This window comes from Gopherus evgoodei, chromosome 5, assembly GCF_007399415.2.
Source record: "Gopherus evgoodei ecotype Sinaloan lineage chromosome 5, rGopEvg1_v1.p, whole genome shotgun sequence".
Classification (NCBI taxonomy): Eukaryota; Metazoa; Chordata; order Testudines; family Testudinidae; genus Gopherus; species Gopherus evgoodei.
This window is the reverse complement of record NC_044326.1, coordinates 88,491,613-89,068,328: the sequence shown is the minus strand read 5'-3', so window position 1 is coordinate 89,068,328 and position 576,716 is coordinate 88,491,613. Positions and strand designations below refer to the sequence as shown.

Here is a 576,716-nt window from a genome sequence, read left to right as displayed (position 1 = left end):
TTTCAAAACCTCATCCATCTACTTGAAACACTCCCCTCCTCCCCATGCATCTTCCCTCCTTACATACTCTCTTCATGGACCATCAGATAGGTGGGATTCAGCCTGCTAAGGTGTTTCACATTGGTGGCTTATATTTCATTCTGCCATTTATTAAACAAAACAAATATAATCCCTACGGGGCATGGCATCGTTTTTCACTGTAAGCTCCCAGCTGGAAAAATATGGTGAGGCCTTCAGGTAAAACGTCCAAGCCAAACTCCCTTTTTCCAGGGGGAAAAAAAAATGGCAAAAGCAGAACATATACTGAATCCTCCCTCCCTTTCCAACAGTTTTTTTTTTAAACTAGCCACCATTGTTTACAAAGCATATGCAAATAAAATACTTAGACATGTATATCTGGAATTCTTTGCCTTTTTTTTTTAAAACTATTTTAACCGGAAATTGAGATGAACATTTTAACTATTTTAACAGGAAATTGAGATGAAACATTTTTATCTTAAGTGATGTCCTGGGGCAGGACAAGAGAAAGCCAGGAATACATATCAACATTTCTTCAACATAGAAAATATGTTAAGAACAGCTTTATAGAGTGTTTTCTGTTCTTAAGGATATAAAATGGTAAATCCATGCAACTAAAGGCTGCAGTAAACACACTTGTCCATATACTACCTGCATGTGAACTTGTGGGACACCATTCTCTGCATAGTAAAGTATATTCACTCACACGCTGCAGTTCAACCTAAAATTTGTCTACTATGGGCTCCTAATTTACTCAGCAATATTAATATCAGGACTGTGTGCAGAGTAGGTTTATAACAGACTATAATCAATTATATGTGTATGATGCCTAAATAAGGAATCATTTCAAGGTGTTCACCTTGGAAAGAGGGATAGTAACTAAGCATACAACTGGCACATTGAACAAGAGTATTGAGGGGGAACATTTTTCACCAAGAATAACTAGATCAAACCCTTCCTTTGACCAAAAATAGTGCCTTGGGATGCTTAAGCATCCAGAGAAAGAGATCAAAACCTTTTTTTAAGGTCTCATCTGATAGTATGCTGTGCTTCAAACTACATGTGGCTAACCATGGAAGGATAAATGGCTGTCCTCCCTTGCTAAGATTTGAAACTATAGCTCTAAAAAGCATAGATATTTTATGCTTGATGAATAAAATAGAAATCCAGATTCCCTCCACCATGTGTCCTGTTTTGTTGCTGAGTTTTGCACTGCTGTGTAGCGTTTTGAAGTTCTGACAGAGATCAAGTTATCCCAAAGTTCTGTGTTTGTACAAAACCTAGCACAATGGGGTTCTGGTTCCATGACTAGGGATGTGTCTACACTGCAAAGAAAAGCCCACAGCACCAAGTCTCAGAGCCTGGTATATAGCAGTATGGCTGTTTGGCCTCGGGTTGGAGCCCAGACTCTGAAATCCAACAACGGGGGAGGGCCTCAGAGCTCAGACTCCAGCTATTATACTGCTATTTTTAGCCCCACAAACCAAATCCTGTGAGCTCAAGTTAATTGACTTGGGCTCTGAGACTTGGTGCCCATGTTTTTTTCTGCAGTGTCGTCATACCTTTGGGCTCCCAGGCACTAACTCAATATGAATAATAATAATACCTTAGTGTGATTTTCAAAGAAGTCTAAGGATAAGGAGACACCTGACTCCCACTGAATGTCAATAGGACTTGCGTGCCTAACCCCCTGAGGCTCTTTGACAACCCTAGGCTCTGTGTATCTGAATTTCTCAGCAGTGACTGTTCTGTGTATTCTAAACAGACCTGCTCCATTGCAGGCGATACCATGCTATCCATAAACACCCACAATGATATCCTAAGGCTACTGGTAGGCAATGTTTATGATGAATTTCACCTGTTCAGATCGAACACTGACATTTGTTGTTTCCAGAAAGGTTCAAGTGTCTTTGCAGCCAGTGATAACATTGATGGCAGCTGCCAGATCTCTTCTTTTGTGAACTTTTGCCCATTGAAACTTGTGGTGTCTTATTTCCTTTATGCATGAGTGTTTTTTTAGTAGCATCTCTTCTGTGGAGCCTTCTGTTGGCTAAATGTGCAATACAGCAATCTAGTGGACACCTGTTTGTTAGAGCTTCCTGCCAGATATGTTGGCAAGGAGGAGCCTCCAGCAATGATGTCAAACCTTGCAGTCCCCACCAAATCAGAATCATTGTGAGTGGGTGATCCCCAGAAAAACCTATGTGAAAAGGAAAGTTGGAGGGGTGAGAACAGGGCTAAACAGCTACTGACTTTTCAATTTTAATTTTCTATAAAGCACTATGGTGACCAGAGTTATATTGAGTAGACAAATGTATTAAATTATTTGAGCACTGATTCCCGCGCTAACCACAATTTTCTTGTAAATAAAATGAATTCTGAACAGCTGCGATCTGAATTCTTAGAGTTTTTTTCCAAGTCTTAAAATCTTTTTTACAGACCGAGTTTTACTGTCTGCATGTTGCTGGATACAGCTTCACTGCAAGGGCAGACAAAGAGGGAAATGAAGTGATCATCCTATACTGATACTCAGGATGTATTTGGCAAGGCTCCACACTGAAGATAATCATCTACATACAAATTCATAGAAGGAGAGGTGATCAGGAGCAGCGGATGGAAAATCATATACAAGTGCAAGAAAGAAAAAAAGGGAAGCTATACGCTACCATTGGGAACTGAAAGATCAGAGTCTTAATCCAGCTTTTGTTAACTTTAAATGTTGACTTTTAACATGATTTTTAAATGGGAAAGAGCTGTAAATAAGTAATAAAAGATATTGTGCATTTCTTTAGTGACTTCCATATGAGAATCTCTAAGAGTTTTCTGAAGTGATCATCCTATACTTGTACTCTTGGAATACATTTGCCATAGAGTGACTTAAGCAGCACAACTCATTGGTGAGTTTAAGAAGTATTTTTATATACATTTTAGAGCTAGAAGAAATGAAGTACAGACAAGTTAAAACATATGACTTGCCTAAAGATATTCAACTCATCTATGGACAAAGCAAAAATAAAATCCAGACCCACTGGCTCCTGGTCTGCCACACCACCTTACGGTAAATCACTTAGGCCGAAATATAACAAATCATGTTCAATAAGGTGTAAATGCAAAGGTAATCCCTGCTAAAAGATGAAATACTGCAGTATATTGATTAGCAAAGGGCAAAATCCCAAAGCTTTGGTAGTTATCCTTAGAATGGCATCTTGTGGCCAAATTTATCACTGGCTTGTATAGAATAATACTACAATGGATTTGGCCAAGAAAACTGCATTGAATCTTTGTGAAGTGTATAGTATTTGCAAAGTAATTGTGTGCAATAACTTTCTTGCTCGAATGGTTATGTGCCAAGGTAATTGAGCTGCTTCCAATTACACTTGTGTACAGTGTAATTCTTGTTTAGAGTGAACAAGTAAAATGGAAGTGGATAAATAAGTATGGAAATACACAAGATAAGCCTAAAAGACATTGCAATAAAAGGTACAGCAGACTACAATTGCCATTAAAATGGGATTTCTCAAAGATCTGAAACCAACAGCAATCTGCTCTGGAAATGGGGAGGCAATCAAACAAGAACAAACAGAACAGGCATGTTACAAATTTGTCCATTTGATATTCAGCGTATACTGAATAATAACTATCACTGTACAAGAAACAACTATCACAAGTACTAACACTTAGTGAGCACCCTGAAAGCTGCTCTAATCTCTACCAGCTGCCGGTGGCTGCCAAGGACCTCTGGGACTCATGGAAGCCTAACCATTCCCTCTGTGCTGGCAGCCATAGGAGACAGCTGCTACTGAATTACCTGAGCATTCTCCTGCGCAAAGAAGCTGCTCCAGGGGTATGGATTCACAAGGTTTAGAACCATTTTGCGTCTGTGGAGCAGTGCAAAATGGCTGACATGCACCCAGGGTTGGGGGAACTGTCTCTATGCTGGACTGGGGCTGAGGGGGACTTTGAAGATTGTAGCCCACAACTCCCTGAGCACCTGCAAACCCCATGTAAGTCAAAATGTGAGTTCCTCTCCCCATAAATATGAATCAGGAAAGAGTCTCAAATCATGCATCTGTGCTCTCTGATTTACACCTAGCAAAGTAAGGCTTAGCGGGGAGGCAGACTACGTGTGTAAGCAGTGGGTGGGCTGACCTCCATCTTCCTGTTCTCTTCCATTCTGGGAAACAATCGTGGGTGATCCCTCTCCCTTCCCTTCACCAGAAAAAATATTTCTGCTTGCTGGAGGATAGCAATACCAGCTGAAACACCTGTGTGCCAGACACTCAGATGTACAGTACTGAGCCATCTGCAGAGCACGCTGTTCACACCAGCTGGCTTGATTTAGGTAGAAGAACCCTGCCACACAGCTAAGGAGCCTTTGTTATTGTTCTTACTGCTTTTGCTCAGTCTGTTCTCTTCATGTTCATGAGGAATAGGGAAAGAAGTATGAGAAAATGCTTTGCACAGCCCAGAACATTATTTTTTCTGATACTAAACATTTAACTAATTATTCTAGGGCTGGGCTAAGGGCCAGTATAAAATAAGAGCCCCTCCTTTGAACAAAGAAACTCAACCTAAACCTTTATTAAGGCTAAAAACTAATCTGTTATATTCCCCTGCTTTCCCTCCATTCATCTTCACATACCTCCACATTCCCAAACTGCAGAACAAAAGGTGATTTCCTCACAGTGGTTCTAGGCCCACCAGTAGCAGAAAGTAAGACACAATTCCTAGAGAAAACCAGCTCTCTTGAAATTTCTAACCTTTTTTTGCAGGAACTGGATGGTTTGGAAAAGCTTCAAACCAATGTCTAGACTAAAATTCTGAACCCTAGGTATCTTAAGACAGACTCCTAAATAAAAAAGTCCAGGTTTTCAAAGATGCTAAGCACCTGTAGCTCCTATTGACTTCACTGGTTTATGTGGGCTTTTGGCACTTGTAGAAACTGGGCAATGTATACTTAGGCACCTAGAAATGGATTTAAAAGACTAATTTCAGATACCCAAGATTGAATTTTTTGATTCCACATAGTAAATAGCTTATTCAAAATCTATTAAGTTTCACCCAGTCCAATTTTCCACAAGCAGACAAATGACCAACTGATATGACCACCCTGGCATTGTCAGACGTTTAGTAATAATGAGACACATTTGTGAAGCATTGTGTGCATTTTTTAAAAGCTCTCACTAGATGCTTGGTGATATCTTAATTACACACATGGGGTCAATTTTGCCCTTATTTGTTAACCACACTGAAGTCACTGGGACTGCCTGGGAATTAAATGAGGAAAGAATTTGGCCCTTTAGCTTCAGGAACCATTTAGAAATAAGAGCAATGTTGCATTCTAGTTGTCTTATCACAAGATGTCCCAGGTATTTAAAGAAAACAACAAGAAACACTTCTCAGTAAGGAAATAAACAATACCAAAGTGTTTGTATTTCAGATAGATCTTGTCAAATTATCTTGATCTCTCTTTTGGATGAGATTACAAGTTTGGTTGGTAACGGTAGCAATGTTGACATAATATACTTAGATTTCTGGAAGGTGTTTGATTGGTACCTCAAGATATTTTGAGTAAAAACCTAGAATGTTATAAAATTAATATGCCATATATTAAATCAACTAAAAACTGGCTAACCCATTTTCCAAATGTAACTGTAAATGGGGAATCATCATCAAGCATGTGTGTTTCTAGTGGCCCTTCAGGGATCAGTTCTTGGCCCTATGATATTTAACATTTTTATTAGTGACCTTGATAGAATCCTCACTGACAAAAAGTTTGCAGATAACCAAAAAATTGGGGGAGTGGTAAATAATGAAGAAGACAGGTCACTGATAGAGAACAACCTGAATTGCTTGGTAAATTGGGTGCAAGCAAACAATATGTATTCCAGTATGGCTACATATAAATGTATGCATCTAGGAATAAATAATGTAGACCATAGTTATAGAATGGGGGATTCCATCCTGGGGAACAGTAACTTGGGAATCTCAAATAGGAGTAAAAAGGTGCAACTGCTGCTAGAATACCGTGTCCAGTACTGGTTCCCATATTTCAAGAAGGATTTTGATATATTTGAGAGAGTTCAGAGAAGAACCACAAGAATGATTAAAGGATTAGAAAATATTCCCTATAGTGATAGACTCAAGGAGCTCATACTGTTTAGCTTAACAAAGAGAAGGTTAAAGTATGACTTCATAACAGCCTACAAATATTTGATAATGGGCTCTTCGATCTAGCAAAGAAAGGCAACACAGGACCCGATGGCTGGAAGCTGAAGCTAGACAAAATTACTCTGGAAATAAAGCATAAATTTTGAATAATGAGGGTAATTAACTACTGGAACAATTTACCAACAGTTGTACTGGGTTCTCATAGTTGGCAATTTTAAAATCAAGATGGGATTTTTTTTTAAAGATATGCTGTAGAAATTATTTTGTATTGCAGTCCTATGGCCTGAATTATACAGGTCAGACAAACTCATCACAATGGTCTCTTCAGGCTTGGGAATTCATGAATCTATGAATTTTAGCAATATACCACTTGTTATTCTTCCTAGTGACATGAAAAATATTTGATACAGATACAGGATACAGAACTTAACTTTACAGAGAGAGCAATCTTTCAGTCCATAAATATTAGCAGTAATGCATCCTTAAGAATGAAAAAAAAAATGAAGTAAAACTAGTGGTAATCTTGCCATAATAAGGGGCCTGATCCTGTTTAGGAGTTTTTGCCCTTACCTTAAATAGGAACAGAAGCAGGTCCATTAATAAATAATCTGACTAGCAGTTCCATCCATTATATCAGAGATAACAGTGTTACTAGGATAGCTTCAAGCAAGAACATTTTTATTTTGTTAAAGCCAGCTTCCCTTTTATAGCTTTCAACATGCATAAAGAAAAACAATATTGTTAAGTCATGCTAACCTGAGGGAAAGTAGGGGATGGAAAAATATAAACACATAAACCTAATAAAACTCACAAACAAACTGCACATTTTGAACTACTCTTTGGTAACTGATGAAAAAAAAGTGTTATGAGGCAAATCCGTGACTGAGTAACTCACTAGAGAGGATGGTAAAAATAAATTGTACAGCTCTAATTTTCCTAGCAGCTTCCATGCTATTCTTTGAAATTGAGTAAGAAACCCTTGGCTTAATCCCAAGAGCCAATCTATAGTAAATAGTGCACACTTAATGCCTAAGTTCCTTTTTAGCACCATTCAGACAGTGACTTCAGCCACACAGTTTAGTCATAGCAGACATTTTTGTGGTGAAAGCATTAAACCCACATGCAGCTCTCTTTCTGTGGCCACTGGGGGTCATGCTCCTTTCCCATTAGCTGAATAAATCATAAAGTCTGCACGGACCACACAAGAAGCATGACTAGCAAGCCACAGGCAGTGCCTACAGCCTGTTATTTCTTTTCTGAAAGAAAGAAAGAAAGAAAGAAAGAAAGAAAGAAAGAAAGAAAGAAAGAAAGAAAGAAAGAAAGAAAGAAAGAAAGAAAGAAAGAAAACAAACTAGCTGTAGGAAATTATTTGATTTTTTAAAATTCAATCTCTTTAAGGTAACATTGAAACTCATTTGTGTGAGTTCTTTTTTTAACCCAGAAAGCCTTAGTTAAGAAGAAAAGCAGAGAAAGATTAAAAGGACACCTTTTTATTATGCTGTAATTTTAAGGGAAAAAACATTCCCTGTAGTTTTTTAAATAATAAAGACCACTATGTGTAGTAGGGCTCTTCAGGAACCTTGATAAGACACAATAAGGATTGAATTAAGAGACACTCACATCTTCCCTATCGGTAATATGGGATAACGGGATTGAACGAGGAAGCAAAAGTGTGTCTAATGTTTTTTCACATCGAATGAAAATGACAGTAACTGAGCAAAGTCTGTAAGTCTAGAGGTTGGTTCAAGTTCCCATCAATCAGGAAATAAGATAAGAAACAAGAATTTTAAACATTGCCATTAGCATGCAACTGTTATCACATGCAGGAGATATGCACAGCTCATTATGCTAAGCAGTCTTTCTTAAGCATTTCTTTAAAATGTACCAAAACCCCAAAATATTTTAAAAAGAGCATTGAACTTTAAACAGACTTTACATAACAGAGTGATTGGCAAGGAAAAAGTGCCCTATCTTTCAAAGAACCAGCTGGGGAAGGGGGGAGTGTGCGTGGGAGGGAAGCTTTTAAACTATGTTCTATTCCATGATCCTGTGTAGATCGTTTGGACATGCAGCATTTAGAAAATAAAATCTACATGCTATAGAGCCTTTCTGAGAAACTTTCTGAGGAAGTTAGTTAGTTAACCAAAGATTTCTGAGTCTATTTACACAGTGGCAGCTGCACCTTAGTTTTCTCTCTTGTTTTTTGTTTGGTATTTTTGGTGGAATATAGGGAATTTTAGTGCTTAAATAAACAAATAAATAAAAGCACTGGCTAAAGTCAGGCATCTCACAGACAGGCACTATGTAAGCTTTCTCACACAGCTATGCCAATGGATCTAAGTCTTTACCTGCAATATGTCCTCTGCCCAATTTATTTCAGTCCTCTTGAGCAAAGACAGATAACCACGCTGAATTGTGACAAATTATATAGTGGTTTTGTGAGGTGAACAAATACCCACTAGGGAATAGGGCAAGACCACTTAAATGCATTTAATTTGTGACTTAATATTGTGGGTTAAAACATGTGTGACCTTTGCCAAAGACATCTCATATATGAACAACAGAAACTCAAATCTCAAGTCTCAAAGAATTCTTAGTAACACGATACGTCTAGTGACAGGTAACCCAAGGTATAGCATGAATTTTATCCTGAAGTTCTTACTGATGGATTAAGTACCACTTTAACCAGAATAACAAAATATAAAAATCCCTCAGTGGTGAAATGCTGTACTGTATAAAGTCTAAGCTTTCACTCATTCCGGTGGAATGACTAGTATTTAACATTTTCATGCACATGTGTTTTCCACATCAGTACGCATATAAAACATTCTTAAGCAGAACATATAGAGCATCCTTCCTGAAACTAGCGTCCTCAGAAGATTTCCAAGGCCTTAGATTTAGACCTAATTTGCCTCACCCAATTTCCTTTTGTAACTCTTACATCTCACTTTTCCTATCAGTTATGCACCAAATCCTGAAGCCCTGATTGAGGCAAAACTTGCATTGAGTTCCATGAGAGATTTTGCTGAGTGAGGAGAGCAGGATTAGGCTCTGCTAGCAGTGAAATCCAAGGACACCACTTAATCAATATAAAATGAAAACCAGATACAAAATGCATATGGTGTCTATTGGCTATGTGTGAACATTGGCAATATATAGAATCCAGAGATGCTGTGCAATGGCCAGAGAGTTTTTGAACAAATGCCAGTAGCCAGCTTCAAAACAGCCTTAATTAAAAATGAGCTCACATACCGTTATTGCCTGAGGGCCAAATCCTTTCTCCAATGCCCAGCCTAAGTAGCTGGGCTTGGCACTGTAGCACTCCAAAAGGGCAAAGGGAGGGAGAAAACCTTCCCTCCAGGCCATGCAGTAGGAAGGGAACTGTTAGGCAGCTACTACTCAAGCCTGAGGGATATAGGTAGGAAAAAAAGGCCAGTTTGCTCCCGCCTCCCAAACTTCCCCAGTGTGAACACACTCAGGAAGCCTAAGGAGGGCTTGGCTCTTTGTCTCTCAGGGTTATACAAGTGTTCAAGTCCTGCCCACTCCCAGTGCAACAGAACTGTACTGCACAGAAGTGGGTGCATGATTTGCTCCTTCGTGAGGTTTCATCAGAATGTAGGGTTGGGCCATAGATCTTTGCTGTATTACTTGGGGGTAGGATACAAACTATAGATATTGTGAGCTATACAACATACTAGAATTTGAGTGATCTACCTGACCCCCTTCCTATGTTATTACTTACCTTGTTTCTGTATGAACATAAGATGCAAGAGACCTGACTGTAAGCATAGTACAAGACAATGTATTTCCAGTACACTTGTTTCTCCTGTGCAAATAGCAATAGCTCAACTCCACCAAGAGGAATCTCACAAGTAATAAATGTCACCAGCTAATAGAGCTGTATGAACACTCCTACCCCTACACAATGCAAACCTGACTATATCTGGTTGTTCAGGCCCCTAAAACAGAAACTGTTCTCAAAACAACTCTAAAATGTCCACATTTCATAGCTGAGTTTGTGAAATTAAATACTGGCTAGATTTTGCTCTGTAACTTTAAGAAACTCCATTTTTCAATTGTATTGCAAAACTATGACACAAAGCAAGCCAGAATTGTTTCTTAGCCCTACCAGCTGACACTTGAATCAGAGCCACTTATTAACTCTGCGTGTTTTTTGTATTTCTTTTTGAACAATACAAGAACTATGTATATTTTTATAAAATAATAGGAAAAACTAATCAACCCAACAGCAATAGATTCAGTGTCCTACATGAAAGAGAACATTAACTGCTTTGTAAATTCTAAAACGCTTTATTAATTGGAACAAGACAAACATAGAATTTCAAAAGAATTCTCAACTACTACTGCCTCATCGTTTTCAGAAATGCACACACACATACGTACATATTTCTCCTTCCATTCAACCTCCTGTAGGAGCAATAGGGCAACTCCAGGGTGGGGTTAAGATGAGATCATCACAACCGCTGCTGTATTAAAGACATTTACTACATATAGACCTCTCCCAGGAAGAATGATTATTTCATGATAACCAACATCCGTACTGAGTTATTGCTTAACTACTTTCCACCATCACACTGACAGATCTGGTGAAAAACTCCTTCTCTTCTCTCTCCTGCTAATTTCATGCTTGTTATTAACTAGTGAGCTGAAAAGTTTATCAAAGCACAGTTAACAGCATGATATCAGAACTAATATAGGTGTGTAATTGCATTTTTGTACAACCATTTAAAACCAATGGGCCCTATCCTTCAGTCACTGCACACCTTGTGTTCTCATAAACTTCACCAGAGCCTATGGGAACATAAGGTCTATAGGATCATACAGAATTATTGTGTATTATTCATTCTTATCATATCCCACCTGTGAGAGAGAACAGTTTGAGAGTTATTAAGATCTATTGTTATAATGAGAAATCATTTAATAACCCTTAATTTCAGTGCCACTAAAGGTTTTGCTCAATGCAGGGACATATAAATATTGGGCTGTTCAAGAGGCTGCATATGGCCTATGAAAGGGACACCAGGTTTCATTATCTGTTGGAACCATAACAGGTTTAACAAAGACAGCAAATTTTATTAAGGTATACTTTAAAAATCAAACAACAAACAACAGATTGATTCTGTCTGTAAACAGACCGTTCCAGACCAGATACTGCAACTTTTACTCAGATCGAGTAGTACTTACATGATACTTCCATTTTATGAGACTAGTCATGTGAATACTACTCATTGTAAGGATTGCAGAATCTGTTCTTCTAATAGTACAATTAAAATATTTTACCAATAAGTTGTATTTTTTTGCTATGGAAAAACACTTATCAACTGATCACTAGTTTGACATACAATGAGTCAATCCTCTGAAATTGTCTTTAGGAATCCTATCAATGTGAACTACACACACCTACTCTTTACTTACCAATAGTGGTATTAATACAAACACAGATATTTCTTAGTGATGGATTTTGCTGCGTCTTATCTGAATGGCTGCTGCTGTGCTATAACTCTCCCATTTAAAATCACTTTGCTAAGAGTGATGTATATTTTGGGCATTGCAGTATATTTGTAGAACTAGTAGTTGTGGTAACAAGACTAAGTTTACTCTGTCCACATCAGCACCATGTACTCAAGATGGATGTCAGCTGCCAAAAAGGTCAATCCAAACTGCTTGCACAAACCTGTCTTTATGCTCCTGTTTATTATGTTCCCATGTAGTAGATGTCTTATGCACTAAAACAGTGCAGCCATATGTCAACATCTCTCTGGTGGTTCCGAATGTTCTAAACAAGAGCGAGGGTGCACTGAACCTCCCATGTAAACTTTATACAACAGATTCAGCAGAACTGTAATTATTTACAAAATGATGGCATGAGAAATCTCTGGATTTATATCTTACGTTAAAGTAACAGGGATTGTGTCCACATAATTCTTGAGTTTATGATAGTTTTGTAATCTACTTTATTATTTTTAGTATGATTTGATACAACTCAGAACTTTAAAAAAATAATTTGGTAAGTTTAGAACTATACATTTCCTTCTAATTGTTTTATTGCAAGCTTCTACTAGATGGGCATTGTGACTGTAGGTGGGCCTATATGTTGATTCATTGCCACTACATAACATTTGTCTCTTGGACTACATATATTTTGGAAGATATTTTAAAATATTTCTGAGCAGAGGGTAAATTAAAATATAGGAAAAGCAGAAAGGATGAAAAGTAAATGTATGCAGAGGGCTAGCAAAAGCATATTTATTAGTTAAGTTCCACTTAAACTCTATATCAAGGGCTCCTCCAAAAGAAAGCATCTCTCAGTGCATCAGGCCCATTATAGAAATATCTTGAAGAATGAGTTTCTGCCTATGACATTTCCATTGTAAGAATTATTGTTTAACGAAATATTGCATTTGTAATTGGATAGGCAGTTGATTAATCATGCTTAGCTAAAAGTATCTGTGCTGGCAGACTAAGATCTAGGAGGGAGGGATTTCAGCTCTAACTTTGATACTCTTACACCAGTTTCACATGCTTGTAACACCACCATAGTTTCCAGTACATCAAGATCAAAATCAGGCCCTTTTATTCTCATCCTGTACTGGCAGATATTCCCTTAATTAATAGTGTCTTTCTTTCAGACTTCTTTCTCTCCAATAGTAAACAGTGTAAAATTAAGTGAACTTCATTTGTGACTTCAAACAAGAAGCTACAATATTAGGGCTTGACTTTGTGAGCTGCTGAGTGCCTTTAATTCCCATTCAAACTAATGGAAGTAGAAGCACTAATCATCTCACAGGATCAGACCCCTTATTGCCTGCCAAGCTAGCAAAAGGTCTAGCTGAAGCTGAACGCTTAGTTCCAATAGCCTTCATTTAGTTCTGCGTCATTTACAGATAACTCAGACACTTTGTTTATGAACAGCTGTTTTAATTGCTACAGCAAAATTGAATTGCCATTTCATTATCAACATTCATTTTTTAAATTATTTTAACAGTTTTGTATGTAACTAATATATGGGATTATGTTTATTGAAATCATTCCTGAATAATGCGCATTACAACAGCTTAATTCAGCATACGGAGGTTTCTGCTTTTTCTGTGTCATCATGTTAACAAATAATATCAAAATAATAACATAATGCTTCTCACCATACGATCTCAAATCATTTAATAAAAGTGGGTGTTTATTATCCCTAATGATTGATGAGAAAACCAGGGTACAGTGGCTTGTCCAAGGTCAGACAGTAAATCATGGGGCAAGAACAGAATCAAGATCTTAGTCTCTTGTTCTAGCCGCTAGACCACCTTGCCTCCCCTGGTAAGTATTAGGAAAATATTATAGTCATTTCTGAATGATGGTGGACTGCCTTAGTGACTATAAATCTCAGTTTCCAATATTAGAAAAGGTATCTTGACCTAAGTGGATGTAAAAGTGACAGCAGTTGGTGGATCTTCATTACGAAGCAGTGGGAAAAGCTACACAGCAGGAGTAGTTCACTGAGGAAGTCAGTAGGTAAAATGGGATTAAGCAAGGAAAAATGATATTATTTGTATATCTTGTTGAAGCAGATGTTTCCTTTCTAGATAGGTGGTGAATACAATATGCAAGTTCTAGAGCTGCAGTGAGAATTTGTGCTGGAGATCTCAAGTCTTTTGAAACATCCTGAATGGACTTGCTTAGAACTCTTTGTTAGTTAGGATTAGATAGAGGGAAGGAAGAGGAGAGAGAAAAAATCAGAGGTGTGCATATTCTAGTTACCATATGCGCTTTTAATCAAGTAATTACTATCTGACACTGAGCAGATACAGAGAGAGAGGGATACACGGATTTTTGTGAATCCTAAACAAAATTAGCACACTTACAACAGCGTTCCTCCAGCCTGGGAGATATGGCCATTTAATTAAAATAAATATTTATTTGTTAGTTTATTTATTGAAATAAGATTGCCCCCTTAGGTACATTTTTTCTCCAAGCTCTCACATCTTTAAACCACTGTGGTTGGTGTCTTTGCAGAACCAGTATTTTGCTTTACTACTTTCATTCCCCCTATCATAAACATTTACTGTTATTACAGACATCATGGTATCAAACTCCAGATAGTCTGAGGAAAAAAATTAGAGTATTTTAAGTGATTGTAACTTTCCACTTGATAGTTTACCATTCTACAATCATTACTGAGTCTGCAGGCACTGTTAACCTGTTCTGCTGAGACAAACATTTCTTTCCTAATGTTTACTGAGATGGTGTAAATTACTTAACATATAGCAGTGTACGTTTTTCCCAGCTAATCTAGATCAGATCCCTAAGGGGCTATTTATTACGCATGTATACAATCTGTCTTTAGAAGTGAAGTTAATATAATATGACACAAGTAGCACACACTGTTTAAATGTGTTCCAGAAACTTAGCAAATTTAGTTAAAAGAATACTTACATGCTCTTCTGCCTGGTTAGCAGCAAGGAAAAGGGTTCTAAATATTAAACACTTCTCACTGTAGGTGGCCAATTAATACACTGTATCCAAGCTGGAACAAATCCTTCAAATATATACATAAAGCATATAATCTCTTATCTGCTTAGGCATTATCAAATTTTTAACAAATCCTAGTAACTTCAAACACAACTTTAATGGGATGTGGTGCTAAAACATGCAAAGTAAAGAACCAAGTTTTTAAGAACATAATCTGTTTTAGAATGTTTCAAGAGAACTACTTTGAAATGTAATTATAATCTTATCCCATGAGGAAATGTGTGCCATTTTAAAGAATTATGGTACATTTATTAATATACTGAGAGAGAGATAGTCTTGCCTACCTAAAATTACATGCATATCTACCTCAATGGATAGCAGAGGTTAGACAGAAATATTTCATGATGGTCCTAAAAACCAGCTAAACTTGAAAATAGGAACAATATTTGTAGCTACCAGTCTTTGTCCCTGAAAATGCTTCATTCAATAATCTTTCTTTGAGAGGGAATTTTAACAAGTTGTTATAGCCATTTCAGCTGTGATTAACAGCTGGAACATGCTCTAATTGAAATTTGTATTTTGGGGGTTTTTAATCTCATTGGCAAACTGAAATTAATACAGTAAATCATTCTGTTAGTATACAAAACACATTGTCATCATGAACATTGCAGCTGTCTGGGACTTTATCAACTTTCACTCCCATTACACTCACAGACACATACTATTTTAAAATTGTGCCTATTTTCCAATGGCTCCAGTTTCAGTTTCTTATGCATAAGCAGAGGAATACCTCTAAGCTTTTTCATTCTTCTTTGGTTTGCATCCCTGGCTTCTAATTTCTATGAGCCTGCATGACTCGTGTAAATGAGAGACATCGTTTAAAACATGGTAAAACTAGGGTGACAATTTTACTATTTTTGATCAGAGACCAAACAATTTTTCAGAAAAATGCCTTATTCACAGGTAAATAGATGTACAATTCAAACTATATAGATCTGAAATGAAATCTATTACCTGGCAGGTTAATTCCCCCATATTTTCCAAAAAATCATTAAAAAAAGAAACTTACTACATGCAAGTGATGCAACATGGAGCCTTCTTGTAATTTCATACAATAAGCAAAGCTTCAGAGTATTTACAGACCACCCTGTTTAAGAATGTCAAGGAACTCAGTGAAGATGCTTAGTCTAGTGCTTTGATGTTAAAAAGAAAAATCAAAACTAATGGGCCTGTGGCCATATATAGTCGCTGTGCAAGGTGTGCCTTTGACCTTCCCAGGGGTAAACAGCCAATGTTTGTAAATTGCCAGTGTTTGTGTTTTATGACCTGGTTCATTTTTTTAACCATGGCTGATTCTGATTAGGTTTTGCAAGAGGAAAACTAGCTGCCTGCTTTCTCTTTCTTGGCTCCACTTAGAGCTTTATTTCCATTGAATAGGGGGTATGGAGAGAAGGCTAGAATAAGGCCAATTTTTTTCCTCTTCAAATTAGCACATGGATGAGCTGTTGTTGTTTTTTTTATTTCTGTTTGTAAGACTCCATTTTTTTGCCCCCCACTCTGTATTAAACAATATACTGAATTGCTCTACAAGCAGCCTGTTGTACACTTGTTACGAGCACAGGCTTCTACGCATACTGGAGCTCTTCTTCTGAAGATGAATTTGGAAATGGTGAATAACTAGTCATTGAGAATTCTTTTTGTAGTCATTGTAAGGAAGGAATCATAAAGAATTCTTTTCATGTTGATATGGTTGTCATGTGCTACCATAGGAGTCTACTTGTAATTCAGCATAAATCAATAGACTTCCATATAGGACCCCAAACCACATTAAGAGTTTGATCCAAAGCCCATGGATGTCGTCAATGAAAAGACTCCCATTGGATGAGGTCCTAATGCCTTTCCTATTACAGTGGTTTGGTTTATTGTCATCCATGTTACTTGAAAATGTTTCAAAACATTCCAGTGCAAAAATTGTTGGGGCCTCTCCTGCACCCACTAAAGTCACTGGGAGCTTTGCCAGCAAATTCCGCAGGAGGTTGAACAAACTTGAAGTAACTATTTCTCTGGTAAAAAAAGGGCTTATACTTACCATGGATATGCCTGGCATGGCAAGGTAACTAATTGTGACACTCTGTATCTTAAAGTAGCACCCTGGAACCTCCACATTCACCCTGGTGATATGATTATGATATGTTTTGTACAAAGTACGCTTTCTGGGGTATCATTTTAAAAGTCTTGATCTGTTGAACATTAATATCCTGTTGGAGTGTATGTGCTATCGTCATATGTGAAGTTATGAAACATTGCTATATGTGTTACTGAAATATGTTGAGAGATTGGGAGATGCCCAGAGCCAAACCTTTCAGTTGCAACAAAGGACCAGCCAGACATGTGCTAATGGCCCATTAAAGGGAATCCACTCTCCCAACAGCCATCCCAGGAACTTCTCAAAGAGAGCATGTGTACAATGGAGACTGCTTGACCAATGGGGACTGCCTGATCCCCACGTCACAGCAAAGCTGGAAGAAAATATAAAAAAGGGGACGTGACAACATCACTTGGCCTCTCCCCCCACCCCAACTCAATACCTGGAGGAACATCTGGAGGACAAAGGCCATGGCTACACTTACAGTTCTGCAGCGCTGGTAGTTACAGCTGTGTTCGTACAGCTGTGTAGGGCCAGCTCTGCAGTGTGGCCACACTGACAGCTACCAGCGCTGCAGTGTGGCCACATTTGCAGCATTTGCAGAGCTGTTGGGAGTGGTGCATTGTGGGCAGCTATCCCAGCATTCAATTGGCTGCAATGTGCTTTTCAAAAGAGGGGGGTGGGGTGGAATGTGACAGGGAGCATGGAGGAGACAGAGAGAATGGATTTTTGGAGTTGACACTGTTCTCAGCTCCCTGCCTTGCAAGTTCTAAGGACTGGAAGACACACAGTGCCTACCTTCAATCATTTTAAAAGTTCTGACCCCCTTTCCCCACCCCTCTCTCATTCACTAAATGCAAATTATGTACTCCTAAATAGCCGTCAGACCAGATAAGCAACTGCTCAACACGGACTTCCCCCTCCCCCTCTGCCGTGTGAGCGTGCTGTTTCTCTCTTCAAGCAAACAGCTGTGAACATTCCAAAGTAATTCCCCTGCCTGCCTCCACTCGCTCAGCAAACAGGAGCTGTGTTTGTTTTTTAAATAAGCAGTTTGGCTGAACTCCGAGCTCTCCCTTTCTTCTGGTTTGTTGTGGACAGGAATTCTGGGATACCTCCTTATACCCCGGAGGTCAATAAAAGCGCTGGTGGGGTCCACACTTGCTGACCAGCGCTGGATCACCAGCGCTGGAATCGCTACACCCGAGGCTCAACCGAGTGTACAGCCAGCGCTGCAACCAGGGAGTTGCAGCGCTGGCCGTGCTTTGCAAGTGTGGCCACATCCTAATTTTTGCAGCGCTGTAACCCCCTCACCAGCGCTGCAACTCTCTAGTGTAGCCATGGCCAAAGACTTTGAACTGGGGAAGGGTGGTCCCAGGCTGGAAGGGTGGTCCAGGATCTGTAACCTGCTTGTACCATCTGTCCGGGTGAGGCATTGATAGATTCAAATCTTGTTTAGTATGTAGAACCTTGACTACACATTTACTTTTATTTCTAAAGTAATCAACTTTTATCTTTACACTTGCTATCTGTAATCACTTAAAATCTCTCTTTCTATAGTTAATAAACCTGTTTTCTATTTTATTAAAAAAAGTGTTTTGGTTGAAGTGCTTGGGAAATCTCAGCGCAGTTTACAAAGGCTGGTGTGTATTCATTCCACACCGAGGGAGCGGCAAGCTGCTTAATGAACTTGCAGTGCCCAAGGAGGCCTTGAACAGTATAAAACGGTACAGCCCCGGGCTGGGGCTAGGGAGAATTGGCTAGAGCTTCTCTATTGATGGTGCATTCATTCATGTAACTCAGTTGGATGTGTCCCTGCCTGTAGATGTCTGTGTAAGTGCAGTGCCTGTCAGAGGTTTGTAGCTTGTCATCAGCATCATAGTGATGCAGTTTGGAGGGTTTAGCAGTCCCACAGTCCAGGCTGCACCCTGGGGATCCCCTCACAGTAATATGCCATTTCATAGTGAACAAGGACATTTAGTATATGATTTGTTACTGTAGCTCAGACATTTACAATTTGTGACTATATTCAAAATGTAGTTTTGTTTCTTTCCCCTTAGAATTATTTAATTGGATGGAAGCTTTTCTATCACGAACAGGGGGACCAGATGTCCTGATTTTATAGGGACAGTCCCGATTTGGGGGTCTTTTTCTTATATAGGGTCCTATTACCCTGCACCCCCTGTCCCGATTTTTCACACTTATTGTCTGGTCACCCTAATCATGAAACTTAAGGGAAATGCTTTCAGTATAAATGAAGAAGCCTTCTGGAAATCGGAGGTATGCTGCAGATTGGTATTTATGGGTCACATTCTGAGACTCTTATTCATATTGAATAGCACGTTAGTCCATGTGTAATCTGAGGTTTTTTTCAATGAACTTCTTTCAAAGTAAGGTACTTCTTGTCAAGTGTAAAGGTATCAGCATCTGACCCTGTTGATTGCCAACAACATGATGCAATCATCGTGGGCTATAAGTGCACATACACTTCAGTACATTTTAAAAATACATACTTTACATACTAGCATAGGCAGATGCTAACACAAGGGTATCACAAGTTTGAAAAACACGTGTTTGTGAAGCTGGATGTACAATTTCAGTCCTGGAACCACTTTTGTTTATGAGTTCTAGTTGTTTTAGAATGATGTGAGTGACTGATAAATCTTTAAATTGATTAATTATACCATATAGATTACTTTATTTAAATAATACCATATTGTGTTTATGTGGCTTTCATCTGAAGATCATGGAGTTCTTTAAAAATAAAAAGTTATTATCATTTCTATTTTACAAATGTAAAAACTAAGGCACAGAGAGGATGACTTGCCTAATATCATGCACTGAGCCAGTAGCAGATGGAGATACAGTCTTCAGACTGTCGGTGAGCTGCTCTAACCATAGTCGCTAGACACTCTCCCACAGATGTGGCTAAACAAAAGTTTTTCCAAGGCCACTCAAGAACCCATGTATTTTGAAAATGATATAGTGTGAATTATTATTTAAGTGCAGGACTAGTAAAATGTGGAAAACAAAATCATACATCTCTGCAGCAAATTAATTTAGGTTCTGGGTTGCATAAGCACTGAAGTAATCAGAAAAATAAGAATAAACAACAAATATCTTACCTCAGTTCCATTTGCCCACCCGCCTCTCCATCAACTCACTTTTAAAAAATTGTTGTCACATTTTAAAAAGTATTTCTGTAAAGGGATTTTTTTATTTTTAAATTAATCATTATTTGTTATTAGTACATAGAATACATATGTCTAACAACAAAGTAACAGGAAAGGGAAAAAATCCCTACCCATTACTCATGTGTTGCTATAGTTCTTTCCCACTGCCAATCAAATAGAGCATGTCCAGCTGACAAAGAGTGGGCTACTGACAGAGAGAAAGGATCTGGGGCCTCCATCAGGGGACTGAAAATGGGACACTGGCCCAGGCAGCATTCTATGGTTGACTTCCCCTCCTCGGCATAAGTAGTAACAGAGTGGTACTCACTAGTTCTTCAGTCTCCTCCCCTGTTCCTCATGATCAACTGTGAAATCCAGATTCATTTCCCATACTCTTTAGCTTCATGGGATGGAATCTGAGGAGTGATTACAGCTGATCTACTGCAGCAGTCAGCCACTACTAAAGCTGGACTGAGAAAGGTGAAGCTTGCCTATAGTATCTACGTAGGCATTTATACCATGCTCATCACTGGGCATTTATGTACCTGTTCATCACATGACATGTGAACTCATACATTCTTTTTGTCGCAGCCACAGAGGAGATGGCAAAGGGTGAAATGTCTCTGCTGCCAATCATGAATTTGAATGGGGGGAGTGAAATTGGAGAAGTAATGCAGTGATAGAGGGTTGAGAATATATGGGGCCATCAGGCGACTTCAAACCTACTGATACCTCTCCATAGGAAGAGGAACCTTGTAGGAAGAACTGAAAAATCCCAACCCCAATTAAAATATGGAAAGCTGAAGAATCCATCCATCATCTATCTAGCTATGAAGTTATGCCCAAATGTTGCCCTATCTATGTGGAACTGCCATTGACTTATGCAGTGAATATGTAGATTACGTATCCCCAACTATTCTGGAAACGGAGCCCCATATGACAACGGGCTTGCCTGTTCTTTAATAAATTACCCTTTGCAAATTTCCTACAGCCAGTAATGCAGAGATCCTTTGGTCAACAATTTTCTATTTAGAAAATTAGCAACCTTTTCACGGCAGTTGCTTTCAAGACCTAGACTTAAATGAAACAGCAGTTAGATGGAAAGTCCTGAGAAGTAAAACAACCTCTAAGAATACGAACTGAAAATTAAATCAACCAAATGAGGTTGGGGGGCTGAATGGATCAATAAATGAGTTAACACGCTAACCTTTGTCCTCAGGAAACTTGGCTTCAAATTTGCCTGTGATCATAAATGAAATGGAAAGTTTTGGGGTCTCTTCTAAGTCCTTAGGGAACATCTGTTCATATCAATAAACTACTACACAATATGACTCATCTGACAAATCCAGCTCAAGGGAAGTCCAAAACTTCAATCAAAGTCACCCTGAGCCATTAACAAGAAAAAGAAAATCTATATAACCTGAATAAAAGCCCATTTTCCTTCTCAAAGGAGATGATATGTAATAACAAGTATAAAGTAGTCTTTGATGACCTGCCAAATATACATTAATTGTAAACTATAATCAAATGTATAGTTTCTAAATTAATAATCACTATCATATATTAAGATATAGATGATCCAGTGTTTCAATGATTTACAAAAGGATGAGTTTTAACTGTAACATCAAAATCTAGCTCAGTTATAATTTATATGTCACATTGAGGAATAAATTAATAGAAGTAGGGCTAAACTTACATTTCTTCAATTTGTCTCCTTCCAACTCTACTGGTCTATATGATAGCAGGGTAATTTTGAGCGATTCAAACAATCTGATTGAATAATATACTAAGTATTAGCTGTCTGGAAATACCCTGCATGTATGAATTGATTGTAAACTCCACAACCTATAACAAATACCGAAGTAGTTATGGGTTTGTTTTTCTTCTTTTTCGTTTTCTAAAGCAATAAAGACCTTGGTGCAGGGCATTTCCTCTGGCTTAATGATCGGCTGGGGTTAATGGCCAAAGGCTGTTCTTCGGGCCATCAACTCCTCCCAGCCAGTCATTAATCCCCAGGAAATGCTCAGTGCCTCGATCATTATTGCTTAATTTCAGTGCAAACAAACTACTGTGGCAGAGACCATGCTATATGCTGTCCTTTAAACAGAGAGAACACAGATTCAGGGAGTTTAATCAGTTGTTTACACATTGGTCTCTTCTCTGTAATAGAAGGAAATTGTAGATCTTTGATTGTTATATGAAATCTTTTGATTGGTGTCATCTTGTTTTCATAGCATGGCAATTTCTGCCTCAGTTGTTGGTATTCTATGTCATCACACAAGGTTACTTTTTTGGTTTTAATTACAAACCGGAGTAAAACATGGTCTCTATTCCTTCTTTTATTTACTAGCAAGATTCAAATACAAGCCTTTTTAAAAATAGCTAATGTAGGCATTTTCTAATGGTATTTTTCTGATGACAATGTCATCCATGCATCCAATCTTCATCAAATTATTATTTTTGCATGATACATCATTCAACACATTCTGACATTTACTATGCAGTTTCCAGCATGCCATAGATTTATTAAATTATCAACAGTAAAATATAACATGAACTTTCCCCAGGCTTTTGCTACACAAATATTTACTAGAGTGCAGAACTTTGTTATATTTCTGTAGTCTACTTGATAATCCCCTGATTAGACATCTACATGGCTGGTGGAGCCAAAGAAAAATTGTAAATGGTCAAATGCAATACAGTGCGTGTATTTGTTTTTTAAACCTTAATTTTACAAGAGTTTGGATTTAACAGAATTATTTAGTTATCCTGGCTAACTTCATTGATTTCTCAGCTCCTGGAACCATAACAAATGCATCCAAAGACACAATTAGTGTTAGTGTAGCTGAAAGTCAGTTTTACTGCAGCATTAAAAACCTGGAAGCATCAGGAATGTTGCATACCTTTAACTAATTGGGGCACTTATCCAGTGACTTTTAAGTGAAAGCCAGGATTAAAACTTCAGAAGCAATGCAGGTAGAAGTTCATATTCAAATGTGATTTTATCTTTCTCCATGTCTCTACCATTAGTTTAAAATACTTGGATAAGAAAGATACTACACTGGAATACATCAGTGATCAATAGAACATAATGTATCATTTTAAAATACCCTTGGGCCACTGTATCCCCTAGATCTAGAGGCAGGGAGCACCCACCAAGCATGCGTCTCCCCTCTGCATGTGGAAGATGTACCCATGGCAGTAGTGTCATGGTTCCTCAGGACACAATCCTTGTGATCCTTTCTCAGGTTCCAGCGGAGAGAGGGGCAGTCAGTGAAGGAGATGATAGAGCAGGGATTGTGAGAATGCACGTACATTATCCTCACCTATGATCTGTGGAGCTCTGATCAGAAAGATAATACAAATATTTAAGTGGTATTGTCTTTCTGCACATACCCCTCTCCCCGACCTCACATTAGGGGTTCCTCTTTAAGGGTTCCCAAGTCAGGTGCCATCTGCAAGAAGCTTACTAATGTGGCTCCATTGTTGCTTCACTGCCAGGAGAGACCAGAGCTCAAGTGGTAGAGGACTGTGCTAGCCTTTTGAAGGTCTTGCATTCAAACCCTACTGATGACCCATATGGAGGCCATTATGATTGCATGTAATGGAATTTTGTGAAGGTTTCCAGCTTTCTTTTCTTGAAAACCTAGGAAATTCCTTTTTAAAAAAGCAACATTAAAATAATTTTCAGCTTGCAAAGTCAAGCACTCAAAAGTTAAGAAATACCAATTTGGTTGACTGTAACCAAAATGATAAACTGAACAAATTTAGTTTTCATCAACCCAAACCTTTTTTTTTTCATTTTCAATTTGATGTAAATTTTCAACAACAACAACAACAAAATAGATGAGGTTCAAATCAAACAGAACTTTTTAAGATGCTTTAGTTCATCCCCGAACCAAAAAAAATCATTTTCTCACTCAGTTCTACTCAGGTGAGTGCCTACATTATGTCTTTAATTACATGATCACATCATTCATGAATCTTTCAGTGCACAGCTTGAGAGTCAGAGCAGCAGGGGGAATGCAGGAAGAAAAAGTACACTCTTTTTGTTAAGAGAGACATCGCTAACCCAGGAGACTATGTCTATCTCTGATGTCACAGGTTTCCTATGTGAAGTTGGGCAAGTCATTCAAACCAAAGTTTTCAGACGTGGCCACTAGCCACATGTTCCTGATATTTTGGATACCCAGCTTGAGACACCTGCAGCCAGATTTTCAGAAGTCCTGAGCACTCACAACTGCCACTGAAGTCAATGGGAACTCTGTGTGTGTGTTCAGTAACTATTATGTCTCAAGTTGGGTACTCCATTATTGAGACAACCAAAATTAGTGGACATTTCTGAAAAAATTGGCTAGTGTGCAGTGCCACATGCTGGATGATGAGGATAAAAAGAAATATTAACTGGCTGCCTCGTTCACAGAAAGAGACTGAGGTCTCATGATCTTGTAATTAAATACTATAACATAATGCATATACACAGGGTGACAGATTTAAAGTTGCACAGGCAACCTAAATACTGATATTTCCTAACTTTTGAGTGTTTTGCTTTGCAATGTTTAAGTTCTTTTAATATAGTTCTTTTGTTTCAAACATTAATCTGTGCAGTGAGAAAAAGTCCCTTCTCATTAAGTATTACAGTATTTGTCTTCATTTAACAATAGGAACGCATTTCAGTTTTCTGCAGAAAATGTTTTTACACATAATATATTAAACAAAGCAATCTGAAAATGGGAGCAGCAACTGATAGAGCTCACAGCAAAAGTATTATCTTGCTTTGGATTGCAGAAAAAGCAAACAAGTACAGGCTAAAAACAATCCCTAAATATAAATCAGGTTCAACAATAACATTTTAATCTAAAAAATATGAACAACTGCTTAAGTACAGCCATTGAGATCATTCTTAACATACAGATAGATGGCGCTGAAAAACACTATTGAACTTTGACTCTTTGAACAAAAATGTCCAGTCTTTCCATGCACGCTTTTCCTTTCAAGTATAAGCAGACCACATTCATTAAAACCAGATGCCACTGTCTCTCTGCTCCATTTCAGTTATCAATATCTTGTTTGAAAGATCCAAACCATTTTAATAAAACTTGACTATGCCTGTGATCAGGTCAGGTTAGGATGAGTTGACATGCCAATTTCCATAGCTTTCTTTAGCAAGAAAAAAGAAAAGTCAAGATCATTCAAACGATGTTTGTCCCTGCCATTTCCTTTTTGAAAGCAGTTTAGAATTATTTGTTCATTCTAGAACAAGAAACACCCACACCAAAGAATCAGCTCTTGTATGAGCCTCTCAAAATTCAGGTGAAGAACAAAATCAACCCCTCTGTTTCAGTTTCTTTGAGAAACGTTCCTCCTGTGGAATGGCACAAAGGGGGCATGTGTCTACACCACGTGCTCTTGGCCTCTCCAGGTGTAGTGAGCATGTTGGTGCAGGAAAGAGTGGGAAGGTCATAGCTGGAGTGCACTTTGGAAATCTTAGCCTAGTGCGAGCACCCTTAGGGCACCATTCCAATCTGTGCATTATACAATGGTTCGAAGGTTGCTCTAAAATAGTACATGAACCAAACTGTCTCCTGACCGTCTTCAGGCTGAGGGAAGGGAGGAAAGAGTGAAACATGACCTAAAGCCCCTTTTGTCCCATCCTTAAGTGCACCCCCGTTTCTATCCAATAGGCCTGATTATGCTCCCATTTACATCAGTGAAAATCATCTGAAACTCAACTGAGGCCAATAGTATTACAGAAGTTCTAAATCTGATGTGAAAGACTCGGGCCCAATGTATTTATATAATACAAGAATTTCAATTATAGGGCAAACAAAACACTAAGACATTTATAGACTAAAAAGCCATTTTACTGGTTAGTTTGGAAATTTCACTCCACTGCTTTCTCCAATGACTATATCAGCTCAGTCACTTCCATTGTAAACCCAATTTGTGAATGAAGGTTTTTGTTGTTGCTTTTTTTTAATATGGAAAGGTAACAGTTTAAACTACTATGCTGTGATATGAACTGTCTTTTTGTAGCTCCAACAGTTCTGTATATTATATGAGGAGAGGGAGAATCTCATAGTTTCTGATTAACTTACAAGGAAAGTGAGTTTGTGATAATGGTAAGGCATAAAAGGAGAAACTTGACCCCTAATTATCCTCAAAGGCAGCACAACTCAGGGACTAAAGTAGTCACAAATTCAGGTTGTTTCCCTTTTTCTCCTGATCTTCTCTGCACTTGCTGTGAAATCAGTCTTGTCTTGGATTTAGAGCTGCTGATGTAGATTCTCCCTACTACGGCTGCCAATAAAGTCTAGGCTGAGCTAACAAATACATGTAAGTGGGACATACAAAAGTAACTCTGCTCCTGTAGAAGTCAATGGCAGTGGAGCAGATTTAGGTCAATGCTGAGGACTTTTGAAAAATCCCACCCAGACTCTATTATTAAAATCCACTACCATAATAAAGGGCAGCCAGAGTTGTATTTATCTTTAAAAAGATCCTGGAAGTGATTCAGGGAACTACAGACCAGTGAGCTTTACATTAGTATCAAGTAAAATTGAAACAATCATTAAAGATTTTATTTAAAAAGCCTACATGAGCAAGGGAGGATATGAAGAAACCAGCCTGGCTTTTGTAAAGGGAAATGGTCTCACCAAACTACAACGCTACCTTGATATAACACCACCTGATATAACACGAATTCAGATATAACGCAGTAAAGCAGTGCTCCGGAGGGCAGGGCTGCACACTCCGGTGGATCAAAGCAAGTTCAATATAACACAGTTTCACCTATAACACGGTAAGATTTTTTGGCTCCAAAGGACAGCATTATATCGAGGTAGAGGTGTATTAGAATTTTGTGAGGGTGTCAACAGAATAATGGTCAAAGCAGAGTAGACATATAATTTATTTGAACAAGGAGGAGTCCAGTGGCACCTTAAAGACTAACAGATTTATTTGGGCATAAGCTTTCATAGGTAAAAAACCCACTTTTTCAGGTGCATGGAGTGAAAATTACAGATACAGGCATAAATATAGGCACATGAAGAGAAGGGAGTTACCCTACAAATGAAGAACCAGTATTGACAAGGCCAATTCAGTCAGGTTGGATGTGGTCCACTCCCAATAAGTGATGAGGAGGTGTCAAGACAAGAGAGGGAAAATGGCTTCTGTAGTGAGCCAGCCATTCCCAGTCCCTATTCAGCTCCAAATTAATGGTGTTAAGTTTGCAAATGAATTGTAGCTCTGCAGTTTCTCTTTGAAGTCTGTTTTTGAAGTTTTTTGTTGTTGAAGGATGGCTACTTTTAAATCTGTTATAGAATGTCCAGGGAGATTGAAGTGTTCTCCTACGGGCTTTTGAATGTTACCATTCTTGATGTCTGATTTGTGTCCATTTATTCTTTTACATAGGAACTGTCCAGTTTGACCAATGTACATGGAAGAGGGGCATTGCTGGCACATGATGGCATATATCACATTAGTAGATGTACAAGTGAATGAGACCCTGATGGTGTGGCTGATGTGGTTGGATCCTCTGATGGTGTTGCTAGAGTAGATATGGGGACAGCGTAGGCAATGGGTTTGTTACAGAGATTGGTTCCTGGGTTAGTGTGTCTGTGGTGTGGTGTGTAGTTGCTGGTGAGTATTTGCTTCAGGTTGCGGGGCTCTCTGTAAGCGAGGACTGGCCTGCCTTCCAAGGTCTATGAGAGTGACGGATCATTTTCGAGGATAGGTTGTAGATCGTTGATGATGTGCTGGAGAGGTTTTAGCTAGTGGTTGTACTTGATGGCCACTGGTGTTCTGTTACTGTCCTTGCTGGGCTTGTCCTGGAGTAGGTGACTTCTGGGTACCTGTCTCACTCTGTCAATCTGTTTCCTCATTTCCTCAGGTGGCTACTGTAGTTTTAAGAATGCTTCATAAAGATCTTGTAGGTGTTTATCTGTGTCTGAGGTTTTGGAGCAAATATGGTTGTATCTTAGGGCTTGGCTGTAGACAATGGATCGTGTGATGTGTTCTGGTGAAAGCTGGAGACATGTAGGTATTAAACATTAAACAGTATTAAATAAGATCTTGTGCTTGGTTACATAGACCTCAGTCTGCTTAATACCATGGCAAACATGCCATTAAAATAATTCCAACATTTTATTAAAGATACTGAAAAGAAGGTATCATAACCTAGTCCCAGATTTGGACCTTAGCGTCCAAAATATGGGGGTTAGCATGAATACCTCCAAGCTTAGTTACCAGCTTGGACCTGGTAAAGCTGCCACCACCCAAAAAATTAGAGTGTTTTGGGGCACTCTGGTCCCCCCAAAAACCTTCCCTGGGGACCCCAAGACCCAAATCCCTTGAGTCTCACAACAAAGGGAAATAAACCTTTTCCCTTCCCCCCTCTAGGTGTTCCTGGAGAGATACACAGAAGCAAACTCCGTGAATCTAAACAGAGGGATTCCACCCTCTCTTTTTCCAGCCTTGGAAAACAGAAGTACCGACAGCTAATCTCTCTTCCCCCCTCACCCAGAGGGAATGCAAAGTCAGGCTAGTAAATCTAACACACACAGATTTCCCCCTGACTTCTTCCTCCCACCAATTCCCTGGTGAGTACAGACTCAATTCCCTGGAGTTCCCCACTAAAGAAAAACTCCAACAGGTCTTAAAAAGAAAGCTTTATATAAAAAGAAAGAAAAATACATAAAAATGGTCTCTCTGTATTAAGGTGACAAATACAGGGTCATTTGCTTAAAAGAATATTGAATAAACAGCCTTATTCAAAAAGAATACAATTCAAAGCACTCCAGCAACTATAGACATGTAAATACAAAAAAAACATATAAATCACTATCTGATCTTTTGTACTTACAACTGGGAAACAGAAGATTAGAAAGGCAGGAGACAGAAAAAATCACTTCTCATAGCCGAGAGAGTACAGGCAGAAGACAAAGGACTCACACACAAACTTCCCTCCACCCAGATCTGAAAAAGTCTGGTTTCCTGATTGGTCCTCTGGTCAGGTGTTTCAGATACTTCTTTCCAGATGTAAGAGACATTAACCCTTAGCTATCTGTTTATGACAGAAGGACAAACAGTTAAAGCACTTGAAATGTAAAGTATTAAGTAAGGCTTTCATTTTAACAACATCCATATTGTTCCCTTTTCCATTTAGCTGGAGAGAGCTTTTAGAAGGAACGTCCCCACTCCTGTTGTTTGAGAGTCTCTTAGATGGTATCAAAGATTATAACAACTGTCCTTTTGGGGGAAAAGAGAAGAAGAGCTGGAGCTGTGGTTGTTGAACTCCAATCCTGTTTCATCCTTGAAGGTGTTTGAGATTCAGCAAGAGCCAGTAGGGGTGGTGATGTCATCTGGGTCACTTTCTCTGGCCTGGCCTGGTCAGGACTTCTCTCAGGATCAGGCTGACGAAGGCCTGCAGTCCCAGGAGATGGTTGGGGTGGCAGCCATGAAGCTTGCTCCAGCAGTCAGTTTTTCTCCCAAAGTCTCTTTCCTTAAGGATCCACAAATGATGGGAAGAATAGCTGATTCCCTCATTATTTTGTCCACCAGCTAGGCCTAGTTTCCAACACACCAACTTTGGTTCACTGATGTCTGGTTCCACACTTTTCTTGTTTACCAGACATGAGCTTAACAGAGTCCTTGAGTTATATCAAGATGCCCTTTTGTTTGGGTGAATTCAGTCTCTGTCTTGTTTTTGTACCCTTTCCCATCAACATTTGTTGTTACAGGTTATTTTGACTTTTTATAAACTTTCACATACTTTTTACAGTGGAGCGCACAATTAGGATAATTTTGCAAGCCTAATTATTACAGCAGGTCACATGATAATGCCAGTGACATCACTTTGCACAGCCTGGAGGGCATGTTACAGAATGATGACAGCCTAAAGGACATCTATGCCATAAGCAGCCTCCAGGGATCTACCTCGGGTTAGCATGGACTATGTTCTGGCCATACTTCCTCCGCAGACTCTCCCCTTGGCAGGGGCTGAGGAGGGAAACACAGAACTCCCAGCAACTCATCCTCTTCTCCCTCGGGGGACTCCCCCACACTAGAGAGGGGATGCAGCCAATCTTTAATCTCTTCATGATTCAGCAGTGGCACAAGGACAGAGTAGCGGACCAGAGAATCTGGCCTTTCAAGTCTGGATATGAATTTTTGGGCTGGATCCCATCGCTACATTCTGGCATTCTTCTGAGATTACAGCTGCTCCAGATTTTGTGCCGAAGTTCTGATATCAATGTTGTTCATGCTTTAATTTGGTTGATTATGTTTACAGGATCTTTTAAAGGATTATTGTTTTATATTCTCCTTGTTCAAGCAGATATATGTTTCAAGGCATTTGGCATTGCTCTGAGTTGCTACATTCTAATCTTTATATTTCTCAGATTTCTGATGATCTACCAGGTAACAGCTACCATGATATTATTCTGACACATTCCACTGCTGGCAGCTGTTAGATTTGCCTCCATGGCTTGTTGTCTAAATTCCATAACCCTCAGATTTATTGACTTTTCCTCTTTTTGTTACTGCCTCTGTATTGTACAGATTTCTTCAGGTGTGTTATGGATTCCTATAATGGATTCCTTCCTTAACATTTTTCCTTTGTAAGCCATGATTCTCCTTTTATTAGGAAGCATTTTGCTTTGCTTTTTTTGTAGTATTCAGAAATATACAAGGGAATGTACAAAAAAAAAACCTTAATTTTCTGTGTGTGTAACGACATTCTTCAGTTTCCCTCACACTTTCGGACCTCTGCACCCTTCTATCAATTAGGTGTGGCATACTCAGCCAGTCCCAATTAATGCTTCTTAATTGGAGCTAGGCTAACAGAGGGCTGGCTCAGGACCTCCTGGCCAGCACCCTGTTACAGTGTGATATATGTAGAAATATTCACATTGTAAAACTACAGGGATGACATTGCTTTAGAGAATGCTAATGGTAAATTGGATATGTGAAACAAGCCCCTACCCTCTACAGACCTCCTCTGCAGACATCCTAACATAGCTACAGAATTTGGCAGTCTTGATTCAAAGAAGCCCATGGGTTGAAGCCTAACCTAACTCCCTTTGAGTTCAATAGGGTCAGGATTTCACCCCAGGACTAGAATAAGAAGTTGAAGAGTCACAGGACAGGATTGAGATATATTCCCTTTCAGAGAAAGTGCTAGCAGAACTAATACAGTGCTGTGGAGAAAATAAGTAACTAGGATATATGCTCTCCCTGGGACAAAGGAGTGTGGGGAAACCTACATATGTGTATGATGGTAGTGCTAGTTCTTTAAATTAACAAACACTTGTTTCACATATTACATTTTAAAATAACAGGTAACAGCCCTTACCATGTGTTTATGGGTATTCGGACTTCTCACTACAAGAGTCATCTGTTGCTGTTGGTTTTATTTTGCATTGGCTACTTACAGGGGTCAAAGTAAAATTGAACTCTTACCGGTACGGGGGCCAGCTCTGCCCCCACAAGGGACGGCACCTCTGGTGGAAGGGGCGGGACTGGGGTCAGTGTCCCCCAGCCAGCCCATCCGCACAACCTGGCCCACGCTGCCTGGGGCTTCAGCAGCAATTTAATGAGCTCAGGACTCCAGCCACCGCTGCAGTAGCGGCAGCAGCGGCTGGAGCCACGGGCCCTTTTAAAAAGATAAAATACTAGAAAATATGAAGCCTGATAGAACAATAGTTCTCAGGCTATGACGCATGGGCCAATGGTGTTTGACACTGCTGTGGCTGGTGGCTCACAAAGAAGTGGTGGTCATAGGATTCTAACTCTCATTGTTTTTATCTGCCATTTAATCACATTTAAATATAGCTAAAACCAGGAGACGTTGCCTGTCTATTTGCAAAGGGGACGTTGTCACTGTGACCAAGAATGTGAAGAGAAGCGGAATAGATGACCATCTCTATATAAATATGTGATCCCCACTCTGAAAACATTTGTGAACAGTGTTTTAGGATAATGTATTATACTAAATGGATGCACTTTCAAGCATGCCAAATCACAATATAATTCATAAGACAGCACAGTTACATAAACAGAATATCTGTACAAAAAATAGATCAGTTTAAAGAGGAAAATTTGTTTCTGTTGTTCTTCTATTTTGTAGTACAATGGCCACTACAGCATATATAAAAAAGGTTCTGATTTGAAGGTGGAGGGGTTGGCTTGTATTGTTTTTCCATGGTGAGAGAACTACAGTTAAGGCCTGTTGAATAAAAAATAAATAATAATAATAATAATAATTAATAATAAGCTTTGTTTATCAATTTGGTTTCCTAGCTTGGATCTGTGTGCATACCATTTCTGGATTAACATGAGCTGATATTTTGAATTATTTTACACTGAGTTATCCAACCTGTCTTCACAAAAAACAAACAACCAAACAAAACCACCACCACCACCTCTCTCCATCAAGAAAGAATAGATGGACAGAGGTAATAATGGTCCTAGAGTCCTTACTCATGCTAATATAAGTGTTGCCTAAGTGAGGATGGTAAAATCTGAATTTGTCTAATCTTTTCTTTGAGCACCTTCAGAGGTTTTCATTCCCTTTCAGAGAAAGTGCTAGCAGAACTAATACAGTGCTGTGCAGAAAATAAGTAACTAGGATATATGCTCTCCCTGGGACAAAGGGTATCTCCATAGCTAACCTGTGTCATAACATTTTTCCCAGATGCGGACCTTAGCGTCCAAAATATGGGTGTTAGCATGAAAACCTCCAAGCTTAGTTACCAGCTTGGACCTGGTAAAGCTGCCACCAGCCAGGAATCTATACAGTGCCTGGCGCACTGTGGTCTCCCCAAAACCTTCCTTGGGGGGACCCCCAACTCAGATTCCTTGAGTCTCACAACAAAGGGGAATAAACCATTTCCCTTTCCCCTCCAGGTGTTCCCTCCCTGGGTTCCTGGAGAGATATACAGCAGCAAGCTCCATGAATCTAAACAGAGGGACTCCACCCTCCCTATTTCCAGTTCTGGAAACACAAGTACTTCCCCCCCTCACTCAGAGGGTATGCAAAGTCAGGCTAGTAAATCTAACACAAAGAGATTTTCCCCCTGACTTCTTCCTCCCACCAATTCCCTGGTGAGCTGCAGACTCAATTCCCTGGAGTCCCCACTAAAGAAAAACTCCAACAGGTCTTAAAAAGAAAGCTTTATATAAAAAAGAAAGAAAAGGACATAAAAATGGTCTTTCTGTATTAAGGTGACAAATACAGGGTCATTTGCTTAAAAGAAAAAAATGAATAAACAGCATTATCCAAAAAGAATACAGTTTAACACATTCCAGCAACTACACCCATGTAAATACAAAAGAAAACAATATAAACCTATGGTCTTCCTATCTTTGTACTTACAACTTGAAAACAGAAGATTAGAAAGCCAGGAGACAGAAAGATCACTCTCAGAGCCAAGAGGGTCAGATACAAGACAAAGAACAAAGAACTCACACACAAACTTCCCTCCACCCAGATTTGAAAAAGTCTTGTTTCCTGATTGGTCCTCTGGTCAGGTGTTTCAGGTTACTGGTGTTACCCCTTTACAGGTAAAAGAACATTAACCCTTAGCTATCTGTTTATGACAACCTGGTATTGATGTTTCTTAGTTGACTGTGGACACAGAAGTGCCATCAGTCACTCTAGACCCACAGCTAGAAGGAAAAGAGGTCAGATTTCCATTTTTTCAGTGGCCCTTCATGATCAAGAGTGATTTCCCGAGAGATTTTCTCTGGATTCAAAGAGGGATTCCTAAAAAGGAAGGCTATCTGACAATCAGGGTGTGACTGGTATGACTTGGAAACCTCTACCTCTCATATTAACTCAGATGACTGATTTAGAACTGAAGACATAGTTGTCTAAATGAAAGAGAATACAACATTTATTGTAAGGCCCACCATGCTGGTTATAAGGGTGGCTGAATTCAAACAAACTCTCTCCTTATAAAGTTCTCCAGATTGCCAAGTAAAGCTTCAGAGTCTCACATATAGTCTACACCATAAGCATCTTTCTCAGGGCTTCCTTTTTTCTACAGCAACTTCACCTACAGACTCCTGGGGCATACTGAACTGTAGTTTGTATTTTCTTGGCACATATGCCTTGACAGTTGAATCTGTGTCTGAAATTTATTTCTTAACTGCACAGGCAATGTTACTACTCCCCTACTTTTTACTCTCTGTAACTGCTACTACAGTTTCTGTAGAGCCATCAAGCATATAGGCTACAAAGAAAGGAGTCACAACATTGAAGTACCTATGGATCATTAGAACATGAATAACTATGAAGTGGAAAAGAAGCTGACAATTATGTGAATCTTTATAGTTCTAAAATAAGTGTCTGGATGTCAGCGCCTACAATTGTCATGTCAGGTGTAATAAAAACATCAGAATTTACACTAGTAAGTTCAATTCTGATTTAAGGACAGATCAATTCCACCTGGAATCATGGGATGCTCAAAATTCAAGTGTTATACTGTATCTCACTTGATAATACTTCTTCAAATTTCATAAGTGGTCCAGTTCTACATAATGTTGTCACAGGCACATGGCTACAAATCCCCAAACATCAACAACGTGAGTCATTTAGATATGGGCCATGAATAATGAAAAACTTGATGCATACGGGTACCAACAAAACGCAAACGTTTGACTGAGTAACTTAGCCAGGGACCTGCTTCAGCTGGCATTGAAGTCAATATTTGAGTGCCAATGGGAGTAGTACCCAGGCCTTACTTACCAAAGTACCTAACAACATTTGGGTTGGATGTTCATTAATCAGCAGAAATTACATGAAAAATGATTAATTAAATAGGCTTTCAGTTTGAAACAACTGATATTGAATAGTGACTTGTGATTCCCTCAATAATGTGGTTAAATGCAGAGAAGTTTGTGTGTGACACTTGTTTGATGATATAAAATGGACAAGTCACCCCTCTGATGTGAATTGGATAGCTACACAAGTGAAGTGTGCAAAAGTTGGCCCTAACTTTGGAAACAGCACCATAGGCTCTGTGATAGCTCTGGGATGAACATGTCTTTAAAATGTCTGTATAATTCTAAAATAAGGTGTATAATTACAAATAATTCTTAGTCTTGGCCGTATTGTTTGAGTTTGAATACATATGGGTCATAAAGACATCAAGTTCTTTCAAAGTAAGCCAAAGCAACTGTTTCATCAACTTGCATGTTATAGTATTAAGTGAACTATGTTTCACTTTCATGAGTAGTAGGTTTATAACAATATCTCAGTCAGAGCAATAATAAACATGAATGGAAAGTGTTTTCTCTCTGTGTTATGGTAACATAACCTTTAACAGAATGTTGGATGTTGGATGAAGGTCCCTTAAAGTCAAAAGGAATGCAGTGTGTACTCTAAAACCAAAGATGCAATGCTTAGCAAATGCTTCGCAAAATGGAAAATTTTCATACAAAGTGGCCACAAGAGAGTGACTACAAAAATGATGAATCATCTGTCAAAGAAATCTCCGATTTTTCCAGAAGAATTTATGTCAACAAGTAGGACAATGCACTATCCAGCCACTCTAATTCAGACCATTCATTTATTGTAGTACTTCAAGTTTTGGAAGGCTACATGTAAAACGCTGATTAAAATCATCTCTCCGGAAGAGAATTTGTACAATCTTCATAGGAGTTATGCAATTCTTTAGGGAACACAGGATATATTTTTGTTTGTGTGTGGATGTTATAGGATGTATATATGTTTTCAATTGACCAGGGGAAAAAATTGGTTGGTTGAGATTTAACAGTGAAATCTTCTGGCACCACAAAAAATTAAATAGTAAGCGGGTACTCCATGAAATATCAAACCCAATATAGCAGGTCTCCACCATTCACCTCCTGGGGCCATGCAAAAGGAGTTATGGCTGGAATGCGATTGCACTTTGGCTATTCCCAGCTGTTAGAATGGCCGCTTGGGGCCATAGACAGCCAGGCACAATGTTACAGTTGAAACCTCTTAAGTGACCACTATAAAGACTAACAAAAATCCCTTGCTTGATGGAGGTGATTTTCCAATAAAGGTGGAGTGTGAAGACTCCTCCCATTTCCTCTCAAAGATAGCATTTGGGTCACTACACTACTTCAGAAAGACTGACAGTTTTGTAGTGCCAAAAGAGGGGAGCAGTTTGGGCATATTAAAGTTGTATCCCATAAATAAGCAATTCATTTCAATGAGGGAAAAACTGACTGGGATATGTCTATATCTACATGAAAAGGAGCAAATATTTACCACATAAGACCTGTGTACTAACCTTTCCAGATCACTGTACCCCTTTCAAGAGTTTGATTTGTCTTATATACCCCCAAGTTTCACCTCTCAAAAACTACTTGCTTACAAAATCAGACATAAAAATACAAAAGTATCACAGCACACTATTACTGAAAAATTGCTTACTTTCTCATGTTTACCATATAAAATAAATCAATTGGAATACAAATATTGTACTTACATTTCAGTGTATAGTATACAGAGCAGTATAAACACATCATTGTCTATATGAAATTTTAGTTTATACTGACTTTGATAGGACTTTTTATATAGCTTGTTGTAAAACTAGGCAACTATCTAGATGAGTTGATGTACACTGTGGAGGATCTCTGAGTACCCCTGGTTGAGAACCACTGTACTAAGGGACCTATCCTTCAAGGTACTGAGTCTCTTTGACCTCCATTGAAGTCTGTGGTAGTTAAGGATGCTTAACACCTTGCCAGATTGTACAGATCCTACACAGTTGCTTCATAAATGCAGCGAAGTGCTTCTTTTCTCTATCATTTAAAAAGTTTTTTATATCAGAACAAGCTTCTTTACATACTTAAGTACAAGTTAGGGGTACATGTTCGATTGTGTTTTAGCTGATAAGTTAAATGAAAGTCAGTATGTAAACTTACTTTTAAAAAATGTCTACAAGTGTGTTGTTTCAATTGCCCAGACTATTATCTATTGCCCAGATGATTGTTAATGGGCACGTGCCTTTGTATTATAAAACACTACTCTTAGCCACACTAACCTTTCTATAACTGTCTTATACTGTCTGCTTCTGTTTTTCTTTACACTGACAGAGCCCAGGGAATACAAAAGATATAACTATTAATGGGTTTACGATATTTATCCAGTGCAATAAAAGCCTGTTTTCTGACAATATAAGAAACCTGCATGGTATACAGAATCCAGTAAAAACAAACAAGAGTTAGCGCAGACTCATAGAGTACTAACCTGAGCAGGCAAAAAAGAAAATTGTCACATTTGGTATCATCTTAAGAGGAAAGGAGGAAGACACAGACTGCAACCCTATTTATGAGAACATTCTTAGAGTAAGATCAGAGCCTCTATTAAATGATTTTCAATATTTTGGTTATCGTACAGGAAACCATTAATGATCAAAGATGGGAAATTATAGTGAGTACTATAATGCTTCACTGCTCTTACTATATTGTTAAACAGAGTGACGGCCAGCTGAGACAAGCTTACCAGCTCCTTCTAGCACAGCTGAGAGGAGGCTCCCTTTGGCTCACTTAGTAGAGCTTCTACCAGGGCCCTGACAAAAATCTTACGTATGATAAGGTTGTGCAGTTTGTTTGCCTTTCTCTGATATTCTCCTAAATCCAGATGATGCCTAACTTAAAGGACAGGCATATTGCATGAACTACAGAGGAAAGTGCAATGGAATACATTTCTGTGACTAACCATATAGACCAACATTTTCAAACCTGAGTGCTTAAATTCCTAAATTTATATTTAGGCACTGAAATGAAAATGGCACGATTTTCACTGGTGCTGAACACCTGCTGCTACCATTGGCTTTAACACATCTGTACTACTGTGTTTGCGAACAGTGGTGAGATGTGACAGTGAACCAGTTGCAAAGGGTATACTCCTTGCAGATGGCATGTGTAATGATGGGCCACAATCAGTTACAAGATCATGATAGCTTATTATTTATCCAATTACAATTGTGATGTAGAGTACTTTCTGGGGATTAATGACTGACTAGGAGAGCTAGTGATCAGGCATGGCAATAATTTCAAGAAAATAACTTGCACCATGGTTATTATTTCTATCAACTTTTTGAAAGAAAAAAGAACAGAATTTTTACAGGTAATGCAGTATCTTTTGTGTTGTGTTCATTTGCTTGACTTAACTTTCAGCTCATAATACTACACTTGGCACAGGAAAGACAGCAGATAGCCTTGAGTGTACAACATTACATGATAGACTGATACGGAATCTGCATATCAGATGGGGAGGCCAGTTGAAGTATAATTGGAGGTTATCCATCTACCAACACTTTTATTCAATAATATGACTTTTCCACAGCTGATAGCTAGCAATGACACCATGCTAGTCTTCAAGAGGCCCATATCTTGCCACTATTGAGCAGAGCAGCAGCATGAGTTATTATCATGGACTCAGCACTTTAAAGACATGGAAGCAAACAGACCATACTCTGCCTCATTCTGCCATTTTTGGGGTTTCTGTTGCTTACTAAGGAAAGTTAGCTTGAATAATCAGAAATGAAATGAGTGACTATTGCACTTTACTGAAATTTCAAGCAAAACCAAGAAAATATACAACACTTTTTTTCCCTGTGTAATTTGGGCCAAATTCTGCTTTCATGTATGTGCAACTGCCACTGACAACCAATTATGCAAATACAGTTTATGTGCTAATATGTGAAAACATAGCCTGTACTTCAGTGTATCTAGTTGCAGGGATTTCTTTAAAACAAACCAAAAAAACAAAAAAACCCACTTTTGAACAGTTTATATTTTATGTTGTGCTTCCTTTTGTCCTCAGGCAACTCTCTTCAAAGTGCCAGCTATATGGAGCCTGTGGAAAAACGATGCTGCTTCTAAACGAAAGGAAACCTGAACTTAAACTAACTTCCTTCAGGACCAGCTCACATTTGAAATTCAAACTACATGACCCATCATTAATGAATAAGGGCTGTCTGGGTAGTCAAAAGCCCATTGTATTCAAAATTAGGCAGATACCACCATTATATTCAGAAGTATCTAGATTTTTTTTCCATAGTACATCTTTAGAATCAAGAACATGACAATAGATATAAGGCATTCTGGAAGATGGGACAATCCAGTCAACATAAGTACCCTGATATTAACAAGCCACTAAAACCAGCTGGACTGCCATTCATATAACCAATCAGAAAGCCGGATGCTGCTGATGGAAAGATTTATATTAGTGCTTGCCTTGGAAACGTGGTTCCATGGCTGCTGAGTGTGCTCTATGATGGGCTGCTGATGACTTCCCAAACATTTTGGAAGAAAAGGAGGAAGTGAAAGTAAAAAACAGGCTAAATTCAGAGGTATTAAGGTCTGATACTCTGCTATTATTAATTATTAATTATTATTATTATTATTATTTACTTTTATTACCATAGCACTAGGAGCCCCAGTCATGGACCAAGTTCCCACTGTGTTAGGCACAAACACAGAACCAAGATAGTCCCTGTCCTAAAGAGTTTATAATCTAAATTGCAGGGCATTCTCTCAGATAATCCTTTAACTTTGGAATTCACTCCCTAAACATGGTCTGAAATAGCCTAAATTTATTTACTACTAGGGCACACTGCATGGCTTATTTATTTGGCCATGTGGCTGGGGAATGTTGAGGCTTCAATGAAGTTCAGATTTTTATGGCTTGGATTAGGGTTAGTGGCAGCTCAGTTAGGGAAAGTTCCGTTTTGTGGTCTGGCCTCATTTGGATGTGGAAAGTTTCTTGTTTTTCTCCTGTTGAGCGAGGACTGCAAAGATTTGTCAAAGATACCTACAATCTGGGACCACGTAACTTTGGTGATCTGCAACAAATAAAAAGTAACCATAGAATTCAGCTCATAAACAATCAATTTGTCAACAAAATGTCAAAAAGCTAAAGGCAAGTTAGCTGAGTTGCCATCTGCTGAATCATTGAGTCATTGTGTCCGCTCCTGGAAAATTCCATGAAGAACGTCTGTAACGTTTCCAATTTGTCACAGTATTAACAATTTTCATGGATTTTAACACAAAAGGCAGACTTAAATAAAAGCCTTTATGGTGGCTGCAACAGTAATAAATTCTGATGAAATATCTCCCTGCAGACCATTTTAATCTTTTTCAGGCTCGTACTGGATAACCTACAGGAGGAGCAGCCATCCTTTGCAGGATGGGAAAGGAAGAACCAAAACTGTGGATTTTAGTTCAGCTGAGAAACAAAATTCACCAACATTTCAGAAAAAGGTCTTTGTACATAAACAAAATGAAAAATTCTTTTAATAGATTGATTGTCAAAGAGCCACTGAAAATAAACTTCAGCTTTCCGTGTAGTTGTGTGGTAAGATGCCCTAAGAAGTGCACCATCTGAGTGAACTATTTCATGCATGCTGCTTTAAGAGGATGAAAACATGAGTTTGTTTGAAGTGTGGCAGAAGACAGACAGCTTCTTCTAACTGAAAATAAGACAATTAAAAGCTCTTCTTTATTTTAATGCTACTAAATAACTGTTTTCTTTTTAGTGCTTTTCAGAATTATTCCAGCCCACAAAAGCCCTAATTGTCTTTTGGAATTTGATAAGGTAGCAGAGCTAAGCCACTTTGCGTTGGGAAATACTGCTCTGGTAGGAACCTCAAGCTGTCAACTTACATAAAGAAATGTTTCAAATTAGAAGCTTATTTTTGGTCCACATATCAGGGGTGGTCTCCTTTTGTAGCTTAAAAATCTGCACAGCACAGCAGCTAAACAGAAAGAAATGACTACTGCACTTTGTATTGTACATCTTGCCCTAATTACTGCAAATTCATATAAACTTGCAAAAATTAGAAGTTAGGAAGATAAACCTTACAATTAAAAAAAATGGAGTATAGCAATGAGGCCAAATGGGCCCATTGTGCAAGAGTCAAGGAAGGCCAGTCACGCTGTTAGCTTGGCAATTTGTATAGGGATTTGTCTACTTGGGAAAACTATTGCATAATAATCTCGGGTGTACATTTAAAGCATAATAGATATTCTGCACTAACTCCCTGTGTGGACACACTTATTCTGTTCCAGGGATATGTCCACATTGAAAATAAATTGTTTTCTTAATTCAGGTTAGCTAACCCATGTTAGCTAAAACAGCACTAAAAACAAGGCCACTCTACTTTTAACTCAGGGTATCTGCTCAAGTTAAAGCTTATAGGGAACCTGGGTTGAACTAGAGTTGCTAACTTGAGTTAAAAGAAGAGATGCCATGTCTTCCTTGCTATTTTAACCCAATTTAGCTTGTGCGGGTTAGTTAACCTGAGTTAAGAACACTCTTTCTTTCTTTTTTGCAGTGCAGACATACCCTCAGAGTGCCTTTTTGCATTTTAGCTTAATTCAGCACTTTTAATGAGGAAGAAGAGTGTCCCCAGAGAGAGCTAGTGTGGAATATGTATTGCAGAATAAGTATTCTGGTCTATTTCCATATGTAAACAAGCCTTAAGCTACCTCTGAATGGTAGAGCACTGCCCCTGCTACCAAAACATGTATCTTTTAGGTCTATAGTCACACTACCAGACAGTACTGACTGGCTGATACTATAATCTCATTGCCAACTGTTCCATCTTCCCCAACCTTAACCTGTAGGAGTTACATCAACCCTCACTGCTAGGTTTGAAGTACTTGCAGGTGAAGTAAATAGGATAATCTTGCCAATGCTAAATCTAGTCTTTGATATTTAAAATTCACCTCTTACAAAGCTTGAAACAAAGCCCACTGAAACCCACTGAAGTCCTTCCAGCAAAGTGCTGTGTTATGCCAGCTATATCTGTAGGGCTGTTAAATTGTCTTTCAAATAAACCCACAAGCTAAAGAAGTTCCATGAACCAGTTACAAATATAAAATCCAATAGAAGTGCTTTTATGCTGTTGCATTGATCATTTAAAGTTTCACAGACAGTTATAGGAAAACATTATTAGGAACTGACTAACTAGCTTGGAGAAAATAAAAATTTTCTGAACCTGGTGCAAGCCCCTTCACCCCAATACTGCATGGATGGGGATCTTTAAAAACTGTATAATAATTAGTGATAATAATAAAAAAAACATGAGTTGAGTTTAATCCAAATTGAGCAGTTTTTAATAGTTTAGTTAATGGAAACAAACAAAAAATTCACACTTCTTCACAGTATCTCATTTCAAGTGGAAGTGGAAGTATCAAATAACCGTCAGAGAAGCTATTCCCATGGTATTTCTGACAGAGCTGAAACCTGGAAGTACTAAAATTCTCATGAGAAAACTTGCTACAAGATTCCCAGACCAAAGAGGTTAGTAGAAGTTCAGATAAGTATCCATGTTCTTGGATATTTATCCCTAGCACTCAGAGGTTTGTTCAGCACTACAAGAATAACTAAAACCTTTTTGGTTGCTCACTGAGTATTTTAATGCTATGTCACTTTGCTCCAGATCATTTATCTCCATAGCAATCAAATAAGGAACTGGTTCCAGCAGTTGAGTATAACCAGAATGACAGTTCTGCTTTGAGCCATCTATACACAGTATCAAACAAAGGAATTCAGCAGCATCAGTTGACATATTAACATCATGGATTGTGATAAAAAACTTGTTTACTTTGGTATCTGTAAATAGCACTCTAGTTAGTGGGTATCTCTGATTATAAATAATTCTGAGTGGTTTGTAACTTGGTCACAAAAATCCTTTATGGCCTATAACTTGGCATGAAAAGTTTCCATCAATGATCAAATTGATTTGACTTTCTAATGTACAGTATCAGAGGGTAGCTGTGTTAGTCTGGATCTGTAAAAAGCAACAAAGAGCCTGTGGCACTTTACGGACTAACAGAAGTATTGGAGCATAAGCTTTCGTGGGTGAATACCTACTTCATCAGATGCATGTAGTGAAATTTCCAGAGGCAGGTAAAGTATGCAGGCAAGAATCAGTCTAGAGATAATGAGGTTAGTTTAATCAGAGAGGATGAGGCCCTCTTCTAGCAGTTGAGGGGTGAACATCAATGTACAATAGTGTACTTTAAATTACACCTGCATAGCTTCTCAATGACATTCTCCAATACATCAATAGAACATCACTGTACTTTAGTTGTGTATAACGATACCGCACATAAACTTACCTGGAAATAGAACTAATATAGAAAATCAGTTCCAAACATTTGGAAAGTTGCTAGTCTTTAATCTTTTCTGGTAGCTGCAGAAAAATGAAAATGGCCCAAATCTTTAAAGTTTAAAACTGCCCAGTAACCACAATACTGCAGTACTTTTCAGTATTCCTTTTACTATATATTCCAGCAGTTCTCAACTCACAGCCCAATTAGCACACAGCTGCAGCCCAGCTGTGTGCTAAAGGTCACCAGGCCACATGGGATCTGAATTCCCGGTTGCCTGACCAGCCAGTGCCACGGGGTCTGGAGCTGCCAGCCAGCCAGCCCTGCAGAAGGACTGGGATCCAGGGCGGCCAGTCAGCTAGCACTGCAGAGGGCCCAGGGGCTGCCCCACAGGGTCGGGGTATGGGGTCAGCATAGCGGCTGCAGGGTCAGGCAGGCATAGCAGCTGCCACGTGGTCGGGTCCAGTGTTGGGCTGCTGCCCAGCCCTGCAAAGCAAGGTCCAGGGTCCCTGCCATCCAGCTCCCTGCCAGGGCTCCACTCCTGGCCCCACTTTGTGGAGGGGTCTCTGGGCAGGAAGCACTGGGCATAAGGGTCTGTGGAGGGGGAATTTGGGAGGGGGAGGGGGGCATGCTGTGATTCTCAACCTGCAGCCCACAATGATAAACAGATTGAGAAACACTGACATATTCAATGCAATGGATCCATTATACACAAATCATACTGTTAATTCATAAAAGGTCAGAGGCTGTGGCAATATATTAATAATAATATGTAAAAGTCAGTTAAAATACATGATATCTAGTTTGCTGAGGGGAGAATCTTAGGAGGTTCAGTTAAGTATCCATAAATGTAGATGCCTATCTGAAACTCTGAGACAGGCCACATCCTGATAATAATGCTCCTTGCCATTACCTTGGTTGTGAAGAAGCTCTTCCCTTCCCTCTGAATGGTAGCAGTTATCTCTAGGGGAGAGGGCTCCGCACATCTTTCCCTCAGCAGCAGCAATAGAAAGTGACACAACTGTGGTGGTTGCAACTGCATCCTTTTAAATGTCATACCTCTGGAGTTCTCTGTAGAAACACCCCAGACTGCACAGCATTTCCAGGCAATCCCCAAGGCAGGGTTTTAGCACTAGAGTAGGAAGTTTCAATATGGACAGGTGGGGCCGATCCCTCCACTGAAACGGAGGCAGAAGAGAAAAGGGTAGGGGGAAAAAGGCTCAAGTTTGTTTAACTGGATGGGCAAAGATTTTGGTCAGCTGGAGCAAGCTAAAACTGCCTTGATCTTGATGGTCTCAATAGCACGTTATTTTCTTCTTGCATTCAGGGAGCATTCCTGCAGACCATGTGTTGGACTCAACAAGTTGGTTAAGGTTGCAGTTTCTTTCTACATTTTCTGGCTTTTATGGGTTTAATTGAGGCCATTAATGTTATCTGACTAAAGTATTTTTGTGACTATCTTTTATAGGTAGCACATTTCACGCCACCACCTGTTTTGGCTCTTTTGAAATTTGGTTGATCGAAACCACACAGATTTCTGAAATCTGTAGTCCAGTACCCACATCAAAGTGGCTAGAAATATCCTATTGGTGGCTTCTGGCCATACATCAAAGTCAGCCCTTCCTCACAATATCATTCCTAACAGAAAATGTAAATCTATTATATTTTCAGTAGCTTTGACTCCTAGCCTGTTAATCACTTATGATTTTGTCCTTCTGGAATTTCTGTTAAAGTTAAAGATTTCCTGAAGTCTTTTAATCCTAATCTTAAACTACTATTGACAGGCAATTTTACCATGATGACAAGAAGATTTTTTTTAAAGTTGATTAAAAATTCTGTAACCTCCCTCGCAGAAATCAATAGCCTCCATCTATTCTAATGGGCACTGGATTTGCTCTTTATTACTGTCAGACCTACCGACTAGCTTTTGTTTCTTCTTTTCTAATGTGGACTTTCAGATAAATCTTTGCCCATTTATTAAAACCAATACATTGATTAATATTCACAGAATAGAAGTAATCATGATGGCACCCAAATCACATTAATGGGGAAAGTCACTTCTTTAAGATGCCCAGAAGTCATTAGACAGATATGTGTCTGCATGTTCAGGGCATGCAACAGTCATCATTTAGGGCCTGGTACACATATTCCTTATGAGGTAGATAGAGCATTGCACCATACTTAACCTAAATTAGGGGTTTGTACTATGGCTGGCTGGAAAAAAAAAATTCCATCTTGTGAAAACCTTGTGATGTTGGCATTTAATTTTGTTCCACACTGAAATAAAACTGAGCCCTTTCAAAATTTTTAATGAAAAAAACAGAAAACAACCCACTCTAGAAAAGCCGGTAGCTCAGTGGTTAGGGCATATACCGGAGATGTGGGAGACCCAGATTCAATTCCCCCATATCCCAGGTAACTGCTCTGACTACTGGAAAACTGGTTATTCTAGGAATTGTCCCTCTCTGTCCGCTTTTGAAAAGAAATTTCATCCTGGACTTGGCAAGCCTTCCAATGAAATTTTTTTGAAATGGATAACATTCCTACAAAAAGTTTTTGTTTTGATGAATTGATATTTTCGAAAGAGGAAGTGCTGAGTCACTTAACATTGGTCACTCTCTGAGACAAGAGCTAGATGGGCGATTGATCAGCTCGAGCAGGGTACTTCCTAGGCCTTGATTCAGCAAAAAGCACTCAAGTTAGGGTGACCAAATACCAAGGGTGAAAAACTGGGAAAGGAGTGGGGAGTAATTGGCACCTAAATAAGAAAAGCCCCAAATATTGGGACTGTCCCTAGAAAAGTGGGGCATCTTGTCACCCTAACTTGAGTGCACCTGGAACATTAAACATGTGAATTGTCCGCTGACTACAATGCTTAAAGATAAGCATGTGAGTAAGTGTTCACAGGACTAGGGCCTTAGGCCTCCACTGCCTGTGTTTCTAGTCATCCTGTAATCAGAAGCTACCTCTAAGAGCAATTTTTCTTTCAAACTAGTAAGGTAAATTACCTACCTTGTATCCTTTAGGCCAAAGGAAAGGTTTTGGTTGTTTCTTGTGTGTTTGGGTGGGAATGTGCTTCCAAAAACTTGGATAGTCTATTGCTAATGTTTAAATAGTTTAACCACTTTATTGCAGCCTCTGCAGGGTTACTAATGAAACTAAAAAAGCAGAGGAGCTCTGCAGGAGCACTAAAGAGGCAGAGACAGACTCACAGACTTGGTGGTGGATGTTATGTGGCCACCAACATAAGACCACCAGAGCAGTACAAGACAACCAAACAGGGGGAACAGAGCAAAATAAAATAAAGAAACAACTCTGAACCAATGCAAACATTTGAAAAAGGCTTAGAATTGGTCTGCAAACACTTTAGAACAGCAGATTGGGTTTGTTTGTTTTTCTAAATCAGTTCACCCTTCCCTAATTCACTTAAGATAAAAATTTCTTTGAGGAGCTACCTCTGTAGTAATGTTTTATATACCGCATAACATATCAGACTGCAGTAGATGTTTGCTGTCTTTAGTAAATGGCTACTCATAACTCTCTGTTACTTTTCAATATCATTGGCCCTTTCCTTAAGTTACCAAAAGTGACTAACATACATACTAGCTTACATTTCATTTTTAAAAATTAATTATTTTTTAAATTAGAACAACAGAAGATGGCACTATCAGAAACTTTTTCTTTTTGTTACACAATGAAAATCTGGGTGAACTGATTTAACAACAGTACTCATCACTTTTCCAGTACAGAACTTTACAAAAAAAACAACTAAGTAGTCCTCCTAATAGCCCGGTGTGTATTATTATCATCGTGGTAGGAAAACTCAGACAAGAAGGTTAAAGATAAGTTAACTTTAGCTACTGAATGAATTGGGTGCCCAATCATACATACAAATCCCAGACCTCATCTATCTAATAAGTAATCAAAATAAAGTTAATTAAAAAAAGCTACATTTGCTCATGAATGTTAAATATGGACTGAAATTATAGAAAAGCATGGCCTTTGAAATTAATGGTTGAGAAATTTTCAACTAACTTCAACTTTTTCACAGGAACATGGCTTCCTCCATGAAGCTCAGAGTTATCCAGATCCACAGGAACATGGTAGAGCTCACACACATTTCTTTAATATTGGTTCATTTTAATTGGTAAACCAAAATAAAGCATTTATCCATCTATGCAACCTTTGACAGAAAAGCACTGATATGTTCCTTTAACAACACCTGTGTGAGAATACTTCATGGGTGGCCAAGCTCTCACTTAGGGACCACATCTGGCCTAGCTTTGTATACCATACTTCATTAGAAATGCTCACGTGCAGCCTCTCTTCAAGACAGCTAGGCCACAGTCACCTGCTTCTATTTGTTCCTGTCATTTTCACAAGTTACTTAGGACAGAGGCAGGAGGGTGAACCTATCACAAAAAAGAAATGGAGCATTTTGCACCAAAAGAAAATGTGGGATAAGAACTGTAATGGGACTGAAAGGCTAAGCAAAGACTCTGCAGCTTAAAGCAGTGCAATATGTCAGCGAGAGAGAACAGCAGCCTTGCTGGAACAGTTGCAGACCAGAGCTTTAATCTGTAAATCACTGTGCAGCCAGCATGTCAGAAAAGTTTGGCCACCCCGGGTGTACAGGCTTCAGGCAACAAAATAACCTACTGTGCTAACCTCCAGTGGATAACCCATGTGAGCATGCAAAACACCCAGCAGTCCAAGAAAGAGGAAAAGAAAAATTGCCAAAGATTAATTATGCTTAATCAAGAGGCCACAAATGATAAGAGTATGTCCTATAATCTTAAAGAAAAAATCCCAGGAACAGTAGTCTGTAAATTTCCTCATCTCCACTCAGAAAGGCACTCTAGAATTTCTGGCACCATGATGAAAAGTTTATAGTAATTTAACTGAAATGTAAAATGCTACTGCCCTGAATAGATAGCTATTTCAAGTTATAAATCCATGTTGACTGGACAGACTGATTTCCCACTTTCTTCCCCGCTATCACCATCACTCTTTTACAGAAAACAGGTAGCCATCCTAGAGAGGTACACAATTAAAATTACACATTTACCGGTACAAAAGTATTCTTTCCTCCTCTTCTGAAACCATGCCTAGCTGGCTTCTCTGAATCACCATTTCTGGAAGCACTGTACAAGATGGGGTGCAGACTCCCAGTAGGAATGGTGGCTCAGCATGATGAGGGACATGGCAGAGCTCCCTGGGCAGGAGCCCTAAATCAAAGATATGACTGATGAGGGGGAAACCATGATTGGATTGGCAGTAGAAAGGGCCTGATCCAGAGTCAGTTGAAAAGAATGAAATTTGGATCAGACCCATAGTCCCACAATAAAGGATACAGTAGAGACTAAGGGGAAAAATATACAATGGCATAAACGGCAGTTAGGGTGCTTGAAAGAGATCCTTATTATTCAGTGTCCAGTTTCAATGGCTTCTGCATAACAAAATGTGATTTCTGCAGCACCTCTCACTCAAATTTCCTGTCTGGAAAGCTAAGCCACTTAAAGATACAGTTTTACCACAACTAAATACTTACACCACTTCATTTATCTATCACAGCAGAGCACAGACAATCCAGGAAGTTTTTGGAGAGTGCTGGGGGCAACTTCCTAGTGCAACTACTGGAGGAACCAACTAGCAGCTGTTCTTCTCTTGACCTGCTCCTCACAAACGAGAGGCTGAGGGAACTGGGCTTGTTTAGTGTGCAGAAGAAAAGAGTGATGGGGGATTTGATAGCAGCCTTCAACTACCTAAAGGGTGGTTCCAAAGGGGATGGAGCTTGGCTGTTCTCAGTGGTGGCAGATGACAGAACAAGAAGCATTGGTCTCAAGTTGCAGTGCAGGAGGTCTAGGTTGGATATTAGGAAACACTATTTCACTAAGAGGGTGGTGAAGCATTGGAATGGGTTACCTAGGGAGGTGGTGGAATCTCCTTCCTTAGAGGTTTTTAAGGCCCAGCTTGACAAAGCCCTGGCTGGAATGATTTAGTTGGTGTTCATCCTGCTTTGAATAGGGGGTTGGACTAGATGACCTCCTGAGATCTCTTCCAATCCTAGTCCTCTATGATTCTATCACACAAATCCAAAACCTCGTAACCAGCCTACTAACTAAACTTACTAACAATGTTCAATTAACATCTAAGGTGCCTTGCACTGTCCCTTGGGCTTGCAGATCTCCCCCGAAATATCAGTACTGCTGTTCTTAGGAGCCAGTGAGTCCATAAGTTCTGGGAGTGTTATGTCCTGGGACTGAGTTGTCTTAACCTGTTGCCTTAGTTGACTAACTGAGACCTTCTCAAGCAAAACATCAAACTCAGTGCCTCTTATCTCTCTCCCTTCTGGAAGTTGGAGAAGGTGTCACCTATTCCTCCTCAGGTGATACAGCAGCAGGAGGCTCTTTGAAAATCATCCTCAAATTGGAGCAAAACCACAACTGAAATGTGCACATCATTGTTCTCCTGTGCGACTGCTAAATCACCAGAAGAAGCCAGAACCCCAATACATGAGTGCACTGTCTAAACTAAAGGAAGGCTGTTTCTGAAAAAGAATACGTGGAACAAGCCCCTTATCCATGTGAATCCTTTTGCAGAAATGGATATAAATGAGGAATTCAGTGATGCACAAGTTAACTGCATGACTTATGTCTTTATTCCTATTCTTTCCTCAGCATGAATCAGTGTCACTGAACAGTGGAAAATGTCACCTTTGTCTGCATTCTTTCTCTATGGAACTATAGTTAAAAACAAACAAACCTAGGTAACATGAATTTGGGCACATTGTGAATCCCAGCAGGCATTGCGATTCCAGCACTATCAGATGATCAGAGCTTTTTCATGGGAGAACAGGCTTCTGTAAGATCCAAATTAACTATTGATGCTGTAAAAGCAGCAAAGAGTCCTATGGCACCTTATATTGATGCTGAACTGCTCGCTTTGTGTTGAGGTCACTTCTTTATCAGGTCAGAACATCATCTCTTCAGTTAGACACCCTGGCACATGTGTCTACATTTTCTGAAATAAAACAGCGGACATTAGATAGTCATAACTCAGCTTCCCTGCCTTCAGAATCCTTGGATCTAGAGCATTATAAGTAAATGATCACCTTCCTCCTTTTCAGAATACTGGCCACTTTTTTCAGACTTAGGGGCCTAACACTGGGAACACAATTTGAGCCACAGTTTAGTGTATCGCTGCTAAATTAACATGAAATGAGACAGAACTAGTTATCATTTTTAAAATATCTTCACTAAAATTTTCTGTTTAGACGTAGGCTAAGAAGTGAACATACAAATAATAAGAAGTACATAAATTAGAAACCACTTTTCATTTAGTTTATTTGGTTAATAGTTGATTCTAGACAACTACATTGAAACCAGTACAAGAGACCACTCTTATTAGAAAATATTGTATCTTAAGAGACTGCCCCAAAATATCTGCAGATGTAATGGGATTTATTCTGCTCAGGCTTTATTAGATGACCACCTTTGTTAAGCAAACTACTTTTATTACCCCCTTGAGCAGCACTTAAGAAGGTTTTACTGCATTAAACCAAATGACACTGGAATCATCCAGATAAGTTTCCAGTACACACTAAACCTCTAGTTAATTTGTCTTTAACGGGTTAGTGTTTTAAAGATATTACAGCTTAATCATTTCCCTTTTATGAACTTAGAAAATATCCAACTATAAATGGTGAAGTGAGAACACACAAAAATAAAATAGGCATCCAAAAACAGGGGAATACGGAAAAGGTGCAGAGGGACACACAAAAGTAGACTGCTCACTCATGTTTAAATATAATAGAACCACCAGTTACAATGCTATGAAAACCTTGGTAGCCACAAAGATTAAAATTATCTCAATAGTTCATTTTCTACACACTGTTCCATGACAAAAATCTCTCCCAGCAATGGGATACCATGGCCAGAGGCATACATAAGATCCACATCTGAGACAGATTCATTTCACACAGGTCACCAGATGCATCAGGGAATCACTGACCCATATCACTGTATGGCTTTCAAGTCACTACTTGCCACATTGTCCCCTCCAAGAGGAAGGGTTGGGGGCAGAATGGAATGCTGAGGAGGGGCCTAGACATCTTTGTGAGATTGAGGATCTATGGGGGGAAATAAAACATGAGAACATCACAGCCATACTGGGTCAGACCAATGTTTTATCTAGCCCACTATCCTGACTCCCAACAGTGGCCAGTGCCAGATGCTTCACAGGGAATGAACAGTACAGGGCAATTATCGAGTGATCCATCTCCTATCATCTAGTCAAAGCTTCTGTCAGTCAGAGGTTTAGAGACACCCAGAGCATGGGGTTGCATCTCTCACCATCTTGGCTAATAGCCATTAATAGACCTAACCTTCGTGAACTTAACTAATTCTTTTTTTTTAATCTAGTTGTAGTTTTGGTCTTCACAATATCCCCTAGCAATAAGTTCCACAGTTGATTGTGCACTGTGTGAAGACATATTTCCTTATGTTTGTTTTAAATATGCTGCCTATTAATTTCATTGAGTGACCCCTGGGTTTTGTGGGACTCAGTACATGTCTTTCCCAAACTACACACACCAGAGATAGCATAGCAGTCTACCCTGCCACGCTGCCACTGGTTTTCTTTTCACCTGCTGCCCACAATACTTTCCCATAGTTTGTCAAGCCATAGAGATTGTTGTCTCTGCTCTGAGCTGCCCCGAGAAAAGAAAAACAACATAGAGGGACTTTTTCCTGACTACATCCTCTGTCTCCTAGTTAACACTTGACTCCATGGAGCTAAGATTCCAAGTAGCAGCCTTAAAGGAGTGGGTAGATGCCCATGCATTGGGATGCTACTGTATAGGCAATCTTCCCCTCTATACAGTACCCAATTATACCTTCCTCCAAATGTCCAGTGCTGTTCTCTATCACTTTCCTACCAAAGTGTTTCTTGTTTGTGTTGTTTACTTATAATTACAGCAGGTCAGAAAAATGCCAACAAAATATTTGTCAGAATTTGTTCGAATCAAAATATTTTGATTTTGATGGCGCTCAACAGAAGCCAGGCAGGGTTTCCTGCCAGCTCACCCACCTAGCTCCTTGGCAGCCCACCACACATACTACCCCAGGCCTGGGAATCCTGCACCTTCCAGACTGTAGTGTTCAATAATCACTATGGGTCAAAAATGCTTGAAAGACATCTTCTTTATTCAGTTATGCCATTCCAACTGCCTCTGCATAACTGAAAGGCCCCATGGGTCTCATACTCAGGTCCATGGGGGTCATCACACTCCAATCCTCCACCTGGAAATTCACAGACAGTAGCTGGCACTGGGGTCCATGAAGTCAAATTGGGGCATAAGTCCTGCCCCTATATTCTGATTGGTAGAGTTCCAAGGCTCCTGATTGGTCCGCAGCCCCTATTTAAGCCAGAGGAGGAAACAGGAAGTTCTTTGTATAACTGATCTTCATCCTGCCATAGGCCACTGGTCTGGTGTTTCCGGGTTCCTGCCTTCTGATTCTGACCTCCTGGTGTTCTGATTCATGATAAGTGACTCCTAATCCCTACCCTATCGTTTGTCACTCAACGCTGATCTCCTGGCATTCCAACGGACCTGATTCCTGGTAATAGGCACCTGTCCCCTTTTCCCTCAGCCGACGCCCAATGCTAACCCCTAAGCCAGGCTGCCCATGCCCTGGCCTTGACAATTACAGAACTTGGCTTCTGCGGAGCCTCTCTCCAGACTTTCTGTCTGGGATAATAAACCACTGAAAGGTACAGTTTCCCAATGATACATCTTCCTTTCCCAGCCAAAACCTAAACAATAATAATCTAACACAACCCCAAAAACTTATAACCCACCTCCTAACTAAATTTATTAATAATGTTAATCTCTGAGATGCTTGGCACTGCAACTTGGGCTTCTAGGTCTCTCTTAATCATTACTGCTGTTGTCAGGACACAGAGAGATCGTGTGTTCTGGCAGTGTTCTATCCTGGTGCTGGGTTGTCTTAACCTGTTGTGGTTGTTGCCTAACTGAGACCTTCTCAGGCAAAAAGGCAAACTCGATGTCCCTTATCTACCCATCTTGTGGAAGTTGGAGAAAGTGCCACCTTTTGCTCCTCAATATGTGCCTGTCTGGGGTGACAACCTCATACCACCCTCCAGCAACCTCATGCAACACCTCTGCCATTTGCAACCATTGATTTCAATCACAGATGTGCAATGTCATGTTCACAAAGTAATAGTAGCTCCAAGGACCCCAAATCACACTGCTTTTGTGTTTTTGTCTGGCTTCATCGGTCTCTTCATCTGTCTGAAAATCCCCAGTTCTATCATTACAGGCATTCTATAATTACAGGGATTCTGCTCCTTGGTTTTCTGAGAAACAAAGTATCTGCAGGTGATAAACCATGTTTCATGGTGCTATCCTTATAACTTAACAGTGCTAAGTATGGATCAGAGTCTGATTCTTCAGCCTTTTTCTACAGCAGCATTACTATTAACAACATTTCCCACCAACTAGTTGGACTGGGGATTTATGGGGACTTACTGGTTACAGGTCTAAATCCAAACATTGCTACAAACTACTTAAACTCATACCCGCTAAACTGCAGGCCATTGTCAGACACTATGATGTCAAGTATGCCATTTCTAGCAAAAATAGATTTGGCATGCATAATCACCTGTTTATCCGTCTCAGGGAAGTAAGAATAATAGTTTAGGACAAATTTATGGGTTTTTTTCCCCAGTCAGCAAACAAATTTATGCCTACTTTGCCCCAGGGAGGCAATTTTTCGTATGCCACCAATATGGGCTCTTTATCTTGACTTGGTCTATATTTTTAGCATCTATGAGAAGCTTTGACAACTTCCTCAATGTTAGTGTTCATTTGAGGCTAGAATGAAACCTCATTGGCCCTTCTTTAGGCATTTTCAGTCCCTAAAATATCTTCTTATATACTATTTAATACTTTTCAGTTACACATTAAGGATCACCATCCTGGTATCTTTAAACAAAATCCCACCCAGAACTGAGCTTCCTCCTGAATTTGTGATAAGGGCTGGGGATCATGCTATCCCAGCCACCATATGCTAACTGCAGAAAGTGATTAATACTAATTCTCATCCTGAACTGTTGCTCTGGCAATCACAGCCAAAGTTTTGTCTGAGACTGGACAAGATTTTTACTTGATTTGACATGTGCAATGTCTAGCTCTGGACTTTGCTTCACTGCACTTTTGTCAAATGCTCTAGAGAGCGTATCTGCAACTACCACATCACCCCCAGGTTTGTATTTTATCTGCAAATCATTCACTTGTAGATGAAAAAATAATGTTTATATTCTCAGAGGAGTAGTTGCCAGGCAATGGTAATTCATGGTTTTTGATGAGTTTAATATAACACAGGTGCCCCATAAATAAAGACATGAAGCTTTTTACACCCTGTACTAAAGCGAAAGCTGCCTCTTCTGTTTGAATCTGTGACACTCAGTTTTTGTTAGCACCCATGATACAGAAGCCATGGTTCTCCAGTTTTGACTATACTGTTGTAAGAGGCCTGCGCCAGTACCTTCCTTGGAGGTATCCATGGACAACTTAGTTTTGTGATTACTGTCATAATGCCTCTGCACCGGCGCCTCTTTAATTAATTCCCCCAGCTTATTAAACCTTTGTAAAGATTAGCATCCCATGTCCATTGGACATCTTTGCATAGTAGCACTCTCAGGTTGCTGATTTGGGAGCTAAATTAGGCACAAGTTTCCCTATAAAGTTCACCATTCCCAGAAATCCTTGTACCCCTTCCTTGTCTGTTGGGCTAGCATGTTGGTGATGTCCTCACCTTTCTGTGATCTGCCTGTTCTCTTTGCTATATTAAGTCTCGCCCATTGCACAGAATTTACCGTTTTTGTTTGTTTAGCTTTTGACTAGCAGTTCTTGATCTTTCTAGAGTTGCCCAGTCATGCTCTAGTTATGCTCTTCTAATGTTACTCCCCAAAAGAAAATAGCATTTGTAAACTTTAGCACCCTCCTTATCATCAAAAACATGTATTTTCTGGAGAAAGACTTTGGGTGCTGAACACAACCCAAACATTCTGTAGAAACACTGTCTCCCAAAACGGGTATTGAATGTACACAACTGTGTGCTCTGTTTTCCTAAGAGCACCTGTCAGAACCCCACTGATGCATCCAGCATTCAAAAATATTTGGCATCAACCATCTCTCCCCAGATTTCTCCCATTGTAAGGAGTGGCAAATATTCCCTTTTTAAAGATTTATTATAATTCTTCTTTAAATCTTAATTTTAATACATCAACAAAGAGTTCCACAGCATACTAGTACAGTATAGCCTCCAATCCAAATTCCTCAGAAGTGAGACTCAGACTCAGCAAAACTGAAAATTTTGGGGGGTGGCAGGTGGTTCTGTCATATCAGCTGCCTCTTCGTCTGGTTCTCCAAGATCTATATGCCATCAGGGCAACTGCAGGGGTTTCACATAATATTTATCTCCCAATAAACTCCCATTTTATTTCTAAAGTTCTTTTTAAAAAAAATTAATCGAAGAGCTCTGCATGAAGTGTTTGGGAGCCAACATATATTAATAATATTGAGTGACTCTAATTGCAATAGAACAGGCTTTTTTCCATGCCAACTGCCAAACATTTATTAAGTCAGGTTCATGCTGGCATGGAAAAAAATATTTTAAAACAATACAAAATAAATAATATTCTGAAATATTTTTGTAACACTCAGAGGCTTTGGCTGGCATACAAATATTCATAAACCAGCCAGATTTGTTTTTCATCTGAAGAGATCACTTTAACTGCAGTGAAAATTGCTGCCTAAATTTAGAAAAAAAATATGTAATCATCCTACATACTTAATGTAAATAAGAGAGATCTTCAATCAAAAAATTGAGGCCTAGTCTACACTGGGGGTGGGATCGATCTAAGTTACGCAACTTAGTAACTAAGTCGCCATACTTAGATCTCTCCGCAGTATCTTCACTGCAGTGAGTCGATGGCTGATACTCCCCCATAGACTCCACCTGTGCCTCTTGCTCCGGTGGAGTTGATGGAAGAGCACTCAGTGGTCAATTTATCATGTCTAGATGCGATAAATCAATCCTCGCTGGATCGATCACTGCCTATCTATCCTGCGGGTAATGTGGACAAGCCCTCAGTGTGAAACTCATTTTATACAGAATTGTTTTTCTAGTTTTTAAAGTTAATATAATTGTCAGAAAAGTGCTAGACTGAGAGTCCGGAGCTATTTCAGTTTAAGCACAGAATAGGTAAAGCATAGGAACAATAGTGCAAGTGGATCCCCTTATCCCTGGCTTAAATGGTCACTTCTAGCTATGAGGGAGTACTTTAGCATCACAGGCTTGTGTCCACCAGAGACCTAGACCATTAACTGGGGCTGGTTGAAAATTTTTGAAAAAAAAACAAAAACATTTCTTTTCAGAAAATGGGGTTTCCCTGGAAAATGTAAGCAGAATTTTCTACTGGGAAAACTGAAATGAAACTTTTCACTCTGAGTCAACCTGAAAGGAAATATTTCAGTTTGATTTGTCAGCCTGAAACATTTCAGGTCAGAATAACATTAATCTCTGCATCCACTTGAGCTGCCATGGTACATCATGGGATAAGGAGAGACTGTGGTGTATCATGGGAGATGTGGTTCAGCCAGGGAATTGGGCCCATACAGGAGAATAGGCACACAAGGGACCCAGAACTACAGCTCTCATGTGGAACCTTGTCTCTCAGGAAGACACAGATTGATATTGACCTGAAAAATGAAACAAAATAGTTTGACATTTCCGAGTTAAAAATTTTCAGATCTTTATGCTCTGTGAAAAGTCTATTTCAGGGGTAGGCAACCTACGGCACGTGTGCCGAAGGCGGCATGCCAGCTGATTTTCAGTGGCATTCACACTGCCCAGGTCCTGGCCACCAATAGTGTAGTTATATATTATAGACTTATAGAAAGAGACCTTCTAAAAACGTTAAAATGTATTACTGGCACTCAAAACCTTAAATTAGACTGAATAAATTAAGACTCGGCACACTACTTCTGAAAGGTTGTCGACCCCTGGTCTATTTCAACTGTTCATCACAATCCTGGATAAAAAAATATAGCAAAATAACAGAATTTCCCACAGGACACAAATTCTGCTCTACTATTAATTAATTAAACCTCAGCCACCTGTAGACAGCAGTGATGATTGCTCTCTGCTTACCTGGGTTTGGTTTGTAACCAGCAATCTTGAGGTGAAAGATTTATAATACAAAAGACCAATCCTCTGAATCTTCCAACTGGAAAAAATGCTAATATGAAGTATTGTGGGGAAATTCCTAAAAGAAATAATGCTGGCTATGTAGGTTTATGATCTAATCCAAATCTAGTCTTCCTCCAGAGGTATTCTTTAGTCTTCATTTTCTAAAATATAACATACTCACTCCTTTTACATATTCCAGGTTCAGATTAATTTGCCAATTGTTTTTATTCAGTCATTTTATCTACTTATTCATAATTAAAATACCCTTCACCATATTTTCCTTCTGCAACCTGAAAGTTGGATCAGACATTTTGTAACTGAATATTTACTCTGCAAAATCTTATACTATCTTAGATTTAGACTTGCTATCATATTTGTCAAGCATTCTATTCAGAAGGGCAATCTCAATTTTAACAGTGTGAGAAGCTATTCCTGGTTTATAGTAACTATAAAACATTCAGTATTTAAAAATAAATTTTTGATTAAAACAGAGTTTCTATCCTTGCCCTCATGACAGTCATCTCTGAAAAATTACATCCTTTGGGACACATTAGCAATATGGTAAGTTAAGAGATTGCAACCAATTTTTATCCTGCTTTAATCATGGTTTAACAATGAGAAGAAGAGGTAAGCTCCCACCTGGCTCCTGACTTATACCCCGTAAATATAACATGAACGTTTCCCTCCCTGGAGTTCACCTTTATCATTAACTAAAGCAACAGCAACAAAATGTAAATCTAAGCCTAAGCTAGTCTGCTCCTAGGATTTTTCATTGCAGGAACCCACTGCCTGTGTTTTTCTCTTTAGTTTCCGTTGCTATATAGAGACACTCAAGTTCTTTTATACTCTTGTGTTGAAACCAATAGGCCTGCTGATGATAGTGAGAGTCTGCAGAAAAGCCCTATACCTCTTTGCCAGGTCCTAGAGTTTGCTACCATCTTAAAGAGAGATATGCAAACTATTTAGTATTGTTCTAACTATATCCTTCTCCTATTGTTTGAATGATTGTGAAGAGATGATATTCAGTGTTTTATGACATATTGGGCTGAATGTCACAATGAAGTGGGCTGTAGCCCACAAAAGTTTATGCTCAAATAAATTTGTTAGTCTCTAAGGTGCCACAAGTACTCCTGTTCTTTTTGTCACAAGTCTGTTTCTAGTCAACAAGTTGGCCCACAGCAACAATAGTATGCCAAATGTTGAGGAATGAGAAATTTAATTATAAATTGTATTTTAAAAGGCATTCCATACTTTACCCCATCTTCTTACAAAAATGAATGGACCAGTGGTCTAAATAAAAGATAGGGAACCAGGAACATCTGAATTCTAACCCTACTTTAACTCTGAAACTGTGGCATTGAGGAAGTCACTTAAATCTCTACCACTATAATAACTTCTTTCTGAAATGATTAAAATTAGCTAGCTAATGTTTGTTAAGTGTATTGAAGATAAAGGCCTGTAGAATTGTTTAGTATTAGATGAATTTTCATATGGTTCTGATGAGCAAAGCAATCTCTTTAATGGGAATCAATTTAGGAATATGTCAGATGTAATTAATAATTCAGAATATGTCAAAATATAATATAAACAACAGATTACAGTGGTTTTGCTTCTCTGTTCAAACTGTCACATGATGATGTGTATATGTATACAAGCAGATATAATTTCTATTATATCATGACCATTAAGTACCTAATGTATACCATCCTTTCAGAAAGCTAAAATCAAAATTTACATCCAGTGTTTTCCACTATTTCATCAGCACCCAAATACTGTTGTTAACATATGTTTGCAGGGTGATACACTCAAACATTAGTGTTCTTTACAACAATTATGGAGCAGTGGTATTGTTCCATAGAAAAGGTTGAGAGTAGCTTCTATCCTTACTCCAGCTGCTGGGCTGGTCCAGACCAGAGTCACAGGACGTGATGGTGGAATCTGCTTGGCACAAAGAGTGGTCAATGACAGTTATTAATCACTCTCTTGTCACTCACCCAGCCATCTGTCCACCAGGTTTTGCTCTGCCAAGGCACCTGTGGTCATCTCGAAACCAGTTTTGAACAGCCTAGGGCAATCTCTTTAAATACGGTTTTTCTAATGACCCACAATGCATCTGCGGTCAACTTCAGACTATTGTCGAGTGCCCACTGACTTATTTTGATGTTAGGCTACTGGCTCTCCACCTGACTGATGACACCATTAAATGGCTGGGCACATTGAGCATACGCTGATGACTCTGGAACTGTGCTTTCTAGTCTCAGAATAGGAAAAGGTACTGAGGAGGCAGTAGGAGTTGGCAAATGCAAGGAACTCCAGAAGTATAAGGGTCTAGAGTCATGGAACCCAGGGAGAGACAAACAGTTGGTGACCAATGTACCTGGCAAGACCTGGGGTTGCAGGGAAAGGCAAAGTGCTTAAACTTTCCACGTGGATAAAAGTCTTCTCCATTCCTTGTCACCATCCACTATCCCCATTATCCCTGTAGCCTATGCAAGTGTAAGTCCTACTACACATGTTTGCATCAGTAGAAATGCATTTTGTTATGGAGGTAGGTTTAGTTAGTGGTAGAAATTCAACATACAGCTCAGAATTACCATTACGTAGTCAACATGTCTAAATGGTTAGCACAGCTTAATAGATATCACAATTCTGTTGCAGCAAGAAAGTATTGATATTGAACACAATAGTCCCAGAAGGCTGATCTTGCTCCCATTTAAATCAATGACAGGACCTTATGGACTTCAGTGGAAGCAGAATTGAGCCTTCAGATGCTTCATGAACTTTGCCTTTATAATTTTTCTCCTCCCTAGTCTATAACTAGTCCTTGAAACATTAGTTTATTCATTTGTCAATAGGAAGTTTGTGGCAGGTAAAGAGGAAGAAAGCATAAAGGAGTTAAACTTACAAGAAAAGCAATAAAACAAATTATTTCAGCCTTGAATCCTGTGGGAAATGTGTGCTAATTGCGTATCTTTTCTGCAAAAGTCACAGCAGAAACTGCTAAAGCTCATATAGGAGACTAATCTGCATTTTGCAGACTATACCAAGCTGGAAGAGGTTGCAAGTGTTTTGGAGGATAGGATTAAAATTCAAAATGATCTGGACAAACCAGAAAAATGGTCTGAAGTAAATAGGATGGAATTCAATAAGGGGAAATGGAAAGTATGCCATTTAGGAAGGAACAATCAGCTGCACACATACAAAATGGGAAATAACTGCCAAGGAAGCAGTACTGCGGAAAGGGATCTGGGGTCATAGTGGATCACAAGCTAAATATGAGTTAACAGTGTAACACTGTTGCAAAAAAAGCAAACACCATTCTGGGATGTGTTAGCAGGAGTGTTGTAAGCAAGACATGAGAAGTAATTCTTCCATGCTACTCCATGCTGATTAGGTCTCAACTGGATTATTGTGTCCAGTTCTGGGAGTCACATTTCAGGAAGGACATGGACAAATTGGGGAAAGTCCAGAGAAGAGCAACAAAAATGATTAAAGGTCTAGAAAACATGACCTATGAGGGAAGATCGAAAAAATTGGGTTTGATTAGTCTGGAAAAGAGAAGACTCAGAGGGGACATGATACCAGTTTTCAAGTACATAAAAGGCTGTTACAAGGAGGAGGTAGAAAAATTGTTCTTCTTAACCTCTGAGGATAGGACAAGAAGCAATGGGCTTAAATTGCAGCAAGAGAGGTTTAGGTTGGACATTAGGAAAAACTTCCTAACTATCAGGGTGGTTAAGCACTGGAATAAATTGCCTAGGGAGGTTGTGGAATCTCCATCATTAGAGATTTTCAAGAGCAGGTTAGACAAACACCTGTCAGGGATGGTCTAGATAATACTTAGTCCTGCCTTGAGTTCAGGGGACTGGACTAGATGGCCTCTTCCACATCTCTAGCAAGGTACCACCTCCTGGAGTGGTTTTCATAAAGCGGTTCAAGCTGTTTTCCAGAGACTAGGAGACAAAGAAAGGGCTTTTGGTATACAAGGATAAGCTTGATTTGACACAGGGGCTTTCTTTCTGATTCAGCAAACAGACAGGACCTTCTGTCCAAAGGAGGCCCAACCTTTAAGGAAGGATTGGAAAGACTTTGGACTACTAGGGCCCCACAAAACTGATGGGTGACTTCTAGTATGTTGAACGTGTATTTAAATCTGTTTATTGTTTTTTATGTTTTCTCTGTAATGCTCCCTGCACCATAAGTATAAACGTCTTTGCTTAGGAATAGCTGTGTGTTAACTTGTAACTGTTGGCAATACACTGGTCATAGCCCTTGGAGAGAGAAAGCAACACACCAGGTCTGACCTTTAAACGGACTGGTTTGCAGAGAATATTGCAGTGTAAGGCAGGGAGCTATGCATCTTTAAAACACCAAGTCAGAAGGGATACAGACATTGGTCTCTTCCCAAGAGAGGTGACAGCTGGGAACCAGAAACATTACAGAGATGCCCTTGAAGAACCATGGAAGGAGATTCCAGGTGCAATTACCTTGAAACTGTAACACTGGCCCTATATCAATACAGAGGATTCCAAACCAGATGCAGAATCCCTTCCTCCAAACTTTGGGAGCAGTTCAGATCTGGATGCAGAAAATAAACCAACATTCTAAACCATGAGGGCCACCTAAAGATAGGCACCTAAATACTTATGTATTCACCTAAATAAATGGCTTGATTTTCAGAGGTGCTTCATGCCCATAGCTCCCATGGAAATCAAAGCTAACTTATAAACACTGATGGGTTTTATAAATACAGTGCTATATTTATATGATGTTATTGAACCACCCAGTCTGCACAACATTCTGCAGCTAAGGACAACTCTGCCTAAGCAATAACATATGTAACTCTTTGAAGAAAGCATTCTGGGAAGGAAAGCCTCCAGCTGCAACTGTCCTTCCCTCTTTGGAAATCCCACCATTGCACGGCATTTTCCCTTTTCATGCTTTTGTGGCAACCCTAGACTCAAATATTTGTGTTGTAAAAATGTTGGCATGTCATAGACAATCTCATTTGTTGTGCCAATTCTATTTATTAGCCCATAGCAAAGAATCTTTTAAAATAGACATGAGAAAGATGCAACATATGTCTTGCAGCACTCCAAGAATTATAAGCATATAGTCGATAAAAATGGAATTCCTCAGGTCTATATTTCCATCCTGCAGATGACTTTGGATGCATTGTAATTCCACCCAGATGTCAGTATGGATCACAGGTTCCACTTTAGGTATCTCCAAAACTGGGAAAGTATTGGGAGACAGCAGGTGGCCAGGGGTGCAAACTGGATATTTTGAGTACTGAGGGCATGTTTATACTACAAAGTTAAGGTAACTTAATTTAAGTTGACATCCAGCCACCACTGTAATTAAGTCAGTCAGGCCTGTCCACACCATACTGCTAACAGGGAGTTTCGCAAGGGAGTTTGGAAGGGGAGTAGGAAGGGAGTGGGGATCCCTTGTCGGTCTCATCTGTGACCCATTGGTCCCCTGAACCTATAAACCAAGCCACATCCAAAACCTTTCTGTTTACAGCAGAGCAGAGAGGACAGGGAGCTGCAGACGGGAATTTGAGAGAGTTTGACAGAGGGAGGCTTACGATGGTTAGGAGGACCCGCAACACCTGTGGCAGCACTGCTTCTGTCTCTTCCACCTGCGCCTGTAGCCAGATAGAGCACCAAAGCATGGATGCTTTTACCCAGATTCTGGTGTGGGTTTGCAAAGACTGTAACTTGCAATTTCCACTTACTGATATCCAGGCTGGGGGTGGCATCCAATGTGAAATGTGCCTACTGGTGGAATCTCTCAGGCAGCAGGTGGGAGAGCTACAGGAGGAGGTGGCTAGGCTGAGGAACATCCATATCCATGAGCAATTCCTGGACAGTATCCATGTGGAGACAGCTGACGTAGCTGTCCCAGTTCACAGGACTACTGACACACCAGTGGAGGAGGAGATGGCTCAGGGTGGACACTGGCAGCTGGTTACTTCTGGCAGCAGGCAGTGCTCCACCCCTGCTGCGAACCCTCCTGCTGTGGTAATAGATAACCGTTACGCTCTTCTTGATACAGGAGAGAAGGAATCACCCCCAACAGTTAAGGAGGGGAAGCCTCGTACCCCTAAGGCTGGGAGGTCTGCTGCCACCACTGATAATAAGAAACGTAGGGTAGTGGTGGTTGGAGACTCTCTGCTGAGGGGGATGGAGACACCCATCTGTCGCCCTGACCGTTCATCCCGGGAGGTATGCTGCCTGCCAGGGGCCCGTATCCGAGATGTTACAGAGGCATTGTCGAGGATTATCCGGCCTTCTGACTACTACCCCATGCTACTCATCCATGTGGGCACAAATGATACTGCGAGGTGTGACACTGAGCAGATCAAGAGTGACTACAGGGCTCTGGGAGTACGGGTTAAGGAGTTTGGAGCGCAGGTGGTATTCTCTTCGATTCTTCCTGTCGAAGGTAGGGGCCCGGGCAGAGACAGATGCATTGTGGAGGTGAATGCCTGGCTGCGAAGATGGTGTCGCCAGGAGGGCTTTGGCTTCCTCGACCACAGGATGCTATTAGAGGAAGGACTGCTAGGCAGAGATGGCGTTCACCTTTCGAGGAGGGGAAAGACCTTATTTGCGCACAGACTGGCTAACCTAGTAAGGAGGGCTTTAAACTAGGTTCGACAGGGACAGGTGAGCAAACCCCACAGGTAAGTGGGGAACAAGACCTGGAAGATGGGTCGGAAACAGGAGGGAGCACAGGCTATAATGGCAGAGAGAAAGGAGGGTCAGGGCAAAGCTGGGAGGCAAGATCAAACCAGTATCTTAGATGCCTATATACAAATGCAAGAAGTATGGGTAATAAGCAGGAAGAACTGGAAGTGCTAATAAATAAATACAACTATGACATTGTTGGCATTACTGAAACTTGGTGGGATAATACACACAACTGGAATGTTGGTGTAGATGGGTATAGTTTGCTCAGGAAGGATAGACAGGGGAAAAAGGGAGGAAGTGTTGCCTTATATATTAAAAATGTACACACTTGGACTGAGGTGGAGTTGGACATAGGAGATGGAAGTGTTGAGAGTCTCTGGGTTAGGCTAAAAGGGGTAAAAAACATGGGTGATGTCATGCTGGGAATCTACTACAGGTCACCTAATCAGGCGGAAGAGGTGGATGAGGCTTTTTTCAAACAACTAACAAAATCATCCAAAGCCCAAGATTTGGTGGTGATGGGGGACTTCAACTATTCAGATATATGTTGGGAAAATAACACTGCGGGGCACAGACTATCCAATAAGTTCCTGGACTGCATTGCAGACAACTTTTTATTTCAGAAAGTTGAAAAAGCTACTGGGGGGAAGCTGTTCTAGACTTGATTTTAACAAATAGGGAGGAACTCGTTGAGAATTTGAAAGTAGAAGGAAGCTTGGGTGAAAGTGATAATGAAATCATAGAGTTTGCAATTCTAAGGAAGGGTAGAAGGGAGTACAGCAAAATAGAGACAATGGATTTCAGGAAGGCGGATTTTGGTAAGCTCAGAGACCTGATAGGTAAGGTCCCATAGGAATCAAGACTGAGGGGAAAAACAACTGAGGAGAGTTGGCAGTTTTTCAAAGGGACACTATTAAGGGCCCAAAAGCAAGCTATTCCGATGGTTAGGAAAGATAGAAAATGTGGCAAAAGACCACCTTGGCTTAACTACGAGATCTTGCGTGACCTACAAAATAAAAAGGCGTCATATAAAAAATGGAAACTAGGTCAGATTACAAAGGATGAATATAGGCAAATAACACAGGAATGCAGAGGCAAGATTAGAAAGGCAAAGGCACAAAATGAGCTCAAACTAGCTATGGGAATAAAGGGAAACAAGACAACTTTTTATCAATACATTAGAAGCAAGAGGAAGACCAAGGACAGAGTAGGCCCACTGCTCAGTGAGGAGGGGGAAACAGTAACGGGAGACTTGGAAATGGCAGAGATGCTTAATGACTTCTTTGTTTCGGTCTTCACTGAGAAGTCTGAAGGAATGTCTAATATAGTGAATGCTTACGGGAAGAGGGTAGGTTTAGAAGACAAAATAAAAAAAGAGCAAGTAAAAAATCACTTAGAAAAGTTAGATGCCTGCAAGTCACCAGGGCCTGATGAAATGCATCCTAGAATACTCAAGGAGTTAATAGAGGAGGTATCTGAGCCTCTAGCTATTATCTTTGGGAAATCATGGGAGACGGGGGAGATTCCAGAAGACTGGAAAAGGGCAAATATAGTGCCCATCTATAAAAAGGGAAATAAAAACAACCCAGGAAACTACAGACCAGTTAGTTTAACTTCTGTGCCAGGGAAGATAATGGAGCAAGTAATTAAAGAAATCATCTGCAAACACTTGGAAGGTGGTAAGGTGATAGGGAATAGCCAGCATGGATTTATAAAGAACAAATCGTGTCAAACTAATCTGATAGCATTCTTTGATAGAATAACGAGCCTTGTGGATAAGCGAGAAGCGGTGGATGTGATATACCTAGACTTTAGTAAGGCATTTGATACTGTCTCGCATGATATTTTTATAGATAAACTAGAAAAGTACAATTTAGATGGGGCTACTATAAGGTGGGTGCATAACTGGCTGGATAACCGTACTCAGAGAGTAGTTATTAATGGCTCCCAATCCTGCTGGAAAGGTATAACAAGTGGGGTTCCGCAGGGGTCTGTTTTGGGACCGACTCTGTTCAATATCTTCATCAACGATTTAGATGTTGGCATAGAAAGTATGCCTATTAAGTTTGCAGACGATACCAAACTGGGAGGGATTGCAACTGCTTTGGAGGACAGGGTCAAAATTCAAAATGATCTGGACAAATTGGAGAAATGGTCTGAGGTAAACCGGATGAAGTTCAATAAAGATAAATGCAAAGTGCTCCACTTAGGAAGGAACAATCAGTTTCACACATACAGAATAGGAAGAGACTGTCTAGGAAGGAGTATGGCAGAAAGAGATCTAGGGGTCATAGTAGACAACAACCTTAATATGAGTCAACAGTGTGATACTGTTGCAAAAAAAAGCAAACATGATTCTGGGATGCATTAACAGGTGTGTTGTAAACAAGACACGAGAAGTCATTCTTCTGCTTTATTCTGCACTGGTTAGGCCTCAACTGGAGTATTGTGTCCAGTTCTGGGCACCGCAATTCAAGAAAGATGTGGAAAAATTGGAGAGGGTCCAGAGAAGAGCAACGAGAATGATTAAAGGTCTTGAGAACATGACCTATGAAGGAAGGCTGAAACAATTGGGTTTGTTTAGTTTGGAAAAGAGAAGACTGAGAGGGGACATGATAGCAGTTTTCAGGTATGTAAAAGGGTGTCATCAGGAGGAGGGAGAAAACTTGTTCACCTTAGCCTCCAATGATAGAACAAGAAGCAATGGGCTTAAACTGCAGCAAGGGAGATTTAGGTTGGACATTAGGAAAAAGTTCCTAACTGTCAGGGTAGTTAAACATTGGAATAGATTGCCTAGGGAAGTTGTGGAATCTCCATCTCTGGAGATATTTAAGAGTAGATTAGATAAATGTCTATTAGGGATGGTCTAGACAGTATTTGGTCCTGCCATGAGGGCAGGGGACTGGACTCGATGACCTCTTGAGGTCCCTTTCAGTCCTAGAGTCTATGAGTCTATGAGTCTATGCTCATTGCGTCGTTGGAGTGTATCCTCATTAGCAAAGTTTGCATTGATGGACAGAGCAGTGCACCATGGGTAGCTATTCCACAGTGCAAGTAGCCACCAGGGGATTTGGGAAGAGCTTGCAATGAGTCATGAGACCAAAACATAGTTGCGGGGGAAATGGGAACATGGCTTTGACCTCCCCGATTCAGGTTCCTCCCTCCCTGCCCTGATATCAATGGCAAACAACCCATACTTTTTTGTGCCTTTTTTTGAAGCCTGGCTTAGCCATGCATACACCATAGCCCAAGAAGCATGGACCCCATCTGAGCAAATGCAGAATGGTGGTGGAATGTGCATCTGAATGTTTAAAGCGTCGCTGGCACAGTTTGCTTACTAGGTTAGAACTCAGTGAAAGCAATATTCCCACCGTCATCGCTGCATGTTGTGTGCTCCATAATATCTGTGAGGCAAAGGGAGAGAAGTTTCCTCAGGGATGGGGCATGAAGGCAGATAGCCTGGCAGCTAATCTGGAGCAGCCAGAAAGCAGGGCAATAAGAATAGCTGAGTGAGGAGCTCTGCATCTCCAGGAGGCTTTGAAAACCAGTTTCAGTAATGAGCCAGAGTAATGTGTGCTGCTTATCTGTGTTGTGCCTGTCCATACCATCCCCTCCACAGCATGAATTTCCCTGTACCTCCCCTTCCCCTATCCCCCACTCAAAGCCCTGTGCTTGGAATAGAGTATTTCATTTTTGAAACACTGACTTTCATTGCACAAAAGAAACTGAAAGAACAGAAAAATAATTTAACCTTGGGCAAACGGTGTGATAAAACTGGGAGGGAAGAAACCAAATCAGCTTGTCTATGAAAGCACAGATGCCTTCCCTGGCATCTCACTCAGCCACCATGCTGTCCTGTGACTGGCTGGACTGTTCCAGGGTTAAAAATAGCTCCTGGATCTCAGGAAGAATGGATCCCTGCTCTCCTGTGTCCCATCCTCCTCCTTATCCAGAATAAGCAGCAAAGAGTCCTGTAGCACCTTATAGACTAACAGACATATTGGAGCATGAGCTTTCATGGGTGAATACCCACTTCATCAGATACTTATCCAGAATGTCCTTCTCATTGTTGCCTGAGGTGGCCCAGGACTCATACTCCTGGCAAGTATCAACACTGTGTTTGGAGGTAGTGGTAGGGTCGCTGTCAAGAACTGCATGCAGGTCACTGTAGAAGCAGTATGCCTGTGGTGTAGAACAAGAACAACTGATTGGAACTGCATACTCACCAAAGGTGCCTTCCTGGGCATCACACTCGGCCATTATCCTGTCCTGCAACTGGCTGGACTGGTCCAGGGTTAAAATAGCTCTTGGCTGTCAGGGACAATGGATCCCCCACTCATCTGTCTCTCATTCTCCTTCTCTTCCTTGTCCAGAATGTCCCTCCAGCCCTGGCAGAGACTTCCCAAAAGTGGGGGGCCAGGAGCCAAGGACCACCCCCGTGGCAGAACCCCCACCTCACCCCTTCCACCCAAGGCCCTGCCCCCTGCCAAGCCAGAAGCTGGAGCTGTCTGGGAGACATGGACCCTCTACCTATCCAGGGTGGGGGGGCTGAGAGCAGCCCCTCGCCCATGTCCCCGCTCATGGGCCCCCACCCCAGTCAGGTGGGGGGGGTCTGTGGCTCCCCACAGATGCTTGTGTGTCTCTTGCTCTAGCCATGGGATGGGGCCTCAGTCTGGCCATGGTAAGAGCCATGTGGCCAGGCAGCTGTGAGGAGCCATGGATCCTCCACCTGCCCAGGGCAGGGACATGGGCTGGGGGCTGCTCTTGGGCTTCATATCCCAGGCAGGTGGAGGGTTCATGGCGGGGCACCCCCCCACTGCCCAGACTCCCCAGCTGGGCTCCAGCTGCTGGCCTGGGGTGGTACCTTGAGGGTGGGGAAAGGAGGGGTGGGGGGCCAATAGCAAAAAGTGGACAGGACAGGCCCATCCACTTTCAAAAAGTGGGAGGGCCATGGCCCCTTGGGTCCCCCTTATTCTGGTGCCAATGTGTCCTCCTTGTTGTTGCCTGAGGTGGCCTGGAACTCAGACTCCTGGGAGGTATCCCCACTGCATTTGGGGATAGTGGTGAGGTTGCCACCAACAATCACATGCAGTTCATTGTAGATTGGCATGTCTGTGGTGTGGAACTAGGACAGTTGTTTGCATCCCTTGTCTTCTGGTACGCCTGCCAAAGTTCTTTGATTTTCATGTGGCACTGCTGCATGTCCCTGCTGTAGCGATTCTCCCCCATGCTCTGCATGATCTTTTCATTGTTGTCATTTCTCCCCATAGACCAATAAGATCCACCACCTCCTATGTACTTCAGGCTGGAGTGTGTTTGGCACATTGAGTTGCCATGATCAGTTAGGCTGGCAAGCTCTCCACACTGATCAAACAGTTCCTGGGGCTTTAACAGTGGAGGGGTTGTTTCCTGTATATCTGGCTTCTGTGAAGCAGGGTTGAAAATTATCTCCAGAGCAGTCACAGCATAGCATTGTGGGACACCTTCTGGAGGCCAATTCAGTTGACTTACACAAGGCTGCATCTACACTGCCTCTCGGTCAACCTATCAACATTGAATTAAGCACTAAGCCTTTTATGGAGGTGGAGTAATTAAAGTCGACGTTACAGGCACTTAGGTTGACGGAAGGGACCTGGTAGTGTAGACACATATATTATTAGGTTGATGTAAGGTGCCTTCCATCGACCTAAGTTTGTAACGTAAACCAGGCCTCAAGCTACCCCTGGACAGCTGTGCATAGCCTCAGAGAACACTGATTATCACAGTTCAAGTACCTGAATAAAACAGAACTGTCACTCCAGGGAATCTAAAATCTCCAAACTGCAATCCTAAAAAAAGCAATGTAGCATTAAGCCCTGATTCTGCAAAGCATCTATGTACATGCTTGACTTTAATGGAACTACTCACATACTTATTTATGTGCTTTGCTGAATCAAGGCTTTAACCAATGCAGATGATTAAAGCTAGGATTTTTCTTCCAAAATTACTTGCTTTGATACTTTTGATATGAACTTCGATAAATTTGATTTAATGCCACAACATAGTAGCTTTTTGGTATTCTGCACACCAAGCATGTAACTGTAATAAAGAACAAGTACTCCAGTACTTCCTTAATAATAAATAAATAAATAAATAAATAATACTGCCTAGCTCTTATATAGCACTTTTTATTCGCAGATAAGAACAGTCATATTTTGTCAGACCAATGATTCATTTAGCCCAATCTCCTGTCTCTGATAGTGGCCAATATCAGAGGCTTCTGGCAGTTGGAGGCTTAGGGACATCTGAGGTTTGGGGTTTCATCCCTGACTATTATCAGGGATAATCATTATTCCCAAATATTTCATATAAGAGGATTGCCAATGAAAGTCCCAATTTGAGAAAAGGCCTTTGTGGGTACATTTGTTAATGCCTAAGATTTTTAATTTACCCATTAATTTTCTATTCTGATAGGAGTCCACACAAATTAATAGTGGTTAGAAGATTAGGAATAGTAACCTCAGACTTAGGTACAAATACTAAAGCATCATCTGCATTGAGCATAATTTTGTGCTCTGTTTGGCCCACCCTGATTCCGTGAATATGTTGATTTGTTCAGATGGCAATGGCAAAAGGTTCTAAAGCTAAATCAAACAGAAGAGGAGAAAGGGGGCAGCCCTGCCTTGTACCTATCTGTAATGGAAATAGAGCAGAAATTACAATACCATTGATAACTACCCTGGAAGTTGGGTTAGAGTAATAAATTGATTACCAAATCCAAATTTTGCTAACACGTGAAAAAGATAGTCCCATACTATGTGGTCAAAGGCCTCTTCGGCCTCTAAAAAAATGATGGCTAAGGGTTCTTTAGAATCTCTCAAAATACAATCATATCAACCAGTCGATGCAAATTACCTGAATCATGTCTATTGAAAAAGAAGCCTATCTGAATTATGTATATAACATGTGAGTGAACACTGTCTAATTGCATAGCAAGAGCTTTAATTAAAATCTTAGTATCACAATTGATTAAAGATATTGGTCTGTAATTATTACATAGTCCCTGTCTTTCCCAGGTTTAGGAATAACTAGAATTACAGCTTCTCTTATGGTAGGTGGTAGAGTTTGCTCATTCTTGGCCTCATTGAACATATTCAAGAATCTAGGTGTTAAAGTTTCAGAGCACTTTTTGTAAAATTCTTTTGAGAATCCATCTGAACCAAGAGACTTTCTGACTTTCATTTCTTTTATAGCCTGGTTCAGTTCTGCAATTTCTAGAGGGCCATCTAAAAACCTTGTCTGAGAGTCAGAGAATCCATTGGAAAAGTTATCTAGGGCATTTTTACTGATTCCTTCCAGGGCTAAAAATAGTTTTGAATAAAACTATTGAAACTGTTCATTAATATCTGTGTTGAATACAATTTATTGCTACTATTGTGAATAGCAGTAATCTTATTTTTGTTAGACTTTTGCTTAAGTCTATATGCCAACAGCTCTCTGTCCCTTTCCTAATTGTTCTGCTGCTGCAACCTGAGTAGATGTTTTCAGAGAACTATAAACGATGAGTCCAAGATCTCTGTCTTGAGTGGTAACAGCTAATTTAAACCCCAGCATTTTGTATGTGTAGTTTAGATTATGTTTTCCAATATGTATTATTTTACACTTATCAAAATTGAATTTCATCTTCCATTTTGTTGCCCAGTCACCCAGTTTAGTGAGATCCCTTTGTAGCCCTTCACAGTGAGCTTTGGCCTTAATTATCATGAGTAATTGTGTATTATCTGCAAATTTTGCCACCTCGCTCTTCACTCCCTTCTCCAGATCATTTATGAATATTGAACAGCACAGGTCCCAGTACAAACCAGAGGAGGACCCCACTTGTTTACTTCTCTCCATTGTGAAAACTGACCATTTATTCTTACCTGTTCTTTCCTATCTTTTGATCAGTTATTGATCCGTGAGAGGACTTTTCATCTATTCCTATGATTGCTTAGAACCTTTGGTGACGGACCTTGTCAAAGGCTTTTTGAAAGTCCAGGTACACTATATAAATTGGATCATTCTTGTCCCCTGAAAGTTGACTCCCTGAAAGAATTCTAGTAGATTGGCTCCTGAGTTCTAATCCCAGCTCTTCCCTTCATCACTCACTTGGTCAGTCTATAAAATGAAAATAACTATGCTCTGGACATAGCTAGAACTCTAGACACTTTAGAATATTTTAAGATAACTCTATCATATAAAATCCATCCTAAACTTGCTAATTAATCTGTCACCCATAATAATACTGCCCATCACAGTACTGAACACATCATCTCTATCAGTCCTTCTATGTACTTTCTTCCCATATGCCTGATGGTTAAAAAGGTAGGTTTTGGAGCATGCTCAGAAGATTAATACATTTGGTCTGTAGCAGATCAAATAATCTGGATCCAGAACCTCTTAAAATACCATTCAAGTCAACAGGAAAACTCCCATTGACTTGAATGGTGCAAAAACAAGCCGAAAGTGAGGAGGTTCTAGCTAAAGTGCCTCTACTAATTGCAACCATAAAAATATTGTAGAGCATCAAAAGTGTTCCACTAGATTAACCAAGGCCTACAGAATACAGAGTGTTATAAATCAAAACAAACATCTTAAAATCCACCTGGAAACCAACTGGTATGCAGCTCTTTCTGTGAATTAGCTGTCCCTTCTTGAGCTACAATACTCATGTCTAAGGGCATTAACTTCTTGTGCTACTCATGATCGTAAGTGCTACTCACTGTGAGTGAGGGTTTCAAAATTCTGCCCATAGGGAAAACCTACATATTAGATATTCACTCTCATTCTTCTCTTTCTTCTCTTCCAATGAGTGCAGGTTTTCCACTGATGTCGATGGGACAGCTACATGTGAAGAAAGGCCTAAACCCTGGTCTCAGTATCCACTATGTAGATATGATAGGAGAATTTTATTCCAAGTTTGCCATTTGAGATGGAGAAAGAAAGAGCTATAAAAAGAGATGTGAACTCGACATTCTGTGTCTCATAAGAAAATTGCTTTCCCAACACTCAGGCCAAGGGTCACTGGCATAGTGGTGAAGTAAAGTGGAATGGTGTTGGGACGAATGTTTCTTCCTATATAAAAACAGAAAGAAGATAAGCGATTGTAAAAGGCAAAGAAGGCCAGAGTGTGCTCTGAATGCAGAATTGGGAATATGATGTGTAACATATGTACAGTATAAAAATGGAAATTGGAAAACTCATCATTTATTTTCCTGAGTGCACTTCATGTTCGTTTTTAAAAATTTGATTTAGACAAACATTCACTTTCCAACTAAATCTTTGTCCATATCCATCAGCCTTATATGCTCTGATTCAACAAAGCAGTTAAACCCATGTTTAACTTTGAACACATGTTTAAGTCCATCCTTATTCGGTGACATTTATTAAAACAAATATTTAAGTAAATATAAAAAGAAGGCTCAGAAATAAATCATCATAAGCCTATGAGTGGAATAATGCATTGTCATCTTGACAAAGAGAAAATTATTAATCTGGTAATATAACAGTATATCAAAATTGACTGTTATCACATAAGGAAAATTCTGCAAGGCAATGACACTTTCATTAGTACCAGCGTCTGGTAGTACCACTGCAAAAGTTCATCCTTTTTCAACTGCAATAGCAGCATTAAAAGAATTATGGTTGGCAGATTGATATCTCCACAGTCAAAATAAAACAAAGTGATCCTTACGGGACCAACAGCAGCTGTCCAATCATAATAAACAAAATTCCTCAGTTGATTTCTTTTTCTGGATCTATGTTTTCTTCACCTTTTTCAAAAATTAAATGGAAAGAGCAGGGGCAAAGGGAAAAGACATTTTAGGCTGATTGTGTGTGTGTGTTGGATTATCTGAGATATGTAGATAAAACTGGGTGTTAGCCTGAAAACAGAGTATAGTGTCGATTTCAAAATAAATAATGTTAATGGTATTTTCAGGATCAGCTTTATTTCCACATTCAGTGCCAAGGCACTTAGAGCACCCTGTTTTACTCAAAACATAATGTGGGTGGTTTTAAAATTACCTCTACACATATTTGTTGTTTCTAGAAAGCCTATTACATGTCACTCAGGAACACAGAATGTAAAATTAATTTAGCTAACCTTGATGCTGTTATGATACCAAAACAAAATAGCACATTAGACAAGACACTTTTTCTATTTAAAATACAGAAAGAAAGAAAGAAAGAAAGAAAGAAAGAAAGAAAGAAAGAAAGAAAGAAAGAAAGAAAGAAAGAAAGAAAAGACTAGGTATAAAAATTCTTCAAGTAAGTGCCCAGAGAAATACTGTGGAAGGACAATACAAAGTAAGAATTTAATTAAGATACTCTATTTTGGGCCTGATCCTGATATTCTTAACAACCAAGTAGCACATTGCTTCATAGGTCCCATATACTTACTTGGTACTACCTGCAGAATAGGACCCTGATCCTTCAAAGAGTTTAACTTTAAGCACATCAGTTATGGAGTCATAGAACTGAAGACCAGAAGGGACTACCAGATCATCTGACCTCCTGTAGATCACAGGCCACCAACACTACCCAGCACCCACACAATAAACCCAATAACTGATATTAAACCAACGTATTACAGTGCCCAGGATATTAGACTATTAGATGCCACAGGCAGAAAATAGGAGGGATTGCAGTGCATCAGTGCCTCAGGCCTCCACCATGGCAGGGAAATGATTAAATGAGGTATAATCCTGGCAAGTGACTCACACACACATACTGCTGGGGAAGGCAGAAAAACCCCAAGATCACTGCCAATCTGACTTGGGAGAAAATTCCTTCCTGGCCCACATATGGCAATCAGTTAGACTCCATTGGGACCACTTACAGTGCATAAAGTTGAGCTTGTGTGCAGGTCTATGCAGGAACATGGTCTAATGCATAATACACATACATAATTTGAGTAAAAACATCAAAATCTGACTTTAGTTGTTAGATACTAACTTTGTGCTCAGCAGAGTACATACCACAAAATAAAAACTTTTTTTGTCTCTAAGGCCTCTTTCAGCAAAGCACTTTAAAGCATGTGCTTAACTATAAACATGAGTAAACCCATTAAAGTCATTATGCTACTCATGCCTTTAAAATTAAGCAGGCATGTAAATCTTTGCAGGAAGGGGACCTGAATAAGACAGACAGGACTGGAAAGCCCAGAGGAGTGAATAACTAGGATTTTTAGAACAGTTTATATTATGAACTCATTTCCTGTTGGCAATATGTTGTGTGTATATAAATATACATAATATTTGCTTATGTACAATATGTGGTCATGGGACTACATTATGGTGACAAAATTAGCAGCAGTGTAACTGGCCTTAATTTCCATATTCTCTGAAAATAATCCAATTTTAAAATGTTTTAAATACATTTGTTGTTTTGTAAAGAAAATATGTGCAGAGGAGTGTCCTAACTTTCCTGCAGAAAACAGCAGTCTCAAATTATTTGTGACCATATTGAAGTTTTGTTCTGAGTTATAACTTTTTGGGGAAGGTCTATGGCTTGTGTTATAGAGGAGGTCAGCCCAGATTATCACAATGGTCCATTCTGGCCTTGGAATCTATGAATAGTGCTATAAATAAAACTAGTTCCATTCACCAAGGGAGAGGAAAATATACCCCACACCCTACTCAGGGCTCTGCCTCAAAGACACAACAAAGCCCCGAGTTTGGAATGAGTTCACTCACTTTCACAGAATCATGGAAATGGAAAGGATCTCCCAGTAGAAAAAATGCAATATGTTTACTGCTTTTCTACGGTTCACACAGGAAGTTAGTGGCCAGTATAAACGCCACTTGTACTGTGCCAAGCACAAACTGTTAATTGTTTGCATGTCTATTACTTAAAGCCAGATCAACAGGTGTCCATAATATTTTTGAATGTAGCTAACTACATAGAAGTTCCAAATATTCATAGCCCTTAAATACTTATTCAAATTGGATAAGAACCAATGGGCAGTGCTGTTGAATAGTTTTTCCCTGCCACAGTAGCAAAGTTCCATGGATGCTCTCCAAGGGGGGGAGAGGAGGATGGGGCTTCTGTGAGACAACAGAATGAGGAGTTCTGGACTATGATCCACAGCCTTAATCTTTCTCTCCTGCAAAGTGAATGCCAGTGAATAATACTGAGTTTCTCAAAAGACTCTCTCTTCCTGCAAGCACAGAGGAATATTAAGCTTCCAGGTCTGTTTATAACGCAAGAAAGGGGAGAAATCTAATTTTTTGTTATAAAGTTTGTGATTCTGCAGATTATTATGCATCATTTCTTCTCTCCACCCAGCATTGTTTATCCTTCCCTTTAACAAAACCTTTTTTTTATTTAGATGTCATGTCTCTTCCCATGATTTGTGCAAGGTCCAGTTAGAACCATTTTAAGCAATACAGTATAGAAAAGACTATATTTACAACTGCTTGGGATTAAGTTGCCTTCAGCTGCTATCTGTTTTGAATATTGAAATAGGGAAGTATGGAGTCTGAGCAAGGTGAGTTCTTTAAAAGCAATTTTTTTATTTATCTTGAAACCCACCAATGAATTCTCATCAGACAATCGACAGCTTCCTGGCATCAAACAGGCAAATGCAACTGCTTCAAACTACAGTAAGGCCAAAATCTAAGCCTCAGATCTGGATCCACCAAAAGTTTGGAGAAGTTTAGATACAGCTCCTGATCCAAATTTTATTATTTATATTCCAATAGCTCCAAGAGGACCCAGTTAGGGAGTGGGGCTCCATTGTGCTAGAGACTGTCCAAGAGGTGAGAACCAACTTGATTTAAAATAACTAGAAACTGAGTATACACATACCCCTCTGTGTTCAGTTTACTTTGTTCCTTTTTGTTTCCTGTCTCTGTCTATTGCTCTTTACCCATCTATTCCCACTAGCTCTTAATTCTTTCAGCTCTTATCTTACCAATCCCTTTTTATATTCTCTTTTTTGTCTCTCATATTGACTTCTCTTTCTGTACAACACTTTAAACATTTTCTATACTTTCCTCTTCCTCTCTTAATTATAAAAGTATTTCTTCCTTTTGAAAGTCTTATCTCCATTCAGCACTGGAAGTCAAGCAACGTTTGGAGGGTGGCAATGTCTTGATAGAACTTTTCCAAAACTGAAAATGTTAAAGAAATCCTTTTGTGCTATTTTGTAGTGTTCGTTAAAAGTTTTTAGAGTTGTTAGAAAACTGAAGATCCAGCTAATGGTCCAAATTCTACCTCAATGAACATTAATTTCATCAGTGAATCCAAGATATAGCTGAGGGCAACTATACTTGAAAATGAATTCTTAAAAAGCACAGTACTTAAAAATTGGTAAAAATATAATTTTCTTATACTTTAAACATGTAACATTCTAAGTCTCTTATAAAAGTTGTCACTTTAAATATAATTTGTACTTCAGTAGTGCCTAGAGGCCCCATGCCCATTGTGCTAGGCATTATATGAACCTTACAATATACTTTTGGTGTTCTAAAACTATACTACTTTTTGAGCAGGAGACCAGAACTTTGGCAAAAATCACCAACTATCCTTCTCCAGAGACTCCTGAGTCCTGATGGGCTAAACAGTGCCTAGAGACCTGCAGGAAGTGCTTAGGCAAGTCGTAACAATGGAAAACTTAATCAAGCCACAACCTGAATCTTATCTCTTTGCCTTGTTTCGTGAAGAAATAGGGGCTGGAACACATCAGCGCTCACTACTATCTATCCAGTGCAGCTAACTCAAGGAAAGGTATGGAATTATAAATTCTGCTGGTGTATATCCTAGCAGAGGCCTCCATTGTGTTGAGAGTTGTAGTGCTAGACCCTACCCATGACCAAGGGGATAGTACGGGGACAAGTATAGCCCTAAAATAGGAGGGACTGTCCCTAAAGGTGGCAGTCCTGTGCAGCCTCAGCCATATCTTAAAGCAGCCCTTCCCCAGTGAAAATCCTTAGCGAGGGCAGGCACTGGTACATGGGATGCAGAGAGGTGTAGTTTAAACTCCATTAAATTTGGGGGGATTCAATTAAATTAACTTTTGGATGCTTTTAGATTACTTTTCCTTTAATATTCTGAAATCTCAATCGATTTCTCTGGTTAGGCCACTGATTGCTTAATACAGAATTTTCTATATTTTCAGGCATGCTGTTACACCAGGGAACATGAAACTAATTTCTGAAACGTTAAGAGCCTGCATTTCTAATTCTGTTTTGCATAGTAAATCCTAAGCAGAACAAGCTGTGGCTGACATGTGTAAACAGTCAAGAAGCAGTCATTTAAAAGAAATTTGTTTTTGTCACAAATAGAGAGAGAAACTGAGAGTATGGAGATTTTTCTCATGAGAAAACAAGGAGTCTTCCCTCAGGACAGGATGCTCATATGACCACAGTCAGATCAATAGCGCCTCAGTCTCAGACAATTACTTCATTTTGCTTCAGACCCAATCTGAGCAAAAAAATCCAGCAAATTTAAGAAAATTGTTCAAGGAACAATGGAGTAGAAGACTTCCTCTAGCCTCTCTCTCTTTGCTATTGCTCTTAGGCAATACAAACAGACATATAACAATACCTGTCAAACTACAGTGCTCTAAAGAAAATAAGAAATCAGTTCAACTGTGACAAATGAAAAAAAAAACCCAATGCACATCGCCGTGGAAGTCAATGCACAGAATAAATTAACTATTTCTCTTTGCTTTGCTTTGCTTACAATGAATCTCATCAAACCTCAGAGTAAAATGGTTATTTCACAATATCATAAATATCTGGATACAATCTTAAATTATGTAAACAAAGCAAGCAGTTTTTCCTTGTTTTTAAGTGTTCAGTTATTTCAGGTTCAGAAATGTGTCTCATCCCACTATTATTTACCCAAGTATCCAGATAACTGTACCAAACAATAAAATAAAACATTATAGTGCATTTGGAGACACAGTATGTTCCAGTGGAGTGGACACAGGACTGGAATTCAGGAGACTTAGGTTCTATTCCTGGCTCTATAACTGACTGGTGTTATGTGAGTTTAAATCATCACTTCACCCTTCTGTGCCTCCAGTTCCCCTCCAACCCACCCTTTGTTTGTCTTCCATATTTAGACTGTAAGTTCTTCAGGGCAGGGACTGGCTCTTACTATGTGTTTGTATGGTGCCTAGCACAATGGGACCCCAATTTCATTTGTAGGATCTAGGCACTATTGTAATACGTATAAGAATAAAATGTTAATATTTATTTAGCCTTCACTGTTGTTCCAAGTTTTCATTTTAGAGTGACACAATACAAACAGGTGACAGATGAAGTGGTACAAGCCACCATTATTGCAGAGGCAGTGATCCTTGAAGGAGGCAGGTGGTGTCACGACAGCCCTACTGTCTTGGAGCATCAGGCTTTCTAGGGCATGTGTACATTGAAGTTGGGAGTGAGACTCCCAGCCCAGGTAGACAGACTCATACTAGTGGGGCTCGAAACAGCAAGCTAAAAATAGCAGTGTGGATGGTGTGGCTAAGGCTCTCAAGCCTCAGAGTTCAGGTAGGCTTGAGTGCCTGGGCTGCAGGCTGAGCTGTAACAGCCACATCACTGCTTTTAGCGTGCTGACTCAAGCCCCGCTAGGACAAGTCTGTCCACCTAGGCTGGGAGGCTATTGCTGACTAAGGCAAAGGGAAACTGCTGACCACTCCCCCCTGCCCCTTCCCCCCCACACACACACACTGGAGAAAGCAAGGTCATCAAGGTGAGGTCATTCCATAGCTTTGATTAACCCAGTGGAAAAAGTGCTGCAGTAAATGTATTCCCCCATATATTCATCAAAGTCCACAAACGTAGTCTATTCAGGATTACGTAATGTCTAAGCCAATGGTTTTTAGTCATTGCAGATATGCAGCACACTTCTAATAAGCTGAAAATATGAAGGCACCACCTTCCTAACACAAAAAGCCTACCATCAGTGAATGTCTTATTTCAAAGCAACTATCTTCACTAATTGTCTAAGACACTGCAGGAAAAGCTATAAAAATACAAACAAGGCACATAGATTTATGTCTGTCAGTTTTCTCCATATAGAAGTCCCTTTTCAGTTTATAGTGACACATGAACTGTTCAAAAAGTTCACAATTTTGGTTTAATGAAATTATGCCCAGAGATTTTTGCTATTTAATTTCACACCATTTTAATACTCATATTTCACTCTCTTAAGTATAGTCAGTAAAAATAACTATTTTACACCAAAATATGAAAAATGTGCTTTAGATAAAGCCATCTTCATTAAAAATGACCCATATACTTTCAGAGAAACAGATCTATGTCACCAGAAATGTCACATACCCAAGCAAAATTTGTGGCAGAGATGCCTAAAGAAAGACAGTGAATCATAAATTTCTACTGTTTCTTCATAAGGAAAGAAATCAAGATTAGGTGATTCCATAGTCCTTCAGAAGGTTTCAGAAAAAATGAGTTGATCATAGGAAGCTTTTTGCAACACTGTTTTACTCTACAGCTGTAATTGAAAAGCACGTATTTGTACTGAAGAGAGAAGTTTTTGAAACTCTTAATGAACAAATTCTACAATTAAATCTTACTACTACTCCTGGCATAGTTTATCAGCTTGATTTACTCGTGCCTATTAAAATGTATTACTTAAAGAATGAGATTTTGTTTGTACTAACCACTATAATTGTGTTTGTGAAACAGTAACCTTCCTGGACTGGTAGAAGCTGAAGGCATTGTGGAGGTAATGCTAAATGTCTGGGATGGAAAAAAGCAGATTCCATTGCACTTGAGCATGACCTAGTGGCTGGATCATTGAGTGGCATTTATGGTAGGAACAGAAAAGGCTACTTGTCTACTCTCCAAGCACCAGGGTAATTAATGTGTATGCAGCTGTTCATTGAGGGGTGGATAAAGGGAATAAATAGTGCTCTGGAATGAAAGTGTGAAGATGAAAGACCCACATATACACACAAATTAGTTTGTTGAGACTCATATGCCTGGAACTTCGGCCCACCAAATGCACTTTAAGTTATGACTAAAAGAATATTCTAAGAGACTTAGCACTGAGGTTCAAAACCTGTAAACTGTCTCCTCCTTTCCAAATGACTAAATGTGTGGTCAATTAATGCTTAAAAGGGTAAAAAGGTGGACTTAATACTGCAAAAACTGTATCACTATTGCACCAATGGGTTTTTTTGTTTTGTTTTCTTTTTACATTCTGAATTTTAATTGTATATCATCACAGCTAAACAGAATATGAAAACCTTGCACATAAAATAAATTGCAATAGGAAGTATATCTTCTAGATTGTTTTTGTGCTCATCGCAAATATTTACTTATTTCACAGAGAGGTTTATGACTTATTTTTCACACCTCCGCAACATTTCCCGTAAAGTTAGCTAAAGGGCAGTTTATCTTGGATATCCTCGATAAAATCTGTAGTCTCTGAAGCAAGTTAAAATTTGGGTACATTCAAACCTTATCAACAGTAAGCTGTGTAATCAAATGCTAATGTGATTTTCTTCTATCTTCATAAAAATTAGATATGTCTTAATCATCAATGTACCACAGTGCAATATACACATTGTAGATGGGAAAATACAAATGTATTTGACTCTGATGTATGCAAGTAAAACCAAAATGTTAATTGGGCACTATGTATTGTGTTTTCTTTACTAATTTTTAACTAAATACCTTGAAATGTAAAACAAACTTACTTTACAGTAGCTGAAACAACTTTAATATTGCTGTGTCAACAGTTTCAGAATGCCTGTTGCTTATGACTGACAGAGAAAAATAAATATTTCCCACATAAATTTTATAACCTCCCCCATCTCCTTCTCCTCCATGTCCTGTGATATCAAATGGACTTCTGAACCTTTCCATTTTAGTGGTCAAAACACACTTCCAGTAATTAAAAAAATTACTTACAGAAGCATTACATTGAGCTACTTAATCTCCCTAAATAACTACTCCTGGACAGTCATTCAACCACAGAGCATTTACCTTGCCATCCAAATCTGATCCCCAATAAAGATGAAAATCTGATCTCTGGTCTATGTTTCTATTCATTCTGTTATGTTCTGGCTTCATAAATCAAGAGTATTCAAAAAAGGAGTTGGGATATATTTAATAGTTCAGTCACACTTGTCTGCATTTCAGTAAGAAATAGCTTGACCTTATGTTGACCCTCAGTTCACAAACTCACAAGCAAGGGGAGTAGGTATATAATTCTGATTATAAATCACTGAAACTTGGACCTATTCCCTTTGCTTGTGAGCTCAGATTTTCATCTGAGAATGTTCTTTCATGCTTCTTCAGGCTGCCAAAAACCATCTCCCTTTAATGCATAAAATACACAACTCTAGTTATAAAGGTACTCCTTTCTGAATAAATATATATACATCAGTTAAAAATGGACAGAACGCATACAGGGAGGGAGTAAATATTCTAAAAGAAACTAGAATAACATTGTCTTTGGTCCCCATTCCTGAATTAGATATATTCAAAGTCTGGGTGAATTACATGGAAAAAATCATGCACTATGTCATCTCCTGTCTAACTAATGCAAAATTATTCTTAATTGATATAGGTTTCACACCACCGCCCTACAGGGTCTTGGAGCCAAATTTATATGCAACCTTTAAGGGTCTGAAAACACAAGGCTGCTTACTGTAGGCAGACTGCAAATACGTCACTAAGGGAAAGGCTAGCCTACTGCACAAAGCCACATATGAAGGAAGAGAAAACCTCCACAGTAGGAAGTTGTGGAGCTGCTTGTGAGGTGGAGAGCACATGGAACTGAGCCCCTTACCACCCACACACTAAAACTCCACTGGAGCCAGGTACAATATCTTGTGTGATCTCCTCCAGCAGAAGCTCTCTGGTAACTTTCCTGCACAGGCTTCTGTGCATAAAACACCAACTGTGTTCATCTACCTGGAAGTTGAGAAGAAGGTGGGGAACTTTCTGTCCTTACTTCTGAGGAATCCCATTCATTAGGTGACTCCCTCTCTGCATCACCAGTTATCTTGTAATGAGATGTATGTCCTGGCTGTTATTCCTCTGTTCGGAGCATCCATAGCAATGTTATTGCCATTAGCCCAGAGAACACACATGAATAGAGTTGACAACTCTACCCCAAGAAAAGGCAAGCATGGATAGCTGTATAATGGCATTTAGACATTACATGGCTGCTTCTAAGCACCCCCTTAGAACTGATAGTTGCTTGGAAACTGTATAGCCTAGCCAGCTGGCAATGGTGGTTTGCTGTGAATAGACAAGAAAATAAAAAAGATGAGAATAAAACAACCGCAAATGAGCAAATAACCCTGATTCATAAATGAGAAAACACTGATCTTGGCAGCATTGCAAAAGTAATATTTTCACTAGTATGAACTGTTCTTGAACAATTTCTCCAATATGTTAGATGCAAACAGACTTTCCTTCAACATCAGGCATGTGTGCATACGTGTCTTCTTTTTCCACCTCTTTTTTTAGTTGCAGAAAAAAATTATTGTGGCCAAAAGTTAAAAACAATCCCAGTCTCTATTTGTATTTGAGTTCCTGTGTTTCCCTCTCATGGTATACCAGAATAGTGATGCAATACAGCATCTCATTCCAGAACTATATTTCTTTTTCTGTATCCCTCTTCTTTAGTATTCCCCTGCTATAAAGAAACTCGTAATATTTAGAGAATTTCTGTGCCATTACGTCTCAGCATTGGGAATGGAAACAGATTTTCTTCATTTTACCATGGTATTAATAATTATTATATAACACATCATTCAATGACATCCTAAAGCATTCTGCAGGCAAACTGATCAACTCACCCACCACTGAAACACAGCCACCTCTGGGGTAAAATGTGGCAATAGTTGAACAGTGATCATCCTTAGAGAAACACTTTAAGTCAGGAAGTATACAAAAGAACTGAGTCCATTTGAAACTGCAAGGGGAATTTAGTCAGACAGATCAGAGTTGGAATTTGGCCAGAGTTAATCCTCTGTTTTTTGCAAAAGGTACTATTTAATGACAGCAAACAGTTAGGACTTCTGTTTTACATATCCTATGAAAGAGTGGGACAAATTCTATTCTGATATAATCGGTTAAAACTCCATCTGTTTACAACACAGGGCTGAATTGGCCTAGGAATTCTACCAGCACTATGCTAACGATATAGTTCAATATTGGCTCAGAAGCGAGACACCTATAATTATTGTTACCCCTTCCTAGGTCCCCAGCTCTGTGATGTCACCAGTTCAAGTCCTAACCCTACAAGATTGTTTATTTCTCCCTTACCCTGGAAACATGCCATGGCAATAATATAAAAGAATGTGAAGGCAGCTACTTAAGGACAACAGAAATACAGTTGCAAAATTATAACCACTCTCTTATGGAAACTATACTGAGGAAGCTCTTTTACTGTATTGCTTTGAAACAATTTGTTACTGTACATTTACTGTTCTACAGGTGCTGCTTTTTCACTGTTGAATTATGTTGGAATCTCCATAATTCGGATTGTGTTGGATTTTTACAGTTAAAGCAGTGATTAATTCCTTTTGTTAGGTGTGAAAATGTTTTACCTTAACTGAAATGACACCACTTACTCTTAGATATATATATATTACATTATCTAGAAAACTAGCAATAAATCCATCTACTGGCTTAATTTAAGAGTTCAAAGAGAGTCCAACTGATGCTTCTGAAATTTCAGGGCTGGTGCCTAATATTGCCTTGAATCCCTCTAACTAAGGGGTTTTCAAGTTTTTTTCATCTACTAACCCCTACAAACATTTTGAATGGAGGTGCAGACCCCTTTAAAATCTTAGACATAGTCCAGGGAGGTCCAGGAGTCTGCAAACCACAGGTTGAAAATGACTGCTCCAACTTGTTTTCAACCCTTCAAGCTTCAGCTAGATGTAAGTCTTAACAAACCTTATGCATAAGAGTTTTTTTTTAAATAATAGCTGTTAGCATTCATTACTGTGACCACTTACATCACAACACCATTACATCAGAAGCCAACATTTAAAATGTTAAATTTTATAACTCTGGCATCAAAAATTGATGCCATCAGCTCTTTTGAGACAGTAAAGAGCCAGCCAAGCTCAAAGTTCTACGGAAGTAGTTTCCTGGCTACAGTGGAGCAAAGCAGCTCTGTAGGACAGGCACTTTCCCCAGTGGTGCGTCTCATAAAGGATAAAGGAAAAAGATCTGCAGTCACGGAACAGGTAAGGTCTTTTTTTTAATCAAAAATGAAGAGCTGAATTCTACTCTAGCTTCAAAGGGTATACCCTGTTGATGTTAACTTACATTTATTTTCTGAAACACATTAGATGCAACTCCTATTAATTTCCCTTTATTAGACTCAGAAACTAAAGAATCACATCAAGCATCTATCGAAAGAACAGTTACTCTAAATCTTTGAGCGTAATGTTAACCTTGTAAAAGCTGGCATTTTTCAGATATCCATCAATTCATCCCCCCCATCCCTCTCTGGATCTATATATAATTATTTATAGAACTGAACAAATAGGTGTCTTCATAAATAAGAAAGGACAGGTCCATCCCTGCCCTAAGAACTTATAATTGAAAGCCCGAATCATGCAACGGATATGGAACAGGCAGCCCCTTGAGGCTGCACAGAGCCTCAGTGGAGTCACAAGGGCTCTGTGTGGGCACAAGGATCCATTGTCATGGATCTAAAGCAGGACTGGGGACCTACATTAGATGTAGAACTGTAAAGGATGACAAAGGATCAGGGCAGGAGTATGGAAGGGATTAGAGATCTAAGAGTAAAATCTGCAGATGAGCTATTGCATACACACAACCTACCGTAATCATGCTTTTTTGAACTGCATATAGGGTTTTGTTTGGGAGGGCTTTGTTTGGGAGGTTTTAAGTTATATTTATAGGAATAGTTTGAGGAAATAAAGTCTGGCAATAAGGGAGTAGTGGAGGGATAGAGTTCAACACTGAAAGAAGTGAGAGTTGAGGAAAGACTTGAAATGGGAGATTGAGTGTGCATGGGATGAGGGAGCATACTAGGTATAGGGAGATGTCTGCCTGTCTGTCTATGTATTTATATTGTACCCACTACCACAATACCTATAATGATGGCAGTCTCCAGAGGAAGAAAGAAACCCACAAATGTTCCCTGTGAGTTCTGCTTAAGAGCTGGCTTCACAACACCCATTAAAAACGAACATTTGAGAGGATGAGATTTTGAATGGACTAATGAGGAAATGACTGAATCATCTAATTGAAAATTGTTATTCTCAGTTCTAAAGCCTGGGTTTTCAGGGTTTTGGCTAGAGTAACTCAATGTTGTATAATAGTAAGCCACCACAATTTTCTGCTATGTAATAGCAGTACCTTACATTATAGCAATTTAGGATTTTGTACTGTTAAAAATAACCATGGAGGAAAAGAGTGGCAAAAGTTTAAAACAGGGTTTTGTTGCCTATCTTTAATAGCTTGTTTAACACAATAATCACATTTAGAGTTTTTGATGGCTAATAAAGTGAACATCACTAAACACAGTAGTAGTGTGTGGTTACATTTAAGGAAGTAGGCAAATAGGTACAACCCTCCCACCCCAAAATACAGATCCAAGTAAACATCCCATTTGCTATATAAAGCTAATTTATAATTTCTCACCATTTTCTTTGCAACTATCATTACTCATCAGATCATACAAGATCTCAACTAAGTAGCATCATGGGGTCAAATTGCATTTCCCTATGCATGAGGTACTCTTAAATAGTCTAAAACACTGGGGTCAGGTTCATAGTTTTATAAATTTTCACTTTCAGTGGCTTATTCCATTTAAATTATCAATTAAGAAGCTATTAACAAATTTAGATCAATAGGAAAGTTAAAATGATAGGGTGATAAAATGTGATAAAAGTGTCAAAAAAATACATATATTTCTAGGGCCGTATAATACACATAATACTCTAGTACCTTCTTGTACAGCACTGCTTCAAACACATTTTCAATAATGCATGCAATTGGGCATCCTAGATAAAGAAAAAAAACAACAAACTGGAAAGAAACCATAGAAAATAGTAGATCATAAATTGAATGTGAGTTAACAATGTGACACAAATGTGTAAAAGGCTAATATCATTCTGGGTTGCATTAACAGGAGTGTTGTATGTTAGACAAGGGAAGCAGTTGTCCCACTCTATGCTGCATTGGAGAGGCCTAAGCTGGAGTACTGTGTCCAATTCTGGGTGCTAAAATTTAGGAAAGATTTAGACAAATTGGTGAGAATCTGAAGGAGAGCAGCAAATGTGATAAAAGTTTTAGAAAAACTGACCTATGAGCAAAGGTTAAAAAGACCTGGACATGATTAGTCTTGAGAAAAGTCAACGGGGGAGGGGGGAAACTTGATAAATCTTTAAATATGGCAAGGGCTGTTATAAAGAAGATGGGAATCAACTGTTTTCCATGTCCACTAAAGGTAGGACCAAAAAGTAATAGCCTCAGTCTGCAGCAAGGGAGATTTAGGCTAGACATCAGGAAAAACTTTTCAACTATCAGGGTAGTGAAGCTGAAGAACAGGCTTCCAAGGGAGGTAGTGGCATCCCCATCATTGGAGGCTTTTGAAAACAGGCTGGACAAACACCTGTTAGGGATGATCTAGGTTTACTTGGTCCTTCCCCGGTGCAGGGGGCTGGACTAGATGACCTCTCAAGGTCCCTTCCAGCCCTACATTTCTATGATTCTATTAAAAGAAAAAAGGATCATTAAGGCCATGTAGGGATTAATTTACCTTATAGGTACAGTCAAAGTCAAGAGAATTAGGAGTTTGCTGCAGCTGTTCCCATTGAAACCAATAGTAAAATGACATTAATGGAGCAGGCTCTCTGTATGCATAGTTTGGCTAAAAGACAGATAAGATTGATATGCTAACAAATGTTTGAAGGGCATCAATAGTAAAGAAGAAGAAATGTATGTAATTAATTCTGGAAGAAATAAGAAATGGGATGAATATAAATGGGATGAATGTCATGGTGGTCATTTTCCCTTATACTAAGAATTATAAAACCATTGAACAGATAAATACGAATCACAGTTTTGACCAATATTTGCTTCATCACCATGGTTATATGTTGCTCCCATTTGCAAACACTTAAGACAGTGGATTTTCAGAAGTGCTTCCTCCTAGCCTTACTCTGCTCCCCTTAAACTCAATGGGAAGAGATACCACTGATTATAACAAGAGCAGAGTCAGTTCAGTGCTGAAAATCCCACACAACAGTGATCCGTCCCATCTTTGTCTCTGTCAGCCATAGAATTATAGTACACTAGCTGGCTGCTAGTATTTAAATATTTCCATGAAACCAGATGTCAGGTTTTCTGACAGCAGAATGTATTGGTGAAAATTAAAAACATGTTATAAACAGATTGAATTTATGAATACTGTTTTCCAAGAACAGAGCTGGCAGACTAGTCAGCATTTGAAAAACAGAAATAATTAATTATGGGTTTTTCCATGTATTTACTGCCTCAACAAATAATGAGAAACAGTGTGTCAACACTGATGAGTGATGTTACCATTTCCTGCTTTCTAAACCTATGTCCATTAATTTAGGATTTCATCCTCTTTGTCGATTGACAATGGAACATGAAAAATGGTTTCTCAACAAGGAGATGATCTGAATCAATCCAAATGAACAGAACTGTCCACTTATATGTAGTGACAGGTTCAGGTGACTAAGCATGCAAGTATACAGCATTTCTGAACTAAATCTCATTACAGGGAACATTGCTCATTTTAAATTCTACCTCCATCTAACACAAACTTCCTCTTCATTGGCCTGATCCTCCAAATGCAAACTCATATTTGCAGGATCATGCTCTATTAAGATAATGTTAATGCAAGAAACTGAGGCTAGAGAATGCTTTGTATATTTCCTAGACTGAAGAAATTAATCCCAAATCATGTAAATCCATTAGCCATCTATTACTTTTCTTGTGCCCCTCCTCTGGAGTCTGGGTCACATATCTTACAAGCCAGTGTTACACAAGTGGCCCATGGCAGGCTGTTCGGTTATGTGCTAGAGCTTAGTCTGACTAATCCAATAGGCCTGCTATTCATAATGAATCTAAATGCATCCTTAAGAGGGCTGATGAAAAGTGGACCAAAAAAGCATTGTTTAAACTGAACCACTAAGCCAAAGATAAGTGTGAGCATTTACAAATACAGGAGTTAGTAGAGCTACAGAATTGGAAGATAACAGAGTCCATAGATAAAGATCATGCCCGTGTTCTACTCAGCTAAGGGGAGTCACACACCAAGCCTTTACTTGGCCTATCTGGACATTGGATCTCGGTTTGGTGCAGAGCCCTACTCTCTTGATAGTTCCTCCTGTGAGCTTGTGGACTAAAGGGACAAAGAATAAGTAAAACATTTGCTCTGCCTCGCCATGTTCCAACACACTGGCCAGTTTGTCAGAGAAGTAATTTACTACAGATATAAGCCAGCAATACATTACTCTGCCCAGAAGGAAGAGAACTATGAATCCCTGAGTCATAACTGCTTCTCTGAAATGCACCTGGGACAGCTCAGCAAGGCGCTACCTCTCATTACAGGCTGAGTCCTGGGGACACAATTTAGCCCTAAATCTGGGCTAGTATATCAATGAGAAATCCAGGGAGAAGAGCAGGTAATTTCAGCACGTAATGTTAAAAAAAAAATTCCCTTTTAGGGCCTGCTTTGCAATCTGTACACAATCACAACTTCTGCTGAAGTCAGTGAGAGTTTTACCTGCATAAAACTGCCGGATTAGGCCCTTATGTGATTTTTTATTTTTCTGTTTATTTTAAGGACAAAATGCTAATGAGAATTCAAACAACCAAATCACTCACCTGAACATATTTAGTCCTCTAATTAGAGCTTCATGCAATGGAACAATAACCATAATAGTGCTCTGGTCTATTGTTGCTGTACAAGGATGTGGGGAAGACTGTTGATTACTTGTTTTTAAATTTAAAATGATACTTTAAAAAAACCCTTTATTTTAGGATTGCATTATAATAACTTTAAAACTGCTCTGAGGTTTACCTCCACTGGAATTATAGGGTGCCTCCATGACACTTCAAACATTGGGATAGGACCCTGGAGTACAACCCAATGTCTGACATGCAAGTGAAGTACTCTCTAATTCTAACCAAGGTAACCTTGAATCAGCTCACAAACTAGCATTAAAAGGACGTTCGCAACTCCATTTGATAGTTTATATTTTTATTTTGCTCTCCATAATGACCTCTTGGATGCTTGAAAATATATATTTTTTCCTATCCATTTCTTCCTTGTTCATTTTGTAAACATTATATTGTATGTTATGACTGAACATTTCTGTTTTCTGGACCAAGACTAAAAATATTGTTTCCCTTCATTCTTACCCTCTCCATTTAAGTGTAGGAAAGAAAATGCCCTCATTGACCTTGCCAACAGATGCTGAAGATAAAATTTCTGTTATACTAAAAAATGCATTAGACACAGAGTTCATGTGATCAGAAAGCCATCCATTGAGCCACACAAATCACAGACAAGATGAACCATGGTAAATTGTCCCAAGAATCCATTCCCTGTCCCTTCCCACACATAGTCTCCACCTGAGTAGGTACGCAACACCTGCTTAATTCTGTGCACCTAGAGCCAAGGTCACCCATGTATGGGTGTAAAGAAAGTTTTTGTTCCTCCTTACTCTTTGTGCTGACATATCCTACATATCCAAATAACACAACATATCCAAATAAATCAAATGTTATTAGAAAAATCATGAGAAAGTCAAACTAAATCAAAGATAAACAATACAAAACATATCTATACACAAACTCACCTATTCAGGCCAAAACCTTTTGTTACAAGAACGGACAGTTCAGTTAATAAAGGAATCTTACATCATCAGACTCCCTGTGTTTGTGTTAGTTATGTCTCATAGGGTCAATCATTAGCTGACCATCTCTCTCTCTCTCACAGTAAATATCAGCCTTCCATCTGTCAGCTGGCCTACCCTCTCTGTCATCATACCCCGTTCCCATAAGGGGGATGAAGGCTTGTCATTTATGCCTCCCAGATCAGTCTGATGTGGTGAGGTGAGAACTTACATTACCATATTTGCCATAAAGGCATTTATTGTATTAGCATGTCCTTGTGGCTACATCTGTAATGACCTGCAGTGTAGACTGCATTTCATCAAGCAACCTTTACAACGTGCTTAGGTCAACTGTATATATCGTGACTGTATATTCATGACCAATGCTCTCTTTGCATCTCCCAGCTGGAGATTATAGGTCTATTTCCTGAGTTTTCTAATACCTTTCACAATGTTACTGGCTTTACAGATTTTGGCTTGTCAAATAGTCACTGTTTAGCATCATTCCCTGGCTCAATAACTGTGCACTTGTTGGATAGGAAAACAGTTCTCCAACAACATTTTTGCCTGCAAAGAAGCAGGTATTGCTATTAGTAAATTTTGTACAACTAATGACAATATACAACAGAGCACATACAAGGAATATAATAAATTCCACCTGTAAACCAGAAATGTCCAAAAATACCCTGAGGTATCTCTGAATGGATTGTCCTACTGAATGAAACACTTTTGCTCTTCTTTTCAGAAGGGTTTGCTGGACAGTCAAAGTACTGTAATAATTAGCTGTCAGATAATAGAAAAGAATACTGCCAAAATATTGCTATACTTTTGAAAGGTAAACACACAAGGGAATATGAGGCTACTACACAGCCACATGGTGTGTTCTGAACAGCATTATCTACAGCTGTGGAGCAGTAAAGAGCATGAATTTCCTCACTCCCTGGACCTTTACAGGGGTCAGGACAGCAAAAACAGGGAACCTGAGGTATCAGCTTTCTCCCCTTTTGCACATATTCCTTAAAGTTTCTTGTTATAGTATGCTGCTTCTTTGTGGGCAGTAAATAGAGGAGAAACTTTTATGTCTCTCTCTCTCTTTGTTCTGACATAAAGGTAAATTTGAAACACATGCAGACATTAGAAGGTGTTCATATATACAAACCCATGCTATCTAACACACAGAAACAACATGTAACATTTCCTTTTTTAAAATATATTAACTTCATATGATTTGCTGCTTTCAGAGTTTGCTTCTAAAAGACTTTCATATATATTTGAAAAAGTGAGAACACTTTTTCTACATAGGGTATACATTACATCAGCTGATATCCTATTTAGAACACTTTACTCCATACACTATATTGATAGAATGATGTTATAGTTTTAATCTGATTTTCCTTTAGCTCCAGAGTCAAATTATTCATTATTACAGCCTTCTGACAGTTTTACATCCTACCTTGTATCAGTTGCTAATTTAAAGACCACATGACAAGTAATAGCTGAATGTTCTGAAATTCTTGTTAATTGACACTAAATACACTGAGATCATGGCTTTTTATGCAGTATAATTGCTCAAAGTTTCTACTCCATCAACACAAGGACATAGATTAAATAAAGATTATGCACATCAGCAAACATTACTGTCTTTAGCCCTCAGTTTATATTTCTGTCCTTTACGAATGCTTCTTTAGATAGACATTTCCAAAATGTCTGGATTGGTAAGGACTGCCTTTCACTAGTATCATATCTTGCTTAGTACTAACAGTTTTTCAGAAATTATTTTAAAACAGTTTTCTATTTTTTCCAAAACAGTCAGTTGTTACTCCTGAATTCAAAAGACTCAAGAATGTATGGTGAAAATGGTGCATGTTTTCATGTAATCATCAGTCCTATTCTAATTTGCATATTTTGTATTTAGCTGCCAAACTTATAACTAAATGTTAATAGAGACTCCTTAGGGATTTGCTTCAATCAAACTTTTCTTCAGGGTGGTCTTGATATGAGTCAAAACTAGAAAATTGATGCTCAGTTTTCAGAACACCTAAAGTGCACAAAGTAATTAATTGTGTAGCTTTCTGGGCTTTTATTACCACCAATTCAAGATTGTTCCACATTTTATTAATTGCTTACATATTTTAAGTACTGTATGTCATGTCATTTATAAAGGCTTGAGAGATGTGACTAAGGGGGGTTAGTTCAGTCGATACGCTCTTTAGTTTAGAAATCTTATCTAGAGCAGGACTGCAAATAGTGCTGTTTCTAACCACATTTCATGATGTGGACTGTTCTCCACTGATTTTTTTTCTTTAGTGGAAATCATAATTAAATGTCATTTTTGCGCATTCTGCAGTCTCTGGTCATGTTAGATCATATTTGCAGTTCCAGTGAAGGAAACCATTTTAACAAATTTTACCATTATGCCTGACTCAAGTATTGTAGGAAATAGTCATTCGTTAAAAGAAAACTGAGGGATAATTTAAAAGATATTCAAACCATTGATGTAATTACAGTGAATACATCACTAAAACTTATTTTTCAATCAAATATAATTTCACAAAGAACCACCACCAAATGGGAAGCTGGCTTCTATACAAACCTTATGACATTATGCAGTTCAGAACACAGGAAATGTAGCTTAATATTTGAATACAAGGGTTGTTTTATGATAAATTCTTTTACTTTATACTGTGTTTATAGCTGATAGAATGTATATATAGCAGTTGAAAATCTAAGGCTACCCTTACCTTTTTCTCACGAGTCACCCAAATCACCTGCAATCTTTAAATTGCACTTCCTACTAACAAATATCAGTAAAATAGTAACCATGACTGAGTGAGGCATTAGCATCATTAATAGTTTCACAGATAGAGAAATGACAGGTAAGTCATTTTAATACATATTCTTGTGCTGCATTTTAGTATACATTTAGTATTATGACCTGTTATTTTTATGTGACTCATTTCTACCTTCCAATCTTCTTCCCCACATTAAGAACACTTAACTTGGTGGTCAGATTTTTCACTTTACATGGAGAAATACTCCTTGCTGCTGAAATCACCTTACAACTTCACTGAGGAACTCTGCATGCCTAGGTCCTTTTTTTGAATGCCTGGAGGAGGCATTTTACAAGGAAAATTCTTCATCTTTGAGCATACTCATAGTATGTAGTGCCCACTACATTATAATGTGGCCTGTTCAGCACCTCTCAAATGGCTCTCAATGCTACACAGGATTGAGCTCTAAAATGACAAACCACAGGAAGATCCAAAGGGATCTGGGAGTCATAGTGGACCAGAAGCTAAATATGAGTCAATAGTGTAACACTGTTGCAGAAAAAGTGAACATCATTCTGGAATGTATTAGCAGGAGTATTGTAAGCAAGACACAAGTAGTAATTCTTCCCCTCTACTCCGCGCTGATTAGGCCTCAACTGGATTATTGTGTCCAGTTCTGGGTGCCACATTTCAGGAAAGATGTGGACAAATTGGAGAAAGTCCAGAGAAGAGCAACAAAAATGATTAAAGGTCTAGAAAACATGATCTCTGAGGGACAATTGAAAAAATTGGGTTTGTTTAGTCTGAATAACAGAAGACTAAGAGAGGACATGATAACAGTTTTCAAGTACATAAAAGGTTGTTACAAGGAGGAGGGAGAAAAATTGTTCTTCTTAACCTCTGAGGATACGACAAGAAGCAATGAGCTTAAATTGCAGCAAGGGAGGTTTAGGTTGGACATTAGGAAAAACTTCCTAACTGTCAGAATGGTTAAGCATTGGAATAAATTGCCTAGGGAGGTTGTAGAATCTCCATCATTGTGGATTTTTAATAGCAGGTTGGACAAACACCTGTCAGGGATTGTCTAGATCAGAGGTGGCCTGTGGGATCCTCCTGCCAAGCCCCTGAGCTACGGGACTGGGAGGCTAATCTGCAGCCCCTCCCCCCCGTTCCCCCTGCCCTCAGCCTCAGCAGCCTGTGCTGCCGGTGCAATGCCCTGGGTGGCTGGGCTCTGCAGCTGCGTTTACCCGGTGCTCTGTGCTGCACTGTGGCATGGCTGGCTTCAGCTGGGCAGTGCAGCTGTACTGCCACCAGCCACTGGTGCTCCATGCAGCGTGGTAAGGGGGCAGGGACGGGGGGGGGTTGGCTAGAGGGCAGAGGAGTTCAGGGTGTGGATAGTGGTTGGGGAAGTCAGAAGGCAGGGAAAAGGGGGGTTGAATGGGGGCAGAAGTCCTGGGGGGCAGTCAGGAAGGAGAGGGGGTTGGATGGGGTGGTGGGGGGCAGTCAGGGGTGGGTGTTCCAGGGGCGCTCAGGGGACAGGAAGTAGGGGGGTGGATGAGGCAGGGATCCTGGAGGAACCATCAGAGAACAGGGAGGATTGGATGGGGCAAGAGTCCATGGGGGGCCTGTCAGGAGGCGAGAAGCGAGGGGGGGGATAAGGGGCAGGGGCTGGGCCACACTTGGCTGTTTGGGAAGGCACAGCCTCCCCTAACTGGCCCTCCATACAATTTCCAAATCCCAATGTGGCCCTCAGGCCAAAAAGTTTGCCATCCCCTGGTCTAGATAATACTTTAGTCCTGCCTTGAGTGCAGGGGACTGGACTAGATGACCTCTCAAGGTCCCTTCCAGTTCTATGATTCTATAAGAGAATTGCATAGAAAATCATAATTTTTTTGAGGAACCAGCTACTGATGCCATATATTGCTAGTTTTCATCTTAAGCAGAACACAGAATATATTCAGCTGAATTGCAGGGGCACACAGTACGAGATACTTGGGCATATTGGGTATACAAACACTTCCTATTTTTGGAGACAAAAATATGCCTGTTTTATAGCAGTGCTGTCTATTTATTCAGGTTTTTATAGCATGGTCATCATCATAGTATCTGTCTGTGCTGAGAAAATAAGTTGTCGGTGCAAATGATCACATTTAGATATCTGTATCCACAAATCAGGTGGTCAATCAGGTAGCTAGATATAATAATTTGCACAGAAAATTAATTGTGTTTGCAATCTGCACTCACAAAAAAAAGATTGCTTTTAAAATACAGTTCTTGAGGCTGAAACAGTAACTTTCCAGCAATTGATAACAAAATTTAAGCAAGATTGCTAAAATGAAAATGCAGCTTTCAGTGATGTCAATGAAATAGCTATTATCTGTTTATGTATTGTCACAGTTTACTGAGGAATAAGGCCTTGTGTTTATAATGTATCACCTAAATAAATATTTATCAGAATTTCTTTGTCAGTTAAGATGTTATTTCTCCTAACTTTCTAGTTTTTAAATAACTTGGCTCCCCAGACCATGGCTTACTTTCTTGTGACAAATGTTAGATAATTTAATATATCATCTCAAACAGCATTTTCAGTTAAATTGAAGAACCAGAAATTCTAAGTTACTTTCTGTTATTCCAATTTACTTAAAAAATTACAATGTGAAGATTTAGAAAAATGGATGAAAAAATGCTTAATGTTGTAACATTATTGTTTTAGCAAGTACCTTATCCAAAATAATAGAATCTGGTAGTCATGACTATTGATATGCACTTCAAGAAGTATTACTTCTGGTTTGACATAACTTTGCATCAGATTCCTAGACACTGTGGTATGGTACTCATCATTCACATCAGTAATGAGTAACTGCATGGCATTACAAGCAGTAATTTCCAGCAGTTCAATCTCAGCCAAAAGAAACAAAGATTGCTTTTCCAGATAAAAATTAAAACAGCATCAGTATGTGCTATGATATAAACAGAACAGCTCCTGGCACACTCCATACAGAACAGAAAACACAATACACTTACAATTCTTAGTTCCCATCTCAAGCAACCGTATACAACTAAAATCAATGGAAAAATCCCATTGATTTCAGTAGGAATAGTATTGTGACCTATATATGCTTTGAAATATAGTCCATGCCTATTTCCAGATAAAGGGCCAGATCTGGTCCCTTTCTGACACTCAGAAACTGGAAACTGACCACAATGGGCCAGCAGAAAACCCCAGGAGAGGAGCTCTCTGCTAATCCAACTGTGCTGACTCTGGGCCCCGTGCCTTCTGCCCCCTCAAACCATTAACACAGGGGATGTACCAGGGTGGACAAGAGACAGACAGTGTAAAGTAGAGCTAGCTTATGCTCCATGATGTAAGGTCCATTAGGAACCCTGGCATCAGTGACAGAAATTAGAGCTCCTAACTCTTATCAGGGCCAACCTATGAACCAAGGAGCCAGAGCTGACTATCTGAGGTTCCCTGATTCTTGATCCAAGTTGAGTTTTGGCACAGGAGAGAATCAATCCCAGCATGGAATGTGGAATAGTTGTTCTCAATAGCGAATAGAATAATCATATTTGTAAAAGGGTATCTACTGGTCCTAAATTTCATATCCAAGTAACTGCAGCAGTAGTTAGTCATCAGCACCTCCAGAACCCCACAGCCGTAAATGAATATACAGCATGAACAGTATTCCTCAGCGCAACGGATCCAAATACAGGGACCACAACCCCTCAGCTCTGTGGCAACACTAATTTATTCTATTACCATTCATTCCCATTCCCACACACATGCATACTCGCCCTCACATACCATATGATACAGAGCTGAAGATATTCACTGATGTAAAATTCATCAGTGCTTATTTCTAAAATTGATGATTTCTGAGGATAGGTTTTGTTTTTGCTATGCTCTGCACGCACCCTGGCTCCACTCCCTCTACCTCGGCTCCCACAATACTGCCAAGGAGGTTCAGTTTGGAACGATATTTCTCCATATGTCAGGAAAGGAGGAAGGAGCTCATAGCTGGCTTCAGTGGCTTATCTTCTCTGCTCCCCAGGCCTCAGCAGCTGCACCAGTCAGACAGCTTACACATCTGCCTCCCCTGTTCTTTAGCTGCAAATTGGACCTCAGCTCTGGTTCCCTGATCCCTGCTGCAAGGCTCTGTGGTACAGGGCATAGACCATGCACTATAAATACCTTTGAACTCTAACATGTGAGGAAACTAGACAGCAAGATGCAGCTGCAGGCAATTCTCAGAAGCACTAACATGTTGTACATTAACTGGTCTGTGTAGACCCTACTAGTGCACACTAACTGTTCACTAGTCCACATTAATGTAGTATGCTAAAGTACAATTGGGAACATTTAGTGCACACCAGCAGGGCCTACACAGACCAATTAATACTCAAGACATTAGTGCATTTTGGAAATCATCCCCACTCCTATAATCCCTGTAGTGCGCAATACCTCATCATGTAGACTGGCCCTCACAAGTAACTTTACAGAGTTAAAATGACTCATTAGCATAGTTGTTGAATTAAGTCCTAATGTGGTAGGAGCAGGGACGGCTCCAGGCACCAGCATGCCAAGCGTGTGCCTGGGGCGACAAGCCACTGGGGGCACTCTGCCAGTCGCTGGGGGCGGCAGGCAGGTTGCCTTCGGCGGCTTGCCTGCGGAGGGTCCACTGGTCCCACGGCTTCTTTATTTATTTATAATTGGAGATATACCTATCTCCTAGAACTGGAAGAGACTTTGAAAGGCCATTGAGTCCAGCCCCCTGCCTTCACTAGCATGCCGCCGAATCTTCGGGACCCGGGACCTCCCTCAGGCAAGCCACTGAAGGCAGCCTGCCTGCCATGCTTGGGGCAGCAAAATACCTAGAGCCGCCCCTGGGTAGGAGGACAAATAGAATCCTATGAGATTAGTCTGTAGTCTACTAGATCTAAAACTTGGGAAGTTTTTCCTGATATTCAGCCTAAATGTTTTCTTTTAAAATTTCATCTTGTTACTCCTGCTTATAATCTCTTGAAGCACACTACATAATTCATTTTCTCATTGGTGTATTCACCCTTCATATATTCTATTATATTTAATTATTTTGTAGTATTAGTACTGTATTCGGATCTTTATAATGTACCCATCCCTGTAGCACTGAGTGCCTGTTTTCATGCTGCTTCTTCCCATCTAATTGTTACTCACCCAAATTATAAAGTACGTTACTCTGGTAAAGTACAAAAAAGTTTCTGTCACTATTTGTTCAAAGTTTAAAATGTATTCACTTTGAGTTTGCTTGACATGAACATTCTATCAAATGAGTTCTGTCCTGAAGTTTTGCCAAGAGATCCACCTATTCACCCAGCCCTACTGGACACATTTCAATCTTACCTTTTAAATCATTTCTGTGGCTCTTCTCTGAATTCTCTACTCCTTCTGGTAATTTGGTGCCCACAAATAAATACAATAATCCAAGTGATATCACACTAAGTAGGTGAAATCAATAATTCCACCCCACCCATGAAGATGCATTCATATTCATAAATGATAGGGTTGCCTCGCCCAGAGCACAAGCTCTGCAGCTCCCATTGGCCAGGAAATGCGACCAATGAGAGCTGCGGAGGCAATGCCTGCAGGTGGAAACAGCACACAGAGCTGCCTGGCCACACCTCTGCCCAGGGACATGTTGCGACTTCTGAGGAGCTGCTCGAGATAAGTGCCACCCTGAGCCTGCACCCCAACCCCCTCCTGTGCCCCAGTCCCCTGCCCTGAGCCCCCTCCTACACTCCCTACTGCATCTCAACCCCGTCTCAGCTCAAAATCCTCTCCAACACCCAAACTCCCCCCCAGAGCCCACAACCCATCCCACACCCCAAGCCCCACCCCAGCCCTGAGCTCCCTCCCACACTTTGAATCCCTCGGGCCCAGCCTGGAGCCCCCTCCTAGGGGGAGTACCAGAGGGGTAGCCGTGTTAGTCTGGATCTGTAAAAGCAGCAAAGAGTAGTCCTGTGGCACCTTATAGACTAACAGATGTTTTGGAGCATGAGCTTTCGTGGGTATACCCACGTCGTCGGATGCATGTAGTGGAAATTTCCAGGGGCAGGTATATATATGCAAGCAAGAAGCAGGCTAGAGATAACGAGGTTAGTTCAATCAGAGAGGATGAGGCCCTCTTCTAGCAGCTGAGGTGTGAAAACCAAGGGAGAAGAAACTGGTTTTGTAGTTGGCAAGCCATTCACAGTCTTTGTTTAATCCTGAGCTGATGGTATCAAATTTGCAGATGAACTGAAGCTCAACAGTTTCTCTTTGAAGTCTGGTCCTGAAGTATTTTTTCTGCAGGATGGCCACCCTAAAATCTGCTGTTGTGTGGCCAGGAAGGTTGAAGTGCTCTCCTACAGGTTTTTGTATATTGCCATTCCTAATATCTGATTTGTGTCCCTTTATCCTTTTCTGTAGAGACTGTCCAGTTTGGCCGATGTACATAGCAGAGGGGCATTGCTGGCATATGATGGCGTATATTACATTGGTGGACGTGCAGGTGAATGAACCGGTGATGGTGTGGCTGATCTGGTTAGGTCCTGTGATGGTGTCGCTGGTGTAGATATGTGGGCAGAGTTGGCATCGAGGTTTGTTGCATGGATTGGTTCCTGAGTTAGAGTTACTATGGTGCAGTTACTGGTGAGAATATTCTTCAGGTTGGCAGGTTGGCAGGCCATCCTGCAGCAAAAATATTTCAGGACCAGACTTCAAAGAGAAACTGCTGAGCTTCAGTTCATCTGCAAATTTGACACCATCAGCTCAGGATTAAACAAAGACTGTAAATGGCTTGCCAACTACAAAACCAGTTTCTTCTCCCTTGGTTTTCACACCTCAGCTGCTAGAAGAGGGCCTCATCCTCTCTGATTGAACTAACCTCGTTATCTCTAGCCTGCTTCTTGCTTGCATATATATACCTGCCCCTGGAAATTTCCACTACATGCATCCGACGAAGTGGGTATTCACCCACGAAAGCTCATGCTCCAAAATGTCTGTTAGTCTATAAGGTGTCACAGGACTCTTTGCTGCCTCCTAGGGGGAGGGATAGCTCAGTGATTTGAGCATTAGCCTACTAAACCCAAGGTTGTGAGTTCAATCCTTGAGGAGGCCACTTAGGGTTCTGGGGCAAAATCAGCACTTGATCCTGCTAGTGAAGGCAGATGGCTGGACTTGATGGCCTTTCTGGGTCCCTTCCAGCTTTATGAGATAGGTATATCTCCTGCATGCCCCACCCCAGAGCCCTTAACCCACCCTGCTCCCTTCCCCAGCCAGGAACCACAACCTAAACCCCTCATTTCTGGCCCTACCCCAGAGCCCACACTCCACCCCAGTGAAAATGAGTGAGGGTAGGGGACAGGGAGCAACAGAGTAAGGGGGATGGAGGGAGTGAGTGGGGTAGAGCCTCACAGTAGTGACAGGGTGGGGCAAGGATGTTTGGTTTTGTGTGATTAGAAAATTGGCAACTGTAATAAATGAATTAATTGTTACAGTAGTTATGTTGCATTCACTTTCTTCAAACATTTGTTTCACTGAGTTTGCCAGCATAAATGACCAAGGAAAGTTAATTTTAAACTTGCAAAGCAATGGAAAGCAAATTGAAAATTTTCTTCCTTCACCAGTATTTGCATCAGGAACTTGCATTAAAAAGAATTACAACACTCATCCAACCACAGAACATAAACAACTAAATAAAAGGCTTAATTTTAGATTTCAATTTTTAAATAGAAAGACATGCAGTAAATTACATTTATGAAAGATTTTAATTTAATAATTTCAAATGTAAATGAAAAAATGCAACTTGTTTATGGATGTTTCAGGAAAAAAGGTCAAAATCTGTCAAATGTTAGTTTCATATGAACTGTTCACTCAGCTCGAGCCACATTAGAGTCAAATAAGGCCATTTCATCTCCCATTGAAATAACTGGGAGTTTTTCCATTTACTTTGAAGACAATTGGATTAGGTCCATTGAAAGGGACTATTACCCCCTACTCTATGACAATTCTATGACTTCTGGACACCGGAATAGCTCTCCGCTCCCCCCTCTTCCCAGTGGGCCTCCACTGTTTATTTTTTGCTCATATTTATAATCTCTCTAGCTCCCTTTTAATTTTTCCCTGTCCTCTCTAGCGTATGCAGTACATCACAATTTAGAACCATATGTGAATTAAATTAATATCAGTACAAACTAATTTTAAGAGTAAGTATTCATGAGACACTATTATCAAAGGTTTTATTAAAATCTATACTATACTTCGTTTTCAGTGTTCCCTTTATCCCCTTATGTTATAATTCTATAAAAAATTGCAATAAAGTTTGTCTAGAAAACTTTTATCTTTATAAATCCCGGGTACTTACTGTATACAGTTTGGTAAACCTAATATTTGTACCACTATTTTACTAGTGTTATGAAAGAAACTGCATAAATGCCTTTACATGATCTTTGAAAATCATAACCAAATTTGCTTTTCTCCAATCTTATTGCTCCTATTTAGTTAACTTTTCAAAACTAATTGCCATTATTGTAATATATACTTGTTAACAAAATCTCTTAACACACTAGGATGAGTATTATTTCTATCATTCTTTTTGTAATTTTCAGATGTTTCAAGTACCCTTACTTGATGTTTATCAATAGTTTTACAAGGTTTATATTACTTTCTCACTATCCACACTTCTTGTCTTTATTTTATTTTATTTTATTTTGCTTAAAACAGATTAAATACTTTGGCCTCATTGAGAATATAAAGAATTCTGTAAATATAAGAGATTACAAAATGAATGGAATGTGAAAGATAATTCAAGCAATGTAATTGGCTGAATTATAGGGCAGTAATTCTCTAGGAATGCCCTGTTCATACCAATAGAAACTGCTTTGCTGATAAAATAAAAAAAATCCACATGCCTATATCTTTTTTTATTTTCATCTTATAATACCAATAATGACCTCAGCGTAGAGCATTTTCCGGGGATTAGTGGCCAGCTGTGGTTAATGGCCCCCAGCTGAGCGTTGGGACATCCACTGCTCTTAACCAGCCATTAATCTCAAGTAAATGCCCTGCATCTCAATTGTTATTGCAAATCTCTGTTGGAAAACTAAAGTCAGTTTTCTCAAACAAAGTTAAAAACTATTGTGAACCTCTTTGTGTCATCAGGGCTAAGTGTGTCACAATATGCTAAATAGATTAAGAAGTTGTTAGTTCCCTTCTCTTCAACACCATTTTCCAAAACCCCTAAAGAACACTGCTCATGCAATGAGTGTTTGGCCATGTCTACATCTAAAATTTTGCAGCGCTGGTTGTTACAGCTGTATTAGTACAGCTGTATAGGGCCAGCGCTGCACAGTGGCCACACTTACAGCAACCAGCGCTGCAAGTGGTGTTAGATGTGGCCACACTGCAGCGCTGTTAGGCGGCTTCAAGGGGGGTTCCGGGAACGCGAGAGCAAACCGGGAAAGGAGACCAGCTTCGCCGCGGTTTGCTCTCGCGTTCCCCAAACCACCCTGCAAACCGCAGGGAAGGAGACCTGCTTGCTCGGGGTTCCGGGAACGAGAGAGCAAACCGGGAAAGGAGACCAGCTTCGCCGCGGTTTGCTCTCGCGTTCCCGGAGCCACCCAGCAAACCGCAGGGAAGGAGACCTGCTTGCTCGGAGTTCCGGGAACGAGAGAGCAAACCGGGAAAGGAGACCAGCTTCGCCGCGGTTTGCTCTCGCGTTCCCGGAGCCACCCAGCAAACCGCAGGGAAGGAGACCTGCTTGTTCGGGGTTCCGGGAACGAGAGAGCAAACCGGGAAAGGAGACCAGCTTCGCCGGAGTTTGCTCTCGCGTTCCCCGAACCACCCTGCAAACCGCAGGGAAGGAGACCTGCTTGCTCGGGGTTCCGGGAACGAGAGAGCAAACCGGGAAAGGAGACCAGCTTCGCCGCGGTTTGCTCTCGCGTTCCCGGAGCCACCCAGCAAACCGCAGGGAAGGAGACCTGCTTGTTCGGGGTTCCGGGAACGAGAGAGCAAACCGGGAAAGGAGACCAGCTTCGCCGCGGTTTGCTCTCGCGTTCCCCGAACCACCCTGCAAACCGCAGGGAAGGAGACCTGCTTGTTCGGGGTTCCGGGAACGAGAGAGCAAACCGGGAAAGGAGATCAGCTTGATTACCAGAGGCTTCCTCCTTCCACGGAGGTCAAGAAAAGCGCTGGTAAGTGTCTACATTGGATTACCAGCACTGGATCACCAGCGCTGGATCCTCTACACCCGAGACAAAACGGGAGTACGGCCAGCGCTGCAAACAGGGAGTTGCAGCGCTGGTGATGCCCTGCAGATGTGTACACCTTCAAAGTTGCAGCGCTGTAACTCCCTCACCAGCGCTGCAACTTTCTGATGTAGACAAGCCCTTTGTCTCCCTTTTTCCCCTCCCAAAGACTTCTTGGACCAAACACACACTGCCTAAAATAGAGATATACTCTTATATTTACTGAGGCGTCCTTCTAATTTATTCAATTACTACACAGAACTATACAATTTGCCCCGTTACTAACAAACTATTACCAGCTTTTTTTAAATCGGGCACTCTTGCTCCATTTCTTTCCATTTTTTTCTAAAATGCCAACAGAACCTTGAAATAACTGCCACTCTTACAAAGTCACCACATACATATATGTTCAAGATCAGTCAACTTTTCTTTCACTATGATTTCCATTAACCTTTATATGTGTTGACTAATCTACTGCAGAATTACATGATGAAGCATGATGGTTAAAGATAGACAAGAGAATTAGCTTTGATTTCTTTTACTGCGAGTTATTACTAGACCTCTTCAGTGCCCTCACTTAAGTTCATATCCCTCATACCTTACAAAACAAATCTCTAAGTAGCTTTGTTTCCATCAGTAATACTCACATAATAAATATGTTTAATTCCATCGTTCATATATTAAATTTATGTATTACACAAAGAACATTAAGGTTGCAAAGCCAATCACTGAAAAGTTAGAGAATGTCATAATTAAGGGTTGCCTGTGCAACATTAATTAGGACCTCCTGTGTGTCTTTAATTTCATGATCCCATACTATTTCTTCCACACATCCCCTGCACATAGAATGGAAGGTGCTCAACTTAATGAGCAGCCATTTTGTATACTGTTTTCTCCTCATTGTTCAATGTGTGGTCTCAGATCTTATTGACTGCATGCGGTACAAACGCTGCTCCAAAGACAGAATTATTTTTACATCATCCCTGTGAACTGAGGGGATAGTATTACCTCCAGATGAGGAACAAAGGCACATAGAGATTAAGGCCAAAAGTAACAACAAATTTTGGGTGGCCAACTTGAAATGCCTTAGGCTCAATTTTCTGGGTACTTATCAATTTTATTGAACTTTATAAGTACAAAGCACTAAGAGCGGCAGAACCTTGGCAGAAGTGATGGGGGGCCACAAGCACCAGAACCAGGGGAGCCAGGAGGTGATGCCTCCCCACTTTTTAACATGGGTGTAGTTTGGTGGACAGGCAATAGTGTCGCCCCCTTCCCTCCCCCCCCAAACTTCAAGCCTCAGGCAGAGGCGGAGTGGCATTGACAGGGGCTGCGCTTCACAGCAGCATTGCCACACCCCCAAACTGCAAGCCTCAGGCAGGCGCAGAGCAACATCGGCAGGGGAGCAGTTCAGGCACCATTGCAAAGCACAGCTTCCATTTATTTCAATTGCAGTTGTGAGTGCTCAGCACTTCTGGAAATAAGGTTCCATGTGTTTCAAGTCAGACACCAGATACTGAGGAACACACAATTAGCAACCCCCTTGAAAAGTCAGATTTAAGGGACTTGCCTAGCATCACGCACAGGAACTGTGTGGCAGAGGTAGGAATAGAATCCAATTATCTAGGGCAGCAATCAACTACCTATCCATGAGACCATTCTTTCTCTTCCTTGTAGTGTGTAGGAATTAGGTAATACTCCTTTAAATCATCTGGAAGACCTCTAGTTCAGTGATTCTCATAGCCAGTCCGCCGCTTGTTCAGGGAAAGTCCCTGGCGGCCCGGGCCAGTTTGTTTACTTGCCGCGTCCGCAGGTTTGGCCAATCACGGCTCCCACTGGCTGCGGTTCGCCGCTCCAGGCCAATGGGGGCTGCAGGAAGGGTGGCCAGCACATCCCTCGGCCCACGCCGCTTCCTGCAGCTCCTATTGGCCAGGAGCAGCGAACTGCAGCCAGTGGGAGCCGCGATTGGCCGAAACTGTGGACGCCGCAGGTAAGCAAACCGGCCCAGCCCACCAGGGGCTTTCCCTGAACAAGTGGTGGCCCAAGTTTGAGAACCACTGATCTAGTGGACCTCTCTGTCTTCTGTTGCAGCCACCGGCTTATACATAAGTAGCTATGTATATTTGTATATACTGTAGTTAATAAACAGAGTTGTTTGGGATCCAACTATGCCAGTGCAGTTTTGCCATATTATGTGGAGAGCAAGGATGCAACAATTGGCAAGGCTGATGGGATCCTAAGCCAGGAATACAGTGGGATACACTGCAGAGGTCTAATGAAAGTGAAACTAAAACTGCAACCTGCAGCACTGGCATTGTGCATAATTTACTAATAGAAATCAAAAAGGTTAAAAATATCTGGCTGCTTGGGGAAAATGGACTTGTTTGATAGCTCAGTCAAGAACTGGACTACCTATATCAAGAGACAATATATAAAAGCTAATGATATCTGTGAACAGAAAAAGTGATGATATAAAAGCTACAAAAGTTTTATTGAGTATATTGGGGCTCAAAATCTATATTTTGCTGTTCAGTTTACCAGCTCCTATTAAATCAGCAGACAAAATACTTGCTGAGACAATGGAAGTTCTACAGAAACAACTATCCCAAAGCCCCTGGTGAGATTGCAATATTCCACTTTTACAGATATAGAATCAAAAAGAAAACGAAACAATTCTTGAATGTGTGGCTGCATTAAGGAATTTAACAAAGCATTGCCAGTATGGAAAGAGTTTAAACAATGTAGTAAGGGACTAGTTAGCATGTGGTATGTAAAATGAAATAATCCAAAAACAGTTATTGACTGAGGCTGATTTGACCCTTGAAATTGCTATTAAAGATGCCAGAGAGTTGCAACAGCATCAGATATATGTAACAAATAAAGTGGGAGTCAATGAAAAAGGACAACATGAAAAAACCTCAAAGGTTGTCTGCTTTTATGATGGCAAACGGTTTCATAATGCTAATGATTGTTGGCTCAAAGTCAAACCCTGTAGAAACTGCAAGAAATTGGAGCATATGTAGAAGATGTGCAGGTCAGTGTGAGAAGCACAACCACCACCTTACAAGGGCAATACCAGAGAATTTCAGATTCATTAGTTTACAGAAGGCAACATGGAATCCATGGAGAATGCTGTAGCATCTCTACAACTGTTTAATTTAGAAGACAAATGAGGTATTGTTTGGATTCCTTTGCAAGTGGAAGGGATAAGACTTAAAATGGAGCTTGATTCAGGGTCTGCTGTTTCTGTAATTTCACACTAGGATTATCAGAAACTACTTAAAAGGGTGAAGTTGCAAAAGACCTCAGTACTTCTTAAAAGATATACAGAGGGAATCTTCAGGCCCTTGGTTGTTGTTATGGTGAAAGTAACAACTCTAAACAGCATATCCTAAAGTTCTATGTTGTGAAACAAAGGGTCATGCATTCTCTTGGCAGAGAATGGCTGAAAGAGATTGAGCTGGACTGTCTGCAGGTTTAAAAAAAATTAAGCACTCCAACCCAAACAAAAAATTAGCTGAACTTTTAGTTCTTATGCATAGTATAGTTTGTCTACTGTCAGCTTTAATTACATTGGTACCTATTACTTTTTGTGGAGATGAATTTGCCTGCCATTCTTAGAAGATCCCATTGATTCACAATTCTTTTTTCAGCTTCCTACTAGTGGGCATTAGTGTGTGTGTGTGTGTGGGGGTCCCTAGATAAGATATAAAATCTGGCTTTTCACCTGTAGCATATCTCAGTCAAAAACACTGTGTGACACAGCCTTTACTTCGATGAGCACACCCGCCACTCCACAAGATGATATTGTCTCTCAGATTTTGTAGAAGCAGTTTTCATTCAGCTGTCTTTCTTCTATCCTGGTTATTTACAAACAGTTCAATAAAGTAAAGACTATTTCAAATAATGAATAATTATTAAATTGTTCTTAAATTAGGTATTAGACAGGGGAAATTGCCCATCTTGTACTGTATTCGTCAGAAATTTAAAAATAGCAGAACAGGGATATATACTAAATTTTTCATTTGGCTCTCTAAGACAGTTGAAAAGATCACATAGGCAAAGAGTTTCTTATTGGCTACATATCTGAAGAAACTCCTGAGCAATGTTTAGTCCAGCAATTATATTACACATTATACATTTCAACAAAATGTGCTCCTGACAGATTTGTTGCTAATAAGAATATGTGATAAGTTGTGTTTTGTGCTAAAATTTTATCATTTAAGAGACTGATTCATATATCTGTTTTATATAGTAAAATAAGAGGACACTTAATACTTGCATGCTCTGGCTTGCCTTTTTTCTTTTTTTAAACACAAATCTCCAGCTGCATCTTCACTAGCCCTCTGTTCTTGCAGCTGCATGTTTACAGGCACAAAAATGGTCAGCAGAATGTCTAAATATGTGAAAGCATCCATAAAAGGGTATCCACCATTTGAATATCTTTCATGTTCAAAGCAGCTTATAAGTAAATAATAATATCACCATTTTATAGATGGAGAAATTGAGGCAGATGTAACATGAATTGCTGAAAGCCACAGAAGGAGTTAATGTCTAAAGGGGTTCTCAGGCTCATATGAGCCCTTTGTTAAAAGAATGAGGCTTTAAGCCCTATAAAGTGAACCTCGTCTTTCATTTAAGAGTGCTGTCTTCTAGCCCTGGTCCTTCAAAGGTAGTCTTTAAAAAGTAAACTGATTCAAATCAATTATTGCAATCAACAAGAATACGCAGCTGGAAACTGGATATAACCTATAGGTCATCCAACATAAACTGACATAAAACATGAGAGAATAAATCAAATGAGTCTATTCATTTCCAAATATATCCCCAAAAATCACCTCACAACCAAAATCTTTAGGTTAGCCCTGTGCAAGGTGCTGGTATAATCACAGGCAAAAAAGAGTTAAATTTCAGGGGAAGCAGAAAAAAATTGTTTTGCAACCCACCTTAATGTTCATGTCAGCTTTGCTAGTTAAAATGTTCAGCCCTCGCTGAGCATGACCTCAGCTTCTACTGCAAAGACAACTCCATGCTATATCTACCTCTAAGTATGCAATGTAGTGCATGGAGTACACACACTCCATATAGTCCCTGCAATCTTTTTCCCTCTGCTTCAGCAGCACTTGAGCAAGAAGAGAGAAGACGGGCCCAAACTACTCCTGTGACAGATGTGCAGGGATACCACACAGGTTGATGCACAGAACCTGGAACACGATGAAGCTCTGATTCTTGGGGACACCTGAATCCTAACCACACCAGAGACCATGACAAAATAGTATTTGTTGAAATAAAAATAAATTCTCTTTCACAGGATTCCTGACATCTTTCATCTGATGCTCATACGAGATCATTTTTATTCCTGTGAATGTGCATGGAAAGAGAAAGCGTCGTGACAAAGTGACAAGAGAAATCTCTTCGTGGATTTTGGAGTTAGCCAGTCATGAAGCAGAAATAATATCAAACAGGGCAAATAGTGAATAATGAACAGAGAAAAACAATAGTCACAGGAGTTAATAATGAAAAATCCATAGGCTGAAATATATTTGTATAATCCCAAAATAATTGTGAATAACAAGCTGATCAGGTAATATCAAGTGTGCTCCTGGATAATTTGACATACAAGCAGGATTATATTAGCTAAAAAAAAATATGAATAATTCATACAGCGTTCATTATAGCTCACAGAGTGGCTTGGAAGTTGGAGTAGATAGAGCTGGTAGCTTCTGTACCAGCAAAGCAAAAGTGCCGAAGTAAGGACTTTTATACTCCTGAGAACTCAACAGTGGCTACAGAGTGAATCTGCTGCTACCTGGAAGCCTTTGAAGTAATTACCTTTTCCCTTTGTAAATCCACAGTGTACAGTCCAGTTACTTGAACTATGTACTGGGATTGGTCTCATAGGTATTATATTTACTGCGTACTACCTTGCTCTACAATATTAATATTTATTATGTAATGGCTCATTCCTGTTAAAAACCACATTGCAGTTTACCTATTCATTTCTCCATGAACTATAAAAACACAATACCATATTGCTTCCTTTTTATAGCATTTCTCAACAAAATGTATCCCAAAATGCTTTGCAAGGCTAAATAATAGTTATTGTATTAATATTAGGAGAGGAACAGCAAGAGGCGCTCTGTAAAGAAGGAAGAAAAACGATTCCTGCTGTTTACAAACTGCTACTAAAAAGATACTAGAAATCTGTTTCCAATAACAGTTCAGTAGTAAAAGGTATGTGTGATAATAGAGGCATGATTGTATGAAGGGACAAAAAGACCTGACTACTGCCTAGCACAATGGGGTCCTGGTCCATGGTTGGGGCTCTTAGGTGCTAAGATAATGCACATAATAAATAATAACTCATCAAAGGAGAGTATAAGGAGAGTCAAGAAAGATAAAGTATTGGATGAGGCAAGATCCAAGGAGATTCTTAAAAACAAGCATGGCAATACCGACATAGACCCTGAAAATGAAAGCCATTGGTGTTGTTTAAGAGTGGTATGGTGTGGTTGCATTTATTTCTTTGTGTAAAAAGGAGGACAGCAACATTCTACGCATACTAAAGACTAGAAAGCTAGAAATTTTAAGACTATGAAGAAAGGAAATACAAGCAAAAGGAGATGAATGCTTCACTGAAGAAATATACTACACACACTACAGTTTTAATGCTCTTAAAATTCAATTTCTTATTTCTAAAGACACCATTAAACTGGTATCACCATCTGTTTAGGTAAAGCTATTTATAATTATCAATACATTGGAATATTTATTAGGTAATAGTCTACAAGTATTTGTATACATTGCTTCCAAAACTAGACAGGAGCTAAAATGAATCTTACTCATAATTGTTAGATTTAAAATGATTTGTTGAAGTGAACAGGAGACATTTTGATAAATAAGATTTCAAGCCACTGCAGCTATGCTATGTTAAAACAAAACCCACACCCTTTAATTTTAGAAATGATTTAAAGTGGTCAGATATTTTGCATGGTCTGTACACAACTGCAAACATACTGTAGGTCAAACAACATGATCACTTGCTTGATAAAAGTCACTTTTATTTTAAGCAACATGAGAATATTAGCTTGATTTGTTCTAGGGCCACATTGTAAAGGATGCAAACCATTCAGTAGAATAAGCCATTCACATAAGTTAACAAGTATTTCGAGAATTTTAGATTAAATTAGAAGCAAAGAAGTCAGTCTAACATTATTAGACAAGGAGTTTTCACCACCTTTATGAATTTAAATTATTTAAGCCAGTTTCAACATTTGAGGAACTTCTCCAGTCTCAAGGGAGATATTAAACATATACATCAGTAGTTCACAGATTGCTACTGCTAGTCATAAGAATCTGGTTTTAATTCCATGCAGTTATTATTTTTTCTTAAATTTAATTGCAGTTAATTTCCTAAAAACACGAAAGATCAAATAGAGGAAAAAATAAACTTACTAGCAATAGACAAATTAAAATGATTCAATTCTTTTAAGACCTGAACAAAGGCAGGTACCTCATTATCCAAACTAAAAGGGCAACAAATTGTGAACCTATTTACATGGTAGCAATGGGCACTTGACTCTCATATGACTGCCTACACATTGCAGTTACACATTGAGCTGAATAATCCTGGAGTCTAGAGAGTTAGGGTCGGGGAAACTATAGAGAAAGGAAAGAAACAGTCCAAGCAAAGGGAGATAATAAACAATTGAGCCCTGTTTGCATGGAGGTAAGAAAGAGATGCAGGCTTATACTGTGGCCAGGAGCTATTAGGATGCTGAAGGGTGGACAACGAACTAATGTAAATAATCTCCCTTGCCCATCCTTTATAACTTTAAGGGCTACAGTAACCATTCCATGACTCCCATGTGGAGAAAGAGAGGAACAGACTAACCGTTCTGTCATTTCATCATGAAGAGGGAAGTTCAGGCAGGGCAGCTGGATGCACTGAAGTTTTATTGGCACCATCTTCTCTCCCTGAATGACAGCTCAGTTTCAAAGACCTCAGCCAGGAGATGATAAAGGGCCTTGTGATCTATTCAGTCTTCCCAGCTGTCAATCAGATGGAGAGGACTCTGTTCTCTCAAAACACTGTTTCTCTTAAGGTCATCCTTAATAAATCCAGTTACCACATATGGTACCACATGGTTTTCAGGATGGACAGGGATTGTGGCTCCATGGGAGGAGTTAGCCATTTAAATGCCACGTGCCTGCCTTGGCAAAGAAAGGCCTTCACCCTCAAGAACTAATGAACTATTTGCAACTATGGAAGCTGACCGTGTTGTGAATCTGCTGAAGAGTTCTCAAGGATACTGTGTGAGCCTGTGGAGCTCATTTGCAGTTGTTTATTGAACACTGGGTGAATAATTCCCCATTAGTTCATTCTGTTACCTTAAAATGGAGGCAACAGCAGAGTTCCTCAGCTGCTGTAAATTAGCATTGCTCCACTGAAGGTATGCTTGTTTACACCAGCTGAGGATTTGGCTGAAAATCTTTGTTTCATGTATAGTTTCTGATAAATCAATAATTGCGGAACAAAATTTCTCCAGAAATCTGTCTCCAAATTCCAATCAAATGGGTGAAACTGCAGCATTTTGTCATTCTATATCTAGTGTTAGGTGAGTGATACTTTTTGTAGAATCATTCTAGATGTGTATGTAATTAAAGTCTTTCATTTTATGATTTTATCCATATTTCTGTAAAAATTCCAACAAACAGGCCACACTGAAATGGACATTCTTATTGAAAGCTGGTGCATTTGGAGAAAACTGCCATCTGGGGTGCAAAAGGAAGGTCATGGTAAGAAAAGGTAATTTATATATATATATCAAAACATATGCATATGAATAACTATACATGTTATACATACATAGATACATATTATGATATATTACATACAAAGCTGGTAGCAATGCCTATAGTTAATGTTGTCTAAAACTTAAGACCTTGTTTTAGTTTTATATAATTTGCCAAAATTTAAATTCCTATATACCTCAGGATGATTTTTCTGTCTTTTTCTTTTCTTTTAACCTTCAAAAAACTAGTTCCACTGTTTCTGAGAATGAGCCTGGGGCGAAATATGTCACTTTGCCAGTGTTAAAAAACTTTACAACTGTTTGATTGAGAAACTCTTGTACCTTCATACTTTGGAGAACGGACTGCAGAGATGTGCTTCAGAGATTGCTGTCTGCCTATAATTTCTGTTCTGGCACTGGGCAATGGAACAGAGCAGGCAACTGTTTTTCTTGTGTTGTCAATGTTCTTCGTGTTGGAATCTTGGTGGAAAAGGAGGAAGCATTTTGTCTTGAATACAGAGGGATGAAGAGATAAGGGCCAAGCAGGTGAGAGGGGGTATGATAGGAGAACAGGTGGTTAAGAGCTGGTTATGGGGAATAGAAGCAGGTAAAATAGGAACAGAAGGGGCAGTAGGTAAGACATACTAGAGGACAGCTGCAGAATGGGGGCAGGGGATGGAAAGAGTTAGAGGAGTCTATAACCAGTGCAGCCTACATCCTTCCAGAACCTGGGATAAAACCCAGATTACAAAGCTGGCTGATAAAGCTAATAGTGTTGACTTAATACAGTTAGACTTCTGTAAGGCATTTGACGTGGTACCACATGACATTTTTTATTAAAAACCTAGAACAATATAAAACTAACAAGACACACATTAATGGGTTAAAAACTGACTAACTGATAGGTCTCAAAATATTATTGTAAATGTGGAATCATCAAAGGGTGTGTTTCCTGTGGGGTCTTGCGGGCATCAGTTCTCAGCCCTACGCTATTTAACATTTTTATTAACGATCTCAAAGAAAATATAAAATCCTCAGTGATAAAGTTTGAAGATTACATAACCATTGGAGAAGTGTTAAATAATGAAGAGGACAAGTCGCTGGACAAGTCAATCTATTTACCTTAACAAAGAGAAGGTTAAGAGGTGACTTGATTACAGTCTATAAGTATCTACATGGGAAACAAATATTTAACAATGGGCTCTTCAGTCTAGCAGAGAAAGATGTAACAGGATCCAATGGCTGGAAATTGAAGCTAAACAAATGCAGACTAGAAATAAGGCATAAATATTTGAAAGTGGGGGTAATTAACCGTTGGAACAATTTACCAAGATTCATGATGAATTCTCCATCACTGGCAATTTTTAAATCAAGATTGGATTTTCTTCCCCTAAAAGATCTGTTCTGGGAATTATTTTGGGGAAGTTCTATGGCCTGTTTCAGAGTAGTAGCCGTGTTAGTCTGTATCTGCAAAAAGAACAGGAGTACTTCTGGCACCTTATATTTCATATTTCATGTTCCTGTATGTATAAATATCTCCTGTCTGTGTGTTCCATTCTGTGCATCCGAAGAAGTGAGCTGTAGCTCACGAAAGCTCATGCTGAAATAAATTTGTTAGTCTCTAAGGTGCCACAAGTACTCCTGTTCTTTCTATGGCCTGTGTTATACAGCAGGTCAGACAACATGATCACAATGGTCCTTTCTGGCCTTGAAATTGATGAATCTATAACCCAAGATGTTGGCTTTCAGACCCCTTCGTCATTTGTTATAGAAGTTGAAAAGTGTGGAGCAACTGAGGCAGGGGACTGCAGGGAGAGAAAGGATGGTTGAATGGTTAAGGTAGTTGAATGCTGCTCTGGAGAATTGCATTCTATCACCGCCTCTGACAGAAATTTCCTTTGTGATGCTGCTTAATCATTTAAACCACACTTTTCATTGGTGGTCACTAATTGTGTGTTCCTCTTCTTCTGGATGTCCTACTTGAAACATGCAGATTCTGATTTACAGAAGTGCTGAGCAAATGAAGCCAACAAGAGCTGTGTTTTGCATCTAAAAATGCTAATTTATTTTTTATATAATTGAATGATACAAAAGTAGGGTGAAAATCAGAAAAAAATGAATAATTTTATATGTATATATTTTGAGTAATAAAGGTGGAGGTTGAAACACCTTCAGCTACTTGAGGTACAGTTGTACCTGTCGGGTCTTACTCTGTATTATTGGTTTTTAAACTTTTATGAAAGCAAACTATTCACTTTTTAAAAATTATGCTACTTTGATATACAGTAACAACTTTTTCAACATAAAGTGTCTCTCTAGTAAAATATTTAGGGTTTTTCCCCCAATATTTAAGGTATTTTTCAACTATTGTGTTGTCCTCCTGTGCAAGACAATTGCACAAAGCAGTGTAGAAATTGCTTCTTAGGGTCATATCTACCCTTGATACATATGTGCAACTCCCACTGACATTGGTGGGAGTTCCATAATGGATCAAGTATAGTCTATTGCACTTTGTATTCTCCTCCTTTCTACCACCTTTGTTGTTAAGTTTTATTCTCTGCACAAATTTGCATATTTACTTTATGTTTTAATTAAGAGAATATTTCTTTCACTTTCATTCACTGAATAGTTAAACTCTTTAAAATGTTGGGGGGAAATCACAGAGAAATACAAATGCATTGATATTAGTATGGGATTATCAGTGGGAAAAATTAGTCCCAGATAGTGAAATAATACTGGATATGCAGATGGTCAGAATCTTTGACAGACCGTGAAGTGTATGCATTCATGATGGCAGCCATTATATAAATACACTGGGTGCTCCTAGACCTGGGGTAGGCAACGTATGACATGGGTGCCGAAGGCTGCACGCAAGCTGATTTTCAGTGGCACTCACACTGTCCAGGTCCTGATCACCAGTCCAGGGGGCTCTGCATTTTAATTTAATTTTAAATGAAGCTTCTTAAACATTTTAAAAACCTTATTTACTTTATATACAACAATAGTTTAGTTATATATTATAGACTTATAGAAAGAGACCTTCTAAAAAGGTTAAAATGTATTCCCTGCATGCAGAACCTTAAATCGGAGTGAATAAATGAAGACTCGGCACACCACTTCTGAAAGATTGCCGACCCCTGTCCTAGACAGAGTATTCCATTCTGAAAGTTTTCTGGTATGAAGTTGAGATTCCTTGTATATGTTGGGTCAGATTGTACCATCCTTACTCATGCTGAGTAGTCCTTCACTCCCAGAGTTAGTGATTAAAAAGTTGTTACATTTTGTATATTTGTACTAAGTTACAGTATCCTCTGTAAGTGGCTAGATTTTTCCCTAGCATGACCAGACAGCAAATGTGAAAAATCGGGATGGGGTGGGAGTAATAGGAGCCTATATAAGAAAAAGACTCCAAAATTGGGACATCTCATCCCCTATTTTGCCCCCTGTACTCATGCTTTCTGAGCACTCAGTGGAACAACTCTTAAGAATAAGTTTCAGAACAGTAGCCGTGTTAGTCTATATCAGCAAAAACAATGAGGAGTCCTTGTGGCACCTTAGAGACTAACAAATTTTGGCATAAATAAGCTTTTGTGGGCTAAAACCCACTTCATCAGATGGGTTTTAGCCCACGAAAGCTTATTTATGCCCAAATAAATTTGTTAGTCTCTAAGGTGACACAAGGACTTCTCGTTTTTTCTTGAGAATAAGTTACTCCTCCAAAAGCATGAGTATGGGAGGGGGGAAAAAATCTAGCCACTACTGGGGGATACAATCAGAAGTGGTCAAACTTACAAAATGTAAGGAACTCCACTGTACAATAGATATGTCACATGCTTGACTAAATTTTAGGAAGCATGACACAGGTGAATTCCTGTCTTTGAGCACTTTCCTCCATTCATACTATGGTAAATTTAATCAGCATACCCCTATCCTCTTCAGAATCATTCTGGCTTCTCCACATTACATTGCCTTATCCAAATAGCCTTATGTCCTGCTTAAAATTGCTCTAATGAATACTGTGTTTCTAGTACCCTCAGTAAACTGGTGCTGCTGGCATTTTCCATTCCTCCTGTTTTTTCCATTATGTGTAACGGAATAATTACTACTTGTTCTCAGTCTTGTGGTACTTTCTCTGTTTTTCAACCTGCACTAATTACTTGATGCAGGTTTTTTACTACCTCTGATTCACCATCTTTTCATACTTTAGTTCTGATTGCATACATTCCTGGTCTTATTTCTCTATTCACTCCTTCACTAGCCTCTCCACATCCTCCAGAGGCATTTCTTTCTCGGTGTACGTTGCCAGCATCCTGTACCACTGCAGCTTTATTTTCATTTTATTTTTGTTTCTCCATTACTTGTGTGGTACCTATTTTTAAGCAAACTGTAAAACAGTCCTTTTATAACACATACTTCATTAATTCCAAGGCTATAACTTTTCAGTCATGGGAGTCAGTATCTTAAATAATTCTAAGAATTCTTTCTGTTTGATTCTTCCATTATTTTTTTCCTGCAAAACAAAGTCAGCTTCTATCTTAACTCCTGACATTGTCCTTCATCTGTCGTCATCTTTACCTCCTTTCTGTCTTCATTAGTCATCACTAGGACATCCAGTGTGAGATACAAAGGGGAGGGGCAGAGAAGGGAAAAGGAAACAAATTGATGTGAGCAATAAGAGGTAAGTGAACAGAGACAAAGAAGAAAGAAAACAGAGTGAAGGATATTGGGGTGCAGAAGTGTGAGAGGTACATCAGATAGCAAAAGATGAGTGGATAATTGAGGATGGAATGAAGGGGGTTAGCAATAAGGAGGGAGAAGGAAGGAAGATGAAAGACAATGGGAAACAGATAAAATATAGATAGCAGAAAGAGTCATTGCAAATGGAGGAGGCACAGGACAAAAACAGAACACACGGAGAGGAGGTAAAAAACAAAGTAGGGGAATAAAGTGAGGAAAAATAGGGGAAATTGTCTGTATCAAAACAACAAACATTGGATCAATTATTTTTACCAAAATTGGAGATGCAGAGATCATAATGAGGAACACTATGGCCCTGTGTAGAGGGCTTAAGACAATAAACAGAAGGCACATTTTAAAATAAATGAGTACTCAGTGAATAGAGCAGTTGTGCTGCTGTGCACTCTAAACAGGAAAAGAGTACGTGAGTTATTGCCATTAGTCCAATATATATCTGCCATTTAAAAGGCAAACAGCATACTAAAAAGGCATGAACAAAGTAACTTATATGCTGTCATATGTTTTTTCTACTACTTACTTTTTGATAACCTGTGCCTTGCAGTGTCTTGCATAAATCTATTACAGCTGGCAGGTCATTACTCAGTGAGGTACTGTAAATGTGTACATGGATATATTGTTCTCATTGCTTTTCTCAATGTTTGCTAAGATGTATTCTGTCCTGTTCCTGCTAAACTCTATAAATATTTTTAATGGAAATGGAATACACATCAAAAGACATGATATTATTGCTTTATGACGCACTGGTTAGACCTCATGCTCAGTTGTGCTCGTTTTTCCACAGAAAGACTATTATTGAACATCGTAATGGGGTAACCAGGATAAATTCAGCTTTTGAGATTATTTCTCATGAGGAAAGGCATGTTGGCAGCTCCCAGTGACTTCAAAGTGTACCACTTGTGTGTATCTGAGGGTAGAATTTGGCCCATATAATTTATTTGCATAGAGGTAAAAAGAAAACATCAAGTAATCAAATAGAATTATTCAAAATTATAAAAATATGAGCCAAAAATTATGCTTATCTCTTCATACCACTTTGAAATGTATTAACTAAAAGTGCTTGGTTAGTATCATTATGCACATTTTACAGATGTGGAAAGTAAGGCAGAGAGGTAAAGTGTCTTGCCATAAGTCACACACCAAGTCAGCAGCAGAGAAAGTCCTAGAACCCATGGGGGCAATTCTGTTCCACTGAAGTCAATAGCAAAACTCCCATTGACTTCAACAGAGCCAGAATTTCATCCTAGTCCTCCAGACTCCCAATCCACTGGATCTATCCAAAGGACTAGGAATGAGAAACTATTTAGACCAAAGAGAATGGTAAGTGGGGAAGAAAGGGAGGAGGCACAGAACAATCTAAAAAATAGTAACTAAAAACAACCAGCAAATTTAGGCAGAATCATTTCACATGAAGTGTAATAAGTATATGAAAGTGACTGCCAAGGTTATCAAAGCTGGGATTTGTGTCAAAACTGTGGGGGTAAGGGGAAGTGATGGAAGGAACAAAGAGTTACATATATATAGGGTCTGAGTGACATCTAATTTTCAGGGAGTTAAGTGTGGGTTTTTGAGAGCCTGAAAGATGTGTTATTTTTAGCAAGGCTCTTGCAGACTGTCTTGGAGATCCTTATTTGTAGCAGCAGCTACAATCTGTAGCTTGAGATTTCTATGCTTCTGAGTAATGGATTTGGGATACTGAGGCCCATGCTGATGGAAGATGGGTTGTGGTGTCTTGGGCCCATCTGCTCCTGTTGTGTGGAAAGAGGAAACTAGGCAAGGTAAAGTTATTGTTTAATAAATAAAATTGTTTATTAGCTATAGGTTGGTGGTGTTTAATAACTGCTCTAAAGGTTTGTCTGGATTTTTTTCCAGAAGCACAGGATGCTGGCTGGCATATCATTTTATTCAAGTTTAATGGCAGATAAGGATTCCACCATCCATGATTGTTATGGGTGTATAAAACTTGACTAGATAGCACAAAGCATTTGAAAATATACTATAGGAAACAATCCTGCACGGCAGGGAGACAAACTAGATGATCTAAAGTACTATTTTTTTCTCTCTCTAGAGTCTATGATTATAGTAATACATATGAAATAGTTCTTTGATCATTACATTTACCTCCCAACCAATTAAAGTAATGTAGAAAATACACTTATTTCAACAGCACATCATTAACCTTGTTTCTAATGCAGAGCTTGTAAAACATTGAAGTGTGCTTGCTGTCCTCTGTGTTTCCCTCCATCTGAGACCCTGGGATCCTAAAGACAGCCTGTTTTCTAATTTTGGAATTATGTACAAAACGTGGCCACTGGAGCACTTTTGTTATCTAAACAGTTCCCTATAAAAGTTAAACATAGAGAAGCACAATCAAATCTTATCAGATAGATTGGTAAGTAGAACTTGCTAAGATATTTCAACGGCTAAGCAAAACTACATATGCAGCACATGCTGAAGCAACAGTCTGGGAGCCTTCAAAATTCTTCCATTCCTGCAAGGTGAAATCCACTGAATAATACTGAGTTCCTATAAAAAAAGACATATTTTTCTTTCAAATAACTGGAATTAGAAGCCCCCAGGACAAATGGAGAAGTCATCATTTCCAGGATTCTCTGGATTCAGTTAATTAATATCCTACAGTTAAGACCAGGAGCATTATCTGAATCCTAGGTATTTCTATAGCACCTACAAGCTACTTTTTCTATAAGTACCTCTTTAATGGTTGTACTCTGAAAAGTGACTCCATAAAAATGGAACTGTGGGATTACATGATTATTGTCTCTCAGTGATTTTATGACAAATTTCCTACATTTACAAGTAAAATAATATTTTGTTTTCTAAACACCAGCTGTGTAAATTTAGCCTGAAAATAAAATAGTGTTCTTTCTGGCTCATTCTTCAGTAATAAAGTTTCTGCATTTGGAACATAAAGTCATAAGCAGTTCTATGATGCTGAATGAGGAAAGGACATAGAAAGGCAGCTAAGAAGCAGAGTGGAGTCCCCAAAGTTTCCACAGTGGAGGCAGCGCTATCTAAGCCACCTGCCTCTCCTTGGCAGCTTCCTAAACTTCTGTGCCCAGAGGAGGCCTGCAAAGGAAACAGCATGAAGTGACCCTTATGAAGTTTCCTGGACTGCTGTTTCTCTTCCATAAAACTCTGCCCTGGAGGGTAAAAGATAAATCATTAGTAACATATCTTGATCATGTGGCCGATTCTGCTGAATTTTATCCTGTATTTAAAGACCTTGGGGTAGAACCTCAGCTGGTGTCAATTGACAAAACTCAGTTTAAGTCAATGGATGTATGACAATCTGCCCCCTTCTCTTCTAAGTGTAGGTCTCAGTTACCGGTCAGCACAAATACTTTCATATACAGTCCTGAAACAGAATTTCCTAGTGCCTAGATGCCCATGATGAAATCCTGGCCCCATTGAAGACAATGGCAAAAACTCCTATAGACCTTAGTGGAGACATGATTTCAGCCCCAGAGATCCGCTCAACTGTTGGGGCATTAACACTTTCCAGTAGCTTACCTCATACATACCTCAAACATAGGGTTACTTTCCTAAATTTAGGAAACAGACCAGGAAATAGAAATGCAATAAGTAAGGGAAGGAAACCACCAATTTAATCTTTTCCTCTTCAACAAAATATTTACTTTAAAATTTAATTCCCTACTACCATTTCTTGATTATGATGTTAGATATGTATCAGTGCCTATGAAAGATTCTTGGCACTGGTTGGAAAAGAAAGACTTTGTTTCCAGCCAGGAGATCCAAGAAATCACCAACCAGGAGCTTGTTTCCACAATCAGAAGGAAGCACTGGACATATTTGGGGCATGTACTCCCAATGCCAATAAACAGACTCCCATATGAAGCTGTCAGGTAGAATCCAACTGGTCTGAGGAAACAAGGTCATCCAAGAGAAAAGACAAATAGCAAATGACGAGGGATGGAAGAGACTAGTTTCCACCCTGTGCACCAATACTGATATGTAAAGTAAAAATGTAACAATATACCATCAATCTAGTCATGGAAATTTGGATATACACATGATTTCACACTCACCATCCAAGTGAGCACCTTCACCCAAACTGAACACATCCTCACAGAAGATCTGAAAAAACGGGAGGAGTACTATTGATTATAGTGATTCCAACTGAGCCCTAAAAAACAGCTGTTTCCACATTCCATCTGCACTACCACCACGCAAATATGGGCCTGAATGTCACCTTCTGCTACACCAAAATAGGCACAAGGATTTTCTGAAATATCTCAGAGTGGTTCTAGATCATAGTGTGGCATACCATCAACATCTGATGGAGACCATGGCCAAAACAAAGACTAAGAACAATATCTCCTACAAACTAGCTGGGACCAGTTGGAGAGCAGATGCTCACATCTTGCGGAAAGCCACCTTAGCCCTCATCTTCTCAGCAGCTGAATATTGTATACCAGTATGGGCAAGTATCGTGCATACAAACTTGATGACATGCAATTGAACACTGCTGTGAGAATTGTCACAGAAGTGCTGAAGTCAACAACAATCATTTGGTTCTCCATATTCATGCATATCTTATCACCATCCTTCTGAAGAGAAGCAGCAATAATATGTGACTAGACTATGCGGTGATGAACCCAGACTTAACTATCTATGGAGATCTCTAGCCCCCTGCACCCCAAGATACCACTTTACGTGCAGAAATCCCTTCTGATTAGCAATCAAAGCTCTGAAAACCTCGGGACTATCACCAAAAGACAAGCGGAGAAGGCTGTGGGAAAACCTGATTATAATCCTACAGAGTAACCACTTGCTTCACCATGCCATGTAAGATATGAATCACAGTGAACTACATCAGAATCTCACACAGATGTTGCAATTACCTACCACATAAATGGAAAATGAAGGACAGTCTGATATGTAAATATGAAAAAGACATCCAACCAAGGAACATTTAGTGAAATTCTGCCCTCTTAAGATCCTTCTCCAGAGGGACCGCTTTGATTCATTCCATGTCACCAGAAGCCATACAGTGGATGACAAAATTGGAAGTTAACCTTTAATATTGCTTTTCAAGTAGCCATACAAAAGAATAAGATGACAGTGTGCATTAGCTGTTTCCACTGTCCATGTCTACATGCAGCTGGCATAATCTCTTTAGCAAGGCCACTGCCTTCTCTGGGTGACAGATCACTGCCAAAATATCCTTCTTCATTTTTCACGCCTTCTCTGCCTCCTGGTTCTGAAATGAGAATTGCATTAATGCCAACAGTTGGAGTATGTCTTTGCCCAGAGCTGGATCCATATCATGGCATCAGTTGGAATGAAGGACATGGACAGAAATCTAGCGTGTGCCAAGCCAGAAGTGGGTGAGCTGAAAGCACCTATGCACTGGAGCTCCGGAAGGACAGATAACTTCTCCCACAACACACTACAAAAGAATTCACAGAACAGCACGGCTTACCGCAGCATTAAGAACCATGGAATATGCCCCCAGAAGCTGTAGTGCCTCACACAAATGAGTAAAAGCACCAGTGTGGACACAGCAACTTGAGAATGGCTCAGGTATGGCATGCTATGTGGACATTCAGAGCTGGGCTAGGCTAATCTGGGTGCTGATCATCTATATAGTTCTGCAGTAAAGACATACCCTCTGAACTATGCATCTGATTGCTAAGCAAGGGCCAAGGGATGCAAAAGAGCCATCATTGTGCATAATTTTACAGAAATGTTTCATGATCTTCTGTGTAGGGGATGTTAGCTTACAGGAGACCACATAGCTTGAAACCACACTGGTTGCTGTTTGGGTGCATTAATCTCCATTATCCACATAACAAGCTTCATGTGAACATGGTGGCTGTGAAATTCCTAACTGAGAAAAACACTCTCTGCTAAGAATCTCCCCCAACCCCAGTGCCCAGGGCTTTAATTCACATACTGTATTAGTGGAAGTCTGTGTGCCTGGCTACCTGTATAGGGCATAGACGTTCTCTAATTCCATCATTATAAAGCCAGGTAGATGCCTACAGGTCCCTTTTCTCTACAAAGCTCTCAGCCTCACATAGATTTCTCGGAACATTCCTCAGAATCTCAGACAAAGAATCCAGCTACCACTACTGCCAAAATGACCCTATCAGATGTAGAAAGCATCCACATCTAGCAATGGCTGCATAGGGAGACTTTCTTCTTTGCCATGACCTTGGTCTAGAGAGAAGGCTCCCTGATCCCTGAGGAAAGAGACTACAATACAGAGGACAAATTGTCCAACGTTGAAGGAATGTCCTCCAGCTGCCAGTGAAAACTCCCATTACTCTCATTGGTACTGGAGAACACTTAGCCTGTCCTACAGCACTAGAAACTTGAGTATAGGCAGTCCCACTGCAGAATACTTGTGTGATAGCTATTCAACAGACAAGGAACCCATTTTCTCTCCTGTGGATTTCCACAGTCAGATGCAAAGGCTCTTTTAAGACTCACCACATTTCTCCTGGAAGGAGCTACTTCTCAAATACTCTTGGCTCCTGGGGTTCACTATTACAGTACCCTGCCTCCTAGACTACTCACAGTAGCCACAACACACTATATTTCCCAGAGCTCAGCATCATCATGACTGTTCCCCTTACTAAATACCTTGCACTTATACCAAAGCACAGGTATGAGGAGGCACTTTTCCCTTACTTCCCTGTTAAATTATACTGTAATCTGGACACAAGCTCTCTCCTTTCCCATTTGTCATCTCTTAATTCAATGGAGACATGTGCCTCTGAATGTATAGAAGTGGCACATATACTGTATGAACTGGAATAAGGAGGCACCAGAACAGCACAGAGTGGCTTTAGACAAAGCAAGTGTAGAAGTGCACAAAGCATAGATAGGCATTAAGCTCTGCACTCAGAGACTGTTGTTGGATCTGTGCCAAAAAATCGGTTACAGGTAAATATTATCTTCTTAGGAACTATTAGAATTTGTTCCTGCTTTGATCTCCCTCATGATCATGACCATAGCACAGATTCTACTTTTGCTCTATTCTGTAGAGATTAGGGTGGATAAAAATCAATTTTTTTTTTAAAAAAAATTTAAAAATCAGATTTTTTAATTTGAATTGGATTTTTTTGATAAAATGCTTTTCAAAGGAAAAAAACCTATCTAAAGATAGCTTTAATTAAGATACATTATAGCGCAAAGGTATCTCATAATGGAACAGGGTGTCATAAACAGATAGCTAAGGGTTAATGTCTCTTTCACCTATAAAAGGGTTAACAAGCAGTGACTTAAAACACCTGACCAGAGGACCAATCAGAAAACAAGATTTTTTCAAAACTGGGTGGAGGGAAGTTTGGGTGTAAGTTCTTTGTTCTTTGTCTTGTGTCTGTGCCCTCTCGGCTCTGAGAGTGATCTTTCTGTCTCCTGCCTTTCTAATCTTCTGCTTTCAAGTTGTAAGTACAAAGATAGTAAGACAATATGTTTATATTGGGGGTTTTTTTGTATTTACATATGTGTAGTTGCTGGAATGTTTTGAATTGTATTCTTTTTGGATAAGGCTGTTTATTCACTTTTTTTTCTTAAGCAATTGACCCTGTATATTTTCACCTTATACAGAGACTATTTTTAATGTATTTTTCTTTCTTTTTATAAAGCTTTCTTTTTAAGACCTGTTGGAGTTTTTCTTTAGTGGGGACTCCAGGGAATTGAGTCTGCAGCTCACCAGGGAATTGGTGGGAGGATGAAGTCAGGGGGAAAATCTCTTTGTGTTAGATTTACTAAGCCTGACTTTGCATACCCTCTGGGTGAGGGGGGAAAAGAGATTATCTCTCCCGGTACTTGTGTTTCCAGGACTGGAAATAGGGAGGGTGGAGTCCCTCTGTTTAGATTCACGGAGCTTGCTTCTGTATATCTCTCCAGGAACCCAGGGAGGGAACACCTGGAGGGGAGGAGGGGGAAGGGAAATTGTTTATTCCTCTTTGTTGTAAGACTCAAGGAATCTGAGGCTGGGGGTCCCCCAGGGAAGGTTTTGGGGAGACCACAGTGAGCTAGGCACTGTATAAATCCCTGGCTGGTGGCAGCATTGTCAGGTCCAAGCTGATAACTAAGCTTGGAGGTTTTCATGCTAACACCCATATTTTGGATGCTAAGGTCCAGATCTGGGAAAAAATTTTATGACATGGTAGCACAGCGGTGTGGATAGATATAAGAATCCAGAAGCCAGTAGAAATATTATGTTCTTTTTCTCTGCTAAGGCTTTTAAGCAGAGAGAAACAGTTTGGTTTTAAAAGGAACCAGAGAGAATTTTTTTTTCTGCTCTCTTTTGCAGTTTTTGGCTTGCATATTAAGCAAGGAACCATTAAGGAACTATTAAGGGTCTTTTGTGAGAAAATAGCACTCCCATTGAGAGTCAAGTATCCAGCACAATACACATGCAAATAAAGTGGTTTTTCTGGTTTACTTTACATTTAAAAGATTAGTTAGAGGAAGAAAGGGAAAAAGGCACTGTTGCTAGGCAGACCCCAGGAGACAACAGAGCCAGCAGTTTAGACAAAAAAACCAGAGGGCACCCCAACACAAGAAAACAGGAACCATGCCTTCCAAGACAAAAATGGAGGCCAAGGTACAAATCAAAGACGCAGAGCACAAGCGAGATCTGGAAAAAAAAATACAGGAACTAGAAATAAAACAAAAAGAGATGGAGTTGAGAGAAAGAGAAAGAGAGGCAGCCTACAAAAGAGAGCAAGCAGCCAAAGATGCAGACCACCAAAAACAGCTGGAACTCCAGAGGGAAGCCCACCGGCATGCCCTGGAATTAGAAAAGGCTAAGCATGCTCCAGCCAATCCTAACAACCCTTTACCAATTATGGTTCCACATCCCAAGAAATTTCCCACCTACAAGGCAGGTGATGACACTGAGGCCTTCTCAGAAAATTTTGAAAGGGCCTGTCTTGGGTACAGCATCTCTGAAGACCAGTACATGGTAGAATTGAGGCCACAGCTCAGTGGACCTTTAGCAGAGGTGGCAGCTGAAATGCCTAAGGAGAAAATGAACGACTATAAACTTTTTCAAACCAAGGCCAGATACAGAATGGGGATAACCCCGGATCATGCCCGTCGGCGTTTCAGAACCCAAAAGTGGAAACCAGATGTGTCATTTCCCAAACACGCCTACTACGTTGGAAAGAATTATGAGGCCTGGATATCAGGACACAATGTTAAATCCTTGGAAGAACTGCACCTCCTCATACAAATGGAACAGTTCTTGGATGGTGTTCCTGAGGACATAACACGGTACATACAAGATGGAAAACCCAAAAATCTCACCGAGGCGGGGGAGATTGGAGCCAGATGGATGGAAGTGGCAGAAAGCAAGAAAGCTACTGTCAAGGGAAACGAATACCCCAGAGGGCACACCGACAATAAACCCTACAACCGAGGGCAGCCAAAGAGCCCACCTACAACCCAAGGAAAGCCACAGACACCCTATTCTTCCACTTCACCAATATCCAGTAACCCACTTCGACCCAGTGACCAGTCAGCTGGAAGATGCTTTAAGTGTAATGAACTGGGACATATCAAGGCCAACTGCCCAAAGAACGCCAACCGAGTGCAGTTCATTACACCACCATCACACCAAAGATCCCCAGGCCCAGATGCCTCTCAAATACCCTTGGAGCGAAGGGAAACTTTGAGAGTGGACAAAAAGAAGGCTACCGCGTGGAGAGACATGGGGGCACAAGTGTCAGCTATCCACCAATCCTTTGTAGACCCCAAATTCATCAACCCAAAGGCCCAAGTGACAATTTACCCCTTTATGTCACAAGCTGTAGACTTGCCTACAGCTAAACTGCCTGTCCAGTACAAAGGCTGGTCAGGAATGTGGACTTTTGCAGTCTATGACAATTATTCCATCCCCATGCTACTGGGGGAAGACTTGGCCAACCAGGTGAAGCGGGCCAAGAGAGTGGGAATGGTTACATGTAGCCAAACCAGGCAAGCTTCCAGACCCATTCCTGTTCCTGAGCCGTCCACAGGGACCCCGTCTGTGTTACCAGAAACCCAGACAGAGGTAGTGGACCCGGATTCCATGCCTACCACTGAAACAGCCACAGCACCTCCAGTCCCAGGCCCGGAACTGGAACAGCAACCAGCACCAGCAATTGCAACCACATCTTCAAACTCAACGCTAGAGGGCGCCAGTGAGCCAGAACTGGCAGAAGCAACAGACAGCCATACCCAAAAGCCTCAGCCAGAGGCTGAAATACCTTCAGGTGCACCAGCAGAGAGCAGTTCACCAGCAACAGAAACAACCTCATCACCTACATCGCTTCCAGAGGGACCAATCCCAAGTCCACAGTCTGAGGAAGAACTGGTGACCCCAGCCTCAAGAGAACAGTTCCAGACAGAGCAGGAAGCAGATGACAGTCTGCAGAAAGCTTGGGTGGTGGTACAGAGCACCCCACCGCCTCTCAGCTCTTCTCACCAATCCCGGTTTGTTATAGACCAAGGACTTTTATACAAGGAGAGTCTTTCTGGTGGACACCGGGAAGAATGGCAGCCACAAAAACAGTTGGTGGTTCCAACTAAGTACCGGGGGAAGCTCTTAAGCTTAGCCCATGATCATCCCAGTGGCCATGCTGGGGTGAACAGAACCAAAGACAGATTGGGGAAGTCTTTCCACTGGGAGGGGATGGGCAAGGACGTTGCCAAGTATGTCCGGTCTTGTGAGGTATGCCAAAGAGTGGGAAAGCCCCAAGACCAGGCCAAGGCCCCTCTCCAGCCACTCCCAATAATTGAGGTCCCATTTCAGCGAGTAGCTGTGGATATTCTGGGTCCTTTCCCAAAAAAGACACCCAGAGGAAAGCAGTACGTACTGACTTTCGTGGACTTTGCTACCCGATGGCCGGAAGCAGTAGCTCTAGGCAACACCAGGGCTAACGCTGTGTGTCAGGCCCTAACAGACATTTTTGCCAGGGTAGGTTGGCCCTCCGACATCCTTACAGATTCAGGATCTAATTTCCTGGCAGGGACCATGGAAAAACTGTGGGAAACTCATGGGGTGAACCACTTGGTTGCCATCCCGTACCACCATCAAACCAATGGCCTAGTGGAAAGGTTTAATGGAACTTTGGGGGCCATGATATGTAAATTTGTCAACGAACACTCCAATAATTGGGACCTAGTGTTGCAGCAGTTGCTGTTTGCCTACAGGGCTGTACCATATCCCAGTTTAGGGTTTTTACCATTTGAACTTGTGTATGGCCACAAGGTTAAGGGGCCATTACAGTTGGTGAAGCAGCAATGGGAGGGGTTTACGCCTTCTCCAGGAACTAACATTCTGGACTTTGTAAGCAACCTATAAAGCACCCTCCGACACTCTTTAGCCCTTGCTAAAGAAAACCTAAAGGATGCTCAGGAAGAGCAAAAGGCCTGGTCTGACAAACATACCAGAGAGCGTTCCTTCAAGGTAGGAGACCAGGTTATGGTCTTGAAGGCGCAACAGGCCAATAAGATGGAAGCATCATGGGAAGGGCCATTCACAGTCCAAGAGCACCTGGGAACTGTGAACTACCTCATAGCATTTCCCAATTCCTCACTAAAGCCCAGAGTGTACCATGTTAATTCTCTCAAGCCTTTCTATTCCAGAGACTTACAGGTTTGTCAGTTTACAGTCCAGGGAGATGATGCTGACTGGCCTGAAGGTGTCTACTACGACGGGAAAAAAGACGGTGGTGTGGAAGAGGTGAACCTCTCAACCACCCTGGAACGTCTGCAGTGGCAACAAATCAAGGAGCTATGCACTGTTCTCAGCCACCCCAGGACGGACTGAACGGCATACCACTCCATTGACACAGGTAATGCTCACCCCATTAGAACCCCACCCTACCGGGTGTCTCCTCATGCCCAAGCTGCTATAGAACGGGAGATCCAGAATATGCTACAAATGAGTATAATCCGCTCATCTACCAGTGCATGGGCATCTCCAGTGGTTCTGGTACCCAAACCAGATGGGGAAATACGCTTTTGCGTGGACTAAGCTAAATGCGGTAACTCGTCTGGATAACTATCCAATGCCACGCACAGATGAGCTATTGGAGAAGTTGGGACGTGCCCAGTTCATCTCTATAATAGACTTAACCAAGGGGTACTGGCAAGTACCGCTAGATGAACCTGCCAGGGAAAGGTCAGCATTCGTCACCCATGCGGGGGTGTATGAATTTAATGTCCTTCCTTTCAGGCTGCGAAATGCACCCGCCACCTTCCAGAGGCTGGTAGATGGTCTACTAGCAGGACTGGGCGAATATGCAGTTGCCTACCTCGATGATGTGGCCATTTTTTCTGACTCCTGGCCAGAACACCTAGAACACCTGAAAAAGGTCTTTGAGTGCATCAGGCAGGCCGGACTAACTGTTAAGGCCAAAAAGTGTCAAATAGGCCAAAACAGAGTAACTTACCTGGGACACCAGGTGGGTCGAGGAACCATAAACCCCCTACAGGCCAAGGTGGATGCTATCCAAAAGTGGCCTGTCCCAAAGTCAAAGAAACAGGTCCAATCCTTCTTAGGCTTGGCCGGGTATTACAGGCGATTTGTACCACACTACAGCCAAATCGCTGCCCCACTGACCGACCTGATCAAAAAGACCCAGCCAAATGCAGTTAAGTGGACTGATGAGTGTCAAAAGGCCTTTACCCAACTTAAGGCGACGCTCATGTCTGACCCTGTGCTCAGGGCCCCGGACTTTGACAAGCCATTCCTAGTAACCACAGATGCATCTGTGGTATAGGAGCAGTTCTCATGCAGGAAGCAACGGATCACAACTTCCATCCTGTCGTGTTTCTCAGCAAGAAACTGTCTGAGAGGGAAAGTCACTGGTCAGTAAATGAAAAGGAATGCTATGCCATTGTGTACGCCCTGGAAAAGCTATGCCCATATATTTGGGGACGGCGGTTCCAGTTACAAACTCACCATGCTGCGCTAAAGTGGCTTCATACTGCCAAGGAGAACAACAAGAAACTTCTTCGTTGGAGTTTAACTCTCCAAGATTTTGATTTTAAAATTCAACACATTTCAGGAGCTTCTAACAAAGTAGCTGATGCACTCTCTCGTGAAAGTTTCCCAGAATCCAGTAGTTGATCAGTGTTCTTAAAATGTAGAAGTCTGTTAGTTATATACTTAGTAGTATATGTAAAGGTGCATGTGTTGTATTAATCTGTTTATTTTACAGTCTAGGAAAAAATCGCCGCCAGTGAGGTTCCCCACTGTCTGCAATCTGGGAGGCGTGTCATAAACAGATAGCTAAGGGTTAATGTCTCTTTCACCTATAAAAGGGTTAACAAGCAGTGACCTAAAACACCTGACCAGAGGACCAATCAGAAAACAAGATTTTTTCAAAACTGGGTGGAGGGAAGTTTGGGTGTAAGTTCTTTGTTCTTTGTCTTGTGTCTGTGCCCTCTCGGCTCTGAGAGTGATCTTTCTGTCTCCTGCCTTTCTAATCTTCTGCTTTCAAGTTGTAAGTACAAAGATAGTAAGACAATATGTTTATATTGGGGTTTTTTTTGTATTTACATGTGTGTAGTTGCTAGAGTGTTTTGAATTGTATTCTTTTTGGATAAGGCTGTTTATTCACTTTTTTTTCTTAAGCAATTGACCCTGTATATTTTCACCTTATACAGAGACTATTTTTAATGTATTTTTCTTTCTTTTTATAAAGCTTTCTTTTTAAGACCTGTTGGAGTTTTTCTTTAGTGGGGACTCCAGGGAATTGAGTCTGCAGCTCACCAGGGAATTGGTGGGAGGACGAAGACAGGGGGAAAATCTCTTTGTGTTAGATTTACTGAGCCTGACTTTGCATACCCTCTGGGTGAGGGGGGAAAAAAGATTAGCTCTCTCGGTACTTGTGTTTCCAGGACTGGAAACAGGGAGGGTGGAGTCCCTCTGTTTAGATTCACGGAGCTTGCTTCTGTATATCTCTCCAGGAACCCAGGGAGGGAACACCTGGAGGGGAGGAGGGGGAAGGGAAATGGTTTATTCCCCTTTGTTGTGAGTCTCAAGGAATCTGAGGCTGGGGGTCCCCCAGGGAAGGTTTTGGGGAGACCACAGTGAGCTAGGCACTGTATAAATCCCTGGCTGGTGGCAGCGTTATCAGGTCCAAGCTGATAACTAAGCTTGGAGGTTTTCATGCTAACACCCATATTTTGGACGCTAAGTCCAGATCTGGGAAAAAATGTTATGACACAGGGATTATAAATTCTAATTCTATAGTATTAGACAATATATTCATGTAACGTTTAATAAAAGTTTTGTAAATGAGTTCCAATAGTTCATGGATTAGGGACCCAATTTTATGGGGTTCCAGGGGCTTCTGCATAGATTATTTACGTTAATCTTTCTATCTACCCAATGGGACTCAGTGCTCAGTCTAGAACAGTGTTTCTCAAACTGGGACTGCTGCTTGTGTAGGGAAAGCCCCTGGCAGGCCGGGCTGGTTTGTTTATCTGCCCCGTCCACAGGTCTGGCTGATCACGGCTCCCGCTGGCCATGGTTCGCTGCTTCCAGGCCAATGGGAGCTGCTGGAAGTGGTGGCCAGTACGTCCCTCGGCCTGCACCACTTCCAGCAGTCCCCATTGGCCTGGAGTGGCAAACCGTGGCCAGTGGGAGCCATGACTGGCCAGACCTGTGGATGGGACAGGTAAACAAACTGGCCCGGCCCACCAGGGGCTTTCCCTACACAAGCGGCGGCCCCAGTTTGAGAAACATTGGTCTAGAAGATATCATTAGAGTGACTTAGTTTGAAGTTCTTAAACTGTGGATTTGTGTCTCCAGAGATAACATGCTTGTTAACAACAAAAATGGTTTTAAATAAATAAATAAACAAATAATATAGAGGTGAGAAATAACAGACCTCAACCCTATTGTCCCTCTGCAAATTTGTGTACCCAGAATCAATCCTTTACCTCTCTCTGAATGTGAGAAGTTTCAAAAAGTTCAACGAATAGAAGATTGTTGGGGGCAGAAAAGATCTGGACAAGAAGAAGAAGTCTGGAGATAAATGTGAGAAGGGAGGGCCAGGCAGTAGAAACAAAACTGAAACTGTTTGAGCAGCATATTCCAGAAGTTTTGAGGTCTTTCTGAATGTAGCCTTCATTGATTTGAGATCTACCATACCGTTCTCTCACTAGAATGGAAAACTTGTAATGGCAGCAGGCTGTAAAAGAGACCCAGTTTGGGAATAAGAGCCATTCAAGACATATATGTTTGCTGCTGCTGTTTTAAAGAAAATCACACCAGCGAACTGGTGGAAGTCACTTAAGCATTTAGATTCAGAGACTGTAGAAGTGACAAACTTTTAACAGCAGTAGCTTCTGCCAGTGTAAAAAGAATATTTCTTCCTTTGGACTAATTCATTCCAAACTGAGAAATCATTTGGGACCTGAAAAAGCAAGAAAGCTTATTTTTCTTTTCTAGATTATGAACAAACAGGAAAATGAAGGTGAAGACGACTGAGTTAGCTGCAGAAGCCAATATTTTAAGTTTCTGCTGTTGATCTGGCTGACATAAACGAAATATTAAAAAAAATCAACTATTTTAGTTAAAAACAATTTTAACAAAAACAAACTTGATTATGAAAAACTTGAATGTTTAACTAAATTCAAAAATTCATATGCTTGTTTTGTTAAAATATTATATGTTTGCTGTTGAAGAAAAAAATCCAGAATACATAACGTTGTTTTAGCTAAATAAAACAACTGAAATGTCTCTCTGGCGATGTTCTCCTCCTAATATAGCATGGCAAGAAAATCCTCCAAATATTAATGATTAACCTGTTGAGTTGGAGATAGTTCACCTCCCAATGACTTCATAAATATCTGCTTCAATTACCTTTGGTAAATGAAATAACCAAACAATCATTCATTTTCTGATAAACTGTAAAATTAATCTGAAAAGTTTTCAGAATAAATCACTTAAAGATGTATAGTGTGTACCTTCTAAAAATGAAACCTACATCTTTCTCTGAGTTGTGAAGAATATGTATTAAGGTTATAACAACCAACTAGAATGCCCTTTTATGTAGAAATCCATGATTACATCAAGTCTTCCTGACTAGTGATTTAAATCATGATTTAAATCAATTTGATTTAAATCAAATCCACCCTGGTTGAGATGCTAAGCTATGCAATGCTGTTTCTGAATTTCACTCCCCTTTGCTCCTCCCACTTCAGTGTAAAGCGAACTTGGCTGTAGACCATGCTCTGACAATCTAACTAGGACAAATATCCAATCTGTTACTGTCAAGGTTTTTTCCCCCACTTTGAACTTTAGGTTACAAAAAGTGGGGACCTGCATGAACACTTTTAAGCTTAATTACTAGCTTAAATCTGGTATGCTGCCACCAGCCAGAATGTAGTATCTGGCACACTTTCTGTTCCCCAAAACCTTCCCTGGGGAATATAGATCCAAAACCCCTTGGATCTTAAAACAAGGAGAAATTAACCATCCCTCTCCTTTTCCCCCCAGACTTTCCCCTCCCTGGGTTGCCTTGAGAGGCTTCACACCGATCCAAAATTCTTGGATCTTTAAACAAAGAGTAATTAACCATTCCCCTCCTTTTCCCCCCAGACTTTCCCCTCCCTGGGTTGCCTTGAGAGGCTTCTCACCGATCCAAACTCCTTGGATCTTAAAACAAGGAAAAATCAATCAGGTTCTTAAAAAGAAAGCTTTTAATTAAAGAAAGAAAAGGTAAAAATTATCTCTGTAAAATCAGGATGGAAAATGCTTTACAGGATATTCAGATTCATATAGACCAGAGGGACTCCCCCCCTAGCCTTAGATTCAAAGTTACAGCAAACAGAGGTAAAAGTCCTTCCAACAAAAAGACACATTTACAAGTTAAGAGAACAAACGTAAGACTAATCCACCTTGCCTGGCTATTACTTACAATTTTGGAACCTGAAAGACTAATTCAGAAAGATAGGGAAAGCTTGGGTGTACGTCTGGTCCCTCTTAGCCCCAAGAGCGAACAACGAACAATGCAAAAAGCACAAACAAAGACTTCCTTCCACCAAGATCTGAAAGTATCTTGTCCCTCTATTGGTCCTCTGGTCAAGTGTCAGCCAAGTTTACTGAGCTTCTTAACCCTTTACAGATAAAAGAGACATTAACCCTTAACCATCTGTTTATGACAGTGACATTCTGCAGTGGTTCTTGGGGTACATAGGACTGTGAGTCACCTTGTTATCACCTTGCCTCCAGTATTAGTGAGTCTCACTTTTGTTGAACTGGATGTCAGCTCCCTGACAGCCTGTTAGCACTCTCCTCTGGCTATGCCAGGCCTTACTTTGTCTTGCAGGTTAACAATAGGTACACCCCAGTCCCAGAGTCCCTTTGACATATTCCCCTGTATTGCCCAGCCCCATATCCACTGATCACTCACAGAAATACCAGGTCTGCTGTCCCCAAAGGAACAGTACAAACCAGCTTGTATGATTCAACTCAGGATCAGTACCTTACTTAATATCACAGCACTTAGACATATTTAGAATGAAAAACACAATAAATTTATTATCAAAGATTCACGATTCAAGTGATAATGAGTAAGAGTATTGGAAACAAATAGTTACATGTAAAATAAAATCATAACATGTTTTCTAGAAACCAAACTTAACTGTCTAAAGAAGTTTATCTCACTCTCAAAAGTTCTCTGCAGCTTTTCAACAAGATTGGCTGAGATCTTGTTTTCATGTACAGAAGCAAACTGCCTATTTCCTTCCTAGGTGCAGGATAAGGGGGTGTTTTCTTTGCCTTCTACACATATCCCCAAAGTTCATTGTCTGTACTCAGAGACACTATACCCCTGCCCCTCATGGCTTGTTGTTCCTGAGTGCTGCTTCTCTGTTGACTCAGCATCTCTCCAATAACTTTGTATATAAATGGGCATACATTGTGTTAGCTTATAATGTTTAATTTACATCCGACAGAGTGACTGGTGAATAAGCATCTCTTGTCTGACAGAAAACCTGTTTCTTCCCTTCTCCTGGTGACTCATGCCTTGATACAGGATCTAAGAATATATTTTCAGTATATATAGACATAGTTCCTTATACAGTTATCTGTACATTTATTTCTCAATGTTATTGATAATCAATGTGACCCTGGCTTTTATTTAAAACCTCACATGGCATTCCTTGATGAACAGAATGTGCAGACCAGAATCAGGACATTCCTGTAATCCCCTTGCCAGCTGACATTAAAGGGTTCTTGGGTCACACATTCTCAGTGTTCACTATTGGCATCTATGAAAGCAAGGAACACACTTGTTCCTCCCACTGCTGCTCTGGAATCTTTGAAAGTGACCTTATCTCTTTACAACTTTCAAAGGCCACCTTCACTTTGTAGATCTATCCCAAACAGTCATGGAAGAAGAATCTGCCTACCATGGCCCCATGACAAACTCCCCAAGAGATACTATGCATCTCAGAACTGAGATCTTGTCATGCATCAACAGTGGAACAGAAAAGACTCCCCCAGCTCCCCAGGACACAGATTGTGTCACTGAGGATGAATCCTCTGACATCTAAGAAGTCAGCTCCCATCTCCATGTTCCAGGATGTTTCTCTAGGTACTGATTCTGAAGTCCATCTTATGTAAGAAGTTCAGGTGGTGAAAACTATGAAACCCCTTGACTCAGACCATAGCTCTATGTGTTACAGTGCTGCTGAATCAATCATGCTAAGCCACATCAGTCATTCTAAATAGTAGTGCAGTAGTTCCACTCCTTAACTAACTTGAAATAGACCTTGCAACCTCCATGAATGAACAGACACAAAGGCTCTTTTAAGGGCTACCACATAATCTTGCAAAGGAGCTATGTCCATATTACCCCTCACTAATACACTCAGGGTACGTCTACACAACGGGATAATTCCGATTTTACATAAACCGGTTTTATAAAACATTGTATAAAGTCGAGTACATGCGGCCACACTAAGCACATTAATTCAGCGGTGTGCGTCCATGGTCCGAGGCTAGTGTCGATTTCCAGAGCGTTGCACTGTGGGTAGCTATTCCATAGCTATCCCATAGTTCCCACAGTCTCCCCCGCCCCTTAGAATTCTGGGTTGAGATCCCAGTGGCTGATGGGGCAAAAATCATTGTTGCGGGTGGTTCTGGGTAAATGTCATCAGTCATTCCTTCCTCCGGGAAAGCAACGGCAGACAATCATTTTGCGCTGTTTTTCCCTGGATTGCGCTGGCAGATGCCATAGCACGGCAACCATGGAGCCCGTTCAGCTTTTTTTTTTTTACAGTCACCGTATGTGTACTGGATGCTGCGGACAGAGGTGATACTCCAGCGCTACACAGTAGCATTCATTTGCTTTTGCATGATAGCAGAAATGGTTACCAGTTGTTCTGTACCGTCTGCTGCCAGGGTAATTTGGCAATGAGATGACAGTTATCTGTTCTTCTGTGCTGTCTGGTGCTATCATGGGTGCCCCTGGCTAAGATCGTCCAGGGGCGCAAAAGCAAAACTGGGAATGACTCCCTGAGTCAATCCCTCCTTTATGGTTTCTAAAAATAGAGTCAATCCTGCCTAGAATATGGGGCAAATGTACTAGAGAAGCAGTGTATCAGAGAGCACAACTGCTCCGTGTCAGATCTTGCAGAAATGATGAGCTACATGCCATTCACGGGGGGTGCTCCTGCAACAACCCCACCCGTTGCTTCCCTCCTCCCCCAACCTTCCTGGGCTACCGTGGCAGTGTCCCCTCCATTTATGTCATGAAGTTATAAAGAATGCAGGAATAAGAAACAGTGACTTGTTAGTGAGATAAAGTGAGGGGGAGGCAGCCTCTCCGTGCTATGACAGTCTAGGCAGGACATTAAGCGGTGCGGGGGAGAGGAACCCAGTATGCCGCTGCTATGATAGTCCAGACAGGACAGAATCTTTTCTTTACACAGGAAAGGGAGGGGGCTGATGGAGCTCAGCCCCCAGTGGCTACGATGAAGACAGTTACCAGCCGTTCTGTCCCATCTACTAGAAATGACCAGGAATCATTCCTATTTTTACCCAGGAGCCCCTGAGGCCAGCCAGGGGTATTCAGCAGTTATCAAGCATGTTGTACCATCTGCTACCGAGGAGGGAAGAGGAGTGGATACTGCTCTTTACTGCCGCAGCATCGCGTCTACCAGCAGCATTCAGTAGACATAGGGTGACATTAAAAAAAGTCAACAAATGATTTTTTTCCCTTTTCTTTCACGTGGTGAGGAGAAGGGGGTACATTGACGAGCTATACCCTGAACCACGCTGGACAATGTGTTTGAACCTACAGGCATTGGGAGCTCAGCCAAGAATGCAAATACTTTTCAGAGACTGCTGGGGGCTGTGGGATAGCTGGAGTCCTCAGTACCCCCTCCCTCCCTGTATGAGCGTCCACTTGAGTCTCTGGCTTCCCGTTACACTTGTCATGCAGCACTGTGTAGCCTGTAGATTTTTTTTTCAAACACTTTGGCATTTCATCTTCTGTAATGGAGCTCTGATAGAACAGATTTGTTTCCCCATACAGCGATCAGATCCAGTATCTCCCATACGGTCCATGCAGAAGCTCTTTTTGGATTTGGGACTGCATTGCCACCCGTGCTGATCAGAGCTCCATGCTGGGCAAACAGGAAATCAAAATCAAAATTTTGCGGGGCTTTTCCTGTTTACCTGGCCACTGCATCCGAGTTGAGATTGCTGTCCAGAGCAGTCACATTGGTGCACTGTGGGATACCACCCGGAGGCCAATACTGTCGATTTGCGGCCACACTAACCCTAATCCGATATGGTAATACCGATTTTAGTGCTACTCCTCTCATCGGGGAGGAGTACAGAAACCGATTTAAAGAGCCCTTTATATTGACATAAAGGGCCTTGTAGTATGGACGGGTACAGTGTTAAATCGGTTTAACGCTGCTAAAATCAGTTTAAACGCATAGTGTAGACCAGGCCTCAGTACCCAAAGTAATGTTCCTGACCTTTGCATTAACTTGAGCATAGATAACTCGAGTTAACTCTGCAGGGAAGACACAGCCAAATCTTTGTCACATGAGACATAAAGCCTCTGCTAGCTATGGTCCAGACACTGCCCCTAACTCCCTTATCCCAACCTAAACCTGTTTTATGTGTGTGCGCACGTGTGTGTGCATGCATGTGTGAGAGAGAGAGTGTGTGTTGAGGGTAAGGGAGACGTGGAAGCACCTGCTATAATTAAAATGAAATGTAGACAACAGTTTGGTTAGGAATTTAGTTTGTGGAAGCAACCTTTTCCCTCATGGAACACAGTATAAGGCAGATCAAACATTAGGTCTGGAGTCACTGATTCTCCCAGCTGGAGTTATTGCTACCAAGAATGAAGCCTTCAAGGACAGATGGGACAGTGAATATTCTCCTAAAGGTTTAGACAAAGATTCCATTAATTTGGTAACAACTAGATCTAGTAGTTGTTGGTAGGTTTACACACAGGAGGAAAGGTGTGAATCATTCCTTTCAGAAATCACTTCACTATAAGATCTATGAATAAAGAAGATACTTAGATGGAGACATAAGCTGATATGGATGGCGGATGAACTTTGAATGAACTTAAGACCAACCCACACTTTAAAGATAAAATAAAATAATATAATAATAATAATAATACATAGCCCAGGATAGGGGAAACGGTAGCAGATGCAGAACCATCTGTTTCTGGACAGTCCTAATAAAAAACATCTTCCAGTTTATTGCATAAGTTTCCCTTGCAGATAGCCTGTGACTTTGCAAAAGAATATGCTGCACCTTCTTAGTGCGCTCATGGTCCAAATCTCTTAAGGTTTCCTGATTCATGCAGTCAGCTATGACAGGAATTCTAAAAGAGCCAAAACTCAAACTGGAGGCTCTACTGCCTGGACTAGAAGGACAAGTACAAGAAATGACATGCCCAATCAGGCAATATCCACAAACCTGGTGTCCTGTTTTATCTTCTTAATTATTTTCAAAAGTCAGAGATAAATGCATTGAATAACACCTTGCTTTAGTCCCTCAGAAAAATATCACTTACGGAATCAACAACTCTTCCTCATCTGGAGCAGAACTGATGACAGTTCATGTTCACTTTTGTTGTAAATAAGTAAGCAGGACATCCATGAAAAAATGTTCCAACTTCTGCATCTATGACTTACTATTCATGTTGGACATGGATTTCACTGCATATCATCTGCAAGGCCCTTTCCTGGAAAATGTACAGCAACAGGAAAGATCTGATAATGGATGTAGCACTTCCAGAATTGAACTGCTTCTTGATGTAACAGACTGCAATGAGCTTTTCCCTGTTGTTTGATGAAATGCATGTCAGTAGTGCCATCTGTTAGAACTTGGATTATTTTCTAGCCAGTGTGCGGAAGAAAGGATTTGAAAACCAAGTGAACTGCTCTTAACCACAGAATTTTATACACAACCTGGCTTCTGTAAGCTTTCAAATTCTTTATATAATCAGGTGATTGATTTAAGCACCCCATCCTATCCCTTGAGGCATATATTATAATTACTATCAAATGTTCTTAAGGATGAGCTGTTCTGCCCTATAGTTCTTTCCATATGTGAGGGAATCCCTAATTTCCCAAGGAATGGTCACTGCAGACTAGATGTTGTCTAACTGAGATAAGTAGACTGTCCTTAACCCCTGCTGCAGGGGTTTTGTCCTGAGTCTGGCAAACAAAGTGATTTAAATGTGCAAGAAGCCATGAATCCTAGTAACCTAAAGAAAAATACTATTCTTTGTTATTTGTGTAAGCAGAGTCAGGATAAGCTCTACCCTGACATCTGGTGGAAAGAATGTCAGAGAGTGTATTTGCATAGGCACGCCTACCCTATCCCAGACTGCTGAGCGGTGGGACTGTGTGGTGACAAATGACTCACCCTCAGTTGGGTGGTACTTGCTAGACAAGGGACCTGGGTTCCAAAACCCAGTGAACTGAGAGAGGCTGGGGACAGGTATCTGTGCCTGGTGGTGCAGGTGCCTTGTGGAGCCAGAAGCACTAGTTGCACCCCCTCCTTTCTCCACTGTGGAATGTCAGAGTTGATTTTTTTTTATTCCCTGAAGAATCTAAATACAGGTTACTGAGCTGAATGCACTTTGGGCTAATGGTGCACTAGCACTGGGACTCCCCCACTAAGACCTGAGATCGCTAAGAATTGAAATCATGAAAGAGCTGAAATGACTGAGCTGAGAGCACTGAGTACTGTGCTAACTAGTGGGAAAGCCTGAAGATATACTGTGGAACAGAGCAGCTGGCGGAGTGGAGCAGTTGCGGGGGCGGCTGGTGGCAGCAGAGCGGAGTAGCTGTGGGACGAGTGAAGCTGAGCAGTTTTGCAGAGCGGCTCATAGAGCAGAGCAGCTGGTGGAGCGGAGCAGTTCCTGAGGACGGCTGGAGGAGCAGAGTGGAGCAGCTGGTAAAGCGGAGCAGTTCGTGGAGAAGACGGAAGCAGAACCCACGGAGAGGCAGGGCAGTTGGCCCCGGACCACGTAAGGTGCCCCTTTCTACCCAGGCTGGGGGGAAGGACCTCTACAGATAACTCTTGAACTCTGGGGTGGCATTGACCAGAGACTTTTGGGTTGTTGGACTTTGGGGTGATTGGACTTAAAACCCTAAGGGGAAAAAGGACAGTGCCAAACGTACTTGGAGGTGGGTTTTTGTTTATGGTTTGTGTTATACCCCTGTTTGTGGTGTTTCTCCAATGGGATGCTGCATTGATTCCTTCCTTTATTAAAAAGATTTTGCTACACTCAGACTCCGTGCTTGCGAGAGGGGAAGTATTGCCTCCTAGAGGCGCCCAGGGGGGTGTGGTATGTGAGTGTCCCAGGTCACTGGGTGGGGGCTCGAACCGGTTATGCATTGTGTTACTGAAACGGAACCTCTGGATACTGAACCCGGCCCTTGTTGCTGCCAACTCAGAGGGGCAGAAGGGTTACATTTGTATTGTAGCAGTGTTGAGAGGCCCCAACAAAAATTGGAACCTCGCTGTGCTAGATGCTATACAAACACAAGAAATAGACTGTATTCTCGGTATAGGACTTCATTCTGGGTATTAATTAAATGTGATAGACTATCTACAGAAATCTGTCCTGGCATGGACATGCTGTACCTGTCGTGGAGTCAATGGTGGCTCTCATAAAAGATGTCTTTGGGGTTGGTATACATGTTGATTTGTCAGACTCACTAACTGAAACATATTTTAATAAGAGAGCACAATATATTGTTTGCAGAGCAACATGTACTCCTTGGGCTGATTGATGTTTTTTATCAGTCAATCAGTCAGTCAAATATAGCTATGAATCCTCTGTTGCAAATCGGCTTCCACTTCCACCAAGCACTTGATTAAGATTCATGGAGCCATTAGTAGTCCAAAACAGTGCACTTTGTTTTAATAGTGGTCCTTTCTGATACAAAATCTTAGCTACTTCCCGCATATCTTGCCAGATATGTGGAAATATGCATCTTTGAATTTGAGAGACCAAAACCAATCCTCTAATTCTAGGAGGGGATTATAGAAGCTAACATCACTATCAAGAGTTTGAATCTGCAGACTCACTTCAGTTTTCTTAAGTCCTTCATACTGGAACTGAACAGTAAGTCTGACTGACACAATCAACTGCTGGGACAGAATAACCCTCCACATTTAACAACAATGCAGGCTCAACTAACTACCCTGCTGCTAACAAAACAAGAAGCTAATTGGAAAATACAATTATGTGATTATTTACAATAAGTTAATATGAATATGCTTGATGAAGGAAGGAGCAAAGGGAGTTCCAACTGTCTTGCCTGTGGCACTTGGAAGGAACTGAAGGCAATGGAACTGAAGACTATTATATAAACTCACACTGCTTGTTCTGTTCCAGGGGGAACATGTGTGCCGCTCCAGCAAGTACAGCTTTCCAGAGGGTTTTCACTTCAAAATCAAGGGCATTTATATGCCCCAGAAGCTGGCAATCTGTATAGACACTTGTTGGAGAAACACTGTTCTAAGTGACAGCAACATGTTCCCCAAGAGTGCTCTAGGCAACAAGAAATCAATGAAGTAGTATGGAAGCTTCCAGAGTTAGATTATTTTGACATAGCTGAGTAGATAGGTAGCAATTCTAAAGTTTCCAGTGTTTTAAGATAAGGACATCTTTCTTTAAAAGTTTTAAAAAACCTTTTTTAAGAGATTGAGAATTGTGTTTAGCCAGAGGACTTATCTGTCTGATATGTAACCGGGGGAGAGGGAGCAGAGGTTTAACTCAATGGCATCCTCTATTGGACACTGCCAAAGATATAATTTGACGGGCAAGTGGTTCTATGTTTCTATCATATCTTACACTTTAAATTGTAATTCTCTCAAGCTGGTTTCCAATGTGTATATTTTAAGGTCAAGTTCATGTACCGCCTTATGCCTCAGTTTCCCCATCTATAAAATGGAGATAATGATATTGACCTCCATTGTAAAGTGCTAGATAAGAGCTAGATATTATCATTATTAATAATAATGATTTGTCAGATTAACGTAACTCTTCAACTCTATGCATATTTATAAATATTGTGGAATATGTATTATTCACATAATGGAAAAGAGCTGAAGGGCTAATAGATCAGTGCACCTTCAAGGTAGGTTAATATTGAAATACTCTACCTAGTTGACTGCTAAAAAGTGCCCTGGCTACTCACTCCCACATACTTCAAATGTCTCACATATATTACATATCTTGGACCTGCTAGGATTTTATGTTGCTAATGGAAGTAGGATCTTTTTAGAGGCAGTACTTGCGAGACTTTGATGGTGTTGGTTGACACAAGGATTTCATTTGGTGTAGTGCTGGCATGGCTAAGATGGAAATATATCAAAATGGTGATGGTCACTGTAGCTTTCTCTACATGATGGAGTAATGTGCTTTAGAGATGTGTTAGTTCTAAAACACACTAATGTGTTGTGCACTAATTAGCTCGTGTAGACCCTGATGGTTTGCACTAAAGGTTCCCTAGTGTGTTTTAATGTAGCATTCTTTCAAACATTAAAGTCACCAGAATTTATTGAACCGATTAAGGTTCAATGTTACTGTGCATTACTCACCAGGCAGACAAGCCCTGTTTCAGAGGTAGGTCAGGTTGTCAAGGCACTTGGATAGATTCATCCTAGCTGACATAGGAAAGCTCACTGCACTCCAATGAGGATTCGACTGTCACCTCCATGGATGTTTCATGCTGGGAGAGTGCAGCTTTAGTACCCAGAAAGAAATTCAGTATGCAGTAGGGTGTTTGCCAGATTGATAACTTTACTCAACAGAGTTTCTAGCAGCAACAATAATTATTAATCAATGAATTTATACTGCCACATTGTAACAAGGAGGTAAGGCAGCATTTGAAGTAATGGACTCTCAGACCTCTTAGGCTTTTAAAGATTACAGGTGAAAGCCTGTGCTGCATCTCTTAAATATACTTATGCTTTGGAACTGAGACATTTTTTGAAGTGGAAACCTGATTATAGTATTTTAATAAGCTTAATAATTAATTTAATGTATTTATAATCCTGAACTTTAAGATCTGTGGGGCAAAGCCCATGTTCTTGTATTTATTTGTATAATGACCAGCACAATGGGGGCCTAAACCTGATTTGAGCCTCTGGGTTCTACTGGAGTATGAATATGAAATAATAAAGTAGATTTGAAAGACACTGGTACAAAGGTGATAGGAAGACAATCTAGTGGTATACTTCATTTGGGGGAAATGAAAGTTTGTCTTCCATTGTTAAAAAAGTGAAGATCCAGGGAAAGATGGCGTAAAGTCTGAGCTATTTATACAATACCCAGTGTGGTGATTTCCTGCTCTTACCAAATGTTTAATTCTAACTGAATGAGTAAGGAGTGCATTTTAGTGCAACGGTGGAAAAGAAATGTACTCTTGTCGGAAACCAACCAGGAAGAATCAGCTGTGAAAACAGCTAAAAGACTGTTACACAAGGCTGTTTCTTTTGGTTCACACCCCTTCTTAGCATTTTTGGCACACAGGAATACCACAGCACATGAGTGCCAAAACAATCCAGCACAGGCACTGATGGAAAGAGGACCAAAACCCTGCTACCAATGAGGCGAGATGTTTTTCAGCCAGAGGGATGGGAACTTCTCCGAGAGGAAATGGCTGACAATCAGAGGAAGTGGCACTAGAGTACAACAGGTCAGCCAAAGACCTACTGGGCCTGGAGACAGGCACTCCTGTGAGTCTCTATCCATTTGAGAGACACCAGTAGGAATGAACTAAAGTGGTTGTGAGTAGTGCAGTGACATCAAGATCGTACAAGATGATTATGCAAGAGAGACAAGTAATCTGAAGGAGCAGGAGACACTTATGAGCCAGCAGATACAACACCCAGAGAAAGCCTACAGAAATATAGAGATTATCACAGAACAGAGAGACAGAGAACAATCTGGAGGCCAGCTCCACAGACAAATAGTTTGCTAGACTCGGAGACAGGTGACAGGAGGAGAGAGAAAGGTGGTGTGATTGCCTGTTGAGGAGCTCAACTACCTTATAGACAATGGAGCCAGCTGAGTGTGATAAAGGAAAGACTCCAACATAGGTATGTGGTAGCAACCTCTGCTGAAGGCACATGGGGTGCAGGCCTGGGTGTCAATTATTTGTTTTTAATGTTTATATTAAAATGTTTGTAAAACAAAATGGTGTCTAACAATTAGGGTCCTAGGCAAATCACAATTTCATGGAGGGCATGGAAATCACAAAAATGCTCCCAAACTGCAATTTTTAAAATATTACCTTACAGTGCTGTGCACATGCCTGTGTGGTAGACCAGACTGCTGTGCACAAACTTAGACAATGTCAAGGATGGAATGAATTACCGGCAAGCTTAGTCAGTTAAAAAGGGGGAATGAATGTCACCTGCAAACTTAATCAGTAGTCTGCAGACACACTGACTACGTTTGTTGATGAAATTCATTCCATTATTAAAATTGACTAAGTTTGCTAGTTAAATTCATTCTGTGCATATTTTGTGAAATTCAATACTTCTCCATTTACACTGTAATTAATTTTATTTTAAAAATAGTGATTTCCACGAGACCCCAATCATGCTCAGTGGAACTGGAGTCCATATTCCATGCTGGGACTGTTATGAAAAGGACACTTGGGAAACTGAAGAACAGGTGCAGTAACCAGGAAGCAATCAACCACATGAACAGAGCGGTACCCGGAGTTTAATAAAGTTCCTCTTGTTCAGCTTAACCTTTATTTAACTTCACTCTGTGTTAATGAAACAGGACCTGTAACTGTTATACGTGCCGCTCAACTCTGTGGCAGGTGAGAGTGTTCACAACTCGATGGGGAGCCAGTGGTAGTATATACTAGCCAAAACTATTTAGGAAGCACTTGCCTTGAAGAAAGAAGACTAAGGGACGAGGCACTATTTTTTACATTTCTCAATCTATAGACCCGATCTTGCCCTCATTACTCAGGCCTACTGAGTTCAGTTGATACTGTTTAAGGGTTTGGTTCAATATTTTTTCACCACAGGAACTCTGTTTCAGCACAGACTGTGGTGTGTAACTGAGCAAATACACATGTGCATGCCCTTTGCAGAAGGGATTTGGAACGCATCCTATGTTGTACTCTGAGGCTGAAATGTGTAGAAAGGATACCTTTTCATTCTATTGATCCCAGCACAGCTTCCTTGTGCACAGCCCAAGACTGATAATCGTGCCGAATTGCAACTATTTGCTCCTAATGAATGGAGGGTATATTTCCACTTGGGGTGGGGGGTGCAATTCCCATCTGGAGCTAGCTTTCAGGGAGCTAGCATACTAAAAATTGAATGTAGCCGCCCAGAGCATTGACCCACTGCTGGATGGGCTAGCCACCCTTCTAGACACATACTTAGAGTATCAGAGGGGTAGCCATGTTAGTCTAGATCTGTAAAAGCAGCAAAGAATCCTGTGGCACCTTATAGACTAACAGACGTTTTGGAGCATGAGCTTTCCTGGATGAATACCCACTTCGTCACATGCATCCGACGAAGTGGGTATTCATCCACGAAAGCTCACGCTCCAATATGTCTCTTAGTCTATAAGGTGCCACAGGATACTTAGAGTAGCTAGTCCCTGGGCTTGCAGTGCTGCAGCTACCATTTTTAGCTCTCTGACTCCATGAGAGTTAGCTTAAGTGGGAAGATTTCCCTCCAGCTGGGAATCACCCCTTCTTCTCTCCCCGCCCCCTGCCCCCACAGCTCCAAGTGTCCACTTCCTCTCAAGTTCATTAGGAGCACACTCTGCCTCAGGAAACCACTTCAATTTGACAGATGGGAAACTGAGGCACAGAGCAGCACAGTGGTGTGCCCACTGTCACACCGTGAGTCGGTGGCACATCTGGGAACAAAATCCTAGTTTTGTGTCTCCCCTGCACTGAAAGCTAGACGAGTTCTCCTCGGGGGAAAGAAAAAGCTAGAGCTACCTGGCTCCTGGTGGCTCTGTGCACGCATAGGAAGCTGGAGAGGGTTGAGGCCCCAGGGACAGGACCCAGCAGTGGTTAGATGTGGGATGCAGGTTGGCCCCGTGCTGTTGCACTAGGATGTGTTGGGGTCCGGCTGGGCGTTTGCCTGGGCGACTGGTGCAGCAGGAGCAGCCAGACTCGCTCTGTCTCCCCCGTGGCAACGTAGCGGGCTGAGGTCAAAAATCAGCAGGCTCCGGCTTTAGCCCAGAGCGCTCTGCGGCACCTCAACTGCTGCCGCGGCAGCCCGCAGCCAGCCTGAGCCCTCCCCTCTCGCGCACGCCTACCCCGTCCCTGTCCAGTCCCCCCCGCCCTGCGCGCGCGCGGCTTTCCCCAGTGCCTCTCGGTGACGTGAAGGGGCGCGCGGTGGCAGCACCTCCCCGCGCGCTGCTTAAAAAGAAGAAAAGAGGGAGCGAAACATGAGAGCCGTAGTGAGCTGCAGCCACCGCCGGCCGCGGAGGAGACATCACCCCAGCCAGGCGGCTGCTACTGTCCTACCTAGAGAACATCCTTTCTATGGGACAACAAGTGAACTGCTGCCGCCGCCACTGCCGCCTCACTCTGCAACAGGGGGGGACTCCTTGGCCCAGCTCTCACCACCAGGGCGCAACAGCACCAATTACTAAATCTGTGTCCCGTGCACCATTTTAACCCCACCACTCCTGAGCATCCTCCCACTAAGCCGGTTTTTTTTTGGGGGGGGGGCGTAGGGAGTTCTTTGCCCTTTAGATTTTTTTATCACCATCACTCTCCAGCCCTCCCCCCGTTTTGGGGGTGCTGATTCCCTGCTTTGAAGTGCAAAAAGAAAATCAGTGGGGGGAGGGAGGTTTGGTTTGGTTTTTTCACTCACACGGTCCAAGGCATGATGCTGAAGATGCTCCCGTTTAAACTGCTGCTGGTGGCCGTGGTTCTGTGCTTCTTTGAGGGGGATGCAAAGTTTGGGGAGAGTGGAGCAAGGAGGAGAAAGTGCCTGAATGGTAACCCACCGAGGCGCCTGAAAAAGCGAGACAGGAGGATGATGTTCCTGGAGCCAGCCAGCGGAGGGGAGATGATGTGTCGTGGCTTGTACCCTCGCCTGTCCTGCTGCTCCAGGACTGACAGTCAGGGGCTGTTGCACATTGAGACTAAGGTAGGCACCACATGAGGCTTTTTGCATGGATGCAAACTCACTGCTAACCTGCTGGGTGGTGTCTGGTTTGATCTAGCAACATGGGTTTGACCATTACTGGTTGGGAGGGTGGAGTGGTCTCATAAAATGGAAGCGTTAAAGCTATTCTGGTTTATTTCCTTGAGAGTTACATAGACCTCGCTCCAGAGCTGTTCATCCGAAGGTAGGCTTAGTCAACTGGGGAAGTATTTTTAAAAGAAAGTTCTCTCCCTCTTACAACGAAGAGTTTTCACAAATTTGCGAGTTTCCGTGAGATCTTTACAAATCTAACTAATCAAATCGTCCCATCTTGCTCAAATCAGCAGCTCGGTGCACTGCTGCATGTTTATTGGTAGTGCCCTTTTCTCACGAAACATGGACTTCAGCTACAAGGACCCTGTGCTGAGGGGATGGCTTGAGAAGAAGGAAGACTTGAATGGCTTTTTTGGATTAAGTTTGTGCATTGGCAGCAGTGAAACTGTGAATTAACTTGACGGTGGTTTCCGGTTTATTTTTCTGGGGGTAAAAAAGCATGTACAATGTTCTCCACGTGTTTGGTCAGTAAAGAATTTGGCTAGTAGATGGTGCTGGTGCATGTGAGCTTAGTGATCTCTAGTGAAGGCTCTTGTGTTACACATGATTACCTGTATCAGCTGAAAGGGACTCCACTCTTATTGATTCTCACACTGAATGGCATGAGATGTTTGCCTTTTCACACTGTGTGACAATGCATATGCCTAATTTAAAATTGAGTTGCTTGAAAAGAAGTCTCTCACTGGAATTTTAAAATATTTAATGTATGCTTCCTTTAGTAGCTTAATTTCTATTTATTAATGTGTTTGCTATTTTTCTAAGTTGTTCATATATAATTCCGCGGGATCTTATTGGATAAGCAGGGCAATGATATTAAGTGTGTACACAGAGAGGGAAATTCCTGAATAATATCATTAAGAATCACTGCACGTGAAATAAACAATCAGGTGTCTTCTCCTCCCCTTCACCCCCTTCACTTTCCCCCTTCCTAGTTTAAGTTTAATTAAGAATTCCTCAGTTACAACACTGTAGTTGTCAAGGTCTGAGAGACTCTTGGAAAACGTGTGTTTCAGTCTTGCTGGCCCAAGCATAATAAAAAAAATACCCAGCCTGAATCGAATTTTTATGCTCAGTTCACGGTAGATTTCACTCCATTCTCATGTAAACAGCTTCTACGAATCAACATATGTGTCTGGGTGGTATCTCTCACTTTGTTTTGTAACAAAAAGCCATATTGCATCATTTAATTTGCTCAAGTCATGCAAATAGGAAAAAATCAATAGGACAAAAAGGGGTCGACTTCTCCTCCTCCCCACTAAACTGCTGCCCACACACAGAGTCCTGTTGCTTATGGCAAAAGAATAACAACAACACCATTGTGTTTGTTAGTTGGTTCACTAATGGGTGAAACTGGAGAACATCATTCTCCTTCAGTCCCTAGCTCTGTCCAAATGTTCATGCCTTTTGAGGGAGCATTTGTCCTACCCCCTCTATTCCCAGATGAGTGAGAACAGTCTTACTGCAGGTTTTCAGCTGCAGCTCTCTCTTTATTCTTACCATATGCAGCAGTAGTTTGAGATTCAGGGCAGATATATTTCTTCATGCTGTCCAGAGACAGTGTCATTAAGCTCCTGTGTGGTAATTCAATTAAACTACAAAATAACTACATTCAGATAACCTTAAAAGCCTAATTGAAGTCCACAAAAGTCAGACTAAGGACTGGAAAATATATCCTTAACTCACCCTGTTTGTAATATATAGGTATTGCAACACATATGTTACATGAGATCACACACTGTTTGTAGACCCCTGGTGAATTAGAGATGGAGTTAAGACAATTTTGAATTTCCTAGCTATTGTAGGATTTTGTCCCTTCCTATTATTTGAATATATCTTTTGTTTAATTTTTGTTTTGTATATAGTAATAAATCCTTGAAGTGTATCCAGTTTCAAAACAATATACCATAACATCTATTTCTAAGCATTAAAACTTACTTTATAAATATAGTTTTATACTTTTTAGTGGATATTATTCTAAAAGGTTTTAAAGCCACATTATTTATCCATTAAATGTCAATGGTTACAGCTATCTTAAATCTGTTTTATCATGTAAATATCTATTTAGACAGTTTTCCAAAGTACATGTCATTTATACTTGGTATAAGTAGTGACCATTCCACAAGAGACATTACAGTATCATGCAAAACACTTGGAGGGAACGTTATAAAAATTGGGGTTTTGACACTATATTACACAAGGGCTCCAAAGGTTGGACACTAAGCAGGTCTTTAATCTGAGATAGAGTCATATTAATCCACAGGATTGAGTGTCCATGATATTAATAGGAATCTGAACATTAGCTTTTTCTAGAGCAATCTGAGCTTGCTCAGCAGGTATTTTCAATTTCAGATTAGCTTCTTGGTTAAGATGCTGTGTGTCAGCCCTGGGACAATTTTATGATCAAATTATTGATCTGTCTTTATGATGACAATACTTCCAGTCCCTTAAGCATAGCAAAGCAGTAATAAAGGGCACTGCTTTAATAAACAGACAAAATTAGACTGTCTCTAGTAATATTTTTGCATAATGTTGGCATTTAACTCTGTCTTCTAGCTTCCTAGAATATCCTCATTTTATCACTAGGTTTACTAAAGCCAGAATCAAATATTGTGACACCAGAGTTTTTGAAGGTTTGCATATAGCCAGATAGGCACAGAAGTCCTCTCTACCTTGGATGGTTTCACAGCCAAGGCTGTCAAGGAATGGGTGAAAAGTAATTGTTTTCAAGTGTGCCCTTTTACAATCATTTGTTTGCTCTGGCTCTTTCATGAACAAAGGCTATTGTTGAACACATCCAACTAAACAAATAACTCATCTTGGGGTCCCTTTAACAGCTGCCTTGGTACAATGATCTATTTACATATTAGCCTAAAATTGAAACTGAACTCTTTAATGACATAATCCAGCACTATAGTACAGAAGAAACATATGTTCAAGCCAACAGCTGAACAACCTTGTACGCATATGATTTTTAGAAATAATTGCTTGTATACCAAATACAGTTTAATTAAACATCTTAATTCACTGTCATATATTTTCACTGTTAACATCAAACCCACACTGTTTTCTGTCAAATAAAATTAACACAGGGTATGCAAACAGATTGCTATATTACATTTATATAATTTCAGTCTTTTGTGTCTTTCTGTTTCTCTCTTTTCACTATTTTTGTTGTTGATAAACCAGCCTTGTAAGCTGTACTTTCCTGTATTCCAGTATTTATCTTACCTTTCTTCTACCAGTCTTACTTTCCTGTGGCTAGAGATTAAAGGATGATTTTACAGATGTTGTAAATTAGTCAGCAGCAGACATAATCATTGCTATGCATGCTGCAATAATGTTTGGAAGTTTTACATGTTTTCCACAGCAAACCACAGCAAATTTGATGGCTTCACATATAACTTTTAAAAATTGATACAGGAAATTAGTTTGCATTTCTTTAAGAGACCAAATATATTGTCAGTTTTAAAGGTAAAGGTCATTATTATATGTTCACCAAAAATACTGTGTTCTAAACAGTGTTTCAGCCTTGGGCTAAATCTGTTTAATTGACTTCAGTAAGACTATTGATTTATTGAAACTAAAGCTAGAATGATGATTCTATCTACCTTCAAATAGGTATTTCTACTGCAGACCTCACACAGAGCAAAGTTTTACCATCCTACTATGCTCATATAGCATGAAATTTAACATAAAAATATTGTACTTGATTTTCAGATAATTTATTGAGTCCCATTACCTAATCTTTTGATTAGTTATTATATGACCAAGACACATTCCAAAAATTGAGAGCGGGATTAAATTCCTCGGACTAAAATCAAACCCTTTGTGGATGGCAACTGGTCAGGAGGATTAGGATCCTTTTATTTTAGCTTTAGCTATTAAAATGGAGTCAAGCATTTTTTACTTGAATATAACTGGGCAATTAAATGCATTTTCCACAAGGAAAAATAAATTAGCTTTTGACTTTTTGTATTTTTTCTCATCATGTGCACTGGTACCTTCCAATAGAACTATGGCAATATGCCTGCATCAGTTGTGGGGTTAATTCAGTAAACATGCTCAATATTTACCTCTTGGATTATTGACCTATGCTTCACATACCACTACCACCAATGTATCCCAGTACTTGGATGAGATTAGTTTAGAGATGAAGACAGGTGATTCTAGTGGACAGAGGAAAGCACTTTGAAGAGTTTGCAAGCATGGTGTAGTTTCCTTGGTGGTAAATACACACTCAAAATAGGGCAATTCAATCCATAGATTAAGAGTGCTCCTGGATTCCTCACTGATGCTAAGCTCTCACATGTCAGCATCCACAAGTTGTCTAACGTCTGTGGTTGGCTAGGAGACTCTGTTCCATCATGGTGAACAATGGCCTGGTCTTTGTTATATAGGCCTTTGTCACTTCACATATGGACTACAGCAATGCAATATACCTAGGCATGAAGCCATCAGCCTGAAGGAAATTCCAACTGGTACAGAATGTGTACTCAGAAGCATGGGCTACCATGCGCACATAAGACCTATCCTCCACTAGTTTCTTATAGAAGAAAATGAAGTTCAAGTTCATGATTGTTATCTTCAAGGCCCTCAATGACCTGGGTTCAGCATATCTAAAAGGATCAGCTAAAATTCCTGGATGAAGACCATGGCTGACAACTCTGCTCCTCAGGCATAATGAAACTTTCTACTATAAAGGCAAAGATCATCTGTGTAGGAAACTGAGCTTTCTCGGGGATTAGTCTGAGACTGGAACGAACAGGAGGAACTAAGGGCCAACATTAATCTCACCACCTTCTACTCCAAGTGCAAGGTGTGCTTCAGCTTTGCCTTCTCTCATACAAACGCGTATCAGTGTGTACACTTAAAAAACAAAACAACCCCCTACCAAAACACTACACTGCACACACAATTCTCTTATTGTGGAAAGGACAAGAGAGAGAGCCAACTACACGTGCCAGATGTTAATCATGTCGCTTAATGCACTGCTAGAGGGCACTCAGAAACTATGATGATGATGATGATGGCAATATAAGAACTGTACAGAGTAGACTATTTAGGGTCTGATCCTGCAGACACATACCAGAAAAACTCTGAAATTAATGAGGATTCTACCAGAGAAGGCAGGCCAAGTACTGTTCTACTTACTGACATTAGTGGGTCCAACTGAAGCCAATGGGACTACTTTGAGTGACTGCTTGTTTTGGGGGATGGATCCTTTGGCAGCACATGGAAGGGCTGAATAGGGCATGATTAATTTCATTTTCCTGAAGAGGGTCTGGCTTTCAAAAGTTTGAGAAATGCTTAATTTAAAAATAAAAAAAATATGTAGGTTTATTCAGAATTAGGATTGCTGCAATTAATATTTTGTATGTGATTTTTAAAATGCCATATTATTGCTAATATTTTGTCTGCCAGATTTAAAACAATAAAAAAGCACTCTCAGATATGTGGGAGCAAAGTTATGTGATTCTTATTCAGAAATAAAGTGATGAATTCAAAATTATATTACTGGCCTTAGGCATTCTAGATGATTGATGAGCTGTGGAATAGCAATTATGAGTCAAATTATGGGCCAAAAATCTCCATGCAAGTTAAATTATTTGATTTACCTAGGGTAATTTAGCAATATTACTGCATGTTTTCTGAAAGGAACTAATCAATGTTGTTACAGTAGAATGAAACATCACAGAGTCCTTCACAGTGTGAAAAACAGTAATATCAAATGCACTCTGAGATCTGAGAACTTGCACAGTAGAAGAAAGGTTGTATGAAATGTTTGTAGCATCACTTTTAAAAATATATCTATATATTAGAATTGTTTATAATTATGCTAAATCAGTAATAATGAGATACTGTGCTTTATGTTCTGATAAAGCCTGAATCAGCTCACAGTAGCTTCAGTGAATGCTGGATTGAGCCATAATGTAATTTTGAGTTGAGTGATTGAAAAGCAAACCCTTAGTACCCTGTGGTTTACAATTAGTTATGAAGTGCATAATATTACAGACTAATAATGAAGAATGTGCTGCTTTCTCTTAACATTTTTTTCATGGTATGCTGACATTGCACTCCCCAAGCTCTTGTGTTTACTTTATACAAATTATCAAGCCTGGTGTAGTGCTTAAGTATTAAGGATAAAGTTAAAATTGAATAATAGGACAAACAATATGTTAAGGAAAAATTCATATTTTCTATTTCATATAAACAGAAATTACTGAAAATCTAACGGTTTCTCTACCAACAGTTTACATTGGCATATGTATGAATATAATTGCATTTAAAAGCAGAAAACTCAGAGGAATCCCTTGAGAATTCCACCATAGGAGGTTCAATAGTAGGATCACAGTACAGTCCAAAGCCTGCATATTTTATAAGTACCTGGAGATTGTTTTTCTAATGTGTTCTGACTTTAGAAATTTAGTTTTAAATCTTTAGGTAACTCTTAATATGAGCCTCTTATGCAAGTAATTTAGACTTGGAAGTTGTATTTTTCAGCATCACCTATAAGAGAAGTGGACATAGGGCCTCTTCCTGCAGCCCTCACTTATGCCAGTAATTCTTATTTATGTGCGTATTCCCACTGATCAAGAATTACTCAGACAATTAAGAGATTGCTGGCTTGAGTAGTGGGAGTAAATTAATTTGCATTTGGAAAGGGAAGCACTTGTTAGTACTCTAAAATCTGATGATTTATTGCACGTGATTCTCTTTCATAGTATTAATTTTTCACTTAGCATGGTGACTTAAAATATGGCACATTTTACTGATTCATAACTTTACTGGTTACATTAGCATGATTTACTTACATTATTTCAAAGAATCTTTTTGTATAAGACAGGGAAGTAGGTCATGTGTTCATTTGTCTCTGGTTTGTGGCTTGCAGATATTTTCTGTTACCAACAACACAGAATGTGTGAAGCTACTGGAAGAAATCAAATGTGCACACTGCTCACCACATGCTCAGAACCTATTCCATTCACCTGAGAAAGGGGAAGCATCTGAAAGAGAACTAGCTCTTCCCTTCCTGTGCAAAGACTATTGTAAAGAATTCTATTATACTTGCAGAGGTCAAATACCAGGTAAAAACTATAGCAAAATAATGGACTAAAAAAAGATGTCTAAATTTAAATGCTATCTATTGCTTAAGAAATCTTGGATCAGATTCTGCAGTCCTCCATCAGGAAAACATTAAGACATTAAGAACTGTAGAATCAGGACCATGAAGGTAGATCTTTCCTATTTAAGTGAATATTTGGGTTTTTTCTTTCCAGCCTCCTCTTGAATTTCTTCCCGGCCTCCTCTTGAATTTCTAGAAAAAACAGTGATATATGTTATAACTTTTCAAATCACCAGAATATTTATTTATTCTCTGTATTGAAATTTCACTTAGTTCACCCAAAGCCTAAAAACAATTAGCCAACCATAATAAAACTCTTCTAACTGATATGTTGTTTTTAAAGTGAAAGAAAAGAGAAGCTGTAGTATAAAGATGTTGAATATTTAAGGTGTCCTTTTCTGGTTTGGTAATCACATACATTATTGTTTTTAAACATATGCACCAGAATTCAAAGCCCACTGAAATCAGTGGGAGTCCTTCCACTGACTTCAGTGCCCTTTGAATCAGTTCCATGATGCTGTTAACAACATGGAACCAAATCCCGCTCTTAACTGACCCTGAAGGGCCTGCCGTAGTCATTGGGTTTACCCTGGCATAACTGAAAGCGGAATTTGGCTCATGGTGCCTGTAGCCATCACATAAATGTCATCTTTACACAAGATTGACAAGATGCCCTACAAAGGTAGTTGCATTTTAAATAACTTAAAATATTGTCTTAAAAGATTATTATGTTAAACAAAATCATCAGTAATTACAGGACTAAAACATGTATATAATTATGATTGCACTTTCTTCAACTGTTCCTCTCTCTTTATCCAAACACTGTTGACACCACAGAAAAAAGTTGAACTAGTGGGATTTTTTTGAGCAGTGAAATTTAAAATAAAATAATGTAGTTCTGATTAGGTAAGATCATGAAAAACTTGTGAATAATCATTTATAACATAAACAGTTCTGTGAAACTATAACATAAAACATCAGAGCTGTGTAATAGGTATGGCTTTAAGTGGGCAATGCTTTTATTGCTTATGTACAGTATGTACTTTGTTTTCTTTGAACTCCCAGGGGCACGGGACTTTTCTGTAGTGTTCTCTTATTGACTTGCAAAAACATTTTGAATAGAGTTGATTTTTCCCTTTGGTGTGGTTTAACATGTATCTAAACCCATTCAAATATGAAAATATTATTGTTGTCTTTATAAACTACAGAGATGTTTCTAAGGCTTTCTTAAACCAGCTGTTTCTTGCTCTTTATCACATTCCCCAGAGCAAAGCAGAATAGATCATAGTTGCCAAGACTGCCTGCTGAGCAGAGATAACAGAGTAGATACTGTAAACGTTTGGCCCATCCTGGAAGCCACCACAAAGAGTATTATTTAAATTCAAGTTTGTAAGTAACCCAAATGATGAGTGTATTCTGCTGAACATTTACATCATCTTTTCATTAGAGTCTAAGTTTCTGAGAAAAATGCTCTATAGGGAAAAAAAGTTAAGGAGGGGGAGGGGGTAGAGAGGGAATGGGCTGAGCAGCACAGGAGCTGCAGCCTCAGGATCCTCACTCCCCAGATCAACATATGTGGTGACGAATGACAAATTTATTTTTCTACAAAGTTTGTGTATATGTAAAACTGCTGAAGTGCATCAAGATGTCAAGTGCTTTTTTGACCACCCAGGTTGCCTTGAAAGATAACCAGATGAAAGCATAACTTTAGCACTGGACAGAGCACTGTGCTTTGCAGGAAAGAGCTTACAAGCTAGCTAGAATAGGATTTTTCCTACATCAATCAGATGCTAATAATCATTCTAAATACTTGGTCTGAGAGTGGGTTGCACTAACAAAAATTGTTGCATACTTATGTTGGACAGGGTTAATTGATTTGTTTGGCAGAGTGGTCATTGGCACATTTATTAATATTTCATGAAGGTATTGAGATTCAGGTCACACTTTTGTCGAAAGTGACCTATAGAATTCTAGAGTGTCCTTCAAAATATATATGTACATTTAAAAGCAAATTCATAGTTCATTTGAGTTTTATAATCCATGTGTGAGATCTGTGTTTCCCATTTGAAAGTTTTACAAACTTGACTAGTATTGAAAAAACAAACAAAAAGAACCCACAACCTATGCTTCATTATTTAGATTGCTTAACATGAACTGCAAAGAACCAGTTCCTGTGAGGCAATGTGGCTTGGAGGAATGTGCACAGAGCTGGGAGGTAAACAGGCTTGAGTTCTAATCATACCCTACCAGTGACTCACTGTTTGTCACTTAACACATCAATTAGTTTCTCTATCTGTGCAGTGGGAAGAATACTACTCAATTACATCACAGGGGAATTACAAGGAATGTAATTTGGTGATGGCAAACATGCTTTTACTCCATAAAGTGATATAGGAATGATAAGTATTTTTTATTGACTAGAGCTGGTGAGCAATTTTTGGTTGAAATGAAATTTCAACTTTGGGGAAAAAAACATTTCTTTTTGTTAAATTGTAGTTTCATTTTCAGACCAGCTCTGTTACTGACTAGCATCAGAAATCCATCCACAGTTCTCTCTCTATATGCAAGTCAAAAATATTAGAGGGTACTTAGCCTTATGGGACTGATTCGTTAAGAAATACCTATGAAAGTAGTACATTTTCCCCACTAATTATGAGCTTGAGTTTGCATTTTTATGCATTCAAAATCCCCACTTACTTCAGCAGGAGTTTTGAATACACAAGGAATGAAGGATCGGGTCCACTCTCCCCTGCCCCCCCCCCATTTTTGCACAAGGTCAAAATATATATAGTAAGCTGTATACAAATAATACTTGGAAAAGTTGTGTGGATATGTACTACATGAGGATGTAAAGAATGGTATAGAAACTCCCTATTTTAGCTCAGATGTCTAATCTCATTTTAGCATCTGAACTTTACATAGAAGCTCAGTCTGAGTGAGTGTTGGGGCACTGAATTTAAGTCTGTTAATGTAATTTATTTAATTATTATGAATTTTAAGTTTTGTAAGGTGCTCTTAGATCTTGGATGGGTGGACCTATTATCTATTTTTCTTACATTTAAATAAATAAAGGGAGGATTTATTCTCCCTTCAGCCAATAACATAACTTCCATTAATACCAATGGAAGCCACATGCACTAAGGAAAAACCTATCCCTGTCTCCACAGCCACAGAAGGTTCTGACATCCAAGCCGGGGAAGGATTGTGGGGTAGTCAAATGTAAGGGGAAGAACAGTGGCAGACTAAGATCTTGTCTACATCACAAAGTTGCAGCGCTGGTGAGGGGGTTACAGCGCTGCAACTTAGGAGGTGTACACATCTGCAGGGCATCACCAGCGCTGCAACTCCCTGTTTGCAGCGCTGGCCGTACTCCCGTTTTGTCTCGGGTGTAGAGGATCCAGCGCTGGTAATCAAGTGTAGACACTTACCATCGCTTTTCTTGACCTCCGTGGAATAAGCAGGTATCCCAGCATACCTGAGGAAGCGTCTGGTAATCAAGCAGGTCTCCTTCCCCGGTTTGCAGGGGGGTTCGGGGAATGCGAGAGCAAACCGCGGCGAAGCTGGTCTCCTTCCCCAGTTTGCTCTCGCGTTCCCCGAACCTCCGTGCAAGCAGGTCTCCTTCCCTGCGGTTTGCAGGGGGGTTCGGGGAACGCGAGAGCAAACCGCGGCGAAGCTGGTCTCCTTCCCCGGTTTGCTCTCGCGTTCCCCGAACCTCCGTGCAAGCAGGTCTCCTTCCCTGCGGTTTGCTCTCGCGTTCCCCGAATCCCCGAGCAAGCAGGTCTCCTTCCCTGCGGTTTGCTCTCGTGTTCCCCGAATCCCCGAGCAAGCAGGTCTCCTTCCCTGCGGTTTGCTCTCGCGTTCCCCGAATCCCCGAGCAAGCAGGTCTCCTTCCCTGCGGTTTGCAGGGGGGTTCGGGGAACGCGAGAGCAAACCGCGGCGAAGCTGGTCTCCTTCCCCGGTTTGCTCTCGCGTTCCCCGAACCTCCGTGCAAGCAGGTCTCCTTCCCTGCGGTTTGCTCTCGCGTTCCCCGAATCCCTGAGCAAGCAGGTCTCCTTCCCTGCGGTTTGCTCTCGTGTTCCCCGAATCCCCGAGCAAGCAGGTCTCCTTCCCTGCGGTTTGCAGGGGGGTTCGGGGAACGCGAGAGCAAACCGCGGCGAAGCTGATCTCCTTCCCCGGTTTGCTCTCGCCTTCCCCGAACCCCCCTTGAAGCCGCCCAACAGCGCTGCAGTGTGGCCACATCTAACACCACTTGCAGCGCTGGTTGCTGTAAGTGTGGCCACTCTGCAGCGCTGGCCCTATACAGCTGTACTAATACAGCTGTAACAACCAGCGCTGCAAAATTGTAGATATAGACATACCCTAGGGCTAGGGACAGATATTCTATTGCTACACTATCCTCCCATTCTCCCCTCCCACAGAAGAATAGATGCATTAGGATAATGGAGGCTGTTGAAGCCTGAACTGAACCAGCTCTGTTACTGACTAGCACCAGAAATCCACCCACAGTTCTCTCTCCATCTGCAAGTCATAACTATTAGTAGGTACTTAGCCTTATGGGACTGATTCATTCACAGAGTGGCTCCACAACTGCTCTATGGCCTGGGGAGAGGATTGTTTTCCATTCTTCCACAATGTATCCTCAGTGCCCAAATCCAGTAGCCAAGCTGAAGATTTGCCACAAATAAGGGGCCTACATCCCTTATTTGAATTAGAAATCACATTTTTCTTCACTTTTGAAGCACCAAATGATATCATGGAAGCAAACTGACATTAGCTGAGGTTCAACATCTTACCTCTTTCCTTGTTCCCATTATTCTTGTTTTTAACAGAAATTGGTTGTGGTGATTGTGTGCAGATCCAGCTCCAGAAGTTACCAAAATCAGAATCTAGAAGTGGATTTTTAACCGAGTGGCATTCAAACCAAAATGGCAGAAATGTTGGGAGAATAACCACTCCCTGCACTGTAATTTCAGGAGTACTTTCATAGTTATTTGGTATTTGCTGAAAAATGTCAAGGGCTTACAATGTGGCTGTCTCTAGTGGAGGCTGCAACAGTTCCACACTGCTGCTGGGTGTATGCAGGCCCATTACCACACACCTGAAAAATCCACTGGGATTAAGTTGTGTGACCACCTGATCTGGTAGTCTTCAAAGGTTTCAGCAAGGGAAGCATTTGGCTGGAGTCACCTCATAACATAGCTATGAGTTGAGGGGAGTGAGGTGAGCATGTTTTTTTGTCAACAATTTCAGATGTCACTTATACCCCCCAAAACTTTTCAAAATCCATCATCATGGAACAAAAACCACAAGGAAACAGAACAATACTTTCCCTAGTCATAAAAAATATATATATTCTCTATCTCAATGAAGTTAGAAGGAATAAAGTCATTAGGTCAGATACCCAGGTGGCATAAATCAAGGTAGCTCCATTTAATTCAGTGGGCTAGACGTTCATGCTGTGCACAGCCCAAGAAAGGGATGAGTGGTGTGTATCCTGGACTTGACCTACTCCAGGCATGGTACAGGCCCAGGATAATTTACAGCAGGCTCCCCATGATTGTGGTGGGTAAAGGCTGGAGCCAGATCAGAACCTGACTCAATCAGTCCACTGAAGACTCCTCTTTAAAGTTACAGAAAGGGAGAAGAGGCATCCACTGAACAAGATGCCAAAGGAACAATTTGAGATGTAGGAGTAACCAGAAAGCGATGAAGGTTACAAAAGGTGAGGAGCATGGTCAATGGGTTGAAAAGCAGCAAGTTAGGTTGATAATAGTTGGAGATATAGTAGAAGACTTCATCAGGAAGATGATATTAGGGACTTTGGTGAAAGCTGTTTCAGTGGAGGGAGAAACCAGATTAAGAGAGTAGTTATTAATGGCTCCCAATCCTGCTGGAAAGGTATAACAAGTGGGGTTCCGCAGGGGTCTGTTTTGGGACTGGCTCTGTTCAATATCTTCATCAACGATTTAGATGTTGGCATAGAAAGTACGCTTATTAAGTTTGCGGACGATACCAAACTGGGAGGGATTGCAACTGCTTTGGAGGACAGGGTCAAAATTCAAAATGATCTGGACAAATTGGAAAAATGGTCTGAGGTAAACAGGATGAAGTTCAATAAAGATAAATGCAAAGTGCTCCACTTAGGAAGGAACAATCAGTTTCACACAAACAGAATGGGAAGAGACTGTCTAGGAAGGAGTATGGCAGAAAGAGATCTAGGGGTCATAGTAGACCACAAGCTTAATATGAGTCAACAGTGCGATACTGTTGCAAAAAAAGCAAACGTGATTCTGGGATGCATTAACAGATGTGTTGTAAACAAGACACGAGAAGTCATTCTTCCGCTTTACTCTGCGCTGGTTAGGCCTCAACTGGAGTATTGTGTCCAGTTCTGGGCACTGCATTTCAAGAAAGATGTGGAGAAATTGGAGAGGGTCCAGAGAAGAGCAACAAGAATGATTAAAGGTCTTGAGAACATGACCTATGAAGGAAGGCTGAAGGAATTGGGTTTGTTTAGTTTGGAAAAGAGAAGACTGAGAGGGGACATGATAGCAGTTTTCAGGTATCTAAAGGGTGTCATCAGGAGGAGGGAGAAAACTTGTTCACCTTAGCCTCCAATGATAGAACAAGAAGCAATGGGCTTAAACTGCAGCAAGGGAGATTTAGGCTGGACATTAGGAAAAAGTTCCTAACTGTCAGGGTAGTTAAACACTGGAATAGATTGCCTAGGGAAGTTGTGGAATCCCCATCTCTGGAGATATTTAAGGGTAGGTTAGATAAATGTCTATTAGGGATGGTCTAGACAGTATTTGGTCCTGCCATGAGGGCAGGGGACTGGACTCGATGACCTCTCAAAGTCCCTTCCAGTCCTAGAGTCTATGAGTCTATAAGAGTCTAGAATGGAGCTGAAGAAGAGGAATTCCAGACAGCAGTTGTAGAGAGTATGTTCAGTGAGCTTGGAAATGAATGGGAGAAGAGAGAATGTAGTTGGAGAAGTAAGTGGGGTCAAGGGTGATTTTTTTTTTTATGAGGAGGAAATTAGAGCATACTTTTAGCATGAAGGTAATGAACCATTGGAGAATGTTGGATTGAGGGAAAATGTTAAAAAAAGGAGAGTGGGGAGTAGGGAGATCAGAATGGGAAGAAGGGAAGGGGTTGCTGGGGCAGTTGAGGCAGTTAGAGGAGGAAAGCAAACAAGAAAATCTCAGTTTTGGTGATGGGGGAAGGAGAGATGGTGATTTGGAGGAGGAGTTAGAGAGAGAAGAAGGGAGGTCCCATCAGATCTTGTTGATTAAAAAAATCAGTGACATCCTGACCATAGAGAGGTGGGAGCAATGGAAAGGTTTAAGAGAGGCAGCTGTGGTTGCAACTTTGCAATAGCAGAATTGAATGAGAATGCAGAAGTGGTGCTTCTTGACCAGTGAGATGGAAGAGCTGTAGGAGGAAAGAATGAATTTGTAGTGGTAGAAATCAGCATGGTTGAGGGACTGCCATCCAGGATGCCATCCAGGATGCTCAGCTGGATGAGTTCAGGAGCAGAGGAAGTTAGTGAGTGAAGCCAAGGCTGAGGGTTGGCTGGGTGACCTTGCAATGGAAGAGAGGCTAGAAGGAGTCAAGAGTGACAGAAAACATAGTGAGATAGAGATGAAGGGTGAGATTGGGGGAAGGAGGAAAATAGCTTCTGAGCCTAGAAGCTCCAACCTTCCCTAGCAAGTTTTGGATCCAGATTGATTCCCAAATCCACATAATGGGTTTAGATCTAGATTTCTTGATCCCTCAACTTCAGGGAACTTGAGATCAGATTCCTCTCTATTTTTACCATTCATTTTTCAAATATAAAGAAATATAATGCCCCCAGGATTCTAGCAAATCAAGAGAGTCTTAAAATGAGCAGAGCAAATTGGTCATTGCCTGTAAGGTTCTTTAAAAACATAGCAAAAGATACAGAAATTCAGAGAGCCACGCTTTACAGCCCTTAGGCATAAACCCCAGAGAAGTCAGTAGTAGTGTGCTTTACTAAGAATAGAGTAAAACTGTAGGATTTTGACCCCTTATATAATGTAAATATTTCTTTATTGAGACAGTTTGCATATCTGATCTAGTATATGTAATATATGGCAGCGAATTTTTTTAAGTAAATGCTTTCTTATTACATGCAGAATAAAGCTTAAGGGCCAAGTTCTGCCTTTTATGCATGTGCCAGACTCCCGTTGAAGTCAATGGGAGTTGCACAGACATCCCAAGATAAATTGACCTTAATTGGATGGAACATGTACAGAGTGGGATTTTGAAAAGTGCTCAAAGTTGGCCTAACTCCATTAATTTCCATGGAAGTAGTTAGACCAACTCTGAGCACTTTTCAAAATACCACCCATTATGCACAATTGGAGTTGTCCTTATAGAGGCACCATCCTTTTTTGACAACTTAGCAAGTTCATCCATTGACACTGTAGAGTTTCAGAGTTCAGTTCAAACCCCAGTTTTTAAAAACAGAGTTATAGAATATGAAAAAGGAATGGGCTTGTTGAATGGCAAAAACAAGTTCAGTATATTTCATACTTGCTTACATGCTAAAATACTTCATGATACAAATAGCCACAGGCATAAAGTCAATCACTTATGTATAAGTAAAGGACACTCCATATGGCATTGGTTAAATGAGTTTGCATCTGACTGTTATTAGAAATGAACATATACTGGCTAAACAGTGTGATCCACACATACTCCCATTTATTCTTACTGAAGACAAAATTTCAGAATAAAGAAATGTGTCCTTAATAAAAATGGCACATTACTACATGCTCAGTTCCACAGCTCCAAATGTCCATTGCACTTAGCTTGATTGTCTGTTGTATGTAGAGAAAGAAATCACTAAGAGCTCAGTTGTGCCCTCTGAAGTCAAATAATTCAACATCAAGATTCTGGATTGGTTTGGGGTCTCGCTTGACATCTACAGAGCCTTGGAATACTGTTCTGTGTTTTTGCCACAATTAATCTTCACTTATTCCATATGAAAATTATGTATCTTATTTTCTCATGCATTTCTTGTGCTAGTTCCTATAAATTAGAAACAGCCACTAGCAGCCAATATTTGCTGAATCTCCAAATTCATGCCAATGAAACCTTCATACCACAACACACAATCACGTGTTCCAAATTTTATTTTCTATTACCCAAAGGAAGAATTTGGCCCATTATTGGAATGACCAGGATATTTATTTATTAAAGGAGGATTCATATGAGAAGAATACATGATTGTGAGTTGAAGTCCAAAAGTTTTATTGACATAAGTTTGGGATAACTGCATTACTTACAAGTGGAGAAATTATATGAGAGTTATGCTGATGATCCCAACTGAGCGCCAATAAAACTTTTATACTATATTCTGCATCATTATTAATTCTGTATATATTATGGCCCAAATCCTGACCTATGCAAAGTCTCCTTTTGCATTGCTCTGGCAGTGCAAAGGGAACTTAAAGATGTTCTAAACCAGACTACCTTGCTGATTTTATTCAAAACCCCACACATTATATATAATGGGCCAAATTCTGCCTTCTAATGTACACATGAGCTTGATAAAGAGGATTAAAAATGAGTGAAACTTACTAGAAATAGGTCTATGGGTAGAAAGTAATAGTCTGGCTGTTATTGGAATGTATTAAAAAGTCAACAGCAGCACTGTTCTTCCTCATAGATCTCTATTTCTTTTCTTTCTTTCTTTTTTTCCTTCTGGTTTTCAGACTCCTTCTTTAAATAACCCCAAACCTAAAGAACTCCTTTCAGCTAAAGACAGTTTACAGAACCCATACACACTTGCTTTAGATAGGCTACAGGTATAGCTACAAAAGAGGATCAGGCACTCCCTCTTCTTAGGTGCTGGAGAGTGAAGAACTAGTCTGTGATATTGAACCTTAGGTTCTGCTGTGCTAGTGCAGAGTACTAACCACAGAGCTGTAAGGATACCTGAATATAAATGAAGTTCTGTTTTATCCTTAGTCCTCTCTTTTTGAGACAACTCCTCGTGCACCATTTATACTGACTGTCTTTTGGTGCCTAATGCCTCATGAAGTTTTTAAGATATTGATATGAAGTTTTTACACCCTTTCATAAATCAATGGAAAGTACCATCATTTATTTGATTGGCAGTTAGCAACCTAAAAACAAAATGAAAACCAGTACTCTCTAATATAATGTTGTTAAAATAATAATGCTAAGGGTCAGCTATAAACTAAAACAGCAAGAAAAAGTTAAGTTAAGGCTGCAATAGCTTGAGCTTTACAACACATTGTCCTTCATTAGTGGGGTCTGCTGACTTCAACAGGTGCATGGCTGCTTTAACTGAATTTTCTCTCATGTTTTTATGACTGACCCTTAGTATTATTTTAACATAGTAGTTTTTTTCCTGTTTAATCACATTGCAAATAATGGGTGATAGAAATAGAAAAGAGTAAGCCACAAAAGGTATTACTCCATTTATCTGTGTTTAAAGACAGAACTTTGTTTAAAGTGCTTATTTTTCCACTCAGAATATAACCCATTTGAACATTAGGTTGAAGGCACAAAAACCTGCAGCCTTGGCAATACACTAAACACTTTTATGCTCTTTTACATTTTAAAGGGTTTCTCCAAACTACAGCTGATGAGTTTTGCTTTTACTATGCAAGAAAAGATGGTGGCTTGTGCTTTCCAGATTTTCCAAGAAAACAAGTGCGAGGCCCAGCTTCTAACTATTTGGACCAGATGGAAGAATATGACAAAGTGGAAGAGATCAGCAGGTTCATAAAGATAAATGCTGTTTAATCTAAAAAACCTGACAAATCCTTGTGGTTTTCACAGTGAATCAGCTTAGTCTGTACTTATGCTCAGCAGCTGTGTGCTCCAGATCTTATTTTCTTCTGCTGCTGTTTAAGTGCCTTTTTTTTATCACATTAGCTAAGATACTTTTGATATGTAGGTAACCAACAGAGTATTATGAGCTGGGCTTCTCTGTGATTCATATGTATTTCATGTGTGTCATTTTGATCTGAAATTTATTACTATAGTTCACAGCAGTATGGAAGTTCTCGCTAGAATAATTTATTAGCAAATCTGTTTTTATGCATATGGCATTTTTTTCTCTTGTACATTTTCCACTACTGTGAATAAATTGGATTATGTTATTTAAGTATACTGCTCCAAAATAAGGAAAATTTTATCAAATTCTGAAGTCATTTAGATTTGCAATGCTTACTTTAGGAGAGAATTTTCCTATACAAATTTTACTTTCCTCTCTGTGAATTTTGCTGTCCCTCCCCTGGCTCTCAGATCTCAGGCTACTTTACTTTAACTCCCAGTTATATAAAGCCAAATTTTGCTCTTGGATGTACACAGGTTACTCTCATTTACTTCAATAGGAGTGGCCACAGTGCATCTGAGGACAGAATATGGTCTTTAGAATTATCCTTGTAATACCACCTTAGGAACCTTGTATTGTAGTTCTAAGGGGCAATGTTATATGAAAGTTCCGTGAACTGTATCTATTGCAAAATAATAATAAAAAATCTCACTTTTTTCTCTGATTTCTTTAGAAAGCACAAGCACAACTGCTTCTGTATTCAGGAGGTTGTGAGTGGTTTGAGACAGCCTGTTGGTGCAGTGCACAGTGGGGATGGATCACATCGTCTCTTTATCCTTGAGAAGGAAGGATATGTGAAGATTTTCACTCCTGAAGGGGACATAATTAAGGAACCGTTTTTGGACATACACAAGCTTGTTCAAAGTGGAATAAAGGTTGGAATTCTTTTTTTATTTCTCTCTCAACATCTACTTATATTTTAATCTGATTATTTATTACTCTCCCTGTATGTGGCTATTCATTTAAAATCAAAACCATGGGGAGCATCAGCAGTTTTTTTCAGGAAAATATTTTAATTTAAAGAAAAAGTATTCTAAATAGAAGATAAGGAGCAAATATGAAATATAGTAGAGTTCCAGCCAATAAGGAAAGGGAGCATAATGAAGGCGTCTGCTTTCTTTGGCTAAGTAAAGGGTCAAGGACATGATTATAAGAACTTTCTTCATATTTTTCTCTGTGCTTTATTGTATTCCTCCCTTGATGTACCGGAGGATGTACAGCACCAGGAATCACAAATTATCTCCACATTTACATAATTTGGGCCTGATTATGCTGCTACTGAAGTTTGCCAAACTTTGGCATTGACTTCAGTGGGAGCAGGCTTGAGCCATTTAAGGAATTATTCCCACTTGAATCTTTTGGTATTACCAATGGTTATTATAGAAGCATACAGAAGGGGGAGCTGTCACCACACCATCCAAGAAGGAGGGGAAGCTATCCTGTGTTTTTTAGCATGGGGGAGCTGTGCTTCCCCTCCCCCTTCCTTCAATCCCTGAGAACTACAAAAACTGCCCATTGTCTGTGGTATAATCTAAAAATGTGCAGCACGCAACCTGTACCCTAAAAAATGTTATTGCACCTCTAAACGCATGTCTACAGATTAGCGAATTTTTCTAGTGCTGATCAAGCTCTTATTAAAGCACTGTGCACAGAGACTACTATTGACTTTAATGAGAGCTGGAATGGGGCCCTGATGATTGGGCAATGATGTGACATTATTATTCCTGGAGATGATGGTTTTCAAGGCAGTACTTCTAGATACGACAATAAAATCATGGGATAAGTAAACTTAAGAGAATCCAAAGGCTATCAGGTGATATTTTAGTCAGAACCCATCTATATTTTATTCCAATATTTACTTATCATGTAAATGTTTATGCTGATAACTCAGCTGAAATTCTACTATGAGATATGTAAAATTGGAATTAAGCTTTGTAATCAGGCTTTGCATCAAATAACTGCAATTTAACTTCATAAAAAGCCTCTTTACCAGAAATAACTTATGGACTTGCTTCAGTGAAATTAAAAAAAAATATATGAAAATGAGCTATGTTGATCTAAAGTACTTATTACATGATAAATAGGCTTTTTGTGCATCAGCTACAATGCCAACAGGCTGGTTTCAGGCAGACCTTTCTGAGAGAGTGTTTGGATAATTTGGGGTTTGTTTTGAAACAGAGGAATAAATGCAAAATACAGTAGTTTCTTTCAAACAAAGAACTAATTTCTATGATTTTGTGATTTATTGAACCCTTGCCTTTGTGCCTATGCGGATCGCCTTCAGCTACTAAGCTCCAAGACAAAAGAGGAAAAAAAAAGACAAAATACACAACAAATATAAAAGGAGCATGTTCTGGTGTGATGTGGTGTTCTGAGTGTCTTTACATCATGGTGATGGGCATAATATAAAGGCCTAGTTGCTATTAACAGAGATATACTAGACAGGGTGGCCGACCTGAGCAGGAGAAGGAGCCAGAATTTAGCAATGTACATTGCCAAAGAGCCACAGTCATACATCAGCCCCCCAGCAGCTTCCGCCACCCTCTCCGACCCACCCACCAGCAGCCCAGCAATTCAGCACCTCCCCATACCTCCTGATCAGCTGTTTTGTGGTGTGCAGGAGGCTCTGGGTGGGAGGAGAGAGGAGTGAAGGCACAGCAGGCTCAGGGGCAGAGGCAAAAAGAGGTGGAGTGGGGGCAGGGCCTGTGGCAGAGCCAGGGGTTCAGCAGTGAGCAGCCCCCGGCACACTGGAAAGTTGGCACCTGTAGTTCCAGCCCTGGAGCTGGTGCCTACACAAGGAGCCGCATATTAACTTCTGAAGACCTGCATGTGGCTCTGGAGCCCCAGGTTGGCCACCCCTGTACTAGAGAAAGCACCACAATTTTCAAAATTGGGGTAGTCTCCCCTGGGTCTATATTGAGGCACCTGAATAAGTGGCTTGGTTTTCAAGAAGTGCTGAGCACCCAGCAGCTCCCACTAAAAATTAATGGAAGTTGCTAAGTGTTCAGCACTTTGAAAATTAGGCCACTTATTTAGGCATATGAATACAGATTTAGAGAGAGTAACTTTAGACTCCTGATATTTCAAATCTTGGCAAAGCGTTTATAAGTCTGAGTTTGGGATGGCTGCATTACTAATGAGTGGTGGAGTAAATACATGAGAGGCAGTCAAATGTACATGATAACTGCAATTTATGACATGGTTCTGCAGTTTATCACATGGATATCACCAAACCATGTGTTGTGAATACTCACACAAGCACTCCTATACATCTCTTTTTTCATATACACACACACATACTTCACTTGGTACACACAGGAACCCTCCCAAGCAAAAAAACAATGAGTCCAGTGGCACCTTAAAGACTAACAAATTTATTTGGGCATAAGCTTTCGTGGGTAAAAACCCCACTTCTTCAGATGCATGGAGTGAAAATTACAGATGCAGGCATTGTTATACTGACACATCAAGGGAAGGGAGTTACCTTACAAGTGGAGAACCATGCTGACAGGGCCAATTCAATCAGGTTGGATGTGGTCCACTTCCCAACAACTGATGAGGGAGGTGTCAATACCAAGAGAGGGAAAGTTGCTTTTGTAGTGAGCCAGCCGCTCCCAGTCCCTATTCAAGCCCAAATTAATGGTGTTAAATTTGAAAATGAATTTTAGTTCTGCAGTTTCTCTTTGAAGTCTGTTTTTGAAGTTTTTTTGTTGAAGGCTACTTTTAAGTCTGTTATAGAATGTCAAGAGAGATTGAAGTGTTCTCTTACTGGCTGTTGTATGTACCATTCCTGATGTCTGATTTGTATCCATTTATTCTTTTACATAGAGACTGTCCAGTTTGGCCAATGTACATGGCAGAGGGGCATTGCTGGCACATGATAGCATATATCACATTAAGGCAAAAGTTGTTACTGGGAATTATAGCAAATCATTATAGGTCAGTATGTGTTTGCATATGTCCTTGAAATACTGTAGCAGTTAGCTATTGTTTAATGTTGAGAGGCATATCTTTAATTGTAAATTAAAGGTTTTTAAAAAGGTAAGCAATGAATAGCCATTCTAAAGCACAAACCCAGACTTAGCTCTTTGTGCCTGCATATTGCACACAATGGAACAAATTCTCCTCTTGGTTAATACTAGTACAACTCAATATCAATGGAAAGCAGAATTTGTCCAAATAAGTACTTTAGCCTACTATTAACCAGTCAGATCAGACCATTAAATAATTTCAGTTAATTCCTAGATGATTTACACCTGGGTACTCTAATTTCCAACAGCTTTCTTGAGAGCACAGTGTTAAAAAAAATTATTAGTGTGATACATTAGGTATGAATCACCCTTTTGTCAAGAATCTCCCCGCCCCCAGCCTGTCCCACCTTTCCATAGCCCTGACTGACTCATTCCATTTGACCAATCTACAAAAAAGGGGAGATCAGTCAGCACTGGGAAAGAGTCACCACCATAGAGTCAGTAGTGCTAATTTAGCTGGAAGACTGGGAGCAAAGGAAAGAGAAGCAAGAAACCTAAGACTGTCCAGTTAGAGGGAATGATGGGTGTTCCAGTGTTTTCTAGTGGGTGGGGGGCTTGAATGGGTGGAGACCTTTTTGCATTCTGCAGAGGAAGAAGGAAGGAGAAGTAGCTGGAAGCAGGACACTAGCTGACAGATGGGGAGAGGAAGGCAGGAGAATGCTGAAAATGAGTACACACAGCTTAACTGCACTAATAGTTATATAAAACACCCAATAACTTGAAAAAGTAGAAGTGAACAAATAAACCAAATATTCCCTAATGATTATTTTAAAACAGGAGTTCTAAAACATTTTTACAGAGTATATCATTATAACAGAACATCCTGTGGGCCACCTCCCTTCTCATTCCCAGTCACAGTAATCACCTTCCTTCCCAGTCACAGTCACACAACATCCCTGTGGCAATTACAGACACCGTTCACACAGAAAAATAATACCGGGGATAAGAATACCTGATTCTGGCAAAATGCTCTGGAGGGGAGCAATTTCTAAAAGGCTCTAACATGTTGTACTATAACTGCCCTGTGTAGACCCTGCTGGCACAAGATATCTAGTTCATGTTAACGTAATCCTTGTTTCAATTTTTTTTCTAATGCAGTTATTTCTCCAGAATCTTTACAGTCTGCATATTTTGCTAATTAGCGCTTCAGGACATTAGTATGCAGATTACTGACATAATTGACCATGAATGGCTCAGGTCTGTTGTAGCTGTGTGTGGGCTGTCTGAATAAGAGATCTCTTCTCTTTACAATACAAAAGGGGGTTAAACATGTTTCATTCTCACTAATGTAATACTAAGGGAATCTTGTTACAATGAGCCTGATTCTCTCCTTACAGTGGTGTAAATTCAAGAGTAACTACTGTGAAGTCAATGGAGTTTTAGTAATGAGAGATCAGAATCACGCCCAAAATGTTTAGGTGCAGTGTTTTTCTAAATGATGGATTTCAGAGTAGTAGCAGTGTTAGTCTGAATTCGCAAAAAGAACAGGAGTACTTGTGGCACCTTAGAGACTAACAAATTTATTTAAATTTAATTTAATTTAATAAATTTGTTAGTCTCTAAGGTGCCACAAGTACTCCTGTTCTTTTTGTTTTTCTAAAGGTGACATTTTGGCCATTTTTTCCCTCAAAATATCAAAAAAGCTATTTTCTCAGTTTTCCCATCGTTTTCATAGATCCATAGGTTTTAAAGAAGAAACAACCATTAGATAATCTAACCTGACCTCCGGTAGAACACAGGACATAGGACTTTCACCCAGTTACCTGTGCATGTCATATGAAGATTTCCCTCTGAAATGAATAAGAACTGTTGACAATTTCCCCCCTACCCATTTTGGGTTTGGTAAAACTAAGAAACAATATTTTCACTTTTTGATGAAAATGTACTGGGTTAGGCTGTGTGTTTTATGTTTTATTTTTACAACCAGGGTTTAAGCTCCCTGAAAACAGCAGTTTAAAAAATTTCTGATTAATTTGTATTTATATCTGAAAGACTGAGGGCCTGTCTGTATACCAAGTAACAGCACAGTAGACAATGGACTGCAAAGCTAGTTGAACTTAATTCAATAATATCTGTCAAGATATTGCAGGAAATTGCCATATCTGTCACTGGGATGAAGAGGAGGAAGCCCCCATATGTGGTATGGTCCCCTTGTACAAAGAGCAAATAGCCATGAACATTAGCGGTGGTCTGACTAGTATTAAGTCCCTGACTATGGCATTAGTGGTCAGATCCATGACCAGAGAAACTATGCACAGGTATGGTGAAGCCACTGACTATATTGTCAGGGAATGAGCTACACTGTCAGTGGTACAGAGTGCAGAGGTGTTTTTGCTCCTCTGATCTGCTTGGTGATTCACATAGTGGAATTTGCTGACAGTGCCCATTTCCCCTTCTGTGAAGCAGTTAGCCTCAACACATAAATGGGATGATCTGGTGAATTTTTCACAATCATCCTCCAGAATATTTTTAATTTTTAAGCTCCATTGCAATCAATGAGCATTTCTGCTTAAAAATTGATGGCACAATACAGTCAAGTGTGTTGAATGAGGGGAGTTAATTCTCAGGGATTTAATCAAAAGAAAAGGGAGGATATTATATGCACTCAGATATGCATTATGCTAACATTATGTGATGCACTCAGATGTGCATTATGCTAACAATATTAAGGCTTAGTAAATATTTCATCACAGCCCAAAGCCATACTGCCTAAATCTGTTTTCTCAAGTGAGGATGGTGGTGGCCTGAACCTTAAGGAAGACTTCTCAAATACATAGAGACCCAGCATTCATGGGGAAAGAAAGTCCAGACCCTGGGGACCCTGGCCAGAAGCATGTTCCCAGCTTGTCTCTGCACATCTCTCAACCACTAATCTTCACTGGCAGCGTGGCTGGCAGACATGTCCTGCTACCATAGTATTTCCTAAATTGGCCATCTCCTCTTCTTGTCTTTAGAAGCCCTGGAAGGGCTTACTACAGAAGCTAGCTACCTCCAGAATTTTTCAGGCACATTTCATTCTGGCCACAGAGTGGAACTCCTTGGCTTTCCCACCTCTACCCAACCACGATATCTATTATGGGGAGCCCCCAGTGGGTAGTGCTTGTGTCAAGGGGCAACCAAGGGACTTGGTGGCAAGAGTAGCCTATCATATAGACTCTGCTATCTTGTTCTCCTGATTTTTCAGACCCATTTTTTGGCCTGATAAAACTGGTTTTGAATTACAGATTAGTATTCTACATGTGTTCCTTCCAAGTTCTATAACAAGGACAAAATTTAACAAGAAAACACGTTTTCTGATTTTTGTCTTTCATTGATTTTCACAGCATAGTTTTGTTGTAAGATTTTTTTAACTACTAATCATCTAGTCTGACATCTTGCATATCACAGGCCACTGATTTTCACCCAGTTAGCCCTGTTTTGAGCCTAATAACTTGTATTTGACTAATGCATATGTCAAGGTTCCTTCCCCACTCTAAACTCTAGGGTGCAGATGTGGGGATCCGCATGAAAGCCCCTTAAGCTTATTTCTACCAGTTTAGGTTAAAACCTGGTACTCTGCCACCACCAAGTGCTTTAACAAGAATAAGGGAAAGGACCACTTGGAGTTCCTCTTCCCCTAAACTATCCCCCAATCCCTTACACCCCTTTTCCTGGGTAGGCTTGAGAAAGACCCCCCTACACCCCTTTCCCTGGGAAGGCTTGGTAATCCCGTCACCAGTTAGTCCTGGTGAACACAGATCCAAACCCTTGGATCTTAAAACATTGAAAAAATCTATCAGGTTCTTAAAAGAATTTTATTAAAAGAAAAGGTAAACTTCATCTCTGTAAAATCAGGATGGAAAATAACTTTACAGGGTAATCAGATTCAAAGAGCCCAGAGGAACCCCCTCAAGCCTTAGGTTCAAAGTTACAGCAAACAGAGGTAAACCCTCTAGCAAAAGGAACATTTACAAGTTGAGGAAACAAAGATAAAACTAACACACCTTTCCTGGCTGTTACTTACAAGTTTGAAATATGAGAGACTTGTGCAGAAAGATTTGGAGAACATGGATTGATATCCGGTCCCTCTTAGTCCCAAGAGTGAACACACCCAAAAACAAAGAGCACACAAACAAAAGCCTTGCCCTGCTCCTCCCCCCAGAGCCCCCCTTATTGGTCCTTTTGGTCAGGTGTCAGCCAAGTTACCTGAGCTTTTTAATCCTTTATAGGTAAAAGGATTTTGGTGCCTCTGGCTCTGCGCAGCTCCCCGGAAGTGGCCACCATGTCCATCTCTTAGGCGCAGGGGCGGTCAGGGAAACTCTATGTGCTGTCCTAACCCCCAGCACAAGGCCCCACAGCTCCCATTGGCTGGAAACATTGGCCAATGGGAGCTGTGGGGGCATTGCCTGTGGGTGCGGGCTGTGCGCACCTCGCAGAGCCGCCTGACCGCACCTCCATCTAGGGACCAGACATACCAGCCACTTCCGGGAGCAGTGCGGAGCCAGGGCAGGCAGAGAACCTACCTTAGCCCTGCTACGCAGCCATCCGGGAGCCACCTGAGGTAAGCGCTACCTGGCTAGAGCCCGCACCTCAAACCCCTTGCCCCAGGTCAGAACCCCCTCATGCAACCTCCTGGAGCCTGCACCCTGCACACCCTCCCGCACCCCAACCCCGTACTCCAGCCCCGATCCCCCTCCTGCATTCCAAACCCCTCAGCCCCAGCCTGGAGCCCCCTCCTCCACCCCAAGCCCCTCATCTCCATCCCCACTCCAGAGCCCACACCCCCAGCGAGAGCCTGCACCCCCTCCCACATCTCATCCTCCTTCCCCAGCCCTGAACCCACTCCTGCACTCCAAACCCCTTGGCCCCAGCCCAGAGCCCCCCTCCTGCACCCTGAACCGCTCATCTCCACCCTGACTCCAGAACCCACACCCCCTCCCACCCTCTAACCCTCTGCCCCAGCCCAGTGAAAGTGAGTGAGGATGGGGGAGAGCGAGTGACAGAGGGAGTGGGACTGGAGTGAATGAGGGTGTGGCCTCAGAAAAGGGGTGGGGCCAGGGTGGACCTCAGTGAAGGGGCAGGGCAGGGCAGGGGCAGAGGCAGCGCAAGGGTGTTCGGTTTTGTGCAATTAGAAAGTTGTCAAACCCTAAACTCAAGTGGCAATTCTTGTCCACTAATTGTCCCTAAATCATTTTTTATATATATATAGACTATGGAGTTATAGAATCAGCAACAGGACTGCATTATAAGCCAAGCCAAGGGCTGGCTTTAGGAACTGCGGGGCCCGATTCAAATACCCGGTGGTGCTCCGGGTCTTTGGCGGCACTTTGGTGGCGGGGGGAGTGTCCTTCACTCACTCCGGGTCTTCCATGGCACTGAAGGATGGGTCCTTCACTCACTCCGGGTCTTCCATGGCACTGAAGGATGGGTCCTTCACTCACTCCGGGTCTTCCATGGCACTGAAGGATGGGTCCTTCACTCACTCCAGGTCTTCCGCGGCACTGAAGGACGGGGGTCCTTCACTTGCTCCAGGTCTTCCACGGCATTGAAGGACCCCCCCACTGCCGAAATGCTGCTGAAGACCTGGACTGCCACCGGGTGAGTAAAAAAAATTTTAAAGGCACCTAAGGCATGGGGCCTGATTCTGGGGAATCGAAGGGAATCGGCCTAAAGCCAGCCCTGGGCCAAGCAATTCAATTTCACCCAAGTGTCTGAAGTAGAAATCTGAGTGAAATGGGTATCCCTAAAACTGCCTTTGCGGCATTATCATACCAAGTTATAGTGTATAGAGATCAACTTTAAAATAAAACAAAACACATAATAATCTTTTTATTAGTAAAACTAATGAAAACACTACAATAATAGGGCAAAGCCTTTGAGGCCTCTAAGAAAAAAAAGAAAACCCCAAAAGAGAAAACATATATCAGTGAAATGATGCTGATGATAGGCTGTTAAGAATATATGAGCTAGACGCCATGATCTCAGACACCTTTTGCTTCGTCCCCCAGCTATGAATCTTTTTCCCTTGCCACAATGGCTTAAATTTTAATAGAAAGTTTCCATAAATTTTAAACCACATATGCGTCTTCATTTCTTTAAACCATCAAATTACCCAGTAAGACTGTCTTTACATACTTACGATTTCAGAGTTTTTGAAGTGTGATATTCTTATAAAGTTCCTTGTAATTATTTTAATGGTCAATACTTTTCTGAAGTTGTTACAGTGAATACAAATGTAAATGTCACTTTAATTGTTTTAAGTACACATGCTCCATTTAAATTATTGAATCACTTCTTAGGAACACTTAAAGTCTAGATATACCCTAACAGCTTAACTATTCAGTACAAGGTTTCAAAATAGCAGCCGTGTTAGGTCTACACTGGGGCCGGGAGGGAGTCGATGTAAGATACGCAACTTCAGCTATGGGAATAGCATAGCTGAAGTCGACGTATCTTATTTCGACTTACCTCCCATCCTCACGGAGCGGGATCGACAGCCGCAGCTCCCCCCGTCGATCCCCTACTGCCACTTGCTCTGGTGGAGTTCTGGAGTTGACGAGAGCGCATTTGGGGATTGATATATCGCATCTAAATGAGACGCGATATATTGATCCCCAATAAATTGATTGCTACCCGCCAATCTGGTGTGTAGTCTGGACGTAGCTTTAGTCTATATCCGCAAAAAGAACAGGAATACTTGTGCACCAGAAAAGCTTCAAAAACAGACTCCAACGAGAAACTGCTGAACTAGAATTAATTTGCAAACTAGATACCATTAACTTGGCCTTGAATAGAGACTGGGAGTAGCTGGGTCATTACACAAATTGAATCTATCTGCCCATGTTAAGTATCCTCACACCTTCTTGTCAACTGTCTGGAATGGGCCATTTTGATTATTGCTACAAAAGTTTTTTCCCCCTCCTGCTGATAATAGCTCATCTTAATTAATTAGCCTCTTAGAGTTGGTATGGCAGCTTCCACCTTTTCATGTTCTCTGTATGTATATAAATCTTCTTACTATATGTTCCATTCTATGCATCTGATGATGTGGGCTGTAGCCCATGAAAGCTTATGCTCAAATAAATATTAGTCTCTAAGGTGCCACAAGTACTTCTTTTCTTTTTGTTCAATACAAGTACATTAAAGGGGAATAGCAAGTATTAATTAGGCTATCTATAAGGCTGGGAGTCAAATACCCCAAATATTCCAGAGCTGCTCAGGGTGGCTGGACACTCATGAAATGAGCTCCTTGCCCCCACAAACAACTTTAAACATGACCCCAGGGTTAGCATGTGAAACTTTTATACTCTATCCCCTTGGTGTCTTTAACTACATGATTACTCAAATAATAAAATATAATATTGTGCAAGATATCTCTACAACTTTAGATGCAAGGTATGTATCTGCAGTTGTTACACTGAATTGAAGGTGCAAATGTACCTTTAATTATTTTGACTATGCCTGATGAGTAAATCATCTTGAGAATTGAAGATTAGGGTCGTGATTCACCAAAGCACTGAAGTAAATTCTGAACTTTAAGAAAGTGCTAGGACTTAAGCATGTGCTTGAATGCTTTGCTAAATCGTTGTCTGAGGCATCATATTTTGAGCCCTGAATGCACTCTCAAAGTACACACAACTCCTTTTTTAACCCCTTTTGCATCAAACAAGATGAGGGCTATTTCCATTCCAAACTTTAGCTTTCATCTCTCAGCTGAATTGGCAATAGGACTGTTCAAAAAAAAAATTAAATTATTTATTATAAAAATACTGGGTTTTGGTTGGTGGGTTTTTTTTGATTATTATTTTTCCCCATTATCTTTGTGCTCAAAAGTAGCTGAAGAGTTTTGCTCAAACTCTGCGGAAAAACCCAACTCGGGAAAATTTTAAGATGTTACAAACAATTTAAAATGAGGTATGAAATGGAATCTGTTATTCAAACTTAATTAGAGCAGTTGCTGCCACTTCCATTATATTATAGGCCTATAGTATAATCAAATGACTGACAAAGCATTTGACCAAGATTAATTAAAACTTGAGAACAAATACGATTTTTTAATAAAATCAGTTTCATCCACAAGTTTACTGCATCATCTCCTTGGTTACTCTGAGACATCCGAAGTATTTTTGCGTAAGATGTTGTATTATCTATAGCTCTTAAATCAAAGGCAGAATATCATAACTACTTCTAGAGAATCTAAGGATCCTCGTAGCCACTAGGAGAATGGGTACTATTGAAAAAAATAAGATAACACGATAAAGTATTTTATAATCAGTCTGTTTATGGGTAAAATCAGATTATTTGTTATTCTATGACTTCTGTGCTCAGATATATGTTTGCCCAAAGCTCTTCATATACACCATTGAACAGTGGTATAAATATGTGTGCTTGTTTTTGAATCAGGCATATGGGCCATTATCTGACCTCAACCAATGCACACGCTTCCTGGTGATATCAATGGGCATTTTGCTTCTGGAGGCAGTAGACACCTGGGCAGAATTCACACTGATTTTCACATGCAAATATCACTAAGCCCCTCTCCCTCTCTTTTATAGGAATATCTCATGTAGGAGAGAGGAAATTCCAAGTTTCAAAGCAAGGAATTTCCTGTGAATTCTTGCATTGGGGGAAGGAGATTGCCTCCCTTTATTTTCCCCCAGGAAAAATGTGGGTTTTGTGTATTAACTCATGGTTTACAGCCAAGAGCTATACGAGGCAAGGGACTCGGCACAAATGAGCTTGCTGCCACTTTGCCACCTGACTTTATTGGTTCCTGGAAAAGCCATGATTCTGGTGGCTACAACCATTATCTCTAGAATCTCCCTTCCCGAGGGGTGGAAGTTTTCCACAGCAAGAGGGCTGTGTTCCTCTGCAGGCTTTGGAAAGGGAGCAGGGACTGGAAGAGCCACCTGAGCCTCCTTCCCATTCCAGCTTCATGGGGCTACAACTCTGCACCATCACTCTGTGGGCTTTTCCTGGGGGAAATGGAACCCTCTTCTCCTGAGAGACCAGACTGCTGTCCACATTCAGTCCCCTAAAATAACAATGCTATACTGTGAAATACAAACATGCAGTGCTATCCACGTATGCCAGTTGTGCAGGATTTCTGCTTCAGAGCTAGCAATGTAGGTTTGGTTTTGTTTCATTCCAGAATTCATACCACATGGAGTCTATGTTTTAGCTGCCACCTTGCTTTTACATTCTCACCACAGGAACCATGTTAAAACCTCTGTAAGATGTGTGCATAGCCTCGCCGGGAATAAAATTGACTACTAGCATATGAAAGTGATACACAATGGATTACTGTTTTGGTTCTCTGGAATGCATCAGTTGGAAACAGGAGTGTCTTGGCTGTGGTAGGGGACAGGTTGGGTTCTACTACTACAGTTGCTGACTCTCTTTCCAGGTCCTACTTTGTGCCTACACAAAAACCATCCAAAGTACTATTATTGTGCCTCATCAATCCACTAACAGACTACTGGGATGGAAGTAATAGAAACACTCCCTGGGAGCTGCATGCTGACAAACTCCACCATAGGGCTGAAACAAAGTTACTTCTTCGAATCACGTGGGATTCTCAGTAATTCAGGAGGTCAGGATGGGAGCAGGCAGGCAGGCTTTGAGCACGATACACATTTCTGTGGCCATGCCCCATCTTTGACCTGATCTTTGGAATCACAATATAAAGGCAGCCTGCACTTTTGAATGCCTTGCCAGAATTTGGACAGAAATGTAGGAAAGAAGTGGTGCTTAGGAGGCACAAGTAGCCCATTCCAAAAATAAAGGACAACTTTAAATATATAACAAAAAGAATGTCACTGTTTTATGAAAACCTTGAACACAAATAAAATATCCTCCCCCCTTAACTAGACACAGGACATAAGAACGTAAGACTGGCCATGCTGGGTTAGACCAATGGTCCATCTAGCCCAGTATCCTGTCTTCAGACAGTGGCTGGTGCAAGTAAACAGAGCAAGGCAATTTATCGTGTGATTCATCCCCTGTTGTTCATTTCCAGCTTCTAGCAGCCTTATTTCTAGCTGTAAAGTCTACACATGCTGCTCAGTAACCACTACGGAGCCTAAGCATTGTGCATTAAAAGGTAGATGGGATTTTTATAAGGTGGTGAGCTTAGAGAGGGTAATAACACTTTTCTGAGGGTTTAAGAAAATGTAACTGGATTCAGAGGACTGAAATGTGTAATTAGTCTTAATAGAACACCTTGTATGGAAAATTAAATGTACCTGCTTCTCCCACTGACCTTTTACAGAACACAATTCTGATCCTAAATAAGGATGCACAATAGTTCTTTTAAGGAGGCTTGCATCTTACCATCATAAAGCAATGTTGTTTGCATGTAAAATCATTATCCTTATAATTATGAGTAGCATATGCCTAAATGTTCTAGAGCATTTTTATGAGATTGAAATAAATAACTATAACTTAAACTAGCAGTTGTGGGGCACTGCAATGACTTTCAGGTTGTAAGCCAAGCAGATGAGGAATTGTCTGTTTATGCTAAAGAAATTTGAATCAACAAAACATTATACTGTAGTTTTTGTTGATTTTGGGCAATGTCTCCTAGACCTGAGGAACTGAGAGGGGGAAAGATAATACTTTATCATTTTACATGCACATGTATAGATTTTAATGTTCTGTGTTTCCTTGAGAGGAATCCCATGGTGCCAATTAACCTAACTTATTCCAAAACAATTCTCTGTTTGGAAAGAATAATTTTCATTGTGGGTGTTCCTTGAAATTGTATGCCTTATACCCTGTTATTACTGAGATGTGTGTAGTACAACTGAGTGTGCCAGCTTCTTTTCCATGCACTGTATAGATTATAGCTCTATCCCACACACAGTGCTAGATAATCCCTGTTTTAATTTTATGTGTACAAATCCTTTTTGAACATTTAGCAATTTTAAAAATGTAAAAGGGTATCTTCCTCTTCCATGTCATTTGTTAAAACCAAATGTGTTATTTAAAAGTGATCAAAACCAGTGAATAACATGGCAATTTTCTAATTAAAAGGAAACTATCGCTTTTTTCTTAAGCCTAACAGGCAGATCATGTTATCCTGCCCAAAAAGGCAGCAAAGAGACAAAGTGAGGCAGAAAACTCTGTGGCCTTGAGGCAACAGAATTTTGAACATATGATTTCCTCTAGTGAGTGGGGATTTGACAACCCACTGAGGGTGGAAAATACATGCTCCTCCCCTCCCTCTGACCCCACACATGCCAAAATCCATGTGATGGTCTTGAAGATCTCAGGGTATCCATGAATGACCAGCACATTCACACAGAGTGCCCCAAGCACCTTCTCTTATCCACCATGGCAGCATGACTCTTAGGTGCCATACGTTTTTGGCAGCCCTACTCACAAAATGTGTCATATCTCAGTCCTCTAAAAGTATTTAAAGGTGCAGAGCCCTTTAAATCTTGAGAATTAATGCTAACCAAATCAGCATTAATTCCTGCTGCTATTTCCCCATGATCCTAAAAGAGCAGCTTTCCTCTAGCTCCAACTCCCCTCTTCCACAACCACTAATGGAGCCCCACTTCACAAACTCCCTTCCTCTGACAGATTATTGGTCATCTCATCAAGTTTTCCATGGATTTTATCCCCTTCGCAGTTAAAATTGGAGAGGATGATCTAGCTCTAATTTCATGGTGTATGTATAATCTTATTTTTTTTAAAAATAAACAGAGCTAAGTCATGATCTTACTGAAGAAAATTAAAATAAAAATAACTCCAAGAAAATGATGGAAGTACTGAGGGGCTGACATTTTATTTTGTTCACCAACTGTAAGTGTCTGCCTGGATCTCATATTTCCATAGTTTTTAAAGAAATAATTCCATAAATCAATAAACCAATATGTACTTAGATTTAATTTGAGGAATGGAATATATGATCTGTGGGACAGAGCACTGAAAAATACTTTTACACGTTTGTTTTTAATTTACAGTAGTTATTTTTTTAAATCTTGATCTATATTCACTGGCACTGAATTACAGTTTCTGAAGTTGAATTTCAAAGATTTTTTTAAATACTAATTAAACAATTATCAGTTCTGAACTGAATGCCCTAACTAATGGTGGGGAAGGGGACTGTTCTGTTTTTGCCATTCTAAAAATGCTGGCCTTGAAATCACACCAGCCAATTTCTTGATCATTGTGACAATCCAGATGCATCATTCGGGTTATCACAGGTATAAAAAATCCCAACAAAGCAATAGATCCAACCATATGGGCTCAGGTGAGTGGCAGTTAAGTGCTAGGTCATTTTGCTTTTTAAAAACTTTATTTTATATAATTTGATATAAGGAAACTGCCACTTGCCTGCCCCCTACCATCTTTAGACTTTTTGATGACTCTGAAGTCTCATATTTGTATTCTGGGGTGGCCAGCAGGATTTATAGGACTTTAAAAAGAACTTTTAAAAGATAATGTCAGAAAAAAAAATCCCAAGGAGACTTTTTTTCAGATCATATGAATTTACCATACTAAACACAAACATACAGTACCCAAGAACTACTCTAGATGCTTTTTAGTTTAGTATCAGGGTGGTCTGTTGTCACAGTGCAGAGATCTCATCTAATCTCTGAAGATTAGGTCACTGAATCTACTTATCTAGGGACTTATAACACACCAGTCATCATACTAACTAAGTACAGACAGACATATGTTTCCTTTTCCTTTTCCGGGCCTGTAGTGTATACAATATACTACACTCAGGGAAATGTAACTCTTGTAGGGCATATTTCATGCATCTTAGGGTCCTAACAGACCTACTATAGAACCGAAAGTTCTTTCTAGATAAAAAATGGCAGTTGTAACTGTTCTACTACTGCCTCATCCAAAATCCACTGAAATCAGTGGTAGTCCTTTCATTGACTTTAACAGGCCTTGGGATCAGGCCCCTTGCGCTGTGAAGCATCACCTAGAAAGAGCATTAGATACTACAGCACTGAACATCAATATGGTTTCCATATTAGCCAACCTTATTCTTCCACACAGAGTGTAAATGTTAATAATTTTTGTGGCATTCACAGTGTAGACTGCTGTGTAAAAAAGACTTGGCTTAGCCAAGATAAACTAATTTGTAGTAGCAATATTAATATTCTTTTTGGTTGATGGACTCTATTTGATTTACAAAAAGTCCATCTTCTACTCTTTTTCTCCCTCCACAATTTTTAAGGGTGTAAACTATAGAAGCAAATTAAATGTCTGTGTGATAATCATTTTGAACTTTTCTTTAAAGAAAATGCATAGCGTTCTTTTAAAGTTTGGATGTGCAGCATGGAATATGAATTATATAATATTGTATGCATCCTAGGAGCATTGTTGAAGATGTGACTGTACAAAACTGACACTCTTCGTCCGACGTCAGGCAATGTTTAGGTATGCTAATACATAGACTAAACCTTGAACACTTTAAAGGTCTGGCAAAAGAAATTATGTTTAGGATTATATTAAGGCAATGCAAAAAAAAAAATGGTTGGCAGCTTCCACTGAAGCCATTTCTCCCCCATAATTGGAGCTGTGATATGTGATTATTGAAGCAGTTAGTATTGTTTCAGTGATTTCTCAGTTGGGGGAGAGAGATCAGCAGACTCTTTTCTGTAAACTGAAGATCTCTACTAAAGTGTGTGTGTAAACAAGTCATAAACCTCAAACAGAGCTTAAGAAACCACCCAGGAGATTATACAAAATCATAAAAGATTGTCAACAAAATTACTCATGGATAATTAAGAAGCTGATAATTGAAACAATGTAAAATCCTGTTCTGTAGACAAATATCCTCAAAGGCCATGTCAAAAGTTTGAAACAAGCAGAAAAATCATTATGTAATTGCAGTATTAAGACCCTGTCTAGTATAAAGCAGTCTCTGTGGCTCTCCATCCACCCATTAGTCTTTCTTTTTCCTTGAAAATAATCTGCCTGTTGCACAGCCAGCATCCAGGGCTTTCCAAGATTTCTGGGGCTGAGAAGGCCACAGATATTTTCAGCCAGATAAAGCCCTAAAATCTTTTGGTACTTTATTTTGTGTGGCTATCTTGAATATTTGGTTTTTTAAAAATAACTAAAATTAAATATAGCAAAATTAAATTCAGTCCTGGAAACTTCCAGAGCTGCCTCCTTAGCTGTAGTACAATATTGCAGGATAATGTTGTGTAATGTACATCTTCAAGAAGTTTTGCTTTCATTCTAGTAAATATTTGGCTTACTTAAAGAATAATAATAAACTAATGGTATGGAACAATTTCCCTTTAGAAACAATACATTCTAATTATTTTGCACATACAGCACATAAAAGACTAAGATGGAAATGTCAGTGTTCAAGGTAATTTAGATGGTCCTTCTACTAGATATCTGAGTATACTATGCCAAATTGTACAGGTATTTTCAATCTGAATACTCAGCAGCAAGCATTTTAATGGAACAACACAGCCAGGTAACTAGTTGAACATCAGCCTCATTAGTTGTAACATCCTAAACTCCGTGTATCCTGAATCACTCTATATGAATGCCTCTAAACAAAAAATCCAACAACGTCCCCTACAAAAAACAGCACTGCCATCAATTGTGGCAAAGTGAGAATTATTAAGAGTTCATGGATTATTTAGAATGATCTACAATGAAACCTGAAGGATCTTTTCCTTGTTCATAAAACAAATACTCACTTTTCAAGAGACCAGCCTGCATTGTTATAAGGAAAAGAATAACTTTACATATGAGACTGTTTCTATTTGTATGTATTATCCATGCTGTATCCATTGCCATACACTGAACATTTACTAGTGATGGACAGGAAACCTCAGTGTTGCCTTTGATTTATTTAATTTTCTCAGGTTTTACAATTTGTCCAAAACACTAGAGTGTATATATATGTTCACAGAAAACTGAAGGAAAACATCTGCTGTGTGGTATTGTATACAGCACAAAGGATGGTTTTCTGCCAGTAAACAGCTATGGAAATGCAGCACCAGATTTCCAAGTGGGGTCTAAAAGGATATTAGTTTGGCTAGAGAATTAACATTTTGCACTTAATACCCTGCCATACAGGAAAAAAACCTCACAGACCAGAGTTTTAAGTCAAAGGTCGTTCAGAGTGTCACTTTGGCAGAACTGGGACCAAGACCTTGTTCTCCTGACTCCTAATTTAGAACTTTATTTTCTGTGCTGCTGCTGCTGCTGCTTCTTCTAGTGCAACCTGTGCTATGTACCACTTTTGCCTGAAAAACAGATGCTTCCCAGCCTGTGCTGTGCAATGCTTACATTACATTTGCAAAAAGTTAGGTCCCTCCCATGCTTAAATGCTATTCTCAACTACATGATTCTGTGCTAGATTCAGGGGCAGCTGTAGGTATTTTGCTGCCCCAAACATGGCAGGGAAAGTACAATATAAGTACAATATAAAAGTTGGTGTGGGAGAGCTGGCTTCTCCTTAGGAACTATCAGGAATTGGATACCGGATTCTAATGGTAGAACAGACATGATGATCAGTCCTGTTCTTTTCAGCATCTCAAGACAGCTTCCCTGTTGTGTAAATCTCTCTGCTGAATTCCCTGCTCCACTTGAATTAGTGCACTCTCAAGCTTCCTCTGCTACAGACATATAATGCATTGTGTGCATTCTGGGGCACTGTTGATCATCATGGCCCCCCAAGACAGTCAGATATTGAGCAACTGTACTAGGTCCCAGCAGACAGACTGACAAACCTAAGAACCTGTGATGAAATTACCCAAGATATGAACCTGTTACTGGGAGAATCAGGAGATCTGAGGCTGGGTAGGCCTGTATGAGATTGCAAAAAGAGGTGGAACCAACTTGGGATGAGGGCTTTGTTGGTCAGATAAGGGAACTATATACTTGGGGTGAGAGGGAGAAAGATTTGGTTGCACTGAGACAGAGGAAAGGAGAATGGAAGAAGTTTGCAGTTTGCTATTCAAAGTTCAAGTACCTTTTCTCCTGACCAGCCCACCAGAGAGAGTCTTCTCCCTCTCTTTGGAAATCAAGTGCTTCCACTCAAACCTTCAACTAGAGATAGATGGGCTTGTGAAGCTGAGAGTAGACTATTTGCTTTGCTCCATTCTACTTAAAGTGTTGGGTCACTGCTTCAGATAAGGCTGGCTCCAGTACACCTAGGGATTTGCTAACTTCTTTTGAACATTGATATTTAAATATTATTTTCGGTTTGCATAGCTGCAAATCACTTCAAAGTAGGAGATGCTGCCAAGGTTTTAATAGCTGTAAATTGACTTCATGCAGAAAGATCGAGAGCAGCAGTGAACCTTGACAAGTGAACCTGTAGGACATCACCCTCCACCAAGGAATAAAACCCTTACAATTACTTTTAATGGGTTGGTTCTTAGAACTCTGCTCTCACAACAGGAGGAGGATACTTAGAATCAGGAATAAATTATATATTGAAGGAATTCAGTGCTTTCATATTTGATATATTTTTGTGTGGGGATGTTAGTTTTAAATAAGTCATATACAGTATTGCCAACCCTATGCATTCAAATATGAGATTTTTTTAAAAAAAAATACATAGTTTTTTTTTTTTGTCTTCTGAGCCTTTGAGATATACTTATTTCACATTTTCAAGCTTTCCTCTGCAATTCCGAAGGCACAAAAATTACTTTTTTACAAATTGAAAGCTGACATTCTACTAAAACTTTTGATTCTGGGACTATAGGAAAAATTCTAAATATTGAGAAACTTGTAATAAAATAACGAGAGTTGGAAACACTGCATATATAGATATCACACACACACACACACGTGAAAACTGCAGCTCCCAGAAATAATAGAAAATTAATGATGTTTAACAAATTGCTGAATCCCTGATGTGCTTAAGTATGTCTTCTTATGTCCAATCCTACTTTTTTCCCCACACACATCTTCTTATGCATGCAGAAAGACAGCAGGATCAGATCACATGAGAGAAAAGAGAGAATGTACTGGTTTTCTGGAGGGTATTTGTTTTGCTTTCATTTTCATATGGCAATGGGGAGTTTTCTCATTATACTTAATACATTTTGTGTGTGCTTATGATTTTTCCTCTATCTGTTCCAAGAACAATTGCAAGGGAACATTTGTGAGTTTATGAATTTGTAGAGGAAGTGATTTTACTACTTTTAAAATATTTTTAGACAGTTTCAGTTAACTCACCAAGTTACGACGAATTGTGTATGTATATAGCCTGCTACTTTTTTTTTTTTACAGTAGTTATTGTACTGTTGCCCTTTCTGCTTTGAGAGTATAATTTTTGTTGCTTGGTGATGCAGTTTTAATTTTTATGTACCAGGCATTTCAGAAGAATGAATACTGTGTACGTTAGTCATTTTGCTTTCAGGATTTGTTCAATTTGACTGTAATTTAGTATAGATCCAATATTCTCTCTCTCTATAAAGGGATTTGAAAACTCAAATACATATGGGTTCATGCTTTGCCTGTGGTGGTAAATTACAGCATTCAGCCTCTTTTTAGGAAGAAGCATGTCTGTGGACTGGATTTAACCAAAGAATAACTGCCAAAATATTGTAACATATTGACTCAAGATAGTCACTTTCTATTTTGAATTTTAGCAAATACAGCATTTGACAAATTTTGATATAAATCCAGATAATACCATGTGTAGATAATCACATTATTCAACATTTATGAAGTGCCCAAGTCTAGCAAAAATATAAAAATGCAGTAATAGTGACATGAACTACTGCTTGAACTATACCTTTACCTCGATACAACGCTTCTTCAGGAGCCAAAAATGTCTTACCATGTTATAGGTGAAACCGTGTTATATCAAAATTGATTTGATCCGCTGAAGTGCACAGACCCAGCCCCCCCAGCCCTGTTCTACCGCGTTATATCCGAATTCATGTTATATCGGGTGGCGTTATATCGGGGTAGAGGTGTACTTTGAAAGTAAGTAATAGTGCCATCCATTCCTTAAATCCATTACCAGATGTAGCCTTTTGATAAGACTGATCCAGTTCATCTATACATTGCATATGTGAGAGGAAGAGATAATCGGCCTGATTCTAAACTAAGTTAACTGATATAAAATAGGAGCAATGACAATTATTTCAGTTGATTTTCACTGTGCTGATCAGAATTAGGTCCAATTTGCAAGTGGATGGATGTATAATTAATACATATCAGAGTATTTCAAGTGCAAGAGCAAAGAACCAGGACTGTGCCATTGGCAGAGGCTATGGACTTAATGCTGCAATCCTTGAAGTCAATGTCAAAGCTCCAGTAGACATCAGCAGTCCAGGGTCAGGCCTTCCAATGACATATTGCCATCGCTATACTGTGAAGACAGGAATGCCATGTAGAGGTAGGGAGTAGTGATAAAACAGTACAATTTTTCAAAATGTAGAAAACTTTAAATAAATATGTGAAAAGACCAAAGGCAATGGCTGGACATTCTGTAGAGAAAAGTATCCCCTAAAAATCTCTCACCTAATTCATGTAAATCTAAGGCCAAGATTTCAAAAATGACAACTGATTTGAGGCTGTCAACTTAAGATACCAAAAAAGGGACTTGACTTTTTGAGCTGATCACTCAGGCCCCTTTAAGCTGTCTCATGCTAAGCACCCAAACATTGATACACCACTGGTCAATTTTATGAAAATTTTGGTTAAAATTCCTTTAACATTTTGAAGCAGGCGAAATAAGGACAAGCCTATGGCCATTTCTGTTAACATTTGGTTGGTTATGTTAAGCTATTGCAGTCCATGCTGTTATAAGTTGATAGATAATGCATGGAAAGTTATGTTTTCTGAATAAAGAAAAGAGATGAGAATGTATTTCCTAGTAAATGAGAATCATTCAATAGTCTGTTGTGTGACCCTGATTTCCTTGTGCACCCATGGACTTCCATCAAAACAGGACCAAGCCCTTGGTTTGTACCAGTTGACAAAGTTATTGCTAAATTGCTACTGTGGTCCTTGTATCATTCCTGGCTTGATTTTTTTTTAAACAATTTACAAAGACGGCTTAACTTCAGAGAGATTTTATTAATGGGATCCATTCCACCCAGAAGGTGTTCTTTATAACAAACAGGAAACATCACTAACCCAAAATCTGAGCAATGGAAAGCTACATAGATGATGTCACACATTACAAATATTATTTGTACTTGCTCTTTATTTCAGGGGAAATTATGAGAATGACATCATAATGATGACTGACTTTTATTAGTGTTTTCTCTCTGAAACTCTAGACTAACAGTTATAAAGAAAAACAGCTTTTAAAATTCTGTACCTGTTATCCCTTCCAATACTCTTAGTGATTTTATTTCTTATTAGTAAAATCATTAATATTAAAAACACCATGGATACTATCAACTTTTATTCCAGTAATTTGACATAAACTTAAGTTTTACTATATTTTGGCAAACAAAATAAAATTATATTATTTAATGCACATAAAAGATAGGAAATGATCACATCTTCTCTCAACTAATTGCTGCTTGGATTGGCTGGTGAACCCATAAACTCTCTTGGACCAGTTGTAGCCTAATTTCTTTATAGTGATTTCTTACTACAGAAATAAATTGTGCTTGCTAAGTGGTTGCTTGAGTTACTAGGCTTGCACTGGAGATTGTGTTTCTTCAGCTAGGGAGGAGAGGGCAAATTCCTTGCCTCCCTCTCCACAGCATCCACAGCCATGAAAATACCTAAATACTGCAGAATCAGTACCACTCTGTTTTGCAACAGGGCAAGATATAGGGAGTCCACACAGGGCACTGACCACCTGCATGCCATGGGTGTGGATTGGGGCAATGGGCTGGCAAGACCCAGTGGTGAGGGGCACAGTTTTGATAGAGGCCCCAACTCCATTAACCTGCCCCAGCACACACTTTACTTATTCAGGCTATATACTGGGGCCAGGATTTGGCCATAATAGCATTACTGTTCAAATCTCTGTGGTATTTCTGTTGCTGCCTTTATCTCATTAGCGTTCACGTCTGTTTCTCTAAATGTTAATACTCACTTCAGCAAAGCATTGAAGTTAATGGAACCACTGAAGTGCTTATAGGGTAGAGCATGCTTACATTCTTTGCTGAAGTGGAACCTCTGTTTCCCCAAGAAGATTCAGTTTGATAAAAACTGAACATCTAATACCTCTGGACCCTTATACAAGTTGGAGCTGTTAAATAATACTGTAATAGTGTTCTCTCATCATAATGCATTATTTTAATACGTAAAAATCCCCCAAGTCGGGATGGATTAAAGCATAGGCACCACAGTCACCTGTGCTCAGGGCCCTGCTCCTGGGTCAGAGGTTGAGATCAGAATTTCTACTGTCATTTTATTTAAAAAAATTATGTTCCTAACCCTCATGAAGGCAAAGACAAGCTTGAACACGTGACCAGCCTTAAACAGGCGCTCTGGGAGATATGAACTGCCCCATTCATCTTAACTCTGAAAACCTTCTGCCACTTCATGGAGGGACAAAGGCACAGCATTGAGGTAGGGCCATTGGGTTCCACATAGGTTGTGCCTATGACCCCAGATTATTTTAATTCATCCTACCTGGAATTTGTTGATTTTTTGAAAAAATCTACACTTCTTTCCGATAGCAGGACTAATAAAACAAGACAAAGCAACAAAATCAAACCAACTGAAAATCTGCAATAAAACTAAGAAATATTCTCATTTAAGGTTTTCATCTTTTACCATATTTAAGAGCTTAGTCCTTCCACCTTCACACACACACACACACACACACACACACACACACACACACACACACACACACACACACACACACACACAGAGCCAGTTTCTTACAAGCATATGCCAGATCATGTAAATTTGTGGCCGCTAACAAAAATGTCATATTTTAAGTGGTAAGAAACATATATTACCACTTAAAATATGACATTTACTCCCATGCTGACAAATGACTTATTAATTTACGGTCTGAAATTTACAGTGACCAAGAAATCTTATGTATTGATGGTGCTTTATTTGCATAATACTAGACTCAGTCAAAACAAGCACAAATAAATTATTCCTGAGGTTGATTTTTATCACTTTTCTAAACACAGTTGCAACATTGTGTGTATTGGAACAGAATAACTTGGATCTTGCTACCTTATTAAACCCCTTTTGGAAATGAAGAAAGATGATTCTCAATGTAAAAGTGAACACACATCCATAATAGATAGTAAACAACTAATCATTGTATCTATCGTATGTCACATCAATTAATGTAGATAAGCTAATTAGCAATTTGTTTTATGTAAATAATTGTTAACATAGCACTCTATTTTATCAAGGGTTCACAGGGATTAGATTTGAATTTGTTATTTTAGTAAACTATACCTTTAAATTGTTGACATATAAGTTGTATAAATAGAAACTCTATAAATCTCTTCAAAAATGTGCTTTTTATGTATGACCTTTAAGTCATGGCAATCTGTTGCATAACTTTGCAGGGGAAGTCACATGGTGGAAACCTCATATTTCCTTAAATTTATGGTTGTTTCTTGGTGGTCTGAAAGATTTTTTTTTTAAAGTTCCCTTTCGAAGTAGTAATCTGACTAAATTGTTTAATGTTTGCTGTAATGCAGGTCAATGTAAGTTCTTATATAGATTTATAATAGGAAATATATATATGTCAGATAACAGTGAAACCTTGCTAGCAATGTCAGGGATATCAGTGTTATGTTTCATTCTAATGAAGTGAAGATAATGCATTTAACTGCATGACCACCATATTAGCTACAGTCCATGAAGAAATCTTTATAGAAAGTAGGGGTCAGGTTAATTAAACAATTATGTACTCTTTAATCTAGTCATGAATTTTCTTCAGTACTATGCCTTTTTGATTGGTAAAACCCATCATCGGCTCTGTATCACATCATTTTTACTGACATCAAAAGAGAGGATATATCAACCAACAATGGAACCGAGTCAGCTGCAATATGGTATCGTGTTTTAAAACCATTGAAATCAATGGAGCTTGAGTATAAGCTTAAGTACTTTGATAAACTGGATTCTTAAAAGCAGCAAAAAATCCTGTGGCACCTTATAGACTAACAGACGTTTTGGAGCATGAGCTTTCGTGGGTGAATACCCACTTCGTCAGATGCATTTAGTGGAAATTTCCAGGGGCAGGTATATATATGCAGGCAAGCTAGAGATAATGAGGTAGTTCAATCAGGGAGGATGAGGCCCTGTTCTAGCAGTTGAGGTGTGAAAAACAAGGGAGGAGAAACTGGTTTTGTAGTTGGCAAGCCATTCACAGTCTTTGTTTAATCCTGAGCTGATGGTGTCAAATTTGCAGGTGAATTGAAGCTCAGCAGTTTCTCTTTGAAGTCTGGTCCTGAAGTTTTTTTTGCTGCAGGATGGCCACCTTAAGGTCTGCTATAGTGTGGCCAGGGAGGTTGAAGTGCTCTCCTACAGGTTTTTGTATATTGCCATTCCTAATATCTGATTTGTGTCAATTTATCCTTTTCCGTAGCGACTGTCCAGTTTGGCTGATGTACATAGCAGAGGGGCATTGTTGGCATATGATGGCATATATTACATTGGTGCACGTGCAGGTGAATGAACCGGTGATGGTGTGGCTGATCTGGTTAGGTCCTGTGATGGTGTCGCTGGTGTAGATATGTGGGCAGAGTTGGCATTGAAGTTTGTTGCATGGATTGGTTCCTGAGCTAGAGTTACTATGGGGCGGTGTGCAGTTACTGGTGAGAATATGTTTCAGGTTGGCAGGTTGCCTGTGGGCGAGGACTGGCCTGCCACCCAAGGCCTGTGAAAGTGTGGGATCGTTGTCCAGGATGGGTTGTAGATCCCTGATGATGCGTTGGAGGGGTTTTAGCTTGGGACTGTATGTGATGGCCAGTGGAGTCCTGTTTGTTTCTTTCTTGGGTTTGTCTTGCAGTAGGAGGCTTCTGGGTACACGTCTGGCTCAGTTGATCTGTTTCCTTATTTTCTCATGCGGTTATTGTAGTTTTGAGAATGCTTGGTGGAGATTTTGTAGGTGTTGGTCTCTGTCTGAGGGGTTAGAGCAGATGCGATTGTACCTCAGTGCTTGGCTGTAGACAATGGATCGTGTGATGTGCCCAAGATGGAAGCTGGAGGCATGAAGGTAGGAATAGCGGTTGGTAGGTTTTCGGTATAGGGTGGTGTTAATGAGTAAATAAGTGATGGTCACATTAACAATGTAATATATACCATCATATGCCAACAATGCGCCTCTGCAATGTACATCGGCCAAACTGGACAGTCTCTACGGAAAAGGATAAATGGACACAAATCAGATATTAGGAATGGCAATATACAAAAACCTGTAGGAGAACACTTCAACCTCCCTGGCCACACTATAGCAGACCTTAAGGTGGCCATCCTGCAGCAAAAAAACTTCAGGACCAGACTTCAAAGAGAAACTGCTGAGCTTCAATTCATCTGCAAATTTGACACCATCAGCTCAGGATTAAACAAAGACTGTGAATGGCTTGCCAACTACAAAACCAGTTTCTCCTCCCTTGTTTTTCACACCTCAACTGCTAGAACAGGGCCTCATCCTCCCTGATCGAACTAACCTCATTATCTCTAGCTTGCCTGCATATATATACCTGCCCCTGGAAATTTCCACTACATGCATCTGACGAAGTGGGTATTCACCCACGAAAGCTCATGCTCCAAAACGTCTGTTAGTCTATAAGGTGCCACAGGATTCTTTGCTGCTTTTACAGATCCAGACTAACATGCTACTCCTCTGATACTGGGTTCTTAAAGAACAAAATCTGTGTATCAGAGAGACAAAATGGATGAGGTAATATCTTTTGTAGGACTAACTTCTGTTGGCAAAAGAGATAAGCTGTCGAGCTGACAGAGTTCTTCTCTAATATCTTGGGATCAACACACAACATGGCAAACAAGATTCCTGTACTCAGGAATTGGTCATTTAGGAAATTTGACCCCAACAGGAGTTTGTTTTGTAAAAAGAAAAACATCTGCGTTGACAGAAAAATATTGCTTTAAGTTAAAAGGTGCAGGTAGGATGTAATTACTCTAATAAAATAATTGTTTATTCATGGTCTCCAATCTCCACAAAAATACCTGGGATGCAAAATAGAAATTTGCAGCATGTAATGGAATAAAAATTAAACACCATTCAGAAATATAGAATACTAAAATAAATAGGACAACCATAATTCAGACAATTCCTTAAGAACTGCAGCCCCTACAAAATCCATCATTTTCATTACTTTGTTTTCCCCAACACCGGAAATGAATGCCCAAGACATAACAGTGATAATCTATTACATATTCTTTGGGCCTGCCACTGCAAATACATGGTTTCTCAATGAGAGAGGCTAGCTGGTACTACCATCAAGAGGTAGTTTGAGGAGCTGGTGCTGAGGGAAGGACAATAAACTGTGATCTGGTTCCTTCGGTAGCTGAGACACCATCCATTTAAGGCTTTATATGTCAGTGAAGCAGATCTGTAATTTACTTGCTCCTCTATTGGCAGTCAGTACACAGAATTAAAGTGGACTAGATTTTCAAAGTTAGGGGTGTACAGTTGTATGCATACATTTGTGCTCACCTAATTGCTTGGGGCTGGCAGGGCGGATAACTTATGTGCACATGGACTTACAAGCCAAGTTGCATGTGCATACTATTGAAAACACAATGCTCTATGTTTAAAAATTCTCTCCAGACAAGCAAATGTCCTTTCACAATTTGAATTAGCTGCAAATGAGGGAACTCTTTTGTTGATAGCTTAAAGCAGAGGGAATAAATATAGTCAAGTTGTGTGATGATGAGGGGTTGGGTGGCATTTACTGCCAAAGAGCAGGGAGTGCATTCAGTCAGAGATGAACTTGGTAGAAACAACATTCTAACTATCTCCAGCACCTGCTTCTCCATTGTAAGTGCAGTCAAGGACAACTTTGGCTGTTTTCACAGAGTAGATGCTGCCAGGCACAGAATTCACCCATGCCCATCTGCCAGAATTTCTAGCTGGACTGGGTTCAGCTCAAGCTAGTTCTCACACATCCAGGCTATATTCCTCTTCAGGCAGGCTTCCAAGCTGATGACAGCCCGAATAGAATCCATCAGTCAAAAGATGTACAACTTCATATCATTAGCACAAGTGATGTTTTACCCTGTGGTTTTCAGTGATCCTATTCAAGGACCTCACATTTGTACATGTTAAATAACATGGGGAAAGAAAGGGTGGAACCCTTGTAACATAATGCAAGACAAGAACCTAGGTATGGACGTGAATTGGCCATTTTGATTTCTTGGATTCTGTCTTCCAGGTATGAATTGAGGCACTGGAGAATAATTAAGGAAACATCTGCAATAGTATTTAGCCATGATAAGTGTACACCATTGTCAGGAGTGACAAAAACTGCTCACAGATCTATAATAGCCAACCTAGAACAATAGACAAAATGTATCAATCAGATGAACATTGATCACCCTGGCCATCTGTATCATGAGCAGGCTAGAAGCTAGATTGGGACTGGTCTCAGATCTGGGCAGTTTTGAAACATAATTTGAGTGCCCGGCCTATCACCTTTCTCCATAACCTTTCCCAAAAAGAAATGTTTAGCAACTGGTCTATAACCAGCAAGGTGAGTAGTTTCAAAGAGAGTTCTCTTAAGAAAAGGCTGAATACTCACTAATCAGACAACTTAGAACCTTTCCCTCTCCATGCTAGAGCATTCATTGTTCTCATTAGTAACTGGAGAACCATCTCTCCTGAGGTTTTCCAAGTCAATGAGAGTGTAGGTGGAAAAGCAATGGGATTTCAGATGAGTAGCTGTAGCTTTGTGTTAAAAATTGAAAGTAACCCCAGGCAAAGAATAGACACAGAAAACTCTGATCTGACCAATGTATCACCAAGATGTGCCTGACCCTGATCAATCGTTCTTACAAATAAGCTTGAGACCAGAGCTGGGCAGGAAGCAGTTTTTCCATCATGTGAGAATGAGAGATTTCAAAAAATTTCCTTTTTCCAAATGAGACAAAGAGTTGAAATCTTAAAAAATGATAAATATCTGAAAATTTTGAATTGGGTTAATTGAAACACTTCCTTTAGATTTGACCTTTTTATTTTTCCTTTTTCTACTATATTACATTCCTAAACAAAAAGTTGTCTCAAATTGAAAAACAGAAATTTGCAATCCAAAAATGTCAAAACTGGACAATTTCAAAAGTTTTTCTCAACACATTTTTGAACTGGGAAATTCGTTGAAATCGACACTTTCCCACGGAAAGTTTCAGTTTTGATGAACTGCCATTTTCAATGAAAAACATGTCTGAAAAATTCCTGACTAGCTCTAGTGGAGACATTGCCCGGGTCATTCACTGATGATTGTCTCAAGACAAACGCACATTCCAAGGCTATACATCTGCAACAACTCACTGAGAAACTCAAATACTCCTCTAATTATTTCATACCCATGCCATGCCTCACCCTTTTTTGTTTTATAACTATACATGCTATACATTTTCACTGCAATGTGCAAAACTATCTTTGCATTCTCAGAAAGAAACATACTTTTCATTCACATATTTTAAGCCAAACCCAAATGGAATTAGTTCTCTGGATGGATGTTTCCTGCATGTCTGCAATTGTCAGCACTGCTGTGGATTTCCATCATTCTGCTAGTATAACATATTTTGAGTGATGAAGAACGAACTGTAAATACTTCACCATCCTGCTTTTTCTATTTGGTATATTTCATAAAAATACTCATGTCTGTCTCCAAATTAACACCACTCTTCACACTATTTTAACTGAGAGAATAAGTAAAATATAGCTGTGTGAATAGTTCATAGCAAATAATATACCTGATGAATTTTGCCTCCTCTTCTGCTCACATAATATTCATGAGTAAACAAAAATTTCTTTCGATTTATTCTTCATTTGATTTTACTGGACAAATTGTGTACTTTTTTAATCTATTGGCTGGATACAAATAATTTGCAGTATCTGAGCTGCTCATTAATTGCATAAATATGTGATATTCTTTCTGCTCTCTGGTTGGATGACTAACAATCACAAGATGAGCTTGAAGAACCCACTGGGTTTTAGAATCTCAAAGGGAAATAACAGCTTTAGCAGATTTAGCATGTAAACATTTTCCTTTCTGGACCACACAGATCACGCACAAGGCATCATTCTTAGAAATACTGGGATACTCTAAGATTTATTGATTGAAAGATTTTAAATTTAATTTTGTCTCACCATATTCACAGAAAATAACTGATGTACATGCACAGTTCTAGCGGCAAAAAGTACAGTCAGCCTTTTCTAACTCATTTAATTAAGTTTGTGCCAGACTTCAGATTTGGGGTACCATGGCCCCTGATGTTCCACAGCATCTCATAAAATATACAACTTCCAGTGCAAACTGTCCCATGTACAAGTTCAAAATTCATCACCAAGCACAGAACTTTGTTTGCTTTCTGTAAGCATTTGTGCAAATAAGATTACTTAATGTTTTTGTAAAGCCATCACTAAAGAGGCACAATCACAAAAATAAAATAATTTGTATGAATAAACAGTTTTTTTAACCTCATTTGTCCAGTTCTCAGTAAAATCCGCCCCATTATTTGGTATGACAAAATGGTGAGGAATACATATACTGTATGACTCTTTGGAGTCAAAATTCTGATTATGCCAAGTATTTGACAGATCATCCACTGAAAAACCACTAACATATACAATTGAAATCTGCTTTGGAGATATATGTCACATCCTTATCAAAACTATGCTGAATATCTGATGCTAAATATAGGCAGAAATATGCTTCTCCATGCCTCCAATTTTCTGCAGTCCAAAAGTTCTTCGGATGTTAAGGAATAAACTAGCATTCAATTTATTTCTAGAATATGCATACACATTCCTCAGCTGGGGAAAAGGTAAAGTTTTTCCATATTTCTATGTCTATTAGCAGCAGGGCTCAGGCTTAAGTGTGGGTCCCTCTTCTTCACCAACAGGCAGGATCATAACTTGAATACTCGGAACAACTACAGTTAAGATTTCATATGCTTTTCCATTCCAGCCCTCACTTTCAGGCATCAGTAGCTTTTACCTTTCAAACATCTTTAAAAAAAGTTTAAGCTGCTTCTGAGAAAGTAAAATATAACAAAAACAACCAAATTTTATTATAGTTAAAGATTTACAACCCTTTTTTGAACAGCTTTAATGCCAAAATGTGTGGGTGTAAAAAGCAGAAATCTGGCATGGAAATAGCCCCAACTGAGGAGGAGTGCCTCTGTCCCAGCAGAGATTAGTATTGGTTTGACGGAATGAAGACCCATTGAAATTATGCTTTTCTATAAACAGCACATTTTTAACAATGACAATGCTAAGCCTATAATGTCTGCAGCTTAAACCAGGCCATGCAGCACATGCATGATGGTCTCGTTCATCTGTGCACTGAAAAAAATCACAAATGGTGTATGTTGAATGAGGAGTCTCTCTACCCTATTCACTGCACTTCTTGTAAAATGTGTATTATTAAAATGTGCATTTTGTATGGAATGCATTTAAAGGGAGGTGGCTCTGGCAGTGTTCCTTCCTCATTCATTACACTCCTTGCCTCATTCATAATATCTAGCCTAAAGACAAGACAGGAGAACCTGTCCAAATGGAAATCTTTTTGCCTTCTCCTTAGTTTTTGGATGTGTGTTTTGTCCATAATATGCTCCCCACAAAGAACATTGAAATGAATTTCATGTGAACCCACACTTCCTTGCAGCTGGAAAGGCCAAATGGCTGCTTTTAAAAGACAACAGTTCACAACTAGTAACCAAAGAGGAGATGCAGAAGAGCTTGTAAGGCAGGGCAGTGCAATAACCAGAAACCTATGTAGTCATCTTCCTCACCTACATTTCACTTAAAAGTGGTTATTCAGTACCTAGTATTTGCACAAATCAACATTCTGTTTCTAATTTACTCACAGATGATAATTGCTGTTATTCTGTGGTGAATTATACTCCTAAATTTCCATATAAAGTGATCGTGGTAAAACAGCATGAATTTGTTTTCAATTACTGGAGTCCAAAGTTTGTTGTAAGTTGGTCCATTTTACATAAGCACTGTCAAACTTGCCATGTGTTGCTGCATACACACTTCTCTTTTCTCCTCTCTCAGTAGAGAAAGACTTTAAAATACAAGTGATTTCAAAGTCTTACGGGCTTTGTGTTTACATACATGACAATTTGTTGTTTTTAACAGCTCCGGGAGATCTTTGCACTGTAGTACGATTTTTTTTAATGGTGTACGTTTATTTTTGTAGCTGTGATAGAAGCTGTGATGATCTGTTGAAATATCATACTGTTTAAAATCAAAATTTTATACTGATTGATGACAACGTTTACTGAACTCGTTGACATCTTTCTCCTGTTACAAACAATGTTTTTTTGAAAAATGAAATGCTTTTCAAAAATAGCATTAATGACAGGTAGACATGTGTCTTGGATATATGGCTAATGGCTAAAGCCTAAAAAGACCAAGGCTGTATTCTGTGAGGACTGCAGTCAACTTGGGTCATTGGTAGAATAATTTAAATTGCTAAATGGGTTAAAACTGTACTGTTTGTGTCCTTATAGAGGAAAAAGAATCTAGAAATAGTATTAAAATGTGACCTAGGAAAAATGTTTCCTTTTTTTGTTTGAAAGGGGTAACTTTTTGAAAACGTAAAGTCAAAGATTGTTATGATTGAAAAGTCATTACTGGCCTTTCATTAAAGTGTCCATGCATTAATGAATATTAATATAATGAGCCAGATTCTCAGATCATGCCTGCTTTCTCTCTCGGACACTTCACAATAATTTTATAGCGATATTCATTGCAATAAACAGAGGCAAGACATGCATTCACCACATAGAGATGGAAAAGTCCTATTAGATCACTTGACCCATACTCCTTGCCAAAGTAGGGTTGTCCCTAAATTTTTTAATGCTTACTGCAGTCAAGTTTTACAAGTCCCAATACATTGGGCTTCTACTACCTTCCTCGGGAGACCAGTTCCACAGCCAAATGGATCTCAATCTCTGGCTACAGAAAGACCACCAGGAGCCGACCGTTTGTGGTGGTAAAGTACTAGGGAGTTGAAATGTAGGACAGCAGAATTGCCAAAAAACATGGCTAGGAACTAGGATGGGGCAGGACATTAGGGAGCATACTTGTTCATTGCCTTCCCTCAATGGTTTCTAGTGGTGAAGCATTCAGAGTCGCTGATGACTTTAAAGCTGTCATTCCCCGCAAGGATATCCCAGGGAGGACAGAGGTGGAATCACCATCTACTTTTCCCATAGGATGAGTACTGCCCAAGGTTCAAGGGGCCACTCTGGTGCAGGAAAATGTGCAATTCACATCTTCTTAAGCCAACTTTAGTAAATACAGTAATTATCTGGCCTTTATTTTGAAGCTCTCTCTTCCAGTTCTGGTTCCCACTGTTTTCTGTTATTTCAATTCTCCTAAAGTAGAACAGTACATGAGGTTTCCCAGTCCAGACACAGACCTAACATGGGCTCACCGCCACCTCCTATAAATCACACTCCCAGTCAGATATCTCTCTGCCCAGAACCTCTCAATTATTGGCTGGCTTTTGGCAAGTTTAAAATTTTTAACTGCTTCCAACCAATAAGTGGGAGCTTTGCTAAAGCAGGACCCATGTCTTACTAGGGGAGTGTGAAGGAGGCAATCTGTGGGTTTGTGTTATTTTGGTTTCTGGATTTGTAAATTTCATATACTTTCTTTAGGAGGACTGGAAGAAAGAATTGTATTGTCAGGGGACCAGGATTGCCATTTGGATTAAGTTAAAGACTTGCCCAGCAGAACAGCAAAATCTGGACTAGAGGAATTTTTAAAAAAATACAGAGGACTAGGACTAGAAGTGAGAGGTCCTGCATTTAGTGACTGGTTTCCGCAAAGGAGTGAAGGTAAGGAAAAGAAAGAATAAGTTATAAAGCAATCAAGGGCATATGAAAGATATTGTTCTTGCTTTAATTAAAATCAGAAGGAAAAATGTGAACTAGTGGGGTCATTTTTAACCTACTAGCGTTATCTGAGAATCCTTAAAACCCTTGTCTACATTCTGGCTCACTCTAAGCTCACAAAAAATTCCTCCTTTATTGGCAAAATTATGATATATAAAATATATAGTAAATAAAATATATTCCTATAAATACTTACAATTCCAGAAAAAGCCTCCCTCAGACTTCCTGTACAGTTGTTCTTACATAACATCTTATCATCGATTGCATTTTGATATGCCTAATTTCTGGCTCTAAGGGCTCATCTGCACTTTGCAAATGACATGAAGAACTAGCCTTTAAAATAATTATTGTAATGAGAGTATTGACTCATAAAATTGAGAAATAAAATGTCACCACTGAGATTCTGAGTGAGGCACTTGCTTTTGTTTGCATGAATTTTAGAGAAGAAACCTGTAAAATGGTGCCTGAACCACAATTCCATACTTATGACCGCAGAAAAAAAAGTATGGCCAGCTCTGGAGGAACAGTGAGACTTTTGCATGTGGTCAGAGAGCAGAAAATAACATATTACTCTGAGATACAAGACTAAAGGCAGGGAAATATCTCAGAGGATCTATGATAGACATGGTATATCTTGACTTTTGTCAAGTTTTTGATTCTGTCTCGCATGACCTTCTCATAAACAAACTAGGGAAATACAACCTAGATGGAGCTACTATAAGGTGAGCACAAAACTGGTTGGAAAACCGCTCCCAGAGAGTAGTTATCAGTGGTTCACAGTCATGCTGGAAGGATGTATTGAGTGGGGTCCCACAGGGATCAGTTCTGGGTCCAGTTCTGTTCAATATCTTCATCAATGATTTAGATAATGCATAGAGAGTACACTTACAAAGTTTGTGGACAATATCAAGCTGGGAGGGGTTGCACGTGCTTTAGAGGATAGGGTTAAAATTCAAAATTATCTGGACAAACTGGAGAAATGGTCTGAAGTAAATGGGATGAAATTCAATAAGGACAAATGTAAAGTACTCCATTTAGAAAGGAACAATCAGTTGCGCACACACAAAATGGGAAATGACTGCCTAAGAAGGAATACTGTGGAAAGGGATATGGGGGTCATAGTGGACCATAAGCTAAATATGAGTCAACAGTGTAACAATGTTGCAAAAAAAGCAAACATCATTCTGGGATGTATTAGCAGGAGTATTATAAGCAAAACATGAGAAGTAATTCTTCCTCTCTACCCCACGATGATTAGGCCTCAGCTGGAGTATTGTGTCCAGTTCAGGGTGCCACATTACAGGAAGGATGTGGACAAATTGGAGAAAGTCCGGAGAAGAGCATAAAAAATGATTAAAGGTTTAGAAAACATGACCTATGAGGGAAGATTGAAAAAACTGGGTTTGTTTAGTCTGAAAAACAGAAGACTGAGAGGGGACATGATAACTGTTTTCAAGTACATAAAAGGTTGTTACAAGTAGGAGGGAGAAGAATTGTTCTTTTTAACCTCTGAGGATAGGACAAGCAAGGGGCTAAATTGCAGCAAGGGAGGTTTAGGTTGGACATTAGGAAAAACTTCCTAACTGTCAGGGTTCTTAAGCACTGGAATAAATTGCCTAGGGAGGTTATGAAATCCCCATCACTGGAGATTTTTAAGAGTGGATTTTAGACAAAAACCTGTGGGAATGGTCTAGATAATACTTAGATAATACTTACTCCTGCCGTGAGTGCAGGGGACTGGACTAGACTTCTCGAGGTCCCTTCCAGTCCTATGATTCTATGCTTTCTACAAATGATAGAATTACAGATAGGAATCACATCAACCACCACATGCACTGTGGACCCCAGTAGCTGTTTAATAACACATAGCAATCCACCCAGTTTATAGCAAGAAGTAAAAGCTACAGCATTCCAGTGAATTCCTCTCTCTAGATATTCATACTACACTCATCACAATGGCATCTGAGCAACTACTGGGGAAACCTTTGAGAAACATTCTGTAATTATCTACACTGGATTTTAGCCAACACCAGCGCTAATAATTCCACTTTCTGGCAGGTTCATTTGGGTCATTAATGTCAATATGCCCTTATATAAATGCACAAATAACTCGCACTGGCTTCAGTGGGATTTTTGCATGTGTATCTGAGGTCAAAAAATAACCCTAGACATATTTTTAATTAAGCTGAAGTTGGAAGATATTGCTAAATGAAACTGAAGAGATACCAGTGTGCCCTAAAGATGGAAATATACTTAACTAAAGTGTAAAAGGGTTTATTTGGAACAACAGTAAACTATAAAGCAAAATATAACAAACCAAATCTTCAGACACCTACAAAATACATTGTATTATAAACAAGGAAAAAGCATAACAACACCTTGGTAACAGCTAAATGTTGAAGGCTCCCAGCTACGCCTCTTTCTAGCTGATGCACGCAGCCTGAGTGTCACTGCCCAGAAGCACCAACCCTGTCTACAGCACAATGCCTCTTGGATGCTGGGCAGAGCATTGAGAAAGGTGACCCTTGCTGCTGATCAGGTGTAGCTAGCAGCTGTCCCTATGCAGATGGGCAACAACATTTGCTCCTTCCAGATAACTAACATCTGAGGCTGCTCTGTGGACACTCTTTCCTGGTTTGCAGCTGTACAGGTCTTCTGAGACCTGCGTCCTCTCTCCCCACTATATTTGGACTGGTCATAATCTGGATCAGAGAGAAGGTGAGAAGAAATGGGCAGCTGGTTGAGAAATATTCCCTGCCATATTAATAATTCAAGACCTGAGCATCTTTCTCTGAAGTGTTTTTTCTGAGACAGACACTTTTGTAAGTGAATGAAAACAACTCAGTGTTGCAGCCTTACAGATCACATCTGGTGAGACCAAGCAACGTCTCATTCAGAGACTAAAAGAATTCAAAATCCAAGAATTGGCTAATTTGGATTTACACTGCTCTAAAAATGAATACATGTATTGGACACATGTTTTTTTTTTAATAAACCCCCCCAAAACAACAGTTGTTTGGCAAATGGAATTTACAGTAATGACAGAGGCAGAAACAGACCCAAGTGTGTGGAGGTGTTTGTAGTGCAATAGGAGAATGGAAATAGCAGTTTGGTAGGTCTAATCTACATACTACATACAACCATGCCACAGGTGCAATTGTTTTTCCTTATGGTAAATGTCTTAACTTACAGAGGCCCCTTGAATGCAGATGATTAGACAAAAAAGAGTAAAGTTTTTTTATTTTGGATTATTGATCCTCTGTGTAGTATCTCCCAATCCCCTTCCCCTACCAATTCCTGGCTTTTTGTGTCCCTTCTTTTGCCCTCTCTTTCCTGACCTTTGACAGGAATGCTCCTCATTTCCTCTTTATGGTGAAGAAAGAAAAGCTTTGGAAGGCAGTGTGCACCCAATCTTGTTGCTGTGTCCCACTGCTGCAATATTCAAATTCCCTTCACATGCTGGGGGCCACATGTCTATAAAATGTGCATGAAATATTGATTTAGTTGTGACCAGGCAGAGTGTCTAATGCTGATTTTGAAGCCTATAGTATGAACCAATGAGGTAAGATGATTCAAGCAGGAAGAGGCTCTGTTGGTATTTCCAAGGGAAATTGGGGGTTCCTAGGTAAATTTTCACAAGCCGCAGAAGGTATGAGTGAAACTCTGGGTTTTTCTTATTTTAACTGTAACCCTTCACTCATCCTTACTTAGTGGTACAACTCTGACAGCGAATGGGAATTGGTTTGCAGAAATTAAAGGCCATTTTTTAATAAGAGCTTTCACATTATCAAAAACATACTTAAGTTACTTTACAAAAAACCCACAAAATTAAACATATGGTCGTGCAGATTTGCAATGAAATTTATTACATGGGAAACAGATTAAATGAAAGGCTACTACCTGATGAGATTATACAGAATAGCCTATACAGTAATATATTCAAACAAATATTCTAAAAAATTACCACAGAAGTGATTTAATACTGGGTCAAAATATTAAAAAATATTTTTGACACACGCACATACCGTTTTCTTTAAGTGAAAAGATGCTGTTAATTGCCATCTTAAATTGGGATAGTCCAGACCACAAGTTTGTTAAAAATGAACACATGATACTATTTCACCCCCGTAAGATCAACTGGACTATGAAAGAGTTTTTCAAAGTAAGCATTTGTAGCTTTATTACTGGAATTGTTTATAATTACATTAGACAAAGCACTTGAAAATGTATATTAGAGTCCAATTTTGCATATGTCAGGAAGTGGATTAGGTAACATGTTGGGTTAAAAGTTACAGTGCTCACCCTTAAAACCTCACTGATTTTACCTAAGTTAATTAGATACATATTCTTTCTCAAAAACTCTGCTCCTTATGTGTGTTCTCAAGGTTGTAGTCACTGACTTGAGACAAAAATATTTTGTACTGCTCTTTTAATCCTCTCAGTACTGCTGAAGCAACACAGCTGAAGTTAGTGGAGTTACTCCAGTTTAACATGAATTTAGAATCTGGCCAAGTGATTTGAAATATTGAAGAACTATCAATTTCCAGACAAATTTACATTGAGGTGGTGTTAGTTGACAATATTGATAAGTAAATTAGGGATAAAACACATTAAAGAGATGTTGTAATTTATCTAAAATGAAGCATTACAAACCCATGAAATTTTGAGTTAAGGTTACACTTAAAAGAAATCCAAACATATTAAGATAATGGACCCAGATACTTTGCCATGAAGTGACATCATACAATAACAATGCCTTTATCATGAAGGTATTTTAATGTCTGGTCCCAGATTAAATTGAACTGATTTTTAATGACATCTGATTTTTTTTCATGTCTTCCCCTTTATAGCATCGCTACATCCAACCTACTCCCCACAAGGGTCACCACACACTCCCTGGCTGAAGCTAAGGAGCTAGCCCAACATTTCAAATTGACAGAAAAAAACAATTTTTAAAACAAATGCAGTGCTAGTGAAAAGTGACCAATTGCCAGCAAAAGGAGTTGTCGATCAATCTCCAGAATTGCACAGAAAGTGGCAGTACCAGCTTTCTTGTTATGTTCTGCCAATATATTTCACCTTGTTTTGGATACATCTTCAAAGGGATCAGATAGTAGGTTCATATTTCATGGATTCCCTGCTAAGACTGCCAACAAAAGGTGTCAGTGGCTAATGCCTTAAAATACTGCTGAGCTTCAGATAAACTTGTATGTGTCCTCCAGACTTCGTTGGAGATCAGTTGTAGCCTAGGGGTGATTCAGAAAGATAGACTGTTTCATGAAAAGGATGGTGGCAAGTTATTTCAATGATGACTAAGAAAGAAAAAGTAAAATGTGGCAATAAACTATCCATCACATTTTTCATTGTGTCAGTTGGTTTGACAAGTGTGCAGTATGCTCTCAGGTTGCCAGTTGCCAAGAGTATGAAGCCTGAGGGGTTGCTGTGGAGTTTGAAAACCAAAAATCCATTAATGAAAAAGAAAACAATTTTTTTTGAGAGAGTGAGAAGCCATGAAAAAAATCAGCAAGACTTGATTACTCTGATTCGCAGTGTCAATATAAACTCCCTATAGAGATTTTATCTGGTATCTCTACCGACCTGTTCAACAATGTAAAGTGCATATCGTTGCAGAAAATTGTATCCTTACTGCACAGTAAGTATGGCTTCAAAAGATACAGGACCTAAAGCAGCTACCAAATCTGAAACAGTAGTTTCATCAAATAATGCTGTTTCATACTGTATTAGTGGCAGGGCTGAACATCTGAGAGCAATTGCTTTCCAAAGCCAGGAAAAGCAAATACTTAACAATTCAACTTGATGAATCAACTGATGTCTCTGGTGCTACAGAAGTTCTGGCATTTGAGAGATGTTTCTGGAGGTTCTGTTGAAAGCAACTTACTCATTTGTAAAGTTGGGACAGGATAAACAGGAGACTGCTTATCTGAGACAATAAGTTTTCCACATTCAGTGAAAGCCATGTATTGCCATCTGTGCGAACAATGCCAAAACAATGACAAGTATGAATAGCAGTCTGGTCACATGGATGTAAAACACCACATAGCTTCAGTGTTTCATAAACCACAAATTTCTTGCTGCTAAGAAAATGCCTGGAAATCTGTGCCAGACCCTTCATGAAGCTGTTGAAGTAGTGAACTTAATTAATAGCTCTCCATTCAATTTTCTGTTTGTCCTATTCTGTGATATCTTTCACCAGCAACTTCTCTTTCACACTAAAGGGAGATAGCTTTCATAAAATAAAATGCTAAGCAGAATCTTCAAATTAGAAGAAGAATGGTCAACAATTTCCCCTTGCTGATGTCTTCAATAATTCACCTTGGGTGGTAGGCTTCAATTTGAGTTGCCATCTTTGAGCATCTAAATGAGCTGATTCTTCTCTCCAAAGGAAGAAAGGGAGTGTCTGTCTATGCACAACAGGGTAGAATTATGCATCAGACAACTTGGAAATGTATGCCCTCTAGTTTGTAAAAAAAAAAGAAACTCAGATTAGCTTCCTGTTTCAGACTTTATCAAGGTAACCTGGTAAAAACTCTCAGGGACTCAAATCGGCATCTAAAATAAATTCAGACCCAGCTGCAGGACTATGTTTTTGATGAACCACAAAAGAGGAAAAGATGCAGTTAATCAGTAGCACTGACTAGGCCGCTGCAAGACAAAGTGGCAGACTCCTCCTCTGACAACATCTCATAACTGACTTTCCCTAGCCAAAAACTCAGCTGATTTTGGCTGCCTCTGAAAAAGAAGAATCCAGCTTTAGTTGTACAAACGATGAAAGGTCTCATCCTATTTTCATCTTTGTTTCTCTAAGCTAGGTTTCTCTCCAGTGATTGTGATAAAACAAAGTATCGGAATAATCTCTCAAGTGAAAATAAATTTAAACTGTGCATTTTCCGAATGAGGCCTCCTGTTGAGCATATCCCAACAGCCAAGACAGGCTCATCCATAACACTGAATTGCAAGTATCAGAGGGGCAGCTGTGTTAGTCTGGATCTGTAAAAAATAACAAGGAGTCCTGTGGCACCTTATTGACTAACAGATGTATTGGAGCATAAGCTTTCGTGGGTGAATACTTACTTAGTCAGGTCTGAGTATTCACCCACGAAAGCTCATGCTCCAATACATCTGTTAGTCTATAAGGTGTCACAGGACTCTGTCACTGAATTGCAAGTGTATTTAAAAGATTTCACTCTCCTTTTAATTTAGAACTTTATATTCAGTTATCACAGGTGTAGTTATGGTTACTATTTTTTTTTTTGCCTGCATTTGAATGGGGTTTAAAGTCTTGGGAGGAAAAAGATCACAAAACATTTCTTATTACCAGCTCTGTAAGTCTGAGGAATCCTGACCTAAGCTACCAAATAGTCATGATGTAAACAGTCACATATGAATTGAATTTGAACCATTGATTAAAATATTCTGTTTATTTGTGTGCATTTCTGCAGATGACCGTATATTACCTAAAAGGGTAAAACAAATCTATATGCTCTCTTTTTATTTAAATACAGCAAAATGAAATTTAAGCCATAGTAAATTACATATATTTGTAGAAGTCAGAAGCTTAAATTGCCTTCTATTTAAGTACACTGGTATTTGCATTGTCACAGTATATTATATAGATTTGATGCATAACATATAACTGTACTAATCTTGGTGGTAATCATAACAACAAGAAAAGTTGTTTGGGGATTTTCTATTTTTATTTTTAAGAATAATAAAAACCTTTCCATTGAATGGCCACATGTAAAACTATGGTTTCTGTGCAGAGAGACCGAGGCTGCTTATTACCTACAGTATGCTAGCTATGATGAACAGACCACCATAGTTGTGACAACTAATGTAGCTGCCTCCAGGGTAAAACAAAGGTTTACATATTATACAAGCAATTTAACTGTTTTCTAAACATATTGCCAAGACAGTGGGAGTTGGCAGCCAACACTGTGTTTTAGGTTTTGGATACTTGGATTAGAAGTGACTGCTGATTACAGACCTTTTTATTTGTCTTCTACGAACTACAAGCATACTAGTAACTCAGCAAAGAATTCTTCACAGCACTTAAACTTTTCTTCATGGCTTCCCAAAGATTAGATACACAAATCACTCCACAAAAGTGGAATGAGAGTCTTGTGCATAGATAACTACACAAGACAATTGTCTTGTTCTAACCTTTAAGAAGTAGCTGAAAGTGAAATGTTTTATAATCCCTTTTGTGCAGTAATCACGGAAGAAAGAAAAGAGTTTGGGCAAAGATTAGAAAGACTTTTTGGGGGTTCCAGCTGAAACACAATAAAGAACATAATTACTTCACAATTCTTTGTGTTTTTCATTTGACTGCAGGGAGGAGATGAAAGAGGACTGTTAAGCCTTGCATTCCATCCCAATTATAAGAAAAATGGAAAGCTGTATGTGTCTTACACCACCAACCAAGAACGGTGGGCCATTGGGCCTCATGACCACATCCTTAGGGTCGTAGAATACACAGTATCCAGGTACCATTAAAAGTCAAAAAATCAAAAACCTTATGCTGTTCATCACTCTTATTTCTTTGGTATTCCTTTTTTGTTTTTAAATGAATTGTAACATTTACAATGGATATATTTAGGTACTTTCAGGAAGTACCACTGGGTTAATTTCAAGCAATAGTTTTGAAACAGCAGTGAGTATATTGCCTCATTCTGTTTTTTAATACAGTTTCAATTATCACTTGTATTAGTCATTCCCAAATTATCCTGTGTAATATCTTTTGTGACATAGCGATTTCAATGAAATTGTTTGATGTTTTACTATAGAGTTACAATAGCTCTTCTGTCATTTGACTGAATTTAAGTTTACTGTTAAAAATAGGAAATCAAGAATGGCATGTAGTCAATCAGTGGCTGCTAGCAGCAAGTATCTCCAATGGCTTGTGACGGGACACTAGATGGGGAGGGATCTGAGTTACCACAAAGAATTCTATCCCAGGCGTTTGGCTGGTTGGTCTTGCCCACATGCTCAGGATCTAACTGATCTTCATATTGGGGGTCAGAAAGGAATATTCCCCTGGGTCAGATTGGCAGAGACTCCTGCAGTTCGGAGCAGGGAGGTTCGCCTTCCCCTGCACCATGGGGCATGGGTCAATTGCAGGTTTAAACTAATGTAAATGGTGAATTCTCTGTAACCTGAAGTCTTTAAACTATGATTTGAGGACTTCAGTAACTCAGCCAGAGATTAGGGGTCTATTACAGGAGTAGGTGGGTGAGGTTCTGTCGCCTGCAATGTGCAGGAAGTCAGACTAGATGATCATGATGGTCCCTTCTGACCTTTGAGTCTTTGAATCTATTTTTATATCTTTATACCACAGGAAAAATCCACACCAGGTTGATATGAGAACAGCAAGAGTGTTTCTAGAAGTAGCAGAGCTACACCGAAAACATCTAGGAGGACAGCTTCTGTTTGGCCCAGATGGCTTCTTATACATTTTCCTTGGTGATGGAATGATCACTCTAGATGATATGGAGGAGATGGATGGTTTAAGGTACAAAACCTGCCAATAGATAGGTTCCTTTTTCTTAATTATTTGTCTTTGCCTTTCGACAATAATTAGGGTCAGACATTTGAGTCCCGCAGTGTTGTGACCAGTCACCACAAACACAGAGGGACAAACCCTGCTCACCTTACTCATGCTACTAAGCATCATTGACTTTGGAGCATGAGTTAAGCAAATATTCTAAGTACATTCTTGCACTGAAATAAATCTTTTCATACTTGTGTGTTATCAAAGCATTTAATTAGCTGTCATCAGCAGTTGTGATTAGATTTAAACTAGGGTGGTCAAATGATTAAAAAAAATAATCGCAATTAACTGTGAGATTTAAAAAAAATTCCCAATTAATTGCAGTTTTAACCGCATTGTTAAACACTAATAGAATACCATTTATTAAAATATTTTAGATGTTTTCTACATTTTTAAATATGCTGATTTCAATTACAACACAATTACAACTTTATATTATTTTTATTACAAACATTTGCACTGTAAAAAGATTTAAAAAAGAGACTGCATGTGTTGGGGGGAAGTGTGTGTGTTAGGGGAGTGCTCTCTCTTTAAGCAGCACATTCAAGAGTCTGAAAACTTTTTCAGCCAGCAGCAGCTGCTCTCAGCAGCTCTCATGGCTGAGCTAGCAGCACAAGGCAGGCTCATCCCTGTTCCCTGAAACAAGCCCAGCAGCAACTTGGTACATGGGTGGAGGGAGGGGGACCCCCCGACATCAGCCCCCTACTTCTCCCCCAGCACCTCTGTCTGCACAGCCAACAGGAGGCAAACTCCTGGTCCACAGCAGCTTGGCCAGGGATGGCTCCATGGAGTTGGGGGGAGGAGCAGCAGTGCAGCAGGGTGGCTCGCCCTGAACATGGAATGGCCTCCCTCACCCATCCCTAAGGCCAGCCCTCATTACGAAGTCTCTTGTCCGTGATCACCTCCTGCTTGCTGCCACAGCTTGTGCCTCGCTCCCCACCCAGCTGCCGCCAACTCCCGTCTCCAGAGGTGTGCTATTAACACTCATTAAAAAAAATAACATTAATCTGGTTTGAGTTAATCACATGTGTTAACTGTAATTGACAGCCCTAATTTAAACACTACAAAGGCTCCCTCTCCTAAGTAATTTTTTTTCCAAACAGGCCAATTTAAAGAAACAAATGTGCTATAAGAAAGGTTACAGACACATACTGAGGTAAATCATGGCCCTGCACCAACCAGAAAAGCATCCAGACAGCAAATGAAGCAATCCTATTTCAGGTGCTGCCCCTACAGCTTTGTCCATCTACTTGTCCCTGGTTCGTTGTGCTAAACTCCAGTTGGAATAACACTTGCTTGTCATTTAGATTAAGTAATGTATGAGTCCAGATGGAGAGATCTTCCCTCATTAACTGACAGGAGGTGCTACACTCAGAGGCCTCATCACCACTGATAGACAAGCAGATGTTCTGTAGCTTTTGTAACAAGCATATTATCAGTGGCAAAACTGAAGAATAATTCCAACATTTTATTTTCAATGTATATACAATAACGGGAGACTAAAACATATTGAGGATTGGATATGGGGAAGAACAGCAAGCAATTAATTTAAATATTTAGTCGATACATGTTTTTGAAAAGAAGTTTTGATAGTATAATATAAAGTTGAGTTATCCTTTTCCCACCCCATCACGAACATTATGAGAAAATGTTTTTGCCTCATTCTATTCCTTGTGACAAAAGAATTCTTGTTCACTACTAACATCAACATTTCCTATCAAAGCTCCATTCAAAGTATGAAAGGACTTTTATTTTTACATAAGCCATAATTAACCTTTGGCGCTCACTGCCACTAGATACCATTCTTGAATCCAACAACAGGATTCAAAACCATATTAAATATACAAACACACACATTATATAGCTATATAATGAGTACAGCCACAGCTACCTTATATAGGTTGAATCATAAAAGGGATGTAAACCCTTATGTTTCAGGGCATAAACCAATTGTCAGGCTTTGAAGAAACTTCCCCTATTGGCAGGTTGTTTCATAGAGGAGCACTAAGTACCTCCTTTAAACATAATCCTGCGAGAGACAGGATAAAGAACTAGATGACTCATTGATCAGTTCAGGGATGGCACTCTCTATGATTCCTATGTTCCTTAAAAGTAATCTACATATGGCTTAGTGAAATAAGTGGTTTCCTATATTGCTTCACTGTAGTACTATATAGCTGAAATACTTTTTAAAATCAATTATCCTCCAACTTTCTCAGTGATTTTACAGGTTCTGTATTACGTCTGGATGTAGATACTGATTTGTGCAATGTTCCTTATTCCGTACCACGGAGCAACCCACACTTTAACAGCACCAATCAACCCCCTGAAATTTTTGCACATGGACTCCACAATCCAGGCAGGTAAGTAAGTTATATTTGTCATTGTTGAGGAGCAGATACTGTTATGATCCAGGTGCTTCTTAGGCTTGCTAATTCCAGGACAAATTCTGCTCTGAGATATTTTACACAGATTTCTATTGAAACCAACAGGAGCGACAGACATCAGAGGACAGGAATCCACTCATAGAGTTAGGATTTAGCACCCCCCAAAAAAAATGAATTGGAAGGAATATGTCACAGAATCTTGAATAGCACCCCTTTGAGACTGGGCCTTTGCAATACATTCATCAGGCCAGATTGGGACCATAGTTTTGTAACTAGGTTTCCTACTCAGGGCTGGATTAACCCAGGGGCTTTAGGGACTGCAGCCCAGGGCCTCAGGCTAAGAGGGGCCCCACAAAAATAAATCCATCATTTTATACAATTCAGTGGTCACCAACCTGGCGATTGTGATCAACAGGTCAATCCTGGAGCCTCTGCCAGTCAATCGCGATCTTCAGGCCACTAAAAGTCCAGTGGCGCAGCAGGGCTCAGGCAGACTGCCTGCATGCCCTGTTCCCATGCCGCTCCCAGAAGCAGCCAGTTTCTGGCATGTCTCTGCGCGCCCCTGGGGGAAGGAGAAGAGCATGTCTCCATGCACTGCCCCCAGCACCGTCCCCGCAGCTCCCATTGGCCGGTTCCCGGGCAATGGGAGCTGTGGGAGTAGTGATTGCGGGCACAGGCAATGCACGGAGACACGCTCTCCTCCTCCTCCCTCAGGGACGTGCAGAGACATGCCAGCAGCGAGCCACAGCCGCTTCTGGGAACGTCGTGGGAACACAGCATGCAGGCAGCCTGCTGTGCCGCTGGCTGAGAGCCACCTGTGGTAAGCACCTCCCAGCCAGAGCCTACACTTCACATCCCCTCCTGCACCCCAACCCTCTGCCCCAGGTCAGAATCCCCTCCTGCACCCAAACTCCCTCCCAGAAAGAAACTAATATAAGAGCTGTTCTAAGATAAGAAGTAGGCTATTTTGAATTAACTTAACTATATTCTACATGTTCTACTGAAATGTAACCATAGAATGGCTTTATGATTGTTAATTAAGAGCCAAATTTAGTATAGCATTAATGGCCTCGATCAATAATTGTGATAATTTTGTTTTAAATTAGGAAAAAGACTTGTATACAGGGGCCCCACAAAATCTAATAGTCCCGGTCCCACAAGAGAGTTAATCCAGCCCTGTTCCTACTGAGCAGTAAAATGCACTGTTTCTTTGTAAGCAGGCCAATCATTTCTCTTTTATGAAATTGGAAATATGGTAATGGTATACAGGAGATCTTCAACTTTTGAGAACTATTTCAAATCAAGGCTGTTTTGACTACAAGTTGTTGCCAGCTAGTGTACCTTTAATAGCACATCTTAAATGGTGGTGTCTCTCCAATGCCTAGTAGATACATGGCTAAATAATTAAAAATACCAGCAACATTTGAGATTATTTCACACCCTCAGAGACCCCAAGGAATATAGAGCTATAGAAGCTGAACTGCAATATCTTCTTGCCCTTAGAGATAGTTGCTTCCTGACTAAGATGGAGGTACATTCATAAGGCAGTTCAAGGAAGTTTGCACTGCTGCTGCCCAGGCTGTACCCGTCCTGAGCAAAGAAAGTATATTGTTGTCAATAAAGCCCTTCCCAGAGCACTACATTCACTTTTAGAAAGGAAAAAGAAGGAATGCATTCATGTCCATGTCCGTATGCCTGTTTTCAGGATATTGAAAATTTTCTGTATTATTTTATCTTGATCTGAACATTTGTTTAAAATGCCTCAATCAGAGGCAGCAAGGTTTAGTTGGCTAAATATGCAGATGAAATGCAGGAACTTTTATATTATATTAACAGCTCTGCCAGATACTTATTCTGTGGCCTTGGGCAAATCAATTAGCTATGCCTCAGATTCCCTACCTGAAAAGGGAGATAGTAATTTTGGAGGGGAAGAGAGGGTGTAAACATTAATGTTTGTACAATGATCTGAAGATATAAATCACTAGATACATGCTTAGTATTATATTAATCTTTTGATACACTTTTGTACAAAGGAGTGAATTAAAGTGTGGTATATTAGGAAATATTTCACACAGTTTGATAGCAATAATTCTAGAGTCAGCAGGTCAGCTAATAAAGCCATCAGCAAGCTGCTTAAAAACCTCAGAGGTTTGTACAGATTTTTCATAGTTCAAAAAGTATATTTGGTAGAAAAAAGGCACACAATTTTCAAGTAATAAATCATATTTTGAAGTGGCAGAAACAGAAGTATTTTTAAAATAATGGGAGAGACATCTGTTAGCTTTAAGAAAGAAAAGAGAACTCAATTATCCACTGCAACTTAAATGAAGTGTAAAGTAATACAGAGTAATGGCTGACAGGTTAAAAAAGTGAAACCTTTTCTTAACTCAGAAAAAAAGGCAAGTAGAAAACAAACGGAAATATCTGGTGCAATCTCAACAATAACAAAGAGCAGAGGGAGCCACATAATTTGTAGTTCAGCAATTAGGGGCGGTAATGTTAAAGGGCAGGTCTACACTGCAGCCTAAATTGATATAACTTATGTCACTTAGCGGTGGGAAAACATCCTACCCCTGCGCAACGCAAGTTTTGCGCTGTCCATACCAGCGCTGTGTTGGCAGGAGATGCTGTCCCGCCAGCATAGCTTCCATTTCTTGCCAAGGTGGAGTAATTATGCCAACAGGAAAGTGCTCTCCTGTTGGCATAATACGTCTTCACCAGATATGCTGCAGTGGTGCAGTTGCATCAGGGCAGCTGTGCTGATGTAATGCTGGAGTGTAAACTTTCCCAGTAACATTTGAGGCCATGCTTTGAAAAACAGAAGAAATTCAATATGGTTAAAAAAGGAGTTGTTCTTTGCTTCCTTTTTATGGTCCAACACTGCTATGCAATAAGAATCAAATTGCATAGATTTGGTGAGCCTTACAGAATAAAGCCAGTTAAAGCACCAATAATTTCAAACATTATTCAGCAGAGCCCAATTCTTGGTGACAAATAGGAAAAAAGTCTATCCATTCTACAGAATATGTCATGAGGCATAAGGGGGGTTTGTAGCTGTAGTTTTGTTTTAGTTTTTTTGTCATAAAAGTATGAACACTTTCTTATGCACACAAACTTATTTTCTCTGTGATCTGGGCACAGTGAATAATATAGTCCACAAAAATATACAGACCACAAAGAGAATAGTCCTCCAAAATTTGACTTTTTATTCTATTAGTAGAGAAATAAGAGTCCATAAGAAGTACAACCAGTTTTCCCCTTGTCAGATCATGTCTTTTATGACTTTTCTAACATGCTTTTTGATGCACAGGTGTGCAGTGGATCGCCACCCAACAGATGTAAATATTAATTTAACAATACTTTGCTCAGACTCAAATGGAAAAAATAGATCTTCAGCAAGAATCTTGCAAATAGTAAAGGGGAAAGACTATGGTAAGTTTTATCCAAAACTATTATGAAAAACAGCCTTCAAAAACAATGGAATAATAAATATGGTAGTATTGCCATGGGAAAATAGAAAAAAACAGATAAAAAGGAATATTGTAAGCTTAATAGGAAATCAATGAAAGACAAAATACAAGCAAACAAAGGAAAGAAAAGAAAAAAAATGTAAATGACTGAGATCAGTTATACATGTTTGTTACCATATGTGACTGCTCATAAAGAAAATTTTCTGAAAGATCAGGAAGTGATGAATATGTATGCTTACTCATTCACATGTAACCTCTTAAGATACAGAATTTAGGCCAGGAGTCAGCAACCTCTGGCACGCAGCTCACCAGGGTAAGCACCCTAGCGGGCTGGGCCAGTTTGTTTACCTGCCACATTGGCAGGTTTGGCTGATCGAGGCTCCCACTGGCCACAGTTCACCGTCCCAGGCCAATGGGGGCTGCAGGAAGCGGTGCAGGGCGAGGGATGTGCTGATTGACTTGCTGCTTACCCTGGCGAGCCACGTGTCGGAAGTTGCTGACCCCTGTCTTAGGCAATGTGCCTCTTGTAATGGAGACTAAATGAGAGGCAAAATAACAGAGCACAACTAAGATGGGGTGATTAGGAGACAATAATGGGACTGAGGAAAGGCCAATTAACCAGATAGGCCACAGCTGAGGGGAATTAGCTGGCCTAAGAAATCCCCTGAATGAATATGGAGCAGGAACAGGTGGGACTAGTATAAAACAAGGAATTTGGCAGCAAAAAGGGGCTGCAGTGAGGGAGCCTGTAGCCACTCTTTGAACATTAGAAAACTAGATTGAGAGGGTGTAGGAAAAGACTCAGGGAAAGGGCAGTAAGGTTTAAGATGGTGCAGCCATGGCTGACTAAAGCAGTGGTCCCCAACCTTTTTCATCTGGCTGGCGCCAGATGATGAGCCACAGAGGACCGTGACGGCAGATGAGCATCCACCAAAATGTCGCCGCTGAAATGCCACCAACAAGTCAATAGGTGTTGTCGCCGACAAGAAGCATCATCCAGAGGCGTCACCACCAAAATGCCACTGAAAATTGGTGGCATTTTGGCAGCGATGCCTCTGGATGACGCTTCTTGTTGGCAGCATTTTGGCGGATGCTCGGTCTGCTGGCCAGTACGCGGGCGCACTTCGACGCCCCAGCAGGTGCCATGGTGCCCATGGGCACAGTGAACTGGACTAGAGGATCCCTGAGCTAGAACCCAGAGTAGAGGGCAAGCCGGAATTCCCTAATAGTGGGAACTGGCACAATCTGGGCAGTGGATGGGAAGACTGCCGGAGATAGTGTGTATGGAGAGACTCTGATACCTGGGAAGGGGAGGATTCTAGTGACCTGGCAGGAAGCCATGAAGATAGAGCACCCTGAGTCACAGAGAAAGAGAGGAGGCAGAGCAAGCAAACAAGTGGCAGAAGGGGGCATAGGATCTGGAAAGAGCTAATCTCTAAAGCAGCCAGGAGGAGGTGCCCTAGCAGTTGGACCCTGTTCCAACAATCAAATAGGGAAACTACTGAACACTGTTTAAATTCAGTTAAAATGTTCAGTTTGGAAATGTACAATATAATATTACTTCACAAGTCATAACATGTCACACAGTACATCAGGAAACTTGGATTTTAAAGAATTGTACATAATGTATTGACTTGGTGCTATTATTGCTAAATAAGTCTCTGAATTATATTTAATGTTAAAGTCTGATGCTTGCTGAGGACACTTGCAGGTACAGACATAACTCAGATAACCACAGCCCAGAGCTATCTTCTGCCTATGCTGAACATTTAGCAGCTTCTAAATTCATTGTGGTAAAGTGTGGTAAAGTTCAAAGCAGTGTCACTTGTATGGTATCAAGGACTGGCCTAATTTCATGGGACATAGATCTTTAGACTGACCTATGTATACCCATTTCTCCCCCAGTCTGTACCGTACTTTGAAAGTAGCACAGCTGAGCTGACTTATGCAGTAGTCCACATATGTAATACAGTCACTTCAATTTTAGTTATTTCACATATTTGGTGTTGTCATTTTATGAATGCCAAGCCAAAGAAAAATGTGGTTTGAAATGAATTTGGTAAACCACTGCTCCAATGGAATTTTGACTGCATCTCTACCCTAGATCAAACTAAGCAATATTGTGGCATGGAATTGTATCCATCCAGAAGAATTTGCCAGAGCTTGTGCAGTGGTCAATTGCTTAAAAAAATCATAATTTCGCTTTCTCCCTTGTATAATTTCATCCCTTATGCTCATAATCTAATCTGGGAAATTCAGTCAACAAAGACTTACAAGTGGCAGTCCAACTGCAACAATATTCATATAAAATAAAAATATCTACTGGCTGTGACTTTGATTTAAAATTACATAATCGTAACAAAATCTGAGCTTGGTTTTAACCCATGTAGTCTTTAAATATAGTTTAATTGCATACATAGGATTATTTACACATTAACATCGTTGAGGAGATTATCTGATATAATTTAACAGGGCAGTTCTGTAAGACAAAAAATGCATGTAACTGTTGTCAACCCTAGCAGCAGTATAATGGCCTCAGCCTAAATAAGAAACTACAGCCAGCAATACTGATGCATGATCCTGAACAGTGCAGGCTTATTGCATTAAGAAACTGACCTTAAAAGAAGGTAGCTTTCGGCAAGATTTTCAAAAGCACAAGACCCGCTGAAAGTCAATGGGACATGTACTCCTAAATCCCTAAGCCACCCCCTTTATTATTTATAATGCTGAAGCATAACAGATCCATTCTCTGGGTGAAATTCCAGTCACGTAAAAGTCAACAGCAAGAATCCCATCAACTTCAATAGGATAGTTAGGATATGACCCCCTTTGGCTCTATTCTTCTCTCAGCCTTAGGTTAGGCTATGTCCCTCTATGTTTATGATGGTGTTTTCTGGTTTCCCTTATACTCAATTTCCTGTCTTATACATCCTGTACATCTCAACATTGGTGCAATTTGAATGGCAATAACTTTTCTTCATATAGTATTTGCATAATTGTTTTTAATATATGAAATTGTATTTGATCTAATGCTGTGGTAGTTCCTTTTTAGAGAGCGAGTCTTCACTTCTGGAATTCAAACCATTCAGTAGTGGACCATTGGTCGGTGGATTTGTATACCGAGGTTGCCAATCTGAGAGACTTTATGGAAGTTACGTGTTTGGAGACCGCAACGGGTAGGTTTCTTAAAATCAATATATTCACTTATGATACATATAAAGCAACAATAATAGTTTGCATGTTTGCATATTAAAGTAGTTCTGCCAACCTTGCAGTGTGGCAATGCCATAGAGAAATCCCCAGGTTTGGAAACAAGATAGGGACCACTGCTTTCTGAGTCATGGCATTCTAATGAATAGCAGCAGAGGTATCATACTTGATCTCTAGAGGAGGTTGAAATAGAGATATTGATCCCAAATGCTCCTCAGGGACCCCCTAATCCACCCTGATCCTCCAAACACTTATGCCCATGCTTAACTTTAAGTACACGAGTAGTCCCATTGACTTCAATGGATCAAGCATTTAATCCATGTGTGTAAGTATTTACAAAATCGGTGTCTAACTGAATAACAGTGCAGCTTTGAATCTTGATCTCATGGAAACATCAATGATAGAGAAAAAGTAATGCTTTCTGGATGAATGGGTGCAGTCCTGTCACACCAAGCAAGAGAAATGCTTAGCATCCATGTGCAAGAGAAATATTTTGCAAAGTATTTTCAGGATATATATATTTACAATACTTCGGGCTCAGTTCTGCCACACATAGATACTAAGCAACCGGAGTAAGGATGGCAGAAGGATGAATGTTATGCTTTTTTGTGTTTGTACAATGCCTGCTGGGAAACTATATTGTGATTAATTTTATAGACGTGTCCATGGAACTACTTACTGCAACTCCTTTTTATTATCTGGACATTTTAAGTTCTCTTTTCAAAGGCTATATAACAGTTTGCATTGTATGTGTTTGATTACAGAAATTTTTTAACGCTGCAACAGAGTCCTGTGACCAAACAGTGGCAAGAGAAACCTCTATGTCTTGGCAACAGTGGCTCATGTAGAGGCTTCTTTTCAGGACACGTTTGGGGATTTGGTGAAGATGAATTAGGTATAATAGCAAAACCTCTTATTAAGTTACAAAATAAATCTTATCAAAATTACATGCTGCACCATACAGTATTATAGTAGCTGTTTAACTGTATCAGTCTCTACAGCATAGCTTTTCTTTTCTTTTTAATTCTTTGACCAAGATTGCCATAGTCCCTCCTACTCTTTAGCATCTATGTAAGAAGCAACAGGAAGAGTGACCATGAGGTAGCAGAACGGGTGAACGGTCCTGTTTTCAATCTCTGCACAAGCGCAGAGGGTGTGAACTTAAGTGAAAGGCACAAATGTAGTTAAAGTTCCATGAGCATAAGACACATCAAAAGGAGGTCAAGAATTGAATGAAAATGTCTAAATGCCATTTATTCCTCCTGTTTCAGCACTTAAAATTCTCATTCATGCTAACGGGATTTTGCAAAAAGATCAATAAGAGATTTTCTTAAATTCATAATTGACTTATATTTGCCTCTCAATACTCATTTAAACAATTAACTATGGAAGTTCAGTGCCATAGTAGGATAGGACACTAGCTTTTCACCTTTAAAAATCTGAGTTCAAATCCTGAATTTGGTGTAAAGGAAAAATGAATTTGATGATTTCACACTCATGACATCAAAAGATCATTAATTGCATTGACACAATTGGCAGGAATGTCTTCTTAATCGATACCAAGGATTTGATTGGCAATGGGACTGGAATTCAATAGGATGTTTGCACAGCATCTAGCTCTAGCTGATGCTATTCCTTCGCTTTTATGAACAACAAATGCATACACCACCACCTTTAGAAAGGAAAAACTTGGTGTTAGATGCTTTCTAGTATATATAGTTATTTGTCAGAACAGCCCACAGGCAGTTAGTCATCTTTGTAACAAAGATTCTGTCATACATTGCACATATTCACATCACAAAAAATAATGTACATGTATATAACTCCATATTTCAATAGTAAAGTTATTGAATGGGCAGATGAAATTCACCCTCCCCCCCAACTTTGAAGTTTTCTCTAAATTTTGAAATTCAGAAATCTTCAATTTGCTCTATAAAATGTTAAAAGTGAAGAATTTGGTTTTAAATTTGCATGACAAAGTTTGTTTCATATTTCTAGTTTTAATTGGTAAGAATTGTTTCATACATGTTTTCAAACAGTACAATAATGTTGTATTTTCCAATGATGCAAAATATTTATTTCATGAGATTTTCATCATCTTGCAAATACAGCTAGATGATAAATCAGAGGTACAGCATATTATTAAAGAACACTAATTTACTAGATCTATTTCTTTAACAGGTGAGGTGTACATTTTATCAAGCAGCAAAAGCATGACACAGTCTCACAATGGAAAACTCTACAAGATAGTTGACCCCAAAAGGTAAGCATTGCTTTATTCACATCACAGACTCAGATCAATCTGTTCTTAAGCAGTTTAATAAAAACAACTGGGGCAAAATATAAAATAAATACTCTGTGAAACAGAACAAATTATTTATGCTTCACTTTTCCACATAGCTCTGGTCATGTTATGCTTGAACAAAAACTGAGGGAAATTCTCAAGAGGCTTCCTAGAAGCAGATGTAGGAGCCACCAGCTGGTACACAAACATTCACCAAAAGTAACCACTATCAAGTATAATTTAAATGCTATAACATGATTTTTTAAACTCTCACGGGCAGCCTACATATCGTCTTCCTCAATCTCTGGACCTTACCCTACTGTAGCCTTGATGATCATATTTTCAGGGTATTTGGGTACATTTGTGGCAGTCTAAACTCCCATATTTACAGTAGAACTTTTTGAACCAATCCACACAGAAGATTCTGCTGGGATTCTGAATCAGCAGTGCCTACAGCTGAGCATATACAGTACTCACTGGTGGCAGGACAACAAATTCTTATTGACTGGTGCCCAAGGCCAGCGGGTGTGCTTGCAAAATGGTATAGTAGTTCACATATGGAACTGGCTGACAATGACTATATGAGGAACATACACATTTCTCCCCAGAGCATTCCTTTTTTTCTCCTGCATGGGAGATCCCACACCCAGGAAGGACACATATGAGGGCAGATCCTCATTGATTTCAATGGAGCTAAGACAATTTATGCCAGCTGAGGATCTGCCCAGTGGTTTCTAGAGATGTCCCTGCCTCCAGGCAGTAATATGCATGGATTAACTTGCTGTCATCCACCTCTTCTCCAGGTAAGTTTGTACAATGAACAGTGCACCCCAGAATTTATCTGTGATCAGAAAAGCAAAGGCCATACAAGAACCTTCTGTTTTCCCACCACCAAATGAATACTCCAAATTGTGTATGAAGACCTAAAAGCCAGCAACTATTTCTAACAGGCCCCCAAATCCTACCCAAATGATTTATAAAACAAAATCCATAGACTCAATAAAATTATTCTGACGTGATAAAAAGAGTGAAGAAATTAAAATCACCCAAGAAGGTTTTCCAAGGTGTAATTAGCACCAAAAGTTGTACATCAAAAATGAGGAATTGTCAGACTCAAATGGACAAAAACATTGCCCAAGTTCTTTCTAAACTACCCTATACACCAGTCAACATATGAAGAAGCAAATCCCTTTACCCCAATTTCAAGTTCTTTACAATGCAACTACTTCCAAGAGAATGATAGGGGATCTGAAAACTTTGCACAAAACCACTCCCTTCCATACACCAATGTCCTCATCATCAGGGGTAACAGGAGAAATGTAGTTAAAGAGAACTCACCTTAGTTAGAGAAGGGGCCTTTTCTTCACCTGGCACCAACAGCTTCATCAGACTAGGCCTGTGTCATCTTAAACCTCCATCCTGCAAAAACATGCACACAGGCCACAAGATTGAACCCAATGGTAACACAAAAGAAAACAGGGCAACAACCGTTGAACCAGTTTTACAAATTACTTTCACCCAACCATCCTTCAGAGAACTATTAGAATCATTCATAACTGCCTGCTGCTAAGATCTGCTTCAGTATGTTTTCCTGTTCACATCAGGATAGTCCACATTTTCATCATCTTTTTACTGCTCCTGTGAACAACTGTCTTCTAACCAGAGTTGAAATTCTGAATTTTGTTGCTGGTACAGCACATGATAATGATGTGAATGTAGTAATAAATTAATTGAATTTAGAACTAATGACAGTACAATTCTAAGGGTCTGTGATTATTATTGCACCCAGATATACTGCAATTATTTAGGAAGCAAATGTGACTGCAGTGTCAGTCAAGGTTATGATGTGTGTTTTATGTATGCTTTCTAAAATTAAAACTTTTTTTCCAACACAAATCTTGCTAGCCTCATTTTGATTGTTTAGTCTGTTGGTGTATGGGTTTAAGTGAATTTTACACCTTAAATCCATTATTAGTATCCAATTACAAGGGGCTGCCTTGTTTGACCTTGGCTTTGTGTTCTTGTTGCCTTGTCTAGTAGGGTGGTCTCAAAATGACACACCTGAAAGACCAGACCTCCCATTGCAGTGCTCCTGGTTAGCTAATTCATGTGTGGGCAGGGGGGAAGATTTGTGTTTGGTTACTGGAGAAAGTAACCTGAGCGATATAAACATTGTCCTTATACATTGGCATATATTTGAAATTATGTGGATTGTGGCAAAGTACATAGTTTTTGGATAAAGGAGGGTTTGTTTGTTTGTTTGTTTGGAACTATTATCATTGTAGGATTTTTTTTAGGTGAACTGGATTCAGTCCAGCATCGTGGCATGTAAGCATCATTACATTTTGAGCATTAGTTTTTCATTCATTGCTAGCATACTGGTGATCGGGTATGCATTTAAGCAGGAGCGGCGCCAGGGTTTCTGGCGCCCTAGGTGGGGGTCCTTCCGCGCTCCCGGTCTTTGGCAGCAATTCTGCGGTCGGGGAGGGGGGAGTCCTTCCGCGTTCCCGGTCTTCAAGGCACTTCGGCGGTGGGTCCCGGAGCGAGTGAAGGACCCGCCGCAGAATTGCCGCCGCCGACCCAGAGCACAGAAGGACCCCCCGCCGCCGAATTGCCGCCAAGGTCGGCAAAATGCTGCCCTCCCAAATCCTGGCACCCTAAGCGACCGCCTAGGTAGCCTAAATGGAAGCGCTGGCCCTGCATTTAAGAAAGTCAAAGTCTTTGAACAATTTAATGTCTAATGCATTATTCAGAATATACATTTTCATCTCCATACAAATATCATTTATCATTTGTTTCTGACCGTGCCCACTCTGTGCTAGCTGCTTTACAGACACACACACACACACACAAAAGTGTAATCCATGTCCGAAGAATTTTAAGTCTAAGAAAGAAAACAAAGATGAAGTGTAAGGCAAACGACAAGACCGTACAAATAAAGTTGTCAAGATAGTTACCTCTCAATAATACGTTTCATAATACAGTGCTGTGAAAGATGTTAGATCTACAGACTATCCTAGTTACCCTCAATCTTGCAATTATCTATCAGCTGTTTCTCGTTACCACCTTAGAAGTGGGTCTCAGGAGACATGTGAACATGGAGCAAGTAGCAGTTTTGTTTATCAGCTCAGTGAGAACATTCCACATGGACAAACATAGCCCAATGGTGAGTGTAACTCAGACATGCAAAATAAGCTTCCTCTGCCAGGGGGAATGTGTTCTGTTCCCCATTCCTAGCAGCAGATCCACACAGATACCTGCTGCTTCTACCAACTAATGAAGTTACTCTTTTAGCCCAAGTGGTAGAGGTTCAGAGTTTGAATATGGAGTAGATCTGTGGTTTTATCTTTGCTAACCATAATCGGAAGTCATTATGAAACCACCCCATTTGGCAAATAAAATTTTTCCCCACCACTGTGACCTCACAAACAAATTTACAGTATCAACCATTGCAAAGCCCCACTTCAAAACCTCAGGTCATGTGGTTTCTTTAAAATTCTTCCACAATTGACTGTTTAGGCAACAGCAGAAGAAACCACCCTTACATTAGGATGTGTGGAGAAAATCCAGCAACATATCAAATGGAGTCTTCTGACCTCACTTTCAGGAGTATGATTGTCTTACATGGCAGTCAGGCTGAGTGAAATCAGAGATGGTTCATTCAGAATTACGGTATCAGATAATTCAACTTACTGTAACACGAGCTGAGAGAGTAGTTATTCTATCTGATCTATTTGAAGTGGTCTATTTTGGTTGAAGTTAGTGAGTCCTGAGTGAGATTTGATGATCACGTGTCTGTGCAGAAGACCTAAGCCTGTGCTAGGATGGCAACATAGCAAACTTGCTAGGCAGAGGCCACTTTGAGGCAGAAAGAACCTGAAGCTTACAAGATTAGTGTCACCAGGGAAGAGGCTGCAAGTGCAATAGACAGTCAACTCTCTATTTCTGATAGAAGAGACTGAGTAGGTACCTCTCACAGACTGGGGAACATGGCAAAGAGACATGCAATGAGTATCGGGGATTCTATTGTCAAATATTGTTAGCTGGGTATGCGAAGACAATGAGAATCATTTGGAGAGTTGCCTATTAGGCATACAATCTTGTGTAGATTTCCTGACACATCTAGACAAACTTCTAGAAGGATGAGGAGGAGCCTGTGGCACTGGCATACACTGGTATAAATGACACAAGAAGGTGTACAAGATTAGTTCTGGAAATCAAAGCTGGATTATTAGGAAGGCTTAAGTCCAGGGCTCTATGGTATCTCTCTCTTGCATGCCTCTGGTTCCATGTGATAGACAGGGGAAACTACACCATCTCATTGTGCAAATGAGATTATATGTACAGAGGAGATGGTCATATTGTAGGCCCTAGGGAAGGGAGAGGCTAATATGGAAAAGATAATTTAAAAGGAACCAGACTGCTGGGAAGGAAAATAAAGACAAGTGAAATTAAACTTCTAATCAGAGGAAAGCTGACAAATGCTGAGCTGCTCTCCAATTGGGCAGAATCTTCTGGTGAAGATGTCAATATCAGAAGATACACTAGGTATCTAGTAGGAAAGAAAAGGTCAGAAATTGCAGCTCTGCTAGAAGGAGGATGGCTTGAGGCTGGGGCATCCAATAAGATATTAGGATTTCAGATAAAGAAGATAGATAAAAATAGGCACACATTCATAATTAGGCTTGTTTAGATGAACGGTTAGCATATGGTACACTGGGTGTAAATCTACAGTGCTAGCTTGCTGCACATTAACTGTCTGTGTGAACCATACTACAGTACCCTAAAAGTTTCCAAGGACACTGTGATCTATTCTGCTTTGAAATGAGAGTAGGTCAATATTACTTATCAGTATGGATGTATACCATATCAGAGTCAGGCATATCTGCACCCATACAAAAAGAAGGGAGACAGGCAATTAAAACAATTATTATTAAAATGGCACTTTTCAAGAGATAATTGGATCCAAAGATTTACTTGTCACTAATATCAGCTACCGGAAGGTATAATAGCTAATGTTGTGCTTTCTTCATGCTTAGAGGAAGAGGAGAATGATCCTAGCATTTACAGAAAAGTAAAACTTCAGCATCAGGTATATTAGTTAAAATGGTAATTAAAGACAGAATTTCCTATAAAAGAAAACTATGCCTCTCCCTTAGAATTAGAGGGTATTAAGGAAAATATGTTGCCATGATATGAGAAATTAAGTGTTGTCACGGATTAGAACTTGATGAAAAGATAAAAAATAAGGAGCAGGAATAAATGCATAAATTTTCACTATGAACAGAAGTCAGTGGTGAAATGTCCCAAAGACCCATAGTAAAGCTACACTATTTATTTATTATTTGGGAAAAGGACAAAGTTATTTAGGTTAATCAACAACAGAGAAAATAAGGAGAAATTCCGGAGGGACCTAAGAAAGGAGTGCTTGGTCAGCACAACAGCAAATGACAAGTGCTAGATAAAACACATTGGAAGGAATCGTTTGAACTATGTTCACATGTTGATGGTTTCAAATTAACTAACTCAAGGGAAGAAGCAAGCATCATTATGGACAGTTGAATTAAAACATGTGTAAACATGTTATGTGCTTGTACAACATCTAGCACTATGTGGTCCTAATCCATCACAGGGACTCATAGGCACTTCCACAATACTACTACTACTAATAAAATAATAATTAGCAATTAATAATTAATATGTTAAATTGAGGAAAGTGCTCTGAAACCATTGTGATGAGTGGCTATGATAGAAGGGCAATGAAAATGGTCAGACATATGGAAAGACTTCCACATATAAAAAGAGGATGTAAAAAACCCACCATTTGATGTGAATATAAGATTAATAAAAGATGAAATATTGAGATATATAAAATAAAGAATGGTTTGTGGTAGGTCATTTGGGTACTGCCCTTTGCCCTCATATTACGATAACCCAGAGACATTCAATTAAAATAAACTGAAAGGCAATACATTTACAACTGATAAAAGGACTTTTGTTTATTTTACAGAATGCATAATTAACCTATAGAATCCACTACCAAAGACATTGTTGAGGCACAGAGCAGGATTCAAAAGAGCAAACAAACATGTATAGAGATAATATTATTTGTATTATAATAGTCATGGACCAGGACCCTGTTGTACTAGGTGCTGTACAAACACAGAACAAAAAACACCCCTGTCCCAAAGAGTTTATAATCTAAGTAGAAGACAAGTGACAACAGATGGAGACAAACTGGAGTACAAGGAAACTATGAGGCAATATTGGTCAGCAAAAATGGCAGTGCTCTCACGCCAATCATTGTCATTTTTTTTAGGTATCATCATCATCACCACTACACTGGTTAAGGATACTGCCTGCCCATCCCTCCTCCCCCCACAGAGAGAGAGAGAAAAAACAACTCTTAGGCTATGTCTGCACTATGGACCTTACAGTGGCAGAACTGTACCCCTGCAGCTGAGCTGCTGCAAGGTCTCCTGTGTAGCTGCTCCATTTTGGCAGGAGAGAGCTATCCTGCTGGCATAATTTAACCACACTCAACAAGCGGCAGTAGCTGTGTTGGTGGGAGATCATCTTCCACCAATATAGTGCTGTCCACACTGGCACTTTTGTTGGTGAAACTTTATTGGTCAGGGGACTGTTTTTTTCACATCCCTGACCGACAAAAGTGCTAGTGGGGACAAAGCCTTAAGTTCTTATGCTTCAGGACCTAAATCAAACATTGCCTAGGGTTAGAAAGAAACTCGCCAGACATAGGTATGGAAATCCATTCCTTTCTCTGAATCACCCAGTATTTGCCACAGTCTCATACATGATTCAACTAGACAGACAATTGTTCTGATCTAGTACAGCAATTCCTGAGTTCCTGTATATTTTTGAAAAAGAGGGTAGTATCTAATACCTAATCAGGTGCTCCATGGACTTTCAAGGAAGAATACTTCCCCATACAGTATGAGTAGTCTTCACAGTTCTCTGCTACAACATGTCTGCAAAGCATCTTTGGGCCAGGCAGGAGTTGTTTTGAGTTGGACTGAGCTCCAAACTTGCTTAACCTTACAAATGTGCTCCATTCAGTTTAGCATTCCTTTTTGACACTCTTCTGGGATTTATGATATCAGAAGAATATTTACAAATTAAGTTATTCCAAACAAAGGCTTGTAGCTGGGGCGCTTTATGTCATTCCTGTGATTTGAAGCTAAGGTGAACGCTATTCCCAAGAACTTCAGCTGTTATATCTTTAATACAACTGTCTCATATGTCAGGCAATTGCCATTTTCAGAAAAATGTAAAAATAATATTTAAATGTAGCATTCATGAAGATTTTGGTTAATGAGAGATGGGAATAGAAATACAGTATTAGATCCATTCTCCAAAAAAAAGTCCATGTTTGATGGTTCAGACATATACTCTGAAAGCGCTTCTTAAAGCTGTCAACAAAATGAGCCATTTTATTGGTGGGACCATACAATCTCCTTCTATCCAAAAAGTTACTATCCCTCTAAGTCATTTAAGAGAATGGAAAGTCAGAATTAGTGTCTAATTATATTTAGTTTAGTCTTAAAATGCAAAATTCTTATCTCATTTACCTAGCCACATGCAGTTACTATTCCCATAAGAGACACTAAAGAGAAATTAAAGCTTTTAGTAAATACCAGCCTAGAGAGTTTCACTTTACAGAAGTACACCACAAAAAGTCCTTTGTAACCACTATGGAAAAACTGAGGGTTTTTTTTTTTTAATCACAGCACAATCCACTGACTGTAACAGTTTTGTTTTCATTTTCTTACTGTTTCTAACATTGGGTATTAAGGAGCTTTCACTTTTTATCACTTTATAAGGAAAAAACAGTTCAGTTCATCTTTTGACTATTTTCTGAAGCCTGCAGGAAGCCAATTCCTCTGCCATCCCAAAGAAAGTCATACATAATAGAGCAGCTTTAGTCCAGTGAGCCAGTCTCTGCCAATTCATCAGTCAAAGTGTTATGCAAGTGGCCCCCTAAATTGATAAATTCCCACAGTGCCTGTTGACCCAGCTGCCAAGTGCTCATGCAGCAGGTGTTGTTTTCATGACCACCCTGACAGTAATACAAACTGTTTAGCAGTGGCATTGACCTCTTAGCTATTAACATTGATACAGGCTCCACTAGGGACTAGTTTTCAAACATGACAGAATTTCTTGAGACTAGAGGTCATGAACGAGTATACCATATAAGAATACATTTTATAGGTTGCTGAGTTTAAATCTAAGAACAGTGAGGTTTTTTTCCACATTATTCCCATGTAGTAAATCTGGAGACAAGTAACAAGCTTCTGGCATGTCTCCCAGTACTTAAGGTATAGTTTTATTTTAGAAACTGTACTTGAAGAGATGCAATACTTATTCTGTGACAAGTAGTAAATTATAATGAAACAAACTTATTTTCACTTGCAGTTAGCCCTAGAAAAAAGCAAAGTTAGGATACATTTTGTATTAATGTGTATTTGTCCATCATTTTAATAACTAAATCTAATATTTTGGGGAAGTGAAATATTCTCCATGTAGCAGTGAAACTCCATGTAGCAGTGAAACTCTTTGACATCAGAGTCAGGATTTGCATGGGTATGCCCTATTCCTAGAACAAACAGAGATGCATCTTTTGTTTGTTTTATTCACCAAGCATTTTAAAAATATTGTGCCAAATTCAGCCTTGATGGCACTGCATTCACTTCAGTGGAATTACATGAAAGCTGAATTTTGCCTCCTAAATTGTATTGCTCCATGTATGCTGAATAGAATAGCAACACACATTGCAATTAAGTCACTCACATTCTGCATGTGGTGGAACTATCAAGAGATTTATTAAAGATGCCATGAAATGACAGATTATTTTAATATGAATTTTAATTTATTAAAACATGGCTTATATTTGTATTCCTTAACTTGCATTAAATAATAACAGAGGCTGCTCTTCTATTCCTAGTACAGTAATGCATATGTACATTATTTTACTGTCCTGATGTCTCAATTTGCTGAGTATGTCAGACCTTTATAAGACAATGAATACCTCGAGACCAAATGCAGCTTTTATTCTATGCTCCATATGTCTACAATGATCACATAGAGTCATGCATGTATACTTTATCAAGCAAGATATCTAATTCTGTGCTGTTTATATGAATAGCTCTTTAAGATATAGAGTCTGAACAATTTTAGTTACGTAGTAATTAGCGGCAGCTTTTTTGGTTGACTTCCTAGGGGCCAAATCCTACACACAATCAGGTTACTTAAGTGTTTTATAGGGATAAATGGAGAGGAGTGAAAGACTCTTTCCCACAGAACATCATTGGGATAGTGAGCAACTCCGTGGCTACAGCTGCCATGTCCTGCAACTTGGAGATTGTGGAGATGTAGGTGCATGAAGTCACTGACCTTAATCTGGTCCTGGGTCCAAGAAGGGACAGTAGGTCAATAACTTTATGGATCCCCATCTATTCTCCACATCTGCCCCATCCTCCGTGTTCTATGTCAGGAGACACAGAAGAACTACTCATGTGACCAAAATTACAACATGCTTAAGTGTTGGCATGATCGGGCCCTCAGTCAGATCCAGGACCAATTTTATTTTTGTGGGACCCAGTTCAAAACAGTTGTTCTGTGTCTGAAAACATTCTGCTCTTAAAGATCTGAAAATCATAAATTGTAAGTTCTGTGGGGCAGGAACTCTCACTTATATGTACACATTCAGCAGTGATCTGATCTTGAGGAATGCTTTTGGGCTCTACCATAATATACATAAGGAGCATTAGTAAGATTTTTCATATACAACTCAACAATCATAACAGGGTTTTGTTTCACCTGCTTGTTTTAATCAATCTGGTCACTGGGCACTTTGCCCTCTTTGCCAGTCTGAATTTTGCCATCTTGCTTTCCACTCCAGCCCAAGTAACTAGTGATGTAATCAATGCTGATGAAGTATTACAAGTACAGTTTACTGATAATTAATATTAGAATAAAAAAATCAGAGTTTTATTCACAAGTGTGAACAGCAGAGAGAAATATTTGAAATTGCATAAGTGGTCAAACAGGCTTAAGTTGATATAAAATACATGATTTCCACTACATTAGTAGAATACTAACAAGACAGAACTTACCTACCAGTGCTAACACCGATCAAGCTGTTTGATTAAATTAAAAAAAATCAATTCATGAATATTTTCACAAGTAAAAGTTCTGAGTTCAGTTTCTATCATTTGTAAGGTCAATCTTTACTTCAAAATATTTTTCAGATAACTCATCACATCTTCATTTTTACATGATTCATTCATACATGCAAGCCAGACATTCAGGCACACAATTTTGAGACACCTTTGGAAAATTTGATCCACTGTGTCTATCTGAAATTAAGCACATTATAAAGAGGCTATGGGAAGTCTCTCTACCTAGGCCTGCCTGTGTACTAGCGGATTTTCCTTTATCACCCCTCTTCCTGCCACCACAAGTTATGCTTTTATTTAATACTAAGTCTTTAAAATGCACTTCTACTCAGAAAAGGGACTTTATTAAACTGCAACCTGATACTCAATGCATTCTCCTATGTTTTATTACTATGATTGCCATTATCCATATAAATACTTAATCCTTGTTTAAAATTCTACTGAGCTTAGACTTCAGTGATAACCTGTTGAAATGATTGCCACTAAGCTAACTGTATATTGTACAAAAAAAAATTACATTTACCAGTTTAATTTTTTTCCTTGAATCCCCCTTCTTTTGACACTATGAGAAACAGTCAACGGGAGTACTCAATTTACCCTGTCCGCACAGGCCCATTTTGTATAGTTCCTGCATGTTCCCTCTCAAAACAGTCCTAATCTTTTCATTTGCTCCACACATGAATATTGTTCCAGACCTTGAAATAGTTTTCAGCATCAGGCTCCACACTATCACTTTTTATTTTATTTTATTTTTTTAGATAGGGCAACAAGTGTAGAAGTCAGTATTCATAATAAGGACATAGCACTGATTTATAGAACACTATAACATTTTCAGTACTGTTTTCCATCCCATTCCTTGCATATTACTAGTTTTTGATTCAGCAGAGTTTTCATTGAGCTGTCCAAAAACTACCATGTTCTTTTTCCTAATTTAAAACCCAAGAATGTGTATGAGGAGCTCAAGTTATTTCTTCCAACTGGCAATATCTTATATTTGCCAACATTGAATTTCATTTGCCATCATGCTACCTATTTACCTAGCTTTTTAGATCCTTTGAGAGTTCCTTACAGTCTTCACTAATCTAAGTCATTTTGCTATACAACCAATCCCATCCAGTCTCCCTCTTCAAGCAAGCTCCCATTCCAATGATCAACTTACCCATTTTAGCAGCAAGCCTATGGCTGTCTCAGAAATTAAATTCTCTCAGTGAGAATCCCATCAACCCCCAGCTGCTAAATTCTTCCCTGATGACCAGATCCAGCCACGAAGTTTCCAGCGAGTGACATGTATGGAAATGCCTTCCCCACCACTGGCATCACTTTCGGATCTCATCCCCTTATGGCCCAAATTTTGATTAACAAATCCACCTCACTCAGCTGCCAAACACTGCGGCACTCATTTAGTCCCAATCCATCGCGTGTATACTCCCTTTAAGGCACCTGAAAGTTTCTTAGCGTAAGTCACAATATAGCTCAAATAAACACAAAGGTACACCATGAATGTACAGTAAGAGATCAAACATTCAAATGAAAGTTTCTTAGTGATTCTCTCAAGAAAAATACTAGGAAATATAATGCAAAAATTGATGCTAATACAATGTTAAAGCTGATTATTTAAACGAAAAACACAGAGGCAACTGAAAAATTAAGGATATGACAATAATATGGGTCTGCATTTCCTATGAAATTATGTTATTCGTTATATAGGTGGTGGGCTCCATTTCTTCTTTGACAAGAAAAGCATAAGGCTTACATGTACATGTTTCACAAGATGCCGGTGATGGTGCATGGAATTTTATAAACAAAATATATCAATGAAATGGATGTTTGAGGCCATATGACATGCGAGATCTATAGTTACAGTTACTCCCAAATTAAAATTAAAACCATATTTAATAAATAATAAATAACTACACTTGAACTGTATAATTAATAGAAAATTCTGCAGCTTGGTTTGCTTTACCACTGGAAAAGATTCCACTGAATCTATATCTTGTAGGACTTTTTAATGTATTGTATGATATACATTATGTTCTTCTAAGACTTATTAGTTGCCAGAGTGATGAATAAATAATGGATTCCCTGAATTGCATGCTGTTTGAATTAAAGTCATGTAGAAATATATTTTTCTAAAAAAACATATGGCGGCCATAGCTACTGCAAAAAGCATTAGAGTAATTTCTTTAGTGCAGAACATATTCTGTGCTTTTGTAAATATTGAGTGCCATTGAGCATCTAAAATACTTCTATCTAGAAGCCGGCAGAAAAATTACATTACATAAAACCTATGACATACAGAATCCTGAAGAAATATTGGTGCTCAGCAGTAAATTATTTCTGTCAATTGAACTCGATATCCCTCAAGGTATACTCTCCATATACACTGGCATCAAAACTACAGCAAAGTTTGATTTCATTATGAATGCACAAGGCAAAAAAAAGCTGGAGTGTCAAATGGAAGTTGTACAATGTGGCAGTGATGTTGTTAGATGTTGCAAAATGGCTGCACGAGTCATAATATACGACATAAAATATCTTCATTCAGAGTGCTCTCTGCAGGTAAAAATCAGAAACCAGGCACTTAGTTAAAAGAAAAGCCAACAGAAACAGGAGGCAGAGACAGTTTCTAGCCTGGGGTATCTGAGCACCTAGATGAAAAGTCCATATATTCAATGGAAGTCACCCAGCAGGACTAACACCAAGTTTCTGAACAGACGAGACACAGAAAAGCAGGACCAGCGGAATTTTAAGGTTTCAATAAGATATATTATTAATCAGGAAGAGGAGGAAAAGAGTAAAGACACAGAAAGGCTGAGACACCGTCAGCTATTGTAGTTATATCTCTTTGGTACCTCTGCTCTAATTAAATTAATTAACATCCCATTATTGTCTATATAATTTCCTACTGAGTAATGAAATAACCTTTAGTTATCACTCTAATTTTAAATATTTAGTATTTTTGTGTAAAATATACCTTTGCACCCTGTAAAGGCTGGCACTATATGATCTCGGCTAAAACATCTAAAAGAGAACATTGCTTTAGACATGTAATAGTGAGCTAAAAGTGTGCAATCTTGGACTGGCAGGGCAATGTACATGATGAACTAATGGGTCTTTAACTACTGTGCTTCTATGACAGTTATGTGATGCCAAAATTCTAATAAGGGGCTCCCTTAAAAATCATAGAATCGTAGGACTGGAAGGGACCTTGAGAGGTCATCCAGTCCGCTGCACTCATGACATGAATAAGTATTATCTAGACCACCTCTGACAGGTGTGTGTTTAACCTGCTTTTAAATGTTCTGTCTTAGTTGGCAATATATGTGACATATTCCTCACCAGACTCCACCATCTTCCTCATCCCTTACCAAAACCACCACTAACTTTGTATTCCCTCCAATTCCCTCACCTCCTAAAGATCCAGCTGTTCCACACACAATCTATAAATCCTGCTCCCTCCACCCCATATGCTTCCCTCTTTCCACCATATTATGGAGTTTTCTCTAGATGTCTCCCCCTACTTGAATCTCCTTGAACTTCACTGCCTTTTGATTCATTTCAACATCCAGTTCAGAATTGTTCTAAATTTTTTTAGCCCTCCAGCCTACCTTATTTCTCTCTATTGCCCTTCCACGTCCATATACTTGCCTAGCAGCAACTTTCTCTTTCCGTCCACACAACTATTATTTTATTCTCACTGTTGGTGAGAATCTTCTAAAATCCCTTAATCTCTTTCAAATTCTGTCCAAAAATCCCTGTTGTCCCTTTCCTATACTTTTTTCTCTGCTCCTCACCCATTATTATTTAAGTGTAAATTGCCTTGATTTGTCAAGTATCTATTCAGAAATCTAGGCAGCTCCTAACATTTAAACCACATAATTAAAACCTAAAGTGTTCAATAAAATACTTTGTAATATATATTAAATAAATACAATTGTTCCAAATCAAAGACAGTCCCACAAAAATGAAAGTCACTAACCCTTCCATATTATGGGACCCTACTTAAATCATCATTCAGCCTCCAGCTCCTCCTCTTATGGAGCCCAATTTCTCCAAATGGCTCTGAGACACGATGAACTCTGCAGTGCACGCGAAAGAATACCAGGCTGCAACAGAGTAAGTGTGGAAAGTGAATTCCAGTACCAAGGATGTTTAGCTCACTTAAGCACTGTTGCTGATCTCAGTAGTGGCAGTACAGGCCCAGGGAGAGAGGCAGCCTCTTAGCTAAACAGTTCCAAAACTGGTTAGGGCCTTTTAAGATAAAAATCAAATTCTTGAGCTCCACCAGGGAAGCGTCTCAGGAGGCAGTTTGTCTCTCAGAGCATTGGTGTTCAGTGCTACCTTCATATGTGGTTTCAATACTTATTGTTTAATTCTGAATAATACCTTAGAAGACAGTTTGTATGAAATGATGCGTTAGAGAGAAGGTGGGTGAGGTAATATCATTTATTCGACCAACTTTTGTTGGTGAGACAACAGAAGAGAGATTGGTCCAATAGAAGATATTACCTCACCCACCTTTTCTCTCTAATATCCTGGGACTGACACAGCTCCATCAACACTGCATACAAAGACACATTGTACTGTATTTTGCTAAGAACATAAAATGTGTCATCCTTCTTTGAATGATGGTTATGAGAAAATGACTATTCCCTTAGAACCCAATCTTGCTCCCACTGAAGTCAATGGCAAAACTTGTATTGGTACATGTGACAGATATTGCAACCAGATGCAATATCTTTGGAGACCATATTGTGTTAAGTGTATTAATAGCTTATGTATTACTGTGTGCCAGGGACTGTATGCAATTCCTAGAGAGAGGGTTGCCACAGCTCCTCTAGGAACTAAGAATGGGGGAGAGGTGATTACGGTGAATCACTCAGATTGTAAACACCTCCCGCCAAGTACCAACTCCATAGGAGTCTTGCATATCCTAGTTCAAACTGCTTTTCCCAGAAACCAATAGACAAAGAAATGGCTTATGGTATCAAAAGACCGTGTTTCAACTAACTCAGCTTTCTTTCTGATCCAGCAGATGGACAGGATCGTCTGTCCCAGGAGCCCCCAACCCTTATGGAAGGGTTGGAAAAACTTGGCCTACTATGGCCCAGTAAGACTGATGGATGACCTCTAGCAAGCTTTTAGCATGTGCATAGGAACTTGAATTGTTTTATATGCTTTCTATGTAAAGTTTTTACCTAAAGAATAAATGTGCTTGTTTAGAAAGAGCTGTGTGGTAACTGCTGGCATTACAGTGATCATAGCCCTCAGGAAGAAAACAAAGCACAGGGGCCAGCCTTTAAGCAGACTGGCTTGCTGGGAATATCACAGTGAAAGGCAGGGAGCTGTGCAACCTTAAAATGGCTGGGCAGGAGAAAGAGAGAGAGAGAGAGAGAGAGAGAGAGAGAGAGAGAGAGAGAGAGAGAGACAAGTCACCACCCAAGAGAGATGATAACTGGGATCCACAAACCCTAAGTGGGTACCCTTGAAGGACCATGGAGAGGGAATACGGGCGACATTATCCTGAAACTGTGACAGTTACCAATGAGAAAAGGAGCATGCCTCTGTTAAGAAAAAAGTACAGTTTGCATTCCATGTTCACTGTCAACAATGACAGTTTGAATGCAGGAAAAGGAATTATATGATTCACGATAAGGTCTTTAGAAGATTAAACTGACAGTATTCTTATAATCCTTTTACATGAAAAGAGATTTGTTTTCACTTACAGCATTCACATGTTTTCTATACAAAACTGTACGCTTTTCTATATGGGCCATTCTAAACAGCTTTCTTTAGAGGAAAAAGAGAAAAAAACAAGTTTTTTTCTTTCACATGTGAAAGCATTCTCTCCCCTTGACCCTGATTTTTAAATAAGTAATTGGCTCGTATATTTTTCTACAGACCTTTAGTTCCTGAAGAATGCAAAAGAACAGCTCAGTCTGCACAGATACTGACGTCTGAATGCTCAAGGCACTGTCGGAATGGGCACTGCACTCCAACTGGAAAATGCTGCTGTAATCAAGGCTGGGAGGGAGAATTCTGCAGAACTGGTTAGTATTTAGGTTCATGGCAATGAGTGAAAATAGCAATTACCTACCCCAAAAATTGCCTTTAATGACTCGCTGAGATAAAATCTTTGATAAAGCAAATTTACTGTAGCTTCTAGAAGCACAGAACGAACAGGCGCTTTGATACCATGGTGATGGGTGAAGTAGAAGACTAGATGAAAGATCTACAATAAGTAATATTTAAGGCTTTTTAATATTTAATGTGAGATCCTTAAGTAGAGCATGTAGAGTTCCATTAATTAATTATAGACTACAATATACTCCTATTTTACCTTTCAACCATGTTGTAAAATACAAAGGAAATTCTAGTAACATAAATCAGGAATCAGATTTCAAGAGACATTTATTCTCATTGAAATCAAAGGGAATTAGGCAACTAAATACGGTATCTTAAAAATCTGGTCCTAAATCCCTGAATCTGCAGTCTCCCCCCACATAGAATTACCACTGACTTAAATAAGAGTTACCTGCTGAGAAGGGGCTGCAGGATCTATCCCTACAATTATTCTTTTGCATACTTTAAAGTCAGCCAGTTTGATGTGGTCTTTTATTAAAATGCCTTTGCTTTTTTATTTTATTTTTCCCTATAAGATACTGTGACTCTAGTTAATGTGTTGATTTAAGAGAATTTCAGCACAAGATATAACTGATGATTGTAAAATGTTTATAATCCACTGAGAAAATTCTCTGGGTTGTAAACACATATCTTAAATCCATCAAATTGTTGCCAAGCCTTCTTTTTTTTTTTTAAATCTATATTCCAACTTTTTTCTGGGACCCAGTACTTTACTCTGGGTGTGTCATCAAAGGAAACAAAAGTTAATGAACAAACCCTAATCCCAGAGCCGGGCTGATGTCTGAACTGATGGATGGCTTAGAGAAGGATGTGGATATACAATAAAAAGCAAGAAAGACAGATGATGGCAGCACAGCACTAGATGGGAAGAGAATCCCATAGAGCAGCACAAAAGGGAAGACCCTCTACACAGAAGCCCTAAAATTTGCAAGTCTGTACTCTGGACAGCACCCCTTCCACCTTCCCTACCCAAGGGGAGCTCCAGGAAGAAGCACTCCAGTGTGAATCTAATAGCGTGCTTAATCACCTCTCCCCATCTCACTGTAGGAACTTAGGAAAGAGCAAGGATTCTCTCTTTACTACATGTCAGACTACACTTAGCAATGGTGCTCAGATCTCTGGATGGGATCTTGTGCCACTAACATATTCTCAATAATAAAAGTAAATAATTGGGAGGCAATAATCTGGTTCTAAGAGGGCTTTATAGTGAAAAATAGAAATTATTAATGAAAACCAAGAGACCTGACTTTTTACGCATCTATTTTGTCTTAGACACCATTAAATATCATCAGGGTGGCATCAGCATGACAAAAAACATCTGAATATTTTCATCATAATACTGCTCACAAAGGGCTAAAAAAAGTTACACACTTGCAGTTACCTATTGTTGGTTTCGCTAATATTAGTTAGAACTCAATATAATATTTACAGTTAAAAATTCTCTAGAAATTCTGAGTAACTAAGTAATAAAGAATTGCAGTGGTAAATGTTCAGGGATCTTTGAGAGAGACACTAAGTGCCTAAGGCCCAGATTTTTCAAGATATTTAGGGATTGACTGTCAATAGGATTTAAGCTGCTAAATTACTAAATCACTTTTAAGAAAGAGATTTAAGATCCTAAATCCCTAAATCAGTTAGGTGTTGCTATGAGGAGCACTGCAAGACCTAAATACCTTTTAAAATGTGGACCTAATGACTTAGGAACCCAAGTCCCATTTTTAAAAGTGACTTTGGGCCAGATTTTTAAAGGTATTTAGGTGTTGCTTTGCTAGCATTGTAATGTCTAACTGACATAGATGCCTAAGGGTACATCCAGACTACCCGCCAGATCGGCGGATAGCAATCGATCTATCAGAGATCAATATATCGCGTCTCATCTAGACGCGATATATCGATCCCTGAACGCGCTCCTGTCAACTCCAGAACTCCACCAAGGCGAGCGGCAGAAACGGAGTCAACGGGGAAGCCACGGCCGTCAATCCCTTGCCATGAGGATGGGAGGTAAATCGAAATAAGATATGTTGACTTCAGCTACGCTATTCCCATAGCTGAAGTTGCGTATCTTACATCGACCTGCCCCCATCCCCTCCCCAGTATAGGCCAGGCCCAAGTCTCACTGAAAGTCAATGGGACATAGGTGCCAAGTCACTTTTGAAAATGAGATTTAGGTACTTAAGCCAGGGAGAACAATGCCTAAATATCTTTATAAACCTGAACCCTAGATTTCCAAGTGCCTAACTCACTTTTTAAAATGAGACCGAGAAGCCTAAGTCAATTAAACACTTTTGAAAATTTTGCCATAGGTCAAATAGCTATTTATTTTCACAATCCATTACTTGTGAGGTCCTCTTAGAAGCATGAAAACAGTATTTATTTCCTTCATAGTTCTGGGTATCCATTCTGCAACTTGTTTTTAAGCACCAGTTTGGTCTTTGGGGATGTTAACTCCTTCATACTCCATACTTTTAATTTTTTTTTCTTATCACCATCACTGGTGTGAAGTAGCTCTCATGTTGTGTGCATGCCTTTGATTTTTCTATTTCTTACTAAGATTCTCAACATGAATTAGAATACTTTTTCCCCCACAGCAAAATGTGATCCAGCATGTCGACATGGAGGTGTCTGTGTAAGACCCAATAAGTGCTTGTGTAAAAAAGGATATCTTGGCCCCCAATGTGAACAAGTGGATAGAAACATCCGAAGAGTGACAAGGGCAGGTATTCTTGATCAGATTATAGACATGACATCCTATTTGCTGGATCTAACCAGCTACATTGTATAGTTTCTGGGACTATTTGGATACTACATTTTCAATGGGCATTTATTTTGAATCCTGTCATTTTAAAAAGGACTGTTATCCTGCTATAAACACCAGTGATTCAATTTACTTTTATTAATTTAACTATAATTTCCAGACATGTGCAGATAATTTTTTTTCATGTGTATATATATATCCATACATCAGCACAGATGTATAGATGTACAACACACGCAAAACCCCATCATAAGTGTGGTTGCATAACTAGTGGAATTTTTAAAATATATTTCTTCACATGAAATAGTTTACCCAGTGTTTCCACTTAAACCACATTTTCATCAAAGGACTGTTATGATGTCATAATGGATTCTTTGACATCCCAACAATTTTAAATCTGTAACTATCTGATTATAACAATAAAGAGAGGAGTTTTGAAACATTACTGTACACACTGCTGGATTTAATTAAATTTAGTTATAACAGTTTTTAAGGTGAAATGAGCTACACTATGAGATAATATTTCCAAACTCCTTAATGCATTCCTAAATAGGCAATTCTGTGTAAGACTGTAACCTTCACCTTCATCAATGTATCTCTATTACAGAATGTTATGCACTTACTTCTTTATCTGGCATAGATGCAGAAATCGGGTTATCGCAACTTTATATCAAAATTGTTTCAAGTGTTCAATAATTAAATTATATCAGCATATTTCAAAACCAGTCATCCTAGAAGGTCTGCTTTTTATCATATATTTTATTTAACATTGGGCACTGGGTTCATGTTACATATTTATATTATTTTATTTTATTTTTATAATATAGACATCACCTAGATGAAACAGCTTTACCATGTCCCGTAAAATACTAAAGTTACATTTTTCACCAACTTAATTGGAATGACCGGGAATGAGAGAGCAAACACTCTTAAATGTGTTGTGGATCTAATCTAGACATGTTTTCTTGTGTCAACATGTATTCCTTTACGATGGATGAAAAAGCAACCACCAGTCAATCTTTGTAGAATTCCAGCATATCATAAAAATGTTTGTAAAAAGTGCTTTTCACTGTAACAAGACTGCACAGATTATACATGATTAGACTGTTACAGATTTCACATGGAATGGAACGTCATTGGACAAGAGCTCACTTTAGCAGAATCTTGGCTACATAAGGTGTCACTTGTACAAAACATTATATGACAATTATTGCCAAATATGGTTTTAAATGTAAATGTTCCTTGAAGAGTTAACAAAAAATGAATTTTGTAAATGTATCAATAAATTTGGTGTACATGCTGTATTCAGGTTTTTTAAAGCATTAGTTAATATTTTAACTATAGACACCTTCAGACCAGGGGACCACCCCCAATCCGCCCCGTCCCTTGATCCCCTGTGATGTGTGGCCAGATCTGTGTGTTCATACCTATCACATACAAGGTTTCCGTTGCACTAGTGCCTTACAGAAAAACTTACCTACAAAGAGAGAACAGAACAACCACAGTGTTCCCATCACAGTCCTATAAACTGCTGTTCCTATATCAACAGTGGATAGTGGTTTAAGCAATGCAGTCTAACATAGTCTAGCAAGATTTCTCACCAGTAAGAAAATGACCTCTATAGAACAGTAACTTGTAACTAATTTTCCATTAGTGGATGTTTTCAGTCTCTTATTTTAATACATCTGAAATTTGCAAGGAAGGCAAGCCTGATATTTATCTCAGTCTGCGTTAAGAGACTGGCTAAAATGAACAGAAAGCTACTCTTGCCTTCCATATACGATTACTTGGGTTTCAGCTGACCTCGTGCCAAATGGAAATTGGTTGAGAAATCTTGGTTGAGTGCTTAGTGAACAATAGTCTGCATTAAAAAGTGCATGCATAATTGTGCACAATGTAGACTCAAGTGACAGTCTATTCAAAGAAGTCTCAGGATTAAATGAGCATGGAGACCAAATTGCCCTCTTACCCCAGAAAAGGGTGGTCCCTTCTAGTCACACTAACACTTCATTGGCTAAGCAGTGTGACAAATCTTGCAATGAACCCTGCAGTAGCCTGCATCTGTAGGTTAATAGCAGCTCTTTGTCTCCACTGCTTTCTGCCTATAGTCTTTTTACTGAATTCCATCACAAAAAGTTTTACAATTAAAAAAAATGTCCTGACAACCATTTTTGTAAATTGACCTTACCAACTAATCTTCCCTTATTCAACGTGGGTGACATTAACAAAATGTGAACTTCTGGTGAATGAGCCAGCTGTCTAAATCTGTCAAATTGTGCGGTTTTATTATGCATTATACTATTCATAGAGTCGGCAAAACAAGAATAAAGTTACTGCAGTATTATGTGTAACATTTAAATATCCAACCCAACTAGCATTTTTTTCACTTCTTTTAACAAAAGTAATTCTGAGCTGTAACTTACAGACTAATACGGCTACCCCTCTGAAACCTGTTCATATCAGCAGCGACTCTTAAATATTTTCAGTACCTAACTGAAGAGGAATGATACACCATTTTTACTAGTCACTTTCAAGTTCTTTGAAAAGAACTGAGCCTTATGTGACATTATCTATTTTGGTAAAAGACTAAATTCTTCTAGTAAGAAGTTATCCAGAGTCACGGATGTTAGCTTATAACAACAAAATGTCTAGTATCCAGATGGCCCCTAGTTACTGTTACTGGTGAAAAGAGACATCAGCACTCCATTAAAGACTGAGGGTAAAATCCTGACCTCATCAAAATCAATGACAAAACACCCGTTTGACAGAAGTGGGGCAGGATTTCATCCTAAAAATGTAAACATCCATATCAATTTATAAAATAAAATCAATTTGACACATTCCAGAAAGATTGCAACACTTACTACTAAGAACCAGTCTAAAATAGCAGGGGTGAGGGGAAAGGGGGAGATAGAGACGAGTTTGTGTTTCACTGCATTATTAAACATCTTTTCCATCCTGTGGAAGCAGGCCTCTCTCCATTAAGCCCCTAAGGGTGTGTAACATAACATGGGGACTGTCTATTTGAAACAAGTTTGAAATGCATATTTTTCGCTAGAAGTTTGAACTGCAAATTTTTCAAAAGAAATTACACTAAATATTGAAAGGAGTGAGTAAACTAAGGTCACCCTCCTCCCACCTTTTCCTGACCTGACAGTCTAAAATGTCAAAGAAGTTTGACTGCAGAGAACTGATATACAAAAATTAAATTATTTCTGTAGCACTCTTATTGCTAGTTAGCCATTCTTATGTATTCAGTAAGAGTTTTCCAGCATAAAAAACAGAGCTTCCAAATGAAACTGGCTAAACGGGGCAAACAGCTAAGGAGAGCAAGTAGGGTTTTTTGCATGTGCTTGAGTTTCTCTCTTCTCTATACTGTCTTTTATTTTAATAAGGTCATTATGAAACACATCCATGCCTTTGTTTCCAACACAATATACATTTCCAACATTCCTTCAGATATCTTTTCCCTCAAAGAAGAAAAAATGTATTTATATCAACATAGCTCTATTCTAGCTTCCAGTTGGATTGTACTCACTTATGTTTCTCATTTTACAACTTTACACTGGGGAACTATCTTTCCGCTCCCTGAAAAAAATAGCATACACCACTGATCTGGTGGAAGATCTAATATTTTCATATCCATTGAATCATCTTCTCTACTCCACATATGGCAGAATGAGATGCAAATACTTATTCTAAACTAACCCCAAATTGTTCTACTTCCTAGCCACAAAAATCATTAAGATGATTTTTCTAACTTGTCCAACTGAAAATATTAGCCTAAGACCATCCCTCAAATTGGCACAAAACATCTTCCATTGGTTTTAAGGGAACTACATGTGCCCATCAAAGAGCAGATGTTGGCCCACAGTGTCTACAAGTTCTCAGAGGTTACAGTCCACTCATCCAAATTATCCAAATATCAATATCAGGGAGAACTATTCTCTACTGGCAGCAGCAGCAGCTCTGGGCACCAGTGCTCCAAGCACATGCCTGGGGCGGCAAGCCACGGGGGGCCCCCTACCAGTCCCTGTAAAGGTGGCAGTCAGGCAGCCTTCAGCGGCACACTTGCAGGAGGTCCACCGGTCCCGCGGATTCAGCGGCAATTCGGCGGCAGGTATGACAAAGCCGTGGGACTGGGTACCTCCTGCAGGCAAGCCGCCAAAGGCTATCTGACGTGCTTGAGGTGGCAAAAAAACTAGAGCTGCCCCTGACTGAGAGCCATGATAACTTCAGCATCTTTTGCTTCTCCCATTCACTTCTGTTAATTTTGGCATGATAGCACTTTCCTCATAGCAAAGATTGGTATTTCCATGCTGTTTCTGCTCACTATTCTTTAATCCATATTATAGACAGATGCCTCACTAAAGTTGCCTTCCCATGGCACGTTACATGTAGAATTTAAACAAAATACTGGTATTTTTAAGTGATAGTTTTGATTATTCTGCTTGTGTTATTTTTTTGGTGGATTGGTTTGGGTTTTTTTTCCACTTCTAATACTGTAGCTTGGTTGCCAGTGGTCATTCATTATGTGCTGTGGTTCGGAAGTAGCAGTCTCATGTCCCTCACTCTTAGATCATGAAGCTCAGTTGTGTCAAGGAGATAACCTGCTTGAGCAAGGCAGTTATTTATTATACAGTCAAACTGCCAGGTAGTTCAAAAAACAGCACTGGCATCAGCTTTGAAGGGGATTGTTTCCAGTTTAGCCATCAGAACCCTCAAATGAGAAACAGAAGGGGATTCCCCAGAATGAAGGCATGGGGATCCTCACAATTCTCTTTCCCTAGCATTGGATTACAAACAAGGATGAAGCTAAATTGTACACATGTTTGCCTGAGGCCCCAATCCTGCAAACACTTAAGCACAAGAGTAAATTTACACATGTGAGCAGTCCCACTGAGTTGAAGACTAGTCACATGCATACAGTTAGTCACATGCATAAGCTGTTGCAGGATTGGAGCTTAAGGGAGAAAATTGATACTGCATAAAAAGAAATATTGCTCAGCTAAATTTTCACTGATTGTGCAAGTATTTAAGAAGGTATTCAATATTTTAAATAATCATTAATGTTAACTACCAAGTTAACAGTCTATTGAATTAGTCAAAATGTAATCTCATTAGAACAGCTGGTCAAAAATGAGAAAAATATGACAAATTTTTGACATTTCAAAATTGTTTCCATTTGGTAGGTTTCAAAACTGACCTATTTGGGGGATTTTTAATCAATTTTTTACCCTAAACATTGTCAAAATGGTTTCCAATTTTCTTCATTTACCAAAAACCAGGTTTTCATAACCATTTTACCAAAAACCTGCTTTTTGATTAAAAAAACCTACTTTCTTAAACATTTCAATAAAAAGTTTTGAAAAAAAAATGTTGAAAAAGTCAGTAGGGTTTTGATAATTTTTTCATCATTTTCAGGGGAGAACTGGGGAATATTTCAGTACACTTTTCAGTCAAAACATTTTGACTAACTATTTTCAGAATATATAAGTAAGAAAACAAGAGTGGAGACCACTTGAATGCTTAACCTTCAATTACTTTAGTGTTTCTCTGAGGGCCTGATCTAAAGTCCACTCCAGTCAACTGAAAGACTCCCTCTGACATTAGTTTTAGGATTAAGTCCTTAGAAGATATCCACTTACTCAGCAGAAGGACTTCACTGCAGATATCACTGCATACATTATCCCTTCAAGCCTGTTCCTGCAGCCACTAGTCTCAATGGAAGTTTTACCAGAGCAAGGATGGCAGATCCAGGCCTGTTTTTATGTACAGAGCATATCTAGTCAGGTTTGTGTTTTGTTACAGGTATTGCTATCAGTTATGTGAGGATTTTATTTTGTTGTCAGATTATTTTTTATTTGTTTAAAAATGTGTAGCACTTGACCCACAGTAAGTTATTCTCCTTTCACACACTTGTTCTTATCTTAGGTTTTTAATACATGTGACTAGGCAAGAAGGTAACTAAAAAAAATGCCACTGCTCCCATTTTATGAGCCAACCATAACAAGATACTGAAGTGGACCCAAACTGGACATATAAGGTAAAATCCTGGATCCATTGAAATCAATGGCAGAACTTTTATTGACTTCAAAGGGACCAGGATTTCATCTACTGAACTTAACAATTCACTAGAACCTTGGACACATTTTCAAATATGGCGTAAGAATTCTACAACATTCAAATCCAATCGATAGCCCCAATCCTGCAAACACACAAGTAGTTAACTTTACTACTATGAGCACTTGGGTGTTCGCATACATGCACACAATATCCTGGGCAAAATTATGCCTGTAGATATGCACATCCATTGACATCAATGGGTGTTGTATGCACATATCCAATGGTAGAATTAGACATGCTATATATTCATAGTAAGATCTTCAAGAAATCAGAGTACTGCAAATAATTCCATGTGGACTTACAAAAGATGTTCTGACTTACAAGGCAGTATTACTGATACACTGTCTTGGGAAAGAACAGTGTCTCAGTTTACAGCCCAATATACATACATAAGTAGTGACATATACCAAATATGCAATGGCTTAAATATGATGTTAGATTTCACTAAATAGTAAAGAGACTGATCACTCATCCATCCTCAGCCCACTTATAAGGTATTACTAATTACTAGTATGGGCTGTATATATAAAGGCACCATACTTGCTGTCCTTACTCAAACAAAATTCCCACAGACTTTAGTAGGAGTTTTCTTTACAGAAGGACTGCAGGGTTGGGTTTGAAAGGAGCAATGGATAGATTTTATTGTTCTGGATGACCTATATATATATTTCTAGCGATCATTTCAAACCATGTATGCTAATAGAAAACTCTGTACTGAACATATGTGTACTACAATACCTACAGTACATATATTGGCTTTTATGAACAAATATATTGGAAATTGTCACTAGAAACGTGTTCAAACCAACAAGATGGTATCACATTGCATGAGATTTTTGTTTTTAAATTCTACAAGCAAACATCCATCCCATTCCGAGTGACAAATGTGGCCCAGTGCATTAAATATTTAAGTTTCTTTGATATTGTCTATGATATTTTCCCATTTGTTTAGTTTTGCAATAAAAATAAAACTGAAACAATGCCTGATATAACAATATTTTAAAATTTCAAAGGTCTCCAGGACATCTTGAAATGTTAGAGAAAGTGCATGTGTGCAACATGAGTGTAGCAGCTGTGTTTGCCTTACCTCTTGGGGACTGGTTGTTGTTTTTTTTTTTTAATCTGGAGGATATGTGTTGCCATAAAGAGTAGGAAGTAGTTTGCATCAGAAGGTGATGCGTTAATACAACATACAAATCCAATTAGTCCAGACATTTCTAGAAGGAGTCACAAAATGTGATGCACACCCGGCATAGTATAAGCTAGACCCCATTCACACCAAGATAATCAGTCATAACAGGTGGAAACTCAACTGATGCATTTGCAGTGATCACCATTTATATCAGAGACAATAATTCTCCCAGTCAACCTGCTCTGCCCACATGGATAATAATGCAGAAATAGAGCCTCAATTTCCATTTGCAGCTATTAGTATTACCATTATTTTCCCAATATTCTCTTTATAAATTTTCAGAAATATCATACTGTTTTTATTTGAATTAGGCAAAAAGCATATTTGTAACAATTTTAAAAGTAGGCACTGCAAAAAAAAAAAAAAAGGAAAATCAGCAAAATTTGACATTTGAGGACCTTACTATAATGTCATTCCTCTGACCACATATTGTAGTGTTATTTTTTGACAATAACTATCAAATACTGTACATGCATTTTAAACGTGGGATATTATTTTAGGAAAATATCTTCACTCAAACTATGTTTAAATATCTTTATATCATATTACATTACGTAACACCCACAGGCAGCACCTATCCAGCAATGCACTGGAGTGCTCAAGTAATATTAAGTACATGAGTAGTCCCACTGAAGTCATGTGCTTAAGGTTATGTGGGTACTTCAGTGTTTTCTTGGATCAGGACCATAATCCATAGGTTTATATGTCTAACTGTGGTTACAAACCACGATGTACTGTGTGTAATTTCTTTAGGCAGGCAGAATGGTCTAATGTTTAGAGCAAAGAAATTAGAGTCAGAAGACTGGGTTTCCTTCCCAATTCTGCTACTGCCTCTCTATGTGATCTTAAGCAAGTGATTTAATCTCTCTGTGCCTCAGCTTCCGATCTACAAATTGGTGACAATGCCAACTTTTGTAACGCGCTTTGAGCTCTTTAGATGGAAAGTGCTATGTAAGTGCAAAGTATTATATTATTATTGAAGACCATGTATGTATACACACTTATGTAATATATAATATATGTATAATGCATATAAATTCTAACAAATATATGTGTAATATCTTAAAAATTGAACAGCTGTGTCTTGATGAAGTGGTAAATGCATAGAGTTGGATTTATTGTCAATCTGTGGATTTAATTTTTTTTTTTTTAGACAAAAGGATGTTTAAGTGTACAATGACTTTTAATTTAATATATTTATGTACATGCATGCCTGGAATTCTGGTTAGGTAGTGTTATTCTGTGTCCTTTAAGCTAATAAAATATATGAAACTATCTTCTGATCTAATGTACATGTGCTACTTTAAAAATTATTTTTGTTCCAGTATTTTTTTAAATTGTTATGACTAAATGCATAATTTAAAAATGCATTGAAGTGTTAAAATTTTGGACTGGCTTTTTAATCTTTGTTGTTAAGAACAGTCGATTGATGCCAGAGTAAAAATATTCATTGAAATGTACACCAGTTTCATTTGTACAAAATCTAATCTGCTTTCATAAAATGTGACTTGGAGCACTGCTAATATTCTCTGAGTGTATCTATACTTTTTTTGTTTCCAGATAAATATGAAAGGAAAAAATAAGACCATTTTACTGAACATTTTACTGTTTCATTGCACAAAATCTGTATACGTATGTGTGTGAATAAAGGCACAGGAGACACTTCAAATGTGTTTGTTTGAGATCAGTTCAATGGCTAATGGAAATGGTTTTATTTTTAACTTGTTTCATTTATTTAAGATCTTCAGAAGAGCAAATTAATGCAACAACATATGTTATTTAACACTGGATGCATCACTCCCCGTATTTTAAATTAAGGGGTCATAAAATTGAATGTAATTTAGAATTCTCTCTCTCTCTCCTCATGTTAAGTGTTGGATTCTGTTTCCACTGAAATCAATGTCAGAACAGATCAATCCTGGGAGCAGGAACAGGCCCAGAACACATGCATTTCAATACAGCAGAACCCCTGCTCATTTTTATTTTGTTAATGCATATAGCTGAGCTTTCTTACAAAATACAATCACAACACAAGAAGTGGTTTTACCCCTCTTCTCAGTAATGGTTAGTAGAAGAACTAGTTGAAAGTTTTCAACTGGGAGAAAAAAATTATTAAAATATGTTTCAACTAAATCAAAAATTTTTGTAAAAGTATGTTTATTTGAAATTTGCCATTTTTGATGAACATTTAAAAGCAAAAAATGTTGCTATAACTACCCTCCCACAAAATTAAATGGAATTTTTCAAAAGATTTAGTTCAAAATTATTTTTGTCAAAAAATGACATTGTGAATTTTTTTAAATCACATAAAATCAAGTTTTTCATGAAATATACTTAACCTTTTTTTGGATCAGCTCTAGTTAATAGCAGAGTTCAATATTGAGGTGTCACACTACACTTTTACCTAACTAATTTTACTAAATATACCACTAGATGATGTATTATACGTAACTTAATAAGGGTGTGACACACCAGAGTGCTGGTAAGAGAATGGTCTGTATTTCTTGGCCCCCGTTACATGGCTTGGTTCAGGATTATAAAATTATATACCTCCCAGTCACATGATAGGAGTCAGTTTCCAGACATCAATAGCTATTATTACATCTTCTCTCTTCTTTAGAAAATTAAATGCAAACCAAATATAATGGCCTATGATTTCGAAAGAGACCAATGAGTTTGATAATCCTTGACCAAAGCATGATTTTCAGGAGGTTCTGAGCACCCACACTTTAAGGTGTCTGATTTTGGCACTCAAAAATCACTTGTCACTAGACTTGTCACACATACCAAAACTGACCACAAACTAATAGAGCTAATTAATAAACCATCTGAGATCTGAATTTGGCATTGTGTAGGTGACATGGCATAACTAAATTGCAACTTACGAAGTATGAGCTTACATTTTCCCCTGCCTTTTATCAGTGGTGTTAAATAGCACTGTAAAATTGGTTTATTACTTTTAAATCTCATTTAAAAGGTTCAGCCTGCTCTGTGTCTAGTTTTTGTGATCAAACAATGAAGCACTATTAAAACCAGGTATAGATGCTAACTGTAAAGCATAGATCAAAGGGGAAACAAATATGAAATTCTGAATTATATCATAATTTTCCCATTTTTGTAACCAGCACTACCATTGCTGATATGGGAGGGTGGGCAGCCACAGAGTTAGGATTCAGGTCAAATTTGAGCTTTGTGTAAGTTTGGATATTTGATTTTACTTCAGCCCTATCTCTGATTTAAAATAGCTGCTGCAGCAATTGTTCTTTTAAATTCAGATATATATAAATTTTTGTTCTTAAGTAGAGGAAGAACTTGGGACAAAAAAGAGGTTAAAAGAGAATATGGAAGAGAGGAAGCAATGAAGATGTCAGTGCAAAGAACAAATATGTTTTTATTTTTAATGGGTTGTATCTATTCTGTTAAAAAGAAAACCAAAAGAAACATGCACGGTACAGTACTTAATTATAAGTACAGTGCAGCATGTGGGTCTGGTGACATCATAAACCACTTGAGTTTGTTCTTGTAATTTATTAAGAAGTTATGAAAACCCACTGACATATTTAGAAGCCTTGGAATTAACAGCTACCTTTCATTTCTCTTACAACATATAACACAGGAATTTTACATAGAAAATTATGTACATGCAACTGTATATTGCTAGGCCATAATTCCATCAAGGGCTTCTGATGACATCTTAAACACCACAGGCCAAATTCATCTCTGACTTCAGGGGGATTAAGCTGGGAATAAATGTGCCCAGATCAATGAGGCTTGTGTGGTTTGCCAATGACAGCAGAATCCCCAAAAGGAATTCCAGGCTCACCAAGAATACTTTGTCCTCATCATTTTAACTCATCTTCTCAATCCCTGTCCTCCTAATAAGCCTCTTCTGACTCTACTTTTTTCTCTTTTGACTAACACATTTAGCTCTCTCTCTCTTTTGCTTTCCTTTACAGCCACTTCCTTCAAATTGTGCTGCACTAAATCTGCCATTTATTTGCAGGTTTCTAACCAGATTAATTATGAAAAAGGCTTTACGGTTGTTGGTTTTTTAAACAAAAAATTCTAACTGAAAGATCAGCTCCTGGTTTCACTCGTATGTAAAAATATACCACAGGTAAATGTGATAGAACCTTTAAAAGGGCCAGCGGAGTTAGGCTGGTTTGTTCTGGGGAAAGGGCTGTTTGATTTCATGTTTAATGGCATGCTTACATCCTATGTACATTTCTGACAGAACGCAAGACATAGTTTTGGTTTTGCAAAGCCTTCTGGGTGGTTTTTGTCTTCCAGAATCTGTACCACTCCTCCATTTAGTCTGAGTCCCATTACATCTGAACTCCCAAAGCTTTGGGATGAGGCAGTTAGATACATGATTCTGATTTTGATCTGCCACTAGTTTCTGGTATTTTAAGTTAATCATTTAGCATTGATGTTGACATTTATTAGAGTTTGGTAACGAGACCTTATTCCACTCTCCTATTGATCTTACATCAATGTAAGACCAGTTTGAGACTTCAATATTCACTTCAGTGGCGCTATTCCTCATTTACACCAGTGTAAGTGGGAGAGGAGCCCGGCCTCCTTAAGCACCATGATTCTTCCCTCATGGTTTTACTTCAGTGTATGTCCATTCAGTTCAACAGTTTACTCCAGAATGGAATCAGGCCCTTAGAGCTCACTACAGTTAGGCACAGAATGCTAAAGGCCTTATCTTGCACTCTCTGGCATCATGCAAGTTGTGCTATTGACATCAATGGAAGCAGGAGCAAACCTACAGACATACTATATAAGAAAACTGAAATGTTGTGATGTCAGAAAGATTTGTAACACAGAGCAGAGGTATCACAACCACCGATTACAGCTAAATGCAGCCTTCATATATATATATATATATATATAGGCCACTTTCACTGCACCAGAAAACATACTTGCACCTGAGGGCTGAATTTGCCTCCTGTAGTTTCAGAAGAAAGAGCCAAACCTTGCAAAATCTTACTCAGGAGAGTGTCTTTAGGATCACATCACTATGACAGGTGCAGATATAGCTTTCAAGGTGCTTTAACTTTCAACTACAGAGAAATAATAACCTATGTGTGTGTTTAGTGATTTTAAATGAAAGTTAGAAGTCCAGAATGCCCATGGAGTGGTAAAAGCAGTAATGAAAGGTGTAGACACATCTGAATTGGTGCAAAATGTCTGTTATAAAGCACAAGACTGTTAGTGCAGCTGCAGCTTTTAACTGCAACTGAAGGCCTTGATCACTCCAGTACAAGGAGGCAGAGCGCAAAGGAAATGTACAAATCGAACTATAAATGGCTATTTCACATCTATGAATATAATATAAATTTGAAACAGAAAAAAGTGACAGAAACATATCCCAGGCGGTCTAGTGATTTTCAACCTTTTAACTTCACAGTTCACAGATACCTATTGCTTCTTATGTGTGTGTATATATGTAAATGTATATATATATACACACACGTATAAGAGACATCATTACTGTTTATCTATATCCTCTATGAATGCATGGACTGAGAAATAATAATGTACATATAGATGCACAAACAGTAAATTATATAGTTTTTGAGTTGGATACATTAATGAAGACAAATTATACTAAAGTGGCTAAAATGGGCCAGGAATCACAGTATATCTAATAAACCCATTATCCTGTAGGAAATTAAAAAATTCTACAATATATAGATTGTTTTATCACAAATTACAAAAGGCCTTCTCTGGTTATCTCATTTGTCCTCTTATTATAACTCTAAAGACCTGGTTCTCAATTATAAGGAGACCAAGGTCATGATTTTTGGAAACTACCCTCTGCAAATTGAGCAGATGATAGAAGGCCATCCTGTAGAACAAGTCTCTGTTTTTACTTATTTAGGGATAAAGTTTGATCATTTTGGTCACTGGTCCCTTACCATAAAGACTTAAAATAAAGGGACCATATGGAGCTGAAGTTTGACTCAGAGGCCAAATTTTAGCCTTAGATATCATTCAATACATTTTTGAGGACACTTAATTCTCCTAAATTCTACCTCACCTTGTTTTTACATGCCAGGGTGGCTATTTTTACTGTAAGTAGTACAGCTTATATTGCTTTTCTTAAATATTGGTCTAAGATTTGTACTTTTCCAGATTATAGATTGCCTCATTTTTGCATTCAGGAGATGGAGGAACCACCAAGGGACTCCTTATTTTCATGGTATAAGACCCTCCAATTTATTATAAGTAGGTGGGAGTTTTCTATTTCTCACTTATTGTCAATATCTTTTAATTGACATAATCAACTACTCAAACAGAGAACTGACAGATATTACCTAACAAGAAGATCTGGCTATGATTCGTGATTCTAAATTTGCCTTTGGTTTTCTTCTTTGAAGATAGGACATGTTTTTGAAACATATTTGTATGAGTTATCAAATTCTCTGTTATGGAAGGCAAATACTCAGTTAATATTCCAACCCATGAGAATTGCTGTCTTTAAAATAGTTATGGAAAAGTTCCTTCGTGTCTTCATTTTTGCCCATGTAAATTTGAAGCATTGGAAGATCTACCTCATTATCTTTTGGACTGTAGAATTTTCCAGCTTTTGAGAACAAACTGGATTTTACTTCTTTTATATAAAAAAAGAATGTTATTACCATCTCAAAATATAGCATTTTTTGGATTTTTTTAGTAGTAATCAAATCTGTAGCAATTTTTGCCCTTATTCAGTTCTGATTGACATTTTAATGTATTATATGGATACTGATGTTGGTTTAGGTTGTGTATGGATCCTTTTGTATTTGAAAAAGACATATGTCATAGGGCATTTAATAAAATTGAATTGAGGTGAATAATAAACCCACTACCCTGTCAGAAATTAGAAGAATTTTACGATGTACAGTAGTCATACTTAGCTGCTGTAACTGTTTATGTACCATAACAGGATGATACATTAGTGCCTACAAAACATGCTAAACGAAATGCATTCTTTGTATTTATTCTACATATTTTGTTACAGTATGGCTTTTTGTTTATGAAGTTAGGCATGCCTACACTTTGAATTATATGGTGTTTACTATGAGATAAAAAAATTCAAATCACTGTAATCTAAGTTCATAGAACCCAGTATTGTTGGCCCTTCACTTCCTTTATTAGCCCAGAATTATAATTTATCACAGATTATACAGGTTGAAATGCCTAATAAAATGAATGGTAGGACTAGAAATTTATTTGCTGTTACGAATCTCAGCTGAAATTATTTCTGATAAGGTTAGTTTTCATGTCTTATCTATTACTACGTGTCATATGTATATTTGGGGTATTTGGGGGGTTGACTTTTTTCCCCCCATTTTGCATGGGATCACCTCATTCATACATAGACAGTGGGTTTCAAACTGTGTACATTTAAAACTGTGTATATCCTTATATGGATATACTCTATGTGTAGCACTTAACGTGGAATCGTTTAAATGTTTGCAGAGATTATTGTTGTAAGAATAGGGTAAAATGTTTGGAATGACTCTGCACAAAGTATTAAAAGCATTGTTTGTAATCATGTGTGTTGTAATTTCTATCTTTAAAATATTTGTGGCTATTGAAAGGCCAAATCTTAGATTACTTATGCAGGCAGAACTCCTCTTCAATGCTGAAGGGAATGTCGTCAAAAAGAACTACGGGATCTGGACTGAAAATAGTTCGTTTATGTGGAATAATTGGTCTTTGTTTTATCATTTGTACTATCAGCAGTATAGCCCCAACTGAAATCATGCTCCCATTATGCTAGGCACTGTACACACACATTATAAGAGACAGTCCCTGCCCCTACAGAGCCTACAGTCCAAACAGACAAAGGATGAGATGGAAGGCAGTTGCATATAAAGCACCAAGTTATTGTCCTTTATCCGTTTTTCTAGAGAACTGCAGTCCTGTCACACTGCGTGAGTTTTGCATATCTCCCTAGACACAGGTATTCGTGTAGGTTCCTACTGGGATGCAACTTAACATATTCGATTAGTCTTGATTTTTCCCCCTTATGACAAGTCCACAAACTCCCCCTTTATTTTGAGTGTACTAAGATATATCTAGGATTCCTGTTTTTATTTGGCCCCAGCAGCAGAAGCAGATAATTTATAAGAAGTTTATAATTTCTGCCTACTGGACCTGTAAGAGAAGATCGAAAAGCAGCTTAAAAGTCACTTCATTCTGAAAGGGATGACAATTTCTAAAAAGGGATGGTGGAACAAGCCCCTGCTAAGAATGGGAAGCAAGACAAAACACTTACAGTCTGGAAGAGGAGCAGTCCCATTTTATAATATTTCAGCTCCTAGACACCCCAGATAAAATCCTGACTCCACTGAAGTCAACGGGAGCTTTGCCATTGACTTCAGTGGGGCCATGCTGAGAAGGCCTCTATAAAAAAAATAAACCTAGGCCCATGAAATAAGTTGTAATTAGACAGCTAAACTGAAGACATCTTGCTAATGCTGATAAGGGGGATGTGGGGCCAGATTTTCAAATGCATTCAATTTCATTTTTGGCACCTAAATGAGGTCAGATTTTCCAAAGGGCGCAGAAGTGTCCAAGAGACACAATTCATTTCAAGTATGCACAAATATGGTACACACAACTTAGCTGACTCCTCCCACCCCCATACTTGAGGCAGGAACATTAGTCTCTCATTCCTTGATAGCATGACAGGAGCATCATGAATGACATTTCAGGACAGGGCTTCTCCTCCTCCATGCGACTTTAACAGAAGGCCTGTGCAATAGGGCTAACATTCTGTGGTTCATGTACATTGTCTGCTGAAAGAATTAACACCCCTTAAATATCTACAGTTGAAGTATTTGCCTCAGACAACAGCACCAATGCATTGAAAGCCATGGTTAAATGAGTATTTTCATGCATTTTCTCAACAGATAACAGACAGAGAAATCACTGCTAGTTTTGTTGTTCACAACACCCCAATTACAATGCTTAGGAGTGTCTCTCAAGATCTATTCAGTGACTACTTTGCACACACTTCACCTGGCAGAAGAAATGAGTGAATGAAGATCTTCAGTGTCAATCTTTATGTTACTGAATTCTTCAGATCAGAAAAATACAATTCATATTAACAGGAGACAAGAAGATTGGCGAATATTGTTTGTTGCAATGTCTACTGGCAAACAAATATTGAGAAGGCTTGATTGTTGTTTGGAATCGTTATTGCCAGACAATTTGACAACAGTAGAAATCTAAGACTGGATAAGTGGTCTTTTTCAGAGAAATTTCTCTGTCCTAGATCACATAAAATGCTACTGTAAATAATGCTTTGTCCATATCACTGCCAAAGTAAACTGACTTCCGTTTAAAACAACAGCCTTCTGATGCTAGTGTTTTTAAGCTTCTTCCACCTGCAGTGGTAAATTACACACTTCCCTGCAAAAATTTGAATGAAAAAACATAGAAATTGCTGAACTATGACATTAGTAAAAGTGAATATCTGCTGACCTATTGGGGGTATTCAGGGAGGGTTCTAGCTGCTGTAAAGAGACCTTGATGTGATATTGGGGAGGAGTTTCTGGATATAGAGGAGTATCCCGATGTCCTGTAGACTAGCTAATCTGAGACCTCTGCTGACCAGTTACTTACAGTTTGTCTTTCAAATCCAACGTGGTGATCCTGTCAGCTTCTGGCTGAATAGCCTTTTGGTGACATCTGAATATGGATACATTGTCTAGAATGTACTCCAGCTCTGTTGCAGACAAAGAATTGTCAGCATGAATGTTGGCATTGTTTCCCTCTCTCTCCACCCCCACTGTGTCAGACTGGTTCCTTAGCCTCTTCCTTGACATTTTAGCATTTCTGAATGTGAACCTAACAAGCCATGTCTGAGTAGAAACTTCACTGCCAGTGCCAGAACCCTACACTTGGTTATCTTAAATCAGAATATTTGGAAAGCAGTGGTGGGCATGGTGCGGTTGCTCACCTGCTCCTGGAATTCCGGGTTCTCCCCTTCATAGTTACATGAGGTCATCATCAACAACACAATGAATTTATTTTAAGATTTTTCATCAAGAACAAGCTAACAACAGGATTAGATGCACCCTGTTAATGTGCTTGACAAAGGCACAAGTTAAAAAACTAAGATAATAATGAGCATGTTTAGAGCTCATTGAGATGTCACCGTTCAACCCCCAGTCACAATGCAATGTGTTCTACATGCCCTGTCAGTCTTGTGATGGGTGAAGCCAAAACTATAAATTAAGTAGGACACCAATCATTTATTAGGGGGAAAGTTGGTTTGGAGTACTACAGAAACATGTACTAGTAGGAATAATATGACAATTTATGGTTAAAGGGAATGGAAATCCTCAAGGAAATCTTAATTCTAAAATATATTTTTTCATTTTACAAATCTGGAAGCTGCTGCTATCTTATGTGTCTGGAAATTGCTAATGTTACCCTCAATGTTGCCTCTTCTTCTCACTAACCAGACAAAGATAGAGCTTACATGTGTCTGTCCCTCTCACAGTACAGTTCTTTTCCTTGTATGGCCTCCAAAATGAGCAAAATAAATTCTCTGCAAATCACAGCTTCCAGTTTCCAAACCACAGTCATCCCAAGATGTTTCTTCTCCAGTACCTGCATAGCTGCTGCAGCTGATATTGGAGCAGGGTGGAGTTGTAACCTCTTGATTTTTGTGTTTCTTTTACCTCATTTTATTATCTATAAATAAAACTCTGAACTACATACAGTGGTGGTATTTTACTTCTTAATTCTTCTAACCTAGGATTTAAGTCTCTCTCTGTCAAGTCCTACACAGACCTTTCCTCCTTCATTCAATGCCCACTGAACTGAATCTATTAAACCATCCTGGCAATCTGAAAGTAGCAACCAATGAGTCATCCCTGCCTCATTCACCGCACAGCAAGTATAATGGGTAGTCAGTAGTAACCAGTCAGATGCACCAACATTTAATATGCATGTGTCATACAGCTGCATTTGCTTTGAAACAGTGAAAGATTATTTAAATGCCCTTGTGTTGGGAAAACTATTACTGCATTGTTAAAATGTATCATAGCACATGAACCAATTACATGAGTTACTTCTGGGCAAGCACCGACTACCTTCCATGTACTAATCCAAAAGGTCACTCATTCATAAATATAGATATAGATACACAGAGAGAGACAGAGACATATACACACACAAAACTGTAATTTGCAGAATACTTTGTAATATTGTGATGCAAATTTCTACTCAACATAAATGTTAGTCAGTATTATCAAGCCCCTTGCCTTTAAGATGGCATTGGAGTGGGCACAACAGGTTCTGACACTTTCTGATGTGCCTCAGTGACTAATTGACTAATTAAGTTTTTCACATACTTTTTTGACCACAGTGCACCCTGGGGCATATAGCCCCAAAACATGCAATGTTTTAAATTTGTAGTGATAAGACCTGGTACAAAGGCTGCCAGGTCTGCAGGCCCATTCCACCTCTAACTAAAGGATAAAAGGATGATTAGCCAGTCTGAACCTGAAGGATCAAGCTCTTGACAAAAACAGCTCAGGCATATCATATTCACTAATACAAATCACTTTTGCAAACTATCTAGATTTCTACACACAAAGATCTTATTTATTTGTGTAACACAAAACTCTTGAAAGTCACTAAAGTCACTAACACAAAAAAATGCATGTACAGTATTAGAATATTCTCAAATTATCACCTCTCTCTTTGAATCCCTCTGCTGGATCCTCCCTCTGTCCCACCACTCTCTCCCCATATCACACTTCCATCCCACTTTTGGTGAGATTTTCAAAAGTGTTCACCACTGGACTAGCTTGGCTCCCGCTCCCATTGAAAACATTGGGGTTTTAACATTTATTTCAAGGAGAGTAGAGTTAGGCCGATGCTCAGTGCTTGTGAAAATTCTACCCTCCCTTTCTCTCCATGATGTCCATCCTGCGCTATTTACTCCCATTTGCCCCCATCAGTCTATTCACCATTAATCTTACCACACAGTTAGCAGAGAAACTCAAAGGTACGCCCAAAATAATCTTCCCATTCCTCCATGACACCATATTAGAATGCCTGTTCATCTGCTTCTCCCACAAATGGCTCCACATTTTCTTCCAGACTTCCCCTACACAATGAATACCTTCCCCACACTAGTCCAAAAGGCCACTATACCCTTTTTAATTTCAAAACTCACAAGAAATCAGCCAAATAATTAAATCTAAAATGAGCTTCAGATGGTACAGTTTTCATTTATTTATTTTTATTTCAAATTACTCTAAACCAACATTGCCCATTCAGCTTTCCTAAACACAAGTCTCATCCTCCCTTAACACCTATCTACTGTTTCTTACATTCATTTTCTGTGCATTGTTATAAATTAGATTGTAAACACTTAGGGTTGCTAACCCTCCAGGATTGTCCTGCAGTCTCCAGAAATTAAAGATTAATCTTTAATTAAAGATAATGTCATGCAATGAAATCTCCAGGAATACAGCCAGCCAAAATTGGCAACCTTATAAACTCTTCAGAGCAGGGATCATGTCTACTTGTATGGTGTCCCACTACTGACCAGGGCCTCCAAGTGGTATTTTTAATAGAACAATAAATAAAATAATTAAGACAGAGAGCAATGTTAAATATAGGGTGACATGGATTAGTCACTATGTACCAGGGCTTGATTGTCTTTTGAGGTCATTTTGTGAATTTTTTTCTGGGCCACAGTCGAATTCAGTTTGGAAATTCACCAATATATTGTTAAGTGCAATGCCATATCTGTAGAAGGTGGACAAGTCTATAAGAAATGCTTCACATCAGTCCTGATGTCAACCATGGGCATGCACCCTTCCAAAGAAAGGAATTACAAATGATTCTCTATGAAATACCTTTCACTTGGAGGTTCTTGGGATCTTGTTTCATGGACAAACTGGCCAACATTCTACTGATGAGAAATAAAAGAAAATGGCCCAAGTTTCTACTGTGCCTAAAAGAATTTTTTTTAAAATTCAAATTACCCTAAAACAGTTGATTTCTGGGCAAAGAAAAGCATGAGAACATTCAGCGCAATAGGTAGGCTTTGGGGTTTAGTTTGGGGTGGGAGTGCTTTGTTTTTGAAAAGGGAAGAACAACATTATATGGCACTTAAAACAGGGGCTAGTTTTTAATCCTGCTAATTTTTACACACATGCTTAAACTTTAAACACGAGTAGTTTCATTGAGCTCAATGGAGACTGCTTACATACTTCAAGTTAAGCACATAAGTAAATAATTGCAGAGGCAGATCTTGAGTGAAAAATGCCTTTGCACCTGTAACACTGCTAGTGATGTAACAGGTTTTTTTCACTTATTGGTGAGTGTGCAGACTATGCATCAGATGCCATTGCATAAAGATGGCTAACGAAATCTGTTCATGTTATATTACACATTTGGCACACTTAACATGTTGTTTTCTTTGTCTCCCTGGATTAGCCTGCATTCAAGACATCTGTGTGAATGGACAAACTAAAATCTGGACATTTTTGGACTGCTCTAGTGCATGCTATTTTTTTTTCTTTTAAAAATGTCAGATGCTTCCTGATATGCTTAGGCCATGCAAATGGAACATATTTGCTCATTAGATTAATTAATGGCTCTGCTTGGGTGGCATAATTTAGTCTAAATTTCCTTTACTTTAGTATTCTGTCATACCTAAAAGGGACCTTATTTTTGTTATGTTTTGTGGTGTCTTTAAATTTTTATGACTTCACTCTGTTTAGTCTATGGGTAATCCTTCTTTTGAAACCTAATGTCCTAGAAAATTTACGGGTTTTTCTTAAAACTGGCACTTTTTACATTTTATGGTCATTCTTGTTTCTTTACTTCTACTTAGAACTCCATGCAGGTCCTTAAGGTGTAGTTCACAGCTTGGGGAATGTATGATTACATCGTCAAAGTAAACTAAACCAGTACGATATATTAAACCTGACAAGACGCTGTTCATTAATCTTTGAAATATAGCCAGGTGTGATGTAGTTAAGAGACTTCCAACAAAGGAAAGCTTAACACAACTCTTACTGGCTCAGCTAGAGAGCGACTTCCCTTACCTCATCTGGGAGAGCTGCTGCCTGGGTGGGGACTGCAAGCCGGGGCGTCATTTCAGAAACATTTGTCTGGCGGGGGGAAGAAACAGGGTAATCCTTTTCTATGCCAATTTTTCTCAAACCTTTTAACATATGCTCTCTTTTCACTTCCAGGTTAGAATACTGAGCCCTGACTTTCCAAGGAAACAGCTTGATGAGCTGAGGTGAGATTTTTGTGCATGAAAAAAAATTCCAAAGAGAATTTTAAACAAGTAGAGAAGACCATCACAGGCACTGAGCACAAAATACAAGAGCTGAAATTCACATGTTCCATATACGTTGCTCAGTATTAGGCTACGATTTGATCATGACAGGGGTTTTTTTGTTTTTGTTTTTAATGAAAATTGTATGAACATGGTGAAAAATAAAAAATTAATAGAAATCAAACAAGAAAATATTTCCAAGTCCTCATGGCATTATTTTGTACTCCAAAATAAAATGTAGTCCCCATTTTTAGTTAAAGGATTAACAATTTAGTAACTGCTGGACTAGAGAACAGCTTTGTGAACCAAACTGGGATCCTCAAGTTTGAAAAATACTTTTAGAATTATTTTTCAAGCTCATTTATTTGCTTCTCTCATGACTGTCTGTACATTCTAGACATGCCCCCATCCATGGGGCATCCTTCCTGAGCTTCTCCACAAGGCCTCAGCCCCTTCTATTTCTGCCACAGGACAAAAGGTGATATGAATGTTCAATTAAAGCAAAATTAAATCCCCATGAAAGTTAATGGAAATTGAGCATTCATATCCCTTAGAAAGCTTTGCAAGTCTCAATCACAATGACTACAACTAATGGGTTGAGGATCTTCATTTTATTTATAAGCAAAAAATTATATTTTGCTTACCTTGCTGTGCCCTAGACTTTGTTGTATCCATGCAGTTGCTGTAATCTGTGTCCTACTGCCCACTACTTCTCCCTATCATTTCATCATCCTGTTGGAAATTAGATTGTAAACTCTTTGGTACATAGACTATGCCTTCTCATTCATACTGGTATGCATTTTGTTCACATTTGAGTGCTGTGAAATAATTGTATAAATAATACATTAGCACTGGGCTATAAAATAATTCACACAAAACTTTAAATTTCTAACTGAATCTACTACACCTGTGTTCCTGACCCTCATATTCACTTTCTGCAAATATTCTAGCAAAGGTGAGTTTACTGGCAGGAATGATTCACAGAGGAAATTTTAAAGAAAATAGTGAATAATATTCATGGAAAGTGAATTTTGAATTTGATAACATGAATATTTACATTGGAAATCTGATTCTTCAAATTATATTTATCCAATTGGAGAATAGAAAGACACCACATGATCTGTGTATCCAGTTAAAACTAAGTTTGAATGCTGACTATCTAACGAACATTGCAATTAACTGTTTGCTAACTATCTTCTGACAAAGTCACTCATTTAATGTATGTATGTATTTAATTAATAATTTCCAACAATTGCATAAGAGACTATCTTAGGAGGTTCACAGACTATTTGCAAACAGAGGTGAAAATCATCAAATAAATTATTCACTACAAAGTATTCACCCAGCACTAGTCTAGGTTCTGTTGCGACTTCCTAAACTAACACTACATTTTTTCCATGTACAGATTGGACATATTCCTGCCTTGGGACTACGTTCAAGATGACTTGGCATGAAGTAAGTAGCTCTTGTTTTTGCTAGAACTGTAATAGCGCTGTACAGTAGTCTCACAATGCTTGCACTATGCAGGGCCACTACAGCCTTTTCCTATACTACTTTCTGTTGTAGAACAGGAATTTGGCAGAGACAGTAATATTTCTAGCTAGCTACATATTTGAGAAGACAGTGATTGTATAACAAATGCATTCCTCTGAATGAAATGCTATTGACCATAGTTTGGCATATCATGTCTGAAGCCAAAGCATTAGCCAAAGTTAACATTGTTGCTGGGTACAACTGTAAACCAGCTAGCTGGCTAACCAGGATCATCTGTCTTCATGAGATCATTGAAATGGATCCACCTTTATATATATTAGTGTTTTATGTATTACTGTTCACTTATTTTAATGGACCAAAGCAGGGGTAAATATTTTGCCGTTAAACTCAACTTTCAGATACGAGTAGACTCAAAACCATTATTCCTGTACACCAAACTCTGGAGAAGTTTGGATCCAACTCCAGATTTGAATAACCCCTATCACCATAACTGGACAGGCCAAATCCTTAGAGCCAAAAACACAAACCTACATTCCTTTTCAGGGAGACACCAACTATGGAAAATTTCAGAAAGCAGGAAGGTTTTGAAAACAGGGAGTTATTGAGAAACTGTTTTGCATCTTTAACGATGGCCAAGCCCATGTTGTTTCCATATCCTAATCTATCAACTGACCACATCTGATTTACCTATTCTGGATTATTTTTGAACTAATATTGCTGTTTAGAAACTTTTAATATAAAATCTGATTTCTAGCAGGATAACTCAAGAACCTTGAAATTGATATTTATTGAGTAAGATTTTTTTTCCTTCATCCATACATGTTCCAATTCACTGGAAAGAATAGTGTGGCATTTCCATTTACTTTGAATTTCTATTATAAAATTGTATTGCAATTATGTTATTTAGAAATAAGGAATAATAATTTGTTACAAGACTCTTGTTAATATTTTACAAAAATATTCATTTTTTTCATTTAGACAGAGAAATTAAAGTTAGACTATTGCAAAAGTTGTTCCAAATCAACCCCAAAACTTTGGGGTCAAAGGTTCACTAATTTACTATATTTTTGTTAAGTATTTAATAGTTTCTATAACTAAGAATTAATTTATTAATTTGCACATTCTGTAGACTCACTATGACACAAAGTGATGCTCAATGTGTCTGTATGATTAAACTGGAGTTTAAGTGAATGTTAGAGTGAACAACTGTAGCTCAGAGTACAAAAAGAAATCTGATTATAATAACAAGTAGTAGTCAGAGGTGGACTTCATTCCTCAAATGCTGGTGATTGTCTTGGGAGTGGTCAGAAATTTTCTTTCTCATCTAAAAATTTTAATGATGCCGGAACTAAAAATTTGGAAATCCCAAGGATTCTGGGGCCATTATACAGCTGATCGAGTTCAGAGTAAAACTCACAGAAGTTGTCCAACAGCCCAGCCTTCTCAGCCCACAGCTCAAGTACCAATGAGCCAAAGCCTTACTACCTTTAGGGAATGTAGGCAGGGTTGTTTGTTCAGTCAGCAGACCTAATGGCCAGGTCCTACAACTCCAGTCCTTCTTTCAAATTCAGTGTGTCCTGGGCCCCCAGGATGGGATTCAGCTGGGTTAGCTTCCTTGCCAGTAACCCTTGTCCTTCCTGTCTCAGGGAGAGGCATAGGGGAACCTGGGCCCTCCCACTGTCCTGGGTCCTGGTTCAGTGCCCTGAGAGTGTGATAGTGTGGGTTTGGCCCACTCCTGCTCACTTTCCCCGGGCTACTTCTTACCACACCCACTGTCTCAGTTTGGGGGATGGGTGTCATTGGGTTATAGTCCTTGGCTTCAAATCCCAGAGTTTTGGGGTTGATTCAAGCAACTCTCTGGTATCCCTGCACAAAGTTTTCCCTATGTCTTGGGTAATGTCTAAAGTGGAAGAGGGAAGTCTCACAGCCAGACCTCCTCAATAAGGGCTTATTTTTCTACTGTTGCAGTGGAGTGTTCCTCCAGGAAATGGCTTCTGTCCTGCCCCCTCTCCACCAACCCCCCAATCTGGGCTGCTGGAGCTTTCTTTATACTGGTCCTTTCCCCAGGAGCATGCTTGGCTGTGCTGAGGCGTGGGCCACGTAGGGATCCAGCCCTTCACCTGTTTCAACATGGGGTTTATAAACCCCATCATAAGGCACAACATAAGACTCTTCTGTTTATACAATCCTTTCTGCAATGACAGGATTGGCCAAGCCTTGTTTTGCCATAAGAAATGAGCAAGCAAGCATAAAGCCATTTAGAAAATGGTGAAATCTGTGACAATATGGCAAGTCTGACCCTTTCAGAGGAATATTGCTCACAAGTTTTAGAAATGGAACCTAGAGATCATGGCAGCAAGCACAATGAAAATGCATTAGACAGAAAAAATTGTGATTCAATTGCATATTTTTGTTCTGATTCATTCTACAAAGTTTCTGCTATTTGCTTTGTTTCAGCCAGGTTGTAATGAAGTGGCTCTCTCCCAAGTAAAGTGTTAGGCATGTCCTTCTGCAGTATGAGCTTGCATTGTAACTTTGTGTGCTAGTAAAAACCTTCTGCTGTTGGTGAGTATGTACCTCACCAACAGCTGGTTTCCAAATATTTGTGATGAGCTGAAAAGGCTCGACTCTTCTTTCCATGCTGTTTATTAAACTCATGATCCCTGAGTAATCATATCTGTTATACAAAACAGGTATTCTGACATCCACAAAACTGTATTCATGGCTAGATAGTTTTCTTTAATGCTGGGCAGATGGTGGTTAGTCCATCAGGAGAAATGTATTAAGGGATGAAACTCATCCCAAAGAATAAGTTACAATGTGTGCATTCCACTTCTTGAAGAAAATATGCACATTTATTAAAAAGGAGTGGTATGTAACCCCCCTGGGATCTGTTCAGACACTATCTATAATAGTCAAATTGTAAATGCAGGTTTATTATGCGGGTAAATCAATAGCAAGCCAGTGCGGCTTCCTTCAAATGAGATGTCACTTAAAATACAGTGCAGCCTGCCTACATAAAACCTCTAAGTGTCTAATACTATGTCAAAGGTAGATAATATTCCAAACAGACATACTGTCCATCCTGAGAGTGAATTAAATCATCTGTATCTCTCACTCCTTCGCTTACCCACCACTCAGTCTACTGAAGAGGACTATGGTTAACGGCTAGTTTTCATCCCATAAAAATCAATATTATGCCAATTCATTATAATAATTTGTACATATTTAGCTCCTTCTAGCTGAAGAATTTAAAGCATTTTAGAAATATTAATTAATCCTCTTAACACAAATGATGAAGTAAATATCACTATTATTCAGAGGGGAAACAAAGTGGGAGGGAGGCCAAATTTTGACCAGATTTTCAGAGGGGCTGAGTACTGATGGCTCTCAGAATAGCCCACTTAAATAAGTGACTAAATATGAATTATCAGAGGGGTAGCCGTGTTTGTCTGGATCTGTAAAAGCAGCAAAGAATCCGGTGGCACCTTATAGACTAACAGATGTTTTGGAGCATGAGCTTTCGTGGGTGAATACCCACTTCGTCAGATGCATCTGACGAAGTAGGTATTCACCCACGAAAACTCATGCTCCAAAACATCTGTTAGTCTATAAGGTGCCACCGGATTCTTTGCTGCTAATATGAATTATGTAACTGAATATGTAAATGCAGCAAATTATGTAAATACGTAACTAAGGCACCTATGTTTGAAAATATTGACCTAAATAACTTGCTGGGTGTCACACAGCAAGTCAAGAACAAGAACTCAAGAATCCTACCTCCCATTGTCAGGCTCAAACCTCTAGTCCAGACTCAATTACATCTTCTCATGCACCTACACGCTTTCATTCCACCACTTAGACAAACAGACTTTTAGGAGGCCTGCGTGACTTTAGAAAGAATCAGTTAACCAACCAGCAGAAACCTGCCCCACTACCTTTTGCAGGTTTCTCGGAACACAGCTGCATGGGTTTAGATAAAAAAAAGTCTGAGTTATTTACTCATTCATGCTTGCACACCTCGCTACCCTTCATGTCAAGCTTTACATAAAACCTCAGGTGAACCAAAAGGTTTTTCTAAACATGTGTGGAAGTTTGTCATACCTTATGCCCACAAACTATTTGCTTGCTAAGAAAGCCAAAAGCTGTCGTATTTTCAAAACATTCGTTTCTGCTGAAATTGGATCCTTCTCTAAACAGAGTGGGAGGTTAATTAATTTCATTCTATTTGCCTTTACACTTTGATTTTATCTTAAATATTAATTTTTGTTAAGACCACCCATCAACTAATTTATTTAATGTAACTTAATCCTGAGTTATCTGATCAATGTTTAAAGATAGGCACAACTACACAAAAAGGTGCTTGGCATTTTTTCACTGTAATCATTTGATTACATTCTTATATCATGGATCTTTGTCTTTTTAATATTCACAGTCAAATCAATCAACTAATTAAACTAATATTTAAGAAACCAATGTGCTATTTTAGTGGTGAGATATGAGGCAGAAGGGCAACACTTATTGCTGAAAAGGTCTACACAATTTAACTTTGCAATCAGTACTCCTCAAGCTTCTAATTCAAGGAAGTAATTAAACTCAATATACCTTTACAACAGCTGTATTTGCTACTAGTCAGAGGAGTGAAAGGTTCCTCACACACACCCACACCACATGGACAATTGTTTCAAATAATTATCAATGCTGTAGATATATGAAACAGAATAATTTTTGATTCTGTGGAAATTAAAGCAAGCATAATATATTATAAAAATCAAGCATGGTGATGTGTCATTTCATCCTGAATTACACACATTTTTTGCTTCAAACACCACGTAAGCAATTTCAATTGTTAGGAAAGGAAAACTTCAGTGGTTAAAGTTCTGTGGAGCCACAAAAGATTGGGATTTAACAGGTGTTTCAGTTCAAAGGATTGATTAAGATCATTGGTGCTGTTTGGATATTATGCTACAACCTAAAACACACCAACACATTCCTAATACAGTGTTTGCCTGAAGAAGTAACCTGCATTACACAGGAGGAAACAGTAGCATTAACCCAAACAGCAAATAACTTGCTTGTTAAAATATTTGATGTGTAATATGTTGACTTTTTAAAAAAACTTTTCCGCAACGTTTATCATCATGGATGTATTTTCAATATTTCTTTAAAAATATGCCACCTAGTGGACCTAATGAATAAACTCTCCGTATATAATCTGCCAGCGTTGCATGTAGCATTACAGATTGTGCCACTTAGTAGGCCTGCGACCAAGTCTACCAAAAAGTGGGCTTCTGTCTGACAGACAGCCTTTCAGTGTATTCCCCCTTGTTTCTGGATGCTTCTGCAAACCATATGTCCTTCCTTGCCCCAGGAGTTAGGAGGTCTGCTTAAAAATAGAAAATAATTGAGACTATCCTAACAAAACATTGTTATTTATGAAAAACAACCTGTGCGCTGTAGACTGTCTCAAAAACTGTGTAGCACAGAAAACGTATGAATGGGGAAAATGAACTGCAGCTCAGGTATTAGTTTCTCTGCCAATTAAATTATGCATGGAATCTGCATGAGCCTTTGTTCAGATATGGATAGTCTTGAAAATTCTTCCTTAGCCTAGGAAAGAGGTATTCAATAAGACAAGAAAAGACCCATCAACTCATGAACAACAGGGAAGCCCCTGGAAATAACACCAAAGCTTTAGGAACAGCTGTTTGAATGGGCTTGGAGGATGAAGAGAAGCAATAAGACTGAGGAATAACTCCCAACTGAATAACTTATAACAGAGGAAAAGGAATTTCCAAATACGATTTGGAAAAATACAAAAAAAAGTATTTTTGTTAGAAAATTGCATTTCAGAGTATTAAGAGAGAATAAGAGAAAGAAAGACAGCATATTTCTGTTAAGCAATTGTAATTAATCATTCCTAAAAACATAGGTTGCAAACACAAGCAGCGTGACATTTAGCCAGCAAGTATTTTTTTAACTTTTTTAAAATTAGCCACAAAATGTTGTGATTCTTTCAAACTTTATGATTTTCAGGATAGGAACCTCATTTTTATTAGTTGTATTATATGACAGGAAGAATTAAACAAAGAACACATTGTACTGAAGATCAGTCATGAGGAGTGAATTTCGTAATAGTTTGCAAGACATAAAACTAAATAGGAGCCATGTACAGTGTCTAGCAAAATCGGTGCAGGTTTCATTGATATATTTCTCCTAGATTCAGGCCTGAAGTGCACATTTACCCATTAAGGGACCAATCCTCCAAAGTTGTGCGTGCCCTCTGCTCCCACTGATGAGCAGAAATTGCAGGTGCTCAGAACATGATGGCATGGGCCCAAATTGACAATTTGTCTGACTATATTACACCTGTTTTTCTTATACAAACTGCTGAACTGAAGCATTTTCAGTCACTTTGTCTACAGGATAAGAAAAGTCTGAGGCAAGCATGTGACATCTTTTTAAGACAGCAGCCAAACAAGACAATTTTAACCCATCTGTTCCCATCACATGTTACATTATAAGCCAAGTAACTAGGATTACTGGATTTTGAACATTTATTTGCTGCAATTTTAAGAGCCGCTTTTTTGAGCTCAGGTTGTTACATTTAAAAAAAAGGCAAATAGGGACTGACATTATGTGCCTGGGAAATTCAAGTCAAATATAAAAGGCTAAAAAGATATAAAGCAAATCTGTACACAGGGATTCTCAAAGTAATACTGTGGGTCAGTTCACTATCCACCATGCAACATTCCTGTTGCAACTATGAGAAAAACAATGTATTTTGTTAACTCTTTTTTAATTAAATGTAGCCACTACGAACAAGGAGGAAGAATCAGTGAGCTCTCCCACAGACCATCCTTCAGTGTTCCACGGATCACTGTTTGGCTAATACACTACAGCTGAAATTGTGCTCTGCCATAAGGCACGTACAGTATGTACATGTACACTCAGACATTTGGACTTGGGAGGGAGGGTTAGCACAGTGGTGCCATCTCCACAGAACCAGCTTTTCAACTCAGGTCTGGATTGGCTGCTGCAAATTTCTGCTGCACACACTGCTTCTGCTTTGAAAAGGAGTGGCTTACATCCCAACAAAAGGGGCTACATTTGAGAGTAATTGTGAAATTCCAAGAGTTCAGAAAATATCAGCATTGTGCTGGGGGCTGTACAAACACAGAGAATAGACAATCCCTGTTCTAAAGGGTTTATAATCTAAAAGACACAACCAGATGAAGGTAGGGGATCATTTTAATATTTTACATTTAACTAAAAACAACCCTATGCAAAATGTGTTTCTGCAAAAGGATATCACACATTGAAGGGATAAAAAATTATCTGCCTCTTTTTACCATTTATCTTTAAAAATTAAACTCGGGGGGGGTGTAATTGTAGTCAAAGATACCACAATAAGGGTCACAGGGCACAGTACAGCTTCAGCAACTGTGGAATTCAATAACTGTTCTCATATAGCATCAGTTCCTTTTTTATAAACAATCAGGTGACTTGTAAGACAGTTTCATTTATCATTTGAAGTTATTTTTCAGTATTTAAATAGATATAATATATGGGACTGATTTCTTTACCATGAGGTCTTTCCATCATGTTTATTTTTGGTTCCAAGCATTTATGAATTTCTTATCTCATAAGAAATGGTATAATGCACAGGTTTTTGAGAGTATGGAGGCAAACTCAAGTGTAACATGAAGAATTGTCCATTATGAGGAAAATTGCCGAATTACTCATTACATTTTTAATGGTTTCCCCATACACTTACGTCCTCAGGTAACCAGGCATCCAGTAGCACAGTCAGTACGTATTGCCAGCATGTGCTTTGCATGAAGCATACATGCATATCGCCTAAGATGCAGAATAGTTCATTATTAAGTAATATTCCTGGAGTTGAGCAAAACCAGTTGTAACATTTAAACCTATGTGTGCTAGGGTTGCTTTGAATGGTTTATTCTGCATTCTTTTGAAATGGATAGGGAAAGCTATGATTGGCTCCATATGATCGGAAAGAGGGATGATAGCAATGATTTATGAGCAGTCATGCTGACGCAGTATTTATCCAATGATATATTATGCACAGACAACCAAAGATGCTCCTTTAGTAGCACATAAGTGAGGTAGGTTATTCTGAAATGACACCTACATATTCAGGTTATAAAAGAAGTACAATGGCCTTAAAATAATCAGGGACAGTAGAGTCATGAAGGAGGCAAAGGCATTTGTTCATTTATACCTATCTTTGAAAACCCATCTGCATTAATCCTAGCACCTTTTCTTTGCAGCTAGTACATCTGGGTAGGCTAAATATTGCACGGGTTTGGATGGAGATATACAGATGCTGCTTTCCAAGTTAGAAGATACCACATTTGTCTCTTGTAGCATGTCACTTCACCACAAGATCATTCTTGGGGTATTTTTGATCTTTCCTAATTGGTTGCAATGTGGGTTCTGTTTTCTGTTATAAGTTGCACTTTCAGTTGTTTCCTCTTTTCAGTCAGTTTCCAGATGTTGTTAGTTATACATTTTTTCCCAGCACATTGTATCCTTTCCTGAACTTCTACATGATTCCATTCTATGTACCCTTCCACCCCCCCGCATTCATCTTATGATCTAAGTCGAGCTCTTGAAACCTGTTGTAAATTAACATTAATTGGCAGTTCTTTTTTCCAGCTGTATGTATTTCTTTAGAACACATACTTTGGGGGTGGGGGTCACCTTCTATGAGCACATTTTGGAGTCCACCAAATTGTATCCATTTCCAAGAATAACTCAGGACTCACCTCAACACCTTGTAGAGATCCATGCAGGGCCAGATTTATAAGTGCTTATGCAGCTTTCCAGTGGGATAGACTGATACACTGGGACCTTAAAAGGAAACACAATTTATTCTTAAAATGTTTGAATCACTTCATATAGTTATAAATGTGTAGAACACCAATAATTTCTTAATTTGTAAAATAATTGAAAATGATCAAGGTAACAGGAAGCCACCATCTTCCCAGTCAGCTGATTGTTTATGAGAAAGGAAGTGCAAGCTGGGAATGGGTGACGGGATGGATCACTTGATCATTACCTGTTCTGTTCATTCCCTCTAGGGCACATGGCATTGGCCAATGTCAGAAGTCAGAAGGTACTAGAAGGACCTTTGATCTGACTCAGTAGGGCTGTTCTTATGTTTTTAAGCAGTGAAATACTTGTGGCAAGTACATACAGGATTTCACAGTTATTATTTTTGTTGATATGAAAATAATTTATAATGCTAAATTTACATATATTGCACATTTATTCAAGGAAGGGAATAGCAAAATTTGTACTTTTCTAGCAATGTACCTAAATAGATGTATGCATGCAGAGAAAAATTTGATAACTATGCATTCTGGCCCTTTGTGCCACATTTTGGAGGCCTTTACAATGTATTCAGTTTTTAGGGAGTTGACAAGCATATCTGTACACCACTGTTGCATAGCTTTCTCATCTTTTCCTGAGGTACGACTTCTGCCTAGTTTGTTGTTGAATATAATCCTTTTCCCCCAAACAAGTAAAAACAAACAAGCATGCCAGTTTCCATATTTCTGATTTAATTCTAACAACAGAGCTCACAAATATTTCCTCAGGGAGGGTGTTTTTTTAAAAAAAAACAACAAATGCAATTATCAGAATGACCATTTACCTCACTGAACTGATTTACTGAGATGGCCTCCCACCCACCTTTATTCCTTTACTTATTGTGTCATGTTGAATTTACATTGGAAGCAATTTGGGACAAAGTTCTTGGGCCAGGATCCTTAGCCAGTATAATTTGGTGTAGCTCCACTGAAGTCAATGAAGCTAGACTGAAGCTAGCGGAAGAGCTGTACTCTTTTCTGTGAAGTGCCTAGCACACTTTTGAGTTTTTAAAATAATAAATGATTTGATGAATAAGTAAGCGTCCAACAAATCAGAAGAGTTCTCCATTTTTATAACATTGAATGAAAACTCTGAAGAACTTCTTACTCTGTAACTTATTAAGCTAGGTCACAGCCCCAACAAGACATATACTGGGATAGTCAATAGGTGGATAACAGGCCAAATCCAAACATGCCCTCCCCCTCTCCCATCTGCCCCCGACACTTTTGAATGGATCTCAAAATCTTTTTATTTACTTATCTTTTTTTAAACGCTATTTTCTCTGGAGTCTGGACCTTGACTATACCTTGGTCAACAAATTTGGACCTTGACCAAAAAAAAAAATTGATTGTCCCAGTCTACACTTTTGTTACATCAGAGAACTTTCGTTTCAATTCAGTGTTTAGAATTGTTTTGGCTCATTTACCACCAAAAGGGGAATAAACTAAAAGATCAGAATTGATTTAAATCAAACTTGTTTTTATTGTTGATTAAAGTAAGTGATTTAATTCACCTTTAGCATTTGAATAAAGAAATAAGAAATGTTCTTGATAACATACCAATGTTTTCTATAACCAGCTGCAGATCAACAGTAATTTTGCTGGCCACGCCTGGTGTTTAGACAGTTATGGATCCCAGTGGAGAGATCAAAAGACCAGAGTTCAAATTCAGTTTACTGTGGCACTTATCCCAGCCCTGAATCTTACCATGTGAACAGCAGTGCTTACTGTCACTTTAGCAGGGAAACATGGTAGCTCAGGCATTCAAAGAATACTGTATATAGCTCATATAGAAGCCAAGAGTTTCGTATGAAAATGGCAAATAATTAACTGGAGTCATGTAAGGAGAGGTATCATGTTACTATCATGGGCTTTATGAACAATTGAGGTGATGAATGTTAATATGGGAGTGACTATAATATAAAGGGGCACATCCAGTGCTCTGACCACCCCTCGTGTGAACCACATATGCCCAGATGCATTAACGGATAGCATCCTGTACTGTCAAGGAGAAAGAACTGGGGGAGAAGCAAGAGGTGATGCCCAGACAAGCACCACACAGAGCTACAAAATAATCACAATTCATCCAGTGACATTAGTATTTCATAAAATCATAGGATTGGAAGGGACTTTGAGAGGTCATCTAGTCCAGACCTCTGCCTCATGGCAGGACTAAATATTATCCAGACCATCCCTGACAGGTTTTGTCTAACCTGCTCTTAAAAATCTCCAATGATGGAGGTTCCATAACCTCCCTCGGCAACTTATTCCAGTGCTTAACCACCTTGACAGGAAGTTTTTCCTAATGTCCAACCTAAACTTCCCTTGCTGCAATTTAAGCCCCTTGCTTCTTGTCCTATCCACAGAGGTTAAGAACAACAATTTTTCTCCCTCCTCCATGTAACAACCTTTTATATAATTGAAAACAGTTATATCCTTTCTTAGTCTTCTCTTTTCCAGACTAAACAAGCCCAATCTTCCTTCACAGGTCATGTTTTCTAGACTTTTAATCATTTTTGTCACTCTTCTCTGGACTTTCTCCAGTTTGTCCACATCCTTCCTGAAATGTGGCACCCAGAACTGGACACAATACTCCAGTTGAGGCCTAATCAGCACAGAGTAGAGCGGAAGAATTACTTCTCGTTTCTTGCTTACAACACTCCCGCAAATGCATCCCAGAATGATGTTTGCTTTTTTTGCAACAGTGTTACACTGTTGACTCATACTTAACTTGTGGTCCACTACGACCCCCAGACCTCTTTCTACAGTACTCCTTCCTAGGCAGTCAATTCCATGTTGTATGTGTGCAATTGATTGTTCCTTCCTAAGTGGAGTACTTTGCATTTGTCCTTATTGAATTTCATCCTATTTACTTCAGACCATTTCTCCAGTTTGTCAGATCATTTTGAATTTTAATCCTATCCTCCACTGCACTTGCAACCCCTCCCAGCGTGGTATCGTCTGCGAACTTTTTAAGTGTACTTTCTATGCCATTATCTAAATCAGGGGTTCTCAAACTGGGGGTCAGGACCCCACAGGGGGTTGCGAGCTGTCAGCCTCCATCCCAAACCCCACTTTGCATATCATTTATAATAGTGTTAAATATTTTTTAAGTATTTTTAATTTATAAGGGGGAGGTCATACTCAGAGGCTTGCTATGTGAAAGGGGTCACCGGTACAAAAGTTTGAGAACCACTGATCTAAATCATTGATGAATATATTGAACAGAACCAGACCTAGAACTGATCCCTGTGGCACCTCACTCGTTACATCCTTCCAGCATAACTCTGAACCACTGCTAACTACTCTCTGGGAATGGTTTTCCAACCAATTTTGCACCAAAGGTTGCATTTCCCTAGTTTTGTTTATGAGAAAGTCATGTGAGACAGTATTAAAAGCTTTACAAAAGTCAAGATATACCATGTTTACTGTTTCCCCCATAGACAAAACTGTGTGATATCACCTCAGCATGACAGTATGTAATCACAACAACATATTAGTGCATCCAAATTGAGCAACTTAGCTTTAGGCCTTCTTCAGAAGGTGTCAGGGAGTGGAGACACTACAGAGGCATGTCTCTGGGGAAAAGGATCACCTACTCCTGCTCCTGAGTGATTTCCACTTTCCAGTCCTCGGAGCAGAACTGATGGACTCTAGGAGAGGCTGTAAACTCAGAGCAGTAAAGAAAAACAATTGTGAGGCGGGGTCTTGGTGCACAGCATAAGAACATACCATAGATCATGTTCTCTAAGTGTAACAGTAACTAGAGTCAGTGGATGTTAATCACTGGCATATGACAGGGACATTAACCTTCATAACCCTAATGCAAGTCAGGTGATCGGGGCCAGGAAATAAAGTTCAGTGTCTTATCAACACTATTATGTCTGTCATATTTATATAGGGAGGTTTATTATCTGCATCAGTCAGGGCTTGCTAGTAAAAGACTACCGAACTTGATTTTGTACAGCTTACATCATAGTCAAATTATAGCCCAAAGCACTTTAAAATAAAATAAGAGAAGTGCAGTTATTGTGTAAGTAAATATGTCAGCCAATTTCCATGGCTCACTCACAGCCTTGGAGATTTGAATCAGTTTTATAGAAGGAATATTAGTCAGTATACCAGAAGATTCCCCTCCTTTTTGAAAAGGCGACGGGAATCTTGAACTTTTTATTTTTAATCTTTAACATCCCCTCGGACAGCAGTAAAAGGGATGTTGATTTATGTCTCATCAGAGATATGTCCCCATCCCAACAACAGTACTATGCTGCAAAGTCAGCAGTCGCTACGACAAGGAGCCCGGACAGCACTTGAATTGTCTTGAACTTAAAAACAAGGATACTAAATTGGGGGACTGACTGTCTCAAGTGACTGGTAATGGTCTAGAGAACTTTTCATCTTTTGGTTACTAGTTCAGATCCATCCCAGGTCAATAATGACCAAAGATTGCTACCACCTCAAGACTTGTTGGTGACCTCAGTAGAATGGTGGTCTCAGTCCAGTTCCTAACCCAGTTGTCCATCTTAGAAAAGCCACTGGCACAGCTGCCAACTTTCTTGGAAATGTCAGCAGAGGGGCCAAAGACTGCCTAGGCACGGAAACCCCAAACTGTAGTCCCTCCAGTTCAAAGTCAGAGCCCCTTGATTAGTCAGTCAGGATGCTGCCCGTGCTGCTTCGGGCATGTGTTTGAACAAAGATCTTCAGATTAAGGAGTTTTTAGTCTGGCACCCATACAAACACTAAACTCACAGACAGAATTAAAGGAAAGCTAACTCATGCTGGAACTTAGAGTTTCAGAATTTTTTTTTTTCATTTTAACGTACACAAACTCAATCTATTTTCTCTCCTTGAAAATCTTATCTCACAATCTGAGACATTGATATTGATTGAGAACAATATTATCATATGGTCACTGCCTGTGCACTGTTCTTGCTTATTTGTAGAGCTGATCAAAATTTTCCATCCCAAGGGAAATACCAATTGTTTTTGTCCCAAAAATGTAAACTTCTCTGAATGAAAAGTTCCAAATGTTGATTCAGAAATGTTCAAAGGTTTTGTTTTGACATTTTTGTTCAGAATGAAACATTTCAACATTCCCAAATCAAAAAGTTTTGTTTTGTGTAGGTTCAACATTAAACTGAGTCTCTCTGAGCTGCCTAATGGGAAATTCAGCTTGGATTTCTTGTGCCACCATTCTCCCATTTGGGCTGGGCTCCCAGGCCAGACTGCATTTCCCATGATGCACCATGGTGGCCCTGCCAGAGGGGAGGCTGTGGTGCTGCATGGCACATGTAGTCAGGCAAGGGAGCCCAGCTCACTGCAGAGAATGGAAGCATTAGGCACGGTGGAACTTCAGGTAGACACAGATTAATGTCAAGCCAACCTGAAACAAAGTATTTCAATTTGGTTTGACATGCCAAACTTTTAATAGAGGTCTTAGCCAAAATGTTTTGTTTACATCTTCCTGATGGAAAATTGAAAATGTTGGTAAAATCTGTGGAAAATGTTGATTTTGGAGAAACCATGTTTTCTGTGAAAAAAAAATTAAGGAAAATTCCCAACCAGCTTTATACCTACATAGTTTTTCTCATACTTTATAAAGTACATATATAGCAAACGATCCATTATGCCACCACACCTACACTGAATATTCCTTAACATTAGGAAAATATCTATTTGGAATCACATCTTGGTGCTTCAACAGCAATGACCAAACTGAATTACTGTAAGTACAGACAGACTAAGCAAGGTGACTACAAAGGAAGGATAAACAAGTATGTTATAAGGTTAATAAATCTTAGAGGAAAAGAGAGTATATTCATTCACTTTCCTGGTTGCCCCTCAGTGTAGAGAGATAGCTATATATGTGATAAAATCCATAAGACATCAGATTTGTAGGAGCTCAGAGGGTAAGAAATTGGTGACAATTGAAGGTGAGGGGCTTACAGCCATCAGTAAATCTCCTTACTTATTTCAATATGTGCTTGTGTGATGTTCTGAACCTCGTGGGAACACCCTACACCCCCATGTTCATCCTGGCTAAGAGGGGTGAAAACATTATCTAATGCAAAGTTTGTCGTGTCAGTTGTCTTTGGAAGACTCATGATGCACTGAGCATTGTTGTTATAGTGATGTTATAGTAATCGTTGTTACTACTGCTTTCAACATAGCCAAACTGAAGGATGTTCACTGTTTCAACAATTTCCAGAGGAGTCTTGATGAAAAATTGACATCCCACAGACAATTGATCGGTACTGTAACCGAAAAGTGGGACCAGTTCAAGCAGATAGTGACTGACAAAGCAATAACATCTCTTGGACCAAACAAAAGTACACATCAGGATTGGTTTGATGAGAACCAAGAAGAAATATGCTCAGCACTGGAAGTAAAGAGAAAAGCCTTTATCGAATGGCAGAATGACCCCTCCTCAGTCTCTAAACGGGACCATTTCAAGTACCTTCAGAGCAAAACACAGAAAGACCTTCGTCAGATACAAGACAACTGGTGGAAGAGCAAAGCCAAAGAAATTGAGCATTATGCTGAGACTCACAACTCAAAGATGTTCTTCAGTGCTATTAAGACTTTTTCTTAATTCTAAACCAAGGACCACCCCATTGCTCTCATCAGACAACACAACGATGATTAAAGATAAAGAAGGCATCAACGAAAGATGGCGAGAACACTTTAGCAACCTTCTCAATAGACCATCAACCGTGAATAATAATGTCCTCAATGAAATTACACAACAACCTGCTCTGACAGATCTTGACTTTCCGCCCACTATAGATGAGATTAAGAAAGCTATTAGCCAGAAAAGTTCCTGGAAAAGATGAGATACCAGCAGAGAGATACAAAGCAGCAGGTCCAGCAGCACTAGCAGCGTTCCACAGTGTGATCATCAGCATCTGGGAGGATGACAACATAACACAGGACTTCCGCAATGCTACTATCGTCTCTCTTTTCAAGAACAAAGGCAGCAAAGCAGAATGTGCAGGGCCGGTGCAAGGAAGTTTCGTGCCCTAGGCGAAACTTCCACCTTGCACCCCCCCACCCAGCTAACCCCGCCCCTCCATGGCAGCTAATTCAGCCCCCCACCTGGGGAGCCCCCCCTGCAGCAGCTACCCCCATGACAGCTAACCCATCTCCATCCCGTCCCCCCACTAACTAACCCTGCCTGGAGAGACTCCCCCTGTCCCCTCACGGCAGCTAATCCCATCCGGGGAGACTCTCCCCCAACCCCCCGTGGCAGCTAACCCTGCCTGGGGAGACCTCTCCCGCCCCCGCCACGTCAGCTAACCCTGCCTGGGGAGACTTCCCCCCCAGAAGCTAACTCTGCCTGGATTTTCCCCCTTCCAGCTCACCTCGGCTCTGCCTCCTCCGCTGAGCACGCTGGGGCCGCTCTAATTCTCCTCCTCGCCCAGGCGTGCAGCGCCGATTGGAGGAGACTTAGAGCAGGGTCTGTGTGCTCAGCGGAGAAGGCAGAACAGAGGTGAGCTGGGGCAGGGAGCTGTTCCCCTGTGTGCCTCCCCGTTACTGCGGGTAGCCCTCCCCGCGCACCCCCGCACCCAGCTCACCTCGGCTCTGCCTCCTCGCCTGAGGGGACTTTTAGGCGGCCGCTTAGTTTGCCTAAATGGTTGCACCAGCCCTGAGAATGTGGAAACTATAGAGGCATATCCCTCCTCTCCGTTGGTGGGAAGATCATCGACCGCATCATCTTGAACCGCCTAATAGCCAGTATTTCCGAGGCAAATCTACCTGAAAGTCAATATGGTTTCCGACCTGGCCAGAGCACAGTCGACACGGTGTTTGCTGTCAGACAAATACAGAGAAGCGCATTGAACAGAACATGCACCTGTATGCTGTCTTCGTAGATCTGATAAAGGCATTTGATACCATCAACAGGGAAGCCCTTTGGACCATTCTAACACGACTTGGCTGCCCAAAAAAATTTGTCCAGATTATATGCCTTTTTCATGACAGCATGACAGGTGACGTATTGTCTGATGGAGCCACATCAGCCTCCTTCAACATCATCAATGGCGTGAAACAATGGCGTGTTCTCACTCCTGTCCTATTTAACCTGTTCTTTGCATGCGTCCTTAACCATGCAATGAAAGATCTGGACCGAGGTATATACTTGAAATACCGGCATGATGGTTCACTTTTTGACCTCTATCATCTGAATGCAAAGACTAAGACAGTGCAGAAACTCCTCCTTGAGGCACTCTTTGCTGATGACTGTGCCCTCATGGCTCACACTGAAAATGATCTTCAGCACATTGTCAACAAGTTTGCAGAGGCCTCGCAACTCTTCGGACTAACTATCAGCCTTGGAAAGACAGAAGTTCTTCATCAACCTGCACCTGGATCAAATGCTTCTGTCCCGAGTATCTCCGTTGATGGCACTCAGCTTAAAGTAGTGGAGAACTTTACATACCTGGGTAGTGTCATATCCAGTGATGGATCACTGGATAATGAGATCAACGCATGAATATCCAAAGCAAGCCAGGCACTTGGCTGTCTGCATGTCAAAGTTTTAAACCACCACAACATCCGAATGCCAACAAAACTGCTTGTGTACAGAGCTGCTGTTCTCTCATCTCTTTTGTACAGGTGCGAAACATGGACACTATATAGGTTCACATCAAGCAGCTTGAAGCATTCCACATGTGCTGCCTCCGCAACATCATGAAGATCCGCTGGCAAGACAAAGTGCCCAATCTTGAGGTCCTCAAGAGATCCCACATGACAAGCATCGAAATGATGATAATGAAGTCACAGCTACGTTGGACCGGTCATGTCAGCCACACGGATGCCAACAGAATCCCCCGCCAGCTTCTGTATGGTGAGCTCTCCCAGGGCATCCGGCATATAGGTCGTCCACGGAAATGTTACAAGGACACCATCAAAGCTAATCTGCAGTACAGCAGTATCAAACCTAGGGACCTTGAGGACGCCGCCAGCAACAGAACACAGTGGTGTGCAACAGTTAGAAATACCTACATCGCCTTTAAGGAAGACCACTGCCGGCATCGACAAGAGGCACATGGAACGACGTCACAGAGCATCAGCAGCGCACAATCCACTGACCGTGAACTTCCCATGCACCATCTGCAGCAAAACGTGCACCTCTAGAATTGGCTTGTACAGTCATCAGAGGGCACACCATGAGACCAACAATAGATGATCTGCACAGATTTGTCATCATCGGATCGATGGACTACCAAGAAGAAGTAATTGTTGTTACAGTAATGTTATAGGTTATTGTCATGGTATAATTCCCCACTCTGAACCTTAGTGTCCAAAAGATGGGGTACCAGCATGAATTCCTCTAAGCTCAATTACCAGCTTAGAACCTGTAGCACTGCCACCAACCAGGAATTACAGTGCCTGATACACTCTGGTCCCCCCAAAACCTTGCCTGGGGACCCGCAAGACCCAGACCCTCTGGATCTTAACACAAGGAAAGTAAACCCTTTCCCTCACCGTTGCCTCTCCCAGGCTTCCCCTTCCTGGGTTACCCTGGTAAATCACTGTGATTCAAACTCCTTGAATCTTAAAACAGAGAGGAAAATCCCCCTTCCTTCTCTTTCTCCCTCCTAGACTCTCCCTGAGAGAGAAAGTAATCCTATCACAGAAAGAAATTAACCTTTTTCTCCCCCTTCCCTCCTTTCTCCCCACCAATTCCCTGGTGGATCCAGACCCAGTCCCCTGGGGTCTCACCAGAATAAAAAAACAATCAGTTTCTTAAACAAGAAAAGCTTTTAATTAAAGAAAGAAAAAACAGTAAAAATTATCTTTGTAAATTTAAAAAAAATGGAATAGGTACAGGGTCTTTCAGCTATAGACACTGGGAATACCCTCCCAGCCTAAGTATACAAGTACAAATTAAAATCTCAGCAAAATACCAATTTGAACTCCTTTCAGCCAAATACACATTTGAACTCCTTCCAACCAAATACACATTTGCAAATAAAGAAAACAACCATAAGCCTAACTCACTTTATCTACCTAGTAGATAAACTTATAAGAGCCTGTATCGGAGAGATTGGAGAGAAACCTGGTTGCACATCTGGTCCCTTTGAGCCCCCAGAGTGAACAACCACCAAAAACTAACAGCACACACAAAAACTTCCCTCCCTCAAGATTTGAAAGTATCCTGTCCCCTGATTGGTCTTCTGGTCAGGTGACAGCCTGGCTTACTGATCTTGTTAACCCTTTACAGGCAAAAGAGATATGAAGTACTTCTGTTCCATTAACTCTTAACTATCCGTTTATGATAGTTATAATGTCATGTATATAGTTATGAGGCTGAAAGTGTGTCTTCATGGCTTCAAATAAACCCAGGCAAAAACTCTCCAAGAGCAGAGAGGCAGTTCACACCTCATCAGGGCATGTATGGAACAAACCCAGCCCAGCCTCACAGGAACAAAAGATGCTGGCCTAGAGGCAGCAACAAAAGGATCTGTTGGACTCTTGAGTGAGTCACGCCTCCTTCCTTTGGTCAGTTTGGGACTGCAATGAGGTAATGCTTACTGGGGAGGAATAGCTCAGGGGTTTGAGCATTGGCCCGCTAAACCCAGGGTTCTGTGTTTAATCCTTGAGGGGGCCATTTAGGGATCTAAGAAAGAAGATGATAAAAGGGAGATACATTTGCCATGCTCTTCTACCTCCTTGTACAAACATTACCACCAGGCAATTGAAGTACTGATCAAAGGGCAGACCTTGGCTGAAGAGCAGCCAGCCTGTGGTGAGAAGCATCTAAGTTTGTAAGGACATTGAAAGTGTTAAGACCAGCTTAGAATAGATTTTGCTTTTATTTCATTTGACCAAATCTGACTAGTGTACTTTGACTTAAAATCACTTAAAATCTATTTTTGTAGTTAATAAATGTTTGTTTATTCTACCTGAAGTAGTATGTTTGGTTTGAAGTGTGTCAGAGACTCCCCTTGGGAGAACAAGCCTGTTCTTTGTTAAATTGATGAACTCATATAAGCTTTCAGTGCCCAGCGGGCATAACTGAACACTGCAAGATGGAGGTTCTTAGGGTATTGGCTAGTGGTTGCACACTCCAAAGAGCAGCTTACATGCCACAGGCTGTGCGGGAACAGTCCAGGAGTGGGGGTTCTCACAGCGGAGCAGGATAAGGCTGGCTTCCAGAGTCAAGGACTGGAGTAACCTAGCAAATCACCGGTCCAGATAACACCAGAGAGGAACGTCACAGCTTGAAATGCTTTGTCCTACTTTGTTAGCTATTCTGCAGAAAATTCTTGCTAATACAAAATGGTTTTGCAGTAAATTTTGGCCAGAACACTTTAGAGTTCTACTCTATCACTGACCATTTACAAAATAAAATAAATTTTAAAAAGTAAGGTTGGCCAAATGCAAACCACAAATGAGAAAACCACCAAGAAAGACCATCCTCACTGTCAAAGCTTAACGTGACCTAATGGGAGGACAAGAGGTTAGAGTTTGGTTTTATAATGCTTCGTGTAATATTTGGCAATCTAAAGGGGCTGGGTCAATCTTCCTGATCCTTAAATAAACATTGATTTTTTTTCATTTTTTCATCATCATAATACTCTGCATTCTATTCTCCTGTGATCTAAGCCTTTTTCCCGCCGAATGGGTTAGGTTTAGAATGTCTCTGTTCACTTACTAGTGTCATTTGCATCAGCTGGTTCCAGATGTGCTTCACCTCCACCAACACTAGGCTTTGCAGGTCCAACAAAGTGCAGGGGGAAATGGGCGGGTGGAGAGAAAGAGCCGTGCACTGGCAGCACATCAATTTGCTGGCAGCTTCTCACTGCGTTTATTATTCATAGCACTGGAACGAGGGCTGGGGGCAGGGTGACTCACACAACATCTTGTCTAAGCTGAAAACCAATACCAATCCACACCCCCGCAACTAAGAATCAGATCTGGGATGGGCCACAGTGGTCAATTTTGCTCCAAGTGGATATCAGGGCTCAAGAAACCTGCTACTCCAGGCTCTGAAGGTCACTTGCCATCCATTAAAAACAAAACAGGGAATGTCAAACTTAGCCCCCCTCAGTGCTCCAAAGAACCAGTATCTATTGCACTATTCTCTATGAAAGATGTTAGCATTAATATTTTTAACTAAAATGAGAGGTGTTGTGAAGTGAGACCTTTTAAGTTCTCTCTCTTTTTTTTTTACAGTATTTTAATATGAAAATATTTTTAAAAAGCTAACAGTGCTGAGTTAGCATTTTTTCTAATGTTATATAAAACATGAATAAATCAGCATAAAACAATTATATATCTTGGAAAAGAGAAAAGATCATTACACTCCACTTAGCTTAAATGCAACCCTAAGTTTAGAATAGAACAAGAATGAATAAGAGTTATTTTTCTAATTATTTTACAGAAGAATATTGCTATTACTCGGATAGCTGTGAAGTGAAAACATAGTTCAAGTGTATATAATTAACAGTGTAAACATTTAATTTGCTTAATTAAATAAGAACTGAAAGGCTATATTGACCAAATTTTAGAAGAAAAAATCCATCCCACATCATCACAGAACCCTTTTTACCATCAAGGTGTGCACATAATTTTGAGTAACCATTATTTCTTTTGTTTTTACTGATACCCTTTGTCTTTCCAGCCTTGCTTCCTCTTACTCTTCATTAAATTCCCTTGCATTTCTTGTCTTTAATTAGGCGCCATCCTGCAAGCTACTCCACATTTGCAGACCCACAAACCCATGTGGAGGTCCCACTGGAATCAACAGACTTTCAAAACGTGCAAGGGACCACCCACAGGTGTCAGATTGTAGGATCGGGGCCTTACATTTTAATATTTTTGGGGCAGAGACCCTGTTGCCTGATGCGTTTGGACAGAACCTAGCTCAACGAGGCCCCAATCCCAGCCAGAACCTTTAGGCACCACTATATTACAAGCAGGGTTAAATTCAGCTGTAGGAAGAGAGCCCACAGAAGACTGACACACATTACAGTGCAGCATGGCATACTTTCACCTAACAACAAATTGAACTTGAAGCCCCACCACGTCTGTATTGGAGTTAGTGTAACATCTCTTGTATGAACTGCTGAATGCTCCAGTACTCAAGTGAGCATAGGACACTCCAAAAGTGAAGTCTGACTGTTTCAGTAGCAACAAGTGATGTACGAGTGTTGCAAGAAACAGAGGTTCACTGAACATGCTGAGAGGCTAGTATTACGTGCTGTAATGATGTTAGATGGAATCTTGTGGGTGAGTGAAAGTTGTAAAAGAGTTGTAAAAGGAAGTGAAGAGGTTGTACATTTCAGCAACTGTGGTTGACAGAGTAAAGGTATGTATGTTAACCAAGCTTATTGGGGCATTACTGAAAGAGGCCAGAGTTAAGTTGCATGGGCAACCTTAGCTGTGCCTTTCCTGATTTTCAGAAGTTTGAGTTTTGTGCAACTCAACATTTTGCAAGGGGAAGACATGCCACCAAGCAACCTAAACTCTCCATTAATGTAGTTTTTTGCCATTGAAATTTCATAATTTTTTGAACAGGAAAAGACTGAGACCATTTTGACCATCAATAATCAGATCTCTGTGCAAAAAAAAACAAAACCCCACCTAGAAACTTTTGGAAAATGGCTTTTTTTTTTCAGGGCTTATATCTTTGCTTAACTGATCCCAAAGGAGGGTCATTAACCCTAATCTGCACACCACATTTCAATGGAATCCAACTGAGCACACCAATTTTAGGACTTAGAAAAGTCAACCTTTAAACAGAAGTCACAACAGAACCTTAACTATAGTGATGCTGCCATGCCACTATGATAACAGAGACAGCCTCTGCCCCATAAAGAGGAGTTGTGCATGGGCTAGGGTGTCTTGGCAAAGCTGTGGGCTACAGTGGGGGGTTGGAGTGCACTGGCAAAGCTGGGGGAAGGAAGGCCTGAGCCCCCAACCTCTCTCCCTTCCCCCCCATCTATCTCTCTCCTCATAACCCTCCTCCCTGCACTACAGTCCTCTTCCCCTATTCTCCCACTTCTCTGCTCCTAATACCCCTTCCATGGAACATTCTCATGTCTATTTTTTCCTCAAAGACATTCCTCTCCCTCTAAAATAACTGCCACCCATGACTCAAATTGTAGCAACCTCCAACCACTCAGTCCAGTCCAATCTTCCTATTGTCTTAGATGGGAGCTTAGGTAATTAACTTATCCTTAGTTATGTTAATTGAAGGGTGAGTTCACACTCATCAATCTCGACAGGGTCTGTGATTCATCCAGTCATTGGCATCTCTCAGTTTAACAGTACAAGGCAGAACAAGGAAACCACTTTTGGGGGTAGTTGTATCTGATGAACCCTTCGGTAAAATGACCCTATCTCCTAGTGCAAATAACTCCAAATTTGGGCCACCAGCTACTCTGCACCTTTCTGGGGCACAACAAATTTCAATGTAATCTAACTAAACACATCAATTTCAGAGGACTTAGAAAGGTCAGCCATTAAATAGAAGTGATGATGCAACCTTAACTACAGTGTTGCTGCTGTGCCATGCTAATATACTATATTTTAGTCTGGATCCAGAATGCTGTACAAACGTAAACTATATAGCTATCCACCCATTGCAGAAAGCTATGAGTTGAAACTAAGCATGGGGACAAAAACCTCATAACAGATTAGTATAGGTATTGAAGAGTATCATACGCAAAGAAAAGCAAAAAAGGAATTTAAGTATTAAAATTAAATTGAATTTGACCAGGGCACAAGTCACACTAACTCCCCTACACTTTCAGAACATTCAGTGAAGTACTGAAGTAATCTGGGCAGTGGTTTTGCACTGCATGCAGAAGACAGCCTCTCGGACAGCGCAGTGTTTTTAAAACCATGTTAGGTCATTGGCACATCGCTACTGGACCAGGAGGAAGAGCAGCACCTCACAGACTCACAGACTTTAAGATCAGAAGGGACCATTATGATCATTTAGTCTGACCTCCTGCACAACGCAGGCCACAGAATCTCACCCATCCACTCCTGTAACAAACCTCTAACCTATGTTTGAGTTATTGAAGTCCTCAAATCGTGGTTTAAAGACCTTAAGGTGCAAAGGATCCTCCCGCAAGTGACCCGTGCCCCATGCTGCAGAGAAAGGCAAAAAACCTCCAGGGCCTCTGCCAATCTGCCCTGGAGGAAAATTCCTTCCCAACCCCAAATCTGGCGATCAGCTAAACCCTGAGCATGTGGGCAAGACTCACCAGCCAGCACTCAGGAAAGAATTCTCTGTAGTAATTCAGATCTCACCTATTGAATTACCCCACACTAACTACACTAACTCCTTAGCACTTATGAAATCCTAGGATTCTCCCATGAAATTTCTGACCTGGCATTACACTGGTGAGCCAGTGACATCTGACACGAGCACAACATAGTATAGCTGTTACAAAACGGTATTCAATTGTTGCGTGTGCGTGTGCATGTGCGTATATACACAGAGAGAAAGAGAGATATACACAGATCAGAGGATGCAACACAGTTCAGCTGATAGAAGGCAATGGACTTGGATTCTGATCCCTGCTCTGTCACTGGCTCATGGTGTGAAATTAGACAATTACTCTCCGGGCCTCAGTTATTCCTCCATCCATAAGATACTTAACCTTCATTTGTAATTTTCTTTTCTGAGATTTGTGAATGAAGCACACTATATAAGAATATATTATTGCTGATATGACCAAAGAAGATGGGGGAAAAACTGTAAGCTTGAAACTGATAGAAGCAACTTTGAGGAAGCAATAACAAAATTTCTGCACAGTGAGCTATTCCTGAGACCCAGGTTGATGCTGCGAATCCTACCATTATAAGCAATATGTTCCAATAGTTAATGCAATTTGTCCTCAGTTGAAAGCTGTCTTTGACAACTGGCTACAATGTGGGTGTAATGTACTTGTGGTAAGGTTTCCTTAATGCTCTGTGAGCCTAGTTTTTAAACATAGTTGTAACAGGGCAACTAAATCACAAACTTAGTACGTAAGTATGGAAAACATCCTTTTACATACTGAAAAGCCAATCTGAGACTCCAAATGTGGGGCAAGCATCTCCATTTATCTCTTTCTTCATTTTTTTGGATATTCCACTAGGACTGAAATGCATATGATTAATGGGTTTTTATTTCTGTCTGCCCTTTTCCTGCCTTCTCTTTTGTAATTTTAGAGAAGACAGGGTGAAGGAATATATTCTGTTCCAGAACTGCCATCTCTTCCCTATTCCTGTTTTTTCTATACTGTCTCTCTCTGTCTCTCTTCTCCTTCTCCAACCTTAAGAGAAATAACTTATAATTAAATCATCTATTTTCAAAGGGAAATTTCTCTCCTTCACTAGAGGTGCAGATTCAGTTAGGAAAATAACATTTAACAGTAAATTACCTGTTTGCCTGCTTCTTTGCATTAAGAGTTGTGTTTGTTTGAAAAGAGTTTCAAAATGGTGGATGAGATTTTAAAGGGTAAGCCCCGCCCCTGGCATGGTTTTGCCAATTGGGAGCTGACCACAGGCTGTAAGGACTGAGCTCTATGTTTAACAGACAGCTTGGAGTAACTGAAGAGGAAAGACAGTTCTTTTTTGAAAGTTGAAGTCACTTTTCTTTTTGCGTACAGTTCTCTTACGGATGTTGTTGCTGGGTTTTATTTGAAAATACTGAGATAAAAACTGCTCTGTACATAACTGTATAAAGTATTTCATTCACATTTATTGTATTTCACTAGAATAGGCTGAAATTTTCCATACAAAATTATTTCTTAGTTGAAAAATGGACTTTTTTCTAAAATGAAACTTTCTGTGAAAATGTCCCAAGATTTCCAAAATTTTCTTTGATTCTGTGAAATTTTCTTCAACACTTTAATTGACATTTTATTAACACTTGTACAAAATCATTTTTAAATTATTGCCACTTTGACTAAAGGACCTATAGTAATAACGATTTTTTAAAAATATGTAGAAAAAATGTTAGTATAATATTTATTAAGTTTTCAGTAAAGTAATTTGCTCATGATGTTTTGAAAAATAGAAAATAGGTCCACCTTGTGAAATAGAAACTATTATAAAATTTTTCACAAAGTATCTTTCCATTTTCCAACCAATTCTGCTAATCACTCACTTAAAACCCTACATCACTATGTGTTGTACCATTAAAAGTAGCTGCAGGAAGCTTCATTGACTGTTCTCTACTCCCTGTTCTTCTGCAGAGTACATGGTGGGGTTTTTCATTCATTCGTTTTTGTTTTGTGCGGGGCTGGGGCGGTGGGGAGACGGGTAATTTAATTTTTCTTTAATAGACCCATTTTCATTTCCTTTAGGATCTACCCCCTTCCAGTTCATGTAAATTTGGGAGTTTGAAAGGAGACTAGATGGTGAGGAAGAATTCTTGTTGCCAAAATGAAACCATGACAATTCTGAGTATAGAAATCAATCAGAGCCAAGGAATAATAGCAGTCAAAGAGTGTACAGGGATTTGGCTAGCCAAAATATAATCACTTGTAAAAAACCATACAGTCTATCTGGGACATTGTCTACACTTGTGGCAGCGTGTAGAGTACATGTAGCTACATGCTGCGAGGAATGGCATTCACACTCATTACGGTGTGTAGCTACATAAACAACAGTGAAAGGTTTTGGCATAGGAGAGGCAAAAGGGAAAGGCTCTGGCAACGTGGTGCTGGTGGAGCCTTTCCCTGCTGCCTCCCTAATGCCAGAGCTATTTCCTGCTGCTGAGACTTTCACTGCAACAGGGAAAGCCTCTGGCAGTAGAGAGAGAGCAGGACACTACACGGCTAAAAATAGGGGAATAGACATGGGAGGCACTGCTTGGACATGTAGAGTATATATCCTAGAATTCAGGCATGCAGGACACTCTGCTCTACTCACCTAAGCTGTGCCCAGAGCCGGCTCCAGCTTTTTTGCCGCCCCAAGCGGCAAAGGGGAGGGGGGGAAAGCCGTGATCAGCGGCACTTCAGTGGATTCTCCCCCGCGCTGCTTCATTCTTAGGTGGCAATTTGGTGGCCGGTCCTTCCCTCTGAGAGGGACTCAGGGACCTGCCACTGAATTGCTGCCGAAGACCTGGACATGCCGCCCCCTTCCATGGGCTGCCCCAAGCACCAGCTTGGGCCTCACTCTCTACTCTGCTATTCAGACCAATGCTAGCTGGGCATGCAGTGTCTGTACTCTACACACCACCAGAAGTGTAGACCTACCCTAAGGTACTTAGAAGTGCCCATTACTATAGTATCTGTACACCTCACAATCTTTAATGTATTCATCCTCACAGCATCCATGTGAGGTAGGAAAGTGCTATTATCTTACAGCTGGAGAACTGAAGCACAGAGGCCCAGTTCCTCAAAAGCATTTAGGCTCCTAACTTCCTTTGAAATCAATGGGGCCTAGGCAGGCAAGACTAAAGCCTGGTCTACACTGGGGGCGGGGGGGAAGGGAAGGTGAGCTAAGTCAGTCTAAGTTATGCAACTTCAGCTACAAAAATAATGTAGCTGAAATCAACGTACTTAGAGCTACTTACTGCTGTGTCTTCACTGTGGTAGGTTGACTGCTGCCACTCCATCGACTCCGCCTACAGTCACTCTGGTGGAGCATCAGAGTCGACTGGAGAGCACTCGGTAGTCAATTTATCTCATCTTCACTAGACGCGATAAATCAACCCCTGCTGGATCGATCACTCTGTACATAAATGTAGACATGCCCTAAGTAACTTGGCCAAGATCACACATGAGGTCTGTGGGAGAGCAGTGAATTGAACACAGGTTTCCTAAGTCCTAACCACTGGACTGTACCTGCTCTCCTTGGTTGAAAAGTGGCTGTCATAGCACAAGGATTCCCATGCTGACTAAAGGATAAAGAGCTAACCAGCAGAGCTAGTTGACATGTTTTGAAATTTGACATTTTTAATAACTTTTTAAATGAAACTGAATTTTTGTGTGTGACGATTTGTCTGTTTTTCAGCCAGCTGTATTATACTGTGATCATGCAAATCAAACACTCAGAACCAGTCAGAGAGTGCAGGAAATGGCACAATTGATGTAAAACTCTATGGTTGTACTTCAGTGATTGTATAGTACCTCTGCACTCTTGTTGATTGATAGAATTCCATTTCAGTATAATGCTACCCTGCTTACTACATGAGAATGCTGTGTGACTTTATTAACTGGTGTTTATGAAGTGTGCTGAGTTCTTTGATCAGAAAGCACTGTAGAAGTAGAGCCCTGAAAATCTGCAGATATCTATGGACCATGTATATGCATCGGCTGCAGATACAAATTTTGTATCCATGCAGGGCTCTATGTATAAGCACAAGGTATTATTTTTATTATTTGTTATTATTTTATTTTTAAAAGTCACTAAACTAACTGAAGCTTATTATTGTTTAATAGAGAGCAATGACCAGAAGACAAGTTGCCCTAAAGGTATATCAGTGGTTTCCAACATTTAGGGAGTCTTCTACTAGCTTACCAGACTAACACTTAGTCTATCAGTCAGTGACTTCCATTGTTTCCAACCTCACCTATGTCTGTTTTAATGAAAAGCGAAGATTGGGCTTTCCTTTTTCCAGTCTCTTATAAGTCTGGAGTCTATCTTGCAGTGGCCTTTGGCTACTCCAGAGTGCACTTTCAGAAAGCCGTCCAGGCTCCTAGGGAGGTTCATTTTGAATGCAGAGTACTAGTCCCCAAAACTTGAAAAAACAGTATGGCTGCTATCAATTCCTATATCACCTTACCTAAATCTGGAGACCTCAAAGGGGTATAATAAGAACCGTTTATTGTCCCTTCATCTAACCTGCCAATTGCATGCCATAACATATAATGGGTAGGATCAGAGAACAATAATTAAATTGTCTGGATTTAAGGTATGTAGAGAACATTGGAATCCATTTTAAACTTGGGAATTTTGTATGATAAGAGAATTAAAACTCCTGTTCAAAACTTCCCAGGCATAAGCAGTTCAGGGGCATAGTGGTACCATAACCTTGTTGGTGGTGGTGGTGGAAGCTGGGGAGGAATACGGTGAGAGGCTGTTAGGAAAGTATTGAATAGCTGAAGCATTAGGTATTTTAAAATTAATTATATTTTGTGACCAAACTAGCAACTGCAGAGGGGTTGGGGATTGCATTATAATGCAATAAAAACCTCATAAAACATTAAAACAAACTCACACATCTGCAGACAGATGGGACGTATTATGTAATACCAGTCATTGCTACAACAACCTTTCACCCCACTTGCTGCTGCAGGAGCAATGTTCATTACTAAGTACCTCTGTGGTTTCTCACTCCTCTCACTCTCTCTGACATGCACATACACATTACTTACCAAAGCAATGTCTTGCTTTAAGAAAAGGGCTGTTACACAGAGATGGACACAACAGTGGTGGATTTGGCATTACAAGCCCAAGACTAGCGTTGATTGGGATCCAAGTCCCATTTTATCTGAATCCCCAAAGTTCAGTGGAGTGAAAGGTTTGGACCGTTAATTCTAGCTTTAGACCATATTTAATTACTTAATAAAGAATAGTCAGTGGGAAAATTCCTGACCTGAACCCTAGGATTTAATTTAATAGAGTCCTAGATTCATAAGGAATCTAGTCTGACCTCCTGTGTAACACATACCATAGAACTTCTCTAAATAATTCCTACAATAATTTCCACTGTTTGTTCTTGGAAAATGTAACAACTGCTCCATAACATTCCCTCCTCAGAGTGCCAGAAAGCATGTGTCTCAATTATAGGTGATAATGTGTGAGATGGGCTTTACAGTTTGGCACAAAGGATTTACTACAGAAACCCTCCAACAATCGCAATGAGCTGTCCAAACCACAAAGGACAATGAGACATGAATTAGGAATGCTTAAAAGTTTGTCGCCACCATTTGAACACAGTCAGTAACGAATACTGAGGATACATTAGTGTTCTCCCCTTGCTGTTTTCTTCTCTGCAATATATTCAGATCAGTTCCCAAAGGTCCTCAATGAAATAATAAGTTACTAAGATGGGAAAACAAAGTCTCTTTCAAAATTTGAGGCCTGGTCAACACTGGGGAAGGAGGAGGGGCAAGCTAAATCAGTCTAAGTTATGCAACTTCAGCTATGAAATTAGTGTAGCTAAAGTCGGTGTACTTAGAGCTACTTACCACAGTGTCTTCACTGCTGTAGGTCGACTGCTGCCACTCCCCCGTCGACTCCGTCTACGCTTCTCACTCTGGTGGAGTACTGGAGTCGACGGGAGAGAGCACTTGGCAGTCGATTTATTGTGTCTTCACTAGATGTGATACATCAACCCTCGCTGGATCGATCCCTCCAGAGATAAGTGTAAACATACTCTTAGTTTCCTTCATTCCTTACTTCTTGTTGACCTATTCTAAGACATGACACACCACCACAAGGCAAAACATTACAACCACTGTTTTCTACAATTGAAAATACACATTTATTTCCGCCAACTATAAATTGAGCAATAGCTTATGGAGACATAGAAATTGTATACAATTATTCATATGCTAGAGGTTTATACAAATAGAAATTACCTTAGAGTACTATAGATTTTTATGTGCAGTTCACTATGTCAGCATTGTCTTACTTATTCCTTTCTCTTTAGATTTTACTTTTTAATTTAAAAATTTCATTTATATTCAGAAAAGGTGTTGAATTGACAGCATCAGAAGTTTAAGGTCTCTCTAATGACAGAATACAAGGAGTAGTAGTATTGCATGCTTGTGTCCTGCAATATGTCTTTTAGATATAGGCTCCAAGTGCAGTGGATGCATGCCTGATTAATGCTAAGTGTGATGGTGACTTTTTTGATGTGGACATGTCCACTAAGAACTAGGCTGGGACAGTGAGTTGTTTCCAACTTTGTAGAGATTTTTCAATTCTATGATGAGATTAATAATATGAAATGCATTAGAATGCTATTGAAGACTGTCTATAGTAAGTCGTTTAGCATATAGAAAGTGCTTCTGGTGCCTGGATAGATGAAAGGCCAACAGGACAAGATTCAGGAAAGGAGAAAGATGTAGATGTTAGGAATAGGCTCAAAATTTACATCTGTAAATGTACTTAGATCATCTCCATGTTTGGAGGTGTTTGCATCTGAAATTTGGTTTTGAAGCATCTCTAGAAGGTCTTTGTATTTGTTTATTAAAATTTGACTGAAAAGTATAATTCCATTTCTTATTGAATTTACTCTGAAAATTTAATGGATCCTTCTAGTGATAGGGAATTTCTATGTTTAGACAATCACATGTTTAACATTTAGGTAGCATTTTTGTCTTCAAAGCACTTTATAAAACTAATTTCTAACTTTTATTAGAAAAAAATCATGCAAGTTCTAAATATTGAATTTTACTTTTATATTCAGTACAATACAGTGGTTTTCAATAAACAGTGAAATATATTGATTATTAACATTTAGAAGTGGCTAGGAATACTTTTCTAAACTTGAACTTTATGGTGTCTCAGACTATCCCACTTCTGTGCAACCTTCACAGTCCCCTAGGTTCACCAGTTCATGTTCAAATAAAGTTTTGGATAATGGGTCAAGTCGGTTCCCCTTTTATCCCAAACTGTTTGTTCATTCCTAGACCAACTGGAGAACAAGAGGGGAAGAGGGGAAGAACTAGATACATTTCTTCCCTGGGCTACTCTTGAGTTAAGGTTAAGGCACCTTGCTCTTGGCTGAGCCAAATGGTTCAGTTAGCAAATATAGTTTTACACTATTTGATACTTTGCACCAATAGGTATTTCAGCATGTGTCCATATATGCAGTAGGAATCAGATCCCGGAAGCATTAGCATTTCCTGGAAGAAGTAGATTTTTTGGACTATTGCTAAATCAGCAGCATTTCTCAGGACAGTGAAAAAACCTGATAATTGTGGCATCACTATAAAGCTCTTTTATAATTTTCAGTCACCAAACTTTCCATTCACACATGTTCTAACTACTTCAAACAGAACTATTCTTACAAGGCAGAAGAGAAAAGAGACCAAAGGGAGAAGAGGATCATAGATATTCTTTCTTTAGAAATTACACAAATAAAGTTAAATCATCTGTGACTACAAATTTTTCATAATTTCCCCCAATGAAGGTATTGTACAATGATGTTATAGTATACTCCTATTATCCCATGTTGCTGCTATTTACAATAATTCTATATGCCATATTGGGGGAATGCTATATTAAGAAAGAAGTTTCTGTTTAAATGTTTTTTGTTGTCCAATATCATGAGCATGTGTAGTAATAACTCGTGTCATAGAATATTACGGGGGGAAATGCCAGGATAAGAAAACATCATCTCTTTGCTTGTTATTGTTGGTCCTGGTCAGAATTTTCAAATCTGGGTGCCTAAAGTTAGCTTCTTAAATCCATATTTAGGTACCTAAATAGAAGTGGACTGATTTTCAAAGGTGATGAGCAACCCCATATCCCATGGCTATGGGTGCTCAGCACCTCTGAAAATCTAGCCTCTTCTCTTTAGGTGCCTAATTTATTAGCCTAACTTTAAACTCTAGGATTTAAAAAATTTGGCTCCTGATTTCCAGTCTTTCCTCTTGTGATTTTATCACGACTCCCACAATATTTGGTGTTTTCTTAAATCTCCATCTCCTGAAGTCATGTTATTACATGAGAATCTCAGCTTTTTTTTTAATGTAAGTTTCTAGCCCTCATGGTTGCAGAGGTAAGCCTGAAAATATGACCACTACAGGCTCAAAATTTTAAAAATAATCTCATGATTTTGGGGGCTGATTCCATTTTTGAATGCTTGCAGTTGGCAGTACACTTTAGACAGCATTGCCACATCAACTTATCTTTCAAGTTACAGGGTAAGAAATCACAGCAAAACTGACTAGGACTCAGATCCTTGGGTCTGGTCTATCAGAGATCAGTGTACGACAAGTGGGAGGGGAAGGCTACATGACATCTTTGTCCCTCCTCTCTCAATCTTGAGGTCAGTTTGGATCCCACCAAAATTTAAAGTAGGCACAGGGTTACATCATCTTGTAACTGTCAAGAGGCCATTTTGCTGCCCTGCAATTGCTGGAACACAGCAGTGCTCTTGCCATGCCTCCTTTCCTGACACACAGGAAGGTTCTGTCCTAAAGTGACTTGTCTCAGTACTGTGCATGGTGCAGACTGTCAAATGTTTTCGGGCAGCTTGCATTGGTGGTTTATTGGCTGGGGTTGGTGATGGATTTGCTACTTCCCAGGTTTTTTTAAATATCATTTGAAGTCATTTTATATGCAATTTGTGTTGACTAACTACATAACTATTCCACTGAATCTAATTTTTAAAAATTAGAGTTGGATCATTCCATATGCAAATCTCCCACTGATTGCAGTACGAGTTACGAAGGCTTGAGGATCGTGAATAGGAGATTGTTTTTAGGTTAAATAAATGCAAAATAATTATTAAAAATGTATTTAGATTCCAATCAATTTGATAGCTTTTGATTGACAATAGGACCCTACTTTAAGGCCCATTGAAGTCAATTGAAAATACTCATTTCTTTCAATGAGTTCTGGATCAGGCCCTAAGTGTTTTAATAACTGATATCTGACACATACAATTATTACCTTAAAGTATTGCTGACATTCTCAGTGGATGGTAATTAGAGTCTCTTCTAGCCTCTGTAGATAAACCCATATTCCTGACTTAATTAAACTATGGATAGGCTGTGATGAAGTGGGAATGTTCTTAATGTTTTCTCTGAGTGCTGTGTGGGTGCCTCAGTTTCTGCTATGCATTTCTCAAGTGTCTTGGGGGTGTGTGATTGTACCTGCAAGCTCTGTTTTGGAGTGTGTTCCTGTCATCTAAATAAACCTTATGCTTTACTGGCTGGCTAAGAGTCATGGTGAATCAAGGAAGCCAGGGGTGCAGGGCCTTGTCTCCCTCAAACTCCATGACATAGGCTAAAGCAAGTATAGTCACTCACTTCCACTTTCAGTTGGAAAAGGAACCTTTTAAAACGTTTTGGTGCAAGCACAATAAGGTATTTCTATCCCAAGTAGGTAATATGTCATGTTTAGTACTCTCTGCTAGAACTATTTATACATCTCTTTAATGTAGGAATAAGAAGCTTAGATTAATTTTTCATTATCGTTTTATATTTTATTCTACTTCCTGGCTCAAGCCTGAAAGCTCAGAATTTTAAATTTTTCTAGCAAGTTGCCAGTAATAGTACACTTCAAAATGTTTGCAGGATTTTCTCCAGACACCTGCTGTCAAGTACCACATGTAAGAGGCTAATGCAGTAAATGGCCTCTCATTAGAGAGATTTGTCGTATGCCATCATAAAGAAACCTATTTTCTGCTCTAACTTTTTACTATATTTTTGTCAGCAGTACAAAAGTGAGAATGATTCAATGTTCAGATATGCTCCCAAAATATGATTTTAACAAATATTTATTAACAAAGCTGGACTATTTTCTGTTTGGGAGAGAGCAGTGTCAGTGAGCCACAACGTCCTAAAGGTGATGCTTATTCCAATTTTCATATTAGCACAGTACACAATGTTACAATGTTCAAAATGTATAATTAGCATCTGATGACTTGTTTACCTTGAAATACACCATGTTATAGTAAAACTAGTCATGGAATAATCTGAATCCCATCAGAAGAAATTTTGCAAAGTAATCTGACATCAAAAATAGAAATAAATAAACAGCTATTTAAAGAGAACCATGGCTTACATACCAAGGTAAAATTCTCTGTTTATTAATTCTGTAAAACATTTTATTCCAGAGTGTTGATGATATCTGGATTGCTTGTAGCTCAAGTTATATGAGCCAGATATGGAAAAATGGTCAGCACAAATGTTTATTTCATTGTGCATACAAGAGTAAACATAGACGAAATGCCAAGGTCAATGTCTCACTCTCAATAAGGCTGTAGAAAACTCTACTTATAAAGCCATAGAAACATAAGCCATAGTGGGTGAGACCAATGTCCATCTAGCCCAGTAGCCGGTCTCCAATAGTGGCCAATACCAGAGCTTCAAGGGGAGTGTGATCCACCCAGTCTTCCCATCCTGGCTTCTGGCAGTCAGATGTTTAGGGCTGCGCCAAACATGGGGCTGCATCCCTAACCATCCTGGCTAATAGCCATTGATAGACCTGGCCTTCATGAATTTATCTAGTTCTTCTTTTAACCCAGTTATACTTTCGGTCATCACAACATCCAATGGCAATGAGTTCCACAGCTTAATTGTGTATTGTGTGTAAAGGTACTTCCTCTTGTTTGTATTAAACATGACGCCTATTTATTTCATTGGGTTACCCCCGGTTTTTGTACTGTGGTGTACTCACTTTTTTCCACACCATTCATGATTGGCATGTGGTAAGCAGTGCAGGTGGATCAACACTAGCACAGGTAAAGTTGTGTACATTTGGCAAAACAACAGTTCAGTGTGTAAAGTATCTCTTAACTAACCAAAAAAGATTCTTTATTTTTGTAGGGGGATCCTCCACAATTATTTCAGAGAAAGAGAGAGCTGTCCCACAGTGAAGCTGTTAGTAATAAGGGAGAGTTGAATTGATTTTGATACATTAAGAACATACCCTTCACCCAAAGCTCAAACCAAAGCCCAGACTGTTCTGTCTTCTGGTTCTGTCTTCCCTTTGCTAGCAAGCAGGAAATATTAGAAATCCTTGAGTCAATGGAGCTCCATTGGGAATGGATCACTTGATGATGACCTGTTCTGTTCATTTCCTCTGGGGCACCTGGCACTGGCCACTGTTAGAAGACAGAATACTGGGCTAGATGGACCTTTGCTCTGACCCAGTAGGACCATTCTTATGTTCTTACACTAATTTACTCTAGCTGAGGATATGGCCTCTCATGAGAAAACCTCTTCTTATGATATTTCCAACCCAATTTTGTAGTTCCAAGAACTACTGATAGTATAGTTAAAAAGCAGGGCCCAGTCTCTCGGCTGTGACAGAGAACTTGGTACAACTCAAGAGGAGGGGAGCAAATATAGCTAAAGAGAAGGCAGTTCAATCTTCCTCCAGATACCAATAGTCCCCCTGAACACCTCCCAACCACACCCTCTACTTCCCTCCATATCCCCTGAACCAAGATTGAGGGTGGTGGTGTAGGAACCACTAAGGTGTCTCCACAGAACACAAGGATTCTCTCCATTGATTGGCTGGCTCTAGTGCCTGCATTGCCAGAGTGGTGCAAAGCAGCCTAGAAGCACCAAAGAACCAGGCCCTATAGCTTTGGAGTGTACATCTAAATGGACCTTTAATGATTTTCCTACTGCTACTGACAGTCTTCCCTCTACAGAACAAGCAACCTTCTTTATCTTCTTCAAAGGTTGTATGTGAAGAGGAGGAGGCAGTCCACCAATGCAGTCTACCAGTTCAACAATAGCCAGCCAGTAGCTCAGCTGAGTTTTTTCTACATAATATTAAATAATAAAATAATAACACGTACAGAGTATTTTTTATGTTCAGACTCTTTACTAACAATAATTACAGTAATTGGTAATGACAAGCCAAATCCTGCAGGTCTGACTCAGGCAAAATTCCCAGTGACTGAGTATGATGCAAGCATGTAGTCCCAGTTGACTGGGTCTTCTGCAGCACAGAGATGGTCTGCAAGTATTTCAGCTGTGGTACATAGAACCACCCTACTTGTAAGTGAACAAGCTGGTACACTGATGTCACAGATAGCCAAATTTGTTTCAAAATCATTTGGGACCCCAGTTGCAAGAAAGAGCACTTGCATCATAAACCAGCAGAAAATGTGGGTTTGCTATTCCAAAGGCCCTCTTAATCAGTCAGTAAATGGCTAACCCGCCACGGCAGTTAAGAAGTATGTGCAATCCAAGAAAGTAGGGTGGAGTCCGCTGAGAAGAAATTGTTAGTTGCTCAAAAGTGCAGCTTATGCCAGTTCAAGAGGGAAAAAAATAGAATAATTTCCAAAAAAGAGGAGTATAAGTGAAAGTCCCATTTTGTGCTTAACCCATTTACGTGGGATTTTTCATTGCAGCATGTACTGTTGTCTTCTCAGGGTAAGCAGTGATCACCATAGCAATCTCCACATCACATGAGTCCTCTGGAAACACCATTTAATAACACGTGGCATGCATTAACCCTGCAATGCACAGTACCATCCTCTAGACAGCTTAACATCACTGTCTGATAGGATTTTTTTTTTGTTATTTTTAGTATTTCCTTCAGAGCAGATAATTGTTTCTCTCAGAGACAGTATTAAGGGGTGTCAGGTGCAGCCCCCTAAATCCCTACAGAAGGGTCCTTCTCTACACAAATTTCCATGTTCAGTCATAGGTAGGGACTTAGATTCCACTGCAGCACCATTCCACTTTCCTCTGGACTCCACGGAGGGTGATGTATGTGTCTGGTGTCTATGCAGGAGAAGTGGAAGCCAGAGAGATTCACATTATTCTCCTTCTGGCCTAGCAGAGTGCGACAGGGTCTATCAGTACTTCTCTTCCCCTCGCCACTCCCGCCTGGAGGTTCCCAGAAACCCTCCCTGCTCGGTCTGGGCTACCAGTAAGACTTAGTTCTCCAGATACCTAGAAGGGCTTAGGGCTAGGAGACACTGACCAATCGGGAGCCAGAAGGCTAGTTAAGAAGACTTGCCTGCCCCTTCCCAGTGGCAGTGTGGGGTGAGACAAAGAGAGAATTGCTCCTCCATGCTAGTCCAGAACTGCTGGGCCAGGCCTGCAACTAAGCACTTGCCTTTGAAGTTTTGTTTGTTTATTTAAAGATAACAGCAGCCAATTTCTGAGCTTTTTATTTTTATTTAACAGTATCAAGCCTGATGGTGAGCTTACTATATGGACCACTCTGCTCCAAGCAGGCAACCAATGCTTGCAGACCAAGGCAGGGAGTTACTGCAGTACCATGCTTAGCCAACATGGGGCACTATAGAGCAGCCTCATCTGCGACAGAGTTTGCAAAGAAGAGGAACGCAGCCTGAGCTACCTCCAGGGTGGAGATTTCCAAGAGGAGAGTCATAGAAGTTATACAGCAGTACAGAGCCTCCATGTGGACACACAGGCCTGGTCTACACTGGGGCGGGGCGGGGGGGGGGGAACTGATCTAAGTTACGCAACTTCAGCTACATGAATAACAGAGCTGAAGTCAATGTACTTAGATCTACTTCCTGTGATGTCTTCACTGTGGTAAGTCAGCGGCTGACGCTCTCCCATTGACTCCGCCTGTGCCTCTCACCCTGGTGGAGTACTGGAGTCAACGGAAGAGTGCTTGGCGGATGATTTATAAATCGACCCCTGCTGGATCAATCGCTGCCCATCGATCCAGCTGGTAATGTAGACAAGCCCTTATATGGCCCTGGCCTTTTGCTACACTGTTAGGATCTGTGGGGTTTGTGGACTGCTCAAAGTGCTCCAACCTAATCGAACAATGTGGAAAAGTCTGCTCATAATAGAGTTTTCCTCCTCTGAGCCCCATCCCATCACACAGGAAAATCTTATCACTGCTATCCTTATTTCAAACTTAATTTCTAACTTAGTTTTAATTCATCATAAAGAAATGTCCTTATCTCAAGTATCTGAGGGACATCAGAAATTCAACAGCACAGAATATCACACTGTCTTTCTCAAATTCACCTGTCATCCATGGTCTCTGGACTTTTCCTATGTTTCACCATCAGCACCTTATAAGATGAGGCCCTTTGAGCCTTGCGTTGACTGAAAATTGAATTGGCTTAAGTATAGACCCTGCTTCTCTTTTGAGGACAAGGGATCATTTACCTCTCCTTGAGTTGGATTGTTGTGAATTATACCTGAAATGGTCTAAGATCCCAAAGTATCTTAAATAAAATGTTATTTCAATCTACTCCTAATTATAAAGTGATTATAATTAGGAATATATTTCCTATTTGTCCATAAAACCAAGCAGATATGGTTTCTTACCTGACACAAACACATTTCATAGTCTAGGGTCACAAATAGAGTTTTGGGCCCTGATTCTGCACTGCATTTCTGACAGTGGCAACACCAGGGAACCATGTGTGTGACTCTGATTGTTGGCAGCCTGGGCTCCAGTAGAAGATAGGGCCTACTTCATTTTCTTCCATTAGCATAATGCTTGAAAGGGACCACATGCCAATGTCAGGAGCACCATCACACTTGCCCCTGCACCACCATCTTACACCAGTGGTAGAGGGATGGCTGGCGTAGGAGGTGGCAGGAGCTTCATTAGCTTTCCACCATGCATGGGAATTCTCCCCATCCATGGAAATAGTTAATGGTTATCTCTGGTCATTTTAAAACCACTTTGCACCCTTTAGCCATAGCAAATAGGAGGATCCAGCCTTGGTTATTGATTTATCTATCTAGCTTTTGATAAGATCACTCATAACTGTGGCATCTGATCACCTGAAAAGCTCTCTATGTTTCACATTCTTTAATTCTTTTGACCTTGGAGGGCTGCACAGGACCATTTTTGGACTTTGTTAGCCTGACTCCTGAGTCTCCTGCAGGGATTGCTTCAGAGTAACATGACATGCTCCCTCCTTAGTGCCTGTCTCTGGCACATGGGGCATGAGAGACTTGACTGTTGGATAGAAACTGGGTCTCTTGTATGACAATACAATATACTAAATGCAGCACAATAAGGTTGGCCACTAGACAGCTTTATAACAATTCATATAGTTGAGACTCTTGCAACTGTCTTTTCAGGCTCAGATCTTGCAAACATTATATATGGATAATTTTATGTGAGTAGTTTCAGTTCACTACCCACATACAAAAAGTTACTCACCTGTGGGTTTGGCAGGATCAAGATCAAAGGGCTGTGCACAGTGTTGTCATTTACAAAGTACAGCACTCGTAGCAGTAGTAATATTCTCCACCTGGCAATAGTGATAAGCTTGCTTATATTTTAATAACTTCCTTTCTGCCCTGCAGTTGTATCCAGTGCTAAAATAGAGGAATGGGGTTAAGCAGGGCTAAAACCTAAGGCCACAGCCCAGCAATGAGCTCCATGGACACAGGGGAATATCCATATGGAACTCATCAGAGGAGTGGAGACTAGATGGGATATTACTGGAGGAATCCTGCAGCTGTTGATTACAGTTCTAGATGAATTCCCACAGAAGGGAAATTCTACAGATTTTATCAAAATTCCCATTTGATTTCTATTCCACCTTGCTCTTACAAAGGGAAAGCAGCAAAGGGATAGAATGTAAAAATCATTAATGATCGCAAATACACTCTAGAAGTTATTATCTTTGCTGCCACTTGTTTTTTTGCTGTGAACTTTCTCCAAAGTTCTATGTTTTTGGCCTTTAATGAAAAAAAGTGCTGCACAAATTCCAGCTGTCTCTAGATGGCTTGTTTCCTCATCAGTATATTTGATTTTGTATTGCTTGTGTTTTCCCAAATCTCTACCCACTACCTCTCGATTCCCAGCTTACCCAGCAATCCTTATGGAGGTGATGGAATAGAATGGTGTCATATTGCCTGATCCCTGCATAAACATTTATTTAAAATACCTATATACAATATTTTTAAAAACTAAATTTTTTATCTTAAACCTTCTTGTGAAACAGTCCAGACACTTAATCTTTAATTAAAAAACTAATTTTGCAAGCTTTTATTTTTTTAGTATTAGCAAAATGTCCTAACAGTGTCCTTACTGTAGTCTTGCATGAAAGTAATCACTTTTCTGTACTTTTCCTATGACAAATTTATTCTTGCTATATGCTTTTATTGGCTGGTTCAGCTGGCACAACTTGACTGACAATGAGCCAGAAGATGTGAGTTTAGGGAAAACTCATGGCTCTCTCAACCGTTGGCACAGTGGAGGATAAGTGCACAGCAGAAGTGATGAATTCAAGCACAACCCTGGACATTAATATTGCCTGTCTGCCAGCCAGCCAAAGGGTACCGCTGACACTGGATGTAAAGGCAGATATTCACATCCTTGTAAATTAAAGGAAGGTGTTAACAATTAATTGGAGAAGAAAGATGAGGCAAAGTATTACAGGTATTCTTCAATTGCTAGAGCAAGTGAGCAGCTGTTATCTGACCCCACTTCTAACAGGTGAAATGAGGTGCTTTACAAATTAAAATAACTCCTGATCCAATTTAAGAATTTTCTTAAAACAGAGCTGTTATTAGGAGGGAAGATTATGGAGTCACTGTGAACAAAATAAAGCCAGTAGATTATCATGATACAGGTGACATTTTATTGACTGTTTATATCTGTGTAAAAAGTGTGAGTCTCAGACATCTGTAACTTCACGTGCTACTGACATCTGGGACCCTACTCTTGAATCATGAGCTGCTCCAGCAAAAAGTCTGTTAATTACCATTTTAATAATATCTGCTTTTTGCAGGTGTAATATGATGCCACAGGAAACATCAACCCTGTTGGTATTGGGTGGCACAGTTATATCCCACCCCTACTCTTCCTTATCCTCATTCTTCTTCCCTGCAAGCACTCACAATATACTGTATGTATGGAATAAAGGCACTGGCCACCTTTCCTAATTCAGATTTTAAGGCAAGCAACAGGATGTATAGATGCCCCCTCCTGCAGTGTAACTATAATCTCTAGTGATATAGTGTATATATATAATCTCTAGTGTAACTCACTGTGTAACTATAATCTCTAGTGATACTAAACTATAACTTATTACCAATGCAGAGAAACATGAAGAAATGAAGTAGATAAAGTAATGAGGGCACGGCAGTCACCACACTTCAAAATTCTCAGACTTTATATTTTGTCATTGTGGTACCACGGTCAATAGACCTTTTCTAAAAATGTCTTAGCCTAAAGTAATTAATATAAATACCCTCAGCATGCAATTCACCCCTTCCAGAGACCCTAGGCATTGCTGAAGACCCACGTAAGACCTGCAAGACAAAACTGGGGCCTAAATGGTACAAAAGACCCTGTGTTGGCCCTCTGTTCTGGGTATTCAACCCTGTATGAATAAAATATATTCCTCCCTCCCCAAAAAAATTCTCAGTTAATTCTGAGGTATCACCTAATATAGAGCATGAAACTGTATCATTAATTACAGCAAGGGAAGATATTTTGAACTAATGATATTTTTATGCGTTAGAATCATAGAATGTAAGACGGGAAGGGAACAACAGACCTTCTAGTCTGATCTCCCCTATATCACAGACCGCCAACCCCACCCAGCACCCGCACTAAACCCAACAACTGAAATTAGATCAAAGCATTACCGCACACAGCAGATTAGACTATTATAAGAACATAAGAATGGCTATACTGGGTCAGACCAGGGGTGCATCCAGCCCAGCATCCTGTCTGCCAACAGTGGCCAATGCCAGGTGCTCCAGAGGGAGTGAACCTAACAGACAATGATCAAGTGATCGCTCTCCTGCCATCCATCATCTCCACCCTCTGATAAATAGAGGCTAGGGATACCATTCCTTACCCATCGTGGCTAATAGCCATTAATGGACTTAACCTCCATGAATTTATCTAGTTCTCTTTTAAACCCTGTTATAGTCCGAGCCTTCACAACCTCCTCAGGCAAGGAATTCCACAGATTGACTGTGCACTATGTGAAGAAGAACTTTATTTTATTTGTTTTAAACCTGCTGCCCCTTAATTTCGTGGAATCACGGAATCTCAGGAATGGAAGGGACCTCGAGAGATCATCTAGTCCAACCCCCTGCTCAAAGCAGGACCAATCCCCAGACAGATATTTACCCCAGGTTCCTAAATGGTCCCCTCAAGGATTGAATTCACAACCCTGGATTTAGCAGGCGAATGCTCAAACCCCTGAGCTATCCCTCCCCTACTTTGTATGTTAAGGGAACAAGTAAATAACTTTTCCTTATTCACTTTCTCCACACTACTCAAGATTTTATATATCTCTATCATATCCCCCCTTAGTCTCCTCTTTTCCAAGCTGAAAAGTCCTAGCCTCTTTAATCTCTCCTCATATGGGACCCATTTCAAACCTCTAAACATTTTAGTTGCCCTTCTCTGAACCTTTTTTAATGCTACAAGAAGAGAGTAGGAATGACCGAAGTGCACCAGTGCCCAAGGTCCCTGAAATGTCAGGGAAAAGATCAAGTGTGATATACCCAGATAATCCTGACAAGTGACCCACACCCATAGGCTGCAGAGAAAGGCAAAACCCCTCCAAAGTCACTGCCAATTTGACCTATCTATTCTCAATAAATAAACGCAAACTCAAAGAAAAGATCAGATGTGATCCATGGCAGCCTAAATCATCCAGAAACTACCAACGGTGTTGTGGACACAGACCTTTGTGAAAACTGTGGGCATTCTGCTTCTATAGATTTGAAGTGGCTCCAACCAAGAATGAATCTGAGGATACACAAAGATAATAGTAATAATAATACTTGCTCTAATATAGCACTCTTCATCAGTGGATCTTAAGGCACTTTACAATCTTTAGTGAGATGGCAATCCATTTTCAAATCCTTTCTCCACCTCAGGTGGAGGAGTGACTTGAACCAGGGGTCTCCCACATCCCAGGTGAGCGTCTTAAGCACTAAGCTAAAAGTTAAAAGGGAGGGCCTCCTCTCTGAGGCTGGTCTGTGGAAGTTCACCTACAAGTGCCTAATCCAGTAGGTGAGCTCTGAGAACACTTACTAGCTCTGGCCTGACAGGGAGGTTAGGTAGAAGAATGCCTATCTTCCCCCAGCGCATGAATCATCCCAGGGCGTGGCATCTAGATGCCTGGCATGGATAGCAATGGATGTGTCCAGAAGCAGTAACAGACACTTATCAGCAAAAAATGTAGGTGCCAAGTGGTTTTTAGCCACCTACAGGGTTTGGCAGCAGCTGAATGGGGGTTTGTGAATCCCAGTGGTGATGATACTGGGATTTAGGCACCTAGAATGGCAGTTAGATGCCTAAATCCTTTTGTGAATCTAGCCCAGAAAGGCTAAGTGACTTGCCCAATGTCATTCAGGAAGTCTGTGGAGGAGCGTGGAATTGAACCACAGCCTGCATAGATGAAGGAGACACCTGGAAAAGAACGAAGACTTGCACTGAAACTGTGAAATGCAAAACAATGATGTTGCTAGGTGAAGGGCTAGTGTGATTACTAATAACAATGTATTCACTAATGTACCTATTTAAACAAGAAGATGACTTTTAAATTGTCTGGAAACACCAAGCTGTGCACTAGCCTGACTACGTAGCATTGTAATCCCATTACTGTTACTCTCATTCCACCCCTCCCTTTCTTTGGACTATTTGCTATAGTCACTTGTTGTGTCTTGTCTTAAATTTGACCGATCTCCATGGCACAGCCTCTGAGCATATCTGCAGCATAACTGTACTGTATTGTAATGCCAGCAGATACATTTTGTTTGTATTATCTGTGCTTCAGCAATTGAATACCTCCACCATTCCTGTTACATATGTACTAGTAACTAGAGTAACCAGACAGCACTGCTTGCCTCAGGATAGTACTGGTTTTCAATAATCGTCATAAGACAACAAAATCTATTGGGAGAGGGAGTTATATAAATCACTCCACATTTCCTAAGGAATATTCCAGGTCTAAAGTGTTTATATCAATATCTATACTAGTATTTGACAACATCTACACTAGTATCTCTCCCATTGGCATAGAGCGTCTCCACCAGACAAGCTGCAGCAGCGCAGTTACATCAGTACAGTTGTGCTGCTACAGCGCTGTACGTGTAGACATGCCCTAAGTGTCAGACAAGGTGCAAGAGGTGGACAAAACAGACAAATAGGTTGAAGGAGGATGGGAAGATAATGTAACAAAATGAAAAGAGTTTAGCAGAACAATGGAAGTCTCAGTTGACCAACTGCCTCACAGGAGTGATTTATAGAGGAATTTAGAGGACTTTGACTTTTCATCTGTGACTATCAGACACTCTAGACTGGGTTTCCTAAAAAAACACCTCCTCCCTTTCCTAAATATATCCTAGATATGCCACTGCATTCAGCAGAGTATTCCAGTCAAACACAGGGAATGCTTAAAGCAGGTTTGCTTTTTGTTCTTTGGAGAGGAGAGGGAAAGCCCACCTTCCAAATTAAATGTGAATTCAATCTGAACCAAGGAGTTTGGGTGACACATTGTGTCCATAGTTTTAAACTGTTTCCAGAAAGAATAGTGGTGTTCAGAACTATATACATTTGACAGGAGAGGGATCAGATTTGTAGGCAAGCTATTTAACAGGTTGGGAAATAAAGGCTCTGTCCAGCTCCCATAGAGTCACAGAAACTTTTCATGGACATCAGTGGGAGTTGTATCAGGCCTGAAGTCTATCTCACAGGAGAACAAGAAAATAGATTCTGTGTCCAAAGGCAGGAGCTCTTCCAGGAAGTATCAAAGGAGACATGGACAGAGGAACATGTACAGTAAGATCAAAGATTTTCTCCAGCATCACTGACCACAGGAACCAACACAAATATGACACACAATTTTGACGTGCATAGGTCTCACTGTTCAGGATAATCAGCCAAGAGAATCAAGTTATTTAATCATGTGTATTTAAAATCCAGTAATGTGGTTGAAAATGAACAGAAAGGAGGAAAATAAGTGGATCTTCTCCAAATATATTTTCAAATACACAACAAAGTGAAAAGTGGTAAGAATTTTAAAACTAAGCTATTTGTGATATCTTTGAGAAGTGGGAAATGACAAGTAAGTTTTTGTGCTAAGGAGTTTATTTTAATGAAATAGCAGTGAAAGAAATAACACAGTGGAACCATTTTGTGTGGTCCTGTTCATATTTCCTTGGATAGACAGAGTGAAGAGTCCACCATAAGCTTTGATTGACAGCCAAATCTGACCAAATATGATTTTAAGCTAAAATATTTATTCAAAAAATTGTTTATTATTTAAATTTAAAAACAAGCATAGCATTCAGACTAAGAACTAAGCTCCTGCCAAATTTTATAGAATATATCTTTACTATGGTGTAGATTAAGTCTAACTCTAAACATTTTCTCAGTGTACTATGTTGAGAAAACCGTTTCATTTTTTAAATTTTATTTCTTAAAAAATACTAGCACCAATCCCTCAAAAGGTTGCTATTTAGGGGCAAAGCTGTACATTTTACCAAGATGCTGAATACTTTAAGAACTGAAACCTATTAAATATGTAAATAATATATTCAGCCTGATTCTTCTCTCACTAGTTTTACAGTGGTGCAGCTCCATTGATTTCAGTGGAGTGACTCCTGATTTATATCAGCATGAGAAAAGAATTAGGCCCTAAGGCAGGGAAAATGCAAGCTGCTGCATCTGGGGAAAATAATCCAAATGTAGAAGCCCCAGCACAGGCATCCGGCTCTTCAACGTCTGAAGATTATCACAGGTGGCTCGGAGGGTCAGTAAGTTTGGCCACCCGTTACAGTGTTTCTTTATGTGCACTTGGCAAGGCCATGCATACTTTTATTCAATTCTGGGCATCTCGACATTAGGAAGATATGGGAAAACTGGGGAAAATTAATGAAAAAGTAGCAAATTTTTAAAAAGTTTCTGTAGGAGGGAAGATTAAATATGAGCAGCTAAATATGAACACTTGTACTGGAAGATTAGCTGGGCTTGGCTAAAAGATGACTAATAGCAGCCTATGAGTATTTGTAAACACCAAGGTCTCGTTTGCATTTTAAGCCGCAGTGCCACACTGGAGGGACAAAACCCAGCAAGTGCTTGCAGAGAGGGCAGCCATTACACCAGTGTGCTTTTTGCAGTGCGTGGTCCTTCAAAGAGGACCACCACAGAAGGCTGGTGTGTAAAGAAGTAGAATCATGGCCTTCCTCACTTTACATCTGGATTATTCAAGGTTCTGAATAACTCCTGGAGGTGTTGAGTGCCTTCAATTTACATTGGCTTCAATAGGAATTGAGGGCACTCAGTCTCTCCAGGAGTTGCCAGCACCTTGCAGAAGACCTTAGGTCTTGTCCATATGAACACCTAGTTTGTGGCAAGCTAGGGTGTAAATCTATGTCACGCTATCCTGCTGCTCACTAAGTGTCAGCGTGGAGCCTGATGCCACACTGTAACAGTTCCCAATTATGCTTTGATCTACCCCACTTTAAAACTGAAGTAGATCAAGAGCATACTGGGAAACTGTTAGTGTGCAGCAGGCTAGTGTGGGGTAGTTTTACACCTCAGCTTGCTGTGCACCAACTGTTCATGTAGACAAGCCCTTAGAGAAGGTAGTGCCACTATGGGAACATTCCTTTCCTGTCCTAAGTGCACAGACTGAAATTGTACAGGCCTTTCTGCATGGATCCAAAGGGTGAAGGGCATAATTTTACCTTAAGGAGGAAGAGGAAATGTTTAAGGTTTTGGCCATTAGGTACATTTAGGCTGAATGTTAGGAACAATTTCTTAATGGTGAGACCTATGACCTGTGGAATAGTTTTGAAAGGGAAATAATAGTTGAAATCCATTGCCTGAAATATTTGAGTCTGGTCTGAGCAATATACAGGAGAATATACTCTAGTGAATAATTCTGCAATGGTAGGTATACGCACTGGATGACTCAATAATCCTCCGTATCTCTAACTTCCATGATTCTTTGTCACAGGAGCTGTGTCCTAGCCATAAACACTATCCTATACATAATATTGTACCTCTGGAAACATGTCCAAAAGAATACAAGGTAGGGTTGAAAACATTTGAAATATTTGATTTTATGGAGTAATTTCCAATACTAGAAGTTCCCCATTAGAGGGTCAGGGTCCGATCCTGCTCCAGTGGAGTGAATGGGCACTTTGCCACTGACTTGAGAGCAGGATTGTACCCTGAAGATGCTATATAGAAAAAGGAGTACACATCATGCTCTGGGTGGAATGTTCCTTAGATTTGAAAATATTTTTAAAAATTAATAAAATCCTATGCTACCTATAGTTATTAAAAATCAAATACTTGAAGATTTAACCTTTCAGTGTTTAGTAGTTTTTAGATGTAGTTTAATTTTAATCTATTGAATGCAAATGTAAAAGCATGAGGCCAGATCCTCAACTGCTGTAAATCAGTGTAGCTCTAATGAATTAACAGTTGTCATATCATTGAATTTGCATAGCAGTAGAAGTGAATTTTCAACAAGCAGTGCACATAACTGCATGATAGTCACAGTATGAATTTATGTACAGTGCCGAGTGTTTATGTTTTCTATCATAATGTGTGTATGTTTTAATGTGTGTATTTCAGATACACATCTTAGCTTTTAATATATTTTTATAGCATTGCATTCTGTAGGCTTAATGTGCTCTCACATATAAAAAATGGCTGAGTACTTCAGCCTCTTATGAAAAATGCGCATGAATTTCATTTACTTTTTACTTGTGAGGGCTCCTCAGGGCTTAAATTGAAAGAGAGCAAGGTGGGCTAAATACAACGGTCCTGTTTTAGTGGAATACACACAAGAACAGAACAGAAGGGAGAATTCTTTCTGTTAAATGATTGCTAATCAAGACCCTAGATTATTACTTTTTCACAAGTTCCCTGGTTGTCTTGGAATATGTTATTAAATGTTGTTTCAAGAGGTGGGTAGGAAGTGCTGGAATGGATATCAAATTATTTTATAGGCTGCTTACTCATCCACTGCTTGTAGGTTGAAAATGAGATCAAACCTCAGAACAGTATATGTGTTTCAGAGAATATTGAAATGAAATAACTCTCAACTACATATTTTGTTTGGACAGATTTTGCATTCTGTTTTTTGTACTACAGCTCTAATATAGCCAATAATATAGACTCAAACTCCTTTCTTTAAACATTTTCTGTAGACTTGGTTATCCTGCAATTAAAGAAATGTTCGATTTTCATTATAAAACCCATATTGAGGGGTTTTCAGAGGTTTTGAGAGAGTTCAGATAATTGAATTTACATGTTCTTGAAGTGTTACAGTTAAACCATTTTCTCTGGTTCTACTTAAAGTATCAAAGAATGCCATTTTTCTGTTTAAAATACTTTTTGATTTCACTCAATAAACATGAATATTTAAAAATACTAAAATTTCTGTTTGCCATAAATGTGATCTGATGTTTTTCTATTTACATTTCTATATAAAAATAAAGTAAAACTGAGTTTTTAACATTAACAACTACAGAACAGTCTCAGAGAGTCTAGAGAATACTACACATTGACATGTTATTCTTGCTCAGATTCTAATAGCACTTAATAAAGCCAGAAACCTAGATTCTATTCTCAGTTAAAATTATGTTAAACCAAGAATGTTATTAATGATGATGATTGTAGCACCTAGGAACCCCCGTCATGGACAAGGACCTCACTGTGCTAGGACCTGTACAAACACAGAACCAAAAGATGGTCCTGACCCAAAGAGTTTACAATCTAATAGAGAAGAGATGACAGATGGATACACACATATTGGAGAGTGCAAGGAAACAATGAGACTGTATTGTCTAAACAGAAAGGACAGACATAGGGTGAGGAAACGGGTATAACACACAAGCAGAGCAAACAATGTGATGGCAGCAAACATCATGTTAGGTCCATGATTTATTTTCTTTCTTTTTCTTTGTTCTTTTTTGGAGGGAGGGTATCAGCTAAATCAGGACTTCTCAAACTGGTAGTTGTGACCCCTCAGGGGGTCACAAGGTTATTACATGGGGGTCGCAAGCTCTCAGCCTCCGCCCCAAACTCCGCTTTGCCTCCGGCATTTACAGTAGTGTTCAATATAAAAAAAGGTTTTAATTTATAAAGGAGGGGTTGCACTATGTGCTTGTTGTGTGAAAGGGATCACCAATACAAAGGTTTGAGAACCACTAAGCTAAACGGAAAGAAAAAGGAAGGGATGAGGGAGACAAGGGTAGGTGAGGAGAGGGGCAGGTGTGGAGTAAAGCTGGGGTGAAGAAATTGTGAGGGAGGGGGAAAGTTGGAGCAAACAGCCAATCAGCACAGGGCAGAGAAAGTTTGGACTGGAGTTTCCAGAGTCCAAAGGTACCAGCTTTGGCTGCTTCTGGTGCTATCGGCTGGAGTCTCTGTCTGACTGCTCTCCTGCAGTTTGCCTGTAAGATCATAGCCTGGGATGGTGAGGAGGCAGTCTAGGCTCTAGTGTCCCTAGCTTGGAGTGTCTCTGCTGCATAGTTTGGGTCCAAGGGGTCCCTGGGAGGAGGGGTGGCCCCAGTGAAAGGCCTAAACACCATTCAAGTCTCATTTGAGACTTCAGAATAAGGTTTACATGGTGCATAGGCCTTCTGCTCTACTCTTTAAACAGGGATGAATTTCAGCCTGTGAGTTTAATGAGTATTAGAACCCAGATTTCCAGAGGTGATATGTATTGACCCTTCATGCCCCATGGCATATGTATGGAATTTGCTCCTTATGGAATTTTGTATAGTAAAATGTGCTTTAGAGTGAGATTTTCAAAAAGTGCTCAGTGCAGGCCTAACTCAGCTCCCATTTTCATCAATGGGAATTCTATTACTGACTTCACTGGGAGCAGAGTTAGGTGATGTTTAGCAGTTTTGAAAACACCATCCTTACTCTCTTTTTTCATATGTAATTCTGTCTGGATTTGTGTCCTGTCTTTGATCAATATTAGCACCATATGCACTGCTTGGATGTTTCTGCTTATATAAAAACATGTTACAGTTATGCACTTCCTTACTGGCTGCTCGGATTGTTCATTCTTCGTAGGTATTGAAGAAAAGAGAAAACCTGTTACAGGTAATTGTTCGGCTGATTCTTAAGGCAGCTTCTTGAAATGTCAAATGCTACAGCAAGCATGTCAGGCAAAGGATTACTTAAATTTACTTTATTTAAGAGAGTGTTTAACGAGGCTTTATAAAAACACCTTACAGATCTAAATACATATTTTTTTAAGTATTCCACCACAACAGTGGACCACCCAATAACAGTGACTGGAAGCCTCAGCAGACCCATCCTTAGAGGGCTAAGTATATACCCTTAATTTTACAGAGAGCTTAACTGTATTTTAGGTTATTGCCTCATGCTCCAGAAAACACCTCAGTATTTAATAAAAATGAAGGTAGAACACTGATGTAGTTAAAGCATTTAGCAAAATCATAAAATAACTATGCTTCACTATAAGTGAGTGTTTAGAGTTCATTTGCCTTTAATATGTACTCTGTTATGTTATAGTAGTTCATAACTGTTCACTGACTCAATACTTAATATTCATTTACATATATTGACAAAACTTGAGAATGTGAGTCCAAAGGTTGTAACTCTACCAGCCATGAACCTGCTGGAAAGGTATAACAAGTGGGGTTCCGCAGGGGTCTGTTTTGGGACCGGCTCTGTTCAATATCTTCATCAACGACTTAGATGTTGGCATAGAAAGTACGCTTATTAAGTTTGCAGACGATACCAAACTGGGAGGGACTGCAACTGCTTTGGAGGACAGGGTCAAAATTCAAAATGATCTGGACAAATTGGCGAAATGGTCTGAGGTAAACCGGATGAAGTTCAATAAAGACAAATGCAAAGTGCTCCACTTAGGAAGGAACAATCAGTTTCACACATATAGAATTGGAAGAGACTGTCTAGGAAGGAGTATGGCAGAAAGAGATCTAGGAGTCATAGTGGACCTGTAGCGAGCCGGTGTGGCTCCCCGACTCCTCAGGGAGCGTCGAGCCCCGCCAGAGGCCGGAAGGGGTGGGGCCTCAGGGCACTGGACCCGCCCCTCCAGAGGGTCAGGAGGCGACCTGGAAGTATAAAAGCCAGCCGGCGGTGCTCAGTTGGAGCCAAGCTGCTGCCAGGAGCAGACCTGCCAGAAGGTGCTCATGACTGGGAAGCTGCTGAGGCCCAGGGCAGTTGCCCTGACTGGCCGGAGCTTCTCTGCACCCGCTACAACGAGGAGCTGCCAGAGCTTCCTCGCGCCCGCTACGACGAGAAACTGCCAGACCTTCCCTGCACCCACTACGAGGAGGGGCTGCCGGAGTCACCCCATCGCTGCTGTTACCCTGAGGAACCCCCGGAGCAAGCCTGGCCGGACTTCCCAGAGGTACTGCAAGATCTACCACCCAGCCCTAGCTGGGAGGGGCCCATATTACTGGACTTCCCAGGGCTGACGCCACTGAACAGGTAGCCCCAGAGGAGGAGACTGGAAGTAGCCCGGGGGCAGCCGACCCGTCAGGCTGCAAGTGTACGTGAACCCATGTCAGTGTGTTGCGGTCAGGAACCCCACTGACCGTTAGTGGTGAGAGCTGCTACTAGGGACCCGGACTGGAACGCAGTGGAGTGGGTGAGCCTGCGTTCCCCCTGCCACCCGTACCCGGGTGGCAGAATCCCCCTCTCCCCGGCCTAAGGAGGCCATCAAGTCTAGTGATTGACTGCTCAACCCTGAGCCACGAGGGTCTGAGCCTTTGTAACTGTGTGTTTGGTGCCCCGCCCGAACCAAGGGCTGGGCCCCCCTTTAACTGTGCCACTGCTTGGTCCTGCCCCAAAGGGCTCGAGCTGCCTGAACTATTGACTGCTCAACCCTGAGCCACGAGGGTCTGAGCCTTTGTAACTGTGTGTTTGGTGCCCTGCCTGAACCAAGGGCCGGGCCCCTTTAACTGTGCCGCCGCTCAGTCTTGCCCCAAAGGGCTCGAGCTGCCTGAACTATTGTTGCTCAGCCCTGAGCCAAGAGGGTCTGAGCCTCTATAACTTTGTGTTTGTTGCCCCGCCCTATAGCAGAAGGCCGGAGCCCCGAGCGACTGTGCAGCATCGCTCAGCCCTGAGGCAAGGGGCAGACGTAGACGACGTGTATCGAGGCTGGTGTGGCTCCCCTCCTCCTCAGTGAGGGTCGAGCCCCAGCCGGGCACCTTTACAAGTGGCACCTGACCAGGGACTGTAACCCTCGCCCCTGTGAGAAGGGGCCGGTCGGAGGGTGGTAGATTACACCCCCTCCCAGCCAGGGAACATGGATATGGAGTGGCTATTCCAGCTGCTGGTGGAGAGCCAGGAACGACAGCAGGCAGCCCAACTGCTGCAGCAGCAGCATGCCGCCCAACTAGAGCAGCAGCAGCAGCGAGATGCCGCTCATCTCCAACAGCAACAACAGCAGCACGCGGCTCAGCTGGAGCACCAGCAGCAACTGGGGAGCCAGCTGCAGCAACTTATCAAGCCTGTGCCCCGCCCCGTTGACTGGACTCCGGGAGAAGGCACCGGGGGTTCGCGTCCGCCTGCCCCCCTGCGCCTGACCAAGATAGGCCCGGGTGATGACCCTGAGGCCTTCTTGGTCACTTTCGAACACGTGGCCCTGGTCACGGGATGGGCCCGAGACCAATGGGCCACTCTCTTGGCCCTGTATCTGACCGGACCGGCCCAGATCGCCTATTGCAGGCTGGCGGCGGAAGAGGCCAGGAACTATGATCGGGTGAAGGTTGCGATCCTGGACACCTTGGACGTCAGCCCCGAAACCTTCAGGCAGTGTTTCCGGAGCCAGAACTACCTGGCAGGTGCCCGTCCTTGGCTGGTAGCCCAAAGCTTTAAGGAGGCGTGCCGCCGCTGGCTACAGCCGGAAGCCAGGATGGCAGAGGAGGTAACCGAGCAGGTGGTCCTGGAACAATTTTGTCCATATTCTGCCTGCCCAGGGGAAGGCCTGGTTACTCCGCCACCGGCCGGCAACACTGGTGGCGGCCGTCTCGCTAATGAAGGGCTTCCTGGCCACGGAAGCTTCCCCGGGGCCTACCTTTCGGCCACCCACCCCGGGGCCCGAGCACCCCCGTGGTGAGAAGAAGGCAACCACCATGTCTGGGCCGCGACATCCAAGCCGCGGACCAGACACCTGGCCGGCACCCCGGACCCCGCGCCCGGACTGTGCCCCGCAGTTTGTACCGCTGGCCTCCACCCTGGGGCTCCCGAGGGCCTGCTGGAGCCCCCCCCAAAGTCCCTGAGCCGCCGTTCCCCGGAGCGGATGCCCAGAGGTCGGACCCTGCTTCAGATGTGGGAAAGTGGGGCACCTACAGCGGGACTGCCCCGAAATGGAATGTAGCTTTGGGCAGGTCTGTGCAGGGGAAGGCCGGGCTCGACGACCACAGCCCCATAAACTCACGGTCCTGGTGGTCGTTGGGGATCAAGCCACACGGGCCCTAATTGACTCTGGCTGTGGCCAAACGTTGGTTCGCCAGGCCCTGGGACCCCCAGCCGATCACTGCCTGGGGCCGATTCATCTACAGTGTATCCACGGAAACGTCCGACCCTACCCGAGTGCTCGGGTCCGGCTAACTGTGAATGGCATCACTCGACAGTTGGTAGTCGGCTTGGCCCCCCGACTAGCCTACCCCATGATTCTGGGGTGGGACTGGCCCACCTTCGAGGAGATCCTCTGGTCCACGCCGGCCTTGGAAGCCGAAACCCCAGAACCCCCATCAGAGGCCATAGAGGACGCCAAGGAGGGTGAGGCAGAAGACCAAGAAGCCGATGGTCCACAGGAGGAGCCCCGCTCCGAACCCTGCTTTGATACGGACTTCTGCCGGGACCAGCAGGTGGACCCCACTCTCAGCTGGGCCTACGAGCAACTCACGGCGGTCAACGGGTCGGTTATCGATCCTCATCAGGCCACGCAGTGGCCCCCCTTTGAACTCTGCCAAGACAGGCTCTATCGGGTCGATCGAGACCCCCGCACGCGGGAGCCGTGGACGCAACTGCTCATGCCCCGCTGCCACCGACAGGCCGTGATGAGATTGGCTCATGACGTGCCGGCCGCCGGACACGAGAAGACCCTTGCCAGAATCCGGACCCGGTTTTACTGGCCGGGGCTCTATGAAGACGTGAAGCAGTACTGCAATTCCTGCCCAGAGTGTCAGTTGGCTGCCCCGCCCCGGGTACCCAAGGCGCCCCTGGTCCCTATGCCCCTGGTCGAGACCCCATTCGAACGGGTCGCCATGGACCTGGTGGGCCTGCTCCCCAGAAGCGCGGCCGGATTCCAGTACGTCTTGGTCCTCGTAGACTATGCCTCCCGGTTCCCCTGCGGAGCATCACGGCCAGGACCATTGCGGGCAAATTGGTAAAGATTTTTGCCCGCGTGGGGTTACCCAAAGAAATTCTAACCGACCAAGGTACTAATTTTACATCCCGGCTGCTCAAACAGGTCTGCAAGCTCCTGAGGGTGAAGCAGCTCCACACTTCCGTGTACCACCCGCAGACCGATGGGTTGGTGGAGCGGTTTAATCGCACCCTCAAGGACATGCTGAAGAAGTTCCCCCTGGAGGAGCTGCGCCACTGGGACCAGTTCCTACCTCCGCTGCTGCTGGCCATCCGTGAAGTCCCCCAGGCGTCAACCAAGTTCTCCTCCTTCGAACTATTGTACGGGTGAAGGCCGCGGGGCCTCCTAGATTTAATGCGGGAGACATGGGAACAAACAGCTTCCCCAACCCAAGGCCTCCTCCAGTACGTCCTCCAGCTGCGGGAATATCTTACTCAGGTGGGAACTCTGGCGTGGGAAAACTTGAGAGTAGCCCAAGAGAGGCAGGGGCGAAGCTATAACCGGGAAGTGCAGGTGCGGGAGTTTGCTCCCGGGCACCGGGTTCTCCTTCTCCTGCCCTCAAGTGAATCGAAGTTATTGGCCCACTGGCAGGGGCCCTATGAAGTAACTCGGAAAGTGGGGCCCGTTACCTGTGAGGTTCGCCAACCAGATCGACGGAAGAAGACATAATTATATCACGTCAATCTGCTGAAGCCTTGGCGTGACCGGAAGGGTCTGCTAATCGACCCATGCCCGCCCGAACTGGAGCTGGGCCCCGAGGTGGCCCAGACGGGGGACGTGACCGAACCCCCGCTGGGCAGCTCACTCACGGAGGAACAGCGCAAGCAGGCCAAGTATCTCCTGCGGGCATTCCGGCGAACCTTTACGGCAATACCGGGTTACACGACCCTGGCCCGTCACATGATCTGGACCGAGCCAGGGAAGACCATACAAGAAACCGCCTGGCTGTTGCGGTACCGAATGCACCAGGAGGTCGAGGAGGAGGTCCAGGCCATGTTGGCCCTGGGGTTGTCGAGCCATCCAGAAGCGAATGGCGCAGTTCGGTGGTCCTAGTGCCCAAACCAGACGGCACCCGCCGGTTCTGCATAGATTTCCGAAAAGTCAATGCTATATCGCGACCCAGAAGTATAAAAGCCAGCCGGCGGCGCTCAATTGGAGCACAGTTGCTGTCGGGAGCAGACCTGCCAGAAGGTGCTCATGACTGGGAGGCTGCTGAGGCCCAGGGCAGTTGCCCTGACTGGCCGGAGCTTCCCCACGCCCGCTATGAGGAGGGACTGCCAGAGTCACCCCATTCCTGCTGTTACCCCAAGGAACCCCCAGAGCAAGCCTGGCCGGACTTCCCAGAGGTATTGCCGGATCTACCACCCAGCCCCAGCCAGGAGGGGCCCATGCTACTGGACTTCCCAGGGGCTGACGCCACAGAACAGGTAGACCCAGAGGGGGAGATTGGAAGTAGCCCGGGGGCAGCCGACCTCAGTCAGGCTGCAAGTGTACGTGAACCCATGTCAGTGTGTTGCGGTCAGGAACCCCACTGACTGTTAGCGGTGATAGCCGCTACTAGGGACCCGGGCTGGAATGCAGTGGAGTGGGTGGGCCTGCGTTCCCCCTGCCACCCGTACCCCCTTTAACTGTGCCGCCGTTCGGTCCTGCCCCAAAGGGCTCGAGCTGCCTGAACTATTGTTGCTCAGCCCTGAGCCAAGAGGGTCTGAGCCTCTATAACTTTGTGTTTGTTTCCTCGCCCTATAGCAGAAGGCCGGAGCCCCAAGCGACTGTGCAGCGTCGCTCAGCCCTGAAGCAAGGGGCTGACGTAGACGACGTGTATCAAGGCCGGTGTGGCTCCCCTCCTCCTCAGTGAGGGTCGAGCCCCGGCCGGGGACCTTTACAGGACCACAAGCTAAATATGAGTCAACAGTGTGATACTGTTGCAAAAAAAGCTAACGTGATTCTGGGATGCATTAACAGGTGTGTTGTAAACAAGACACGAGAAATCATTCTTCCGCTCTACTCTGCGCTGGTTAGGCCTCAACTGGAGTATCGTGTCCAGTTCTGGGCACCACATTTCAAGAAAGATGTGGAGAAATTGGAGAGGGTCCAGAGAAGAGCAACAAGAATGATTAAAGGTCTTGAGAACATGACCTATGAAGGAAGGCTGAAAGAATTGGGTTGTTTAGTTTGGAAAAGAGAAGACTGAGAGGGGACATGATAGCAGTTTTCAGGTATTTAAAAGGGTGTCATCAGGAGGAGTGAGAAAACTTGTTGACCTGAGCCTCTAATGATAGAACAAGAGGCAATGGGCTTAAACTGCAGCAAGGAAGATTTAGGTTGGACATTAGGAAAAAGTTCCTAACTGTCAGGGTGGTTGAACACTGGAATAAATTGCATAGGGAGGTTGTGGAATCTCCATCTCTGGAGATATTTAAGAGTAGGTTAGATAAATGTCTATCAGGGATGGTCTAGACGGTATTTGGTCCTGCCATGAGGGTAGGGGACTGGACTCAATGACCTCTCGAGGTCCCTTCCAGTCCTAGAGTCTATGAATCTATGAACTGACTAAGAAAGTTAGGCTCTTGAAACACAGCATCATGCTCTACTTCATCTTACTTCCGTTATTCTGGAGTGCCCAAGCCCTCACTCAGGCAAAAGTGACTATGGAAGTCTTATTCCAGGGGTTCTCAAACTGGGGGTTGTGACCCCTCAAGAGTCCACGAGGTTATTACCTGGAGGGTCACAAGCTGTCAGCCTCCACCCCAAACCCTGCTTCACCTCCAGCATTTATAATAGTGTTTTTAATTTATAAGGGGGCTCGCACTCAGAGACTTGCTGTGTGAAAGGGGTCACCACTACAAAAGTTTGAGAACCCCTGCCTTATTTCTTCCATGCTCAGTCACTCAGTTACCCGGGTGTAACTCCAGAGTGACTCCAATGATTTCAAAGGAGTTTGGAGAGTTTTACTTGAGTAATGTCTGATTGGGACTGTAGGAATTCAGGAGACATATTTAAAAGTAAAATAGATTATCTCCAAAGTTAATTAGGACACCAAAGCAAGACAGCAGCAGCAAATAGTTACCCTCTTACCCAGAGTTAGGGTTGGGACTAGATTCACAAGGAGAACTTTGGCATCTAACTGCCAGTGTAAATGTCAGCCTTAGGCATCTAAGTGCCACTGGCATTCACAAAACCACCACTCAGCTGCTGCTTAATACAGGCACTTATAGTCCCTAGGCCCCTAAGTTTCCACCGGTAAGTCCTGTAGGTTCCTAAACATATGCTGGTGGGTATGTGCAAATATGCCTAAATCCTCACACTGCCAAGCAGCTTGGTGACCAACTCCCAGTGGGATTCACAAATTAGACATTCCTCTACCTGCTGGGCCTGATCCAGTAGGCATGCTCAGAACAGAGACTTGCTCCCAGAACTCCCATCCTCAAGTTGATTACCTAACTACTCAGCTACGTGAGGGTATTCTGTGATCGGTTTCTCTCAGTCTCTGCTGTTGAAGTTGTTCCATTGTGTATGGAATACTTAGTCATTGGGCCAGAAAGAGCATGAGAATGGCTCTATAACCAGTGGTTAATGCACTCACCTGAAAAGTAGGAGACCTTAGTTCAAGCCCCTGCTCTAAATCCATCAGAGTGGGGATTTGAATCCATGTTTCCCACATCATGTATGAGGGCCTTAACCACTAGGCTATTGGTTATAAAGGGGGAAGGCACCTCCTCCTGGCTGTCTATTTTTGTGGGTTAGGTGTTCTCCAAGTTCAGACATCTTTGGGAGAATTTAGTTAAACTTACTTTTATATTAAGCTGTGCTTGCTTCCACATCAGTATCTAGAGGTGGCCTCTTGGATACTGGCTCAAAATGACAGTATATTTTCCTTCAGACAGCCCTGTCCCATTCCCACAGCCAATTAAACAAAAGAATCCAACTCTCCATTGCTCCTTCCAAGATGCTCTTTTATGGTTGAATTTGACTTGCTCTTTAATGAGGATATCCAAAAAGTCTCTAGGGTTCCTTAAGAGCCACAGCACTGAGTTCTGACTCATATTCATCTTTGTTGCTTACAGGACATGGTGTGTTTGTGCTGGCATTAATAGGCATTAACAGTGCCTTACTTAGAACCCAGTTCTACCATCCAGACTCACAGCAAATGGTGCCATACCCTGTAACTAGTCCAATTTACTTCATGATATGTTAGTAAAAATGCTTGAGCCTTTTTTACACTGTCCATTTAGGACTGACACAGCTGCACCGTTGCTGGCTGTGGCTTTAAAACTGATCCTAATTTTTCGAGTGTTGACTCACCCTTATAGTGAGAACTTGATTCTCCCTTAAATTAGATCAGGTTGAGATTATTTGCTGCCACTCATGTGGTGATTAATAGGTAGCTCTCCATGGTGTTCCAGTTTCTTCAGTCACCGATTTACTACATATTGAAAAGCTCATGCATTTTACAAGTAGATTCTGGCGTTCCAGATATTTGGCTACTCACAGTCTCTAGCGTACAAATTGACCTCAAGCCCAAATTCTGCTGCTTCAGGTGCTCCCTCTAAAGTTTCACTTCATAGATGTGTCCATGCTGTAACTCAGAAAAGTATCCTGACAATCACACCTGGCCTGAAAGAAAGCAAAACATCCCTTCTTAAAAAATCCTAGTGTATTAGTAGACTAGCCAGGAACTAGTATCATATGATGGGCCATTTAACAGGTCTTTCCCTCCGCACCCACATCCTCAAAAAGGAGGTGATATACTGAGTGAAGAAAATAGAGAGAGAAGTAGAACTTCATAGGAAGAGATCCTTGCCCAGACGCAAGACTTACTTAACTTTTAAATCTCTCATTATTAACCTGTTTTTTTCTGGGTCGCAGAGCAGACTAATTCTCAGATTAAGCAGAATGTTGCCTGGTTATTAACTACTTTGTTAAATCAAATATCTATCTTAGTCCTAGGCATAGTGCCTCTCATTTGGGTATGCTACCACTATTCAGTATCCAGAACTAAGACGGCTAGTATGAATGTTTGGTCTGTTCTTCTAGAGTTGTTTGAAGACTGGTTGTGCTTTAATCTTCAGAACTAAATGCTATAATTTAGAACCCTAGGAGAATATTGGAAAGAGAAAAGTTTAATATTAGATATTTTAGGGTTGGATAATATACTGGGTACTTCTGAGAAGTGACAAAAGCCTGTATATGGTGGAAAAAATTAGAAAAAATGCTATCAGTAACAAAGTTGATAAAAATATATTACATTTTCTGATAGATAAAATAAATACTAGTGAAATGTTCAGTCTGAATTTTAAGAGCAAACACTGAAGTGCGGTTTTCTTCAGTACAGTGATTTTGCTGTTTTATAGATGTTGGATCCTGCAGTCAATGGGAGCTTTGTCCATGTAAGGACTGCATTTGCAGGATCAGGCCTGTTATGAAAGCGATATTGGGTACTAAATTTGGCTGGAAACATCTATTCAACAAGGCCAAAGAAAAACCAGTTTCTCCCTTCATTTTTCACTGTTATCAGCAAAGCTGTATTTTAGTAAATATAAAGTATTCACACTGATACCAAAGTAATGCATACTGTTGCATTAAATTATATTTCATTGTATTATTAAAAATAACAAACTGGCTTTAATCAATCAGATTGACTAAATGGTTGAACGTTATGCAGACAAAAATGTAAACAGAAAAGCAAGCAAAACATTTCAGGCATTCACAGAGTCAGAGTTTTTTCCTTCATACTAGCACTAGATTTTCAAAAACTGGCCTTTTGTTAGGCACCTGCAAGTGCAGTTTTATACTTTTAATTAGTTGTGGGTTTAATTAAAGTCCCTTGGCATGTAACTTCTTTTAGTTGCACTCAGGTACTGAGACGTCCAAGTGGAGTTAATTATTCCTGAAAAGTTGTCTGTGCGCCCAGTTAAAGCTGGATTGGAAATGTTGCCTGATATCTGAATTACCTAATATTGTATCAAAATCTATTGAATATTATCTCTGCACTTTGTAAGCTACTACTTAAAGTACTGTGGCTGCGAATCCAGTGGAGGCAGGAAAAGTAGAAATGGAGAGAGATTGTTTCCAGATTGGACATTAGATTTGTGCCTCCCTGTGGAAATGCTGATATTGAGGCCTGGTCTACACTACGTGTTTAAACCGATTTTTAGCAGCGTTAAACAGATTTAACGCTGTACCCGTCCACACTACGAGGCCCTTTATATCGATATAAAGGGATCTTTATATTGGTTTCTGTACTCCTCCCCAACGAGAGGAGTAGCGCTAAAATCGGTATTACCATATCGGATTAGGGTTAGTGTGGCCGCAAATTGACGGTATTGGCCTCCGGGCAGTATCCCACAGTGCATCACTGTGACCACTCTGGACAGCAATCTCAGCTTGGATGCAGTGGCCAGGTAAACAGGAAAAGTCCCGCGAAATTTTGATTTTCATTTCCTGTTTGCCCAGCGTGGAGCTCTGATCAGCACGGGTGGCAATGCAGTCCCAAATCCAAAAAGAGCTTCAGCATGGACCATACGGGAGATACTGAATCTGATCGCTGTATGGGGAAACAAATCTATTCTATCAGAGTTCCATTACAGAAGACGAAATGCCAAAGCATTTGAAAAAAAGATCTACAGGCTACACAGTGCTGCGTGACAAGCATAACAGGAAGCCAGAGACTCAAATGGACGCCCATGGAGGGAGGAAGGGGGTACTGAGGACTCCAGCTATCCCACAGTCCACAGCAGTCTCCGAAAAGTATTTGCATTCTTGGCTGAGCTCCCAATGCCTGTAGGGTCAAACACATTGTCCGGCGTGGTTCAGGGAATAGCTCGTCAATTTACTCCCTCCCCCCCCCACGTGAAAGAAAAGGGAAAGAAATAGTTTCTTGACTTCTTTCAATGTCACCCTATGTCTACTGAATGCTGCTGGTAGACGCAATGCTGCAGCAGTGAAGAGAAGTATCCGCTCCTGTCATAAACAGAGTGTTAAGGGTTAATGTCTCTTATATCTGTAAAGGGTTACAAGCAGGAAACTGGACACCTGACCAGAAGACCAATCAGAAGACAAGATACTTTTAAATTTCGGGTGGAGGGAAGTTTGGGTGTGAGTTCTTTGTTCTTCTCTCGGAGGGTGTGAGAGAGACCAGACATTACTACAGGCTCTCTAAGTCTCTTTTCAAGCAGTGAGTAAAAAACAGGCGGTTTAGGCTCTTTAATTGTTTTACACTATTTGCATTTGTGGATCTGGCTGGTTAACTTTTATATGTGTAGTTGCTGGGAATATTTTGATTTGTATTGGTACTGGGAGGAAAGTCTCTTTCTGGTTTCTGTAAGCTATAAGACTCCGCATATTGACAGCTTGAAGTTACAGAGATAATTCTTTACTTTTTCCTTTCTTTTATTAAAAGATTTCTTTTTAGAGAACCTGATTTGATTGTTTGTTTTTTCTCTGTTTTCCTTTGTTTTATCCCAAGAGATTGGGATAACTCACCAGGACGGGTGGGGAGACAGGAGGGAGAGAGATAAAATCTCTCTCTGTTTTCCTTCCTGTTTGCCTCTTTGTGGAAGGGAAGGGAGATGCTTCTCTGTATGGTGATTTAAGAGGTTAGATCAGTATCGTAGGATAGCCCACGGAGGGAAGTTCTGAGAGGAGGAAGGTGGGGGAATGGTTTATTTCTCCTTGTTTTAAGAATCCAAAGGGTCTGGGTTCTTGGGGTCCCCAGGGAAGGTTGGGGAGGTCAGAGTGCCCCAAAACACTATATTTTTGAGTGGTGGCAGCCTATCAGATCTAAGCTGGTAATTAAGCTTAGGGAAATTCATGCTAGTATCTCATTTTCTGAACTCTAAGGTTCAGATCTGAGAGAGAATGCTATGACAGCTCCTCTCCCCTCTCTGGTGGCAGATGGTACAATATGACTGATATCCGTCATCACCATCAGCCCATGAGTGCTCCTGGCTTGCCTCAGGTGAGGTCAGCCAGGGGCGCCTGGGTAAAAATAGGAATGACTCCCGGTCATTCCCAGTGGATGGTACAGAACGGCTGGTAACCGTCTTCATCATAGCAACTAGGGGCTGAGCTTCAATCAGCCCCTTCCCTTTCATGTGAAAGGAAAAGATTCTGTACTGCCTGGACTATCATAGCAGTGGGATGCTGGGCTCCTCTCCGCCACACTGCTTAATGTCCTGCCTGGACTATCATAGCACCGGGAGGCTGCCTCCCCCTCACTTTATGTCACTAAAAACTCAGTGTTTCTTATTCCTGCATTCTTTATTACTTCATGACACAAATGGGGGAGACACTGCTGCGGTAGCCCAGGAAGGTTGGGGGAGAAGGGAAGCAACGGGTGGGGTTGTTGCAGGGGCACCCCCCGTGAATGGCATGTAGCTCATCATTTTTGCGGGATCTGACACGCAGCAGCTGTACTCTCTGATACACTGCTTCTCTAGTACATTTGCCCCATATTCTAGGCAGGATTGACTCTATTTTTAGAAACCATAAAGGAGGGATTGACTCGGGGAGTCATTCTCAGTTTTGCTTTTGCGCCCCCAGCCGATCTCAGCCAGGGGCATCTATGATAGCAGCAGACAGCACAGAAGGACAGATAACCGTCATCTCATTCCCAAATTACACTGGCAGCAGACGGTACAGAACAACTGGTAACCATCTCTGCTATCATGCAAAAGCAAATGAATGCTGCTATGTAGCGCTGGAGTATCGCCTCTGTCTGCGGCATCCAGTACACATATGGTGACTGTGAAAAAAAAAAAAAAGCTGAACGGGCTCCATGGTTGCCGTGCTATGGTGTCTGCCAGGGCAATCCAGGGAAAAAGGGCGCGAAATGATTGTCTGCCGTTGCTTTCCCAGAGGAAGGAATGACTGACGACATTTACCCAGAACCACCCGCGACAATGATTTTTGCCCCATCAGCCACTGGGCTCTCAACCCAGAATTCTAAGGGGCGGGGGAGACTGCGGGAACTATGGGATAGCTATGGAATACCAACCCACAGTGCAACGCTCCGGAAATCAACGCTAGCTTCGGACCATGGACGCACACCGCCGAATTAATGTGCTTAGTGTGGCCGCATGCACTCGACTTTATACAATCGGTTTATGTAAAATTGGAATAATCCCGTAGTGCAGACGTACCCTGAGCAAACATCTAGTGTGAAAAAAATTCCATATCTATTCATTTTATCCTATTGCTGCACATAAAGTATTGTTAACCTCATTACTTAAGCATAACACCAATCTGTGGAAGGAGAAATTGAAGTGCTACTCTCTGATACATTCTAAGGATGTCTTAGAAATTGACAGCAAGAAAGCAACTGTTGATTGAGGGTGAGTGCTTTAAAGCTAAGGGTAGTGGTGAAGATGATTTTTCAACTACATTAATCTCTTCTCCTGGAACTTTGAATATTGATAGCCAGGTTCCTAGCACTCACAATAAGGACCCCTTCCTCTGTTGTGCTTAGATGACAAGTATCAGAGCCATTAAACTGTATGAACTTACTTAAGAGTATGTGTGGGCACACTTTAGGAAAGATGTGGACAAACTGGAGTGTCCAGAAAAGAGCAGCAAAAATATAAGATTTGGAAAACATGACTTATGAGGAAAGGTTAAAAAAAACTCTTGAGAAAAGATGACTGGGGGGGACCTGCTAACAGTTACACTAAAAGCAGCAAAGAATCCTGTGGCACCTTATAGACTAACAGACGTTTTGGAGCATGAGCTTCCGTGGGTGAATACCCACTTCCTCAGATGCATGCAGATTCTTTGCTGCTTTTACAGATCCAGACTAACACGGCTACCCCTCTGAGTTACACTATCAAATACATTAAGTGCGGTTACAAAGAGGACAGTGATCAATTATTCTCCATGTCCAACCAGTCTAGGACAAGAAGTAATCTGCAGCAAGGAAGACTGAGAATAGAAAGTGTCTCCTAATATCCAACTATAAGGATAGTTAAGTACTAGAATAAGTTAACAAGGGAGGTTGTGGAATCCCCATCATCGGATGTTTTTAAGAACTGGTTAGACAAATATCTGTCAGGGATGGTCTAGGTATACTTTGTCCTGACTCAGCATGGGAGGATGGACTAGATGACCACTTAAGGTCCTTTACGGCCCTACCTTTCCATGATTATTTACATGGCACCAAATATGTGCAGGGTACTTTAGAGACAACTTTCTTTTTTAAAAAAATGATAGCTCTCTGTCCAAGGAATTACAAACTACAAGCCCAGTTTTACTCCCACTGGCATCAATGAGAGTTTAGAATTGAGTTCAATGAGAGCTCTAAACTAAACATAGAACACATGGAATGCCAATAAGCAGAGTGGAGGGATTGGGGATGGTAGTGGATTCTCCATCACTGGCATTTTTTAAATCAAAACTGGCTGTTTTTCTAAAATATATGCTGTAGTTTGACTGGATGATCAAAATGGTACCTTCTGGCTTTATACTCTATGAATTTATAATCGGAATCCTGCTCATTGGTAGAAGAGAATCTGAACCATGAACACTGGAGCTAGATCTGAGCCCCCCTCTGCAAAGTTTCAGAAGGTTTGGCTCCATTGTTCAAGTCTATTCATGATCATTAAAAGTTATCATAAAACAGCTTTCAGTTTAGAGTTTATAATAGAAAAGCAAAGCTTCAAGTTGTTGGTGAAGAAGTAGTGCAATCTACAGGAAAAGAAGGATGACTGAAGTCAGAGAAACAGAAAAATGCAAATAAAATTATTTAAATTAAACAAAAACAAAAAACCAAACCCTGTTAACTGCTATTTTCTCCTCTCCTGGCCACATTCAAAATGAGAAAAAAAGTAATTACCAAAGATAACATTTAACAATTTAACTTTTAACAGGATGACATTTATCAAGAGCCATATATTAAGACGTTCCAAGGTTGTTTTACTGGTTCATATATATACTACTCAAGTGGCTGAGGACGCTTGGTTTCATGGTGCATCCAAAGTATGTATTAACAGGGTAGCACAAAGGAATATCTTAAAGCTACATTGACTGAGTCACTTAATCTACTTTTTGGAGGACAAAAGATCAACCATGTTCCTGTTAAATCAGTTCAGGAAAACATTTAAGCACATGCTTAAGTTCATACCTATTCAGCAGAGCACTTAAACACAAGCACGTACTTAAGTGCATTCGTGTATTGAGATGACCTGCTGAATTGAGGCCTAAAAGATTCATAACTTAACATTATAGAGGAAAGTTCTGTTCGAGGAACATTGTTGTTTCCCATTCCTTAAATGACATGTTTCTCTATACAGGATGATGTAGACCTAGCTAATTAATTTAACAGAATTCTTTCCAGAAGAATAATACCCAGAATATTTTCACATCTGTAGGAACATTTCTGAATGGAATAATGAAATAAATAATAGTCATTCTTAGTACTTACATAGAAAAGACGGTTACTCACCTTTGTAACTGTTGTTCTTCGAGATGTGTTGCTCATATCCATTCCAGTTAGGTGTACGCGCCGCGCGTGCACATTCGTCGGAAAACTTTTACCCTAGCAACTCAGTGGGCCGGCAGGTCGCCCCCTAGAGTGGCGCCACCATGGCGCTCCATATATACTCCTGCCGGCCCACCCGCTCCTCAGTTCCTTCTTGCCGGCTACTCCGACAGTGGGGAAGGAGGGCGGGTGTGGAATGGATATGAGCAACACATCTCGAAGAACAACAGTTACAAAGGTGAGTAACCGTCTTTTCTTCTTCGAGTGATTGCTCATATCCATTCCAGTTAGGTGAATCCCAAGCCTTACAAAGGCGGTGGGGGTCGGAGTGAAATGTGGCAGAATAAAACTGCCGAGCCAGAGGCTACAGCCTCTCTTGAACCAGGGCATACTGCGAAGCAAAGGTAAGGACCGAGGACCAATGGAGCTTCGCGACAGGTCTCGTGGGTAGAAACACGAGCCAGCAAGGCGGCAGATGAAGCCTGAGCCCTGGTAGAATGCACGGTGATGTGGCTTGGGGAAATATGAGCCAAATCATAACAAGTGGGGATGTCCGCCATCACCCAAGATGAGATCCTCTGAGAGGAAAACAAGCAAGCCCTCCCTTTGGCCCGCTACCGGGGCAGAGCTGGGGCACCTTAGGAAATGATTCTGTCAGCACAACTAATGCGAGCACTCCACAGATGTCCAAGGAGTGCAACGGTTATGCCCATTGCGTTGAGCTGTGGGTAACATAAAAGGCCAAAACACCTTAGGGAGGAAAGCCGGGTGCGGTCATAACTGCACCTTGTCTTTGTGGAACCTTCGTAAGAGCTCTGATCTCAGAGACCCGTCTGGCCAAGACTAGGTTGAGGCCCCAGGGCGGGGCTGGGCGGCGCACCCGAGGGTGCAAGCGCTCCAAGCCCTTGAGGGACCTCGAACCCATAGTGGGACACTGAACGTCCATCTTAGCCTGCTGGAAGGTAGGGATGGCTGCTGAGAGTATCCTCAGCGATGATACCGCCAGATCCTGCCGCTGAAGGCCAGAGGCAGGCCAAATAGAGGGGATCGAGACCTCAGCAGGAGCAAGATCGAGCGTACTGCAGCTGTAAAGGAAACGCTTCCACCTGGCTCGGTACGTTGACCAGGCGGAAGGCTGCCTGTCACCCCGACTCAGGTACGTGAGGCGAAGAGGCTGCAGGTCCAAGTGACGAAGCCTGTCATTGCCCTGAGTGATGAGGTCTGGGCTGACAGGCCGAGCAACGTGGTATGTCAGTGCTGCCTGGACCACTTTGGAGTGATCATGATGATGATGCACGCTCCGCCCCTGCGGAATTTGAGCAGGACGTAACGAACCAGTGGGAACAGCGGGAAGGCATAATGCAGTTGGCCGTTCCACGGCATCAGGAATGCGACCAAGATCGATTCCGAGGAGAGACCTTGGAAGGAGCAGAACATCTGGCATTTCCTGCACTCGCGGTGAGCGAACAGGTCTGTGCGAGGAACCATTTCCACTTCCGGAAAGCGGGACGCCTCACATGGGGCAGAGTGATGACTCGTAAGACAGGAAAGACCTGCTGAGTCAAAGAGATAAGACGTTCCGAACGCCTGGGAGAAAGGACGTCGCCAGCTCCATCGAGTGGGCCATGCAAAAGACCCGGAAATGGATGGCCTCCTGACAAAAAAGGGGGGAGGACTATGTCCCCCCTGAATGCTTATGAAGCACCTGGCCATTGTGTTGGCTGTAAACACCGAGATACAACGGCCTCGCAGCTGCCGATGGAACCCCTGGCATGCCAGGCGGACTACTCTCATTCTTGGGGCATTAATGAGGAATGCCAGCTCCCTAGAAGACCGAAGGCCTTAAGCTCGGAGGTGACCATGAGCACTCGAGCAGAGAGATGATGCGTCCGCCGTCAGGGGCAGTGAGGGCTGGGGCGGATGAAACCGCATCCTGTCCACACCAAGGAGGGAGTTAGCCACCACTCTAGGGAGCCTAAGGCGTTCGAGGGAACGGTGACTACCATGACCATTGGCTCCCTGTCCAAGCGGTACGCCGAGGTGGGCCGGACTTGGAGAGGACGGAGGCGGAGCTTGGCGCGTTTGGTTACAAACTTGCGGGCAACCATGGACCCAGGAGACTGAGACAAGAACGAGCTGAGGTCGTTGGGAAAGCCTTCAGACCTCAGATGATTGATGCCATCGCCTAAAACCGCAGTTGCGATAAGCAGGCTCCGGCTAGGTAGGAGACCAAGATAGCCCCTAGGAAGCCCAACCTCTGCGTGGGAACCAGAGCGGATTGCTCTATTAGTAATCATCAGGCCTTGATCTGTGAATAAGACCGTGACGATGCCCACGGGCTGAGTGGTTTGTGTGTCAGAGTCTCCTCGGATAAGCGAATCGTCCCAATACGGAAAAACGCATATCCGACATAGCTACGGTAGGCGGCGACTATGGCCGTAAACCGGGAGTATTCACCGCTGGCTATAAAGCGGAGGCATCTCCCATGCGGAGGGAAGATGGCATTGCAAAAGTACGCGTCCTTCCTATCCAGGGCGGCATAGTAGCCCCCCGGAGGCAAGGATGGAATAATGGTTCCCAGGGATACCATGCAGAACTTCAACCTTATCCCAAACCGGTTGAGTCCATGCAGGACCAGGAAGGTCTGACCTGTGGTCGAGTGGGGGACTAGGGCATAACGGGAGTAAAACCCCTAGCCCCTTTCGTCCGCTGAAGGGGGACAGGGCTGGAGCAATTTTAAGGTGGTACCTATGCTCCATCGTGCGCAGGACCCAGCGACCTAAAAGTAACTGGGGCCATGCCAGGAGAAAGCGGGATCAGGATCCCGTCCTGCGACTGGTACACCGCCCTCCGGTGAACCTTGGAAGGTCCGTCTTTGGTCCCAGTGGTAATTGCGAGGGACCTCGACTTTGGCTTTTTAGGGGGCCTGACGTTTGTCTGCGACCACCTTGGCCTTGCCGTTTTCCAGAGTTCTGCCTCTGGCTAGGCACAGAGTATGGCGGCTGGGGCCATAAAGGCCTGCGTTTGGTCGCAGGCGTATACATGCTGAGACGCATTAGGACCCTATTGTCCAGCAGGCTTCGCAGTCTGGGGCTGTCTCTGCCGCGAAGATGCCTTTACCAACAAAGGGTAAATTCTTTCCCCCGTCCTCCAAGACGGCAGCGAACTCTAGGTGGGAGGTTCGAGGGAGAAACTCCTCCACCCAGGTGCTATAATTATCGCAGCTAAGCAAGGCTTGTTGCTTCGCTACCCAGAGGTGCAGGGCCCCTGCAGAGTACACCTTGCATTCGCCAAGGCTCTTTCCGCTTCGGGGCTGGCGCCCGCTGGCCATGATATCAGGATCGTGGTCCTGAGCATAAAATCCGCGCATATGGGGTGACACGGATGCGTGTCCGGACGGCCATGGAGGTACTAAAAGAGGGCACGGGCCGAGTCCCTGACTCACTCGGACCTTGCCCAACTCGGCACCGGGGACCGGCATCGGGAGGCGTATCGGTACCTGGAACGAGATCCAGACCCGCAACCAGAACGGTGTCGGGAGGTCGACCGAGATCTCGAGGCTCGGAGAAGAGCTACAGGAGTCAAGGTACCTGCCCCGGTGCCAGATGTCGGAACGGTGCCGATAGCGGGTCGGCGAACGGGATACCGACCGGTGCAGTGAGTGTGACCAGTACCGAGGAAAACAGTACCGGGACTGCCAGTGGTGTCCGGCGTGCCGACAGGACTTGGAGCGTCTGCGGGACCGTGATCATAGACGGTGCCGCTCTGCTGTACTGACAGGGGACAGTCCCTTGAAGAGACTGTATTACCCGTACCGGCGGTGCCCGGGTCAGGCAGCACTGACTCCGTCATGGCACTGAGAGCCCTCGCCGTTGGTAACATCTCCGGCGCGCAGGGAACAGCAGGCTCAACCACAGTGCGTACTGGGGAGCTGTCAGGCACCGGATTCGACGGCCCTCGTGGGGCCGGGATCCATGGTACCGAGGTCATCAGAGCTTCGGTAGGTGCCGGTGCCGGGAGAACCGAGTTAGATAAGCCGTCTGGCTGGGGTGCCGTCAGCACTGAAGCAGCGGGAGTAATACGCTCAACCACGGCGCGTGCCGGGGAGCCGTCGGGCACCGGATTCTACGGCCCTTGCGGGACCGGGATCGACGGTGCCGAAGCAGGTGTCGGTGCCGGGCGATCCGACTTAGACTAGCCCTCTGGCCGCGGTGCCGTGGGCACGGAAGCAGCCGGAGAAGTAGCTCGACCACGGCGCGTGCCGGGGAGCTGTCAGGCACCGGATACTATGGCCCTTGCGGGACCGGGATCGACGGTGCCGACGTCATCGGTGCCGCAGCAGGTGTCGGTGCCGGGCGATCCGACGTAGACGAGCTCTCTGGCTGCGGTGCCGTTGGCACGGAAGCAGCCGGAGCAATACGCTCAACCACGGCGCGTGCCGGGGAGCCGTCAGGCACCGGATTCTACGGCCCGTGTGGGACCGGGATCGACGGTGCCGACGCCATCGGTGCCGCAGCAGGTGTCGGTGCCGGGCGATCCGACGTAGACGAGCCCTCAGGCTGCGGTGCCGTTGGCACGGAAGCAGCCGGAGCAAAACGCTCAACCACGGCGCGTGCCGGGGAGCCGTCAGGCACCGGATTCTACGGCCCGTGTGGGACCGGGATCGACGGTGCCGACGCCATCGGTGCCGCAGCAGGTGTCGGTGCCGGGCGATCCGACGTAGACGAGCCCTCTGGCTGCGGTGCCGCTGGCACGGAAGCAGCAGGAGCAATACGCTCAACCACGGCGCGTGCCGGGGAGCCGTCAGGCACCGGATTCCACGGCCCTTGTGGGACCGGGATCGACGGTGACGACGTCATCGGTGCCGTAGCAGGCGTCGGCGCCGGGCGATCCGACTAGACGAGCTCTCTGGCTGCGGTGCCGCTGGCACGGAAGCAGCAGGAGCAATACGCTCAACCACGGCGCGTGCCGGGGAGCCGTCAGGCACCGGATTCTACGGCCCTTATGGGACCGGGATCGACGGTGACGACGTCATCGGTGCCGTAGTAGGTGTCAGCGCCTGGCGATCCGACTAGACGAGCTCTCTGGCTGCGGTGCCGCTGGCACGGAAGCAGCAGGAGCAATACGCTCAACCACGGCGCGTGCCGGGGAGCCGTCAGGCACCGGATTCTACGGCCCTCGTGGGACCGGGATCGACGGTGCCGACGTCGTCGGCGCCGGGCGAGCCATCTTAGACGAGCTGTCTAGCTGTGGTGCAGCTGGCACAGAAGCAGCAGGAGCAGTAAGCTCTACCACGGCGCGAGCCGGGGAGCTGCCAGGCACCGGATTCCCTGGTCCTGGGGGACTGGAATCGACGGAGCCGAAGTCATCGGTGCCTCTGCAGGCCGGATAACGCAACTGAGGCGAGCTCTCTGGCTGCGATGCAGGTGGCACGGAAGTAGCGGGAGCAGGGGGCTCAACCACGGCGCGTGCCGGGGAGCCGCCAGGCACCAGCAGGAATCGTAGACTCTCTCGACCTCGGAAGAAGGGAACGGTGCCGAGTCGACATCGGTGCCGGCGACGGTCGGTGCCGGAAGGCCTTGGTGGTACCGGCGGGGTCCGGTGCCGAGGAGGCGCTTCTGCCCGCCGCTTGAACATCGCTCCGCGCCCAAGGTGGAGGGGCAAGTGAAAGTCCCGCACCTTTTTGTTCTTGGCTTAAAAGCCTTGCAAATGGGGCACTTATCTGTCAAGTGTGATTCTTCAAACAGGAGTCATGTAGATCTCTCTTCGGCCGCGGCTTCTGGTAAGCCGGGCCCCTTTTGAAAATCTGGTGAGCCATGCATGGCTCCGGCACTGGGCTCATGGAAGGGGCTACTTCCTGAACCCCGCTAACTAAACTAACCATGTTAGCAAGGAAAACACGTATAACCATACAAATATATATATATAAAAGTGTTATAACTGCATAATTATATACGAGAAACGAGTAGCTAGGGAAGTGGAGGTCAGCTAAGCCGCGCTCCACTGTTCCAACGACCGACACGGGCGGTAAGAAGGAACTGAGGAGCGGGTGGGCCGGCAGGAGTATATATGGAGCGCCATGGTGGCGCCACTCTAGGGGGCGACCTGCCGGCCCACTGAGTTGCTAGGGTAAAAGTTTTCCGACGAATGTGCACGCGCGGCGCGTACACCTAACTGGAATGGATATGAGCAATCACTCGAAGAAGAACTTAATATTTTCAAAGAATTTCACAAATCCCCATCCTCTAATTTGTATTAATAACAATGATGAATTCAGGTGTGGAGGGCTCTACACAAACAGATGTCTCTCCATGGAGGTGGAGCGTACCATTCCTCTTCCTCCCAATGCCCCCGCACTCCCTCAACTTTGTGGTGCCCCACAAAACTTACATGGAAAACTTAATAGAGCCCAGGCTATAGTAACTTTTCCCCAAATTCAACACCTGGGAAGCCACAGCCAGAAGGGGTCCCTGCTAACACCGCTCCACTGAAGCCATATTTACGGAGAACCAGGAGTACTGATAGTGAGTGTGCATGTGCGTGTGTGTATGGGGGTGGGGGGTATAGTGCCTCTTCACAGCTCCAATTTTGAATGGTTTTTCCACAGAAAGGGTCCAACCACTCCCACAAGATAACACTTCGGAGCAACCTCCAAGAGGGAATTTTTTACAAAATAAGCTTTTCATTCTGGAGAGGACAATCTGGCCAATAATAACAACAATAAGCACTTACACAGCCCTGAACGTCTGACTGTCTCAGATACTTCATAAGTATTAGGGTCAACATATTCATAAGGGAGTGCTTAAAGTTCGGTTCCTAAGTTCATATTTAGACACCTAAATAAGTGGCCTGATTTTTAACAGAACTGAGCCTGGAGCGCTCTAAGTTTGTTATTTCCACCACTGTGGTATTTAAGGTCATACTGCTGCTCCCACAAGAATAAAGTGCATAATATCCAAAAGGTGTATAAAATGAATGCAGTGTTTTCCCAGTTATTCTCAGTCTGCGAGAGACAAAGTAGGTGAAGTAATATCTGTTACTGGACCAACTTCTGTTGGTGGAAGGTAGAAGATTTTGAGCTACACACAGAAAGAGCTCTGTGTAGCCTGAAAGCTTGTAATTTCTACCAACAGAAGTTGGTCCAATAAAAGATTTTACCTCACCCACCTTGTCTCTCTCATAAAATAAATGTGATGTAGAGCTCCAATAACAGATTGGCGCCTCATTGTGGTTTGTTTGTATGTTTGTTGAAATGCTGTGGTGAAATTACTGGACAGGAGGAAGTAGGGATAACCAGGGTAAGAATAAGTGTTTAAACTGACAACCTTGCTTCAGAAATGCCTGTAAAAACAATGATGGACAATTCACACTTCAGACAGCTGCAATCCTAAAAGCACTCTTGATCTCAAGAGTGGTGTGAGTTTGCATGTCAAAAGACAGCTTCGTGTGTGGGAAGAAGGGCAGGAAGAAGAGCTCTATCTGCCTTTAAAAATCCCACAGCTGTCTGTAGATAACCAAATGAGTGATGACAGACCTTCTGGAAAGTTTCAGATGCACTAATATCAAACATACCACTTACAGACAGAACTGTTTTTACATATGTTCTGGTCACACTCCTGTTGGCTCTTATGTGCATGAAATACCTCTCCAACAATTACTGATTTACTCTTGTTACTGTCTTCCTTTCCAAGATTAGATAAATGCTGAAAGTCACAGAAGGAAAAGAAGATGACAACAAAATAAAAATAATATAATATAGTAGTTTCAATATTTCACTGGTTTGGAGCTGTGAAAGCTTGCTGCCTGTGCTTCACTGACCAAGGCTTGCACTGAAGTGAGGTGGGACAGGGAGCGTTTATACATCTAGAAAAATAAGGTTTAATAAGAACTATGAGAACTAAATGATAGGCAGGAGTGTCCATATCAAAGAAAAATATGCAAACACACATGATGTACTTCAAAGAGGGGGAGAGATAGCTCAGTGGTTTAAGTATTGGTCTGCTAAACCCAGGGTTGTGAGTTCAATCCTTGAAGGGGAAAGTGTGGTAAAAATCTGTCTGGGGATTGGTCCTGCTTTGAGCAGAGGGTTGGACTAGATGATCTCCCGAGGCCCAGTCCAACCCTGATATTCTATAATCTACAGGTCAAAGCTAAAACATAATAGGGTAGAAGTCAAGAAACTTAGAACATGATTTGTCAGAAGTGCTGAGCATCCTCAACTCCAGCTGACATCCATGGGAACTGAAAATCAGGCTTTTCGAACAGTCAAGTCTGAGGCACTGTAGTTGCCTTTCTTGCTACTGCAAGCTCCCACTTCCCCTCCAATCCCAGTCAACCCATCACATTCCCACTTTCCCGTTTCACCTCTCCATTAGCACTGCTTTGAACTCCTTGAACACTTTGCTCCTGCAGCAACAGACATCTGAGAAGAGCCTCGCTCCTATATTGGAAAGCATTACCACATGCACCTTCAGCCTTAGGGCAAGTATATCTGCGTGGGCAGAAACTGTGTCTGAAAGCTGTGAAATTCCAACAATTCCCACTGAAGTTGTGGGAGCTCAGCATCAGACCTGTAATCCTTAACAGGGCAGCATGAGTGATAAGCCCTCAGCATAATGTATTAGACTAATTCACCTGCATTTTCATCTTTCTAAAAAGATTCAAATGCTCTCCTGATTGTCCCAAATGAAAGGAGTAATGTCCACATGAAGGGACATACGTAAGATGCATGTCAAGAATGGACTCCCTGATAGGGCATCCTCTGAGTGTTATAGATGTAGACCCAAACTCTGTTCTGAGTTACACAGGTTTAAACTGCAGGAAACCAGGTGAAGTCAATAAGCTATACTGTTCAAGATTTGTTCTAACATAACTAAGATTACAATGTAGGCAACAGTATTTGTTTTAGAGGATGAAAATACAATACAAGAAACACGAAAATAAAATGCATTTTATGTCTGAAACTGAAATATATACTGAAACAGCATTACTGCAAAACTAGCCTTTAGAGTTATAATGTTAGTAGAAAATTTATTTCACAGGAAAGAAAGGACTGGGATTTAGGAGATCTGGGTTCAATTTCCAGCTATGCCACAGACTTCCTGTGTACGTTTAAATAGGTCACTTAATCTCCCTGCACTGCAGCTCACCATCTATAAAACAGGGATAATAACACTTCCTTCCTCCCACCTTTTTTATTTTGGCCATGATCCTGTACAGACTTAAATACATGCTTCATTTTCAGCATGTGAATAGTCCCATTCATTTCAACTGGACTATTCATGTGCTTAACATGAAGCATGTGTGTAAATCTTTTCAGGATTGGGCCTAAGTAGAAAAGAGAGAGAAAGGAAGTAGTATTATTCCTGTTGTTCATCTGGGGAGCTGCAGCAAGACTGTAAGATCTTTAAGGCAGGGACTGTCTCTTACTATGCATTTGTACAGAGCCTAGCACAATGGCACACCAATCGCAGTGGGGCATCTAGGTCAGGGGTGGGTAAACTTTTTGGCCCGAGGGCCACATCTGGGAATAGAAATTGTATGGCAGGCCATGAATGCTCACAAAATTGGGGTTCGGGAGGGGGAGAGGGCTCTGGTTGGAGGTAAAGGCGGGGATGGGGCAGCATGCAGAGCCACCTGGCTGCACCTACACGTAGGAGCCAGAGGAGGGATGTGCTGCGGCTTCCGAGGGCTGCTTGACTCTGGTGTACAGCCAGAAATGAGGAGTTCAGGGTGCGGGAGAGAGCTCCAGGCTGGGGCAGGGGAGTGGTGTGGGGGTGTGTGTGTGTATGGGGAGGGAGGCAGGGGGGTGAGGACTCCAGCTGGGGTGCAGGTTCTGGGGGATGAGGGGTTTGGGATGCAGGAGTGTGCTCTGGGCTGGGATCGAGGGATTCAGCGGGAAGGAGGGGGATCAGGGCTGGGCAGGGGGTTGGGGCATGGGGAGAGGCTCAGGGAGTGCAGGCTCCATGCAGTGCTTACCTCAAGCAGCCCTCGGAAGCCGCAGCACATCCCTCCTCTGGCTCCTACGTGTAGGTGCAGCCAGGTGGCTCTGCATGCTGCCCCGTCCCCAGGCACACCCCTGCAGCTCCCACTGGAGCGCCGGGGGGGCCATTGGAGCGTGTAGGAGCCAGAGGGGGGCCATGCTGCGGCTTTTGGGAGCCATGTGGACCGGCCCCTGACCCTGTGTCCCAGCTGGCTGGAGCAGGGCAAGCCCCAGACCCCAGACCCCCAGCGGGAGCTCAAAAGATGGCTTAAAATGGCTGGCAGGCCAGATCAGGCCCACAGGCCATAGTTTGCCCACCCTGATCTAGATGCTACCATATGATACAAATAATGATAAAAATAAATAGCTATGTGATTCTCTTTGGGCTGTCTATTCCTAATTTGGGTTTTTGAAAGGATGTGGGCCCTGACTCTTCACTGCTTTCAAGCTGTGCTCAGGCACAGCAGAGTGTGGAAGACACAGGGAGCCTTAATGTGGCCCTATGTTACTTAGCCACCGAAGCTCAGCAGAAATTGGAGCAGCACTGACATAAGATCTGTAACTCAGCACAAAGCTCCCATAGCAGACAGGAGAATCTAGCCTTTGCTATGAAAGGGCTTATTTTCACTGCAGCGAAAACTCAAATTATAAACTGAGTGTTGCCCAGAACTTGAGTTCCATACACACACACAATCCTTTAACTCAAGTGTGTTGGTGCTTTTAACTCATGTTGACTGGTCCATGAGGGGCTATAGTCCATAGCCTGAATTAGCACAACTCATAAACTGATAAACAATCACTTTGTGCAGTTTAAGTGCTATTTTGAAGTGTGGCTGCTCCCTCTTGAACTATACTAATTCAAAGGAAGTTAACTCCAGTGTAGATAACTCAAGTTAACTGCTGTGGACATATAAGCTAAACACAAGTTGTTTGCCAGTTAAACTCTCAACTCCAACTTTCTTTGACAAGTGCTAAATCAGGTATCCTCCTGTCAGAATTTACTGATGGTGAGCCTTTACCTTATTTATGTCCCCCACCTCTGTGGTGTGTGCACAAAAATGAGGTCACTTTTTAGTTAAATTAAAGGCTTTTTTACTCTGTCCTGCTGGCAGGAAATGTTTTAACAAGAGCTAGTCTGAAAATGCTGATTTGTCAAACCTGAATTGTTTTGTGAAAACAGATTATGTTCACCGATTCACCTGCAAGGTTCCTGGAATCTTGTCTGACAGACATGTTTTTGTCAGAAACAAAATGTTTTTGTGAATTACCTGCTAACTCATCTGGCAGGCTGCTGGGAGCCTGGGCTTCCAGGGTCTATGGTGCATGGTGGGGTTGCTGCAGCACTCCAGGTCCAAGGTTTCCAGATTCCCAGGCCAGCTGTCTCTGTGGGCTACCAACTACCGAGTGAGTAGCCCTAGATGCCAGCTGGCCTGGAAGTCCTTGTGTCATAGTACTGCCACAGAGAAGCATACCCTGGAGATCTGGGCAGCTGCAAAGTGAAATAAACATTCTTTGTCAGTTTCACACCTGTATCTGCATAGCAAAGTGAAACTGACAAGAATGTCAGTCAGCTGTTGCCATGGTCCTGGGGAACTGATTTCTGTGTGTCATGTTTCCAAAACAATTTTTATTTTAAAAAATTTGATTTAATTCCAAAGTGTATTGAAAACGTTTGAATTATTAAAATTCCCATCAATTGGAAATCCCTAGTTTTGGCCAGCTGTAGTTTTAACTTTTGGGATATTTCACAATAGGCATTAAATTAATTGAGGGCTCCTTTTCATTCAAATTCAAGAGATTCTTAGGACTTGGGCTAATGATTTCTTAGGACAGCTGAAGCTTAAGTCTTTCCTTCCAGTGTTACCTTAAATTTCCAAGCTTATATTATTTATCTTAAATAGTACCCAAAATGTGCTCACTTCTTTCCCGATACAATATCTGTCCTGACCAATATAAATTCTGAGATGACGAAAGATAAGTGAAGGGTGAAGGAAAGGAGTAACAGATACAGGAACAGTGGTCAAGATGATGACTGGCATACAAAATTTATTAGAGTATATGTAAAGTACCCCCTAATGCTCCCTATGGTTTTTCCTTTTGCTCTATTAACTGCCTTTATTTTTGTTGACTTTGTTTTTAATTTTTAACTGTTGCCTGCTTTTTTCTATATTGTTTCATTAACAAATCAACAAAATAAAGAGAAGTTTGTTCACCTTTTACAAATGAATCAGTACAGATCCTTCCCTCCACTTTCTACTCATATATATTAATTACCGGGGATGATAGAATATCAGATGCTCTGACTGGGCTGCAATAGATCATCATGCAACACAGGTGGCCTCCTGGCTTCACCTCCTGTTCCTGATAGTATTACTCTGGGCATCTACTTCACATACGATTCTTTAAAATGTTATAACACTTGAAAAACAAATAGCTGGCTGAACTCCTTGCTTCAGTTTCTTGGACAGCATGCTAACATGATAAGTGATCAGATTTTGATACTGCTACAGTAATAACAGAAAATCATCTGTTAAAATCTTGGTCTGCAGTTGGAGAGGAGTGCCGGTGTAAAGAGGATATCTAGCTTTATAGCAAAGACCTGTAAAAACAGTTTGGGGTTATTTATGGGCCTACAAGGAAAACTTTGTGATTGGAACTGAATATAAGAAACGTAAATATGGAGGTATAATGCATTTGTGCTAAACCTTCTCAATGACACTTGCGAGATAGCTAGTCAGACTACTAAATGGTCATCTTTGTAGAAAGAAATGTTACTTGTTGAACCAAGATGTCTGCTCCCTAATCAAAATGACTGACTATAAGAAAGCAACCAAAGCTTGATATATGGCAATACACCTATAAAATATTGCTTGAAACATCTTTTAGAGAAAAGCATAAATTAGTCAAGAATGACTTAGTGTAGAATATTAGCCCACTATTGAATGTTAGATGTAATATTTAGCACAATTCATTGTTAGACACATCACTTTTACAAAGATGCTATCAATGTTTGAGTAGCCTCACTCAACTGGCTCTCCATAAACCTATAAAACAGTGGTCCCAAAACTGCGGGGTGCGCCACCCTAGCGGGGCATGGAGGAACATTTGGGGGGAGCTGGTGGGGACCCAGGCTAGCCACCACAGGCAGCAGGGATGGAGCACCACCTAGCCCTGCTCTACCCCCAGCTGCATCCCTACCCCACCCAACTACGGCCCCAGCCTCGGACTCATGGCTCCACTCCCAGCCCCAGACCTGCTCCCAGGTGTAGCCCTGGCCTTGCCACCGGGCTCCCAGCCTCGCTGCGGTTCCAGTCCCATCCTCGGCCCTGACTGTGGCTCCAGCACCAGCCCTGGCTCCCAACCATGGCAGCTGTGTTGGGGGGAGAAGGCACAGACAGGAGTTCTCTGCACTGTTCTTTATAGGATACACATTTGTGAGGTTTTTGGTCCTTTTATAACCCTCTATCTCCCAGGTACCAAAGTTATTCAAGACCAATGATCATTATATTTCATCATCTGAACTTTTGGACATGCTGTTTGTTTTGGAGGTTTTTCAGCTATATTAAGCCAAACACTGATCTAACAATATTGTGGTTTACAGTGTAGTGTCATTACTTCTAGAATACACCACACAGTAAGTTCTGTAAATGTTTGTGTTTGGTAATTTTAAAGTAACAAATAACACACAGGAGTTGTCATAAACAGAGTGTTAAGGGTTAATGTCTCTTATACCTGTAAAGGGTTACAAGCAGGAAACTGGACACCTGACCAGAAGACCAATCAGAAGACAAGATACTTTTAAATTCGGGTGGAGGGAAGTTTGGGTGTGAGTTCTTTGTTCTTCTCTCGGAGGGTCTGAGAGAGACCAGACATTACTACAGGCTCTCTAAGTCTCTTTTCAAGTAGTGAGTAAAAAACAGGCGGTTTAGGTTTGTTTTTTTTAATTGTTTTACTCTATTTGCAATTGTGGATCTGGCTGGTTAACTTTTACATATGTAGTTGCTGGGAATAGGGAGGGAGAGGAATTATTTAAGCTTAGTACCAATGTAGATACAAGAACAAATGGGTATAAACTGGACACTAGGAAGTTTAGACTTGAAATTAGATGAAGGTTTCTAACCATTAGAGGAGTGAAGTTCTGGAACAGCCTTCCAAGGGGAGTAGTGGGGGCAAAAGACATATCTGGCTTTAAGATTAAGCTTGATAAGTTTATGGAAGGGATGGTATGGTATGATGGGAGAGCCTAATTTTGGCAATTAATCTTTGATTATCGCCAGATAAGTATGCCCAGTGGTTGGTGATGGGATGTTGGATGGAATGGGATCTGAGTTACTGCAGAGAATTCTTTTCTGAGTGCTGGCTGGTGAGTCTTGCCCACATGCTCAGGGTTTAGCTGATCGCCATATTTGGGGTCGGGAGGAAATTTTCCTCTAGGGCAGATTGGCAGAGGCCCTGGAGGTTTTTCGCCTTCCCCTGCAGCGTGAGGCATGGGTCACTTGCTGGTGGATTCTCTGCAGCTTGAGGTCTTCAAATCACAATTTGAAGACTTCAATAACTCAGGCATAGGTTAGGGGTTTGTTATAGAAGTGGATGGGTACGGTTCTGTGGCCAGCTTTGTGCAGGGGGTCGGACTAGATGATCACATAGGTCCCTTCTGACCCTGGAATTTATGAATCTATGATTTGTATTGGTATTGGGGGGAAAGTCTCTTTCTGGTATCTGAAAGCTATAGGACCCTGTATATTGACATCTTGAAGTTAGAGATAATTCTTTACTTTTTCCTTTCTTTTATTAAAAGATTTCTTTTTAGAGAACCTGATTGATTGTTTTTTCTCTGTTTCCCTTGTTTTATCCCAAGAGATTGGGATAACTCACCAGGACGGGTGGGGAGAGATAAAATCTCTCTCTGTTTTCCTTGAATCTGTTTGCCTCTTTGTGGAAGGGAAGGGAGATGCTTCTCTGTATGGTGATTTAATAGGTTAGATCAGTATCTCAGGATAGCCCAGGGAGGGAAGTTCTGAGAGGGGGAAGGTGGGGGAATGGTTTATTTCTCCTTGTTTTAAGAACCCAAGGGGTCTGGGTTCTTGGAGTCCCCAGGGAAGGTTTGGGAGGTCAGAGTGCCCCAAAACACTATATTTTTGGGTGGTGGCAGCCTATCAGATCTAAGCTGGTAATTAAGCTTAGGGAAATTCATGCTAATATCTCATTTTCTGAACTCTAAGGTTCAGATCTGAGAAAGAATGCTATGACATGGTGTGCAGCATGTGGGAAAGATAAGAATCCAAAAGCCAGTAAGATTATTAATTTGCTTCTCTGCCACCTGGTTATAAGCAGAGGGTAGGGGTTTATTTTTTTAAATTGCAGCTAGAGAATTTTTTTTTCTTGCTCCATCTAGCTGTGCATAGGGAGGGCTATTAAGGTTTAACGACGGTCGTTTGTCAAACAAAGCAGCCTTAAGTGGTCAGAAACACACTCCAGCCAGAACACATTTGTAAATGAAAGACAGTTTCTTTTGCTTTTTAACTCTTTCAGGAGAGGCTAGGAAGTTAAAAGGACTCTGTTGCTCAGCAACCCCAGGAAGCCAACAGAGAACCTGCATTTCAGGCAGTAAACACCAGTGGGCGCCTCAGCACAAGAAAACAGGAACCATGACTACCAAGGACCTGAAACAGGAACTGGCAAGACTGGGGGCAGAGGAACAAATCAGAAACGCAGACCACAAGCGAGACATGGAAAAGAAACTACAAGAACTAGAAATAAAACAAAAAGAGATGGAGCTGAGAGAAAGAGAAGAAAAAATCAAAGAGGAAACTTACAAAAAGAGCAAGCAGCCAAAGATGCAGCCCACCAATGAGAGAGGGAGAAACACCAACAAGAAATGGAAAAACAACAAAAACAGAGTGAAGAGAGGGAAAAAGAGAGAAAGCATGAAATGGACTTGGTGCAGGCCAGGCAGGATGCTCCCGCCAGTCCTAACAACCCTGCACCAATGATTGTTCCACATCACAAGAAATTTCCCACCTACAAGGCAGGTGATGACACTGAGGCCTTCTTAGAAAATTTTGAAAGGGCCTGCCTTGGGTACAACATCTCTGAAGACCAGTACATGGTAGAACTGAGGCCACAGCTCAGTGGACCCTTAGTAGAGGTGGCGGCTGAAATGCCTAAGGAGAACATGAATGATTATAAACTTTTTCAAACCAAGGCCAGACACAGAATGGGGATAACACCTGAACATGTCCGTCGGCGGTTCAGAAACCAAAAATGGAAACCAGATGTGTCATTCCCCTGACACACCTAACACATTGCAAAGAATTATGAAGCCTGGATATCAGGAACAAAGGTTAACAATCTGGACGAGCTGCATCTCCTGATCCAAATGGAGCAGTTCTTAGATGGTATTCCTGAGGAAATAGAGAGATACATCCTAGATGGGAAACCCAAAACAGTAATCGAGGCGGGGGAGATTGGAGCCAAATGGATGGAAGTGGCAGAAAAGAAAAAAGCTACTGTCAAGGGGAACGAATACCCCAGAGGGCACACCGACAATAAACCCTACAACTGAGGGCAGCCAAAGACCCCACCTACAACCCAAGGAAAGCCACAGACGCCCTATTCTTCCACCTCACCAGTCTCCAGTAACCCACCTCGACCCAGTGACCAGTCAGCTGGAAGATGCTTTAAGTGTAATGAACTGGGACATATCAAGGCCAACTGCCCAAAGAACCCCAACCGAGTGCAGTTCATTACACCACCATCACACCAAAGATCCCCAGGCCCAGATGCCTCTCAAATACCCTTGGAGCGAAGGGAAATTTTGAGAGTGGGCGGAAAGAAGGTTACCGCATGGAGAGACACGGGGGCACAAGTGTCAGCTATCCACCAATCCTTCGTCGAACCCAAATTCATCAACCCAAAGGCCCAAGTGACCATTTACTCCTTCATGTCACAAGCTGTAGACTTGCCTACAGCTGAACTGCCTGTCCAGTACAAAGGCTGGTCAGGAATGTGGACAATTATTCCATCCCCATGCTACTGGGGGAAGATTTGGCCAACCAGGTGAAGCGGGCCAAGAGAGTGGGAATGGTTACACATAGCCAAACCAGGCAAGCTTCCAGACCCATTCCTGTTCCTGAGCCGTCCACTGAGGCCCCGCCTGTGTTACAAGAGACCCAGACAGAGGTAGTGGACCCAGATCCCATGCCAACAACGGAAACAGCCACAGTGCTTCCAGTCCCAGACCAGGAACTGGAAAAGCAGCCAGCACCAGAACCGTTGCCAGCACTGATGATAGTGCTTGCAAATCCATCTTCAACCCCAACGCCAGAGGGTGCCAGCGAGCCTGAACTGGCAGAAGCAGCAGACAACCACACCCAAGAGGCTCAGCCAGAGCCTGAAATAACCCCTGGTGCACCAGCAAAAAGCGGCTCTCCAGCAACGGAAACAACCCCATCACCTACATCGCTTCCAGAGGGACCAAGCCCAAGTCCCCAGTCTAAGGAAGAACTGGTGTCTCCAGCTTCAAGGGAACAGTTCCAGACTGAGCAGGTAGCAGATGACAGCCTTCAGAAAGCTTGGGCGGTGGCACGGAGCACCCCACTGCCTCTCAGCTCTTCTAATCGATCCCGGTTTGTTGTAGAACAAGGACTTTTATACAAGGAGACTCTTTCTGGTGGACACCAGGAAGACTGGCATCCTCAAAAACATCCAACTAAGTACCGGGGGAAGCTCTTAAGCTTAGCCCATGATCATCCCAGTGGCCATGCTGGGGTGAACAGAACAGAATAGACTGGTTGGGGAAGTCCTTCCACTGGGAGGGGATGGGCAAGGACGTTGCCAAGTATGTCCGGTCTTGTGAGGTATGCCAAAGGGTGGGAAAGCCCCAAGACCAGGTCAAGGCCCCTCTCCAGCCACTCCCCATGATTGAGGTCCCATTTCAGCGAGTAGCTGTGGATATTCTGGGTCCTTTCCCAAAAAAGACACCCAGAGGAAAGCAGTACATACTGACTTTCGTGGAATTTGCTACCCGATGGCCGGAAGCAGTAGCTCTAGGCAACACCAGGGCTAACACTGTGTGCCAGGCCTTAACAGACATTTTTGCCACGGTAGGTTGGTCCTCCGACATCCTTACAGATTCAGGATATAATTTCCTGGCAGGGACCATGAAAGAACTGTGGGAAACTCATGGGGTGAACCACTTGGTTGCCACCCCATACCACCATCAAACCAATGGCCTGGTGGAAGGGTTTAATGAACTTTGGGGGCCATGATACGTAAATTCATCAATGAACACTCCAATAACTGGGACTTAAGTGTTGCAACAGTTGCTTTTTGCCTACAGGGCTGTACCACATCCCAGTTTAGGGTTTTCACCGTTTGAACTTGTGTATGGTCACGAGGTTAAGGGGCCATTACAGTTGGTGAAGCAGCAATGGGAGGGGTTTACACGCTCTCCAGGAACTAACATTCTGGACTTTGTAAGCAACCTACAAAACACCCTCCGACACTCTTTAGCCCTTGCTAAAGAAAACCTAAAGCATGCTCAAAAAGAGCAAAAGGCCTGGTATGATAAACATACCGAGAGCGTTCCTTCAAGGTAGGAGACCAGGTTATGATCTTGAAGGCGCAACAGGCCCATAAAATGGAAACATCATGGGAAGGGCCATTCACGGTCCAAGAGCGCCTGGGAACTGTTAACTACCTCATAGCATTTCCTAATTCCTCCCTAAAGCCCAGAGTTTACCATGTTGATTCTCTCAAGACCTTTTATTCCAGAGACTTACAGGTTTGTCAGTTTATAGTCCAGGGAGGAGATGACGCTGAGTGGCCTGACGGTGTCTACTACAAAGGGAAAAAAGACAGTGGCGTGGAAGAGGTGAACCTCTCAACCACCCTGGAACGTCTGCAGCGGCAACAAATCAAGGAGCTGTGCACTAGCTTTGCCCCATTGTTCTCAGCCACCCCAGGACGGACTGAACAGCATACCACTCCATTGACACAGGTAATGCTCACCCAATTAGACCCCCACCATACCAGCTGTCTCCTCATGCCCAAGCTGCTATAGAATGGGAGATCCAGAACATGCTACAGATGGGTATAATCTGCCCATCTACCAATGCATGGGCATCTCCAGTGGTTCTGGTACCCAAACCAGATGGGGAAATACGCTTTTGCGTGGACTACCGTAAGCTAAATGCGGTAACTCGTCCAGACAACTATCCAATGCCACGCACCGATGAGCTATTGGAAAAGTTGGGACGTGCCCAGTTCATCTCTACAATAGACTTAACCAAGGGGTACTGGCAAGTACCGCTAGATGAACCTGCCAAAAAGAGGTCAGCATTCATCACCCATGCAGGGTGTGTATGAATTTAATGTACTTCCTTTCGGGCTGCGAAATGCACCCGCCACCTTCCAGAGGCTGGTAGATGGTCTACTAGCAGGACTGGGCGAATATGCAGTTGCCTACCTCGATGATGTGGCCATCTTTTCTGACTCCTGGCCCGAACACTTAGAACACCTGGAAAAGGTCTTTGAGCGCATCAGGCAGGCCGGACTAACTGTTAAGGCCAAAAAGTGTCAAATAGGCCAAAACAGAGTAACTTACCTGGGACACCAGGTGGGTCAAGGAACCATAAACCCCCTACAGGCCAAGGTGGACGCTATCCAAAAGTGGCCTGTCCCAAAGTCAAAGAAACAGGTCCAATCCTTCTTAGGCTTGGCCGGGTACTACAGGCGATTTGTACCACACTACAGCCAAATCGCTGCCCCACTGACCGACCTAACCAAAAAGACCCAGCCGAATGTAGTCAAGTGGACTAATGAGTGTCAAAAGGCCTTTACCCAGCTTAAGGCGACACTCATGTCTGACCCTGTGCTCAGGGCCATTCCTAGTGACCATTCCTTTGACAAGCCATTCCTAGTAACCACAGATGCATCTGAGTGTGGTATAGGAGCAGTTCTCATGCAGGAGGGACCGGATCTCAACTTCCATCCTGTCATGTATCTCAGCAAGAGACTGTCTGACAGAGAAAGCCACTGGTCAGTCAGTGAAAAGGAATGCTACGCCATTGTGTACGCACTGGAAAAGCTACGCCCATACGTTTGGGGACGGCGGTTCCAGCTACGGACCGACCATGCTGCGCAAGTGGCTTCATACTGCCAAGGGGAACAACAAAAAACTTCTTCGATGGAGTTTAGCTCTCCAAGATTTTGATTTTGAAATTCAACACATTTCAGGAGCTTCTAACAAAGTAGCTGATGCACTCTCTCGTGAAAGTTTCCCAGAATCCAGTAGTTAAAAAGTGTTCTTAAAATGTAGAAGTCTGTTAGTTATATACTTAGTAGTATATGTAAAGATGTACATGTGTTATATTAATCTGGTTATTTTTGAGTTCTAGGAAGAAATCGCTGCCAGTGAGATTCCCCGCTGTATGCGATTTGGGGGGCGTGTCATAAACAGAGTGTTAAGAGTTAATGTCTCTTATATCTGTAAAGGGTTACAAGCAGGAAACTGGACACCTGACCAGAAGACCAATCAGAAGACAAGATACTTTTAAATTCGGGTGGAGGGAAGTTTGGGTGTGAGTTCTTTGTTCTTCTCTCGGAGGGTGTGAGAGAGACCAGACATTACTACAGGCTCTCTAAGTCTCTTTTCAAGTAGTGAATAAAAAACAGGCGGTTTAGGCTCTTTAATTGTTTTACACTATTTGCATTTGTGGATCTGGCTGGTTAACTTTTATATGTGTAGTTGCTGGGAATATTTTGATTTGTATTGGTACTGGGAGGAAAGTCTCTTTCTGGTTTCTGTAAGCTATAAGACTCTATATATTGACATCTTGAAGTTACAGAGATAATTCTTTACTTTTTCCTTTCTTTTATTAAAAGATTTCTTTTTAGAGAACCTGATTGATTGTTTTTTCTCTGTTTCCCTTGTTTTATCCCAAGAGATTGGGATAACTCACCAGGACGGGTGGGGAGACAGGCGGGGGAGAGACAAAATCTCTCTCTGTTTTCCTTGAATCTGTTTGCCTCTTTGTGGAAGGGAAGGGAGATGCTTCTCTGTATGGTGATTTAAGAGGTTAGATCAGTATCTCAGGATAGCCCACGGAGGGAAGTTCTGAGAGGGGGAAGGTGGGGGAATGGTTTATTTCTCCTTCTTTTAAGAACCCAAGGGGTCTGGGTTCTTGGGGTCCCCAGGGAAGGTTTGGGAGGCCAGAGTGCCCCAAAACACTGTATTTTTGGGTGGTGGCAGCCTATCAGATCTAAGCTGGTAATTAAGCTTAGGGAAATTCATGCTAATATCTCATTTTCTGAACTCTAAGGTTCAGATCTGAGAAAGAATGCTATGACAGGAGTAGAAGTGGTTTATTAACTAGCCTGTTGGTGAAGTATGTTTGTCCACAAAATTAAATAAGAAATAATATTTTGAGCTAGCAAATTATCTCCCATTATCAACTCTGTTTCAAATGTCCAATATCGCCTTGTAAGGAAAACATAGCCAGCTGACGACTTTCTCCCTTTGTTGATGCAATATGGTATTCCAGTTTTTCAATGAAAGGTCACAGAAGACAACTAAGAGGCATGATACTTATGCCTAGGGCACAGATCAGTGTCTGGAGTAAAAAAATGTTATCCCTATTATTAGTTTTTATCCAATTATTCAAATTCATTAGTTGGCAACATAAACTGTAGAAACAATTTCTAATATTGCTCAATACCTATTGTGTGCTCCTAACATCCTAATTAGGTTTGTCTGAGAACATGAGACTGTTGATGCCTTTTTGGAGGGTTGGTTATGAGAAAAAAAAATGATTACACGTGTACCCTATCAAACCTTGCCATTTTCATATCTACAGAGCAGAACGGTGGTTTGTGTTTATTTCAAAATAAATAAAGGGCCACCCAGTAGGAAGGCACTTGGGGACCTAAGATAAATAAAACCAATCCAGTACCAATCAAAACACCACAACAGACACCTCTGTTTGGAAGCCATTTTCCTCAGAAGCCAATTTGCAGCAAGTCAGTGTGCTTACATTAACTATAATACATTAAAGATTTAAACATGTACTGACCTTATAAGAAGGGTTTAGAATGGTCATTTGCATTTGTTTGCACTGATGCTGCACATCAAAGAGCAAGAAAAAAATATTTGTAATGTATAATCATAATATTCTTGCATCTATACAAGGGCTTTCAGCCTATAGATCCCAGCTCACATCAAACATCTACTAAAGCATTGTATAAACTTACACAGAGAATTACATAAACCACCACCAGGCAAGTGCAGCCACTGCAAGGAGTGAAATTTAACTTTACAGTTTAGCACAGGTGTCATAGTATAATTCCCAAATCTGGACCTTAGCGTCCAGGATATGGGTACTAGCATAAAGTCCTCTAAGCTTAATTACCAGCTTAGATTCTGTAGCGCTGCCACCAATCAGTAATTTCAGGGCCTGATACCCTCTGGTCCCCCCAAAACCTTCCCTGGGGACCCCCAAGACCCAGATTCCTCGAGTCTCACAACAGAGGGGAAAAAAACATTTCCCTTCTCCCTCCTTTCCTCCTCCCCAGATTCTCCCCACCCTGGGTACTCTAGGAGAGAGACACAAATTCCAGCTTCATGAATCTAAACAAAGGGATTCCACCCTTCTCCCCTCCCTTCCCTCTCTCCCGGAGAGAGAGACAGAGATAAACGCAGAGAGCAGGTTTTTCTTCCCTCCTCCCTCTCCTTTCTCCCACCAATTCCCTGGTGAGTGCAGACTCCCTTCCCTGGAGTCTTACAAAAGATAACCAAAAAATCAATTAGATTCTAAAAAAAGAGGAAAACTTTAATAAAGAAGGAAAAAACATAAAAACTGTCTCTGTAATAAAGGTGGTAAATATACAGGGTTTTTTAGCTTATAGACAATAGAAAGAAGCTTTCTCCAGCAGAAACACAATTTAAGCTACTTCCAGCAAGTACACATCTGCAAATAAAGAAAAACAAGTTAAAAGACTATGACCGCCTTTGTACTTACTTACTATTCTGAATAGATAAGAGACTGTAGTAGGGAGATTGGCAGAAACCTGGTTGCACCTCCAGTCCCGTCCAGGACCCAGAGAGAACAAAGCCAAACCCCAAAACACACACACAAAGGCTTCCCTCCACACGAGATTTGAAAGTATCTTGTCTCCTGATTGGTCCTCTGGTCAGGTGTTGCAGGTCACTGTTTGTCAACCCTTTCCAGGTGAAAGAGACATTAACCCTTAGCTATCTGTTTATGACAACAGGTATCAAAGGATATTGCATCCAACTGAACCTGCAAAAGGTACAAATGCTGGCAAGATAATTAACTAAGTTGGAATCTGGCTAAGACTCCAAGGCTGATGCCGCACTCCACTGTTGCATGAATAAAAGTTTTCCATTGTGGGGGCAAATCCTGCCTATGTGGCATGGAACCATGGCTTACCCCCTGCAGCTCCAAGGACATGTCTGGCTGTGGCAACGCAAGAGCATATGAAACAGGACTGGGCTGTTAGATTTGATACTACAGCGTCTACTGGCCAATGCCCTCTGTTGAGCAAGAGTATAAGCTTCTGAAGCCTAAAGCCAGAAGGGTGTGATTTTCAAAAGTGCGCTACTTAGGAGCACAAGTCCCATTGAGTTTCACTGGAATGTGTGTTCCCAGGTCACTTAGGCACCTTTGAAAAATCTCACCCATATCTCATCCAGGCTCATCACAGTGCTGACTTGCAGCCATGAAGTTGCTCTACAATCCATGGGGATGATATATACAGTCAGTTCCGATTTTCAGGATTTGTCTCTTTTTGAATGGAAATTAAGAGAGAGGGGAAAGATACATATTATTGATGTACAAGGCCGGCTTTAGGCCGATTTGCCCGATTCCTGGGAATCGGGCCCCGCGCCTAAGAGGGCCCTGCGCTTTAGGCGCCTTTTAAATTTTTTTACTTACCCTGGCTGCGGTCTGCTCCGGGGTCTTCTATGGCCCCACTCCCCTGACCAAAGCGCCGGTGGGAGCGCGGCTGCCCCACAGCCCCGCTCTCTCAGCTGGAGCTCCAACCAGAGCGCGACAAGCCCCACTGCCCGGCTGGAGCCCCAGCCGGAGCATGACAAGCCCCGCCGCCCCGGTTGGAGCTCCAGACGGAGTGCGACAAGCCCCGCTGCCCCGGCTGGAGCTCTGGCCAGAGCGCGGTAAGTCCCGTGGCCCCAGCTGGAGCTCCGGCCGGAGCGCCGCAAGCCCTGCGGCCCCGCTCTCCTGGCTGGAGTGCGGCAAGCCCCGTGCCCCCGGCTGGAGCTCCGGTCTCTTTAAATAGCCCCCAGAGCCCTGGGATAGCGGGGGACTTGGGAGCTTTTTAAAGGGCCGGGGCTCCAGCTGCCTCTGCTGCACCCCCTGCCCTGCCCGCACCAGCCCCGTCCCCCGCTGCCTGCAGCCAGCTCTGCACCCCCTGCCCACAGCCAGCCCCTACCAAACCCCCTGCCCTGTCTCCAGCCAACCCGACACACACCCCTGCCCGCACCAGCCCTGCACTGCCTGCCCTGCCGTCTCCAGCCAACCCCTGCTGCACCCCCCTGCCTGAAGCCAGTCAGTCCCATACTCCTGTCTCCAGCCCTGCCAACCCCTGCTGCACCCCCGTGGCCGTGCCTGAAGCCAGCCTGCCCCACACTCCCGTCTCCAGCCAGCCCCACACCCCTTGCCCTGCCTGCAGCCAGACCCTACCTCCAGTCAGCCCTTGCCCTGCCTCAAACCAGCCCCATGTCCACTGCTGCCCTGCAGTTCTGAGGCCAGTAACCTGCACACCTGCTTCAATGAGGGGGGCAGGAAGCAGCGGGGACCCACACATGTGCACACCCCCAGGGAGTGGCGGGGACCCACACATGTGAAACGGCAGTCATTAATAACCAATCAACAGCATATATGATGCAATGTACATAATATACAATTTTATTATTTATATAGTTATGGAAAGTAAATAATACATGGAAGAAATGGAAGGCTCTCTCTTTTTTTTTACACCTTTTTCTTTTTAAGTCATCCCTGCCAGGGCCCCGCCGAAAGTGTTTGAATTGGGCCCCGCACTTCCTAAAGCCGGCCCTGCTGATGTACATAATAAAACACAACTTTGTACAACTATAATACACTGCAGAATGCTGCAAAGGAAGTTTCCTGAAGCTATAGAACTGTATGTGTTGCAGAACACGAGTTCATGATTACCTTTAATGGAGCTGTGAGGCCAAGAAGGGTGGCTTTATAGCACATAGCAAGGATGCACTGTGCACTCTATTTTATTTTCCATAATTTTTTTCAAGAGTTTATGTAATATGTTAAGGGCAGTGCATTTTTAATAAATATATACCTTTCTCTTGACAACTATTAATTAGCTGTTATTGTTAATAAAATAACTGGATACGTTTGCCTAATATGTGAGAGAAAAAGTAATCTGTAGAATAAGAAAATGGAAAGAAAAACAAGTATGTTGCATCCCACAGTATGTTATTTGGCATCTTTGATTCATAGAACTGAATAGGGGTGCAGAGCAAGTATCTGACACTAAATGTAATCTATGTCACTGGCTGAAACTTGGTGAATGACAACCTCATCTACCTACCACTGAAATTAATGGGAGTTTTATCTTTGGCCAAATCCAGTTTTCTCCTGAAGTCAATAATAATTATTTTCTTTTCTTAGTCCATTGTTTGCATCCAATCTACTACTAAATAAATGACCAGACTTATGGCTGTGAACAATAGATGGGTTCTTTAGTAGGAATAGTAGCCTGAATTCAGGACTGGGGTAGGAACATGCCAATATGGTGTTTCTAAATTACTGTCCATATCATCCTTTGGGATTTTAGATTCTTTTGGTTTTCAACACACATGCCTCTTGCCTATAATTATTTGTTGAGTAAAGAGCTAGACATGTCACAGAAGGAGTAAGTATCCCTACGTAAGGGACTGCATATTTTAAAACGGCCATCTCCTGCAAACAACTCCTATGAAGCACGAAATCAAGAGGACTCCTCATAGTAGTTAGCACCAAAATCCATAGTACGTGTTTGCAGTAACATGGAGCACATAAAAGCCTACTTTGAGTCCCACACTAACCTTTGGGAGTTATTGTTCTCAGAAAACGTATTTTGTATAAGGCAACAACAAAAGGGGAAAACGGTTATCAACAAGAATACCGAGCTGCCCTCCATACGAAAAGCTATAATTCTGTCAAGATATTCTAGGAAAATCAGAACCCACAAGTGGAATTATAGACCTTAGGTCTAATCCAAAACCCACTGAAATCAATGAGTATCTTTCCACTGATTCTAGTGGACTTGGGATCAGGTCCGTAATGGGGAAAATTCATTCCTAATGTTACTGCACTAAAGGCAGTAGAGTTCAACCAGAGATGAATTTGCACATTTATGGTAGCACATTATTTAATGTAATATACAGTTACATAAAACTGATCTCAGTGTTACATTTCTGATCCTCCTTTTTTTTTTTAATCTCCCTGCTCCCATCATTGCTGTGCCTTCTTTCCACCTCTGCCCTTCCTCCAGTCTTCACCCATGTTTTCTTAGCCTCTTATCACATCACCTTGCCCATGCTTCCCAATTTAATTTTCATTATTTGCAGTGTGATTTTCAAATTTTTTGTCCTAATTTTGCTCCCATTGCAATCAATAGGAATTTACCACTGTGTTCTGTTTTTTGGGGTTTTTTTTGAAGGGGTGGACAGAGTTGGATAAATGATGATGGCTTTTAAAAATTCCACCCATATATATCAGATTTTAAAAGGAAAATTGTTAGTTTTCTGGTCTCGTTTTTTTTAATCACAGTGTAACCAACGAACAATAAGAATGCAAAAACCCATTAAAAAACAAGATTACGTGCTTCCATTCGTTATAAATAGGCCATGCACATGTTTCTTGTTTGCCTTGTGGTTTTTTTATTGCTTATCTTTTTTCTTCTAAGAAAAACTTAAGTATACCATTGCTCAGATTTATACAGATTTTTATTTGAATTCTTACTATTTTATGTGATCCATGGGACTTCAAAGGGTGCTAGGAAGCAATGCTAAGGAATGTTGCCTGTGCATTCCTGGAATGTCTATTGTTACATTACAGTGATGTAATGGTTACATTATATCTGTAATGACAGGACAACATAAAATACAGTTAGAAATATTCACTTTCTTCTAGATATCAATTTTTTCAGTTATACAGAAAAATGAAACCTACATCGAGACCTATTAGAATAAAAACCCAGTTAAATACATTTCTCACCAGAAACAAGACATGCATAATACCACAATGGAGTCATTTCAAAGACATAAAAATCCCTCTTAAAAGAATGAACATCCCGTACCCAGAAAAAAATACAGTAGTAATAATCCATTAAAAATACACCTAATTAAAACACAGCTTTTTTGGATGGACCCAACCAAAATATGCAGTCATGCCATGAAGTATTCTAATACATTATCAACAAATGGAGAAACCACCTGGAAAAAAAGAATATACATGTTATGTGAACCATGGTTATCTATTTCGTAGCAAAGGAGAAAGTTCTTTTATACACATTTTGAAAATCTAAAAACCTCCTACAGCTTTTGTAAACACAATTAACAGAAAATGTGACTATCGAAAGCAGATTAGAAATCAAAAAACAGCACAACTCAAAACAGGTTAAAGTTACACACAAAAAAATTAAAGTTATAGAGAGAGAATTCCACAAGAGTACGTCCTGTCACATTTTTAACAGGAAAAGATATTTGAAACAAAACTGATAACAAAATCACTTTTATTCTTTCTTCATAAGACAATTCATCTTATAGAGCGATACATCATGAAATCAATTGTTGTACATCTAGGAAATTTACCAATAGAGCTTTCTTCCACTGGGGTGTACACTTTAATTTGTCTCATGTGAGTGTCTCTTCCATTCTGATGATTGGCTAAAACAGCAATCTGAATCATAAATGTGCGAATAGGCTTCTTATGAGAATCAGTTAAAGGAACATGAATCCACCCACTCGGTTCCACTAATTCAAGTTGCTACAAAATAAATAAATAAAAACAGAAACAGTTTTAATCCACTTAATATGAATTACCACAAATATTTAAAAAAAATCTGCTCTATACAACATGTCAGATTTAGCCACATTCTTAAAAACCAATTTGAAGAAATGCAGTTTAATAGTTCAAGCTAAATTCCATTGTGGTGTAAATAGGTGCAACTCTATTGATTTCACTGGATTTATGTATGCATTCCCCAAGCTGCAATTTGCCCTTTAGTTGATGTTTTCCTAACTTAAAAAGAAAAATAAATTGAAAATATCAGTAGAAAGATGGCTATAAAATTAATATTAGTTAACATAGTAAAAATGTTAAATTAAAGCAACATGGTTCTAATCCCCACATGTAATATTTGTTTCAGAAAGCAATTGGGACGAAATTTCAACCTCTAAAGCTTCTTTTAATTTGTTTTAAAATTTTGATCCAGCCAATCTGAACTCTCAAAGAGTGGAATGAATACCTTATTTGGATTTTTACATAAATCCACAAGAAGTGAGGATTCCAAAATTCCACAGGTTTTTGTGGGAGGGAAGTACAGCAGAGATTGAGGACAGGTGGAGGATTTCATGATGACGTAAAATGCTATCTGCCAAGTTCCATGACTGGTGTCTCAGCATTCCAATGTAGCCAGTTAATCAGATCCTGGTATGACAGCCTCCATTTTAACTTGGCATTGACAATAAATGGAGTAAAGTGCTGTATAGTCATTTTTCCTCTAATCCTACAAAAGCTTATGTCCAAGTGCGCAGAGTTATAATCAAAGTCTAAACCACATCATCATCTGTGATCAACATGTGGAAATGGGGCAAGATGCTATGTAAAAAGTTGGGGAACAACTTATCTTGTAGCTACCCATCCTCAACAAAGCACCACTTAGAGAGCTATGGAAGAATGTTCAGAGCAAGAAGTTCTGAAGTAATAAATACTCCAAAAGCAAATAGAATTCACACTGCTAAGCAAATGGACATCTACATAACTAGCATGTTTCCACTGTGGATGATTTGTGCTTTCAGTAGCTCAAGACTATTGGCGTTCTCCTGAAAATGTTACGTGAATAATGTTAACCCCAATATGCATTAAAACTTATATTTTGTTCTGACAGGTTTTCCACAGACAACACATGAGGGCTGTCATTTCAGAGGCACTGCTGAACAGTCTTGGGCAGAGGGAAGAACCCTAGACTATCCTTGTAATGTTCAAAAACAATTGAACCAGCAAAAAAGCTTTTAGTCATTATTTTATCTATCTGGATTTCAGAAAAAACCTGCTAATGGCTGTAGGTGCCCTAACAAAAGCTTATATGAAGTGCTATATAATACGATAAACACTATGAAATCCTAATAGCCAGATAGACACCTCCTTTTCACTACTGCATCTTTGTGGCAAGCATATTTTTGGCCTTTTCTAAAAACCCTATACAGCAAACCTATTTTTGCACATGTAGCTTTGAATACTTTGCACACACCAACTGAACAATGTATTATTAAGACAATCCAGCACGGAGAAGCTGATCGTGGCAACCTAGAAGTCAGTTGGGTCAGAACTCCTCCTGCTGTCACCAGGCTGCACAACATATAAATGGTTAGTTAGAATAAAATGAGTAAGTGTCATGTCCATGAGCATGCTTGAGTGCCAGCTGGAAAATAAATAAATTCTCTCGGTCTTTTATTACAAAGATTTTGTTGTAAACTCACTGAGATTCCATCCCTGTGGAGTCTTTCAGAAACTCATTTTACTCCTGGAACTGCTTGGGGGAGCTTATCTGAGAGATCACCTCTGAAAAAGCTCATTTTTGTGGTGATTCTCTATTTGTGCACCAGCAGCCAAAGACTAAAGTTTAAATGAAGGTGCTGAAGCCATTAAAGCAAAGATTTTAAAATCCATTTCATACTGGCCCAGCCACATCAACACAGAGGAAAAATATATCACTGTCTGGTCTGTCTGCTGGATCTCCAGTTTGAGATACATCCATTTAGTTCAGATATTATCTTCACTGTTGTGGAAGTTACCATTCCATACACTCAGGAGCAAACCCTGGAGTGTTTCTCCAGTGCAGGGGAAGGGTGTATGTGGGTGTACATATGAAACTGTGCATGTGTGCACATATATTATATGCAAAAAGCTATGTTAGAAGAACATTATGGCTGCAAAGTCAAGCACTCACATATCAGGAAATACCAGAATTAAGGTTGCCTGTGCAATCTTAATTCAGCCCCCTTGTGTGAATGTATTATGACGAAGTCTGTAATTACATGATCACATACTATTTTTTTCCACAGCATCTGTCTCTCATGCAGTGCACAGGAAAGACCTGCTCTAGGGATGTATCAGGGGTATATAATGATGACTGTTGTCTGTAGATACTTACCTCATTTGTTCCAGAAGTTGGAAGATGAGCAGTGAATGAGGAAGGGGATTACAGGAATTAAATGGAGGGTTTCATGGATAAGGCAGTTGAATGCTACTTTGGGGGAGTGGATTCTGTCTCTGCCTCTGCCACAGAGATCCTGTGTGATGCCTGGCAAGTCATTTAATCCAAACCAGTATCAGAGGGTAGCCGTGTTAGTCTGGATCTGTAAAAGCAGCAAAAAATCCTGTGGCACCTTATAGACTAACAGACGTTTTGGAGCATGAGCTTTCGTGGGTGAATACCCACTTCCTCAGATGCATGTTCTGGTTAATCCAAACCAGAGGTGATCACTAACAACACGTTTCTCAGTTTCTGGGTGCCTGACTTGAGACCCCGTGGTCTGATTTGCAGAAGTTCAGAGCCCTCACAACTCCATCTTAAATCAGGGGAGCTGCACTTGGAACATATGAAGTGCTATATAATATGAAGTGCTTTGAAAAATCAGGTCCTAGGTATCTCAAACTGGGCCCCCAATTAGTGGTTACTTCTGACGTAAATCCCTCTCTGCCTCAATTTTCCATCTGTAACATGGATACAACAATGCCTGCCCCTTGCCCCATCTCAGGGTTGTTGTTAAGATAAATTGTTTGTGAAACACTCACATGCTACAGTGCTGAACCCCATTAAAACCCATGAGGAAATTCGAAGAAAACAAAATATTGAACAGCTGTCATTAATTGAGCACGATCCATTCTGTGCACTGAATGAGACAGGAGTCCTGTGGAAAAAACAGTACACAAGGGGGCCAAATTAAGGTTGCACAAAAAACCTTCATTCTGGCATTTCCTAACTTTTCAGTGCTTTGACTTTGCAACCTTAACTTTCTTCTAATGTAACTTTTTGTGTGTAATGTTGTACAGTTTTTTAAAAACAAACACTGACATTCCCATGAGTCATCAGGATTGGAACAGGCACCACAGACTTCTGCCACTTGCACTAAGGGAATAATTGATACTTGGAATAACAGCACTATCGAGGGACATGTTGCTACTGGGTTCCACAGATATTTGCTGACAGCATAGGAATGGTAAGACTCCAGAATCCTGGGTTCCACTCCAGGTTTTGGATGGGAGTGTACTCTGCTGGGAAATGATAGTTTCCCCCATTTCTCTACAATGACCCCTTTGGCCCCATCTCTCCCCACCCGTCCTTATCCTGTCTCTTCTCCACCTTGGCTCTTTGTCCTGGTCCCATTCTCTGCATCTGCCCATACAGCTGGCCAAAATTCAGAGATTTCAGTTTGCTAGAAATTTTGGTATTTTCTAATTTGCCTTCATTCTGACTAGGAACAAAAGCAAATTTACTGAAAATTCTCAGCGAACTGGAGTTCCCCGAAAATTATTTCAGAAATATCAAAACATAGTGTTCCTGAAACAAAATATGTGAATTTGATATTTTTGTCTGTTTAACAGCTGCTACTGGGTGAACAGGAGCCGTCAAATTGACAAGAATGTCAATTTCAATTCAACACTCAGTGCCAGGGAGCCTGCCAGCTCTGGATAGCCCTGGCTGGAGCTGTGGCTCTCCAGGCTGCTAGACCCTTTGCTTGAGTCCCATGGTCAGGGACCCCAATGGATTCAAGACTCCTGTGCCTACAGGCTGCCCACTTGGGGGGGTAGGGCAGTGTGCATGGCATGCCTGCCCCAGACCTGTGGGTCCTGGAAGCCACTCCTAGGACTTTCAAGCTCCCAGCACTGCAGGATGGACCCTGGAAGCCCTGAGAGCCATGGCTTGAGCTATCGTAAGAGCCTCAGCAATCTTCCTGCTGTAGACCAGAGAAACCAATAGCCTAGAGTCTCAGCTCCACGTCCCAATCAGTATGACCCGGGCTACTCCTGTGGAGTGAGCATATCTGACAGGCCCATGACTCCCTGCTATAGAGCCTAGCAACGCTGGGAGTTTCAGCTCCAGCAGAGGTTCCTAGGGCAGTTGCCACAGAGCAGGGAACCTGCCAGAAACATGGAATCTGAAACAGAGGTTCACCATGGAAATCTGCCTGTGTTTCAACTGAAGTTTTGTCAAATCTCTAACAGATTAGACTAAACATTTTGCTTCAGCAAACTGATGTCTCATTGGTCAGAAAATTTCTCACCCAACTCTACCCAACCAGTCCCAATCTCCACTCCTCAGGCCTCTCATTCCAGTCTCAGCCTCCTTGCCCAGCAAGTTTTAGACTCCCCCTCTGGACTTCCCATCCCAATTTCCTCACTGCACCAAGTCCCAGTCTCCTTGCCTAACTGCTCTCAGTTCCCACCCCACCAGCTCCCTGTCCAACTAGTCCCAGACCAATCCCCTGCCAGTTCCTCATCAGATGTTTCCTCCCACCACTTTAGCCTACAGTCACCTTCCCTGTCCCCAACCTCTTTCTCTGTTCCCACTGACTATGTCCCTATCACCCTCCCCAGACTCCTCACTGACAATCTCATTAACCCACCCCTTTGTCCCAGTCTCTTGGTCCAGCCAGTTCCAGGCTTCCCAAACATGCCAACTTCCAGTCCCAATTTCTCTCTCCCCCACCCATCAGTCTCCAGTCCCAGTCTCTTCCGTCCTCCCCCAGGGTCCTTGTCCAAGTCTCCTCTCCTTCTCCCCTTAGGTTCAGATCTTGACCCCCTTGCAGTCCAATCAGGCAGCTTTTTCTTCCATGCTGCCTGGCGCCCAACAGGATCTCAGTTCAGGTGTCTGAACCCAAACTCAGCATGGCGCACAGCAGCCCAGAGCTGTGATTGCAGGAAAATCCTTCTAAATCCCAGGCTGGAGCATGCCTAGTTCAGGCAGAATCTTCACGGAATTTAGCTGCTAAAAATCTAAGAAGCCTCTACTGAGCATGTGCTTACTGCTATTTTTCACAGGCTCATAACTTGTCCAAGTCTGGACAAATTTTCATGAGCATAAGAAAAGGCTCAACCTTGGCACCAGTGCACCTCCCAACAAACTTCAAAGCCCTGCACCAAAGCTTGGAGGTACTGGAACTTCTGAGTGAAGTGGCAGTAAAAATTTTGTTAACACAGGCCAAAAAAAAAAAAAAAAAAAAAAGCATTTCCCCCTAATCTTGTTCTTAAAAACAGTTTAACTATTTTAGCTGAAACTTTCTGCACACACAATAATTCAGCCTGAGGCAAATACCTACTACAGACAATTTTAGGCCAAGTGGTTAAAGTCTGGCAAAAGTTATGAGAAACTGAAAACTGGCTCTTATAATGCTATAATATAATATAATATAATATAATATAATATAATATAATATAATATAATATAATATAATATAATATAATATAATATAATATAATATAATATAATATATCAGGAAACCTTAACTATAGGTGGCGCTAAAGCACCACCTATAATAAGAATGTAACCTGTCTCAAACAACTTCATTGTCAACTGTATTATATGTGAACAATAAACATCTATTCATATGTTCTATTTTAAATTAATTGTACCAAGATTATAATTCCCTGGGAACCACTGAGTCACCAGCACAAGTCCATTATAAATGGCATTGTGGTATTTTAAGTGACTTCCTATAATTTCTTTGCCAGATGCAGGCCATTCACTAAATCAGATTTCAACAGCTTTTCATCATAATTAAATGCCCTGGGCAATTTTAAAATGTCTTCCAGAATGACTAATTATGTAACAGATTAGAAAGAACAAAAATTAGATATGATTTTAAATCTATTTAGGTGTGTCTCATTAAAAGATAAAATAAAAAACTGAAAAAGGCAGCAGTTACAAATATTGATTTTAAATATTTTTAATCCAGGGCATCTCCTCCCTCTCTTTCTAACCTGGTCTACAGCGTAATGATTGAAAAAATCATTGTACTGAATTTGAAATATAAAATTTTTTGAGATGGTTGGCAGTTGAGAAGGTATAAAATATAAGAACTAAAATAAAAACACAATACAAAGTTTAAAAAGTTAAAATGGCAGGTCAATCTCACTACTTTTGTCTTTTTGTGTTCTGCTCTATGCCATGATCAGTCTGTCTCTTCAGTCATCTCTGCTTCCAGGCCACCTCTGATTTTTTCCCCATCAACCTGCTTACCTCTGCCTACACTTTAGAGACACACGTATGTAATAGCAAAAAAAATTTAAAATATATCAGAAGCAAGGAAGCCTGCTAAACAACAAGTGGGGCCACTGGACAACTGAGATGCTAAAGAAGCACTCAAGGATAATAAGGTCACTGCGGAGAAACTAAATGAATTCTTCGTATCGGTCTTCACAGATGACGAGGTGAGGGAGATTCCCAAACCTGAGTTATTCTTTTTAGGTGATAAATCTGAGGGATTGTTCCAGATTAAGATGTCACTAGAGGGTTTTGGAAGAAATTGATAAACTAAACACTAATAAGTCACTAGCATCAGATGGTATTCACCCAAGAGTTCTGAAGAACTCAGATGTGAAATTGCAGGACTAACTGTAGTCTGTAACCTATCATTTAAATCAGCTTTCGTACCAAATGACTGGAAGATAGCTAATGTGATGCCAATTTTTAAGAAGGGCTCCGGCAACTACAGGCTGGTAAGCCTAACTTCAGTACTGGGCAAACTGGTTGAAATGATAGTAAAGAACAAAATTGTCAGACACACAGATGAACATAATTTGTTAGGGAATAGTCAACATGGCTTTTGTAAAGAGAAATCATGCCTCAGCAATCTACTAGAATTCTTTGAGGAGGTCAACAACCATGTGGACAAGGAGGATCCAGTGAATATAGTGTATTTGGGATTTTCAGAAAACCTTTGAAAGGTTCCTCACCAAAGGCTATTAAGCAAAGTAAGCAGTCATAAGGATAAGAGGGAAGGTCCTCTCACGGATGGGTAACTGGTTAAATGATAGAAAACAAAGGGTAGGAATAAATGGTCAGTTTTCAGAATGGAGAGAGGTAAATAGTGGTGTCCCCTAGAGGTCTGTGCTGGGCCCAGCCCTATTCAACATATTCATAAACGATCTGGAAAAAGGGGTAAACAGCGAGGTGGCAAATTTGCAGATGATACAAAACTACTCAAGATAGTTAAGTCCCAGGCAGACTGCGAAGAGCTACAAAAAGATCTCTCAAAATTGGGTGACTGGGCAACAAAATGGCAGATGAAATTCAATGTTGATCAGTGTAAAGTAACGTACATTGGAAAACATAATCCCAACTATACATATAAAATGATAGGGTCTAAATTAGCTGTAATGACACAAGAAAGATCTTGGGGTCATTGTGAATAGTTCTCTGAAAACATCCACTCAATGTGCAGCAGCAGTCAAAAAAGCGAACAGAATGTTGGTAATTATTAAGAAAAAGATAGATAGTAAGACAGAAAATATCATATTTCCTCTACATAAATCCATGGTATGCCCAGATCTTGGATACTGCATGTAGATGTGGCCGCCTCATCTCAAAAAAGATATACTGGAATTGGAAATGGTTCAGAAAAGGGCAACAAAAAATCATTAGGGGTATGGAGCATCTGCCATACGAGAAGAAATTAGTACGACTGGGACTACTCAGTTTGGGGAAAACACGACTAAGGGGGTATATGGTAGAGGTCTATACAATCATGACTCCTGTGGAAAAAGTAAATAAGGAAGTATTATTTACTCCTCATAACACAAGAGCTAGGGGTCACCAAATGAAATTAATAGGCAGCAGGTACAAAACAAACAAAAGGAAGTATTTTTTTTTTCAAAATAATGTACAGTCAACCCGTGTAACTCCTTGCCAGAGGATGAAGGCCAAGACTATAACAGGGTTCAAAAAAGAACTTAGATAAATTAATGAAGGATAGGTCCCATCAATACCTATTAGCCAGGATGGACAGGAATGGTGTCCCTAGCCTCTGGTTTGCCAGAAGCTGGGAATGGGCAACAGGGTATGGATCACTTGATGATTACCTGTTCTGTTCATTCCCTCCGGGGCACCTTGCATTGGCCACTGTCGGATGACAGGATACTGTGCTACATGGACTTTTGGTCTGACCCAGCATGGCCATTCTTATGTACTCTCACACTACACTAATCCATGTTATAATTTTATATTTGCAAATCAAAACACAAACTATATAAAGGACAATTAAATTGTATTTTCCAAAATCTAATTAACCTGATTCTTCACTGTCTTGCATCATCCATAGTTATTTACAATTGTTTCTGAAATGCTACCACTGTAATTTATTGCTGTTCTCCACCCAGATGGAACTGGTGTAAAATGATGATTAAATGTGTGTGAGGCACTGCAGAATTAGGCCCAATATACTGCTAAACATTTTAGTTTAAATTCTACAAAGATGATGAGATATAAGCCCAATATTCTAAGGGCAATGTGTTCTATATTGGCTTTGCTGTCCTCCTTCTGCGCTAAGAAATCCAACCTATATTAATCTCTTTGATTTAAGAAGAGCATTACTACAATAATTTTCCCTCCAGAAATACCACCACTTAATTAAACCTATTGACATTAACCTCTTAATTCCAAATTTACTTTGCATAATTTGTGAATGGAGTCAGAGAGAAAGGGGAGTCCTTGAGCAACTGGAAATTGAGAAAGAGCTGAGCAGGTGGAGTGTGAAGTGGAGAGGAGATGACAGTGAAAGAGGAATTAGGGAAGGGCAAATGGAAGCTGTCAACAAGAAGCAGCATGCCAACTGGTAGGGACAAAGAGAGAGGAGTTACTCTCTGGCCAGATTTTTTGGCCAAAAAAATTTCAAAGGAGTGCTACAGATATTTCCATCTCAGCTGGTTCCAACACATAGGGTTAAGCTGTTTTACTGCTTCCTGTCATGACTTATTTGACCTATTAGCTAGTTTCTTTTGGTGACAATTATCCAATTCCCAATTACTCTGATGTGTGTAACACACTAAATTAGGGCAGGGGCCAGATGGAATCCAACTCCCATCCCAGAGAGAGATTTGTAGGCTACAACACAGTCCCTCCATGGTTACTAATCCAGCACTGAAACTGGAACAGCAGCCTCCACTGCAAGCACTAGTGCCACTGGATTTGCATAGTCATTGATCCCATACTTCCTTCCTACCTTGTTCCCAAACCTCCCTCCCTTTGTGTTGGGTTGTTAAAGACACTGCACAAGTCCCAGCTCCATTCTTGTAGCAACTGCACCCGTCACAATCACAATTCAGGGCTCAAGCAGTACAGAGCATACCTTATAACAGTAGTCTGTACCAGGATTATTTTCATCCTATAGCTCCCATCGCACAGTCCTTTCTCAGGCAAAATGCCTATGAACGACAGAAGATCCTATGTAAGTCAACCCCTTCTTTTGTACTAGACCCCTATTTAACTTAAACACTAGGAAAAGGGAAGAAAAATCTCAGTGTCATGCTTCATATATACTATCTATATGATCATTTCAGAATGTTGCATCAATGAAATTGCTACATTTGCTTCCTCTTCTCTGGTGTACCATCTATTTGTTTACCTTATTTTGGGTAATTAATAGCTTTGAGCCACTGAACTATTCCTGTTCCCATTTGTGGACCCGTTCCATTTCTATAAAAAGACTATCAAGAGCACATATAACAACTGTGGTAACCACACTTTTCAGGTACTGACACACAAACTGGATGCTATAAGCATTCTAGAGTGATTTTATGCTATATCATAAAGTAACAAAGACATGACACTGTGGGTACCTTAAAAACAACTTTGAAATTTTGTTCAACTTTTCTGAGAGACTTGATTTTGCTTTCAATAATCTGCTTCATAAAGCTGTCAAAATAGCAGCTTCCTATTTGATTCTTTATTATATTCTGACACTTGCACTATTTTAGTGATTTACCAATCTTTAAAATTAGATGTAGCTGTTAGAGTGATCTATATTAATTGATCTTGCCTTTCTATACACTATTGCTACCAGGGAACTTTTTTAAAAAATCCAAGCTCTTCAAAGTAGCAGGTGTTCTCAATCAATAAAGCATTCTTCCACAAAAAGGAAAATTAAAAGTCAATCCCAGAGGGAATAAATCCCACTTTTGGAAATATAAGGTATTTATCAATGTACAGAATCTCTTAAATATGTCAGTGATCAAATATGGAAAAAATTCCTTTTCTATTTATCTGTGATTTCCTGTTACAGTGCATATAGCTCTCCATAATAAGTGCAGAAAAAAAAAAGCCCAGTCCCAAAAAAGGTGATTTCCTCCCACCCAATAACTTCCATGCACCACAGTATAGCTACCAGGATTTAACTTCAGCAGGCTTCTGCATGATTCCAGTACTGGAACTGTCAACACATGAAGTAGCAGATTCTGGGCTTCAGCCACCTCTTCGCTTAGGAAGGAAGAGAACCAGTTAATAGCAATGAAGCACCAGTTCCAGCAAACAGGGAAGCACATCCAAGAGAAACTTCAGAAGTTCCAAGTGAGTTAAAGGAGGGACACCACAAGAGCAACTTAACAAGCAACACGGAATCATAGTCAGTCAAAGAGCCCACTGTGAAAAGCAAGCTCTTCTGCTCTAGTGAAGCAACGACCACCTAAGGAGGTGACTTTGTGGTCAGCATCAGTCACCTCCCTTAAAATGATCAAGACATCTCACTTCAGTCCATTAGGTCAGAGGAGCTTCCTATTCACTCAGGCCAGAGTTCCTGAAGAGTCATGGGGAAAGCAGTCCTGTTCCAAAGACATTTCAGTAGTGTCTTTAGCAGTAGTTAAAAAAGAACCTACATTAGCTGCACTAAAAACTGAAAACAAAAGTGCCAGATTTAAAAAAACAAACAAATTTGAACAACTTCAGAAGAGGAGAAGGAAAGAAGAGTTCAAGAAAACAGAACATGTTGGAGAAGTAAGAAGGCTGAAAGAATGAAGAAAAAGCATGGCAAAATACTCTTGATAAAAATTTCTAATGACTGTCTCTTCCTTCAAACCACAGACTATTCAAATGAAGGTTAAAGCACTACCAAGAAGCATCAGTGCCTATGTACCAAAAAGTTATGTCTAACTAGAATAAAATAATGACAAAATATATAAACAGAATGCCAAGTGGTCAATGAAGTTGACTGATATAACGTACTGTAACATATTTGGCACAAAAATAATGAACACAAGGCCAAAGAGGTATGAAGGTTAACTAGACCAAGGAGACTTTATCTTACAGTTAAAGTGGACTCAAAAATGTACTTATATTATGGAGAAGATATTCAAAATGCCAAACAGCTTGCACATACCATTTCTGTAACTTTGGGCATGCAAATCACTTGCACAGTTTTTGCCCCCAATCAATTCTCCACACAAACAGTAATAGCTCAGAATCACTTGCACTGCACTACATTTATTTACTTCTTTATAAGTACACAGTGTACCTGTACAGTGCATTTAAAAAACTGCATGCAGACTGACTCAGTGTCAATGTATCAGAAGCTTCTTAAATCACTAAAACAAAGACTTACACAACTTCTCATTCAGCTCCACTCCACTCAGAAAAAATCTCAGGAAATTAGACATCCCTTGTTACATACCCAGAAGATCAATATCTCCAGTTCAGTCAGAGCAGAGGACAAAGCTAATTCCAGATTTGAGGGCCTTTCACTGTGAACCCTCAGCCAAGAGGCAGACACATATAAAGATTCTGAGCCAGATTCTCAACTGGTGTAAAATGACAGTTTCCATTAAGTCAGTAATGATTTACTTCAGCTGAGGATCTGGTTCTTTAAACCACCTTCTGACTGGTTATAGTAAGATAGCAACAGTCTCTAAAGTAAACAGGATTCAAACCATATAGAGCTTTATGGATCAATACTCCATGAATGGTACAAAGAAATTGAATCAGGATAGTGTAAGCTCTGGAACAAAGATAATTATATAAGCTCCCTACAGATGCATCACTAAATTAGCTTCAAGGTGAATTTTGCAAATATAAGTCATATAATTTGTGTGCATAAGCTGTAACAGAGAGAAAATTGCATTAAGAACAGTTACTTACATGACAGTAACTGTGGTTCGTGGAGATACTGTTAGTGTGGATTCCAGTATAGACATGAATGCACTTCATGCACGTGAAATTGGATATTTTTGAACTTCAGTGTCTGTCAGGTTTGCACACATGCCCTCCGGTTCCTCATGCTCTTTTGTATGGGCATAAAAGATGAAGCGGCTTCCTTGCTAGCTGGAGAGTCTGAAAAATAAGTTTGTGGAATACATACTAACTCCAACATCTGGAAGAACCAAAATTACTGTGGAGTAAGTAACCAGTCTTCCTTCTTTGAGTATGTGTCATGTGAATCCCCACTGCAGTGACTGGTAAACAGTACCCCTTCTGAACAGTGGAATGGGGAGTATCAGCTGCATCAGTCAAACAGAGATTATAATACTGCTCTCCCAAATTTAGCAGCCCGGGCAGATGCCAAGTCCATTGTATAATGCAAATGTTAGAGAGTTACTCCATGTCGCTGCCTTGCAGCTCAAGTAAATTGGCACATTTCTGAAGCAGTCATAGGATGTTGCTTGAGCTCTGGTGCAGCAAGCCTTGATATTCAGTGGGAGAGGTATAGCAGCCAACTTGTAATGAGACACATATTGGGATGAGATGGTCTGACCTTCAGAACTCACAGTTATAGTCAGAAATACTGGAGACAACCTGAACAGCTTGGTTCTGTCAATATAGTAAAGTAAGTTTCTATAAATGTTCAGTGTACGTAACTTCTCTCCTGACACAGTGTGGGGCCTTGGGAAGATAACAGGCAAGTTAACTTGATTGATTCAGATGGAACTGTGAGATCAGCTTGGAGATTAATTTAGGGTGAGATTTCAACACCACCATGTCCCTATGAAACGTCATGTAGGAAGGGTCAATTATAAGTGCCTGGAACTCACTCACTCTCTTTCTTAGCCAAAGAGATAGCAACTAGGAAGACAGTCTTTAAAGTGAGGTGAAGAAGGGAGTATTCTAAAAAAGGCTCAAAGGGAGACCTCAGGAGTCTCAAGAAGACAATGCTGAGGTCCCAGGCAGAAGCAGGTTCTCTGACTGCTGGTTAAGTATGTCACAGACATTTAAGGAATGTCAACACTATCAGGTGGGAAAAGATGGAGCACAACTGAACAGGTGGATGGCATGCAGAGATTGCTGTGAGGTGGACCTTAATGGAGTTGAATGAAAGGCCATTGTATTTCATAGATTCATAGATTCTAGGGTCAGAAGGGACCAATGTGATCATCTAGTCCAAACCCCTGCACAAAGCAGGCCACAGAACCCTACCCATCCACTTCTATAACAAACCCCTAACCTATGCCTGAGTTATTGAAGTCTTCAAATTGTGGTTTGAAGACCTCAAGCTGCAGAGAATCCACCAGCAAGTGACCTATGCCCCACGCTGCAGGGGAAGGCGAAAAACCTCCAGGGCCTCTGCCAATCTGCTCTGGAGGAAAATTCCCTCCTGATCCCAAATATGGCGATCAGCTAAACCCTGAGCATGTGGGCAAGACTCACCAGCCAGCACTCAGAAAAGAATTCTCTGCAGTAACTCAGATCCCATTCCATTCAACATCCCATCACCAACCACTGAGCATACTTATCTGCTGATAATCAAAGATCAATTGCCAAAATTAGGCTCTCCCATCATACCATCCCTTCCATAAATTTATCAAGCTTAATCTTAAAGCCAGATATGTCTTTTGCCCCCACTACTCCCCTTGGAAGGCTGTTCCAGAACTTCACTCCTCTAATGATTAGAAACCTTCATCTAATTTCAAGTCTAAACTTCCTAGTGTCCAGTTTATACCCATTCGTTCTTGTATCTACATTAGTACTAAGCTTAAATAATTCCTCTCCTTCCCTAATATTAATCCCTCTGATATATTTATAAAGAGCAAGCATATCCCCCCTCAGCCTTCTTTTGGCTAGACTAAACAAGCCAAGCTCTTTCAGTCTCTTTTCATATGACAGGTTTTCCATTCCTCGGATCATCCTAGTAGCCCGTCTCTGAACCTGTTCCAGTTTGAATTCATCCTTGTTAAACATGGGAGACCAGAACTGCACACAGTATTCCAGGTGGGGTCTAACCAGCGCCTTATATAATGGTACTAACACCTCCTTATCTTTGCTGGAAATACCTCGCCTGATGCATCCTAAAACCGCATTAGCTTTTTTCACGGCCATATCACATTGGTGGCTCAGTCATCCTGTGATCTACCAATACTCCAAGGTCCTTCTCCTCCTCTGTTGCTTCCAACTGATGCGTTCCCAATCTATATCTAAAGTTCTTATTATTAATCCCTAAGTGCATGACCTTGCACTTTTCACTATTAAATTTCATCCTATTACTATTACTCCAGTTTACAAGGTCGTCCAGATCTTCCTGTATGATATCCCGATCCTTCTCCGTGTTAGCAATACCCTCCAGCTTTGTGTCATCCGCAAACTTTATTAGTACATTCCCACTTTTTGTGCCAAGGTCAGTAATAAAAAGGTTAAATAAGATTGATCCCAGAACCGATCCTTGAGGAACTCCACTAGTAATCTCCTTCCAGCCTGACAGTTCACCCTTCAGTATGACCCGTTGTAGTCTCCCCTTTAACCAGTTCCTTATCCACCTTTCAATTCTCATATTGATCCCCATCTTTTCCAATTTGACTAATAATTCCGCATGCGGAACCATGTCAAATGCCTTACTGAAATCTAGGTAAATTAGGTCTACTGCATTTCCTTTGTCTAAATAGTCTGTCACCTTCTCAAAGAAGGAGATCACGTTGGTTTGGCACGATCTACCTTTAGTAAAACCATGTTGTACTTTGTCCCAATTACCATTGACCTCAATGTCCTTAACTACTTTCTCCTTCAAAATTTTTTCCAAGACCTTACATACTACAGATGTCAAACTAACAGGCCTATAGTTACTTGGATCACTCTTTCTCCCTTTCTTAAAGATAGGAACTACGTTAGCAATTCTCCAGTCGTACAGTACAACCCCTGAATTTACTGATTCATTAAAAATTCTCGCTAACAGGCTTGCAATTTCATGTGCCAGTTCCTTTAATATTCTCGGATGAAGATTGTCTGGGCCCTCCGATTTTGTCCCATTAAGCTGTTCAAGTATGGCTTCTACCTCAGATGTGGTAATATCCACCTCCATATCCTCATTCCCGTTTGTCATCCTTCCATTGCCCCTAGGCAGGAAGTAGTCAAGGATCTTAAGTCTGCATAGGGTTTGGGTTATGCTGGACTGCTGAGATAGAACCTCTTCCGTTTAGACAAATAAGTCTTTCTAGTGGATACCTTCCAGCTCTGTATCAGGATCTCCTCGACTTGTCTGGAACAGTCCCTGTCCGTGGTACTTAACCAGCCAACATCCAGGCTGTCAGATGCAGGAACTTTGGATATGGCAGGAGTAATCTGATTGTGGTGCTGTGAAATCAGGTTCAGGCAGTCTGGGAGCCGAGTAGGTATATAAATGGATATCTACGACAAGTGTGTCAGTCAAAATTGCCTTGGCCAGTAAAGAGCTATGAGAACAATCATGGTGCTGTCTCATCTGATTTTGGATATCACACTGGGGATCAGAAGAATTGGTTGAAAGAAGTAAAGGGGGTCTTGATTTCACTGCAAAAGGAAAGCGTCTGGTAGCAATCTCACACTCCTGACCCTTCTGGAACAAAAGTTCTGACATCAGGCATTGTCCTTGGTAATAAAACAGGTCTATCACCCAAATTCCCCAACAATGAAATATCAACTCGGTGATGAACCTTCACAGGAACCATTCATGACTGGTCACAGACTATCTGCTCAGGAAGTCCATGGAGTTGTTGCTGACTCTCAGAAAATAAAGAGGCTTATCCTGTGCTGGTTGCACTCTGTCCAAATTCTGATGGCCTCCATAGAGGGGGGCAATGAGCAGGCACCTCCTTGCTTGTTTATGTAATGCATCACAGATGTTTTGTTCATCAGGATCTGCACTGTAGAATTTAATACAGGATAGTCTGATGCCTCTGAGTTCTATGACATTTATGTTAAATCCTGTGTCTTCCAGAGACTAGGTCCCTTGCATTTGTAAGTGGTCCAGATGGGATCCCGACCATGCATCTGACACATCTCTGTGATTTAAGTTCCTGTTGGGGGAGGGGCTGGGAATGGAACCTCCTTAGATGTTTTTGGGTTCTACTCACAATGTCAGTTTTGTGAGGACATGAAGTGGAACAGAGACCTTCCTGTCCTCTGGCAGCTCACCAAAGGGTAGACCGACCTGAGCCATGAGAAGTCTTGCAAGTGGTCTCATGTACGTGTATGCAGACATATAGCCTAATACTCTGAGGCAAATCCATACAGTCATAGTCAGGTTTGGATTTTACGTTGAGCAGAAGCTGTCATTGTGTAGGTATGCTCTCTCCAACCTGGAATTTATTGTAGCTCCTATGAGCACTATTGTCTGTGATGGGATGCAAGACTATTTTTGCAGTTCACTACAGGCACAGCTGGGTGAATAGAGTAAACATATTCCACCGTCTTCTGCTGGGAGCTGTATCTGATCAGTCAGTCATCCAGATAAGGGTTAACTTTAAGGCCCTGTGTTCTCAGGTGAGCCACTAGCACACTGCATTTTGTGAAGACTCATTGGGTGGGGTTCTGTGGCCTGCCTTGTGCAGGAGGTCAGACTAGATGATCAGATTGGTCCCTTCTGACCTATGAGTCTATGAGTCTACATAGAAAGTCTAAATGGCAGTACCTTGTACTGATAGTGAGTTGGCCCCACTGTGACACTTCTTGTGGGTCATGTGGATGACTAAATGGAAGTACGCATCCTGTAAGCTGAGAGCAATGAACCACTTTTAGGCCTGCAGAGACAGATTGAGGAAGGCAAGCATTATCATCCTGAATCTTGAGGCACCGAATGTATCTGTCATATTCTAGACCTGAGGAAACTGAACAAAGGCTCCCTTTTTCCTTTGGATAAGGAAGTACGGGGAGTAGAACCTCTTCTTCCCATGTACTCTGAAGGAGCCTCCTCTATGGCTCCTGCAAAAAGCCATGAGGCCACTTCTTGTAACAGAGTCTCATAGAAAAGGATCCTCAAGAGGGATAGGGAAGTGGGTCGGGTACGTGATAAGGTAATGATATCCAACATCCACCTGTCCAATGTGATAGTGGACCAAGACCTTTACCTCTCTGATGCCACTGGGTGAGCAATGAAGGCCAACAATGGGACTCTCTTGGGATACTGGGATCTTTTCCTTGGCAGGTACTCATGTTGTTGACCTAATGGTAGGACAATGTCACAGCATCTGACGAAGTGGGTATTCACCCACAAAAGCTTATGCTCCAATACTTCTGTTAGTCTATAGGACTCTGTCGCTTTTTACAGATTCAGGCTAAACATGGCTACCCCTCTGATACTGCCTGACAACGACACTGGAGCATGAGATTTCATCATCTTCCTGAATGCACAAGAGGGGCATCTTCTCTGGGACACCAGTGATGGTAGCCTCCAATAAGACCAAGAGGGCAAGCTGTAGGGGTACTGGTCTGAGGTAGGCTGTCCCAGTGCCATTTATGCCTCACCTGGGGCACAGCTCTTACTGACAGCCCTCTTGTACCATTCTTGGGGTCATTCTCTGAAGCACTCCTAGTCGCCGCACGTAAAAACAAGAAGCCTGGTAAGGGTGAAGAGGAGCAGATCTCTTCAAATATCGGTCTAACTGAATGACATGGCCTCTGTACTGGTTCTGGTTGCCACTTCAATGAGGAAGATGTCCCTGAAGGGGACACTGATGACTCTGTGAGGACATATCTCAGGTTCTCGATCAATTCTGCCATTTACAGCAGTACTGGTGCTGGAACTCCTTTCTCCTGTGCCAATCCCATTTTGGAAGAGGATGTGGAAGATCTGTTTTTGAAGAAGTGATGTTTTATGTCCTTTTAGGATGATTCTGTGTAGAGTGAGGAGCTATGTTCAAACTTAGTCTGGCTCTGCCTCTCAGCGTCACTTTTCTGTGTCCAGGGCAGCTTCTTTGCTGCCTTCTTTTCACTACATAATCTTAGTGCATGCTGCCTGCTCAGAGAAGCCATGGAGCAATGCTGACTCTTTTGTCTCTGCTCTGATGGTGATTGTTTCCTCTGAATCTGAAGTGACCTGCAATGGATCATTCAACGAGATGTAAACTGAGCAAAGCAGCATCCCTAAAGTGCCGGTCCTCCAGAAATACAACCAGCATACCAAGCACCTGTCTGGGTTCTGGCTCCCCCCCAAGAGGAAGAGGCATCAGCTTTGTCCATCAGTTAGGGGGATCAGCCCATCACATGACTGGTAATGTTTGAACCCTGATGTTTTTGAGCTCAACATGAAGTGTGGTGGTGGTGTGAAGTGCTTCGCTCCATTGTAATGGGGTGTATTGGAGAGTCTTCCACTGTGTGTGTGTGTGTGTGTGTGTGTGTGTGTGTGTGTGTGTGTGTGTGTGTGTGTGTGTGTGTGTGTGTGTAAGTAACATAAAATGTGGTAAAGGAGGAAAAAAGAGATGAATGTGAGATTTCTTCACTAAATTATTTGAAAACAATTAAAGTAGTAGGCCGGACACTTGCTGGGTTCTCATTCATTGCCACACGTGATAAGAGGGCACAAGAACATGAGGAGACACAGGATGCAGGCATGGCCCCAACAAACATTACTATTCAAAAGACTATGGTCTCACATGCATGAGGAACATGCACACCAACCGTAGGATCTAAGCAGAGACATACTCAAAGCAGAAGCAAGTGATTTTCATGCGTAAAAAGAGGCCACGTCAGAAGGTAATATACAAGAGTACACTATCAAGCTATGGTTTATTTCATGTACTTCTAGCTTCTTTGGGGTATTGAGGGGAGAGAGAAAGGTTGGGGTGAGAACTAGTGCAACAAGATTTTATGCCTGTTCCTCAAAGTATAACCTATAATAACAAAAAAGAGAAAAATATGTAATCTAACAAAATATATTTTGACAATTTTTTTAAAAGACTAAAAGTAAACTAAATTTAGTATTATTTCACCATTATACATGGTAACAAATGAAAAAAATGACAGATTTTTGCAAAAAAAGAAACAATTACTATAAAAACAGTATTGTATGCATTTTTAGGAGACAGCCTTTTGTCAAGGGGGAGGAACAAAAGTTGGCAGCCACAACACGTTTTGTATAACTTAAAATAGCATCGCAAGTCACCTCACTATGGACTATCTTTTAAAACTGTGAAATTGACAGCCAGGGGAACACTTAGTTACCAGACCCCAGCAACAAAAATCTGTTGTATTAGTGCTGACTGTGTGCCATAAATCAAGGTTACAACAAGGTCTCTGAAGAGAGTGCATAAGAAGCAGAATTCTGACATCAACTCAGAGTGGAACTTTCCTGGGTGGCCGTTCTGAAAAATCCTTTAAAGCTCACTCTGTAAAACCTCCTAGCTTTGTGGTTCTCTCACATGGGGAGTTCAGGAAGAAACATTCAGGATCTGCCAAGAGATGCTGACATATATGCTATGTCAGTGGATGTGTAGGACTTTATCCCAACTTTAAGAGTTTATTTATCTAGAAAGTAGGTGTGTAAACATGACAAATATGTTTTAAAGAAGTATTTCCTTGAGTATTCTCAAGTCACTTTTGCCTAATTAAGGGACAGAGATATGGAGACAGATATAAAAATATAATCTAATAACTTCAATATTCTAATTTTCACAGTTAATTCCAATAAGCTACTCTCTTCTCCTCCCACACTTGAATGTTTTAATTACTGAACATTTCCTTAGTGTACAGCATTAGAAGCCAACACACCAATAGGTGGATCCAGAATTTTCAAAGATTCCTGAGGGAACTTAACTCCAAATTCCCAATAAATTAACAAGATTAGGATATTAAAATCTCCTAGATGTGGTTGAAAATTTCAGATGCAGCATTGTGCATTTTGCACAGGAAATTCAAATCCTCTTTACATTATTTCTCATGTTGGGCAGTAGCTCAGATTAGAAAAGAGACGCATCTGTATTGGAAACAAAGCTGTTTTCATCACCAACCTCAGCAGCAAGTTCATACTGCATGACTCAGTATGGGGAAAAAGATAAAATGTGTACTTAATCTCTGCCACCAGGCATCTATAACATATTGCCACATACTGTGTGTATACAAGCATGGTACACACAGGTAGATTGTGGCCTACTAGGGTATGTCTACATAGCCTGTGGAAGTGAAATTCACAGCCCAGGTCAACAGACTTATGCTAGTGGAACTTGTGCTAGTGCTCTAAAAATAACTTTGCAGACAGTGCTTTGAAAGTGCGGCTCAGGCTCTGAAGCCTAGGGAAGAAGGTGGGCTTCACAGAAGACTGTGAAGAGATATGGAGAAAGAATGGGACTAGAGTAGTTACCCATCCTCCGTGATTAGTTATGGAGGTGGACTGAATGGCATGCACCCTAGAATATAGGGGAAGATAAGTGGAGTCCCTATGGCCAGTAAATGGGAAAGCCTTTACTGTTATGTATTTAGTGATTAATTTTCAACAAAATGTGATTTTTTTTAAAAATCTCATTTTAAGATAAACAATCATGATTTTCTGGAAGGGGAAAGGAGTCTGACTTACCATTTTTGAATGCCTGGGATAGGAAGTTCCTTATCTCAGGAACTAGGACTGACAGCAAAATCTCAAGCTTCAGGTTCTGTTGTTCTAGTTAGGAATCTATGCATCAGCAATATTCACATTGCATTTCCAACGATATGTTGGAAGTTATTTCCCAGTAATATTTTCTGTTATTTTCTGAAGTAAAGGTTTGCAAAATTGTTGAAAAAAGGGCACTTTATTTCCTATGTCTGCAATTTCCATTTGTTCTGTTTCTAACATATATAATGGAAACATTCTGTTTATGAAAGTGCAAAAAAAATCAGCTCATAATTTTCTTTCAAAATTGTTTAGCCAAACCCAGGAAATCTGTCTAGACATAGTTAAGGTAAAATTATACAAAGTGAACATCTGAGATATTGAATTATGCAATATTAAAGGGGTTTTTTAGTGCATAAATATCTAGAAGCATTGAATTAAATCCTACTGCCGATCAATTAAAAAATACAAGAGGAGAGAACATAGAACCTTCATATATATAACACCTTTCATCTGAATGGATCCCAAAATGCTTCACAAATAATAAAACAGCATCACTGAAATGCAGTCACTTCTGGGGTGGAAGGCAGCAACAAATTCAGCAGGGAAGAGAAGGAGAAGATCTGAACTAGAACAGCAGAGTGAACCTCTGTTCTTACTATCTGTGCTTGAGATCCATACAGAGTAGAAAGCAGCTTGATATTCTTCCTCTTCAAAAAGATATGCACACACAAACTACTTGTTACTCAGTTTTCTCTTCTGGAAGGATGAAGCTTTAGAATGATCCTACTGGGATTCAGTCAGACTTCTGACTAGTTTAATTAGAAGAATTTTGTGAAATTTCTTTAAATTATAGTAAGTGACATTTGAATGCTGCCAAGTCAATCATCCTACTCGTGTAGAGGCAATATGCTATTCTGTTTTGCAAAAACTTGATTCTGAAGCAAAGGATTCCTATTTCCTGGGCAAACACAGGATTGACATTTCCTAAAGGAGCTTCACTTGTTCTAAAGGGGGTTTGCTTGGGAGCTTTTATCGCTTTTCACAACTTCTCCTACCACATGAAAGTGTAAAAAATGACTACATATAGAGCTTGAGCCACATTCATTATTGGCATAAGCAGGTACATTTCCACAGAAGTTAGAGTTGTTCCGATTACACCAGCAGTAAAGTATCTTTATGTCTAGATGAAAGACATGGAGTCAGCTGCTAGTAACAGAGATATGAAGATTTAGCTGGGATGGTTGGAAAGATTGATGAACTCTGCAACTACTCAAATTACTTATGGAGAGGGAGGGTCTACGCCAACTCTGAATAAGCAGATGTGGAGAAGGGGAATTATAGGTGGGTCAGGGCAGGTGGCACTAAATCTGCATTTACTTGAATCCAGCGTTCATGATCTCCTGCATGTGTGCTGCAGAATGGCCATGGAGAGGCTGTGCTCTGGTCATAGAGGTACCATGCTGCAACCCCACCAACAGGATTAAATTCCATTTGCTCAAACTCTATATACCTCTGCCAAGTCACAGATTCTTTTACCTTTACTTTGAAGAACAAGCATAATTACTCCTCCTGTAGAGCACAGGTAATTTCCCCTAACAAAATAAACTTGACTCTTTGGATGTAAATTTCCCATTTCTATTTTGGATGATCAAATTGAACTGAATTCACTAAGAACTGAAATTGTTTCTGTAACATCACCTGTTTTCAGTTACAATCATCCTTCTCCTTTATTAACATTCTTCTGAGATGAGACCTTGTATCTAATGTGATTCATCAATCAGCCTAGGCCCATGATTGACTGTCTCGGCACCATATTTATCATAAATCCATGATACTCCAGAAACTATATCATTCTGTATTTGTTTCGGTTCTTTTGCTGTGTGTTCAGTAGAATTTTCCAGAAAGAGACAAGAGTGAATTTCCTTACTGTGATCCTGAAACAGATCCTGGGAACACTTGTCAAATCAAATGGTAGCATTCCCCCCACTTCCCAACTCCGATCATTACCATCCATATGCAAAGGAAGTCTGTGGAAATATAAATGCGAATATAAAAACAAGCCTATTTTAGAAATCTATTTAGATTTGTCAGATGGAACTGTGCTCTGCTTGTTACTGCTTCTCTGATGCTCGAAATAGGACAGAGCAATCTTTGAGGGGAAAGAGGGTAAATTACTCTAATATGAAGTAGATAATTCATTTTCTGTTATTTCCATAAGCTTATTGGGAATGGGAAAAAACTGTGCCTGTGATCCTTGCACAACTCCATATAGTATCCTCTCTGGATAATGTACAGTGACCTCATTTTGGTCAAATCCGTTGGTAGCCATTTGCTCCCAACTGAAAGAGCATGACACCAGCTGGGGGTGGGGAGGGGAAAGAGAGTCTAACTTCAGATATGGTTGAGCTACTGACCTTGTCTCAGCACTCTAGCTTGGTTCTAGCTATCACTTGCAAAGTGGTTTTCTATCTTGTACTTGCAGGGACTGTTTCAACATGCCATGTGACCTGTAGCCCCTTCTATAGTGTCTGGCAGGAACAAGGATCGTAAAACCACTTTTCCGGGGACTCTGAATAGCCTGCTTTTTATAAAGTTTCTCCTTGTAGCACTGAGAGAGCTGGGAAGTGATTTGCTTGCACATTTGATATCAATACTAAGGCCCCATATACTCACATGAAACAGATTTATGTCACACACTTTCAAGGAGAACCCCTTAGTCTTCTTTTATATCGAGAGAACCATACTTACAATATTGACCACTCATGCTAACACTGCTTGTGAAAGCATATGAACCGTGACAAGTATATTTCATACATTTATTTTTGTGATAAGGCTGATGTTTACAGGGCTTTCATGCCCTGGCTGCTTGTGAAAGGCCTGTATAGTGAGGAAGTCACTCGTCCAGTTTAAAAAAACAAAACAACCCTCCCTCAACAGAAACCCTGAGTCCCTGGTCACCAAGAAAGACAGACACATTCACGTTTGGTAGCGAAACCAGGCTGAATCTGGACTAGTAGACACTGACAAACTTTATGCCCTTATAACATGGAGGCCAGGGGAGCTAGAAAGAGGTAAACGGTGGGATAAGAGACCCTTTACTGCTTGCTTGTTCTGCCACATTAGGGCTGTGATGCCACTTCATAGCCAGATACTGCAGGGAGGAAGTGAAATTGATGGTGAGACGTGGCTACCTTAAGCAGCAGCTGGGAACAATAAACTGGATATTAGGGGATAGTGATAGGCAGATACTTTCCTAGTCTGTTAGGGAAGGCAGGAAATCTCCACTCCTCTCATCTTCCCAGAGAAGGGATAAACCACTACAGCTTGTCTAGCTCAGCCACAGACATCCTAAACACAATTACACACTACTCTGTCTGAAAGTCTATCCTCTTTATATCTGACCCCCGCCCCCTTAACTCTGATTTGGACAGCTAGCTTTCCTCCTTAAAAGAAGGAAGAATTCCTAGGCTAGGTGAGTAACCATGCCCAGAGGAATCAGCACTAGTCTTTAGTTTGTTTTTTTCTGTGTTAATGTGCCACTCTGCACTCTGAGAAAGTGAGAAGGGGAATTGGATACTGAGGATAAGCTGCCATGCTGAACTCACTGAAGCTGAGCAGGGGAACGAGTGCTGATTATATTTATATCCCCTCTGGGAGTCTGACGGAGGTTGCGTCAGAGATGGCAGTTGCTGATGCTACAGGGATCAAAATGAGATTTCCCATTTGGCATGCTTCCATTTGGCATCACTGCTCCAGTGCAGATGGGGAACGAGCTGCTTGCTCCTGGAGGCAGTTTTTCCAATTGCCTCCCTCCGTTGTCAGGTCTGGTTCTGCCCCCAACCTGCATGGTGTCTGAAGTACCTATTTTAATATATCTGTGGACCTTAGCACAGAAGAGTAAGATGCATGTACAGGTGACAACACCACGGCTAAGGAGGTTGTGAACATATAATAGTGTTAGTGTAGTCACTGCGTTGCATACATCGACTGTTGCTGCTTTTCAGAAGCCATCTCACAATGCCCCATACGGACAGTTAAGTCGTTGCAAGTGCTCCTGGTGACGACATGCAAAAGCAATTTAATTACTAAGGTGGCTATACATCCATGTAACTTAAGTCAACTTTATTTTGTAGTGTAGACTTGTCCTAACATCCTGGGACCAACACAGCTACAACAACACTACATACAATCATTTGACTTTGGCAGCTAAGCTACTAAGATGACATCAGCAACATTTAGTCAGTCAGAAAAATGGATGGATTATAATACCCTGAGCAGCAAGTTAAATCTGCTTTACCTAGCATGAATCTAGTATTCTCAATTACCTGTGAGACAGTTTTTCTATTTGATATTTTATGAACCTTAGTAGAAATCCAGAGTCTGCCAACATACTGAATTGAGTAGTTTGACTGCAAATGTCTCTAACAATATGCTAAAGAGTGTAAAAACGCAAAAATGAAAACAGGCATACACAAAGACTAAAATGCTTCAATTTTAAAATAAACTTTATTATAAGTGTCCTGGAAACTACAATTGGGTCAGATCTGACCAAATCTGGGGTTGATCTGATCCAAACAATACTATAGAAGCCATTCTATTTGAGCCTGAATGCAAGAACCAAGAATCAATTGCAATACCAGATGCATTCATGTTATTTTAAAATATCATCTACCCAGATACACTTTACCTAAAAAAAATGAAATGAGATTTGAAATATTCAATTGGTAAGAGTTAATATTTAAATCCCTCTTTTCCTGATATGCCCACAGCCCCACTCCACACACACACACACGCACTTCTACATTCTCTTTTCAAGCAGAAAAGTGAGGGACATCTGGCCCTTTTATAATATATTTATTTATATCACAATTGATAGAACTTTTATTTATATCACACACAAAAACTCTCTACTCACTTCCTTACGTTTGAAGTGTTAATGATAATCTGTGGAAAGAATCTTGTGAGCCTACCCTAGTAAACTGTTATTCAGAAATCCCTACAACTTTTAAGACACAGGGACTAACAAATATCCTATCCCACTGCACTCTCCAAATACACAGAGCCTTTATTCCAAGAAGAACTTTCAGTAAAAAATGATGTGTGAACAGCAGACACTGATGTTCACACAAGCATACTGCATACAACCCAGCAGGCGATTTTTCTGTTTTTTTTGGATTATACTCTGAAGGTGCTGGCACAATGGAATTTCAATACCATAACTGCTTATTTGTCTATGTGCCAGCCTCTGAAATAACAGGTAAAAACAAAACAAAACAAAACAAAAAACCACAAAAACACAAAACAAAACCCCCTCTCTTTATAAATTTATGGGAATCACAAAATGTTTTTAATTCTCCAGTTCAAATGATGTAATTTATAACCATGACACAAACAGAGAAACAGCACAAAAGAAGGGAAAATACAGAAATAACATAATGTTCCCAAGGTTCAGTTTACAAGGACCTCACACAAAGTTGTTTTTTTTTTTTGCAACTCTTACTAGAAACAGTATTATTTGCTAAAAATGAAGTAACTGCCAAAAGCTATGATCCATCTAAAGCAAACATGTTTAAGATGGAAATAGAGTGTTAATGCTGAAGAAAGGCAGAATTGAGTATACAAATTTTCTCTAAAAACTGTTGGAGACGGCACTACACTAAGTTTGTTTTTTCAGCTTTTTGACTGAAAATTGATTGCATTTACAGCTAGAATTCTTAAATTATATAGCCACACTAAAACAATAACAGAAGTAATCAAATCTCAAACTTTCTAATTAAACCTTTATTCCTGCAGTAGGTTATTGGGAATTCAGCACTAGTCTTGGTTCACATGCTAGAACAATGGGAAAATTTTCCGAATGGTTGAACGCTAACGCTGACAAGTGTGGAGAGCCAACTACAATACATTATATGGTAGCATAACCTGCCACCCACATTGCTGAGAGAACAGCTTTCAAACACATGCATTGAGCTGTAAAACCACAAAATCCCTTTTTACATATTGTCTCTTACTTTAGGTGAAATATACCATCTTTTCCCCCATTTACAGATCTGTGGGGGGTTTTTAAAACTGTCATCTGTTAAATTTATTCAATAGTTAAAACAGTCTTTTACAAACTGTTTCACAAATGCTATCTTGCCTGTTTTGTTTTTACACAGGCAAACAAATTATCACTGTCTTACAGTATACAATGAAGTCTGACAGTCTTCCACAGTTTCCCACAGCTTATTTAGATATCTGGTGCTGTTTCTTTCAATGTGACATTAACCGATCTTCTGTAAAATGACAAAAGTCTAACGTAGGTGGCATCTGTATAAAACAGATTTAATTTCTGAAGACTTATTTCTGGGATGAAATGTTTTTGTGCTTTCTGATATTTTAATGAAAAATGCATGATCAATAGTCATAAAAAGTCATACTCAAGATTATGTTCTTGATAGGAAATGTAGATGGTACTGTATTTACTGTGATTATTTTCTATTTCTATCCAATACAAATGGATTCTGGGGATTATATTGTCATAGGACGTATGGTTCTGGATACTGGTACACTCATGTAAATAGTCAGCACTGCAGAATGACAAACATACTCCACCCTCATTACAACACATCATGATTCCCAGCCAAGAATTCTTGTCTTGTCAGAAAAGGGTGCATTACAATAAAAAGCAATCCAACAAGACAAATTACACAAGAGGACTCAAGCCACAGCAATGTTAACTACAATTGTTAGGAAATATAGCTCTGACTGGGAAAGTGAGGTATTTAACAATGTTATGAATGTGACTTCCTCGCTACAAGAAAGATCACTTAAATTTTTGCTGTATACAAACCCTGCTCAGTTAATGATTTTGCCCCATGTTTGCTGATTGAATAATAGCATTCCAAGATTGTTAGAGAATATACAGTTTCTTCTGGGGTTTTCATTTGCAACTTTGTTGGCAGGGGAATTTTATTTGCAAGCGTTTCTATTATACTGACAGGGTCAATTAGTCCAGTGAACTATTGGTCATTCTGTCTGATAGCTCAGTGGACTATTCAAACGGACACTTTCATAACTCTCAACTGAATGCAGCCAGTTACCCTGGTAAACATTACAGCACTGACTGTCCATGGGGATTTAAGCATGTTTATTTTGGTCACGTACAAAGGTAACGTGATTTTTTTTTCACATTTTGACACAATACTAATTTAATTGGAGATTAATTTTAAATGCTTTTTAAAACAATATTGATTGGCTCCTTTAGATTTAACAGGAAAAGGTTCAAATATGTGGATGCTTGGATACAAAAGCATTTATTGGTCTTTCTTGGAGTGCCAGGAGGTGGCCAACATTGTCAAGGAAAGCTAAAAACAATGTTCCTGGTCCATTTTAGTGATGAAATTAAACAAGAGGCACTTTCAAGCACTCAAAAACACATTGGATGTAGTAGAAAGGATTAAAAGCTACAGATAAAGCCCCTGAAGATGTATGCCTTAACTGAGTAGCAGATACACAAGAAGAAAATACAGGGAATAAGGGGAGGAGGGAGGAAGTAGTACAGAGAACAAAACAGGGTGAACACAGAAATACATAACCAAAATAAAGACATTTTAACTACACAGGGCAAATTCATCCCTGGTGTAAAGAAAACGTTGTCTACCTTCCATAACTGGAGTTCTTCATGTGTGGTCCCTATCTGTATTCCATTGTGGGTATGCATGTACTCCATGCACTTGAGACCAGAACATTCTTACAAGTAGCATAGGCATGGAGCAATGAACATGTTTGCCCTTCTCTGCTCTGAAAGTAGGTGTGTGTGTGTGCGTGCAGGACACTCCAGTTGCTTCTCTATCATGAATCAAGTGTCTTGATTCAAAACAGAGGGGAAGGAGGACAGGTAATGGAATACAGATTGGGACTACACATCTTGAAGAACTTGTGATGGTCTGCACAGAACTCCACATCTCTGCTTTACAGATATCAAGGAGTGCTACCTGCCAAAGCAGTTACCAAAGCAGCCTTTGCTCTGGTGGAGTGGCACTTCACTCTGCAAGGTGGAAGGACATTAGATAACTGGTAACAGAGCAAGACAGAGCCCCAAATCCACTTGAATAGTCTTTGTAAATAAAGGTCGTGATTACCCTTTTATATGTTCCACTATGTGTCCAGAGAATGGAAACTGACCCTCACTGGTGGTATGAGGTTTAGGAATAAACAGTCACAAACTGGGACATTGGTAATCTGGCCTAGCAGTCAGAGCTGGAATCATGGATGGTGCATTTGGGGAGGCTAGGCCTGAGTGCCTGAAGCTCCCTAGAAGTGGAGGAAGACCCCACTGGCGCCCAGACTGTGGCCCCACCCACTGCTCTACCCCCTCAACCTCCTCCCCTAAGGCCATGCCCATGCTCCACCTCCACTCCTCCCTAGGCCTCACTCCCATTTTGCCCCCTCCCCTGAGACTGCACCGAAGTATGTCCCAAAAGTAATGTCGGACTTCTACATTAATTAGACGATATGCCTCACTGTGTGTCAGGAATCAAGACCTGCAGCTGGGTCTGGGACCAATTAGTTGCCTGTGATGGAATATATCTACCTTGCACTGAGCAAGCTGGGGTTAATCACACACTGTGGAACGAAGAGGCAATGCCCCCTTGCCCCTGCTGACATGCTCAACCTGGAGACAGGATATAAAAGAGCATGGCCCAGCTCAGTCTGGGCTGGCTCAGAAGGAGAGCAGATGCATGCTGTAGGCTTCTGCCAGGGAGTTGCTAGAGTTACAGGCTGCAGAGGCCCAGCCTCCCCAAATGCAGACATTGAGGTGCAGAAGGTCCAATACCAGCCTGTATTAGCCTTTCTCCTTGGAAATGAGGAATTATTATGAATAAAATCCCTTTCCTCCATGTTGAAGTAGTACTGACTCAATGGCACTTATTAAAAAGAGAAAGTCTACCTCCCATAAGAGTCGTCTCCTGTGTCAGTGACCCCAGAAAAGGGACCAGGACGCTATGGTGTAACCAAAGTGGACAGTATGGAGAACCTGTTTGTCCATTGTTATTCTCTACTATACATGCAAAAATTGAGCAAAGCAGCCACTAAAACATATCTTGGAAGTGGGAGGACCTTGGGTAAATTCTCATTAAAACTACTATTTGACAGGCAGTTGTAGCTGGAAAGAGGTGGCAGACTTTCCTTGTTCTGCTGCAACCTCTGACACTTACATGGGGATTCATACCCTCTGGTGAAAGAAGGGCTGTGTGTTGGTCTAGGCTGAAAAGGTTGTCTTATGTATTTCCTTTTGGACGCTGAGGTGTATATCCTCATAAAACAGGGGGCTGTCCTTGAATCATTTATGACTACAATGACTCATCAGTCTGTTGATTTAACAAGCAGTCCCCTTGAAAAGGAAGGCTCTACAGCGGACTGTACTTCCCTGGGGAAACCTGAGGAATAAAGACAGGACTCCCTGCATATAACATTGGTAGTTGCTATCAATCTAGAGGCTATATTCGGGGAGTAAACTGCAGCTTGAAGAGAATCTGGCTATCAGACTAATAGGGACTTGGAATTGCACTCTGTCCTCCTGAGGGAGTTTGTCACTAAATTCCAAAGCCTTGAAGTAGTCACTGAAATCATATTTTGCAATAGTACTTGATACTTGGCTATTTAGAATGGTAGGTTGTAGATGTAAATACTTTTCTCCCTAGAAAGTTCAAGCATTTGGCCTCCTTATCTGAGAGAGCAAATCTTGTGTGTTGTTCTCTACTCCTTTCTGTAGTAGCCTGAACAACCAGGGAGCTGGAGACACCATGTGTGAAAATAAACTCTGCTCCCTTGGCAGGAACCAAGTACCTCTTTTCTGCTCTCTTACGAGTGGGCCTCTTGTTGCTGGCATGTTCCACGCCACTTTGACAGATTCCAGTATAGCATTGTTGACCAGGAATACTATTGTAGTAGGTCCTGTACTCTGCAGAACATCCAGGAGTTTGTGGGATGACTCAGGGACTTCTTCCAGGGGAATCTGAAGGGCATCAGCAAATTTCTTAACTGCTCCTGAAACTGTGTGCGATTGTCTGGTGAAGACAGTGATGCTGCTGCAACCACCTCATCAGGAGAAGACGACAATATGTCCAATTGTACCAGCGGTACTGAGAGAGCCAACTGTTGTTTTTTCTTCCCCCATAGGCTCTGGAAAGAGTTTAGGTGTGTCCCCTGATTTAGAGGGATGATGAGAGTTTTGATAAAAGGATCCAGTATGGGCTGAGGTAGACCTCAGGGCATAGGACACCACCCAACCCAGGGGAGCACATCTTCTTATATCATCATATTGTGCCTCAGGAAATTATAGAACCTCTATCAGGGCTGATGACTTTTGGAGGATGCAATGGTGGTCCTTCTTCCACAACAGGATTGCGAAACTAAGAAAATGCAGGCTCCATCTCCAAAGGTGGCATCGTCGGAACCATCAGTGAGGAAATACCCCACAACCAGTATAGGGAACAGGAGACCTATTTCTTTCATAACGTTCATGGACAGATATTGTCACCATCTTCCTTGTAAGAATCAGTTCTGATAGGATGGAAGATTCTGGATCCAGCGGGACAGTCATGTCCTCCAAAGTGGTGTATTTGCCGCCATGAGGCATCTTCTCCCTGTGAACTTTCAGTGTCTGCTCAGAAGTGTATGTCGGTGCCGATGGTGTCTGGAATGGTCATGTGTCCTTCACTGGTACCGACTGTCATACTGGTCTAAGCTCATACCCCTTTACTAAACAGTGATGATCCCACTGCTGCCAACGTTGCCAAAATGGAGGTACTCCTAGCTTTGGCAGCCTGCAGTTGGGTACCATGATCTCAATGGGTTTTTGAGCTTACCTGCACCAGACATGAAGAGTCACCAGACCTTGAGGTTGTAGGGGAACGAGAAACTCCTCTTAGAAGTGGATCTAGAGGGGAATTTTTCCAACCCTCATGGTGAGCCTGACACAAGGAGTCCTTGACTCTAGCTTTGCTTGCTCCTGTATCTGAAGTTGTAGTGCTGGGCAGCACATTCCTCAATGTCACTGCTCGCTGGGGGTGGGGGTCTGCCCAACCCAAATTCAACTTGGGCCTGATAGCACACTCAATTAGATGTTTCCTAAGCTGTAACTCCCACGCTAGATGGGTTCAGACACAAGCTTCTCCGAGGCAGTAGAGCCACCTCTTGTGGTTGTTGCTGATCAGGAAGGAATGAGGGCAAGAGAAAGTTCTTGATGCCTGGAATTCTGGGCATAATCAGAATCCCACAACAGGAAGGGTATGCGTGGGGAGCAGATTTATCTTGAAATCTAAGAATTTTTATATACAAGATTTTATAATATTTAGAGGTTGGATATAGAGGGATGAGCAGTGTGGACACTGGAGGGTTCTGTCTCAGACCATGTGGAGGTAAGAAATAAATGGAGAAAGTCAGTCTGCGCTGATCTTTATGCCCTCAGGTCGGCACACAAGAAGGGAGAAAGCACAGGCATGGACCAGTGGACATTACTAGCAAGAATCTTCCTGTCTCAGGCGCATGGAAAACATGCTCACTCATAGAGAAATACACATAGGGATCAGCACTCGAAAAACTATGATTTCTCTGGAGTTTCATTCCTACTGTATCTCACTGACTATGTAGCAGTCTGCTACATAAACTGTAATAATTATGGTCTCCCAAGTCCCTGCAGTCTCAAGTATTAAACAAAGAAATTAGCCTCATTTGGTTTCACGGTTTATACATCTGATTACTTGATTTTCTTGGACCAAGCTCACTGACAGCAAAGGGGAATAAGCCACAGCCACTGGTGCCAAAGTGTACAATACAAGTTGACACAGTCCCAGATGAATTAGTATTATCTGCCAAAATGCATTTGCTGTGTCCATTTTCACAATCTCCTGAACTGATACAAATAGATGGTAGTCTGCTCTATAGTTTTACGTTGCAGTCACCAGCCAGAGGACACAGGCTTTTAACTGAACACTTTGGAGGCTGATTTCACCCTTACTTAGCTGGCTTCATGCCATGATAAAGTCATTGCCTTTGATTTACACCAATGTGAGAAAAAGAGTTAGATCCTTTTTTCTTCTTGCTTTGTTTCCTTCAAGTTTCCCATTATGCATGTCTGAAAATTAAGTGCTCCATTCTGCAAATTTCCAGAGAGGCCATCGGTATAGTGGAAGGTCCAACCTTCTTAACATGAAGGCTTAACCCCTTTTGGGGAAATTCCCTCCTGCTCTCCCCCCAAAAGCCTCAGCTGCAAAATGTTGTGGAGCAACACGAAGGAGAGGAGATCTCATGGACATAAACTCCTAGAGCAGTTGCCTAGTCTAGATTTGAAATCTCTCTCCTTGTGAAGCCATGCAATCTGAAAAAGTTACTACAGCTCCCATGATAATGTCTTGAGAAGTGTGGGAGATTAAAGGAAAAAGACCAAGATCTCAATTCCAGATAATTTTTTATTAAAAGTCTCCAACACTACATACGGGTCTCAGCTACCCAAAGATAATGACAGCTGGAGATAACTCCTGGATCAACCACCTCACTAACCTCTTTTCCACCATTTTAGGGCTCTCTTCTTGGAAATGGGGAGGGAAAGAGGAACTTCCTCTTCCTGCCCATCAACTATTTCTGGGAAGCCATAGTCTATAAACACCTTGCCCCTCATCTTCTGAGCTATTATTCCAAGTCTAAGAAGCACTGAAAGCAGGTAAGCAAAGTAAATGCTGACTCAGTCTTGGGAACATGGCAATCTTTTGTAGCCATATGCTGCCAGTTTTGGCATTATATAGGTGCTACAAATATTGAATTACCCAACCATCCTCACTTAGATTCTGCAGCTGTACAGCTCACAGAACAAATGGAGTCAGCAGTCACAGAGGAAGCTTGGGCTAGATAAAGCCTTAAATATGGTGAATAATGCAGAAGTGTAACAAGACTGCATTAAAATCATTGAATGTGAATAGAATTCATGGCCAGTTAAAGTACTATTGAAACCCAAGTGATTAAAAAATAAGAAATACTATGTCTTTTCAGCCAGATACATTAGGTATTGTCTACATGAGAAAGCTGAACTGGTATTTACACTGACACAATAGGATGTGTAGATACTATTTTGATTTAGTTTAAGTTAATGAAGAACATGTTTAACTAATCAAAATAAGCCATTTTTACACTGAAATAAATGTGTCCACACAGCCTTTTGCATCAGTATTATATTGGTTTAAAAGCTAACTCAAGTAGGTGCAACTTTCTCACGTAGCCAAACCCCTATAGAAAAAAAAAATCTATTAAAATAAAAGTGTCTATTAAAAAAAAGTCAAGAACTCACAAATAAACAGTCAATTTATAAAAATGTTACTAACAAAGTCCAATTAAACAGTGATTACTCTGCAATTAGTGGGATGTTGCATACAAAAATCCCCCAATGGGGTTAAGGTGTGTAGATGAAGCTAAGTGAGCGTAGGTAAATACTAGCAACAATGAAATCAACTGGACTTTGTTAGTCTAGTACTCAAACAACAAGGTAGCAGCTAATTTATAGTACAAAATAACTGTTTGGTGCTTTGTGTAATGAAATAATGTAATGCCTCTGTTATACTTGCAAATAAATTGTTAATTGTTAAACATAATTGATAGCAAGTTCACCTTGGTTAGTTTTCAACAATCCCCAAATTAATAGCCTGCTTGGTTTAGGAACACTGTCAGGCAATGGACAACTTTTGGTAGTAACCAATATCCAGATATCCATCTCCAAGAGCTGAAGATGGGATGGTAGTGCCCCACGACAGTATGAAAGTATTTTACCTACCAGCGCTGCTATAAGCACGCTTAATTCTAGACAATTTCACTTGCAGCAGGTACACAAGGTAAAATATTTACATGCAGAACAGTGCTACCTTTCATTTCCAGTTGCCAGCCTGAAATAGTAGAAGGGGTGAAAGAAGGAAGAGAATATGAACGCAGTGTTGTCTAGGGATTGGAGCACAAGGCCTCATGTCATGACTCAGTATGTGACCTTGAACAAGTCACTCAACCTATTTGCAAACAATTTAGCCCACCTTTAAAATGGCTACAGTACACTCACTCTGCATAATTCAAAGGAGTGCTACACTATACAGACTATCAAAATTTGTATTTGACTGCCCATTAGGATAACAAGCAACTGTTTTTTGTTTGATTGTTTTTTGAGATTACAAGTGTGTTTTATAAAGGTAATAGTGTTAATGTACTATACTTCTGTAAGGCATTTGGCATCAGACCACATGATATATTAATTAAGAAAGCAGAACAATACAAAAATAATATGGCACAGATTAAACACTAGTTAATTGAGCAGTCTCAAACTGAAATTGCGAATGGGGAATTAGATCTCACGGAGATTAGAGAGGCTACAAAAAGAGAAAACCCAATAATAATGAGGGATTTAATCTATCCGCATATTTACTGGGAACATGGCACCACAGGCAAGATGCAGAGAGAACATTTCTAGATACCATTAATGACTGCTTCTAGGAGCAGCTCGTCCTGGAAGCCACAAGGGGAGAGGCAATTCTTGATTTAGTCCTAAGTGGCTCACAGCATCTGATCCAAGAGGTGATTATAGCTGAATCGCTTGAAATAGCAGCCATAACGTAAATAAATTTAACATCTCTGTAATGGAGAAAATACCAAAGAAACCCATCACAGTAACATTTAATTTCAAAATGGGGAACTACACAAATATGAGGAGACTAGTTAAACAGAAGTTAAAACAAACAGTCACAAGAGTGAAATGCCTGCCACCAGTGTGATATAGGCTTAAATTAAATGTATAACCCAAATAAAAAAAGCAATAAGAGGACAAAAAACATGGCCACATGGCTAAACAGAGTAAAAGAGGTGGTTAGAGACAAGCTGACTTCTTTTAAAAACTGGAAGACAAATCCTACTGAGTAAAATAGAAAGGAGCATAAATTCTGGCAAGTCTAATGTAAAAGTATAATTAGGCAGGCCAAAAAAGAATTTGAAGAACAACTTACAAAAGAGAAACTACCAGCAAAATTGCATTTAAGCACATCAGAAACAGGAAGCCTGCCTAACAATTAAGTGGAGCCACTGGACAATTGAGGTTCTAAAGAAGCACTCAAGGAAGACAAGGACATTGCAGAGAAACTAAAAGAATTTTTGTGTGACAAATCAGAGGAACTGTCTCAGACAGAGGTGTTGATAGAGGAGGTTTTGGAACAAACTGATAAATTAAACAATAAGACACCAGGACCAGGTGGGATTTACCCAAGTGTCCTGAAGGAACTCAAATATGAAATTGCAGAACTACTAACTTATTGCTTAAATCAGCCTCTGTACCAGATGACTGGCAAATAGCTAATATGATGCTAATTTTTTAAAAAGGCTCTAAAGGCGATCCTGGGAATCACAGGTCACTGAGCCTAACTTCAGCACCAGATAAACTGGCTGAAATTATATAAAGAACAGAATTATTAAACACACATACATGAACCTGATATGTTGAGTCAACACAGCTTTTACAAAGAGAAATCACGCCTCACCAATTAGAATTCCTTGAGGGGGTCAACAAACGTGTACAAAAGTGTTCCAGTTGACATAGTGTACTTGGACTTTCAGAAAGCCTTTGGCAGGGTCACACACCAAAGGCTTTCAGCAAAGTAAGCAGTCATGGGATAAGAAGGAAGGTCCAGTAACTGTTTATAAGATAGGAAACACGGGATAGGAATAACTGGTCAGTTTTCACAATGGAAAGCAGTAAATAGAGGGGTCTCCCAAGAATCTCTACTTGGACCAGTGCTCATCAGCACATTCATAAATGAGCTGGAAAAAGGGTAACAGAGAAGTGGCAAAGTTTGCAGATAACACTAAATTATTCAAGATAGTTCAGTCCAAAGCAGACTGTGAAGAGTTACAAAGGGATCTCACAAAACCAGATAACAAAATGGCAGATGAAATTAAATGTTGATAAATGCAAAGTAATACACATTGGAAAACAATCTCAACTGTATATAGAAAATGACGGGGTCTAAATTAGCTGTTAGCACTCCAGAAAGTGTTAGTGAAGTAATTGTGGACAGTTCTCTGAAAACAGCTGCTCAATGTGCAGCAGCAGTCAAAAAAGTTAATAATTAGAGCTGTCGATAAATCACAGTTAATTCATGTGATTAACTCAAAAAATTAGTTACAATTAATCGCACTGTTAAACAATAGAATACCAACTTAAATTTATTAAATATTTTGGATGTTTTTCTACTTTTTCAAATATATGGATTTCTATTACAACATAGAATACAAAATGCACAGTGCTCACTTTATATTATTTTTATTACAAATATTTGCACTGTAAAAATGATAAAAGAAATAGTATTTTTCAATTCACCTCATACAAGTCCTGTGGTGCAATTTCTTTATCATGAAAGTGTAACGTACAAATATAGATTTTTTTGGGTTACATAACTGAACTCAAAAACAAAACCACATAAAACTTTAGGGCCTACAAGTCCACTCAGTCCTCCTTGTTCAGCCAATCGCTAAGACAAACAAGTTTGTTTACATTTACGGGAGATAATGCTGCCAGCTTCTTGTTTACTATATCACCTGAAAGTGAGAACAGGCATTCACATGGCACTGGTATTTACATGCCAGATATGCTAAACATTCCTATGCCCCTTCATGCTTTGGCCGCCATTCCAGAGAACATAGGATGATGCTCCTTATAAAAAAAATGTGCTAATTAAATTGTTGACTGAACTCCTTGGGAGAGAACTGCATGTCTCCTGTTCTATTTTACCTGCATTCTGCCATTTATTTCATGTTATAGCTGTCTCACATGATAACCCAGCACATGTTGTTTTAAGAACATTTTAACAGCAGATTTCACAAAACACAAACAAGGTACCAATGTGAGATTTCAAAAAATAGCTACAGCACTCAACCCAAGGTTTAAGAACCTGAAGTCCAAAATCTGAGAAGAACGATGCGTGAAGCACGCTTTCAGATGTCTTAAAAGAGCAGCACTCAGATGCAGAAGCTACAGAACGCAAACCACAAATAAGAAAATCAAACTTCTGCTGGCGGCATCTGATTCAGATGATGAAATGAACATGCATCAGTCTGCACTGCTTTGGACTGTTATTGAGCAGAACCCATCATCAACATGGACACATGTCCTCTGGAATGGTAGTTGAAGCATGAGGGGACATATGAATCTTTAGCCCATCTGGCACGTAAATATCTTGCAACAACAGTGCCATGCGAATGCCTGTTCTCACTTTCAGATAACATTGTAAACAAGAAGTGGACAGTATCATCTCCTGAAAATTGTTTGTCTGAGTGATTGGCTGAAGTAGAACTGAGTGGACTTACAGGTTCTAACATTTTACTTTGTTTTATTTTTGAATGCAGGTTTGTTTGGTTTTTTTAACATAATTCTACATTTGTAAGTTCAACTTTCATCATAAAGAGAGTGCACTACAGTACTTGTAGGAGGTGAATTAAAAAATTCTGTTTCCTTTGTTTTTTACAATGCAAATATTTGGAATAAAAATTAAGTGAGCACTGTACAATTTGTATTGTTGTAATTGAAACCAATATATTTGAAAATGTAGAAAATATCCCAAAATATTTAAATAAATGGTATTTATTATTGTTTAATCACACATTTAATTGTGCTTAATTTTTTTAATTGCTTGATAGCCCTACTAATAATGTTAGGAACCAGTAGGAAAGGGAAAGATAATAAAACAGATAATATAATTTCATTATATAAATCCCTGGTACACTCACACTCTGAATATTGTGCACCATTCTAGTCATCTCATCTCAAAAAGATATATTATAATTGGAAAAAGTACAGAGAAGGGCAACAAAAATGATTAGGAATACGGAACAGCTTCTATATGAGAGATTAAAAAGACTGTGACTGTTCAGTTCAGAGAATAAACGACTGGGGGGAGATAAGATAGAGGTCTATAAAATCATGAACAGTGTGGAGAAAGTGAATAAAGAAGTGTTATTTACCCCTTCACATAACACATGAACCAGGCATCACCCAATGAAATTAATAGGCAACAGGTTTAAAACAAACACAAGGAAGTAGTTCTTCACATAAGGCACAATCAATCTGTGGAATTCACTGTCAGGGGATGTTGTGAAGACAAAACTATAACTGGGTTCAAAAATAATTAGATAAGTTCATGGAGGATAGAGCCATCAATAGCAATTAGCAAAGATAGTCAGGGACACAACTGCTCGCTCTAAATCTAAATCTACATCTACAACTGCTAGAAGCTTGGACAGCCAACAGGAGATGAATCATTTGATAAATTGCTCTGTTCTGTTCAATCCTTCTGAAGCATCTGGCACCACCAATTGTGGGAAGACAGGATACTTGGCTAGATGGACCATTGGTCTGACCCATTATGACCGTTCTTATGGAATCATCAAGAGGCTGTACAGTGACTCCTCACTTAAAGTAGTCCCAGTTAACGTTGTTACATTGCTGATCAGTTAGGGAACAAGCTCATTTAAAGTTGTGTAATGCTCCCTTCTAACATTGTTTGGCAGCCGCCTGCTTTGTCTACTGCTTGCAGGAAGAGCAGCCCCTTGCAGCTAGTTGGTGGGGGCCTGGAACCAGGGTGGACCGGCAGTCCCCCTATTAATGAGCTCCCTGCTCCCCTAAGTTCCTTGAGCAGCAGCTGCCCAGCAGGCTAGCAGTTCCAGCTATCCCTTCCCACCCCCACTGCCATGTGCTGCTCCTGCCCTCTGCCTTGGAGCTGCTTCCTGAGACTCTTGCTTGCTGTGTGAGTGGAGGGAAGGAAGAGGGGGGCTAATGTCAGGGTGCTCCCCTCCCCTCTGCTCCTGCACCCCGCGTTCCATAGAGCAGGGGGGACACACCTGGGCTCAGGAGGGAGGGAGCTTGTAACAGCTGTGGTCTCAGCAAGTTGATCTAATTAACAAAGCAGTGTACTTAAAGGGGAAATGTACATATCTCCCTCCATTCCTGTTGCCTTGTAGAGTGAGAGAGTTAACCCTTCAGGGCTCAGCCAAGTGCTAGTTCATCATTTAGCAGTAAGGGAAATATTCTACCCTCTAACTCATCCACCTCAACCATGCTTCACAATCATCATCACTGTATACCAGTATTAAATTGTTTGTTTAAAACTTATACTCTGTGTGTATGTATTATATATAGAAAATTAAACAGTCTTTTGTCTGATGAAAAAAAATTCCCTGGAACCAACCTTCTCATTTACATTAATTCTTACGGGGAAATTGGATTCACTTAACATCGTTTCACTTAAAGTCGCATTTTTCAGAAACATAACTACAATGTTAAGTGAGGAGTTACTGTATTTCTAGTGTGGTCCTATAGGATCAGCTCTTGGCCCTTAACTATTTAACGTTTTTATCAATGGCCTGGAAGAAAAAATCATTACTGATAAAGTTTGCAAATGACCCAAAGATTAGGGAAATAGTAAATAATGAAGAGAACAGGTCAGTAATACAGAGCAATCTAGATTGATTGATAAGGTGGGTGAAACTGTTTGTTCTCTGTTTGTACAGCGCCTAGCATAGTGGGGTCCTGGTATATGCCTGGGGCTCCTAGGCACACTATCACAAATAAAATATTCATTTAAATGCAGCCAAATGTAAAGTCACATCTATGAATAAAAAACATAGGTCACATTAATAGACCCGGGGGCTCTATCCTGCAAAGCAGTGATTTTGAAAGAGTCTTATGAGTTATGGTGGATAATCAGCTAACCATGAGCTCCCGGTACTGTGGCCAAAAGGGCTAATGTCATCTTGGATATGTAAACAGGAGAATATCAAGTGGAAGCAAGGAGGTTATTTTACCTCTGTGTTTGATGCTGGACACAGTAGTAAGCAGTGGTCATGCCAGTTCTGGCATCCATATTTCAAGAAGGACATTGATAAACTGGAGAGGGTTCTGAGGAGAGCCATGAGAATAACTGTTGGAAAATATGCCTTATAATGACAGATCCAAAGAGCTCACTCTATTTATTTTATCAAAAAGAAGGTTAAGGGGTGACTTGATCACAGTTTATAACTACCTGCATGGGAACAAAAATTTGACTGTGGACTATTGAATCTAATAGACAAAGGTTTAACAAGATCCAAGGATGGAAGGTCAAGCTAGACAAGATTAGACTAGAAATAAGATGTAACTTTCTAACTTTGAGGATAATTAATCATTGGAACAAACTTACCAAAGTCTGTGGTGTATTCTCCATTACTGACAATTTTTAAATGAAAATCAGATATTTTTCTTAAAAATATGGTCTAGTTCAAACCATAAATTAACTCAGGAAAGTTCTATGGCCTCTTATACAGGAGGTCAGACTAGGTTATCACAATGCTCCCTTCTGGCTTTGTACTTAGGGCTCTTTGTTTGCAGTTTTTATTTTATTTAATTTTTCCCAGGAGTGTACTACTGTTTATTAACAACAACAACAAAAACAGGTGAAAATTGGTGCAAAACCTAAATATTTATTTTGGCAGACAGAAACTCTGGGGGGAAGTATTACCATTCATCCATGTGGTTTGCTCCAGAACGAAAAGAGAACTGAAAATACAATGCCACCCCTCTATAAGAAAACAATACATCTTTAACCCCCAAACAAAACTTTTCATTTGAATAAACAGTTTACTGTTGTAGACTTAGAACTATTAGCCTATAAATATTTACATTTAATAATTAGGCCACACCATTTGCAGTGCATACACTCAACTGCATCTCTTGTTTTTGTTTTTTTTCAAACTTTTGGATACTTCCTTGTGTTCTGAAATGTATTCTGATACAGATTTTCATTTTCTTCTCATTTTAGTATGTCAAATCTTTAAAGTTATCTGCTAGCAGTCTGAAATGTGTATGTGGTGGGAGTGAGATTCATCAGTAGGTTCAGATGTGCATGCACTTCAAAGCTTGCGAGCGTGCCTGTTTGTTCAGTTTGTGCAGCTTCTAGACTAATATATAGCCTTACTTCAACAGGCAGCTTGGCACATACACACAGACTAATGTATTATCGTAATAAATGGACCTCGTCCAATGTTCTGTACTTTCCTAATAAAACAAGTTTTTTCATATATATTTGAATGATACAAAAGTAGGGTGAAAAAAAATCAGAAAAAAATGAATACTACTTTTTGTAAAACCTGGGAAATTTTTGGTAAAAACTGGTTTAAACTGAAAACAAAGGGGCTTACTTATAATACTCTATGCATCAATGAGGACAGCTCTACATTACCATTATGAAAAAGTTAGGGAAAAAATGTACTTGCTCTTTACAGGTCCAATTCTGTAGTACTTATACAGATAAAATTATCATTAAAGTCAGTAGATTATAGCTACACAAGGGCTGCAGGATTTGATCCTCTGGATTCTGCTACTCAGCCTAAAATACCCAATATATTATCATGTTTCCATAGCGATTTAAGAAACTTTGAGAAAACAAACCTAACTTTAAATTTAGGAACAGGGGGTCTCATCCAGTATGGCAACTCCTGAAGTCCCTCTAGTCCGGTATCCTGGCTCCAACAGTGGCCAGTAGCAGAAGCTTCAAAGGAACAAAGAAATTTGTTCATAGTGTAGATACAGACAGGTATTGGCGTATCCATGTACTTCGGTAACTATTACGGACAGCTGGTCAGAGCTCAGGACAGAGTCATGAGATCTAGATTCTAATTCTGACTTCCACTAACTCACTGTGTAACCTTCGCCCATTCACTACCCCACCTCCCGTGCCTCAATTTCTTCATTAGTAAAAAGTGAGAATGTGTCCACAAAATGCTTTGAGATACATGGATGAAAAACTAGTAAGTATTTGAGACTCCACTCTTAGCTGGATGCATCCAACCTTTTTTCCTAGAAGACTAACATAGTAGGGATTGGAATTATGGCCATGATGTGCTGGAGCAGGCTCACAGCAACCTTTGTTAAAATTCCTCCATCAAATTGAAAGGTTGGGGGTTTCCCTGGTTCTGATGGATCATGTTCTTCATCTAGATACTGCTAATCATCCACGCCAGAGATATCTTCATGAAACCCAGAGGAAGGGGGAAAAAAAAGAAAGCCTTTCCTCTATTTAGGAATGCACAAAACCGAACTAAGTATGAGGTATCTTGATTCAGTTTCGAGGGGTGGGGGGGGATCCCCTCAGGCTCTCATACAAAATCTTAATGCACATACTCCATAGAACTTAAGCACAGCTACTCTATCAGTATATCTGATCTATTTTAGTGAAATAGAGTGCCAACATTTACAGCATGCATGCTTGAATATGTAGAATCTGGTTGCCAAGTGGTATTGCCTTCATTCTTGGTTAGGAGAAGGCATTTTTGTTGAAAATGAGAACACACATTCATTCCCCAGTTCCTCACCCCTTCTGGCACGTACACAGAGCCTTGGTAACAAGGATTTTATTGCAGATTAAAAGGAAACATTTTCATGCGAGCTGCTTGTTAAACATTGGCAGCATATCACTAAGTCAATATTGATATATTAGTTTTTAAATGCTCTACTGATGTTCACATTTGTATATCTTTGCTAACTGTTCCCAAGGCAAATTCGGAATTCCCCGTTACACAAAAATTTTAATAAATCTGTGGAATTTGACCCCAAGCAGTAAGGACAAATTTTGAAAGATGTTTCAACGTGGCCTCTGTACATGCACGTGCTTGAGTCACCAGTAGATGCAATTTTTGAGCATTATTGCTGGTGTACAAAGTGGTGGAGTTTACATACGCAAATCCTATACTTGTATACTCAAGCGCTCAAAAGGCGCACCCATGCAAACAAGGGGCACAATTCAAAATCTGGACCATACTGACCATTACTTGAAATTGTCCACCAGCTTCCCAGAAGGCTTCTTATTTTTAACATATTAAAACTATAAAAGCAGACCCACCGTCAGTTATATGCAAAAATAAGTCATGTCCAAAGTCACTTGCACAAGTGCACCTTAAAAATGTATCCCTATTACTTGGGATCCTTCCCATCTCCACGGAACCAACACAGAGACTTCCACTGACTACTCCTGCAGCCTTACAATTCAAGTATGAACAGCTTTAATTTACCTGCTAGCACTTTTAAAAGTATGCAACATTTATACTAATTCTTTTAATTTTTTTTAAAATAGGAAGGCTGTGCTTCATATTCATATAGTAAATTAATATAGGATATGAGAAATTAAAATTAAAACATAACTTTTATACAAGTTGTGTAATGGCTTATTAACTCCATTTGTATTTAGCAGAGGACAAGATGTTTAGCTCAGCCTATAGTATTCAGTAAGCGAACTAGAGTGCATTTGTCTCATCCAAAAAGTAAATAACCATATAGCAAGTCACATATGTTGATTTGTTCACAACATGAAAAATAAAATGTCTGGATCTTATTTAAGTCTTCTGTTTGGTTTCAGGAAAATAAGCAGAATGACTGATGAAGTTCTGAAGCCACCTTGGAAATTAGTTTTGGGTGATGACATAGCATCACAGTCTCTATGGAATGTTGTTTATGGGGGCTCAGCCATAAATGCCTGAAGTTCACTCACATTTCCGGGCAATGCAACAACAACTAGGCAGACCATATTCAGAGTGAAGTGATGTAAAGAGCATTCTGAGAGAGGTGCAAATGGAATCTCCATGAGTTTTGTGACTATACAGAAATCTCAGGCAGGAGTAAGTTCTCTGACCTGTGGGAAGTGTGTGATAGCTCTTTGAGAATCAACAACAAACATGGGATGAGAAAAGACAAAGTATGACTGTGCAGGCAGTCAGCAGGCTGAATTTATCACAAGATTAATAGGGCTGAACAAAGACTGCCCTTTTTAAAGTGCAATAAGTTGTCAAGGATCTTCGGTATCAAGGTCTGGACTGGGTCCAGAACATTCTGGGCTGCCCATATCAAGAATCTCTTCCATTTAAAAGACTAACTCCTTCTGGTAGATGTTTTCTTGTTCTGTATCAGAATTTCCTGGACCCACAGGGAGCAGTCTCTGTCCGTGGTACTCAGCTAACCAACAGCCATACCATTAGCAACTTTGGTCTGGATGAAATATCTGTCCATGATGGTGTCAGATCAGAACCGGGTGGTCTGGAAGCTAGATCAGAGGCTGACTGGACATATGGAGATCTGCCAGCCAAACTGCCTTGGCCAGTACAGAACTACAAAAACTATCGTGGCTTTGTCCCTCGATCTTGGAAATTACCCTGGGAATCAGTAGAAAGGCATAAAGCAAGCCTCTGTTCCATTGCAAGAGGAAGGAGTCTGACAAGAATCTTGAAGTCAGGCTTCCTCTGAAACAATAATTCTGACACTTGGCTACGTCTATACTACACTTCACTGGCAGCGGCATGTAATGTAGGTGTAGCTGCACACCACAGCGAAAATCAGGCTGCATCTATAGTGTGGTGCGTAGCTATACATAATAGCGAAAGGCTCTGGCACAGGGGAGGCAATGGGGAAAAATCTGACTTTCCCCAATGCCTCCCCCCAACTGGAGCCTTTAACTGCTGCTTCCCCCCTGCCAGTCTTTTTCTTATGGAGGGGAAAAGCTCCAGCAGCAGGAAGCTGACAGATCCTTTCTCCCCTGCTAGAGCCTTTCCCTGGGGTGGAGAAAGGCTCTGTGGCAGGGAAGGCTAGACTGATCTGATCCAGAGTTGAAAGGACCACAGGTGAACTCTAGCAAGCAAGGTCAAATACCAAATTGCTGACAAGTGGCCTAACACTGCAAAGCATGTCGATATCTTTGTAGCCCATTTTGATACTAAATGGAGTACGAGTGCTTGTAACAACTGGAACCTGTCCTGGGGCAGACATGCTTTTTCTGATCTGGAGTGGAACACAGCAATTATGAACTCTATTCTCTGTGATGGGGTGAGTGCAGTAGCATAGCTAGGGGAGAAGCAGGGGGAGCGGCCACTCTCCCACTGAGCACAAGTGGCGCCTCTTTAATTTTTACTCTGAATGGGGTGGGGGCAACATAAAATGTGCCACCCGCTGCACCCACTTGTACTCACCCGGTGGCGCTCCGGGTCTTCGGCGGCAGATCCTTCACTCACTCTGGGTCTTCAGCAGCAGGTCCTTCAGTGCCACTAAAGACCTCCCCGGAGCGAATGAAGGACCCACCGCCAAAGTGCCCACCGAAAACCCGGAGTGCTGCCCAGTGAGTAAAAGCGCCACAGGGGTTGGCACCTTTTTTATGTCCGCCCGCCCCGTTTGCTCCATCTGGCTATGCCACTGGGTGAGTGATGATTTTTCGTAGGTCACTGGGAGAGCCAGCCCCGTAAATAGAAATGGGGAACATTCTACAGTTGCAAGCCTGGTGAAATCTGGATTCCTTACTAGAACAAAGCAAAAAAATAAATGAAATTTACACTACTTGAATGAATTTCCAGTTTTAATGAAAGATGTTTTTATGAACTTTATTTATGAAGAAAAATTTCTTGCATCCCTAAATGTATGGATCACATTCCCTATTAGTGATGGTTATTTCTTCTCACTCAATCCTAATACCAGAATATAGTTTCCTTTATGTGCATAGTTTCAAATGTTAAATACAGAAAAGGGGCTAGATTCACTCCTGTTAGAGCAAATGGGTGTAAGTCGCATCTCTTTGCTGCAGTAGGGGCAGGTGCACATGAAGAAGCGATTCACCCATATGGGACATCAGGCAGTGTATCACTACCTTCTTTTCTTGAGTTGCTCTATTATGCAAGAACAGCTTTAGTTTTCTGACTGAACTCCACTGGAGTTCTAGCTGATGCAATGAATCAATGACATTTTCCAGGCAATCTGGCCCACCTCTTTTCCCTCTGGCCTTTTACCCAAAGCCTAAAGCTGCCTGATACAACAGGCCTTGGAGACATCTTGCTCCCCCCTCTGGCTGGGTTTTCCATCACCAGATATACAGATGAAATAAAAGCAAGAGACTGAATATAACCTGATATTCAGCTTGCACTTAGCATTGTAACACTTCTTAATAGATAAACTTCTCATAGTTTAAATATCTTGGTGGAGGGAGAGGGTGATATGATGAATTCAGGAGAGACCAGAAACTCAGCATAAAATTTTTACTCATATTCACATTTTGACTATTTTCACATCATATGGAAGTATAACATCTTGAACCATGCACTGAAGTCTGGCTCCTATCTCAAAAGTGCCTCTGTGGGCTGGCTCAGTAGTATTGTCTGCACTGCTGCATGCGAGAACTCTGCTTCACTTCCAGTCTCAATGTCTTGCTCCCTAGGCTGGAATGGACTGAGGCAAAGAAATCAGTGCACTTAACCCCTGGAGAGGAGGGATTACCTCACATCTCCCAACACAGGTTCCTGCAGCTGAGTAAGGGAGTAATGCTGCCAGACTCCAAAGGGAGTCCGGTCCTCCTCAGCTTGAAGGACAGCAGTGGTGATGTATTCCTCAGAAGAAGGGAAGGTATTGAGGGGGGCAAAGAGCATTTAATCTTTACGACTCTAAAAAGGTGCACCTGGGTCTCAAAATATCCACCCTAGTTAGTTAATTATTTAACACACTTAGGCTAACAATGTTTTATTCTTTTGAAAACTCTGATTGTTGTCAGTAGAAAGAAAACACATGAAGGCATCATAGGATTTTCATTAAACTCCACAAACTGGGCAAGTATCCATGGAAAAATATAAAAAGATTTAGCTGAATTTTCCATAGAGTTAATCAGTCCTGAAACCAACGGAATCATCGTATAATGAAGTGGCTTTTGCTTTAAAGAGCTTGTAATAGTTCACACTGCTTTAACCACTTACTTCTGAGTCAGAGAAGCTGACGATAACAAAAAACAAAACTAAGTTAGGTTGCTGATGGAGAGTTAAAAAAAGTAAAACCACCTTTTGAGAAAAATTCCTAAAAACTTTAAATATCAAAAAGAAAATTATAAACTGTAGCACTTGATGCCAATATTTCACATGGACAACCCAAGGAATTAGCTATTAATCTTTTACAGCATAAAAGTGTTGCATTTCATTAATTAGCAGTCTGAAGGCTACATGTTCTTCCCAGATTTGCAATAAGGAAATGTATGTACACCTGGCATGTATAAGAATTATTGGTCTCGTGTGAGATAATATCTTTACCATTAGTGAGTAGGTCCTAAAACACCCCTTAATATAAAAAGGGAAGACAAAAGCTGTTGTGTGTGTAATTACTTTTTTCTCTACAAAATTAAAAAAGGAAAGATTTTATATGAAAAATATACAAAGGGAAAGGTGGGAAAATTCTCCAGATTAGCCTGAGAAACAGCAGATGACAACAATGCAGTATATAATTAACAGCATTTGTGTCTAAGACAGTAAAAAGATATGTCTCAAATCATCTATGAAGTACTAATATACACACACAATAACCTCAGAAGTGGAGTTTACTGCTTTACTTAGGTTGTATGTAGAATATTATATTAAAACACAGCATTATAAAAAGATAAATACTGGAAGAATGGATTTGGGGATATGAATCCAGGATAGTAATTACGGACAACAGTGACATCTAGTGGATGCTTTGGAAATGAAACAAACTAAAATTACAAACAAGGTAAAAATTCAGCTCCCACTTTGATGTAGTAAAGGGGTCGGCAACTTTGGGAAGTGGTGTGCCAAGTCTTTATAAATTTAAGGTTTCACGTGGCAGTAAAAGGTTATGCATGCCAGACCAGGAGGACGGGTGGCAGATGGAACTCCAGACCAGCAACGGGCTGAGCTGCTCAGCCGGCTGCCGGTCTGGGGTCCCGGCCACCAGCCCCTGCCAGCCCAGGTTCCATCCATCCAGGCTGACAGCAGGCTGAGCAGGGCTGGCGGCCGGGACCCCAGACCAGCAGTGGGCTCAGCGGCATATCCCACTGCTGTCTGGGGTTCCATCCGCCAGCCCCTGCCAGCCAGGTCCCAGCCATTGGCCCCGCTCAGCCCGCTGCCAGCCTACGTTCCATCCATCCAGGCCGGCACCGGGCTGAGCGGGGCTGCCGGGCAGTCCCCGGCTGGAAAGGGGCTGCCAGCCGGGACTCCAGACCGGCAGCAGGCTGAGCAGCTCATTCTGCTGTTGGTCTGGGGTTCCGTAATCCAGGCCAGCAGTGGGCTGAGCAGGACTGCCGGCCAGGACCCCGGCTGGCAGTAGCGTGCCACTAAAAATCAACTCGCATGCCATCTTTGGCACACATACTGCAGGTTGCTGACCCCTGTTATAGTATATAGCACTCTCAAGCTGTTGTGACACAAATGCATGAAAAAGATCCAAAAAAAGACCAACAAGAGTGGCAGAGGAAGTGAACTTTAAAATGATGTGGGATTCATTTCTTTAAAAAACAGGAATAAAGTTTTTATAACCTCACTTCAGGGTTCAACATTCAGGATGGAAACACATTAATAAACTGAGAGATAACCACGTGATTTACAGGGGATGGATATAAATGTGGTGCCAGGATGAGATGCACTACAGTTGAAAGCTATTCTGGGGCAACAAGTTTATCACTTGTCTCCCCTCTCTGTTTCTGCACACTAATATTTATGTGTTTTGGGTTTTTTTTTAAATCCATTTAGGATTTCCCACCCTGCTAGAGCAGCTACCACAATGCAGGACAGCTGAGGTCTCCCACTGTATCAACCAGCAGCTGTTGATGAAGCATTTTAATTAGCAGGTTAAAGTGAATTAAACAATTTATGACACCTACTCCTGAGTAGTCCAACTGCTTTATTTTCTTTTTGGGCAGCTTATTTGAGACCAAATTTGCTTTTACTATTTGCCAAAAATACTACTTCATATTCAAAACACAAACTATCACTTGGAAACCATTCAGACTTGTTACAGGCTTCATGACAAAAAAATTTATCACTAAATGCCAATATGGAGTTAAAAAAACAAGGATTTGGAGAGTTAATGATGTAATGATTTAACAAAGCCAGCAACTTTACAAACCATTCCATACTCAATTTTGACTATGACTTCCTCAAGGCCTTAGGCATAAGCCTTTATTTTCATGGAATTAAATGGAAAATGAGTTTCTAGTTTTGAGAATTTTGAGAAGTATTTCTGACAAATAAATATAAGATTTTCCAACATATATTTGCATTACATCCACGTGTACACCCAACAGTTGCTGGTCAGTGCAACAGAAGTATAAAGGAAGAGGTCCGGAGTTCCATTAATAATAATAATTTTTAAAAAGTATGAATACCCAAAGGCAGAGTAGTATTTACCAGCATACCTGTCTGTTTTTCAACATACTTTTACTGATAGTCTTCAATAGTAACCTAATCTAAGCATTTTTGATCTCACGTAGTTTTGAAGTACTTCAATTTTTGGAAGAGTTAGTACTGTGATTTTCCCCCTCTGCAGTGACTATTGATTACAGTGTAGTCAGCAGTTGGTAACTATGAAATGCCCCTTTACAGTGCCAGAACAGTGCAAAAAAAGGGGCCTTAAAGTAAATGAGATTTAGGCCTTATTTTTGGAATTTGACCTTAGCTCTTTTGCCTGATCCAAAGCTCATTGGAGGCAGTGAGTCTTGTCATTGGCTTCAATGGGATTTTGATTAGATCCCAATTCTAGCTTCCTAGAAGTAAGAAACATCTGATTGCAAAGAATATTTATGTAGCACTATACACGTGTACCACCCATCAAAATTCCTCTTCCTAAATTCTTAAACATTTATCTCTAGTTAGGCACCTGAATGTCTTAATTGTCCATTTGTTTCATAAAGAAATTAAGAAAAGTGATTCATGGTTGACATTATTACCTCTGCTAGTTTTCAGTCTAACGCTACAAAAGCATCTAAAACCAGAGCCTCCATATCACAAAACAAGTACACTTTTGGTAGTAAAACTACCATTGACTTCAATGGGAACAGCTAAACCAATACTGAACACTTTCGAAAATCCCATCCCTCGTAAGATCTACATATTTAGGCCTTGTCTACACTGGCAAGTTTCTGCACAGTAAAGCAGCTTTCTGCAGTGTAACTCCTGAAGGCTACACACTACCAAGCCACTTAGTGGCAGAAACTGCGCAGTTGCAGTGGTGTAAAAAAAAACACCCCGTTGAGAAGTGTACAGCTTTCTGTGCTGGGGCTATAGCGCAACGGTGCCAGTGCAGACACCCTCAGGGCTGGCTTCAGGCCAATTCCCCTGATTCTCTCAAATCGAGCCCCACACCCAGTGACCTTTTTAATGTTTACTCACCTGGTGGCGCACCAGATCTTTGGAGCCACTTGGGCGGTTGGTCCTTCACTCACTCCGGGTCTTCAGCGGTGAGTCCTTCAAAACCTGGAGCGAGTGAAGAATCCACCGCCAAAGATTCAGAGTGCTGCTTAGAGAGTACGAGCCCCACAAATCAGGCCCCACACTTGCTAAAGCCTACCCTGGACACCCTGATCTAATACCGCACTGCAACTGGCCTCTGGGAAGTGTCCCACAATGCCTGTTCTCACCTCTCTGGTCATTGGTTTGAACTCTACTGCCCTGTCCTCAGGTGACCAACTGTGAGCTCCACCCTGTAAATTCCTTGGTAATTTTGAAAGTCCCCTTCCTGTTTTCTCGGTGAAGCGTGCAGTGGTCTCAGCACATCTTTCCGGATGGCCATGCCTGCTCCATGCACCAGGTGATCCCTTGCTTGAAGCAATACCGAGATGCTGGACCTCATCAGCATTTGGGTAGAGGAGGCAGTCCAGTCCCAGCTGTGCTCCAGCCATAGGAATTATGATTCCTACAGACAGATTTCACGATGCATGACAAAAAGGGGCCATGACCAGGACACACTGCAGTGCAGGGTCAAAGTGAAGGAGCTGTGAAACGCCTACCACAAGGCATGGGAGGCAAACTGCTATTCCGCTGCTGAGCCCATGAGCTGCTGGTTCTACAAAGAGCTGGACACATTACTCGATGGCGACCCCACCTCCACTGCAAAGGCCACTGTAGATACTTCAGTGGCTCACGTGCCAGTCAAAAGTTGACCAAGCCCAGAGGAGGAAACCTTGGACCAGGATGTGGATGAGGCAGAGGATGACTTGGAGGTGAGAGATGCATGCAGCCAGGAGCTTTTCTCTACCCTGTAGGAGGCTAGACAGTCACAGCTGTCAGAGCTTGGCGAACCGCAAACAGGAGAGGAGGCTCCTGGTAAGTGGCTTTGATTTTGGGAATCTCTGAAGTGAGTTGTTGGGGGCAGGAGGGTTGCAGAAAGCAGGCTTGTGTCTGTATGATGCGCATACCACCACATGCCTAGTCTGAGCGGGAGAACAGAGTGTTGACTGACTCCCTCACTTCACGGGAATCTGCCACAGAGATGTCCACAAAACTCTCAGAGATACTGGGCAATCCGCTGACACAGGCTCTTTGGCAGACCTGCTTTGTTTTTGCCCATTAAGGGTAACTTTCTCAAGCCACTCTGCCATTCTGCCGGAGCAGGGAGGATGGGGAAGGACGCATACCATTGCTGCACACAGGCAAGCTGCATAAGGGCCAGGGTTTGAAAGCAATATTTATTTCATTAACTGAAAGCAAACAGAGCCCTACAAAGCAACAGGCAATTTTCTTAAACCTTCACAGTGCATCGTATGTGCCAATCACAATCATCTCCTGGCATTACAAGCACTGCACTCTTGAGCATAGCAACAAATATTAGTGGCTTTCAGCTTAAAATTGCTGCCTCCAGGCATCCCTGATCCTTATGGCACTGTGCTGCGCCCTCTAATAGCCCAGGTCTCTGGCTGTTTAAATTCAGCCTCCAGGCACTGAGCAACAGTGGTCCAGCCCTGAGTGAAGCTTTCACCTTTCCCTTCACAAATATTATGGAGTGTACAGCACGTGACTATAAGCATAGATATATAGTCATTGGCCAAATCCAGCCTCCCATATAGGCAGCACCAGCAGGCCTTTAAATGGCAAAAAGTACACTCAACAGTCCTTCCGCACTTGCTCAGCCTTTTGTTGAACCACTCCTTGCTGCTGTCAAGGTTACCCATGTATGGCTTAATAAGACATGTCACTAAAGGGTAGACAGGGTCTCCCAGGGTCACAGTGGACATCTTTTGGTCTGGGAAGAAAGTTCCTGCTCGCAGCTTCCTAAAGAAGCCAGTGTTCCGTAAGATGCGTGCATCATGCACCTTTCTGGACCAGCCTGCATTCACGTCCGTGAAATGCCCACGGTTATCCACAAGCGCCTGGAGAACGATAGGGAACTACTCCTTCTGATTAGCGTACTCAGTGGCTAGGTCCTCTGGTGCTAGAACTGGAATATATAAGTGCAAGCTATTGCAGCCCCTCCCCTCACCTCCCATTGGGGAAGCCCATTTGTTCAAAGCCATTCACAATGTCAAGCACATTGCCCAGAGTCACGGTCTTTCAGAGCAGGATGCCATTAATGGTCCTGCACACTTCTGTCAACACAAGTCCAACAGTCAACTTTCCCATTCCAAACTGATTAGCGACCAATCAGTAGCTGTCTGGAGTAGCCAGCTTCCACAGCGCAATCACCATGCACTTCCCAATGACAAGGTAGCTCTCATTCTCGTGTCCTTGCACTGAAGGGCTGGTGACAGCTCATCACAGTCTCATGAATGTAGCCTTCCTCATCCCAAAGTTCTGCAGCTACTGCTCGTCATCCCAGACGTGCATCACAACGTGATCCCACCATGCCTCAATGCTTGTTTCTCAAGCCCAAAAGTGGCGTTCCACTGTGGTCAGCACCTCTGTGAATGCCAGAAGAAACCATGCGTGACAGCTACTACGTATGGTGAAATCAATGTCACACTCCTCTTGCTTTTGTAGTTTAAGGAATAACTCCACTGCCACTCAAGAGGTTTAGTGAGAGTAAGAAGCATACTGGTCAACAGTGTGGGATCCATTCCTGCAGACCAAAGAGGCAGGGCGCACAGTACACAAACCGTTGAAAAATGGTACCAAATGCAGACAGAAGGACAGGGATTGCTGGGATGCAAAGCAATGCATCACAGGTTATTGGGACAGGACCCAGGATGCCCCACAACCCCATCTGCCTTCCCACAACTCTTAGTAGCAGAAGAGGAAGAGATGCTCTGTGGGATAGCTGCCCAGAATGCACCGGTCCGAATACCGATGCAAGTACTGCAACTGTGAACACAGTATTGCAAAGCAACTGACAGCATGAATACACAACAGCGGTTTCCCTTCAGCGTGTTCCGAGTGGCATTGTTGCTGCCGGTGCTATAACTCTGCCAGTGTAGACATGCCCTTAGAATTACAGAGCTTTATTATGAGGACAATGTAAATAATGGCATTGGATAATGCTGGGATCTAATTTAGGGAAGTATTTACATATTCCAAGACTACAAGCAATTACCAAAATAAAAAATCCACATTCCGTGCAAAGGCAAAGCAATGTTTCTGACAACATATAATAATGGCACATTCGGTGGTAATGCATTGTCTCACTATGCGAAAGACTTGGGTTTAAGAGCAAACCTGAAACTCCTTTCCCCAAAGCCAGTAATACTGGTTGTGTTATTGTTGAACCATACAATTCTGAAAACAAATAAGGGCATGAAAAAATTATATACAAGTTTGCATTTGACATCTCACGTTTCTAATTTTCTCTCAAATTCTATTACTGCTGTAGAAATGGTGACAATGTCTTCTTAAAAAAAAAAAAAGAAAGAAAAAAAAATGAATCATAATTATCAGATGAAGAATCATTGACCTACCCGAATTTCCTGAAGGTTGTGGAAGTTATTTCCTACTCTGACCGAGATCTTGCTTGGGGTGTAGCTTTCATCAGATTTGTAGTCTGCATAAATACACAATGTCTTCACCGTTGTTTTTCTTCTGTAAGCAAGAAGCAACAAAGGCTAAGTAAGCATCCTAAGAAAAAATTATCCAAGGAAGGATTTCCTCTAGATTTTATCAAGAATGATATTTAAATATTGTAAAACTTGATACAAAATGTGACACTGCTGATTTTTAGGATCCCTAGTGCAGTAGTAGCTAGGAATTTACATATAATTTTTATAACGTACATACATATAAAACAATTTACAATGGATAGCAAACTACATATGCCTAGAGAAAGGTTAGCAACTACACTGTCAACAAGTCAAACAAAAAAAACTCAACACAACATAAAAATTAAACACAAGCCAATGCAAATATATCTTTCATCATGCACTATGGTGCCCTGCTAAGGAAAGCAGTTCTGCGAGGGAATCAACAGAGAACAGAACTCAATTGCAGAAGTCCCGACCTCAGTCTTGGGAGAAGTCAACCACGTTAATCGAGTGCAAGAATCTTGTAGCCGGTTGTATCTGCTACAATGGAATACAGCATGAAAAGGTGTCCCACTTTAATCGGCAGTTAAATCAGGGCACTAAATATCAACACGCGTATCTTGAACTGCAGCCAAAAGCAAACAGAAAACTAGTGCAGACATATCACCATATCTTAGAGGCTGTGATACTGTAGGGCAGGCTTACACAACATGCGGCCTGGGGGCCATATGAGGCCCGCGTGGGCTCACTCTGCGGCCCATGGGGGGGTGAGTAGACAAACAGCGGGTGACGGAGGCGGCTGAGGAGGCTGAGGAGACGAGCTACGAGTCAGTGGCTGACCTTTTCTACTGATCTGGTTTGGCTTCCATTCCCTCTCCAAGGATTGCAGCTGTCTGGAGGTGCTGCCTTCCACGCCTGCCTCAGTCACACCTCATTCATTCAACAGGGCAACTGATTACAAAGTGGGGGGGAGATCTTATTCTACTTCTAGCAAAAAGACATTTTTCTTTTACCTTAATTATACTACCTTAGGGGCCTGCTATAACATATTACCAATGTTCAATGTCGCTGTTTCGGTGGCGCTGGGGAAGGAGGGTTTGTTTCCTCGGGGCGGGCGGTGCTGGGGGCAGGGTTGTTTTTTTGGTGGGGGGGGTTCAGTGGCGGGGGGGTTGTGTTTTGGAGGGGCTGGGCAGCGCTGTGGGTAACAGTTGGTGGCACTGGCTGGGGGAGGGTGAGTGGTTCGGCAGGGCTGGGGGATTTCAGCCTTAAGCTGTTTTCTTTGGGCTAATATGGCCCTGCCTGCTTTACGAGTTGTGCAGGCCTGCTGTAGAGGTAACCCAGCACAGCACTCACCTGGCAATTGCTTAATTGGTCATTTGCTACAATAAAACTGTAAGAGCACTTATAAAACAGATTTTGCAAATGAAGTAATCTAACTGGCTCCTACCCATGTTACTAAAAGACCTCAAATCCACATCCCTTGTCAATAAGAATTTTGAATGCACTTTCATGAGAGTTGTAATCACAACTTATTAGTCTTATCATATGCAACAAATCACACAAACATTTAGTACCTAAACTGGATGTTCACCAAATGAGGCTGTGACCCATCAGATTGCCAGTAAGTTTCTAGATTATCATCTCGTAACTGGTCCACTCCGAAGCCTAATGGAAAGAAAAAGGTTTACAGTCTCCTATATTGTGTTCCGTTGCTGCTGGTATTACACAAATCATTTCAGCAGGATGGCTACCATGATCCTTGTAATGCAAGTTCACACGTGAGAAGTACTTTTAGCCATTCAAGTTTTCAGATCTCTTTTTTAAGCAAAAAGCATGCAGAAGAGCTTATTCTTATAAACCCAATCCCAAATTGTGCTAAGCATCCTCAATTCCTATTGAAACCAATGGGAATTGAAAAAAAATCAGCATATCCCTGAATGAAGTCCCAAATTGTGCAGATTACTGTTCTATTTTTCCCCCAACACCCAGAATTGTGCTAAACCTTTTACAGAACATAATAAAAGAGGAGGTCTGTCTGGCAAAGATTATAAATAATATTGTAAAGTTCTATTTGCAAAACAGCACTTGGAACTCTTAGCCACAAGCTTCACTAAAACTCAGTAGTTTAAAAAAAATATGGTGTTAGTTGTCACTTCCATTCACATTTCCAAAGAAAGATGTCAGAATTCTCATAAACCAAGTAAGATCTGAAACAAAGATTAATGTAAAGCACTTTGCCCACTTTTGTTGTTAGAACTCTCCTTGTAAATTTCTGATATGTTCCCAGGTGTGCTCTGCAAGTATTTTGCAGACCGGGTCTTATATTCTGTAGTACTTTAAAGGGGACAGGGGGGGAAAGGAGAGAATTAATGTTAACATTATAATCAGTTAAAATATTTTTAAGGGATCCTTATATTTAGGGCCTTTTTCATTTGAAAAAGCCTGAAACACTCTGTAAAAGCAAAAATACTTTAATAGTGCAGTTATATTGGATACCTGTGCTGCTTGGGTGGTGGAAGATGTGTGGTCAGACTGCACCCAAAGTATGCTAGTATGAAACACATAACACTTGATACGTTTTAACAAGCTGTAAATATCCTGGTTATTCGTGTTCTCTATCCCAAGGCTCAACCTTGAAAAGTAAAAGGATCTGACTAAGGAATAACCTCACTAGGGATATCCACTACACTTTCCTGTGGTTGTATTTGGGTTTAGAGTAAGACAGGAAGGTGCTACCGAAGAACAATTATTACGGTTATCCTTGGCCACTTTAACATCCTTCCTTCATATTACTCTCCTCCCGGCCCCCTGTATTTTGTTGTTTTAAATAGTAGGTATTTCTGAGGCAGTGGGCCAAAATTACTTACAATTGTTGTTTATTATGGGTCTGATCCTACAAACCCTTACTCAATGGAATAGCACCAATAAAGTCAAAGGGAGTACCCATGTAAATGAATGAAGACTACATGCATGAACGCTTACAGGAGTGAGCTCTATACACGTATAATACAACAACAGATACAATTACATAAAGGAACTATTGTAAAACTAACATAAAACAGAATAGTTTGCCATGTTACCATACCTGATTTTTCAGGTCATTCATCTATTTTGTAATCAAAAGGCTGATCTTTACTTAATCATTATTTTAAGTAATGATAACATACTTTATTATAATAAAATGCCAAACAACTTTAATACTTAACTATAATTTTTTTTTGAAATAAAGAAACTTTACTCTTTTGGATAAGCTGCTAAGTACACAACTGGGAGACCTCTCAAGTACACGTTTCTCTGGCAATACTTTTATTCACTGACATTATCTCTTAAACGAAGTCTAAATCTTATGATTTTTGTTTTATATCAATCGTGATGATTTGTCCCTTACTATTGCCAACTCTTTGCTACTCTTTACCTCTTTTACTGCCATTCAACCTATTAACTTCATCCCCTTTGCTAATCCCCCACATTAGCTACAATTCAGTTAGTGTTAGTAGCTCCATCTGCAATAAATATCAGAGGGTAGCCGTGTTAGTCTGGATCTGTAAAAGCAGCAAAGAATCCTGTGGCACCTTATAGACTAACAGACGTTTAGTCTGGATCTGTAAAAGCAGCAAAGAATCCTGTGGCACCTTATAGACTAACAGACGTTTTGGAGCATGAGCTTTCGTGGGTGAATACCCACTTCCTCAGATGCATGCATGCATCTGAGGAAGTGGGTATTCACCCACGAAAGCTCATGCTCCAAAACGTCTGTTAGTCTATAAGGTGCCACAGGATTCTTTGCTGCTTCTGCAATAAATAGTGAATATTAATAATCCATATCTAAAGTACATTGTGTTACCCAAAACAGAAGTATATATGTGGCCATCAGATCAGGTACGCTCAACCTGAGCAGTCTCATAACATACAATGATCCTGTTCCTATACCTGTTGCAAATCGATTTAATTATTTTCTGACTGATATCTATATATATAGCAGGGATTTGAATATGTCCAACACACACAACATGGTCAAAGAGCTACTCTTGCTTGGGAGACATGTTCAAAATCACTGTATCTCCATTGAAGATTATTGTTTTATCTCGCTCATAGCATTTAGAATACCGCACTGTAATGGCACACCTACCCTTAAGTGTTGCTGCTATGTCGGTTGGGGATTTTTTTTTTTAAATTAATAGCTATGTTAACAAAAGCACCAATGTCAACACAATAACACTGGCAAAATACTACTTTTGACAGTAGAGTTTATTTCATTCTCTGAACAGGTATAAGCTTGGAAAAGCACATTTCTGCCAGAATAACTGTGTCTACACTAGGAGGGTTTTTTGGGGTATAGCTAACCTAGCAAACTATTTCTATGTTAAACTAGACCCAAGTTATTTCTAATGGACTGTAATACAATCTATGTTTAATTTATTTTATATCACTTTTATGTATTCTTTATTCACTTGAAGTTAAGAAACAGAGGAAATAACAGTGATCATTTGCTGATTTATCTAGTTTATAAATTAATACTAGCTTATTTATGCGCAATTTATCATCATACAATTTTACTTAGCAAGGTCAAAAAGATTTTATTTTCCTCGGAGGAAAAAACCCTCCCTGAATTTCACAATTATTTGTTTGTTTTGTTGATTTTTACAATTTACCTGGCTTACAGGATGAAAGGGACCAGACAGCTTGAGACCCTATTTCCCGAACAGTACCTGTCCTTTCCAACTGCTTGGGATCAGCACCTGGTGGTGTCTTGTTAGGTGTGGTCATTTCCCACTAATAAAAAGAAGAAAAGATGGAATGTAAAATTATAAGGTTCTCTCTCGTGCTCATCTTGATGAGAAAAATATATTTTGAGCCGCTCAGCTAAGAGTTTTACACTGTCAGTTCCTAGAAATACACATAAGAAAAAGGTTTATTTCTTTAACAACCTTCATGGAGCATGCAAAAGTCTCATGTTCATCAGAATATTTATCAAATGCCATTTTATGTGCATTATCTGTCTCTTCATCTCTCTTGTTGAAGTTATTCCACTTTGTATAAAATACCTAAAGAGTCACCAGGCCAGAGAACAAGAATGACTATTATATGTGGGAGACCCAAGTTCAAGTCCCTGCTTCAATGAATATTCATACAAAGCCAAACAAAAGCTTCAAAAACAGGAGAGATGGAGAAACATCTCCCCAGAATATGGTCTATGCCTGGGTCTCCCACATCTAGAGTAGAGATCTGAACCCCAGTCTCCCCTCTCCCAAGTGAGTGCCCTAACCACAAGGCTACACATTTTAAGGTGGGCACCCCCACCATCTCCCCTACTTTGTGAAACTACCTTTTAAAAATACCTGGAAAGAAAATGTTTTGGTTGAATGACGTGTTTTGAAACAGACTTTTCCAATATAGCAAAATTATTTGGAAGTTTTGTATTTGGTTTAGGTCAAACCGTATGTGATTTTTTGGAACGGTTAGTGAATCAAAAAATCAGTTGTTCACCGAGCTCTACTAATGACCACAGTAAATACCTTTATTTCACAGGCACAATAACGTCTACGGTTAAACGTGGCATGAATCTCTCTCTAAGGAATCAATTTCAATTGCTTCTAATTTTTTAGTTATCTTTTAGTAAGCTTGTTCTGAACCCAGGAGGGGACCTTTTTGAAAATCTGAGCAAAGAGTTCATCCGTATTTGAGAATAAAAAGCATGGTGGAAAAAATGCATCTTATGCGCTGCAACTTTTTCTTAAAAAGAGCAAAAGGAAATCTTCCCCACTCCCCATAGCACCTCACCAATCTGATGTAGAAATATCAAGTTAGGCAAGGAGGTAGTCTAGATCACAGATGTGCCTTTTCATGGTTTGTGCAAACTAGGTTATTTTGTAAATTGTCATTTGAGGGTATGGGTTGAAAAGGACTTTTTGCATGCACACTCAATTTTGTAAGGTGACCCCTTAACAGAGCATCAATATTCTATTGATTCTAAGCAGGCATCTGTAGATTACGAAAATTCATAAGGTATCCTGCCTTCTCCCATATAAGAACATAAGAACGGCCTTACTGGGTCAGACCAAGGGTCCATTTAGCCCAGTATCCTGTCTTCCGACAGTGGCCGGTGCCAGGTGTCCCAGAGGGAATGAACAGAACAGGTAATCATCAAGTGATCCATCCCTTGTCGCTCATTCCCAGCTTCTGGCAAACAGAGGCTAGGGACACCATTCCTGCCCATCCTGGCTAATAGCCATTGATGGACTTATCCTCCAGGAACTTATCTAGTTCTTTTTTAAACCCTGTTATAGTCTTGGCCTTCACAACACCCTTTGGCAAAGAGTTCCACAGACTGACTGTGCACTGTGTAAAAAAATACTTCCTTTTGTTTGTTTTAAACCTGCTGCCTTTCTAAAGCATTAGATTGGGTCCCAATAGAGTTCAATTCTATTTATGCCTTTTCCATACCTGCCTCTACCTCAGACTTTTTGCATGGCCTTTGGCAAGCAAAAAAAACCTCTTTGCCTCAGTTCTTCATCTCTAAAGTTGGAGTAATACTACTCAACTCATGAGGCATTAGGAGGACAAATTTATTAGCCTTTGCTAAGTGCTCAGAACTACAGTAATGGGTGCCATAGAAAAGTCCATAAAGACAGAAAAAAAAATCCTTATTCAGTGGAAGGTTTGGATGGCATACAATAAATGAAGGTCACACAGTGGCACATCCTGAACAAAGAAGGCTAAAAGAAATACTGAATTATCTTATTCACTGAGAACCAGTCTCCTGTGCACTAATACCTGGCATGGGTGCTGCAGAAGAAAAAATACAGTATGTGATCATGTAAATCAAGAATATACTTAAAGCCCTAATCTAGCAAAACTTCTAGGCCATGTCTACACTAGCGATCTTACAGTGGCATAGCTGTATCAATGCAGCTGCACCACTGTAAGATCATTCATGATTCTGCTCTATGCCGATGGGAAAGCGCTCTCCCATCAACATAATAAAAACTACTTCCCTGAGCAGCAGTACCTATGTCAGCGGGAGAACATAGCACTGTCCATAACTTCTGTCGATGAAAATTATGTAGCTCCGGGGATACATTTTTTTCCCCACACCCCTGAGCAACGTAAATTATACTGACAAAATTGGTAGTGTAGACATGGCCATAGATGTAGTGCTTAACTTTACACTCAAGAGTAGTTCCATGGATTGGGGCCAAAATACATCCGCACAAAGGTGCAGAGTTAAGCTGGGGTAGGCTAATTTAATTCGGGAATTTTCTGGACTTTTGATTGTTTCATTTTACAACCTTAACGGTTTATTTATCTTCCTCTCTCCCTATACATTTTGTGCTATGATTCCACTCACCCACTCTCTCTCTCACACACACACACACACACCCCCCTTTCAACTTTTATCTGTTTTAATTGCTTCCTTTTCCCTCATGTTCAATTTTATTGTATTTTGTAGTTCAGTTCCCTCAAATGTTCCTATATTAGACACTGGAATGCAGTTTATAATTTGCTCACCAACAGATCCAACGATATTACCTCTGTTTTTTAACTTTTAAAGTAGCTATTTTAAACAACTGATGACAAAGTAATATCTAGTTTTTCCCTACTGCATCAGTAACCATAACAATTTTAAGAATCATTTGCTGGAATTAATTATCAAATTATAGCATAATGGAAAAAAATTGACGGAGATGGAGACCTTTAAGTTGCATTAATTACTGGAATAATTTTCAATCTAATAATAGCAAAAAAACTTTCCAGTTCCTCAGCTCTTGTTTCCAAATTGTTTGATGTTTTGAAGACTCTAGCCAGTCCTGAAGAACTACAGGATATCTGTGGTCTGCAACCAGTAGTTTTTCTTTTTACTAATCATAATTTGAATTTTTGGTTGGAAGAGAGAAGTTTTTCTTGGCTTCATGAATCTTGAAAAATGTACTGTCTACTAACTAGACCAAGGTCACAGAACATTTAGTTGCTTGTGTCATGGCAAAAAATATAGTAGATTAATTTTAAGTACACTTTGGAGATGCTCACACTTATACAGAGACCAACCTTGCCACACTCTTCCACCTAGTCACAATTAATGTAACAGTTTGGGACATAACACATCTTCGCTCCACCAAAGAAAATTATATCGGTGTACTCCAATTTACAAGAGCTATCATCATGTTAGTTTTAAACATAGTCTCTAACAAAACCTCACAGTCTTAATTTTTTTTAATAATAATTTCCCTTTTTGAAGTAAAAGGAAACCCCATGGTTTTGACAAGCAAATCTCCACTTGTACAGATACATTTGCTTTTCCTTCCAGTGGTCATGTTTTCTGTTTAAAAGTGGGCTATAAACCCCTTAAACAAAGAGAACAAATCATTTTGCAAATGTGGACTATTTCAAGGAGACTGATAAACATATTCCAGACTCTCATTCATTCTACAGACTTCCCAGCAGAATACTAAAGTACGATACAGGCGAGTTGCATCATACGCATGTTTAACTTACATGAATTCAACTATACCCGCTCAACAAAAAACAACAACAACATACCTGTAAATAGTGCGGATGATTCCACCCAATGAGCATATGCCCCAGAGTGAGCATGAGATGGGAGACATGAATCTGCTGTTCCCTCAGTCGGTCTCAGTTCCTGCATGTCTTTCATAGTGAGCATCTCGATGCACTGACTGTGATTCTAGTGTTTAAAGATAAGTATTTTTTGTACAACATGGCCCCTAAACGCAAGCCAACTACTTCATCTGGTGCTCAACCGAAGAAACAGCAATCTGTTCCAACGCTAGAGGAAAAACTGGCTGCGTTGGACTTATTGAGAGACGATATGTGGTGCGTAAATATGGCCGCAATGAATCTAGCATCCATGCCATCAAGATTCGAGAGAGAGAAAGCTGTCAAGCCATGGCATCAAGTACTCCAATAATTGCTAAGGTGATGAGCCAGGTGCGTGATAAGACTTGAGCGAAGACTGAAAAGGCATTAAACTTATGGCTGGAAAACATGAATCCTGAACACGTGCCTATCAATGACAACACATTGCCAGAAGAGGCTCTTACCCTCTACGTGCTGTTCAAACCTCCTGCCGAAGAGGGACAGCCTTCTGATGAGAAGGAACTGAAAGCCAGTCAAAGTTGGCTTAACAGTTTTAGGAACCGCTTCAACCTCAAAAACGTGAAGACTTCTGATGAAGCTGCATCTGCCAATGAAGAGGCAGCAGAAGCCTACCCCAAACTATTAAAGAAATCATAGAAGAAAAGGACTATCTTCTGGTTTTTAATGCTGACAAAACTGGGCTCAACTGGAAAAAAATGCCCAACCGCACTTTTATTTCAAAATCAGAAAGACAAGCCCCTGGCTTCAAAACAGCTAAGGACCGTGTGACTGTGTTGTTTTGTGGCAATGCAGCTGGGCATTTAATAAAGCCAGGATTGCTCTACAGAGCTGCAAGTCCCCATGCACTAAAAGGCAAGAACAAAAATCTCCTGCCTGTGTTCTGGCAATCAAATAAAAAGGTTTGGGTGACTGCAGCATTATTTTTGGATTGGTTCCACAAGTGTTTCATTCCAGAGGTCATGTGGTACCTTGAGGAGAAACGACTTGACTTTAAAGTGTTGCTGATCACAGACAATGCTCCTGGCCACCCTGCGGCATTCCAGTTTGCACATAACGACACTGAAGTCATCTTTTTCTCCCCCTCCCCAATACCACCTCCATCCTCCAACCTCTCAACCAAGGTGTGATTAGCTGTTTCAAGGCCACGGACACGAGGCTTATATTCCCACGGATACATAGCGCTATGGATGCTGATCCCAATGTTAATGTGATGGAGTGTTGGAAGTCCTTCAACATTGCCAATTACATCACTTATATTAAACAGGCAACAGAAACAGTCAACGCATGTTGGCAACACCTATGGAAAGAATGTGTGAATGATTTTAAGGGTTTCACGACCCTTGACAAAGAAGTGAAACGCATTGTTCAGGTGGCCAGGCAAAAGGGTGGTGATGGCTTCGTCAACATCCTTGAAGAAGAAATTGAAGAATTAACTGAGCGCTATAGAGAAACACTGACTAACGAAGAGTTAGAGGAACTGATAAAATCGTCTACGGAAGATGAAGATGACAATGATGAACAGGAAAAGCCAGCAAGTTGGAATCTTCATAAATTTGCTGAAGTGTTCCAAGCAGCGAAACACCTGAATGATTTAATTTCTGAATATGATACCTCTATGGAATGAAGCCTCAAAATCAAATGTAGTATTACAGACTATTTCAGGCCGTATCAAGAAATGTTTGAGCAGCTCAAGAGACAACCATGTTTTTCAAGGAAAAACAACCAGCAGCAGATGAGCCTACACAATCAACTTCTCGAGCTGAACCAGAGCTAACCACTTCGTCTACGACTCGCTCTCCATCACCCAAGTCCTCCGACACCTCTGTCTCCTGGATCTACATCAAGCCCTGGCAACCCCTCGTAATTACCCCTGTAATTAAAAACACAGTACTGTAAATTATATTTTGCATATGTACTCATTATATACTGTACATTACTATATACATTATACATTTATACATATTACTGTACAAGATTGTATACACAAAACCATGTACAGTATACTGTACTTTATGGGTGATTTAAGCGATTTTCAAGGGTAATTTTGACTATACGTGATTTTCACCTTACACACAGACTTTAGAACCTAACCCCAGCGTTAGATGCAACTCCACTGTATTTAAAAATCACTTCTTCCTGAAATTTTCCCAGAGTTTGTTGCTGATGTCTGAAAATACATTACAATCTCAAAGCCACAACTTTGACATTTCTCACAAGACTCAGACTACAGAAAACCCCAAAACAGGGTAACACTGAAAACTAAAAAAGCAATTATTTGGCTATATTTTCATAAGAATTTTATGTTTCAACATGGAGCCTGATCAAATACTGTGGCCCTGACCTAGCAAAGGTATACTTTACACATTGTGAGTAGTCCCATTGACTTTGATGCATAAGTCTTGTCTGACTTTTCATGCTCCAGTCCTGCCAACTTCTACTTTCCCCCCTGCCATCCCATCTCCTTAGCCCTCCAGATCTGCTACAGCCCTTTCCAGCTCCTAACCCTATATATCTTGACATCTTTATGAAGAGAGGACTGCAAAATATAAAATTCCAAGTTGCTTAAAATACCATACAATATGCAGAAAGATAGGACCAAGAAAGCTTTACCATTTACTCAGACAAGAGGTATGGGTGAACTGCTCAGGTGCAAATTTCTGAGGTATGGGTTTTCAGCACCCTAAATGAAAAAGAATTAACACCCAATACAGATCTAAAGCATATTGTGAAAGATCAAAGGTTCTTCTGCAACCACCAGGATACTAAAGATTGGTTGTCTGAAAAAACAACTGATGCCCAAGCCTCCCAATGACACTTGATAAAATTCTCAAAAAAGACTCTCTATATTTTCAACCAATAAGTAAGGGCTTGTCTACATCACAAAGTTGCAGCGCTGGTGAGGGGGTTACAGCGCTGCAACTTAGGAGGTGTACACATCTGCAGGGCATCACCAGCGCTGCAACTCCCTGTTTGCAGCGCTGGCCGTACTCCCGTTTTGTCTCGGGTGTAGAGGATCCAGCGCTGGTGATCCAGCGCCGGTAATCAAGTGTAGACACTTACCAGCGCTTTTCTTGACCTCCGTGGAATAAGCAGGTATCCCAGCATACCTGAGGAAGCCTCTCTGGTAATCAAGCAGGTATCCTTCCCCGCGGTTTGCTCCGGTGTTCTCCGAATCCCCCCCCAAGCGGGTCTCCTTCCCAGCGGTTTGCAGGGGGGTTCGGGGAACGCGAGAGCAAACCACGGGGAAGGAGATCTGCTTGCTCGGGGGTTCGGGGAACGCGAGAGCAAACTGCGGGGAAGGAGATCTGCTTGCTCGGGGGTTCGGGGAACGCGAGAGCAAAACTGGGGAAGGAGACCTGCTTTCCCGCAGTTTGCTCTCGCGTTCCCCGAACCCCCCTTGAAGCCGCCCAACAGCGCTGCAGTGTGGCCACATCTAACACCATTTGCAGCGCTGGTTGCTGTAAGTGTGGCCACTCTGCAGCGCTGGCCCTATACAGCTGTACTAATACAGCTGTAACAACCAGCGCTACAAAATTGTAGATGTAGACATACCCTAAGATATTTGCAGTGACAATAAGGAAGATTTTGATCAAACATATTTTACACAAGGGGTTCTGAAGAGACATCAAATTTACAAAAGCAATTAAAGAATTCAAAGCGGAATATCAGATGTTAGCAATGTTGTTGCATTCTCAGTAAAGATCTGGCTTGATCTAATTAATAAAGAACTGGAGCCATACAAGTATAAAATAAAAAATAATAGCCAGAGAAGCAATGGAACTTTTCCCAAACTAAGCCAGCATGATTGACCCCAAATACAAAGGTTAGGGTCAGAAAATGAAGAGGCTAAAATGTGGCCATTGCAATATAAACCTGAATGACTTCCCTTCTAGCACAAAGAGTTGTTGAAGACCCAGATGTCCAAAAAGAGATTGCCACAGTTCACTGCACTAAAATAGTGAGAAAAATATACAGGAAAATCATTGACAATAGAATGACTGAATTCAGAATGTTGTCACTTTTTATGAGCTGCATTCTCTCCAACCAGTTCTGCATCTATACAGAACATTTTTCATCACATTCTGATTGGTTTGTTTGGAGCGTCATAATAGGGTAGGCGCCTGGAAAGTAATCAAGTGGTAAGAGCACATTTGTGTGTAAAGGCAGATACAAAAGAGTTGTAGGCATGCTAAGTGAAAACTTGATTAATGGATTCTTGAATTTTCTTTACAGAATTGCAAGTTATTCATTGTGGGCAATGTGCATCTATTTCTGAATAATAAATATGCTTACCAAGCAATGTTTTCAGATCAAGTGTTTTATGAAACAATCATAATTCTTTTGAGGTGAGGGAAAAAACAAGGTAAGAGTAGTTTCCACTTCCTTCCTAGGTTATAAAAAAATCACAATTAATCTGGCTGGAAGTCTCTTCCTCTCCTCTCCCTGTATGTCTCAGACCTTAGCAACAGGGAGGAGGGGAATACTTCCAGCTGAAATTTCTAGGGAGGCATCTTCTCCATCTAGCAATTAAACTGTATATAAAAGGATTTGTTCTGTACACCATCACCCCTCACTCCAGTCAACGGGGTCTCCGGCCGGCGGCCCCGAGCGGGGAAGCTGGCACTGTCCGTACCTGTGCAGTAGCCAGGCAGAGGCGCAAGTTGTGCTGGGCCAGGTGTCAGCACCGCCAGGACCCCTGAGAAACCAGGAGCGATGAATTCACCTTCCAAACAAACAGAGCGAGAGACTCTCGGGGCGCTGGGCTCCAGCTGCCACCACTCCCCGCTGGACCCCGCCACCCGCTCCGCGAGCGCCCTGCTGCGCGGCCCGCCCCTTACTACGGAGCGGGAGGCGGAATATGGGAGACAGTCTGCCCGGAACCTCCTCACAGGGCGACACTCTCGTTACAGCCGCCCCGCCCAGCAGCTCACACTCAACTCCGTCCCTGAGCGATGACGTCACTCTACAGACGCGTCCAGAAGCGTCTCCGAAATTATCTTAGTCACGCCGTTAGCCTGAGGCGTCGCGCTCTTTTAGCGTCCCTCTGTTCTCCATGGTGAGCGTCTCTTCCCCTCTTTCTTCACGTCTCTATGGTTCGCAGCTCCGGCTCCACTCTGGGGGGTGGCGGCCATTTTGGCCGGGTGGCAGTAGGAGCACGTTGTGTGTCTGCCTGTGAGTATCGGGACCAGGCTACTCCCCTCCCCACCCACTGGCCCCGGCCGGGTGGTTTCCTTCCCGCCCTCCGGTAAGTGGAGTCAATAGCGGAGCCGGGCGGTGCGCACGAGCCCTGGGGAGACCCATTCCCTGGCCAGGGCCAGGCGGCGCTGGGGGGGTCATTGCACCAGCTGGTACCGGCGAGAGGCGCCGCGTCTACGATGGGGTAGGAACAACCCCCGAGCGGGGTCCGGCAGCCGCCCGGCTCTCCCTGGGGGGACTCGTGTCTACGCGATACCCCTCTCGCCGGGTGCTGTTAGCAGAGCTCCTCCCTCAGCCTGGGAGGAGTGCGAGGCCCCGACCCTCTCCCTAGGGTGACCAAATGTCCCGATTCTATAGGGACAGTGCTGATTTTGGGGTCTTTTTCTTATATAGGCTCCTATTACCCTACACACACACAGTCCCGATTTTTCACACTTGCTGTCTGGTCAACCTCCCCTTTCCCCTGCTGCCTAGAGCCCCCACCCAGTTGCTGCGGTATTGGGGCCCAGACCCCCCCCCTTCGATACTGAACGTGCATGGGGCACCAAACACACAGCTCTACTGGGTTGTCAGACCACAGCCGTGACAGTGGGGATCCCCCCACACCCTTTGTTGGATGATAGACCCCCCCTCTTGCCACCTACTCTTCCACGGAGGGAGGCCCGATACCCCAGTTTGCGTCTGGTGGTGCCTTTGGCAAGGTGAGTCAATCTCTGTGTGCTCTAGTTTCCCCATCTGTAGAATGGACACTAATAGTCACATCAGGGCATTGTGGTGAGAATAAGTTGGTGTTTGTAAAGTTTACTTGGATGGTAAGTAAACCGCAGTGAAGTGCAAAGGATTATTTTTAGTGTTGCCTGGCTGTCATAAGGGCAGTATTCACACAGGGAAATGATTTGTCTTTTCCCGCATGTTGTATAGTTTGTGCCAAACCTCTCTATTTAGGGGAGGTTGTCCCTATATTTTACAAGTAAATTTTTAGAGCCCTAGCTAAATGTCTAGTAGGAAGCTTGCCTTGCTGGGATTGTGTTTACCTGCAGAACTATCAATTTTTGCAGAATGTATATTTTTATTTTATTTTAAATTCTAGAACTTGTGGTTGTGACGATAGCATAGTATCAGTTCACATCAAAAAGTTATCTGCCCACAGACTTGGCTCATCATAGCTTTGCCATGCACCAGCAGCAGGCTGAAATTGACAGCTATGTCAGTTTCCTACTGCTGTTGTTGAAATCCGCAATAAAGGTTGATTCTGCAGGAACTCCATCTTAAAGGAGAAACTATCATATGTTATGTTTTCTGTCAAAGCCAGGAATCTCTAAAATGAGGAAAAGGGAGATAAATCCTCCCTATGGGTCCATACACTCAAGGAAGAAAGATGTATTAACTAACAGAAAGTAAGAACGTAGCATAAAATCCAAGGAAAGAAAAGGCATTTGTAGTTTTCAGTGTTAATGCTAGTGGGGAGATTAGTGTTTACCTCTACATGCTAACATGTTAATACTACAACTCCCTTTTTTCCCACTAAAATTGTATGTTGTGTCTAACACAAGGTAAGAACACACCCTTTTCCCCAGTGAAGACAAGACCTGGCAGTAGTAAAAGGTGAGGACTTCAAATTTATAAAATACCTTATAGCCAGAGATTGTTATGAAAGATGGAGATCTGCCAAGCACGGTCCAGTACCCTGAGTAAGTAAGAGAACAGAAAGATTCTTACCAACAATAGGGAAAGGCTTTGCTCCAGGACCTTTTAAAAGCGCGGTCTTATGCATCTTTAGCATATTTAGTCCCCTGATGTCATAATTAAAAGACTTCCCAGACAACTACACATTACATTCATCGCTCTTTTAATTCAAACTCTTAGTCCAAAGGAGTTAAAATGTGTCTCTTTTCTCCCCAAATGTATCTATAACTTTCCTGTGCTAGCAGATATCACAATATATATACATCTCCTTTTCCATTCTAAGGAAATATTTGAGGATGAGGCTTCTTACATCATATATTTTGTTGCTGTATGAATGAGTCACAATTCCTATTGTTCAACACTATTAAACATGTCCATCCATGTTTCTATTTCAATGTGTTATTTGACAATGTGATGCTGCTTTCTAGTAATCAGAAAGTTATTAACCGTTAGCCTGGAGTTCTTTGCTTCCATATGCAGAATGTGCCTCATGAGCAGTCTGTTGAGATTAAATGTAGGGCATGTCAACCCTGGCAAAATTATAGTGCCGGAAAATACAGCACTGAAGGGAAACAACTGTTGTATGTTGATACTGTCAGCTGCCTGAGCAATAGCATGTTCACACTTGTGGCATTTGCAGCAGTATTCGGAGCGGTGTACTCTGGGCAGCTATCCCACACAACACCTTTTTCTCTTCTGCCACTAAGACTTGTGGAAAAGCGAAGGGGGTTGCAGGGCATCCTGGGTCCTGTTGCAATGCCCCATGATGCATTGCTTTGCATCCCAGCAATCCCTGTGCTTCCGTCCCCCTTTGCCACCATATTTCAATGGTTTGTGTACTGCGCGCTCTGCTTCTTTAGGCTGAAGGAATGGATCCTACACTGTTGACCAGTATGCTTCTCGCTCTCACTAAACTTTATGAGTGGCAGTAGAGTTATTCCTTAAACTACAAAAGCAAGAGGAGTTTGACATTGATCTCGCCATGCATAGTAGCTGTCGCGTGAGATTTCTTCTGGTATTCACAGAGGTGCTGACTTTTGGGCTTGGGAAACAAGCACTGAGGCGTGGTGGGATCACGTTGTTACACACGTCTGGGATGATAAGTGGCTGCAGTACTTTGGGAAGAGGAAAGCCACATTCATGAGACTGTGTAATGAGCTCTCCCTTGCCTGCAGCACAAGAACATGAGAACGAGAGCTGCCCTGCCGTTGGAGAAGTGCATGATGATTGCACTGTGGAAGCTAGCTACTCCAGACAGCTACTGATCGGTCGCTAATCAGTTCGGGGTGGGAAGGTTTACTACTGGACTCTTGTTGACAGAAGTGTGCAGGGCCATTAATGGCATCCTGCTCCGAAAGACTGTGACTCTGGGCAACGTGTGTGACATTGTAGATGGCATTGTACAAATGGGTTTCCCTAACTGCGGAGAGGCGATAGATGTGTCACACATTCCAATTCTGGCACCAGACCACCTAGCCACAGAGTACATTAATCGCAAGGGATATTTCTCAATGGTTCTCCAGGCACTTGTGAATAACAGTGGGTATTTCACAGACATTAGCTCAGGCTGGTCCAGAAAGGTGCATGACACATGCATCTTTCAGAACACTGGCCTCTTCAGGAAGCTGCAAGCAGGGACTTTCTTTCCAGACTAAAAGATCACCGTAGGACAGGGGTTCTCAAAATGGGGATCGGGACTCCTCAGATGGTCACGAGGTTATTATATGGGGGGTCATGAGCTGTCAGCCTCCACCCCAAACCCTGCTTTGCCTCTAGGATTTATAATGGTGTTAAATATACAAAAAGTGTTAAGGGGGTTGCCCTCGGAGGCTTGCTATGTGAAAGGGGTCACCAGTACAAAAGTTTGAGAACCACTGCCGTAGGGGAAGTCGAAATGCCCATTGTGATCCTGGGAGACCCCACCTACCAGTTAATGCTGTGGCTTATGAAGCCATACACAAGTCAACTTGACATCAGCAAGGAGCAGTTCAACAGCAGGTTGACCAAATGCAGAATGACTGTTGAATGTGCTTTTGGCCATTTAAAAGCCCGCTGGTGCTGCCTCTGGGAAGCTGGACCTGGCCGATGACAATATTCCTATGCTTATCGCCATGTACTGTATGCCCTATAATATTTGTGAAGGGAAGGGTGAAAGCTTCACTCAGGGATGGATCGCAGAGGCTCAGCGCATTGAGGCTGAGTTTGAACGGCCAGAGACCAGGTCTATTAGAGGGGGCATAAGAATCAGGAATGCCTTGAGGCAGCAATTTGAAGCTGACAGCCACTAATATTTGTTGCTATGCTCAGCAGTGCAGTGCTTGTAATGCCAGGAGATGATTGGTGCACATGATGCAATACGTGGGTTTAACATAATTGTATGTTGCTTTGCAGTGCTCTTTTTGCTTTCAATTAATAGAATAAAAATGGCTTTCAAACCAACACAATTCTTGTATTAAAAGACAACAACTGAAGGAAAGAGTAAAACAAAAAAATCAGCAACAGCAAGAGGGATGGGGAAGGAAGGTCCGAGGAGGAGGGGTCTCAGGATAGGGTACAGTGCAGCAGGTACTGTACTTCAGCAGGGCCAAACTGCATAGGGATGGGTGTTGAATGCAGTGGTTAGTGGGAGTCTGCAGTGCTGGACTGAGGGGGGAGGAGTGGAATGCAGTGGAGCCAGGAGGTTGATAAGTATCTTGGCGGTGTCTGGGGGGTGCATGAGAGAGAGTTTTGTGACAGCGGCTGCAGGGGAGGGTGGGCGCGGAGCTGTTTGGTTTGAAGAGTTAGTATCGCCTGCAGTGTGTTTGCACTCCATAACCTTTAAGAGCCGTTCCATGGCTGCATTCTGGCATGCCCACGTTCTCCTTTTGGTCCGTCTTCTCGCTGTCCTGCCACTCCTTCAATTCCTGTTTCTCAGCAGCGGAGTGCATCATAACATCATGCAGAAAATCCTTTTTAGTTCTTCTTTGCCACTTTCTAAATCTGTGCAGCCGTTCAGCCGCCAGTAACAAAGAGAGAGGCTGGGCTCCCAAGGTTATCTCTGTGAAGTTTAAACACCACGTTTTACAGAAGCAGTGTTGTTTGCAACACAGAGAAAACTGTTTTAGTAATTTAAAACACAGCCAGTACTCGCATACCTGTCACTAACTGGCTGACCCCAGGCAAGCAACAAGAGCCAAAATGGTGAGTAGCCTCAGGGGCAAGATAAATCATTCTTTCCAGACCCTTTCCAGACTGGGCATGTGGCTCTTGGGGAGAGCCAGCACTGTAGGGGGTGGGAGCTGATAATCATTGCTGTCCCCACACTTTCCACAGGATGCAATCGTTATGGAAGATATCTCGCTGCTGAGAGTGAGTAGGGAATCAAGGGGAGGGTTTTCTCCAAAAATTCGGCTTCTGCCCTGGCCCCTGTGCGGCTCACCTGTGTGCAGCAATGGTTCTTCCCCCTCTCTCCCGCCCCAATGGAACAGTGGTGCGGAAAAGTTACCATTAATGCAGCAAGAAAGAACAGTTCTGCCAAAGAACCTGCGGCAGTGGATTGCCCAGTATCTCCATGAGAGTTTTGTATAGATCTCTGAGGGAGATTCCCATAAAGTGAGGGAGTCAATCAAGAGCCTGTTGCGCCGCTCAGATTAGGTGTGCAGTGGGAGACAAGCCTACTTTCTGCAACCCTCCTGCCCCCAACAACTTTCTTCAGTGAGTCCCAAAATCAGACCTACGTACCAGGGGCCTCCTCTTCTGTCTGCACTTCGCCAATCTCTGACAGCTGTAACTGGCTAGCCTCCTCCAGGGTAGAAAAGAGCTCCTGGCTGCAAGCATCTCTGTTCTGAGTCATCCTCTGCCTCTGGGAACCCCCCTCCATCCACGTCCTTGTCCAAGATTTCCTCCTCGTGGCTCAGTCCACTCTGAACTGGCACATGAGCCACCAAAGTATCCACAGTGGTCTTTGTAGTGGAGGAGGGGTCGCCACTGAGTATCGTGTCCAACTTTTTGTAGAACCAGCATCTAGTGGGTGCAGCACCAGAGCAGCGGTTTGTGTCCTGCACTTTGTGGTAGGCATTCTGCAGCTCCTTCACTTTGACCCTGCGCTGCAATGTGTCCCAGTCATGGCCTCTTTCTGTCATGCATCGTGAAATCTGTCCATAGGTATAATTCCTATGGCTGGAGCGCAGCTGGGACTGGACAGCCTCCTCTACCAAAATGCTGATGAGGTCCAGCAGCTCAGCATTGCTCCAAGTGGTGGATCACCTGGTGCGTGGAGCAGGCATGGTTACCTGGAAAGATGCGCTGAGACCACTGCATGCATCACTGAGCAAACAGGAAGGAGACTTTCAAAATTCCAAGGGCAGTTATGGGGTGGGGATGACAGTTGGTCACCTGAGAACAGGGCAGTAGAGTTTAAACCAGTGACCAGAGAGGTAAGAACAGGCATTGTGGGACACCTCCTGGCAGCCAATCACAGCGCTGTAATCGACCACAGTGTTTACACTGGCACTGTAGTGCAGTAGCCCTGGTGCAGAAAGTTCTACACCTCTTGTTGGGGTGTTTTGTTTTTTTTTAAGTGCTACAACTGCACAGTTTCTGCCACTAAGTGGCTTGGCAGTGTGTACATGTCAGGAGTTACAGCACAGAAAGCTGCTTTACTGCGCAGAAACTTGCCAGTGTAGACAGGGCCTAAGAAACAGAGCTTTGGGCTTGTCTAAACACAGTTTTTTGTATTGCTTTAACTAAAATAATGATTTAGAAACCAATATATAGTTTAAGCGCAGTACAAAAACTGTGCATAGACCAGCCCTTAATATGTATTCCTCTATTACACTTTTGGACTTCTAGCACATACCGATACTTCTGGCTTTTGTAAATATAATATTTGTTCACATATTGACAACTGGTTCTATATGTATTTAACTATTTTATAAATTATTTTTGTCAGATATTCTAATTTTAAAATTTTCTTGATGGTCTTATCAATATATGTGGGGTTATCAGGTTTGGTTCATTAGTTTTATAATTGAGACATGTTTCTTGAAAATTGTTTTCTAAAAGTAAATACTACTTATTCTTAGTCTTTTTTTACCAGTTAGTGCTTTTAAAATGTGATTTGTTGAACACTTCATCTGCTTTTTGCAAAGTAAATGTTTTTAATACATGCTGAGTTCTGAATACAGATCTGTTTACTTTTTAATATAATTGTATTGTCCTGTCTACATTCAATTTTCTGTCTTAACTAACAGTTGCATATTCCTCTACATATTTATAGTAAATTGCACTTTACATAGTAATTCTGCATGCTGTTGCACCTCTTTTCCTCTTTGCAGTTGATTGTATTAAGTCTTTCATAGTAATTTGCTCTTCTATAGATCCAGCACATGTAAAAATTATGCATGATCCAAATTCTAGTAAATTATGTTGGTTTTGCTTTTTAAGTATTACAGTATAATGATGGAGTTATTGTTTTCTTCCATACATTCTTTCAGGATAAAGTGTTGTGCTTATATTTTTGAAAAGGAAATTATTTTTTGTTTGGTCAAAGATTCAAGAAGGAGTTGGAATCAAGAGCCTTATGAGAGTTGCTCAAATATGCCTAGATATGCACTTTGTTACTGCTAGCATTTTGTGTGCTTTATACTGGTTAGACACGCGCTTTAGAAATAATGTTAGACAATTTTGACTTGAAATGAATATGGTTTGCCAAGATCTTAAATACTTTGTCAGCCATAGTCATTTTCTCTTTAGCGGTTTAGTTTGATTCACCTCTCATCATCGTAATCTTCTGGTAAACATGCTCTAGGCCATGCATTCATTATTGTGTATTGGGCTCCTCAGGCTGGACACCTTCCACCCTTGTCCTGTAACTGGACTCATGGGGAGTGGGTTCCATGCTGACACAAGGGAGTTGCCTGGATAGATCCAATTGCAAGCTTGGGTCCTTAATCTATAAATTCACTGATTATTTTTTAATGACTTTAACACCTCTAATATATGTAAATATGCAAGATTTTCCTTCAAAAATTTCTAACAGCTTATTCAAGAAAATTATTTTAAAATTATATTAGGAAGAGAAAGAAATAAACCCTCAGAATTGTCTGGGTTTTTTTAAAAGAAAATTCCCTCAGACTTCCCTTATAGGTAGCAGCTGTAAATACCTATTAAACATGATTTTTAAAAAAATGCTATGGTTAAATACATTTGGAAATTGAGAAATAGTATGTTTTATTAAAAAAAAACGGAAACATCAGGAAGTCTAGAAATACTCAGGTTTCAGAGTGGTAGCTGTGTTATTCTGTATCAGCAAAAAGAACGAGGAGTACTTGTGGCACCTTACAGGCTAACACATTTATTTAGGCATAAGTTTTCGTGAGCTACAGCTCACTTCATCAGATGCATGCAGTGGAAAATACAGATGGAAGATAGATAGATATATACAAACACAAAGAACATGAAAAAATGGGGGTTGCCATACCAACTCTAACAAGACTAATCAATTAAGGTGGGCTGTTATTAGCAAGAGGAAAAAAAATGTGATAATCAGGATGGTCTATTTCCAACAGTGGACAAGAAGGTGTGAGTAACAGTAGAGGAAAAATTAGATGGGGAAATAGTTTTTAGTTTGTGTAATGACCTATCCACTCCCAGTCTTTATTCAAGCCTAATTTAATGGTGTCTAGTTTGCAAATTAATTCCAATTCTGCAGTTTCTCGTTGGGGTCTGTTTTTGGAGTTTTTTCATTGGAGAATTGTGACTTTTAGGTCTGTCATTGAGTGACCAGGGAGGTTGAAGTGTTCTCCAACTGGTGTTTTTTTTTTAGTGTTATAATTCTTGACATCTGATTTGTGTCCATTTAGTCTTTTGCATAGAGACTGTCCGGTTTGGCCAATGTACATGGTAGAGGGACATTGCTGGCACATGATGGCATATATCACATTGGTAGATGTGCAGGTGAATGTGCCCCTGATGGTGTGGCTGATGTGATTAGGTCCTATGATGGTGTCACTTGAATAGATATGTGGACAGAGTTGGCAACGGGCTTTGTTGCAAGGATAGGTTCCTGTGTTGTGTCATTGCTGGTGAATATTTGCTTCAGGTTGTGGGGCTGTCTGCAAGCGAGGACTGGCCTGTCTCCCAGATCTATGAGAGTGAGGGATCATCCTTCAGGATAGGTTGTAGATCTTCGATGATGTGCTGGAGAGGCTTTAGTTGGGGGCTGAAATACTCAGTTCACGCTTCCAGCACTAAGCTTATTTTTGCCCTTTTTCCACCAGTTAAAGGCTGAAGGTTAGTCTCTTTCCCACCTTCAGTGTATGGGGCACAAACTTAAAATATTGGATATAACATTCTTCATGTATGATGCACACAAGACCCTGTCCCTTCACTGCTTGCTTATGAATTTAGATATGCATCACACACCTGTTATTCTTCCATGTTTCAGTAGATGAGATTTTTTTCCTTCTGCATATAGTTGTCATAGGCAGTAAGCAATCTGTAAACTCCTGAAGGATGTTGTTTGAGTACTCCCTATACTTAGCATAGGTTAGATGAGAAAGTGTAGCAAATCTTCAAAAAAACATTTCATATATACAATAGGAAAGACTTTATTTCTTTAATGTGAACTAGTGGAATTCTTCCATCAGTGAGGGAACTGTTTAGATTGTTGGAAGTTTGAATATTTCAAGACTTCTGATATTTGACATAAATTTGACTTTATGTACTGAGTTTTATCTTGGAACATAAATATTGCATGCTGGATACTACGCCACACTTGCTTTGAACTGGTAACTTCTCTGCATCGCCCTAACCCTTAGTACCCAGCAATGTTAAACTGTAACTGAACATGCTTTGTACTTCAGTTGCCAGAAGAGAGGCTATCTCACAATGTAGGCCCAATATTATACTTCCCTTAAATCATTTAAGGTGATGAGCCTTTCATGAGTAACCAAGGTTAAACCCTTTCTCAAGCACTGATCACCACCTAGAAGAGTTGTATTCATGCCATTGAGCCCCAGCAAGCAGTCGTGACCAGAGGCTTCAAGAGGTGGTATACAGCAGCGAGGATACCTAAGCCTTGTCATTAGACTATTCAGTCTCTCTCCAAACCATAATATCTTGTGAAATGCTGGTGACTTCATAACTCAACCTTACTCTATTTTAGATTGAAGTGAATAAGGGAGGTCCGTAAAGGTGGAATAAAGTGCTTTTTATAAAGAGAAGATCAACGGCTATTTTAAATATCACCTTATCAGAATAATGTGGACAACAGATTACAAACACCCTTTAAAATAAAATGTTTAAAATCCATTACCTGTCAGGACCTAAATTTAGCATTCTGTTTCCTCTTCTATAGTTCACCTCGTAAACACCTAATACAATATATTTGCACCTCTTGCCCTGCTTTAGCTATTTGTGAGGCTAACTACTACTGTAGGGAAAAAAAGAACTCTACACTTAGGCTTTCAGTCTTTATTTCATCTCTTAACATACATTTATTTGTAACTTCAAGGATATTTAATCATTAATCCAAGATCTTAGAAATTTTTTAAATATTTTTTAAAATTATTCAGTTAACCTCCAGTTGTTTTCCTTTATTTGGTTTCTTGAAATCTTTAAGCCCTTATAGGGGCACCAATTGCCTGGGGAATACAATATGTCAGTGTAGTTGCTATAACTCTCACAGAACTTAAACTCTCAAAATCAAATAATCAGTTTGGCCTCTGTGTGTGTCTGTCTATAATACACACACCCACACACACGCTTCATAGCTGATGGCATAAATCTGTGACTGAATCACCATATAGAACTGAAATTTACTGTCAGCAATAAATATGCCTTCCTTCTGCCTTAATACTGATGTAATAATATGACGTAATTTTCTTGTAACTAGAGTTGCATTAAAGGAGTATGCATTGACTTAGGAGGAGAGGCTGGGGGTACTGGGCCTATTTAGTCAGCAGAAGGGAAGAGTGAGGCAGACTTCAACTATCTGAAGGTGGGTTCAGAGGAGGTGTAGCTAGGCTGTTCTCGGTGGCAGATGACAGAACAAGAAGCAATGGTCTAAAGTTTCAGTGGGTGAGGTCTAGGTTGGATATTTGGAAACACTATTTCACTAGGAGGGTGGTGAAGCACTGGAATGAGTTACGTAGGAAAGTGGTGGAATCTCCATCCTTAGAGGTTTTTAAGGCCCAGCTTGACAAAGCTCTGGCTGAGATGATTTAGTTGGGGTTGGTCTTGCTTTGAACAGTGGGTTGGACTAGATAACCCCCTGAGGTCTCTTCCAACACTAATCTTCTATGATTTGCCGTTGTCATGTTGGCTTCATTTTATAGTTGGAAAATAGTAATTGAACATTTGTGCTAAAGTCATTCTGCAATTATTACCATATTAAAACTGCCAACATTTAATTGTCTTTCTGAATTTGTTCAATGGACTGTAAGAACAATACACATTTTATTTGGGTACATGAACTTCTGTTACTAATTTCAACTAGGTACAGCTTTGCCACGTTATTGGTGATGATTATGATCCAGTTCTGTCTGTCTCTGTTTTGTTTGTTTTTTAGACCCTGAAGTGTTCACTTCCATCTTGGAATCTCTAATTGGTGTATATATAAGCCTAAATTGCACAATATGGCCGACAAGTTAACAAGAATTGCTATTGTCAACCATGACAAATGTAAGCCAAAGAAATGCCGTCAGGAGTGCAAAAAGAGCTGTCCGGTGGTTCGAATGGGTAAGAAATGCAGTGAAACATATTTTAAAGCAAGAAACATTAAATAATGTGCCTACTTGTTTGCTATCTGCCTTAGTAGAATTTACTAGTAAAAATGCTGTGAGAGCTTTCTGGATCATACTGTGAATACATTTGTGTAATATGTAAGGAGCTTTGCTGAAGTCAAATATGATTAAAAACTGTCTGCAAGTTGTGCACAGAAATAATGCTAAGAAATATTAACTACTCAGTTTCAGGGTTTCTTTTGAATCCTTTTATTGCTGGAGAAATTTAAGGCAACTACAGGCAACTGTGTGGCATTTACTGATCATGCTGATGATAAACCTGATTCATCAGCATTGTGTCTTGTTAACATGCATTCTTTCACCAGGAAAACTATGCATAGAAGTCACACCACAGAGCAAAATAGCATGGATTTCCGAAACACTCTGTATTGGTTGCGGTATTTGCATTAAGGTAAAAGATATTTTTATATATATTATAAACTTTTAAAAAATGCAATAATTTCAATTTCTTAAAGTATATACTTCTCATAAGAAACAGTGTATCTTCAGAATTGGAGAGAAAATATGTAATAACTTCAAATAGTTTATCTCCTATGCACCTTTTTATATTTAGGCTTGACAGAATTTTATTTTTTTATTTAGTTTTGACAGCTATTGATTTATTTTTAAGTATTTTCATTTGAATTTTCACAATTGTGGAAAATTATGGGTCAGACAATAAGGGGTGGGGTCGGACAATTATTTAATGACAGTAGATATTTGAGATTCAAAAAGTTGATTTATAACCTTTAAAACAGAAATTGTCACCATGTCAAAATGTACCTACTAATCTAATATCAAATTAAGTTGTCAAGCAGCATTTTTCTTACTTTGTGTATTTGTATATTTTGATTATTATCAATGAAAATATTTTTCCACTGGTTTGTGTGTGCAGTGAAAGTGATGTTTAAACATTTACCAGTAATAGCCTAAACTTTCCAATTCTATTTATATTATAGAGTCAGTATTTAAATTGCCATATTTAGCTTAGAAAAAGTGAGCATAGGAGTCGCCTTGAAAATGTTCTCTTTCTCTGTTAAGTGCAGAAAATGATGTAACTTGACCCCATCAATGTTATCTATAGGAGAGCTTAGTTTAGCAACGACCAGAACATTGATCGCTTCTCTCGATAGTTTCTGTGGTTAAAAAATCTTAGTAAATCTGTTAGCATTTTGAGGGATTTTTTAAAAACATATTAGCAAATCAATACATTTAAGAATAACAGTAACTTCTCACTTAAAATTATCCTGATTAACATTGTTTTGGTGTTATGTTGCTGATCAATTAGGGAACATGCTCATTTACAGTTGTGCAATGCTCCCTTCTAACGTCATTTGGCAGCTGCCTGCTTTGTCCACTGCTTGCAGGAAGAGCAGCCCGTTGCAACTAGCTGGTGGGGGCTTGGAACCAGGGTGGACCGGCAGCCCCCCTATCAGCTCCCCACTCCCCTAAGTTCCCTGTGCAGCAGCTACCCAGCAGGCTAGCAATTGCAGCTGTCCCTCCCTTCACTACCAAGTGCTGCTCCTGCCTTCTGCCTTGGAGCTGCTCCCCAAGACTCCTGCTTGCTGTGGAGGGAAGGAAGAGGGGACTAATGTCAGGATGTCCCCCTCCCGCCTGCTCCTTCATCCTGCTTACCCCATCTTCTGTGGAGCAGAGGGGACACACGACGGGGCTCAGGACAGAGGGAGCTTGCTAATTAACAAGGCAGTGCACTTAAAGGGGAAATGCGCAACACACACACAATGTGTGTCTCTGTCTCTGTGATGCTCTCTCCCCTCCCTCCATTCCTGCTGCCTTGTAGACTATGAGCTCAGCCAATTGCTAGTTCATCATTTAGCAGTAAGGCATTCCCTGGGAAATATTCCACCCTCTGACTCCTCTTCCACCTCAACCAAGCTTCAAAATCATCACTGTGTACCAGTATTAAATTGTTTAAAACTTATACTGTTGTGCGTGTATATAACCTGTAAAATAAATATAAAATATATATGTCTCTTTTTGTCTAGTGAAAAAAAATTCCTTGGAACCTAACCCCCTCATTTACATTAATTCTTATGGGGAAATTGGATTCACTTAACACTTGGTTTTGCTTAGTCACATTTTTCAGGAAGATAACTACAATGTTAAGTGAGGAGTTACTTTATGTATAAATATTTAGTACTGACCTACTTAAAGGTAAGAAGTGTGGCACTCACAATTGTAAAGGACGTGCTTGGCGTGAAGTACTAAACATAGAAGAATTTCCATACAGAGTAACTTGTTCTGCATTGAATTGTTACAGTGTGCATTAGTAAGTAGTAAATTTGTTTAAATTATAGAAATGTCCTTTTGGAGCCTTATCAATTGTTAATTTACCTAGCAACCTGGAGAAAGAAACAACACACAGATATTGTGCCAATGCCTTCAAACTTCACAGGTATCCTTTTATTTTTCCTCAACCTAACTTTATATTACCCTATCCAATTTTAAATTAATGTAAAATGTATATAATATTCTGGACTCCTAATTTCCAATGTTATTGGAGATGTGACATGATGAATCTATCTGGGTTTTTTTTATATACATAGTCTTTTTGTTGTCAAATACTCATCTCCGATAACTTTTTTGGTTTAGTTTAACAATCTCCTTGAGCTTCTGTTATAAACTGAATCAAAAACCTGTAATTTAAATTCTTGAGACAAATGGCTACTGATCTGTCATCTTGAAGGGCAGGACAAATGACACAAACATAATAAATAAAACAGGTCTAGCGCTCAAAGCAGTCTCTAGAATTGGAGTATTTTGTTTATACAGGTCTATGGTATTCCTCACTTTAATGTGTCAGCTTCTTGCAGACATCAATTAATTGATCTTCACAGCACCTGAATTTTATAGATAGTGAAACATAGGTAGAATGTTGGGTTACTAGCTCCAAGTCGCACAAGAAATGTGTAGCAGACCCTAGATCTGTGTTCCAAGTCCTGTGCCTTTACCTCAAGAACTTCTCTCCCCAATGTTTCTTACTCTCTCTGTTAACAAGCATTATAAAGAAGTTGGAGTACAAGTGTGTCGCTTCAAAGTGATTCTCTTTGAAAGAAAATGGAGATAGATAAACTTGGAATTAGTAGTGTCTGGTTATGGTCTAACAATAGTTTTAAATGTTTTTCCCTTAATTTTTGCTTTTTTATATATATAATTTCAAGCAATATTGAGGTAGAGACACTGAAATGGGTTGAATGACTCAGCAAGTTTAAAAAGAAAAACAAGTGCCCTAATATTTTGCATTTAATTGTGGTGGGAATTTTGGATTACACTGAATATATTACTTCATGTACAGGTTGCCTATTCCTCGTCCAGGTGAAGTACTGGGATTGGTTGGAACCAACGGTATTGGAAAATCAACTGCCTTGAAAATTCTAGCCGGAAAGCAGAAACCAAACCTTGGAAAATATGATGTATGTATGAAATAGAGCTTGGGAAATAGGTGGTGGTGGTGATGGTGATGGTGATGATGTGCTCAATCTGTCCTTGTAACTTTTTTTCCTGCAACTGTCACATTGATATCAGTGCTTCACGTGGCTCGAACTTTGAGAAGTGTTGCTGAGCTAGACACCTCCATCTCCACTCCAGTGTACCATGAGGGCCCAGTCAGACTTCCCAAGATAACCAGGAGTTGCTATTCCCTTTTAACAAGTTTTTTGCCCACGTTAATTTTTGCTCTGTTTCATGTTCTCTTACTTTTGTCTGCTGGGAAGTAGGAGAGTCAAGAAAAATGTATCTTTTTCTGTAAAGTGAAACTTTATCAGGCTAACCTTTTGTCATTTAGCCCAGACAACCATAAGACTCATGTATATATTTCAGTTTGTGAAAGAATTGAGTAATAGTGACCCATATCCATCGTTCTGTATGACGTGGTTTGACTTCTGACACTGGCTTATTAAAACAAATTCATAGTATACTACTTACACTCCTTTAACTTTTGTTTCTTGAAGATACTGCATGTTTCTGCTGCCAAGACCTATTTAGGGTGCTTTCTTTGCAAGAGTAAGTGACATCACACACCTGAAAGAGAGTACAAGGACCTATACTCCTTATACAGCTTAAGGTGTTTCATGTCATTAACTATTTAAGTGGAAGCATAGAAAGTAAGTGAAGTAGTGACTGACATTTTTGGGGCTCTTCTGTTTTTATTGCATGTATCTTTGATGTCTACTCACATATTGTGTTTTGGAATCTTTTAAAATTAAAACATTTCAGTTTATATTTAGATCTACAAATAGCTTAAATGAATTTGCATATTTAAAATGTTCAAAGTTCTAATATCTAATTTCTCTGTAGGATCCACCTGATTGGCAAGAAATCTTGACTTACTTTCGAGGATCTGAGTTGCAAAACTACTTCACCAAGATCCTGGAAGATGACCTCAAGGCTATCATCAAACCTCAGTATGTGGACCAGATCCCTAAAGCTGCAAAGGTAAGAAATTTTACCAGTTAGAGAGAACATGAGAAATTTCTCTCCATTAACACATGAAAAGCATAACATTTTTACATAGTGTTTTTTGTCTTTAAAGGCTCATATTGGGTTATTTGCAATATCTGAATGCTTAAATATTAGAAAAGGTTTGATTCTTACTTTTATCATGGCAGGGGACAGTGGGATCTATTTTGGACAGAAAGGATGAAACTGACACACAGACTATTGTATGTAAGCAACTTGGTAAGCAATGTTCCCTCCAATTTATTTATTTATTTATCTTTTTAACCAACCAGGCTGCAAACTCCATTGAGCAGAGCATTTTTGTCCTTGTTTTATACCATGGAAATGTGGGCAAGAGTTCATGTTTCAGTGAGGAATGTTTACAGGAGGGGTTGTGTGTGCATATGAGGGCTGCCCTAGATGGCTCTGCCAGTATCACACATTAGTCCCCTCCCTGCCATTCATGGGGTCTCAAATTGAAGCAATTAACTCTGCTGCAGCAGCAACCTTAGGAGCCCAGTCAGGGTGACACCCCCCAGGCTAGGGGTTTAAGGACCCCATCCTGCCAGATGTTCCCAGGAAGGGGCCTAGGTCCGTACTTCCCTCCACCTCCACGTCTTGGCAGCAGCAACCACCTTGTCCATAGAAACCAACCCCTGTGGGGTAGGGGTGCTTTGGCCCCATCAGACTGCAGCTCTGGAGCCTCCGCTGACCTAGGCTGGTGCCCCTGAACCCATGTGCAAGATGTATCCCAGCCAACCAGGCCTGAGGATGTTCCTAAGATGATGAGATGCTTCCACTTCCCCTGCAGGTTGGAGGTGAGATCATATATACCTTGGGGGGGGGCACACCATGTCCTTCCTGGGACTGCAAAGAGGGAGATATGAGAGGCATGGTTTTTGACCTGTGCGTACATACAAGATTGCTGCGCTTCCACACAGTTACAGGAACATTGGTGGCAAGTGACTTTGTTCTATAAATAAATTGGTAAGACTATGGTTCATAAAGTCACTTTAAAGAGTTTTGAGTAATTCACATTCATTAAAAATTTAAATGATCACTATCTAACATAATTGAAAACTTTTTAAATTATGTCTAGGTCAAGGATTGAAATTTACATTGATCTGAACTTGGCCAGGACTCGATTATATTCATTTCTGGACCAATGCTAAAAATAACTGCTAATGACACTCTTGATGTCTAGTATCTTGCAAATCTGGATTAGAAACTAATAAATCACATCATTGTGGAACTGAGGTTCTTAGTTTTCCCTGGTATAAAACATTTTATTTTTAAAGTTTGGAAAATTTTTGAATTAATTTTAACTTGCATGTGTTACTCTCACTTAATCAATTCTGACAAGATTTTAGCATCTTGTCTCTTGAGCCATTGAAGCTAGAAAATGCTATCCCAAAGATGAATCTTCAGTTTTCAATGAGACTTAATGCTTATAGAGTCCTAGCGGTTTTTGAAATTTGGTTGGTAATTGAAATAATACAGTTTTTAAGGTCTACTGTCTTGGATTTGCCTGCATTAGGAACTTTTTAAAACAAGTACAGTTGATTTTTTCTTTTTTTGTTAGGGCCAATAAACTTCTTCAAGCACAAGTCCAAGAATAGCAACCAAAACTAGAAATTTCTTCATGCATGGGGATCAAAAGCAGCAGTACAAATTTGCCACTTAATGTTGCTGACAGTTTTATGTCTTGCTATGGCTTTTGCAACCATTATTGTGATCCCTGTATACTAAATACATTATCTATGAGCAGGCTTTACAATACCTGCTCTAGCATAAACTTTGTCTAATTTGTTTCAAAGTAGGATATTTATCATTTTATTTAATTTCCATATGCTGAACATAACAAATACTCTTCGTCACCAGATTTAACTCATCTGAAAGAACGAACATGAAGACCTTTCAGAGGAGAACTTCAGAGATTTGCTTGTGCTGTCGTTTGCATTCAGAGGGCTGATATGTATGCTCCATTTACTTCTATTGCACCTTCAATCCCAAAAAACTGTTTCAGGATTTGTTCTTAAATTTAGTGCTTAATATTAGGGTGCTGTAATTTTTATTTGTAGGGACTGGATGGCAGCACATAGAGGGGATCTTCTTTTGATGAAATGAGAAGTTCCTGCATTTAACAACCATATATTTTACCAGTTCCCCACAACTGGTGTCTGGGATTCTTTTATAGGAATTCTCATCATTCTTTGCTCTTTCATCCACTCGCACGTAGCAGAGACCTCTGGGGTTTAGGGTCTATCCAGGCCAAGGTTTAGTATTACTACTTGATGATATTCCTTCCTTGCAACCAGGAAAATACTGTTATGTCCAATAGCAGCCAAACAAGCTACTGCTGCCTCTTCTAATCTATCACAACTAAGATTCCCTTCCCTTCACATAGTCCCTTCCGAGTGGTTCCTGACTCCTTGCTTTCCTGCTCTCAAGACCAGCTGATCAGAAGACTGGTGGTTTTCTGATTGGAAGAGTCCTTTTTCCACTCTCTTAAAATTGGTATTTTGCACTTTGCAGTGCATGTCCCAAGGCTGCTTAAATTTAAATTGAATTAGAAGTCATGGGATTGCTAAAATAGTTGACTTTCTATCTAACACTGTATAGTTTAGTCAGAATTTTTGGCATGGGGAATAGCTAATTAATTTGGACTGTTTAACAATCTTACATGGTAGTTGGCAGTAGAATCAGGGATAGTGTTGAAGCACACTAGAAAAATGATTTTTTATTACTATAGACATTTTAAAATATAACTTGGAGGGTAAATTTAGATGGTTTACAGCAGGGGCCTAAAACTCAATTTACCTTAGGGCCAGTGCCAGTCCTCAGTTCCTCCCAGCAGGCCACTAATGTCACTGAAGATGGTGTTCAGAAAAGAAAACATTTTATATTGTATTTTTTTATTTAGAATTTCTTAGAAATAATAAAACTGTTATACAACTTCATACAATTCTTCACCTGCCAGAGAGTTTTTAGTGTTTGCCAGACACCTGGCAACGCTTCAGTTCTGTCAGTTTGTTGATGTTTGGCCTCAGTGACTGAGCAGTTGAAACCTTCAGGATTGCAGCAAGGTTTGCGTCAGATAGTTTTGTTTGGTATTTTGACTTGTTTATATTCATTGTGGGGGGAAAAGTGATGTTGCCTCCATGGCTGACTCTGCCCGGTGACTAATGATGGTATCTCTGTCCCTCTCCCTCAGCCAATGGGAGATGCAGGGGGGAGGGGTGGTGGTGCCTGCAGCAGACATTGCCAGCAGCGTGTCTGCATGCGTCACTCGTCCGCGGGCCACAGTGGGGAGGTTCTCGGGCTGCAGATGGCCCACAGGCTGGGACTTTGAAACCTCTGGTTTACAGGTTAGATTTTAAGATGTTATAGAAATGGAAGATTAAAAATATATCTTCATTGATTATTTTCCCCTCTCTTTGGGATAGCTTCATGTTTGATGAACCTTCTAGCTACCTAGATGTTAAGCAGCGTCTGAAGGCTGCCATTACTATTCGATCTTTAATAAACCCAGACAGGTAAGTATAAATGTAACATTTTCCTAGATTTTTATGACATTAGATTGTAGTTCATAGACTGACTGCATGACTCTTCAATCTCCTTGCTAATGCAGATTTTCTTATAGTATATTTTCTAATATGTTTTGTTTAGTCTACTTTTGAAGACAGTTCAACAGATTGCATTGTCAGGATTACTTTTTCCTTAGTCATCCTAAATTATCCTTTTCTTAATTTCACCCCCAACACTATTTATAAATACACATATCTCTCCCCCTCCCCCGGGATTTACATCCTTCAAATATTTGTGGTTTTATTTTCCCCCTGACCAAACTGTCTTTTCAGCCACTTTATGTAAAGAAGTTGTCAGCTCAAATGGAGAGTAAACTTTGAGTTGTTGCTCCCACTATCCATTTATTGAGCATTTAGCAAAACATTTGTACTGGGAGAAGTTTGAATTTTACGCATATTAGCTTAAAACTAATAATCTATATTGTAATTGTTAAATTAACAAAATATTGATGATGTCTTGGTATGTGAGACTAGCAGCAAAATCTCAAATGTACTTATTTCATTTTATATCAAACTATTCTTTACATTGACAGAAACAAAAACAAACATATACAAATCTTATTCTTTGGTAGAGTTTAACACATAATTTTGGTTTTATTTTTCAGATACATCATTGTTGTAGAGCATGATCTGAGTGTGTTAGATTATCTCTCTGACTTTATCTGCTGCCTGTATGGTGTGCCAAGTGCTTATGGTGTCGTCACTATGCCTTTCAGTGTAAGAGAAGGTAACTCCTGACCCATGGGTCTCTCCAACCCCCATTCCTCTTGCCCTCTCAAAAAACCAAATGAGCAAGCACACACAATGTGATAGGCATTGTCATTTTAAGCAAATATATCTTTTAAAATGCAGAATTTTAAAGCCTCTTTTTCCTAAATAAATTGTGCTATGCATGTCAACATTAACTATTTAATTGCTGATCACTCTTATGGATGGAATAAATAAAGGGGTGGGATTGAAGCCTATGGGGCGGGTAGAGGTTGGAACTAGGAGCTGCTGAAGGGCACGGAAGAAGACTTGGGGTATGTTTACACTGCAGTTATACACCCATGGCTGACCCACGTCACTTGACTTTGGCTCACAGGGTTCAGGCTATGCTTCGGGCACTACCAAATTCACGGTTCATTTTGGTCAATTTCACAGTATAGGATTTAAAAATTGTAAATTTTCATGATTTCAGCTAGTTATATTTGAAATTTCACAGTGGTGTAATTGTAAGGGCCCTGGCCCAAAAGGAGTTGTGGGGGGGGCAACAAGGTTATTGTGGAGGGGCTTGCGGTGCTGCTGCTGGCGGCGGCACTGCCTTCAGAGCTGGGCAGCTGGTGAGCAACAGCTGCTCGGGAACCCAGCTCTAAGGCATAGCCACCGCCAGCAGCAGCACAGATGTAACGGTGGCATGGTATGATACTGCCACCCTTACTTCAGTGCTGCTGCTGCTGCTGGTGGGGCACTGCCTTCAGAGCTGGGAGACCAGACAACAGCCGCTGCTCTCCGAAGTCAGCGCAATATCATGATACCTTTCTCCACCCCTAAAATAACCTTGTAACACCTCACCCCTGCAACTCCCTTTTGGGTCATGCCCCCCAATTTGATAAACACTGGTCTACCCATGAAATCTGTATGGTATGAGGTAAAACACACACAAGACCAGAGTTCACATCCATGATGCGTTTTTTCATGACTGTGAATTTGGTAGGGCCCTAGCTATGGAGCTCTAAAATTGGAGTGTAGATGTTGGGCCCAAGCATCTACACCACAGTGTACAGCCATGAGCCTGAGTCAGCTGATGTGGGCCAGCCACAGATGTTTTATTGCAGTGTTAGATACACCTTCAAAGGCCCCTGTGAGGGGAGAACAAGTGGAAATACTAGTGGTCCTACGGTGAGCATATCTTCCTGTTGAGGTATGCTGAATGTAATAAGGTAATTATTAACTGAAAGTTGAATTAGGACAAAGGCCATATTCTAACATTGCTTTTTGTGCACAGCTTTCATTGACATCAGTTAGAGAGTTCTAGTATGTACCAATACTATATATATATAGCCCTAAACTTGTACTACAACCCACAAGCCATAATTAAAATGCAGTTTGGCTTACTCTCCATAGAATGAGTTGATACCACGGATGGTTTTGTAAGCTAGAGCTTTAAACAAAGGGGCGGGGGGACACAACACCCTCCCTGCCTCCAAAAATAATAGACAGGACACAGATTGAGATATGAGTTCGGTTGAGCTGGCTATGCTCTGGGAAACATTCAGTCCTTGCATCTAGAGTCAAAGAAAGTGATCTATATTATGACTATAACAGATGTAACTCCGTTGACTACTCAGAAGCTGTGGAACAGTTGTCAGACTATCTGACCTTAGCCACCATTGACCTGGGCTGATTCAGGGCAATGAAGAATTGGAAACACTAAAGGAAGATGTTTTAGAGATTCAGGGCAGCAAAGATGAAAATAACCTACTTCACTGAACAGTTACTCAGAAGAGGTGGAAGAGGGGCCATCTGGGGAGCAAGGAGCAAACCTGCTTAGGAGCATAGCATCATTCCTGCAGTGCTTAGGAGGAGTATTACAATAAGGGAAGGCACAAACTCCTTTCTTGTAATTTCACTACTACTATGGGAGTGTGGAGAGCAGTGAAATTACAAGAATTATGTCAGTTTCAGTCAGCAGCTGCTGGGGTTGTGGAGAGCCTATTTTGTTTTAGAAACACCATGTAATGGAGTTTCCAGGCCAATTTTTTTTTTTATTTTTTAATTTCCGGTTCATGTGAAATGTCAAACAGAAAGTTGGTTTTGTTCTGCCTCAGAACAAAACCAGTTTCCGAAATGTTGAAATTCCCTGCGAACTGGGTTTTCTGAGTGGTTTTTGGTTTTTGTTTTGTTTTTCCCCCTAGCTCTTGAGTCTTACTGCAGTGTAAATAAAATGCATTGTTTTATGTATTTGAGATTTTACAGTTATTCTAATAGAGGTTGTAAAAAGTTTCATTTAACTTTGCTATGTAATTTCCAATTTCTTGCTAATAAATTATTCAACAAGGACTTAAGTCTAACATGGCACATAGGACACAGGATTTTAGTCATTATCAGTCCCATCTGATACTTACAATCAAGGACTAAATGTCCACAGAGTTTTAGGGGGTTTTTTATACATGATTTTACTAATGTAGCTCACTTTTTTTCTCTTAGGCATAAACATTTTTTGGATGGTTACGTTCCAACAGAAAATTTAAGATTTCGAGATGCATCTCTGGTTTTAAAGTGGCTGAGACAGCTAATGAAGAAGAAGTTAAGAAGATGTGTATGTATAAATATCCGGGAATGAAAAAAAAGATGGGAGAATTCGAACTGGCAATAGTAGCTGGAGAATTTACTGACTCTGAAATCATGGTGATGCTAGGGGAAAATGGTGAGTATTCTCCTATGTAGAAATTAATGAATCTAATGTGGTGTGCTAAACACTATTAAAAATAAGTCTGTGTGGTATTGAGGTCAGGATCCAGGAAAATAAAAGAACGGTATCTTATTAAAAACAGTGCCTTTGAACAGTTCTGACATTGTGCACAAAATCTAAGAACAGATCTTCCTTACTAAATCTAATGTTTCTAGTTGTAAACGTACACTATTTAAACACATTAATGGGGGTACTGCTGTCAGTCTGTAATCGTACCTCGCTCCTTATGTAGCACTTTTCATAAGTAGATCACAAAGTGCTTTACAAAAGAGGTAAACCTCATTATACCCCTTTTATAGATAAGGAAACTGAGGCACCGAGCACTAACTTGAGTAGCCCAGCAGGGAATAGAACCAAGGTCTCCCGAGTCCCAGTCTGGTGCTATCCACTAGGTCACTGCCTGCATTACAGGCAGTGAGTGTATACCTTGCTTCTCAACTCCAACACAACCTAATACACTGTCTCTAATACCGACCTGTTAGCCAGTCCTACAAGGAAAGTTGAACTTTTATTGCCACTGCTTAAACTGTGTACAGGAAAAATAACAGTTTTTGGGCAAAGGGTTATCACCCTAAGTTCCTTCTAGAATATTCTTTCCATGTGCTGTACTATATGTAATACAGAGATTGTCCTATGGACCAACTCTCCTGCTTATGATCTTGTGCTGTTCCTTCATGTGTAGGAACTACATCAGTGACTTGGATGGGAAAGCTTTTTTTTTTTTAAGAAGTTTTTGTGATGCAGTTTAACAACTGGAAATAAGAATGAGCCCCAGCATCATGTGACTGGCCAGCTCTTTAAGATCTGCAGCTGGTATTCACTGAACAGAGTACAGACTGCTTTGAGAATTCCCATTTTTATAAACATATGTAAATATAAAGTTGCACTTATTTAAACATGATGCTATTGACGGTATTACAGAAAGCTCCAGAGATTAGTTAATAGACTGCTGCAATGACAGTCTAAAGTAACGTCCTATGTATAACGTGAAACTTTTGTTTGTTAGGAACTGGCAAAACGACATTTATCAGAATGCTCGCAGGAAGACTTGCACCTGATGAAGGAGGTATTGTTTAATGTATCAATTTGAAGCATATTTTGGCAATTTTATTTTGGTGGCCATTGTTTTTTGACTACATAATTATATTTATAGGTGAGGTTCCAGTTCTAAATGTCAGTTACAAGCCACAGAAAATCAGTCCTAAGTCCACGGTAAGTTTTAGGTTCTTATGTTGTGTATATATACATTTCCAACATAAATCCTGTCTGCTTTGAATTTAAAATATTTAAATATAGGGGTTTTTAATCTTTGTCTTTTTACCTTTCCATGGTGCTGTGAAGCAAACTAAGTAGTCACTTTGTCTTGAATAGGGAAGTGTCCGTCAGCTGCTCCATGAGAAGATCCGAGATGCCTATACACATCCACAGTTTGTGACTGATGTAATGAAGCCTCTTCAGATAGAAAACATCATTGATCAAGAGGTATTAACCCACTGAGACATTTAACATCCTATTTTTTATGATTCTTTAATGCCCACAATTAAATATTGTTAAATGTTGTTACTCCTAACAGGTGCAGACATTGTCTGGTGGTGAGTTGCAGCGTGTTGCGCTAGCTCTCTGTCTTGGTAAGCCTGCTGATGTCTACCTAATAGATGAACCTTCAGCGTATTTGGACTCTGAACAGCGTCTAATGGCTGCTAGAGTTGTCAAACGGTAATGTGTGCGCATAGAAGGACAGGGAAAGCTTTCATTAACTTCTCTTGTTAAAGGTTTATTTCCAAATATCTCACAAATTTTTTTGTTCTATTTCAGTTTCATTCTCCATGCTAAAAAAACAGCCTTTGTGGTAGAGCATGACTTTATCATGGCAACCTATCTAGCAGATCGTGTCATTGTCTTCGATGGTATTCCATCCAAGAACACACTTGCAAACAGGTAACAGGCTAATGTTAACTTTGACCTTTTCTGAGATAACCAAGGACAATGTTGTCAATATTTTTACCATTAATTTGTATAGTACCCTCCAAGCAAGTAGGTTCACTGCACAGCAATCAAAATGAATTGCTGTCTAGAAAACAGCAATATACAAAAATCTGAACACATAAATAGCAACAGTGTAAATAAAAAAAAAAAAGTACTATAGAGAAGCTAACAACCTCTGGAAGAATTATTTTCAGATTTTTTTTTTACAGGTAGGAAGGAATGAGCTGAGGGATCTTTTTCTAGGCAGGTGAGCAATAAGGTGTGTGAAATATAAGCCAAAGGAAAATACTGCATATCGAGGCAAGCTTCTGAAGTGTAACACTGTAATTGGAAAGCTCTTAAAATGTGGCGTGCTGATAAAGTTGTTACTTAGTTCCTATAAATAACTTCTGGTGCATTTTGATATCAACAGTGTGCTTTGAATTAGGCCTGTCGATTTTAATGGCAGTTAACTCACTCTAACTCAAAAAAATTAATCGCATTTTTAATAGCACTCTTAAACAATAGAATGCCAATTGACACTTATTAAATATTTTGGATGTTTTTCTAATTTTAAAATATATTATTTAATTATAATACAATAGTGTACAGTACTCACTTTATATTTGTGATTACAAATATTTGTACTGTAAAAATGATAAATAGTATTTTTCAGTTCACCTCGTACAAGTACTGTAGTACAGTCTCTTTATCGTGAAAATGTAACTTACAAAGATTGTTTTGTTACATAACTGCACTCAAAAACAAAACAATGTATAACTTTAGGGGGGAGAGAGAGCTCAGTGGTTTGAGCATTGGCCTGCTAAACCCAGGGTTGTGAGTTCAGTCCTTGAGGGGGCCATTTACGGATCTGGAGCAAAAATCTGTCTGGGAATTGGTCCTTCTTTAAGCAGGGGTTTGGACTAGATGACCTGAGGTTCCTTCCAACCCTGATATTCTATGATTAGTGCCTATGAGTCCACTCAGTCTTACTTCTTGTTCAGCCAATCACTAAAATGAAAAAGTTTGCTTACATTTTGCGGGAGATAATGTTTACTGCTTCTTATTTACAATGTTACCTGAAAGTGAGAACAGGCGTTCACATGGCACTTTTGTAGCCGGCACTGCAAGGTATTTACGAGCCCGATATGCTAAGCATTCCTATGCCCCTCCATGCTTTGGCCACCATTCCAGAGGACATGCTTCCATGCTGATGACACTTGTTTTTTTTTTTTTTAAAAAAAAAAAAAGGTTATTTAAATTTGTGACTGAACTCCTTTGGGGGAGAATTGTATGTACCCTGCTCTGTTTTAACTGCATTCTGCCGTATATTTCATGTTATAGCAGTCTCGAATGATGACCCAGCACATCTTCATTTTTAAGAACGCTTTCACTTCAGATTTGACAAAATGCAAGGAAGGCACCAATGTGAGATTTCTAAAAATAGCTACAGCACTCAACCCAAGGTTTAGGACTCTGAAGCACCTTCCAGAATCTGAGAGGGACAAGATATGTGGAGCATGCTTTCAGAAGTCTTAAAAGAGCAACACTCCGATGCGAAGCCCAAACCACCAGAAAAGAAAATCAACCTTCTGTCAGTGGCATTGGACTCAGATGATGAAAATGAACATGTCAGTCTACACTGCTTCGGACAGTTATTGTGCAGAATCCGTCATCAGCATGGATGCATGTCCTCAGGAATGGTGGTTGAAGCATGAAGGGACATATGAATCTTTAGCATATCTGGCATAAAAATATCTTGCGACGCCAGCTATAACAGTGTTCTGCGAACATCTGTTCTCATTTTCAGGTGACACTGTAAACAAGAAGTGGGCAGCATTATCTCCTGCAAATTATCTCCTAAACATACTTGTTTGTGTGAGTGAGTGGTTGAACAAGAAGTAGGTCTGAGTTTACTTGCAGGCTAAATTTTTTTTTTTTAAATGCAATTATCTTTTTCGGACATAATTCTACATTGTAAGTTCAACGTCAATGATAAAGAAATTGCACTAAGCGGTGGTCACCAACCCGTAGATCGTGATGGACTGGTCAATCCTGGTGACTCTCCCAGTCGATCGCAATCTCCAGCTGCTAAAAGTCCAATGGGGCAGCAGGGCTCCCTGCTGACCTTGGCCCCATACTCTTCCCAAAAGCAGCCAGCAGCCCCGAGATGTATGGCTCTGCACTGTCCCTTTGCAGGCACCACCTCTACAACTCCGATTGGCTGCAGTTCCCCGTTCCCAGCCAATGGGAGCTGCAGGGGCAGTGGCTGCAGAGAAGAGCAGTGAGTGGAGCCACATGCCCCCGCACCCTGGGGATGGTGCTGACCGCTTCCTCCAGGAGCAACATAGGGCGGGGCAGGCAGGGAGCCTGACCCCAACTCCTAGCCCTGAGCCCCCTCCCAGAGCTAGCACCCTGTACCTCTTCCTGCACCACAACCCGGAGCCCCCCTCCTGCGCCCAAACTCCCTCCCAGAGCTTGCACCCTCACCCCCTCCTGCGCCCCTGCCCCAGGCTCAGCCTAGAGCTTCCTTCCACACTCCAAACCCCTCAGAGCCTGCACCCCCTGCCCCACCCCAGTGAAAGTGAGTGAGGGTGGATGGAGTGATCAGGGTGAGGCTTTGGGGAATGGGTGGGGCCTCAGGAAGGGACAGGGCAGATCCTGGGTTGCACTTAAATTCAAAAAGTGATCTTATGCATAAAAAGGTTGGAGACCACTACAGTACTTCAGAGGTGAATTGAAAAATACTATTTCTTTTGTTTTTATAGTGCAAATATTTGTACAGTGCTCCCTTTATATTTTTTATTACACTTTGTATTGTTTTTATAATTTAAATCAATATATTTGAAAATGTAGAAAACAAACAATAGTTAAATGGTATTCTATTAAGTTTCATTAATCATAATTAAATTTATTAATTGCAATTTTTTAATTGCTTGACAGCCCTACTTTAAATGAGTGAATTTATTCAGAGAAGGTATTAGGAACAGCCATACTGAAAATCTACTCTTTTAAACTAGCCCAATTACATATAGTATTTAAAATGTATAATATTGAGCCAAAACCATCAATGGTGCCACTGGACAATGAAGATCCTAACTGAGCCTCAGGATGATAATATGCTGGGGCCATCCAGCACATAATTCTAAAGTGACTGGACTTTGTTTTCAATTTTTTTCTGATTTATATTTAAACATAGCTTTTGCTGGGTTACCCTTGTCTCTCTTGAAATATTTTTTCTTCGAGTGCTTGCTCATATCCATTCCAGTTAGGTGTGTGCGCGCCGCATACACGTTCGTGGGAAGATTTTACCCTAGCACACTCAGTGGGTTGGCTGTGTGCCCCTGGAGTGGCGCCGCCATGGCGCCAGATATATACCCCTGCCACCCAACAGCTCCTCAGTTCCTTCTTACCGCCTGTGTCAGTCATTGGAACAGTGGAGCGCGGTTTTAGTGACCTCCACCTCCCTAGCTACTCGTAGTTCTCTAGTTATTTTGTTCTGTATATAGTTCAAAGTTTTATATAGTTAGTTAATTTTTATTGTTCATAGTTAGTGTATAGTTAAGAGGGGTTCGAGGATTAGCCCATGCCCGGGTTCACCGAGTTTCAAACCTTGCTCGGCCTGTCATAAGCCAATGCCGACAGAAGATCCATCTGACTCCTGCCTTAAGTGCCTCGGGGAATCTCACCTGACAGATAAGTGTCGCATTTGCAAGGCTTTTGAGCCAAGAACAAAAAAGGAGCAGGACTTTCGGCTAAAGCAGCTCCTCATGGAGGCAGCTCTTACCCCTCCGCCTTCGGCACCGAGCATTGGTCAGTCGGCCAGCAGAAGCACCTCCTCGGCACCAGACCGTGCCAGTACTGCAAAGGCCTCTCGGCACCGGCCGGCACCGAAGTCGATTCAGCACCACTTCCCCTCCCCAAAGTCGAGAGAGCCTAAGACTCTGCCTGCTTTCCACCTGCACCGCAGCCAGAGAGCTTGTCTAAGTCAGATTGCCTGGCAACCGACACCTGCCACAGCATCGATGATGTCGGCACTGTCGATTCTGGTCCCACAAGGGCCGTTGAGTCCTGGTGCACGTCAGCTCCCCAGCGCAAGCCGTGGTTGAGCTTACTGTCCATCCACTCCGGAGACATTCTCAACGGCGAGGGATCTGATTGCCATGACAGAGTCAACGCTGCCTCAACCCCCGGCACCGCCGGTGCAGGTAATAGTCTATCGCAGCCTGCCTTGATAAGACCATCCCTCTGTCGGCATAGCAGAGCGGCAACCGTTCACTATCACGTCCCGCAGACGTTCCAGGTCCTGTTGGCGCTCCCGGCTCACAGTCCCGTACCTTTCTCCTCGTACCAGTCGCAATCCCGCGTTCGCCGGCCCTGCTACTCTCAGCACCGTTCCAGCTCCTGGCACTGCTCAGGCACTGCTGCAGGCACTGTGACTCCTTAGCTCTCTCAACATCGAGCCTCAAGATCTCTGTCGACCTCCCGATCTCGTTCCCGGTACCGGTATGCCTCCTGGTACTGGTCCCCCTGGTGCCAAGTAGAGCAAGGTCCACTAGATGACAGAGACGCTGCCCAGGGCTTTTCAGCACCTCCATGGCCATCCAGACACGCATCAGTGTCCTTCCACGCGAACAGCGCGTATGCTCGGACCACAGTTCTGATGTGCCCACCAGAGTCTTCCAAGAGGGCCCCGGGATCCCATCGGTGGTCTTTCTGGACACCTTGGGCATACCACCAGGCCCAGCGTACCAGTAGTTCCGTCCCGCTCTGTCTCATCAGAGCACCGAGTTGCCAGAGGCGACTGTTAGCCGTCCCCCTCCGACTGCTGCGGAGGAAGCCCCAGTTCACACCATCGGCCTCCCAGGTTCCACTGGAGCGAGTGGTCGCCCAAAGAGCAACAGGCCAGACAGACCCGCTCATCGCCGCATCATCCTCTTCCTCCTCTCCAGAGAGGTGGCAGGAACATCCTCCTCAGGCCCTCCTCCAATCGACCTGAGAGCCCATCAGGACCTCTAAGGAGGGTAGCACTCAATATGAACCTCCAGGTGGAGGAGGTCCCAGAGGTAGAGACCCGGGTAGGGGACGTTCTATCGGCGGATTGCTCCCACTAGCGTAGCTCTACAGTTTATTCGGACCATCCAGGCAAATGCTGATACTATGTGGCAGTCCCTAGCCTCTATCCCTCCTGCGGCCAGGGGAGTCGAGCGTAAATATATGGTGCCCTCTAAAGGTATGAGTACTTGTATGTCCATCCTCCTCCTCCTCCCTGCTCACTAGTCATCCAGTCTGTTATGAGAGGGAATGCCATGACCAGCAGGCGCCAGCCCCAAAATCGAAGGAGGCTAGGCGAATGGACCTACTCGGCTGCAAGATGTACTCGGCAGGGGCCCTACAGCTCCGGGTGGCAAATTAACAGGCCTTGCTTTAGCCAATATAATTATAACACGTGGGTGGCGGTGGGTAAGTTTACGGAGCTTCTCCCTCAAGACTCCCGCCAAGAGTTCGCTGCCCTCTTGGAGGAAGGGAAAAGGTGGCCAGAACTTCCCTCCGGCCTTGTTGGATGCAGCGGACTCAGCAGCCAGGACTCTGGCCTCGGGTGTTGCCATGAGGCGCATCTCATGGCTCCAGGTTTCAACCCTCCCACGGAGCTGCAGATAACCATTCCAGGACTCGCTATTTGATGGTAAAGCCTCTTCTCAGAAAAGACTGACCCCAGGCTGCAAGCCTGAAGGACAACAGGATCATAATGCGCTTCTCGGCATGCATACACCGGTGACCCAACGCAGGCCTTTCATCCCCAGCCTCACCGCCCAATGCTGTGCCTAGACAAAGACAGGACTTTGGCAGTGCGGCGCGGCCGAGGTGGTTGCAGACAACCGTCAGGACCCCCAAGGGGGCCAAATCAAGGTCCCTCGAAACCACCACCGGGACCAAAAGTCGAACTTTTTGAGGACACGCCCCGAGGGTGGCGTACCAGTTACAGGCCAGGATCCCTCTCCTCCCTTCTCCAGCCATCTCTCCTACTTCCTCCCGGTGTGGTCCCAGTTAACTTCAGATTGCTGGGTCCTACGCACAGTGGAGTATGGGTACCACCTCCAATTTATTTCATTCCCACCCTCCAACCCTGTCCCTCTTCAGGGACCCCTCTCATGAGCAATTCCCCTTACAAGAGGTGCAGACACTCCTCGCCATAGGAGCTATAGAGGAGGTACCGATGGACGAAAGGGGCAAGAGGTTTTACTCCCGTTATTTTCTAATCCCCAAGTCGAAGGGAGGACTCAACAAGTTTATGGTAAAGTTGAAGTTCCGCATGGTATCCCTGGGGACCATTATCCTGTCCTTGGATCTTGGAGACTGGTATGCTGCCCTCGATATAAAGGACGAGTACTGTCACATCCCCATCTTTTCTCTGCACAGGAGGTACCTCTGCTTTGTAGCCAGCCATCAGCACTTCCAGTTTACGGTCCTGCTGTTTGGCCTTTCTACAGCCCCAAGGATATTTACAAAGTGTATAGCCGTAGTCGCCACCTACCTTCACCAAGTTGGTTACACGTTTTTTCCCGTATCTGGACGATTGGCTCATCTGAGGGGCCTCCAAGACACTCAGCATGTGGGCATTGTCAAGGACCTATTCACACGTTAGGCCTGATGATCAATATAGAAAAATCCACTCTGGTTCCTACGCAGAGGTTAGACTTCATGGGAGCTATCCTGGACTCCAGTCTAGCCAGAGCCTGCTTACCACAGCCACGGTTTCAGGCGATGGCAACAATCATCCGAGGTCTACAGAATTTCCAGATGACCTCAGCTCGCGCTTGTCTCAGTCTCCTGGGTCACATGGCTGCCTGCACGTTTGTAACCAAACACGCCAGGCTCCGCCTCCGTCCTCTCCAAGTTTGGCTCAACTCGGTTATACCACCCAGGCAGGGACCCAATAGACACTATAGTCACCATTCTCTCCGAGCGCCCTAAGCTCCCTAGAATGGTTGGCTAACTCCCTCCCTGGTGTGTGCGCCCCAACCCTCAATGTCCCTGATGACAGACACCATCTCTTTGCTGGAGTGCTCACCCCCGTCACCTTCGTACTCAAGGCCTTTGGTCTTCTCAGGAGCTGGCATTACACATAAATGTCCAAGAACTGAGAGCAGTCCGCCTGGCATGCCAGGCGTTCCAGCAACAGTTGCGAGGCCGTTGTCTCAGTGTTTACAACACAACGGCCATGGTATTACATAAACAGGGAGGGACACGGTCCTCCCTCCTTTTTCAGGAGGCCATCCAACTCTAGGACTTTTGCATAGCCGCTCAATAGATCTGGTAGCATCCTTCTCTCCCAGGCATTCGGAGAACACTCTGGCGGATCAACTCAGCAGGTCTTTTCTGTTTCACGAGTGGTTGATCCGCCCGGACGTTATGCATTCTGTTTTCCAGAAGTGGGGATTTACCCACATAGACCTGTTCGGCTTCCCGCAAGAACAGGAAATGCCAGATGTTCTGCTCCTTCCAAGGTCTCTTCCCGGGATTGATCTCTGACACTTTCCTGATGCCGTGGAAGAGCCAGCTCCTTTATGCTTTCCCACCGTTCCCGATGGTTCACAAGGTCCTGCTGAAACTCCGCAGGGACAGAGCGCACGTCGTCATGATCGCTCCAGCGTGGCCCAGGCAGCACTGGTACACTACGTTGCTCGACCTGTCAGTAGCCAACCCAATTACCCTGCCACTCCATCCAGACCTCATAACTCAGGACCACTGCAGGCTTCGCCACCTGGACCTGCAGGCTCTTCACCTCACAGCGTGGCTGCTGCATGGCTAAATCAGTCAGAGTTACGTTGCTCTGAATCAGTACGACAAGTTCTCCTGGGTAGCAGGAAGTCTTTCACTCGGTCAGCGTACCTGGCCAAGTAGAAGCATTTCTCCTGCTGGTGCAAAACGCTTAATCTTACTCCCACTGAGGTCTCGATCCCCTCTATTTTGGATTACCTCTGGTCTCTCAAACAGCAGGGCCTAGCAGTATCATCACTGAGGGTACACTTGGCAGCCATCTCTACCTTCCACCCAGGCGAAGGTGGTCGTTCCGTGTTCTCACACCCTATGGTTTTGAGGTTCCTCAAGGGCTTGGAGCGCTTATACCCTCAAGTACGCCACCCAGCCCCGACCTGGGACCTCAACCTGGTTTTAACCAGACTCATGTCTCCCCCATTCGAGCCATTAGCAACCTGCTTGCTACTATACCTGTCTTGGGAGACAGCTTTCCTCATAGCCATTACATCGGCCAGATGAGTCTCCAAGCTTAGGGCTCTTACAGTGGATCCGCCGTACACTGTGTTCCACAAGGACAAGGTGCAGTTGCAACCACACCTGGCATTCCTCCCTAAGGTGGTTTCAGCCTTTCATGTTAACCAGGACATCTTTCTCCCGGTCTTCTTCCCGAAGCCACACTCAACACGACGGGAGCAACAGTTGCACTCCCTGGCCATCCGTAGAGCGCTCGCATTTTATATTGAGCGGACAAAACCCGTTTCGTAAAACGCCCCAACTCTGTCGCGGTAGCAGACCGAATGAAAGGCCTACCTGTTTCCTCTCAGAGGATCTCATCTTGGGTGACAGCGTGCATCCACACTTGTTATGATTTCGCTCATAGTTCCCCAAGCCAATCACCGCGCATTCTACCAGAGCTCTGGCTTCATCTACCACCTTCCTGGCTCTTGTACCATATTCAGGAGATATGTCGCGCGGCTACCTGGTCCTCGGTCCATACCTTTGCTTCGCATTGTGCTCTGGTTCAACAGGCAAGAGATGATGCAGCCTTTGGCTCAGCAGTTTTGCATTCTGCCACATCTCACTCAGACCCCACCGCCTAGGTAAGGCTTGGGAATCACCTGACTGGAATGGATATGAACAAGCACTCGAAGAAGAAAAGACGGTTACTCACCTTTGTAACTGTTGTTCTTCGAGATGTGTTGCTCATATCCATTCCAAACCCGCCCTCCTTCCCCACTGTTGGAGTAGCCAGCAAGAAGGAACTGAGGGGTGGTCGGGTCAGCAGGGGTATATATCCCGCACCATGGTGGCGCCACTCCAGGGGGCGCCCAGCCAACCCACCGAGTGTTGCTAGGGTAAAAATCTTCCAACAAACATGCACGCGTCGCGCACACACCTAACTGGAATGGATATGTGCAACACATCTCGAAGAACAACATTTACAAAGGTGAGTAACCGTCTTTTTTAGTTAACTTGATAACAAAAGATGAGTGAGTGGTATGTTCCTATGTTCAAGTGTTTATAACAGAGCTGAAATTCCATATATTGTTATGACTGTTGTACTTACAAAACAAGATAATTTGTCCACCCCTATTCCCCCCCAGTTACTTCTTACATTATCAATGTGGACTGCACTAGCAAGAATAATAGGAGGTGTGGACTGTTGACAATAACTGAAGTCTTCATCTTTGTATTAATTTCTTTAAGACTAAGTGGACAAATGCTACAGTATTCAGATTTAAGAACCTGAAGGGTGGGCCTGTAAAACCAGAGTTAGGAATCCAAGTGGAATTGAAGGTGCTTGGACCCTCTGTAAACCAGGCAGTTTATTTAGCTGCTTAACCTCTAAAGCTTGGTTGAAGCTTTAACTTGAACCCTGAGTATATGTAATCATGCGAGGTGTACTAACTCATATTTGTGCACCACTTAATCCCACACTTTTTTTTTTATTATATAGTCCTCAGACTCTCTTGGCTGGTATGAATAAATTTTTGTCTCAGCTTGAAATTACTTTCAGAAGAGACCCTAACAATTTCAGACCAAGAATAAACAAACTCAATTCAATCAAGGTAAGAAACTGCCTTTGAGCAGGTTAAACACAATTTTTATCTAATAAAGTAAGAGCCTGAAATATAAATAACGAAATGAAAAATAATGTGGTACCTTCTTTGTACTTTGCTGCATAGCAGACAAAATGGAATTGAGATGCAAAGCCAAGGTTGCTGGTCTTAATTATTTTTACTCCCCAAATTGTAGTACTTGAATTTATACTTTATTTCAGCACATCAAATTTAGTTTGTCCATGAGTTTTCTAAATGGGGAAAGTATGCTGACTTGTGGGTTGTGTTTTTTTTTGTTTTTAAAGGATGTGGAACAAAAGAAGAGTGGAAACTACTTTTTCTTGGATGACTAGCAGGAATCTGAGAATCTCCGTAATCAGTTTATGGAAATGGAAATCTGAACACTTTGTTATATAAAAACGCTTAATCAGGTTTTAGAACACCTCTCATTCTGGAACTTAAAATGTTATTGCTATGTGTAACATCAGAAGCCAGTAGAAGTGTACATTTTAGTCTGAGCAACAGAAACTGCCACTCTTTCTGTATTTTGGTGATATGATCATATTTTCCATGCAACTTTCCAAAACGGATATCTCTGTTATATGAATAAACCTCCAGCTGTTTCAAAATTTAGGGTAGGTTTTCAGTCTAAATGTAACTTATTCACATACCAAATGCTGACCAGTGTTTTTCAGTTTAAAAAATCTGAAAGCTGTTTTCTGTACAAGATGAAGGTTTCAAAGAATGTCAAGATACAGAAATTGCTCTGATTTTAAAAGCAGGTTTGACACACACTCTGGCTGAGAGGTTCATAAATAAATATCCATCTAAAAATATTGTTCTTGTCTTTGATCACCCTATGGTACTGCTTGACCATTTTCTCATATTCACATCCTTTGCTGTTTTATAGAAAAAATTACTTGTAAAAGTATATATGCAGTGAGTTTTCAAATACTTTCAGTGCTGTTATCTTTCAAGAGATCTTATCTGAAATGTTTATTGATCAGTCTTAATGGAGTCATGAACAAGTCTTACTCCCCTCTAAACATCATCTGTAACTGACAGACTACATGTTAAATACAGATAGAAAATACTGCATTAGGCTGATAGTCACTGCTTTGATTTCTGGCTCCAGCTGCTTGTGGTACAAGCAGGTGTTAAAATACAGGAGGTAGGGTTATGTTGCTCAATAAGACTCCATCTACTTCACAAAAGGAATGAGAACTGGTCCTCCTCACTGGCATCTTATCAAAGATGACAGGAGGACCATAAACTTGTAAAGGATGTGGTGTGTTTTTTGCTCTCACAGCAGCCATAAGAAAAACAGAAGAACCAAACTGCATTGGCTGAGGAAGCTTAAATCTCCCATGTTGGAAGGACTCTAATTTTTCAAACCTTCTAGCTGTCTGTATGGCTCTTTAACAGCATAACTTTTCGTTATGTAGCTTTTCTGAAGTAAGTTGTAGGTAAGTATATTTATTATAGAAAATGGTGGGATCTGTCCGGTTTAACTGTTAGCTTCTACTTTTTGCAAGCTTTACCAGGTGGTAGGGGTGAGGTGTGTGTGTGTGTGTGTGTGTTTTTTTTGGTGGTTTGTTTTTTAAAAGAATGCAGTTTGAAGGTGTGTCTTGTCTCATTCTGAAGCATTAAGGGCAAGATTCTTTTGGTTTGTGGAGGGTATTCCAGGTTCAGAGATTACTCTACTCTTATGCTGTTCCAAATTTGTGTCCTACTCTGTCATAGGTCTGGGCTGCACATAACATTTAGATACAGCATTCCAGGCTGTGAAAAATCCACATCTTTGCTCACTGTAGCTATGCTGTCCTTACAGCCCTGACACCCCTTCATGGTATAGATGCTGGTAGCTTGACATACTGCTTCTACAAACTGAGCTGCCATTGCTCAGGTACGTAGTGCTCCTACAGCAATAGAAAAAAATCCTTCTAGCACTATGGGTTTGTGCTGGCATAGCTATGCCACTATGGTCCCCATAGTAGCCAACAGGCAAGCATAACTCCCTTGAGAGGTTGTAGGGGAGAGAAAGTACTAACCTGTTCTTTAGTTTGTGCAGCTTACAGCACCTGCTGTGTACTATCTTAGACAGTGCAAGGAGCCTGGATAACAATATGGAAGTAGAAGACCTACTGGTGCAGGAAGTAAAACCAGTTGATATAGGCATAAGGGAAACATGGTGAAATAATAGTCATGACTGCAGTATCGAAGGGTAGGTGCTGTTAAGGAAAGACAAGTAAAGGTAGTGGAGTAAGATTAACAATAAAGTAGACTATATAACATACAGAAATTTAGAAGTTACTGAATATAGAAAGTGGAACTATTTGGGTCAAATCTCTTGGGGGAAGGATGGTAACAGACGATCCATGGTGCTAGCACTTGTTTTGCTATAGACCTCAGACTGCTCTAGTCTGATTTGGATATGGATAAAGACCTTAATATTTTTAATTAATAGTGCTGGGAATTGTGTGATTAGGGAGACTATAATTTCCCTTATATTAAGATGGCAAATGCTACTAATGGTGATAAGGCCCAGATATTACTGGATATACAAAAGCTGACCTTTCCTCACCAAACAAAGGTGATTAGTATTAGTAAATAGCAAGAATTTCACAGAACTAGTTGTAAGAGACAACCTTGGTTTAAGTGATCATGAGATTATCCTTCCATTTAATTTAAACTGAATTAACAAATATAGGGCTGCAGTGAGGGGGCCTTGATTTCAAAAGGGCAAATGTAATTTGTTTAAGGGAACTGGTTACGGAAGTGGACTGGACTGAAGAACAAGGATCTGAGTGGGGAAGAGTCTTGGAATACTTAAGTCAAAGTTCTGGAAATTAGCTGAAGCCTGCATCCAAGCAAGGGGGGGAATCATGGGAAAGCATTACAGACCAAAACTGAAGAACAAGAGCTCAAACAGTGTTGAGAGAGCTACAGGGACTAGAAGACAGGATGGATCACCAAAGAAAGCTACCTCTTTGAGGTGAAAAAGTATAGGTGAGAACTGCCCAAAGCAAAGCGGACCTTGCAAAGGAAATTAAAACAGTAATAAAAGATTTAACTATATAAATAAGAACACATGGAATGACGCAGTGCGGACAGGGTGGACATAAGATTAATACTAAGCCTATTTTGCTCAGTTTTTAATAAGGAGTAATTAGCCACTCTACCATGTCTCTGCTTTGTGAATGAGGATTGGGAAGTAGATATTAAACAGCATCTGAGGAGAAGCCTAACTTAAACATCTTAAGGGACCAAATGGGGGTTCTAGGTAATCTTCAAGGATACTAAAGGAACTAGCACATAAAATTGCAAGCCCGATAGCAAAGATTTTTAATAAATCTGTACACTGTCATACCTTCTGACTGGAGAATTGCAAATATACCACCTCTATTTAAGGCAGATCCAGGAAACTACTGGCCTGTTAGTTTGATCTCAGTTGCATGTAAGGTCTTAAAACAAAATTTTGAAAGTAAATAAAGACAGAGGGTAAATAGTAGTAACATGGTTTTACAAAAGGTAGATCATTACCTGTTAGGTTCACTCCCTCTGGGGCATGTGGCATTGGCCACTGTTGGTAGACAGGATACTGGGCTAGACAGACCTTGGGTATGACCCAGTACAGTCGCTCTTATGTTCAAATGAAATCAATGGGCAGCAGGTTTAAAACAAAAGGAAGTTCTTCACAGTCAACCTGTGTAACACCTTGCCTGAGGCAGTTGTGAAGGCTAGGACTATAACAGAGTTTAAAAGAGAACTAGATAAATTCATGGAGGTTAAGTCTATTAATGGCTATTTAGCCAGGATGTGTAAGGAATGGTGGCCCTAGCCTGTTCGTCAGAGGATGGAGATGGATGGCAGGAGAGAGATCACTTGATCATTACCTGTTAAAGTTCACTCCCCTCTGAGGCACCTGGCATTGGCCACTGTTGGTAGACAGATACTGGGCTGGATGGATCTTTGGTCTGACCCAGTATGACCAGTCATATGTTCTTTACAAGTACAAAGAAGGGCTATGAGGATAGAGGAATGGAACACCCTGCCTTTTGAGGAGACTTGAGGGGCTTGACTTAGTTAGTCTAACATGCAGGCTCAGACCAGAGAAGCTTGCTCTCTATAAATACATCAGAGGGATAACAACCACAGTGAGGAAGAGGAGTTATTTAAGTAAGGGCCACTGTAGGCACAAGAACAAATAGATATAAAATGGACCCCCAATAGCCTTCCAAGGGGATTGAGGTGGGGGGAATCTAACCTGTGTCAAGACTGTCTTGAAAAATTCATGGATGGGAGGGCATGATGATATTGTCTACAATTGCATATGGCCCAGCTGCCAACTGTTGTTAGGAAGGAACTTTTTCCCAGGCGGATTGGCAGAGAGCCTGAGAGGTTTCATAATCCTTTGCAACTTGGATCCTGAGTCTCTTGTTCGTTTGAACTAGAGAAAATGGTGGATTCTCTGTAACTTGAAATCTTTAAATCAAGAACAAAGACTTCAGCCAGGAGGTTATAGGCCTATTACAGGAGTGGGTGAATGAGGGTTCTGGAGCCTGTGATGTACAGGAGTCAAACTACAGACAATCCTTCTGGCCTGGAAAGGACATTGCTTAATACTAAACAAACCAACCTGCCTAGACCTATGAAAAGTGTACAATATTGAGAATCTCTAAAGAAGGACTATATCTAAATGGGGTGAGGGGGTAGAGGGAAATGCTACCCCAACTGGCAGAGCAGGTTGCAGTCAGTCAACTCCTCAGTCTCAGGAAGACGCATGATATAAGTACTTCAGCTGGAATATTCAGCCTCAGAGTGGAGCTGAGATTCCATATCTCTTAGAACAGGATTAGTGGTGTAAACTTCAGTAGAGGGATGGATTGGGCCCACAAAGACCCTGATTCCTTATCATTTCCACCATCTTAAAAAGATAGGGTGACTAGACAGCAAATGTGAAAAATCAGGACTGGTTGGGGAGGTAATAGGAGCCTATATAAGAAAAAGGCCCAAAAATCAGGACTGTCCCTATAAAATCAGGATATCTGGTTACCTTACGGCCAGAGGCATAGCTGTCTGTTAGAGCTCCCTGCATTGCTGCAGGAGAACCAATGTTAGCAACAGTAGAAATTCTTTTTTTTTTTTTTTAAATAAAGTGTGTAGACGAAGCTCTCAAGACAGTTGTGTAACATTAATGCATGCCTAGCAGCAGTTTCAGTGATTGGTACCATTAAAAATCACATTGGCCACCACTGGTTCAGAGAGTATTTTAGCAATAATTGCAAGCAGTTGTAGGCATTGTTAGCAACAATAATTAGGGGACAATGAGGACTAATCAGCATGGCAGAAAACAGCAGCAGATTGGCAGGAAAGTATTCAGGGATTTAGCAATATTCATTGTACCATAGCTCTTAAAGTTTAGTAAATAAAGATGGGCCCTCACAGTAAACAGTTTGTGCTGCAGTTTTTAAAGGAATCAGCATGCAGAGTTTATAGAAAATGAAACAGTCAGTGATAAGAGAAGGAAAGGGAAGATGATGATGAAAGCAAATTGCAAACACACCTAACAAAATTAAGATCTTTGCATAGACATGATCTCTATTGCCTTGGTCAACTAAATGCAATAATTTAATACTTGTACTTAAGGTTTCTTTAAGTTCCTGTTTCAGTTCCCTGTTACACTTACAAATGTTTCTCTTCTATGTCCATATGTCAAGATTCCAGTGACAGTGAAACCTTCCTTCAGGGGGGAAAAATACTTATGTAGTACTTTCATCTACAGATTTCAGATTTACAAAGGAGAGTCCCATTTCCATTTATAGCATTAGAAATTGAGGCTAAATTACTCACTCACCCAACCACTGTTCATAGCAGAGCACAGAATCACACTAGTCTAGCTCCTAGAGCAGATGCAGATGTGTGGCTCTAACTCTACTTCCATGCCCTAATCATTAAATCAGACTGCCTCCCCATTCCAAAGAGTAAAATCTATAAAAGAAAAGAGCATTCCAGTTCAGTGGTACTACAAAAAAGAATTTGGACCATTAAGTATGATAAACAATTAAAAAATGATCTGGGGGGGCACCTATACATACACACTCCCAGATAACCTGGCTTTTTAAACCAGGTCCTTGAACTGAAAGGTACCATATATGTTCTAAAGTGAAAATTCACTTGAAAATGTAGTTAAAAATTATACCAAACCGAGTTCTCCCCTGGCTGCACTGCCTTCAAAGCCCGGCTTCCTGCAGCCGGGGAGGCTTCCTGGAGATGGGTCTAACCCAGCCCCAGGAGTGACCCCTGGAGGGGAAAGAGGAAAGTCCCATCCCCATCAGGACTGGCAGCTGGAACCTCTTGCACAGTTTGAGACCACAGCTGGGGACACCCAGTCAGGGTACTCCTACCCTGTCCCATCCTCTGCTCCAGGCCCCAATGCTCAGGAGGCTAAAGGGCCTTGGGCTGGACTGGGGGCAGAGGGGGAGAACCATGGCACCCCTTGACCATGAGGCCCGGGTAGTCACTCAGCCATAAGGCCAGCCCTGCCCCCCACAGTGGACACTCACTTCTGTGCGCTGCTGGTGGCACGCACTGGCTCCAGCAGCAGCACAGAAGGTGGCAATCCCACAATCCCCCTACCATAGCTTTGCAACCTCCCTGGCCCTCTTTTGGGTCAGGGCTCTCCTATGGTTAAACACTGTAAACATCTGAATGTGAGACGTCTATTTTAAAATCCTATGACCATGAAATTGACCATATGGGCTGTGAATTTGGTAGGGCCCTAGACACAGCTGTGTCACCAAAACTTTTCAAGTGCAGAACAAGCTTCAGAAGACTAGAGAACTACTGAAAAATTATATCACTGTTGAAAAGGGACAGTTGAGCAACTGAGAGAAGGAGTTTTTACTCAGACTCTTTGGGTCTTGTTTTTGTCAATTCCTATTTTTTATTCAATAATTAATAATTTAGATGAATTATTATTAGCCTCCCTTGCCACTTGTAGGTAACAGACCCTCCATTGGGGTCTGCTCAGGACTACTTTTTAAGCCAGACCTGGACCCAAACCAGACCCAAGCCCACTCAAGCTGATCCAACCCTTCTCCCAAAATGAATAAGTAGTATCGTTGCCTCTTGCCCTTGGGGATGGCGCACCAGCAGCAGTCTGCAGTTGCCATACTGTGAAAGCTGAAAAGTGAGAAGTGCTGCGACACCAGCACACTCACTTTGCAGTACACACAGAGGGCAGCAAGGTGGCAGGCAAGAGCAGGACATGCAGCTGCCACTGTGCTGACCCTACGGGTAGGAGGCAACCCCACCTGAGCAGGCTGGATGATTTTCCAACCTAACCTGAACCTGGTACCTGTAATTGGGTCCCGTCAGGTTCTGGGTTGGGACAGAGCTCTAGGCCTCCATTCAGCAGAGGTACTTAAGCATAGGCATTACTTTATGTGCAGTCCTCTAGACTTCAATAGAACTCACGTGCTTAAGAACACCTTGCTGAATCGCAGCCTTAGAGTTGACAATAAACAAGCTTTGAGACCTCCCTTCTCCCAAGTCTACCAGGAAAACCAAAGACAACCAGACTTGACATTCATTATTTCTAAAGCTGAAACACAAGCAAAAAAAAAAAATCTTAACCTTTCAGCCTCCTTTACACATGATAATGCAGAAAGACAGGGCACAAGCTTAACGTTTGAATCCTGCAGGTCACTTTTCAAAGGAAAAGTCCACTCCTACTAATGCTATCACACTCCATTTAATATCAGGCCCTGAGAAACTCTCTCTAGAAAGTTCTCCACATATTGAGAGAAATTTAAATCACATTACTCAAACCTTATAATATGTGCAAAGGCATATATGACTTCACAATGTTCCAATGCCCCTAGAATTCAGTGAGCATTGGATTGAGTTCAAAGAGCAATATTGTAAGGAGCAGGGGGGAGAAAGATACACAATCTGAAGAGCAGCTTCCTTAACCTTATAGCTAACCATCACCCATTATTTTATGTAACCACTGAATATGAATAGGGAAGCAAAACTTAGTTATTACATCCTCCAGTGTTCATTTTTAATAGCAACCTTGCATGCTAAACCTAATTTCTAAATACATTTCCACTCAAATTGATTTAAATATTTTTCTTGCTCAGGTAAAAACAGTACAGCCTTTACAATTTCCATTTATAATGCACTCTAATGTATATTTTGCTAGCATCTAAATGTTAGTTGCTATTCAGTGCTGATTAAGAGTTCAGCTCAGTAGCCACAAACATAGTAGCAATTCACCAAGTTCTACTAATATAACAGAACCAGAAGATTCACCATGTTGTTATGAGAGTGGTTTTATATAGTTAAAAAAAAGTGAACAGACAAACATTTATTTTAATTAGGTGTTTTATACATGGCATGCATCTGAAAAGAATTGCTTCATCACATGTATAACAGTATCACTCAAGTTTCCTGATCAAAGGTATACAATCTCAGACATGAATAAAAGGGCACCATCACCTTTTACACTGGTATATACAGAGATATAAAAATATACACAACTGTTAATTTTACAAAGCAACAGAGCTGAGTGAATAGTGTGCACACTGCACTCTCTCTGAGTTTGGATAGCTGAATATCCCAACTGCAAGGCAATAATCAGGAACACTGCAGAGATCATCTAGAGTCAGAAGAAACAGCAATCAGAACGTCTGACACAGTGTAAAAATATAAGGCAGAAGCCGCTTTCTTCTGATTCTGGAGAATATATTTGAAAACCCACGTCTTGTTTTTAAAAAGTAGTTCAAGCAATGAGTTGTACATGCAAAGCATAACCAATTTGCATCAACAGTGCAACAACAAAAAAGATCAACAGTAGCTCATCATACAAACTTAAAAAAAAATGTAACATGTATTTTATGCATCTCTGCTCACAAAATATTTAGGATTTGTCAGTGCATTAGTGTTAAAGTGGCATTAAAAAATTCTGCTATTATAACAGAATGCAGAATATTTTGGAAATGCATAGCATCTACGTTTTTATATGTCTATTGTAAATATTTAATTGGCATAGGCACCATTATAGTCACACCGTGTTAAGAATTCTTGGTTGGAAACAGTCATTCCACTAATTTCCTATCGATTTCACACACAGCTATTCTTGACTGCTTGTCTCAATTTTGATTTCACCAACTGCTTTTAAAATTCAAAAATATACCTATGAATATTAAAAGAATTATATACAGCATATCTAAGACACAGTTAGCTGACTGCCATAGATGTAACACCTTAAAGAGAAACATCAAGTTTGACAGATTTTGAGATGAAAGGCCTTTGGGTTGGAAGCATATCAAAAACAACAGTGTGGCAGGCTGAGTACTCCTTTAGCTCAGTTTAGAAACTAAGGCATTGTATGATAATATACATTTATATTTGGTGCAACACTACATCAGTTTTAGAACCGAGATCACGTCAAATACTATATTTGTGTCATTCCAGTAAACATTTTAATATTTATCATTTTATTGTACCACAAACTGAAACCTCTAAGGAAAATTTTCAGTACTAAACTGTACTGTTTTTATACTTTAAAACAACAACAAATTTTCTACTTCCAGAATTTGAAAAAATTCCTAAACTGAAACAATGTTTAATTGCCATGAAACTTAATGCTAGGACTAGGAGTTCGTTTCCCCCCCAGGCCTTACTTTGAGGTTACAAGTGTTCCCTATCTTAAAACAAAAGAAAAAGCTGGGAAGATTTTAGAAGTCTCTCCTTGAAATTTGTATTGGCATTTGAAACTTTCTAAGACGACATGCTTATGCTAGATGCCCCCTCTGATTATCTCCCATGATTGCCCTTCTTCTATCATTTCTATATGGCCTCCCTCTAAAATTCCGGTGATACTGGTAACCTTCATCTCTGCTTCTGTTGGGTGGTCCTTTCCAAGCTTCTTCGTTTCTTGGGTACTGGTATCCTCCCCTACTAGATGGGTAGCCCCATTCATTTCTTGGCCTTCTGCCACCGCCATAAGTCTGATTATAAAATTGCTTGGATCTACCACTTCTCAGCATATCAGACACCTCATTTTCATCTTCAGAGCTCTCTTCCCTTGTTCTGTGCACCCTGCTTTCTACCAAGTTGGCCTGTAAATTATCAGTAGCCTTGGAATCTCTGGCTTTCTCTGGCTTTTCCTTATGACCAGGAATATTACTTTTCATTTCATTTTTTGGTGGCTCTGTTACTGATGGTGAAGCATGTGACACCACTGTCTGCCGCTCGATCCCCTGCATCTGTGTAGAACGATTTTGTAGAACAGCCTTCGCCTGTTTTGCAGGAGAAACAGCAGTACATATTTGCTCCATCTTAGGCACCCTGGTTGAGGTTTCATTCAAAACATCACATTCGCTGCTCAAACTAGCCCTAGGGAGAGGTATGGCACTGGAGTTACTTTCACTCTCTACCTTCTGAAGATGCTCCACACAGCTTGCTACTGGAACTGGAGAACTGCATTCTTTGGCCAGATATATATTTGCTGAGGGGCTAACAGCAGCCCCTTTGTCCTCAGGTGACATAACATTAGATCTCACTACTGAATTTTCCATAAAACCCTGAAAAGGGTACCCATACCAAAAGTGAGGGAAAAAAGGAGGTGTTATTGGAACAGCTCCTAAAAATTGATTGTGTCCAAATGGTGGGTGCAGGAACATGTTTTTTCCTCTCACTGACTCATCTTGATCGGACTGAAGAGCTTGCACTGGGTTCTCAGATTCTACACAGACCTGTCCTTGACTTTCTGACACTTGAGCTGTAGATATAATCAGAGGCAATGATGGAGACCTACTGTCAGCTTCCAGACTCTGATCATCAGACTCTGGCCTCATTCTGCATAGGAAAGTGTCTGTCTGTTTGTGCAGTTTCATTTTCATTCTGGGTTGGTGGTGCCTCTTGGATCCAAGGGTTGTGAGGATATACAGGAACAGAAACTTTTGGATACATTCTACAAGAAGCTAGATAGGCCTGATGCAGAGGGTACAAATAAGAATGTGGTGCCCACATGGGACAGCTGTATGCCTGCAAAACAAAGATGTTTCAGTCTACTAAGGAATTAAAAACAGATGTAAATATCACACTGTAAAGTCATTTGTCAACTGTGAAACCTGCTTAATTTATTTTAAAGGAGATGAAAGTAATTTTATATACAATATCTGCCCTCAAGTCCCTTGACCTATTTTTATGGTTTTAAAATCTTTAAAAAAAAAACAAAACAACCCTATTGCTGTGTAAAAGGGGAAACAGTTTGACTATACAGAAAGAACGCTGTCAAAATGCTTATACACAGACCAACAGAAAGCATAACAGAGCAAGTTAAGTTGTAGCAATGCTTTTTAAGTGTGTTCAGGTTTTCTAGATCAGCGGTCCCCAATGTGGTGCCCGCGTCCTGGCTGGCGGTCGAGCATCCGCTGAAATGCCACTGAAATTCGGCAGCATTTCGGCGGGCCACTTGATGCTGACAAGCAACGCCTCTCGATGACGCCACTTTCCGCCAATAAGCGACATCATAGAGAGGCATCGCCGCCGAAATGCCACCGAAATTCAGCGGCATTTCAGCGAATGCTCGACCACCGCCAGGCGCCAGACGAAAAGATTAGGGACAGCTGTTCTAGATACTTTCTTGAATCATAGGTGTTCAAAGGACACTTGACCCACATATCCATTCTCTCAAAATCCTGAGGAAAAAACAGTGTTACCTCATCCTGAAACATGCACATACAGATCTGCAGACATCTGAAATGAGGTTCATTCCCACAAAATTCAAAAGCCATATTTAAGTGAGATCACATTTTGCAGCCTATTAACTGAATTTCTGTCACCACCTAATATGCGCTAACAGAAAATAGACAGTTTGCACTTACTGCAAGTACGTCTTCTCCTTTGGTCTGGGAGCTGCTGATTATCACGTCCACTAAAAGGGCTGACGTTTCCCAGGCCTATATGGAAGGAGCCTATAGGACACCAAGAATTTTACCAGTGGCTACTTCTGTGGCATTAGTGGGCATGGTAACCCAACAGCCAGTTTCCAGACCAGGAGATTCTCTATATGAGAGAAAGAGACATATCTGCCCTCAAAGGTTGTTAGCAAGTCTACTCTTTGGTTAGTGACCCATGGTACTTCAGCCAGTAGATTGTCATCTTCTGCGTTAGAACTGACTACATCCTAAATAATGTACACTGCCAGCAATAGAAATCATATCATGATCCACAAAGTGAGTTTCAAAGTTAGGTCTATGAAATGAAAGCATGTTTTGAACATACATAGCAACAACATTGACTAATGGTCTGCTAAGTTTCTGTTAACCAAACCAGAGCAAAACCACTAACTTCTGTCTTTTCATTATTTAAATTATGATAGCCAAAGAGATCTTTTTTTCCAGATTTGGTAATTAAAAACCACCACAACCATTTTACTGCACAGATGACATCAGGTGTACTAAGTTTGAGACCAGAGCTAGTTTTTTACAATAAAGTTTGAAAAATTACCTTCTCTAAACTTTTTAAGTGCAGAATGGAAATGCTTATACAGCACTTACTACAATGGTATATGTGATACATCTCTAGTAAAACAAAAATCTTATTTAAGCTGAATTTAAAATTGAGAGAATATGTCATTAACTTAAACTGGGTAGAATACGCAGGCTTGGGGGTGATTTAGGGTTTGAATATATGGGAAAATTTATTGAGATAGATAGATTAGATAGAGCTGTATAATGTCCCATGTGGGCACCTATTCTGAAACAACACTACCTTTTCTGGTTTAATTTATACCACTTCCAAGTGAAAGGCTAAACTGGAAAAAGGCATTCTTATTCCAAAACAAATGTGTTCACATAGGCAGTTATACTGGTATACAATTATGCTGATAAATTTCCCCATTTAGACTAGCCCTTACAAGAATGCTCCAGTTAAACAACCACAGCCAGAAACCCAAGAAATTACCTGTTAAGGTAATATAGGAAAGAAATCCAAAATATTTTTAGAGTATGGAAAGAATCAGTTATGGTCACACAGCATTGTTAACTGTCGCTATAGCAACACCAGTCTCTTATCTTCCCTTCTTTGTTTCTTTCAAACTTAAGTTTCATTATTTTTGAACCATGAATTTTTCTAAAGGATTTGGAAGTCCACAGCCATAGGCTGAAAATGTCAGGAAAGTCTACTGTACTGGTTACAGTGACGGTACAGTCATAAACATCCTCCCATTTCCCCATAGTCATCCTTTTTCATAATAGCTTAAAGCACTTTGCAGACAACTAGAGACATCTTAAATTTGTAGATGCACTACACTTAAAATGCTGCAGATGAACTATTGAATGTACCCCAACAGAGAGCACTGGTTTTATACATACATACATATAATATATCATGCTTCACCACCACTCTCACTTTCGGTCTTTTATGCAAGTATTATGATTTCCTGATCTGGGCCTATGATGTTTGCACATATTGACACACTAACATGTAATGACGCTGATATAACTGGTGGCATGTGCAATCTTAATGAAGAGTGGGGGATGACTGCCTTTGCAGTAGGATACTGGTGTAACTGTCAATTTGTAAAGAATGTCTTCTGTGGGCTGTTTATGGCCATGATAAAAACTAAAGCAAGTTCAACCAATGCAGTATTCAAATCAAAGCTTTCTAGTGTTTGTGGACACCAACAAGAGGAATCTGTTTTTTGACGGATACAGTGCAGAATTTTTGGTTCTTCCTCAATACAGAAACTGAATTTTGTTTGGATGTCTTATCTGCGCAAGTGACCAGGGAGCTTTGCGAACAGGGGCTGCTAACGGGGAGTTTTGCAAGGGAGCTTGGAAGGGGAGTGGGAAGGGGGGCAAGGTTCAGTTGCTGTTCTTTAAAACCTGTAAACCAAACTACATTCAAAACTTCATGATTTTAAACAAACCCTTTCATTAACTAGGTATCTGCAGGAGACAATACAGGCAGAAGCCCAGTAGCAGAGTGGGGGCTATCCAGTTTATTGTGCTGAGTGCAGCATGTATGATTACCTGACCTGTGAGCAGGTGGCATGTGTGTGCATTCAGTGCAAGGAGCTCTTGGCCCTCAGAGACCACGTACGGGCTTTGCAAGCCAGGGTGGAGGAACTGGAGGAGCTAAGGAAGGCAGAGAGGTATGTTGATGAGGCTTTCCGGGACACTGTGGAATTGTCCCACCTCCTGTCAGACAGCCCCTGCGCTGTTGAGGAGAATGAAAGGCCCAGGGAAGCAGAGCAGTCAATGGCAGCAGAGGGAAACCTTCCCATAGTTGGGACCCCCCTTCCAGATGGTGTTAGGGTACCCTCTCCCACTGAGGTTACCTCTCCGGGGGAGGGAACTCCAGTCACTAGGAAAAGGCAGGTGTTAATAATGGGAGTTTCGAGCATTAGAACCATAGATAGCTGGGTTTGTGATGAACGGGAGAACCGTACGGTGACTTGCCTGCCTGGTGCGAAGGTTGTGAATCTCTCGAGGCATCTGGATAGACTTATGTGTAGTGCTGGGGAGGAGCCGGTCGTCGTCGTCCATGTAGGTACCAATGACATAGGGAAGGGTAGGAGAGACGTCCTGGAGGCCAAATTTAGGCTGCTAGGGAAAAGACTGAAATCCAGGACTTCTATGGTGGCATTCTCAGAAATGTTCCCAGTTCCACGTGCAGGGCCAGGTAGGCAGGCAGAGCTTCAGAGTCTCAATGCGTGAATGAGACGATGGTGTAGAGAGGAGGGGTTTAGATTCATTAGGAACTGGGGAAACTTTTGGGATGGGGGGATATACAGGAGCAAAGGGCTCCACTTAAACCAAAGTGGAACCAGACTGCTGGCACTTACATTAAAAGGTTGCAGAGCAGTTTTTAAACTGGGAGATGGGGGAAAGCCAACTGCTGCAGAGGAGCATATGAATCGGACAGAGACTTCTCTTAGGCCTCGTCCAGACTAGGGGAGGAAAATCGATCTTAGATACGCAACTTCAGCTACGTGAATAATGTAGCTGAAGTCGAATATCTAAGATCGAATTACTCACCCGTCCAGATGGTGCGGGATCGATGTCCGCGGCTCTCCGTGTCGATTCCGGAACTCCGTTCGGGTTGATGGAGTTCCGGAATCGATGTAAGCGCGCTCGGGGATCGATATATCGCGTCTAGACTAGACGCGATATATCGATCCCCGAGCAATCGATTTTAACCCGCCGATACGGCGGGGTAGTCTGGACGTGGGCTTAGAGAAGAGTCTATTGATAGAGATTCTCTAGGTTATAGTCAGGAGCAGAGGATGGAAGAGGATAATGTAAGGGCCAGATCAGAGGAGAAACATTCACATAAAGAATCGGACACATCAGAAAAGAGCAGACAAATAAACAATGATAAGTTTTTTAAGTGTTTGTACATAAATGCTAGAAGTCTAAATAATAAGATGGGTGAACTAGAGTGCCTTGTGATAACGGAGGATATTGATATAATAGGCATCACAGAAACCTGGTGGACTGAGGATAATCAGTGGGACACAATCATTCCAGGGTACAAAATATATCGGAAGGCAGAACAGGTCATGGGAGGAGGGGAATGGCACTCTATGTGAAAGAAAATGTAGAATCAAATGAAGTAAAAATCTTAAGTGAATCCACTTGTTTCCACGGAATCTCTATGGATAGTAATTTCATACTCTAATAAGAATATAACATTAGGGATCTATTATCAACCACCTGACCAGAGCAGTGATAGTGATGATGAAATGCTAAGGAAAATTAGAGAGGCTATCAAAATTAAGAACTCAATAATAGTGGGGGATTTCAATTATCCCCATATTGACTGGGAATATGTCGCCTCAGGACAAAATGCAGAGACAAAATTTCTTGATACTTTAAATGATTGCTTCTTGAAGTAGCTGGTACGGGAATCCACAAGGGGAGAGGCTATTCTTGATTTATTCCGGAGTGGAGCACAGGAGCTGGTCCAAGAGGTAACTATAACAGGACCGCTTGGAAATAGTGAACATAAATATAACAACATTTAACATCCCTGTGGTGGGAAGAACATCTCAACAGCCCAAGAGTGTGGCATTTAATTTCAAAAAGGGCAACTATGCAAAAATGAGGGGGTTAGTTAAACAGAAATTAAAAGGGTACAGTGACTAAAGTGAAATACCTGCAAGCTGCATGGACGCTTTTTAAAGACACCATAATAGAGGCCCAACTTAAATGTATACCCCAAATTAAGAAACACAGTAAAAGAACTAAAAAAGAGCCACCGTGGGTTAACCATCTAAAAGCAGCAGAGAGAGATAAAAAGGCATCTTTTAAAAAGTGGAAGTCAAATCCTAGTGAGGTAAATAGAAAGGAGCATAAACACTGCCAAATTAAGTGTAAAAATGTAATAAGGAAAGCCAAAGAGGAGTTTGAAGAACGGCTAGCCAAAAACTCAAAAGGTAATAACAAAAATTTTTATGTACATCAGAAGCAGGAAGCCTGCTAAACAACCAGTGGGGCCCTGTCATAAACAGATAGCTAAGGGTTAATGTCTCTTTCACCTAAAGCACCTGACCAGAGGACCAATCAGGAAACCGGATTTTTTCAACTTTGGGTGGAGGGAATTGTGTGTCTGGGGTCTTTGTTTTCTGGCTGCCTGCTTTCTCTGAGCTTTGGAGAAGTAGTTTCTACTTTCTAGTCTTCTGTTTCTAAGTGTAAGGACAAAGAGATCAGATAGTAAGTTATATGGTTTCTTTTCTTTGGTATTTGCATGAATATAAGTGCTGGAGTGCTTTGATTTGTATTCTTTTTGAATAAGGCTGTTTATTCAATATTCTTTTAAGAAATTGCCCTGTATTGTGTCATCTTAATACAGAGAGACCATTTGTATTTTTTCTTTCTTTTTATATAAAGCTTTCTTTTAAGACCTGTTGGAGTTTTCTTTACTTCAGGGAAATTGAGTCTGTACTCACCAGGGAATTGGTGGGAGGAAGAAATCAGGGGAGATCTGTGTGTGTTGAAGTGGCTAGCCTGATTTTGCATTCCCTCTGGGTGAAGAGGAAAGTACTTTTTGTTCCAGGAGTGGAACAGAGAGGGGGAGTCACTCTGTTTGGATTCACAGAGCTTGTGTCTGTGTATCTCTCCAGGAGCACCTGGAGGGGGGAAGGGAAAAGGATTATTTCCCTTTGTTGTGAGACTCAAGGGATTTGGGTCTTGGGGTCCCCAGGGAAGGTTTTTTCAGGGGGACCAGAGTGCCCCAAAACACTCTAATTTTTTGGGTGGTGGCAGCAAGTACCAGGTCCAAGCTGGTAGCTAAGCTTGGAGGTTTTCATGCTAACCCCCATATTTTGGACGCTAAGGTCCAGATCTGGGACTAAGGTTATTACAGGCCCCTGGATGATCGAGATACAAAAGGAGCGCTTGAAGACAATAAAGTCATTGCGGAGAAACTAAATGGGATTATTTGCTCCAGTCTTCACGGCTGAGGATGGTAGGGAGATTCCCAAACCTGAGCCAGCTTTTGTAGGTGACATCTGAGGAACTGTCACAGATTGGAGTGTCACTAGAGTAGGTTTTGGAATTAATTGATAAACTCAACATTAACAAGTCACCAGGACCAGATGGCATTCACCCAAGAGTTCTGAAAGGACTTGATGTGAAGTTGTGGAACTAAATCTGTCCTTTAAATCTGCTTCTGTACCCCATGACTGGAAGATAGCTAATGTAACGCCAATATTTAAAAAGGGCTCTAGAGGTGATCCCAGCAATTACAGACTGGTGAGTCTAACATCAGTACCGGGCAAATTAGTTGAAACAATTGTAAAGAATAAAATTGTCTGACACATAGAACAACATAAATTGTTTGGCAAAAGTCAACATGGTTTCTGTAAAGGGAAATGGTGGTGTACTAGAGTTCTTTGAAGGGGTCAACAAACATGTGGACAAGGGGGATCCAGTGGACATAGTGTACTTAGATTTCCAGAAAGCCTTTGACAAGGTCCCTCACCAAAAGCTCCTACGTAAATTAAGTTGTCATGGGATAAAAGGGAAGGTCCTTTCATGGACTGAGAAACTGGTTAAAAGACAGGGAACAAAGGGTAGGAATAAAATGGTAAATTCTCAGAATGGAGGGGGTAAAAGACGGTTACTCACCTTTGTAACTGTTGTTCTTCGAGATGTGTTGCTCACATCCATTCCAGTTAGGTGTGCGCGCCGCGCGTGCACGCTCGTCGGAAACTTTTTTACCCTAGCAACTCCAGTGGGCCGGCAGGTCGCCCCCTAGAGTGGCGCCGCCATGGCGCTCTATATATACCCCTGCCGGCCCGCCCGCTCCTCAGTTCCTTCTTGCCGGCTACTCCGACAGTGGGGAAGGAGGGCGGGTGTGGAATGGATGTGAGCAACACATCTCGAAGAACAACAGTTACAAAGGTGAGTAACCGTCTTTTCTTCTTCGAGTGATTGCTCACATCCATTCCAGTTAGGTGACTCCCAAGCCATACCTAGGCGGTGGGGTCGGAGTGAGAAGTCGCGGCCCGGAGCACTGCAGTTCCGAAGGCCGCATCCTCCCTCGACTGCTGGACCAGGGCGTAGTGGGAAGCAAAGGTGTGGACCGATGACCAGGTCGCTGCCCGACAGATTTCCTGGATGGGCACACGGGCTAGGAAAGCCAGCGACGACGCCTGCGCCCTGGTAGAATGCGCAGTCACACGGCCCGTAGGGACATGGGCCAAGTCATAACAAGTCCTGATACAGGACGTAACCCAAGAGGATATCCTCTGGGAGGAGATAGGAAGACCTTTCATACGGTCTGCTACCGCCACGAAAAGTTGGGGGGATTTTCGGAAGGGCTTAGTCCTCTCTATGTAGAACGCGAGAGCCCTACGGACATCCAGCGAGTGGAGCTGCTGCTCCCTGCCTGAGGAGTGAGGTTTTGGGAAGAAAACCGGAAGGAAAATCTCTTGGTTGATATGAAAGGCTGAGACCACCTTGGGCAGAAAAGCAGGGTGTGGCCTCAGCTGCACCTTATCCTTGTGGAAGACCGTATATGGGGGGTCTACCACCAGAGCTCGGAGCTCCGACACCCGTCTAGCTGAGGTGATAGCCACTAGAAAGGCAGTTTTCCAAGAGAGGTAGAGCAGGGAGCAAGTAGCTAACGGCTCAAAGGGGGGGTCCCATGAGCCGGGACAACACCAGGTTAAGATCCCAGGTTGGAGCAGGGGGACGGACGTTAGGGAATAAACGTTCCAGCCCTTTAAGGAATCTCGACACCGTCGGGTGAGAAAAAACGGAGCGACCGTCCGCACCCGGGTGAAAGGTGGAGATAGCTGCTAGGTGGACTCGCAACGACGATAAGGCCAGACCTTGCCCTTTGAGGGACAAAACGTAGTCTAAGATTTCGGAAACCGAAACTTCCATAGGGCGGAGATTTCTCTCTACGCACCAACAGGAGAAGCGCTTCCATTTCGCTGAATATGTGGCTCTTGTGGACGGTTTCCTGCTGCTCAAGAGCACCTCTCTCACAGGCGTAGAGCAGCGCAGCTCTGAACCAGTCAGCCACGCAGGAGCCACGCCGCTAGGTGCAGCGACTGCAGGTCTGGGTGACAGAGGGTCCCGTGGTCCTGGGTAATCAGGTCCGGATGAAGGGGCAGGGGAACTGGGTCGGCTATGGCCAAGTCCAGCAGCATGGTGTACCAGTGCTGCCTGGGCCACGCCGGGGCCACCATGATCACGAGAGCCCTGTCCCTGCGCACCTTCAGGAGGACCTTGTGGACCAGAGGGAACGGGGGGAAATGCATAGTACAGGTGGGTCGACCACTGGATGAGGAAGGCATCCGCTATCGACCCCGGCTCCCTGCCCTGAAAGGAGCAGAACGCTTGGCACTTCCTGTTCCCCTTGGACGCGAAGAGGTCCACCCGGGGATAACCCCACCTCCGGAAAATGGAGAGAGCGACGTCCGGGCGAAGGGACCACTCGTGTGACAGGAAGGATCTGCTCAATCGATCTGCCAGAGTGTTCCGTACTCCAGGGAGGAAGGAAGCCCTGAGGTGAATGGAGTGGGCTACGCAAAAGTCCCAGAGACGTATCGCCTCGTGGCACAGGGAGGAGGACTGGTGCCGCCCTTGCTTGTTGATATAGTACATGGTCGTCGTGTTGTCCGTAAACACGGCGACACAACGACCCTGAAGCTGATGACAAAACGCTTGACAAGCAAGGCGGACCGCTCTCAACTCCCGTATGTTGATGTGGAGCCCCACCTCCTCCTGGGACCACAGGCCCTGTGTTTGCAGGGTCCCTAGGTGGGCCCCCCAGCCTAGATCTGAGGCATCCGTTGTCAGGGATACCGATGGCTGAGAGGGGTGAAAGGGAAGACCCGCACATAATACGGACTGGTCTAACCACCAGCCGAGAGAATCTAAGACCTTCTGGGGGATTGTGAGTAACATGTCTAAAGGCTGCCTTTGCGGCCTGTAACGACTGATAAGCCACAGCTGGAGAGGCCTCATGTGGAGCCGAGCGTAGCCGGTCACAAAAGTGCACGCCGCCATGTGGCCTAACAGGGTTAGACATGTCCTCACTGACGTCAATGGGGCTGACCGCAAACGTTGAACGATCGCCGCCATGGTCTGGAACCGTTGCAGAGGCAGCGAGGCCCTGCCCACAGTGGCATCCAAGACGGCCCCGATAAATTCCACCTTCTGCGTGGGCCTCAGAGTGGACTTGTCTGTGTTTATCAAGAGGCCCAGACTTGCAAATATGGCGGTGATCATGCGGACATGGCTGTTGACCTGCTGTTCCGACGTGCCCCGAATCAACCAGTCGTCCAGATAAGGGAACACGTGGACACGGTTGCGCGAAGATGCGCCACGACAACTGCCATGCATTTTGTAAACACCCTCGGGGCCGTGGACAGGCCGAATGGGAGGACTGCAAACTGATAATGAAGAGCCCCCACAACGAAGCGGAGAAAGCGTCTGTGGCGCGGCCAAATGGCAATGTGGAAATACGCGTCCTGCATGTCGAGGGCGGCGTACCAGTTCTCCCGGATCCAGGGATGGAATAATGGTCCCCAGGGATACCATGGCGGAACTTCAACTTCACGAGGTATTTGTTGAGTTCTCGCAGTCGAGGATAGGCCTGAGGCCCCCCTTGGCCTTGGGGATCAGAAAGTAGCGGGAATAAAACCCTTTGCCTTTCTCGTTTTCCGGAACCGCCTCTATGGCTCCTTTGCTGAGGAGCGTCTGCACCTCCTGCCGAAGGAATTGCTCGTGAGAGGGGTCCCTGAAGAGGGACGAGGAAGGAGGGCGGGAAGGAGGAAACGAAACAAACTGCAGGCGGTATCCCGTCTGCACCATACTTAAGACCCAGCGGTCCGATGTTATTTGGGACCACGCCGGGAGGAAAAACGAAAGGCGGTTTGAAAACGGGGGGAAAGGATCCATAGGGGAAACTGTTACCGCGCCCTCGGGCGCACCTTCAAAATGAAGGCTTAGGACCAGGCGGGGGTTTTGAGGAGCCTTGGTTCTGCCCCCCTTGGTTCCCAGACTGCCTGCGCCTGCCGTTCCTGCCGCGGCGCCTGTAAAGGTCCTGCCGCTGGCGGAACTGGGAAAACGGCCTACGTTGTTGCTGTTGTTGCGACCTAAAGGGTCTACGCTGCGTCACGGGGGTGTGCATCCCGAGGGACCGCATGATGACCCTGTTGTCTTTTAGACTCTTGAGTCTGGGGTCTGTCTTATCGGAAAACAGGCCCTGGCCTTCGAAAAGAAGGTCCTGTATAGTGTGCTGGAGCTCCGGCGGAAGGCCGGAAACCTGCAGCCAGGAGATGCGACGCATCGTAACTCCTGACGCGAGGGTACGGGCAGCCGAGTCCGCAGCGTCCAAGGAGGCTTGTAAGGCCGTGCGTGCGACCTTCTTGCCTTCATCCAAGATGGCCGTAAACTCTTGGCGAGCATCCTGTGGCAGCAGCTCCTTAAATTTGTCCACTGCCACCCAGGAGTTAAAGGCGTATCTGCTCAGCAGGGCCTGCTGGTTAGAGACCCTGAGCTGCAGCGCCCCAGCCGAATACACCTTACGGCCAAGGAGGTCCATCCGCCTGGCCTCTCTGGACTTGGGGGCCGGAGCCTCCTGGCCGTGACGCTCCCTATCGTTCACCGATTGCACTACCAGTGAACCGGGAGTCGGGTGAACATGTAGATATTCATAGCCCCTAGAAGGGGCCATGTACTTTCTCTCGACTCCTTTCGCTGTCGGAGGGATGGAGGCCGGGGACTGCCAGATAGTATTGGCATTGGCCTGGATGGTCCGTATGAAGGGCAGGGCGACCCTGGTGGGAGCATCAGAAGAGAGGATGGTGACAATTGGGTCCTCTATCTCCGAGACCTCCTCTGCCTGCAGACTCAGGTTTTGAGCCAATCGCCTGAGGAGGTCCTGGTGCGCCCTGAGATCCAGCGGGGGGGGACTGTTGGAGGAGGTACCCGCCACCGCCTCATCCGGGGAGGAGGATGATGAGACCCCAGGCACGATAGTGTCCAACTGAGGGTCTTCCTCAGCCCTCGCCTCTGCCTCCGGAGCCACAGCGGAGTCCTGCTGTTTGGACCCTTCGTCCCCTTCCGGGGAGGGAGGGGGGCGAGACAAGGAGGCTTCAGGGGCCCTACGCTCCGCAGTCGCCGGTCTAGCAGGGAGCTGCTGGGGGCCCTGGGCCTGATGGTATGCCCAGGGTGTCCAGAATCCCCACTGTTGTGGGCCTTGGTCTTGCAGCGGCGGATCCCCGAACAGCGCCGCCTGCCGGTCGGTGCCCAGCGCATACCCACTGTCCGTCTGGGAAGATACGGACGGCTGTCTCGAGGGCCACGGCGGGGCCGACCCCGGATGGTAAGGGTCTGCGCGGGCCGGCACGGAGGATCGTCTCGGTGCCGGGGACCGGTGCCGGGAGTCATATCGGTGCCGGGACCGGGATCGGGACCGGGATCTATCACGGTGCCGGGATCCTGATCGGTACCGGGTGCCGCTTCGGTACCGGGACCTGCCACCAGCTCGGTGCCGGGAGGTCGACCGGGACCTGCCACCAGCTCGGTGCCGGGAGGTCGACCGGGACCTACCACCAGCTCGGCGCCGGGAGGTCGACCGAGACCGGGACCTGCCACCAGCTCGGTGCCGGGAGGTCGACCGTGCGGCGAGTAGCGTCGGGACCTGCTCCTGGAGTCGCGGTGCCGGTGTCGCCAACTGGAGCCTGACCGCGACCGTCTCGATGCCGACCGTTGCCGCGAGTGCGACCGGTACCGCTGAGGGGAGCGGTGCCGGGACTGCGAGCGGCGTCGGGATCTGGAGCGCCCAAGACGTCGGGACCTGGATGGCGAACGACTGTCTCTGGGCGGCGCCGACAGCATGGGCTTGCCTCTGGACACAACCCGCACCGGAGGTACCGGGGGTGGCAGCCGAGTGGGCTCAGTCAGGGCAATAAGGTCCCGAGCCGAGGCGAAGGTCTCCGGTGTGGATGGGAACCACTATCTCAACCCCAGATCTCATGGGGGAGCTCGGCGGCACCGGACTCAACGGACCCGCCGGGCCCGGAGTCAACGGTGCTGACGGTGCCGTCGGCGCCGCGGCCGATGTCGAGGCCGGGCGCTCAAGCCGGGTCTGCCTGGCTGGAGTATCAGACTTCGACGGCCTTGGCTCTGATTCCGGTGCCGGAGAAGGTCGGTGCCGGGGAGTCTTCTCGGTGGCGGAGCGATCCGGTGCCGGTGCCGATACCACGGCCTGCGAAGCCGACGGGTCAAGTGCCGCCTCCATTAGGAGAGTTCGGAGCCTCTGATCCCTCTCCTTTTTTGTCCTCGGCTTAAAAGCCTTACAGATGCGGCACTTGTCAGATCTGTGCGATTCCCCGAGGCACTTCAGGCACGCTTCGTGGGGATCGCTGGTAGGCATGGGCTTCTTGCAGGCCGCACACTGCTTGAAGCCCGGCGAAACAGGCATGAGCCTGGCGCCGGGTGCCGGGAAGGGCTAAGCCCCCGGCAAAGAACTACTTAACAACTATTTAACTAAACTATCTACTTAACAAACTAATTAACAACTATATGGAACTAGAGATAAACGATAGACAAGCGATAGAGATACTAGGAGAGCTAGGGACGTGGAGGACAGCTAAGCCGCGCTCCACAGTTCCAACGACCGACACGGCGGTAAGAAGGAACTGAGGAGCGGGCGGGCCGGCAGGGGTATATATAGAGCGCCATGGCGGCGCCACTCTAGGGGGCGACCTGCCGGCCCCCTGGAGTTGCTAGGGTAAAAAAGTTTCCGACGAGCGTGCACGCGCGGCGCGCACACCTAACTGGAATGGATGTGAGCAATCACTCGAAGAAGAACTAGTGGTGTTCCCCAAGGGTCAGTCCTAGGACCAATCCTATTCAACTTATTCATAAATGATTTGGAGAAAAGGGGAAAAAATGAGGTGGCAAAGTTTGCAGATGATACTAAACTGCTCAAGATAGTTAAGACCAAAACAGACTGTGAAGAACTTCAAAAAACTCACAAAACTAAGTGATTGGGCAACAAAATGGCAAATGTAATTTAATGTGGATAAATGTAAAGTAATGCACATTGGTAAAAATAACCCCAACTATACATACAATATGATGGGGGCTAATTTAGCTACAACTAATCAGGAAAATGATCTTGGAGTCATCGTGGATAGTTCTCTGAAGACATCCACGCAGGCCATGTCTACATCTAAAATTTTGCAGCGCTGGTTGTTACAGCTGTATTAGTACAGCTGTATAGGGCCAGCGCTGCAGAGTGGCCACACTTACAGCAACCAGCGCTGCAAGTGGTGTTAGATGTGGCCACACTGCAGCGCTGTTGGGCGGCTTCAAGGGGGGTTCCGGGACCGAGAGAGCAAACCGGGAAAGGAAACCAGCTTCGCCGCGGTTTGCTCTCTCGGTCCCGGAGCCAGCCAGCAAACCGCGGGGAAGGAGACCTGCTTGCTCGGGGTTCCGGGACCGAGAGAGCAAACCGGGAACGCCGCGGTTTGCTCTCTGGGTTCTGGAGCCTGCCAGCAAACCGCGGGGAAGGAGACCTGCTTGCTCGGGGTTCCGGGACCGAGAGAGCAAACCGGGAACGCCGCGGTTTGCTCTCTCGGTCCCGGAGCCAGCCAGCAAACCGCGGGGAAGGAGACCTGCTTGCTCGGGGTTCCGGGACCGAGAGAGCAAACCGGGAACGCCGCGGTTTGCTCTCTCGGTCCCGGAGCCAGCCAGCAAACCGCGGGAAGGAGACCTGCTTGCTCGGGGTTCCGGGACCGAGAGAGCAAACCGGGAACGCCGCGGTTTGCTCTCTCGGTCCCGGAGCCAGCCAGCAAACCGCGGGGAAGGAGACCTGCTTGCTCGGGTTCCGGGACCGAGAGAGCAAACCGGGAACGCCGCGGTTTGCTCTCTCGGTCCCGGAGCCAGCCAGCAAACCACGGGGAAGGAGACCTGCTTGCTCGGGGTTCCGGGACCGAGAGAGCAAACCGGGAACGCCGCGGTTTGCTCTCTCGGTCCCGGAGCCAGCCAGCAAACCGCGGGGAAGGAGACCTGCTTGCTCGGGGTTCCGGGACCGAGAGAGCAAACCGGGAACGCCGCGGTTTGCTCTCTCGGTCCCGGAGCCAGCCAGCAAACCGCGGGGAAGGAGACCTGCTTGCTCGGGGTTCCGGGACCGAGAGAGCAAACCGCGGCGAAGCTGGTTTCCTTTCCCGGTTTGCTCTCTCGGTCCCGGAACCCCGAGCAAGCAGGTCTCCTTCCCCGCGGTTTGCTGGCTGGCTCCGGGACCGAGAGAGCAAACCGCGGCGTTCCCGGTTTGCTCTCTCGGTCCCGGAACCCCGAGCAAGCAGGTCTCCTTCCCCGCGGTTTGCTGGCTGGCTCCGGGACCGAGAGAGCAAACCGCGGCGTTCCCGGTTTGCTCTCTCGGTCCCGGAACCCCGAGCAAGCAGGTCTCCTTCCCCGCGGTTTGCTGGCTGGCTCCGGGACCGAGAGAGCAAACCGCGGCGTTCCCGGTTTGCTCTCTCGGTCCCGGAACCCCGAGCAAGCAGGTCTCCTTCCCTGCGGTTTGCTGGCTGGCTCCGGGACCGAGAGAGCAAACCGGGAAAGGAAACCAGCTTGATTACCAGAGGCTTCCTCCTTCCACGGAGGTCAAGAAAAGCGCTGGTGAGTGTCTACATTGCATTACCAGCGCTGGATCACCAGCGCTGGATCCTCTACACCCGAGACAAAACGGGAGTACGGCCAGCGCTGCAAACAGGGAGTTGCAGCGCTGGTGATGCCCTGCAGATGTGGACACTCTCAAAGTTGCAGCGCTGTAACTCCCTCACCAGCGCTGCAACTTTCTGATGTAGACAAGCCCGCAGTGTGCAGAGGCAGTCAAAAGCAAACAGGATGTTAGGAATCATTAAAAAGGGGATAGAGAATAAGATGGAGAATATATTATTGCCTTTATATAAATCGATGGTACGCTCACATCTTGAATACTGCGTACAGATGTGGTCTCCTCATCTCAAAAAAGATATAGAAAAGGTTCAGAGAAGGGCAACTAAAATGATTAGGGGTTTGGAACAGGTCCCATATGAGGAGAGATTAAAGAGGCTAGGATTTTTCATCTTGGAAAAGAGGAGACTAAGAGGGGACATGATAGAGGTATATAAAATCATGAGTGATGTGGAGAAAGTAGATAAAGAAAAGTTATTTACTTATTCCCATAATACAAGAACTAGGGGCCACCAAATGAAATTAATGGGCAGCAGGTTTAAAACAATAAAAGGAAGTTCTTCACGCAGTGCACAGTCAACTTGTGGAACTCCTTGCCTGAGGAGGTTGTGAGGCTAGGGCTCTAACGGCGTTTGAGAGAGAACTGGATAAATTCATGGAGGTTAAGTCCATTAATGGCTATTAGCCAGATTGGGGAAGGAATGGTGTCCCTAGCCTCTGTTTGTCAGAGGGTGGGGATAGATGGCAGGAGAAAGATCACTTGATCATTACCTGTTAGGTTCACTCCTTTTGGGGCACCTGGCATTGGCCACTGTCAGCAGACAGGACACTTGGCTAGATGGACCATTGGCTGACCCAGTACGGCCGTTCTTCTGTATGTCTAAATTTTCAAAATGTTTTAAATTCTTTTAAATTTAAGATTAAAGTTTAAATTCCCTGTGTTTCTAACAATTACTTTTTGATAAATGGGACCCCAATTCAGATTCATGCCACTGCAATACAAAGCATCAACAACGTTCTTATAAAGATGTTTTACTTGTAAGTTCTGGCACACACTTGCAGCCTGAACTCCAGCAAAAAGGACAGACTTTGAAAAGAAAGCGAGCTCATCTCTTCAGTCTTTTGGTTCATTTTTCATGTTCGGCACCAAATGAATTATTCTGACATATTTAATTGACAAGGAATTAATTTCCTAAATATAACTTCTCCGGTCTCAAAAGTGGTTCTGTGCACGAGATCTCAACAAAATCTTTCAAACTATTTGATATAAAATTTGAGATAAGAGGAACGTTTTCAAAACATGGTAAGGGACAGAGGGTAGCCTATTCTTATTTGAGACTTACTTTCAATTGTATGCCTGACTTTGGAGTCACCACTAAAAACTTCAGTAAACACCCCTTTCACTTCCAAATTTTGCACATGTAGCCTGTTGCCAGCAGAGAACATCTTGCTCAAATTGAAGCGATTTCAGCTAGCCATTTCTGATACTGGAATTCAAACAAAACAACTCGCAGAGGCAGAAACCTGAACATTAGTCTTGTGTGCTACATCTCATTCATCAAAATCTTTTGAATAAACCTTAGCTGAAATTTCTAAGAAGTTATATTTGAGATAAGACGCCCAAAACCACCTTTCAAAACATGATTAACACCTATTTCCCCCACCCCCCGGTCCCGTATTTAAGAACAGCTTGTCCAGGTCATTTCTAATTTAGGTAAAAATAGAGTCTGTTGCCCACAGACAACTTGAAGAGGAAAGGACTGAGACTTTTAGAAGTGGGGGCATGTGCAAAAGAAAAAGCATATAATGGAGAGCAAAATCTTAGCCTTACCTATGAATAGAATATAGTACTTTCATAAGAGAGCGCCCTCCCACCACCCCCAAGAAAAAATTAACAGCTTGAACAAGTTGTAGCGTTCCATATGGATTTTACATATCTGTAAGAATTTTGTTTGCTTATGAAGGCTACCCAGTTGACAGTCCTAAAGACTGAAATCCTCTAACCACACAAATGGTACAGTATAAACAGCAGCAGCACAGCTTTCCCTCGTGCTGCCCTGTCAATATGTCTCACCATTGACATAGATGGACCACTTCTAGGAGTCACAGAGCTCCATCCCTATGATCCACTCAATCTTTGGTCTCAGCTGCCAGCCAAAAAAGTTACAATTATTGTAAAATTGTGATGGTGGTGACTTCTGTGACATGAACATCTGTCCTCTGAAAACTGTCCACCAAGCTCCTTTCCACACAGGTCACCAAACAGCCATACAATGGTAATGCTATTCGTCACTTTTGATTTGGGCTGGTTTAAACCAGCAACTCAGAGGTAAGCAGATGTATGTTTTTCATTACCAGTTCCCTGAGCCACTCAATCCCCCTATAAAGTAGTATCATTAGTATTAATTTAAAAATAATAAATAAAAAACCCACCACTCAGTTTTGATTTTCCCCTACTAAAGTTGCCATTTTGGAATGTGGGAGATGGGGATTAAGTAAAAAAAATATCATTGAAGAGAGTTTGGATAATTACCTTCACACCAAGATTAAAGAAAAATCGAAGAATACTTCTATCTAGAGAGGGAAAAAAAAACATCAAGTCAATTAAAACTTTAAGAAAAATGCACATGCACACACACACACAGAAGGGTGACCACACAGCAAGTGTGAAAAATCAGGACAGAGGTGGATGGTAATAGGAGCCAATATAAGAAAAAGGAGACTGTCCCTATAAAATTGGGACATCTGGTCATCCACCCACCCACACTTTTTCCTTCCATCCAAAAATCAATCTCATCCTGTGCAAATTTTCAGCTACAGTTCTAGCAGAGCAAAGTTTAACTCTTTATATTGCTACTTCAGCTGGTTCAACTCTCCTTGGACTAATATAAGATGAACTGAAACTCAACTGCAGTTTTAAATTCCAGTTTTAATAGCTCAAGGAACCAAACTCAGTTTAAAAATGTAAGAGAGAATGTTACCAAAATGAACACACCATCCAGTCAGGTGTGGTATGTTCTACATGAACCCCTTGTATTTTTCTTTTTAACATGCTAAAATATGCTTTTTCCCAGACCAGTAAGAAAATTGCTGAGTAAGGTTCAAATTTCTGATTAAAATAACATGAGATTCCATCTGCTATTTTTCACTTCCATAACAGGGAACAGATGTCTATAATATGGTCAAGGAAGTCATATTTTTTTAAATGTATGCTACACAAAACCAGACTCTCACCAATTTACGTTCTTGCATCAGAGAATCAGATTATGAGCCATGAAAAGTTCACAATAGAGTTATGAATATCACCACTTAAAACAATTATCATTAGCAGCACAAACTAAAAATGAACAGTACAATTTACTTATTTTTTATACAAAGAATAGTAGCACAGCAACTGTTAAACCTTTCCACACTTACAGAAACAAATTAAAGGAATACATTTCACTCTCCTTCATCCAGATTTTAAACAAAGACATTCCATTAGAAGAGTAAAATATAAAGGTTTCCTACCTTTAGGCAGATCATCCCCAGTATTACAAAGGGAATAAGGTGGTGCAATGGCTCTCTCCCCCTTTTCATTAAAAGGGAATCCAGGGAACAATGGGTCCTGATAAGGATTCAGTGACTGAGGCAAAGGCATCAAAGGCTGGTTAACTGCTTGTATTGACACAGGAACTCCGGCAACTGGAGCAGATGTTGCCTGGGATACAACAGAATCAGGTCCAGTTGTCGGGGCCGGCATCAATGAAGAACAGGTATTTGGGCTGGAAAACCTAAGAAAGAGGAAGAGTGAAAGAAATGAATACACACAATTTGGCTAAAGTACATTATAGAGAGAGAAGATAGCAAGTAACTGAAGGATAAACATCAGGAAGATGAATTATTTAGGGTGATACAGAAGCATAGGAGTACTGAAATGAAGCTGAGGGAAAATGAAGGCTCAATTCAAGAACTATTTTCAGAAAGGGACTGTACAGTCTATCCAAAAGTGGTAACACAAATCTTATCACTTGCATTAGTTAAAAATACTCTTACAGAAGGCAAAAGGGAATTGAATCTTACAGCTGAATCTCTAAGTGACCCAGGCTGGAATGGAATAGTAATACTCCCCCCCCCCAACCTCTTCCCCTTAAGAGGCAAAGGGTCATGTGAACTATTTTAATTAGCAATGACATTTATATGGATGACTGAAGCTAACTAGGAGAGTTGCGTATCTAATTATCTTTCAATGTCTGCTTTTCAAAATCCCACCCACAGACAATTTGAAGTCATTTTTTACACACGGACTGCTCTGAACATGGTACAGTAAGTCTCTGAAGTAGACCAAAGAAGATTTCTTCAAACCTGTTGGTCGATAAGTTGGCTCATTTTGCCAGGCTGGCACAATGGCTGTAATAGAAGGCACTGTCGGAGGCAAATGCATCTCAGAGAAGGGTGGAGGGGGAGTTGGATTTACACATGGTAAGTGTTCTGTCAGGTTCTATAAAGCAAAGAGACGACCAGCTGAAGTTAGTAGGGCTCACAGATAATGCCTTACTTAGAGTAAGAGCCTAAATTCCATTCCATTCACAAAGATTTGACAATCTAGACTTAAACAGGCTGCCACTGTTACAGTAGTAGAATACCATCTAGTAATATTAGCTAACAAGCTATTGACAAAATAGGAATCCTAATCGCATAGCCACCTTTGGTCTTATTAATTCAATGTGCATGGAGACTGAACTACCCTCTCATCCTAGGGGGTCACCTCTCCAGAAAAGGTTGTACTGATACGATGAATAAGTAGTAAATTCAGCAACTCTCACAACTATAAATGTAGTTACAGTTTTTCACCTCCAAAAAGCAAAGCCACTGACTAAATGAAGCAAGCGGGCTTGCTCAGATACTCATCTCATACGATGATACTGTGCTACAATAGCACAGATCAGAGGATGGTAACAACCACAAAGCCTGTTGGTGCTATCAAAACATAACCAAGGTTGTTTTAACAATTTTCTACACCAGCAGAAGCTGGGAATATTATAAAAGGAATGATATTGGTCTCTGGGAAAATCACAGAAGGTGAAATAGCTGGAGGGGAAAAAAAAGATACAGTGTTTAACCCAAGTAGCATTCACTTAAAAGGTGGATGTGGATTAACCCCTTACTCAAACTCCTGGAATGACCCGTACAATTAAATTGCAAGATCTTTCAGATAGGGACCAGGTCTTCATACAGCACCTAGCATAATGGGTTTCCAATCCTAACTGGGGGGCTTTGGGCACTACCACAATACAAAGAAATTATCTTCAATAGCTATATGGCTGTGGTGGCAAGAATGCACTGAGGCCTCACAACTGAAAAACAAAAAGGTTAAACAAACATTTCTTACTTGTTCAGCAGGAGATTGAGATTGTGTCTTCTCTTGTTTCGAAGGAGATGAAGCTTGTGGATACTTGTCATCTCCACCATTCTTCTATTACAAAGTTCAAATGGAGAGTCAGTGCTATTCTATTTATTTTTTTTCCCTACAAAAATGGCCATTAAAGATATTAAGCACTCAACACTTTGTTAAAGGTGGGCTGGCCATCAAAATGAATGTTTGTCAGATTGCTTACTATGGCAAACCTAAAGTGATGCTGTTGATGATCTGTTGGCAGCAGGTATCACAGGAGAACCTCTAGATCCTAACCCATGCAGACTCAAACCTGTCAAGTACAATCACTAGAGGGGAACAGAGACCCACACTGCGAACATATGGGTACCTAGCAAATAGAGATCCAAGTTCAGAAGCACTCAATAGCCCAAGTTGTGGAATTACATTGCAGAGAGAGAGAGACTACATAAACAGACGTTTAAAGGTTCTGAGGAAGGTCAAAATAAGACAAGTCTTCCTCCTACAATAATCTACAAAAACTACTAGTGCAGCAGCAGTAGCCTGGCTCTGAAGACAGCTACCTCTCTGTTAGCCACCTTATGCTGTGCTGCTTACTGCATATACGGAAGGGAGGGAGACAGGGCGAGAGAGGGAGAAAGAATTGGTTTGTCTTTTCTTTAAATTACCTCAGATGAATTTGACTCAAACTTCTGACTGAAGTGGACCTGCCTGGAATTTGAATCTGTAATATAAAAAAATATAACATTGTAAATGAAGCGTCAAAGTATTTATAATAGTCAACAACTTCAGCCAATATAACAAGTTGTCTTTCCAGAGTTAAATCTTCAGATTTATCATGACCTTTCTACTTCAACTCAATTATACATTACTTCAAAATAGCATAAACGTGGAAAGCAGAATAAGTCGAAATAAGTAGGGCTGGCCGGAAAACAAAATTTGTGTTTCACAAACATTTTCAAGGTTCAGAATTTGCCTTCATTCTGCACTGGGATGAAAGCAAGACCTTATGAAAATTTTCACATAAAAAGAGAGAGACCACCTCAGCTTAGAAAGCCAATAGTCCAGTGGTTTAGGTCACTCACCTTGGATGTGGGAGACCTAAGTTGAGGTCCCTGCTCTGCCTGATGCAGGGACTTTCAAAAAATGTGAATCAGAAGTAGGCACTTCAATGCTATTTGTCTTTATCAGAGCAGAGAAGAAAAGGGGACAGAGGTGAAAAGAGGCAAAAATAGGTACATGTGGAAGGACAGATCCTTGAAGGCGAGACCAAGGAGCTTCAACATGATGCAATAAAGAAGGGGAAGCTGGGACAAGATTCACATAGAACAAGACTGACAGGCCAGAAAGCAGATTAGCAGATGCATTTTGTGTTGGACTCAACATTGCCTGCTCTCCCACTATACAACTGCAACCTTCTTACCCCTCGCCAGCACAAAATGAGCCCCACCAGAAGTAGGAGAGCTTAGTCACCCTATCTTTCCTCCAAGAGTTACCTGACAAATATGCAAGCATTCTGAGGAATATGGGAGAAGGAAATCTCACACCGCTCACCTTCTCCAGCACTACTGAATTGCAAACATACTTTTTAAATTAAATCTCTAACTCACACATTTTCTTCCAGTTTCTTTCTCTGCCCTTACATAGATAAATCACTTTAGGCACTAACCCCTTTACTTGCTTGGTCTTAGATGAACCCTCTTTCCACTTGAGCAAGTATCTCTAGCATTTCTCCATCAGTAGTTTCTGCAGTGCTAATCTAGCACTAATTCCAGTAGAGCCGGCACCTAATTACTTTAATGTGGATCAGAACACCTAGCTTTTCAGCATTTAGCTCCCGTTGTGTGCCCTCCCACATAATTTGAAAATTCCTATAAAGTTGTTTGACCCAAAGACCACAACCCATAAATCAAAAAAACAAGCGCTGTCTCCCCAAAGCATACAACTACATTGCACTTGACCACTGTCACAAAAATTACCCTCATGTACCCTGTCAGATGCATAAATCCACATATAGGCACATACCCAGCTTTGAAAATCCAAGACTTGGTTACTTAATATAAAAGCTAACAATGTTTAGTCCAGAAAACATTCTCTTTTACACTACCTATTATCCTTTCGGCTCTTCCATATTTGCCTTCCCCCTGCTGTTTCTTTTCTCAGTAACAGCTCGGAGCTTTACACAAGTATCAGCAGTCTGCGTAGCAGCCTGACAAACTAAATGGTTCTAAAGAAATTGAGAGAAGCACAATTCAGCATTTCATATAAAAGGCTTAGCCATAGGAATATACAAAACAATGTGCCATCATCTAAAATTATTGCACTTGGCCTCCATGAATGCAAGCTTATTTTCAGCAGGAGGCAGAGGAAAGAATTCTAATCTCAAATTTTCTACCCACCCAATCCACTCTTGCATTCTGAGGGTGGGGCTCACCTTTGAGTCAAGAGCTCAGGTTATTAGGCTACATGGACAAACCTTGGAGTTTTATTCCACTTCTAGAATCTATAAATTCTTCCATTTTAAATCCTAATATTCCTCCATATTTGAGCAGGAGCATCACAGCAATTTGCCACACTGCAACAAGATGGTGGTCTCTTCCAGTCTAGTTCTGCTCTTTATTCACCAGAAGATTCCAGAAAGCTCTCCAGGGCCCGATTCTCTTCTCATAAATAAACGATGGAAGTGAGGAATAACACCATTGAAAAAGTTTAAGATAAGCAGAATCAGGCCCTCTGCCTGGAAATTGTCATCCCCAAAAAGCAAGACACTCAAGGTCTCTCTCAAATCCCATTACCCTCACAATCTAACACCTATTAGTATTTCAGCCTGTCTCCCCTACTTCTGTTTTCTGCAGGACTAAAATACAAAAAAACCAAACTACAAAGACTGATTATGTGAAGACAACAGCTTCTTATCCAGCAGATCTGTTCCCTGTATGTATTGAGTTATATCTGCTTACTTTAAAAAGCAAAGTATGTTTTTTATACTCCTGTTAGTTCAGCAGAGGCAACAAGCTACTGGAGATGAAGCTGAATTCCATCCTGACTCATGCATCAACAGAAGGGACAACCAAATTTCAAATGGACTAAAATCCACACTCAGTTTAACCTATTCAACTCCTCTGAAGATAACTGAGTTCTATGTAAGTAAGAACATAATTCAACCTAAGGAATCTTCATTACTCATGACGATTCATAAACAAGTTAGAGCCCTGCTTGATTTTCAGAACCCAGCTTCAGTTTGCAGAATTGGCAGTTAGGAAAGCCATTGTTTTACTTCTAAGTAAACTGATTTCACTTGGACAAATTGAGACAGTCTTATAACCCACACTGATATTTTTATAGTCAGAGTAGAACTATAACTCAGAACAAATCCTGCTCCCACCTCTGTCAGAGGGCCCACAACAGCAGAACTAGAGTAGTTCTACACAAAGGAAAGGCAGGATTTGGGTAAATTGTACAGGGGATGTACAAATTCCTTGCATGAAACCAAGCTGAGCCTAAAGGATCTGCTGGAACATGGTCCATTTCTACATGGATGGAGCAAGGAGCTCTCTGGCTTCAGTGACCACTCTAGTCATTACATCCCAAAGCTTATATCTGTAATTCTCTAAGGAAAACTGCTAAGTGTCTTGATCTATAATATACAGTTCTATATATTGTATTTATTTAACTTTATACAGAAGAAATGCAAGACAAGACATTTAACTTTTCAACAGCAATAAGAAAAGTTCACAAGTGCAGAGAACTAAATTTCAAATTAATAATTCACTGGCAGGTTGTAAATCCTACACTAAAAATACCTTATTACCTACAATTACTGAAGCATACATACAGAAAGAGCAGGAAAAGCTTGTTCATCCCTTTGCTGAATCTCATAAAGTGAGCGAGATTCTTCTATGGCCTGCTTCTCTCTGCGTTCCTCTGGGGACAGGCCAAAGTAGTAACAATCTCTGCTAATGTAGTCCAGATCTTCAGCTCTCTCCCTGTCTGGTTTTCTGTAGGGGAAGAAGACCAAAAAAATCGTCAAAAGAAATAGTTAAATGGATACCAAGTGTGAGAGTTCAGCTACCCCAGAATTACAATTGGGGAAAGCTGAGAGAATACAGCATACTGTACTAGCTATTCAGGTCCCATGAAGCCTATAATGAAATAATAACTGCAAATATCAGGATTAAGAGGGGGAAAAAAAAGTGTGTTCATCTACAACATATTCCATTTTAGTTTCTTCCTAGGTGGTACTAAAAACAGAAGTTTGGATCATGTCCATTTTCTCCTATAATTTATAAAGTGTTCTCCCTTTGTTATTTCACATAGTATTATGCATCCTAACATAGGGCAAATATATACATTCAAGTGCTAATACATGCATTTCAATAAAAGAATACACGTTCTTCTTCTTAATGCTCTTAAATTTATTTTACATTATTCTGAACTTCTGATGAAGCCATATAAACAAAATATACTCCATCTCTCCATGAAATGCCAGACAGTAAAAGACAAAGTACTCTTAAAACACATAAAAACCCTCACAACTTTGCTTTCTTGATTAAGTCTTCCAAAGTTTCCATAGTCACTGCGACACTACAGCAAACAACGGCCAAGAACATGTGATTTGTTGGTGCCTCAAGACAATGGCAAATTCACAGGAGAATGCAGAATGTTTGAGAACCCCTACAATTTCAGAGACACTGTAGAGCAGGGGGTTCTCAACCTCTCTCTTTCTGAGGTCCCTCAAACATGCTATAAAAACTTCATGGCTCACCTGTGCCACAATAACTGGTTTTCTGCATGTAAAAGGCAGGTCCAGCATTAGGAGGTAGCAAGCAGGGCAGTTGCCCAGGGCCCCATGCTACAGGGGGCACTGTGAAGCTAAGTTGCTAAGGGCTCCAGGCTTCAGCCCCAATGGCAGGGCCTGGGGCCCCCAGCTTCAGCCCCAGCAAGTCTTAACACTGGTCCTGCTTGGCAGACCCCTTGAAACCTGCCCCAGGCCCCTGGTTGAGAACCACTGCTGTAGAGGATGCTTTGGTTCTTTCTTGTAGTGGTTCTGCACTTATACTGGGATAGATATTACTCAATTATTATTGTGCAACACATGGAAGTTAAGTGACTAGTGAACAGCTCTGTAAACCTGTTCTTGGCCAAAAACTTGAATACTCCATAAAATATAAATGTTGTGATGATCTATGATTGAATATGACCATTTATATCATTGATTTTACCAATTGTTATATAATAGCTACAAGTCTTGTACAACATGTCATGTAAGGTGTCCGTGGAAAAATTATGATTTTCTAATTATGATTATTCTATTTATATGCCTGTTTCATTTTCATAACTGAAGTTATAAATATTGGCTACATACAGGCATCATACACATGTGCTGTAATCTTGGGTAACACCCACCAGGTAAAATTTACATTAAGGCCATGTATTGATGGCCCATCAAGGACACTTAGCTCTCCCTATGGGCCACAGAAGAAACTCTTTTTGCTCAGATAGCTTTTCCTGTGGATGCCTCAGCAAGAATATGGGCAATGGCTGCCCCTCTGAGTCAAAGCATATAAGGACATGGGATATGCTCATGTAACTCTGGACTCCATCTTGGGGCAGTAACTTTCTATATGCAGGGGCTGTGGGCTTTGTTTGGGACAGTACATTTCCAAGCACATGCCAGAGGATACAGAAGACTCCTGAGATATCTCCATTTTGCCTCTTTCCTGCCCTGATTCTCTGAGGATTTACAACTAAAAGGAGCATTTTGAACTATGGACTGAGGACCGTCTAATCTTTTGGAAGTGATCAGAGAGACTTTACAAGCCAGCAGTCTATTTAATCACTGCTACAAACCTGATATAAGGATTTTGCAGTTATTTGTATGAATATGATTAACAATTTTTAACTCTTTTTTCTTTTATTATTAAACCTTTAGTTTTTAGTTACTAAAGGATTGGCCTCAGCATGATTATTGGATAAAAACTGGGTTATAGACTCATAGCCTTTAAGGTCAGAAGGGACCATTATGATCATCTAGTCTGACCTCCTGCACAATGCAGGCCACAGAATCTCACCCATCCACTTCTATAATAAACCCCTAACCTATGTCTGAGTTATTGAAGTCCTCAAATTGTGGTTTGAAGACCTCAAGCTGCAGAGAATCCTCCAGCAAGTGACCCATGTCCCATGCTGCAGAAGAAGGCGAAAAACCTCCAGGACCTCTGCCAATCTGCCCTGGAGGAAAATTCCTTCCCAACCTCAAATATGGCGATAAGTTAAAACCTGAGCATGTGGGCAAGACTCACCAGCCAGCACCCAGGAAAGAATTCCGTGTAGTAACTCAGATCCCAACCTATCTAACATCCCATCACAGACCATTGGGCATACTTACCTGCTGATAATCAAAGATCAATTGCCAAAATTAATTGCCAAAATTAGGCTATCCCATCATACCATCCCCTCCATAAACTTATCAAGCTTAGTCTTGAAGCCAGATATGTCTTTTGCCCCCACTACTCCCCTTGGAAGGCTGTTCCAGAACTTCACTCCTCTAATGTTAGAAACCTTCATCTAATTTCAAGTCTAAACTTCCTAGTGTCCAGTTTATATCCATTTGTTCCTGCGTCCACATTGGTACTAAGCTTAAATAATTCCTCTCCCTCCCTAATATTAATCCCTCTGATATTTATAAAGAGCAATCATATCCCCCCTCAATTTTCTTTTGGTTAGGCTAAACAAGCCAAGCTCTTTGAGTCTCCTTTCATAAGACAGGTTTTCCATTCCTCAGATCATCCTAGTAGCCCGTCTCTGAACCTGTTCCAGTTTGAATTCATCCTTCTTAAACACGGGAGACCAGAACTGCACACGTTATATATTGACGTGGCTATGTGGCTGATCTCTCGGGATTAGAAGAACCCTATGTTTGATTAAACTGGTTTTCAGTAAGCACTGAGAGTCCAATGTCTGGGTGGTAAGACGGGCTGGAAGGCTTAAGGAGACAGCATCTTTAGCTTCTTGTGTGGTGAGACAGAAATTTACTTTTATTACTGGCTTGGTATAATCAAATGATAGAATAACCACCAGGCTAGGGAGAGTGTGCCCTATTTCTCCACAGTTTGTCCTGAATTTGGCATCCTCAGCTGTGACCCACCAAGGCACGGTGACACAGGTAAAGCAGATTAAGAAGTCCACAGAGAGGACAGAATTCATGGCTATTGGAGTCTAAATTTTGACTGGCCCAATTAACAATTTTATTGCTACACCTAATAAGCTACTTTAGATGGTAATAAGTGCCTAATCCAAACTGAATATTATAGCCCTGAATATCCTGACAATCTGCTTCCAGTTCAACAGGCCCGGTTTCCTCTGTCCATCCAGGGACACAACATTGGGGGAGGGGGGCAAAGAGTACCTCTCTGTTAATATGTGAGTTGTAGCTTTCACCATTCTGACAAATGAAAAAAAACACTTATTTTTTATTTTGAGTTGGTTACATGTTTTTACTTTTAAATTGGTCAGAAAACATTGAGGATAACTAAGGAAAAGCAACTGAGCACTCCCATATTTGAGAAAAAACTTCATATTAAGCCCTTATTTGATGGTCATGAACAGTAACAGAATATTAGTTTGTTTTTCAGTAATGCCCGCCACCTACTACATTTCTGGCCAAATCAAAGCTAAGAGCTTTGAAAAGAGGACAACTTCTCTCTTAGATACCAAAATCAAAACCCATAGAATCACAGACATTAGAAATTGAAAAGGTAGATTAGATTTATTAAATCTCTATGTCAACTCAGAACCGTCGTCTTTTGCCCTTCAGTATTTCTGGGAATCCCCACATTGTCAGCCAATGCAAGTTACATAAGATTGCTAGCAAAAGCAGAGCAAGATTGAAAGAGATTCAGTGAAGATGAAGGACTAGATGCACTTTGACAATTCTGATAGTGAGGATAAATATCAAATTAATTGAGAAGGTCAGTGGACAACAACACTACTCAAGTCCAACTTTTAAATGGAAAAATACTTAATAATCTTGGAGAAAGAAGACTTCAAAATATTTTCCAAATTACAGGCAAGTTTCATCTTAGTCGGGGTTCCTTGGTGATCGCGTAAAGCGAAAACCGCATATAGCCAAAATTATATCCCCAAACCCTTTAAACCCCGCCCGCAGCTCCTGCGGCCGGGCTGGGTGGGCATTTAAAGGGTCCTGCTGGGCTTTCCGCCACAGTGGGGAGTCTGGAGGAGCTTTTTAAATCCCGCCGGCAGCTTTGGCAGCTGGGCTGGGGCTGGCATTTAAAGGGCCCAGAGCTCCACGGTGGCTGGAGCCACGGGCCCTTTAGTTCGTCACAGGGCTACCAGCCACTTCTGCAGCTGGGAGCCCCGTGGGTGATTTAAAGGCCCTGGGACTCCCAGCCACAGCTGGTGCCCCAGGACCTTTAAATCTTGAGGCCACGCCCCCCGACTCCGGCCATACGCGTATAGTTGAAATTGCGCATGTTAAATGCACGTAAGTTGTGAAAGACCTGTATTCTGAAATGATGTAATACCGAAGGTTTGTCCTAAATGCACTGCTACCTAGGCACTGAAGGAAATTAATGCCCCTCCACTGCCTAAATAACTCCCAAACGTATTTCCCCTTAAAAAATATATATATATTAGATAGATAGATAGATAGATAGATATAGATAGATATCTGTTTCTGCTCAATCATATTCACCTGAGTGCTTTGCTGTAGCTGCAGTTGTGCTCCAAGAGTGAAAGAACAAAAGATTCTGGGGCATATCTGAGACTAAAAGCTACCCACTATATTCAAGTGAGAAAAAAAGGTGAGCAGAAACTCTGCTGTAGAAGAGTGATCCAGAGCTGGCCAGCTGGTGAGTGTCCCTGGCGGCAGAAATGTTAGTTTCACATCCCCTAAGAAGGATGGAGGCATACACTATACTTTATTTAAGATAAAAGCAGCATCGGAAATGCTATTTATTAGTGCGATGTACTTTTCTTCACTATATAAAAAAAATACAGAAACCGTCTTTTCCAGCATCAAAATGTAACGTAGCAAACATTTCACCATGTCAAAGTCCTGTGATGAACCTGTACACAAGATTCACTTTAGAGCCAGATTTTGTAACCTAATAAATTCAGTATTTTAATTTTATTTCAATATCAGTCTAATAAAGATGAATAATAGTATACAGAACCAAAAGTCAGAAGTGCTTCTAAAAAGATTCTGTATTTTGCAGTTTGACAACATTTAAGAGTTTGAATCAATGTCATAAGAACAGGAAAAAAAATAAAAAAAACACAAATCAGGAAACAAAATCACATTTCCTATTAATTCCTTCCATATGTTAAGGTTTATATGCATCCTTGCTTATATATATGAATGTAGTCTGACAGTTACAAGCTTCTTTTTACTTCCCAGTAACAGAGTACTATTCAGAAACAATATAGAGAAATGCAGAATATTTTCTAAAAAGATTATTTTATCCTTTGCACTTCTTGAATTCACCAAGTGAAACTGCTATTTAATTACAAACTAAAATCTGTGTGTCTTGTCTCTGGATAACATTTGAAAACAGTCGTCATAACCCAAGAGAAATTATCTGCCAAGTACCTATATCTATAGCTATAGTGTGATTTTAGACATGTGCTGTCAAAAACAAAAGCAGATCTGTGGTTAGTACGTGTGCTCCTCCACACAGTAGCAAAATCAAAAGACTAGGACAGCAAACAATACACAAGGAACTGAAAACTATTTATGTAAATGCCATTAATCATTTTATTACTGTTTCTAAAGTGACTGCCAGTATTAGTATCTGTACCTATCCATACACATATCCCTACCTCTATGATGGAGATGAACTTTATACTTAAGGATTCTCTTTTGAGAGTTCTATTTCTTCTCTTCCCTAATGGCTACAATGGAAACTTAAATGGCTTTCTCAAGGCAATCTTTAGCTATAAAATAAATAAATAAAATCATGACACAACAATGACTTTTGCTGCCATCACATTGTTTGTGTGTTATATCTTCCCCTACCTTGTGTTAATCTTGTCCTATTTAGATTGTAACCTCTTCGGGGCAGGAACAGTCTACTGCTCTGTTTGTACAGCATCTAGCACAATGGAACCCCACGCTTGGTTGGCCCTTATGCACAACCGTAAAACTATTAATAAAAATAATAATAAAAGTGCCAGCAAAAACAAAAACAAACACAGAACACTAGCATCCTCTTGAATTCTTTGCCTTAATAAACACAGGTTCCATGCAATGGGTTCTGAAACTGACGCACTATATTCCCTCCCAGCCCATGGTCCACCAATGGCAGCCACTTTAGGCTATCAGCTCCCGGTCATCACCTCTAATATGGTGGGAGACCCACATCTCATTTCCCCTTGACCAGAGATTTTAAGGCTACGCAGCTCCCTGCCTTATACTGTGATGCCTCCAGCAACCCAGTCAGCCTAAAAAAGCCAGCACCTGTGCTCTGCTTTCTCTCTGAGGGCTATGACCAATATATTGCCTGCAGTTTAAGATACCACACTGCTTCTCCTAAGCAAGCAAATTTATTCTTAAGGTAAAAGCATTACAGAGAAAACAATAAAAGAGCCTGCACACCTGCTAAAACGTTTACCAGACATCACCCCCAGATCACCCCCAGCTCCAACACAGGGATCTAGTGGGTTTTGAAGGACTAACACCAACAACTGGATTTTCCCCATGATTACAAGTCCATCTATTTTAGATCCAGAAACAGATCCCAGACTGGGAAGATCAGCCATTTATTTACACAGCTCAGGCCTTTGATCTTAGCCTTCTGTAACAGGTAATCAGCAGATAACCACCCTCTCCTCAGGAAGTAACTTCAAAAGGCTACGTTTTTGCATAACCAGAGTTGGGGAATTTGTATTAACCTCTCCTTAGGAATTCCCCAGAAAATCCACTTAACACTTATTGTCCCAAAGTCCATACTTGCCTGGCACAATTTCAGTATAGTTCGTTGAACTCTCAAGTCTCACATCTCCCCTCTAAAGAGGTTACATACAATTTCAGCCCACACTAATAAATAAACTTAATACAGTAAGGTCTTTCAAGGATATTGCCATATCCGTCAGACTTGATACTGACCATCAGCTGGGATGCACCAGAAACAAGCCTTTGAGCTGTAAATGGCCAAGTCCCAAGATAATGAATATCTTATTTCTCATTTTACCTTACAGACTGGGAGGGATTCCTGCCTGGAGTTTTGTGCTCAGTAGATGTCTGCTGAGACTGTGAGAACTGATGCTGTCTGGATCCCACAGCATACTGTTGTCGAGGAGGTAGCACTGACTGGGTTTTTATTGGCTTGCTTTGATTCTTTGGCCCTCTGCAGTCTGCTTCTGTGACACAGATGCAGAAACATTTCATAAGATTTTTCCTCACAATTACTAGAGACAACGTTTTTGCAATTAAAAGTTGGAAAAATCCTACCAGGCTGAACATTTTGCCCACATGCTGTAGAGAACTTTTTTATCTTCTTCCCTGACACAGTATTCCAGCCCTCTATAGGAGATGCCTGTGGAAGTGGTTTAAGGCTTTTCAGTGAGACAGCATGCCTGCACAACAGAAGGAGAAAAAAATATAAAGAGGTCTATAGATTGGACTGGGGTTTGTATAATTAACACCAAAATGTTTACTGTGACAGAAGGCTCTTTTCTGTTTCTGGGAGAATTACATTCAAGTTTTCTTTGCTCTTGTGTTTAACATGTTGCATGAGCTTAACCAGGACAGTAAAAAAAAATTTAAAGGTCTTATGGTTTTGAGTTCTCAAACAGAAATAAGATTCTAAACTGAAAACAGTTTTCAACAATTTGTACAGAGAACACACAATTTTAACTCATAACAATGCTATTTTGTAATGAAAATAACCCAAAAACAAGTTTCATTAAAATTAGATAGACAGATAGATAGAAGGGAGACTAGCTTATCGGTTTTTACATATAAAATAGATATTTTAACATCCTAACACAAAAGACAAGGCAGAGGGATCGTAAGAACATTCTATTAATGAGACCAGCGTCTATGTCCACCTTTTCTCCCTTGACTGAGTAGTCATTTTAAAGAAAACTAAAGAAAATATCAAGTCAAAACAGACAACTTATCAGCACTTTCTAAAGCTTTGTGGACAAACACATACACAAGTCCTTGATTTGGAAACTACAGGGCTTTTCCATTTTAATCTTTACAGAATGTCACAGAGCAGCACATTGGGCAGATAAATTCACCAGGAACATGACGACAGATTTAGGGACATAGCCAGGGATATAAACTAACTTTAAATTACTGAGCATTGATTGCTTTTTTCTAGGCAGGCAGCATGAACTCAAAGTGGCATTTGAATTATCTGATATGAAGATATTCAGTTTGGTGGGGGGATGGATGACTTACTGGTTTAAACTTGAACTGTAACTGAATGTTACTCCATGCACCTATTAAAGGTAGTTCTAATATAACTCTAGCAAATTTGTAAAAATAAAATACAATTTTGCAAGATGACACCACAGTTGCCAAGTGTCTTACTCCTTCCTTCCCAATGCTATGACTGGAAAATGTGTTCCCCGTCTGGATTCTTCTCTTCAAACCTTAGTATTGGAGAGATTTCCCTCAACAACTGTCCTCAACCCCTTATCATGTGATCAGGAGTTATTCTTTGAAAGAGTGAGGAAGAAGTTACAGCACCTGCAATACGATCTAAGGGAGATGGCTCAGATAACTGAGCCATTATGTTGCCATGATATCTGGGGATAAAGACATGAGTATTAATTCAATCAACACACAGCTCTTTCTGTATGAAATCAGGCAGACTAAAGAGTTAATTAGTGATTACATAAGTCTGCTATTACCCTTCACAATACTTTTAACATAAAAAGTTAGCCACAGTTCTACCATCCAATTATAGAAGCATTACCAGTAATTCCCTAGTGGGACAATATCATGCTGTCTAGGTTTGGAGTTTGTACAGAAAATGCTCTAATTTGAGTTTACTAAAGAATAAATATACTAGGGCTGTCGAGTAATCACAGTTAATTCATGCGATGAACTCAACAAAATTAATTGTGATTAATCGCACTGTTCAACAATTTTTTTAACCACACAATTCGTTTTTTTAAATTGCTTGATAGTCCTAAAATATACCATAATTTACAAAGGAACACAGCTACAAAATGTTTTTATGCTGTATGTAGATATGGTTGGGGAGTAAGTTCACCCTTTTAGAATAGCAACTTAACTGTTGTCCAGACAGTTCAGTTGCTGTTGAAATGCAACCAGTCCTTTATCTGAAGTAGTGCTATGGCAAAATGATCAAGCAGATGGTGTCAAACACCAAAAAGGGGGGAAGCTGCATTAATAAACATATATATGAAAAGTTTACTTACTTTTCTCCAAGCTCTTCTACAAAAACAATAACTGGGCCATTCTCAGAGCGAACCTCTTGGATATGGGCATTATAAAATTTCCCATTGTGGTCTAAGCGCACCTGTGGAAAAATTATAAGGAAAAAGACATTGTGAGTATTACATAAAGAACACTCAAAGGGAAGACAGATTTTTTATCCCAGTTCCCTAAGTGGTCCCCTCAAGGACTGCACGCACAACCCTGGGTTTAGCAGGCTAATGCTCAAACCACTAAGCTATCCCTCCCTCTAAGTAGTGCTATGGCAAAATGGAGGGAGGGATAGCTCCGTGGTTTGAGACTTGGCTGTTAAACCCTGGGTTGTGAGCTCAATCCTTGAGGGGGCCACTTAGGGATCTGGGGCAAAATCAGTACTTGGTCCTGCTAGCAAAGGCAGGGGGCTGGACTCAATGACCTTTCGGGGTCCCTCCCAGTTCTATGAGATAAGTATATCTCCATATATTTTTCATTATTATTTTTTTAAAAAGGGAAAATTTAACCCTTGAACACCCCCAGCAATGTAAGCAACTACCCCCTTGGCAATAACAGAAGTCCTGGGAGACATCAAGAAATGTTGCTTCCATGATGGTGTTAAAAATAATCAAAGGTAAACTTTAACCTCCACTATTTATTTGAATGACTCTATACAAAAACAAAAACAAACAAACAAAAAATCCCCAACAGCATTACTCTATGCAGTGTTGGAGAAATCACAGCCTTCAAACCAACCTGGAATAACACTTAAAAGCAAGTAATGCATTAGAGAACAGGATAGCAACATACTGTTTTGAAAAGTATGCTCAGCTTGGTTAAAATTCTAACATAGAACATTTTTTGACACAGATGGGACTTTATTATTGTAGTCTCACTAGGGATATTAATACCAGTCCTTTCACAAGTTTACTTCCTGAAACAATCATTTTGTCGGTGTTTTTATTTTTTTAAATAAAAACATACATACTTCATTCTTTTGTTAAAAAAAAAAAAAGTGTCATGATAATGATTAACTCTGTTTTCTGCAGACAAATGTTTACATTCCTAAGGTTAAGGAACAATAAAACGTTTATAGACATTTTATACGCTGAGGCTACTCATCACACTCGTCACGTATGTTTCACTGTTTATCCTTATCCAGTTCTCCCCATCCCACATTTTGTTGGGTTTTTTTGGTTTGGTTTTTAAATGCAGCTATCATTATCCTACCATATATAGAGATTGTAAAATCCCAGGAGCATGGAGAGTCTGTGTGTGCGTCCATGTGAAGTACCTATCACAATGGGGCCCTGGATCCCAAATGGTCCCATACAATAGAATGCTGGATACATAATGAAAATACGGTTAAGTATTACTATTTTTCTCCACTTTGTTTTATGGCAATATTTATTGTTTTTAAGCATCCAATCACTATTTTTTCTCATCAACAAATTAAGAAGCACAGCTGTCACTTTTCCCCTTTCCAATAGATTCATAGACTTAAGGTCAGAAGGGACCATTATGGTCATCTAGTCTGACCTCCTGAACAATGCAGGCCACAGAATCTCACCCACCCACTCCTGTAACAAACCAATACCTATGTCTGAGTTATTGAAGTCCTCAAATCGTGGTTTAAAGACCTCAAGGTGCAGATAATAACGTGATGCCTGGATATTAAAACAGTTAGTACAGAATACAATAAAAAAAACAGAAGGTGAACAAACTTTCCATTACTTGCAACAGAGTTCACAGGACATGGTTAGGAACACCGCTTATAGCAAAATCTCCAGCTTTTTAACTCTGCTTCAGCGTCTTCTTCCTGTTTCACTGTGGATATAACCAGCATTCTTGCCCAAAAGAACAATACTTTATTCCTAGCTAAAAACTGATTTTTTTTTAAATAAACCACTTTATTCTACAATAAATGGCCTAAAAATAAATAATAAAATTAAGACTGGGTGCAAAAGTTTGAGAGACAGGGACAAGTGTTAGTTTTTGGATGTGCACTCAGGCCCTGAGCCTGCAAACACTTATGCATGTGATTCAATTTAAGCACATCAGCTGTCCTACTGAATGTAACTTGGGATGTTAAGCACGAGTGTCCGCAGGACTGGGGCCTTTTGCATAATAAATTTTATCACACTTTATGCTCCCCAAGCATATCCTACTGCATCTTTTATTGGAAGAGTTTCCAACTCAGGGTATTCACGTAATAAATGAGCATATGCATTTAAATATAAGCAAAAAGAAATAAATAGAAAATATTAACAATGCAGTTAAACCAAAAGCCAAGGAAAAAATTGGTCTCCAGGACACAAGGCATAGAAGTTACTATTTCAACCAACTACTTACTTTACATTTATCTCCAACTGAATACTGCATGCCAGCAGCAATGGAAAAATCCCGTTTTTGCTGATCTGTAAACAACATCAGTATATATCAGTCAGATTACAAGAATTTTCCACCTTTTATAAAAAATAGTTTACGCACTGCAACAAAGAACACTCTAATTTAATTTAATTTTTGTCCTATTAGTATCTTGGGACTGAAATAACTATTTAGGCCCTGAATCTGCAAGCTGACACGTGAACAGATCCCTACACATGCTCATAGCATTTTTGGGACTTCATAGGGCCCAAGCTTATAGATCAGCTTGACAGAGAGAGGCTCTGGATGGGGTCTTAAATACTAACTTACCCTGTTTTGACTGTAGCCAAACTTCATATTCAACATTTCTGTAAACTGATGGATTGAGTGACTGAAGTACTTTTCTAGGCAAAAATGAGGTGTGATTTCCATTGTTCTTAAGGTGCTGTACAAAACAGAACCAAGTAGCAAGTGACCAAATGCATACAGATTTACAGCCACTCATTTAGTATCATATCACTCACATAAGTGTCAAACTGGAATGTAAAGCAGTTAGATGCTTATAAAGGCATTAACAGCTATGAAAGTTTAATTCAAGGGAATTTCCTTTCAACATACAGCAACCAAGCTAGACAGTAAGCAACAGTAAGAATGGCCCCAACCCCTGAGATTTCTAATGCAAATTTGAATATAACTTTAAGAACTATATAGTTCTCTTAATGTACCATATTTAAAAATGAAGAAACTCAAGTTACTGGAGAAACATTAACCTTTGTAAAATACAGCCAAGTATAACTACATAGGAAAGAAGTGTTAATGTAAAAGTACCTTATTGCCAGAAAGAGACTTAAATCCATTCATATCATTAACTGCAGCAGTTTTACTTCTGTAAAGAAGAAGATGCTTTAAATGACACAGTTGAAATTAAGATTCATAAACTGGCCAGAAATACCTTCCACAGTGTACACAAGAATTACCCCTAACCTTCATAATGAAGTTAAAAAATTCCATGCTGTATGCAATGCTGAATATATTGTTCTTAGAGGCATAATTATGAAGTTTCCCAACATAAAAGTATCAGAGGGGTAGCCGTGTTAGTCTGGATCTGTACAAGCAGCAAAGAATCCTGTGGCACCTTATAGACTAACAGACGTTTTGGAGCATGAGCTTTCGTGGGTGAATACCCACTTCCTCAGAGGGGCATTGCTGGCATATGTGGCTGATCTGGTTAGGTCCTAACCAGATCAGCCACACCATCACTGGTTCATTCACCTGCACATCCACCAATGTAATATACGCCATCATATGCCAGCAATGCCCCTCTGCTATGTACATCGGCCAAACTGGACAGTCTCTACGGAAAAGGATAAATGGACACAAATCAGACATTAGGAATGGCAATATACAAAAACCTGTAGGAGAGCACTTCAACCTCCCTGGCCACACTATAGCAGACCTTAAGGTGGCCATCCTGCAGCAAAAAAACTTCAGGACCAGACTTCAAGGAGAAACTGTTGAGCTTCAGTTCATCTGCAAATTTGACACCATCAGCTCAGGATTGAACAAAGACTGTGAATGGCTTGCCAACTACAGAACCAGTTTCTCCTCTCTTGGTTTTCACACCTCAACTGCTAGAACAGGGCCTCATCCTCCCTGATTGAACTGACCTCGTTATCTCTAGCTTGCTTGCTAGCATATATATACCTACCCCTGGAAACTTCCACTACATGCATCTGAGGAAGTGGGTATTCACCCACGAAAGCTCATGCTCCAAAACGTCTATTAGTCTATAAGGTGCCACAGAATTCTTTGCTGCCCAACATAAAAGTTATTCTCGTTATATTCAAAAATAAAATTCAGTAAAGACTGTACAGTTCCAAATTAGATTTAGCAACTCACCCAGTAAAAATTTGAAACAGGAAATATAAGTCCTTTAGATGAGACTTTAGCAATCAGGCCTGAGAGAAAACCACCCAACTCAACTGAAGAAACAAATGAAGCCATTTAATCAACTCATATTTATTACCTAGCCTGAGTCTGGTCATTCTCATTTTCCCTCATTTTCTACACCTGCTGCTATTGGAAAGTTTGCTTCCCATGAACAGAGAGGAAAAAACATCATTTGTTTCTAAGAACAGCTGAAGGAGCTCTTCTGCATTTGAACAGTTTACTGCTTTCTTCACTACATAATAGCACTTATGGCAAAATTTCTATAAAATTAAATTCACTCTTCCTCAAAAAAAATATAAAACTCCCTCCAGATAAATTAACACACACTAAACTCAACCTTTCCCTAAAAACAAGAAAAATAATTTTAAAATACTGCTTAATGAAAGCAGCAAAATCTATGTAACTTGTGTTGAGACAGGAGTAAGGTTACATGCACTAGTCTTCTCTCATTGGAAATGAGTTTGGTGGTCTCAATCTAGTCAAATGACTATATGCCCTCTCAGTTACAAAAATGCCTTATTTAGCATCATAGGCTCATAAGGATCCAAAAACTGATACACTGCAAAAGCCATGCAGCCAGGGGCTCCCCCAATTGCCCTGGGACCCCCTCCCAGTGGGCAGTCCACAGAGAAGGAAGCAGCACAAGTTGAAGCAGATTCTTGTCTAAATTCTGCTCTCAGTTACACCAGTGTAAATCAGGAGTAATTTGTCTGTAGTCTATGGATATACTCACTATTTACACACATTTAAACAAGATCAGAATTTGACCTTCTTTCTGTAGTAACTTCCAGCAGCTTCCTCCAATGATTTTCAGCATGAGGAGAATCCAACAGAGCCAGCCCCGATACCTCATTACATTCCCTCCCTCATGTATGGAGCTGGAACACTGTCAAATTCCCCATAGAGCGGTTTCTGCAGTTTGACAGGAAGAGGGGGCATGTAGCAGTGATAGACCTTCCTCTACTACAGGTGATCCAAACCTGGAATGCAGGCAAAACCACCCTCTGACTGCAGAAGGCATCACAAAATCCTAGATAAGATCTAGTAAACAGTAGAAAATTTCATACTTTCACGAGCATTACAATTCACCCTCAACCTTTTTCCTCCCTCTGGAAAGTAAACTATTTTTAAAATGACACACAGTATTTTGCTCCTTGCCAGGAGCTCTACTGACAGACTATCTAATCACTGTGAATTGCTCAACCATAATTTAATAATTAATTTTAAAATATCCCTTACTTGCAGTTGTCGTCTTCTGAATCTGAATCAGACACTTCACTGCTACCATTATTTTCCTCTGTCACACCTAGTTCCACTAGGATTTTATTCACATCAGTACATAACACTTTTTCATACAGCAATTCATAAAGAAGAGCTGGGGGGAAAATCAGTTAGGATTTAATGACTGCAAATGAGATTTTACTCAACATTTGAGAGGTTATTTCAAATAGTGTCAAGAAAGCTTTTTGAAATGTTAGGTGAAGAAAAATGGAGTTACAGTTTACAGATTATAAACACCAGATTTTTACAAGAGCAGAGCCCTTGAAGTTCCCACTGACTTCAACTGTGGAGGCTCAGCACTACTAAAAACTAAACCCTCAGTTCTTTAGGGTAGTGACTTTAACCCCCATCGTGCAATTGGATGGGCATGCACACTGTGCTCAATTGAAGAATCAAGCCTATATCTGTAGAGTGCCTGGCACAATGGACCCTCATACCTGACAGAGGTCTTTGGGCACTACCGCAATACTAATAAAAAATAAAAATCCAGTAAAAAAAGACAAAAAAGTTTATTTTACTTAGGACCTAATCCTTCAATTCTCATTCATGCTCATTAACACATCTGACTTCAGGGGAAATTCAGACATGCAAGAACTCCAAGATTAACATTGTGCTCTAAACAATAAGAGAAAATTTGTTAGATATAAAACTGGCACTGTGACCAAGTGATAATGCAATTACTGTGAATTAGGAGGTTGAAGTCTCAATGATAGACTATCCAGGGCCAATAAAGAGGAACTAAGCTATCCTTTTCTATTTCTTTTGCATTTAGCTTTACAAGTGATAAATACTGTGCTCTCTTTTTCCTTTACTATACACAATCTATTTCATCATGCCTCAAAAGAGGACAAGATCATAATCCAAATCTCTGGTCAGGATGATGCAGCCTTTGTTGACTCTAGTTCTACATGAGTTGAAAACCACATCACTACAATGGTAGGTTTAGGTACAACTATACTTTAAGCAAAGGAAAAAGAGCTCTAGATGAAGATTTGTTAATAGTTCAAAACAAATACCAATCACTTTTTTGGGCCTTTGGCGAAACCATATACTTTACTGCAAAACTTTCCAACCAAAATAGTACTTACATTGGCACAAAGCAGCTCTTTCTATATACTCTATAGGATAAACAATATCATAGTGATTTCCATTTGAAAAACACAGTAGTACCTAGAGAAGAGGAGAGAAAGGATATTTTAAAAAAATGATTTGTCGTGATCATTTTATAAAGTTAACAGCATCTTTTTTTTAATGCAATTCTATGTGCCCACATACTGTGCTGCAAAATTTTCAGGGCTTCATAATCACTAGGGAGAAAAAAGATACTACAATTTTCTGTGGATATTCACTAGATCTAGTCAAATAGAAAAATTCTACTAATACAGAAAAATGTATGTAAGAGGTTTGATTTGTAGCAGATAATTTGATGTTATAAACATGTACAATACTAAGGAATTTAAGACTCCTTTTTAAATAAACCAACTACATATTAGTACCTAATAATAGCTACTAAATATAACATACAACATATTACGAGTTATTTCTGTAGACATAAGTTATTATTTCACTCTATTGTTCCATTAAATGTCCAAAACTAGCCACGCTGTTTTATGAATTTTATTGTTGTTTCATTTTTTCATTAAAACGAAAAGACTGGTGTGACATTCTCAAACTGTAACAAGTTCTAGCCTATTAAAAATATATATTACTTGTGTACTGAGTAATGAGAATTGTGATTACCTATTTGCTTTAAGAACATTTTAATTGATAATTGCACCTTACATTGGTCATAAAAATATTTTTGTTCTGGTTTTGTTTTACCTTGTCAGGAAAGCCATTTTCAGTTACACGTGAAGGAGAAGCATTTGGTTCCTGATATATTATAAAATCCTTCCTAGAAAAAACAAGAATTCAAGTGAAAATTCAAGGACTATCTAAGCATTAAAAAAAGACCCCTTAAAAAAAAATAGTGAGTAACATTAGTATAAGCAGAACTAGTAAAAAAAAAAAATGGGCTTATTTGCCACAGAAAATTATGATTTTCTCAGCAGAAATTCAAATACCAAAATATTCTGGAACTCCAGGTGCAGCACCTCATGGGAGCTGTAGTTTGGTTGTCTCATGCTCTTATTTTCCTCTATAGGCCAAGCTCTCCGGTTAGACTACATCTCTTATGGTGCACTTTGGTCCTTCCCACCCCAGAGAAGGAAAGCAGTGCATCATGGGGATCCTAGGCCCTGGCACATCTTGGGGAAAGCCACGTCATAGAGGACAATGGGGTCATGAAGCAACTGAACTATGACTTCCATGCAGTACCACAGAAGTATTTCTAAGTCAAAATATGTCAGTTTTCAGGTTAACACACCACATACACCACGGAAACTAGGCACTAAAGAAAAAACAAAACAAAAACAAAAACAACCTCAATTTTCTGCCCAAAAACAGATTCAGAGAATTTCGACCAGCCCAAAGTACAAGTGAACCTTGCAGATGAACACAATACTACTCCTCTAAAGAATTAACATGATATATAAAATCCATTATATACAGTTAACATAGAATTTCTCTGTATGAAACCAGTAAAAGTTAAACTTGAAAACATCAGACCATAAAATTCAGTGTTATAAATATCAAAGCATTAACAATTTGGACAAATGCATAAGGTAGTTTAAGTCAGGATGTTTCTCCCTTTCTCTCCCAAGTAACTATTCAAAATTCTCATAGAACTTCTCCCTCCACTAGTTTACAATGGTGAAAGTACTATAGTCAAGAAGTAAAATAACAGTGTATAGCGCCTCTTAATTTTGTTTCACTTCTTATCAAATGGCTAATGAAATATGGTAACCAGTTGCAACTCATTTGTTGCTTTGCATGCAAATATTAATAATATATTAACGGGCATGGAGACTAGGCTGCTTCCTTTTTCCTATAACAGAGCTGAAGCACATTGGTGAGGCAGTATGAGGAAGCTTGGACTATCCCTGCCACACTGAACTGTTGTGCAGTTAGCGGATTTCCATCTCCAAAGCTGTCAACCCCAGCATGCTGCATGAGCACTGAGATTCATCTTTTACAGAGGTATGTGTTGCCCAGTAGATGTTGCACAAACACAGGGATGGGTTTTTCAAGCAGAAATAACTTGTCCATATCACACTTAAAAGGATTCAACACAAACACACAAACAGCCTATGCCATATTATAACTTCGCATATTCCAAATCTGCATTTTAAAAAAAGTTTTTTCTTTTATTACATTAAAAAGTAGCACATAAAATGTCATATGTGATACAAACTAACAATAACTGGAAAATTCACAGTTAAAACCCACATGCTATCTTATTTGCCTTTTCTATTCCACAAGAGCATGAGTGAAAGAGAATATCAATCTTCACTTTTCATTTCCAAGTTATCTCTGTCATCATAATCTTAACTTTATTTAATCACTACCTTTGTATTTATTCTTTGGATAAAATTCCCACCTATTTTAATTCTTTGTTCAGTAATCACTATTGTTTTTCAATCTTCGTCTCCTAATCTAATCAGAAACACTAATAAATTCTGCAAGATTAAGTCAGTGTTCATAGGTAAATTTTTAGAGATAGAAAAATATTCTAAACACAAATCTAGAAGAAACAGTTTGGAAAGGAAAAATGTATTCTAAGGCCTTGGCTACACTGGAGAGTTGCAGCGCTGGTGGTGGCTTTACAACACTGCAACTTACTCACCGTCCACACTTGCAAGGCACATACAGCGCTGTATCTCCCTGGATACAGCGCTGGCTGTACTCCTCCTCTGCCTGGGGAATAACGACTGCAGCGCTGGTGATGCAGCACTGCTCCACCAGTGTGGCCACCAAAAGCGCTGTTATTGGCCTCCAGAGGTATTCGGAGGTATCCCAGAATGCCTGCTCAACCACTCTGCTCATCAGTTCAAACTCTACTGCCCTGGCCTCAGGTGACCCGCCCTTTAAATGCCCCGGGAATTTTAAAAATCCCCTTCCTGTTTGCTCAGCCAGGTGTGGAGTGCAATCAGTGAATCTTTCCAGGTGACCATGCCTCCACACACCAAACGAGCCCCAGCATGGAGCAATGGCGACTTGCTGGACCTCATCAGTGTTTAGGGGGAGGAAGCTGTGCAGTCCCAGCTGTGCTCCAGCTGTAGGAATTACGATACCTATGGGCAGATCTCAAAGTAAGGGGCCATGACCAGGATGTGGTGCAGTGCAGGATTAAAGTGAAGGAGCTGCGGAGTGCCTATTGCAAAGCCCGTGAGGGAAACCGCCGCTCTGGTGCTGCCCCCACGACCTGCCGTTTTTACAAAGAGCTGGACGCGATACTTGGGGGCGACCCTACTGCCAGTCCGAGGACCACGATGGACACTTCAGACCGGAGGGGGGTAAGGTGGAGGTGGAGGAGGAGGGAGGAGAGGAGGAAACCGAGTGAGGGTACTGGGGTGGGGGGAGACACCCCAGAGTCCCAGGAGGCATGCACCCAGGAGCTCTTCTCAAGCCAGGAGGAAGGCAGCCAGTCACAGCAGCCGGTACTTAGTGAAGGATAAGCAGAGAAGCAGGTTCCCAGTAAGCGGCTTTTCTTTTCAGGATGGAAATGTTTTGGGAGAAGAGGGAGGGTTAGGGCTGCATGCATAGATGTGGAATAGCCCATTGATGTGGTCTATCACGTCGCGGTAATCGGCCTCGGTAATCTCTTCAAAAGTTTCAGCCAGAGCGTGGGCAATGCACTTCCGCAAGTTTATAGGGAGAGCCACTGTGGTCCTTGTCCCAGTCAGGCTAACGCATCTGTGCTGCGAAGGGTGGGGGGACCATTGCTGCACACAAGCAAGCTGCATAGGAGCCAGGGCGGAATCCGCATTGCTGTAGAAGACCCTCCAGCTCTTCCCAGGTGACCCGCAGCAGCGAGATATCTTCCAGGATTAACTCCTGTGGAAAATGTTGGGAGAGTGTTCACTGTAGGTGCTCCCTGCAGCAGTTTGCTTTCCCCAATGCACAGAAACCCCTGCACAGCCCTGAAGCAATCAGTCCCCCTTACTCACCATTTCAGGGCTCCTGTGGGTTATGTGCGCTCTCTTTGGTATGGGAAAATTACGCTGAAGTGAAGACTGTAAACTCCTTCACTGTCTGGGAATAACTGTCTGAGATATAAACAATGCTGCCTCTGTTAACTGTTGCCTTTTTTTCCTTTCCACAAGCGACCTTGAGTTCTCAGCTGCCCATGTTAACAGCAGCTCAAAGACTGCAAAACCTGTGGAGGAAGCTGCAAAAAAGCACAGACGACCTGCTGCAAACAGTTATGGATCACTCTGCCAAAGAGAATAAAAGACTGCAGGACTGGAGGGAAAGGGAAAGCAGGATCCACCAGAGAAACGCAGTGGCCAGGAAGAAAAGCACAACGCAGCTGATAAGCATCCTGGCGTGCCAAGCGGACTCTATCCAGGTGCTCGTAGCCATGCAGGCAGAGCACTACCACACCACCCCCACCCGTCCCAAAGCTCTTTCCCTTGAGCCCCAATGTCAGCTCCAAACCCCCTTCTCCAGCATCCAGGTTCTTACCTCCGCCAGCTGCCTCCAACACCTGTATGTTCACCAACCAGCCCTGAGAACTACGACCCTTACCCTCTGCACTCAACTCCCATCACCATGCAGTATAGGCATCCTGAAGTGCAGCAGTCATCGCACAGCACTCCAGACAGGACATATTCAAACCTGTGACTGTACAGTTCCCCACCCCACCCCCCTTCCCTTTTAGGTTCCCAAAATGTTGTGTGTCTGTCAAAAAAGTTATTTTCTTTTCAATAAATGAATTCTTGGCTTTGAAAACAGCCTTTATTAATGCAGAAAGTCAAAGATACCTTAGCCCAGGAAAGAAACAGGCACTGCAAATCAGCTTAGGAAAAAACAGATTCCTACTAACATTGTAACCACTGCACTTCACTCCCGTGCAAGGCACCAAACATTACTGTTGGTTTTCAGTCTCAAATTCCTCCCTCAAGGCATCCCTGATCCTTGAAGCCCTGTGCTGGGCCTCTCTAGTAGCGCTGCTTTCTGGCTGTGCAAATTCAGCCTCCAGGCGTTGAACCTCAGAGGTCCATGCCTGACTGAATGTTTCACCCTTCCCTTCACAAATATTATGGAGAGTACAGCATGCGGATATAACCACAGGGATGCTGCTTTCCCCCCAAGTCTAGCTTCCCATACAGAGATGGCCAGCGCCCTTTTAAATGGCCAAAAGCACACTCCACAGTCATTCGGCACCAGCTCAGCCTGTAGTTGAACCAGTCCTTGCTCCTGTCAAGCTTCCCTGTAGACGGCTGCATGAGCCAAGGCATTAAGGGGTAAGTGGGGTCTCCAAAGATCACAATGGGCATTTCGACATCCCCTACTGTGATCTTCCGGTCTGGGAAAAAAGTCCCTGCCTGCAGCTTCCTGAACAGGCCAGTGTTCCGAAAGATGCGAGCATCATGCACCTTTCCAGGCCAGCCTGTGTTAATGTCAATGAAACGCCCATGGTGATCCACAAGCGCCTGGAGAACCATAGAGAAATACCCCTTCCGATTAATGTACTCGGATGCTAGGTGGAGTGGTGCCAGAATAGGAATATGCGTCCCATCTATCGCCCCTCCACAGTTAGGGAAACCCATTTGTGCAAAGCCATCCACAATGTCCTGCACATTCCCCAGAGTCACGGTTCTTCTTAGCAGGATGCGATTAATGGCCCTACAAACTTGCATCAAAACTACTCCAACAGTTGACTTTCCCACTCCAAACTGGTTTCTGACTGATCGGCAACTGTCTGGAGTTGCCAGATTCCAGATTGCAATAGCCACCCGCTTCTCCACCATCAGGGCAGCTCTCAATCACGTGTCCTTGCACCGCAGGGTGGGGGCGAGCTCAGCACACAGTCCCATGAAAGTGGCTTTTCGCATCCGAAAGTTCTGCAGCCACTGCTCGTCATCCCAGACTTCCATGATGATGTGATCCCACCACTCAGTGCTTGTTTCCAGAGCCCAAAAGCGGCGTTCTACAGCGCTGAGCATTTCCATGAAAGCCACAAGCAATGTCATGTTGTATGCGTCAGGCGACTCGCAATCATCATCGGACTCCTCATCACTTTGGAGCTTAAGGAATAGCTCAACTGCCAAACGTGATGTGCTGGCGACACTCGTCAGCAAAGCCCACAGCAGTTCGGGCTCCACTTCCCACAGAAATCGCGCTGCACAGAAACCGTTGGGAGAGTCACAATGGCACCAAACGTGGACGGAAAAACAGAAACTGCTGGGATGCAAAGCGATGCATCACGGGGCGTTGGGACAGGAAGCAGAATGACCCGCACCCTTCCGTCCTCTTCCCACAACCCCAGGCGCCAAAATGGGACGTGCTCCGTGGGATAGCTGCCCATAATGCACCACTCCCTACAGCGCTGCAAATGCTGCACATGTGGCCACACTGCAGCGCTGGTAGCTGTCAGTGTGGCCACACTGCAGCGCTGTCCCTGTACAGCTCTACAAAGACAGCTGTAACTCCCAGCGCTGCAGACCTCCAAGTGTAGCCAAGACCTAAATCTCCTTGAGTGTTAAGTTATTCTGTCTTTCAGGGGAGCCATCTTTTTTCAGGAGATCTAGAAAAAGTTACCAGACACCAGCCAACAAAAGACCAGTAACAAGGGATGCAGTGCAGCACAAACTGGTCTGGCCTTCCATTTTTTTCTTCACTAGTGCCAGGCAAGAGTAGCCGATCATCCCTCCCTATGCTTGGAAATTTATATCTCCTCTTGCTTCCATTTCTTGTCTCAGAAAGTGGGAAGGGAAACATGATTTTTCCTCCCACCTCCTCCAGAAAGAGGTGGTTTTGGTTTCCCCTCTAAACATGCCAGTGCCTCTGCTGCTGCCCCTTTCCCAGTAGGGGTGCGAAACTGAAAAGATTCTTTCATTTTTCACTCTGCACGGAAATACAAGCACCACACTCCTCCCACCACTTGTTAATGAGATGAGGAGGTTCCCTTATATGTTTCTGTCTTGGTGTTTGATTACCACTTGGGGTCCTGGATGCAAATATATCCTGCCTTCAAAGCAATTCATCTATTTTTATTTCACCACCAGACTTCCCCCTCCAGCTATGAGGGCTGGTAAGTGCTTCTGCCTAGAGACGCAAGTCCAGATTTAGCCCTAGTGCAAGCAAATGAAATGACTGACTTAAATGGAGTTGCACCTGTCTACACTAGGGCTAAATCTGGTCCATAACTAGCCAGCAAAAAGTAATGAAGCAACAAGACCACCACCAGCCTGTCCTTAGAGATTATATATGACCACTTCAATCATCTTTCATCTCCAGAGCTCATGGCTCTAAAACTGAGTCTCACTGACAGCCTAAAATGCGAACTGCATAGATAAGACACAAAGTAACATGCAACTTAATGCACCTAAAGCTCACCTAAGTACTTTGAAATATTTCATTGACAGTTTGGTTTTTCAACATGAATATTCCATTATTTTAAGAGCTAATATTTCAATTACTGTTTAAATTAGCCAAATACTTCATATAAGCACCTGATTAATTGAAATAGGTTACATTTTTCCCATTATATGACTCATTAAATAGTATTCAAATTTTGCTTACTTGTACATAAGAGAAAGGGCACTTATTTCCACTTGTCCAACCCACTCCTGTATTGAAAAAGTAAAACAAAGAAATTCTTTCAAGTAAACTGAAGTTTTATTGCACATTTGGATAAACCAAAAGAAAAAAAATCACTACCATGAGATAATACGTAACACTCTAAGCCTGGATTTCAGCCAAAGGTTTTAATTTGTGTAGTCACACTCATTTTGGAATATGGAACAGCAAAATCACAGATTTTGTAACTTTGGATAGCCATAGAAGCAGTTTTTTTAAAGTTATTCTCTACACAAATTTAGAGAATGAATGTTCATCATGCATAAGAGAATGTAATCTGGCATCAAAATGTAATAAAAATAAATTTGTAAAGATACGTCAACCTAGGCAAGCAGTGGGTAGAATTTTGAAAACTGACTAAAATAAGTCTATTAGATGCTTTTGAAATTTTTACCCAATACTTTTAAAACTGTCCTTGCAGTCTTTTAAATTAAAATAAGAGAAACAGGCCTAAATAAGCACCCATTCTGAGAGGTGTCATACCATTATTTCTATTTCTAAATACAATGGGGAACGAAGATATTATGGCCCAGATAGTGCAAAACATTTGCCTTTTATCCTGAAAGATCTTTGTTTCCTAACCAATTATTACTGCCACTGAGAGGTGGGAAAGAGGACAGACGACTTATTGTATGTATCATAGCCAATTATTGCCCACTTGTATTGCTGCATACATTCACCTGTAAGTATCACAGTGAGATAAGAATCTGCTGTCTTCCATCCTTGCCCCTTAAGTTAATCAGCAAGAAGAAAGAGTACAAGATTTAATAGGGCTTTGGAGCTGAGCCCGGAGCTGGCGCAGCTCCGGAGCAGTGGAGCTACAAGGTTTTGCCTGGAGCTGGAGCTGGAGCGGAGCCGGAGCACAGCTCCAAAGCCTGGCATGATTATTACCCTAAAGATAAGAAAATCATGTCCATCAGTGTTTAACTAGTAGGTTTCATTTCACTTTTCCCTGCTATGCCTTTTTTCTTTTTTTTAATAGATGTTTTAAATTCAGTATCACATGAATAGCTTAAAAAGCATAATGTAATAGGAAATCAAATAACGTCCCTTTATAAAATTTGTTCCTATCTAGTGTAACTGCAGATTCTGGGCGATTTTACCACAGCCACACGGGATGTAAAGAGGATTAAATTGTACTCTTCATCTAAAAACCATTTGTCCATCCAGTCTGGTATCTTGTTTGCAAGCACCAAGATACTTCAGAAGAAAGTATTAAATCACCCATACTGGATAATTACACAATATTGCTGCCTATGTATGCAGGGAAGAGTCTTCCTTACTCGGTAGTTAGGACACAATCCACGTCCCATTAAAATCAATGAAAAGACTAACATGGACTTCAGTGAGTGTTGGATCAGGCATTTAGAGGCCCACTCTCCTCCAGTACAATAGTTGACATCCCTAGTAAAATGTGTTCCTATCTAGTGTAACTGCAGCTTGTGGGTGATATTATCACAGCCACACAGGACATAAAGAGGATTAAATTGTACTCTCCACCTACAATCCCCTCTACAGCATCCCTGGACCTTGGGTCCATGTGCAAGAGGGACAGTAGATTCTGTGCAGCCATTACTTCCCTGCCACCAAATAACTGGAGAGGGGGCACATTTTGACTTCAGTAAGTTACCAACTGCCACAATTCCCCACTAAATGCAAGAGGAAAGCAGAGAAGCAGTTCTGACACTCCAATATTTTCCAGTGAGAAACTCTATCAAAGACTTTTAGAAAGTTCAAATTAATTCTAATGGCTCTCTTTAATCCACCCTTGACTATTCCTTCAACAAATCTGAACAGATTGCCAAGATTCTCCTTTAGAGAAGTAATATCAGAGCAACCTGGCACTCAGAACCTACATTTTAAATTCTGTTCTTTAATGTAATTATTAGGAAAGGTACTGGAATGAGTGTCCTGGAATTCAAGGTCTTCTGTTTAATCAAATTCCAAGTAAGACACAGAAAACAAACACAAGCTTCTTCACAATGACTGGTGGAGTGCCTTAATGCTTAACCCGAGGGACCATTTCAGAGATAACCATGTAGTTCAGGTTTCCCTGCTGAGTCACTCCCTTGGCTTATCTGCAGAGATTGCTACCAAAAACAATAATCATTGTTCTGGTGGTGTTATTTTTATGTGTATACCTATCCACTAGTATCTAGAATGAGACTAACATCTGCTTCTCAAAGATCAAATAGCTGACAGATGGTAAAGAGCTGTGGTCAATACTAACATAGCCAGATTCAAACCACTAACATAATATGCAATTAACTTAATATACTTTCAAAGTTCATTAAAGAATACATATTAATTAACTAGCTAGTACACTTTCAGAGTTGTGCTGTGCGGATGCACGTCATTTTAATGCACACAGACTAACAAGGCACAATAAACTCCTACTGTAGACAAGCCCTAAGAAGTGAAAGTTGCTGTATTCATTGCCATCCTAATGCATTGTCCAATAACTCTCTCACATGACATGCGACTGGACCTTTAGCTTTTCCTTCTTCAGTTTTTTGTTTTTTTTTTTAAGTTTAATTTCATACTAAACCAAATCAACTGAAATTCATTTAGGTCTGAGAGCTGAAAAGGTATGTGGGCAGAGTTGGCACCAGGGTTTGTTGCAGGACAACAGACTGCAACCAGCCGTCACCTACAGCCCCCAACTAAAACCTCTCCAGCGCATCATCAAGGATCTACACCCTATCCTGAAAGACGATCCCTTACTCTCTCAGACCTTGGGAGACAGGCTAATCCTCACTTACAGACAGTCCCCCAACCTGAAGCAAATACTCACCAGCAGCCACACACAACAAAAACACTAACCCAGGAACCAAACCCTGCAACAAACCCCAGTGCCAATTCTGTCCGCATATCTATACAAGGGACACCATCATAAGACCTAACAACATCAGCCACACACCATTATGGGCTCGTTCACTTGCACATCTACCAATGTGATATATGCCATCATGTGCCAGCAATGTCCCTCTGCATGTACACTGGCCAAACTAGACAGTTTCTACGCAAAAGAATAAACGGACACAAACCTAACATTAGGAATTATAATATTCAAAAACTAGTAGGAGAACACTTCAACCTCCCTCACTCAATAACAAAACTTAAAAGTGGAAATTTTTCAACAAAAAAAAACTTCAAAAACAGACTAACATGAAACTGCAGAACTGAAATTAATTTGCAAACTGGATACCATCAAATTAGGCCTGAAAAAAGACTGGGAGTGGATGGGTCATTACAAAAACTAATTTCCCCCATACTAACTGCCCCCTACTATTACTCACACCTTCTTGCTAACTGCTTGAAATGGGCCACCCTCATTACCACTATAAAAGTGATTTTTCCTCCCTCGGTATTCTACTGTTAATTCAATTGTCTCATTAGACTGACTCCCACTTGGTAAGGCAACTCCCATCTTTTCAAGTACTATGTATATATACACCTGCTACTGTATTTTCCACTCCATGTATCTCATGAAGTGGGTTCTAGCCTATGAAAGCTTATGCTCAAATAAATTTGTTAGTCTCTAAGGTGCCACAAGGACTCCTCATTGTTTTTGTTGGTACAGACTAACATAGCTGCCGCTCCGAAATCTAGTAATGTAGTCACTGCACTCTCTCTTTTTATTTTGTTTTCCTATACTCTGAAGAGTTAATCATCATATTTTCAAAAAACAAATCTCCTCACCTCTGTTAGCACCTTAGATAACAAACACAGAATTTCCATTTAGGTTCTTAATTTACCACTTGTACTTCCTTAAGCTTGTATAAAGAAAACTGGTCAGTTTCATTTTTTGATGCTTGTCCACTAGCACAAGGCAGCAAGGTTTGGGTTTTAAAAGAATATTTAAAATCAAAACAAAAGAAAACAACACAACTGTTTTGGTTCATTTATTAAAAAATATGTTTCCCTTTCAGGGTAACACAGCAATTGTACTGTAGGTAAATTAATATTCCATGGAACAGCAGTCTCTCAATCCATAGGTTTCACACACAATCAAGAGAGATACAGTCATGTGGGAAGCAGAGGCCTAGCACCTGTGATAACACTGCTGGTGGTGGTGACAGAGACCATGACAGAAGAAAAACGGAAAATGCAGCCAGAGACTGAAATAAAAACTGCTTAAGAAACCATGGTCCTCTTCTTCCATACACTGTTGTCACACCACACAAAAAGAAAAACAAATACAGAAGTGAGCATCTAGCCACATATAATTTTATGATCTTTCAAACTGTCATTTCTGAAAGAGAATTTTTTTCAAATAAATTCAAATTCCAAAACAGTGTATGTATATATCAAATGTGTCTGTACACACGTTCTATATATCCATATATAGTGCACTGAGATATCGTATGTTAATGTCAGTCAACCAAAATAAATAGATATCATATTCTATAAAGCAAGTTTAATTAAGCAATACATACCTGTGGGTTTTCTAAACATTTTAAATACTCTTCAAATGGCCCCTCTATAAACTGTAAAAATATGACAGCAAATGGTTTATTAGATTATTAATTACCATAATACCTAGGAGCCCTAGCCATGGACCAGGACCCCACTATGCTAGAACAAAAAAATGGTCCCTACCCCAAAGGCCTTACAGACTAAGCATAAGACAAGAAGCAACAGATGGATACTGAAAAACAGATGTAGGAGTACAAAGAAACAATGAGACAATATTGGTCAGCAGGATAGGTAGAGGTCTCAGCACACCAAATTCTAACTCTTCTTTGTCAAGATACTTAACAAGAACAATGAGGAAGATCCATGAATGTCTGCAAGGAGCACCTCCCAAGCACATGGAGCAGCATGGGAGAAAGCATAAAGGCATTTGTTTGAAAATTTAACAAATGGGCAATGGAACCTTTGTTTTTAAGTGTTACTGCTGGGGACCTTTACACATCAATAACAGCATGAACAGAGTGTACTTTTTCCTGCACTGACCTATCATAATAAGTTGTTAAATATTTCTCAAATGTAAACAAACTCTAAATGCCACTGGCACCACCTTTGATTACAATAATCAAATGCTACTATAGGATGCAAAATCATCCTCCATGATTTTTTTTGGAGATTTGCAATTACAGAATTTACATCCACAGATATGTCATTCCTTATAAAAACTATAAATTGCTTGTAAGAATTAGACTGTAGACCCCTTACTGGGGAAGTTTGTTTCTTACATGTTTGAAAAACTCCATGTAACATGATCATACCACATAATAAAATTTAAAAAAAGTCACTTAAAAATCTATTAATATTAATGACCTTATTAATTAAATCTTAGTCTTAGCCATGGTAAAAATCTAATACAGTCAAACCTCGCAATAATGTGCCCCATGATAACGCAAATTCAGATATAACTTGATCATAAGGTAGCTCCCCTTTAAAGCTGCAATACTGTTTGCGTTTTGCCAGACTACTTTTTTTACAACATTTATAAATAAACCACATTCTTCCGGTCTTATAGGATAAAGTGACTCCTGGCCATTGCAGGCCCATTGCACTTAGTTCTCGGGTTGTACATGTGTATGGTGTTTGCCTATGAACTTGTTATTAATTTCCTATATTTTTTAAAATATTTTACTATTACAGATATGCCAGTTTGCAAACGCAAGTCGTTTTCTGCTCAAGAGAAATTGTATGCCCTGGATCCACTAAAGAAGGGCAAACACCAAACTCAGCTTGCTAGAGATCTAAGAATTAGCAAGTCCTCTCTGCAAGGGTGGACAAAAAGAAGAAAAGGTCTGTAGCCTACCCTGCATTCTTGAAGCGGAAACTGGTTTACAGCATAAAAAGGTCAAGTCTGCTAATGACGAAAGCCTAGATTCAGCCTTGTACAATGGTTTGTCCAGGCTCGCTCAGGAAGAGTTCCCATTTCTGGCCCTATTCTGAAAACTCAAGCAGAGAAATTTGATTGCCTTATCAATGGAAATGAATCCAAATTTAAGGCGAGTAACGGCTGGCTGGACAGATTCAAGAAACGGCACACTATAAGCCAAGTTCTTCTGTCTGAGGAAATCCGCTCAGCTGATAAAGAGGCTGCCGATTCCCACCCAACTGAGCTTAAAAAGTTGCTGGAGGAAGGATGCTATACAGCTGATCAAGTTTACAACTGCGACGAGCCTGGTTTATGCTTTAAAATGTTATCCAATCGCACCCAGGACTGATAGTCACAAATGAGAAGACTTTAAGCAGAGGAAGGACCGAGTCACTCTTCTGTTTTGCGTCAACAAGTCTGGCAGCCACAAAGTCAGACCTCTGATGATCGAAAAAGCAAGGTCTCCCAGATGTTTTCATCATGTTAATATGAAGACCCTTCCCTTTGAATACATCAACTGCAAGAATGCATGGATGAATAGCTGCATATTTAAAGACTGGTTCCTTAACACTTTCGTACCAGCCGTTCAGGCTCATTTGCGAAAACTCAGGCAAGAGGAAAAAGCTCTCCTCCTGCTGGATTGTCCTGTCCACCGCTCAGTGGAAAAACCTGTCAGTAGAGACGGCAAGATTAAAGTCTCTTATCTCTCGAAGAACCCTACGTCAGAAATCCAGCCACTGAACCAAGGCATCATATCGGTATTTAAGCAAAACTATCATTGCAAAATGATCTGCTACCATCAGCTTGATAACAACTCCTCCGTCGACACATCACTGGTGTCACTCAACTTGAAAGAAGTCTCTCACCTCGGCAGGAAAGCCTGGGATGCTATCTCTGCACGTCACATTGAACAATGCTGGATAAAGGGTCTTGGACCAGATTTTCCGTCATCTACACACGATGACGGTAACGATGACAAGCCTGAATTTACAAGAGTCACTGAAGACATCGTACATTTAGCCTAAGAAGCACTCAGAATATGAGCACAGTCATCGTGATAGCCTCAACTGGTTTTCAGCAGATATTTGCCCCATATATGAACACATCTCAGATGACGAAATTGTTGCAAATGACAGCGGGAAGAATGAAGCTGCTCCACCACAGATTGAAACCAGTGGCGCTAATGACGACGGCAGCGGCACCTCAACTCTCCCACCAAGACTGTCTGAGGCAGTAAAGCACCTAGAAGCCGGTTTGAGGTGGCTGGAAACTCAAGACGTGGACAGCGCCAAAATCCTCCAACTCAGCAGCATTCTTGACTTTGCTAAAAGCCAACAGTCCATGGCAAACATGCAGACCACACTAGATAGCCTTTTTAAGAAGTGATGAAATTTAAAATTATGGAGTCATGCAACCAGATTGACTTTGCACTCTGCGCAATGATTAGTATAGTCGAATTTACATGTTTCTTTCATGTACATGTAATTAAATTACTACTTTTGTATTTAAAACACGCTGGGATAAGTACTTTTTTTGGGGGGGGAGTTGTTTAAACACAAGACAAACTGACCAGCTTGAAATGGTAAATTTTCGTAACCCCGCTATAAAGCAACACCACATTTGTCAATCAAATTTTTGGACCCCAATTATCGCGTTATAGTGGGGTTTCACTGTACTCATCAAAATGTGAGAATTTACTCACATAATTATATTATGACTGCTATAAAGTAAGTGGTAACACTCTTCAGCAATCTATTAATAGTCTGGAGCAATACCAGAGGAAACCTACAGCTCAACAGCATTTTATTTTAGTATGCTTAATACACATTTTTTAAAAGGATGGAAGGGCACATTCCAAGAAAGGTAGATCTTCCAATAAGCTCAAGGAGTCTTGTTATTAGATGTAAAGAAATGTATAATGAATGGTGTTAGAAAAGTAGATTTATATATACACACGTTACAGGAAAACGTAAAAGCAAATTTTTCTGCTTTCTGTATATGTTTTGTTGGCACAGCTCTCAAATCTGCTAAAAAAACTTCAAAGGTTGCAAAAAAAAATTCATAAAGATGGTTTCTGTCTTATCTTCCACAAATTCTTGGTCTGTGTAGATAAGGAGGCAAAGCAAACCAGACAAATGTGTGATTTACTAGCCAGGTGTGAATCTCCCTAGTAAGACAGACTAGGGAGGATGGATACTGACTGGAGAAAAATAGCCAAATAGCAACTCCAAGGCCACAAGAAACAGATATGTAAGAACAATACAGCTATTTTAAGAAATAATGGAACACATTAAAGCACTGAAAAGATGGTTGAATTAAGTAAGGAGGAGGGTAGCACAGATATTTAAGAAGATGCCAATTAGAGTTCTAGCAGAATAAGTAATCATGTATTAGAAGGATTTGGGGTGAGTTATGATATATGTATAACAATATACTTAGAATAGAATATTCAAAGATACAGCAGCTTTAATAATTTGTGCCTGAATGATGTTATAAAATATATAGGATGTGTATATAACAAAGGGGGTGGGAGGACAGTAAATGCAGAACATTCACTAGATCCAACCTGATGATAGAAAACCTGCTGGCACCCCAATATTGGATAACTGATCATTACTCTATTCTGCTCTGTTTTATTTATGCTTTATGCTTCATGCTTCATTAAGATGGTGGTATACTGCCCTAAAATTTTCTTACTAGTCAATCTTAGTAATTGGTGTGGACTGTGCTTTCCATCCAACATAGTTAACAAGCAGCAGTTATTCCTTTTTAGGGTCACTTGCTTTAAACTCCTACCTAGGTAGAATCTAGTTATTAGAAACCTTGCTACAAAACAGCAAGGCAGAGCTAGGAAATAAAGAGAAAGAAAATACTTAGGAAGAAACACAGCATTTACTTACCGCTTCAAATTTTTCTCTGTTTTTCCGAATATAATTTATACAGGCATTCCTAACATCAATATGCCGAGACTGTGAGTACAACACCTACAGAAGAGGGGTGGGGGGGAGAGGAAGAGAGAAGCTGTGGTGTGTTAAGACTCTTGATAGAAGTTAATGATTGGATGATGTAATGAATATAGGCTAAATGTAAGCTTGGAATGAATAAATTTGGATGAATATTTATTTCAGAACTAACAACTGTACCAAAATTAAATTGGCTACTTATTGAAAATTAAATGACAAAAAATTTACAGTAAATTTAGAAAATATTTAATATGAAATGAATATTTCATGACAGAACTGACAGCATAGTAGCTGTCCATCAGACTTTGTTTCCCCTTTTTCCTGTATCATCACCTTAAAAGAAAACTCCCACTATCAGAATACCTTTAAACAAAGAAGTAGAGTCCAAATTTTAGTTTAGTGGAAGAAAAATTGTGAGTAATATATCAACACTCAAAATGAGCAGGAAACCTGGGTCAGAATCTGAAGCACTAGTCCTCTCACTGCTATTCGTATTTAAGACACTTTTTTCAAAATGCTGTTTCACTGAAGTGAGGGGGAAGCATGACATAATAATAAGATCATCTTACTCCAAAACTTCAGCAAACTCATTCACACAATCTAAAGCAGGGAAGGTCTTTAAAGTGCTTTCCTGGATGGTTTTTATTCTAGGTGGCTAATCCCAGTTAGCACTAATTTTACACTAAAAATGCACTGCTGGGACGGAGGGAGGTGTTTCAAAACTTCAACCTAAATTCCTTACGTGGAATAGGAGGATTATGCACACATACCAATATTCGAATTCCTCCCTCTCTGAGATGTGGTGCTTTCCCATGCCAAAACTAGTGTTCCTTTAATCCCCACTCACCCGTTTTTCACCCTCATCATTAACACCACTAATGCGATCCATTTCCTCCAGATATCGCCATCGTTAGCGTGCTTCTTAATTACTTAAATTAAATAACTACTTACCTGCTCGGCCACAGCCCTGAAAAGACAGGATCCATCCTTAGCAACCCGCTTTCTATATAAACCCTGAGATCGCAAGTAACTGTCCAAAGAAGAGTCCCCAGGAGCCTCCACGCCGCTGCTGGGATGACTCTGATCCCCGCCATCTGGCTTGCAAGCAGCCTCCATATTTACTGCTTAATACTGCGGAGAATCCTAGCCCCACATGGCAAGACTGCCCCACGGGTAGGTAAACGAAACCGCCGCAGCCGGTGGAAATGAAGAGCGCTTCCCTCCGCAGCAAACGGGGCAGCAGCAGGAACAGCAGCTGGCCTTATGTTGTCAAACTGCATGTGGGACTCACAGGCAGATTTTTACTGCATAATCTGGATTGTTAGCTCCTTAAAGAGATTCGCCTCCCTAGACGGCCCGACAACTGCTCCTGGAAAGTAACTCGAGGGGTCCAGATCCGACCCCTTCTTCCGGGCGATGATTACTGCTGGCTCCTCTTGTACACACCCAAGCTGCAAGGCGGAAAACAAAAGAGAAAGGACATGTGCTGCTACTACCACTGCCAAGAAATGGTAACCAACAGTTTGATTTCACTTTCAAACCGCTGCCAGAGATGTTACTGGGAGTTCTAGTTCTAGAGAAGCAGGAAGTACAAGCACACGGGTTGAGGAGAGGAAACCCTCCGAGCCAGAAAGGCTCCTGTAGGAAGGGAGAGAGAAGGAACGTACTTAGTATGAGCAGGTCAGCACAGCAAACGTGCAGGGACAGCATACAATCCCCCTTTCCGATGCAAAACGTTTACAAGAGTAAGCGAACTAGATTTTCATATCAAACACCTACCGCCCTCTTTCTAAATACTTAACAGTTTAGGAGTCTAGTTTCAGTATCTGGTCTAGCAATCTGCCTTAGTGCACTTGAGGTTTCGATTCTTTTTGTTACTCCTCCCACATTTGTGCTGTCTATAGCTCGAGGAAAAGAGGGCAGGCACGTATCTTGTAGCACAGAGATTTTTTCCTTGCCTAGTTCCTGCCTTGTTTTTTTTTTTTTTTTTTTACAGCAAAACGCTGTTGGGACTTCTATGGACATGATTATCAGTTCAATCAAAAATGCAATATGCGTCTCTGGCGTTGTCATACAAGTTGGGTACAGTTCCTCAGCTAAACTCCCTTACAATTAAATGGCTTCAATTTCATATGGCATTTCATAAGTCTTTATTAAAAAAAAAAAAGACCAGAAGCAAGACAACTAGAAAGGTCAATTTTCTTTTCACTTCTATAACGAGTATAGGGTAGCATAATTGAAAAGTAAGTATTATACCAGTTAACCTGCAATGTCAACAATTAGTGGTATTCCAAACAGTGCAAAACCGTCAATCCTCTACTAAAAGGGTATGTTGCATTTTTTGCTATATTGTACTCTTTCATTTCAACTGGCTTGAGGCCTGGCAAATTACAATAACAACCCATAAAGTTCCTTGGGAGTGCCTCCAATTTTATTTGGCATTCTTCAGAACCAGTGTCTTACCTTTCTTCCTTTTTTTCCCCCCCATTCCCCTCAAGTCTTTTCACTGACATTCAAGCTTTGCCTTAACGAAAGGCAAATCCCAGCCAGCATATCATCATATTACTGGTACAGAGACCAATAAAAACATTTGAGAACACTGGGAGGAAGAGGAAGGGGGGTAGGGCGGTCCAAGAAACAGAATCAGCTCTGGAGTCACAAGCGTGGCAAGGTATTTACTATTTCAGTAGGAATAAGCAGACCCACAACAGCCAGACCACCCAAGTTTCAGTTTCACTAAGACTTGCTCATTTTGTCTTTTAGTTTAATCCATCGAACTAGGCCCTAAAACCAATAAACCCTGTCTGCTGCGGCCCGGTCTCCCTACAACAGGAGGCCTCCGAACAGAATTAACGTAACGCTGGAGTCCCCAAGTCCTCACACACGTACAATGCAGACACAGCGGCGCGAGAACACAACACTGAAACACTGTGACACCCCGAAAGAGACACGCGACTACACTCTGCTTTATTGGTCAGAGAGGCCACCGGGTCCCTGCCGGGCCTGGGCCGCCCGAGAGCGGCGCCCGGCTCTGTCTGCAGCGATCGCTGAGGTTGAAGCAGTGCAACTAGCGCGGCTGCACGCTGTGGCGAGGGCCGGGTGTGCGAGGCCTGGGGCACACACGGAGCGCCGGAGACGCGGCGGCCGGGCTACTGGGCCCGGCGGCTGGTGCCGTGTGTGTCACTGCGGGGCCCTAGCCTCACTCAGCAGCAGCAGGACCCGCCTGCGGGCGGAGGGGGGAGCGGCCCCAGCTGCCGGGCGAGGCGCTGGCTCCAGCCCCCTGAATTGCCCCTGCGCAGTGACTGGCACTTACCGAGGGAGAGGCGGGCGCAGCAGGCTCGGACTCTCCCTTCCTCCTCCCCTCGCGAGGGCCCCTGGCTAGCGGCGGCGCAGCCACTTCAGTCTCCCGCGTCGCCTTCCTATGATGCTGCGGGCACCCCCATCGCCTGCTGTTGGTTTGTTCCACCGGCCACACATGTGCTGGTGGCTGTAGCCTGCACCATGTCTCTGCGGGGCGAGGTGGCAAGTCGAGTTGTTCCCTTGTGAGCGTCGGGAAGCGGGTGTTTCACACGCACCCCCGCGGAAGCAGGTAATGGTACAATCCACAGACTGCTTCGCTCCACCAGGGTATCGCTGAGCGCTCTAGTTAATGCGGAGTGCCGGTGGGAGACTTCGGATGGCGCAGGTGCCAGCCAGAGCGCTCCCTGGAGGATTAGCCTGGTCTGGGGTATTACTGGGGTGAGGGGTGTGCTGTTTGCACGGACATGTTACTAGCTAAACTGTTATAGGGTACATCCACACTACAGGATTATTCCGATTTTACATAAACTGGTTTTGTAAAACAGATTGTATAAAGTTGAGTGCACGCGGCCACACAGAGCACATTAATTCGGTGGTGTGCATCCATGTACCGAGGCTAGCATCGATGTCTGGAGCGTTGCACTGTGGGTAGCTATTCCGTAGCTATCCCATAGTTCCCGCAGTCTCCCCCGCCCATTGGAATTCTGGGTTGAGATCCCAATGCATGATGGTGCAAAAACAGTGTCGCGGGTGATTCTGGGTAAATGTCATCACTCATTCCTTCCTCCGTGAAAGCAACGGCAGACAATCATTTCACACCCTTTTTCCCTGGATTGCCCTGGTAGACGCCATAGCAGGGCAACCGTGGAGCCCGTTTTCCCTTTTGTCACTGTCACCGTATGTGTACTGGCTGCTGCTGACAGATGCGGTACTGCAGCGCTACATAGCAGCATTCATTTGCTTTTGCAAGGTAGCAGAGATGATTATCAGTCATTGTGTACCATCTGCCGTGCCACTGGCGATGAGATGACTGTTATCAATCGTTCTGTACCATCTGCTGCTGTCATGGGTGCTCCTGGCTGGCCTTCGCTGAGGTCAGCCTGGGGCACAAAGACAAAAATAGGAATGACTCCCTGGGTCATTCCCTCCTTTATGTTTTATCTAAAAATAGAGTCAGTCCTGCCTAAAATATGGGGCAAGTGTACTGGAGAACTAGAGTACCAGAGAGCACAGCTTCTCCATGTCAGATCCTGCAGAAATGATGAGCTGCATGCCATTCTAGGGGGTGCCACTGCAACAACCTCTCCCGTTGCTTCCCTCCTCCCCAACCCTCCTGGGCTACCATTGCAGGGTCCCCCCATTTGTGTGATGAAGTAATAAAGAATGCAGGAATAAGAAACACTGACTTTTTAGTCAGATAAAATGAGGGGGAGGCAGCCTCCAGCTGCTATGGTAGTCCAGGCAGGACATTAAATGGTGAGGGGAAAAGGAGCCCAGCATCCCGCTGCTATGATAGTCCAGGCAGTACAGAATCTTTTCTTTAGACATGAAAGGGGGAGGGCTGATGGAGCTCAGCCCCTAGTTGCTATGATGAAGATGGTTACCAGCCATTCTATATCATCTGCCAGGAATGACCAGGAGTCATTTCTATTTTTACCCAGGCCCCCCCGGCTGACCTCACCTGAGGCCAGTCAGGAGCACTCACGGGATGATGACGAGGACGGCTACCAGTCATTCTGAACTGTACCATCTGCCACCAGGGAAGGGCCGCGTCTACCAGCAGCGTGCAGTAGACATACGGTGACATTGAAAAAAGTCAAGAAATGATTTTTTTCCCTTTTCTTTCACGGGGGGGATAGGGGGTAAATTGACGAAATATACCCTGAACCACCCCAGACAATGTATTTGACCTTACAGGCATTGGGAGCTCAGCCAAGAATGCAAATGCTTTTTGGAGACTGCTGTGGACTGTGGGATAGCTGGAGTCCTCAATACCCCCTCCCTTCCTCCATGAGTGTCCATTTGATTCTTTGGCTTTCCGTTGCACTTGTCACACAGCACTGTGCTGTGGAATCTCTATCATAGCCTGGAGATTTTTTTCAAATGCTTTGGCATTTCGTCTTCCGTAACGCAGCTCTGATAGAACAGATTTGTCTCCCCATACAGTGATCAGATTCAGTATCTCCCTTACAGTCCATGCTGGAGCTCTTTTTGGATTTGGGGCGGCATCGCCACCCGTGCTGTTCAGAGCTCCACGCTGGGCAAACAGGAAATGAAATTCAAAAGTCCACGAGGCTTTTCCTGTCTACCTGGCCAGTGCATCTGAGTTCAGATTGCTTTCCAGAGCAGTCACAATGGTGCACTGTGGGATACCATCCGGAGGCCAATACCGTCGATTTGCGGCCACACTAACCCTAATCCGACATGGCAATATCGATTTCAGAGCTACTCCTGTCATCGGGGAGGAGTACAGAAATCGGTTTAAAGAGCCCTTTATATCAATATAAAGGGCCTCGTTTTGTGGATGGGTGCAGGGTTAAATAAGTATAACGCTGCTAAATTCGGTTTAAGCGCGTAGTGTAAACCAGGCCATAGTTAGACCAGTATAATCCCCTGGGTGCGCGTTCTTCTTCTGCACTAAAAGTAGCTTTTTTGTTGTTGCTGCTTTGTTTAGTTTAGTTTAAATCCCTTCCAAAACAACATAAGCTAGAATGGGAAAAAGTCTCTTCCACCAGAGACTGGGTGTCTGCCTGGGTTTTTATTCTGTTGTTGCTGTATTTAGGCTTGGCAGAATTTGATTTTTATTTTTTATAACTTTAACGGCTAATAATGTTTATTTTAAGCATTTTTTAAACAATTATTTTTTTTAATTGTGTGACTTCCCTTCCCTGGGACATTATGAGTGATCAGACAATAATCACTTAATGACAGTAGATGTTGAGATTCAAGAAGTAAAAGCTTTGTAACTATTAAAACACAAATTGTCAACGTCACATGTCAAAACATACTAAGTAAATAGCCTTAAATCAAACCAGTAAGTTCTCAAGCAGCAGTTCTCTTATGTTGCCTATTTGTACATTTAAATGATTATTTATAGAAATATATTTTTGTTTATATAGATACAGTGGAATTCATGTCTACCAACAAAAATCTAGTCAACTCTATTGATTTCAATTCACACCTTAGCTTACATGGTATGACTTTCCTGTGTAGACAAGTCATTAGTGAAAAGCAGCAAGAAAACATTTAGGTTAATCAAGGCTAGAGAAGAGTGTGAATCTTTCCAGAGGGATGGAACAAAGCTATTTATTATTACTTATTTGTGTTACAGCAGTACCTAAGGACTCCAGCTGAAATCGAGGCCCCTTTGTCTAGGCTTGGTACAAACATACAGGAAGAGAGAGTCCCTGCTGAAGACAAAGGGTTGTGGGGAAGGGGATATGACCTACAACAGAGTGAACAAATCTACAAATGTCATTAGGTACCAAATTTTTTGTTTTGTTTTGTTTGTTTTGGTGACAAAGCAACTGCAGATGAAATTCAGTGTAGATGTGCAAGTAACTTATATTGGAAAGAACAATTTGAACCATTTACACATATTGATATATGCTAAAAAAAATATTCTGACAGGAAAAAGACCTGGGTATCACTAGGGCCATCACTATGAGGTGAGAAAGACTGTGACTGGCTGGGCAAGGAGTCTAGGACTGAGATTGTAGGAGGAGTGGAAGATTGAGACAGATTGGGGCAGGGATGCTTATGGCAGACTGAGATTGCATGAGGAGATAGGGGATAGTATGCAATTATGTAATTAATGTAACAATGAGGGAGCAAATTAAGGTTGCACGGATAGCCTTAAATCTGGCATTTCTTACTTTTGAGTACCTGACTTTGCAACCTTAATTTTCTTTTCTCATTTTAAGTGTAATTACACAAATAGATGGTACCTTCTTATCCTGAGCGCTCTGTCTAATTTTGGTTGCCCTTTCTCAGTAAGAATGTGAGAATATATGTACAGTTTCTTTAAATCTGTAGTGGGATGACAGGGAGAAATGGAACTAGGGGAAGTTCTAAACAGGAGATCAAGAGAATAGCTTTAGTGTGATGATAGTTTTTTTTCTTGAGGTGATTCTTTGCGAATCTTTATTTTTGTTATATGACAAAAAATAATAGGAAAGATCCAGAGAAAGGCAATGAGTATCTAAAAGACCCAGTCTGTTTAGCTGAGAGGAGACAAATAAGTAGTAGAATATATAAAATAATGAATGGTGTTGAGGTGGTCAACTGGACACATTTATTGTCTCGTAACACAAGAACAAAGGGCCATTCGATTAATTTAAAAAGCAACAAATTAAAACTGATAAAAGGTTGGTTGTTTTTTTGAAAGTGTCTTTAACCTGTGAATTCACTACCACAAAATATTAATGAACCAAAGAATTTAGTAGGAATCAAGAAAGCAGTGGAAACCAATATAAGCATTTAAACTACCTAGAAAAATGTTAATAGGATTCTCAACCCTCATGCTTTTGAATAGGGTATTTCTCAATTTGAGTAAGGGTATCACTGTCTAGTCATATGTTTCTAACAGGTTGAGAATGCAACAAATAGCAAGCAAGGGTGTTCCCAGAATCTTTCTCCCAAATCTGAAGAGTTCATTTTAAATTTTGGGTGTAATTCTTCCTTTTGAATACTGACCCTCAACAGAAGAATACATGCTGATGAATCAGGGATCTGTTCATTGGTTTTAATGTCTAGAACAGATTCTAAAAAAATGTTGCTCTGGGTGAACTCAGGATGACAGAGATCTTCTACTGAAAAAAAGCAGTATACTTTGAACTGGTGTACAGCCACACTGTGATAAATGAAGGGGGAGTGGGGTAACTCCCTTTTATGGACACCCAGTCAGCTAGCTATGAAGTCCCTCTTGGTGGATGTTCTCTGCTTGCTTTACCTGTAAAGGGTTAACAAAATCCCCCAGGAAAAGGAAAGGGAGTGGGCACCTGACCAAAAGAGCCAATGCGAAGGCTGGAACTTTTTTAAATGGGGAAAAAAAACTTCTCCTTTCTGTCTTTTTTTTTTTTCCTCTCTCTCTCTCTCTCTCTAAGGAAGAGGGGAACAGGGAGCAGTTATGCTACGAGAATTTCTGCTTTAAGCCAGGTATGATCATAAATCATTAGATCATACCTAGAACTACTTATTTGGAACTCCCAAATATGTAAGTAGATCAGAAATATTTAGAAAGACTCGATTAGGGTCATTTCTGTTTATTTGTTATAGCTAATGGACTCCTCTGTGCTAACCCCAGATGCTTTTGTTTGCTTGTAATCTTTAAGCTGAACTCCCAAGAAAGCTACTTCAGGTGCTTAATTTTTGGAACTGCTCTTTTAAAATCTAACAAAAGCCTAAGTTCCAAAAGTATTTTCTTTCTTTTTTTGGTTTTAATGAAAAAATACCTTTTTTTAAGAACAGGATTGGATTTTTGGTGTCCTAAGAGGTTTGTGCATATGTTGTTTAATTAGCTGGTGGCAACAGCTAATTTCCTTTGTTTTCTTTCTCAGCTTTTCCCCGGGGGGGGCTTGAGGGTACTCCATAAGAAGGAATTCCCAAGTGCGTCTTCTTGGGTTCCAGAAGAGGTTTTGAATTTGGGTGGTGGCAGAGTTTACCAAGCCAATGTCAGAGAAAAGCTGTAACCTTGGGAATTTAATACAAACCTGGAGTGGCCAGTATTAATTTTTAAAATCTTTGCAGGCCCCCACCTTCTGCACTCAAAGTGCCAGAATGGGGAATCAGCCTTGACACACACACATACACATACTCAAACCATTCTTAACTGACTATTAACTGTAAACAAAATTGATGGAAAAGATTAAATCCTTTTTATAACCCTCTAAAGTAGAACGAATGGTTCACTGACACCTATTGAATGCAATGGGAAGATTCCATTACCTTCAGAGGGTGTTGGATCAGGCTTAAAACATGAGAGCTGAGCAAAGCAATCAGTGTAGAGAATTTATTCCATGGGCCTTTGTGTTCACTGACATCTTCTGTAATTCTGTCAGCGAGGAAGGCAGACCCTTGATAAAGGGCCTGGATTTGTTGCTTACATTGATGAAAACCGCATATTACTGGATAATAATATGGAGGATCTAAGAATAATTCTACCGTCTGCAGAGTCAGTATCCCATCCAAGTTAAAAATAACCTACGTACTCTCAGTTTTGCATACCTTAATTACTTCCCAGATGGACAACAGCAATGCATCCTACCTGGATATGAAACCGTCAGCCTCCAGAAAACTACTAATTGTATAACCTGCAGGAGTTTACCTTCTCAACAGCATGGGCTACTGCAGTCACTGCTGACCTATTCTCATCTCACTACATTGGCTCCCTATAGAATATCAAAATCAAATTCAAGGTCTCAGTTCTTATTTTTAAGGAGCTTAACGATCTGGGCAATATTTAAAGGGTTACTTAAAGCTATGGGACAAACACTGCAGTCAACAACTCTATTCCTTGGGCACAATGAAACTGTACTTCAAGGGCCAAGACATACAATGAACTCCTATTAGAGCTAAGAATCACGACAAACAGGGCCGGTGCAACCATTTAGGTGGATTAGGCGGTTGCCTACGGTGCCGAGATTTGGGGGCGCCAAAAAGCGCCCCCAAATTTTTTTTTAAATGGTTGAGCAGCCGCTGCTGCTGGGACAGAGAGGGAGCCTGAGCTGCCGGCAGAAGCCAGCAGCCCAGGGGGTCCCCCAGGTCAGGGCGCTGCCGCAGCAGCCGGCAGCCCAGGGGGTCCCCCGGGTCAGGGCGCCGCCGCGGCAGCCCGCAGCCCAGGGGGTCCCCCCGGATCAGGGCGCCGCCGCGGCAGCCGGCAGCCCAGGCGGTCCCCTGGGTCAGCGCGCCGTTGCTGGCAGCCCAGGGCTTTCTCTGGGTCAGCGCGCTGCCGCAGCAGCCAGCAGCCCAGGGCTTCCTCTGGGTCAGCGCACCAGCAGGGCCATCCAGAGAGGGGGGCAAGAGGGGCAATTTTCCCCAGGCCCCACAGGGGCCCCCACGAGAGTTTTTCGAGGCCCCTGGAGCGGGGTCCTTCACTCTCTCCGGGAGCCCCGGAAAACTCTCGCGAGGCCCAGGCCACTGGAGCTTCTTCTGCTCCTGGTCCTCGCTGGTGGGGAGTCCTTCCGCTCCAGGGCGGAAAGACCCCCCGCCAGTGAATTATCGCCAAAGTGGGACCCGCTGCCGACCTGCAGCCTGGTCTTCGGCGGTAATTCGGCGTCGGGGGGCCATTCCGCTCTGGGACCTGTCACCGAAGTGCTCCGGAGACCCCGCAGCGGGGGCCCTCCGCCACAGAATTACCACTGAAGACCCGGCTGCACTTCGGTAGCTGGTCCCGGTTCGGCGGCAATTCAGCAGTGGGGGGGCCCCATGGCGGGTCTCCGGGGCACTTCGGCGGCGGGTCCTGGAGCGGAAGGGCCCCCTGCTGCCAAATTACCGCCAAAGTGGCGGCCCCCCCGCCACCAAAGACCCCAAGTCCCCGGAATCCTCTGGGCTGCCCTGGCGCCCCGTTGGCAACCCAGGGAGGTCCCCTGGATCAGCACGCCGCTGCCGGCAGCCGCCAGCCCAGGGGTTCTACTGCGCAGTCCTGCTTGGAGAGAATGTGGAGCAGAGGTGAGCTGGGGTGGGGAGGTACCGGAGGGCTCCTCAGGCCAGGGGGTGGGGAGCTGCCATGGGAGCTGCCATGGGGGCGGGCGGCACACTTCAGGGCGGGGGGGGGGGCGCAAGGTGGAAGTTTCGCCTAGGGCATGAAACTTCCTTGCACCGGCCCTGACGACAAACATTATCACCTTCTGTTCCAAGTAGACAGGAAAAGAGAGAGGAAAAGAACTACAAGTGACATGCTAGTCGCAGCATTTTATTCACTCTGATACCACAGTGAGGGGTGTAGTCTAAGAATCTGAATAGAATAGCAGGGTCTGATCCCATTTCATGATCAGTCCCTAATTTGGGGAAAATAATTTTCTTGTATTTGAATTGTCAAAGGCACATTTACTTTTCTCATCTTATCAAAATCAGAAGCATCTAGTAAAAAATAATGTGTCCATGTTCAGAATATTAATAAAGGGACAGATCAAAAACCATGTCTTGAGTTTTAGTATTTGAAGTTTAGAAAAGTGATACATTCGGCTCCCTGAAAACTAAAAAGAAAACAGATAATTCCTTAAAGATACTCTAACTTCATTTTTTCTCATGGAAATTTTTTTACTTTAGAGTTTGAGGAATACATGTACACCACTGGCCAGGAAAAACACTGCCTTTTACTTTGTAGAGCAGGGGTCAGCAACCTTTCAGAAGTGGTGTGCCAAGTCTTCATTTATTCACTCTAATTTAAGGTTTTGCATGCCAGTAATACATTTTAACGTTTTTAGAAGGTCTCTTTCTATAAGTCTATAATATATAACTAAACTATTGTTGTATGTAGAGTAAATAAGATTTTTAAAATGTTTAAGAAGCTTCATTTAAAATTAAATTAAAATGCAGAGCCCTCTGGACTGGTGGCCAAGACCTGGGTAGTATGAGTGTCACTGAAAATCAGTTCGCGTGCCACAGGTTGCCTGCCCCTGTTGTAGAGCATCAGAGCAGTCCAAACTTAGCATAGTTCTGAACTTTTGTGCATGTCGTAAATCTAAAGTGACAAAGATTTTGTTTGTCAGTTCTGCTGTTTATGTTTGTCTCACTTCCTCTGTTTTTTAACTTTGCTGATGTTATATTGGCTAATAAAGAGGGAAAGAGCATGTAATATAAGCCTGAAGTAAAATCAATAACTATTTACTACTAGTTTTAAGCCATTATTTCTCACAAAAGAATAGGAAATAATTTCAAATATGCACATTTGTGGCTATTTAACCTTTCAAAATCCCCAATAAATTAAAACTCAGACAACATTTGGTTAGACTTAACTATTTTGGTTTTGATTGGGGCATATGAGTGGTACTTTCTTGTAAGTGGCTTAAGTACTATTTATGTTTTAATATACATTAATAATTCAGAAACTACGCACCATGTATTTCTAAAAAAATTACAGATTAATTGTAATGCACATGTCCAGAAGCTCAGTGACCTTTTTAATACAACTTTAAAATAGCAATAATCCTGTGTAAAGTTGTCCTAGTGCCATTATGAAATGGAATGTATTAATTTAAAAAAAAAAAACCTAACTAGGCATTTACTGGACATGACAAGTTCATGCTTATGTCTGTAAACTTTATTTATGACCAGATTCTAGAGCCATTTCAAGAGAGAAATTTTTATATTTATATAGTGCTAGAGGTATTAATGGCACTTTAAACATAAAAGAAGACAAGTTTTCTGCCAAGAGATATTTATAATCTATACAAATATAATGAGTAAACATGTAGTTGGAGGGGGGATGTTTATAGAGGCAATGGTGAAAGCCCAAGAGTTTGGAATGCTCCACAGTGTGTAGGCTATATTGAGGCCAAGGAAAATAAGATGAGAAAAGGGAGGTAATCTTCAGCAAAATGTATGATTTTAATTATGTGGATAAAAACTATTTCTGTTCCTGTTCAGAAAAAAATCCAGCTCGAATCGGTCTAGGATATTATTGTGTGTAAGATCATAAAATAGAAGATGATTAGTTTTTCAAGTACTGTGCTAAGAAACAGAAGGTGAGATATCTGGTAGTAGTTAGTGTTGAGGTCAAAGGGAGAGTGTTTCTTCCCCCATATACCCAAAGTTTGTGGACAGGGACCTAGTTTATAGAGCGGGGAAATTACCCGAGAACTAACAAATTTTGACAATTGTGGTAATGTATGTAGAGAGCTAAGAGAGCAAAGTTGCTTTTCTCCACAGACTGGGTATGATCAGGAAGGCTGTAGATGACTAGAGGAGACTTTCTACTTGGAAAGGCTCAAAAATGGATTCAAATATACCTAATCATATTTGTGTCTAATGCCACTGCAGAATATTTATTGTTTGCCTTGTAATGTAATTGAACAAGATTCAAAGAAAATATTAAAAGCTTATACACTTATATTGTATTAGTGAGACATACAGAAAATGATTTAGGCACTTCTTAAGAGCCTTTCTTCTGAGGTTTTCAAAGCAGTCTGCAAACTGTAATTAAGGATCACAGCACCTTTAACAGGCGGCTAAGAATTGTTATCCTTATTTTACAGGTGGGGAAACTGAGGGAAAGATTTTCATCAATTTGCCAGTGCTGATGCAGGAACTCTGTGACAGAACCGCACATAGTACCCAGATCTTCTGATTCCCATGTCTGTATTCTGACTACTGTGTTCCCATATCTGTCCTCTTACATCTAGAGCATATATGCTTTTTTAAAATAATTTATATGGTCTGTGTAGATGTTATTTCCTTTTAGTATTTAAATGGGCAGCAGTTAGTGCCAACACAGACTTGACTGAATTAAGTAGGAATGCAGTAAAATTCACTAATACCTTTAAAATGAGGGTGGAGAAATTTCAGGTTGCTGATAAAGCTCTAGGGTTGCCAGGCGTCCGAGTGAGATAACACTCCAATGAGGCAACCTCATTAGCTAATAAGAACTGTACTTATCATCCCATTGACACCCAGAGTGAAGTCTTTTGGCACTCATCCTGCTCTCTGCCACAGTAACAATCTCTAGTTCCAGGCAGGTAGGTTGCAGATGCATATTCTTCCTTAGGGTCATGTGTTTCTGACAGTCTTTAATAGCACTGTATTTTTGCAGTTCAATACCTTATCCTTTAGATGGCATTAGATCCTTTAACATGTTAGAAAAATAACAACACTCACCATATTAAAGTGTGAGATGAGGGTAAATGAGTACAGCAGTAACTTTAGACACTTTGCTGGAAGGAATGCAGCCAGTCCTTGTTGACAGGAAACCATAAGTATTAAATAAAGGCCTAGATCCTTGGCTACAGGCAAGGAGGAGGCAGCACGATTCGTGAGTGTAGTGTTCAGAGGAGGCAATCCTGGACTAGGTCAGTCCTCAGGCATTGCACCAATTTTTAACTATCCCAAGGAGCAAATAGAGCAGCTGGGGATTGCCAGAGTACAGGGAGGACCCACCTATACCCTGTTTTTTCCCCCGCCAATCTCCCTGTGTCTGCTGCGGGGAGGCATAAGATTGAGCTGTTATGCAGGATCTATGCCATCAGAGTTTCCTTGTATGCTAGAGTGATGCTTCAATAGCTGGTTATGCCATAGTAGATCCAGATCTGTTGTTGGTATGTAAAGTGGGGCCACAAGGTAGGATCCAAGATGAAGATGGTAAAAAGAAGTGTAACACACAAGACACTTTCGTTGAAAATACAGTTGTGCATCTGCACATGATCTTGTACGAACCACTTCTAGAAAATTAAATTTTAAACTATTTTCCTAGTATATGATCTTTCTATTTAATTTTGGACTCCTGCATGTTTTCTAAGCATAGGGCTCAAGTGTTCATTTTATGTAAATTGCATCATACATGCAGTTGATGGAGCACTTAAGGGATCGTGATGCTGTACACCGAATCTGTTTTAATGATATGCTATTGTACATGCCTTAAATGTTGGGGAATGGGACTCCGACTATGATAGTTGGGAATGTACCTGTCTTATTCAAAGATCTTTCAACTATGTGCTTCAGTTTTAAGTGTTATCCCCACTTCACAGATATGGAAACTGAAATGCCAAGAGATGGAGTGGCAGGTCCAATGTCACACACAAAGTCTGTGTCAGATTTGAATATAAAGCCCAGGTGGTTTCCCAATTCCTAGTCCTATACTTTAACTGCCAAGCGAATTCTCCATTTAACATGGGTCTTCATGTACTACTGTAGTTGTTCTGCTCGGTGGAGGAGTCCTATGCAGTGTTAGGAAATTCTCTCTCCTATTTCTAGGTCCAGATTTGGAAGAAAGGCCTTTAAAATATTTTAAAGGTCTGAAATGACCTAACTGTTGAAACACACACGCACAAAGAATCTATGCAACATTGTCAACATTCATTTCTTCTTTTATGTTTGTGTCACTTTGGGAAAATTCTGACTCCATGTAATCATTGTTTTCATTGGGATTCATGAAGTCAAGTGAGGTTGCCTCTGCTTACACCAGTCTGAATTTGGCCTTTTATTTCTAAAATGAGTCTTTCATAATAAAGTACAAATGAGAAGTGTGTATCTCTGGCTGGCTTTTGGCTCTCTAATATAAAACATTGCAGTTGTGTTGGCTTTCTTTGCAGTTACATCTGAGTTTGACTTAATAAGGCTGTTAAAGGAATGTCTTGTTTTAATGCCATGTTTAACTCTCACTTTTTTTTTTTTTTTTGGTAATTTATTTACTCTGGAAAATTGAACCAGAGTTCAGCGTCTGTTTCTCAATGACATTTTGTGTGGATGTATGTTTTGACCCAGTATTACATCTGGTTTCACTAAGGAATATAGCAGTTAAGTAATTAGCCTAAAGTCACTTAGTCAATGGCTCACCCTGCCTGAAAATGCTCTACTCTTCTGGCTCCTTGTCTTTTTGTCTAGATCACATTGGCTCCCAAATTTAACTAAACCTTTATTTACACTTTGACAGACCCTTTCATTCCGTATAATAAATCACTTTTATTTGGCAAGATGTCTCTTCACAAGTCCTGCATGAAATTTCTACAAAAAATATTTCTATAGTGCTATACAAAATGATAAGAAAAGCCCCAGCATCTGTTTACAGTCTGTTGGTTTGGAGCCGTCCACCACGGGAACCGAGACAAGCGTTGCAGGAAGTGCGGCTACTCGGACAAGACCCTGCTCCACGTCCTGTGCAGCTGCAAGCCCCTCTCCAGAGCCTGGCAGCTGCGCCACAACACTATCCAGAACCGCATAGTGAAAGCTATCACATCGGGCCTGGGGGGGAGGTCGCCATAAACTGTACCATCTCAGGTACTGACAGCCAGCTGCGACCTGACATTGTCATCACTGACGAGGCCTAGAAAAAGATCATCCTCATCGACGTCACAGTCTCCTTTGAGAACAGGACCCTGGCCTTTCGCGAACCCGAGCTCAGAAGCTGGAAAAGTATGCTCCCCTGGCCGACACCCTGAGACTGAAGGGCTACGAGATCCAGATGGACACCCTGATTGTCGGAGCCGTGGGCACCTTGCATAACTTGCAACGAGCATGTGTCGTGGACCTGCGGAATTGGTCGACGCTACACACGGTTCATGCAGTGCCTCATGGTCTCAGAGACCATCCGATGGTCCAGAGACATCTACACCGAACACATCACTGGCCACTAACAGTACCAGGAGGTGGGAGCCGGAGCGACATCATGCATCAACTACGAGAAAGGGACCAAGAGACTTTGTCCATTGGACCATATGAACTGGAACCATAAACTCACTGAACATTACATCTCACCAAATGAGGGTCAGTCCATCCTCATCATAGTAACCACTCATTATACTCCACACCTGAATATAGTCTTTATATGAACAGCATACCCTCATATCTTAATGTCTGTGCTTTGGCCCATTAACCTTTTACCTCCAGTCAAGGATATTGCAGAACATGTATTCCTTACGCCATCCGATCTTAAACTGAACTTCGCACTCCTTGATAATCTGTATGTTATTCCCTGATAACCAGAAACTTCTACGCTTAAACTGTGTACCGTTGATTTTTTTTTTAAACATCATCTTAATAAAATGTTTATATATGTGCTTAAGCACATGCTTTATTGGATCAGGGCCAGAGTGCTCAGTACCTCACAGAACTGAATCCTATGTAAGCCATAACAGCATGACTGATAGAACAGATAACGGGAGGCTAGGTGTTACCGCTAAGAGTGGGTTACAACTACAGATGGTAGAGAAATTGAGGAAAAAATCCCCCCACCCCTACAAAAAATTCTTGAAGTCTTTTTTTTGTTCACAGATTTCAAAAAGGAATAACTCATTTTTGAAAATTTGGGGGTTTTATTTTTTCTTTTTTCCTCTTTTTTTTCCTCCTTATTTCCTGTTATACCATTTCCCTCTACTTCCCTTTTCATCACTGAAAAAAAGCAGGGGGGTGGTGGAAAAATGAAGAAAGGATGAAAGTAAAAAGACAAAAAAATTTCTTTTCCGGTTGAGTAAAAAAAAAATTTTCACAAAAAATGCTGACTCTGACAGAGACCGTTTTATGTCCAAAAAAGTCACTTAAAATATTTCTACCGGCTCTAGTTACAAAAAATAAAAATCCCAGACTACATTTATCCTTGCTATAAATCCACTAAAATCAATCAGAAATAAATCAGTTAACTGAAGTTATGCAAGGCATAAATTTGGACCCATAGAATTATTTTATAAAGTTCAATGTTCATCTTTTTTATTTTTAAAATATGATTTTTACTACAGTATTTGGAAATCTTTCATGTGCTTATGAAAACAAAATATTTTGTTTTTTAGTTACATAGTATATGCTGTAATATTTCTGTCTGATATAATGCTACTTTATCTGCGTTAAATTCCCATTCCATCCCTCCAGTTAACATTTTTTTTAGTACTTACAAAATATCTTGTGTAAACATAAATTCTAATACTTTTTTGGTTTGTGAATGTTGTAGACAGTTAACCAGCATATTTGAAATATACAGAAATATATGTATTATAGAGAGCAGCTTGAATGAAATCAGTATCATTTAACTATTCTAAAATAACTGCCCTTGTGGACACTTGATTCAGGAATAAAAGTGATTTTATTCTGGAATAATTACTGTGCTCACAAAGCAGGGGGTAATTATTCCAGAGTAAAATCTCTACTATTTTAGAATAAGTGTCCACATGAGGGAGTTATTCCAGAATAACTAAATTATTCTGGAATAGCTATGCTTTTCAGTTTCCTCTGTGTGGACAAGGCCAAACTCAGATTTTGAGATGTACAGATTTCAGCAAGCCTGGAGTCGCTGGGATTCCGACACATCCTTAGTTCATTGTATATTGGTTAACATATCCATACAGACAGTACAACCTTTAGGTAAATAGGGCTCAGGATATTCAGTTTAAAAAAAAACACTCATTTTTAATATTATTTTAGCTTGATTTTTAAGTGCCTTTTCTATATAATTCTCTTTACCACTTTAACACCTTATCCTTATTCTTCTGGCAGCAACCACACCTAGAATCTGTTTTCGTCTTTGCACTCAGCTCATGTCACTGGAATTCTTAACGTTTCCAGAGGGGCATCCTGTCTTGGATTGCTGCAGTGACAGCTTTCCTCTGACATGATAGGGACAATTAGCTCATCCCAGTGGCTAGTCTTAGGCAGCAGCATGGTGACTAAATGAGACAGCCAGCATCTTCTCACTGCTAGATTAATCACTTAATTGTCTGTCAAATTACTCAGCTTCCCTCCACCAGCTCTGGGATTAAGTGTATGTTTATACTACAGTGGTACAACTGTGGTGCTGCAGCTGTGCTGCTATTGCACCATAGTGTAGACGTCTCTTATATTAACAGAAGGGGGTTTTCTGTCACCATAGTTAATCCACCTCTTGGAGGCCTTCTCTGTCCCATATCTACTCTGGCGACACCATCATAGGACCCAACCACATCCAACCACACCATCAGAGGCTCATTCACCTGCACATCTACTAATGTGATAATAGCCATCATGTGCCAGCAATGCCCTCTGCCATGTACATTGGCCAAACTGGACTGTCTCTACATAAAAGGATAAATGAACAGAAATCCGGGACATCAAGAATGGTAACATACAAAAGCCAGTAGGAGAACACTTCAATCTTCCTGGACACTCAATAACAGATTTAAAAGTAGCGATCCTTCAACAAAAAAACTTCAAAAATAGACTTCAAAGAGAAGCTGCTGAGCTACAATTCGTTTGGAAACTTAACACCATCAATCTGGGCTTGAATAGGGACTGGGAGTGGCTGGCTCACTACGAAAGCAATTTTCCCTCTCTTGGTATTGACACCTCCTCATCAATTATTTGGAGTGGACAACATACACCCTGATTAAATTGGCCTTCAACATTGGTTCTCCACTTGTAAGGTAACTCCCTTCTCTTCATGTGCCAATATATATTTATGCCTGTATCTGTAATTTTCACTCCATGCATCTGAAGAAGTGGGTTTTTTACCCACAAAAGCTTATTCCCAAATAAATCTGTTAGTCTTTAAGGTGCCACTGGACTCCTCATAATTTGTAAGTGTAGACCAGGCCTAAGACTGACTCTGTTCTTTGAGTATTCCCCATTCTGTGGACATATTTTTAAGATCATTTGAGAAAAAATTGGCTCAAGCCTTGTGCAGTCTGTCTCTTGTCTATTATTATTTTTCTGGCTATCATGCTGTCTGGAGTGCCTCATGACTCTGAGTGCCAACCTCAGGGCAGACTGTCAAAAACCAAGGCAGAAATCCCACACTGATTATATGTTCTTTAATTAGATTTCACCAGTGCAGTAACAAGTGTGAACTCCTAAAGTACTGTAACAGCCTTAGCACAGAGTCACAGACAGACTGGAATGTATTAGGGGACTATCTTGCCACCTAGGCAAGCTGGACTTAGGGCTAGCCTACACTGGCAACGCTAAAGCACTGCCGCAGCAGCGGTTTAACATGCCTTGTGTGATTGCGGCAGAAAGCTGAGAGAGAGCTCTCCCAGCACTCTAAAAAAGACCCACCTCCACGAAGGGCGCGGCTCCCAGCTCTGGTGCACTGTCTACACTGGCGCTTTACATCGCTGAAATTCGCTGCACTCGGGGATGTTTTTTCACACCCCTGAGTGAAAAAGCTACAGCGCTATAAATTGCAAGTGTAGACAAACCCTTAGTGATAATTGGTTACTATACAACAAAGATCACAAAATATTCAGGTTGCTACCACTCCTAAAAGACCAATCATTTACCCCAGGTCAATTTGTACCTGAGATCTTTTACCAAAGATGCTTGTAGCCAATCTTGTAATAAACTAACTGAAGATTTATTAACTGGAACAGTAGTTCTCAACCTATTTATCACTGTGGAATGCTCTGCAGACCACAATGTGTTACCTGGGTTGCAGGTTGAGAACCAAAGCTCCCCTCCCCCAAGCCCTCCACAGACGCCTATGCCCAGTGCCTTGGCCTTCACCCAAGAGTGGGGCCACAGAGTGGGGCCAGGAGTGGACCCCAGCTGCGCCAAGCAGTGGGGCAGTCCACACTCCCAACCCCGTGGGCCCAGCAGCCTTTAGCACACAGCTGAGCTGCAGCTGTGTGCTAATTGGGCTGTGAGTTGAGAACCACTGAATTAGAAAAAAGAAATGAGAGACCTATTACAAGGTTACAGCTAGCAAACATATATACACAAATGAGTCACAGTCTATGGTTTTAAAATGTGACAGAGTTGTAGTAATCTGTTAGTTCTGAATGTCTTTTAGGGCTAACTCGTGTTGACCCTGGGGATCTCTGCTTCTGTTTCATAGCTCTGGTCCTGTTGGTGTCCTTTATAGCAAACAGAAGAAAAATTTTCTTGTCAGCTATCTTTATTTCCTTCTTCCAGAATTCAAGCTTATGGGACAAGCCCTTTTGCACATAACCTCTTCATAGGTGTGCAGGGCAAGTAGCAAAGTCTTGGTATTGTGGTGTTCCACAATGGCCATTTAGTTTTGGAAGTCCTTCCCGATGGGCAAGAGGTTATACCTTTCTTGGGGCGTGTGTACACTTACCAGGGGATCGACGTGCAGTCGCTCTCCTGTCAACTCCAGTACTCCACTGGAACGAGAAGCATAAGGTAAACCCAGCACGATGTAAACACTGCAATAAGTCTACTAAGATACATCAACTCCAGCTAAATTAGTCACATAGCTGGAGCTGCATAACTTAGGTTGATATAGCCCTATAGTGTAGACCTGTCCATAGGGATTTAGCATTTTGTATAGGTAATGGATTTCTTTTTCTTGTTTGGTGAGTTACATAGTTCATTTTACAGCTAACACTTAAGTAATACTTTATAGTGTGGGCTACAGATATTATAAGTAGGATTAATACATGTAGCAACTTTCAGGCATTTTGTAAAGTCTAAACATAGTTATAAGTTCGATACTCATCTTAACCATACTAACACACAGGTGAGCTGGACTGGGTTCCAGCAATGAATTTGTCAGCATTTGACTGAGGCCTAAAGCCTTGACAAGAGCTGGCACCTGGTCTGCCAGTGTCACACTGACATCATAAATTGCACTTCCAGTAATCCAGTAACACACAAATAATTTGTTTTTATGTCTATAGCTTTTCCCCAGATTCAAGTAAATTGTTGCACTTCAGGTCTGATCCAGTGCCTGTTGAAGTCAATTGGAGTGTTTTGAAAGACTTCAGTAGGTTTTGAATCAGGCCCTTAAGAGAGAAACCCTGAAGAATATTTTTTTCTATCATTCTTAACCTGTTGCAGTAATGAGAAATGGCAAACCACGTGAACAATGATGTTTATAAATATTCCAACAAATAAGCTTTGTTAGATAGCTATTCATTAAAAAGTCATTATTTTATAATAAAGAACTTGATTAAATGCCACTGTTGAAGATTTAAAAGGACACTTGTTTTATTATTTCTTATTGTTTTTAATATTTTAATTAGAAATAAAGTTTAGTGTTTACATCTGATTAACATAAGTAAAGCTCTTTGAAGAGGGAAAGAGCTACATAAATCTTAAGTATTAGTTTTATCTGCAAAAGGCCCATATTTTCATGGCAACACTTCCAGCTGAAGAAAGAGTGGTACAGATAATAACCTTCCTAGCATATATGTCGCTTAGCATTATAAACGCAGATAGACGATAGGAAAAGAGAAAATCAAAGGGAAAAGTTTAAAAAAAAAAAGAAGGGAAATAAGAGGGTATTTATTCATTCTTCCATGGAATCCATAGAGCATATCCTCCTTCTTATTACTTGTGTACACAAGGAAAAAGAGATTTTTTCTCCTAATAGTGCTAAACATTGCATAAGATATTAAACATCTCTTGGAGGAACTGGAGTTTAACTGTTAAAACAACACATGTGGTTGGTTCCCTGAGGTTCAACAAACCATGGAAGGCAAACAAGTTTTAGTTTTCTGCTGTGGGTGCAGGTGGCTAATTAATGCTCATCACTGCCTTTTGTCTCAGAGGAATGGAAGAAACATTTTAAGTCTCTGGCAAAAAGAAGGTGGGCAAATTGGAAAGGAAGTCAAGAGACAGGTAGGCTGTATGGAAGCAATGTGCACAGCCAAATCGATTTCTAATCCAAGTATTTTTAATGTACAGTTGCAACTGAAAATCTTTGTGCTAGGGCTTAAATCAATATTTGGTTTCCTAGTAATTTTATTGTTAATATTATTATTGAACTAACAAAATAGATATAAGTAGTCAGAATGAGGTGTGTGTGTGTGGTTGTGTGTGTGTGTGTGTGTGTGTGTGTGTGTGTGTGTGTTGTGTGTGTGTGTGTGTGTGTGTTGTACGGCTCACTAAATGAATGAGGGAGAAAGGATGATCCGGTGCCTAAAGCCACCCAGAGACCCTGGGTTCCAGGCTAGAATCTTGAATAAGTCACTCAGTCTCTCCATGCCTCAGTTTGCCTCTCTATAAAATGGAGATAATAATACTTCCTACCTGACAAGGGGTGTCACAAGAAGAAATGCATTAAGATTTAGGAGATTCTCTGCTGCTACAATAAAGGGAGCCCTGTAAGAGCCTTAGTACACACTATTAAACTCTGAACAGACAAAACAGGACTGATTGAGTACAGTCTCTTTTATTTAGATAATAGGCCCAATCCTGAAGTCCATTGAATTCAGTGGCATTACTCACATGAGTGAAGACTTATGTGATTGAATCCTATGTTTGTAACCAATGTATTTCAACCCAGTTATCAAGATGACCAACAATTTTTTTAAAATATTTTTGTGAGTAGTTTCCCTGTTGTCAACTCTTGTGATCTTTATCAGGAGTCTCAAAATTTTTGATGTTTTTCTTAAAGCCAAGATCCTCATATCAGGTGATTACAAGAGAATCTCAGCTTACTTTTATTTTTTAAATGAAAGATTCTGGCTCTCGTGGCTGTGGAGAAAACTTGAAAATGTGAACCCTGAGAGATAAAAAACAAAAGACAAATGAAAAGAATGCCAAATATTTTTTCAATCATTATTTTTATACCAATTTTATGATTATTTTGGGACCTGATTCATGATTTTAGGACATATGGAGTTAGTGGTAATCTGTTTATTTTCATTTCTGTGACAAAAAGTAGCATTCATCTGCTTAGATTCTTCTTACCATGAAGACCTATGAAAGACGTAACAGATGACATGATTAGCTTTGTATCTTTTTCGTCAATTTGCATTACCTCTCCTCTCCCCTGAACCCTTTGGTTTTTCATGATTTCAATCCCAAATGAGGCATAATACATGTGTATCTAAGTTTTGCCTTGAATATTTTTTATACCACAATGATGCATATGTTACAAACACTTAGCTAGATAGAATCCAAAAAGTATAATACGGGGCTCTCTAGGATGCAAACCCATGCAGATGGAAATAAGCAAAATAAATGGATGTTTAAATCCACTGAAAATCAGAAGTGCCAAATTTTACACAGATCTATTATCATAGATTAGAGATTTTAAGACCAGAAGGTGTCATTGGATCATCTAGTTTAATTTCCTATATATCACAGACCATTTAATTTCCCCCAGTTGCTCCTATATTGAGTTCAATAGTTTGTTTGATATCTTCCAGCAAGGCATCCAGTCTTATTATTTATTTGTATTACTATAGAATATGTAAAAACCTTGATCTGAAGACAGCAAGAGATGCTGATATCCATCGTTTCCTTTAGTACGCCTCTACCCCCGATGGCGGTCCGATATAATGCGAATTTGGATATAACGCGATAAAGCAGCACTTCGAGAGACGGGGCTGCTTTATCTCGTTATATCCAAATTTGTGTTACCGCAAGCGGTTCCTCTGCGCCCCCTCCCCCCCGTTACTTGTTGTGGCCTTCCCGCCCACCTCACCTCCACTCCACCTCCTTCCACGAGCGCACCGCAGCTCCGCTTCTCCCTCCTACCTCCCAGGCTTGCTTTGCAAAACAGCTGATTGGCGCAGGAAGCCTGGAAGCAGGGGGAGAAGTGGAGCTGCGGCGTGCTTGTGAGAAAGGAAGAGGAGGAGGCGGAGGTGAGGTGAGCTGGGGCAGGGAGCGGTTCCTCTGCGCCCCCCCTTACTTGCTGCGGCTCTCCTGCCCCAGCTCACCTCTGCCTCCGCCTCCGCCTCCCTCCCATTAATGCGTCGTTCAGCTCCGCTTCTTCTTCCCTCCCAGGCTTGCCGCACAAACAGCTGATTGGCATGGCACGCCTGGGAGGGAGGGGAGAAGTGGAGCTGCGGCTCACTCGGGGAGGAGACGGAGTGGAGGTGAGCTTGGAGGGGGCCGAGGAGGCCACAGCAAGTAACAAGAGGATGCAGAGGAACACACATCCCCCTCTCCAGCTCATCTCCCTCTTCCTTTGAGCGCGCCGCCACTGCTCCGCTTCCCCACCCCCCCTTCCAGGCTTGCCTGGCCAAACACTGATTGCATGGCAAGGGAGAAGCTGAGGGGGGAAGCAGTAAAGCAGTTCCTCTCCCTACCCCGATGTAACGTGGTCTCACCTATAACATGGTAAGTTTTTTTAGCTTCTAAGGACCACATTATATCAGGATAGAGGTTCACCCATTGGTTAACCACCCTTGCAAGGTATTACTTTATTTACAATATTTTCCAAAAGTTTTCAGTTTTAAATTCTCTCTGCACTGTAGATATAACTAGGCTCTCAACCTAGTGTTAAATGGTAGCCCACTTTAATGGTTAATGTATGGATCAATCCAGTATCTCTAGGTGCTTTAAAAGGCCCAAATTCCTGAAGCTGAAAACTTAAACTAAATTGATATGACACTCTTAAATTGAAATAAGTATTCCAAACAACAGAGTTGTGCCTATTTAAAACAGTTTCTAAACCAATTTAGACAAATTGGTACAATTTTTTCATACACAATGTCTTTTCTCAGGTTTTCCTATCTGTCACAGTAACCATTGGAGTGAGTGGATACTAATCTTTGCCATTTGACCAGGAGTATAGCCTTTTGTAATCCTGACCCATATGATGGGTACCAGCTTAGTACCTGCTGCCACCACCCAAAAAATTAGAGTGTTTTGGGGCACTCTGGTCCCTCTGAAAAACCTTCCCTGGGGACCCCAAGACCCAAATCCCTTGAGTCTCACAACAAAGGGAAATAATCCTTTTTCCCTTCCCCCCTCCAGGTGCTCCTGGAGAGATACACAGACACAAGCTCTGTGAAACTACACAGAGAGACTCCCGCTCTCTGTTCCCAATCCTGAAAACAAAAAGTACTTTCCTATTCCCCCAGAGGGAATGCAAAGTCCGGCTAGCAATCCAACACACAGATCTCCCCTTGATTTCTTCCTCCCACCAATTCCCTGGTGAGTACAGACTCAATTTCCCTGAAGTAAAGAAAACTCCAACAGGTCTTAAAAGAAAGCTTTATATAAAAAAGAAAGAAAAATACATACAAATGTTCTCTCTGTATTAAGATAACACAATACAGGGCAATTTCTTAAAAGAATATTGAATAAACAGCCTTATTCAAAAAGAATACAAATCAAAGCACTCCAGCACTTATATTCATACAAATACCAAAGAAAAGAAACCATATAACTTACTATCTGATCTCTTTGTCCTTACACTTAGAAACAGAAGATTAGAAAACAGAACTACTTCTCCAAACCTCAGAGACAGCAGGCAGACAGACAAAAGACTCAGACACACAATTCCCTCCACCCAAAGTTGAAAAAATCCGGTTTCCTGATTGGTTCTCTGGTCAGGTGCTTTAGGTGAAAGAGACATTAACCCTTAGCTATCTGTTTATGACACGCCCCCCAAATTGCAGACAGTGGGGAAGCTCACTGGCGGCAATTTCCTTCTAGAACTTGAAAATAACCAGGTTAATACAACACATGCACCTTTACATATACTACTAAGTATATAACTAACAGACTTTTACATTTTAAGAACACTTTTTAACTACTGGATTCTGGGAAACTCTCACGGGAGAGTGCATCAGCAACTTTGTTAGAAGCTCCTGTGATGTGTTGAATTTCAAAATCAAAATTCTGGAGAGCTAAACTCCAACGAAGAAGTTTCTTGTTGTTCCCCTTGGCAGTATGAAGCCACTTTAGTGCAGCATGGTCAGTTTGTAGTTGGAACCGCCGTCCCCAAACATATGGGCGTAGCTTTTCCAGGGCGTACACAATGGCATAGCATTCCTTTTCACTGACTGACCAGTGACTTTCCCTCTCAGACAGTTTCTTGCTGAGGAACACGACAGGATGGAAGTTGTGATCTGTTGCTTCCTGCATGAGCACTGCTCCTATACCACGCTCAGATGCATCCGTGGTTACTAGGAATGGCTTGTCAAAGTCCGGGGCCCTGAGCACAGGGTCAGACATGAGCGTTGCCTTAAGCTGGGTAAAGGCTTTTTGACACTCATCAGTCCACTTAACGGCATTTGGCTGGGTCTTTTTGGTCAGGTCGGTGAATGGGGCAGCGATTTGGCTGTAGTGTGGTACAAATCGCCTGTAGTATTCGGCCAAGCCTAAGAAGGATTGGACTTGCTTTTTGGACTGTGGGACAGGCCACTTTTGGATAGCATCCACCTTGGCCTGTAGGGGGTTTATGGTTCCTCGACCCACCTGGTGCCCCAGGTAAGTCGCTCTGTTTTGGCCTATTTGACACTTTTTGGCCTTAACAGTTAGTCCTGCCTGCCTGATGCGCTCAAAGACCTTTTCCAGGTGGAGTAGGTGTTCGGGCCAGGAGTCTGAAAAAATGGCCACATCATCGAGGTAGGCAATTGCAAATTCTCCCAGTCCAGCTAGTAGACCATCTACCAGCCTCTGGAAGGTGGCGGGTGCATTTCGAAGGCCGAAAGGAAGGACATTGAATTCATACACCCCCTCATGGGTGACGAATGCTGACCTCTCCTTGGCAGGTTCATCTAGCGGTACTTGCCAGTACCCCTTGGTTAAGTCTATCGTAGAGATGAACTTGGCACGTCCCAACTTCTCCAATAGCTCATCGGTGCGTGGCATTGGATAGTTGTCCGGATGAGTTACAGCATTTAGCTTACGGTAGTCCACGCAAAAGCGTATTTCCCCATCTGGTTTGGGTACCAGAACCACTGGAGATGCCCATGCACTGGTAGATGAGCGGATTATACCCATCTGTAGCATGTTCTGGATGTCCCGTTCTATAGCAGCTTGGCCATGAGGAGACACCCGGTAGGGTGGGGTTCTGATTGGGTGAGCATTACCTGTATCAATGGAGTGGTATGCCCGTTCAGTCCGTCCTGGGGTGGCTGAGAACAATGGGGCGAAGCTAGTGCACAGCTCCTTGATTTGTTGCCGCTGCAGACGTTCCAGGGTGGTTGAGAGGTTCACCTCTTCCACGCCACCGTCTTTTTTTCCCGTCGTAGTAGACACCGTCAGGCCACTCAGCATCATCTCCCTGGACTGTAAACTGACAAACCTGTAAGTCTCTGGAATAGAAAGGCTTGAGAGAATTAACATGGTACACTTTAGGCTTTAGTGGGGAATTGGGAAATGCTATGAGGTAGTTTACATTTCCCAGGCGCTCTTGGACTGTGAATGGCCCTTCCCATGATGCTTCCATCTTATGGGCCTGTTGCGCCTTCAAGACCATAACCTGGTCTCCTACCTTGAAGGAACGTTCTCTGGCATGTCTGTCATACCAGGCCTTTTGCTCTTTTTGAGCATCCTTTAGGTTCTCTCTAGCAAGGGCTAAAGAGTGTTGGAGGGTGCTTTGTAGGTTGCTTACAAAGTCCAGAATGTTAGTTCCTGGAGAAGGCGTAAACCCCTCCCATTGCTGCTTCACCAACTGTAATGGCCCCTTAACCTCGTGACCATACACAAGTTCAAATGGTGAAAACCCTAAACTGGGATGTGGTACAGCCCTGTAGGCAAACAGCAACTGCTGCAACACTAGGTCCCAATTATTGGAGAATTCGTTGATGAATTTTCGTATCATGGCCCCCAAAGTTCCATTGAACCTTTCCACCAGGCCATTGGTTTGATGGTGGTACGGGGTGGCAACCAAGTGATTCACCCCATGAGTTTCCCACAGTTTTTCCATGGTCCCTGCCAGGAAATTAGACCCTGAATCTGTAAGGATGTCAGAGGGCCAACCTACCCTGGCAAAGATGTCTGTTAGGGCCAGGCACACAGTGTTAGCCCTGGTGTTGCCTAGAGCGACTGCTTCTGGCCATTGGGTAGCAAAGTCCACTAAAGTCAGTACGTACTGCTTTCCTCTGGGCGTCTTTTTTGGGAAAGGGCCCAGAATATCCACAGCTACTCGCTGAAATGGGACCTCAATTATGGGGAGTGGCTGGAGAGGGGTCTTGACCTGGTCTTGAGGCTTACCCACTCTTTGGCATACCTCACAAGACCGGACATACTTGGCAACATCCTTGCCCATCCCCTCCCAGTGGAAGGACTTCCCCAACCGGTCCTTGGTTCTGTTCACCCCAGCATGGCCACTGGGATGATCATGGGCTAAGCTTAAGAGCTTCCCCCGGTACTTAGTTGGAACCACCAACTGTTTTTTCGGCTGCCATTCTTCCCGGTGTCCACCAGAAAGAATTTCCTTGTATAAAAGTCCTTGGTCTATAACAAACCAGGATCGAGTAGAAGAGCTGAGAGGCGGAGGGGTGCTCCGTGCCGCCGCCCACGCTTTCTGAAGGCTGTCATCTGCTTCCTGCTCAGCCTGGAACTGTTCCCTTGAGGCTGGGGTCACCAGTTCTTCCTCAGACTGTGGACTTGGGCTTGGTCCCTCTGGAAGCGATGTAGATGATGGGGTTGTTTCCGTTGCTGGTGAACCGCTCTCCGCTGGTGCACCTGAGGGTATTTCAGGCTCTGGCTGAGCCTTTTGGGTATGGCTGTCGTGTGCTTCTGCCAGTTCTGGCTCGCTGGCGCCCTCTGGCGTTGAGTTTGAAGATGTGGTTGCACTTGCTGGTGCTGGTTGCTGTTCCAGTTCCGGGCCTGGTACTGGAGATGCTGTGGCTGTTTCAGTGGTAGGCATGGAATCCGGGTCCACTACCTCTGTCTGGGTCTCTGGTAACACAGACGGGGCCTCTGTGGACGGCTCAGGAACAGGAATGGGTCTGGAAGCTTGCCTGGTTTGGCTACGGGTAACCATTCCCACTCTCTTGGCCCGCCTCACCTGGTTGGCCAAGTCTTCCCCCAGTAGCATGGGGATAGGATAATTGTCATAGACGGCAAAAGTCCACATTCCTGACCAGCCTTTGTACTGGACAGGCAGTTCAGCTGTAGGCAAGTCTACAGCTTGTGACATGAAGGGGTAAATTGTAACTTTGGCCTTTGGGTTGATGAATTTGGGGTCAACGAAGGATTGGTGGATAGCTGACACTTGTGCCCCCGTGTCTCTCCACGCAGTAACCTTCTTTCCGCCCACTCTCAAATTTTCCCTTCGCTCCAAGGGTATTTGAGAGGCATCTGGTCCTGGGGATCTTTGGTGTGATGGAGGTGTAATGAATTGCACTCGCATGGTGTTCTTGGGACAGTTGGCCTTGATATGTCCCAGTTCATTACACTTAAAGCATCTTCCATCTGATGGGTCACTGGGCCGAGGTGAGTTACTGGAGACTGGTGCGATTGAAGGGTAGGGTATCTGTGGCTTTACTTGGGTGGTATGTGGGGTCTTTGGCTGTCCTCGGTTGTAGGGTTTATGGTCTGTGTGCCCCCTGGGGTAATCGTTCCCCTTGACAGTAGCTTTCTTGCTTTCTGCCAGTTCCATCCATTTGGCTCCAATCTCCCCCGCCTCAGCGATATCTTTGGGATTTCTATCTTGTATGTACCGTGTGATGTCTTCAGGAACACCATCCAAGAACTGCTCCATTTGTATGAGGAGGTTCAGTTCTTCCAAGGTTTGAATGTTGTTTCCTGTTAGCCAGGCCTCATAGTTTTTTGCAATGTAGTAGGCGTGTTTGGGAAATGACACCTCTGGTTTCCACTTTTGGGTTCTGAAGCGCCGACGGGCATGATCTGGGGTTATCCCCATCCTGTATCTGGCCTTGGTTTGAAAAAGTTTATAGTCATTCATTTGCTGCTTAGGCATTTCAGCTGCCACCTCTGCTAAAGGTCCACTGAGTTGTGGCCTTAATTCTACCATGTACTGGTCTTCGGGGATGCTGTACCCAAGACAGGCTCTTTCAAAATTTTCCAAGAAGGCCTCGGTGTCATCACCTGCCTTGTAGGTGGGAAATTTCCTGTGCTGTGGAGCAATAATTGGCGCCGGGTTGTTAGGGTTGGCTGGCACATGCAGCCCAGCTTTTGCCAAGTCCAGTTCATGTTTTCTCTGTTTTTCCTTCTCTTCATTTTCTTTTTCCATTTCTTTTTGTTGTTTTTCCATTTCTTTTTGGTGTTTTTCCATGTCTCGGCGGTGGGCCGCCTCTTCTTCTTCTTGCTTCCTTCTGTGGGCCAACTCATCTTCTGCTTGTTTCCTTCGGTAGGCTACCTCTTCTTCTTCTAGTTTTCTTTTGTGTGCTGCCTCTTGGGCTGCCTGTTCTCTTTGGAAGGCTGCCAGTTTGATGCTTTCTTCCTTTTCTTTTATCTCCATCTCTTTTTGTTTTATTTCCAGTTGTCGCCTGTGTTCATCTTCTTTGATTTGTTCTTCGGCGCCAATTTTTGCCTTAGAAGTCATGGTTCCTGTTTTCTTGTGTTGGGGTTCCCTCCGGTGTTTATCTTCTGAACTGCAGGCTCTGTTCCCTCCTGGAGTCTGCCTAGCAACAGTGCTTTTTTCCCTTTCTCTCTCTAGCTAATGTTCAATGAAGGGAAACCAGAAAAACCACTTTATTTGCATGCATATAAGTGCTGGTACTTGCCTCCTAATGGGAGGGCTATTGCATGACAAAAGACCCTCAACAGTCTCTTAATGGCTTCTCACTTAACATGCAAACCACAAACTGCTAGAGAGAGCAGAAAAAAAAAATCTCTCTGGTTCCCTTTTAAAACCAAACTGTTTCTCTCTGCTAAAAAGCCCTTAGCAGAGAAAAGAAAAATATAATATTCCTACTGGCTTCTGGATTCTGTCTAGATCCCACCACTGCTACACCATATCATAACCTTATTCCCAGATTTGGACCTTAGCGTCCAAAATATGGGGGTTAGCATGAAAACCTCCAAGCTTAGTTACCAGCTTGGACCTGGTACCTGCTGCCACCACCCAAAAAATTAGAGTGTTTTGGGGCACTCTGGTCCCTCTGAAAAACCTTCCCTGGGGACCCCAAGACCCAAATCCCTTGAGTCTCACAACAAAGGGAAATAATCCTTTTTCCCTTCCCCCCTCCAGGTGCTCCTGGAGAGATACACAGACACAAGCTCTGTGAAACTACACAGAGAGACTCCCCCTCTCTGTTCCCAATCCTGAAAACAAAAAGTACTTTCCTATTCCCCCAGAGGGAATGCAAAGTCCGGCTAGCAATCCAACACACAGATCTCCCCTTGATTTCTTCCTCCCACCAATTCCCTGGTGAGTACAGACTCAATTTTCCTGAAGTAAAGAAAACTCCAACAGGTCTTAAAAGAAAGCTTTATATAAAAAAGAAAGAAAAATACATACAAATGTTCTCTCTGTATTAAGATAACACAATACAGGGCAATTTCTTAAAAGAATATTGAATAAACAGCCTTATTCAAAAAGAATACAAATCAAAGCACTCCAGCACTTATATTCATACAAATACCAAAGAAAAGAAACCATATAACTTACTATCTGATCTCTTTGTCCTTACATTTAGAAACAGAAGATTAGAAAACAGAACTACTTCTCCAAAGCTCAGTGACAGCAGGCAGACAGACAAAAGACTCAGGCCATGTCTACATCTAAAATTTTGCAGCGCTGGTTGTTACAGCTGTATTAGTACAGCTGTATAGGGCCAGCGCTGCAGAATGGCCACACTTACAGCAACCAGCGCTGCAAGTGGTGTTAGATGTGGCCACACTGCAGCGCTGTTGGGCGGCTTCAAGGGGGGTTCCGGGAACGCGAGAGCAAACCGGGGAAGGAGACCAGCTTCGCCGCGGTTTGCTCTCGCGTTCCCGGAGCCACCCTGCAAACCGCAGGGAAGGAGACCTGCTTGCTCGGGGTTCCGGGAACGAGAGAGCAAACCGGGAAAGGAGACCAGCTTCGCCGCGGTTTGCTCTCGCGTTCCCGGAGCCACCCTGCAAACCGCAGGGAAGGAGACCTGCTTGCTCGGGGTTCCGGGAACGAGAGAGCAAGCCGGGGAAGGAGACCAGCTTCGCCGCGGTTTGCTCTCTCGTTCCCGGAACCCCGAGCAAGCAGGTCTCCTTCCCTGCGGTTTGCAGGGTGGCTCCGGGAACGCGAGAGCAAACCGCGGCGAAGCTGGTCTCCTTTCCTGGTTTGCTCTCTCGTTCCCCGAACCGCCGAGCAAGCGGTTCTCCTTCCCTGCGGTTTGCAGGGTGGCTCCGGGAACGAGAGAGCAAACCGGGAAAGGAGACCAGCTTCACCACGGTTTGCTCTCACGTTCCCGGAGCCACCCTGCAAACCGCAGGGAAGGAGACCTGCTTGCTCGGGGTTCCGGGAAGAGAGAGCAAACCGGGAAAGGAGACCAGCTTGATTACCAGAGGCTTCCTCCTTCCACGGAGGTCAAGAAAAGCGCTGGTAAGTGTCTACATTGGATTACCAGCGCTGGATCACCAGCGCTGGATCCTCTACACCCGAGACAAAACGGGAGTACGGCCAGCGCTGCAAACAGGGAGTTGCAGCGCTGGTGATGCCCTGCAGATGTGTACACCTTCAAAGTTGCAGCGCTGTAACTCCCTCACCAGCGCTGCAACTTTCTGATGTAGACAAGCCCTCAGACACACAATTCCCTCCACCCAAAGTTGAAAAAATCCGGTTTCCTGATTGGTTCTCTGGTCAGGTGCTTTAGGTGAAAGAGACATTAACCCTTAGCTATCTGTTTATGACACAGCTAATGAAAATCAGTTTCTTACTAGAACTCCTATATGTCACACTTTTACTCCAGCATACTTCTGGAACAATCACTCATTTCAGTGCTGAGGAAAGTAACCAACTTACCCACACACAGCACAGAATCCTGCACATTTCAGAATTTTTCACAGTGCAAAGAACAAAGTATTTATCATTGTTAGCTCTTCATATTGAAAGTGCTCTACAAATTAAATTTTGTCCCACAATTACATTATTTCATGTCTTCTCATGGAGATGTTTTATCACTGATGCTAAAGGTGTCATAAACGTATAGCTAAGGGTTAATGTCTCTTTCACCTATAAAGGGTTAACAAACAGTGACCTGCAAACACCTGACCAGAGGACCAATCAGGAGACGAGATACTTTCAAATCTCATGGAAGGAAGCCTTTGTTTGTGGCTTTGGGGTTTGGCTTTGTTCTCTCTGGGTCCCGGATGGGACTAGAGGTGCAACCAGGTTTCTGCCAATCTCCATGCTACAGTCTTTTATCTATTCAGAATTGTGAGTAAGAAAAGGCGGACATAGTCTTTTAATTTGTTTTTTTTTTTAATTTACATATGTGTACTTGCTGGAAGTAGCTTAAATTGTGTTTCTGCTGGAGAAAGTTTCTTTCTATTGTTTATAAGTTGAAAGACCCTGTAACTGTTTACCATCTAAAGTGCAGAGATAAAACTTTTACTTTTTTCTTTCTTTTTTATTAAAAGTTTTGCTTTTGAGACCTGTTTGATTTTTTTCTCCTAGTTAAGATTCAAGGGAATTGGTGGGGAGAAGGAAAGGATAAATTTTCTCTTTGTGTTATATTCACGCAGCTTGTATTGCCTCTGGGTGACGGGGAAGGTAACAGTCCTCTTCGTGTGGTGATTCAAGAAGTTGAATCAGGCGATCTCCTAGTGTTCCCAGGGCGGGAAGGAGCTGGGAGGAAGAAGAGAGGGGGAAGGGAATGGTTTATTCCCCTTTGTTGTGAGACTCAGGGAATCTGGGTCTTGGGGTCCCCAGTGAAGGTTTTGGGGAGACCAGAGGGTATCAGGCCCTGGAAAATTCCTGATTGGTGGCAGCATATCAGACCTAAGCTGGTAATTAAGCTTAGGGAAACTCATGCTAGTACCCATATTTTGGACGCCAAGGTCCAGAATTGGGAATTATTAAAGGAACCCCAAATTCTATTGGGCCTGCCTTGCAAGATACGTTTTGGAGATCCTATCAAATTAACTGGTTCATTTTAAATAAAAAAGGGTAAAGGAAAGATCTGTGGGTGACTGTCAACCTACTCTTGCTTTCCAGCCTTTTTTTACTATGATTCATGCTACATCTTCACCCCATTTAAGAAACCTGAAGATAAGCCATCACCTCCACTGTCTTCCCCTCTCAATGGCTGTAGGCATGTTGGTAACTAAGGGTATGTCTACACTATGAAATTAGGTCGATTTTATAGAAGTCGATCTTTAGAAAGCGATTTTATATAATCGATTGTGTGTGCCCCACTAAGCACATTAAGTCAGCGGAGTGCATCCTCAATACCGTGTCTAGCATCAACTCACAGAGCGGTGCACTGTGGGTAGCTATCCCACAGTCCCATCAGTCTCCGCTGCCCACTGGAATTCTGGGTTAAGCTCCCAATGCCTGATGGGGCAAAAACATTGTCGCGGGTGGTTTTGGGTATGTCATCAGTCTCCAGAGGTGAATGTAAGCGGGTCCCCAGGCTGGTATGGAGGACCGGTAAGAAAAGGAGACTGGCTGAGGGAGAGAGAAGCCTGCCCCCTGCATAAGAATAGTTTAAACTCAGCTGTTCCCTGAGTGGTTCAGCCCTTGGGGTTAGGAGTGGTATCTGGCATCCTTGTTAATTTCACTCACAGTAGCTGTGGGGAGTGGGGAGGGTGTGTTTGACCATGGCAGGGACAGTCCTTGTCTGCCCCTGGGATGAGGGGATCTTGTCTCCAATACTAATGTACACAACAAATACAAGCATTTGGCTGCACAGCTTAAATCCAGAGCTATTAAAAGCAGGTGGAAGGGGAAAACTCACTGTCACATTGGTTTCTCGTCTCCTCCCTCCCCCTCCTCCAGCCTGGCTGCAGACAAGGCTCTGAATTCCTCCCCCCCTTCCCACCCAGCAGGGGTTCTCCTCTAGGCTCTAGCTTGCAGGGTTAGAAGCTGTTTCTGGCATCCTTGTTAATTGTTGTTGTTGGGGGGCAGGGGAGGAGGGTGTCTGTGACCATGGCAGGGACAGTTCTTTTCTGCCCCCGGGATGAGGGGATCTCCTATACACAAAAAAACGCAATCAAAATCAGGAACCATTTCCAAGTTCAAGTCTATCCCATTCCCTCCCCAGCAGGGATCATGATTGTGATGTCCAAACTGCTTGCAGATCTCTTTTAAAATGTTACTGAACCGTGCAGGGAACACTTTGAGTTTAAACTGTTCTTATGCAGGAGGCATGCTTCTCCCTCCCTCAGCCAGTCTCCCTGCTCCCTGTTGCAAGCTAGAGGGTAGCCCCTGCAGCTGCTGCTCAGTGCCAGGCAGGGAGAAACATGGAGCCTAGTGTCCGCAGCCTGGCTGGAGGACGAGGGAAGACACGGAGAAAAATGTGACAGGAGTTTCACTTTTTCAGGCTTATTCCAATAGTAAAGTTTTATTACAGACAGTACTGGTAGTAGTAATAGTAGCTTTATTTTCTTCTATCTATGTCATGCAATGGAAGGATCCTGAAGTACGTAGGAGAGATGGGTTGCTTGCGATTGGACCATATGGGTAAGAAATGTAAATTACTTTCAGCCCTGCCCAAACCCCGGGGCTCACAGCTGCCTCTGCAGCTGGGAGCTCTGGGGGTGATTTAAAGGGCCCAGCTCCTAGCTTCAGCTGAATCCCTGAGCCCTTTAAATCCTGATTTAAAAGCCCTGGGATTTAAAGGCCCCACCTCTTCTGACAGAGGCCATGCCTCTTCTGGTTGAGGCCCCCGCCCCCTCTGGAGGACTCTGGAGTGCCGGCAAGTCCTTTAAGTACTTCACCCCCTGTTAGTCTCCCTTCCCTCCCTCCTCTTCCTCCCTCCGTGAAAGCAAACAGCAGACAATATTTTGCGCCTTTTTGCCTGGGTTACCTGTGCAGATGCCATCGCACGGCAAGCATGGAGCCTGCTCAGCTCACTGCTGCTCTTGTGACCATTGTAAACACCTCACACATTATCCTGCAGTATGTGCAGAACCTGGCTAGGAGCCACCAGCACGAGGACGATTGTGAGGAGGACATGGACACAGAAAGCATGGGATATGGCAAGGGGGACATCATTGTGTTAGTGGGGCAGGTTGGTACAGTGGGAACGCCGATTCTAGGCTTGGCAACAAGCACGACTGGTGGGACGGCATAGTGTTGCGGCTATGAGATGATTCCAGTGGCTGCAAAACTTTCGCATGTGTAAGTGCCCACTTTCCTGGAACTCTGTGAGTTCTTTCCCCCGCCTGAAGCACAGGAATACCAAGATGAGAGCTGCCCTGACAGTTGAGAAGCAAGTGGCAATAGCCTTGTGGAAGTTTGCAACACCTGACTACTACTGGTCAGTCAGGAATCAATTCGGAGTGGACCAATCTACTGTGGGGACTGCTGTGATTCAAGGTTCTGCTATTAAGGGTAGTGACTCTGGGAAATGTGCAGGTCATAGTGGATGGCTTTGCTGCAATGGGGTTCCCTAACTGTGGTGGGGCGATAGACGGAATGCACATCCCTATCTTGGCACTGGAGCACCTTGCCAACCAGTACGTAAACCGCAAGGGGTATTTCTCAATGGTGCTGCAAGCACTGGTGGATCACAAGGAACTTTTCACCAACATCAGTGTGAGATGGCTGGGAAAAGTGCATGACGCTCGCATCTTTAGGAACTCCGGGCTGTTTGAACAGCTGCAAGAAGGGACTTACTTCCCAGACCAGAAAATTACTGTTGGAGATGTTGAAATGCCAATAGTTATCCTTGGAGACTCAGCCTACCCCTTGCTCCTATGGCTCATGAAGCCGTACACAGGCAGCCTGGACAGTAGTAAGGATCAGTTCAACTCTAGGCTGAGCAAGTGCAGAATTGCGGTAGAATGGATGTTTAAAAGCTCGCTGGCACAGTATGCTGACTAGGTTAGACCTCAGCACAACCAATATTCCCACTGATATTACTGCTCGCTGTGTGCTCCATAATATCTGTGAGAGTAAGGGGGAAACATTTGTGGCGGGCTGGGAGGTTGAGACAAATCGCTTGGCGTCCAATTTTGAGCAGCCAGACACCAGGGCGATTAGAATAGCACAGGTAGGCATGCTGTGCATCAGAGATGGGCTTTGAAAACCAGTTTCATGACTGGCCAGGCTACGGTATGACAGTTGTGTGCGTTTCTCCTTGATGCAAACCTGCCCTCTTTGTTGATTTTAATTCCCTATAAGCCAGCCACCCTCCTTCCTTCGATCACAGCCGGCAAAGGAAATGAAGTCACTACTGTTTTAAAACCATGCATTCTTTCTTTGTTAAAAAAAAAAGTGAGATAACTGACAAGGAAGTCTGGGTGGGGTGGGGTGGAGTGGGGGAGCAGGGAAGGACATGGCCAAATTGCTTATTGTAGCCACACTGCAAATAAAAACTGTTTGAATGACAGCCTTCCGTTGCTTGGGCCATCCTCTGGAGTCGAGTGGTAGGGTGCCTGGAGCCGCCTCTCTCCTCCTCTGCACATTCTTGGGCATCTGGATGAGGAGGATATGGAACTTGGGGAGAAGGGCAGGCGGTTATACAGTGGATGCAGCAGCAGTCTGTGCTCTGGTTGGCTTTCCTGCAGCTCCACCAGACTTCTGAGCATGACTGTTTGCTCCTGCATTCGCCTCAGCATCGGCTCCTGCCTGTTCTCATCACGCTCACTGTATGCTTTCCTGGCCTCTGTCACTATATGCCTCCATGCATTCAGCTGTGCCCTATCAGTGCGGGAGGACTGCATGAGCTCGGAAAACATGTCATTGCGAGTGCATTTTTTTCGCCTTCTAATCTGCAGTAACCTCAGGGACAGAGATGATGGGAGGAGCACAGAAACATTTGCATCTGCGGGGGGATAAAAAGGGAGAGTAAAATTTAAGAATCATAGATTTCTGAGACCAAAAGGGAGACTCTTTCACAATGAATCAGCAATTCACAGGAGACAGCACATGTGCTTTAGGTACAAGGTCGCATTTTGGCTTTTACATTGAGTGCCTGCCGGTATGGTGACCATCACGCATGCCTGGGGAACAGAAGGTCGGTTTCCAGGCAGCCATGGTAAGCCAAAGGGTATGCAGGGTTGGCTTCTTCCGCCTTCATAACGTGGGAATGGTTTCCAAAACTACGGCGCCCCTTCTTTCCAATAGCAGACTTTTCTAGTAGCTGTATTGGCCGTGAATGCATCCCAAGTCTTCAGGGCAAATAAAACATTAAACACTATTGCTTTTAAACCCTGTAGTGTAGTTATAAATGTACACTCACCAAATGTGCCTTCTTCGGCTTTAGGGTCCGGGAACCTGCCTTGAGAGGGTATTGGCTTCAGGATGATGAAAAGATCCTGGATGCCGGGGAGGATGGATTCTCCCGCTTGCCTGCTGCACATTCTCCTCCTCCTTCTCCTCTTCCTCATCCACAAAATCCTCCTCTGTATTGTGTATGGGGCTCTGACCTGGAGCAACCATTTGCCTCCTTTGTCTTTTGGTAGGCTTGCATGAGTACCTTAACTTTCACACGGCACTGGCTGTGTGTCACTGTTGCAGCCTTTCTCCACCATGCCCTGTGTGATTTTGGCATATGTATTAGCATTTCTTCTTTTTTGATCAGAGCTTGGCCTGCACAGATTCTTCTCCCCATACAGCAGTCAGATCCACTGTCTCCTGTTTGGTCCATGCTGGAGCTGTTTGCGATTCTGGGGGACTGCATGGTCACCTGTGCTGCTGAGCTCGCCACAGTGACCAAACAGGAAATGAAATTCAAAATTTCCTGGGGCTTTTCCTGTGTACCTGGGCTAGTGCAACGGAGTTGAAAGTGCTGTCCAGAGCGGTCACATTGGAGCACTCTGAGATAGTCCTGGAGGCCAATATGGTCGAATTGCATCTGCATACTCAAATTTGACCCAGCAAGATCGATTTTAGCACTACTCCACTCGCCGGGAGGAGTACAGCAATCAGTTTTAAGAGCCCTTTAGGTCAATGGAACGGGGTTGTTTGTGTAGACGCATTGCTTTATAAAACTGACTCTAATGCATGTAAATTCAACCTAACCCACACAGTGTAGACTAGGCCTGAGAGTTCAGATAACCAATGGCCTTACGCTGCCAGACCAAGCCTAACCTGAAACTTCCCTATAATTACCCACACGCAATAAAACCCCCAAAGACGTACGGCAATGTGGCTTTGTGACTCCAAAAAAAACAGCCCTTGGGGGACTGATCTGTAAATACCAATGATTTTTAAGGAAAAATCCAATGACAAACTTTCAATCCTAGTGATAGCTTCAAAGTATAATCAAACTTTCTTGTGAAAAGGGAAATGCTGATCAGCACGACACTGCAGAGGGTCTTCCCCAATAATTCAGGGTTCGCCCTGCCAGTTCACCTGGTATTTCTAGGTGTTGCAATCTTATCTTAAATTAGGTTCTGCATATTTTGTACCACAGCCTTTCTGCCATCCCTGTAATTGTATTGGTGCACTTTGAAAACTAATATTTTATTTGTTATATGCTACCGCAGATTTAAATTCCTCTAAATTAAACTGTCACAGAGTCTTAAAATGGGATGATAAATCTTCTTTGCATGTTTCGTTTGTTCTCCACTTGGTGTCATTGATTTTACACATTAGTCTGTCTATGTATGTCTAATAAAAAAATTAATTGAAAATTGCATTTATATCTATATTAATATGGATTTATCTAATTTCTTGTGGGACTGACTGTATGTTCCTTCAGAGAATTCTAGAAGCCAGTTAATCACAATTTGATTCATTATGGGGTGTCGTAGATTCATAGATTCATAGACTCTAGGACTGGAATGGACCTCAAGAGGTCATCGAAGTCCAGTCCCCTGCCCTCATGGCAGGACCAAATACTGTCTAGACCATCCCTGATAGACATTTATCTAACCTACTCTTAAATATCTCCAGAGATGGAGATTCCACAACCTCTCTAGGCAATTTTATTCCAGTGTTTAACTACCCTGACAGTTAGGAACTTTTCCTAATGTCCAACCTAAATCTCCCTCGCTGCAGTTTAAGCCACTTGCTTCTTGTTCTATCATTAGAGGCTAAGGTGAACAAGTTTTCTCCCTCCTCCTGATGACACCCTTTAGATACCTGAAAACTGCTATCATGTCCCCTCTCAGTCTTCTCTTTTCCAAACTAAATAAACCCAATTGTTTCAGCCTTCCTTCATAGGTCATGTTCTCAAGACCTTTAATCATTCTTGTTGCTCTTCTCTGGACCCTCTCCAGTTTCTCCACATCTTTCTTGAAATGCGGTGCCCAGAACTGGACACAATACTCCAGTTGAGGCCAACCAGTGCAGAGTAGAGCGGAAGAATGACTTCTCGTGTCTTGTTTACAACACACTGTAATGCATCCCAGAATCACGTTTGCTTTTTTGCAACAGTATCACACTGTTGACTCATATTTAGCTTGTGGTCCACTATGACCCCTAGATCTCTTTCTGCCATACTCCTTCCTAGACAGTCTCTTCCCATTCTGTATGTGTGAAACTGATTGTTCCTTCCTAAGTGGAGCACTTTGCATTTGTCTTTATTGAACTTCATCTGGTTTACCTCAGACCATTTCTCCAATTTGTCCAGATCATTTTGAATTTTGACCCTGTCCCTCCAAAGCAAGTAGCAATCCCTCCCAGTTGGTATCATCTGCAAACTTAATAAGCGTACTTTCTATGCCAACATCTAAGTCGTTGATGAAGATATTGAACAGAGCCGGTCCCAAAAACAGACCCTGCGGAACCCCACTTATTATACCTTTCCAGCAGGATTGGGAGCCATTAATAACTACTCTCTGAGTACGGTATCCAGCCAGTTATGCAATCACCTTATAGTAGCCCCATCTAAATTGTATTTTGCCTAGTTTATAGATAAGGATATCATGCGCGACCGTATCAAATGCCTTACTAAAGTCTAGGTATATCACATCCACCACTTCTCCCTGTATCCACAAGACTCGTTATCCTATCAAAGAAAGCTATCAGATTGGTTTGGACACGATTTGTTCTTTACAAATCCATGCTAGCTACTCCCTATCACCTTACCACCTTCCAAGTGTTTGCAGATGATTCTTTAATTACTTGATCCATTATCTTCCCTGGCACAGAAGTTAAACTAACTGGTCTGTAGTTTCCTGGGTTGTTTTTATTTCCCTTTTTATAGATGGGCACTATATTTGCCCTTTTCCAGTCTTCTGGAATCTCCCCCATCTCCCTTGATTTCCCAAAGATAATGGCTAGAGGCTCAGATACCTCCTCTATTAACTCTTTGAGTATTCTAGGATGCATTTCATCAGGCCCTGGTGACTTGCAGGCATCTAACTTTTCTAAGTGATTTTTAACTTACTCTTTTTTTATTTTCTCTTCTAAACCTACCTCCTTCCCATAAGCATTCGCTTTGTTAGACATTCCTTCAGACTTCTCAGTGAAGACCGAAACAAATAAGTCATTAAGCATCTCTGCCATTTCCAAGTTTCCTGTTACTGTTTCTCCCTCCTCACTGAGCAGTGGGCCTACCCTGTCCTTGGTCTTCCTCTTGCTTCTAATGTATTGATAAAAAGTCTTCTTGTTTCCCTTTATTCCCATAGCTAATTTGAGCTCATTTTGTGCCTTTGCTTTCTAATCTTGCCCCTGCATTCCTGTGTTGTTGCCTATATTCATCCTTTGTAATCTGACGTAGTTTCCATTTTTTATATGACTCCTTTTTATTTTTGTAGGTCATGCAAGATCTCGTGGTTAAGCCAAGGTGGTCTTTTGCCACATTTTCTATCTTTCCTACCCATCGGAATAGCTGCTTTTTGGCCCTTAATAGTGTCCCTTTGAAAACTGCTAACTCTCCTCAGTTGGTTTTTCCCTCAGTCTTGATTCCCATGGGACCTTACCTATCAGGTCTCTGAGCTTACCAAAATCCACCTTCCTGAAACCCATTGTCTCTATTTTGCTGTACTCCCTTCTACCCTTCCTTAGAATTGCAAACTCTATGATTTCATGATCACTTTCACCAAGCTTCCTTCTACTTTCAAATTCTCAGCAGTTCCTCCCTATTTGTTAAAATCAAGTCTAGAACAGCTTCCCCCAGTAGCTTTTTCAACCTTCTGAAATAAAAAGTTGTCTGCAATGCAGTCCAGGAACTTATTGGATAGTCTGTGCCTGCAGTGTATTTTCGCCAGCATATATCTGAATAGTTGAAGTCCCCCATCACCACCAAATCTTGGGCTTTGGATGATTTTGTTAGTTGTTTTAAAAAAGCCTCATCCACCTCTTCCACCTGGTTAGGTGGCCTGTAGTAGACTCCTAGCACGACATCACCCTTGTTTTTTACCCCTTTTATCCTAACCCAGAGACTCTCAACACTTCCGTCTCCTATGTCCATCTCCACCTCAGTCCAAGTGTGTACATTTTTAATATATAAGGCAAAACCTCCTCCCTTCTTCCCCTGTCTATCCTTCCTGAGCAAACTATACCCATCCACACCAACGTTCCAATCATGTGTATTATCCCACCAAGTTTCAGTGATGCCAACAATGTTATAGTTGTATTTATTTATTAGCACTTCCAGTTCTTCCTGCTTATTACCCATACTTCTCGCATTTGTGTATAGGCATCTAAGATACTGGTATAGCCAGCAGCAGGACTGCAAAACAACTTTTAAAACATAAAGAGGTGAAGAAATGTGTTCATGTGTTGAATTTTGTTCTCATGCTGGATAGTGGGATATGTAGCATTTAGGATTGATATTTTGGTGCAAGTTTTTTTATTTCCTTATATACATTGATAATGTCAGAGTATGTATAAAACTACTGCCCATAAAAGTATATGAGGAATGAGCAATTTTTTTAATGCTATGGGCCAAATTCTTCCTTTGGATGCTTTTAAAGGATAGAATTTGGCCCTGTATTTTTAACTGTTGGTCTGTTATATAAATACAAATGTCTAGAAGTTTTTCGGAATATACATGATCTGGATGATATGTTTTAGCCTAGGCTCTAATTTGACAAAATGGATCCCAATTGTTTGATTGGGCGGGGGCACTCCATCTATCTCAGTAGTTGGAAAATCTCTTTGTAGGGAGGAGAGAATTTCATGAATCACCTATGCTCACAACCTTCCCCCACCATATTTTCTATTTTTGTCCCTACCACTGGTACTTTGAGAACCACTGGCCTATCATGTAAACCTACATTTAGAGGGTATCAACCCTTTAGTCATAAACCTCGTACACTGTAATAATACCTTCAGTTAATGAGTATCTTACATCCATATACTACAACAATATACAGCTTGAAAGACAACTGACAGTAGTCATCAAGGGTGATTGTATAGTAATGCCTACTTTGTCTGCATTGAAAAAAAACCTGCCTGTTCCATGCAGGTGGGAATTGTGGTTAGTGATATGATAATAAATAGATAGACTTTGACATCCACATACAATCTGGATCACCACTTAGCCCTATTTAGTGGATTGCCTACTGGTGCTGTGGCAGTTTGATAGCACGGTGAGTTGATACTGCACTGGCTGATTGATAGTGACAGCATGGTACTGGAACCAAAAGGCCCTGTCTACTAGAACATCTTGGTTCACAAAAGTATTGGAGGTAATGGAAAAGATAATACACCAGGTACATAAGTATACAGCCAGGGAGACAAAAAGAAGACAAATATTTAGTGATGGTTTCCCTTAATGAATATTTGGATTAAATTCACTTTCCAATGATAAGCCAAAAGTGAGTAATTAAAAAAAATATATTAATGATGATAAATGGTCATTCAAAGAAGTACTAAATAGACATACAGGTTCAAGCAGCAGAATTAAATCCTGAGTTATCTGAAAAAGAAAATAACAGGATAAAAATATACAAGGTTGAGCAATAGAGGGTTATCAGTTATATTAAACATGTTAATGTAAAGTCTTTTCTTTTTTTAGATGTCTACATTGAACATGCTTAATGTTTGTGCTTATGAATCTCCTGGATTTGTTATTTCTTTTCCAAATATTGAATAAATGAAAAGTTTAAGTAGGAGCTGAGGGTCCAAATTCTGAAAATCTGGCACTAGACATCTCTAGTTGGGCACCCCAAAATAAACACAGCACTTAGAATTAGTGAAAGCTTCTGACAGTTAAGCTGTTTGCATGAATATAAATCCATGTATACACATCCTTCCTTCCATAGGCAACAAGTGTTTAAAATAGGCTGTTAATGATTCCTGTTCTGATGGGAGTTTTAGGAGGTGCTTAGTACACTGGGCACTAGGGGCTTGAATAGAAGAAACAGTAGCAAAATCAAAAATTGAAGCGCCAGACACTCTGAAAACAGGGGGATAGCCATTACTTGACATTATTACCTCTTTATATGGTGATTTCAGTTCTGCCACACCCTTTATGGTGATCAACCTCTTGTGCTCCTAATGGATGCTTTCCTTCCTATCCCTGAGGATAGGGATGTACATTTCCATTTCTAAAAGCAGGGAGAAAGGAAAGATGATCTACCACCTATTCTCCTTCATTGGCTCCATTCTCATAGACACCTTTTAAAGTAATAAAACCTGCACTTGATGTAATCCAAACAGATTTTCCTAGGAATGGAAATGGTATTATTTCCCCTTTTATATCTTACCGTGAAGATCTATTTCACTTTAATCTGAAAGGCTTGATCCCTTCACAGTGCTTTTTAAAAGATAGAGCTCTTTAGCCACTAGCCTTCATTATACGGAACTCAAATGTTTTTGTCAAAGTGGTCATCTGAGAATAAAAATGACATGCGAAAGGAAAACCAAGTCTGCTGTAATGCTGTCACCAAATTATCTAAGAAAACAGATAAAGGCAGTCCAACCTTGTAGCATTTAGCTTTTCATTGTCTAAAAGTTACCAAATGAAACTCTAAAAAAAATGATGTGGTTTCAAAGCAGTCTGTATCTAGACTCATTATTCTACACAATTTGAAAATGAGATAACTTAAAACAGGGATGTTTTCCCTGTCAGCTGAATTGAGAATAATGTACAGGAAAAGGTGATGTAATGATCATATCACTTACATTATTCTCTCCCTAATGAATAATCTTCTAAACTGTGGATGAGCTCACTTTCTATTACAGGAATCACATCTGTAAGCCACAGTACACTGCTGACTTTACAAATGGTTTGGTGCTCTATAGTCAACCTATAGCTAACAGTTTTCATTCGATTTGCTAAAATTATTATACTACATATGAAGTAATTTTGTCTGGGAGATGAATGCAATAGAATGAAAGAAACCATAGCTTTTATTTGCAGGAATTATACACAGGACTCTCACCTTTTCCAAGAACAGCTATCTCTCTCTCTAAAAGCCAGTGCTAGACTATTATTAGTTTGGAACATCTGAAACGTGATAAATGTTTCTAACCTCACTTCAGCTAGAGCTCACGTGCTCTCTCTCTGTTCCTATTCACAGCTGCCAGGCAGGCATTCCATATAGACAATTGTGAAACTGGCTTTATAACTTATCTAATATATTTTCTGTAAATGTTGAATCATACGCTTATTTAAACCTGCTAATGAATAAGACTGGGAGTCAATTTGGGATTAAAGAAATAACACAGGTCATTGGCTAAATTTGCTAATACAGTATTATAGATGTCTTGAATATGCAAGCTTGTATTAATATTATTTAAGCATGAATAACCAGAAAAAATGTGTTTGTGTGTGTCTCTCTCTCAACGGAGAGTCATTCAGTTAGAAGGGGAACACCATCTTGCTGATACCAATATGACATGCCCTTCCTGCTCATCATTTGCATTACTAGTAATTAGGGCCCTGATTCAGGAAAGGACTTAAGCATGTGCTTAAAATTAAGCATGTGCTAAGTGCTTTCCTGAACATGATGCTTTCCTGAATCAGAGCCCTAATGTATAACATATAT

At 41.3% G+C, this 576,716-nt stretch overlaps 5 protein-coding genes and 1 long non-coding RNA gene across 23 annotated transcripts; 3 read left to right on the top strand and 3 right to left on the bottom strand.

Annotated features, from left to right (window-relative positions):
- Window positions 1–147,505: 147,505 nt before the first annotated feature.
- On the top strand, window positions 147,506–246,709 carry HHIP (hedgehog interacting protein). 3 transcript variants are annotated; one of them, XM_030563673.1, is made up of 15 exons: window positions 147,506–148,192; window positions 155,193–155,388; window positions 166,048–166,204; window positions 166,997–167,198; window positions 209,691–209,842; window positions 210,694–210,867; window positions 213,126–213,269; window positions 216,604–216,725; window positions 219,816–219,939; window positions 220,738–220,868; window positions 222,155–222,236; window positions 238,355–238,503; window positions 241,186–241,314; window positions 241,993–242,090; window positions 242,180–246,709. In XM_030563673.1, the coding sequence occupies exons 1-14, from the start codon at window positions 147,926–147,928 to the stop codon at window positions 242,046–242,048; spliced, it is 2,085 nt and encodes a 694-aa protein (XP_030419533.1). In that variant the 5' UTR covers window positions 147,506–147,925; the 3' UTR covers window positions 242,049–242,090; window positions 242,180–246,709. The 3 variants fall into 3 exon arrangements, with proteins under 3 accessions (XP_030419533.1, XP_030419532.1, XP_030419531.1); XM_030563672.1 differs by having other exon boundaries at window positions 241,993–246,709; XM_030563671.1 differs by having other exon boundaries at window positions 241,186–246,709.
- ANAPC10 (anaphase promoting complex subunit 10) lies at window positions 155,303–427,117 on the bottom strand. 16 transcript variants are annotated; one of them, XR_004000536.1, is made up of 8 exons: window positions 426,824–427,114; window positions 426,484–426,577; window positions 422,113–422,257; window positions 418,227–418,347; window positions 415,149–415,239; window positions 413,515–413,635; window positions 223,596–223,676; window positions 155,303–155,618 (listed from the first exon to the last, which is right to left on the bottom strand). XR_004000536.1 is itself a non-coding variant. In XM_030563687.1 (8 exons), exons 3-7 carry the CDS (start codon window positions 422,164–422,166, stop codon window positions 368,424–368,426), a joined length of 432 nt encoding a protein of 143 aa, XP_030419547.1. In that variant the 5' UTR covers window positions 422,167–422,257; window positions 426,484–426,577; window positions 426,824–427,115; the 3' UTR covers window positions 358,767–358,808; window positions 368,393–368,423. The 16 variants fall into 16 exon arrangements, 14 of the variants coding, with proteins under 14 accessions (XP_030419544.1, XP_030419539.1, XP_030419537.1 ...); XR_004000535.1 differs by lacking the exons at window positions 155,303–155,618; window positions 223,596–223,676 and adding exons at window positions 358,720–358,808; window positions 371,170–371,361 and having other exon boundaries at window positions 426,824–427,115; XM_030563687.1 differs by lacking the exons at window positions 155,303–155,618; window positions 223,596–223,676 and adding exons at window positions 358,767–358,808; window positions 368,393–368,468 and having other exon boundaries at window positions 426,824–427,115.
- Window positions 427,118–427,265: 148 nt separating this feature from the next.
- Window positions 427,266–462,957, top strand: ABCE1 (ATP binding cassette subfamily E member 1). The gene is given in 20 exon segments (XM_030563674.1): window positions 427,266–427,435; window positions 438,623–438,792; window positions 439,163–439,248; window positions 441,155–441,252; window positions 442,153–442,270; window positions 443,154–443,291; window positions 443,465–443,534; window positions 445,176–445,269; window positions 446,741–446,830; window positions 447,487–447,608; window positions 450,071–450,076; window positions 450,079–450,132; window positions 450,135–450,290; window positions 451,342–451,401; window positions 451,489–451,547; window positions 451,707–451,817; window positions 451,909–452,051; window positions 452,151–452,273; window positions 462,019–462,130; window positions 462,427–462,957. Coding segments are annotated over 19 exon segments (1,791 nt in total). The 5' UTR covers window positions 427,266–427,435; window positions 438,623–438,689; the 3' UTR covers window positions 462,475–462,957.
- Window positions 462,958–470,442: 7,485 nt separating this feature from the next.
- On the bottom strand, window positions 470,443–511,556 carry LOC115652681 (OTU domain-containing protein 4-like). Its single transcript, XM_030565073.1, is given in 17 exon segments — window positions 470,443–472,974; window positions 472,976–473,179; window positions 490,883–490,923; window positions 491,860–492,099; window positions 492,102–492,122; window positions 492,694–492,829; window positions 493,721–493,804; window positions 494,392–494,449; window positions 495,834–495,899; window positions 497,545–497,721; window positions 504,934–505,102; window positions 505,194–505,318; window positions 507,140–507,240; window positions 509,481–509,545; window positions 509,826–509,940; window positions 510,324–510,381; window positions 511,522–511,556. Coding segments are annotated over 17 exon segments (2,745 nt in total). The 3' UTR covers window positions 470,443–471,924.
- A 1,124-nt stretch (window positions 511,557–512,680) lies between these two features.
- On the bottom strand, window positions 512,681–533,612 carry LOC115652089 (OTU domain-containing protein 4-like). The gene is made up of 8 exons (XM_030563676.1): window positions 533,524–533,612; window positions 531,162–531,661; window positions 530,148–530,231; window positions 525,851–525,901; window positions 521,355–521,401; window positions 514,548–514,620; window positions 513,815–513,896; window positions 512,681–512,820 (listed from the first exon to the last, which is right to left on the bottom strand). Exons 2-8 carry the CDS (start codon window positions 531,324–531,326, stop codon window positions 512,681–512,683), a joined length of 642 nt encoding a protein of 213 aa, XP_030419536.1. The 5' UTR covers window positions 531,327–531,661; window positions 533,524–533,612.
- Window positions 533,613–533,710: 98 nt separating this feature from the next.
- On the top strand, window positions 533,711–544,919 carry LOC115652092. The gene is made up of 3 exons (XR_004000539.1): window positions 533,711–533,799; window positions 536,842–536,991; window positions 543,707–544,919. It is a non-coding gene; the product is annotated as an uncharacterized LOC115652092 (long non-coding RNA).
- The last annotated feature ends 31,797 nt before the right edge of the window (window positions 544,920–576,716 follow it).

What these genes read in the sequence shown, in the direction of transcription:
- HHIP (XM_030563671.1), top strand. Translation starts at nt 147,926, where the DNA reads ATGATGCTGAAGATGCTCCCGTTTAAACTGCTGCTGGTGGCCGTGGTT. An exon ending in AGTAAAGGGGAAAGACTATG is followed by an intron (nt 216,726 to 219,815) that starts GTAAGTTTTATC and finishes GTTCCTTTTTAG; the next exon opens with AGAGCGAGTCTTCACTTCTG. An exon ending in GGGAGAATTCTGCAGAACTG is followed by an intron (nt 238,504 to 241,185) that starts GTTAGTATTTAG and finishes TTTCCCCCACAG; the next exon opens with CAAAATGTGATCCAGCATGT.
- ANAPC10 (XM_030563677.1), bottom strand. Translation starts at nt 422,166, where the DNA reads ATGCTCACTCTGGGGCATATGCTCATTGGGTGGAATCATCCGCACTAT. An exon ending in ATCATCCGCACTATTTACAG is followed by an intron (nt 418,348 to 422,112) that starts GTATGTTGTTGT and finishes TCTTTTTATTAG; the next exon opens with TGGGAAATGACCACACCTAA. An exon ending in TTGGTGAACATCCAGTTTAG is followed by an intron (nt 413,636 to 415,148) that starts GTACTAAATGTT and finishes TCTTGCTTACAG; the next exon opens with AAGAAAAACAACGGTGAAGA.
- LOC115652089 (XM_030563676.1), bottom strand. Translation starts at nt 531,326, where the DNA reads ATGGAGGCTGCTTGCAAGCCAGATGGCGGGGATCAGAGTCATCCCAGC. An exon ending in TCAGGGCTGTGGCCGAGCAG is followed by an intron (nt 530,232 to 531,161) that starts GTAAGTAGTTAT and finishes CCTCTTCTGTAG; the next exon opens with GTGTTGTACTCACAGTCTCG. An exon ending in GCCCTTTCTCTTATGTACAA is followed by an intron (nt 514,621 to 521,354) that starts GTAAGCAAAATT and finishes TGTTTTTTCTAG; the next exon opens with GAAGGATTTTATAATATATC.